This window comes from Microcebus murinus, unplaced genomic scaffold (assembly GCF_040939455.1).
Source record: "Microcebus murinus isolate Inina unplaced genomic scaffold, M.murinus_Inina_mat1.0 scaf010_hap2_Mmur4.0, whole genome shotgun sequence".
In the NCBI taxonomy this organism is placed as follows: domain Eukaryota; kingdom Metazoa; phylum Chordata; class Mammalia; order Primates; family Cheirogaleidae; genus Microcebus; species Microcebus murinus.
In genome coordinates this window covers 461575-1026931 of record NW_027438956.1, presented here as the reverse complement: position 1 = coordinate 1026931, position 565357 = coordinate 461575, and the positions used below count along the sequence as shown (strand labels likewise).

The following is a 565357-nucleotide window of genomic DNA, read 5'->3' as shown; positions in this document are numbered from 1 at the left end:
ACGTGTCCATCAATCCACTCTCAATGCCTGGACTAAAGCGGAGAGCATACGAACAGCAGGACACGCATTTGCATTTTCCCTTTTGACTTACTTCTTTACGAATACAGTCAGTCTGCTCACAGCTGTTATTCCCACGTGATTGTCATGAGTGTACCTGAGTGTTTATGCTTGCACAGGTGTCTGTTGTTATTGCCTATTTTACTATGAAGTGGCCTCTGAGGTGTTCTGCAATGTTTTTATATGTTTCGCAAATAAATCCCCTTTAAAAATGTAAATAGGCCGGGCGCGGTGGCTCACGCCTGTAATCCTAGCACTCTGGGAGGCCGAGGCGGGCGGATTGCTCAAGGTCGGGAGTTCGAAACCAGCCTGAGCAAGACCCCGTCTCTACTAAAAATAGAAAGAAATTAATTGACCAACTAAAAGAATATATACAAAAAATAAGCCGGGCATGGTGGTGCATGCCTGTAGTCCTAGCTACTTGGGAGGTTGAGGCAGGAGGATTGCTTGAGCCCAGGAGTTTGAGGTTGCTGTGAGCTAGGCTGACGCCACGGCACTCACTCTAGCCTGGGCAACAAAAGTGAGACTCTGTCTCAAAAAAAAAAAAAAAAGTAAATAAATATCTTTTAAAGAATTTTAAAATGATTTTTCCAGAATTATATTTTGGGGATTTTAATCTTTTGGGATTTCGACATATCATGTTATGGCATTTGGGACTGTGTCCTTCAGGACTGCGATCGGCTCAGGTGCCATCCCAGCCACCTCTGCCACTCAGGGACCCTGGGGCCCCCACCTCAGCCATGCACCGCCCGCCTCACAACCGACCAGGCCGGCAGTGGACACTGGCGTGGCTACGCTGCAGGGCCAGGCAGATCTGGGCTGAAGCCCAGCACTGGGCCTCACCTGGCTGAGCCTTAGGTCCTGTCTGGAAACAGGTGGGGCTCAGGGGCGGATGTTTGTGGACAGATCACGGACAGCAGCCGCGGTAGCTCTTCTCCAGACACTCCTGCTGGCCACTCACTGTGGCCGAACTCACCTCCCACCTGTTGCTCCCACCTGAGCCCACCAAGGAGAACCCCTGCGAGGGGCAGACCACCTGCAAGACCTCTTGGTATCCCAGAGTATCTCACGTAGGAGGTCGGATCAAAGCAGGACCCAGAACACCCACCAGCCCTTGGATTCCCAGATGACAGGCTGCGGGCACCACACAAGTACACCCAAGGCCGTGGCCACAAAGTCTGCGTCTTTACTTGAGGGGCTCTCAAGAGCGCAATGTGCCGGCACCCTGGGGCAGGGAGGCCTTCAGTGGGAGACTGCCACCAAACCCCCAGCTACCCCGTTGGTGCTGCGGCAGGGAGTGGTGGGAGGGGCAGCTTCAAGGTGCTACTCCAAGGACGCTCAGCAGGGCCTCAGGTATGTTCCCAACAAAGCAGGATGCTTGTGCAGGGCCACTGAGAGTGATTTGCAAAGTACGTACTGAAGGAGGACCTCTTAGGTGGGAGCAAAGAGCTGGCCCAGGGGTGTAGGCTTCCCCTCCGGCCGGCAGGCCGCAGCAAACATCCGGGCTGCCCAATAGCCATGCCCAATACCCACCTTCTCTGAAATCAAGAAACGTTCTGAATTCCAAGATGCATCTGGTCCCAAGACTTCCAGTAAGGGACTGTGGCCCTTTCTGGAGGGGGTACAAGGACTGTGACTGGGAGACACCGCTGAGGCCACCGGCTGAGCCCCGCCCCCTGCCCGGGGCCCACCTCTCCTTCCCGTTGTAGAGATGGTGCACGGTTTTATTTTGAGAAACAGAGATGTCCAGAGGAGTTGCAGAGACAGCACAGCTAGTTCCCACGGGCCCATCAGCTGCTTCCTCGGGCGTCAGCATCCTGCGTGGCCGTGACGCCTGGCGGAAACCGAGTCATCGACACAGCACAGTCCCACCTGCCAACCTGCCGGCACCAGGTGTTCTCAGTCCCTCTACCTGGGACCCTTCCTCTGTCTTACAGCCGTGGCACCTCCCAGAGCGCTGGTCGGGTATCCTGCAGAATGCCCTGCACTGAGGCTTGTGTGGCGTGTTCTCTGATGGACTGCGGCCGTGGACTCGCGGAAGAGCTCCGCAGAGGTGAGGCGCCCTCTCCTCGCGTCCTGTCAGGGCCGCGACAGCCGCAGGCCGCCCCGCTGGTGGTCTGCACCGTGACCACTGGCGGGGGCGTGGGGTCTGCCAGGGTCCCCACCGTCGAGCACGGCCTTTCTCTTTCTGTGCCCTGCTGGTTGGAAGCAAGTCGCCAAGTCCAGCCTGAATTCCAGCTCCTAGAGGAGCAGCATCAGGGTTTGGGCACCGGTGTTGAAGCCGCCACAGCAATCAATGGCACTCTGGGGGTAGGTACCTCGAGGCTATACAAGTTTCTTCTTTGAAGCTTCGCAAACTAATTCTAGCATTCGCCTGTGGATCTTGCCTGCGGCATTGCTGCGGTGGGATCCAACGGTGCTTCTCTATTTCCTCGTCCAGTCTGCATCTGTTGTCTGGAATTTGCCTGTAAGGACGGCTCGTCCCTTCCCGCAGTTTTAACTTACTGAATAGTTATTTAAGTCAGTATGAATTCATGGATATTTATTTAAATATTTGGGTTGCAATTCATTTTTGTGTGTGTCCTCAAATTGTTCCAGCCGTGCCTGTCGGGAACTCTATCAGTTTGGCTGCTGTGTCCTTTCCACACGCCCACATCTTTGTGTGCTGGGGGTGGGGTTTGAGCACTTCCTTACTTCCTGGGACTATAAGATGTTCCAGGCTTATCTTGTTTTCCCTGTGCCTCAGCCCTGGTGGCAGCCCTTGCTCCGAGGAGCCCTGGCTCCTCTTGTGGAAGACGACGTGCGGAAGCCGACATCTGGGCGTGGTGCACGCTTGTTGCTGGGGTGTCTCGCGCCTCCAGGCCTCTTGGAGAACAAAGCTAGGAAACACAGATGTGCGCTGACCTGTGTCTGCACACACATGTACCTGTGTACGATTAAACTATCTGTGTGTGTTAAGTAAACATGAGTTTGCACTGATGTGTCTCACCGTGATTGACACCATGGGGTCTTTCCGGCACACCCGGGACTCCCTGACCAGCGGTGAGGACGGACTGTCCTCCCCTACACCGTGTCCACGTGTCTGTGGGGTCCCCGTGCACGGAGAAGCAGTTTCAGAATTACTAGCCCCTACCACTGTAGGACACAAATTTACCAACTGGAGTTGAGTGTTTACAGAGTAGTTTTAATGAAAACATTGTCTTACCCAGACCAGCTCCTTTCTGCCCACCTTTCCGTGAGGTGTGTCCTGCCCCGGACACACGTGTGTTCCCATGTCCGTCTGCTCCCGCCTGGGACCTCCTGCGTCCCAGCGGCCGGTGCTGCTCCCGCTGTGGCTGTCACCGCTGACCTTGCTGTGGACACCACTGAGGCCACTCTTCATGCCGTGCAGTCCTGGGTTGTCCAGCGCACACCATGTGCCTCCTCCCAGAACCCACCGGAAATTCCCCGGCTCGGACCCCAAGTGGTAAATCCCCCTCCCTTCACGCAGCTCCTGGCAAGGATGATCTGTTTTCTGTCCTTACAATTGTCTTTCCCCAGAGAGTGAGACCTGGCGGTGTGTGGGACGGGCCAGCAGGTGTGCGCTGGGAGACCAGACACGGGGCCACAGTGGAAGGAGACGCACCAGCCACGCACGGAGCGTGGGGCGGGCCAGCAGGTGTGCTCTGGGAGACCAGACACGGGGCCACAGTGGAAGGAGACCCACCAGCCACACACGGAGCGTGGGGCGGGCCAGCAGGTGTGCGCTGGGAGACCAGACACGGGGCCACAGTGGAAGGAGACCCACCAGCCACACACGGAGCGTGGGGCGGGCCAGCAGGTGTGCTCTGGGAGACCAGACACGGGGCCACAGTGGAAGGAGACCCACCAGCCACACACGGAGCGTGGGGCGGGCCAGCAGGTGTGCTCTGGGAGACCAGACACGGGGCCACAGTGGAAGGAGACCCACCAGCCACACACGGAGCGTGGGGCGGGCCAGCAGGTGTGCTCTGGGAGACCAGACACGGGGCCACAGTGGAAGGAGGCCCACCAGCCACACACGGAGCGTGGGGCTGGCCAGCAGGTGTGCTCTGGGAGACCAGACACGGGGCCACAGTGGAAGGAGGCCCACCAGCCACACACGGAGCGTGGGGCGGGCCAGCAGGTGTGCTCTGGGAGACCAGACACGGGGCCACAGTGGAAGGAGGCCCACCAGCCACACACGGAGCGTGGGGCGGGCCAGCAGGTGTGCTCTGGGAGACCAGACACGGGGCCACAGTGGAAGGAGGCCCACCAGCCACACACGGAGCGTGGGGCGGGCCAGCAGGTGTGCTCTGGGAGACCAGACACGGGGCCACAGTGGAAGGAGGCCCACCAGCCACACACGGAGCGTGGGGCTGGCCAGCAGGTGTGCTCTGGGAGACCAGACACGGGGCCACAGTGGAAGGAGACCCACCAGCCACACACGGAGCGTGGGGCGGGCCAGCAGGTGTGCTCTGGGAGACCAGACACGGGGCCACAGTGGAAGGAGACCCACCAGCCACACTCAGTGCATGGGGCAGGGCGGACCAGACTGCCAAGGCGTAGACCCTGAAGTTGGGCGCCCAGCCTAGGAGCAGAGGGCAAGCGGGACCATCAGAAATGACCTCGGCGGAGCCTGTGCCCTGCCAGAGAGAGGCACAGCCAGGAGCGGGGGGGAGGGGGCTGGTCCCCAGAGGCAGGAGGGGACAACGTCCCAGGCAGGGGGGGGCTAGTCCCCAGAGGCAGGAGGGGACAGCGTCCCAGGCGGGGGGGGGGGTGCTGGTCCCCAGAGGCAGGAGGGGACAACATCCCAGGCAGGGGGGGGCTAGTCCCCAGAGGCAGGAGGGGACAGCGTCCCAGGCAGGGGGGGGCTAGTCCCCAGAGGCAGGAGGGGACAACGTCCCAGGCAGGGGGGGCTGGTCCCCAGAGGCAGGAGGGCACAGCCAGGCGGGGGGGGGCTGGTCCCCAGAGGCAGGAGGGGACAGCGTCCCAGGCGGGGGGGGGGCGGTGGCTAGTCCCCAGAGGCAGGAGGGGACAGCGTCCCAGGCAGGGGGGGGCTAGTCCCCAGAGGCAGGAGGGCACAGCGTCCCAGGCAGGGGGGGCTGGTCCCCAGAGGCAGGAGGGGACAACGTCCTAGGCGGGGGGGGGGGGGGGGGGCTGGTCCCCAGAGGCAGGAGGGGACAACGTCCCAGGCAGGGGGGGGCTAGTCCCCAGAGGCAGGAGGGCACAGCGTCCCAGGCAGGGGGGGCTGGTCCCCAGAGGCAGGAGGGGACAACGTCCTAGGCGGGGGGGGGGGGGGGGGGGGCTGGTCCCCAGAGGCAGGAGGGGACAACGTCCCAGGCAGGGGGGGCTGGTCCCCAGAGGCAGGAGGGGACAACGTCCCAGGCAGGGGGGGCTGGTCCCCAGAGGCAGGAGGGGACAGCATCCCAGGCAGGGAGGGGGCTGGTCCCCAGAGGCAGGAGGGCACTGCATCCCAGGCAGGGGGGTGCTGGTCCCCAGAGGCAGGAGGGGACAACGTCCCAGGCAGGGGGGGGCTAGTCCCCAGAGGCAGGAGGGCACAGCGTCCCAGGCAGGGGGGGCTGGTCCCCAGAGGCAGGAGGGGACAACGTCCTAGGCGGGGGGGGGGGGGGGGGGGGGCTGGCCCCAGAGGCAGGAGGGGACAGCGTCCTAGGCAGGGGGGGGCTGGTCCCCAGAGGCAGGAGGGGACAACGTCCTAGGCGGGGGGGGGGGGGGGGGGGGGGGGGCTGGTCCCCAGAGGCAGGAGGGGACAACGTCCCAGGCAGGGGGGGCTGGTCCCCAGAGGCAGGAGGGGACAACGTCCCAGGCAGGGAGGGGGCTGGCCCCAGAGGCAGGAGGGGACAACGTCCCAGGCAGGGGGGGCTGGTCCCCAGAGGCAGGAGGGGACAGCATCCCAGGCAGGGAGGGGGCTGGTCCCCAGAGGCAGGAGGGCACTGCATCCCAGGCAGGGGGGTGCTGGTCCCCAGAGGCAGGAGGGGACAACGTCCTGGGGGGGGGCTGGTCCCCAGAGGCAGGAGGGCACAACGTCCCAGGCAGGGAGGGGGCTGGTCCCCAGAGGCAGGAGGGGACAGCGTCCCAGGCGGGGGGGGGGCTGGTCCCCAGAGGCAGGAGGGGACAACGTCCTAGGCGGGGGGGGGGGGGGGCTGGTCCCCAGAGGCAGGAGGGGACAACGTCCCAGGCAGGAGGGGCTGGTCCCCAGGGGCAGGAGGGCACAGCGTCCCAGGCAGGGAGGGGGCTGGTCCCCAGAGGCAGGAGGGGACAGCGTCCCAGGCAGGGGGCCTGATGGGGACAGCCCTGGGTCACTCAGGATGTGGCCCCAGGTCCTGGAGGGCCGTGTGTCCAGGCAGAGCTCGGCAGCCTGGTCATCCCCTCTGCCTCCCGCCCGGGCTGCCCCTCTCTGTCCGCCTTTCCCCTTACCTGCCAGGACCAGCCTGAACGGAGGCGTTTCCAGCACTCGCTGGGTTTGCTCAGTTTCAGGTTCTTGACTTTAAAGGCAGGTGCAGGAAATGTGGGGCTTGTGGAGACGTGGCCAAAGCGAGCTGCTTTCACTGATGTGGGCTCCGGGTTTCCGCTGGGTTTCTGGGCCTCGTAGGTGAGGCAGACTCCCCGGCTGGCTGACCTCCTGGCTGGGACGATGTGTCTTTCGGCCCCCAGAGACCCGGGGAGGGTGTCTGCTGTCTGAAGTGGCTCCTCTCGCTAACTCCTCAACACCCAACTGAAACAGGGTTTATCGGAGCCCAGAAATGGCGGCAATCGGTGCCCGGAGCACGCGGCCTCGCTGGAGCAGCGTGAGGGGGTCCGAGTGTGGCTGCGGCTGTGGCCCAGGACCAGAGTGCCGCTGCTGGGAAGGAAGGGAGCTCCTCCCTCCCGGGGTCGGTTCTGGGCCACGCGGGGGCCGCAGAGCAGGCTGCCCTGCCGCGGAGCTGGCCTTGGCCACAGCCTCCACCGTCCGCTCACCGGTCCCCACCTCACCTGTGAGCGCCTGGCCGGGCAGTCCTTGCGGTGGGAGAACTGCTGTGTCCGCGGTCTGTGCGCACAGCGAGACGCTCCCTCACACTGCCCGGCGATGGGCTCGCGTCCGCCCGGCCGTGTGGACAAGACAAGGAGACACAGCTGGGCCGACGGCCGACCCGGTGAAGCCAGTGAGCACCTGCTCACCTCCCCCCGCCCCCACCATGCTCCGCTCTCCTGCTGCTCACCGGCCTCCCGGACAGGACTCTCGGCGTGGCGGCTGTGACAGGCGGTGTTGGCCACACCTGGTCCTCAGGCAGAGGACCTACCAACCACATCCACTCATTCTGGTCTCCCCTGGGCCCGGCCTGCGGAGCGCTGCCCCACATCTCTCCTCCCTGCTCCCGCCCTCATCCTCTTACCTGCACCAGCACATCTGCCTCCCCGCTGATTCCCCCTCCCTCCTGTCCCTCCAACCACCAACTCTGGCAAAAACGACCTGCCTGAAGCATGAGTCAGAGCTGAGCCTGGCTCTGCCTGGCCCCTGCTCCCCGCTTCCCCTCACAGTCAGGGTGCTGGCCTATGGGGCACCCTGCACCCCTCAGTGGGGGCTGAAGGGACGTGGAGGCTGAGTGGTAAACAGCTGCAGGGCTGGCATTGCAGCGCAGAGAGGTGGGAACCTAGCCCTGCTGGAAGGGACTTTGGTCTAAGGGAAATGGACAGCCATTTGGGGAATTTAAGAAGAGGAATGCCCTAAATAAATGTCAGTGTTTATGCATGGTATTGGAACAACTGGACAGCAATATGCAAAAAGAACGAACCTTGATCCAAACCTCACACCTTACATAATCATTAACTTAACAAGAATCATAGGTTTAAATAGAAAACTATAAAACTTTTAGAAGAAAACAGAGAAAATCTCATGCACTGGGGTTAGGCCTGGAGTACCCTAGCTACAGCATCACAAGCACAATCCATAACAGAAAGAAACGACAAACTGGACTTCAGCAAAATTAAAACTTCTGCTCTGCAAAAGTCACTGTTAAGAGAATGAAAACACAAAAGACATAGACTTGGGGAAAATATTTGTAATTCACGTATCTGACAAAGCAATTGTATCGAGAATATATAAAGAACTCTCAAAATCCAACAGTAGGAAAACTATTTGGGGCCAGGCGTGGTGGCTCACGCCTGTAATCCTAGCACTCTGGGAGGCCAAGGCAGGTGGATTACTCGAGGTCAGGAGTTCGAAACCAACCTGAGCAAGAGCGAGACCCCGTCTCTACTATAAATAGAAAGAAATTAATTGGCCAACTAATATATATAGAAAAAATTAGCCGGGCATGGTGGCGTATGCCTGTAGTCCCAGCTACTTGGGAGGCTGAGGCAGAAGGATTGCTTGAGCCCAGGAGTTTGAGGTTGCTGTGAGCTAGGCTGACGCCATGGCACTCACTCTAGCCTGGGCAACAAAGCGAGACTCTGTCTCAAAAAAAAAAAAAAAAAAAAGGCCGGGCGTGGTGGCTCAAGCCTGTAATCCTAGCACTCTGGGAGGCCGAGGCAGGCGGATTGCTCGAGGTCAGGAGTTCGAAACCAGCCTGAGCAAGAGCAAGACCCCGTCTCTACTATAAATAGAAAGAAATTAATTGGCCAACTAATATATAGAGAAAAAATTAGCCGGGCGTGGTGGCGCATGCCTGTAGTCCCAGCTACTCGGGAGGCTGAGGCAGCAGGATTGCTTGAGCCCAGGAGTTTGAGGTTGCTGTGAGCGAGGCTGACGCCACGGCACTCACTCTAGCCTGTGCAACAAAGCGAGACTCTGTCTCAAAAAAAAAAAAAAAAAAAAAAAGAAAACTATTTGGGAAAGGACTTGAACAGATGCTTCACCAAAGAAGGTACATGGATGGCAAATCAGCCATGGAAAGATGCTTACGTCAGACATTGGGGAAATGCCAATAAAAAACACGGTGAGATGCCGTTCTGTGCTTCCTGGGAGGGCTGAACTCGGGGCAGCGGGGACTCTCGTCAGGACCAGGAGGGATGCAAGGGACGGGCCACCCTCCCAACAGCTCAGCACTTCCTTATAAAGCGGAACGTGTGTTTACCATATGACTCCACAACCACACTCTGAGTATTTGCCCAGGAGAAATGAAACTCGCATTCACACAACAACCTGTGCACAAATGTGCAAACAGCTCTATTCAACGATTGTCCCAAACAGGAAACAATCCAGAAGTCCTGCTGTCGGGGAAGTGAATAAACGCACCGAGGCGCGCCCACGCCATGGACTGTCAGTGCAGCAAGAAGAGGCGGGGCTACAAGCCCTGCGGTTTTGCCCACAAAAGACAAAACGACGGGGTGGCGGCGACGGGGTGGCGGCCAGGTTGGCGGGGAGGGTGTGACTATAAGAGGAGTTTGGGGTGATGGGCCTGTTCTGTGCCCTCAATGTTTTTACATGAGTCTATGAGTGTGTGTGGATTGTGCATGAATAAATTCATAGAACTGTATACCAAAACCCAGAAATCTTACTGGATGTTAACTCAAAAGTGAAATTAAAATTTTAAATTAATAATATGTAACTTTACAAGAAAAAATTCCAGCCTTATTCCCCACAAAGCCACCTCGCAAACTTGGGTGGCAGCTAAGCCCATCTCTGCACCCGCGATGGGATGTGCATCCGGCCCATGCCGGAGCGTGTGTTTAGGACACGCCAGGCACACGCTGGGCTGGGCTGGGCTGAGGTGGTGCAGGCACTTCTGTGGGGCCATGGGGGTGTCTGCCTCTGACCCACCTAGGATGGTTCCAATTGATTTTTGCCAGTTAAAACTTTTCCCTCCAGGGCTCTCTATGGGGAGTAAAGAAAATGCAAAGTTTTTGGTAGAAAAACCACAAGTCAGAGAACTGAAAGGAATGTCATGGACTCTCCTGCCTCTCTCCGGCTGTGTGTGGAAGGCCTTGTAGGACAACCTGCTGCCTCCCAGCCTGGCCGAGGGAGGAGGACCTGACTCACAGACGCCACATGATAGTGAGGGGGACGAGAGCCAAGTTTCCCTGCACCAATCCCAGCAGGCAGCCCCCAACAGTGCACCCCAGCACGGGGCAGCTGAGGCCTGCTGGGGATGGTGGTGGATATCTCAGCAGGAGGGTGCAGCCCCCATGCTTGGAGCTGCCCAGGGTCAGAGCTGCCCAGGGTCAGATCTATCCCAGGGTCAGAGCTGCCCAAGGGTCAGATATATCCCAGGGTCAGATCTATCCCAGGGTCAGAACTACCTTTGGTGAGATCCATCACAGTGTGAGATCCATCCAGGGTGAGAGATACCTAGAGTCAGATCTATCCCAGGGTCAGAGCTGCCCAAGGTCAGATGTATCCCAGGGTCAGAACTACCTATGGTGAGATCCATCACAGCGTGAGATCCATTCAGAGTGAGAGATACCTAGAGTCAGATCTATCCCAGGGTCAGATCTATCCCAGGGTCAGATCTATCCCAGGGTCAGAGCTGCCCAGGGTCAGATCAATCCCAGGGTCAGAGCTTCCCAAGGTCAGATCTATCCCAAGGTCAGATCTACCTATGGTGAGATCCATCATAGGGTGAGATCCATCCCAGATCCCAGGGTCAGAGCTGCCCAAGGTGAGATGTATCCCAGGGTCAGAACTACCTATGGTGAGATCCATCACAGCGTGAGATCCATTCAGGGTGAGAGATACCTAGAGTCAGATCTATCCCAGGGTCAGAGCTGCCCAGGGTCAGATCTATCCCAGGGTCAGAGCTTCCCAAGGTCAGATCTATCCCAAGGTCAGATCTACCAATGGTGAGATCCATCATAGGGTGTGATCCATCCCAGATCCCAGAGTGAGAGATGCCTAGAGTCAGAGCTATCCCAGGGTCAGAGCTGCCCAAGGTGAGATGTATCCCAGGGTCAAATCTATCCCAGGGTCAGAACTACCTTTGGTGAGATCCATCACAGCATGAGATCCATCCAGGGTGAGAGATACCTAGAGTCAGATCTATCCCAGGGTCAGAGCTGCCCAGGGTCAGATCTACCTATGGTGAGATTCATCATAGGGTGAGATCCATCCCAGATCCCAGGGTGAGAGATACCTAAAATCAGATCTATCCCAGGGTCAGAGCTTCCCAAGGTCAGATCTATCCCAAGGTCAGATCTACCAATGGTGAGATCCATCATAGGGTGAGATCCATCCAAGATCCCAGAGTGAGAGATGCCTAAGTCAGATCTATCCCAGGCTCAGGACTGCCCAGGGTCAGATCTATCCCAAGGTCAGATCTACCAATGGTGAGATTCATCATAGGGTGAGATCCATCCCAGATCCCAGGGTGAGAGATACCTAAAATCAGATCTATCCCAGGGTCAGAGCTTCCCAAGGTCAGATCTATCCCAAGGTCAGATCTACCTATGGTGAGATCCATCATAGGGTGAGATCCATCCAAGATCCCAGAGTGAGAGATGCCTAAAGTCAGATCTATCCCAAGGTCAGATCTACCTATGGCGAGATCCATCATAGAGTGAGATCCATCCCAGATCCCAGAGTGAGAGATGCCTAAAGTCAGATCTATCCCAGGGTCAGAGCTGCCTGTGGTCAGAGCGCCTAAGGTCAGATACATCTCAGAGTCAGAGGGACCCAGGGCCAGAGTGGTCCAAGGTCTGCTGTAGGTCAGATCCATCTCAGGGTCAGAGCTTCCCAGGATCAGAGCTGGGGGAGAAGAGACAAAGGAATTGTGTCAAATGGGGACCGTGTCTTATCTGCTCCAAGGGCCTTGCTTTCCTTGTCTACAAAGCAGGTTGTTTCCAAAAGTGCTCTGAGAGCTCTAAAATGTGAGTGAGGGGTGAGGCATGTTGTTGCCTTCCCTAAGGCGAGCACGATGGCTGCTCTGGGGGACCAGGTGGCAGGAGGGGCTAAGCACCAAGTAGGCATCGGCTGGTCTTGATGACAGCAAAGCCGCCGGTGGGAGGTTGTGGTGGCAAAGGTCAACACCAGAATTCTAGGTGAGGGGAAAAACCTCTCGCTGGGGCTGGGCTGAGAACTAGCTGGGGAGGAGTAGGTGGAAACAGCTTGACAGGACGGCAAGTTGCATCTGAGTGTTCCAGACACCAGGTTCCACATGTCGCGTTATCTGTCCTCTTAGGTGCAGCCACACTCTCCCGAGTCTCCTACAGAGAATTGCACGGCGCTCCTGAAGGACGAAGGAGGGGCCCAGGCACGCCCCCCGCAGGGTGTCACCGGGTCTGGAGGGCTGGTGGGGCTGAGCCGAGGTTGGTGGGGAAGGTTTCGGGCAGAGGGAGTGCGGAGGACCAGGGCAGAGGGACTTCGGCCTGGGGAGCAGGACACCGCACGGCACCCACGCACGGGCCACTCTGCAGCAGGCTCCCACGTGCTCATCTTCCACACAAAAGGCTGCTTCCCCGAACCCCCTGACCTGTGCCCTGCCTCGGGGGTCCTGTGGAGGGCCACCCTTTGTGCCTGGTGTTCGGGTCACCGTCCCTTTCTTGGCACTCCTGGTATGTCCATGAGACCGGCCAGCCCACCGTGGGAGCCTGTGCGCCATGACTCGCGTGCAGGTGGGGCCGCGTCAGCTCTCCTGGACCTTTCGCTTTCCCAGGTGGAGCCTGGACTCCGGGGCTGGCGGGCAGTGTGCTAGGGTGGAGGGCGCTGCCGGTCCCCAGGCTGCGCCCGGCCCTCCTGTCACCTCCGCCAAGAGTGAGCCTGGGCTGCACCTGCCCTGCCCTTCCTGTCCTCTAGAGAGCGGAGGCCTTGTCCCTGGTCCCTGGAGTCTCGCGGGCCACCCAGTCTGAGGGCGGGCCCGAATGCAGCGAGCTGGTGTCAGCGGGCCCTGTGTCTCCACGGAGACGGGCGGGTGGATGGGGAGCTGTGTCCCCGCCCCACCAGTGGTGAGGAGGGAGCCGAGGAGGGGAGCCGCCCCGCACGCGAGGCTCCCTGCGGCCGGCAGGTGGCGCTGCAGGCGTGCGCGAGGGGCCGTAGCCGGACGTCCTCCTCGAGGGACCCACTTCCCGCGGCCGCCAGGCCTTTCCCCGACCCGCAGGGCTGGGCAGGATGGCTCAGGACGAGGGGCAGGCCGTCCCAGGGCAGGCGGGCTGTGGCTGGCGGTGGGCGTCCGGGAAGGAGGCCGGAGGTCGGGTCTGCCCCCCCCCACCCCCCGCCGCCCTGCGTTCCCGTCCTTCGCGCGTGTTCCGGGCTGATGCTGCAGGTGTGGCCCCACCTGGCACGCTGGGCAGCCCTCGATGCCTGCCCACGGAGAGGGCCAGCTCAGGTGGGAGCAGGACCGGGCCCTCGGGGCACGGGCGTCCGGGCTGGGGCCGGTGCGCTCGGTCTTCAGCCTGCTCGCCAGGCCGGGTGCATGCAGAGGAAGGATGTGTGCATGTGCATGTGCGTGATGTGTCCTCTGTGTGTGCGATGTCCTGTGTGAGTCCGCGTGTGTGATGCCATGTGTTCTGTGAGTCCATGTGCGTGATGTGGTATGTTCTTGTGTGAGAACACACGTGTGACATGGTTGTTCTTTGTGTGTGGTGTGGAACAGTCTCTGTGTGCATACATGTGTCTGGTGTGTGTGCCGCGTGTGTCTGTACCGTGTGGGTGTGTGTTCCTGTATCGCTCTGGGTTGGTATCTTCATCTTTGCCCAATTCCTTGACAGTCAGACCAGTTTCCTCGCAAACGTCTCCACAACATGGTTCTACACCAGCCGCCCTGCTCGAGGGAGCCCCAGCGTCTACGGATAGAGATGCCCCAGCTCTCGCCAGTCCACTCATGGCACGACCCTGGTCACGCATCTTTGCTCCCACACACAGAGCCCAGGACGCACCCTCCTGAGAGAATGTGAGGGGCTCCACTCTGACCTCGGGATCTTCCTCTCACCACGTATCGGCATCAACATGGAAGGGCCAGAGCAACAGCTGGCACATGCCCTTCCTTCCCCCGCCTTCCCATTCCTTTCTCAGGCATACCCTGTCCATGCAGGAGCCCAGGTCCATGGACAATCTGCAAGAAAGGAAGGCGTGAGTGCCGCCCTCTGCGGGTTTTCTGGAAAGGCGACCGATCGGTAAAGCCGCAGAGGCAGGAAATCGCCCTTCTCAGAAGTAGGCGGGGACTGTCCCCTCTCCCACAAGTCCCACCGAGAGTGGGCTCCTAGGCTCCCTAGACAGGGAAAGGAGCCACTTGCTGTCACCTGCTTGCTACGGGGATGTCACGTGGATCTGGTCTCACCGTGTGCCGTGTGGGACGACGGTGTGTGCAGGGGTTCCCGGGGAGGCGCCGGTAGTGAGCGCGGACCTTGCGCAGGGTGCGTGCAGGGGGTTCCGGGGAGGCACCGGGAGCGAGCACGGACCTTGCGCAGGGTGCGTGCAGGGGGTTCCCGGGGAGGCACCGGGAGCGAGCGCGGACCTTGCGCAGGGTGCGTGCAGGGGGTTCCGGGGAGGCTCCCGGAGCGAGCACGGACCTTGCGCAGGGTGCGTGCAGGGGGTTCCGGGGAGGCGCCGGGAGCGAGCACGGACCTTGCGCAGGGTGCGTGCAGGGGGTTCCGGGGAGGCGCCGGGAGCGAGCACGGACCTTGCGCAGGGTTCGTGCAGGGGGTCCGGGGAGGTGCCGGGAGCGAGCACGGACCTTGCGCAGGGTTCGTGCAGGGGGTTCGGGGAGGCGCCGGGAGCGAGCACGGACTTTGCGCAGGGTGCGTGCAGGGGGTTCGGGGAGGCGCCGGGAGCGAGCACGGACCTTGCGCAGGGGGAGGGCGAGAGCGTCCTTTCCTCTGGTTCCCGCCCGGTGTGGTTCAGCACGCCAGAGTGAAGGCCCCAAGCTCGCCCAGCGCGTGGACTGGCCGGGGGCTGAGATCTCCCTCCTGACTTCTCCCCACAAGACCCTCGGTGCCGCCCTGCTGACCCTGGAGGCCAGCCATCCTCGAGAGGGTGCGCAGAGAAACCCCGAGTTCGACCTCACTTCAGACGTGATAGTAAGAGCTCACACTCAGCAGAAAGCCCGAGTTGCGTCAGTCTGGAAGTCATGCGGTCGGGCTTCCCGAGCCAGAGGGTGACTCAGCCCCGGCAGGCTCCAGGCTGCACCCCACCCGCCTGGCCCTCGGAGCAGCCACGTGGCGACTCTGCTCCTGCCGCAGGGGGCCGGGCCCCCACACCTGGAAGCCGAAGCTGTTCCCTGGCAGTGGCCTCGGATCTGACCAGGGCAGGGCCCTAGGGCCACAGCTCAGCCACCCTCCTGGGGACAGCCCAGCACCTTTGAGCCAGTGGGAACACGATGAGGCCAGTGCCGCAGCGGCTGAATCAGGCCCCCACCCGCCATCCCCACAGCCAGACGCTGAGAAGTGGCGGCCACAGAGCCTGGGTGCCTCCCCGCGGCAGGGCACTCGCTCTGCGGCCTGGTCAGCACAAGGCGAGACCCACGTGCTCCGCAGATCTCCCCTGGAGAGCCTGTGCCCAGCTGCTCTGGGAGGGGTCGGCACCCCATGCCTGGGCTGTTCTAGTTTTGGGGGTGCCTGGGACCGTCTGAAGGGCCTCTCGGCACGAGACATCGAGGCCCCCTGCCGAGGAGGCGGGCTCGGCCAGCCCTGCTCTTCGGGGCAGAGCCCTGATGAGAGCACCCAGAGGCAGAGGTTGCTGCTCACGGGCTGCTGGGTGTGAGCGGACCCCCCACGCTCCCGCCTCCACCTGCTGCTGGCGGGAATCTAAGCCCTCTTTGTGGATTAGTAGTCATTCCGTGCAAGGCCCAAACCGAGCTCCAATCAGAGGGAGGGAAGTGTGCACAGGCGGGATGGCCCAGTTGGTGGTGGAGCCTAAAGTCGTGCTCACCCACTGGCCAACATTGTGTGGCGGCTTTGAGAGCTGCACCCACTTTGGGCAGAAACCAGACCATCCTGAGGGGCAGCTCTGCAGGCTCCAGGTGCTGCCCCTGAGAGAAGTCACCGGAAGAAGTGAGTGTGGCCAAGGGGCACGGAAGATGGAGAGAGGAGGGGCTGCCCTGCCCCTGTCCAGAGGTGGGGACACTGCGGGGACAGCAAGGCACCTCTCCCCTCGGAGGGCTCGAGGCGTGGAGCCCGCCCACCCTGCTCAGACAGCCTCCTGCAGCAGCAAAACCGCTCCACGGCAGAGCTACGGCTTCCAGAGGTGCCAGGACAGGGCAGTCACAGCTGGGGCTGCGGCCACTGGCCTTGCCTGTCCGCCTCGACTACCCTGGCATTCATGGCCTCTCTGGGACGGGCCTCCCTCATCTCACAGCCCTGGCCACAACCCCAGGGGACATGCAGGAGCTCCGCGTACCAGGTGGTGAGGCAGTGTGGGCGGGGCCCGTTTTTCCTGGCTGGGCCTGTCCTGTGCCGATGGCCTCTGTGCCCTGTCATTCCCTGCTGCAGCCCTGGGCAGGGGCCTCCCCTCTCAGTGCCGGCTTCTGCCTCTGTGACCAGGGTGCCCAAGGAGCAGCAGGGGTGGCGAGCAGAGCCATCGCCTCCCCCAAGGAGATCCTGCGAATCTCTGACTCTCCGCTGCCCACTGGGAGCAGAGACGCCCAGCCTGCAGCCTTGCAGATGAGGGTGCGTGGGAGGGGCAGAGGAGGACTCAGGAGCCGGGGGCAAGTCCAAGCCCCTCTGAGCCCACCCTCCAGCCCCAGTCATGCGGACTCTGCCCTTGCTCTGCTCCTGGCACACAGACCTGGGGCCTGATCACAGGTGGTGCCGAGCTCACTCACTCCTGTAGCCGACAGCCAGTGCACACCTGCTGCACCCCAAGGCCAGGACAGAGGCACCGTGAGACAGTGAAGAACGGGCCCTGCCCTCCTCCTCAAGCCACCTGTATGGATGCCAGCAAGTGCGTGTGTGTGAAGTCAGATGTGTGCATATGTATGCATGTGTGTACACTCATGGACATGCTAAGATGTATGAGCATGTGTACATGCACACATGTGCATCTGTGTGTGCACATGTGAAGATGTGTGCATATGCACACACATGTACATATGTGAGTGCACAGCACATACTGTGTGCACACGGGGATGACCTCTCCCTGCCCGCCGACCTCTCCCTGCCCGCCGGCCTCTCCGGGTGGGCGGGGTGCTCTGGGAGAGCACGAGGCTCGCTGGCTCGTTGTCAGGTCGGGCTGAGTGAACAAGGGCCCCTCCCCAGGAGAGGGGTCTGGAACCTTGGCTCCTTTAGCCACCAGACCCTAACGCTCAGGGCACAGGGTCCAAAGCTTCTGAAAACCTATGAAAATACTGAAACTGGGGGAAAATAACTTTTATTGGCCCCCACCTATGAGAAGAAAACTGTTTTTGAGCTTCTAGGAGATCCCCGCAGGTTTCTGTTTGGGGGTTTCCTGGTAAGGGCACCTTCCCAAATGCCTCCTACGGGGCCCAGTTCCCCTCTACTCGCCAGACACCCCACCCAGCTGGGAGAGGCCCAGCCCAGCGAGAACTCCACAGGGAGGGGCCCCGCCCGGAACGGAGCTTCCTCAGCAGTTGCTGGCCTGGTGGCACATGTCCCCTTAGGGACCTCATGTTCTTAACCCTAGAGTGGCTTCTGAGCTGAGTTTTCTTGCGCTTTCCATCAAGGCTGACTCTACCTCCTGGCTCTACAGTTGACTGGCTGGTCTCGGGGTGCCCTGACCCTCCCTGGGCTCCTCCCTGCCCCAACCCTAGAAATAGAAACGTGAGATCAGGTCGTGAAGGGTCCTGGGGCTCCATGAAAATGCGTGTGCTGACTGGCACCCCTGGCCTTTGACCCCACAGTCACTGGGGGTTGCTGGTCCACATCCGCTAGTCCAGGTCCTGCCTAACCTGATGCAGCCTTTGAGGCCAAGTACCCCTCCCTGCGGTGACTGAGGGACGCCAGGAGGCTCCCAGCCCCGCCCAGCCCCCAAGGGTCGCAGTGGCCTCAGCTCCCGCTCTGCTGAGTCAGCCACGGCCACGGCAGCTCACACCCTGGGGCTGGGTGACCGCAAGGGCGGGTGTGAGTTTCTGTTTCGACGCCCAGTGGCCACATACGTAGGTCTTGGTTCTTCCTAAGTGAGGCAGAGGCCACGCTGTGCCCAAGCTCTCCGGGTGGCGCCCACGACTTCCCCTCCCGGGTGAAGGCCATGGGTGAGCGGGCGGCCCACGAGCAAACTGCCACCCCTGCACTCAGCCCTGGGTTGGACCAGCTGGTTGAGGCCCACACGTCACGGTGTTCCTCTGAGCCAGCTCCTCTGCTCGATAAGAAGGTCTGGATTCAAGGAATAAACTCCCCGCAGTTAGGAACACACCAGAAGCAAAGCTAGCGTGGTTTTACGTGTCCCTCCTGGGCAGCCTTTGTGGGCAGGGCAAAGCCAGAGGGATCCGCCTCACCCAGGTCGTCCTGGAGGGGCTGGAGACCCTCGGCCGTCTCCACTTTCCCGTAACCGAGGATGAGTCTGATGCATGTGTTTCCTGTGACAGCCACGGCATCATCACATCCGCTCGGAGAACTATTTTTAACTGATTTATGTATTTCTTATATGAGGAAGACATCAACTTCTGTTTCAGGCCGTGTTACAGGAAAGTGTTGCAACCGTGCTCAGCTCAGCAGTATCGGCTGCCCCGAGCAGCTGGGAGGCCCAGCTCGGCCTCCAGAGCCTTGCAAAAATTGATAAAGTCGGAAAGGTGAGTCAGACTCCACGCCACGTATTTTGAAAAAGAGGAAACGATAGTCACCCCCTTCTGCAGAACCAACAAACCCGTTTTGAGAAGCGGCACACTGTTTCTTTAAGTTTCCGGGGCCATGCCCACAGAGGAGGGTCAGCTCTCGGCTGCCGCAGAAGCTGGGGGCATTGACGTGGGTCGGTTTCTGCACTTGTGACGCTCGAAGAGTGGCAATGCCACAGCAGGGCACACCGTGGGGTGGGGCTGCTGGGGGCCAAAGCACGGAGTGCCACTGACCGCCAGGGCCCAGCCGCCATCCTTAAGGTGAAGTCTCCTGAGGACACAGACACTCCCTGCCTTGCAGACAAGGACAGGCTCAGGCAGGGTGGTCTGGCCCAGGCTGACGGGGACGACCTGTAGAAAGTGCATCAGGGCCCGTCCTAGGACTCGGCTGCTCAGCGGCACCCATACCCTGGGCTGCCCCTGCCAGCACCAGGCTGCAGAGGGGATCCGGCAGGAACGGGTGGCAGGAACGGGCAACAGGAGCCGCTGGAGAGGAAGGGCTGGCAGAGGGAAGAGGCCGGGCTCAGGGCTCACAGGGCCTCCTGAAGGCTCTGCAGAGGCAGCTGGAGGCAGCGCCAGTAGACCAGGGCGAGAGGCCAGGGAGGCAGAAGGAAGGGCCGCAGAGCTCGGGTGAGGACGGACCACAAGGGGCCTCTTGTCGAGAGGGTGTCCTCCCGGAGCCAGGGGCTCACAGCCACTGCACTGTGCCCTCCCCACGCAGGCCTCTGGGGAAGGTGGACACACGCCTGCCTTTTCAGTGTGTGCGGGGCCACCTGCCCTGGGGCGGGAGTGGCATCGTTGTTTGCCTTTCAAGTGGAGAACCCGAGGCCCTGGGCTGTCTCTGCCCCACCCAGCACCCGCTCTGGCAGCGGCGCAGCCTTCATCTCCAGCTGTAGGGCCCTGTGGGCTGGGCGCCTGGCAGGGCATGGCCACGCCGAGACCTCGGCAGTCTGGGCTTTGTCTCTGCTCTGAGGCCACTGGGATGGTACAGGGCAGGGCTGAGCATGGGTGCTGGTCCTATTGTAGCCGGGGGCCTGGAGCCTTTGAGAAAGGGGGTTCCATCCCCTCCCAGCCCTATCCCCGCTCTCCTCTCTTCTAGAAGAGGCAAGAAGCAGGGACCCCAGGGCCCAGGGAGCTGTTTGGAGGTGGTGCCCCTAGGGCCCCCTGGTGCTGCACGTCCTGGGGCTGAGTCGCTCACGGCTCTTCTCTTCCACACAGCCACCCTTGGAGAAGAGGAAACTGAGGCGCACTCACCCGCCGCCAGAGGCAGGGCATGGATTCCAGCCCGAGAAGCCAACTCAGAGTCATGCTCCAGACCCCTAAGCTATAATTTGTGTTCTCTAGCACTCGAGATATCTAGCGTTTAATGTGGAAAAATGGTTCCATTCTGTCTCACCCCATACCCCAAAATAAACTTAGATTAAAGGCAAAAAGCACAATTATAAAAACACTGGAGAAAATACAAGAGCATATTCATACACTCTCAGGAGACAAACAGAATACAAAATCCAAACCTTAAAGGAAATAATTGACAATTTTGACTATGTAAAATTTAAAAACTTCTATGGGATGAAAACAGCACCGTTAGAAAGTTAAATGTTAAGCAGCAGACTGCGAACACGTGTCTGCAATATAAACACAAAAAGTACTAATATTCATCATATGTAAAGAACTCCCACAAATCAATAAGAAATAAGCGAACAACCCAATAGAAAAGTGGTAAAGGGTAAGAACAGAAAAAATATTAAAATGAGTTAATGACAAAATATCCAACTTCGCCATTAATCATAGAAGTAAGGAGTTGAAACATTTTATGACAAAATCCATGTCACTCAGGTGAAGCACGGGTACAATGACATAGTCTGTGAAAAAATGGGAGCAGCCTTTTGAGGGGTGATTTGGAGTCTCTGCCAGAAACGCAAATGCACAGGGCCGAGACCCCAGCCCTGCAGAGATGTCTGTGCGGATGTCTGAGCCTCGTCTGGAAACTGGAGGCTGGAGGAGAACATCGCCAAGGGCTGGAGCCCCGAGTGCTCACCTTCCAGGGACCTCAGTCTTCATGGGAAACTCGGAGCCCTGGCGTGGTGGCCTCTGCGGCCTGGTGCCCTTGAGGGTCACCCTGGCTAGGCTTGGAGGGCAGGGAGGCCGCTGAGGCCTGGGTGGCTGACCAAGCATGCAGACCCCACGGCCAGCTGCCCTGAGGGGCTGTGGACACACTGCTTGGCGGAGGCTGTCGGCCCCGAGGGGCCGTTGTCCGCTGGTGGAGACACTGGCGGGGCCAAGCTCGGAGCTGCAGGTGGGGGTCTAAGTGGGGGGTCGGGGGCTGGTGGAAATGTTCACCTCCCCCCGCACCCCTGCAGCACCTCCCCAGGCGGCACCCCCCCCTCCCCGCACCGCCGCAGGACGGGCATTCAGGCCACCAGCCCTTTCCTGCTTTGTGTCAGGGCCACCGCCACCCCCACCCCGCCAGGCTCCCTCTTCCTCTGACTCGGCCCCCAGCCTCACCGCTCCCCTCACACTGAGCATCCCAGTGGGCTGTGCCCGCCCTGAATGCATAGTATCAGCATGAATCGGCCTCTGCCTTCTGGAGAGTTCCGTCTCTAATTTTACGCCCGCTATCAGCTGGTTATTTGATCCAGATGCCTGCGGAACTCACAGCGGGAGCAGTCCGGGGTGGGCGGTGGGCGGGATGGCCGTGGGCGGCCGGGCACGGCTCCCGGCTCCCCCGTTAGCCAGTGCGGTCTGAGAAGGGTGCGCCCCTTCCCTGGGAAACAATATGGGACCCGTTCCAGGTGGTTTTCCGCCCAGGCCTGGGGCCCTCCTGGGCTGCAGCCCACACCCCGCACGCTGGCCCGAGGGACAGGCAGAGGCGGGGGCTGGCCAGGCCCTGCTGTCCCCTTCCTGCAGCGAGGCTGCCCCCCACCTCAGCACCGCCAGGGTCACATGGGCCGGGCCCTCCACCCCCAGAGGCCACAGTGACGGTGAGGGCACCCCTTGCTCCTCCCCTACCTCCCACCTGGACCTCAGGACGCTTCCGGAAGCCAGCCCCGTTCCAGGGCCCCTGGAGTCTCCTCCACGGGCAGCCCTGGGGACTGTGCAGACACCAGGTCCCCAGGCCAAAGCCACACCCTCCGCCCGGCCTTCACTACGCCTCTGGTCACCCCGAGCGGGTTTGCCCCACCCCGCAGGCACGCTCTCTCCTGCGCCCTGGCTCAGCGGGGGACAGGGAAGGGGTGCCCAGCCTCCTCGGGGCACCCACTCGGGTGTTCTCAGGGGAGCAGGCCCTGAAGCTCAGAGCCACCCAGAGCAAGCGGGACTCCAGCCTGGCCTCAGGAATGGCTCTGGAGTCCGAAGGGCAAAACGCTTACTTAGGTTACGTGGGACAAGCCCATTTCCTGCCCCAAACGGAGGTCAAGGGGACCTCTCCCCCCAGCAGGGGTGTGTCTGCAAAGCACAGCTGCACTCTGGGGTCGTTTCCGAGAGACAGACGCCCCGTTTCCTCCAGGGGCTGAGACCAGCGGGTCTGAGGGAGGAGGCTGGGAGGGTCGGGGAGACCCAAGGGGGTGAGGTCTGGGCGCACCCCCAGGACAGGCAGCCTGGGCCCCAGCTGAGATGTCCCGAGGCCTTCAGTACCTCTGCCCTGTGTGGGGAAAGGGGTCACCTTTGCTCCCTGCTGGCCCTGGCTGGCTGCCAGCTTCAGGCCGGCCCCGGGGCCATGGCAGCCCCACCACGCCCTGCCCCGTGAGGGGAGCCGAGCTGGCAGCCCTGCTCGGCCGGAGCCAGGCCTGCGGGTGGTGCGGCCAGCCCTGGCCCACGGTCCTGAATTCCATCGAAGAACAACAAACTGAGACTCCAGCTGAATCCAGACCCACCCGGGCCCCACCCAGCACAGCTCAGGTTCCCTGTCCCGGAGGACGGTGCCCACGCAGACTGGAGCCTCTGGACACGGCACATAAACAAGTCCCTCCTGGCCCTCCCAGGAGCCCTCCCACCCCTCGAGCTGTCCTGGGCTCCACCACCTGGCTGCTCCTGCAGGGTGTAGCCCATCTACCCGCAGTGGACGGCTGCTTCTTTCGGGGTGTACAGGGGCCGCAGTGCAAGTCAGGAGTAATTTCTGTGGCTTGGGGTAGACCAGGTGTCCGAAAACTATGGCCTTGGGCCACATGCAGCCCACCGAGGATATTTCTCCGCCCGCTGGGTGTTTTTGCCGCGGCTGCCTGTCCTGCTTAGCAGCCGACTCGTCCCGGGCCCACAGTGCGCATGTGTGGAATGTGTGCCGCACTCTCCAACGGCTCTCCAACGGTCTGAGGGACAGTGAACTGGCCCCGTTTAAAAAGTTTGAGGACCCCTGGGGTAGACTGTTAGGCAGGAAACAAGCACCGAGGTGGAGATCTTGGGGAGGGAGGCAGTGGATCAGTGAGGAGGGGTACGGCAGTGAGGAGGGGGTACAGCGGTGAGGAGGGGTACGGCGGTGAGGAGGGGTACGGCAGTGAGGAGGGGGTACAGCGGTGAGGAGGGGGTACGGCGGTGAGGAGGGGGTACAGCGGTGAGGAGGGGTACGGTGGTGAGGAGGGGTGCGGCAGTGCAGAGAACACAGGGACAGTGAGCAAGTGGGTGCACGTGTGGCCCCCCCACTGCATTTCAGATGGAGGGAGGTGCAGAGAGGTGCGGGCAGCTGGACAGATGGGCAGACGGAGGCAGGACAGGCGTGTGTGTGTGTGTGTGTGTGTGTGTGTGTGTGTGTGAGAGAGAGAAGGTTCTGCAGACTCAAAGAGCTGTTACACAGCGACTGAAAACAGGCTTTGAAGTCAGCAGCCCTGAGCTCACCGCGGCCAGTTAGCAGCCACGTGACCATGAGCACATTCTCGGGCTTCAGTTTCCGTATTTCTAGAGTGACCTGTTTGTGGAGGGTCACTGTGGGCATGAAATTGCTCCTCTGCAGAAGGTCTGTGGTCACGGCGAGGGGCCTAGGCTTGCTCTCTAAGTCCTCGCTCTCATCTGTTTGCTGGACATCAGTGCAAGGCCTGAGACGTGTCCACAAGAAAGGGACACACCCAGACCCAGCCCCAGCCAGGAGACAGACCACACGTGACGGACAGGCCACTTGCAGTGCCGTGCAGGCTGCGGAGCTCAGACAGGGCGGCCGGGCGGCGGCAGGGCCCGGGCCTTGGCGGGAGGGGCTGGAAGGAGGCCAGGGAGAGCGTTCCTGGTCCCAGCTTCTGGCCCCAGGGAGGGAGGGACCACCAGTGAGGAGGAGCAAGGGGCCCTGTCGGGGGAGGCTGGCAGGAGGGAGGCAGGGTTCTAGAAGGTCCCTCGAGACCAGGAGGGGCTCCCCAAATGCCTGGGAGTCACATTCCACCACGCTGGGGGAGAGGGGACACCAAGCTGGCCTCAGCTTGATCGAAAGAACAAAGCAAATGGAATAGAACAAAACACTGTCACGCCTTGCCCACTGGAGACGTGGGGCGAGGCTGGTGGCGGGTGGGAGTTGCGCTATGGGAGTGGGGGGCGTGACAGGCCACCCCAAAGGCTTCGAGAAAGGTCAGATGGACCCAGCAAAGCGAGGCCCAGGGCGCCCGGCCTCAGGTTTGATGACGTCAACATAACAGAGGCGGCACGGCGCACCTCTGGACACGGCAGGTTGAGTCCCCAATCCATGTGCTCCTGGGTTCCCATGGCGCCTGTGTGCGGAGCTACCCCAGGGGGCTGAGTGGGGTGGGGCCCTGCTGGCGCCATCAGGCCCCAGCTGCTGGGCCGGCCGTGTGGGCGTCGTCCGTGTGAGTGGCGTCCGTCAGCAGCACACTACAAAGGGCGCCATGGCGTCTTTCACGGGCTGTGAGCAAAACAATCCCGACCTTATTTTCCACGAGCACCAACAGATGTTTAGAATCTGGGAGAAGTTTCTAGGACCAAAGCGTTTCTCAGGCAGGGCCCCTGGAGTGGCCCCAGGGAGCGGCGTGCCCGCGGCTCGCTCTGTTGTTCTAAGCGCGCCCTTCGCAAGTCAGGAATGTCAAACAGAGCTGACCCCGCCGCTGCGAGCCCCACTCCAACACAGCCTGCAGGGCGGGCAGGCTCCAGGGTGTTTGTCTAACTCAACACAAACGAGCTGGGCGGTATATCATTTCTCCAGCCAAACAGTATTGAAGCCGCATGTGCGCTGTGTTACTGTTGCTTCCTGCCGAAGAGCTGCATCCCTGGAGCCTGCTCAGCACATTTAGCAAGTGAAAAAGAGGCGATTGTTTCTCGTTTAGTTGGGAAAATAGAAGCAATCAGAAAAGAATGTCCGTGTGTTCCTGCGGCATCACCCCACCACGGCCACAGGCCGAGCCCAGCCCTCCCCGCACCAAGTCTCTGCTCTGCAGCAAGACGCCCAGAAGGTCCTCCGGCCCTCCCCACTCCTCTCCTCTTTCCTGCACCTTCGCTGACCAAGCCTTCGTCTCTCCTGCTCCACCAGAAATGCTCTTGCTGCAGTCACCAGCAGCGCTAGGTCTGGGTGTCGATTCCCAGCCTCGGCCGAGGGGCCGTCCCGTGCAGACACCACCCCTCCAGAGTGCAAGTCCTTCCTGCGGCTCTGGGATGCGCTCACGCCCTGGCCGCTGTTTCCGCTGCTCTCCTCTCCTGCATTCGCTTTCTATTGCTGCTGCAAAAGGTTGCCACAAATCTAGTGGGTTACAACAACACAAATTTATTGTCTTATAGTTCTGTAAATCAGAAGTCAGAAACGGGCTGTAAGGACTGAATGAGAGGTGGGGCGCGGTGGCTCACGCCTGCAATCCTAGCACTCTGGGAGGCCGAGGCAGGAGGATTGCTTGAGCTCAGGAGTTCGAAACCAGCCTGAGCAAGAGTAAGACCCTGTCTCTACTAAAAATAGAAAGAAATTAATTGCCCAACTAAAAATATATAAAAAAATTAGCCGGGCATGGTGGCGCATGCCTGTAGTCCCAGCTACTCGGGAGGCTGAGGCAGGAGGATTGCTTGGCCCAGCAGTTTGAGGTCGCTGTGAGCTAGGCTGACACTATGGCACTCTAGCCTGGGCAAAGAGTGAGACTCTGTCTCAATAAAATAAAATAAAATAAAATAAAATAAAATAAAATAAAATAAAAAGACTGAACGAGAGGCCACAGAGAGCAGGCCATCAATAGATGTTGTTTCTCTCTGCCCACCTTTTGTTCCCAGACTGCTCCCCTTTTCCTTCTGTGGGAAAGGAACAGGGACCACGGGCCAGGCACGGAATGTCTTGGGAGGCTGTCGGCGCCTAGACTGGTCCCCTGGGCTCCCTGGCCCAGCCAGGCCTGGGTCCGCCCCTGCCGTTGTCTCTCCCCAGGCGTCAGAAGGGGCGGGATGAGGGTCTCCTGGGTCAGAGGCAGGGCTTCGAGAGGAGCCCACTCTGCTGGTCGGTGAGCTGTGCCTTCATCGAATCCCCCCAGCTGGACCGGGGCGGCAAGATGGATGCTCCTCTGCTCTTGGGGGCTTAAATCTAGCTCCCTTGGGTGGGGGTGCATAGGCCCCACCTTCGCCTGCTCCTCCCTCCCGCCCACCACCCAGGGTCTGAGTGGGAGGGTCTTCTGGGCAGGCCGTGCGGCAGTCACCCCTGGGGCGTGTGCTGTGCAAGATGGGGCCGTGGCCGGCTCTCTGTGCAGGGCAGCGATGCCAGGTTTGTTCCCTCCTCCCGTCCAGACAGCGAGGCCTGGGAAGTGCTGTCTGTCTCGCACCAAGCTGGCTTCTCCCGACAAGCACCGTTACCTTGGGTGCCCCCAAAAGGGCACTGGGGAGTGGCCTGCCGGGTCACAGGTCTGCCCATACTCAGCCGTGTCCACTGCATCTCATCCTCTCTGCAAACCAAGGGCTTCAGGAGCAGGGCACGGGGAAGTGCACAGTGTTGATTTTCCCTGCATCCTTCGGCCAGTCCTACAGCAGATAGGACTGCAGCTTCACCCCTTCCTCCTTGCCCGGCCCCAGCACGTGGCTTGGCCGTGGGACTTGCCGTGACCACTGGAATGTGGCAGAGGTACAGTGGGGCACGTCTGAGCAGGCGTTTCAGGGCAGTATGTGCCAGGGAGGTGCCTGGGGAAGCTGCTGCCTCTTCCACTTGGGTCTCAGCACACCTGAGCACACCTGCCACCTGAAGCAGAGATGCTACGGCCAACGCCCAGACACAGGAGTGAGAAAGAAACATTCCTTTCTTAACCACTGGGGTTGGTGGGGCCACTCGTCACACAGCATTACTGCAGCAATAGCTGACTAATAAAGAATTTGGTGTTAAAATTTAGAGGCTACCCTAGTAAACCTAAAACATATGGCACTGGCAGATAGCAGTTGAAGAAACTGTTTTAGAAAGCTGGAAATGGCAATTGTGTTATGTAACAGCAAAAAAAAATCACTGAAACTGGCTCTTGGAATAACTTAGAAAACAGGAAACATACCCAGTGCAATTCTGGTTTTGGGTGAAGAGCTTTCCAAGCAAAATATGAACTAGCCGTTACTGCTAAATGTGATGCACTTGGTAAAGTACCTCAAGAAAAAAGATAAGCTCAGAAAAGAACAGGTGAGCTTGCAGCAGAACTGAGAGAAAATAAAGGGAGCTCAGAAATTCTAGCATCTGTAAGATTAAAAATTGAGACTGGCTCTTCCACCACTAATGAATAAATCAGGGAGAATCTCGAGTGACAACAGGCTTCCAGGAGTTAGGACTCAGCATCAGGAGGCTGCGGGTTCAAGCGCAGGCCCCAGCCCCCACCTCGGCCCTGCTCCCTCCTCCCGGATGATGCTCCCAGACGACAACCTCCGAGGTGACTGAGAACAGGGCACACGGCCCCCAGAGCCCCAGGGTCTGGGGCGTGAGCCCCTTTGCACACTCGGGGTTTCTGCCCTCAGAGGCTTATCTCAATGTTCTAGTTGGAACAGCCCGCAGCAGCCGCCGCGTCCGCCATCCTGTTATGAAGGAAACTCGCCTCGGGAAAGGGAGGGTGCACCGCGCAGACAATGAACAGAGGGTGCCAAGCGGGAAACCTCACGCCCAGGGAGGCCAAACCATCGCCCGCAGACACCCGCGGCCCTGCCCTGAACTAACCTTCCCTGTGCCCTGACTCTCGACCAACAAGCGTTTTTATCTCAAACCAGCCGCTGCAGGTGACCCCAGGGCAGGAGGGGAAGACCATGCATCCGGGGCCCCGGGAGCCAGCGTCCTGCACATCTGCTCAGCCGGCCTGGGGCACGGGGCGCGTGCCGGGAGGGGAGGCGCTTGTGGAAGCTGCTCTCAGCCTGGTGAAGGCTGCGCTTTGAGCAAGGCCTGGTGCAAGTCCTGGTGTGCCACCCCATGACTGTGTCTCTGAGTCTCCGTGTGCGCGAGTGTGCGCCAGGAGCACTTCTGCCACGAGCGCTGCAACGCGTGGAGCGGGGAGAGGCGTCTGTGCATTTTCCAAAAGGCTGCGGAGCAGCAGCTGCTTCCTTCAAAGTCTCTTGGGGGCGGCGGGGGAGAGGAGGAGGAAGAGGCTGACGCCAACGCCAGCACCAGCGTTTTAGGGAGGCGAGACCGGTGCCCACGGAACCTCTGCTCCGCGAGTGTGTGTGGCCGTGTGGTGGCGAGCGTAGGGGGCGGCGGGGGAGAGGAGGAGGAAGAGGCTGACGCCAACGCCAGCGCCAGCACCAGCGTTTTAGGGAGGCGAGACCGGTGCCCACGGAACCTCTGCTCCCCGAGTGTGTGTGGCCGTGTGGTGGCGAGCGTAGGGGGCGGCGGGGGAGAGGAGGAGGAAGAGGCTGACGCCAACGCCAGCGCCAGCACCAGCGTTTTAGGGAGGCGAGACCGGTGCCCACGGAACCTCTGCTCCGCGAGTGTGTGTGGCCGTGTGGTGGCGAGCGTAGGGGGTGGCGGGGGAGAGGGGGAGGAAGAGGCTGACGCCAGCGCCAGCACCAGCGTTTTAGGGAGGCGAGACCGGTGCCCACGGAACCTCTGCTCCCCGAGTGTGTGTGGCCGTGTGGTGGCGAGCGTAGGGGGCGGCGGGGGAGAGGGGGAGGAAGAGGCTGACGCCAGCGCCAGCGCCAGCGTTTTAGGGAGGCGAGACCGGTGCCCACGGAACCTCTGCTCCCCGAGTGTGTGTGGCCGTGTGGTGGCGAGCGTAGGGGGCGGCGGGGGAGAGGGGGAGGAAGAGGCTGACGCCAGCGCCAGCACCAGCGTTTTAGGGAGGCGAGACCGGTGCCCACGGAACCTCTGCTCCCCGAGTGTGTGTGGCCGTGTGGTGGCGAGCGTAGGGGGCGGAGGGGGAGAGGAGGAGGAAGAGGCGGACGCCAACGCCAGCGCCAGCGTTTTAGGGAGGCGAGACCGGTGCCCACGGAACCTCTGCTCCCCGAGTGTGTGTGGCCGTGTGGTGGCGAGCGTAGGGGGCGGAGGGGGAGAGGAGGAGGAAGAGGCTGACGCCAACGCCAGCGCCAGCGTTTTAGGGAGGCGAGACCGGTGCCCACGGAACCTCTGCTCCCCGAGTGTGTGTGGCCGTGTGGTGGCGAGCGTAGGGGGCGGAGGGGGAGAGGAGGAGGAAGAGGCGGACGCCAACTCCAGTGCCAGCGTTTTAGGGAGGGGAGACCGGTGCCCCCGGAACCTCTGCTCCGCGAGTGTGTGTGGCCGTGTGGTGGCGAGCGTAGGGGGCGGCGGGGGAGAGGGGGAGGCGTTTTAGGAAGGCGAGACCAGTGCCCACGGAACCTCTGCTCCCCGAGTGTGTGTGGCCGTGTGGTGGCGAGCGTTGCTCGCGGTCCCGGCCAGTGCTGGGGACGTGCTGGGAAGCCCTGACTCGGCAGTGGCCTTGTCAGAAACAGATTCGCTCTGTCAGACGAGGAGGGCTAGGAAACGAGCAAGGTCCCAGACATGACTTGGAGACGGCACAGCCGCACGGGACACGCCCAGGGCACGCGGGCCACGGCGTGGGGGGAGGAGACCGGCCCCGCCACCTCTGATGGCGAGCGGCAGGCTCGGCCGAGTGAGGGGACAGGAAACCTCTTCCCAAGCGTGGCTCCCTGCCGGCACCTCCCTGCTGGGAGCAGAACTTGCGTCAGCAGCACAGGCTGTGACACTCATATTTTACGCAGCAATTTGTCCCTCTGTCCTCAGGGCCAACGGAAAACCCTCCTGTCCGCTTTCGTCCAAATTACCGAGAATTCAAGCAGATTCAGGCGAACAGGATTTTCCCCTCTCGGTGTCACCTCAAGACAGCGTCTGCGTGTCCCTCGCACTGCGCCCACCCGCCTCAGGCCCCGGCCCCGCAGAGGGTGTGGAAGCTAGAACTTGCACCAGACACAGAGGCCAGCCTGCGCTGTCCTGAACTGGGCTCGTTATTTCCCGTCTACAGACAGAGCAGCCTGGGGAGCCACGTCTGTGAGCCTCTCCCCGCTGCAGGCTACTCCAGCCCAGCCCGGAGGGGCAGGGCCTCCGCCACGGGCCTCCCAGCCTCGCCCCTGTGAGGCTTCTGGGGAGCTCCTCTCTGCCAGGGCAGGCGGCGCTCGTCAAGTGATGGACCCTGCTCGGGCCGCGCGGGCCTCGTCCTTTCTGATGTCCCCAGCCGCCAGCCTGATGACTTGGCCAGGGCCTTTGCCCCCCACGGAGGCTCAGAGTCTTCAGGTAAAGCAAAGGCAATCGGTGGCTTCAGGGCCTGGCACTGCGCCGTCTGTCTGTCTCTGGCGGTCCGGCCTTCTCCGGCCAGCTTCCTGGTGAGCGGCGTGGCCAGACGCGTGTCCCTAGGGGCCCCGGCTCGGCTCTCTGGCCATCTGGACGCTCTGCGCCAGCCCTAGCTTCCAGAAGGTGCTTGCCACAGTGGTTTCCTCTCTCACACAGGCAGGGGTCTGCGAGCACCCGAAGGGGGTCATGGGTCCCGGCCGGAGCTGCCCGGCAGGTGCACGGGGTCATCCGGCTTTCTGCGTCGCTGAGAGACAGGTGTCCTCTCCCAGCTGTGGGTCCTGAGCCTCCTCGAGGAGCCCTCACCAGCCCCAGTGCGCACTGGCCGCTCAGCAAGAGCTTCCTGGAGGAACCACCTTGCCGAGAGACAGGCGTCCTCTCCCAGCTGTGGGTCCTGAGCCTCCTCGAGGAGCCCTCACCAGCCCCAGTGCACACTGACCGCTCAGCAAGAGCTTCCTGGAGGAACCACCTTGCTGAGAGACAGGTGTCCTCTCCCAGCTGTGGGTCCTGAGCCTCCTCGAGGAGCCCTCACCAGCCCCAGTGCGCACTGGCCGCTCAGCAAGAGCTTCCTGGAGGAACCACCTTGCCGAGAGACAGGTGTCCTCTCCCAGCTGTGGGTCCTGAGCCTCCTCGAGGAGCCCTCACCAGCCCCAGTGCGCACTGGCTGCTCAGCAAGAGCTTCCTGGAGGAACCACCTTGCCGAGAGACAGGCGTCCTCTCCCAGCTGTGGGTCCTGAGCCTCCTCGAGGAGCCCTCACCAGCCCCAGTGCGCACTGACCGCTCAGCAAGAGCTTCCTGGAGGAACCACCTTGCTGAGAGACAGGTGTCCTCTCCCAGCTGTGGGTCCTGAGCCTCCTCGAGGAGCCCTCACCAGCCCCAGTGCGCACTGACCGCTCAGCAAGAGCTTCCTGGAGGAACCACCTTGCTGAGAGACAGGTGTCCTCTCCCAGCTGTGGGTCCTGGGCCTCCTCGAGGAGCCCTCACCAGCCCCAGTGCGCACTGACCGCTCAGCAAGAGCTTCCTGGAGGAACCACCTTGCTGAGAGACAGGTGTCCTCTCCCAGCTGTGGGTCCTGGGCCTCCTCGAGGAGCCCTCACCAGCCCCAGTGCGCACTGACCGCTCAGCAAGAGCTTCCTGGAGGAACCACCTCGCCGAGAGACAGGCGTCCTCTCCCAGCTGTGGGTCCTGAGCCTCCTCGAGGAGCCCTCACCAGCCCCACTGTGCACTGGCCGCTCAGCAAGAGCTTCCTGGAGGAACCACATCTTAAAGCTGCCGCAGCCCAGGAAGGGCCCAGGTGCTGCGCCGACGCCCGGAGCCCGGAGCCAGGAGCCGTGTGGGCCAAGGCGGTGCCCAGCTGCCCTCCGGGAAGCCAAGAGCGGACGTCTGCCCGACGCCAGGCCTTTCTCCCGCCCCTGCCTGGGCTGACGCTGGGACCGCACTGAAGGACGCACGGCTGCCAGATAAATCTGTGCGGCGCCGTCTGTCCTCCGGGCCCTGGCAGGGCGAGAGTCGGACATCGTGCTCCGGGAAGGGCCAGCGGCCTCTCTGCATGTCGGGGTGTCCAGGGAGGCTCAGCTTGTCAAGGAGCAGGAGCCCCACCGGGCGGGATGTTGGGGCCCCAGGAAGGCGGCACAGGGGCCAAGCGGGACCTGGGGCTCAGGGCTGGGGGTCTTAGCAGACCCCAGCCGCAGCGTGACACGGGAGCGAGGGCTCGTGCCCAGCGGGAGTGACTGGACTCTCAACACCAGACGAGACCAGGGGCCTCCGGAGCGTCGGGTCTGCGGGGCGCAGGGAGTTCTCCCAGCACGGGGACGCCTCTGGTCGGAGGCCCCACAGACACCTCACGCTCAAGACGGCACAGAGCTGAACCCGCCCGGACACCCGACCCTCCGACCGCCCCTCCCCAGCGTCTCGCAGTCCTGCGACATGAACTTCCGATGCGGGGCCTTGCAGTCCCCTGTCCTCGCCCCACCCCAGCCACGCTGGGCCCCAGCCCCGCTGCCCCTCTCACAGGCACCACAGCCACTCATCAAGACCCCTCATTTCACTGCCCCCCACTCCCTCTCCAAGTCCAGCTCTGGCCCGTGCGTCCCGTCCCAGCCCCAGCCTCTCCGAGACACGGAAGTGGCAATGGCTTCGCTGATCTGCCCCGGGAGCCTGCGTCCTGCACATCTGCTTGTCACGTGGGTTTGCTGCGGCCACCAGGACAAGCCTCCTTCCTTCCGGTCTCGGCTGGGCAGGAGCCCTGGGGCTTGGCTGTCACGCGTGAAATTGAGGTGGGGGGAGAATCCTCACTCCCCGGGCCTCCCCGTGGCTCGAGGGCTTTGCTGAGACTCCGGGGTCGGCGGGATGGAGGCAGCCAACCTGGGCCACGCTGCTTCTGCTTCACGGCGTGGCTCCTCGTCCTGCACGAAGGCCGCTGATCCAACACGGTCCGTGCTTAGAGCTCTCTGTAAGACGCCACCTGCCTTACACACGTGTGACGGGCAGGGGCAGGGCGGCCGCTGCACTGGCAGTTTCCTGCGCTCCCCGTGCAAGGCGGAGGCCCGGCGCTGGCCCGGTCTGGCCTCGCTGCCCCTGCCTGGCCTGCTCACCTACAGGCCTGGCCCTCCCCGTCCTGGGCAGTCCTGTGCCCCTCGCTCGTCCCCTGCCTTGCAGGGGTTGCTGCCTGACACCCCGTGTCTTGAAAGGCATGTTGCGTGTGTGTCGTCTGCTGTTCCGGGGCAGAGGCGGTAGCTCTCTGGTGTGCGTGCCTCAGTCCCATCTGCCAGGTGCCACCGTCACGGCAGCCCTGGCCCCCTCTGGCGGGTCACGCCAGGCGCCGCACGCCTGTGTTGTCGGCAGCATCAACGGATCTCTCTGTTGCTTTCATTTAAACTCCTCTGCAAATTGCCTGCTTATGTCATTTGCCCATTTTCCCCTTGGGGTTCCCGTCTTTTTGTTACAAATGAGGGCATTTCTTGTATGCTCAAGACGCTAGTCCCCAGCTGGGTCACGGCCTGTCTTGGTCAGCTAATTTTGTGGCAGAGTTTCCACTTCATCCACGACTAAGAGGGCCACTTACACGAAGTAGGCACACGGCTGAGCCCACTCTGCAGATGAAAAACTGAGGCTCGGGCTCACTACGCCTGTACTCTAGGTTCCCTGGCAGGTAGTGAGAGGAGGATTTGCACTCAGGCCGTGAGCTCGGGCTCTGCTGGTCCCTGCTTGGTCCTTTCCCTGCAGACTCCACTGTGACGCCCGGCGGGAGAACCGTGAGCCTGGACCCCCCGCTCTGCGAGATGCCACAGGGGAAGCTCGACGGCTGTTGAACCCTATTTTTCGCCTTATGCAAGGGCCTTTGCCTTCATTGAGATGCCCAAAAGGCCAAAGTCAGTGACCCCTTATAACCGTTCTACCCGATCTCCTGTAACTGGCCAGACCAAGAGTGTTGTTCTTCAGTCAAACACGACAGTCTCGGTGACTTGCCCAGGAGGCCTGAGGCCCACAGTCTGGGCACCCCCCACGCCTTCCCTGGGGAGTCCCGCTGTACCCAGGGGCCACAGAGAAGGCCAGCACTGTGCGTGGAGGTGCACCGGGAGCACAGGCCTTGCAGGGAATGCCACTTCCCTCCGTCCCTCTGTCCCCTCGCCACTGCTGGGCCATCAAACCCGTCCTGACAATCACCGCAGGAGCCCAGAAGAGGGAGCAGCCTGAGGGGTGGGCGTGGGGCCCCAGACTGCTGTGCTCACGGACAGCGGGCGGCTGGCGACGTGGGCGGCTGAGCCTAGGGCCCTGCCAAAGCCACTGGCAGCTCTTGCGGGGGAAGGGCACCTTCCGGCCCAGTCCAAGGCCCAGGGGCTCCCGAGCCACAGAAAGGCCCCTGCAGCCTCCGCACCCTCGTCAGGGCCTCGCAGCCAAACCAGCGTCCGTGCCCTGTTAGCTCCAAAGGTTGGCTCTCGAAAGCAGGGTCAGCCTCGAGGAAAGCCGGTGTTTCCCACCACGCTGACAGAGTGAAATAATGAGTCAGGCGCTTGGGCCTGAGGCACCTCGGCCGGCCCCGGCGGGGCGGGGGGTGGGGAGAGGCCTCTGCACTGTGTGTCGGGGAGACAGCACAGGTGCGGCTGCGCTTTGTGGGTGCTTTTGAAATAATGACAAATACAACGCCTTCCACGAGGGAGGAGAGGAGAGCTGCACCGATCGGAAGCTGGGAGAACGCTGGCCTCGTCATCCTTATCCACACGGAAAGAAGAAACGCGAGGCGGTGTTTGAGGAATGGAAAGGCTGAGAATGAAGACGCTTTGGGGCTGCACAGCTGCGTCCCCACTCCCTCCAGTCAGCTCCGTTTTGCCAGGACGCGGCACACTTGCAGCGCCAGCCTAGGAGACAGGACTGGGTGCGGGGCCTCCTCGCGGCGCCCTGTGGCTGGCACCCAGCCTGCGCCCTCAGCCCCCCCAGTGAGGGGCAGGCCCTGCACGCCCGGCTCCAGCAGCCCGGCCACCTGGAAAACACACCCAGGTGCGCGGGCAGCCGGACCCCACCGGGCGGCCCAGCCCCTCAGGCCGGGCGGAGCTGTGTGCTGGCGGGCTCCACGCCCGGGTTCTCGTGTGTTCTTGCGTGTGCCAGGTGCCCCAGAGGTGGCTCTGAAACTAGCCGTGCTGTGAAGCTGACAGTCACCTGCCGAGACCTTGTCCCGGGAGGGCTGCCTGGGAGAATGGGAGGTCTGCCTTGGCCCAGGACGCTCTGACAAGGCACGTGGCCGGGGTGGCCAGCAAGCAGCAGAGATGTTTCTCGCGGTCCTGGGGGTTGGCGTCTGAGGCCCGGCGCCGCGTGGCCGGGCTCTGGCGGGGGCTCTTCCTGGCTCACAGGCGGCCACCTTCTCACTGTGACTCTAGAGCTGGCCTCGCAGCGCTGTGGGGCTAAAAGAAGCAGAGCTAGAAAAAGTGCCGGCTGCTGTCTACGGCGGAAGGGACGTCACCTCCCTAAGCCGCCGAGGACGGGCCCCGGGCGGTCCGGCCTCCACGCACCTGCTCCGCTCGCCCTGCGCAGACCCAGACGGCTCAGGAAACCCTGCTCGTCTCACCTGTTCCAGGTTGGGCCAAACCCAGATCTGGGCCAGACGCCCTCCCCTCCTCCAGCGCCCGTGTCCAGACCGAAACCCGAGCGTTTCTGCATCATCTGCACCTGGGTCATCCAAGTGAAGCGAGCTCGCGGTCTGCTCCCCAGAGACACCTGCCCGGCCTCTTCTCCTAGCGGCAGGAAGGTCCCGTTTGCTGAGACGTATCAACCCCCGGCCTCCAGAAGCCTCAGGGGGGATGTGAGGCACCCACAGGGCCAGAGTTCACAGCCGTGGTGGACCCGGGCGTCCAGAAACCACGGACCTCCCACAAGGGGCGCTCAGTGAGCCGGGCGAGGGCTGCCCGTTGCGCCCAGAAGAAAGCTGCCCCCCACGGAGAAGGGCCACCATGAAAACCCTCCCTTTACCTCTCAGGCGTCCTCAGTGGACCCATTTTCTTTCTAAACTTTGTTCAGCAGATGAGCCTTGTGCAGCCCAGACGCCGGCTCCGGCAAGTGCTGGCGTCCCGTAGGCGAGGGGGTCTGGTCTCTGACCCCTGGGCACTGAGTCTCACGGAGGGTCGGGCACCGGCAGCCACAGGAATTCTGGGCAACCAAGAGCCCCTCGCCCCCCTGGACTCCAAGCGAGCAAGACGACATCATAGCCAAGACCCCAGACCCCAGGGGAAGGAGCTGGGGTGGAGGCGGGGCAGCCATCCTGGGCCCAGGGAGGACCGTGTGCAGCTCGGGGATGAGGTGTCCCCTCCCCCGTGCAGTGGCTGTGAGGTCTCTTCCTGGGAGAAGGGTCCAGCCCCCCCCCCCCCCCGAGTGCCCAGGGACCCGGCAGCCAGGAAGCTCAGGGCTCAACCTGGGGCTCGGCTGTGCCGTTTTCAGCCCTGCCTGCGCCACACACTCTTCCTCTTTTAAAACAATCTGTTCACCTGCACTCAGTCTACGTGCCGTGTCCCCACATTTGGAATTATGCAAACTATTATCACAAATAAATCGCGTGCTCTCAAAGTGATGGAGTAGGAAATGAGCCAAGCTCTGGTGCCCACCCCACCGCCACACATGTGCACAGCCCTGCAGGGCAGGGAGCCGACCTCCCCAGACCTGGTCAGCCTCTGTCACACTGGAGATTCATTCCTTTGGCTGAGATCGCATTGCTGATAGTTCCTACTGAATGCAGGTATCTGGATGGGGAGGGCCCCGGCGTGTCATCCAGCGCCAGCCCCCATGGCTTTGTTCAGGCAGCAGCGTGCCGGGGGAGGGGCAAGTGCTCGAGCAGTGAGGCAGCAGAGACCCCCCAGCGGTAGGAGGGAGGCACAGAAAGGGGGACCAGGGAAGACACAGAGCCAGACACCGTGCACCCCAGGTCTCCGGCTTCACCACAACCACTGAGGCCACCAAGACTCCCTGGGGACCCTCGTGGGCCGACAGGAGGAAGAGGCTGCGGCCCATGCACATGGCCGCAGACGCACCCAGCTGCAGCTGCACCCTGGGCTCAGCTGCGGCGCCACCGGGGCAGACGGGCAGGGCTGTTTGCAGAGGGTTTGGGGCACCAAGGAAAGCAAGCCCACGTGGGGACTGTTATGCAACCTGCTCGGCCAGCCTGGAGCTCCTCCCGCCCAGCCCCAACCGCAGGGGCAGACGGACCCCGGGCAGCGGGACGGTGTGCGCTCAGCTGTCTGCCCTGCCGTGGGCTGTGCATGGCTTTGGTGCAAGGACGCTGCGGCCGGCCGTCTGTGGGCATCGGGTGAATGCTGCATGTGGCAGGGCTGGCGAGGCCCTGGGAGGGAGAGTTCTCACCCTCGGAACCGGTGCAGCACTGAGGAGCTGCAGGCGCCAACTGAGGCAAAATAGGAGACATATCCTGGCCCCTACATTCCACCTTCCTCCAGACCAGCGAGCCCAGTGGGCACTGCACACGCGTGTGTGTGCACACACGTTGCTTAGAGATAGAGCACCCAGTCCCAGCCTAGACCTGCTCCCTGTCTCTGGGTCTTGACTGACCCCTGCTCTAAACCAGCTTTTCTGTCCAGGGGGATCTTGGCCAGCTGAACACCAAAGGCTGCCCTTGGAGTCCTGGCCTCCAGGGGTCAAGGGTGAGGGTCCTAGAGCCTCCCCACTGCAGCTCGGCCACCAAGGGGCTCGTGTGGCCCTGGAGCCACAGCAAGTCCCTGACCACGCTGGAGCACCCGCCTTGGCCCGCCTGGGACGGAGCCTGGTGCAGGACTCGTACCGGATGAAGGAGGCTCCGTGGGCTCCATGGGCTTCCGCAGCTCCTGGGCCGCACTCTCACTCCAGGGAGGGCCACCTCCCCTGAGGGAGCAGGACCCCGTCCTGTCCCCTGAGGCCTAGGCTCTGAGGATGGCCTCTACTGCCGCAGCACCCCTGAACTTTCCTTCTGCGCTTGTTCTCTCTCCAGGGATTTGCTGAGCTGCCAGGCAGACCCTTGGCCTGGGCAGAGGGGAGAGGCAGGTGCTGCAACCCCGGCCCTCCGCACTGCACTTCCAACCCATGGGCATAGCCGCGCAGCATGCAGGGGGCCCATCGCACCCCAGCACCCCTCACCCCCCAAATCTCGAGGGAGTGTGAGGGTGCCAGGAAGTAGCTACAGTGCAGATGAGGATGTGGATTGCAAGGCTGGGAGGGACCCAGCCCCCAGCTAAAATCCGAGCCCGTCCCACCCCGGGGCCCTCCTCATGCCACTGGCAGGGGCTCAGCCAGGCTACATGGACGGCCCTCCATGCCCTGCTCAATCCTCCAACTCCTGCCCACTCCTGCCCACTCCTTGCCCACTCCCTGCCCACTCCCTGCCCACTCCTGCCCACTCCTGCCCACTCCTGCCCACTCCTCCCACTCCTCCCACTCCTGCCCACTCCTGCCACTCCTGCCCACTCCTGCCACTCCTCCCACTCCTGCCCACTCCTGCCCACTCCTGCCCACTCCTGCCCACTCCTCCCACTCCTCCCACTCCTGCCCACTCCTGCCACTCCTGCCACTCCTCCCACTCCTCCCACTCCTGCCCACTCCCTGCCCACTCCTCTCACTCCTCCCCACTCCTGCCACTCCTCCCACTCCTGCCCACTCCTGCCCACTCCCTGCCCACTCCTCTCACTCCTCCCCACTCCTCCCCACTCCTGCCCACTCCTGCCCACTCCTGCCCACTCCTCCCACTCCTCCCACTCCTCCCCACTCCTCTCACTCCTCCCACTCCTGCCCACTCCTCCCACTCCTCTCACTCCTGCCCACTCCTGCCCACTCCCTGCCCACTCCTCTCACTCCTCCCCACTCCTGCCACTCCTCCCACTCCTCCCCACTCCTCTCACTCCTCCCCACTCTTGCCCACTCCTCCCCACTCCTCTCACTCCTCCCCACTCCTGCCCACTCCTGCCACTCCTCTCACTCCTGCCCACTCCTCTCACTCCTCTCACTCCTCCCCACTCCTCCCACTCCTCCCACTCCTCTCACTCCTCCCACTCCTGTCACCTCCCTGCCCACTCCTGCCCACTCCTCTCACTCCTGCCCACTCCTGCCCACTCCTCTCACTCCTCCCCACTCCTGCCCACTCCTCTCACTCCTCCCACTCCTGTCACCTCCCTGCCCACTCCTGCCCACTCCTCCCACTCCTGCCACTCCTGCCCACTCCTCTCACTCCTCTCACTCCTCCCCACTCCTGCCCACTCCTCTCTCTCCTCCCCACTCCTGCCCACTCCTCTCTCTCCTCCCCACTCCTGCCCACTCCTCCCACTCCTCTCACTCCTGCCCACTCCTGCCCACTCCTCTCACTCCTCTCACTCCTCCCCACTCCTCCCACTCCTCCCACTCCTCTCACTCCTCCCACTCCTGTCACCTCCCTGCCCACTCCTGCCACTCCTCCCACTCCTCCCACTCCTCTCACTCCTCCCACTCCTGTCACCTCCCTGCCCACTCCTGCCCACTCCTCTCACTCCTGCCCACTCCTCTCACTCCTGCCTACTCCTCTCACTCCTCCCCACTCCTGCCCACTCCTCTCACTCCTGCCCACTCCTCCCCACTCCTGCCCACTCCTCCCCACTCCTGCCCACTCCTCTCACTCCTGCCCACTCCTCCCACTCCTCTCACTCCTCCCACTCCTGTCACCTCCCTGCCCACTCCTCTCACTCCTCCCCACTCCTGCCCACTCCTCTCACTCCTGCCCACTCCTCCCCACTCCTGCCCACTCCTCCCCACTCCTGCCCACTCCTCTCACTCCTGCCCACTTCTCTCACTCCTGCCCACTCCCTGCCCACTCCTGCCCACTCCTCTCACTCCTGCCCACTCCTCCCCACTCCTCTCACTCCTGCCCACTCCTGCCCACTCCTCTCACTCCTGCCCACTCCTGCCCACTCCTCTCACTCCTGCCCACTCCTGCCCACTCCTGCCCACTCCTCTCACTCCTGCCCACTCCTGCCCACTCCTCTCACTCCTGCCCACTCCTGCCCACTCCTCTCACTCCTGCCCACTCCTGCCCACTCCCTGCCCACTCCTGCCCACTCCTCTCACTCCTGCCCACTCCTCTCACTCCTGCCCACTCCTGCCCACTCCTCTCACTCCTGCCCACTCCTGCCCACTCCTGCCCACTCCTCTCACTCCTGCCCACTCCTGCCCACTCCTCTCACTCCTGCCCACTCCTGCCCACTCCTCTCACTCCTGCCCACTCCTGCCCACTCCCTGCCCACTCCTGCCCACTCCTCTCACTCCTGCCCACTCCTCTCACTCCTGCCCACTCCTGCCCACTCCTCTCACTCCTGCCCACTCCTGCCCACTCCCTGCCCACTCCTGCCCACTCCTCTCACTCCTGCCCACTCCTCCCCACTCCTCTCACTCCTGCCCACTCCTGCCCACTCCTCTCACTCCTGCCCACTCCTGCCCACTCCCTGCCCACTCCTGCCCACTCCTCTCACTCCTGCCCACTCCTCCCCACTCCTCTCACTCCTGCCCACTCCTGCCCACTCCTCTCACTCCTCCCCACTCCTCTCACTCCTGCCCACTCCTGCCCACTCCTCTCACTCCTCCCCACTCCTCTCACTCCTGCCCACTCCTGCCCACTCCCTGCCCACTCCTGCCCACTCCTCTCACTCCTGCCCACTCCTGCCCACTCCCTGCCCACTCCTGCCCACTCCTCTCACTCCTGCCCACTCCTCCCCACTCCTCTCACTCCTGCCCACTCCTGCCCACTCCTGCCCACTCCTGCCCACTCCCTGCCCACTCCTGCCCACTCCTCTCACTCCTGCCCACTCCTGCCCACTCCCTGCCACAGCTCCGGGTGCTTCCTCCTGCCCGCAGAGCAGCCCCTGCCCACCCTGCATGCAGCGTCTGCGCAGAGCAGCGGGACGCTGCCGCCCCCCGCCCTGAGTGCCCGCAGGGCGCATCTGGTCTCTGCGCGTCACGCATTCGCCAACAGCACTGCCCAGCGAGTTGGCCGGGCACCTCGGCATTTTAAGCAGCTCTGTCCAGACACATAAAAGCTCGGGCCTGTGCAGGGCAGCATGACATCAGCTGGTGCCGGGTCACCATGGCGACGCTCTGGGGAGGGAACAAGTAAACAGTGCGGCCCCCACCCCAGCCTGGCCTGTCGGCCCCAGGCCTGTGCACACCTTGCCCAGACCCTCTGCGAGGCCTTTGCGAGTGGGGCGAGGCCACCGCCCGGCAGCAGGGAAGGGGCTTCCGGCCAGGAGAGCAGGAGCTTCTCTCCAGGTGAGCAGCGGGCAGCAGGGGCCAGAGCCGGCCCAGTCCCTTCGCAGGCTGGAAACCGGGGCCTGGAGAACGGAAGGGTTTGACTCGGGTCACGCGGTAAGACGTGGGTGGGGGCAGGAGCCCCGGCGAGGGTCCTCCCGGTCCCTTCCCCCTCCTGGAGCACCACAGGCCTTTCTGCTTGGCCTCAGGGCAGCGCTGGGAGTCCCTGAAGCCAGGCTGGCCCGGAGCCGCCTGAGCACGCGTGTAGTGGGCAGGCAGGGAGCGCGAGATGAGCAAGCCAGGACAGGCCGCCCACCTGTGAGTCAGGACGGCTGAGCAAGGGATGGATGCGGGAAAGGGTTCCGCGCCCTGACCGCATTGCTGCGCGTGTTTGGGGTGTTCCGTTGCTGGTGAGCTTTGGGGAAGACTCGGGGTGCAGAGACGGGAGGCCCCAGGGGCAGGTGTGGGTGTGGGTGGGCGGGGGCGGGCACTCCAGTTCTGGTTGCAAACGGCGTGGGGAAAAGCTGGGTCTGGGGCAAAGAGCTCACAGGGTCTGGGGATGCAGGGTGGCAGAGAGCTGGGGCTGCTCACACCGAGAGCCAGTGCCAGGTCGGGGAGAGGAAGGCAAGGTAAGTGGGCCCGAGATCAGGCCTAAGCTACCGTTTACTGGGCTTGGACATTTCGGGGAGGGCAGGCAGGCGGCCAGCAGTGGGAGTCACGGGGGACAGGCAGGGTGCACACTTCAACTCCTCAGGTCAGGGCGCAACCCCAGCTCATGCTCAGGGTGACCCTCGGCCGTGATGGCCAGGCCCAGCGGGGTCCCCGACCAGGCCCAGCGGGGTCCCCGATCAGGCACAGCAGGGCTGAGCGGGCCCAGGGGACAGAGGAGGAGGAAATCAGAAAGCAGGCGATGCCCAGGAAGAGCAGGGGCCACCAGGGTGCCGGAGTCCCCAGGGCTGGCGCCAGCGTCTCTCTTCCTTAGGCCACAGACAGCGTGCGAGGCGGGAGAGGGGCACCCGCTGGGGATGCAGCGCTGAAAACTCAGCTCAACACAGGGTGGATGGATGGTGGGTGCGGGGCCGGAGCTGGGGCAGACCCCGGAGCCAGCCGGGCCGGGCAGGGGCCACTTGAGTTCAAGGAAAGATGACGGCAAGGCCTCTGGGGAGCAGGGCACCCCCTGGAAAGGGGACTAGATCGCGTGGGAGAGAGGCCAAGACCGAGGAGTTGGGAAGTTCGGGAAGGGCCGTGGAGATCCCGTCACCAGGACAAGGAGCCGGACTCCAATTCGCAGGGAGTGGAGCAGCTGGAGACGGCGGGAGCAGGGCACAGGCAGGAGGAGAGCGGTGAGTGAGATCGTTGTCTCCGTGGGGGTCGGAGGCCGATGGAGGGGGCGGGTTCAGAGGGGAGGGCTGCAGGCGGCTGAGGTGCCAGGCGTGGCCCAGGCAGACGGGCGGCCGTGGGATATGTGGATGAGGGGAGGGAGGCGATTTTAGTCAAACTGGACTCAGCAAGATGTTCTTACTTTTAAAACTGTAATTTTATCTTTTAATTCATTCAGCAGACATTTATGGAGCACCAACTACACACTAGGACCATCATGCAGTAGACATGGAGAAATGACATAGGCATGCTTCCTGTCCTCCGAACAGGGTTTGTGTTTATTGTTTAAAATTTTTTAAATTGACAAGTAAAAACTGTGCCTATTTATGGTATACAAAATGATGTTTGATATATGTATACATTGTGGAATAGTTAAATCAAGCTATTTAACATACGCATTACTTCACATACCGTTTTTGTGGCGAGAGCCCCTAAAATCCACTCTCTTAGCAACTTTCAAGTATTCAGTGTATTGTTAACTGTAGTCACTACCATGTACAACAGACCTCTGAGCCTATTCCTCCTATCTCACTGAGATTTTGTGTCCTGCGCCCATATCTCCCCAACCCCTGCACCCCGGCCCTTGGTAACCACGATTCTACCCTCTGCTCTGTGAGTTCGATGTCTTTACCCTCCACAAACAAGTGAGATCATGTGGTATTCGTCTCTTTGTGCCTGGCTTGTTTTACCTAACATAATGTCCTCCAGGTTCATGCATACTGTTGCAAAGGACTCTTTAACAATATTAATTCTTCCAATTCATGAACACAGAATATCTTTCCCTTTATATGTGTCATCTTCAATTTCTTCCATCAGTGTTTTGTGGTTTTCAGTGTACAGGTCCTTCAGGGCCTTGGTTAAATTTATTCCTAAGTTGTTGTGTTTTTTTATGCTATTGTAAATGGGATTGTTTTCTTATTTCTTTTTCAGATAGTTTGTTATTAATGTATGGAAATGTTACTTATGCTGTATGTTGATTTTGTATCCTGTGACTTTACTGAATTTGTTTATCAGTTATAACAGTTTTTCGGTGGAGTCTTTATAGTTTTCCATACATAAGATTATATCACTACAAACAGAGATAATATAACTTCTTTTCTGGTTTGGATGCCTTTAATTTCTTTCCCTTCCCTTAATGTCCTGGCTAGGACTTCCAGTACTATGTTGGATAGAAGTGGTAAGAGTGGGCATCTTTGTCTTGTTCCTGATAATTTTCAACTTTTCAGCATTATGATGTTAGCTATGGGACTGTCATATATAACCTTTGTTGTATTGAATACATTCCTTCTAAACCTAATTCGGTAAAAGTTTTTATTATAAAACGATGTTGAATTTTGTCAGACGCCTTTTATGCATTTATTGAGATGGTCATTTCTTTTTGTCCTTCATTCTGTTAAGGTGATGTATCATGTTTATCCACTTGTATTTGTCGAACCATCCTTGCATCCCAGTGTTAAATCCCACTTGATCATGGTGCATGATCCTTTTAACGTGCTATTAAAACTAAAAGTTTATTCTGTATAATAATCATTAGGAGAAGAAAGACAAAAGAAGGAAAAAGAGGAGAGAGCAAGATACAACAGAGATCAGGAAGAGAAGCGGACAACAGGAGGGACCACCCTGGCCAGCGGAGGGACCGGCGGCCACCCCTCTCGGCAGGGCTGTGTCCTCACCCTGTCACACCCCCCTTATCCCTGGAACGTGGTGTCAGTTATTTGTATATTTTCCTACATTTTTCTTTTTTTAATTGTACATTTTGTTTTCTGGTTATAGGTCTTACAAGCATGTGTTATTTTTCCGAGGCTGCCATAAAAAATGACCGCAAACTAGGGGCTTAAGACTAGAGAAATCTGTTCTCTTTCAGTCCTGAGACTGGAAGTCCAAAGCCAAGGTGTCAGCAAGACCGTGCTCCCCCAGAGGCGCTGGAGGAGAACCCGTCCCTGGCTCTCCCGGACGCTGGTGGCTCCTGTGCTCCTCAGCTGTGGCTGCGTCCCCCAGTCTCTGCCTTGACCCTCACGTGGCCGTCCCTCCAGTGTCTTCCGTCTCCTGCAAGGACGCTTGTCCCTGGATTCGGGCCCAGCAAGTAATCCCAGACGACCTCATCTCCAGAACTTTAATTACATCTGCAAAGACCCTGTTCCTGAATAGGGTCGCACTCAAATTCAGACACCAGGACAGGAGCGTGTCCTCTGGGGGCGCCATTCGGCACCATACAATACCTGTTGTCGAAGACAAGGTGTAAAGAGGAAATTGTCCAACTCCCCAAATCAGTTGTCCCAAAAGAACTACTAATGATGTTTTAGCATATTCCTCTTTCCCTGTGTATTTTAATATGAGGGAAAAGGTCTGCATGTATAATTTCACATCATACATTTTAATCAACGTTATGAAGGCACAGTTTATATCCAACACAAGCGCAGATCTCAAGTGTAGGTTGGTGAGTTCTGACAAGTGTGTCCAGCTCTGACCACCACCCCACCTACGTCTGGACGCTTCCCCCCCATGACAGCCACCCTCCCCACCTGTCCCCAAGAGCCACTGGCAGGTTTTCCCGCCCTGCTTTCCCTGCCATCGCCACAGACGTTCCCCTGATCTCCAGACCTCGTCCTCCAGGAGGTGCTTCTGTGCTGCAAGTTCTCCATCCTTCGTTCTCTCGGCAGTTGTAATTATTCCGTGAGGCACTGAGGAACGTGTTTAGATGCGTCTTGTTTCTCCTGACCGCAAGCAGTGCCGTGAGAACATGTCTGTGCATTATGCTCGGCCACTCCCCTGTCCTCTGGACTCGCCTGTGGAGGGCGGAACAAATAGGTTGAAAGGTGTGAATTCTCTGCAGGACACTGCAGGTTCCTTCCCGGAAACTGGTGCCATCGAGTCCCGGCGGCCACACCTGTTTGTACGGGGGACGGCTGTCAGACAGGACAAGATGCCAGGGCCTTCCCATTTGGCTTTGCATTTATTTGATTACTGGTGAGATAGTTTTTATCCATGTGTATATTAGCCATTTGGATTTTCATAACTCTGAACTACCCACTTACGGCCTTTGCCCACGTGTCTATCGGGGAAAGATTGTGTTCTAGGAGGATGGTAACCGGGGAGAGGAGCCTGCGGGGGCTGTACCAACCGTGGGTGGAGCAAGGCCCCGAGGCCTGGGGGTGCTGGTCCCCACGGTGCAGCCTTAGAGCCTGGGGCCCCGTCACTCCAGGAGCCTGTGCCTGGCTCCTCCAATTCAATGCCGAGGTAACAGCAATCGGTTCTGTTTCCCAGGGGCTGTCTACTTAGGATGACATAGTGACGATGGTATCAACCTTGAGCAGCAAAGCAAACAAGGAGAATATGCAAATTTGCCGTCAGTCTGGGGAGGTGAATGCTGAGAGCCACACTCGTTTATTAAGCTGAAAGTCCAATATTTGGATACCCAGATTCTCTTTCCCAGGCACAGGCCGGCATAACAACCGCGCGGAGGCTGTTTGTGCAAGATGATAGATTGTAAACAGCTGGTGGGACCAGGCCTTCGCAGCCCAAAAAACTGCAAATCAAAAAATCCACATGTTTAATAAACAGATGATGAATCAGGATGTGAACAGAAAAAAAGAAGAGTAGGCGAGAAGCAGCCGTTGGATCGAGTGTCGAGCTAGGGAATGTGGGGGTGTGAGACCTGCCCTGGGGTGCGGGACGCGGCCACTCTGCCAGCACAGCGGTTCCCAGGCTGGGGCCGCGGCCTGGGCCCAGAGCTGCACAGCCGCCACGAATCCATCCCAGAACAGCACGAATCTGGGGCAACCTCCTCCCACGGGGCCACAGCCATGGAGAGCGGCTCTGTTGACATGGGAACGGGGGTGGGGGTGGGGGGCACAGTGGGCCCCGAGCGTGGCCAGACCAGCCCGGCCACAGCGGACCATAGAGAGTGTCAGTGCCCGGGACGGGAGGCGGACACTGGGGTCCGGTGGGGTCTGGGGAGCTGGGGCTGAGCACAGCTGGGGAGCACCCCTTACCGAGTCCCGCATGCCCAGAGGAGGCAGGCTCTGAGCAGGGAAACCCCAGGGGCCCTGAACAACTGTGACACCCCTGGGTGGGTGCAGGGACAGCTGGAAGCCCCCGACTGTGGGAAGAAAGCCACGGAAGCCTGAGGCAGGACCAGCGCCCTGGAGCTGAATCCCAGCCTGGCCCCTGACCAGCTATGGGAGTGGCAGGCGCTGTCCCTGGGGACAGGGGCTGCCTTGGCCACTCCAGCTGTCATTGGCCTGGGCCTGCACAGATGTGCACCTGCCACCAGGCCCTGCATGGCCAGCACTCCCTTCAGGGGCCTCCCCCAGCCCCCAGGCCAGATCAGTTCCTTCCTTGCACCCCATGCCTCTTGCCGCCCCAGAGCCACCCTTCCTGCCTCTACCTGGCCGCTCTGCCATGCAGGCGGGCCCTCCCCCTGCCCTGGGCAGCATCTCCCTTCACTGGGGACTTAAGGGCACATTCAGGATGGAAGGGCCACTACCACATCGGCTAGGAACTGGCAGTCACGAGGGCCAGGTGAGGAGAGCGCCCAGGTGGGGAGGGAGTGTAGAAAGACCACAAGCATCACAGGTGGAAAGTCAGGGGACCAGGGGCCGGTGCTGGCCGAGGGGGAGCAGACGGAGAGGCTGGCCAGGGTGACGTGACAGCAGAGACAGGGTGTGGGTGACGTGGCCCCCCGAGGAGAGAAGCCAGGCAGTCTGGAGGGACGGGGGTGCCACAGGCAGCCTTAGGTGGGAGAGAGGAGCCTGCTGAGATGGGGCGCGCACACAGGTGAGGCCCGGGAGGGGCTGGGGCCCAGGTGGAGGCTGGGGACAGAGGAGGCCTGCGGGGCTCAAGGTGCACGTGTGTGGGGCTCTGGGAGGCTGGCGGGTGCTATGATCTGAACAACTGCCAGAGCTCCACGGGCCGGGCAGTGAAGTCTGACCACACTTCCACAACGACAAGAAACAAGGTGAGACGAATGATGATGAGATGTGCTGCCGAATTCTCATAAGAAACAGCAGAAGGCGGAACACCATAGAGTAACATCTAAAAAGTGCTGGGTGGGGGTAATAAAACTGTCAGCTTAGAATCCACAATACTCAGCAAAAATCCCCAAAAATGAAATGACAAAATTACGACACTTCAAGACACACAAAAATTGAGAGAATTTACCACCAGCAGACATGGGATACAGTAAAGGAAGAATAATCTTTATGCTGAAGGAAAACAATTCCAGATAGCAATTGGATCTATTCAAAGCAATGAAGACTGCTAGAAACAGTAAATATGCGGTAAATATAAAAGCCTTTTTTCTCATTTTTAATGTCTTTATAATGAATTTGTCTGTGTAAAGCAAAAATAGCAATGTATTATGGAGGATTATAGTATGTGTAGAAGTGGATGTGTGATGATAGTAGCATGAAGGATACAGAGAAGAAAATGAAAGCATATTATTGAAGATTCTTACACAGTAAGCCAAGTAGCATAACAGTGTTTAAAGGTGCACTGTGAGTAAGTTATTGAGGTGTGTATGAACCCCACAGAACACACAAACACATGAAAGACAGGTATAGATGATGCGTCAAGAGGAGATAAGATAGAATCCTAAACATACTCAGTATATCCAAAAGGGAAAAAAATGGAAAAGAAGAAAGAAGGAACAAAGACTAGACGAGACAAACAACAAGGTGGAAGATTTAATCCCAACTATCAACAGTTATATTAAATGAAAATGGACCAAATACTTCCATTAAAAAGGCAGAGATTGGCCTAGACATTGCAATAAGGCAAGAAATGAAAGGCATACAGATTGGAAAAGAAGCACATTGTCTTTATTTCTGGGTAGTATGATTGTACTCATAGACAGTCCTAAAAATATGTACTGTGTTTCCCCGAAAATAAGACAGGGTCTTATATTTATTTTTCCTCAAGAAGACACCCTAGGGCTTATTTTCAGGGGATGTGTTATTTTTTTTTAAACACAGTACAACAATCTACATTTATTCAAATATAGTTAAGTCGTCTTCTTCTGGAACATCATCATAACTCTCCAAACCCCGAATTCCATCCTGAATTTCTTGCGACTCTCTTTCCTTTAGAACCATTGGCCCCGATCTCTCACGTTGAGCAATAGAGCTCTCATTACATGAGCAGGGCTGGCTTATTTATCAGAGACCCAGTGAGCACTGGGCCCAGTCTGCACAGTGGAGCAGAAATGATCTCTCTGGGCTCAGTAGGAGACGGCTTGCTGAAGCTTTCCCCCTATCCGTGGTGTTTGTGGGGGGGTGAGAGAGGCCCACAGTGCTGAGTACAATGGCAGCCACAGCGTTCCTTCTTCCCCCTGGGGACACACAATACCTAGAGCGGAGCGTCCGGCTCCTCACTGCACTGAGGAGACTTTCCCCTCAAAGCCTCAGCTTGCAGCACGCACAGGATGGCCAGGACCTGACAGAGGGAGCCGACCTTGTTGATGGGGCTGCCAGCACCTTTCTGGTCACCTCTGGGATAGTGGCTGTCACGACGGGGCAGATGAGAAGGGCTGCTCGTCGTCTTTACCGCTCTGTGAAGAAATGCATGGGTTGTGCAGATGCGCTGCGTAGCCACGCCCATCACTAGGTCTTATTTTCGGGGCAGGGCTTATATTGCACAAATGCTTAGAAATCCTGCCAGGGCTTATTTTATGGGTAGGTCTTATTTTCGGGGAAACACGGTATTTAAGAAAACTGATAAAATGAATAAGTGAACTTAACAAGGTCACAAGATACAAAATCAATACACAAAATTACTTATATTTCTATATATCAGCAACAATTGGAAGATGAAAACAAGCAACAAACAAAAACAAACATTTACAAAAGTATCCAGAAATATGATATACTTAGGAATAAACTTAATAAAATGTGTCTAAGTCCTGTGCACTGAAAACTACAGCTCATTGCTGAGAGAAATTAGGAAGAATTCAATTAATGGAGAGATATACCATTTTTACGGCTTAGAACAGGGGTGCCCAACCTATGGTGAGTTGTACAATTATTTCACTATATATTGCAACATAATACTAATAGAAATAAAGTGCATAATAAATGTAAGGTGCTCGAATCATCCTGAAACCACCCCCACTCCCTGGTCTATGGAAAAATTATCTTCCATGAAAACGTCCCTGGTGCCAAGAAGGTTGGGGACCGCAGGCTTAGAAGACTCAGTATTGTTCAGATGTCTGCTTTTTCTTATTCGTCTACAGATTAAATTCAATCCCTATCAAAATCCCAGCAGGCATTTGTTTTTGTAAAAATTGATTATAAAATTGATTTGTGCAGACAGAGCGGGGCTGGTGTTAGAGCCGACTCGGAGATCACAGGACAGAAAGTGCAGAAACAGGCGGATCACACGTGGCCAAGGCCCAGGGGCCAGGTGGCTCAGTGTGGAAGGTGATCTCCATCGTCTCACCTCACACCACGCTCAAAACCAGGTCAAAATGGATCATACAGCCCAAAGCAAAAGGTGAAACTGAAACTGCCGCGGGAACAGCAGGTGGGCCTCGCTGCCGGGATGCTCCCAGCCTTGCTGAGTCGGGACATCCCACAGCAAAGTTTCGGGTTAATTGTCCCGATCAGAGCGAGACGAGGGCAGGGCAAGCACCAGCCGGTTAGAGCCAAGACAGTGGAGGAACACCCCCCTTCACGGTTCCTCCCCGTGTTTAGCCCGTTGCTTACATGGAGAGACAGCAGGGCCCGGGGGACTGGTTCTCTGCACGTGGACTTCCCATGGCTCCCAGCCCCGGGCGTGATACAGTCACACAACGGGCCGCGGTGTGAAGACACTGGATTCCAGTTACATGAACTAAACATGCGTGCAGGACCCGTTAGAAGTCGGGGGGAAGGACACGTATCACATGCGGGAGGAGTCACAGCTCTCCCTGTCTCCCCGCCTCATTTAGGGGAAACCCACAGCACCCCGTGGCCCTACAAGACGCCCCCGGAACCTTCCGAGCTCACCTCCCACGACCACTCCCACATTCCTCGCCAGCCACACCAGGCCCCCCTCTCCTCGGGGCCTCTGTGCTCGCTGTTCCCGCTGTTCCCGCTGCCTGGAGCGCTCTTCCCTCGGTGCTCTCCCTCGCACCCTTCCAGGCTGCTCAGGCGCCGGCCACGTCTCCTGGTGTCCCTGGCACTCCCATCGACGGCGGCCCCTCCCACTCTCGACCCTCCTTTCGCTTTTTTCCAAGAGCCTCGGGGGGCGCTGGCCTCTCTCTCTCTCTCACACACACACACACACACACACACGCACACACGGCCCCGGCCCCGGGAGAGGGCTGCAGGAAGGCGGGAGTTCCGCCAGGCACGCCTTTCCCGGGACGAGGCAGTGGCGGTGGCAGCGAGGTAGGAAGCTGCCCCGTAGCATGGCGGGGCCGGCAGTCAGGTTAAGGGACCAGGACGTGCTGGTTGCACCCAGGCTGGGGAGGGGCCGAGAGCCCAGCGGCAGCCCCGAGCGCAGAGGAACCATGTGCTGGCCAAGGCCCTGTGCCCGGGAACTGGCTATGCGTGCAAGCACATGAAATGGGATCCCGGTCTTAAACCAAACACAAAAGATTGCTTCCAGATGGGCAAGGGCTCGTACGTGGAGGGCAAAACTCGAGAGCAGAAGTTGCAGGAGAATATCTCTCCGTACTCAAAGCCGAAGCATTTGTTCAGGCGCAACAGAGAACGATTGTGGAAAAAGGCCGACAAATTTCCTGCATCCAAGCAGTCATTAAAAGACAAGAGATAGAGTGCAAAGGAGAGTCATGAACTAGGAGAACACGTCTGTAACACGCACAGTGGGCGAAGGGTTCGCTCTGAGGAAATGGGAAGGGCCGTGTGTTGGGTGGAAGGCGGCTCACAGCGCGGCAGGCTGCGCAGAGACGCCGTGCGGACGGCAGACTCCACTCACGATCGGGAGACTCTCAGCAGACCCAGGGACGGACCGTTCTCTGATGCCCCACTCCCGACAGGACCCCTGGGAACACGCAAGGGCAGAGGCAGTGCTGGGAGCCCATGGTGGCCAGCCGTGCTGTCCTGGCGCTGGCTCCAACATCAGCCGGCACGGGGCCAGGTGAGGGAACAGCAGAAACTTATCCAGGTGTGGGCGGCTCCCGCCACAGCTGCCAGGAGCAAGGGACACCTGCCTGGAGGCCAGGGGGCTGGGGAGGGGAGCCCACGGCTTCTCTGTCGTCACCCAGGGTCTGCGGGAAGTGGGACAGGGGACCCCACTGTCACCCGGGGTCCCAGGGTCTGTGGGAAGTGAGACAGGGGACCCCACTGTCACCCGGGGTCCCAAGGTCTGTGGGAAATGGGACAGGGGACCCCACTGTCACCCGGGGTCTCAGGGTCTGTGGGAAGAGGGACAGGGGACCCCACTGTCACCTGGGGTCTCAGGGTCTGTGGGAAGAGGGACAGGGGACCCCACTGTCACCCGGGGTCCCAAGGTCTGTGGGAAATGGGACAGGGGACCCCACTGTCACCCGGGGTCTCAGGCTCTATGGGAAGTGTAACAGGGAACCCCACTGTCACCTGGGGTCCGAGGGTCTGTGGGACGTGAGCGGGGTGTCCCCACTGTCACCTGCTGTCCAACGGGAGGACCCTGCTTGGGACCCAGAGCGGGTTCCTGGCAGCCTGGGAGCTCCCAGGGGTCTCCTGGGATGGGAGAGGTGCTTCTCCTTCAGGCGGTGCGGGATGGACTCACGTGAGGGAACTCGGACCAGCCCAGAAGGGCGAGGAGATGGCAGGGGACTGGATCCCAAGTGTCCCGCCCTGCCCAGCGCAGGGGCACCCCCTTCCCGGGGGTCCCCGCGTCCAAGCCTAGAGCTCCGTGGGAGCAGGCAAGAGAACTCCAAGGGACTTTGGCTGGTGACTGTCTGAGAACCAGTCTCTGGATGGGTCCCGGAAGGCTCTGGAAGGCTCTGGAAGGCCCCTTCTCGCTGCCTGAGTCTGGTCACCCTGACCCCTCCTCGCCCCGGGGCAACGACCCCACAGCCTCAAACCCCAGCGGAGGCAGAGGCCCCAGGAGGAGGCAGGCACGGGGCCGTCACCCGGGGGGTCACCAGTGAGGCTGGCGGGGGCTCCTGGGCGTCAGGCGGCTGCTGGGACACCAGCGAGACCCCGGCCGTCCCGGGCCCGGGGCCCGTCAGTGGTTTCACAGAGCCGCCCCAGGACCAGCCTGAGTCGAAAGGGAAGCAAGCCCTAGACGAACAAGAAGTGGGGAGGAAATAGGGGAACAGAGAAAGTGAGGGAGGCAGACGCTGCGCTCCAGATCAGACTTTCGCGGTGACACTCTCGGGAAAGTGACAGTGACGACCTCAAGTGTGGCTGAGCAGGAGCCAGCAGGGAGGGAGATGGGGTTCTTGGGGACGTGGTGCGTGGTTCCACCATCTTTAGAATCCCTTGCTTTAAGTCAGAAAGGAAAAAGTTTCTTCTAAAGAAAGTGTCTTCGATGGCGAGCTCTGGGCGCGGGCGGCATGGGGGGACCCTGCGCCTTGGGGTCCTCCGCTGGCCTTGCCCCGCGTGGGTGCCAGGACCCCAGGCCTCCCCCCGAGACAGGCCCTGTCGCCCACGCTGGCCGCAGCCCTCCTCCAGGCTGGCCGTGCTCCCTGAGCCCCGCAGCGCAGCCCTGCCTGGGCGGAGGTGGCTTCTCGGGCAGACGCCGCGGTGGGAAGTGAAGCTGCCAGTCGGGGCTGCTTCCCGTTTCAGACGCCGGGTGTCTCCTTGCTGGGCAATCAGCTCCGCTGTGCTACAGCCCCCGGGGCCCCCAGGTCCCCATTCACAGCCCCGTAAATGCAGCTGGCGACTGAGGCAGGAAGGGTCCCTCACTCTGACCCTGTGAGGGTCGCGGTCCCTGTGGGGCTGGCTCACCTCCAGGGCCCCACCTGCCCGCCCCGCCCCGCCCTGCTGAGCACAGGTGGGCCTCCCGTCTGGCTCCAGCCTCAGCTGCTTCTCCCACTGGTAAGGGCCTGGGGGCCCGGGCGGGTTCCCTCTTGCCCCACCTCCCTCCGGGGTGTCTGCTGCACCCCAGTCTCCCCCACGCCCGTCCCTCCTTTACCAGCCGGCTGCTCAGACCAGCTGTGCTTTCACCGAGCTCTCCTGGCCACGCGCCTCAGCCAAGCAGCTGCCAAGCCCACCCCAGTGGGCGGCGGGGCGTGTTTCCCGGGGCGTGTTTCCCGGCACGGAGGTGTTTCCCGGCTGTCCTGCACCCCGAGTTTCCGCCCCAGTGGCGGAGCGCACTGACCGCCTCGGGCCATCCACAGCGGAAGCCCTGCGGGTCCGCCCTGCAGACACAGCCTGCCCCGAGCCTCGGGGACCAGGCTGCACACGGAGGGTGAGACTCCGCCGTCCCCAGGTTGTTCTCCCACCAGCCCTGCCCTGGGGTCTCCGCACAACCCCCGGCATGTCCCGGTCAGAGGCCGGGGGCGGCTGTGCGGACGGGAGGGGGAGGGCTTTGCACTCTGTGCTGGTCTCTGCTCCCCGGTCCCAACAATTCGAGGAATGCTGGAAGTCTGGGGTCAGAATGTAAACAGCGGCCCCGTCACAGAACCAGCCGAGGTCAGCGAACCTCTCGCTGAACTGCAGGGAGTCCTGATGCCGCGCCACGCTTGTGTGTCCTCGGTCCCGTGAAACACGCAGCTCAGCTTTCACTCATGGAAGTTCACGTCTTCAGCCAACAGAACTCAAGTCCTGGAAAAACTGCCCACTCATTACTTTCTCAGTGTTTTCTCTCTGCTGACCCCGAGGTCCGGGAGCAGCCCTGGCAGAGGCCGTGGGGCGCCGAAGTCTTGGGGTGCAAAGGGGGACAGCTGCAGGATGGCCCCATCACCCACGGGACGGGAGCACATGCACCCCTGTTCCAGGAGGAGCTGCGGGGCCGTCTTGGGGCGCTAAGGGGGACAGCTGCGGGACGGCCCCACCACCCGCGGGACGAGAGCACATGCACCCCTGTTCCAGGAGGAGCTGCGGGGCCGTCTTGGGGCGCTAAGGGGGACAGCTGCGGGACGGCCCCACCACCCACGGGACGGGAGCACACGCACCCCTGTTCCAGGAGGAGCTGCGGGGCCGTCTTGGGGCGCTAAGCGGGACAGCTGCCGGACGGCCCCACCACCCACGGGACGGGAGCACACGCACCCCTGTTCCAGGAGGAGCTGTGGGGCCGTCTTGGGGCGATAAGGGGGACAGCTGCGGGACGGCCCCACCATCCGCGGGACGGGAGCACATGCACCCCTGTTCCAGGAGGAGCTGCGGGGCCGTCTTGGGGCCCAGAGCCAGGAGCCAGGCAGCGTGAAGGGGGGCCGTCCCGGGGAACTGGGTTCCTCGAGGAAGGACACAAGAGTCACACGGGTCAGGGAGAAGGAACGGAGGTGGGTTTTGCGGGAAGATGTTCCGTAGGCAGCAGGGATTACGCGGAGATTTGGTGATTCTGGGCTCCAGGGTGCAGGAAGCCAGGCCGGGCACGGGAGTGAGGACCCCACGTTTTACTCGGTGCGTTCTCACGCCGATCCATCTCCTTGACACGATGGTGTATTATTTACAGAAAATCTAACGCAAGACAAGCAAGGCGACGTGTGAAGGAGGAGACTCTCCCGGAAACCGAGGCAGTGTGTAGTCCCGCAGACCTGGCTTCCCAGGCACGGTCCCCAGCCACGTGGTGGGGACCACGCGATTATCTTCCCAGCCAGCTCTGAGCCCCGTGACACCCCCTTGTTCTCGGGGACACCCTCCCTCCCACGGCCCCTCGGGCGTCCCTGCTGCTGCAAGCTGGGTGTCAGCGTCCTGACCTCACCAGCCACCTCTGTCTCTGCGGAGGAACTGTCCTGCGCGCGGCACTGGAGTCGGCAGAAGAGAAGACCGGGAGGGGCCTGAACAGGAGACATGGTTCCGTGACACAGCTCTGGAGAAGCGGGGCTAAATCCAGACCCTTGGGGCTGGGAATCTCACCACTGTCTGTGGAGGGGCACAGAGCCCTCCACCCGGGCTCCGTCCCCGCCCTCTCAGGGTGTGAAGGGCCATCTGGTGTCCCAGGGGCTCTGTCCCTCTGGCGCCCCAACTTTCCTGGACAAAGGCCCGAGAAAACTGTCGTGCCCCATGGTCAGTTCCGCTGAGTCCTGGAGTTGAGCCACCAGCAGGGAAGATCTGAAACGGAGCCAGGAGGTCCCAGCAGGAGACACCGCTCTGCTGCGGAGGACGGAAGGAGCGGGACACTCAAGACCCGGCGCCAGTGGAGGGTGAGCCCAGGCACCTCACAGCACCGTCACCGCGTGGGCCCATGGGAGCCCCAGCTCATGCGTGGGGACAGGGAGCGCAGCTGCAGGGAGGAGGTGACAGGCTGAGGTGGCCCAGGAGAGGCTCACTGTCCTGTCCTCGGGGCACAGAGCGGGTCCCCAGACAGGGTGAGGATGCCAGTCCGGCCGGCTCCCTGCCAGCCGCGCTGGGACCCAGCCAGGACGCGCCCCGGGCTGCCACTCAGCACATTTGTGGCCTGGGGCTCCGAGGACAAGACCCAGACAGGCCTGCGATGACCGCCACTTTGGGGGTGCTGCCTTGGCTGTGAGAAGATTCTAGGGGGACATCATGGAGCCAGCAAGACTCCCCAAAGTCTTCACAAGCAGCTCTCAAAACTTGGAGGTACCTGAAAACGCAACGCCTGGGCAAGATTCCTTGTTTTTAAATTAAAGCACTTCTGCTCTTGCAAAAGAGATCGGATGAGCTCCTCACAGGCCATTAACATCTCCCATATTTGGGGAGTTTTTGTCCTTTTGTTTATGTCTAATTAGTTTAGATAGGAATAAAAATGTTAACAAGGAGCACAAAAGCCAAAGTCCATATGGTTCCAACCAATCGACAGGAGTTGGTGGGCATGTCTCTATGCCAGAAACATCTATAACGAGATTATATTTGATTCAAATAACATTTTCCTCATGGCCCTTTAAAGAATAGGAGCACAGAAAAGCAGAGATACGAGCGTCAGTCTGGGTGGTCCTCACTGGCGAGTGTTTTCCCAGGTCTGCTGGGGTCTCACTGTGCCACTCCCCACCCTGGGAACTGGAGCCCATGGGGTGCCCGGAGCCAGCACAGGAGAGAGCGGGCACAGAGCACTGCGAGCGTGCACTGGCGTGGCATCGGGGCTGACAACCGGGCCCCTCCCTCACCCCCACCTGCCACCCAAGATGACCACCCACCACCCACACTCCTGCCCCAGCCCCACACCGGCATCAGTCCAAGCAGCCAGCAAGGAGGGGGAGCACTGGGCTGATGCACCTGGACCACAGCGCTGCCGGGTGTGCAGAGAGCTGCCAGGGCGGCCACACTCCAGTCCGGAGAAGCACTTGGGGCTCTGCTGCCCAGACCACATGGGGCGTTTACCAAAGTCCTGGTGGACCCAGAGTCACGGAAGACAAAAAAGGGAGAGAAGCTAAAGCCTACTGAGCACTTGTCTAATGCCAGCCACCGTGCCAGGTGGGCAGGTGGCACATGGCCGGGAAGCCCACGTCAGACTGCCACGAGAAGGAGCCTCGGGGATCAGGCTGAAAGACAGGGCCGAGGCGAGGGGCTGGTGCTGTGAAGTGTAAGCAGCACGAGGGGAAAGACAGGGTGCAAATGACCAAAACCAGGAGCAAGACAGGGTAATCTCTACCGACCCTGCACACATTAAAAGGGTTATAAAATAATACTACGAGCAACTTTATGACAAAAGTTAAACAGCTTGGATGAAACGGACAAATCCGTAGAAAGGCACAAATTACCAAACCTGACTCAAGAGGGAATATAATCTAAATAGACTGATAACAAGTAAAGACAATGAATTAATAATTAAAATCATCCTATAAGGAAAAGTCAGATGGCTTTATTGGTGAGTTCTAGCAAATACTGAAAGAAGAATTAATACCAATCCTTCACAAACTGTTCATGAAAACAGAGGAGGAGGGGATATCTCCCAAGTCATCTGAGGAGGCCAGTATTAGCCTTACGTCATAGTCAAAGACATCACAAGGTAAGAAAACCATAGGTCCATACCCTCATGAACATAGATACACAATCCCAAACAAAATATCATCAAACTGAATCCAGCAACGTAGAAAATACTTCATGTCCAATGGGGATTTATACTCTAACGTCCAAATATTGGCTTAACATCCAACACTTAATTAATGGAATATACATAATTTATAAAATAAAGAACAAAACCACATGATCATCTCAATAGACTCAGAAAAAGCATTTGAAAATATCCAATGTTCTTTCATGATAAAATGTCTCCACAAAGTGCGACTGGAAGGAAAACTTCCTCAATTTGACAAAGGGCATCTGTGTAAAACCCATAGCTAACATATAACACTTAAGGACGAAAGATTGACTAAATTTTTTTCTCTAAGATCAGGAATAAGGAAAGAATGTCCACTGTCACCACTTCTATTCAACATTGTATTAGAGGTTGTAGCCAATGCAATAAGGCAAAACAAATAAAAGAAAGGCATCTGTATTAGAGAGGAGGAAGTAAAACTGTCCTTATTTAAAGATTATCTTCATGTGCAAAATTCTAAGAAATCCACCAAAAACATACTTTAACTAATAAACAAGTTCAGCAAGATCACAAGACACAAGATTTCAAAAACTGACTGTATTTCTATATACCATCACTTGTAGTATTGTATAACAGCAACAAACAAGAAAATTAAGAAAGAATTCCATTCACAACAGCATCAAAATGGGAAAAAAAAATCTTAAGAATGAATTAAAAGAAGTCCAAGAATTGTACCCTGAAAACTACAAAATATTGCTGAGAGACATTAAAAAATATCCAAATAAATGGAGAGACAGCCCATGTTCATGGATTCGAAGAGTCAATATTGTCAGATGGTGATTCTCCTCAAGTCTATCTGTAAACTGAATACAATCCATATTGAAATCCCAGCAGGCTCTTTTTCAGAAAATAACAGGATAACCCTAAAATGTATATGGAACTACAAAGGATCCGGAATACCAAAACCATGTGGAATAAGAACAAAGTTGTAAAAGTTAGAGTTTCCTAACTTCACCACTAACCACAAAGCCACAGTAATCAAGACAGAGATTGATGGAACAGAACTGAGAGTCCAGACATAAACTCTTACATTTATAGTCAATTGATTTTCAACAAAGGTGTCAAAGGCAATCACTGGAGAAATGATAATCTTTTCAACAAATGACGCTGGGAAAACTGGATATCCATATGCAAAAAAGATGAATGTACACCCTTTCTTCCCACCAAACACATGCACACAAAATAACTCAAAAGATACTATAGACCTAAATGTAATGGCTAAATCTACAAGACTTTTAGAAGAAATATAGCAGAAAAATCTTTGTGACCTTATGTTAGACAAAGAGTTCTTAAATACAACACCAAAACCACATCCTCAAAAGAACAAATTGATCAATTAGACTTCATCAAAATGAAAACTTTTGCACTTCAAAAGACACCACTGAATAAATGAAAACATAAGCCACAGACCGGAAGATATAAATTATATATTTTAAAAAGGATTTGTAATATAGAATTTTCATAAAGAATTTTATAAAAGAATATGCATTAAAAGAACATGTTACATAAAATATTTTGTAAAAGAATATTATTTTTAAAGGATATTACATTAAAAAGTGTATAGAGAATTCTTTTTTTTTTTTTTTCTTTTTTTTTTCTCACTTATTTGGTCTGGGGAGAGAATTCTTAAAACTCTATAATAGAAAGACAACCCAATTTCAAAATGAGCAAAAGATGTGAATAGGTCTGATGAATGAATGGCTATTAAGCATGTGAAAAGATGCAGAGCATCATTAACCATTAGAAATTGCCAATTAAAACCCATAATGAGCTACAATTTCACACTCACTGGAGTCTGGTACATTGATGCCTCCCAATTTGTTCTTTTTGCCTTGAAATTTTTGTCTGCTAATTTTAACATCTGGATCATCTCAGGGTCAGTCTCTAGTAATGGACTTTTTTTTTTTTTTAGCATGAGTCACATATTTTTGTTTCTTCATATGTCTAGTAATTTTGGACTATATACTAGACATGATAAATGACATATCATAGAGATTCTGAATTCCAATATGTTACTCTGAAAAGTATTAATTTGTTTGTTTTCACCTGGAAATTAAACGCAGCTGAGCTCAGATGCCAGTCTCTAGCTTTCCTGTGGTGGCAGCAGCCTGAATATCTGAGCATTCATTAGATTGTGTATTATTCAGCGTTTTCCAGATAAACAGAACCAATAGAGTGGTTTAAATAGACAGACAGACAGACAGATAGATAAAGATGTCTATATGTAGATAGGTAGATATATAGAAAAAAGCTATTGGGGTTTTTTGTTGTTGTTGTTGCATTGTTTTGTTTTGAAGTTATTGGTTTTTATACATCTATTTTCTATCCAGCCACTTAACCAAATTACTAATGAATTTCAGTAGTTTGTTACTGGTATCTCTTATATTTCCCAGATATACCTTCATATCATAAGCACAAAAGAGGTAGCTTTATTTTTACTTTTGAATTTTATACCATATAGCTCATTTTGTTTTATTGTGCTGCATTTTCTACAACATCCAACATAATCTTAGATAATAGTGACTATCTGCTTTGTATATCCTTGACTAGAGGGAAAAAAAATTTAAAAAGAGAAAAAAAGAATTTATATTTAAAATATTTAGTATAAATAAAATTTAAAAAAATATTAAAAATAATAATAATAGTGATTAAAACATCGCTGTGTAGCTCCTAAACTTAACTGAAAGGGGTTTTGTCAGTTGGTTTTTATTATATTTAAGTAGTTTCATTCTATTCCTATATTACTTGACAGGTTTTTTTAAAAAATTGGGAATGGTTGTTAACTTATATTGAATGCCTTTTCAACAAATATTGAAACGATTGTGTAATTCCTCACAAGCTGTAGAGGTGATGAGTTGTGTCGACAATGTCTAGACCCACCCTTGTGCACGCCCAGAACAGCTGTGCTCGCTCACCGCACGTGTGGTCGGCAGCTCAGAGTGGTCCCCCGGCGTTCCCGCTCTCTGGAATTTCCTCCCCTTGTGTGTGGGCTGGGCCTGGGGCCTCGCTTCTAACTAGAAGATCGTGTCCAAAGTGATGGATGTCACTCCCAAGATTGGGCTGTAGAAACTGAGACTCTTGCTCACAGGCACGCACTCTGCCTCAGTCTCCCCTGCTTGTTCATTTGATGACACCGGCTGCCCGGGGCAGAGACCCCGGCAGTCAGCCAGTGGGACCTTGGGCCCTCAGGTGAACAGCTCTGGGGACTCCAACAACACCTAGCGAGCCACTGAGCGAGCTTGGAGGCAAATCCTGCCCCACCTGAGCCCTGAGATGACACCTGACGGCAGCTGGAGAGGGGTCCTGTGCTGGTGACCCCGGACAGGGCGTGCAGAGATGCCTGACCCACAGACACCTGAGACAGCAATTTACTGAGTGAAGCTACTACATTTTGGAGTAATTTGCCATACAGCAATAGATAACGAATACAGAGTACTATACTTTTTATACAACACTAGATTTTATTCACAAATCTCTCATTTGGAAGTAATACATCTACATTCATAAAAGAAAGTGAGGTATAGGAATCTTTGGATTGTCTTTAGCAGACTTTCATGTTAAGCTAAATAATAACCTCACAAAATTAATTTGGAAAACTTGAACAACATTGGCCTTAAAATTCAGCTGAAAAGACATCTAATCTTGATGCCCATTTTTCTTTGCAATTCGTAAGCCTACCTAGGCTAGGTGAGCGTGTTGGCATGCTGGGGAAGGGGCCGGGTCTACCCCTGCATCATTCTCTAAATTTCCCACCGAATCCCGGCCTGCATTTCTGGGCTCCAGTCGGAGCTGTGAATACTCTCTCTCCCTCTGACTCCTCTTAGGACTTGGTGTTTAAGGATCACGCTCGTGAGATGAGCTGGAAAGAGCCTGGAGGAATAGAAGAGGACCCTTAGAATGTGTCGATACACTGAAAACAGGGCCCAGAGGTGCAACAGCTGTTGCCGGGGCTGATGTCTGTCGCCCGCACATGTAGTGAGTGGTCCGGTGATTGACACCTCAGTGTCCAGGTTCAAACACGGCCCCATTCTCCACAGGGCTGATGATGGACACCAGTGGGAAAGGTCACAGGTCAGAGGCCTGTGGCAGGAGATGCTGCTGGAACCCTACACAAACCTGTGCCCATCACAGGGGACATTCGTCCTGCCTGCAGGTGCTCCAAGGGGATCACCAGGTGCATTTCCTGGCAGGGGGACCCACATACTGGGAATGAGAACTTAAAATGAATAAAACAGTCTTCTGATGGCCTCACAAAGCTCACACCGTGAGCACTTCTCCCAGCTGCCACCAGGTCTCCGTCTTTGTCAATTCATGTTCGTGAGATGCCACCACAGTCAGACCCACCAACAGGAGGAGCTGGGAACCGGCTAAGATGGACACGTCCACAGGTGTCCCCTCAGTCAGAGCCACCAACAGGAGGTGCTGGGAACCTGCTCAGATAGGCACGTCCACATGTGTCCCTCAATCAGACCCCCAACAGGAGGTGCTGGGAACCTGCTCAGATGGGCACGTCCGCAGGTGTCCCTCAATCAGACCCCCAACAGGAGGTGCTGGGGACCTGCTCAGATGGGCACGTGCACAGGTGTCCCTCAATCAGACCCCCTAACAGGAGGTGCTGGGGACCTGCTCAGATGGGCACGTCCGCAGGTGTCCCTCAATCAGACCCCCAACAGGAGGTGCTGGGGACCTGCTCAGATGGACACATCCACACGTGTCCCTCAATCAGACCCCCAACAGGAGGTGCTGGGAACCTGCTCAGATGGGCATGTCCACAGGTGTCCCTCAATCAGACCCCCCAACAGGAGGTGTGGGAACCTGCTCAGATGGACACGTCCACAGGTGTCCCTCAGTCAGACCCCCCAACAGGAGGTGCTGGGAACCTGCTCAGATGGAGACGTCCACAGGTGTCCCTCAATCAGACCCCTAACAGGAGGTGTGGGGATCTGCTCAGATGGGCACATCCACAGGTGTCCCTCAATCAGACCCCCAACAGGAGGTGCTGGGGACCTGTTCAGATGGGCACATCCACAGGTGTCCCTCAATCAGACCCCCAACAGGAGGTGCTGGGGACCTGCTCAGATGGGCACATCCACAGGTGTCCCTCAATCAGACCCCCAACAGGAGGTGCTGGGGACCTGCTCAGATGGGCACATCCACAGGTGTCCCTCAATCAGACCCCCAACAGGAGGTGCTGGGAACCTGCTCAGATGGACACGTCCACAGGTGTCCCTCAGTCAGACCCCCAACAGGAGGTGTGGGGACCTGCTCAGATGGACACATCCACACGTGTCCCTCAATCAGACCCCCAACAGGAGGTGCTGGGAACCTGCTCAGATGGGCATGTCCACAGGTGTCCCTCAATCAGACCCCCCAACAGGAGGTGTGGGAACCTGCTCAGATGGGCACGTCCACAGGTGTCCCTCAGTCAGACCCCCCAACAGGAAGTGTGGGGACCTGCTCAGATGGACACATCTACACGTGTCCCTCAATCAGACCCCCAACAGGAGGTGCTGGGAACCTGCTCAGATGGACACGTCCACAGGTGTCCCTCAGTCAGACCCCCCAACAGGAGGTGCTGGGAACCTGCTCAGATGGACACATCCACAGGTGTCCCTCAATCAGACCCCCCAACAGGAGGTGCTGGGAACCTGCTCAGATGGGCACATCCACAGGTGTCCCTCAATCAGACCCCAACAGGAGGTGTGGGGATCTGCTCAGATGGACACGTCCACACGTGTCCCTCAATCAGACCCCCAACAGGAGGTGCTGGGAACCTGCTCAGTTGGGCACGTCCACAGGTGTCCCTCAATCAGACCCCCAACAGGAGGTGCTGGGAACCTGCTCAGATGGACACGTCCCAACAGGAGGTGTGGGGATCTGCTCAGATGGGCACCTCCACAGGTGTCCCTCAATCAGACCCCCAACAGGAGGTGCTGGGGACCTGCTCAGATGGGCACATCCACAGGTGTCCCTCAATCAGACCCCCAACAGGAGGTGCTGGGGACCTGCTCAGATGGGCACATCCACAGGTGTCCCTCAATCAGACCCCCAATAGGAGGTGCTGGGGACCTGCTCAGATGGGCACATCCACAGGTGTCCCTCAATCAGACCCCCAACAGGAGGTGCTGGGAACCTGCTCAGATGGACACGTCCACAGGTGTCCCTCAGTCAGACCCCCAACAGGAGGTGTGGGGACCTGCTCAGATGGACACATCCACACGTGTCCCTCAATCAGACCCCCAACAGGAGGTGCTGGGAACCTGCTCAGATGGGCATGTCCACAGGTGTCCCTCAATCAGACCCCCCAACAGGAGGTGTGGGAACCTGCTCAGATGGGCACGTCCACAGGTGTCCCTCAGTCAGACCCCCCAACAGGAGGTGTGGGGACCTGCTCAGATGGACACATCCACACGTGTCCCTCAATCAGACCCCCAACAGGAGGTGCTGGGAACCTGCTCAGATGGACACGTCCACAGGTGTCCCTCAGTCAGACCCCCCAACAGGAGGTGTGGGGACCTGCTCAGATGGACACATCCACACGTGTCCCTCCATCAGACCCCCAACAGGAGGTGCTGGGAACCTGCTCAGATGGGCACCTCCACAGGTGTCCCCTCAATCAGACCCCCAACAGGAGGTGCTGGGAACCTGCTCAGATGGGCATGTCCACAGGTGTCCCTCAATCAGACCCCCAACAGGAGGTGCTGGGGACCTGCTCAGATGGGCACGCCCACAGGTCACAGCATGGTGCACGTAGCCTACACCTGGCGATTGTGAGCCGGCGTGATGGATTGGTGAGGACAGTCTCCCTGGGTCTCTCCCCGTTTGCTAAGCCGTCTTTGGAGATGGGAGCGAGAAGCTGCTTTCCTCCCCCTTCGTCAGCTCTGACTGCCCCGTTCCCAGATGCCTGGGAGCCTTTGCAAACCCGGAACAACCTGCTGTCTCTGGGCTTCCTTGAACCTCGAGGGCAACCCGTTCTTTATTTATGTGCTCATTTTTCTCTCAGTGGTTGTAGGTAATTTCCTTTTCTCACCTTTATGAAATATTATTTCTTAAAACGATGGGCTGGCATGAGGTACAAGGGGTGTTCTGAGCGCAGGCTGAACACCTTCCTCCCCACCCAGCCCCGACGGAACCAAACAGAGACTCCCGCCTTGCACCCTCAGCCCTGTCCCAAGTCAAGTGTGTCACAGGCCTGAAGAGAAAGGCCACGCATCCTATTTGAACAACAACTGAACTGGGAATTTCAGAGGAAACTGAGGCCACAGTCTGCCCCGGGCTCACCCTCCCCACCCACTGGGCCGAGGACTGGACACGCCTCACCTCCATTCCCTCCCTGACGTCAGACTTATGACCAGACAGGAAGGACGGCTGCGGTCGGGACCTGGTCCTCAGGGCCCGGCCACACCACCAGTGCCCGCCAGGGACCTTGCTGACAGCAGGGCCTTCCTGCACGTGGTCTGACGGTGGCCTTTCCTCCTGAGCCCTCCCGGCTCTCGCAGACCCTCAGACCTTCCCTGGGTCGTCTACACGGCGAGACTTCGCAGGGTGTCTTGTGCCACCAGGGAAGAGCTGAAGCGCGGGCAGACTCGTTAAGATGAAATTAGACTTGACGAGGTGAGGGTGAGGCTCTGGGGCCCGGCACGGCCGAGTCTCAGGGGCCTGGACTTCCTTCTCCTCACCTGGAAACCAGACGCGACGTGATCCTTACGCACGAGGTTTTGGTCCGGATAGAACAAGGTATGTGTGCAGCACAAGCCACCGTGCTCACCGCACTCACAAGTCAGCCACCTGAGACCAGGGCTATGAAAGCCCTTACTTTGTTTGCAATGTGTCATAACTGATTTATAAAATCAACAGAAAACGCTAGATGAAGCATCGGTAGGCAGCGTGGCGGCCAGGGCTCGCCAGGGTGCTGTGGGTGATTCCACGGAAATCCAAGGTGGAAGGTGAGGGGCAACCCCCACACCTGAGGCCCTGCGAGGTGGCTCATCCTCAGGGGCGTCCGCACGAGGAGGAGCCCTGGGGGCGCGTTCCCACCGGTCCCCGGGCTGGCTCGCTCGCTGCCCGGCCTGCTGGTGCAGACGCCTCCCCGGCAGAACCCAGCCAGAGCGCCCCGTGAGGATGCTTTCACCATTTGCACAACTGCACTCACTCTCGGTGAGCGCAGGGCGGAGGAGAGCCTTTCTGCCCCAGTCCCAGGGTGTGCCGAGAGCACCACGCGCTTTTAACACATTGCCACACTAGAAAAAAATTTTTTTCTCCCTGGGGCCACGGTGTTTTATGAAAACAAACCGATCCTTTCTAATTTGTTATTTTTTATTATTTTCTGTGTGAGCTATATGCAACACAATCCACGTTATTAGAATTAAATTGCCAGTATTAATTGTGACAATAAGAACATCAACAAGATTTTCACGAACCAACTGCAGGGTTTTGCTTCACGAGGCCCCAGGCTCAAAACTAGTGTGAGCTAAATACAACTCACACGGCAGGCAGTGTGTTAATCCCAAACCAGCCACAGCTGAGTGGCTTCGGTGGCGTGGCGTGAGGTCAACCCACAAGCAGCAGGGGGAGGGCAGGTCGCGCTCAGCTGCGGGCAGCGCGGAAGGGCGGGCTCAGGTCTCTTCTCCCAGAGCGAGGTGGGGCGTCAGGCGCCCCGTGGCTGTCCCTCCCTGCCACGTTGTCACAGCCTCGGAGCACTGGCGCTGGGCCCACAGCTGGAGCGGCCAGCCTCCCACCCCTCAGCCTCAAAGGCACCTCGGAAGCCAGGACCACCCTCCCCTGGCCCACCCAGACCCCGCAGGCCACGGCGGTGCGGCCACGGCACTGCACGCTGCGTTTGCTCCCTCACTTGCCCCTCTCGCTGGGACACCGTCTGTGGGGTGCACTGCCAGATCTGGGGGTGTGAGGCGGCGCCAGCCCCAGGCAGCCACGGCACGAGCCCCCGAGAGAGCGAGGGGAGCCGCGGCCGACACTGCCCTCAGGAGAGAAGCTGCTGGCTCCTTCTCCGTTGCTGCTGCTTTGGCTCGGACGCGGCTCCAGCTGCTGCCGGGCTGCCCCCACGACCAGGGTGGGCGTTCGGCCCTGGCCTCTCCCTGACGCCGTGTCGGCTGACACAGGTGCACGAGGCCGCCGGCAGGGGTAGCCGTGGGCCCCGCGGGAGGAGCTGTGAGAGCCACGTCAGGGAGCAAAGCTCTGAACCCCAGGGAGGAAGGAGGGGGTTCAGAATACGCTCCACAGAGCCCCAGGGGGAGCGTGAAGGCTCCCTGACGTCCCGGCTGATTCCTTCCGCTCGTCTGGCGTTCTCGGGGGTAAGTCATCCCGCCAGGCACCAGGAAAGGGCACCCGTGTTCCCGTTCGACTGCACCGACCCCGGTTTTCCTTTTAACTCCCTGACCTTTCGATCGTGCACATAACGGAACGGGAAGTGAGAGTGGGGACGGAGCTGCGGCTGCCGGGGCACCGGGAGCTTCCTGCTGTGGCCCCGCGGCACGGAGCCGCCCTGCGCCACCCTGCACCAGCCCCACGGCCTCCGCCAAGCCGCACCCCACGGGGGAGGCCTCCCAGGCCTTCAGGGTCCGTGGTTTTTCCGTTGGAGGAATTTGCTGTCACTCGTGGTAGCAGCGGCACGGCGTGTTTTATACGACTGCCAGGTGACTCCCTGATAAGATAAAACTCAGACGAAATCTGTCGTCTTCCCAAGTGCAGCGAGCGACACTGCGGCTTGTGCTGAACCTCCATCGCCGCGGCCCTTGCGTGTCACGCACACAGCTGTGACCGCCTGCAGACGTGACGCGGTCAGAGAGGAGTCACGGGGCACGCCGAGTGCGCAGGCCTCTCAACTGCAGTCATCACACGTGCCCTTATGAGGGTAACCGCCGTGTGTGCCGGGCCCTGTCCACACGGCCTGCTAGGACCCGCCACGCGTGGCGGAGCGTGTCTCCCGCAGACCCCCACGCTCACGTCCAAAGGCACCGAGTCCGGCAGAGGATGTGGCGCTCTTCCTTGTCCCGACCGGTGGCCCCATCACAGCCACCAGGGTGGGATGTGCTGCTCCTCCCGGGCCTGGGGGCCTCCCGGCGCTCGACCAGGGCCGGGAGCTGCTGGGGGCCGGGGGAGTGGTGGGGCTGGCTGGTGCTCCAGGTCGGCTCACAGAAGGAAAACCGCCCTAAGTGTGAGTCCCCAATACACCCAGGGGCAGCTGAGCGTGAGCTGGGGAGGACAGATGAGGAAAGGGGCTCGGGGAGGTGCCAGGAGGGCAAGAGCAGCACCTGCCCCCAGTTCTGCAGGACAGGCCGGGGGGTGGGGGGGGCGTGGGGGGGCGTGGGGGGCGTGGGGGGACATGGGGGGAGAACAGACACAGACGTGAGACTCACGGGCAGAGGCAGGGCCGGGAACGGAGGGCGCACGCCGCCACGTCACCTCCCTCGGAGGTTAATAAAAGCGAGTGTGCGAGCAGCGCATCCTAAGCCAGAATCAACGCAATTCGTGAAATGGTCTAAAACCCACAATGTCCCTGGACTGGCTCCCGGTTCAGCCGCAGTTCCCGAGCCCGGAGGTCCTGAGAAACTGGGCCCAGCCCTGCCTCACGGTGTCCAGACGACTTGGGCAGAAAAAGACATGAGAAGGGAGCAGCCCATTCTGGGGGACAGGGTCGGGGGCCTGGGGGGCACCGCACCTGTGCTGATGCTGAGGTGAGTGGTGCGGGGACACAGGCGAGCGGTGCAGGGACACAGGTGAGTGGTGCGGGGACACAGGTGAGTGGTGCGCTGACACTGAGGTGAGTGGTGCGGGGACACAGGCGAGCGGTGCGGGGACACAGGTGAGTGGTGCGGGGACACAGGCGAGCGGTGCGGGGACACAGGTGAGTGGTGCGGGGACACAGGTGAGTGGTGCGCTGACACTGAGGTGAGCGGTGCGGGGACACAGGCGAGCGGTGCGGGGACACAGGCGAGCGGTGCGGGGACACAGGCGAGCGGTGCGGGGACACAGGCGAGCGGTGCGGGGACACAGGTGAGCGGTGCGCTGACACTGAGGTGAGTGGTGCGGGGACACAGGCGAGCGGTGCGGGGACACAGGCGAGCGGTGCGGGGACACAGGTGAGTGGTGCGCTGACACTGAGGTGAGCGGTGCGGGGACACAGGCGAGCGGTGCGGGGACACAGGCGAGCGGTGCGGGGACACAGGCGAGCGGTGCGGGGACACAGGCGAGCGGTGCGGGGACACAGGTGAGTGGTGCGCTGACACTGAGGTGAGTGGTGCGGGGACACAGGTGAGTGGTGCGGGGACACAGGCGAGCGGTGCGGGGACACAGGCGAGCGGTGCGGGGACACAGGTGAGTGGTGCGCTGACACTGAGGTGAGTGGTGCGGGGACACAGGTGAGCGGTGCGGGGACACAGGCGAGCGGTGCGGGGACACAGGTGAGTGGTGCGCTGACACTGAGGTGAGCGGTGCGGGGACACAGGTGAGCGGTGCGGGGACACAGGCGAGCGGTGCGGGGACGTCCACGGGAAGGACAGGAGCCGCCGTCCCTGCCCAGCCAGCAGCGGGAGGGAAGCAGAAGCCGGGACGGATCTTGAGCTTCAGCCTTGAGTCAAAGAGCCATCCAGGCCGGCGCGGTGGCTCACGCCTGTCATCCTAGCACTCCGGGAGGCCGAGGCAGGAGGATCGCTTGAGCCCAGGAGTTTGAGGTTGCTGTGAGCGAGGCTAACGCCACGGCACTCTAGCCTGGGCAACAGAGTGAGACTCCAGTGAAGTCCCTCAGCAGAAAACCGTTCCTCCTCAGAGACCAGTGTCACCACCCGCCGTGCCACGTGGTGTCTCTGGCCCCAGATAAGGCCGTATCTTCAGAGATTGGAGCACACAGATAAGAGACTCAGACCTTTTATCTGCTAGCAGTTCCTGATCAGCCGCTGCCAAGGAGAAAATGGGGGTTGGGGCTGCCAGTGGCGTGACCGAGGCCGCAGCCCAGCTCTCGGTCCCAGGAGCCGCCATGTCTCCAGCTGCCAACCTGCAGGGGGACACGCAGTGGCGACTCCCTCCCGGCGCCTGCCCCGCCGGACTCACAGAACAGAACACAGGCCAGGAAAAGACCTGAGTCCGCGCATGAGACGAAAGTGTGTGATAAAGTTGGCACCTTACATCAGCGGTGGACAGATGGACGGTTGACAAATGATCCTTAAACGACGGGGTCACCACCTGAAACTAGAGGCATAGCTCACACCGGACACCAGCACGGTTCTAGAAGGATCAAAACTTAAATGTTAGGGAGAGAAACAATGGTAGTACTAGAAGAAAACGTGGGAAAAGTCCTTGAGAAGGCCTTCTATACCATGACACAGAATCCAGAAGCCATAAGACGAAAATTTTTTGCCTAAAAGATTTTTCCCATGGCCCCAACAACGACAGCAACACAACGTTTAAAAGACAAAAACAACGTGCAGGGGAAGTCACAAGCTGTTCGTATCACAGATGAAGGGCTGATCTTTATATACAAAGAACTCTAACAGATAAGTGAGCAAAGAGTTTGCCAAAAAAAGAGAAGTAAATAATGGCCCTTGGACATGTAAGAAATGCTCAAAGTCATTCACAGTAAGAGAAATGAAAAATGAAGAAAACTATGCTGAGATACGATTTTCCATACAGTGAAAGCCAAGCATTTGAGGACACAGGCGGGCAACCTCACCCGCATGCCACGTGCGAACTCCAGTGCAGGGAGATTTCACAGCATCTAACAAAATTACGGATGTTCATGGTGTGTGCACACAGCAGGACACTGTGCAGGCACGAAAAGGAATACAGAGCCCTCCAAGACATAACAGCAAATTAAAAAGAAAAACACAACCCTTAGGTGTGGGCCGTGCGTGGCAGCCTCCTTCCCCGGGTGCAGTGTGGGGAGGGAAGAGGAAGAGGAGTGTTGCCGGAGGAAACCTCCCAACACCTCACCCAGCACCAGCAGTGGTCGGTCACGCTGGCGTGTGTGTCCCAGGTGTGAGGGACGCAGGTGGCACTTGGCCTCTGCTGTCTCCCTCTTGAGCCCCGAACCCCAGTCCAGCCAAGAGAAACTGGGCGTGGGGCATGTGGGAACTTCCTCTACCATCCTCTTAATTTTTCTATAAGTCTAAAAACTGTCCTAAAAACAATAACATCTATTATAAAAAATGAAAGTCATTTTTAAAAATTTAAAAGTAATATGCAGAAAAGTGTATATGCCACCCTGCAATTTGTGTGAAAGTTGGGGGACATGTATTTGTATAGAACTGCGCATGCACTAAAGACCTCTGGAGGCAGGTGAGGTGGCTCACGCCTGTGACCCCAGCACCCTGGGAGGCCAGGGTGAGGCCAGCCTGAGCCATAGTGAGATCCAGTCTCTACACCAAAATATAAAAATCAGCCGGGCATGGTGGTGCACACCTGTAGTCCCAGCTACTCGGGAGGCTGAGGCAGGAGGATGGCCCGCACCCAGGAGTTGGAGGCTGCAGTGAGCTATGGTGATGCCACGGCACAAAAGACGTCTGGAAGGACACAAGACGCTTGTAATGATGACCACCTCCTGGGAGAGATGGGGACTGGTCAGAGCAGATGCGCGGAGTGAATCCTTTCTGTGCGTTCTCAAGTTGGGAATGTGTGAACGCATCACCTATTAAAAAGCTTCCTATTAATTAGGAAGGAGGGGGAGAGGCCCACCTCACAGGACCGTCAGGCATAAAGCAATGGCCTTAGAGTCTCAGAGCGGGGCCTGGCGCCCTGGCCGCTATTGGCAGGAGTGACCTGTACCTGCCTGACCCAAAGAGGAGACCACCGCCCTGTAGCTGCGACTTGGGCTTGGAGGTAAACTGGTTCCCCTATTTCTGCAACCCGCAGGGCTTCATCTTCTCAGGAATCTGCCTCTGGACAGGGCCTGTGGGGCCGTCTCTGCTCCGCTCGGCTCCGCTGGGCAGCTGTTCCCAGCATTAGCAACCCCGTTTCCCTGGGAATGGCACAGGTTGAAGAACCCCATGTCTGGGGAGCCCCGGGCCGGAAGCCCAAGAGCCAAGAGGTGTGGACGGAGCAGCTAGTGGCACAGACCCAGCGTGCCCGGGCCTGGTTCCGCTCACTCCGTCCGGCACTAGGATCCGGGAACCCCACAGCACGCTGTCCTCGGAAAACTCAGCGCAGCCGGTAAACCCTAACGCAAGCGTCATGTACGAGACTTCCGAGGTGAACAGGCAGAAAGGCCAACTTGCTGGTTGTCAGGGACTCCCCCCACACGCCCTGGGCCTGCAACCTGCTCCTTTCTGACCTTGGTTCCTCTTCCACGAAATGGGCCATGCCAGGTTGTCAGGAGTCAGGGGTGTGGCTCACCTGTCCAGTCCTCCGGCCGGGGCGCTCCCTGGGTTGCCAGCTCCTGACAGGCGTGCTCGACCTGCAGAACGACCCGCTTCCTGTTCCGTGTGAGAGGGTCTAGGGCAGGGGCCCTCAAACCTTTTAAACAGGGGTCAGTTCACTGTCCCTCAGACCATTGGAGAGTGCGCACTGTGGGCCCAGGACCAGTCGGCTGCTAAGCAGGACAGGCAGCTGTGGGTGGATAAATGTCCTGGGCGGGCAGCATGTGGCCCAAGGGCCGTAGTTTGAGGACGCCTGGTCTAGGAGTAGCAGGAGCTCAACAAACGTGCATCAAGTGAGCAAGTGCTTCACGGAGCTGTCCTGGAGACCCCATGGTGCTGGGCGTGGGTCTTGGGGTCCACACCCACACCTGTCTGTCTGGCAGAACCACACCCGAGTCGTGCCCACGGCCTCTCCAGAGAGCGGGGCCAGCCGAGCTCTCAGCAGGTGTCTGCAAAGGGCCTGTGAGGCCAGCTGTGGGCTGCGGTCTAAACCTGCCACAGACCAGCGGCCACGGTCGGGGCCCGGCCGTGGTCTGCTGCCGCTCAGGGAAGCGGGCAGAGCCTGTGCCTGCGAGGCCAGCTGCGGGCTGTGGTCTAAACCTGCCACAGACCAGCAGCCACGGTCAGGGCCCGGCCGTGGTCTGCTGCCGCTCAGGGAAGCAGGCAGAGCCTGTGCCCGTGAGGCCAGCTGCGGGCTGTGGTCTAAACCTGCCACGGACCAGCGGCCACGGTCAGGGCCCGGCCGTGGTCTGCTGCCGCTCAGGGAAGCGGGCAGAGCCTGTGCCCGTGAGGCCAGCTGTGGGCTGCGGTCTAAACCTGCCACGGACCAGCAGCCATGGTCAGGGCCCGGCCGTGGTCTGCTGCCGCTCAGGGAAGCGGGCAGAGCCTGTGCCCGTGAGGCCAGCTATGGGCTGTGGTCTAAACCTGCCACGGACCAGCGGCCACGGTCAGGGCCCGGCCGTGGTCTACTGCCGCTCAGGGAAGCGGGCAGAGCCTGTGCCCACGAGGCCAGTGGGCTCAGGGGCCGCGTCCGGGATGTTGCCTTTGCCAGCGTTCACTCCCAGTGAACGGTAACGGTGGTGAAGTCTGCTGTGGCTTTATGTCTTTAATTTCTTTTTTGTTGTTGTTGTTTGTTTGTTTCCAGAATTAAAAGTGAGCAAGTTTAACTCAGATGGGGAGGCAGGTACGAAACTGGCCTGTGAAATCCAAAGGGCTTGTTTCCAGGACTTCTGGCTGGAGCTCGAGCCCAGGAGACGCGGCCCCCGGAGGAGCCCAGGCTCCCACGGGACGGGCCAGGGACACGGCGCCGTCACGCAGACCGAGTGACAAGCCGCACAGACTCCAGACCCCAAAGGAAACCCACTCTGAGGCTTCAGGCATGAAACGCAAGTCAGTATTTAACAAGAGCCTCAATATCCACAGGGTCATCTCCTTTACAGTAGTAATGGGAATTTATAGACACATGAGAATTGCAAATCGCCCAAAACCCGCCTCTCCTTCAAAGAGGAAAGTCTTCAGAATTCCATGAAAAAAGTCCCATAATAGGCATAAATATTTGGAAAGCGGAAACAAAAAGCCACGTCCCTAGGATCGGAGGCGCAGGCCTCCCTCGGAATGTGCAGGGCAGTGGTCGCGCAGAGACGAGCCGGCCCCTGGGGGACCTGATCTCTCCGCTTTCTTCACCAGCATCTCCAAGAGCACGTTCTGCCGTGCTGTGTCCCTGTGATGAGCTGGGCTGAGCCTCGACCTCCTATGTGAACTACTAAACCCAAGCCACGGTGCCCTGAGCCCTGCCCACTCACTGCGCACCCTCCCTGAGATCCTGGAGTTGATCTGCGTCCTCAAGGACCATGGGGGGACCATGGGGTTGTGGCATCCGGTGGCATCACCTTGTCCCTGGGACCAGACGCGGTCAGGTGTGAGCCCAGCTGAACCACAGAGGCCGGGGCAGCCCCAGCCCCGCCGGTCCCATCACCGTCCTTGTCCTCGATTTATCATCTGTGAAATGAGGAGCAGCCCTTGCTGGCCACACTGCCCACTGCTGCCCGGGCCTGGCCACCGCACAGCGTGTGGCCGTCACACGGACGGAGCTGTCTCTGTGCCCAAGCACCCGGCACACAGAGCGGGCGCCTGGAGAGTGCTCTGTGCATGAATGAATGAATGAACGAATGAGTCAGCCGCTCGGAGACAGCAGGAGCAAGTGCTGTGCAAACCGCCCAGTTTGGAAGCCAGTTGCCACGGCAGCCCTTTCCCGCCTCGGAGCGTCCTGCAGGAGAGACGGCTCACTCACCCCTTCGAGGAGGGCCTGGAGTCAGACCCCACAGGTGACGGGGTCCCCTCTGCCCAGGGCCGTCTTCGGGCTCCCCCGCTGCAGGTCCCAGGCGCCAGGGGTCGGGGGCAAGGGCGTGGTGCCAGCTCCCTGGTATGGCCTGGGCGGCCGCCCGGCACCCCACTGATGCCTGCCAATTTCTGCCACCGTGGGAGTCCGCCCAGCCCCGCGCAAGGTGACGGCATGCCGGGCTGCCTGCGGTCTCCTGTGTCACAACCTACTCTCCCCGCAGATCCCAGCTGACGGCTCCAGGGCTGCCAGGCTGAGCCAGAATCTCGGCTCTCAAAGGGCCGGGCCGGGAGCCCGGTGTGCCCGGGAGAGGGCGGGGCCTGGAGCCGGGTGTGGCAGGGACGGGGCTGGGCCTGGAGCCCGGTGTGCCAGGGAGGGGGCCGGGCCGGGAGCCCGGTGTGCCCGGGAGAGGGCCGGGCCTGGAGCCGGGTGTGGCAGGGAGGGGGCCGGGCCGGGAGCCCGGTGTGCCCGGGAGATGGCTGGGCCGGGAGCCTGGTGTGCCCGGGAGAGGGCCGGGCCGGGAGCCCAGTGTGCCTGGGAGAGGGCCGGGCCTGGAGCCGGGTGTGGCAGGGAGGGGGCCGGGCCGGGAGCCCGGTGTGCCAGGGAGGGGCCCTGGAGCCCGGTGTGCCAGGGAGGGGGCCGGGCCGGGAGCCCTGTGTGCCAGGGAGAGGGCCGGGCCTGGAGCCTGGTGTGCCAGGGAGGGGGCTGGGCCTGGAGCCCGGTGTGCCAGGGAGGGGCCGGGACTGGAGCCCGGTGTGCCCAGAAGAGGGCCGGGCCTGGAGCCCGGTGTGCCAGGGAGGGGCCGGGCCCGGTGTGCCAGGGAGGGGCCGGGCCTGGAGCCTGGTGTGCCAGGGAGGGGGCCTGGAGCCCGGTGTGCCAGGGAGGGGCCCTGGAGCCCGGTGTGCCAGGGAGGGGCCGGGCCTGGAGCCCAGTGTACCAGGGAGAGGGCCGGGCCTGGAGCCCGGTGTGCCCGGGAGGGGGCCGGGCCTGGAGACAGGTGTGCCAGGGAGGGGGCCTGGAGCCCGGTGTGCCCGGGAGGGGGCCGGCCGGGAGCCCGGTGTGCCTGGGAGGGGGCCTGGAGCCCGGCGTGCCTGGGAGGGGGCCGGGCCTGGAGCCTGGTGTGGCAGGGAGGGGGCCGGGCCTGGAGCCCGGTGTGCCAGGGAGGGGGCTGGGCCTGGAGCCCGGTGTGCCCGGGAGGGGGCCGGGCCTGGAGCCTGGTGTGCCAGGGAGGGGGCCTGGAGCCCGGTGTGCCCGGGAGGGGGCCGGCCGGGAGCCCGGTGTGCCTGGGAGGGGGCCGGCCGGGGGCCTCAGCCAGGTGGGCTCCCAGCAGCCGCCCGACCGCAGCCATCTGCCGCAGGGCGCTCTTTCCTCGCCGTCGTCCTCTGAGCTCGCCCCGGGCGTGAGCTCCGACTCCGAAGCCTTCTGAGCTCCTGAAATTTTTCTAAAAATTGAGAAACTCATGATTAGCAATTCCCACTTGAGGCCATCGCCCTGAGTGACGTCCGCACCTTGACTCAGCGGTGACTCTGCCCTTCCTCGCTGCCGAAACTGCGTGCTCCCGCGCCCTGGGCCCTGCCAACGCCGCTCTTGTTCTGGGATTCCTCCCCAGCGTGACTCTGCCCACGGCAGGAGTCCAGCGTCCAGCGGGACGGGGTGCACCAGGAAGGCGCTGGGAGCGGCCCCCGCCCCCGGGCAGCCCGGACGGGCAGGCCTCAGCCAGGGCCATCGGCCCGCAGACGCCACGCGTCCCTACCCACAAGTGTCCGCTTTGGAAACACGCTCTGGTCACCCCCACCGTGCGGTCAAAGTGACACCGTCCACACTCGGAGCCCAGTCCCGCTGCCTCCCTCCCCCAACAGAAAAGAAGGATCCCGTCGTCTGCCGACGCCTCTGTGTGACTGGGAAGACAGGCTGCGTCCCTCAGTAGTTTTCCCGATCCCTCCGCGGGAGGCCGGCGCGCTCAGAAAGCGGAACTCGGTGCCTCCTCCCTCAGATCCAAAACTACCCAAGGGCCGGGCTGCCTGGGGCACCTGCATCATCTTGGGTAAAGACAACGCCTCCAGGACGCACGGACAGACACACACGGCCTCTCCCTAGCGACCCCCCAAACCCGCCCCTCATGCAAAGTCGGTCTTTTCCTCTCTCCCGATAGAGTGAAATTGCAGCAAGTGAGGAGCAGGTCACCCACACGGCCCAGAGCCGCCCCCGCGCTGTTTCCGTCCCACGTTCCTGTTTCAGTTCCAGTTCCACCTGGACCCGGCCCCGCCAGCTCCCCGGAGACCCTAACCCTCCCCTTCTCTCTTTCAAACAGCCTCATCGGGGGAAAAACTCACACGCCATAAAAGCCACCCATTTAAAGCATGCGACTCAGTGGCCTTTTGCATGTTCACAGGTTGCAGCTCATTCTCATGACACAGAGAGGAGGCCACGGCCGACAGCCGTCGCGCCCCCCAGGCCCAGCCCCGGGCGGCCGGGACCCCCCCCCCCCATCCCCAGGTCTCTGCAGTCGCCGCGGCACACTGCGTGCAAACGGAGCCTCGCCGTGCGCTCTGCATGACTGGCCTCCTGCACGGAGCGTGTTCTGCGGCTCACCACGTCCCAGCGACGCCGCGGCTCCCTCCTGCTCACTCCGCCTCACGGCGCATCCTACGGACGGATGGACAGACGGACGAACGGACGGACGGCATCTTGTTTATCTGCTAGTCTGTTGACGGACTTCTGTTCCCGCCTTTGGGCTGTTACGCCTGACGCCGGGACGGGGTTTTGTGGGGACGCAGGTTTTCGGTTCTCTTAGGGTTACGCCTGGGAGTAGAGGTGCTGGGTCCTGTGGTCAGGCCACCTTGAGCATTTTGAGGAGCTGCTGACCGTTTCCATGGCAGCTGCCCCACCCTACGTGTGGCCGTGGCGACGGGGGCTCCAGTTTCTCCACCTGCTCGATGGCACCTGTTGTCCTGGGGACCAGCGTCCGGACAGCCAGGACTCGGGTCCACGGTCGTGACTTCCGGCTGCCTTCTCCCCCGGCCCACGCGGGTCTCACTTCCACCCGCGGGAGCCCCGGGGCTTCTTTCGTCTTTGACGTTCCTGGGGGTTCCTCCAGGCCTCCCCCTTCCTACAACAGGGCCGACCGTGCGCCTCTCTGCTGCAGTCTGGTGCTGCACTCTTCAGAATTCTTTATTAAAACATTAAAGCAGGCCGGGCGCAGTGGCTCACGCCTGTCATCCCAGCACTCTGGGAGGCCGAGGCGGGAGGATCACTTGAGCTCAGGAGTTTGAGACCAGCCTGAGCAAGATCGAGACCCCGTCTCTACTATAAATAGAAAGAAATTCATTGGCCAACTAAAAATATATAGAAAAAATTAGCCGGGCATGGTGGCACATGCCTGTAGTCCCAGCTACTCGGGAGGCTGAGGCAGGAGGATTGCTTGAGCCCAGGAGTCTGAGGTTGCTGTGAGCTAGGGTTAACTTTGACTCGAGTTGGGAAGCCCCCAGAAGGTCTCTAGCCAACTTTGACCCAGACGGCAGCGTCTCCACCCAAGCTCACCCGTCTTCCCCGAGGACCTGTCACGTCCAAGTGACACTTCCTAACACCCACACGCAGGGCCCCGACGTCTCTTCCCGCCCTGGCGTCCTTGTGGGCCAGGTCACTCGGGGGGACGTCCACGTGCGTGGCGAGGTTGCAAGACGACACACCTGCCCGGCTCACAGAATCAGGTCTGCCGCCTGCACCCTGCTCTCCTAGACCTCGGGGATCAGGGAAACGGGAAGGGCTGTGACCTGCCACCAGCTCCGAGCGGCGGGGGACCTTCCCGGCCTCTCCGCCTGGTGAGGCGGTTTCTGCACGGTGCGTCCTAAGTGCCTCTTTCCCGCCCCTTCAGCATAGCCCGTGACCTTCGGGTCTGATCCTCCAAGTCCAGGCCCTAATTCCAGAGGACCCTTCCTCACCAGGCTCAGCCTTTTTCAGGTAACACCCCACGCCTGTGCAGGCCTTGCCAGGGCCTTTATTATTTATCTTCAGTGATGTTCTCCCAGCTTGCCTCCTGCTCCTCTGGGACAAGCCCTCTGTCACCTGCCCAGGGTGACAACCATCGAATCTGGCACCTCAGAATTGGCCCCTGGGGGTGGCCGTAACACCCCAGAGAAAGCGCTGGCTCGATGCTGTCCTGCCTGAGCGTGCCAAAAGGGGTTCGAGGCTGTGGCGGGGCCCTGGGTCTGAGGAGGGCCGGCCGAGTGGCCGGCTGTGGGCCAGGGTTCTCATGGCAGCAGGCCGTAGGCTGGGCCGGCCGGAGCTCCCGCTGCCTGGCCTCCCGGGCCCGGGGCCTCTCCTCACACTCTGGCCAGCACGCTCCAGTCCCGAGTGTCTCCCCGTGTCTGCCCAGCGCGGCTGCCCGTCAGCTGCAGGAGCCCAAGGCCGCCCACCCTGTGGGGCCACAGTGTCCTGACTCCGCCGGCCCCGCCCCACACGCCCACTCCCCACCCACGTTTAATTTGCTTCTGACACGGGGACTCCTGTGCCTCTGGCCTCGGCCGCCCCGCAGGCCTGCGCGCCATGGCAACCCAGACAGGCCCCTCAAGCTGATGAGCACTCCAGAGAGATGTGGGGAGCGGCTGCTGCCGTGGAGACCGCCTGCGGTCACCCAGTTGCCACAGCACCGGCCAGAGTCCTGGGGTCGGCCGCGGGGCTGTGCGTTGCCCGGGTACCCTACAAGCTAAGCCGTTGTCTCGGAGGCACGGGGGTTCTGAGCTGAGCCCCTGCCTGGCTCTGCAGTGTGGCCACCAAGGCCACTCCCGGCCCTGGCCAGCCCTGCCGGACTGGGCAGGGGTTCAGACCGTCCCCTGAGCCCCTCCCAGCTCCCCACGGAGCTCTGGGAGAGGAAGGCTGAGGGCAGCGGGGCCCGCGGCCTCCCAGGCTGTGGCCCAGCCTGCCAGGGGCTTCACTGGAGGAAGAAACAGCGCAAGGCAGTGGACGGCCCACGTCCGTGGGGCCCTGCACCCGCCCCGCCCCTCCCCCCACACTCTTCTTCTCTGACCCAACTGCCAAGACGCCCTCGGCCGCCCCGCACCTGGCTACAGCACCCCACAGCCGGCCCTGCCCACGTCAGGGCCCTGCCCACGTCAGGGCCCCCTCAACCCCAGCCCTGGGAAGACACATCCAAACAGGGGCTGGAGCAAGAAATCAGTGGCAGTGAAGGACGCCACCGACGAGAGCCCCCTTCTGGCTCCCAGAGGCCCAGAGAGGCCGAGCAACTTGTCCAAAGGGGACCAGCCCGAGGGAGGCAGCCGGAATGTGCACCGAGAGCCCCGCGAGCACCGAGGCCAAGCTCATCCTGACTCGATCTCCCCGTGGGGGCGTTTAGGCGGGCGGGCGCTCACTTGGGAAGAGAACCAGACGTCAGTCACCCCCGGAACCCAGCCTCTGCCACCTGACACGGGGTCCCGCCAGCCACAGTTATGTCTCCACGGCGACAAGTCTGTGCCGCCAGCACCGGGCAGTGCAGGCACCGCAGCCCCACGCCTGGCTTAGGCAGGCCGGCCGCTCTCAGGGTGAGAGACGCCACGCTGGGGCACTCCCGCTGCAAAATGGCACTCACTCTGGGTGCGGAGACCCCAGGCCCCTTTGTGCCCATCAGAGCTGTGTCCCACCCGACCCCCTGTGGGGGCAGCCCCTGGAGCCCAGCCAGGGCCGTTCTCACCTTGAATTTCTAGCAGGTCAATAACACAGCTCCTGACCCTGCAAGCTCTCTCCACCACTGGGGAGAAAAGAGTCTCCCAAGGTGAGAAATCTTGCTCCACCACTTGCACACACCTTGCAGTGTTTTTTCTTTTTTTTTTTTTTTGAGACAGAGCCTCACTCACTCTGTTCCCTGGGCTAGAGTGCCGTGGCATCAGCCTAGCTCACAGCTACCTCAAACTCCTGGGCCCAGGAGATCCTCCTGCCTCAGCCTCCTGAGTAGCTGGGACTACAGGCATGCACCACCATGCCCGGCTAATTTTTTCTACATATTTTTAGTTGGCCAATTAATTTCTTTCTATTTTTAGTGGAGACGGCGGTCTCGCTCTTGCTCAGGCTGGTTTCGAACTCCTGACCTTGAGCAATCCTCCCGCTGCAGCCTCCCAGAGTGCTAGGATTACGGGCGTGAGCCACTGTCCCCCGACCACTTTGCAGTTTTAATGACACCATGCAAAAATTGGATGGGGGACCCAGATCCAGGACAGCCCAGCCCTGGACAAGACTCAGAACAACCCACAGAAAACGCAGACCCTAGAATCTGCCTGTAGCATCCAGGCTCCTAGAAAACACAGCAGGCTCCTTTCTATGCCGAAATGTCGTGCAGCTCAAGTGTGCAGACTGCATCTGACCCTGGGCAGAGGCCTGGAAAGACAGTGCTGGTTTAACCCCCAGCTTGAAGGGCAGAAGAGAATCACTTCCCGCCCCTCGATATGAGGCTGGTCTGAGCCCGCACAGCCCCTCCTTCCTCACCACCCAGCTCAGGGTTCCTGGGAAGAAAAGGGTTAGTCCCAGAGATAAGTCCGTCCTGTGGGGCTTTGGGTGTGGTTTTGGGGTAGAAGAGGCATTGATTTGAGGGGAGAACTCCTCATTGGGCTCTCTCTTCCCTCCCCTAAACCTCTGTTACGAATCACGGGACTGGAGAAGTGTGAGTTTTCGGAAGAACAGAATTCATGTCGCCTCCTGGCTGTTTCCCACCTTCCTGCAGCAGCCAGCACGCCAGGCTGGTGTGCGCACGTCCAGGGCAACGCAGTGTCCCGGCCTCCTGTGCAGGGCCTGTGCCGGCCACAGCCAGCGGCTCGTCACTGCGCAAAGCACCGCGCTCCCATCACTCAGCACCTGCGACGTGCCACGACACTGCCGTGCTGGGTTTCGCAGCCCTCACCAGCTCTTTTGGAAAGTGCAGGGATTCTCCTCCCACGATAAAGGCACTGAGATCCCAGGACTTCTCAGTCAGTCCTGAGCAGCGTCTGGAGACTATTTGTGGAATGTCTGCAGGAGGGTCAGTTCCTCAGCCCCAGGGACTGCACGGGGTGTCTGCACAGGCCGGGTCCCTTGTACCGTGAACCACACGTGCACCAAGAGGTGCGTTCTTTACCTGAACCACCAGGAAGTTCTGTGAGTGCTGTTCTGTAAATAATATAATTGATTACGGTAAATATCAAAAATATCTAAAACGCAGTACACACCGTATTTAAGGTCAGGGGTGTTCTGACCCCCAGTCTCACATCCAGCTCACCCGAGATGACCGCATCCAACCTGCTCAGTCTTTAACCTGCCGGCCACAGGGAAAGTTAATGCCATGACGGCTTAGCAGCTGACCAGTTTCCAGTGGGATTGCCTTGCACACCTGCCTGTCTCAGAGGTGAAACTACATCTTCAGGGAGGCTGCAAACTTCAAAGCAGAGAGAGCTGGGGAAATATTTGGCCCTCACACTGCAAGGTTTTTCACCCTGTAGAAATGGACTGGAACCCCCCAGACTCTTCCAGAACTCTCCAGAAGGCTCCATACCAACGAGACAGGTATTGAACTATCACCCTGGGCTTATTGTGTGGAAGGTGGCCCAGTCCTTGTCATGCAGCAGCTGATTACCAGCCAGTGAAATGGTTTGAATGTGCAAGCTTAGTGCAAAGCCCTGATTCCTCCTTGGCACCTGGCCCATACAGAACAGGTAGCCATCAGGTGGACAGGGATGCCCAGGTCTGACTTTGCGGCTCAAACCACCAAGGATCCCAAAGGCAGGGGCGGCAGGATCCACATGGTGACCCATCCCCTGAAAGGGAACCAAGCCCCTAGCCCAACCTCCGGCAGCAGGACTGTCTGCTCTGGGAGGTAGGGCAGCTGGTGGCTGTCCCTCAGGTCCAGAAGGGACTCGGGCCCACCCCAGCTCTTATCCAGTCCCTCCCCTTCCCAAGCCTGTGCATGTCCACCTCTTCCACAGACCTTGCTGCAACCACTGGTCGCCCCAGGACTCCGTCACCCCTGAACCAACATGCCTGATACTCAACCATATCCCACCAGGAACAGCTTCTGCATTGTTTCCTTGCACGGCACTTGTACTTGTGCACGTGCCTCTCCCCAGCCAGCCCCTGGCATGAGGGCCACAGATGAAATACAGCACGGCCAGGGGGTAGGTGCTCCCTAAATTAACAGAATGGATGAACATGTCTGCAATTATTCTCAAACGTCTTTATGGAAATGACATGCCATAGACTTTTAAAATAAAGTAGATCTTAAACCTAGTAAATTTCCCAAGGAGATACCTAATCAGTATTCACACTTTTCTCATTGCCCTGGCCCTGCCTTTTCCCATCTTGGCCCCACCTCCTCCCTTCTTGGCCCCGCCCCTCTATTCTGGCCCCACCCCTCCCTTCTTGGCCCTGCCCCTCTATTCTGGCCCCACCTCCTCCCTTCTTGGCCCCGCCCCTCCATTCTGGCCCCACCTCCTCCCTTCTTGGCCCCGCCCCTCCATTCTGGCCCCACCTCCTCCCCTATTAGCCCCACCTCTGCCGTCTTGGCCCGACCCCTCCATTCTGGCCCTGCCTCTTCCCATCTTGGCCCCACCTCCTCCTTTTGGCCCCACCCCTCCATTCTGGACCCACCTCTTCATCTTGGCCCCACCCCCCATCCTGGCCCCGCCTCCTCCCAAGGACAGTTGTGAGCTCAGCTGGTGCTTCCAAGGTCACAGCTGAGCCTGGGTTCTCTCAGGTGCAGCCCTGGGGCTCTGGCCTCAGCAAACTCTGCAGACAGACTTTCTCCTTTTAATTGAGGCAAAATTCACATATAAAATCAGCCATCTCAATCAGCGTCACGTGTGAGGCTCAGCCCTGCGGCACAGGCTCCAGCGGGTGGACGACCGCGGTGCTCGCAGGGGCAGCCGCTCCTCCCGAGCTGCCAGGCCTGGGCGCCTCAGCCCCATCACAGGCGTTGAGGGACCGTGCGTGGAGCACCGGGCACGTCTGAGCGCCTGTGCTGGGCGCTGGTGTCCGCTCCTCTTCCAACGGCCGTGGCCACCGGACAGCCCGGCTGGGGAAACGCGGTCCATCTGCAGAGAGGAGAGCGGGCCGGGTTCTCAGGCCACGCGAGGGACGTGGGGACGCGGCAGGACAGGCCAGACTCTCCAGGTGAATGAAGAGCGGAGTCGCACTCGATTTGGTTGTGTAGGAAAAATCCGCAAAGTCTTTCTAACATGGGTGTGGGGGCCCCAGGGCTGTTACTTCCTGCCCGAGAGTCCGCAAGGCTCTGGGTCTTGGGGTGAGCCCTGGCTAGACACCAGCCCCAGAACACCAGCCCCCCGGACACCAGCCCCAGAACACCAGCCCCAGGACACCAGCCCCCCCGGACACCAGCCCCAGGACACCAGCCCTCTGGACACCAGCCCCCTGCCCGACACCAGCCCCATGGACACCAGCACCGTGGACACCAGCCCCCCGGACACCAGCCCTCCAGACACCAGCCCTCTGGACACCAGCCCCCCGGACACCAGCCCTCCGGACACCAGCCCTCTGGACACTAGCCCTCCGGACACCAGCCCCCCGGACACCAGCCCTCCAGACACCAGCCTCCTGGACACCAGCCCCCCGGACACCAGCCCTCTGGACACCAGACCCCCGGACACCAGCCCTCCAGACACCAGCCTCCTGGACACCAGCCCCCCGGACACCAGCCCTCCAGACACCAGCCTCCTGGACACCAGCCCCCCGGACACCAGCCCTCTGGACACCAGACCCCCGGACACCAGCCCTCCGGACACCAGCCCTCTGGACACCAGCCCCCTGGACACCAGCCCTCCAGACACCAGCCTCCTGGACACCAGCCCCCTGCCCGACACCAGCCCCATGGACACGAGCACCGTGGACACCAGCCCCCCGGACACCAGCCCTCCAGACACCAGCCCCCCCAGACACCAGCCCCCCCGGACACCAGCCCCCCCGGACACCAGCCCCCCAGACACCAGCCCCCCCAGACACCAGCCCCCCCAGACACCAGCCCCCCGGACACCAGCCCCCCCGGACACCAGCCCCCCCGACACCAGCCCCCCAGACACCAGCCCCCCGGAAACCAGCCCCCCCAGACACCAGCCCCCCGGACACCAGCCCCCTGGACACCAGCCCCCCCTGGACACCAGCCCTCTGGACACCAGCCCCCCCAGGACACCAGCCCCCCAGACACCAGCCCCCCCAGACACCAGCCCCCCCAGACACCAGCCCCCCGGACACCAGCCCCCCCGGACACCAGCCCCCCCGGACACCAGCCTCCCCAGACACCAGCCCCCCGGAAACCAGCCCCCCCAGACACCAGCCCCCCCGGACACCAGCCCCCGCAGACACTAGCCCCCCCTGGACACCAGCCCTCTGGACACCAGCCCTCCCAGGACACCAGCCCCCCCAGGACACCAGCCCCCCAGACACCAGCCCCCCCAGACACCAGCCCCCCAGACACAAGCCCCCCCAGACACCAGCCCCCCGGAAACCAGCCCCCCCAGACACCAGCCCCCCGGACACCAGCCCCCTGGACACCAGCCCCCCCGGACACCAGCCCCCCCAGGACACCAGCCCCCCAGACACCAGCCCCCCCAGACACCAGCCCCCCCAGACACCAGCCCCCTGGGACACCAGCCCCCCCAGGACACCAGCCCCCCAGACACCAGCCCCCCCAGACACCAGCCCCCTGGGACACCAGCCCCCCCGGACACCAGCCCCCCAGACACAAGCCCCCCCAGACACCAGCCCCCCGGAAACCAGCCCCCCCAGACACCACCCCCCCGGACACCAGCCCCCGCAGACACCAGCCCCCCCTGGACACCAGCCCTCTGGACACCAGCCCCCCCAGGACACCAGCCCCCCCAGGACACCAGCCCCCCAGGACACCGGCCTCCTGGACACTGGCCCTCTGGACACCAGTCCCCCCAGACACCAGCCCCCTGGACACCAGCCCTCTGGACACCAGCCCCCCCAGACACCAGCCCCCCGGACACCAGCCCTCTGGACACCAGCCCCCCCAGACACCAGCACCCCCGGACACCACCACCCCCAACTCCAGACCCCCCGGACACCAGTCCTCTGAGCAGGGAAGAAACTTGATCCGCCTCACTCTGACCAGCCCCTCCCCCAGCCCTCTCTGAGGGGCCGTGCTGCCCACGCAGCGAGCAGCGTCTGAAGTCCCCTGAGCCACATGAATAAGCTTTTTGTGTCCCCACGCGAGGCTCCCTGGGAAGGTCAAATGGGAGTGAGCCGTGGCAGACTTGGCTCTGTCCCCGGGGTGTTATCACCAGGCTGCTTGGGTTTCAGAGTGGGCAGCGGCCCGCAGCGGTGGGTGGCTGGTGGGGCTGGGACCGTCTGGGGCCTCCAGTGCCCAGAACAGGAGGCCTGGTGGGGGTGTCCCCCAGTGTGGGGCAGGCCAGGCCTGGTGGGGGTGTCCCCCAGTGTGGGGCAGGCCAGGCCTGGTGGGGGGTGCCCCCCAGTGTGGGGCAGGCCAGGCCTGGTGGGGGGTGTCCCCCAGTGTGGAGCAGGCCAGGCCTGGTGGGGGTGTCCCCCATTGTGGGGCAGGCCAGGCCAGAGGGGGTGTCCCCCAGTGTGGGGCAGGCCGGGGGGGGTGTCCCCCAGTGTGGGGCAGGCCAGGCCGGGGGGGGGTGTCCCCCAGTGTGGGGCAGGCCTGGGGGGGGGTGTCCCCCAGTGTGCGGCAGGCCAGGCGGGGGGGGTGTCCCCCAGTGTGGGGCAGGCCAGGCGGGGGGGGGGTGTCCCCCAGTGTGGGGCAGGCCAGGCCAGGGGTGTGTCCCAGGGCCTCAGGTGGACATAGATGAGAGTGGCTGGGGTTGGGGGACTTCTCAGGCCACAGCCCCCCATTTCTCCTGGCCTGGCACACAGACTTCCCCCTCAGCCCTGAGGTCACAGAGAGGAGGCACCCCGCATGTAGCCTGAGTCTAATGTCCTTTTTATTGACTTGGAGCTGGGCGTGGGCTCACGTCCACTCAGACGCGTTCTCATCAGGCTCTGGAGTAGGCAAAGGCTGGACCAGGGTGGGGCCGGGCCGATCACCTGGGCTCCCTGGGGTGCAAACGTGCATCCAGCCCTGTGCTCACCTTCCTCTCCCTCTGTAGATGTGTTTACAGACCGGCAACAGCATTTGCACCTTAGAAATGTGGCCAGGGGCCTGGGTAGGTAGGAGAAGCTGCCACAACCGTGAACTTGCTCTTTTGCTTTTTGAGACAGAGTCTCTGTTGCCCTGGCTAGAGTGAGTGCCGTGGCGTTAGCCTAGCTCACAGCAACCTCAAACTCCCGGGCTCAAGCGATCCTCCTGCCTCAGCCTCCCGAGTAGCTGGGACTACAGGCATGTGCCACCATGCCCGGCTAATTTTTTCTATATATTTTTAGTTGGCCAATTCATTTCTTTCTATTTTTAGTAGAGACAGGGGTCTCAATGTTGCTCAGGCTGGTTTCGAATTCCTGACCTTGAGCGATCCGCCCGCCTCGGCCTCCCAGAGTGCTAGGATTACAGCAGTGAGCCACGGCACCCGGCCTTGAACTTGCTCTTGATACGAGCCCTGCACCTGACCAGGGATCAGCCATGAGCCGAGGGAAGCGCCCGCCTGCGTGTTCATGGCCAGAGAAAAGAAACCGGCTTCAGGATGCCCCGCCAGAGAGACCCCAACCCTCCAAAGACAGGAAGACCCAAGGCTAGCAGTGGCGTGGACGCCCTGGAAGCTGTTTAACAATCGGCTCTCCCAAATCCTAAGTCCGTGGTATTCGACAGGAAAAATAACATTTTTGAAAGAAAGTCATTGTGCGTTGCTCGGAACGAAACAATACACCAATATTTGCACACAAATGTTCACGGCAGCGTTATTCGCAGCAGCCAAAAGAGGAAGCAGCCAACGTGGTCCATCCACACAGGGAATACCCTTCTGCCTGCAGGAAGGGGATTCTGACCCGAGCTGCCACGTGGACACACCCCAGGACGTGGGCCGAGTGAAATGAGCCAGTCCCGAAGGACAGACCCAGTGTGATCCCACCTGTCTAAGGTCCCCAGAGTCACCAGATCCGTGGAGACAGTAGGGTGGTGGGTGCCAGGGCCGGGGGAGGGGAGGGGAGTTGGTGCTTAATGGGGACAGAGTCCCGGCTGGGGAAGGTAGAAAGTTCTAGAGAGTGACAGTGGAGACGGTTACACAACAGCATGAGAGTATTCAATGCTTAAGAAGGTAGTTATGTGATATATTTATTTTACACAATTAGAAAAATAATTTTAAAGATATATACAACATGACCCCAGGCGTGTGAGTGTACGTACACACACATACACACACGTGTGTTCATGTGCATAGACACACATGCAGGGGCATGTGGCTTAAAACCATTTTGAAAGAAATGCCCCAGGAGGGTCACAGTCCTGGTCCCCGGGAGGGAGACAACGTCGCCTTCTCTGCTGGGGTCTCACCGTCGTGCCCAAGTTGGCTGAACGTGGGTCCTTTCATGATGCAAGAAGTTACGGGACGTGCATCTCCCCATCGAGCTGTCCCTGGGCCTCTCAGCCCGGCTCGCACAGGGCTTGTGCAGCCCCTGCCCACCCTGCCCTGCCCACTGCACTCCGGGTCCTCAGAGTAAATCAGGCCGTGCATGGTGATGGCTGCCTGCGCCATGCCGCCCACCCGGGCCAGCCTCCTTCCTCCCCACCTGGGGCAGCAGTGGCCCCTCCAGGCCACGCCCAGGCACCCGTCGGGCCCCTGGAGGACGGTGGCCCTCACCCAAGGTGGTGGCACCTCTCCTGTCCTGCAGGCCTGAGCCACACTCACAGCTGCCGCGGCTCCCGGTGAAACAAACAGAACCGGTGGCATCCGCCGGCTCATTGCCCCGAGTTCCCCAAGCGCATAATTATCCTCTGTGAGGCACATTCTTGGTGCGCTGCCCTGGCTCCGTGCCAGAGCCCGGGCTTCCTCCTGCATTCCTGGGCCGTGACGTGACTGTCACAGCCTGGTGGGCTCGGCCAGATGTGCGTGCAGAGCTGCCCGCGCAGCCCGGCCAGGCGGGGGCCACGGGGCCGGCGGGAGGCCACACAGGGGAGCCTCTGGCCCCAGAGGTGCGGCTGTCCTGTCTCCTGCTCTGGGCAGCCTGGCCGGCCACCGTCCCACCTCCCGCTCCGGCCTCCGCGGCCCCACGTCCCCCGGCCACACCCGCCACGCCACATGCACCCCTCTGGTGGCACCGCTGCAGCAGCCGAGTCCACCCGGAACATTCCTTGTTCTCCCCGTGGCTTCCTGGAGGGCGACAGGTGACAGCAGAGGAGGAGGAGTGTCACCTCCTGCGCCCCTGGCCTCCCTCCCTCGAGACTCAGACGTCCTGCATGAGGGTCACCCGGGCCTCCCTCCCTCGAGACTCGGACGTCCTGCATGAGGGTCACCCGGGCCTCCCTCCCTGGAGACTCAGACGTCCTGCATGAGGGTCACCCGGGCCTCCCTCCCTCGAGACTCAGACGTCCTGCATGAGGGTCACCCGGGCCTCCCTCCCTCGAGACTCGGACGTCCTGCATGAGGGTCACCCGGGCCTCCCTCCCTCGAGACTCGGACGTCCTGCATGAGGGTCACCCGGGCCTCCCTCCCTCGAGACTCGGACGTCCTGCATGAGGGTCACCCGGGCCTCCCTCCCTCGAGACTCGGACGTCCTGCATGAGGGTCACCCGGGCCTCCCTCCCTCGAGACTCGGACGTCCTGCATGAGGGTCACCCGGGTCTCCCTCCCTGGAGACTCAGACGTCCTGCATGAGGGTCACCCGGGCCTCCCTCCCTGGAGACTCGGACGTCCTGCATGAGGGTCACCCGGGCCTCCCTCCCTGGAGACTCGGACGTCCTGCATGAGGGTCACCCGGGCCTCCCTCCCTCGAGACTCGGACGTCCTGCATGCGGGTCACCCGGGCCTCCCTCCCTCGAGACTCGGACGTCCTGCATGAGGGTCACCCGGGCCTCCCTCCCTCGAGACTCGGACGTCCTGCATGAGGGTCACCCGGGCCTCCCTCCCTCGAGACTCAGACGTCCTGCATGCGGGTCACCCGGGCCTCCCTCCCTCGAGACTCGGACGTCCTGCATGAGGGTCACCCGGGCCTCCCTCCCTCGAGACTCGGACGTCCTGCATGAGGGTCACCCGGGCCTCCCTCCCTCGAGACTCAGACGTCCTGCATGAGGGTTACCCGGGCCTGAGCTCACGTGCAGCCCCGCAGCTGAGCCCTGGTGGTGGGGGGAGGTGGGACAGGCCTCCAACCAGCAGCTTGGTGTCCCGGTGTCCCTGGAAGGGGAAGGGGACCGAGGGGACCCCCCTCCCAGCAGGAGCATCTTCCAGCTCCTGGGCCGCTGCCTCCCGCCGGCTCCCTGGCCCCGGGGCTGGCAGCAGAGTCCTCCAGGCACGAGGACTCGAGGACTGTCGCCGGCCTGGCAGAATCCAGCAGCAGGACTGCGTGTGAAGGTCCGGGGCTGCCGTGACAAATGCCCACAAACAGAGTGGCTTCGGACAGCAGGCATCCACCGTCGCACAGGCCTGAGGCCAGAGTCCGAGCAAGGCAGCGGCCGGTGCCAGCTCCGGGGCCACCCCCACCTGCCTCTCCAGCTGCTGGGGCTGGCGGCCACCCCACGCCAGTCTCCGCCTTCACAGGCAGTCCTGCTGCGGGATTCTGCCAGGCCGGGGACAGTCCTCGAGGGGCCTCTCCCCGTGTGTCTCTGGGCGGTCTCAGGAGGACACTCGGGCTGGCGGCCACCCCACGCCAGTCTCCGCCTTCACAGGCAGTCCTGCTGCATGCCGGGCACTGCCCTGCCCCAGCGACGGTGAAGTCAGGTGGGAGGGATAGCCCGTTGCCGGGCAGGGGCTCCAGAGAAGGTGGGCAGAGACCCCACACCTCAGGCGGCCGGTGGAGTCCCCTGGAGCACACGGGGCTGGCAGGGGGAGGCTGGCGAGGCCGCAGCCCGGCCGGGCGGAAGGTGCCAGACCAGAGGGCGTGGCCAGAGGGGCTCCCAGACTCTGCCCAGTGTGGGGGAGGGGCAGGAGCCTAGACGGCCCCTGTGGGGTTCAGGTTCAACATGACACACCCTCCAGGCACACAGACACACAGAGATGCACGCATGGACACACAGACACACACACAGACACATGGACACAGAAACACATACACAACATACACACAGACACACATAGATGCACACACAGACACACAGACACACGGACACAGAGATGCATACATAACATACACACAGACACACACAGATGCACACACACAACATACACACAGACATACAGAGATGCACATACAGACACACAGATGCACACACAGACACACAGATGCACACACAGACACACGGACACAGAGATGCATACACAACATACACACAGACACACACAGATGCACACACAGATACACAGAGATGCACACACAGACACAGATGCATACACATACACAACATACACACAGACACACAGATGCACACACAGACACACAGAGATGCACACACAGACACAGATGCATACACATACACAACATACACACAGACATACAGAGATGCACATACAGACACACAAACACACACAGAGACGTACACACAGGCACACGGCCTCACACACACAGGCAGGCACACGGGGCCCCTTGGTGCCCGCCTCTGGCCAGGCCTCCTCCCCCGCTGGCGTCCCCACCACCCTCACATACCACGGCCCCCACTCCCCCTCACACGGGGCCTCATGGTGTTTTTTGTTTCTTCATCTCTTAGCAGTTTTTCATCTCGCCCTGATCAAACTGACGCCGAGGAAAGCATGCGGCTTGGTAAGCAAAATTTTTCTGAAGACGAAATTCCAAAGCCCCCGGCCGCCGTGACCTCACCACCCGACACCGACCAAACCTCCGCTGTTCTCACAAATCGCCGCCCGCCTGGGCAGCGGCCACAATGGCCCAGTGTTGGCGCTGGTCCCTCCCCCGGCACCCCACGTGGCTGCTGCTCCAGCGAGCGGCCCGGCCGGCTCCCTGGGCAGACACGCCCGCCACGGCCACGGCCTGCCCCGGCTGCGTCAGCACATCTGGCCACGGCTGCTGCCTCACACCCTGCCGTGGCTGCCAGCCACCTCCTCCTGTTGTCACGTCTCTGTCCCCAACCTCTGGAGCCCAGTCTGCGCCCCAGGGACACTTGGACGGACACCCAGCTGCGGCTGAGCCAGGACGGACGGGGGCAGTGCGGATGGGCTCCGGCAACTGAGAGGGCGGCACCCACACGCCTCACCCACACCCGCCGTGCACCAGGCCGCGCCAACGCCCCTCACCCGCGCCCGCCGTGCGCCAGGCCGCGCCAATGCCCCTCACCCGCGCCCGCCGTGCGCCAGGCCGCGCCAACGCCCCTCACCCGCGCCCGCCGTGCGCCAGGCCGCGCCAACGCCCCTCACCCGCGCCCGCCGTGCGCCAGGCTTGTGGGCCGCGCTGGGAACTGAGCCCTGTCCTCCCCCCGGGACACAGCGTTTCTGTGGAGCTGAAGCCCCACACCTCGGCTGCCCTCCTGGTGGGGACCCGGGAGAAGGCCGCAGGAGGAGGCAGACGGCAGGTGGGCTCCTCCCAGGAGAGCGAGGACGGGGCGGACGTCCCAGGAGCAGAAAACCCAGAGGAGCCGTGAGTGGCCTCACGCTGGTGGTCTCACTCTGGTCCCCAGCAGCACCCGGGGTCCCCGCCCTGGCTCCTGGGCCCTCCAACAGCAAGCGACCCGCCTGCCATGCTGCCCACGGTTGGTTTGTCGTCCAGACTGACTCTCGGGCAGGCAGAACCCCGGCAGGTACCTGCACCTGGGAGCCGAGGACCACAGGGTCTCGAGAGCTCCTCTCCGACCAGCTACGACCTTGCGGAGCGGCGGCAGCCGGGCGGGCAGGGCTGGAGGACAGACTGCGCTGACCGGCCGCTGCTGCCTCAAGTTTTGCTCCGCAGGAGGGAAGCGGGCGGCCCGGGGGCCAGCTCCACCATGCCTGCCAGAACCAAACGGTTTAATCCACGAGTGAGAAGGAGCCCTTGGCGTCGGGGCCAACGAGCGGCTCCCCGCCCCCACCCGTGGGACCCGCTGTGCCCACGGCTGTGCGCGTCCTCCCAGGCAGGCACCGCCCCACGTAGGTCTGGGCGCCGAGGCTGCCCCGCAGCCAGGAAGGGACAGGAGTGGAGGCCGCAGGGAGGATCGGGGGCGGGGCTGTCACACACACGCGCACACACACACCTTGACGCACACGTGTGAGCACAGACCACGCCTGTGTGCAATCCGTACTGATCGCACGGCCAGGGCCTCGCCGGGCCGTCACGGGTGGGGGTTGCCTCACGGGGCCAGACGTTTGCAGGTCTGGACATAGCAGGGCTGCGAGCTGGGAACTGGGCTGACCTCGGTGCTTCTCTTAGCGCCATCCGCCCCGGGACCCCGCCGCACGGGGCAGATGGAGGCGCTGTCTGGGCTCCGACCAGGGTCTCCAACTCTGCCGGGCAGGCCTGGGGCGGGAGGACGGGGGGGGGGGGTGAGCTGGGGGCACAAGGCTGGGGACAATCCCACCCCGGGGCCACTGGGAGAGGATGTGACCCCCCCACGGCTCCCAGGGTCTTGACCTCGTCTCAAGAAAGTGTCACCCTGGGGCGAGCAGGTGCTGTCCTGGCACATGGGGGGGGGAAGGACAAGATGTGCGGGCTCAGCAGTCCCCCCGTCACTCTCAGGGAAGGGTAAGCCCAGCTTCTTCACCTTGACGTGGGGACGCCACCCACCTGCCCCAGGAGGCCGAGCCCAGCACACATGGGGACCCTCCTGCAGCGGTGATGGCCCAGGGAGTCCAAGGCCCAGCGAGGGTGGCAGTCTCCCCCGCCCCCTGCCCGCCCCGCACCCTGTCCTACCCACACCCACGTCAGGTGTGCAGGTGAGCGAGCCGGGAGGGGCCAGACACCCCCAGAAAGCCCCAGCAGATGGGCCCTAAGGGCAGAGACCAGTGGGTAGGGGTATCCCGCAGAAGAGAGGAGGGGAGCCCTGGATCCACCTCCCAGCTGACTCCAATCCCACCTGCCCCGGGAAGCCCCCTCAACCCTCACAGTCAGGACTAAGGTCTGTGCCGCAGTCGCCCACACTGGCCACCCCGACCCGCTCAGGCTGACTGCTTGAGCCGCTGATCTGGAGGCCGGTCCCGAGCTGAGCAGCAGCCTGACCTCACGGCCCTGCTGCGGGCCCAGCAGTGGGCCAGGCACTGTTGGGCTGGCCTGGGACGGGGACACCCACACGCAGGGCTCCCGGGTCCCCACAGGCCACTGCAGGCAGGTGTGGGCTGTGTCCAGACCCCAGCAGAAGACGCAGGCCCACGTCTGTGGCCCGTCCCACCACAGTGCCGCTGGGCAGCTACCGTGATGCAGGGAAGGGGCCGGGATGAGACGAGGCCTCCGGGTCCATCGACTGCAATGGCAGGGGGGACCGGGCAGCGGGGACAGTCCCCGAGCATGGGTGGCCCACAGGGCCTGAGCTCCTCGGGGTATCCAGGGAGGGGGGAAGTCCGCAGCCAGCGTCCTTTGTGGATGTCCTTGCACCCCTTCTCTGACGGGCACCTGCAGACGGTCCCTCCTGTGGATGCACCGTCCAGCCCACCGTCCAGCCCGGTGGAAGGGGCCGGGGTGAGACGAGGCCTCCAGGTCCATCGACTGCAATGGCAGGGGGGACCGGGCAGCGGGGACAGTCCCCGAGCATGGGTGGCCCACAGGGCCTGAGCTCCTCGGGGTATCCAGGGAGGGGGGAAGTCCGAAGCCAGCGTCCTTTGTGGATGTCCTTGCGCCCCTTCTCTGACGGGCACCTGCAGACGGTCCCTCCTGTGGATGCACCGTCCAGCCCGGCTCCTCCCAGCACCCGTCTGAGTGTCCAGGGCGGCCGAGAGGCCTGAGGGTCTGGCTAGGGGGGCGTTTCCAGGGGCCCCGGCCAGCATGTGTGGCCTCGGCCGGAGCCACGCTGGGCACATGGCCCGTGAACTGGGGATGTGCACAGCAGGTGAGGTTTCGAGCTCCATGAGTTTGGCAGGAAGAGGAGAGACAGGAGAAAACAGCAGGAACATCCTGGCAGTGCCAGGAAGGGCTTTGTGCTCCAGCAGGATGGAGGCCGAGGTGGAGGAAGGTGGGCCGTGGGCCCCAGTGGGCCAGCACACGGGAGCTCCACACACCTCCCCACAACCTCCCAGTCGAGCCACAGAACAGTGAGCTTCAACCCACAGTGACGGGCCGAGGGCCCCGAGGGGGACACACACTGCCCTGTGGGCTCCAGGGGTCCGCCCAGGACGCAGCCCAGCCGAGCGCATCAAGCCTGCCCGGCAGAGGCCTTTGCAGGCTCAGCCAGAAGGAAGCACCCTCTGGAGACCCTCCAGTGCCCGGCCGCTCTGGTGGGGCTTCCCCGAGGACGGTGCAGGCTGGCAGGTCCTGCCAGAGGGTGCTCGGGAGGGTGGGCCTGGCGCCACGGCCACAGGGAGGCAGGGGTGCTCTCCCCGCTCCCCTGCAGCACCGAGCATCCCTGGGCCACGGGCTGCTTCCACCTGCAAGGCCTGGGGACCGGGCCACAGAAGAGGTCTGCACCCTCCTGGACCCTCCCACCCCAGACCCCCAGACACGGCACACGGGCACGGGGTCAGCCCCGGCAGACCCTGTCACTGACAAGGCCGCCAGCCTGAAACCCTGAAACCCGACTTTCCTGTTCTGTAGCCGCTGTGGTCCCACCCAGCAGGGTCCACGCCCACTGGCCCCGGCCCAGGAGGCCCAGAAAACCCGGTCCAAGGTGCTTTTCACAGCACGGACCAGAGCAGGTCTAGCTCCCTCCCCACTGTGGGCCTGGCACCGACACCTATGTGCGGTGACCAAATCCTGCTGTGACAGCAGGTGGGACCCGCCCGTCACCAGCTCTGCTGCTTCCTGTCCTTGTCCACTGTAGCCTGCATCTCGTCGTGACCTGTGGGAGCTTGTACACCTGTGCCACCGCCCACCTGTGCCACCACCCACCTGCCCAGGATGACCCGCATGGCTGAGCGCCCAGTGAGGGTGTGGCGCCCACTGACCACGGCGGCCTCTCTGGGCCCCTCTGGTCTCAGCAGCTGCTCAACAGGAAACTACGACTCGTAAATGAGGGCGCAGGCTCAGGTCCGGTCAACTGATCCCGCCAGTGACCCCTGAACTGGGGTGTCGTGTCTCCCCAAATTCCACATCCACCCAGACCCGCTGACTGTGGCCCTGCTGGAAATAGGGTCCCTGCGGATGGGGTCGGGTGAAGGCGAGGTCAGGGGTCGGCCCTCGCCCGGCGGCTGGTGTCCTCATGGGAGGGCCACGGGGCAAAGGCTGGAGCGAGGTGGACACAGGCCCAGGGATGCCCGGGGCCCCGCGGTGGGAAGAGACGAGGACGGGCCCTCTGCAGTCGCTGGAGGGCGGAGGCCCTGCCGACCCCTGGGTCGCTGGAGCCTGACCCCAGGACTGGGGGAACGAACTTCTGTTGTCCTAAACAGCCCCGATTTGTAGAGACTGGTCATGGCGGCCACAGAAAACCCACATACCCTCTGACACGGGGCCACCGACCTGGCCCAGGCCGGCTCCCACTGTCCAAGACTTGCAGTGGGCTCAGGCACTTTGGGGAAGCTGGGGTCAAAGGGCAGGACTGGGGCCGGGCGCAGTGGCTCACGCCTGTAATCCTAGCTCTCTGGGAGGCCAAGGTGGGCGGATTGCTCGAGGTCAGGAGTTCGAAACCAGCCTGAGCAAGAGCGAGACCCCGCCCCTACTATAAATACAAAGAAATTAATTGGCCAACTAATATATATAGAAAAAATTAGCTGGGCATGGTGTCACATGCCTGTAGTCCCAGCTACTCGGGAGGCTGAGGCAGGAGGATCACTCGAGCCCAGGAGTTTGAGGTTGCTGTGAGCTAGGCTGACGCCACGGCACTCACTCTAGCCTGGACTCTGTCTCAAAAAAAAAGGGGGGGGCAGGGCTGAAGTTAACAGAACGGGAGGGCAGGTGCTGTGGGGATGGGGTTAGCAGTGGTGAGGCGGCCGCCAGGCTGGGCCCGCCTTGGAGTGTGTCCGGGGAGCTCCTGACAGGCCGGGGGACAGACTCGCCGCCGCTGGGCGGGGCTCGGCCTTTACTGCCTGGAACGGAAGCAACCGGCAGCCCCGAGCTGGTTCTTCACACAAAACGGACAGACCCGTAAGCACCACGGTCTGGCTCCCTAAGTGTCTGTCGTGGCAACTCCACGGGCTGCCGGGCTTCCCACGAGGCCGGGTGGCGTGTGCTGAGCGCCACGGCCAGCCGTCCCACACGCCAGGCCACACACGGCGGCCTGAGACTCCCTGAGGAACGGCACGGAACGGCACGCCGAGACACTGTGAGACACAGAAACCTTTTTCCTATGGACATTCGTTTTTTACAAAAGCAAAAAATAACTTAGTTTTCATTTTACAGCATTTCCACTCTGAGGTCATCCCCCGGGACCTCTCGTGGCCAAAGCCCACGGGCGCCCCACGTCTGGCACCCCGGGGCCCAGCCTGTCCCCGGCGTCTGGCCCCCCGGGACCCGCGCAGCCCCTGCGGCGACGGCTCACAAGGAGACGGTCACTCCGCGCCGACCTCACAGGGGTTCAGGCCCCCCTCCTCCGCGCCCCTGTACATCCTCTGGAAGTCCTGGAAGCGCGGGGCGCAGCCCAGCCAAGCCTCCCCGAAGCGCACGTGGCCCGTGAAGAGGAAGTCGCCGCGGCCCGGCCGCACCCCGCACTCCAGCAGCGTCCTGACGTGGCCCGTCCAGAGCCCACCGCCCGCCGGCGACGGCTGGAAGAGCCTGCCCTTCTGCCGGTACAGCCTGCTCACGCGCAGGCGGATGGCCGTCTCCCGCAGCTCCGGCTCGTGCGTGACGTCCTGGATGGAGCCTCGGATGACTGCGGAGGGAGGGAAGGGGGCGGGCGGTCAGCGGGGCCGAGGGCGGCCCCAGCAACCACGGCAACCACCGGCCCGGGGACCAGAAGCCTCACCCGAGCTCTGCTATCTGGAATTCCCATCACAGAGTGCGATCTGAACGGCGGGAAGCCGCCAACGAGTCACCCAGACACTTAGGCTTGGTCAGGAATGCAGGCTTTTCCCACCAAGGGCCAGACTCGCAAGGGGGGAAAACAGAGCCCGGCAGGCACAGTCTGCTCCAGCTCTTCAGATCAGAGCACGAGCGGCGAGCACAGCTGTGCACGAGGCCGTCTGCAGCTCCGTGTCCCGGCCGGGGGGCAGGAGGGCTGCCTCGGGCGTGGAGACCCCGACCCCGGCCGGGGCCTGGACGGCCGAGAAGTGAGGAGCCTCCAGGCCCTGCACGACTGTCCGTGGAGCCTGGGGTGGGGGCTCAGAGCCGGGGTCCAGCTGGACCCTGCACAGCAGCTCCACCCCGGAGTCCAAGTCTCCCCGAGACCAGCAGGGCCTGTGCCCCTCGGCCTCCGCCTGGAGCCCCACGGGGGACCTGGGAGGGACAGGGGAAGCTCCCAGGCGGGGCTCACACCAGGTACTCGGGCTGCTGACGGAGCCATGTTACAAACCACCCCGGGAGAGGAGTCCTGGGGGACAGCAGACGTCAAGGCTTCTCAGAGAGCCATGACCTCCTCTGCAAAGTGGGAAAATACTTGATGATACTCCCGGCTCTCTCCACGTGGGTGGGAGTCTACAGAGCCCGTCCGTGGTGGCCGGGGAGCATTTAGCGTGCAGAAGCAAAAGCACCTTTTCCCGCCATGAGGCCGAGCCCCGGCTTCTGCAGGGCACCTGGGGGCTTCGCGCCAGCACCAGAGGGCTCTCCGGGCCCCAAGGAGGGGCTCACGTGGCAGGAGCCGCAAGCACCAGGGAAGGAAGCTGTGGGGGTGGCACTCACCGAAGTCGCTGGTGCAGACGGCGAGGAGGACCTCGGTGTCACTGCAGGGGCGGCACGGCGCTGGGGAGAGAGAAACAGGGTCAGCTGGGGGCGGGAGGGCCTGGTGCCGCCCGCCGGACCGGACAGAGCAGTCGGCGATTGTGGCCACGCCGTGGCGCCTCCATGGACAAGACCACGTCCAGGGAAGGTCGGTGTCCCGGAGAGTGGAGTGCAGACATGGTGACTCAGCCACGTGGAGGCAACCCCGGCAGATCCTCAGCCCCACCCGGCCGGAAGTGCCTGTGTGCGGCTGTGAAGGGCAAGCGCCCCAGCAAGGCCCCCAGACCCTGGTGGCAGGGGCGTCCTGTCGTGTCACTGGCTTGGCCGTGCGGTGGTGCCAGCCCGGCACGTTCCACTCATGTGCGGCGGCCCCATCACCCCACGTCTCCTCCAGCCCTTGCTTTCATTTGCTCGTCGCAGATGCAGAACCGCCCCAAGCTGATCGGGAACCGTGTCCCCGCTCCACCCGGGCGAGAGCCACCCTCACCCCCGCGTCTGCACCCAGGGCCACCCTCCGTCTGTCACCAGAAAGCAGACGCCTCCCGCAGCTCGGGCTGCCTCCCCCCAGATCCCACCTGCGGCCGCAGCCGAAAAGGAAGGCCGCACCCTGCAGGGACCAGGTGCTCAGACCCCGCCGGGGACTGTCCGCAGGGGAGGGGCATGTCTGCCAGTCACAGGTGAGGACCCTCGCCCAGCGGGGGCCGGGACCCAGGCCAGGGCCCTCAGCTCGGCCCCCTCCCCAGATGCTGCCAGCCGTGGAACGGGGTGCCCGGCCCACATACCCCTCAACCCAGCCCAGGTCACACAGCCTCCCCTGCAGCCCCTGCAGCCCGGGGGGGCCCAGCTCCCCGGAACCCAGAAGGTGCCAAGTCTTCTCAGAACAGCCCCCTGCCGGCCATGCAGACCTGCACGGCAAACACCTGCCACGGGGCCCTCGACCCGCCCCTCGGCTGACCACCTGGGCATGCCACCCCACGCTGCCCGGGCTCACGAGCAGGTTTGGGAATCGCAATTCTATCACCTGCTCTGACTGCACATTCCTCCGAGACCTCCATCTCGCTTGGCCTGAGTTTCCAGGACTCGGCCCCAGTTTTCCTCACACAGCAGAGATTCTGGGGTGCGAGATCTCAGCGAGGCAGCCCTCCCCTCGGCCACTGCGTGCCCTACAGGCTCCGGGACGTCCCTGGCCGACACAGGGAGCAGAGCTTAGAGCCTTCCAGGGTCTGGGACATGCAGGGACTCGGGGCCTGCGCAAGGGGTCGGCAGAGGCCAGGCCTGGCCTCGGAGGAGCCTGCAGCAGCCGGGGCCAACACGGGGTCTCGGTGGGCGCCCCCCACCTCCCTCCCCCGGCCAACCCGTCTGGCTGCTTGGTCCAGCCCCGGGGGTGAGGCTGGCACTCCCCATCGGGCAGGGGTGGGTGCACCTCCCCGCTCAGCAGTGCCTGACTCACCGGCCCACCCACCGCCCGCTGTGTTCAAGTCTATTAAGCAAAAGAAGAAGCCGCAGAACAAGAACAACCTGCCGGTACCTCCAAATCTGTCCAGCCCATCAGAAGACGCCAGACTGGAGCTTCCTGTTGACCCAGTAGGGCCGCAGCAGCCCCCCCAAAATAGGGCTGTGACGACGTGCCTGGACCCCCCAGACCCCACCCAAGCTGGGTCCCGGGAGCCCCCCACTTCCTCGACACTGCAGGAGCTCGTGCCACAGGCCCCACCACTGGGGGCCACCTGGCCCCGGCCCCTGCAGCTGCCCCGGGGCCCAGGGGGCTCCCCTGTGGGGGACCTTGGGTTGGGCCCACCTGTGGCACTGTCACCTGTGCGGCTGGCCGCACTGCGGCATCTGGGGGACTCGAATTTCAGGGGCATTTTTATCCAGAGCACACGAGACTCAGATGAGACCCTCCACTCTGGCCACACCGGCCGGTGCCCACAGGGCCAGAGGTCCTGAGCCCGGGGCCCCTCTGGGAGGGGAGGGTGGGAGACTGAAGGCCGCGCGGACCACAGTCCGTGGCCAGGGTCCCCACGCCAGGCAGCACCTCCTGGCTGAGCAGACGCGGGCACCGGGGCTGCAAGTGCGGGAGGTGGGAGGTGAGCCCTGAGCACGGCAAACACGGCCTTGCGCCTGGTGTCCGCCTTGGGGACAGAGGACCGGAAGGCCCTGACACACACACACACACGCCAAGCCTGGGCGTGCAGGCGTCGCCAAGCCCCGGCGCTTCCTCCGCTCTGAGTCACCGGCCCCAGGACCTCGGGCGGTGGCGGAGGAAGAGGAGGGAGGAAGATGCTCCCCCACTGGCCCTGGGCAACAGCCCAGCTCAGCCCACGGCCCACAAGAGGACCAGACCGGGAAGGGCAAGGAGCAGCCTGAGGGTCACCCGCCAGCTCCCCCGCACGCCAACGCCATCAACAGCTGAGCCAGTGAGGCGGCAGCACCCGGAGACGGCCCCGTTCTGATCCTGAGCCTTGCTGAGCGTGGGTCACCTCCGCGGAGAGTGCGGTGCACACTCCAAGGGCACAATCTGGAAGCAATTACTAATCAGAGCCGGGCTCATAAAGGCTGTGGAATGTGCCGGTCACGGACACATCGCATCTCACTTCCGGGGGGGGAGGGGGCGGGGAGGGTCGGCAAAGGCTGGAATTCTGTACGTCCTCCTTGGAGGAGGGAGGGCTGGGGCGTGGGCATCTCGGGAAGATCCCTCAGGAATGTGCCTGAGCTGAAGCGAATGAAGAAGAGAGAAAGCAGGGTCCGAGGGGCCAGCCGGGCCACCGTGGGGACCCGGGCGTGGCCAGCAGGTGTGGCCGGCAGGTATGGGCGGCAGGTGTATGCCTGTGAGTGACAGGAGGATGAGCCGGGCGGAGAGACGTCTGCAGAGGGACGGACGCCCGGCTGGCAGGACTGGATGGGGAGGACAAGCAGGGTGGACGCACGAGTTCCAAAGAAGAAACCTCAAGTGACAGCCACCCCAGGGTCTCCGACACAGCTGCAGCAGGTGGACACGGTCTCCCACGGGAGGGACACCCATGAGGATGGGGAGACGGAGAAGATTACAGTGTAGTCACAGTGGCCTGAGAAGCTGGAGGCAGGAAATCATGGATGGCAGGGTGATGGCACAGCTAGACAGAAAGCCAGCCCCGTCTCTTCCTGCTTCCGTGAAATAACAAGGTTTCCTTCCTGCCTTTCTACACTTTTCAACCCATCCCACACGCCCACCAGGGCCCCCACGCTCTGGACTCCCGGAGGGGCCCTGCTGGTGACAGGGGCTGCGGCTTCAGACACCACAGGACCCAGGTGTCCCCGAGAGCTGGCCAAGCAGCCTCTGTGTGTTGGTCACCAGCGCCAGAGCAGCGTCCCCTGCCCGTCCCCTCCACTCTCACTGTGCGTCTAAGATGCCACTGCCCTGCCCTGGCCACCTGCTCACCGTGGGCCCTGCCTAGAGCCCCAGCCCCCAGCCCAGAGGTGGCTGAGAGGTGAGCACCTGTTACTCAGCCCCAGGAGAAGGCAAAGCAGAGACAGGAATCTTGGGACCCGTCTGCCTGCCCAGGTGAACTGGGGAAGCAGGTGTGTATCTGTTCCCTAGAACCGGCAGAGACCCCCTGCTCCCTGGCCACCCCCAAGGCCCCCAACTCACTGGGCAATGGGGCCCTGGTAGTGCCCGTTCCCCAAGTGTGCCTGGCCCAGGTGTCCCCAAAAGACTGGGGGTGGAGAGGGCCCACGTCCTCAGCACATGCCCGGACACAGCCAGGGGGGAGCCGGATCTGCAAGTTCCTGCACCTGTCCCCTTGCCACCTTTGCGTCCTGCTCCGAGGCGCGAGGGAGGCATGCCCCGGCAAGACCCGCGGCGGCGGCAGGCGCGGGGCAGGCAGGTCCTGCCAGTGGCGGCCAAATCCCGACTCCCCGGGCCGGTCACCCCGCACCTGACCCACGGCCTGTGCCCCTGGAGGAGCAGCCCGGCCCCTCTGTTCTGGTCCCTTCTGGGCTCAAGGACGCTGACTATGCAGCAACGGGTCCCCGGCCACGAGCTGTTACAGACGCCCCAGCAGGTTCCCCCTGGCTGGGCGGGGAGCGTGGCTCCCACACACGCCCTCGCCCTCGCCCGGATCCAAGCCCACGGAGCCGCTGTTCTCTCGAGTCAGCACAACTGCAAGTTCTGATTTGCGGGCGAGCCCCTCCACCCTTACCTGGCCAGGGCCCTGCGCGCAGCCTAGGCTCAGCGCCCCCCATCCCGACTCCCGTGGCTGCCGCGAGGGCCAGAAGGGGAGACCAGGGGCACCTCGCAGAGAGCTCAGGAGCGGCCGGCCTAGGGGCCGACGTCGCGGCCACCAGATGGCCGGCGCTGACATTCCACATCGCGTGCCCATTCCTTGGGCATTAAAAGCTTAGGGGCCCCGTTCCCTGGCGAACGGCCCTCCCACTCCTCCTCTGCCCCAGGGAGGGGCCGGCTCCCGTGTCCCTGAGCAGCTCCGGGTCCGGTCCCTGCATTTCCACGCCGCCCCCAACAAGAGTCCCACGTCTGGAAGGCACCGCAGGCTCCATCTGAACAGACGCCCTCCAGCCAGGTGTGCATGCCATGAGCACCTGTCCACGAGGCCCAGCAAAGTCCCGGCCCCGAGCCAGCCTGACCCCTGCGAGGCGGCGTCCTGTGGGGCCCCTCAGTCCCGGGAGGTGTGCCGAGCGCTGGGCCGTGACCCAACACACCCCGCTGTGGCTTGAGCCACTCCCCACCCAGGGGGCCGCATCCCACGACCCCACAGAAGCCCAAGCAGCTCAGCCGCCAGCCCCCGCGTGCCTCTCGGGACCCCTGACCTCCCAGCGGGGCCTGGGGACCTGGACTCGAGGGCCCGGCAGGCGCAAACCCGGGTCTCGGTTCCCCGGGGCTGAGCTCCCAAGCTCCCGACCTGGTGTCTGGAATTTTCCGGATCGTGCGTCCGTTGTGAGTTTGTCCCCAGGGCCGGCCCCAGAGCGAGGCTGGCATCCCCTCCCCCAGGTCTGCCACCCGCTGTAACCGCTGGTGACAAGACCAATGCCACCAATGCCACCGGTTAGGGTTTTATTCAGCGTCCGACCAGCCACAGTGCGGCCGGGTGGACGTCAGCCTCCAGCTCCCTGGTCCTGAGCCTGGGCCCACGGGCCGCCCACGCGGAGGCTCCGGAACAGACCCGTGCAGCAGACGGGGAGGTTGGACAGAGGCTGGAAAGGGATCTGGGCCGAGAACAGGGAACAATGAATGTGGATTCACGCCCGGGAGGAGAAGTCTGCACAGCTCAGCCCCGGCAGGCCCGGCTTTCCTGGGGGCTCGACTCTCTCAGTCCTTGAAACGTGGAGACCGCACCGTTCTTGGGGACGGCCCACCCCAAGCCATCTCTCCACCTGGGTCTCCCCACCTGGCTCTGCTGACACTTCGGGCTGGGTGGTCTCCGGGCCGGGGTGTCCCGTGGGACGTGGCGTGGCCCCCCCAGCCTCCACCCTGGTGCAGAGACGCCCCCAAGCATGAGAACAACTCGCCAGCAAGACCGTGCGCACGGACCCTGGACCCTGCTCTGAAGGCCACGGATGGGACGGCCCAGGCTGCACCTTCCCAAGTCCCCACGGAGGCAGGCGGGGCAGGGCCCTGGGGGGTGACCTTGCTGCCTACGGAGCAGACCGGGCCACAAGGCCCCCACCACGGTGGTGTGAGCCTGCGCCTGGTCTGGGGGCCCCGGCAGATGGCACCGTGAGCTGGCTCACGCTCGAGAGGGGGGCCCGCCCTGTCCCAGCCCAGGGTCCTGAGGCCATGTGGAGCTTTCTAGAGAACAAGAAGGCCCTCCGCAAAGGGGCCCAGTCCCCAGGTTCTAGGAAGTTCCCCTCCCCCAAGTGCAGGTGTCCACTGAAAGCCCGGAGAGCCCGAGACCTGCCTGCCAGACACAGAAGCTGCTTGTCTCAGAATAAGAAAGAGAACAGAACCTGGAGCCAAGCTCTCAGTCTCAGGCACCCTGTCCTGGCCAAGGCCCCCCCGGCCCATGCAGCCCCTCGCGCCCCAGAACCTCCTGGGTCCCCAGATCCTCACAGCCACTCTGGGTGTGCCTCAGCCTCAGCCTCCACCTAAAACTCACTGCTTGTTTCTGGAGCTGAGCTGACTCACTTCACGGGGCAGTGTGGACAGTAAAGCACCCGCCCCACACGCGTGACGAGCGCACACACACAGGGCACGTTCGGGGCCCAGGTCCACGGTGGCGGCTGTTCCACTCTGACCCCTGGCCCTGCCCAGCAGTACCTGTTCACCTGCCGTGCATGTGCCTCCTGCAGGGAGCACTGCTCCGCCAGCCCCAAACACCCGGGCGCTAAAGGGACTCACGTGCCGACAGGACCCAGCTGCTTAGAGGTGTTTTTGGCGGGAAAGTGGGTCAGCCCCCACGCCGGCCACGTGCCGGGCTCTCCGGGCAAACTCACCATGCACAACACACAGACGGGGGCCCTTTCCACGGAGGCCGAGTGGGGGTGGGGGCAGGAGAAAGTCAGACATAGCCGGCAAAGCCCCGACCGTGCGTACAGGAAACCTGAGCTGCAGGACCAGCCAGCCCTGAACAGGTGGCTCGCGCTCTGCCCCTTCGGGCCACTCACCGGACGGCGCATGCAGGTCCGGCGCCCGGTGCCTCCTCGTCAGCTCGTACTGGAAGCCCGTGGTCCTGCGGCCGATGTCCTGCTGGGGCGTGGCCTCCACAAACAGGCCGCCCTGCTCCAGGCCGAAGCACTGCACCTGGCCGGGCTGGCCAGCCCCGTCACGCACCAGCAGCCTCAGTTCTCCAGTTTTCTCCAAATAAATATTGGCCCCCGAGGAGTCCCTGAAGGGCTTGATGCACACGGTGAGGTGCCGGGCGGGCGAGAAGGTGTTGGGGCGCAGGTTGACGATGAGAGCCCCGGTGGGGTACAGCCACTCCACGGCGCCCGCCGCGCAGCGCAGGTACACCTGCTCCACCTCCTTCCTGTGCGCCTCGTGTGTCAGCCCGCTGCGGGAGGGAGAGGAGAGCCGTCAGCCAGCTGCCGCCGACCCGGGGGGCTCCCACGCCCCTCGCACCCCTGCCCAGGGCGGTGGGTCAGGACCTCGCTGGAGGCGACCACACAGCCCACCCACGCGGCAGGCGCACACCGTCTGCACCCTGCAGGGACGGGGTGGTGGCCTCGGGCCACGACTCAGGTGTCTCCGAACAAAGGCAACAGCAGAAGGACCTCAGTTCTGGCCCACGTTCCAGAGCAGAGTCCCACCGTGTGGGGCAGGGGACCGCGGGTGGGACGGGCACACAGTGACAAGGCCGCTCCGGAGAGCAGCTTCCAGACCACCGGCGGGTGTCAGCAGGTGGAGGGCTGCCGGGTTTGTCTCTCAGAACCTCACCAGGAGGCACACACGTTTCCTTCTCCCCCAGGTAAGGGTGCGGCTGTGTTTTCATTCATTTCCAAGCCTGAAGACCCTGCACTGCCCACTGTATTTTTTATAATAAACCCAAACCTCATTCACGCAAGATCCACTCCAAAAGTGAGGCAAACGCCCTCCGCGGGCGGGAGCCGTGAACGCCTAAGTGACAAGCTAACGCTGCCCCTAATAAGTGCTAAGGAGGAAAAGGCGAAGTGAGCTGCAGTCTCGGGGAGGCAGGTCCTGAGCGGCGACAGTTACGTTTTCAAGAAATTGAAACCGTCAGAGACGTTAACGTTTCTCCGACTGGAAGCCGTGATGTAAATGTCAGCCTGGCGCTAACAGACGTCACGACCCAGGGCCTGGAACCAAACCAGTGACCTCACCCGAAGTGTTTGATTACACGAAATTTGGTTCTAATCAGATCCCAGGCAGGTTCACCCACATTCTTGGGATTTTTATGTGAAATAAACAATGCTACATCCAGAGCCCCCGGCCTGAGCGGGTTGCCAGAAACCCTTTCTGCAGAGGAGAAAACGTGTAACACATGGTTTGCATTTACTGCCGGGTGACTCACACTCGCTGGGCCCCCAAACCTCACTTTTCACAGACGCAGCTGCAGGCAGGGCTGCAGTCACCCCGCGGACCACATCAGAGGGAGGTGTCAGGGTGAACCCCCCGCCCCGCCCCCCACACCCACAGCCTACGGGTCAGGGCAGCCAGCCCAGCCACAGCCAGCTATCAGGGTCACAGAACAGACTTACGAGTCTAGCCAATAAAACTCACACATCTCATACTCTGACATGTACGTACGAAGGGGCAGGCATGATCACAACGCCATGTGAACATCAGACTAAATGGTGAGTGGCTGACACACACAGCTACCATAAGCTCTTTTCTTATGTAGCGAAAACAAACCATCATGGTGTCCCCTCCCCCTCCTGTCTCCACCATCAAGAGGCAGTTGAACCCTTGCCCCCTGCCCAGGAACCAAGTCTCATCTCTCCCCCACATAAACCATCCTGCCTGAGGCTTCCCCCCCTCCCCCCAGGGGTCCTGAGGGTCCAGGGAGTGGAGACCCACACCTGAGGCTCCGGGCACCTCTGACTACACTGCCTTCGCCCAAGGGTGGGGGGAAGAGGCTCCACTCACAGCTCAGGCAGGGGCAAAGGGAACCTCCTTGGGGACAGGCACCGACCCACGTCTGCCAGGGGGCTGCCCTCCCGGCCTCCACGCACAACTGCGCACATCTTGTAGGCGCGCCTGGCTCCAGTTCATTAGAAGACGCTCCACGAAAAGAGGACTAGGAACAAAACGAAGGTGACACGGAAGATACAAGGCACCCTGTCACCTGGCCCTTCCCCTAATGTCTTCACTGCCCACTAAGAAGGGTCTATGCCCATCTCTCTCTTACATCCCCCTAAAACATCAGGACTAACAGGAACGAGGCGTGAGGCATGGGCACCCCCACATTAAGGCACGTGCCCCTATTTAGACAGACCACCATCGGGGAAAGCAAACCGTCGGCCTGGGCCCGGCAGGCCTGTGAGTGAAGTCCAAGGCTTGTCGCCCCTGCGGAGGCGCTGGCTCCTACCAAAGAACCCATCTCCCCAAATCTCTCCCCTCCAGATGCCCAGCACCACAGCAAGCCTGGGAAAATGTCCACTTATGCAAAACTGCTGGAATTACAAAAATGCAACCCGTCTTTAATGCTCATGGATGAGGTATTTTATGATTTTCACATAAGAGGCGGGTGACGTGCTGAGCAGAAAGGAAAGAACTGTGTTCTGCTGTGATGAAAGGACACCGACAGAATTGTGGTCCTGCTCAACTTTAGGAAACCGACAAGACCGATTTGATCTTAAACTGAGTTAGTGCATCTTTTTAAATGCCAGCAAGGGTTACCTCCCAGGTAGCCGTGCTTGTGAGGCACCTTTATGGAGAAGAGGGGGAGCCCCCCGGGGCCACCGTGGCACCAGCCCACACATCACACCCCGTCACCAGAACACAACGGTGGCCTCTTCACTGAAGTCAGGAAGGCTCTGCTGACAAGTCACCTTTCAATTCCCCACCTTGCAGGAAAGGCAACCCAGGTGTGACTGCACCTGTGAACCCGCTGATGGCAGTGGGAAAGTCCAAGATCCACCTTTATGGCCACCGGCTCATAAAGACAGAGGCTCAGCTCCTGCCTCTTCCACTGGGAGAGGGATTTCAAAAGCTCCTGCTTAATTGCTTGGAAACACCTAGAAACCTCGGCCTGTCACTGAGTGGCCAGTGTCATAAAAAGCAACTCCCTCGCTATCAGGGGTCAGAATCCACACAGCATTTAGGGCTGGCTCCGCCCTGCCTCTTCAGAACAGCTCGTAAAAAGCCATAAACACTGGGGAGTTGGCCAGCAAACCGGCACACTCCCAGTCGCACGGTGAGTGCCGTCAGCTGATCTGTGAAGGACACCGGTGAGTGGGAGCTGTGATTACAAGCGAACAAGCAGAGAGTCTCACACCCCATCTAGCAGCTCCCAGGACCCCATGGCTGCCCTCTCCAGGCTCTGCCTTGGGGAGACGCCCCTCCAGGGAGTCTGAGACCAGCAGGACGTTGGCAATGATGGGGGAGCAGGGGCCAGGGAGGAAAGACTGGAGGGTGAGGGCGCTCCTCCCCCCACTGCAAACACCTGTTAGGTGGGGAGAGGGGGCCTCCCACCCACCCTCATTCACAGCCCCCAGTCCTCCTGGGGACCCCGGGGAAGGCGACCCCTTCCTCCAGGCACAGTCCCCTGAGGGCGTGAGCCCCCACCCTGGAAACAGGCTGGCGCAGCAGGGACTTCATTTCTGGTTCCATCTGCTGAAGCAGAACACCCCAAGGCCTCAGTTTCGGGGTGCACTGATTCAGCGGGCGGAGGCTGCAAGTCGGGAGCTTAATCGCTGTCTCGGGGGAAAGGCCAGCCCCAGAGAGCTGTCAGCATCGGGGGCTCGCAGCCAGCTCGTTCGGGTGCCAGCATTCCCGAGGCGGCCCTCCCCCAGGGCTCCATCCGCCCGCCCTCGCTCCCCTCGGTCCCTGCAGCAGCCCAGCCGCCGCAGCTGGGAGGGTTTCAGCCAGGGAGGGGCAGAAAGCGCCCTCAAGGCCGGGGCCGGGGTGAGTCTTCCCACTCACTTCCCCCCACTTCCCCTCGGGACAGGAGCTGGGCTCCTCCGAGTGTCCAAGAGCAGCCCAGCCCACCCGCTCAACCCCAGCCTTCTCGGAAAACCCGCTTCACTCAAAATAGCCCCGTGACACCCCCATGAGCTGTCTGCCGGCTGGAGTCTTCCCGTCAGTCCCGGCGGAGGGGCTTGGGTGGGCGCGGACCCCAGTACAGGGGCAGCGTTTTCCGGGAGACGCGCGCGCGCCTGGGCCCGGCGCACCCTGCAAACTCCTGAACCGGCCACTTCCCAGGCACAAAACCGGCGAGCAAGGGCGGGCTGCGCCCGCGGCGCCCGCTGCGTCCTGGGTTTCGCATCCGAGCAGCGAGGCCCCCCGGCCTCCGCCCGCGCACACTCGGGGCTCGCGCTCCTTCTTTCTGCAATCACTCTTCAGTCAGAAGAAAGTCCTCGGCTGCCACCGCGGGGTGGAGGGGGGTCGACGAGCCCGGCGCGCGCGGCTGCCAAGGGCGGCCTGACCTTCACCGGGCGGGGTCTCGCCGGGCCCCGCGCTGGCCCCGCGCACAGGTGTCGGCCCGCGGCTCGCCACCGCACGGACGCGACAGCACCGCGGCGGCGGGAGGACCCCTCCACGCACCGAAGCCGCCGCTCCCGCTCTGCCCCGAGCGCAGGCTCGGCTCCTCCGGCCCGGGGCGGCCTCAGGACGGGCAACTACCCCCCGCAGGAGGCTGGAAGGGCCCGAGGGCGGACCCTCGCCCGCCCCCGCAGTGGGGTCGCGGGATCGGCGCCCGCCGGGCTCCGGGCCAAGTAGAGACTGGCGCGGTCCGCGCGGGGCTCGCGGGTGGCGGGGCCGGGACCGACCCCGCCGGGCTGCAGGCGCGCCGCCCCCGGGGCGTCCTCTGGGCCAGGGGACCGAGACGCCGCAGGGTCTTTTGTTCTAGAACTGGGGGCGGCGGACGGTGGGCACCGGACTTGGCCTGGAGAGCCGGCCCCCGGCCGCGCCCCCGCACGCCCCGCCGGCCCGGGAGGAGAGGGAGGGCAGGGGAGGGGAGCGGAGCGGACCGAGGAACAGGGTCCGGGCCGGGTCGCGCCGCGCGGACTCACCTCCCCTTCCAGCTGCACAGGTCGCTGGAGTACTGCGCGTCCGCGCCGCCCAGCAGCACGGCCAGCAGCAGCAGCAGCAGCGGCAGCGGCGGAGGCGGGCCCGGGCCCGGGGCTGGAGGCCGCGGCCACAGCTGCCCCGCGCGCCCCCAGGCCGCCCACGCTGCGCCCCGCATGCTCCGGCTCGGCTCGGCCGCCCGGCCCCGCATCCGCGCCCACTGAGCAGACCCGCAACCCGGCGCGGCCGGGCCGGGCGGGCTCCGAGCCCAGGCGGGTCACGTCGAACGCCCCCCGCGTGCCCCGCGCGGCCGCCCGCCCATCCTGGCCCGCCCCGAGCCGCCCACGCCTCTGGAGCCGCTGGAGCCGCGCGCGGACTTCCGCGCCCGCCGCCGCCGCCTGAACCTCTGAAGTTGGCGAGTCCGAGGTCCCAGGTCCCGGCCGGGCTGGGGGCGGGTCCCGCTGCGCCCCGCCCCCGGAACTGCGCCCCGCCCCTCCCGGGCCGCCCCGCCCCCGGAACTGCACCCAGTGCCCAGCCGCGAGCTGCGCGCCCGAGCGCCCGAACAGGCGCCGCACACGCCCGCGCCCGAGCGAGCTGGCGACCCCGCGCGCCCGGGGGTGTGGCCGGGGGGAGGCGGCCTCGTTGCGCCGAGTGCAGGGGCCGCGCGAGCGACGCGCAGGGTCCTGGAGAGAAGAGCTCCGGCTGGGACGCGGAGTCTGGGGCCGGAGAGCCCCGGGGTGACGGGGCTGCAGCGCCCCGGCCTGAACAAGGCGGGGCGGGCTACAGCCCGGGACCGCAGGTATGTGCCGACCCCAGCCGAGCGCCGGCCGGTCGGTCTGACCCTGCATAACCCCACAGCGCGGTACTGTGGCCAGTGCCGCAGACTGCCCCGAAAGCTGCAGGGGCCATGCTCGGTCGCTGGGCTGCGGCGGGGGCGCCCGGCCAGGCCACTTCCGCCCTGCGCCTCACCGGCCAGGACTGTCAAGGGTGCACCGAACCCTGCGCAGAATTTGTTCTCCGCGGAGGCTCCGAGTCCCTCCAGAACCGCAGCCCCGGGGACGGGGAGGGTCAGCTGGGGGCCTGACTCCCTGTTGAGCGCGGTGGGGTGTGCGCTGCTCCCGCCCCCCCTCCAGGCTTCTGCTCCCTGTTGTGCGCTGCCCCGCCCCCACCCCTGTGCGGCTTGAGCGCTCTCCCCCCCCTCCCGCCCCCCTCCCCCGACCTTGGTGTGCGGGGCCCATTAATTCTCCACGGGGGCGACTGTCCTGTGCATTGTGGGATTTTAGCAGCGCCCTGGCCCTGTGCTGTAGGTGTCAGTAGCAACCGCCATCCCAGGTTTGACAACCCAAACTGCCTCCAGACTTAGCCAAATGCCCCTGGGGGCAAAACCAGAGAACCCTGCTGAGAACCCTGTCCTAGCAGGACAGACGGTGCCGAGGCCTGTTCCGCAGAGGCTTCTCCTTGGCCAGGTGGCCACTGTGGCCACTGCCTGATGGCCCCAGCCCCAACTGCAACAGCCTTAGAGATTCATGCCAGCGAACCCCCTGGGAGGACCGGGAGGGCCCACCAGGCGGGGGGAGGGAGCAGCTGGCACACCAGGCAGCCGCCCTGTGATCACAAAAGCTTTCTGTGCCCTGGCGTCAGCCGGCCCTGCCTCAGACTCCCGGAGTCTGAGCCTCAGAGCCGCAAACAGCATCAAATGGTGGAGAAACCTGACCTCGTTCTGGCATTGCTTTTCCAGCCCAGACACATTTCAGGAGGAATTTCAAGTGACCTGCGAGGGGAGGGGAGCTGTGGTCTGCCTGTGGTGCCCTGTTGGTGGCAGAGGTTTTTGGGCGTCCCTTGATTGTGCTGTGACTGTACGGGGAGGTAGGGAGCCAGGGAGAGGCGTGGAATTACCCGGCCGCCAGGACTGAGTTTAGCAGCAAGAGCGAGTGGACGGGGTGAGGGCCTGAGGACCTGGGAGAAAGTGGCCGTCCAAGCTGGTGACAGGGTCAGGAGCTGTTTAATGTGGCCTTGGAACCGGCAGGTCAATCTACCCAATAAAGAACTTGGAGTGACGGCCCTGCCCAGCTCATAAAAAACGATGTCGCCCTGAGACTCCAGGTCTGGTTTGCCAAGAGGAACACAGCTGTGCATTTCGGAGCTTGGGTGCTCCACAGCCCCCACCCACCACCGCAGGAACCGGGTGCCGAGTGCTGTGGGAAAGGCAAGGTGAGGCCCCCACCAGCCACTTGCACATCTGGACACGTAGCCTCTTTTTGTGCCGACCAAGCATGAAACCACAGCCCCGCCAGGCCCCGTCCAGCCTGGAAGGGTCCAGCTCACCACACTGTGGAAGAGGCAGGAGCAGTGTTAGTACCCCTGCAAGTTGCAGAGTCAGACACTGAGAGCTAACGACTTGCAGGGACCTGCTCTGATTTCAGAACCCCCAGCGGCTGTGGAACCAAAGGGGAAAGGCCTCCCCGGGTGACATGCTCCATCCTAGGCTCAGGGCAGGGCTCTGCCACCTGTCCAGCTGCTTAAAACCAAGGCCATCCATGGTAGGTACAGAAGCCTGTGGATTTCTGAAAGCACATAGAACATACAACACAGGAGGGAACCCTAACGTAGAGCCGGACCTCCGTTAATGGTACTGTGCCGGTATGGCTGGTTGTACCTCTCGTGCACTCTGAGGCATGTTAATCGTAGGGAAACTGGGGGAGGGAGTGGCACTGAGGAACTTTCTGTACCCACTCATATTTTCTGTAAACCTAAAAAATAAAGTCCATTAATAATAATTTTTTAAAAAAGTAGGGTAAAAATGTTTGCTGGGCAGTGTTCTTGGAAGAATCTGATTGATTGAATCTTGGAAAAGATCTTGGCTGTCCATTCCAGAGACAGGTATATCCTACAGGGTCCCTGAAGTGGGAACTTCCAGATTCCTGTCTTCCTGACCAGCCGGCCAGCCGCTGGTCCCTGAGCTGCTCCCTGTTGGCTCCTGAGACACTCAGGGCCTCCTGGGCCCTTCTGTTCACCCCCAACCTGGCCCAGCAAAGCCACTTGCAAAGGAAGCGCCGCTGGCAGGCAGGGCTCCTGGTACCTGGTGGTGTCAGGCTCCTGTGAGGACCCCTCAGGGGTTATCTGAGGTGTCCACGAACCACCCACACCCTCTCGCCCCAGGCCCTGAGTCGGGGCTGTGAGCCGGAAGGGTCCTCTCAGCGGCCTTTGGGAGGTTCTTGGAGGAAAGAGCCTCGGCGGGGTTGTCCCCTGGGTGGCTGGGGAGGGCCCCTTCCCAGTGAGCATGTCCTGGGGTTACACCCGGGAAGGGGCCCAGCACGGTCCCCCACATCCGAGCCCCCAAGGGGTGGGGATCTGGTCACCAGGGCCTTTGTGTCAAGTCCAGATGCTTCTTCAGCGAGGCTGAGCTGTGGGATCCCGGAGTTCCAGCGCCCACCAGAATCAGGCCTGCCCGTCTCCTGCCACGGGGGCCCATGCAGGGAGACTTCTTCACCCCGGGAGACAGGGGCTAGGGGCTGGGCGTGGGGCCGGCACCACCCTTCGCTGGTCTGATGTGGACACCTGTCCATGTCTGGAGAGCACAACCCATGGTGAGGTGACACCTGCAGGCTCATCACTATGGATCTGCCCCGGGAGCTTTTACAGCATGAACTGCAGCGACCTGTCACCTGGGGAAGGGGCAGGGGTGTGTGGGACTGGAGGCCTGTCCCAGTCTCTCTGAACATCAGCTGCCAGCAGGCCGAGGGGGGAGTGGGGGGCTCAGATACCTGCACCCTTTTTGACTGCCTGTTCCAGGTCACGCTGCGGGGCCGGGGTCACTTCTGAGCCTCAGTCACCTGCGAAGTGAGTCATTTCCTGGTTCTCAGGGAACTGTGGGGTCTGTGATGTCAGGTGCGACGCCTCCCCTCAGGTGGGAGCCGACAGGTGGAGGTCTCTGCAGAGACACCACCTTGGGCATCTGTCCTTTAATCAGGGCGTCTGTCCTTTAATCACTCCCACCAGGGCTCGGGGCCCCTGTGGGACAGAGGGACCCTCTCCCATTGTGCTCCCCACGGCTGTGTGTTCTTTGAGCCACTGTCACGGCCTGGCAGACTTGAGAGTTCCGGATGTGCACTGAGGGCGGGTCAGTGGCACAGACGGCCAGGCTCCCAAACCCCCTCGGGGAGGAATCGTGCTCCTGCCCTGGAAACTGAGCACTTCCAGAAACATGTTAAAAATTTCCCCCAAACGTCCAGGAAATTTTCTCTTTGAGCCTTTGAAAAATTATGGGGAAGATTAGCCAGTCATAGTTGCTCACGAGAGAACAGCCAGTCCCACCGGCCCCACTTGGCCACCCAAGTCACTTGTCACCCCGGTTTCCCCCCCGAGGTCATTGTCGCTGACCTTCTCAGGGGGATGTAATTACCCTAATTGTGGCCAAATGATGTATCGAGAACCAACTCATGTAATTTAGCAACTAACTGCAGTGAGCAACGTGCAATTACAGCATGAGACAGCCAGCCAGCCCGGCCCAGTGACCTTCACGCAGGATCCTCACCCAGACCCCACCTTAACCTGGTTTGCACCATGCTGTGCTGTCCGCGTGAGAGGAAGGTGCGGGGGGTAAAGGCAGCGGCCAGCGGTCAGTAGCTGAGGGCCTTCCTCGAGCTGGATGCCAGTCCAGGCCCTGCTGGGGGTGTGACCGTGGGTGGTGCCACCCCAGGTTGGCCAGGGCACAGGGCACCACCAGCGGCTCAGCCTAGGACAACGCTGTGAGGAGTTATGACTCCGGCACTGTTGTCACCGTCATTTGCAGTGGCTGCTTGGGCAGCGTCCCACCCTCTGCCTGGCCAGGAGCAGACCAGGGGCCCCAGTGCAGTGAGCTGTGGCCACTCCCCAGCCAGGGCACACAGACAGCCCGGAGGCAGCGCCCCACCAGGAAGGGGGCCCCCCAACCACGCAGGACAGTGTCAGGGGACCCACTACAGGTACAAGGTGAACTCGTGCATAGAGGTGACCGCTTGACATCAGAGTGGGCCCCAGACAAGGCCAGCCAGGTGTGTCAGAGGCCAGAACCACGACAGTCGCTAAGTGCCAAGGTCCGGCGGAGGGCTGCAGTCACGCAGGACATCAGCGGAGGGTCCCCGTCCACTTGTCACGGAGGACACACGCGGCAGGAAGGGCTCTGAGGGGACCGGCATCCCAGCTGCCTCCGGGAAGGGGGTGGCCCCTGCCGGCAGCTCCCATCGTACAGCCCCAGGGTCGGCTCTGAGGAGCTGGACCCCGTAACAGCGGGCGGCGCAGCAGGAAGGAAGGGCGCCCACATACCCCCAGCTCCGGGGCGGCTGCAGGACATCTGTCCTGAGAGCACGTTCTCCACTGAGCGACGTGGCCGTCCCAGAGGCTTTGCCCCGTCGGCCGAAACACCAGAGCCGGGTCCCCCCGACCACAAGGACGACGTGTGGAGCCAGCCGGGGCCGCGGGCACACGGGGAGCCACACAAAGACACGAGACCCTCTACGGGCCTCTGTCTGCTCTAGCTGGGCGCGGCTGTCTCTGGCCAGTTTAGGGGGGCGCAGGCCGGCACCCCGGGGCTCACAGGTGGGCACACCCCCGGAGTGGCCACCCTGGCCGCCTGCCTAGTCTGCACCTGCATTCCGGAAGGCACTTCTACCTGGGCCCACCTTTGACTCCACTCTAGACAACCCAAGAGTGAGTCTGCCAGGGAGCTCGGCAGGGTGAGCTCAGAACAGATTTCAGACGAGGAAGTCACCGGAACAGCTGAAGCTCTTTTTTTCTTGCAAGTTTATAATTGAAAGAAAGAAATGGCTTTTCCCTGCTCTAGTGGCCACTGGTTTTGTGCCAGGGAAGGTGTCCCTGCGCCTGTCACGGCTCCCGCGGGGAGGGGGGGTGGGAGGGCCTTGCGCCGTCTGCTGAACAGGACGTGGGTACCGCAGAGGCTCGGTGGGCTGGAGGGGCGGCACAGGCTGGAGCTGAGGACTGGGCTCGGCCTCGCCCCTCCGGTCCAGCGTGAATCTGGCTGAGAGCCCCGGGGACAGGCCCGTCTCGGTGACTCAGCCCAGGCAGGTGGGGTGGCTGCGAACACCTCCACCAGGAGTCTGCGGGTGGGGCCCCGTCCCCACCCAGGTAATTAGCCCATGTGGTCCTGTCCCTGGAGGGGCTGAGAGCTGGGTAGGCTTGTGGGATGGGACACTGAGGGCAGGGACAGCTCTCTGGCAGTCTGTCCCCTGAGTCCCTAATCCACACACTGAAGAAGAACAGCAGGAGATGCTCATGCACTTGACCCAAGGCTCCATTTGGACAGGCGGCCCCAGCAGGGCTGGGAAGGGAAGCAGAGCCTGGCCCCACGGACGGTGGGTGGACATGCCGCTTCGTGGTGGCTCGTCCTGAAGTGGCAGCTGGGTCACCTTCCCCCTCTGGTGGCCCAGGCTGCTGGGTCTGGGGGAGGGGCTGGCCTCAACCCTGGTGTGGAGCCGCCCCCAGGGTCAGACCCGTGGGCCTGGTGGGCCGCAGAGGGAGCGCTGACCACAGTGTCAGGCAGCCCAGGGCCCGGCAGGGCTGGCGAGGGGGGCGGGAGTGGGGCCAGGGCTTGGTGTGGCTTTGAGACTTTCATCCTTGACATCACAAGCCGGAGCTGGCAGCAGGATTGGGGGGCGCCGAGCTCTCACACACCCCGTCCCTCCCGAGTCTCCCTCTGCTGGGCGTGGCCGGGCTGAGCGGGGAAATGTCCCCCAGAAACCCCGTCGGGGCAAGTAAGCGAGGCCAGCAGGTCCTTTCCTCCGGGTGACTGCGGAGCTATGTGTGGGGACAGCCCCCTCCTCGGCCGTGTCCTGCACGCGGGACGAAAGGCCCCTCTGTCTTTGCCAACACCACCCGCTGCAGCATGCACGGCCAGCCTCAGCCCCGCCCGAGGACACCCTGCCCCACTCGGCCCTCCTCGGGGCACGGGGGCCCTGCAGCCCCCAGGCCCATGCCCAGAGGGACCCACTGTCCCGGCCCAGGTGGGGGATGCCCCACACATACCCCGACCCCTCCCACACCAGCTGCCACCCCGCAGACCCCAACCCTTTCATGCCAGCCCTACCCTACAGCCCCCTGCGTGCCCCTCACCACACCGGCTCTCCCTGAACACACTCCTCCTTCTCCAGCCCAGACAGTGTCCACAGAGGCCTCCAGGGCCAGAGGAGGACCCTCCCAGAGCCCTGGCCCGCAGTCACAGTCTGGGCATTGTGGGCGCACCCCTGTAGGGCTGCCTGGAGGAGGTGGCCTACAGGCTTGTGCACCTGTTCGAGGGAGGGGAGTTGGAGGAGGGGCCATGCTCTGTACAGGTGTGAGGGGCAGGTGGAGGCTCAGGGTAGCCTGGCTCCCATGGGAGGAGCTCCAGGTCTCCAGGCTGTAGTCACCCACTCACAGGGGACTTCCATGACAGAGGAGGGCCATGAGCCGCACATCTTTATATGTACTGCTCAATGATGCTGACTTAAGAACAAAGACCAGGGGAATTCTTCCCAGAGTCAGCGGGTGGTGGAATTAGGGTGACGGTTTTAACGCTCCCTTCAGTTTTTCTGTGATGACTATCTGTTGCTGTTGTCAGAAGAAAACAAATTACTAAAAAAGGAAGCAAGGAAGGAGGAATACAGACAGAGAGATTATTCCAGATTCTGGGGGGGCAGTTTGCCCAGAAGCCACTACAGCCTCAGGGAGGGCCAGGCCCAGGGGTGGCCAGCCATGGGGTGGCCACTCGGGCTCAGCAAGACGGTTGGGAAGTGTGAGGGGTGTGGCCACCAGCCCTGGTCCCCGCTGAGAGTGGGCAGAGGGGAGGGCTCCCATCTTCCCTTGAGAGTTGGAGCAGGGACCCCTGTGCTCCCCTCAGCCTAGCCGTGACCCCCCAGCCCTGTCCCCCACCCTTCTGCAGCGTGTCCCAGATACCCACAGGGTGCGGCACCTGCACGCCAGCCCCCACCCTGAGACGCCGCCTGCCTGCCTGCCTCACATGTCCCAGAGGAAACGAGGTGGAAAGATTATAATTTGAGTCTAGAGAATTAAAATGTTTTAAAATGTGCTTTTTAACTGTAAAATTGAATGTCTATTGAAAAAAGAGCCAATAGTTCTGGAAGTACTGGGAGAAAAAAGGGATTTCCCCTTTGACCTCCTAGCCTTGTCCGAGGGTTGGTTTGTGATTCCTGGGGCTCCCGGGAGTTATGTGTGCACGTGTCCGTGTGTGCATATGTGTATGTGTGCATGCAAGTGTGCATGTGTGTCCCAGTGTGTGTGTGCTCGTGTGCATGCATGTGGTGTGTGTATGCATATATGTGCATATGTGCACATGTGCAGGCAAGTGTGCATGTGTGTCCCCAGTGTGTGTGCGTGATCATGTGCATGCACATGGTGGGTGCATGCATGCATACGTGTGCATATGTGCATGTGTGCGCATGCAAGTGTGCATGTGTGTCCCGCAGTGTGTGTACATGTATATGTGTGCATCCCTTTGTGCATGTGTGTCCCAGTGTGTGTGTGTGCTCATGTGCACACATGTAGTAGGTGCATGCATGTATACGTGTGCATATGTGCATGGTGTACGTGGGGGTGCATGGGTGTTATTGAGCTCCAGGGCTTGGTCCGCAGCAGTGCTGTCTCACCTCTGATTCCCCGCAGACCTGCACAGCTCGGTGAGCAGCTGCCACGCTGGCGCCCGTGCCCATGAGGCAGGATCTGGATTTCAAACCCAATTTCAACAACACAAATCTTGGCTCAGTCCACTAAAAGCCAAAGGGAAAATAATTAAAAACATCACAGTGTCGGGAGCTGGGTGGTTTTATTTTTCGTGGCCCATTTGTCGCTGGGGGTGGGGGGCACGGAGCCGGCAGAGGCGCCGGCACTGGGCACGGAGGAGAAAGGAACTAGAGTGTGTTGGTGTCAACAGGAAGCGCTTTTGTGGGCGTCTCTGAATGTCATCTGTTCTCACTTCTTTCAAGTCCAGCGAGGGCAGGCGCGGCGGCTGCCATCTCCCTGGGTGACCAGCATCTGAATGTCCCCGGGCGCTGTCCTGGCAACCTCCCAGCCCTGCCCACCCCTACCCAGTCCCACCACCTCCACCCTGCAGGGGGGGGAGGTCATCGTCCCAGCTCTCAGGGGTCGCCGAGGGGCCAAGAGCCAAACTTCTCTTTGAGGTGGTGATTGGGGCAGCTAGGACTGGCTGGGCTGAGTGGATGGACACTGTCCCCATCCTCATGCACTCCCTGCCCCACCCCCCAAGCCTTCTCTCCTGGCAGGCACCTGCCAGGTGCCCTACCAGGCAGCCCCAGAGGCGGTGCCTGTCCCCTGGGCTCCGCAAGCCACTCCCACCTGCGCCCAGGAGGGACCAACACATGAGGCCAGAAAGGATTTGGCTCCACAGATATTGGCGTGGAAGGGCCCCGGTGAGTGAGCTCGAGATGTCTTTGTGGGAGGGTGTCTGCTCGGTGTCAGTGTGACACGGGCCACGTCCACCCCCTGAGCAGGAGCACCAGCCAGACCCCTCTGGCAGGCCCTGCACTTGTGGCCGCACGGGGGCGGGTGCGACTCCAACCACCGAAGCCCCTTCCCTGCCTTGGGGACACAGCGGGACACAGTGACAACCGGCTGTGGTTCCCGCCTGCTGGCACTGCGCTGGCTCTGCGGGGGTGGGGCGCGGCAGGGCTGTCAGGCCCTCTCGGTTCTGCAGGGCGTTTCCCGTTCTCCCTGCTTGTGCACGCGTGGTTTCCACGGGTCATAGCAGGTTCCACCGTGTCCTAAAAACAAAATCATGATTTTAAGTAAACTTTGAGGATGTTTCCTTCTGAAAAAGGTGAAGTTCAGAGGGATGCCTCTCCTAAGTCCCTAGAAGGGTTCTGGTGGCTGCTGGCACGGGGTCCCCATGCGGAAGGTGCCGGGCCCTGCTGGCCACACCCCGTGGAGGCACAGGGGCTCAGAGCACTTTCCCTGAGCAAAACCTCACAGGCGCCTCCAAAACGACCAGGCAGGAAGTGCCAGGCCGCAGAAAGCAGAAATGACTGAGTCCGCCCCCCGAGGCCTGTGGCCTCCCAGCCGCGGGGACGCCCAGCGCCTGATCTGGGCAGCTTCTGGTCACTTAGGTCTGTGCTGAGCTGGCCGACTTGCACCCAGCTCTCCTCCAAAAGGACCACCTCATACCTTTCTTAGCACAGCCCAGAGGCCTTTGCCTACGGCCCGAGGCACCGCAGACGCAACCTGCAGGGCAACAGGCCCCTAAAGTAAGCACGGCCGGGGGACAGGCCACACCGGGTCGGCGCACAGTGGGGCAGCTTGGGGGAGCTTCCCATGCCCCTCAACCCTGGGCCCAGGTCCCCGGGAGCCAGCACGGGCAGTGAGAGGTGACGCCCCAGGGCCCGTGGCGTCCACAGCACAGAGGGCCCTGCCCTGGCTCTCACCTGCGCGTGGACACCGCTCCACCCGGCCCGCCCGGCCCATGATCCTCCACGGTTCTTGTGGACATGGCTCACGCCAGTGCTGACGAGACCCGGTATGCCATCCAGTGAGGTGACAGGTACGTCACACACCCAGCTGTAGCTGTGCTGCACCGGGGCTCACGGGGTCTCCTTGAAGCCCACGGCCTGCGTCCTCACCCTGGCCTCCCTTTCCGGCTGAGCTCACTCCCAAGGCCACACGCCAAGCAAGGTGTGACCCCCACAGGCTCTGACAGGTGCCAGGCCTGGCCCTGGCCCGCGTGTCTGCCTCTCCTGGCCTTCCCTGGCACGGTGGCACACGGCCCCCAGCAAGGACACGCAGGCACCTTCACGGGGACGGGACTCAGGACAGGCGCGGCCTGTGCAGAGGGAAGGGCAGCCGGGCCGGGCCCAGCGCCGGGCCCAGGGGCAGCCGAGGCTGAGAACCAAAGACTGGCACTTTCCGGACAGAATATACAGCGAACACAGAGGACAACAGGAGACTGCTGACATCCCACCTATGGGAAGCAGTGGCAGGGCTGACATTTTGGGGTGTCCTTAGCTGGTGGGATGACGGGGGGGTCACTGGGTCTAAACTCGGATGCCCCTCACTGTCGGCAACGGCTGGGAAGTCCAGGGCGGTCTGCCGGGTGGGACTGGTGACTGTCCTGACCACATGGCGAGCACGGCGCGGCGTCTGCGGTTCGGGGTCTCCCGGGAGGGCCAGCCCTGTGGAGGGGATGACAGTGACGCGGGGTCAGGGGTCCGAGCCTCACGACTCCCCACGGTCACCCCAACATGTCCGGGCTGGGACACTTTCCCAGGGTCAGCCAACCAGAAAGTTGGGCCCAGTGACGTGGAAAGAAATGAGTGTCTGGTCTCTGCCCCCAGCTCCTACATGAGTTTCCTGGTGGTGGGAGTGCCTTTTGCCTGGGAGGTGACTCTCAGTGGCCCCCAGACAGCTCTAGGATGTGCAGACACCAAAGAGACCAGACCTTGAGCAGGAGCTTGAGCTTCCAGCCCCACCCCCGCCTCTGGGCAGGAGGAGGCCGGACACTGAGTTGGTGACAATCATGCCCACAGGACAAACCTGCGTAAAACCCTCAGAGACCCGGCTCCGAGAGCCTGCAGGTTGGCGAGCACCGGAGGGTGCTGAGGGCACCTGCCCCGGGCACAGGGCCCCTGTGCTCTGGACCCCGCCTGTGGCCCTGTCACCCGAGTGTTTGCACCTTTCTTACTTCTTTTGTAATAAACGGGTGAACGTCGGTTTCCCCCTGAGGCCTGTAGGCCTTGCAGCATAGGGCCGGGCCATGGACAGCTGGGCTGTGCAGGTGTGTGGGACCCTGGCACCCAACCAGCGAGGCCGGCGTTGGGGTGGGAGGCCCGGCTCGAGGCAGGTCTGCGCCTCCGCCAGGTGGTTCGTGTCAGAACTGAGCTGTCTGCCGAAAAGTGGAAAATGGCTTGTTGTGGAAAAGCCCACACATTTGGTGTCAGAAGAGCAGTGCTGAGAACACAGAAAAACAGATTTCTGCCCTCGTAGCCTGGGTGGCCGGCCAGGCCTGATGCCAGGGTGCCGGGCTCTCCCAGCCCCACCACCGCCGGCCGGTCGGGGCTTAGTCCTGTCTGCCTGGCCTGCCCGGTGTCCCTTCCCCTCTGTGAGGCTCAAGCAGGGCCACCAAGAAAGTGCTGGCTGTGCCCAGGCCCAACCTTTATCAGGAAAACATGTGACAGACATCAAAATGGCCAAAACGGCTCCCAGGTGCTGAAGAGTGGTGGTGACGTGAACACACCTGGTCCACGGGAGCCACAGACTCTGCCTGTGGACATGCAGTGATTTCCACCAGGGAGGCTCATGCCCCGTGGATGTGGCCAGTTCAGTCACCCCCTTATCCTCGGGGGGTGGCTGAGACCTCAGACAGCACCGACCCCTATACACACTGTGTCTTTTTCCGTGGGTACATACCTAGGATACAGTTTAATTTACAAATCAGGCACAGTAAGAGATTAACAATAACTAATAAGATGGAGCAATTCTAACTATGTACTGTAATGAAAGCTATGTGCATGTGGTCTCTCTCTCTCTCAGAACATCTTACTGTGCTGCACTCCCCTATTTTTGGACCAGGGCTGGCCATGGGCAGCTGAAGCCGTGGAAGGTGAAGCCGCAGGTGGGGCTGTGGTAGCAGGTTCTTCTCCGAGTCCCGACTGCCTGTGTGCGTGCGTGGACTCTCCTTTGAACCCATTTTAACGTTTCACTGGCTCCCTCATTCATTAATGAGTTCAGTAGAATCTTTGACACATGTTCATTGTGTATTCGTATGTCCTAGTTTTATTTTTTGAGTATCTCTTGACACCTGTCTGTCTGACACAGCGGAGTCTCACCAATTAAGTTTACAGATCAGTGCCGGGTCCTGTTTATAAAGGAGCTTAGGAAACATCCAGTCCTTCAGCAGCAGATACTGAGCATCTGCCGTGTGCCGGCTCAGGACACGGGAACGATGAGGCCAGTGGGTGAGACCTGCTCCCTCCCAGGGAGTCCACAGTCCCCAGAAGTGACAAGGCTCTGGGGTCCACAGGAGGCTTCTGAATCCAGCTGGGAAGTAGGAATTCCCTGTAGGGTGCTGCGAAGGGGAGGGTTAGGGTGGGCTGGAACAAGCTTGCAAAGGGGCAGCCATGCTGTCCCCCAAGGGTGGGGACTGGGGAGCGCTGTGGCTGGGTGAGACTGGATTTGATCTGCATTTGGAAGGACGTCCCCGTGCACTGTGGATTCGCGGGAGGGAGGAGGCTGTGCCCTATCAGGCGTGGCTCTGTCGTGACCGCAGCACAGAGCAGGGTGTGGACTAAGGTGGCAGGTCTGCAGGTGCCAGCGTGGCCGACACTGGCGTGGTAGCACAGGAGGTACTGAAGTTGTGCGGGGGGAGGGGCCTTTGGGGGGTAGCAGGGTTGTGCCTCCCACCTGGGGTTGCCTGGGCTGAGCCCCCCAGAACTGGGGCCTGAGAGTTCAGAGGGCACCAGAAAAACCCAAAGACCCACAAGAACCAGGCAGGTCTCGCTCCATGAGTTTGTTCATTCAGGTTTTTGGAACCAGGAGCAGGAGGGTCCACAGAGATAGGCCCAAGTGGGTCCAGGACAAATGCAGGCTCTGGCTGGGGTCAATCGTGTCATCCTGAGCTTTAAGGAGGTGATATTTGCAAAGTGCCTGGCATTTAGGAAGTCAATGGCATCTCCTTCTCTTTCCAGAACTCCTGACAATGCAGATTGGAGGAACAACGGCTTCCACCCATTAGTTATTTACACAGCATTTATTATGTGCTGCCCTGGGTGGGGTCTGGATCCCCCTAGGGGCCATGCAGGGCTGTCCCAATCCTGTCTTGTGACTTGACTTTAGGTCTCTGTCCATCATCAACTTCTCTGTCCAGGCTCTGACATTCACAGGCTCGACTTTCCTTTCTTAGGATCTGCCCACAGTCCCAGGAGTTCCTGCCACAGCCTCAGTCCAGCGTGGTACACAACCTGCGTCACCTCATTGCCCTGAATGTGTGCTATGGGGTTTCTTCATAGCAATTAGAATTCCCGACAGGTTTGAATCCTAGACTCCATGCACTGCTGGAAAACAGAATTCACAGGATCACATCCACACCTGGTCTGCTGTCTTGTAGATTACTTTGTTGAAAAGCATGGGCTGTAACTCCTTAATGAGTCATTAAATCCACACAGTGAGAGAGTCATGGCCAGCATTTGAAACTTGCGATAGAATGGAAGAAATAACCTTAGTGCACACCACAGGCTGACAAACAGCTGGTTTTCTCCTTGTGAACAGACTTATTATTGGAGTGGAATGGTCACCACGTGCAGAATGTCCTGTGGTCCAGAGTGACCCTGACTTCTGAGCAGCATCCACTGCCCCATGGAGGTCCAGCCAGAGCTCTGCTGGAGTTTGTTCCATCTAGAAACTTGGAGACACAGAGGTCTTGGAGCCCGTCTGGCTGTCATCTTTAAAGTCTGAACTCAGCCTTTTCTGACTTCGCTCATGGTGGAGTCGTTCCTATTGGGGGCCCCGTGCTTCCAAGCCTGTCCACGTTCTTACAGACCTGCAGTGATTCTCTGCCGCCTACTCCCGCATTGTAAGGAGCTGTCATGCACTCATTAAATCTGGGTATCTGGTGTCTTAGTCCATTTGTGCTGCTGTAACACTATACCTTGGACTGGGTAATTTATAGGCAACAGGGATTTATTGCTCACAGTTCTGGAGGCTGAGAAGTTCAGGATGAAGGCTCCTTCAAGCTTCCTTCATATGAGGACATTAATCCCACTCATGGGGGCAGAGCCTTCATGACCTACTCACCTCCTAAAAGAACCATCTCCTAACACCATCACCTTGGTGGTTAGGCTACAACATATGGACTTGGGAGGTGGCACATGTATCAGACCATGGCACCTGGTCTTCCCTGCTCCAAGCCCCTGGCAGTTGGCACTGAGCCCTCTGAATACAGCCAGTATACACCAAACATTTTTCATAAACAATTAAAAATAAAGAAAACTGTCCACTCAGTGAGTCCAAAGCTATTGGGAATTTTGTACTGCTCCCCCTCAGGCGCCCATATGACATAATGTATCCTCTATCACCACCTCTCTTTCTTCCAATTTAAGACCACACAATCTCAATCCAGCAAACTGATGCCCCCTGTCCTCCTTCCTGTCCCTCACCAGGGTAGGGATTCAGTCCCATGGCACTGTCCCTGTCAGCATGAGAATCTTCCTACTATGGCAGAAATGACCTCAGGCTCCATCACCCTTGGATTTTAGAATCCTATCGCTATGACATTGCATTTCTTTTCTTTTCTTTCTTTCTTTTTTTTTTTTTGAGACAGAGTCTCACTCTGTTGCCTGGGCTAGAGTGAGTGCTGTGGCGTCAGCCTAGCTCACAGCAACCTCAAACTCCTGGGCTCGTGCAATCCTTCTGCCTCAGCCTCCCGAGTAGCTGGGACTACAGGCATGTGCCACCATGCCCGGCTAAGTTTTTGCTACATATTTTTAGTTGGCCAATTAATTTCTTTCTATTTTTAGTAGAGACAGGGTCTTGCTCTTGCTCAGGCTCCTCTCGAGCTCCTGGGCTCAAATGATCCTCCCGCCTTGGCCTCCCAGAGTGCCAGGATTACAGGCATGAGCCACCGTGCCCGGCAACATTGCACTTCAGAAATGCATCTTGGAACTTTGAATATTTCCACAAAGGAGATTCAAATTAAGTTTGTACTAGGAGGAAGCTAGTGGAAAGCAAATTTCTGGCAGCAGAAGATGCACATGAAAAGAAGGCAAGACAATTCAAGCCCAATTTTGGACGCCAGGTGCCATGGCAGTGCCAGAAATCATCTTTGGCTCTTATCTCTGGCCCTTATCAATTACCATGAGCCTATAGTGCATCCCATCACTTAAAAAAGAAACTATTCATAATATGCCAACTTTTTGGAGAATATGAGATCCTTGGAAGCAAATTCTAGGATGCATTTTTACTCATCTGAATTAAATGTTTCAACTTCTACAACAGGATTTGCAAATAATGATGCAACTTAAAGGGGGGAAAAAACCACATCTGAGGTGATCCTGAAAGAAAAGTTTGGATTTGTTGTAACAATTTGATTAAATAATTTGCATTTAATTTTAATACGGACAGCAAACGATTTGTCCCCGAAGTGACGCTTATAGATATGCTCTTTAATTAGGACTCGATCACTAGTTTAAATCAATTAGAACAAATCCTGAGTGGGGATGATCTATGTGTGCAGGCACCACAGGGCTAATCACAGCAGATAACATTTATCGACCACTCAGGGTGCCCCATCTCCGCTCAACCCCTCCCTGTGGGGTGACTCAGTGAGCCCCACGGTGCCCCGGTCCACTCGACCCCTCCCTGTGGGGTATCCCATGAGCCGTCACAGCCGCAGAGGACAGTCCCTCGCAGGGGACGGTCCCTCGCTGCAGCCCAGGCCCGCCGGCGAGCGCAGCTCCCGGGTCACACAGCCGGCATCGGCGCTCGCTGACCCGAACCCGCCCGCAGGAACCGAGCCGGCGCCCCGAGGGCGTCCGCAGCGCAGCGCACGCCGGGCTGGGGGTTCCGATGGCAGAGCAGCGGCCCCGCGTTCCCGGAAGGGGACGCACTCTAAGGACGAGCACTGGTCCCCAGAGCCTGCTTTCAGTGCGGTCCTCGCCGGGGCTGCAGGGACGCACCGCGGGCGAGGCCGGCGGGCTCCACCAACGCGTGCGGAGAGGAGCCCCGCCTCCTCGCTGTCCCCCAGGGCCAGTCGGTCACCGCGCCGACGAAACGAGGCGTTTCCGACGCCGCACGGCGACCTCCGCGGTGGCCCGGGAGCGTTCGCAGTCTCCGCCCTCCGGCCGGCGCGGCGCCCTCGCGAGTGCCAGCTCCGCGCCGCCACGGCACGCGCGACCGGGGTCACTGAGGCCACACGGCGCGTGACCAAGTGACCAGGCGCCCAGGCCGGGGCCGAGGAGCGGCGCAGAGAAGCGACCGGTGACAGTCGAGCTCCTCGCGTCAGAGGGAACGGCGGGAGCTCGGGGCCCGCGGGGCGCGCACTTCCGGGTGCGCGATGCCCCGCCCCCTGGCCAATCGCAGGAGGCTCGGCCGTCGCCCCGCCTCCTGGAGCCGCACGCGCACGCGCCGTAGACCTGGCGGCGGGGACGCGCGCAGCCGCGCCAGGTGGGGGCGGGACGAGGAGCGCGCGCCATGCACGCCCGGGGGGACCCCGCGCCCGGCCCCAGGCCCCGCGTGGTAGGTGCGAGGCGGATTCACCTCACCTTTCCTCACCTGCGCCCCTGCCCTTCGCCGCCCTCGTCCCCTCTTGCCCCACGCTCCTCGGCTTCCGTTCTGCTCCCCTTCCCGGGTCTCCCTCTCCGGCTCCGCCGCCCGGGCGTGTGGGGGCCGGCGGGGCGCGAGTCTAAGGGGAAGGCGTCTGTGGGGGCCAGAGGTGCAGCGATGCCGCGCGGGGCTGGGGGCCTTCAGGGCAGGTGGCTCTACCTGGGCACTTCACCGCGAGCGCCTCACGCCGTGCCCCGTTCGCGCTGGGGCGTGGGCGCGGCGGCCTTGCTGGGTCCCGGGTGGGCTACGGCGCACCTGCCCCGCGCACCTGCCCCGCGCACCTGCCCCGCGCACCTGCCCCGCGCACCTGCCCCGCGCACCTGCCCCGCGCACCTGCCCCGCGCACCTGCCCCGCGCACCTGCCCCGCGCACCTGCCCCGCGCACCTGACGCAGGAGCCACCCCCGAGCTGTAGTGTGGGCACTAGCGCGAAGGCTTGGCACAGGGCGGCTCAGTCTGTTTTTTGTGTCAGTCTTACTAAAACTGGGAATAGAGGTTGATCAGGGTCTATCTCTGACAGAAACTCACATGTTTGGTATGGGAGAGCCTGAAAAAAAATATTCTTTTCTTCTTTTCCTTTAAAAAGTAAATCTAAAGTAAAGTAAATATGTAAAGAAATGAGGAGACTGTTTTATAGGACTAAGTCCAGGAAGGAGTATCACTGTTGGGTCAGCTCCTCTGAGTGAGGTTTCATTTGGAAAAAGCTTGGCTGAAAATTACCTTTTCAGCAGTCCAATCTATGAGCTTTTCATAACCATTTGAATTTAGTATTAAAGAATACCTGTATTATGTAGAGATAGACAATACACACATGTACACATACATACATGTGTTTGTGTGGATGTGCATATGTGTATACACGCACCTGACTGGCCTGTGTTTTTATTTGCTTGTTTAGGAATTTGCCCACTTTTCTTCAGTAGGGTATAAAGTCAGGGTGGGGATGGACTGTCACTTGTGTGGATATTCTGTGTCACCTAATATAATGTATAAATTTAAGACAATTCCTGTAATCAGTTATTTTGTTGATAGTCAGGTACCACTGGTTTTACTCCAAACCACTTTAGAAATTTTTGTTTTAGTCTTGGCCTCCATGAGAAAAGGGCAATGCTGGTGCCAGACCAGACCTACTAAGTGTAGATGGTTTCATGTCCCGTTTTCTCAACTTGTGCCTTTTGAACAAACTCCCTCCACCCCATATTTTGTTAAAGCATAGGGAGGCTACTTCAAGGAGTTACTGTGTTGTAGTTTGGTGAAATGCTTATTCCACTGAGAAAATGACCAGCTATTTTCATGAGTGGGTTGGAAGGTACACAGATGCTTGTTTCAACCAAAATGATAATGTTCTGACTAGTGCCTGGAAAACACAGGAATGTACCATTGAATTAGGAACAATTTTGATGCCTTTCAGATTGTTTCCCCCTTTCAAAAGCATAGGAAAGACCAATTCAGGGAAATCCAAGACATGGTAAATCTTAAGGAATAAAACAGTGTTAAGAGCTTGGAGGGAAGGAATAGACGCCTTTTGTTTGTCAGAGAATGTGCTTTCATTGAAGACCTTATTCTTGACTATTCTGTGAACCAGGCCTTGCCATTTGGCAATGAGCATTGTGAGGATGGGAAGGGGAGGTACCTTAGAGCAGTGGGAAGGGAGTTGAGTTTTCACACTTCTATTACTCCCTTTCTTTTGAATTCCAGTCCATCATCCTCCCAGTCCACAATGCTGAGCCGTGGTTGGACGAGTGCTTGAATTCTGTTTTGCAACAGGACTTTGAAGGCACCATGGAGCTCTCTATATTTAACGATGCCAGTAAGGTATTCATGAACTTTCTCTCGGGTGATTTAGCCCTAGTGTAAGTCACATCTGACTGTTCCAAGGGAATTTTCCTAACCTGCCAACCCCATGCTTTCAGGACAAGTCTGGGACTATCATTGAAAAATGGAAAGTGAAGTTAGAAGATTCTGGCATCCTTGTGGTCATTGGAGGGCATGATTCTCCTTCTCCCCGAGGAGGTCAGTAAATGTGTTTAGTTGATTAAGCCATAATTTGTGGTTTCTTATCAACTTACATACTTAAATAGTTTTATGTTGTTCAAATACTAGGAAAAAAGTATCGTGGTGATAAGTAGGTTTACCACTTATTCAGAACCTACTAGACCTAAGTTCCTTATTCTTTGGTAAGGATTTGTTGCGATGGTCTGAAAGTTCATGTCCCCTTCCAAATTCGCATGTTGAAACCTAACCCCCAGTGTGATGGTGTTAGGAGGTGGGGACTTTGGGAGGTGGTTAGGTCATGAGATTGGAGCCTCAGGAAGATCAGTTCCTTTATAAAAAAGGTCCCAGAGAGCTCTCTCGCCCCTAAGAACTAGGAAGTGGGCCCTCACCAGACACCGAATCTGCTAGTGCCTTGATCCTGGACTTCTTAGCTTCCAGAACTATGAGAAATAAATTTCTGTTGTACATAAACCACTCAGTCTGTGGTATTCTGTTAATAGCACTCAGAAGACTCCAGCCCTGTGCAACCACTGATCTGCTTTCTGTCTCCATAGATTTGCTTATTCTGGACATTTCATATAAATGGGAGCGTGTAATATGTGCTCTTTCGTAACTGGTTTTCATTTAGCATAATGTTTTAAGGTTCATCTATGTTATAGCATATATCAGTACTTCATTCTTTTTTATGGAAGGATAATATTCATTGTATGTATATACCATATTTTGTTTCTCTGTTCATCAATTGGTGGACATTTGGGTGGTTCTGGTTTTTGGCTATAGTGAACGGTGCTGATGTGAACATTTGTGTACAAGCTTTTGTTTGAACACTGGTTTTCATTTTTTATTTTATCTCTACTCTGATCTTTATTCTTTCTTTCTCTTAGCTGTTTGTTTACTTTTCTTTTTCTAGCTTCTTAAAGTGGAAAGTTAGTTTATTGATTTGAGATCTTTTTCCTGTAGGCATTTATAGCTATAAACTTCTCTCTGAGCACTGCTTTGTTGCATACTATAAGTTTTGTTATGTTGTGTTTTTGTTTTTATTTGTCTCAACATATTCTTGTTTCCCTTGTGATTTCTTCTTTGACCGATTGGTGGTTTAACACATTCACTGCCACACTAGAAAAAAAATTTTTTTCCCTGCCACAATGTTTTACTAAAACGACCCTTTCTAATTTGTTATTTATTTTTTATTGTTTTCTGCATGAGGGTTATATGCAACACAATCCACGTTTTTAGAATTAAATCATCTATATTAATTGTAACAGTAAGAACATCTGCAAGTAAGATTTTCACGAACCAACTGCAGGGTTTTGCTTCACTCAGCCTCGGACTCAAAAACTAGCCTGAGTTAAATACAACCCACGTGACAGTCCTTGAGTTAAGAGTGTGTTGTCTAGTGTTCACTTCTTTGTGAATTTCCCAGTTTTCCTTCTGTTATTTATTTCTAGTTTCATTTCATTGTGGTTGGAGAAGATACTTCCCGGCTCTCGCACATCCTTGTCTGGCACGCGTGAGTGTTGGCAGGTGGACGCCATAACGAGGGGACTTCCCCATCACGAGTGCGATTTCCCTTCCCTCGCTCCCTGCGTGCTGCCCCAGCCCCTCCCACACAGGAGGGCTCCCACAGGTGCTGCCTGTGGTGCCTTCGCCTGTTTATCTTCCTTCCTTCTGTGCAATTCCTGTCCCTTTCAAGAGGTCAGGCTGAGGGGAAGGTGGCCGAGGTAGCTGCCGTCTGCGTCTGCTGTCCTTTCACTTCTCAGTGAGGAGTTGGGCTGTGAGCTGGCTTCAGCAGCAGTGGGCGGAATGAAAACACGGTCTAGAAGGTGGTGTGTGGCTTTCTTCTCCTGCCGGGCTGTAGCTCCTGCTGTCTCCTGCAGAGGTTCCTACTGTTTTTAAACCAGGAGTTCAGAGTCTTACTGTTATCTTTTATTCCTGTGGCATTTCTAGTGGTGGAATTGTGTAGAGGGGGAGGGAAACAGCTAGTTGTGTGGTTCACTATCTCATCCAACTCTGGTATTTTTTCATGTGTTATTTTAGGTTTTCTGTTTAGGTAGTCTAATCCTGAACAAATATTATACTTTCATTTTTTTTCTAATTTTACACTTTATTTTCTTATTTTTGATCAGGGTAAGAAGCATAGAATGACAGTGCAAAACCACATTAATGGTAGCCAAACCCCTGATTGTTCCTGACTTAGTGGGAATTTCAGTGTTAACTGTGATATTCACTGTTGCTTTACGAAAGATAACCCTTCATGAGGTTCACTTGTGATCTCTAATTTAGTAAGCCTTCAGAAAATGGGACATCAGTATTGAATTTTATTAGATGTATTTTAGGTATATATTAAGGTGATCGCTTGTTTTCTTTTCCTTATGTTAATATTTTTCTTAACAATTAACCACTTTTGTAGTGCTAGAATAAGCCAGCAATGACATGACAGTACTTTTTTTTTTTTTTTTTTTTGAGAGAGCGTCTCACTCTGTTGCCCGGGCTAGAGTGAGTGCCTGCCATGGCACCAGCCTAGTTCACAGCAACCTCAAACTCCTGTGCTCAAGCAATCCTTTTGCCTCAGCCTCCCAAAGGAGCTAGGACTACAGGCATGTGCTACCATGCCCGACTGATTTTTTTCTATATATTTTTAGTTAGCCAATTAATTTCTTCCTATTTTTAGTAGAGATGGGGTCTCGCTCTTTCTTGAGCTGGTTTCAAACTCCTGACCTTGAGCGATCCTTCAAACTCCTGACCTTGAGCGATCCGCCCCCCTCAGCCTCCCAGAGTGCTAGGATTACAGGTGGGAGCCACACGCCTGGCCATGATAATACTTTTATACAATAGTTACTGAATTTTCTTTAGGACTTTTGCATCCGTATTGACATGTGGAAAATTGGTCCGTAGTTTTTGTTTTTGAGTTATGTGTCAGGTTTAGCGGTAAGACTTGATGCTGCAGCGTTCATGAGAGCAACACTTGTGTAGCACAGTCTCAACCTCTCCCAGAAAAACTAGTCTTGTAGTCTATATTCAGAGGGCAAAAAAATCATTTCCTCATTTTCACAAATGTCAGCTTTGATTAATTAAAGCAAGTTTTTTTTTTAATACCAGCATCTGGTGACAAGAACTGAGTAGCCAGTGGATCTTAGTTCTTCTTGCTTGGCTTATCTAACTCACTCAGTGTCCGCTGACACTTGCCATGAAAGAGGAATGTTGAGCTCGTTCACAGTGCTCCACACTTCCCTTGCCTTCTTCCCTCCCTGGGAGTTTTTGTTTGTTGTAATATCCTTACGTTGTCAGGGCTTATACTGTTTATATTCTCTTCTATAACTCTTGTTGTTCTATGTGCTTTTCTAGTAGGTTGATTCTAATAATTCAAACCTTGTAAAAACAGCACTCACGGTGCCATAAATATGTAAGTGCACTTGCTGCAGAGCATGCAGTGGGGTTAGACTCAGGAGGAAGTGAAACCTCTGCTGCACAGTAGGGGATTTTATTTCCCAGGTGTCAAAATTTTAACGGAGCCTTTAAATAATCTTTTGCTCTATTCTCTACCTCTAGTTCCTACTTATGTGCCATTATTTGGGGTTTCTATTTCCTCTCTTTTTTAAAAAACATTTTCTTTTTATATGTTCCTTTTTCATTTTATTAGAGTACCTCTTCAAATAATTTTTCCATGTCTGATATATGGATGGTAAAATATTTAGGGCTCTCGAACTCCTGGCCTCAAGCATCCTGCTGCCTCAGCCCCAACGTCATTAGGGTTACAGCGTGAGCCACTCACTGCACCCAGCTAGAGCTCTTGCCTGTCCAACAGTGCCTTTTTTTTTTTTTTAAACTTATGCTCAGTTGTCAGTTTGGCTGGGTATAGAATTCTAGGTACAAAACAATTTTTTCTTAGAATTTTAAAGAGATTGCCTCATTATCTTCTAGTGTCCCATGTTTTGAATAAGAAATCTCCTGTCAGTCTGACTCTTATTTTAAAGATTTCTTTTCTGAAAGTGTTTAAGATTTTTCTTTTTATACTTTTGAATTTTGACATTTCATAATGCTGAGTCAAGCATTATGTTTTTTCATTCATTCTGTTTGAATGATTAGCTTTATATTCTAGTTTTAAGTGTAATAGATCAGTGTCCCCTTAGTTTGACTTAAAAGTTTTCATATAAGACTTGAAGAAAACATGCCTCCACATACTGCACGGGGTTGAAGAGGTGGAGGTGGGCAGGTGACAAACTTTCAGCTACCTATAGATTTTAGGAGTCATGTCTTCATTTAAAATAATGTCCTCAGCTTTGGTTGCATGTTAGAATCATCCGGGCAGCTTTAAAAAACCTGATGCCTGAATCCTGCCTGAAGATATCTTCATGTGCTTGGTCTGGGGTACAGACTGGGCACTGGGATTTTAAAGCTTCCCAGGAGGTTGTGAGGCTTATCCACGGTCAAGAACTACTGCCTTAAATTATTCTTAGGAGTGGTGTGGCTTCACCCCACTTTCTAACAGACTTCTCCTGAAAGAATCTCATCACTCCAGTGTCTTTCAAGGGCTGGCAGGCTGGAGGTTTGGGGTCCCCTTGGAATGCCTCGTGTGAGCGTACTAGGGCTGCTGCTGGGTCCTGTTCAGATCCAGCATGTGACTCTCAGCAACTTCTCCAATATTTCCTGGGTGGAGTGTGTGGACGGAGGGCTCTGTGGGGTTGCAGGGTAGGTTTGGTGCGTTCAGGGGGGAGGAACGAGCGGAAAAGACAACTCCTGCTCCTCCTGGACTCTCAGTCTCTGTGCATTCTCCGTCCGTCCTTCCGTTTTCTGTGCCGTCGGGTGATCAGTGGCAGCAACACCTCAGCCACTCACAGATCCTAGGCGAGTTTGTTGCTTCCTGTGAGCTCACCTGGTTCTCCTCTTGGTCCCTGGGGGCAGGGGCTGTCCTGGTCCCACGAGGATATTAGTTGATTTACTCAAGTGTAAAGAGCAGAGTTGGGGTCTGAGCCCAGGCTGCCTTTCTCTGAGTTCCCGGTGGCACTCTCCAACGGACTTGGACCTCTCTGAACGTTGGCTCTCGTAGAACAGTGTTGCTGCTTCACAAAAGCAGGTTAAAGGTGAGTCCTCCCAACCTGAGAGCACCAGAGTGGATGTCTTTGCCTTTTGCAGCCTCCTGCGATATTTAATTCATTTTGTTCTGTTTTTTGGCCAAGTAGAGGGTGGATATTGGTGGAAGGGGATTACAGTTCCGTTGGGCTTCAGAGAATGAAACAGAACCTTGTTTCGAAATACGCTCCCCACCCTGTTCACGTCACGTTCCTAACAGGTGGTAGCCGGGGTGCCATGATTAAGAAAGCAGAACAACGTATAAAATATTTAAGAAACAATTTTAAGTCAAGGTAATTTTTTAAAGTTGGTCCTTTAAAACAAGAAGCATCTATTATTTTTAAAAGTTCATATTGAACTTTCTGGCTTGATGTTGTCAGGGAAGCCGTACATGAAATGCGTCTCAGTGGGCGTGAGCAGGTGTGTTCTGCTTTTCTCCTGCAGGACGGGGCATGTGTAGGGTCGCAGGTGTGGAGCAGGTGCCCGAGAGGGAGGGTTTGGAGCCAGGCTGCCAGGGCTGGTGCCGCTGCCACCTTGCATGCCTCGGTTTCCTTCCTTGTGAAATGACCATAACAGGAGGCATCTGTCTTGGCGTGTTGTGAGGGTGTGGAATGAGCCACAGGGTGTTTGGAACAGGCACGAGCAGGAGGCCCTCGGGCAGAGTTAGCAGCTGTTCTGCTGCGGTCGTCCTCATCTTCATCTTCATCTCATGTGTTTGAAAGATGTTAATATTTTCCCTCAAAGTATTTCTTGTTTTCGTATCTTTAGTGTATTTGAAACAGAAAACTCTTTATAAATTGGTTATTGTAGAACACCTGTTTCAGTTTGCTTCTGAAATGTGTGTAAACCAACTAGTTTCTGAAACTACTAGAACCATCTTTCATATCATTTAATTTAAAAGATGTTCTGCATCTTCCGTAGTTGGATGAAAACAAACTGGTAAGCGCTGTGACACTCCTTGACTCATCTCCATTTTTAAAACAAGTTTTGTCTTTCATGAAATACTTTTTATCCATTAGCTATGACTTGATCCACGTCACGTTCATGTGTATTCTGTTAATGACAGTTGTGGAGTTGTGAAGGACCAAATGACATGAGGCCTTCCCACTGTCTGTCTGAAGTGTGGGTGAGGAGAATTCATGGAGTCCGCACTACACATTGATAAAACAGAGTCGGTTGGGTTGTATCTGAAATGACGTATTTTCCTATCATCATAATTTCTTGAGTAGGAAAAGTTGTATTGACTGTTAGATAACATAGATCCAAAGTGTCTATTTTCAAAAGTGTTATGTATTTAAAATGGATTAAGATTCATTTAGTATGATTTCATACCATAACAGAGCAAAACATTTCTTAACAATGTGGGCCCTTGCCAAAATCGAAGCAAAGCACGTCCTACCCTTCTCCCCAAGAGTGTTACCATCTCCCCAAGCGCGAATCTTCCCGCTGTGACCGTGGCAACTGACTCTGTCACAGAGGGACTGGCCTCCCCAAACATGGGCCCGGCACGGACGTTCGACTTTCCTCCAAACAGCGATATTAGAGCAAATCCCTTGTCTTTGCCAAACACAAGATTCATTGTGAGAAGCTTCCCACCTCCTTAGTGAGATACATCTTCCTTCGTATCCAAATTCATGGATTCAGTTTCTCTCCTTCTAAAACCTGGATCTAATAAGCAGCTTTCAGAACAGAACTCTTACTAATTTCAGTGTGATCATGGAAAGTCTCTTCCCATTCTTGTTTTTCACAAGCAGCTCTTTGGTTGTGGTTGTCACGAGGCATTTCTCTCTGCTTGCCTCGCTTTGCAATTGAGGGTGGGGTTTAGCTACAGCTGTTTTGGCCATGGCCACTAATCCACCATCCCCAGCCGGGCACTTTGCCTCCCTGGGTGCATTTCCTCTTTTGCTCTTGTTAATACCTGTGGCTCTTTGAAATCGGGGACCAGGAATTAAACTGCTACCTTGTGTGAAACACCCTCGACCCACAGGGCACCCACGTCTGCAGGTCAGATCCTTCCAGAGCACGAATGAGGGATGGAGACTTCCTGCCTCTCATGTCTCTGCTGCAGCGTCCCGTGGTGTGAGCCTGCCTGAGCACTCTCAGGAGCAGGCCCTGTGGGGTCGCTCCCCTCCTGCAGCAGGAAACCGGGGTGGGGGGGGGTGCCGTAGATACGGCTGAAACGCACCCTTGGCCAGTGTCCTCTTGGTCTGAACACTTTCTCCAGCTTGTCTTGCCTTTGAGCACCAGAAAGGTTTATTGCTTTAACTCTGTACTCACCAGTTTTTCTTTGTGTGGCTTTTCTTGGTGGCATCAAATCTTAACCATGTGGCTGACATGATTCAGGTGTTGGCAACACCTTTTCTAGGGAAATCAGTACCTTGCCCCTCAAAACCCCCGCAGCACCCTCACTTTGGGCCGATGCCCTCTGACCTACCAGCATCCAGGCTGGGCTTGAGAGTGCTGGCGTCTGGGTGTTGCTCCTTGCTCAGAGACCTCCCAGGTGCCCTGTTAGCCCAGCAATGCCTGCAGGAGCTGGCTTCTGCCCAGCCCCCCAGATGCACGACCGGGCACCCCCAGCCTGCCCATCACCCTCAGTGACAGCTCCACTCTCAGTTTGAATTCTGACAGCCTCACGTTCCCTCTGCAACTCCCTTGTGGGTAATTTCATCTTCTTTTAATCTCCCTAGTACTTTTGGGGGCACCATTCATCTGGCACTTAACTGTGGGTTATCGTTTAACGTTTTTTTCCAGCTTAGTTATAACATCTTTGAAGGCAAGGATGTTTTGAAACTTTCACTAAAGTATAATAAATATCCATTCAGAAAAGTATACATATTATAGTTGCACACCTGGATTAGGGCTCGCAGACGGAACACACCAGGTACTCGGCACCCGGTGAAGAAACAGGACGTCACCAGCCCCTGGCAGCCCCCTGGGGTCTGCAGCCACACCCCTCCCCTCCCCAGGGCGGCGCAGGGGAATCGTGGCCAGCCTTGCGCCCGCGCCAGAGTCCCCTCCCCTCCCCTCCTCGGTGTCTGGCTTCTTCGCTCGGAAGTGACGTGAGCGTCACCATGCATTAGTGTATTTCCGGCTTTTCCATCTGCACTGGGCAGCTCCCAGTCTGGGGTTGTCTCGACGGGCGCTGCTCCTGTGGGCTGTGCAGACTCTTCTGCTGGGTCTCACGGAGCAGTTGCATGACTAGGGCCGGTCCCAGGCCGTGCACCTGCTCCCGTGTGGTCGATGCCGGCAGTGGCTTCAGCTGGTCACAGAAATATACTCTCAGGTAGCCGGCCATCACGTGTCCAGCTCAGCGAGCTCTGCCGACGGTCACGCGTGTGCGAGCCACCCGCTTCCCTGCTCACCAGGTCCCTGCTCCACCAGCAGAGATGTTACAGGCGTCCTTTTAATTTCACTTTTGTGTTTTAAAAATTATCCCCAGGACTTAGTCCAGTGCTGTCTGTACTCAGGCAGTGTTTACTGGATTTGTTTTCTCCGAGGAGCGTCTACTGCCATGGGCAGTGCGGGGTGGCCAGTGCCTGCTTGCACCGTGCTCCTGGCTGTCACTCAGCGTGGCCCATGGACTTCTTTTTATCCCTTCAAAGCTGACCCAGGCTTTGGTGCAGGATGTCCCAGCTTTCTTATACAGTGTGTGGTATATAAAGCTTTGTGAAAGAGAATGCTGCCGTAAATTGAGTTACAAGAGTTTTTCTTTTCTTTTTTTAACAGTCGGATATTCTAAAAATCAAGCAATCGCCCAGAGCTCAGGGGATTACCTTTGCTTTTTGGATGCAGTAAGTAACTCTTTTGTTTATGATGCATACTTTAAATGATGGTTGAATAATTAAATGCTCATATCTTTTAGTGTGGTTCTTAAATCATTTTTCTAATATGTTACGATCACACTTAAAAGTTAAGGGGCTCACGCCTGTAATCCTAGCACTCTGGGAGGCCGAGGCGGGCGGATCGTTTGAGCTCAGGAGTTCGAAACCAACTTGAGCAAGAGCGAGACCCCGTCTCTACTAGAAATAGAAAGAAATTAATTGGCCAACTAATATATGTAGAAAAAATTAGCCGGGCATGGTGGTGTATGCCTGTAGTCCCAGCTACTCTGGAGGCTAAGGCAGAAGGATTGCTTGAGCCCAGGAATTTGAGGTTGCCGTGAGCCAGGCTGACGCCACGACACTCACTCTAGCCTGGGCAACAAAGTGAGACTCTGTCTCAAAAAGAAAAAAAAAAGTTAAGGTTAATAGGTTGTTGCTGTTTAATTGCTGTAGCACTTAGTTAATGATGAATAAGATTATGTAAAAATGTAAAGTTTATCATCAGAGAATAATATAAAGAAATGAAGATAAACTAGGTCAATATTGGCAAAGATACTTACAGGATTAATAACCTTAAGTAGAAATGATTCATAAAAGTTGGTAAGAAAACACAAAGTTGGTAAACAGGCCAAGGGCAGGTAAGAGTGACAGATGAACTTTTCTAACAATTTAAATCATTTGTCATCAAATACAGATTAAGTTAGTGAGATTCTGCTAAAACTCAAATTAATAATGTTTTTAAAACACATAGATACTCAGCGTTTTGGAAAGTATAAATGTTGTGCGATACAACACAGAGTGGCATGGTTTTGTGTTATGTAATAGGAACTGTAAAAACGCTACGGCTTGATGCCTAAATTTCACTTCTAGGAGTGTCTCTGGAAAAGATTTGTGTACAAAGAAGCTTCAGGTTGGGCCGGGAGCGGTGGCTCACTCTTATAATCCCAGCACTCTGGGAGGCCGAGGCAGGAGGATCACTCAAGGTCAGGAGTGCGAAACTAGCCTGAGCAAGAGTGAAACCCCTGTCTTTACTATAAATATAAAGAAATTAATTGGCCAACTAAAAATATATAGAAAAAATTAGCCGGGCATGGTGGCACATGCCTGTAGTCCCAGCTACTCGGGAGGCTGAGGCAGGAGGATCACCTGAGCCCAGGAGTTTGAGGTTGCTGTGAGCTAGGCTGATGCCACGGCACTCTAGCCAGGGCAACAAAGTGAGACTCTGTCTCAAAAAAACACAAAAAAACCCAGAAAAACAAAAAACCAAAGAAGCTTCAGGTTGTTTATTAGGATGGAAAATTAGAAAAAAGTTGCTCTGTGCTGGTGGAGTCACGGTGACGGAGATTGTAGTAGATCTCCATGAGGAAATCCCTGAATGTTCACAAAGAACTTTTAATAACAGGACAAATGATTGCAATGGGTGAAGAGGGAACATGAAATTGCTCACATAGTCTATGCTTAACTGTGAATTGTCTTTTTTTTTTTGAGACAGAGTCTCACTTTGTTGCCCAGGCTAGATTGAGTGTCGTGGCGTCAGCCTAGCTCACAGCAACCTCAAACTCCTGGGCTCATGCAATCCTCCTGCCTCAGCCTCCCGAGTAGCTGGGACTACAGGCATGTGCCGCCATGCCCAGTTAATTTTTTCTCTATATATTAGTTGGCCAATTAATTTCTTTCTATTTATAATAGAGATGGGGTCTCGCTCAGGTTGGTTTCGAACTCCTGACCTTGAGCAATCCGCCCTCGTCGGCCTCCCAGAGTGCTAGGATTATAGGCGTGAGCCACCGCGCCTGGCCTGAATTGTCTTTCTATCACTTTTAAAGAAACCGTAAGGCGTTTGTGCTCCTGGGGGGCTGGGAGCTGTCTGCTCCAGGTCAGCCTGGCTGGGCTTTGCTCATGCCAACTGGGTTCTCATGGGAACCAGCTTCTCATCCCTCAGCGACTCAGCTCTCGTCCTCGACTCGCAGGACCCTGGGTAGAGGTCTCGGTGCGGGAAGTTTTGGGGACACGTGGCTGGGTGTGCACACGGGTGGGACTGCACGTGGAACATTCCTGCCACTCACTGCACCCGGCGTGGCTTCCTGCCTGCAAGTGCTTTCATCTCGTCTTGCTCTTTTCTGTTTAGACCAAAATGCCTCGGATTTCCCCCGTTTTCTTACACAGAACATTCAGCCTTCCTCCCTTCTCTGGGCTCATGTTTTCATGCTTGGACTATCCACCTAACATTTTCCTGCACAAAGAACGTTTCCACCAAAGGCAGCTGCACCCGCCGCACTGAAAATTGTGCTTTTTATTGCTTTTGGGTGATGGGATTGTGGCAATTTTCTTTTTTTCTGTTTAAGATTATTTCTTCTGAAATGTTCTACAGTCATCTTGTGTTACTCCCTACTGACAACAGTGGTGATAAGATTTGAGTTTGTGACGGGCAGGTCACACCCGTCCTCACAGTGTTTTAAGATCTCCCCAACATGTGAGTCTCCACGGCGGCCACTCTTTCCATCTTGGGCTGAAAGAAAAGAGGAAAAGTTGAGTTTCCCTTTTTTCTCCATGTCTCCTTCACAGCTTTCTTTGGCAGGAGGAAAAGGCCCACGGGTGTGGGAGGTGCAGGAGGGGGTGTGGGGTTGGCGCTCGTAGAACGGGGAACCCTGTGGTCCCTGGGGCCACCTGGCAGCGGTGGCTGGGTCTCGTGTGAGTTCAGCACTGGGGACAGTGAGGGTGGGGCCTGGACATGCCCTTTGACCTGGGGGTGGGAAGAGACCAGAGTGGGTTGGTACCTGGTCGAGTCAGTCTCGGACACTGGTGGATGGGGCGGTGGCAGGGGGCTTGGTGTGACGGGGACGGTGTGCTGAGAGAGGAGGAACCTGCCTGATCGGGTGTGAGCTCGGCTGCAGGGAGAGCAGAGAAAGGTGATGGCACACAGTGTGAGCAGGGAAGCCTTGGCCCCGGCACTAGAAATCGGGACTGTTCTCAGGGTTTAGTTAAAATGCGTCTATAAAATGGCACTAGGGTGAATTTTGGTAAAGTTGGAGCAGCAGATGGTGTTTGCGCTGGACTTTGCAAGGCTGCCTTGCCATGGTAACGGGAGAGGGGCCGTCCCTTGCTGGGGACTGAGGAAGTGTCTGTCTGGGAGGGGCCGGCCTCCCTGTCGGCAGGTGTGGAGTTCCAGTTGCTCCACCTGCGCGTGAACAGTGACGCTGTCAGCCTGGGTGTCAGTCATTCTAGCGCAGTGGTCCCCAGCCTCTGTGGCACCAGGGCCCGGTTTCCTGGAAGACAGTTTTTCCACAGATTGGGGAGGGGGGGAATGGTTTGGGACGATTCAAGCGCATCGCATTTTCTGTGCAGTCAGACCTCTCTGCTCAGGATAATCTGTGTTTGCAGCCGCTCCCCAGCGCTGGCAGCAGCACCCCAGCTCCGCCTCCGATCATCAGGCATTAGACTCTCAAGAGCCACAACCTAGATCTCTTGCATGCACAGTTCATGGTAGGGTTTGCGCTCCTGTGAGGATCTGATGCCGCTGCTGATCTGACAGGAGGAGCAGCTCAGGCGGTGGTGCGAGGGATGGGGAGCGGCTGTCAGTACAGGTGAGCTTCGCGATCACCCCTCACCTCCTGCTGTGCGGCTGCACAACAGGCACGGACAGCACCAGTCCGCCGCTTGGGGGTTGGGGACCGCAGCACGAGCAGATGTGACGGGGATCCCACTGTGTTTTAATCGATATTTCCCCGATGGCTGGTTATATTGGGCACCTTTTCATAAATCTTCTTTTGTGAAATACCCACATCTTTTGCCTTTTAAAAAATTGTGTTATCAATCTCACTATTAATGAGTTGCAAGAGTTATATATTGTGGATGCAAGTCCTTGTCAGACACATGGTTTGTGATTGTTTCCTCTAAGTGTCTTGCCTGTTCATATTTTAATGGTGACTTTTGATGTGCAGAAATTTTTAATGTTGATGAAGTCTAATTTATTGATTTTTTTTCTTTTATAGTTGAATGTTTTTCCTAAGAAATCTTTACTTCACAGGAGAATTTATTTTCTTATATTTTCTTCTAGTAGCTTTTACTTTTACAGTTTTTACTTTTTTTTTTGAGACAGAGTCTCGCTTTGTTTCCCAGGCTAGAGTGAGTGCCATGGCATCAGCCTAGCTCACAGCAACCTCAAACTCCTGGATTTAAGCAATCCTCCTGCCTCAGCCTCCCAAGTAGCTGGGATTACAGGCATGTGCCACCATGCCCGGCTACTTTTTTCTATATATATTAATTGGCCAATTAATTTCTTTGTACTTATAGTAGAGGCGGGGTCTCGCTCTTGCTCAGGCTGGTTTCGAACTCCTGACCTCTAGCAATCCTCCCGCCTTGGCCTCCCAGAGTGCTAGGATTACAGGCGTGAGCCACCACGGCGGCCAGTTTTTACTTTTATACTGAGATCTCTTATCCATCTCAAATTAATTTCCTTCTGTGCGTGGTGCAGAGTAAATGTCAAGGTTAATCTTTTTCATGTGGATGTTCGGTTCTAGCACCTGCTGTGGAAGAGTCTTTCTTTTCTCCACTGAATGGTGCTGATGCCTTTGCTGAGAATCAGTCGTTACATCTGTGCGGGTTCGTTTCCGGGCTATCCTGTGTCTCTGTTACCTGCAGCCCCTTCAGCGCGGCTGCCGTCCTGCTCCGCTGAGCAGACGCTGCATTTGTTCACCATTCTCCCGTTGGTGGGCACTGAGCTGCTCTCAGGTGTTCGATCTTCTGACCGGCGCTGCCGTAAACCGCTTGCCCGGCCTCCGTCACCAGCCCTGGCCTCCATTTGCCAGGCCAGTGTCAACAGAGATCCTCGTCTGTGCCGAAGTCGTCTGTGTGTCCTGGTGGGGTCAGTCTCCGGACAGTCTCCACCCTCTCCCTCCAAGCAGGCAGCCCGGTTCTTACACATGAAGCATGTTTATTCCTAACGGGCTTAGGTGTCCCGTGAAGTTCACGCAGAGGTGTGGGGAGGTGACCGCAGGGCTGCGAGAGTCTCCTCCACCAGCTTCTGCGCTGGCCTCGTCGTGTCCCTTGGAACTGCCCTGTGCTCTTGGAGGTGACTTGACTTCTGCTTAAGAAACTATTTAGAAAAGCAACAACAAAACAACAGTTCCGATAGGGACTCGATGTTTGAGTTAAAAACAGCGAGGGCCCGTCTGGAAGACAGTCTAGCCAGAGGCCGCTGCTGGTCTGTCGGCAGCAGGGAGACTCGTGCGACGGGCATTCTCTCTGACGCGTGGCCCTGCTGATGGGATCTGCTGAGCCTGGTGGTTCCTTCTCTCTTGATTTTCCCAGGGAAAACAGCAGGCGTGTTTTGACATCTGAAATGGACAGAACAGGTGGGTGGTTCCTAGCCTTGCAGCTGCAGAGGCAGAGTGAAGGGGGTGCCTTTGGCCGGCCCCTGTGTGGACAGAGAAGGCCCTGGCTGGAGTGTCCTGGGAGCCAGGTGAGGCCCCAGCACCCGAGACCAGGCAGGACCTCCGGTGGGGGCTCCGGTCCAGATGACCAGGAGAGCTGCCCTGCCGCCTGGACACGTCAGACTGCACTTCTTAGTGAGGGCTGTCTTGAGCCCTGTGCATGGTCGCCCCACTTTTCTAACCATGAGGTCTCATAGGAAGTCCAGGGGCGGCAGGTGCCCCACGCTCTGCCCTCCCACATCTCCAGCGTTAGACACGTGCAGCCTGTTGTTTTCTCTAGTGACGTGGGAGGAGGAACCAGCGCAGAATCAGTAGGGGAGGAATATCTGTTAAATAACTCATTTGCAGATGACTGAAAAAGCAATTTCAAACCCTTTTCTGTTAAACTTTTTGTCCAACTGCTGCTCAGTGGAAATGTTGGCAGATGTGACTATTAAGGTTTAAGTTCTACTTTCCCCTCCGGCTCTTGGCCACAGACGAAGGGAGGTAAAGAGCCGTTGGCAGAGGAGGGGTCGAGGGTCTCCCCACCCGGCATTTAGCGGGAACGGAGCAGAAGACCTCGTGCTTTGTGGAGGGCGGTTTTGAGAGCGAAGCATTTGACCACAGGGCATGGCGGTTACCAAGAGGTGACTGAACGATGTTATTTTCTCTATATTTAGAATAGCTGCTGGTCAGTAGCTTATTGCATGCAGATGTGACCAGCTCAGTGAGGAAGTTTGTTTTTCCCTATCCCTCCATCACATGCCACCTGATTTCTATATTTGACTTGTGGGTTTTAGCTTAAAATTATCTAGAAAAGAATGCTGGTGAATCCGCTGCAACTTAGAAAATAATTAAGCAGCATTAACATGAGCACAGGCCTGGGGGGGCCACCTGGGACTGGTGTCTGCTGCTGTCATCGTCACAGACTGTGGCTGGGTAGGTGTCATTTCTTCTGTCTTAGCTAGTGGCGTATAGGAAGTTATATGTGTTTGCACGTGACTGTGTCTATAATTTAGGTGACCTTCAGTCATTTTCAAATTAAAGGTACTTTGCCTGGCTTTAAAAAGTCATATTTTTCATTTTGTCTTTAGCAGTGTATCAAGAAATGGCAAACAAACATTCTTTCTGTATTAAAATAACTAATCAGCAGAAAATTCAGTTTTCTACAGAGAACTGTTTTAAAGCTGTTATCACCTGACTTGAGTGTGCGTTGATGCTTCCATGGGGTTTGCTGGTCTGTAGCCCTTTACCTAGCGGTGGCAGAGCCTGCTCGTTTGGCTGTTTGCAGAGGCGCGGATGGCGAGGCCAGCAGGCGGGTGGGGGCAGGTGGGATGGCCACACCACCTGCCTCCCCTGCCCACACACGCCACTCCCTTCCTTTCCGTCCTGTTCCTCTGTTTTTGTCCAAGAGAAAAATTATGGGCTTGTGTTTCAGACCCAGGGCCTTGAGTGGTTTCAGCTGGTTCAGGGCAGGCCACAGGATTTCGGTGGTAAATGTTCCCAAAAAGGCGCAAGCCGCACTGACTGAAAAGCAGACATGCGCTTGATTTATGAGGCCGAGGGTCCCTCATTTTGAACTGGCAGCCGCAAAGCAAGAAGAGCTCTGCCTGTGTAGACACCTCTGCTTTTCTCTCTGCATGAAGAAATGTTGCTCGTCGTAAACATTGATGTTCAGAAAGGTTTTCCTCGAATGGAGGGAAAACAAAAGTCAGTTCAGGAATGGGTTGAGTGAGCCCTGGGAGGACGTCCCCACACTGTCAAAGGCGCCCTGCAACTCGGCTGCCGTGTTCACCGTGTGTTTTTGCTGGCACCACAGCGTGTTGCTCTTGGCCGGCTGCAGCTCCCGCTGAATGCCACTGAACTCGATTATTTTGAGAGACTAATGCCCCACAGTAGTGAGCTTCTGAAACATTTTTATTTTTGTAGCGCGTGTTCATCTTGAGGCTTAGGAAGGGGGGTGACCTGGGTGTTTGCTCAGCGGCTCCTGCAGGGCGCTGGTCCCGGCTCACCGGCCAGGGAGAGAGTGCGTTGGAAATGCAGATTCCGAGCCACGGCCTGGGCTCACGCACCAGGCCTCGCAGGCAGGCTCTAGCTCCCCAGCGATTCTGTTGCTGCCAGAGCCAGGAAGGGCGTACTTCTTACTGGGATTGCACTGAATCTATCGATCCATTTGAGGATCTTAACAATATGGAATCTCCCAATCCATAAACATGGTATATCTTTCCATTTATTTAGCCTTTCTTAATTTTCTCTCAGTAATGTTTTATAATTTTTATAATACATTTCTTAAATATAAATTTAACAAAATATATTCCTAATTATTTTATGGGTTTTGGTGCTACTGAAAAGTGGTATTAAAAAATTCATCTCTCAGTATTATTGCTATAAATATGATAAATTAGCTTATTCTAGTAGATCATTTTGTATATTCTTTAGCATTCACTATGAAATGATTATGTCACCTGTTAATAAAGATTCTTTCACCTCTTTCTTTCTAATCTGTGAGGCTTTTATTCCTTGTTCTTGGCTTGGTTTGTATTGCTGACTTGAACCCCCAGTACAGTGTTGAATGGAAGCAATTCTAGTGACATCCTTGTCGTGTTCAAATACCATTTGTGTCATCATTTCATTGTGAAGAAAGATACATGTAGAGAAGAGCACAAAACATAAACATACAACTCAATAAATTGTCATAAAGGAAATGTTCATACAACCACCACAGAAAATGACTACCTCCAAAACCCCTTCCCACTCCTCGCGCATGACCTCTTTCTCTCTTCCCCCCAAAATAAATACAGTCACGATTGGGAGCGTCAACCCCCACCCAGTCGAAAATCTGTGTGTCACTCTTTACTCCCCTGGAACTTTACTAATAGCCATACTGATAGCATAAACAGTCAACTAACACACAAAAATATATTTACTGTTCATTAAGTGGAAGCAGATTGTCATAAAGATCTTCATCACCCTCACATTGAGTAGGCTGAGGGGGAGAGGAGGGTTGGCCTTGCTGTCTCAGAGGGGGCAGAGGTGGAGCCATGGAAGGGAGGCGGGAGAGGCAGGTACACCCAGCATCAATGTTATTGAAAAAAATCTGCATGTGTGTGGACCTGTGCAGTTCACGCCCGTGTAGTTCAAGGGTCAACTGCATGTTTATACTTGTTATCTTTCTGATGGATTGACCCTTTTAGCAATGTAACCTGTCCCTTTTTCTCTCTAGCAGACATTTTTGTTTTAAGGTCTGTTTTGTCCTGTATTAGTATAGTTACTTTAGCCCTCTTGTGATTATAATTTTGCATGGTATATCCTGTTTTTTCCTTTTACTTTCAACCTATTCATGTATATGGATGTGCAGTGTGTCTCTTAAATAGTATATAGGTGGATCTTGCTTTATTTTTGTTTTCAGTCCAGTCTGATAGCCTTTCCTATTGATTGGAGTATTGAGTTTGTTCATATTTAATATTATTTGTATATAGTTGGATTTATACCTACCATTTTGCTAGTGTACAGTTGTTAATTATTTATTGATTTTTAACTTTAAAATTTATTAATAGTTGTTCTGGGGAATCTATGCATCTTAGCAAGTCTACTTCAGAGTGACTCTAGCTGGACTTCAGGGACAGACAGAGACTAAGGGATTAGCAAGGCCTTGCTCTTGGGCTCTACTCCCCTGCTTCCCTGCAGTTTTGCTCTGTGCACCTAGCCAGAGGTAGTCCTTAGAACTTTCTAGAAATTCATCTTGCTTGGGGTTTATAGTGTTTTTTTAAATTCTCAATTTTTTTTTTTTTTTTTTTGAATTTGTAAAGTTCTCAGCCATCTCGCTGCTGCGGCTGCACCGGGGTGTGTTTGAGTCTCCTGTTTCCGTGGTTGGCTCTCTGAGCCTGTGTCTGTGTCATCCTCCAGTCCTTTAACTCGCTCTTGTGTTGTGTTTAGTGTACTGTCAAACCCTTCTATTAGGGTCTTAATTTGTTGTTGTGTTTTTCATTTCTGGAATGTCCATCTGATTTTTTTTAAAGTAAGAGAATCTTTTAATCCCCTGGTGTATTAATTACAGTATGTTAAAGTCCATGTCCGATAGCTCTATCATCTGGTTCCCTGTGTGTCTGTTTCTGTTCTATGTTTGGTTTTTTTTTTGGTCATGTTTTGGCTTTGTGTAGGCTTCTTTTGTTTTAATAGTGTACTGGAAAGTGCATATGAAAAGTTCTAGGAATCTAAAGGGTTTATTTTTGCTTCTCAAGGGCAGCTAGACCAGGCTTACTAACTGCCCCAGCCGCTGTTCTACTTTCTGTCTCTAAGAATTTGACTGTTCTAGATACTGCATATAATTATAGTTGTACTGTATGCCTGGCTCATGTCTTGTATCTTTTTAAGTTTTTAAACTATAATTTGTATGGGTTTTCAAAGTATTTTTTATGTGGTAATTTGAATATCTGAAGCTTTTATTATATGGTGTTTTGTATATTTTTACTTCCATGCCTGGGTATCTTTGTGTACTGGCCATTTTATTTGAACAGTTCTCTGTGGAGTTAATTTGAGGCTTTGGATATGTCAACAGAAAATAGTCCAAACTTTGTAAAATAATTTAAAGAGGTTTATTCTGAGCTGAATATGTGTGACCTTGGCCCGGAGAGCCACACCCCAGAAGCCTTGAGCAAGAGGTCTGGCTGTGGCTGAGTCCCAGTTTGATTTTATACATTTCAGGGAGAGAGGAATTACACGTAGGGGCATAAATCAGTACATGGAAGGCGTATATCAGTCTGGCCCAAAAAGGCAGGACGTCTCCACCTGGGGCCGACAGGTTATGGGTAGGTTTACAGATTCTTTGATTTGTAATTGGTTAAAGAAATGAAGCTTTGTCTAAAGGCTTGGCATGTTTTAAGTTAAGGAAGTCTGTGAATCAGAGACAAACTGCCAGACATACACACTGGACATATACTGAGACTGATGTGGTCTGTTTAGTATATTGGGGACCTGCATGTGTGGTTTAACCTCTGTCTTACATGGCCTTGGGCTTGTAATGATTTTATATCATATTGTTACAAAGAGTAACTCCAAAAGCAACAGGGCATAACTAAGCCTGTCTGACCTCCCTTCTCCTCATGGCTGCAACTCAGCTTTAATTTTTGTTTTTGGGGGTCCCCTTGGCCAAGAGGGATCCATTCAGTCATGGGGGGCTTACAACTTTAGTTCACAGATGAATGTCCATTTCCTCAGAGAAGATTTTGCTTCGCTTCTCCGGTTTCCTGGAGAACCGCTATCCTGGAACGTCCCCAGTCCGTGTTTGAGGCCGGAGGTCCCTGCTGGGCCATGTCTCTTGTCCACGCTTGCCTTGAGGAGGTGGCCCCTGGTGGCCTGAGCTGCAATCACGTGCACGTCTAGCAGCCTCCTGCCCACAGCGTGAGCAGCCCAGCCTCACACGGTTATCAGAACCACATTTACGTGCCTGAGAACCAGCTGTTCCTTCTAGACCAGCAGAGGCCTCGTGCAGACACACTGTGTGCTCCCTAGGCTTGTGCCCTTCTGAGATTCGGCCCAGTAGTTCCCTACTACCTTAACTCTCTTTGTTGCTTTGAAAACTTAATATAGTTTACGTGACTTTCTTACTTGGCCAGAGCAGGATTGTCACCAAAAGCTCGGCGCTTGTCCTCAAGGCCACATCAGAAGAACAAGGACAAGTGGTTGGGGAAAGGAAAAGAGATTTGTTAATTTGCCAGCAAGTGAGGAAAATGACAGACTCCCACCAAAAAGTACCAGTGTTCCTAATCGTAAGCAGAAATGCAGAGCTTTAAGGGGAGGCCATTCAGCGCCAGGCAATTGCTGTTGGACTGCAGCTGATGCTTCTGATGGTCCCGTCTCAGTCCCTTCCCTGCGTGACCTCGGCCGGACAGTTCCCTCGAGCCAGCACCTGCAGCACAAAGGGCAAAGGCCGTTGCCTCCCCCCACCCCCACCAGTGGGGCAAAAAGGAGTCGGGGACGTTTTAAAGAGACAGAAAATATTTTTGCCGTTTTTTTCTGGGCCATTCCTTCTGTTACGTGTTCCCCGCTGTCAATATTGCCCTCCCACGTCTAGGGGGAGGCGACTGCTCTGTCGAGGATGGTTCCTTTGCCGGTCCCTTCCGTGGGTGGGGTTTGGAGGCGTTTTGGCCTGGGCTGGGATCCCTGCTCCAGCACTGCCAGCGTGTGGCAAATCACGGGCAGGTGACTTCTCCGGATCTTCTTTGCTTCTGCTTTGTGGCTTGGAGTTTGAGAGAAGACTGGTGACGTGTGTGTGATATCGTGATGCGATAAATATGTCTTAATATCTGATCTGTGCCCCGGCTCCTGACACAGAGCCCCCACATGATTTCCTGGGTGGTGGGAGCGACTTTGTCTAAGGAGGAGACCCCCGGACCGCTTCAGGCAGGGCACGCGGGGCCCTGAAAACCCAGACCTCGAGCAGGAGCCTGAACTTCCAGCCGCACCCCAGCCTCCCACCCTCCAGGACGGGGCTGGACGCTGAGTCGGTGAAGCCTACACGTCCCTCCTCTACCCTCAGGTGGGCGCAGGCCCTGCGTCTGACGGAACGCCAGCGCCCCTCCCGGCACAGGGCCGCGCTCCAGCCGGGCGCCTCACGCAGAAGCCCCGGACTCGGATCCTCTGGCTAAAGCAGCCTATTCCCATCCAGTATTTTTAGTCAGAAAGGAAACAGTGTTTCATTCCGAATTAATGTTATTTTTATAATAAATACGTCAAAATTATTCTCCCTAGCCTGCCAAGAGCGTTTCTTAACTGGTTGTCATTGCAGAATTTTAGCCAGTCTGGGAATCTTGCACACATTCCGGCAAACCAATGATGGGGTTTTTGAAGCCCCCGTCACGCTGTAAGGAAAGACCATCTCCACATACACCTCAGGATGGCACTTGAAATGCAGTTTGCTTTTGCAGTTCATGCTTAACAACCTTTTGTGTCTGTCCTTTTAGCTCCTCTCCTTTGCATTTCGAACACCAGCTGGCGTTTGCTGGAGTCAGCGCCTGGTATCTGGCACTAGCTGTGAGCACCGTGCACCTTGACTGGTATCTGGCACTAGCTGTGAGCACCGTGCACCTTGACCTGAGCAGGCCCCTCCCGGGTCCCGAGGGGGCCTGGGGCTCTGGCAGAGGTGGTGGGGTCACAGCCCCCCTGGAAGAACACATCTGGGCTTGTTATGAAAATATCCCGTTGCTTTTCATGTGCAATAAAGACCTTTTCATTCTCCCATCTTTCAGCAAGTTTTTTCCTCTTTCAAAACAGTCTTGGAGAACAAGGAGCTTATTTATAATCAACAGAGTCACTGTACATTCTGAGTAGTTTGAGTACCTGCTTTGCTATTCATTTTTTGGCTTGAATGTTTGCTCACTGCATTCATCCTTGCATTTCTCAGCTTTTTGGTCCGTATGTCAATGTCTTCAGTGTTCACTTTATGCTTGCAGATGTTGACTTTATCCGAACAGCCAGCAGGGGAGATGATTCCAGTAGAAGAAGTGGCAGAAAATCATATTTGGAAGTTCCCTGTCTTCTCGAGAACTGGGGAATGCTGAGCACTTTTGCTTTCTGCGTAGATCCTTGAAAACTGTGAAACTGGGATCTTGGTTAATCTGAACTCCCCAGAGAAAGAGAACCAACGAGGGATGTATAGAGAAATGCAGAAAGTGGTTGGTTACGAGGGATTGGCTCGAGCGACCGTGGAGACTGAGACGTCCCATGTTCTGCCGTCTGCACGCTGGGCCAGGAAACCGCTGGTGTAGGAGACAGGAGGCCTGAGACGCGGAACCCCTGGCTGAGCCCTGGGCAGTCGGAGGCCCCAGCACGGGAGCTCGTTGTCCGAGGACAGAAGGTGGCCATCCCGGTTAAGCAGGGAGAACAGAGTCACCTTTCCTTCACCTTTCTGTTCTATTTAGACCCTCGATAGACTGGACGCTGCTCGCTGGCTCCGGGGAGGGTGATCTCTGCTCCGTCTGATCCAAATGCTAATCTTGTCCAGAAACTCCCTCCTCCCAGACTGTCTCCTTTCCCAGCTGTCTGGGCAGCCCTAGCCCAATCCAGTCGGCACACAGCCAGCCATCGCAGTCCACCCCTCGTCACCTGGACACCACGCACACTTCCTCAAACACGTTGATCTCCGAATAAAGACAGTGGTAAGGTCGTAATTCCACCTGACAGGATGCCGCAATCCCACACACACCTAACATGCACAGTCCCTTTCCCATAACAGGAAGTAAAATCCTTGAGTGGTGTTTGCTGTTCTCTTTATACCACAAAACATAAACACTGTGATGTAAAATAAACAACAATTAAATACAAGCATGCATAAAAGTATCTATACTTGTGCTGTCTTATGTTACATGATAAGGGAATAAAGGGGGAAAGAAAGCAAAGATGTGTTTGCTTTATGCATACACACACACACTCACAGTATTCATAACAAAGTAAGAGAAAATGCTAGTGACAGGTGGAGTCCCCGTTCTGCGCCCGTCGAATGGCTGGCATTCGTGACCACCGCCTCCCACGCCCGCTGTGTGCTCCCTTCGTCCTCAGTAGCCGTGGCTCTTTGCCTGTGGGGTGCCCCAAACCTTCGCTCCTACACATGGGGTCCGGGCCAGGCGTGGTCCCGCCTGGACTGGATCGTTGTGTTTTCCCTCCGCTGCGGTCACAGGCCGTGGTAATGTCACACCAAACACTCACCGCCACGTAGCATAGCCGTCCTGCTTCCCCTGTCAGGGTCGGCCAGGCCTGCTGACCCAGTGGCGTCCGAGTGCCCGTCAGCAGCCTTGGCGCCGTGTCTCCTCGTGCAGCGCCTTCCTCTGGACCCAGATCTTGCTCCCCTGACCATCACTGTGCCCGCGAGCCCTCCCTTCCTCCCCACCAGGTGACCCCGGTCCACTCCCCGCTCCATGAGGCTCCCGTGTATGAGAGAGAACGGGCGGTCTCTGCCTTTCTGTGCCTGGCTTGTTTCACACGACATAATGTTCTCCACGTCTCGCAGATATTCCTGGGGGCCAACCAGGTGCAGGTCCTGAGCTGGTCCTCGTTCTAGAAGGTGCGCGGGATGCTCCAAGGGCGTCCAGCTGGGCCTGGACCAGAGGCCAGAGATTCGAGTCTCCCATGTTGGGGGGGCGGGGGGGTTGCCCTCAGGTGTGTGGACGTCCCGAGAGCCGGGCACTCTTCTCTGCTGCCCGCGCAGGTCCCAGGGCGGGCAGGGACGTCTCACCTGTGAAATGGCCGTTGTGGCCACGGGCTGGCGTTTAGCCCTCCTCTTTCTCTGTCGTCCTCCTCTCTCCTCCTCCCTCCTCCCCTTCTTCCTCCCTCTCCTCTTTCCCTTCCTCCTCCCCCTTCCCTCTCCTCCTCCTCCCCCTCCTCCCTCCACCTCTCTCCTCCTCTCTCCTCATCCCTCCTCCCCTTCTTCCTCCCTCTTCCTCTTTCCCCTCCTCCCTCCTCCCCCTCCTCCTTCTTCTCCCTCTTCTCTCCTCCTCCCTCTCCTCCCTTCTCTCCTCCTCCTCTTCCTTCTCCCTCCTCCTCCCTCCTCCTCCTCCCCCTCCTCTCTCCTCCCCTCTCCTTCCTCCCCCTCCCTCCTTCCTCCCCCTCCTCTCTCCTCTTCTTCCTCCCTCTTCTCCTCCTCCTCCCTCTCCTCCCTCCCCCTTTTCTCTCTTCCTCCTCCTCCCTCCTCTCTCTTCCTCCCTCCTCTCTCCTCCTCCCTCCTCTCTCCTCCTCCTCCTCCCTCTCCTCCTCTCTCCTCTGTCTTCCTCCTCCCCCCTCCTCCTCTCTCCTCCTCCTCCTCCCTCTCCTCCTCTCTCCTCTGTCTTCCTCCTCCCCCCTCCTCCCTCATCTCTCCTTCCTCCCCTCCTCTCTACTCCTCCTTTCTCCTCTTCTCTCCTCCTCCTCCCTCCTCTCTCCTCCTCTCTCCTCCCTCCTCCTCCTCCTTGCTCCTCTCCCTTCCTCTTCCCTCCTCCCTCCTCCTCCCCCTCTCGTGGCCCCACTGGGCTCCTCTCACAGCTCAGCTCAGTTTATTCATGGGTCATTGGATTATCAGAATGCTCTTAAGTCCATTTTTCTGAAATGAGAGACATAAATGTAGGTGTTTTAGTTCATCTTACTTCTCAACTTAAAGGTAAATATCCTCCCAATGATGTTACTTTTAGTTCTACTTGGTGCATTCATACCTTTAAACAAAATACTCAAACCTTTGTTTTTCTTCCACTTAAAACATCTTTTTATTGTGAGAGGAAATGCACCCACATAAAATGTGCAAACGTAAACACACGCTTTACAGATCAGTCATGAAGCAAATGTGTGTGTAACTCCCAGTCGGTTGAGAAGTCCCTGTTGCCTGCAGCCGGGCAGTCCCGTCCTGCATTGTCCTCGGTCACCCCCGGCGCAGGCCGCCATGCTGCCCTCAGGGTGACCAAGATAATTGGTGCTGGAAAGCCCTGGCACAAAAACTGTTTTCGATGTGCCAAGTGTGGGAAGAGTCTTGAATCAACAACTCTGACTGAAAAAGAAGGTGAAATCTATTGTAAAGGATGCTATGCAAAGAACTTTGGGCCAAAGGGATTTGGCTATGGCCAAGGAGCAGGAGCTCTTGTTCACGCTCAGTAAAGGTGTAAACCCAGAAATAAGCATTACACACTGAGAATCTCTTCATAATCTAGGCCCAGATAATCTTGTAACACTAAACTACTGTGAAATTCTACCAGCACTAAGTACTGTATATTACCCTGTACTTGGATAGGCTGGCTATCTTGTAGGCAATGAGCACTGTATCCTTTGCTTTATTCACTAGCATTTTCAAGAACCATTTCTTTTACATTTTAAATAAAACTTCAGCTTGAAAAAAAAAAAATCTCATGGTTTGCGTTATGTGTGCATTTTTTAAATAAAATGGTTAATTTTACTCGATTTTGATTTTAGATAAATGGAACAGTGCTATGTGTATTCTTTTGCTCCTTTCACTTGACATCAGGTTTGGGGAATCAGTTCGTGTTGTGTGCAGCTGCGATCGAGTTTCACAGCCGCGTGGCGTTTGAACGTGACAGTGTGCCGGTGTCTCCTCCACCCGACACTCGTGGCCGTGCGGTTGTCTCCATGCGGCCCCTGCACGCCTCAGTGTGTGTCTTCCTGCACGTGCGTGAATCCTTCTACCGCGCTGTGAGGTTCCCGGTCTCGGGGTGTAGCTTCAGCTCTGCGGGATGGCTCGAACGTCCCCCCAAACAACGGTGCAGCCAGCAGGGTGTACAGCCTGGCTCTGCCCTCCCGTCCCCAGGGCCCGTGCAGGGTGTTTTGTGTCCTGACTCTGCTGGACGCCCTCCCGTCCCCAGGGCCCGTGCAGGGTGTTTTGTGTCCTGACTCTGCTGGACGCCCTCCCGTCCCCAGGGCCCGTGCAGGGCTCCTGCTGGGTCCGCGGTTGGGCTGTCCGTCTTTCCTTGCTTGTTTGTGGAAGTCGATTTCTGAGAGCCTGAAATGTGTTCTTCCCGTAGGACGACGTGATGATGTCTCAGAGGGTGAGGCTGCAACACGAAGCTGCCGTCCAGCACCCGACCAGCGTAAGTCCTCACCCCTCCTCCGCGTGGTCACCTGTCGATGAAATTGCCTCCGTGGTTTTAAATGAAGACTTCTCCTTAGGGTGAGAAGCATCGGTCCATGGGGAGACGGCCACATCGCAGAGAGCGATTTGTGGCCAGCGTGTCTCTAATACCTGGGCGGGAGGAAAACGTGCTTCCTGTTTGCATGGCACTTGTTTATTCAGATGGGTTTGTCTGTTTGTAATCAGCATTTTCGAAGCAAAGCACCTCAGACATGAAAACAGATTGAGAGCTGTGGTATGTCAGTAGTTTAAAAAATTCTTTTTCTTATTTAGATAATCTCAGACTACGGTTCCCATCTTTTTTTTTTTTTTTTTGAGACAGAGTCTCACTTTGTTGCCCAGGCTAGAGTGAGTGCCGTGGCGTCAGCCTAGCTCACAGCAACCTCAAACTCCAGGGCTCAGCAATCCTCTTGCCTCAGCCTCCTGAGTAGCTGGGACTACAGGCGTGCACCACCATGCCCGGCTAATTTTTTGTATATATATTTTTAGTTGGTCAATTAATTTCTTTCTATTTTTGGTAGAGACGGGGTCTCGCTCAGGCTGGTTTTGAACTCCTGACCTTGAGCGATCTGCCCGCCTCAGCCTCCCAGAGTGCTGGGATTACAGGCGTGAGCCACCGCGCCCTGCCCACGGTTCCCATCTTTAGAACAGCATCCCGGCTGCTCCCTGAGCCCGCGGGTGGGGGCGTTCCTCAGCGGCCCCCCAGTCCCTCCCTGCAGGTGGGAGCTGCAGGGCCCACGGTCCCCAGGCCAGCGCCAGCCATCCCACGGCTCCTGCCGGCTCAGGGCTTCCCACTGCAGTTTTAGAAGAAACCTTTGAATTAGGACGGCGACCCCCAGTTCCTGTAACTGAGAAATCCGTGAGCCAGCCCCATGCTGTGGTGTCCACGCAGGGGCGGCCGCTGCTCACCCTGCGACAGCCCTGCGGCCACGCCTCACGGCGGAGCGTGACATCCACACGCGCAGTCTGGTCATGGCGCGTTGGCTACGCTCAGCCCGTCACAGCAGGTTGGTCACGGCAGGGCTGGTGATGGTGTGGGCCTGTCATGGTGGGTCTGGTCACGGCGGATCCGCCCCACGCGGCATCAGGAGCCCAGCTGCCCACGGAGCAGACACCCCTGGCGAGATTGCTGTGAGGGTTCCCAGCACAAATAGCTTATGGGATGCTCTTCCTCAGGTAGAGCTTCTCCCGGGTGTGAGGACTTCTCCTCCCAGGTGATTCATTTCCCTTCCAACAGGCTTGATTTGGGGCACTCTGAATTCAACCTAGTTAGTTTCTGCTTTTAAGAAATTTAGCACCTGCTCTTCCTCCAGCTTCCCAGCCCCATACACAAACCTCCTGGAACGTGGACCTCGCGGACACGCCCCTCCCTCAGGATGGTGGCCGCTGTCTTGTGAGGAGGTGGCGTCTCACTTCCCAGTGAGCTGCAGGAGGCTCATCTGGGCTGGGATTGCTGGGGGGAGGGGCATGTGGGGAGGGGCTGGGGAGGCTGGGCTGTGGGGGATGTTGCCAGCTGCATGGGGGGGGGGTGTCTCAGGTGGTGTGTCTCAGGTGTGTGTTATCTCAGGTGTGTCAGGTGTGCGAACACAGACAGGAAACAAACTGAGACACGGGTGACTTTCTCGGGAGCAGAGGGGTCACACGCTGCCTCTGTCCGGGGTGCAGGGTCCTGGGAGGCTCGGCGGCCCTGTGGTGGCTGGGGGCCTTCTGTGGGGGCATGTTTCAGTGGGCAGGAGAGGGTCTGCGGCTCGCATCAGGTTCTCCACAGGGTCCAGACACGGCACAGTTTAGGAGCTACAGATACGCCTAAGTCTGGGTGTTCACGGCAGTAGTTACCACGGACTCCAGAAGTTGGTTTCTAGAAGTTTTCCCTCCTAGGATATTTCCTTTCTTACCCCTGCTAGTTGGGACGATGTCAGCAAATGTTTCGTGTGGGGACGCGTGAGCTGCGGTGGTGCCCTGAGGCCACCAGTTGCCAAGTGGGGGTGGGGGGTTCTGCCCTGGCCCCCAGGGTGCGGTGGGGTCCTCAGTGACGTGCAGAGAGGTTGGTGCACAAACTGTGTGTATTTCTTGCTCTGGTTCCTCTGTTGGGAAGAGGGGAAAAAATGGGGAAAAGTCCCTCAGGATGGATTTCTGTGCACAGTTTATGCAAGAAAATGCAGAGACTGGGATTTCCAGAAGTTCATTTCACTGGCTCTGGGAGGGGCGATAATGCTACTTACGGAAGTCAGGAAGTGACAAGGCATTGGTTCTCTGCGCCGGCCTGTTCTTACGCGTGCAATCCCGCCAGGGCCTTCCTTGGGCCCGCGGGTGGGAGTGCGGGTCTGTGTGATGGGCCAGTCATCACACACTTTCATCCGCGTGAGTCTTACCAGCTAGAGGTGACGGTTTCCAAGTGTACACTGGAAACTTGCAAAGAATTTTGTAACGAATGTTGACATTTTAGAAAATGAGGCATTTTCAGATGTTTTTGTTTCCATATCTTTCATTTCCATACTGAAAAAAATGAAAGAGTTGGCTTCATGGATGAAGTTGCTCTTGGCGCTTCTCCAAGGCATGGGTTCCAATGAACTGGGACATTTAGGATGCTCAGGAATGCGGAAAAAATGCAGACTGTGTCAGTTTGTCTTAAATTCTTAAAAAAACAACCTTGATTTGCATTTTATTATTTTTTTTAAAGTTCTAGGTTATAGAACTTCAAAACCTTCTGATTAAATTCCCTCTAGATATTCTGTTGCAACATTCAGGAGAGAAATGCTGCTCTCCGGAGATACATTTTTCTTCCAACCACACAGACAAAGGGAGTATTCCGGCCGTTTCTCCGACACTGAGACTCTTCAGTGAAAATCAGGGTTGCCTTAATAACTTTGTTGCACTAAAACAAATTTGGCTCTAGCAAGGTTGTCATTGTGTGGCTGGATTCATTTTTAAATCATGACCTACAAAAGTCTAATTTGTAGTTGCAGTTGGTGGTTATGGTCAATTATGTTGTATAGTTTGTTTTGAAAGAATGAAATGAATGCTGAGTGCACACTTGTACTTGGTCATTATTTTTAAGGCCATTTACAAAAAACAACATTTAATTGGGAAGGCAAGACCCTTAATGACAGTTTTCATAGGTTGTGCAGGAGGGCAGGTGCTCCCTCTGTACCTATAGCTTGATCATCCTCATCCACCCCGGGAGGGCAGTGCTCCCTCTGTACCTACAGCCTGACCACCCTCATCCACCCCAGGAGGGTGGGTGCTCCCCCTGTACCTACAGCCTCACCACCCTCTTCCACCCCGGGAGGGTGGGTGCTCCCCCTGTACCTACAGCCTCACCACCCTCCTCCACCCCAGGAGGGCAGTGCTCCCCCTATACCTACGGCCTCACCACCCTCCTCCACCCCGGGAGGGCAGTGCTCCCCCTGTACCTACAGCCTCACCACCCTCCTCCACCCCGGGAGGGTGGGTGCTCCCCCTGTACCTACAGCCTCACCACCCTCCTCCACCCCGGGAGGGTGGGTGCTCCCCCTGTACCTACAACCTTACCACCCTCCTCCACCCCGGGAGGGTGGGTGCTCCCCCTGTACCTACAGCCTCACCACCCTCATCCACCCCAGGAGGGTGGGTGCTCCCCCTGTACCTACAGCCTCACCACCCTCCTCCACCCCAGGAGGGCAGTGCTCCCCCTATACCTACAGCCTCACCACCCTCCTCCACCCTGGGAGGGCAGTGCTCCCCCGTACCTACAGCCTGACCACCCTCCTCCACCCGGGAGGGCAGTGCTCCCCCTGTACCTATGGCCTCACCACCCTCCTCCACCCTGGGAGGGTAGTGCTCCCCCTGTACCTACAGCCTCACCACCCTCCTCCACCCTGGGAGGGCAGTGCTCCCCCGTACCTACAGCCTCACCACCCTCCTCCACCCCAGGAGGGCAGTGCTCCCCCATACCTGCAGCCTCACCACCCTCCTCCACCATGGGAGGGCAGTGCTCCCCCTGTACCTACAGCCTGACCACCCTCCTCCACCCTGGGAGGGCAGTGCTCCCCCTGTACCTATGGCCTCACCACCCTCCTCCACCCCGGGAGGGCAGTGCTCCCCCGTACCTGCAGCCTCACCACCCTCCTCCACCATGGGAGGGTAGTGCTCCCCCATACCTGCAGCCTCACCACCCTCCTCCACCCCGGGAGGGCAGTGCTCCCCCTATACCTACGGCCTCACCACCCTCCTCCACCCTGGGAGGGCAGTGCTCCCCCTGTACCTATGGCCTCACCACCCTCCTCCACCCCAGGAAGGCAGTGCTCCCCCTGTACCTATGGCCTCACCACCCTCCTCCACCCCGGGAGGGCAGTGCTCCCCCTGTACCTACAGCCTGACCACCCTCCTCCACCCTGGGAGGGCAGTGCTCCCCTTGTACCTATGGCCTCACCACCCTCCTCCACCCCGGGAGGGCAGTGCTCCCCCATACCTGCAGCCTCACCACCCTCCTCCACCCCGGGAGGGCAGTGCTCCCCCTATACCTACGGCCTCACCACCCTCCTCCACCCCGGGAGGGTAGTGCTCCCCCATACCTGCAGCCTCACCACCCTCATCCACCCCGGGAGGGCAGTGTTCCCCCTATACCTACAGCCTCACCACCCTCCTCCACCCCGGGAGGGTAGTGCTCCCCCTGTACCTACAGCCTTACCACCCTCCTCCACCCCGGGAGGGCAGTGCTCACCCGTACCTACAGCCTTACCACCCTCCTCCACCCGGGAGGGCAGTGCTCCCCCTGTACCTACAGCCTCACCACCCTCCTCCACCCCGGGAGGGCAGTGCTCCCCCTATACCTACGGCCTCACCACCCTCCTCCACCCTGGGAGGAGTGGAGCTTGGAGTTTCTTAGACACTGACCATGTTCATCCCAGAGGAGTGAAAACTCACGCTCACATGCAAGTCTGTGCATGATGCGTATAGCAGACTAATGGCAGCAGCCCAGACATCCTCCAGTAGGGACACGGTTGAACCGTGGCACGCCCCTTCTGTGGAATATTTTCCAGCCAAAAAAGGAGCATCTGCTATGCACAGCAGCCTGGGTGACTCCCCAGAGAGCCGGGGGGCACGAGAGCCACAGAAGCTGCACCTGTCCCCAGTCATACCACGTTCTAGGAGGGACAGGGTGGCCTCGTTGGGACAGCAGGTTGTGGATGTGACAGGTGCCATGGGTCTTCGTGGCCCTTCCCAGTGCACCGTGGCCCTTCCCGGCGTGCCGTGGGTCCTCGTGGCCCTTCCCGGCATGCCATGGCCCTTCCTGGTGCACCGTGGGTCCTCGTGGCCCTTCCTGGCGCACCTTGGCCCTTCCCGGTGCGCTGTGGGTGCTCGTGGCCCTTCCCTGTGCGCTGTGGCCCTTCCTGGTGCAGTGTGGGTCCTTGTGGCCCTTCCCGGCGTGCTGTGGCCCTTCCCGGTGCAGTTTGGGTCCCCATGGCCCTTCCCGGCATGCCGTGGCCCTTCCCGGTGCAGTTTGGGTCCTTGTGGCCCTTCTCGGCATGCCGTGGCCCTTCCTGGTGCAGTGTGGGTCCTTGTTGCCCTTTCCGGCGTGCCATGGCCCCTCCTGGTGCAGTGTGGGTCCTTGTGGCCCTTCCCAGCGCGCCATGGCCCTTCCTGGTGCAGTGTGGGTCCTTGTGGCCCTTCCCGGCACGCCGTGGCCCTTCCTGGTGTGCTGTGGGTCCTCGTGACCCTTCCCGGCATGGCGTGGCCCTTCCTGGTGCGCCGTGGGTCCTTGTGGCCCTTCCCGGCACGCCATGGCCCTTCCTGGTGCAGTGTGGGTCCTCGTGGCCCTTCCCGGCACGGCGTGGCCCTTCCCGGTGCGCTGTGGGTCCTCGTGGCCCTTCCCGGTGCAGTGTGGGTCCTCGGGGCCCTGTGCAACCCGTCTGCGAGGCGAGACTGCAGGAGGAGGTGGGGCAAAGGCACAGGGTCTCTGAATGTCTCTTACCACTGCAGGTGCATCCACAGTTTTCTCAAAATATTAATAAAAAGTTTAATTAGAAAAACCCCACAACAAAAAAGTGTGAGCAAGCAAAGGCACCCAGCTCTTCGTTACTGTGACTGCATCCACACAGACTTAGTACTCGCTGCATTTAAATGCTGCGCCTGTCAGAGCGAGATTCGAGGAACCGGCTGCCTGGGTCACTTCTTGGCCAGGAGACGCTCTGGACGCTCTTGTCACCGCTCAGCGAGGTGGCTGTGGGAGCACTGCCCATGGGCTCTGGGCAGCCCCAGCCTCCCCGGGGTGGCTCTGCTGCTTGCAGACGCCCTCGGGGGCCCTCTCCCCAGCTGAGGGGGGAGCGCTTGGCTGCTCCGAAACTGGCTGGTTCCTGCCTTTGTAGCTGGTGTCGAGCGTGACCCCTGACGTCTGCCGGGCGCAAACGCCTGTCCAGGCCTCAGACCGTCTGCAGGACCTGACCTCTCCCCTCCGAGCATCTGCAGCTGTTTGGACAAGCTGCAGGAACGTCCTGCAGCTAAGCGTGCAGGGGGTTTATCCACGCTTCGGGCGCCGTGGCAGGCAGGGCAGGAGCAGAATGGGGCCAGGACTGGTGCAGAACGGGGCCGGGGCTGGTGCAGGGCAGGTGAGGGTGGAAGGGGCAGCGAGAGGGGTCGTGCGCATGGCAGGGGAAGCAGAGGCTGGGGCTGAGGGTGGCAGGAGGAGGCTGATGAGTCTAGTGAGCTGTGTGAGGCCACACGGGTGTGGAGGAGGCAGAGAGGGGCGGTGGGGTCACTGGCTGGACATCTGGGGGTGCTTGTCTGGTGGCCCAGGGAGAGGAGGCTGAGCCCCCAACAGGAGTCCTGTTTATCTGGGGTCAGGGCTTTCCCGAGGCTGGATTGAGTGTTGCTGCCACGGCCCTGGGGAGATTTGCTGGCTCCTGCGTTGAGTTATGGCTCAAGAAGTGAGTTATTAGAATAATACTTGGGTGTTTTGACTGTGCACATGGGTCATTCTAGTGTCAGTACATTAGGTAGGAAATGTTACATGTGACATAATCTTAACCCAGCCAAGGGCAGCCTTAGCTGTTCACTGCTAAGACACGATTCAAGACGGCCTGGTGCGGGATCCAGCACACAGATCTCCTCCTTCCTGTCCCTGGGCTGGAACAGGAGCCCTTCCCCTTCCTTCCTCTCCTTTCCTCTCCTTTCCTCTCCCTCCCTCTCCCTCCCTCTCCCTCCCTCTCCCTCCCTCTCCCTCCCTCTCCCTCCCTCTCCCTCCCTCTCCCTCCCTCTCCCTCCCTCTTCCTCCCTCTTCCTTCCCCTTCTTTCCTCTCCCTTCCCCTCCCTCCCTCTTCCTTCTCCTTCCTTCCTCTCCCTTCCCTTTCTTTCCTCTTCCTCCCTTTCCCTTCCCCTTCTTTCCTCTCCCTTCCCCTTCTTTCCCCTTCCTCCCTCTCCCTTCCCCTTCTTTCCTCTCCCTTCCTCTCCCTTCCTCTCCATCCCTCTCCCTTCTCCTTCTTTCCTCTCCCTTCCTCTCCCTCCCTCTCCCTTCTCCTTCTTTCCTCTCCCTTCCTCTCCCTCCCTCTTCCTTCCTCGTCTTTGCCTTGGCTCCAGCAGCTGTGCCCAATCCCACCCAGATTCAACGGGTCACAGTTGGTCTCCTACCTGGACCTGCGTGCTCAGAATGGTGTACAGGTGTGCACACACCTGCTCACATGGCCTTCTCTCAAGTTCTGTTGTTGTTGGTCCCCACAGATCATCGGCTGCCAGGTGCGGAGAGACCCCCCTGACTCCACTGGACGGTACACACGTTGGGTCAACCAGCTGACGCCCGACCAGCTTCTGACCCAGGTACCTCTCGGTGGCTCCTTTGTCCTTGTCTGTGTCACGGAACCGCGGGTTCAGGGCCCTCTCTTGGTTTGGGGGGCTTCCTGCTCCGTGTCTGTTGCCTTTGCCGTCTGGACGTGGCCGTGGGCCGTGGTCTGTGTCCTCACGCTCGTTTGCACGCCGGCCATGTCACCACCTGATGGTGCCGATGTCAGTTCTGGCTGAGAAAACGTGTTGCCTCGGAGCGCTGGAGGGAGCTCTCGGAATTCCCACGGCAGCATTTCAGAGCCTCCACGTACGCTAACGTGTTCCACAGAGCCAGGGCCGACACATGCAGTGTGGACAGCGGTGGCCCCGGCAGTGGACATGTTGTCGTGAGACTAGACGTGGGGCAGCCTTGGCGTGAGCAGCCTGTTCTGGAAGCAGAGGCAGAGCTGTGTCGTCTCCGTGTCGTGGCGAGTGAGCACGGAGTGCGGCATCCGCCGTGGTCTGGCCGCGTGGTCTGGGCTGTCGAGCTGCGTGCGGTGAGCGCGGTGATGCGCTTTTCAGTAAACTCAGGACACTCGGCAGCCCGGGGCTGCTCTTCCAAGCGGCCGTGCCTGTGTGCGCTGGAAACCGCCTCGCCTCAGTGCCGCGAGCTGGCGCCGAGCTGGAGGGGCCGGCTGGGGTCTGGCTCAGAGCCGCTCCGGCAGCACCAGAAGCCCGTCCCCGGAGCGGTTTTCACAGGAGGCCACAGCAGCCAAGTGCCCGGTATGGGTTCAGAGTCCCTCCTGGGGGATCGGGCTTTGTGCCCATGGAAAATTTGGGTTTTCTTTTGATTTTTTTTATTATTATTATTTTTATTTATGAATGAATGAATGAATAAATGACAGAGTCTCACTCTGTTGCCCGAGCTAGAGTGCCGTGGCGTCAGCCTAGCTCACAGCAACCTCCAACTCCTGGGCTCAAGCAGTTCTCCTGCCTCAGCCTCTCAAGTAGCTGGGACTACAGGTGTGCACCACCATGCCTGGCTGATGTTTTCTGTTTTTGGTAGACATGGGGTCTTGTTCTTGCTCAGGCTGGTCTCGAACTCCTGAGCTCAAACGATCCTCCTACCTCAGCCTCCCAGAGTGCTTATATTATAGGCGTGAGCCACCACGCCCAGCCTCTTTTGATGTTTTTTTAAATAAAAATAAATGAATGTTCTTTTATCAGTTACATAGCTGCATTGACTTAGAATAATTTTTAAATGACTTTATTGTATTTGTAAACGTTACGCTTGACAGTTCCATAAAGAAATTCCAGCGATATAAACAATTACAAAGAAAACAGTGTGTTGCTCAGAACTCAGCGCTAGGTCCTCCCAGCCCTTCCTCTGTGTGCGGCTCACCCGGTCCCGTCACCGTGGACAGGTCTGTGGTTGCCAGGGGTTTGTATAAGTGGAGTCCTGCGCCAGGAAGGACACATACCTCGGCTGTGAAGATGCCAATGTCCTCCCTCCCAGGACCCCCTCAGGGGTGAAATGTCTCCCTCTCCTCTCTCTCTTCCATGTTTCTTTATAGGAGGCTCACGGATTGTAGTTGTTGATTAATCTCTTTAAATCTATAGATTCCCTCATCATCTTTTTCCTTGAAATACTTTGTTGGAGATGTTGGGCAATTTGGCTATGAATGCTTTCGGCAGTGAGACTTTTGCCGATTGCATCCCCTGATCTTGTTTAACAAATCCCTCTGTCTCTAAATCTCCTATAAATTCATACTGAGATCTAGAGACTTTGTGGGATTTCTAGTTATTTGCTCATTTACCATCTGTTTTTGAAGAGCTCTGTTGATGTGTAACTGACATGCAATAAATAACACCTATTTCGGATGCACGATTTTATCGGTTTTGACGGGTGTGTACCCGTGAACCACCCACTGAAATCAGAGTAATGAACATACTCGTGACCCCCAGTTTCCTAATGGCTACCCCCTTCCCCCAACACCAAGCAACTTTCCCTGCAGAGGGATTTTATATGACTGGGATCGTATGGAAGATGCTTTTTTGGTCTGGTTGCTTTTAGTCAACTTAACTACCTTGGGATTGACCTGTGTTGTCTGTTCACAGCAATAGTCCCTGTGTTTTTATTACTGAATAGCACAGTTGACTTTGAACAACACGGGTGTGAACTGCACGGGTCCATTTATATGTGGATTTTTTTCCAATAAATATTTTGGAAAATCGTTTTGGAGATTTATAGCAATGTCAGTGAACCTTCAAGAGGGTTTCCTCTGTTGCTTGCTGCACAGAAAGCCAGTTACTGAGACGAGAGGAGGACTGTCAAGGAAGAAAGGGGATTTATTGCGCAGGACGTCAGGCAGGAGTGAGAGGACCGCCTCAAACCCATCTCCCCGACTGCTGGGGCCAGGGGTTTTCTAGAGGTGAAAGCTTCCATACATACATGAGAACCTGCACATGTACAGCCTTTTCTCTTGCGAAAATAGCAGCAAAAGGGCTGGTTCATATCGCAGGTATATTTTTACATTTTTAAGAAAATGTTTAACTTTTTAAGTATTTTCCAAATCGGTTGTACCGTTTTGCATTCCGGAGCAATGTCTGGGAGTCCAGGTCCTCCGCATCCTTGCCAGCACTGGACGTGATCGGTCTTGTTCAGTTATCTCATAGGTGTATAGCAGTATTTCCCTGTGGTTTTAATTTGCATTTCTGTGACGACTGGTAGTGTTGAGTGTCTTTTCATGGGCTTATTTGCCATCCATATATCTTCTTCATAAAGCATCTGTTCAAATCCTTTGCCCGGTATTTTGTTGAGTTGTTTGTATTCTTATTATTGAATTTGGGGAGTTGTTTATATGTTTTGGACACAAGTCCTTTACCAGATATAGGCCTTGAGGATATTTTTTCTGAGTCTGCGGCTTGTCTTTTCATTCTTTTAACAATAAGTAGAAGTTTTAAATTTTGATGAAACCACTTTATCAATTTTCCATTTTGGTGGTTGTGCTTTTGGTGTTGTATCTAAGAAATCTTTGGTTAGTCAAGTTCACAAAGGTTTTCTCCTATTTTTTTCTTCTAAAACTTGTAGAGTTTTGGGTTTTACATGTAGGTCTACAATTTTTTTTTTAATCTTGGTATACAATCTGGGTGGTTATTTTAATCGGCTCAGGCTGCCATAACAAAACACCGTAGAGTAGGTGGCTTAAACAACAGAAATATGTTTGCTCACAGTTCTGGAAGCCAGAAAGTCCAGAGTCAAGGTCTGGCAGGGCTTGCTTTCTGGTGGGGCCTCTTCCCGGCCCGCCAGTGGCCACGTCTTGCTGTCCTTGCGTGGTGGAGAGGACAGGGAGCGGGGTCTCGGTGTCTCTTCCAGTAAAGACACTAAGCCCACAAAGAGGGCGCCACCTTCGTGACCTCATCTGAACCTAAGCCCACAATGAGGGCCCCGCCCTCGTGACCTCATCTGAACCTAAGTACCTCCCAAAGGCCCATCTTCGAATACCATCAAACAGGGGTATGGGCTTCAACCGGTACCATCGTAATCCTGAGACATGGTCCAAACGCCATAATTCCAAATGTTGAAATCCCCACAGATCAAAATCTCCAATGATCAAAATCCCTAAAGTCTAAAATCCCTAATATCTAATTGAATTCCTAAACTATAATGACATATTTGGAATTAGGTGTGGTCAAGGCTTCTAAAAGTGAATCTCAAGCTGTTACTGATAAAGTTTGTTTTTTTCCATTGCATTTGGCAGAAAATTCAGATGAGTAGATTGGCCACATGACATGGCAGTGACAAAATCTTCAGTTTAAAAATGCATCATTTGTTTGTATTGGCATTGCTTCGAGCTGATGAAATTCCAGGAGTTTTAATGAATTAAAGTTGCATTTGTGTGAAGAAGTGAAGTTACCAACCAGTTTGAAAATAGTTATGAGCACAGTAGAATAAGAAGGTACTCAGCGGTGTTGCTGTTGATCATCAGATAGTTTCCCTGATATTTGATGCATGCATTATGGTCTTGTTTTTGTTTTTGTTTTGTTTTGTTTTTTGAGAAGTCTGGCTCTGTCACCCTGGCTAGAGTACAGTGGCATCATCATACCTCTCTGCAGCCTCCTGGGCTTAAGCGATCCTCCTGCCTCAGCCTCCTGAATGGCTGGGACTACAGGTGTGCACCACCACCACACCCAGCTTATTTTTTCTGTTTTTAGTAGAGATAGGATCTTGCTCTTGCTCAGGCTGGTCTCCAACTCGGACCTTGAGCGATCCTCCCGCCTAGCTAATTTCTTTCTATTTTTAGTAGAGACGGGGTCTCCCTCTTGCTCAGCCTGGTTTTGAACTCCTGACCTTGAGCAGTCCTCCTGCCTCAGCCTCCCAGAGTGCTGGGATTACAAGCGTGAGCATGCGTGGCTCAGAACATACTTTCGTGCCCAGGGCAGCACAGAAGCACCGCACAGAAGCTGGGAAAGTCTAACAGGGCAGCTTATGTCGGCATACGTGGAGGCACAGAAGAACTGTGAAGAGAGCAGCGCCACGGAGACAGCGAGCGTGAGCCTGTCCTCTGAGGAGACCCGTGTCCTAGAAGGGAAAGAGCAGGCGTTCATTGTGACGCAGGACTTCAAGGATAGTTGATGCTCCAGACAGGCAGCCAGTTCTTACAGACGACCCTGTGCAGTTGGCCGTAATCTATCCCTGCAATGTGCTTTTTCAAATTTTGAACTTTCTTTTCCTGTTGCTGGCATTTTTCTTTTTTCAGTTTTTCCCCACTATTTTAAATTGTCAGCATTATCTCTTACAGTTTGCCATGCTGTGTATTTCGTCTTCACCTCATTTTCGTACTGGGGGTATACATTGTTTAGAGACGTTTAGAGGGTTCTAATTCATTTTATGCAGATTTGACTCTGTGAAAGTACATTTTCACAACGATGACTTTGTATGTGGGCATTGTGCGAGTGTGTGGAAACATTGAAGGTTCCTTAATAAATGAAAAGACGTCCTTTCTGTACATCTGCATTTATGAAAGATAAAATTTCTCAAGATGAGGCGTTTTGGGCCATCGCGGGTCTTGACGGGTCTCGCCAGAAGGCTCAGGTTGCCCATCACGGGTGTCAGGTGACTGCAGTGGAGGTGAGCTGTTCCTTTAAGAGCACGGTCCCCTGTTCACAGCTGTCGTGGCTGTGCCACTCGTCAGCGTGCCCGAGTGCTTATGCTTGCACAGTGTGTGTGTTGTTATTGCCTATTTTATTGCGTAAGGTGGCACGTGAAGTACTCTGTATTCCTGTTTACGTGTTTGTCCAATAAGCTCTCCTTTAAAAATGTAAATACATGTCTTTTAAAGAATCTTTGAATTATTTTTTCCAGAATTATATTTTTGGGATTTTGATCTTTCAGGACTGTGATTTTGGAGACTTTAGACTTCAGGGATTTTGATCTTTTGAGATTTCAGCATTCAGGATGTGGGCAAGAGAAATGAGCCCTGCCAGGCGGGGCGTTGGTGGGTGGGAGCGGGGAGCAGCTGCCTCTGGCGACCCAGCCAGGCGTGAGCTGTAGAAGGAACAGGAAGATGCCCTCCCCATGGGCTGGGCCGGGAGCCTGCTGCCTGGCACCTCCCACAACCTGTGACCCTGCCGTATGATGAGATGGTTTTCCTTCAAGCTCTGGAGTTTGAAAGTGTAATTTTGATCTGCAGTAAAACTGAAGTCCTGGCATAGTGATGATTAGCTTCTGAAACCGCTGTTGCTTATGATTCAGGCGTCAGCTGTTCCACCAACTGAATTCAAAACGATGTGGGCTGGTTGGCAGCACAGGGGCCAGTCGATCGATTTTGCTTCTGTCTTCAGATTGGCTTCACGAGGTCTAAGTTCTGTTCATAACCTGCTGTTTCACACACACAAAGAGGGAAAAAGAAAAAGCCTTTTTTTCCATTTAGATTTACTTTTCCACATTTCGAGAAGATGAGTATTCCATTAATAGCCCTTTATAGGTGGTACACGTGGTTAGAGCCGGGAAGCTAATGTGTTTCGCAGCTGCTCCTAGACTGAGCTCCTCACTTCCTGGCAGGGCAGGACGGGGGGCGGGAGGTGTGGCCAGATGCTGACGGTGACCACGGTTGAGCTGCTGCCAGCATGGCGATTTACTGTCTGTGCCTGAGGCCACGAGCCACGCCGTGGGCCGCAGCCCACAGACACACAGTCACCTCTGTGAGCGTGGGTTTGGCTTCGCAGCTGGGAAGAGGAGACGCCCTCACTCGGAAGGGGTGTGTCCCAGGGTCAGGGTTCTGGGCAGCAGCGGAAACACAGGAAAGCGTATTAATTTAGCTGTAATCAAATAAGGCCACGTTAAAAAAACTTCAATTAGATACACTTAAAAATGTACATTATTTCGTAGAAATCTAACTACTATATACTTAAATCTAAATACTGTATACTTAAATCCAACTACTATATACTGTGTATTTTGTGTACATACTATATACAAAAAATGAAAACCATTTTGTTAATGTTAAAGTTAGCAAACCTTCTGATGACTTTGTTGTGTCCGCTTTTTGTTGGGAAGCATTTGAGTGTTTGGTGGCAGCCTGGAGGTCGGATGCAGATGGGCATCTGTCACCTGTGACCCTAAGGGCATCTTGATCAGGGTCAGGTAGGAGAATGTAGACTCACAGCAACAAGTGGTTGAAAAGCAAGAAGGTATTTCTCGGGCATGTTGCTGTAGGCGTGGGTATTCTACTGCATTTTTCCATATTTCAATTGGATCTTCCTTAGCATCGATAATGACTTTAAAATGTCATCTGCCGAGAGCTCAGTCAATTCCGGCTGAAGTTCTTTAGGTGTCTTGGTGGTACCAACTAGGTGAGGCTGAAATGCTGATTTGAGTGTGTCGCGATGCTCAAAGTCAGTGAACCTTCCATTGTCTTCCCCAGTTAACAGGTCTTAACCGCTGCGTATTCTGCAGATGATTCGCTTATATATCCTGCTCACCAGTGACCTTTGCTAACCGGGGAAATGTTCATCTGAAATTTCCTTTTGAAGAAGTGTTAAAGATAGCTTTTTTCAAAATGCTTAGAGTTTTTACCACTTATCATATATACACTTAGTTTTACCTTGCAAAGAAATATTCAAGTCGTTTTTATTTGACATGGTATCACACAGAATGCTGCATTCCTATAGAAATCTTGCTTCAGTAACTCACAGTGCTGATTCTTTCCTTCAAAAAATCTGTCTGTTCTCACAGAGGGACAGTTTTGCCTAACACCTGTCCCTGCCATAGCCAACGCCCTTCAGAATGACGCGGCAAATCCACACTGAACACCTCATTGTTCAACTTTAGCATGTCACGAAACTGAACCCCATTTGCTGAGGAGTGTGCTGACCTGGTGGTCGGTCCCTGCCGTGACCCCCGGGACACTCGGGAGCGACTGTTGTCATCTGACCTCCCACACGCCCCGGCTCCTCCCCGCTCCAGCTCCAGCCTGGCTTCGGGCTGAGAACCCTAGTTCCAGCTCTGGCGATGTGACACGCACATCGAGCACAGTGAGGCTGTGCAAGTAGAGGGAAGTGAATTAGCTAAGAATAAAACAGAGCCATGTCCTAGAACCAAAGAATGTGAGTGACCGGCTAAAAGGGCCCACCTGGGGGTTCCCAGCACCGGGAAGGAGGGAAGGCTCGCCGAGGAGCGTTAACAGGAGCTTGCGGAAGTCCAGGGCTGAAAGGCAGCCACAGGCACGTTCGAGAGACGAACACGCAGGAGCAGGAATCAGGACAGTCTTGAACGTCTCACCCACACGGTGGGATCTGGGAGATACGGGGACGCCGGTTTCAGAATTCCCACAGAAATTAATACGAGCCTGGAATTCTAGTCAGTCATGTGTGGAGATGTAAGAACCTTTTCATATAAGGATTCGAAGTGTCTGTCAGAAGTTTACTGGAGGACACTCCGTAGAACCAGGGAGCAGATTGAGAAGAGGGAAGACGTGAGGGAGAGCGAATGGGTTCCAGCCGGGAGGAGCCACCAAGGCGCGGGCCACCCAGCCGGGGCCTGGGGACACAGACCAGGCCCAGATTGTTTCTGTGGAAATGAAACAAGCACTTTAAGTATGAAAATAACATGCTTACTTGTTTAAAATTACGGAGTTACTCAATTATAGAGCAAAGGAAAGCAGTTGGCAGTTTCCCCTGTAGCAAAGGGCGACTCCAATTCAAGTGACAGTTGGCTCATTTGTTTGTTTATTTGTGTTTATTCCTTAGAGACAGGGCTCTTGCTATGTTGCCCGGGATGGATTCGAACTCCTGGGCTCATGCGATCCTTCTGCCTCAGCCTCCTGAGTAGCTGGGGCTGCAGGTGCCACCACGCCCGGCTCAAATGAGGGTGCATTTAAATGGCTCTAAGTGCACCCTTTAACCACCCAGAAAAATGGAAACTCAGGTCAGCTGATGAGAGTGGAGTGTGGGTGCCTGACCTCTAGAGAGAGAGGGCGAGGCAGAGGGGGCCACAGTTTCGGGTGTTTGCCCTGACGTGCTGGCAGGAGGGGGGAGCGCCACGCAGAGGACAGAGCACTGGGCGGTGCCACCGCCGCGGCCTCCTGGACGCCCCGGCCTCCCCCAGCACAGACGGGCTGGCTCCGCCCCGCCGGGCGCCCAGGGAGCGTCCCCCTCTCAGGGCCGAGTCCTGCCTGCGTCCAGGGCCCGGAAACTGCCCTTTGTGCATTCCATCTGGTCTGGCTGCTTGCGGCGGGAGAGGATCCAGCCCCACCACCGTCGCGGGAAGCAGCAGGCACCGGCCGTGGGTCTGAGCCCCCGCAGGTGCCCCGGGACACCCCTGAGATGAGCGCGCACCCCCAGCTGTGTGGTTGGCGTTCCACATGCACACAGTTCAGTGGAGGAAAAGGAGAAATTTTTTAAATGAATGACTTTGTTCCAAAGCGAGGAGGGCACTGAGGTGCAGCGGCCGGCCGCCACACACATGGCTCACCCGGAGCCTCTGGGGCAGCCCAGACCTCACGGATTTGTCCCTGTATACTTTGTGCAGGAAATAAGTCACTTTTTAAGGAGCTCAGAGGCTCAAACAACTTTAAAGCCGTCGATGTAGACACCACACACACTAAGACGGTGCCGCTGCCCCGTGCTTCTGCAAGACGCCAGCACCCTGGCCTGTGGACTCCTGCCTCCTGCTGCCAGGCCTGTCTGTTAGCAGCACCTGAGTCTCCAGTTACAGTAGAAACCTGGCTCCTTTTTCAGCACGTCAGCATTTCTGTGGCTCAGTTTTAGGTCTTCCCACCGCGATGAGCAGTTGCTGTTCTGGGGCTGTGGGTGCTCTTAGCAGCAGGGCCCCCGCCCCCCTCCCGCCCTGCCTGCTGCAGCCCGGCTCCCTCTGCACGGGGCCGTGGCTCCTGGGGTGCGCTCCTGCTGTTGCCCAGCCCTGCCTGCGCCCACGCTCCATGTCTGCTTCTCCAGGCGCCATGGGAAGCTGGCTGCTTCCCCCCAGCCGTGATGTGGGGCCGGGGTCAGGGACACCCTGCCGAGGGGTGTGGATCTGATGCTCAGACTGGGGTCCCACACAGGAGCAGCAGCAGAATCATTCGAGGGGAGTCACTTTGCAAGTTCCCCAGGACGGGAACAGGCGGCGGCAGTCCTGTCTCACTGGTCCCGCCTGTGCTCTCGGGAGGCACCTGTCCGCCCCAGCTCTGCCCCATCTGGGGCTGCCGAGCTCTCATCTGCTTTCCGGCTGCTTTGGGGCAGCTCTGGTCTGCGGGTGCTGAGCCACCCCAGGGCCTCGGGGCTCAGCGAGCCGGGACCTCCTCCCTCGGTGTCTGTGTGGTTCACGTGCAGCGTCTGGCATCAGCCCGTCAGTGCCGCCCCCGGCCCCAGAGGCGCTGGCCAGCGTTGGCAGCACATTCGGCAATCCACCGAGGGAAGCCCCTCTGTGCCGGGTGCCAGGCCCTGGTGAGAAGGAGGAGGAGGAGGGGGAGTGAGTGGGACATTCTGCCGCTGGAAAACAAGCTGGACAGACCAAGATCAGAGGAGGGAGGCCCAGATGCAAGAGAACAGTGCACCTGTGGGTCACAAAGTGCGATGGCCCCACGCAGGCCGCAGGGTGCGGGGAAGGAGGGCGCTGGCAGCTGCTCCGTGGCTGGCCCCACCCGAGAGGAGACGTGCCCAATGGGGCAGGCGGTGGCAGCTCAGCCACTGGCTGGTCCACAGCAGACGTGGCAAGAAAGCCGCTGGGGTGCGGCCCTGCCTGGGCCTCCACCCCTCTCCCGTCCACACTAGAGTGCCTCTCAGTGGCCACAGCGCCGTGGCTTTGGCCTGAGTCGGCTGGATTGTGAGATTCGAGGGCCTGCCCGCACCCCCAGACATGCTTGGGCTGGCCACTCTGCGATGCTCAGCAAAGCCACGTCCATGCGGCCTCTCTGCCAGTGTAGAAGACGGCGTGTGATGTCCTTGGTGGCCTTGGCTCTTCCTGTCCCCCTCGCCCACCCCGTCTCCCGACACCAGGACCCCCGTGCTCGGTCCCTGCGGCCTCCCGTCTGCGCTGCGAAGCTCCGCATTTCCTTCTGCGTGGAGGCAGCGCCACGCTCAGACGACTCTTAGAACTCACCTGGTTTATGTAAAGAGATTACAGTTTTGCAAATTCGGTTATTTCAGTATTTCTTTTCATTAAAAGTCTGTCCTCCAGAGCTCAAGGATTTCTACCCAGTTCTAATAAATTAGCAATCATAAAATTAAAACCATACATATTTTGAAACAGATTAACCTCTACTGTTTCTCTTCCTTTTGTCATTTAAAAGACGTGTTGTTACATAAACTAAGAACAGAAAAAAAAAAAAAATAAATAAAAGACGTGTCGTAAAACGGCGTCTGTCGTGTGGATCCGTGTAAACGAGCAACTCTTGGCATGTAAGGAAAGTGGTTATTCACCAGCTATCTCTACAGCACGCAATTGAGAAAGGCAGCTCCATTGATATCTGTATCCTCATTAAATCCGGAAGCTGTGGTTTTGAATTTCACATCAGATTTTATTCTTGTTGCTGCGTGGGCGTGAAAATATCGGAATATTGTATTGGAAGATTTGTTATCTGCCTAAAGACAGTCTTCCAGCAAGTCGGAATTTAGAAATAAGGGCAGTAAACCACAGGAATCTGGAAATGAGTCGGGTCAAGTTTGCTCTTTTTCTCTGAGAAGAGCCCATGTCCCTTCCGGGTAAAACAAGCTAACGAGGGCCGTAAATTTCATCATGTACTTCAGTTTTGTTTGTCTGGCTCAAGGGCTTCTCTTCTCTAGATTAAACACGGAGCTCGAGTCTGAGATCCTCTTGTCTTGTCTGAAGCACTGAGAGCACTTAAAGGACTCGTCTCGATCTGGTCTGCCTCCACGGAGACTTCTCGAGAGCTGAGGCTGACTCTGCTCAGGACAGGTGTGGCCTGCAGCTTACGGAACTTGTCTTGCCGTGTTCACACCCTACCCAAGGCGTCTGAGCAGATCTCTGACTTCCACGAAAGCTCCGTGGGACCGACTCTGCGCAGTGTGCTTCTGTCTGTCGGTGGCGACACAGCAGGCCCAGAGGCACACACCAGGACCCGGAGCAGCGGGGCTCCAGGGAGGCCGGCCGGCAGAGCCCTAAGAACTGGATCACCGGAGTGGTCAGTGGTGACAGGTCAGAAAGGCAGTGACGTCCTGACAGTGAAGGAGAGAAAAACATCTATCAGGACTCGAACTGAACAGCAGTCATGAGAGAGTACACGCACAGGTGCTCCCAGGAGGTCCTCCCTCCTCCAGGAGCAGTCTGACCTGTGCTCAGTCCTCCCTCTCACCTGTGCTGTCCTTCCTCCCTCTCACCTGCACTCAGTCCTCTCACCTTCACTCAGTCCTCTCACCTGCGTGCTCAGTCCTCCCTCTCACCTGTGCTGTCCTTCCTCCCTCTCACCTGTACTCAGTCCTCTCACCTGCATACTTACTTCTCCCTCTTACCGGTGCTCAGTCCTCCCTTTCACCTGTGCTGTCCTTCCTCCCTCTCACCTGCATTCAGTCCTCTCACCTGCGCTCAGTCCTCTCACCTGCGCTCAGTCCTCCCTCTCACCTGTGCTCAATCCTCCCTCTCACCTGTACTCAGTCCTCTCACCTGCGTACTTACTCCTCCCTCTTACCGGTGCTCAGTCCTTCCTCTCACCTGTGCTCAGTCCTTTCACCTGTGATCAGTCCTCCCTCTCACCTGCACTCAGTCCTCTCACCTGCATGTTCAGTCCTCCCTCTCACCTGTGCTCAGTCCTCCCTCTCACCTGCATGTTCAGTCTTCCCTCTCACCTGTGCTCAGTCCTCCTTCTCACCTGCGCTCCTTCCTCCCTCTCACCTGCACTCAGTCCTCTCACCTGTATGCTCAGTCCTCCCTCTCACCTGTGCTCCTTCCTCCCTCTCACCTGTGTGTCCAGTTGACTCTTACCTATGTGTCCTCCCACGTTGCAGATGGAGTCTGGCATGCTGGAGGTCCTGTCTTGCTGAAGGAAACCAGGGCCTGACATATTTTACGTACGGTTAAAACATCAGTGTGCATGACGACGTTTTTATGTGTTGCTTAATGACAGCGGTGTGTCCTGAGGAACTCGGTCAGGTGACGTCATCTCTGTGCAGTATGCTGGAGTTACTCACACAGACCTGAGTGGGACAGCCTGCTGCACACCTGGGCTGCACGGTCTACCTGTCACTCCCAGGTTTCAAGCCTGGACAGGATGTGCTGGTGCTGGGCGCTGGGGCAGCTGTGACTCAGTGGTTGACGTTTGTATGCAAATGGATCTGAATGTAGAAAAGGTGTAGCAGAGACATGCCGTGAAAGATTAGTGATGGTGCACCGTGTGGGGGACTCACCTCGAACGGCACTTTCCACACTGAACGTTTCTCTGGGTGAGCTCAGCTCAGAGTGGAGATGCGGAAGTCTAGGATGTTACTCGCGCTGCTACAGAATCGATAAATGTTGTGCACTTAGCCTGCTAAATTTACTTTTAAATTTTCTTTAATAATAAACTAACACTAACTTTACAAACTTTACAAAACTTTTTGTAGCTTTTTGACTTTTTGTAATAGCACTTAAAACACAAAACATTGCACAGTTGTACAGAAATATTTTTTCTTTATATCCTTATTCCATAAGTACTTTTCTATTTTTAAATTTTTTATTTTTACTTTTTAAATTGTTTTTGTAAAAAACGAAGAAACACATGCACTAGCCCAGGCCTGCACAGGGCCCGGGGCCCCAGGATCTGGTCACCTCCATGTCTGGCCCCACTGAAGGTCTTCGGGGCAGTGACGTGTGTGGAGCTGTCACCTCCTGGGGCAACAGCGCCTTCTCCTGGACGCGTCCTGAGGAGTCTGTGTCACGTAGACTTTTTTTTCCATGTAAGTAGGATGAGATACTCTAGAATAACAATGAAAGGAGTAGATAGTGAATAACCAGTAACAGCCATTACTGTCATAGTCAGAAATCATGTGCTGACATCGTCATATGTGCTGGGCTTTGGCACAGCTGCAGCGTGGGTGGTTTGTGTGCACAGCGTCACCGCAAACGCTGGGCGAGGCTGCCTGCTCCGCCGATGCAGTGGCTGCAGTGTCACCAGGTGACAGGAGTCTTCAGCTCCATTCTGACCTGGGGACCACTGTCGTATGTGCACAACTGTGACAGCATTTGACCCATTCATAGAATTTCTTCTTTCACGTACTCAACACCTCTCTCAGTAGAGCTCTTTTCTGCAAACATATGTATGCAAATTTTTTGAGACAAGTGTCTTGCTCTGTCACCCAGGCTAGAGTGCAGTGGCCTAATCACAGCTCACTGCGGCCTCCAATTCCTGGGCTTAATCAATCCTCCAGCCTCAGCCTCCAGAGTAGCTGGGACCACAGGCATACACCACCATGCCCGGCTAATTTGTTAACATTTTTTTGTAGAGGCAGAGTCTCGCTGCATTGCCCAGGCTGGTCTCAAACTCCTGGGCTCAAGCAACCCTCCCACTTCAGCATCCCAAAGTGCTGGGATTACAGGCGTGAGCCACCGTGCCCGGACTGCAAACATATGTTATGGCCTGAAACTTTATATTCAGAGGAAGGAATATCGTCCCCAGTGAAGTACTCTCAAATAATTAGGGCTGAGGCAAAGACAGCATTTGTAAAAATGACATGAAAACCAACTAAACAGCATTCGTGTGCTGGAGACCATAAGCCACTTGCTTGGACTCCTGGGACAGGGTGACAATGGGTAGGCTGGGGGTCCCCACCCATGGGTGAGGAAGGGTCTGGACTGGGCCCCAGGCCCCAGCATGCCCTTCCCGCGACAGGCACGCGCTGGAATAGTGCACGGGGCTCATCCTGATGTGGTGGGGACGGTCACACCGCCCCTCCGTGAAAGCGAGGCTTCTCAGAGCAGTCACTGGCTGAGCTGCTTCGCATTTCCCGTGTTTGTGTTTGGCTCAGCTTCAGGACTTGATGCTGTGTTCACATCACCACGCATGATGCACACGTCATCTGTGGCCCAGAGCGCCCGCGCTGGGGTGGGGCTGGATTTGGCTGGCAGAGTAGTGAGGGCCTGAGTGTGCTGCTTAAATTCGGTGCTTTCTGTGTTGTCGACTGAGTAACAGCGATATTTGAATGTGATTTACCTAAACATATAATAGTGTAGAAAATAGCAGGGAAAGCATCTGTGCCTCTTGGGTCTATTTCATTTAGATTCAAAGAATTCCGGTTTTGCTGGAAGCTGTCTCTGCCATTTACTTAGGGGAGGAACGCAGGGGCGATATTAGCCTATTCCAGACCAAAGTAGTTCAAGGAGCAGTGTTGATTCCAACTGAAGCCAAAGCCCCCTCCTTACCAGTTAGATCAGGGTTTGGCAAGCGAAGCCCAAGGGATAAATCTGTTCCGCTAACTTCTTTTTGTAAGTAAAGTCTAACTGGAACACGGCCATGCCCGTGTGCGCACACGTCATCCGCGGCTGCGTCTGCGCTAGGGCACCGAGCCGCGTCCACGAGGACAGGCCTTCGGCCCGCGGGGCTGGCCCGGTTCCCCGCGCTTCGCAGGAGCAGCTCGCTGACCTGCATGCCTGCCGTGCTCTCCCGGTTACTGTAGTGCGTAGTAAGTTTTCATCACACTGCGTGACTACGAGAACTTTTCCTTCTTTTGTACAAATATTTTGGCTGTTTTTTTTTTTTTCTAATTCTCTATAAAATTTAGAACCAACTTGCCAGTTTCTACAGAAACATCTAAGATTTTGAGTTTGCATTGATTGCATGCATCAATTATGAGACTGTTGACATCTGAACAGTTTACTTAGGTGTTCTTTAATTACTCTCAGAATTATTTTGTAGCTTTCAATCTATAGGTCATACACATTTTATTAAGTTTATCCTTAAATATTTCATACTTTAAGGCTATTACAAATGGTATTATTTTTCACATTTCAATTTCCATCTGTTTGTTGCTAAGTTCAGTCGACATTCAGTTGAATTTTACATGTTGGTCTTAGATCCTGTGGCCGTTCTAACCTTTGTTGTTAGTGCAGGTAGCTGTGGGGATATTCCTGGGCTTGTTTACATACGTGATCCTATCATATGTGAATAGACAGTTTCACTTCTTTCTTTCCAAATTGAAGGCCTTTTATCTGTTACTCACACGTTTGTTTCAGTGGGTGGGAACTCCTGGCGTTACAGGTGGTGGGACAGGCTTCCTGCTGAGCCTGAGCTGGGGACTGAGCTCGGCCTCCAGGTGAGGCGCTGGCCCTTTCAGGTGGAGTGAATCCCTTCCATTCCTCCTGCTCTGAGGGGTTGTGCCTTGACTGGACATGGAACTCTGTCAGATGCCTTTTCTGTATCTATTGAAAGGATCACACTGTTTTCTCCTTTATCGTGATAACATGGGGAATTGCAAGGACTGGTTTTCAGTTGTTAAACCAAACTTGATGCCTGGGACAAAGACCACTCAGTCGAGATGTTTTGTTTTTTTAAAATACTGCTAGATTCTGTTTGCTAATAGTACATTACAGATTTTTGCACCTGTGTTCAAAAGGGACACTGTTGTGTGATTTGCGTGTCATATTTGTGTCTGGTTTGGGTATTTTATGGCGCCGACCTCACAAAATGAGTTGAGATACGTCTCCCCTCTTTTATGAAGGAGTTTCTGTGAAATTGGTCTTTCTTTAATGTTGTATAGAATACACCAATGACAGTTTTTATTTGTGAATTCACGTTTTTAACAGAAACAGGAATATTAAGATTTCTGTTTCTTCTGAGTTTTGTAATTTGCGTCTTTTAAGGAATTTATCCATTTTACCTAAGTCATTGAATTTATCAGCATAAACTTGTTTAAAGTTCCCTTCCTCTCTATTAAAGTCTGTAGTTTCTACAGTAATTTACCTTCTTTTATTCCTCACATTGATAATTTATGTGTTTTTTGAAAGTTTGATCATGGGAGCCAGAGATTTGGCAATATTGGTATTTCCAAGGGATTGGCTTTTGGTTTTATTGATTTTCTTGACGGTCCATTTCCTGTTCATGGATCCTGCTCTCCTCTGTCACGTCCCGTCTGTGTTGGGCTGGCCCTTCTTTCTCCTCCTTCAGGTGGAAGCTGAGATCGTTGATTTGAGACCTCCTCCATTATAAGCACTGCAAGCCTCAACATTTTCTCTAAATATTTTAGCTGCATCCCACAATTTTGATATCTTTTTTGTCAAAGTTGTTATTCAGTTCAAAGTATTTTCTAATTTTATTGTGATTTTTTTTGTTTTTGATCTATGGGAAATTTACAAGTATATTAATTTCTAGATTTTTGTGGATTTTTTCAGATTTCTTTCTGTTACTGATTTCCAGCTAAATTCCATTATCATCAGAAAACATACTCTGTATGCTCACAATCCTTTCCAAGTTATTGGGACTTGTGTTTTGACTCTTCAAATGGTTTGTTTGGTGAATGTACCACACACCCTTGGCAAGGATGTGCATTCTGCTGTTTTAGAGTGGAGTCTCCCATAGCCGGCGAATATGTCGAGACGGATGATAGTGTATTTTAGATCTTCGGTGTCTTTGTTTTCTACCTGTTCTGCCGCACACTGGCAACCACTGCTGGGATCCCCAGCTGGGATCCGGATCTCCTTCTGGTCTCGGCACAGCTTCCTGTCCTCAGACTTCCTCCCAGTGTGGCCCTGCCCAGGCAGGGCCTCCGCAGCACCTCAGAGGGAGCGAGATGTCCAGGAGCCACCTGTCCTCCACACCATGCACGGGTCACCCCCTCCAGGGGTCGGGCTTCAGGAGCTCAGCCCCTTCCCGCCCCTCCCACAGGCCAGGCGCCCTGGCTCCTGCAGGTCTGGTCTGGGCACCCCAGCCCTCCTGCCCTGCCTCCTTCTCCGCCTTTGTCCTGCTGGTCCCTGCGGTGGCTCCCTGTGGAGGGACACGTGGGAGGAGGCCGTGGGCGTGTCTGGTCCTGGGCAGCCGCTGAGCCTGATCGTTCAGCACGTGGTCGATATAAAGAACATCAACGAGAAATTTTACATCCTTTTTTTTCACACTGAGTCTTCCAGATCCCATGTGTGTCTTAAACTCACAACACGTCTTGGGACCAGCCACATCTCACGTGCTCCGCGGCCACACGTGGCCAGGGGCCACTCGAGAGCCGCCGGTGCCGTGGAGGGACTGGGGCCGCTTCCTCCGGTTAGTCCCGCGGCCTGGCAAACAGTGGAGACACCAGGTGTCCAGCTGCAGGGGGAACTCGCCAGAAAATACCTCTGGATTTTTGGCAAGTAAAAACTGAAAACAGGAAGCTCAATTTTTGCTCGTAACAGTTCCCAAACAACAGCGTGGAATCCATGCTTCCCTGATGGTTGAGGGAAGGCTGCAGAGCGAATTTGTTGGGCTTATGTTTTACATCTGCTGGAAAATGCAGGTGCTCAGGGGGCCTCAGGGGGCCTGACGTGGCATTCACCAACCTAGCAAGCCCCTGCCGGGGGCTGTGGCTGTGCCCGGCCTGACTTCCAGACCCTCCTGGGGCCCTTCCCGTCCCACGTGGCCACCCACGTGGCAGCACCCACCCGTCACAGAGCAGAAGCCCGAAAACATCGATGTGCAAAACGTAGAATGCTTGGAGTCACTAGTCTCACAGAACTGCACTGTTTCACTTCAAAATGTTCGAAGATTTAAAAGGGAAAAGATTTTTTTCCAGGGATGAGGTCTCTCTGTGTGGCCCAGGCTGGAAGAGCAGTCGCTGTTCACAACCTCACAGCTCACTGCAGCCTCGAACTGCTGGGCTCACTCGATCCTCCTGCCTCAGCCTCCCCAGTAGCTGGGACCACAGGTGCGGGTCGCTGTGCCGGCTTTGTTTTGAGGCTGTGTCTTTGCAGTCGAGCCCCAGCCCCCCCCAGCCCCAGGCACCCACAGACCTGGCCTCTCCCGTTTGTGGACTCACACGGCACGGACTGCGTGATGGCTTGCTTTCCCTCAGCAGTGTGCTGTCGGCGCGTGTCCGTGTTGCTGCCTCTGTCGGTAGTTCTTGTGTGGCTGGGGCTGTTCCACGTGTGGCCACCACAGCATTTATCCGTTTATTGATAGGTGTTTGGGTTGCTTCCAGTTTTAGGCTGTTTTGCATGAGGCTGCTGTGAACACTTGTGGACAGTTTTGCATGGACATATGTTCTTATTTTTTCTTGGGTGAATACCTAGGAATGGAATGGCTAGATGCGTGGAAGGTCTGTGTCTAACTCTCTCAGAAACCGCTCAGCTGATTTGCAAAGTGGTTACACTGTTTTACCTTCCCTTCGGCACCTGGGTGAGACTTTACTTGGGATTGTCGTTTTTGAAATTTTAACATTCTTAGAGGGTATAGAGGTGTTTCATTGCAGTTGGAATTTTATTTCCCTGTTCCTGGCGTCTACAGCCAGATGCAAGTGGCATTGTTCCTGCCCCAGTGTGACAGCCAGAGTGGTCTCCAGACGCCACCGGATGTCTCCTCCAGGGCAGAGTGCCCCAGCCGGGAGCCAGGGCATCGGTGTCTCACCAGCCCCGGTGGTGAGGGAGGCGGCAGGTTGGGATTCGGAGGACGGAGAGTGAGATGGGCGCTACCGCAGTGGTGGCTCTCAGACACGTTCTCCCCCTGACGTTCACGTCACACGCACGACACTTCTGCGGACACGGGGGATGCTGGAGCTTGACGGGTCCCTGAGGCACCTGGAGGTCAGGGGAGGCGACAGGTGCGGATGGCAGGTGACAGGTGAGGGCCGCGGGCTGTGCACACACAGCAGTGTGAATCCCTGTGGTCTCCCGCTGTGGGGGAAAGCCTTGGAGAGCACACCCTGGAATTTCAGTAACTTCTCTCTCCGCGCGAGACGGTCAGGGATGGTCTTAGGCTTCGCTCGTGATGTTTCCTGTGTTTTGTCCATGAGCATGTGTTATTCTAGTGACCAGGAAGTGCTTTAAGGAAACAAAGTCAACAGACCCACTCATAGGACATTTTGGGTGTTTCTGTGTAGACCGACCTGCGCTGAGTGTGGATTATAATTCTGTGGTTACGTATCTTCCTCCCAGATTTGTTCTACAGTAAAATGCTTCCTCAGGGTGGAACTAGCTTTTTCTCTGATTAGAAAAGTAATCTTGTTCGTTTGTTTGAGAAATTAAGAAAATATAAAGCACCACGTGCACTCACCAGCAAATTGGTATTAACGGATCAACACCTAAGTGGACATACAGGAAAAACATTTATCGGGTGTCGGGCGGGTGGGAGGGGGGAGCAGGGATGGGTATAAACAAACACAGTGAGTGAGATGTGCAGTGTTTGGGGGATGGCCACGCTTGAAGCTCTGACTCGAGGGGGGAGGGGGAGCAAGGGCAATATATGTAACCTTAACATTTGTACCCCCATAATATGCTGAAATAAAAATAAATAAATAAATAAAAAGGGATCAAGAAAATGCAGAGAAGTATAAAGAAGGAAACTCACACTTGATCCCAGCAAGTCTCTGGCAGCCACCCTGGGTGTCCCCTCCAGCCGTCTCCTCGATTCACAGACTCGGTGCAGATGCCGTGTGCGCCGCAACTGTGGTCTCCTCACTACCGTATCTCCTCCACGTCGGATTCTGAGTGTGGCGTTGGTCCTGTGCACAGTGTTTTTAGTAGCATTTTTATTGAGACACACACACGTGCCATGAAAATTCACCCTTTCACAGGGTGCAGGGCAGTGTTTTCAGCATGTTTACAAAGTTGCATAACTATTGCCACAATCTAATCACAGAAAATTTTTGTCACCCCAAAAAGAAGCCCCGCCCCCAGTAGCCGTCACTGCCATCCCTGGGCAGCCACTAACCCACGTTCTGTCTCTGTGCGTCGCCTGTGCTGGACATTTCTCTGAGAGGAGTCACACTCCGTGCCCTTGTGACGAGCGTTACGGATGGGTCCGAGCTTCTTTTCTCATTACGGCTCTGTGATTCCATTGCAGGAACACGCCACATTTTCCTCGTCTGCTGTGACAGGCATTGGGGCCACTTCCATTTTTTGGCTCTTACAAATGACACTGCTGTGGACCTTCGTCTGCAAGTTTTTGTGTGGCTGTGTGTTTCCAGCTCTTCTGGGTGTGTGCCTCGGAGGGTCACGTGGCAACTCTGTGTTTAACCTCCTGGAGCTGCCTCAGCGCTTCCCAGAGCAGCTACGCCATGTGACCTTCCCACCGCCGCCTCCTGAGGGTCCCAGTTTCTCCATGTCCTCACCGACACTTGTCACTGTGTCTTTTTTATTGTAGTCACCCTAGTGGGCGTGGCATGTGAAACTGTTCTTGTGGATTTGGTTTGCATTTCCCTAATGACTAGTGATGCCAGGCACCTTTCCGTGTGCTCGTTGGCCATTTGAATATTTCTTTGGAAAAATGTCTGTTCAAGTCTTTTGCCCATTTTAAAAATTGGGGCTGTTTGTCATTTTATTGTTGAGTTGTAAGAGCTCTGTGTTTATTCTGGGTACTGGACCCTTACCAGATATATGATTTGCAAATGCTTTCTCCCTTTCTGTGGATGGTCTTTTCACTTTGTTAATAGAGAACTTTGAAGCACAAGACTTTTAAAGTCCAGCTTAGCTACTTTTTTCTTTGGTTGCTCATGTTTTTGGTATCATGTCTAAGAAACTCTTGCCTAAGCTGAGGTCATGATGATTTGCACCTGTGTTTTTTTCTGAAAGTCTTACAGTTGGATCTCTTACATTTAGGTTTACGATCTGTTTTGAGTTGATTTTTGTACTCTGTGAGGTAGGTGTCCTGCTCATTCTTCTGCATGGTGTCCAGCACCACTTGTTGACATGACTGTTCTTGACACCCCCCCCCCCAACTGTCTTGGCAATCTCATTGGAAATCAATTGGTTGTAAGTGTATGGATTTATATTTGGACTCTCAGTTTTATTCTGTGCACATCTATGTCTATCCTTATGCCAGTACCACATCGTTTTGATTACTGTAGCTTTGTAGTCAGTTTCTAAATCAGGAAGTAGGAGTCTTCCAACTATGTTCTTTTTTATGATTGTTTTGGCTATCCTGGGTCTTTTGTATTTCCTCATGAGTTTTAATTTATCGTTTTCTTCCCAAAAGGCAGCTGTAATTTTAATAGGATTGTTTTGAATCTGTAGATCAATGGGGAGCATTGTCATCTTAACGATAGTAAGTCTTTCAGTCCATGAAAATGGGGACATTTATTTTCAGTCTTTCATTTCTTTCAATGATGTTTTATAATTTTCAGTGTGTAAGTCTTGTACTTCTTTTGTTAAGTTTATTCCTAAGTATTTTTCATGCTATTGTAAATGGAAGTGTTTCTTAGTTTCATTTTTGGATTGTTTGTTGCTAGTGTATAGAAATACAGTTGAGTTTTATGTATGGACCCTGTATCCTACAACTTTGCTGAACTCATTAGCACAGATTGTGTGTATGTGTGTGTGTGTGTGTGCGCGCGCGCGTGTGTATGTGTGTGTGCGCGCATGTGTGAGCGCACGCATGTTTGTATCCCTTGGGTTTTTTTACTTATAGGATCACATCCTCTGCAAATGGAGATAGTTTTACTTCTTCCTTTCGAAGTTGTATACTGTTTATTTCTTTTTCTTGCTTAATTGCTCTGGCAAGGACGTCAAGCACAATGTTGAATAGCCGTGGTGAAGGCAGATGTCCCGCCTTGTCCCTGACCTTAGGGGACGCTTCCAGTCTTTCCCCGTCTTAGTATGTCAGTACCTGTGGGTTTTTGTAAATTCCCTTTATTGGCTAAAGGACATTCACTTCCATTCTTAGGTTGAATGGTTTTATCATGAAAGGATGTTGGCTTTTGTCAAGTGCTTTTTCTGCCATCTATTGAAATGATCATGAAATTTTGTCCTCTGCTCTATCAATAAGGTATATTACGTTGATTGATTTTCGTATGTTGAACCATCCTCACAATCCTCACATCCTCACCATAGTCTGTGAAAGGCTCAGTTTATGAGTATTTTTGTTGAAGAATTTGCATCTATATCCTTAAGGGATGTGAGTGTGTAGTTTTCTTGTGATATTGTTATCCGGCTTAGGTGTCAGGGTAATGCTGGCCCTGCAGAATGAGTTAGGAAGTGTTCCCTCCTCTTCTGCTTTCGGAAGAGTTTGTGAAGGATTGGAGTTAGCTCTTTAAACATGGGCAGAATTCACCGGAGAAGCTCAGTCTGCACAGGCGCTTCAGTGGCGCCAGAAGCGGAGGGGACGCCTTGTGGGCAGCGAGGCCCGTGAGCGCGGCCCGGTGCGGGACACAGCCCTCGGGGCTGCTCCCCTCTCAGCCTTGGGCTGGGCAGCACCCATCCAGCGGCAAAGCGCGCTGAACCCCGTCCCCGTGGGAAGGGACACGCAGACTCGTTGTGTCTTTCCGAACGACACTTGGTGGGAAGTAGGTGGCGGGTGGTCGGCCACAAGCTGCTCCTCCCTGTTGACTGTAACGGCAATTGCTTCCAGGTCTTTACCTCGCACGGCCCGACGGTGATCATGCCCACCTGGTTCTGCTCCCGCGCATGGCTTTCCCACGTGGGCCCCTTCGACGAGGGCGGTCAGGTAAGCGCCAGGGCGCGAGTCGGGGCTCCCTCTGGGGTGGGTTCCCTGCACACCTGGCTGCCCCCAGCTCCAATGCACCTGTGGGCTCCGGGCTTTAGGATTCGCCGTCTGTGAAGGTCTCCCCGGCCGCCTCCTGCTGTGCCCGCAGCCTCTCAGTTGTCCTGCTGGGAAAGGGGGTTTCTGTGTGGAGGTGCGGACGCCCAGGGCACCTGCACCTGCACCTGCACCTGATCTGCACCTGCCTGGAGACGTCTCCTGGCTTTGGGCTCCAGGTCACGTCATCCTGGGTTGAAGCCGTGTGTGTGAAAGCACAGGACGTGAGAGGTGTCAGCACGGTTGACGGAGGGCCAGGAGCCCATCCTGCCCATCAGGGCTGGGCCACAGCAGTCTGTCCACGCTGGGACCGGCCCTGTCCTCTGCATCGTTGCCACCTGTGGGACCTGGGCCCAGGGCTGGGGCATCGCCTGCAGGGAGCTGGCTCGGCCCACGCTGGCCTCTGGCAGGAGACACCAGCACGTGCAGAGGCCAGCAGTGGTCTGGCACGGGCTCCTGGGGGTCTGGAGACCCCGGCCAGGGGAGGAGGTGGCCAGTGACTCAGGCCCAGCCTCCACCGCCGGCCCTGTGATCTCAGCCACATCCGCCTTCCTGGCCTTAAGCCTCGGTTTCCTTATCCAGACAATGGGGTCAGCAGTTCACCGGCGGACGGGGGCCACGTGGTCCCTGCTGCCTCGCTGGGAGGAGAGGCCAGCTTCCACACGGCCCCACCCGTCAGACGGCCGGGATGGCCCCCATGGTCACTTGGCCTTGGACGGTGGCTCCACTGCACGGTCGTCCCTCTCTGCCTGTCCTGGGGCCGCGGCTGCTCCTGGGAACGTCCCCAGAATGGGACAAGCCACACTCGAGACTCGCCAGGTCAGCTCTGTGTGTCCCGCCGGCCTCTGGCACTGGCAGCGTTGTTCTGTCTGCACACCTGGAGAAAGGCCCGCCTGGGCACCAGGTCCCCGCCCTGCCTGGCTGCCACAGCAATGCACCCCTGGGACTGAGGGTGTCACTCTGGGCCTCGGCCAGCCCCCCCGTGCTCCTCAGTCCCGAGCCAGGACGTGCCCACCACCGCCCTGCAGACACGGAGCCGCTCTGCCTTGTGGAATGGATGACTTAGCTGGGAAAACGCGTCCGGCTTCACACGCACAGAGGCCGGGTGGGGGGTCAGATGAGTGAGATTTGGGGGGGGTGCTGGGGAGGGGGCTCAGCTGAGGCGGCAGGTGTCCCCAGGGGCGGCCGGCCCTTAAATAAAGTAACAGAAATGGCGTCGTCTTGGTTCAGACAGGTTTATGAGGGCAGGTGTGGCCTGGAGAAGGCTTGTCATTGTCACGGACGGACCTGCTACTCAGAAAAACTGCTGCCAGGCACAACAGATGCTTTTTAGATGTGTTTTCATATCTGTGGGGTAAATGCCTGGGAGTGGGGCCACAGTGAGAGCCACGGAAACCTTCCCTTTGTGCACGGGGATACCCTGGACATGGCCAGCACGTTCCCGCCACCCAAACTGCGTGTTGTCATCCTTTCCGCCCGGCCTTTCTGGCGGGAGCTGTGATTTCTCGCAGCACCTCGAATCTGCGTTTCCAGAACGACCCACAACACGGCAGCTTCTCACACGGTGTTCGGCTGCTGCACGTGCTGTTTGGTGCGGCGCCGAGTCTCTGGCCCGTTGCTAAGCGTGGCCTCTCCGTGGCTGGACCTGGCGCTTTGTCAGGTGTCTCTTTGTGCTGTTTCCTCCTCTCTGGTCTCCATGCGGGGACCCGTCGCTTCGCCTGCAGTTCCCCCAGGAGCCCGAGGTCCTGCCCGAGCCTCTTCCGAGCAGGACTCTGGGCTTCCACCTGCGTCTTGCGGTTTCCTCTCCCTCCCGCCCGCCCCGCAGGCCGAGTCGTGCGCAGAACTCAGGTTGAGCGAGGGCGGCAGCTCGGCCGGCCCAAGTCAGAGCCGTCACCCAGTCCCGAGCTTCTGCACGTCCTCTGGGTGTCACAGGAGATTTTCATCTTGTCCTGGTGGTTATCTCTGTACCGAGCCCTTCTCTGAATGCCTCCATCCCTGTTTCCTGATTAAGCCTTGGATGTCTGTTGGTTTTCTCGTTGTTGGAGGTGTTGGCATTTCGACTCTCACTTATTGCTGGCACCACACTCAGCGAGATGGCCCTGCCTTCCTCTCTCTCCCCTCCTCGCCTCCCATTTTTGTTGCCCTGTTTCTTGTATTTCCAAAGATAAACGTCCACGCGGCTGTTTCCAGCCTCGTCTCTGTCTCCGCCGTCTTCCACCTGCGGTCGCGGCCGCCGTCGTGGCTGAGCGGAAGGTTGTCCGGTCAGCCCGTGGCCTGACGAAGCTGGCGTCCCTTGGGGTCCTGCGTGTCCGGAACCGTGTCACTCGGGCTGGTACCGGAGGGAGAGTTTGGCTGTGCAGGAAATCCTAGGTTCACGCTTTGTGCCTTGAGCATCTTGAGAGTGTTAATTCCTTGAGAGTATTAATACCTTGAGAGTGTTAATACCTTGAGAGTGTTAATACCTTGAGAGTGTTAATACCTTGAGAGTGTTAATACCTTGAGAGTGTTAATACCATGAGAGTGTTAATACCTTGAGAGTGTTAATACCTTGAGAGTGTTAATACCTTGAGACTGTTAATACCTTGAGAGTGTTAATTCCTTGAGAGTGTTAATACCTTGAGAGTGTTAATACCTTGAGAGTGTTAATACCTTGAGAGTGTTAATACCTTGAGAGTGTTAATACCTTGAGAGTGTTAATTCCTTGAGAGTGTTAATACCTTGAGAGTGTTAATTCCTTGAGAGTGTTAATACCTTGAGAGTGTTAATACCTTGAGAGTGTTAATACCTTGAGACTATTAATACCTTGAGAGTGTTAATACCTTGAGAGTATTAATACCTTGAGACTATTAATACCTTGAGAGTGTTAATACCTTGAGAAATCTGACGTTCAAGTCTTGCCCTTGTCAGTTACGTGGCCTCTTTGCCTAGAGACTCTGAAAATTATTTTTTACTGTTAAGCATCACTAGGATTTGTCTTAAAGTTGACCTGATGGGGCTTTTCAGTGTGTAGAACTAGATGTACTTTTGTTTATGAAGAGCTTTCTTGGCTTACAGTTTAAACATTAGCTACGTTACATTGCTTTGTTTTTGTTTCAGAGACTCCAGTTTTACCTTGGCTAGATTTTCTCAGCCTTGCATTTCAACAATGTTCTCTCAAACCTTTTTGCTTCTTTCTTTGTGTAATTTTCATTTTCTCTGTTACTTTCTTCAGTGTCCCTTGCTCAGTTTTATTAAAATCTGTTTCCCCTCGAGGATCTTGTAATTTAGTCTTCATCTCTCACGTAATTTTATCTTTTTTAAATTTCCTTTTTGATTTTAATCAACCCAATTTTATTTAAGAGCTTTATTGAAGTATAACTCACATATCATAAATCACCTATTAAAATGTGCAATTCATTGTATTTCAGCAAATTCACTGGGATACACAGTCATCACCACAATCTGATGTTGGAGTATTTTCATTCCCCAAAAAGAACCCTGTGCCCAGGATCAGTCTGTCCTCACCGCCCACCCACCCCAGCCCTCACCCGGCACCAACCTGTCTTCAACCTTCTTTTTACGCCTCCCCTTTTGGGGTCCGCTTTTGGATTTGATCATCGAACATCCGAGTCAGGATGGGTCTCCACCCTCCCCCGCCCGAGTCCTCACGTGGTCACTGAGGATGCGTCATTGATCTTGGAGGATTATTCACAGGTTTTTTTCTGTTTCATGGTTTGTAGGGGGTTGTCATTGAGAGGGAAGGCGTTGAATTTTTATCTACGGAAGTGTTTGGTTCCTGTTTTCAGTTTTCCTCCCGTGCAGTTTTGTGCAGGACTTTTCTCACCTGTGCATTTCTGCACAGACCTGGGTTACCTGATTCCTGACTCAAGGTCGCCCCCTTCTGTCACTGCACGGCGAGTGCGGCGTCGGGACTGGGGAAGGGGCTGCAGGCTGTGGACTCTGCTCCCTCCGTCTGGGGACCTGAGCCTCGGCCCACCAGGGCCTCGGCGTCTGCTGAGCAGGCCCCTGGGCGGGCCTCCCCTGGAGCGACTCCGGTTCAGGCTTCTCTTCCATGCGGTTCTTTGGCGCTGCCAGCCCCAGAGGCGCGGCAGCCGGTGGGGCCGCTCTGTGCTCGCTGATGGTCCCGGATCGGATCTGTCCCTGTGAAAAGGCAGACTTCGGAGGATGCGTGGAAAGATTTGGGTTTCTGTGGCCACATTTCCTTAGTTACCTGCAGTCTTCCTCGACTTTTTCTGAGCTGTGACTCTTCCTCCTATCGCAGCCCGGCCATGGGGACGCCCACTGACCCGAGTCTCAGGCGCGTCACGAGCAGGTGTGTGTCCTGGGGGCTGCTGGGTAGACTTCGGGGAGACGCGAGGGCAGTGGTCCAGGTCCCCCAGATCCACGCTGGGCGGAGCCTCGAGGACAGAACCTGCCGGCATCTCCTCCCCGTGGGGGCAGGGCCTCTGCAGCTAAATCCTCTGTTTCTTTCTTTGTTTTTTTTTGTTTGTTTGTTTGTTTGTTTTTGCTAGAAACAAGGAAACCCCAAAGGTCAGGTTCTCCCTGATCATGGGAAGAGTGAACACCTGTTTTCTCTCTTCCTAACCCTGCAATGCATTCAGGGCTCCAACAACATGCTCTTTAAAGTTGCCTTTGAAAACACAGAAAATTAGGAAAAAGAAGAAATAACTACATCACCTGTTTAAAGTGATGTGCTAACCAGTGTGCCAGCGAAACCTTGACCCTAAATTACCTGCAAACCTGCACACCTGCTCTGAGTTTCTGTGATTCCTTTGTCTTTGTTTCATTGTGGGTAAACTTTCAGTGGAACTGTAAACATAATTTCGACACCTGTTTCTTAACTTAGTGTTTTATTATAAATCTTTCCATGTCATGTTCTCTATACAAGCTACTCCGGTTGGGCGTGGTGCCAGCAGTGCCGTATCTGATCTGCTCAGCTGAGGCTGCTCGTGCCGCGGACGAGGCCGCGTGGGGCGCGTGGGTTTCTGTCTTTGCAGCGTTAAGGGGTTCAGATCCCACGACCGCACCAAGCTCTATATGGACCTCCTGGCTGGGGTCGAGTTAGGGCGGCCTCCTGAAAGGGCTGCAGCGAGCAGTCGCGGGCGCTGGCGTAGCGTTTCAGAGCCGACTTCAGGAAGACCAGCGCTGGGAAACGGGGAGTCCAGCTGCCCCCTGGGCGTGGCCCTCTCCCCGTGGGGGGAAGCTGGCTGCCCTCGCTACTAGACTGTCTTGGAGTCCGAGAGCCAAGCTGGGCTCTCCAGGCCTCAGCAGACCCTCCGGACCCAGACAGGCCCAGGCCTGGCCACCGAGCTCCAGAGCAGGTGCTTTTGTGCCCGGGGGTCCCCCGAGGGCTCGGTCTGACCCCCCCACGGCCTCAGGCCCGGGCCGCAGAGCGGGGTGAGCGGAGGGCAGGGTCGCCCCCTCCCTGGGCAGCGTCTTCTCCAGGCTGGGGGAGGGGCCGGGTTCTCAGGAGACAGGACGATCCAGAGGGAGGAGAAGGCGCCCGGCAGAGCCCCGTCCTGGGGAATGAGCCGCGTCTGCAGAGGCTCAAGTGCGGAGTCCAGACTCGGCACAAGTGACGCCGGGTCCTGAGGCTGCTCCTGCCCGCGCTGGGCTCCCCGTGAGCACCCCCACACCACCGTCCGTGTCCACGGCGACAGTCCGAGTCCCCGACCTTTGGCCTCCAGAGCAGGGTGCCGGCGCCAGCAGGACATCCCCAGCCAGAAGCCGGGGGAGGGGGAGCCGGACAGACGGCTTCGCAGGGACCTCGGGCCTGGACCCCACCCCATTTCCTCACTCTGCTCCCGGCCCCCCACCTTCTCTGCCCAACAGAGCAAACTTTGGACGGGACCAAGAACGCAGAGCACCTGGTTCCAGCCCACCCGGCCTGGTTTAGGGTCCATTTTTCCCACCTGTTGAGAACATTAGTTGCCCAGGTCCTGCCTTGTGGGCGTCACCCCACAATTCCTGTTGGTCTCTAGACTGGTTTCTTAGCAACAAAGGCCTTTCCACCCGATTCTGATCGCCGGGATCAAGGCACACGCGTGACAGTTTGGAACGGGCACGCTCTGGCGGGAGAGAAACGCCAGCAGCGGTTCCTTCTGCTCTCGCCCCTCCAGGGTGTGCCCGAGGACCTGCTCCTCTTCTACCAGCACCTCAGGAAGGGCGGCGGGGCCGTCCGCGTGGACCAGACGCTGCTGCTCTACCGCTACCACCCGCAGGCGGCCACGCGCTCCGTCCTCGAGTGAGTAGGTCCCCGAGGCCCCGCGCTGCCGGGCGGACACGAGTGGCCGTGGCCGGGGCTTGCAGGCCCCCGAGGCCCCGCGATGCCAGGCGGACACGAGTGGCCGTGGCCGGGGCTTGCAGGCCCCCGAGGCCCAGGTCTGCCGGGCGGACACGCGTGGCCGTGGCCGGGGCTCTGCTTGCAGCTCCGAGTCCCGCAGGCCACGGGGCGACAGTGGTGTGTGGCCGTCTCTGAGGGTGTTTCCCAGAGGGGCCGGGCAGCCCGGGAGGAAGGCGAGTGTCTGTGCTCGGCGTCCTTCAGAAGTCCCGCTCTCACCTGATGTGACCTGACGCGGCTGTCACGGTGAGAGGCAGACGTCCCCTGCGACGACAGGCCGGGCGGGGCAGCCTCGGGGCCACACCCCCACGTGGGGCGTCACAGTGACCGGGAACCTGAGCCGGTGAAGAAGGCCGGGCCCCCTCTCCTCCCCAGGGCTCGGCCCCTGGGCTGGGCGTGGGCTGGAGGCTGCTGTTCTGGAGCTGGGGTGGGGGTTAGGGTGGAGAAAAGGAGGGGCGCGCTTGCCGCTCTTCACTCTGAACTGTGTGTGGAGCAGAAGCCTCGGCCCACCCCACAGCCCGGCACGGGCGCCCCCTCTGCAGGGCTGCCGCACGTGTGGCCCCCGGGCCCAGGAGGAGCGGCCCCGGGTCCCTGGCTGTGATGAGCTCCATGCAGGGTCTTGCCCTGGGCGGGGCTGAGACTCGCTGTGGGGCTGTGGATTCTCGACGGGAATCGCCTCTGCCGGGAGGGCCCGTGTCCGCTGTCACGCACAGGCGTGTGTGGGCTGGGGTCTCAGGCCTCAGCACCCAGGCTGACTCTGGTGGTCCCTGAGTGTTTGCACACGTGCTGTTCAATATTTAAAAACTTTGCTTCTTTGTTTACAACTTTAAGCAAAAGAACTTGCATTTGTGTTTTCTCTTGCCTTTTGTTAAATCTGAATTTTCATACAGTAGCTGTAGCAGAGCGTCACTGTTGGGGAGTTTGTTGTCCTGAACCCGACCCACTGATGTGGTTTACACGCCTGGATAAAAGGTCGCTTAACAAGAAAATGTCACACTCCTGAGTGTGTGCCCCTGGGCAGAGTCTCAGAACACATGGAGCACAAGCTGACAGGAATGAAGGAGCCAGAGACAAATGCAGGACTATTACAGCTGGGCAGTTTAGCACTACTCTCTCAGTGACTGACAGAAGCAGGGAAAAGGCCAGGCACAGTGGCTCACACCTGTAATCCCAGCACTCTGGGAGGCTGAGGTGGGAGGATCACTTGAGCTCAGGAGTTCAAGACAGCCTGAGCAGGAGTGAAAGCCTGTCTCTACTAAAGTAGAAAAATTAGCCAGGCCTGGTAGCATGCACCTGTAGTCCCAGCTACTCGGGAGGCTGAGGCAGGAAGGTTGCTTGAGCCCAGGAGTCTGAGCTGCAGTGAGCTATGATGATGCCACAGCACTCTAGTCTGGGCAACAGAGCGAGACCCTGTCTCCCCGCCCTCCAAAAAAAGGGGGGCGGGATCTGAAATGGCAAAGATTTGAATGACATTATTAACCAACTTGACCTAATTGGCATTTACAGAACTCTGCATTCAACTGCAGAATACGTTCTTTTCAAGTCTAAGATACATAGTTTGGACCGTAAGACAAGTCCTGATAAAAGCAGCAAATGCTGCTCAGTGATAGAGAAAATAAACTGATACACGTGAGAACATGGAGCGATGTAAGAAAATATGGTTAATGGAGAAGCCAGACACGAAAGCATACGTGGTGTAGGAGTCTGCTTACATCAAGGCCTCCAAAAGGCAAACCCAGGCCGCGGTGACAGACGTTTGAGCTGTGGTTCCACCGGGGGTGGGGCTGGGGGCGAGGGAACTTCCAGGGTGTTGGGAAGCTGTGTCGGGTGTGGGTGACGTGGGTGTCTGTGTTTGAGCTACACTGAGCTACACACTTAAAATCCACGCACCTCACACTTTGCAAGTCATACCTTAGTGTAAAACTTCTAAACATCTGACAAGTGTTTCTCCAAGGAAATAACCCGTCTCCCTCCATCCATGGTGGACTTGGAGACCCGGGACGAGTGGGATGCCGAGGTGGTTGCCGGGCGAGGTGGTTGCCGGGCGAGGTGGTTGCCGGGCGAGGTGGTTGCCGGGCAGGGTTCCACCGGGTACCGTCAGTGCTGCAAGTTCTCTGGCGGACGATGAAACGCCGCAAGGCGTCCGCAAGGGTCGCCTGTAGGTGCCCTGCTGTGAGTGTGTGAGGCGAGTTTATGTAAGTGAAAGGTCTGTGCGCCCTGGATCTAGACCCAGCAGTCACGCTGGGTGGTGGCGGGCACCCCGCGCGCACGGCAGGAGCGCCCAGCTGGGGAGAAACCAGGCGGCGGGCCAGCGGCCGGGCCACACACACCTCGCCGTCTGCCTGCGATAAAGCCGCCTTTGTGTTCTGGGCTTTCTTTCCCAGTGCGAGGCTTTGCCACCCACAGCACGGGAGAGGTGAGCTCATGTGAGTTTCTGTGTGGGATTAGACACCTCTCGGGTAATGCGCTTTAATTACAGTCCCGGGCTCGCGGGAGGGCTGCCTTTGAGCAGGTCTTCTCCCAGAAAGCCGCTGCTCAGAGCTCCGGATTCTGCGCTTCTGTTTCAATTGGGCAGGGTCAGCATTTATACCACTTAGCACTTTTTTCTATGAAATTCTTCAGAATTACCCGAAGACACAAAGGAATGATGTCTTTACGAAATTAAACATTACCCATCCCTGCAAACCTCCCGAACCTGGCATTTGCCATTCCATCCATTTCGTTATGCTTTTACTCTGGGTCTCTCTGAACAATGTCTCACCTCTTTTGGAACAAGCAAGTTTAGCCTCCTGCCTGTCCTGTGAGTCGCTTTCTGCTCAGCACTGCGGTTGAGGTCTGCCCGTGTGGATGCGTGTGGCACAGCTCACTGGTCTTCGTTGCCGAGTGGCACCGCGTGGTCTGGTCACACCGTGGCCGGTGTGCGTCCTGACAGCAGTGATGGTCTGAACGTCTCCCAAATGCAGGGGTGGACACGTAACCCAATTTTGGCGGCATTAAGAGGCAGGACCTTTGGTGTCAGTCACGAGGGCTGACGCCTTCATGTTAGCAAAAGGGCTGCAGGGCCGCTTGCAGACTCGGCGCTCGTCCCCTCCAGGGGACAGAGCAATAAGGTGCAGTCTTGGAAGCAGAGGCCCCGCCCTCCACAGACCCCAAACCTGCGGACCCTGACCCACTGCAGCCTCAGACTCCTGCGCTCAAGCAATCCTCCTGCCTCAGCCTCCCGAGTAGCTGGAACTACAGGTGCAAGCCACCATGCCTGGCTAATTTTTATACTTTTAGTAGAGACAGGCTTTCACTCCTGCTCAGGCGACCTTTTATCCGGGTGTGTAAACCACACCATTTTCAAACCAGAGACCACCCAGGAAAACGCAGGCGGCAGGGCTGCCGAGGAGCAGGGCCCGGTCCCGTCCTGGGGGGCGAGCAGCCCCTTCCGGCCTGCCTGGGGCTGGCAGAGTCTGTCGTCCTGCACGGTGTCACTCTGTGCCACCCCAGGGCCACCGCGGTCGTCTGGTCTCCTCCGGGACTTTGGCCGTTTTCCTTTCCCTCCGAAAGGATCGTGCGGGTGGAGGGAGGGAGGGAGGGAGGGAGGATCCGGGTTTGTCTCCCTTCAAGACGCCTGTTTGTGACAAGATGGCAGGACCCGTCTGAACCGTGAGCGTGTCCCGGGAGTTCTCTGCGGGAGCTGTTCTTGCACACACATGCACGTACACGCAACTCGCTGCCGTGTGCAGACACACGCACTCGTGTGCACGCTTCAGGGGCTGCCCTGGGGCCGCTGACTGGGACGTGTCTCCCTGAGGCTGGGCAGGGGCAGGGCTGTGGGAGGAAGGGCTCAAGGTGGCCCCAGAAGGCCAGCGAGGACAAGTGGCCTGCAGGTGCGGCTTCCCCGAGGGCCTGAGCCCAGCGGCCCGAGGGCAGACACCCCTCCTTGCGAGGCTCTGATGCAGGCGGGTCCCCAGGGTCCCTCTTCTGGCCCACTCAGAACACCCCGGAACCCTACTGACCCCCAGCTGGCCTTTGCCCCCTCACCCCAGCCATCTCTAGCTCTCTAGGGCTCAAAGGTCTCCGCTTCTCTGACGCGGCTGAGGGTTCGGTGGTTCATTGGAACTGAAGTGTGTGAAGTTCACCGTTTTGTTCTAGACACTTCCATTTACTTAGATGCTGCCAAAGCTGTCGGGGTGGGGTGGCGGGAGGGGGAGGGGATGTCCCTGGGGACAGCCCTTGGGTTGAAGTCATCCTGCGCGTTTTTCCCAGAAACGTGGGCAGCCACGTGGGGACCGGCCGCCACGTGAGCCCGCAGTCACGGGGAGCCCAAGTCTCGCAGCTCCCACGGCGGCAGTGGCGGAGCCTGCCTTTGCGGGGGTCGGACCCACCAGGTGTCCACCTGGAAACGCCGGGAGCCACCACCGTGCTGGGGGACCGGCTGCCACGTGAGCCCGCAGTCACGGGGGAGCCCCAAGTCTCGCAGCGCCTGCGTTTGCGGGGGTCGGACCCACCAGGTGTCCGCCTGGAAACGCCGGGAGCCACCACCGTGCTGGGGGACTGGCCACCATGTGACCCGCAGTCACGGGGGAGCCCCAAGTCTCGCAGCGCCTGCGTTTGCGGGGGTCGGACCCACCAGGTGTCCGCCTGGAAACGCCGGGAGCCACCGCCACGCTGGGAGCCCCTGGCTGGTCGGGGCACTGGGGGTCACCCAGGAACTCGGCCGGGCGGGGCGGGAGCACGGCCTGTCCATCCCTTCTTGGCCCAGGGCCACCGTCCCCTTCTCTACCCAGGGCCACCGTCCCCTTCTCTGCCCGGGGCCACCGTCCCCTTCTCTGCCCGGGGCCACCGTCCCCTTCTCTGCCCGGGGCCACCGTCCCCTTCTCTGCCCGGGGCCACCGTCCCCTTCTCTGCCCGGGGCCACCGTCCCTTCTCTGCCCGGGGCCACCGTCCCTTCTCTGCCCGGGGCCACCGTCCCTTCTCTGCCCGGGGCCACCGTCCCCTTCTCTGCCCGGGGCCACCGTCCCCTTCTCTGCCCGGGGCCACCGTCCCCTTCTCTGCCCGGGGCCACCGTCCCCTTCTCTGCCCAGGGCCACGATCTGGACCCACCGCGTCCGCTTCCTGGAGGAGCGCGCGCTGCCGCACTGGGCCGCCTTCACCATCTGGAACGCGGGCAAGCAGGGCCGCCGGCTGTACCGCAGCCTCAGCGCCGCCAGCAGGCGCAAGGTGGGCTCCTGCCCCGCCCCGCCCCTCCCTTGCCCTCCGCTCCTGCCCCGCCCCTCCCCTGCCCTCCGCTCCTGTCCTGCCCCGCCCCTCCCCGATCCGCCCCTCTGCTCACCTGCTCCGCCCCCTCCCCTCCCCCACTCTGCCCCTGCTCTGTCCCCTCCCACCCCACCCCCCTGCCCTCCCCTCCCCCGCCGCGCCTCTCCCCTGCTCCAACCCGCCCGCCCCCACCCCGCCCTCTCCCACGCCTTGCGGAACCCCCCACCCCGTCACCTGCTCACGGAGTCCCAACCCGCCCTGCGCTTCGACCCCCAGGTGGTCGCGTTCTGCGACGTGGACCAGAACAAGATCCAGAAGGGCTTCTACTGCTACGAGGACTCTCAGGTGCGGGCCGCGTCGCCGCCCTCCGGTCGCCGCCTGCCCTGGGCCGGGCGCCCAGACGAGCCTCCCACGGCCATGCGGCCTCGGGGACCCCGCGAGCCGGCGAGGTCGGCCCCCCGCGGGCCCTGCGGGCGGTGGTGACGCTGTCCCTTCCTGTCCCCAGGAGCGGCCCAAGCCCCGCGTGCCCGTCCTGCACTTCCGCGCCGCGCGGCCGCCCTTCGTCATCTGCGTGAAGCTGGTGAGTCTCGCGCTGCCCGCGGTCCCGCTGACGTCGTGGGGCCGGACGCAGCCCGGACACGCGACCTGGGGCTTGGGGACACGCGGCCACAGCCGCCTGCACCTGCTCAGGCCAGCGCGCGTGGCACACCCGCTCCCTAACCCTAACCCTAACCCTTCGCGGGCGCCCGTCTGTCCCGCAAACGCGCAAAACCAGCCTCGCCGAGCCCCGCGAAGCACCTGCGGGTCGTCTGGGGCCGGGTCAGCGGCCGGATGGGCAGAAATCGCTGCGGCCGAGCGGCAAGGGGACGACGACCACTAGGGCCGCCCAGGGCCACCGCCGGCGGCAGCCGCTGCCCCGCCGGGACGCCCGTCTGTCACTGGGGTGCCGACCCTGCCGTGTGTCTGTGCAGCCCGTCGGTGAGCCGGGGCAGCCGCTTCCGGGTTATTTCCAGCCTTCTCCACCGGCAGGTCCCCAAGGGTCAGACCACTCCCGCCATCCCCGCAGGGCTGGGTCAGCCCCTGCCTCGGGGACCAGGGCGGCAGCTTCCTGCTGGGGCTGCTGTGCTCACGGAGGACGGAGCCCTGTCCTGCCCGCTCTCCACAGCTGTCTGATTTGTAGGAGTTTCTTTCATCTGTTCGGGACAGTTGTCCGTGGTCACTTAAGCGTGTGGCAGATATTTCCTCCCAGTTGGCCTTCTCGGTTCTGCTCAGAACTTATTTTTCGTGCGGTGGCATCTGCCCACGCCGGTGTCCTGTGTAGGGAGTTCTTCCCCGTGGTGGGAGGCTCGGGCTCCCACACGGTTACACATGAAGTGCCCCTCGCCTGTGTTGGGGCGCTGAAGGCCACGTCCTCTGTCCCTGCCCTGCCCAGGTCACTGCCCACGTGGCGTGTCCAGGACAGCGTCCCCGCGTGCTGGGCCTCGGTCGTGGTGGTGAGGCCGGCCTGTGGGTTCGCTGGATTTCCCCGGATCTGGAGGGCGCAGGCTGGGCCGTCAGGCGCTCCCACGCCTCGGCTCGCCTGTCCGGGCACCGCAGGGTTTGCTGCCTGGCACGTGGCATCTTTCTGGAAGCCACGGCTTCTGCTCGCCGCTGCCACAGGAGTGAGACTGACTTTATGTCGGAATAACCAACTGCCAGTGACAGCTGACACTTGGGTCCGGAGGTGCGTCCTCCTCTCTGCAGTGACGCCACCGACTCTTCCGCCGTCCCTGCCTCGGGGCTGGTCTTGTCCTGTCTGCCCTTCCAGGGTGGGTGGCCTGGGCCCAGGCGGGCTTGTCTCTAAAGAACCTCCCCTTTCGGGGGGGCGAGTTCTTTGCCTGTTCTTACAAAAGCCTTTTAGCAAGAGAAGGAACCACCCTTTCATTCCTGGTTTAAGAGTTCCTTTTTGTGATGGGAAATTCCAAACATCTACAAAGTAAACGGAAAGCGTAGCCAGCCCTGAGCCCAGCCAGCTCCAGCGGTGCCAGCGCTGGCTGCGGAGGGCCCGGGTCTGTGACTGGCCGGCATTCTCCCGGGGCTTGGGGCAGCTGCGGCGGCCGGCCCTCCCCTGTGGTGTGCGGATGGGTGCGCCGGGCCTGAGCTATGCGGCCGGGGTCATGGGTGGACACGTGAGGCTGGACATGGGCTGCTGCTTCCGGCATCTTCCAAGCTGTGAGGGCTGGACCCACGTCCGGCCAGGGCTAGGCGTGGATTCCTGCCCCGCAGGAGCCGAGAGAGATCAGTGTGTGTTGATCAAGGCTGCCTAGTGTGCGATTTGTTATACAGCAACAGGTAGCTGCACTGATACAGGTCCAAGCTGGCAAACAGTTACCCGCCCAGCCAGTGTGGGCTGGCACACTCAGTTCCCACCAGTCTTGGGGAAACGCCCACTGTGGTTTTATTTATTTATTTATATTTATTTATCTATCTATTTATTTTTTGAGACAGAGTCTTATTCTGTTGCCCAGGCTAGAGTGCTATGGCGTCAGCCTAGCTCACAGCAACCTCAAACTCCTGGGCTCAAGCGATCCTCCTGCCTCAGCCTCCCGAGTAGCTGGGACTACAGGCACATGCCCCCATGCCCGGCTAATTTTTTCTATGTATTTTTAGTTGTCCAGCTAATTTCTTTGTATTTTTTAGTAGAGACGGCGTCTCGCTCTTGCTCAGGTTGGTCTTGAACTCCTAAGCTCAAATGATTCTCCTGCCTCGGCCTCCCAGAGTGCTGGGATTACAGGCATGAGCCACCATGCCCAGCCAAAATATGGAACGCTTCACAAATTTGCGTGCCGTCCTTGCGCAGGGGCCATGCTAATCTTCTCTGCATCGTTCCAGTTTTAGTATGTGTGCTGCTGAAGCGAGCACCCACTGCGTTTTTAGGACGTGTCTGATCACTGAGCACCTCAGCCTCTGTTGGACACTTGGATTTACCCTTATGACTTCTCCAGTCAGACTTTCCCCCGTTTGTGTGCTGGGCTGGGCGCCTTCTCCACGTAATTCAAGCTCTGTGTAGCTGGGGTTCTAGGCCTTGCTGGATTCTGTTCCGTGAATGCCTTCCCTGCGTTGTGGCTGGACTCTTCATTCTCTTAATGGAAATGTCAGTTTAGAGAAGCATCTGGTTTTAACAGAGTCTTGTTTAAAGGAGGCGTAAATGCTCCCTGGGCCAGGGTCTGGGCTGGTGTGGTTCCTTTGCAGACTCTGGAAGCAGAGCTAAGGAGCAGGCAGAGGCAGAGCGTGGGAGTGTTGTTTTCTGGGTAGTCGAGTAGTCGTGGGCTCCGGCGTGAGGGGAGCCGGGCCCAGGACAGACCACGCTGACGGAGGGATGGTCCCTCCCGCGTCTTGCCGGAGGCCCGAGACTCGGGGGTGGGCTGGACTGGGCCGTGTCTACAGGAGCCAGCCGCAGACCCTGGGGTGGGGGGTGGGCCTGAAGGCTGCCCACCTGCCATTGCCTTGCAGGTGTCTCCCAAAACCTGCTTCAGGGATGGGAGCAGGCAAAGCCACGGGGTCAGGCGGGGTCCGCTTGGCTTCAGATGGAGGCTCTGTCTGCGGGGCTCCTCCCTGCTCCGGCCCCTGCGCAGGGCTGGGCTGCCCTCATCGAACTCATTCCATTCCAGGTCCCTCTGGTGGGGCATTCACGAGGGCCCAGGCCAGGGGGCGCCTCGGAGGACCCCCCACTGCCCCCCAACAGGACCTGGGAAGAAAGCAACCCCTTGTTGTCCTCTTAGCGGAACATGTCGACCGGTAGAAGCACCTGGTTTTAATGGCAGAAGTTCAGACCGCGTGGGAGGTGGACACGGGCAACCCCAGCCCCTGTGAGCAACGGGGGCCCCAACTGAGCCCGGCCTGTTGCCCCCCCAACAGGACCTCACCGGGGGCGCCTTTGAGGACAACCTGAGGTCGCTGCACCTGCAGGAGGGCAGGGACTTCCTCCTCTTCAGCTGAAGGCCCAGCCACGGCCACCCCAGGTGGGTCCTCACTGAAGCACCGTTTGGGTTTGTTGGGCCTTTTTATAAGCTTCACTCCCTTTCATCGTTTTGTTTTTGTTTTTTTTGCTCTGTTTGGCCCATGTTAAGAAACCTTTCATAAATCCTACTCTTACAATTATTTTCTCTACTCTCTTTAGGGTTAGTCTAACTTCTTATGTTTAATGCATTAATTTCAGCCTTTCATAAAAATAAGGGGTTCTGAAGTCCTGAATATACATAGTAAGCACCACTTCAGGCAAAATCCATCTGTGGTGGCTAACAGCATTTTATTAACTTTCATTACATAGCTTATAATTTTTTTAACCACTTTGGTACAGCGCTCACCAGCCGAGAAACCTCGCCCACAGCCAGCACTCACAGTCCGCACGGAGGTCTGTGCTGTGCATTGACGACGGGTCGTTTTGCTCTTGTGTGATGAGGAAAGCTTGAAAGCACTGGAAGCTTGTTTCACTTTACAAGCAGCTTTCCTTGTCATGTAAATCAGAATAGGTAACATGTACATATGTTCTTACTGTGTTATTTTTAAATGTTCAAAATTTTATTTTGATAAATGAAAAATTGGAAAAGTCATATCGCAGCTGATAGCTAAAGTCGACACTCGGCTGTGCACCTTCATATCACAGCTGTTGGCTAAAGTCGATGTGTGTGTTCATCTGTGGCTGCTGACTATACTTGACGCTGGTACCGAAATGGTTAAACCATTTTGAAAATGCATGTGTTCACACACGCACATTTAGGTTCTATGTTCTGTACATGTCCATTAGGTCAAGCCTGGATCTTTCAACTATACCTTGCTAATTTTATATTGGATAGATCAATTTGAATAAAAAATACACTAGGATGGTGGATTGATTAATTTCTTCTTAAATGTTTGCTTTAATATATTCTGAGACTATCACTAGGCACATACAAGTATAGGAAAGGTCTGCCATCTCCCTTTAATCATCATATAGTAATCTCTAGCTCTAATTCACTATTTGTCTTAACTCTATTTTAAAAAATACTAATATAAGTACCTCCCTATATTAATGACCTTGGGCGGCTTTCCTGACCTTGTGTGTGCCTTTTAGGTGTGTCACTTGTAAAATGCACACAGCTATATTTTTATCTGTCCTGTAACTGGAGAATCGTCAGGTAGTAGATAATTTAATCCATTTATGTTTATTGTGTTAATATTTCTAATATTTTTGCATCTTGTCCTTTTTTGTTACGCTTACATTTTTAATAGTATTTTTTATTCTTGTTCCATTTTTCTCCACTAGTGAAGTTATATTCCTGCTATATTAACACTTTTTGTGGTGACCCAAATATTTCAACATGCATGCTTAGCCAAGCTGATAAGGCAATTTTATTTGTACTCTATCCCAGAACATACAGACTTGAGATGCTTTAAATCCCATCACCAGCTCTGCCCTGATTTATATGCTACTACTGTTGTCCATCTTGAGCAATGCTACGTGCTTAAAGTGCACATATGAGCCATCACTCTTGTTCCTTATATCCTTAGTTTGTTGCTTTCTCTGTTCAGCATTTTCCTTCTGCCTTTAGACGCTCGAGCAGGGGCTCTCAGCCCCCTCAGATGTGTCTAGACATCTGGCAAGGTCTAGAGACACTTGTGGTCACAGCTGGGCAGGGGTGGCTCTGGCACCCGGGGTGTTGCTGAACACAAGAAGGAAGTTTTGGCCCCAGATATTAACACACATGAGAAAAACTTATTTTTATTTCAATGACTTCATTTTGTTCTTTCCCGAATGATATTTATACTGTATAAACCTACAAGCACCTAGTACATAGCGTGAAGTTTGACAAAACTAAAGAAAAATTGAGAAATCCACATCATGACTTTTCCAACCTGCTTGAACTGCCTGGCCGCACTGTCTTTTCTCTCAGTACAACCAAGATCTCACTCCAGCAGCTTCACCGTGCCAGGTCGGAGTGTGAGCTCGTGTTGTCCTCATTGGGAGTGTCAGCAAGCGTGGGACATCTGTGCCCACGCGTGAGGGAAGCTCAGTCACGGTTCTCGTCTACGCTGACGGCGGGGCCAGATGGGTCTGCCCGACAGCCTGCCCTTGGTGGGGCGGGGACACTGTCCGCAAGGGCTGCAGTCCTCACCTGGGCCGGGTGGCGCCACACGCCAGCCTTGTTCACCCTGCGATGGGACCGTCTCGCCAGGTTTCCCGTGTTGCCGTGGCGTCCGGTTCCTCCTCCCTCGGGAACAGGACGTGGGACCGGCTTCAGGAGTTGGTCGGCTGCGGGAGAGACAGGACAAGGTCAGGCTGGCCTCTGACGCCCTCCGATCTGCAGCCCGGGGTGTGGCGGAGCCGGCGCCCACAGGTGTCCACGGCTGATGCGGCCGTAGCCCCCAAAGGGCACCGCCACACGCCGGTACCGCATCTGGTGGTGTTCTGTTTAGCTTCATTATGCGTGTTTGAAATATTTCCTAGTAAAAAGCACATCTAATTCAGAAGCCTGGCGTTGAGTTCAGCCTTCACACCCAAGGAACCAGGAGAGACCAGGTCATGCTGTCCTCACCCCTCGAGGTGGCACTTGGGGACGTCCAGCCCCAGGAGGGCAGGCCAGGAAAGAAGGGAGGAAAAGACAAAATCCTCCTCAGAAGTGGTACTGAAGCACAAGTGCCCGAAAGAAAACGCAGCGTGAGTTGGTGGGGTGAAGGGAACACGGACGGCTGAGGGGCCACAGAGCAAGGACTCGCGCAGCCCTCGGGGCTGACGGGGAAGTGAAATGACCCAAGTGAAGACGAAGGAGAAAAGGATCATTGAACAGGAGGCTCAAACAGAAAACAAAGACGACAGGAGCCCGAGTCGGAAACTACACATTAAAGACTCATTCAGATGTGAGGACAGAGTTGAAGGTAAAAGGAGGGAAGATAAAATGACAAACACCGAAGGCTCAACGCCGCCTTGCAAGTGGCGTTCAGCCCGCCAAGATGCCACCGCATGCAGGTGCACGAGCACCTGGCAGGCCACGCCGTGAAGGTGACACAGCTGAAGAGGGACCGAGAAGCCACGTCCCCACCCTCCACAGCAGGCAGGCGGTTCTGAGGGCCCGTGCGGTGTGACCAGAAACATGGCCTGATGGCGTGATGGCGTCAGCTGCCACAGGTAGGCATGGGGCACCGCCCGTCCCCCGGCAAGAAAAAGCTGCATATGCCGAGAGGGAGTCGCTGTCCTGAGACGGGAGGGAACAAACGCGGCCGCAGCGAACGCTGGGCAGAGCAGCTCCAGCCGGAAAACAGACCCTCACGCGGGGCCCGGTCACCCCGGCTCTTTCTGACCCAAACGACACACCTGCTCCCGACAAGAACGTGGAGGACGTGCCGGGAAAAAGCAGAATCGAGAGACAGACCAGCGCCTGGAAAGGCCACGACAGACGTGAGTGTGAAGTAACAGGAACTTCACAAAGATAAAAAAGAACAAAAGGAAAAAAACAAACCCAAGAGGATCCAAGAACCGTGGGCCAGTTACAGGTGTCGTCTGCACTGCAGAAACCGCAGGACCAGAGGACTCAGTATCATTCGTGCAAATCCGTGAGGTTGACTCTGAAAGTTTATAGGAACCCAAAGGGCGGAGAACTTGAGACGATCTTGAAGAAAACAAAACGGGAAGGGACAGCCAGATGCCACGCGCTTTACAAAGGCCACACCTGTCTCTGCCAGACCAACGGGTTCCTGGACAAGCCCAAAGCCAGCCATGCGTGTCCCCGCCCCTCAGATACAGAAATAAACTCCTGGAAGACCGTGAATTTCAGTGTAAAAGGTAAAACAGTTTTCAGAAAAAACTGGAGGCTCAACGTAACCTCGAAGTAGGCAAAGAGACCTTAATAAACAGGAGCCACAAAACTAAATAAAAAGGGAAAAATGGTAAGTTGAAATGTATTAAATCTAAGGATGAAAAGGTCCTCCTAGAGCAGATGTTTGCAGTGTGCAAACCACACGAAGAACCGTGGCAGACAGTAGAAACGGGGACACCCGCACAGGCGCTGAGCAGAGCCTGGCCACGCTCCGGTCCTGGACCCCCAGAAGCGCGTTGCTGTGCGGGCACACTGAGCTGGGCATGTTTTTCTTTTATAATAGCTATTTTTTTAAAGGGGATTAAATTATGGGGGGACCCCCCACAAGAAAGGGGTGGCAGTGTGACTGAAGGATCTGGAACGTTCTAGATGACAGGGCAGCACGGTGCCTGTAGTGCGGTGGGGTGAGCAGGGTTACCTTGGGCACCAGCTGGGGGCGGGGCACGCCCAGGAGGTCGCACAGGCGATTCCGATGCGCTCTCACCTCTGGGAGCTTCGCGTCCCTGCGGGGGGAGGAAGCCATGAGCAACACTGACCTTAAAAGTCTCAATACACTCTGGGAAGATCGCTCAAGGTCAGGAGTTCGAGACCAGCCTGAGCAAGACCCCATCTCTACTATAAATAGAAAGAAATTAACTGGCCAACTAAAATATATAGAAAAAATGACCCGGGCATGGTGGCGCATGCCTGTAGTCCCAGCTACTCGGGAGGCTGAAGCAGAAGGATTGCTTGAGCCCAGGAGTCTGAGGTTGCTGTGAGCTAGGCTGACGCCACGGCACTCACTCTAGCCCGGGCAACAGAGTGAGACTCTGTCTAAATAATCTCTTATCTCACTTGCAGAGGCCCCACATCACCGTGAACGAGGTGGAAATTACAGAAAAGACACCTCCTGCCCCAGAGGTCTACACTCAGGCAGGACAGACCGTCCACACAGCAGCTTCCCCGGAGGCCGCCCCTGCCTCGGCGCCTGCGGGGGCGGGCCCTGTGGGTCGGCTGCCGTGCAGCGCAGCAGAAACACGCGAGACGGGATGGGACGTTTGAAGTTTCACTTGGACTGAGCTAGTTGTTACTCGTTAAAAATAAAGACTGGCAGTGCTGTGGAGAAACACCGGGTCTGCTGCTCCTCTGTAGTGCAGGTAAGTTCTGAGGATTCGTTTAAAGGGGATTATTTATGGGGGACCCTCGTGCCCTAATCTCCCCAACACCGAGAGGGCAGCGGCGCCTGGGATTCCAGACACTCCACTGTCCCGAAGCTGATGGTTTTAGGATCTGATCTAGAACGTTCCTTGGTGGCTGTTAAAGCTGGAAACACCACAGAAAGACGGGATGCTGGGCCGGCCCTGTTGCCCCGGAGACGGCTGCTTCTGCCGAGCTTTGGGAGCGAAGAGGCTTGCGCCTCCCTAGACTAGAAAACCTGGACAGAGCCCTGAGGCCAGGAGGCCGCCTCTGTCCTCCCAGGCCCTGGCCGTGCTGTGTAGACGCCCACACGGCCTCTGAGTTTCCGTCCTTTTCTCAAAAAACGCACAAGACTGCTCCCCTTACGGAAGCGTGTGCATGACATGGGGTGTGAGCATGTGCCTGCGTGTGCACGGCGCCGTTACCGCTACTGCCTGGGGCTGCTTCCAGGACCACGTGCCGGCCAGGCACTTGCCGGCCCGCACTCGTCCACATGCCTCGACCTGCGCAGGACCACCGAGGTCTTGGTGCCCCCGAGCCCGAAGCTCTGGGGACCCTGGAGAGACACCCGAGCCGGAGGCCCTGGGGAGGGACGAAACCTTTCTCCCGTTTCTTTCTGCGCCTCTTCGTTTCTGAAGCGCGCCCTCCTCTGGCTCATCTCAAGAAAACAACGCAGGCCGAGGGCCTTAGGGGTTGGGGTGCGATGGCCTCCACGCCCCCAGGCTGAAAGCAGCCATGCCAGCCCAGGCGGTGTGTTGCCGCGGCAGCGTGAACGGCTACCCTGCATCTTGCAGCCCCAGTGGCATTCTGGGAAGCCGCCATTCCCCAGGGCGACCTCAACGCGAATAAAACCACAAAAGCAGCCGCTGCAGCCGCCGGCAGTGCCCGGGACGGGACAGCCGCGTGGCGAGGAGAGCAGCCCGCGGGGAAACGCAGCTGAGGCCAGGACACGCCTTCGCTACGGCAGATCGCATGTGAGAGGAAAGCAGTTTCACTTTGAAAATCACCCCCGGACACAGCCCGTCCCTGCCTGCCTGTGTCCTGGCGTCACAAGGCCGGAGTTCCTCCCTCCAGGGGTTTCGGGAGACGGGTGGACGTGGGGACGGGCGGCCGGCTGGGTGGCCCCACTCACCACGCCGTGTCGCTGAGCACAGCCAGGACCTCGTCCAGCGCGCCGGCGCCCACGACGTCGCTGTAGGTGAGCACCATCTCGTACGCCCGGCTCGCAGTGGTCTTCCGGATCTGGGACGGGACAGAGCGCTGCGGGAGGAGACCCCACCCCGCCCACAGAGACCAGGACCTGCCGGGGCGGGGCTGAGCCCCTGCAGCCGCAGGGCAGGGCTGCGGCTTCTCACAGTGGGTCCCCTCAAGGCTTCCCTAAACCTGCCCCTCGCGGGAGCAGCGGTTCCAGCCTCGCCTGCTGCGTCTCCGGCTGTGCCCTGCCGACGTTCCACTGAGGGGTCTCAGACCCCCAGGCCCCCCCAGAGTCCCGTCACGGGACAGGCCCGAAAACCCGCACTGCTGACGGCGGAGACGCTGCGAGGGTCCGCCCCCCCACCTTGGGAGCCGCAGTATTACGTGAAAGTTGCTTTGCCTTTCTAGGGACCTGTCACCTGCAGAGACAGGTCTCATTTAATCTCAGGTCTCATTTAAAGAGATTTTCTTCAGCCAGAGGAAAAGAACTCCCAGCAGCCTAACCCTGGGGGGCGAAGTGGGGGGCGCTGCGGTGTGGGCTGAGCCCCTGCAGCCGGGGACCTCCCGGGAGCCCGAGCCCACTGTGCGTGCGCAGCAAGTTTACGTTCATCCAAAATAAAGTGCAGGCCTGCTCTACCTCGGCCTGTAGGCTTGAATGGAAATCGTAGGGACATAACATCCCTTCAAGAACCCCTGGGGGGGTGGCCGGAGTCCGTGGGGGGCGGGGGTCCCACCAGTGGAAGGGGGTTCTCGCCATGGGGAAGGGGGTTCTCGCCATGGGGAAGGGGGGTTCTCGCCATGGGGAAGGGGGTTCTCACCAGGGAAAAGGGGGGTTCTCGCCAGGGGAAGGGGGGTTTCTCACCAGGGAAAAGGGGGGTTCTCGCCATGGGGAAGGGGGGTTCTCGCCATGGGGAAGGGGGTTCTCGCCATGGGGAAGGGGGGCTTCTCATCAGGAGAAGGGGGGCTCACCGGGGGAAGGGGGGCTCACCAGGGGAAGGGGTTTTCATCAGGGGGAAGGAGGTGTCACCAGGGGGAAGGGGGGCTCACCAGGGGAAGGGGGGTTCTCACCAGGGGAAGGGGGGGTTCTCATCAGGAGAAGGGGGGCTCACCGGGGGAAGGGGGGCTCACCAGGGGAAGGGGTTTTCATCAGGGGGAAGGAGGTGTCACCAGGGGGAAGGGGGGCTCACCAGGGGAAGGGGGGTTCTCACCAGGGGAAGGGGGGGTTCTCATCAGGAGAAGGGGGGCTCACCGGGGGAAGGGGGGCTCACCAGGGGAAGGGGTTTTCATCAGGGGGAAGGAGGTGTCACCAGGGGGAAGGGGGGCTCACCGGGGGAAGGGGGTTTGATCAGGGGGAAGGAGGTGTCACCAGGGGGAAGGGGGGCTCACCAGGGGGAAGGGGTGGCAGAGCAGCAGGCACAGCTGCAGGAGTGCCTGCCTCCGCACGTCGCCGCAGAACTGCACCATCCCGCAGAACCTGCAGAGACAGCAGGCCCAGGCCCGCGTGAGCCGCAGCACACCCTTCGTCCCAGACGTCAGTGGGGCCTGGAAGCCGAGGCACCCCACGGGGGCCCAGGAGCCGGGAGGGCATGGCGCACCCTGGCCAAGCATCGCAGGAGCCCTGAGGGTTGGGGGTCGGGAACACCAGGCCCCCTGGGAAGGCAGGAGGGCGGGGGGCGGCTCACCTGCTCTGGCGGGAACGCCCGCAGCTGCCATTGCCCACCTGGGCACCTCGGTCTCCACTGAGGTTGCTCCCAGGGGACTTGGGAACGCAGTTTTAGGCAGCCCTGTGAGGAAACCACCCCGTCCCCGCCAGGAGCGCCGAGCACTCACACTGCGATGCTGGCCTGCAGCTTCTGGACGTCCTTGGACCTCTTGATTTCTTCCTTGCAAAGCGCGAGCAGCTTCACGCAGAAGGGGTGGCTGGAAGGAGAACAGACCGTCTAGAGATGAGCTTCAGGGGAACCCACAGGCCACACGTGACACGCTCCATGGGGTTGACAGCTGCGGCCACCAAGTGACAGAGGGCCAGCCCCCTGGGCCCCACCCAGCCAGGTTGCAGGAATGGGTCCCTCCCCCAGCGAGTGCAGCTGAGGAGACGCCCCTTCTCGTGTATCCGGCACCCACAGCTTCCAGGTGGGCTGACCCTGGGCGCGGTCACAGCGTGACTGCATGGGCCTGAGTGACTGACCCCAGCGGAAGAGGACTCGGCCCGAGTGCCATGTGACGCCAAGGGGCACACACCCCAGCCCAGGCCAGCGCCTCCTGCTGGGTCAAAGGAACCGCCCGTGTCCACCAGGCCCCTCTGCCCGCCCACACTTGGCGGCCCTCGCGTGGGACACGTCTTGGGTCAGAGCTCCGGCTCAGGGGCTTCCCGAGGCGGCTGCAGCAGACCCCATGCAGTAGGCCTGGGGGGCAGGAAACAGCCTCCCGCGCCCCGGCCCCAGCCCAGCCCTGCACCCTCCCTGCGCGCTGTTCCACCAGCCCTGCCCGGGCCCTTCGCTGCCCCTGAGCCCACGGGGGAGGCCTGCAGGCTCCCGCCCCCTGGCCGGCAGGGCCCAGTGGGGACCTGGGGGGCCGACAGGCGGCTGCAAACTGGCCCTGATGTTCTGGGATGGACTCCTGGGGTTCCGATCTGGGTTGGATGACCTTTCTTTAAACGTGAGCTACTTGGGCTCCCCCAGAAACGCAGTGAACGAGCAAACCCTTACTCCTCCTCCGCAGCGAAGGCCTCGAAGCAGCCGTTGGCGAGCATCTGGTCCAGGGTCCTCAGCAGCGGCACAGACACCCTGGGAGGAGCGAAACGATGCCAGCGGCCGAGGGGACGGAAGGCGCCACTCGAGGGGCGGTGCCCCTCCTGCCACACCAGCTCTGCCAGTGACCCCAGCCTACCTTGGCACGGCACCGCAGAGCCGGCTCTGCGACCCCAGCCTACCCTGGCACGGCACCGCAGAGCCGGCTCTGCCAGCGACCCCAACCTACCCTGACACGGCACCGCAGAGCCGGCAGCCTGATTTTATAATTGATACAGAAACGCACAAGATCAAGAAAAGACAGAGCAGCTATTTCGGAAGAACGAACAAAGCTGGAGGCCGAACCACTCGGTTTCAAACATCACAGCAAAGCTATCGTGTAGCTGTGTAGCTATGATTTTTCTTTTTTCTTTTTACTGAGACAGAGTTTTGCTCTGTCTCCAGATTGCAGTGCCGTGGCGTCAGCCTAGCTCACTGCAGCCTCCAGCTCCTGGGCTCAGCGATCCTCCTGCCTCAGCCTCCCGAGTAGCTGGGACCACAGGCATGCGCCACTGTGCCCAGCTAATTTATTTTAATAAAGGTACAAAAGTGGCACAGCGGAGACAGGAGGGTCTAACAAACGGTGCTGGAACAACGGACCTGCCAGTCCCCAAGCTGTGCCCTGCATGACATCTAACTCCAAGTGGATTTTGAGTCTGAATATTAAACCTAAAACCTATAAATCTAGAAGAAACCAAAGTCTCCGTGCGTTGTACCAGGCAGCGCTTTCCGGAGCTCCTCAATGCACGAGCACTCCCCCGCGACAGGAACTGTCAGGAAGGGAAAAGCCACAGGCAGAGAAGCCGTCTGCTGGGCGTCTCCACAGAGCGTGCTCCACACACAAAGAATCATCAAGCTCCACACGAGGGGACGGGCGTGCTCTGCTCTACCTGGCTCATAGCCGGCACCCGGCCCTCTCCCGTTCCCAGGCACAGGTGGGGGAGGCACAGGACCCAGGGCGCGGAGACCCAGGCCAGCCGCTGACGGAGTGGGGCCTTCCCGTTCTGCCTCACCTTGCCCGGCAACCACCTAGGCATCCCACTCGTCCCGGGTCTCCAAGTCCACCATGGATGGAGGGAGACGGGTTATTTCCTTGGAGAAACACTTGTCAGATGTTTAGAAGTTTTACACTAAGGTATGATTTAGAAAGTGTGAGGTGCGTGGATTTTAAGTGTGTAGCTCAGTGTAGCTCAAACGGAGTGGGGCCTTCCCGTTCTGCCTCACCTTCCCGGCGAGCAGAGCTGAGCCCCGCAGACCAGGGGGATCCTAGGCCACAGGCACGGCGCCCTCTACCTCGCCCCCGGGGCTGAGCCACGCTCACCTGTCATTCAGAAGGTTGTCCTCGAAGACCTGCAGGAGGGTCCCGCCGAAGCTCTCCAGGGCCTGGGGGTACCTCTGAATGCCCTTCATGTACGCGAAGAGGCTCTGCGTGGAATACCGGACCTGCGGAGCGGGGACACGTCAGCGAGGGCGCCCCGGCCACGCCCACGCTGGCCGCCGTGGCTCAGCTCGGGCGGCTGCTTTAGAGCCGGATGACCTTGAACCACAGACGCAGGACCTCACAAACCCTCAGCGGGCGCTGAGCTTCCCAGGGAACGGCACACCCTAAACTCTCACACGTGTCGCAAACTCGCCAGATGCGGCAGCATGGCCCAGGGTGACGAGGCATGGAGAGACCCTCCCCACAGACACAGGCTGCGCCTGGCGCCACGCAGGCTGAGGCGGGTCTAGAACCCAAAGGAGCCGGGCAGCGTGTGCGGGTCGGACACAGGCCCTGAACCCTGAGGAACAGACGGGGCGCCCGGCCCCAACAGGGCACGACTGCTGCTCTGAGCAGACGGAAACTGAGAGTACACAGGCTGACTCGGCGCAGCTGTGACCAGAGGAGCAGGCCGGGGGAGCAGGGAGGGTCGTGGAGACCGGCCCAACTTTGGCCCAGGAAGCCCGACGCGGCCACTGAGCGCCAGGCTGTCCCGGGCTGACCTGGAGCAGGGTGGGCAGGTCCCAGGAGCGCACACAGACCACCACAAGGCACCGGCTGCGCAGGAGGCTGGCGCACACAGGACCACACACAAAGGGCAGGAGGAGCGGGGGGGGCAGGGAGGGCTGCGGAAGGCCAGCGTCTGGGCACATGGACCCTGCACGGCACGGGGACCTCTGGTCCCAACTCGGGCCCATTTCAGACACTGAGGAAATTCGTGTGTGGTACAAATGTTGTGGTCAGACTTTAAGACGCACAGGAATATCTACGGGGTAAACTATATGATTTCTCCCCCAAACCCAGCCGTGTGGGTGTCAGGAGCTGAGACCGCCCGAGCAGCGACGCCCCCTGCTGGGCACAGGCGGCTCATCGCCGCGCGCTGTGTGCAGGTGCAAGTGCCAAACGTCCCACAGAAAAAGCGTAAGAAAGACTCACTGCTCCCTGTACGGTAGGGCGATCAGCTGCGACACGGAAACCAAAACGGTTTAAACCAACACACAAGCACAGCTCGAGCTTACATGCTGAGCGGCAAGGCCCCCGAAAGGCGCCGCTGCACCCGGCAGAGCTGCCACGGCGGGGCCTGGGGAACTCCACCTCCACCAGGCCGACCACGCCACAGGCCGCTCGGCCTCCCGGGTCACAGGGGCAGCGGGACCCCTGACCCCGAACCGAATGTTCTCCAAAGGGTGGGGGCTCAGCCCTGGAGTCTCCCAGCAGAAGGGCCGGCCTCGCAGAGGCGTCCTCACCGTGGACTCCGTCAAGCCACCCACGGACACGACCAGCCCCAGCAGGACGTGGTAGCGGTAGGCGGGCAGCCCCAGGAGCTGGGTGACGCGAGGGAAGGCCTGGGACGGCGCGTTCCAGTTCACGGAGGCCACGTCGCACCTGCGAGAGAGGAAGTGGAAGGAGGCCGGGCTCCCCGCGCTGCCCTGCGGCAGGAGGGGCCAGGCGTGGGGGAGGCGGGCGCGGGACCTACCTGGGGAAGAGCTGCTCCAGCTCCGCCCGGTGGGGCACGTGGGGGGTGGGAGGGTCGCAGTGCAGGAGCGCCAGGAACACGCCGGCCGCGTGAGCACGGAACCGGTCGATCTTCTCACTGGCCTGCTGGGCCACGCGGCACATGACCTGCTCACAGCTGCAAACCGGGAGCGCGTGGGCTGAGCTGACGGCGCGGCCGACACGAGGGCACGCGGGCTGCTGGGCACCGTCACCCTGGCACTGCCACGGCTGCGGGATAACACGGGTGGGCCCGAGAGGACCACACCCCGTGTGCGTCCCAGAAGCCAACAGCAGGCGCACGACGGGTTGGCGTTAAACACGTCGACGGGGTCTGGGTCGGAGACAGGGACTGCGGATGGGGCTCGGGGTGGGGAGCAGGTGGGGCTGGGGAGAGGAGAGCGCGGCCCGGGTGGGGGAGGGGCACTGAGGAGACAAAGCCGGAACCCACACAGAATGAGGGTCCCCAGACAGCAGGGCCAGGGAGACCCCCGGCAAGGACGGACCCGGCGGCAGCCCTGGGGCCAGGGAACCAACCGCGTGACGGCCCAAACCGGCCCGGCAGGAGCACAGGCCTGACGCCGAGACGCCGCCCGGCCCAGCCCAGCCCTGCCCCGCCAGGCACCCCGGGAGACCAGGGGGAGGGCCTGCACAGCGGGTGAAGGGGCCCAAGGGCCCGTCTGGGGAAGGGGCGCAACCATGAGCCCTCGCCGTGCCGACACTCACATGTGGGCCTCGATGAGCTCGGGCCGGCTGCGAGCCAGCAGCAGCGTCAGGTCCCTCAGACCCGTCATGGCGGCCTCCCGGACCCTGCAGGACGGAGCGACGGGAGATGGAACTGTGCCAGCCCCGGCGGCCAGGCCACGCCGTGACTGACCACACGCAGCCCCGGGCCGTCCACTGCCGGGGGAGGGGGGGGGAAGGTGCGAGGACTTCCCAGGGTCCCGTGCACCGAGAGGGCAGGCCTGGGGACACCAGCCCAGGAGGCCTGAGCACAGGCGAGATTCAGAGGTCATTTAAACCCCGCTTCAGCAGGACAGGAAGGAACAACATGTTCTCCCGCACGTCCCGCTGAGCGACGAGGGCCGTGTTTGGCACCGAAGACGGCTGGACGAGCCCCGGCAAAGCCCCGAACAAACGTGCACACAACAGCACGCGCAGTTTCCCACAAACCCTGAAACGCAATCAACTCTACGAGGACCGCGCCCTGCAGGAACACGCGGGATTTCTGGTTCTGCGTAAACCAGGCTCACGCAGCACGGGGCGTCCCTGCTCACCAGGCCCCCACGTCCCCGCGGCTGTCCGTGGTGTAGTCGCTCATGCAGCCCAGCAGCGCCCCGTAGACCTGGGACACGTTCTCCGCGCACACGGCCTCGTCCGGAGCGCCCGCCTTCACCCCGACGGTCTGGCAGATCCTTGGGTTCAAACGTGCGAGGTGAGTAACGGGCCCTCCACGCGGCAACGGCCTGCCTCGATTTCCTGAGAGGACGCGCAGAGCAGACCGGGCCCGACCAGACTCAGAGATCCGGCGCTCCTTCAAGCGCACGCAACGTGGGCGGCGCCCCGCTGCAAGGAGAGCTGACCAGAACATGGAAAATAACGAGGCCGCCTCCCAGCAGACCCGTCACCGCATGACCAGCTCCCAGTAAAGCCCGAGAGCCTCCCGTCAACGCGCGGTCCCTGGCGCTTCAGTCCCGACTTTCGGGAGGAGCCGCTGCCACTCACCTGGCGATGGCCTTCAAGGCATCTCTCCTGGACTCGGCGAAGCCCACGTCCTCGGGGCAGGCGTGGGTGACAGCTCTCAGACCTGCCAGAACCTGGAAAGCAGTAAAGGTCCAGCGGCGAACGTCACAACCATACGACAAGCGCGCTTTTCACGCCCAGACCAGAGAACGCGGCCCTCAGGAGGGCGGCACGCGGGCAGCTCACGGTGCCGCCATCCGCGGGGGCTGCGTGGCCGGGAGGGACGCCCGGGGAGGGACCGCAGCCCCTTCATGGTGGGCCTGACCCCGGCGAGCACTGGGTCCTGCCTCGGCCGGACAGACTACCGAAGCTTCCTGTCACCAGTGACAGCTCGCTCTCAGGAACTGCGTGGCGGCCACCCACGCTGCACCGGGACACACCCAGCGTGCGCGCTCAGGCGGCCCAGAGCTGCGGGGCCGCCCGTCCCGCTGGTGGGGAGCACCTCGGTGCCCCCGCTCCCTTCTCGGCCGGTTGCCAGGAACCCTTCCCCACCACATGGGTTCTTTCCGCCCTCGCCCTGCGCGCTTGCGCCCACCTGCTGGAGCCGGCCCTTCAGCAGGAAGCCGGGGAGGGCGCCCAGCGCGGAAGAGAAGCCGCAGCGCGCCATCTCCTCGGGGCTCCGCAGCTCGGCGAGGTACTGGCCGATCAGCCGCTCTGCAAGGAGGAGCGAGCGTGAGAGTGAGGCCCCGCCGCCCGCCACGCACCACACCCACGCAAACCGTGTCAAACACGGGGAGGAGCCACGTCAGGCTCCTACGGCAGACACAGTTCCCAAGTGGTGTGTGTCAAAACAAGCATAAAAAAATAATTTTTACAACGTGGCTTTAAGGTTTCCATAAGCAATTTTAACCACATGGCTTCACACTTGGGAAAATAAATTCGGGAGGGTGATGAGATGGTAGCTACATTCATAATTCTCCTTTTTATCTAGGAAGAACATAAATGCTCATGATGGAAACGTCTTCCTCAGAAACGAGCATTTCGTCAGGGACTGGGAGCGCCGGGCGGGCGCTCTGGGCAGCGGACAGCGGGTGCCGCAGACACGGCAGCTCCCTGGGACAGGCCAGGGGCAGCGACGGGAGCCGTGGGGACGCGGGCACGAAGGCTCAGGGGCAGGGGCAGGTGAAGAGTCCCCGGAAGGCCGTGGACAGACGGCGGCAGAGGCTGCAGAGCCAGACGCCGTCCTGGCGACACACACAGGGAAGCAGCGTCAGGAGGGTGAGGACGAAGGCTCCGGGAGCAAAGACACACAGGGAACGTGGCAAGTGAACAGAACGAGCGGGAGCAGAGAGGCGCACAGGGGACGGGAAGGGCTCTGACAGACACAGCCGGAATCCCCTAGAACACAACTGGAAAAAGTTTACTCAAAATTGTAATTTAAGAAAACAGAGCTGAACTGGGCGTGGTGGTGCACGCCTGTAATCCCAGCACTTTGGGAGGCTCAGGTGGGAGGATCACTTGAGCCCAGGAGTCGGAGGCTGCAGTGAGCTGTGATCACATGACTGCACTCCAGCCTGGGGACTGACCAAGACCCTCTGTCAAAAAGAAGAAACGAAAGAAAGGAAGAAAGGAAGCAGCTGGAACAAGTGAGAGCCAACTCTGCGTGGGGACGGGCGGCACCACGCCGCCCCAGGACCAGCTGTGGGGTGGAGACCCCCGAGACATCCGGAGAAGCTGCCTGTTCAGAGATGAAGGAGACCCCGGGGAGGAGGGACAGCTGAGGGAACTGAGGGACCTGCAAACGCAGTGCCAGAATGAACTTGTCCACTCCGCGAGAAGTCCACGAGTGTTCCCGTAGCCCTGGTCCCCTCTGCCTCCACTGCCACAGCGCCCTTCCTGCCGCGCCCGGCCACTCACCCTGAACCTCGGGATCCGCCTCCCCCGGCTCCTTCGCGTAGTACTCGCTGCAGAGCGCGGCCAGGGCCGAGACAGCTGCGTCCTGAAACAAAGGCAGGGCTGTGAGTGCGCGAAGGCTCTGCTCGGCTCGGCCGCGGAGCCCACGGATCGTCCGCAAGCCCAGCACAGTGATTAGGGCTAAGACAAAGACCCAGACTGCCATCCCTGTGCAGGGTGTCGGCTCTCGTCCCGTGACGCGCTCACCACGTCAGTGATTCTCTGCCACCGTCACAGCAGACTGAACATAGACTGACGGACTCCTCCACACCGGAGGGCGGTGGCGGGGACGCACTCGCGCCCGCGAGTGGGCCCGGCGTGGCGGTGCTCGGGCAGAGTCTGGGGTGGTTTTCTCATCTGCACGTGAGCCTCACACACGCAGTTTCCACACCTCAAATCCCAAAACTCAACAGGCCGCAGAATCGACTGCGCAAATACTTACTGTCAACGTGTAGAAAAAGTTAAGAAAGTCAGAAACAGTAACAAAAAATTAAACATTCGGATTACCAGTGGCTGGATCAGGTTTCCTGACCACAAATCACATAGACAACATCACCCAGAATTCCACATAGAATCATGGCATCGCCAGTCACGCCAGCGCCTGAGAGGAGCCCCCAGCGCACGGCTGGCTGACGCAGGCACTGAATCAACACCCGAGCTCGCTGCTCTGCCGCGTAGCACGGGAACAATCTTGTCACCGCACCTTGAGCTGCTGTCTGGCGTGACTGGAAACGAGATGGAGACTTCTCAAAGTGTCGTCTACCAGCCACTGCCAACCACCTGTCAAAGAAACAGAGTTAATTTACCCAGGTGAGAATATTTAGTTGAAATTAAAACACCACCACATCTTCTACTAACTCTCAAAGTCAAAGCAGACAGTCACCTCAGAGAGGAGGCCGGAGAGAGCGGGCTACACACTCTGCAGGCTGCGCAAACCCGGAGGCGTGTCGGTGTGAGGGAAAAGGCCTCTGGCTCTGAGTCGCTAAACCCTCGCTGTGGGAAACACCTGCGTTCTGTAACCCTGATGACTCAAGCGTCACGTCTTGGGAGATTTCTGTAGGTGTGTCACACTCGCCAGCGTCCAGTGGTCTTTTCCAGTCTCTCCTGCTGGCTCCCACCAGCACAAGCTCAGACATTCAACTCGGTCAGACCGAACACCAGGTAACAAATGCTAAGTCTGTTCCATTCAAGAAAAGGGAAGACAGTGGCTCACGCCTGTAATCCTAGCACTCTGGGAGGCCGAGGCGGGCGGATTGCTCGAGGTCAGGAGTTCGAAACCAGCCTGAGCAAGAGCGAGACCCCATCTCTACTATAAATAAAAAGAAATTAATTGGCCAACTAATATATATAGAAAAAATTAGCCGGGCATGGTGGTGCATGCCTGTAGTCCCAGCTACTCGGGAGGCTGAGGCAGGAGGATTGCTTGAGCCCAGGAGTTGGAGGTTGCTGTGAGCGAGGCTGACGCCACGGCACTCACTCTAGCCCGAACAACAAAGCAGGACTCTGTCTCAAAAAAAAGGGAAGAAAGTCCCAACTTCTGAGTTACAGAGCAGGGAGTGCCCAGGGTCAGGCTGGGCTCTGGCCAGGCCCGGCCGCCCGCTGGCGCTATCCTGGTCCACAGTCACTTGGGAGGCAGAGCTGACCAAGAACGCCCGGCCCTGGGCACAGCCGTCGCGGGCAGAGCCGCTGCTGGGAGCACCAAGAAGGGGAGGCAAGGCACTTTTGTTTGCCCGGGGGGGGGGGGGGGGGGGGCGGGTGGTCCTTGGCTCCACAGCAACTTGAGACAAGGCGCACTAGCAGCCCGAACCTCAACTATAACCTTCATCACCGTCCTAGTGGGCCTCCCTCCCTCCTTTTTGTTGAGACAGTCGCGCTCTGGGCCTAGGCTGGGGTGCAGTGGCATCATGACAGCTCACTGCAGCCTCAAGCTCCTGGGCTCCAGTGATCCTCCTGCCTCAGCCTCCCAGAGTGCTAGGATTACAGGCCACCATGCCTGGCCTCTCATCTTATAATTTGAAGTCGTTTTGACAAAAAACACTATCATGTGAGTCATGAACAGGAAAAGCACTTACCAATTATGGTGTCCCCTTTAAAGGGCATTTTGGAAAGTGACAAGTTCTCTATCAAAATGCACACTAGGGAGAAAAAGGACAAACACAACGTGAGTTTCCAAAAGTGCCATCACACACTCCGATCTCAGTGTTTCCGGTCCTGCACTGCCAGCAGCAGTCTGCCCCCCGCCACCCCCATCCCCTGCGGCCAGGCTGTCTGCCCAGCGCAGGGACGGGCCAGGGTACCCCACCCCCACTTCAGCCGGGCTGTCTGTCCAGCGCAGGGACGGGCCCAGGACACCCCACACCCAGCCAGGCTCAAGAAGTCCAGAACCCCTGCCAGGCAACGGGACCCCAGTGTACTGCAGATAGCCCGGCTGGCTCCGCCCAGAGCACTGCAGGAGGCTGCAGATTTCTGGGACCACAACACACACCCGTCACTCAGGGACCCAGGTCACAGCTGTCACGTGATGTGCTCCCCACTGAGAGCAACACCCACCCCCCTCCTGGCTCGCGACTTGTGCACCACGAGCAGAAACGTGTTCGTGCCTGGCTGCAAGGCAAGGACGTCCGAACAGAACAGTGACTCCCACAGACACTGCGTGCATTTCTCTAGCCACCACCTGCTTTTGCCTAATGATATAATCCACTAGGAGAAACCTCTCGCACTCTTCCTGATGGACGTACAATGTTTTATAACATGAACATAGAGCGATTCACCCGGTACTTCTCCAGATGAGCTAAGCTTTCCACTTTCTGTCGGTGCAGACGGGTGGCCACGAGCCTGGAGAGCTGCAGGACCGTCCGCCCACCCGACGTGCTCCGGGCTGCAGGAGCCGGGCAGGATGGACACCACAGAGGCATTTCACTCACACAGACACTGCCGGGGCAACAGAAAGAGACTGCAGCGCTCACACCCGCGAGGGAACCTCACTCCGTTCCCGTTAGCACCGACTGCGTTCCAGCCAACTGGGAAGGCGGAAACTGGCTGCTCATCGCCAAGTTCATCAGCACCTCCCGCCCGCTGGGCGAGCCGAGGTGCCTCTCGCCAAGCCCTGGGCCGTCGGACGTTTTATGCAAGCACAAACCCAGTGTCTCCGCTTCGCCCAATTTTCCATTGGATCATTACTGGGTTTTTTTCGCCCCCCGAAACTTCACGAAGTCTCTGCCTCCTTTACACACTTCTTATCTTTCCAGGGCAGCACCGGTGTTTTCCCTACGTCTGCATTTTGCCTGCCAGTCTCACACACGAGATAGTCTTCCACACAGAGGCAAGCTTCACCATCTCCTTTGTTTCCAGCTTATAAAACTACTGCTAATCCTATTAGCGGTTATATGCAAAGAGTAAAAAAACAAAACAACCCAGAAAGCCAGTGCTTCCCAGTCAGAAACAGCCAGTGCGGGATCGTTACAACGCGGCGAGTCGGGTCTGCCCTGACGTTCCGGGAGGGACAGAGAGGAGGAGGCGGCGAGTGTCCATGCTCGCAAAGCTGGGGACACCTCTAGGGCTCAGTCACTATTTCTCTTTACTTTTGTGAAGTTTCGAAAATTTCCAAATTAAGATTTTTTAAAGGACCAACATTATCCCATAATGTCTCCTAAAATTTCTTTGAAGATCCTCACGATTATGTTTTTTATAGGTGAGTCCGCAGTTAACCGCACGTTCAGTTTTAGGGGCCATGTTGCCTCCCCTGCGCAGGTGTGCAAGCTCCGGCGCCCAACGGCTGCACAGGCCTCCCCGTCACAGGCCAGATCCACGGGCACTGTCGCGTCAGAACCCGCCTCCGGGCTCTGCATGCCATTCTGAGTAGTTCCATGGTGTGTTTGAAGGACTGGGAGATGCAAATCCTACTTTTAAAAGTCATTTTCTTAGAGACTTGCCTCGTATATGAACTTTAAATGCCTTTTATTGAGTTAAAAAACAGAAAACCCAGCACATGAGAAGACTTTCGACGCACTGGCCCACAGGGAAACGCAGGCTGAGCCCACGATGGGCAGTCACTGTCCATCAGAACTGGTGAAACTAAAACCAGGGAGAGTCGAGAAGCCTGCGCGGTACGGAGGGAGGGACTCGCACACGCCGCTCGTGGGAATGTGGAACGGTGCGGCCTCTGCAAACAGCCTGGCCGTTTCCCTAGAAACGAGGTGCACGTCTCTGCAGGGGAGCACACAGGCAGGCATGCGTCCCAGAGAGATGACAGGCGTGTTCCCACACACCGTGCACAGGCACCGTGGCAACCTGCTCACAGCAGCACCGGGCTGGACAGTCCACGTGTCCCCTGACAGGTGCACGGCTGAACATGCTGGTAAAGCCAGACGGTGGGAAACAAGAACCAGCTGTCAACACAGAACAACCTGCACAGGTCTCGGGGCTCATGGCAGATGCCACCTCAAAAAAGCAGAGACCATCTGAGCCCATTACAGAACATTCTAGAAATGACAAGCTGTAGTGACAGGCAAGTGGGTGGGTGCCGGGGGCCAGGCGAGGAGTACAGACACAAAGGGCAGCAGGTCTGTGTCCCACCATGGTGTCGGTCACACAGACCTATGCAGGGCACGGATGTGCACAGAACTAGACACGCACATGCCACGCACACGTGAAAATGGGGAAGACTGAACGGGTCTGTGGTCTGGCCAACGGCATGGTACCAACTTCCTATGAGGCTGTAATTATTTCAAAACCAGAAGTTTTTTAAAAAGCCAACAGGCCAGGTAATTCAGACCAACCCTGCAGCTATGACAGCATTTTAAAAGCCAGACAAAATGGAACACACACATGCCTGCATCACTGCAGTTATGGAGGCTCTGTGAGGAGGTGGGGGTGGGGTCCTCCTTGAGCAGCCCCCCGAGGACGCCAGAGGCACTTCAAACACCCAGGGCACCGTCACAATGTCAAGGGTTCTGGCTTGGGGTCAGGACTGGGAATCGAGGGCTGTCGAAGGGGGAGCAGCAAAGCCCCTCACGACGGGTTTTGAACCCAAAGGACCACGCCGATTTCCAGAAATAAGTACAAAAAGCCCATCAACTGGTTGGCACCCAGCGCTTGACCCTCTTGAATCCAGATCCTAGATGGAGGGGACCCCAGACCGCCTCCCTGGGAGAGAAGAACATTCCCGGGCTTTGAAGCTTCTCTGCGATTTTTCATGTACAACATCCGTCCTTTAGAGACAGAACGACAGAAGCTCTAGATAACGATATTGCTGAAGACTTTAAATTGTGCTTAGTATGTTCAAGGAGGTAAAAGAAACGACTGAAAACTAGGACAAGGATAGCGAAACCATAAAAATAAACAAATAGAAGTTCTGAAAGATTAAAATGCTAGAATCAAGAAGTCAAGGATATGTACTCGAATGTTTATAGCAGCACAATTCCCAATTGCAAAGTTGTGGAAACAACCCAAGTGCCCATCAATACATGAGTGGACTAACAAAATGTGGTATATGTATACCATGGAGTACTACTCAGCTTTAAGAAACAATGGTGATCTAGCACCTCTTGTATTTTCCTAGATGGAGCTGGAATCCATTCTACTAAGTGAAGTATCTCAAGAATGGAAAAACAGGCACCACATGTACTCACCAGCAAATTGGTATTAACGGATCAACACCTAAGTGGACATATGGGAGTAACATTTATCGGGTGTCGGGCAGGGGGGAGGGGGGATGGGTATATACACACATAATGAGTGAGATCTGCAACATTTGGGGAATGGTCACGCTTGAACCTCTGACTCAAGGAGGGGGGCATGGGCAATATACACAACCTTAACATTTGTACCCCCATAATATGCTGAAATAAAAAAAAAAAGAATTCAAGGATGGGTTTAATAGCAGGTAAGATACAGCTGATGTGAGAATTAGAGAATATCCAAACCGCACGAGAGAGAAACGGGGAGGACGTAAGAGACAGGAGGGTTGAGTGAGCTCTGGGGCAACCAGAGTCCTGAGAGGAGAGGACACAAGAGCAACATTCGAAGAGAAAATGGCTGAGGATCTTTCCAAAGTGACTCAAAACACCTATGAAAACGACAGATCATGAATCCAGTACAAACCAGGGACCCCCAAGTGAGACAGACACAAAGAAAACGCTCCCCAGGTTTGTCATAGCAAAGCTTCCAGAAACATGGAGAGGATGAAGCAGCCGGGACTTGACAGATCGTCCCCGACAGCCGTAAGTGGACGGACTGGAGCTACTGCCACAACCAGAGAGGACGTGAATCCGGAAGAGGACAGAGCATTGTCTTTAACGCGCTAAAAAACAAAGTAGAGGCCGGGCGTGGTGGCTCACGCCTGTAATCCTAGCACTATGGGAGGCCGAGGTGGGCGGATTGCTCAAGGTCAGGAGTTCGAAACCACCCTGAGCAAGAGCGAGACCCCGTCTCTACTATAAATAGAAACAAATTAATTGGCCAACTAATATATATACAAAAAATTAGCCGGGCATGGTGGCGCATGCCTGTAGTCCCAGCTACTCGGGAGGCTGAGGCAGGAGGATTGCTTGAGCCCAGGAGTTTGAGGTTGCTGTGAGCTAGGCTGACGCCATGGCACTCACTCTAGCTTGGGCAACAAAGTGAGACTCTGTCTCAAAAAAAAAAAAAAAAAAAAAAAAAAAAAAAACAAAAAAAAACAAAGTAGATGAACGCCAAACTAAAGTTCTATCCCCAGCAAAAGCCACCCTCAAGAGTGAAAGCTAGAAAGACGTCTTCAGACAGACGGTGCGGCCAGACCTCCGACGGACAACGCCGTGGGAAGGGAAACGATCTCCTGGGGAGGCCAGCGATGCAGGAAGGAATAAAAACAGAAAACGAACGATGTGTGTGGGTAAATCTAAATAGATTCTGACAAAGTAGAACCACAATGACGTCTTGTGTGATTTAAAACACACAAAAACCGAACGTCGTGACACAGAGGCCCCGTCAGGAGGGGCGAGGCGGGCGGGACGGGGCACCTGGCCTCCCACAGAAGGAAGCCCACGAGCGCCGAGCGCGCCAGGCTAACTACCTACCACTACCCTGCCCGTTTAGCAACAGTCTGCACACACCGTGGCAGATCCACACCCTGCCTCCCTCACGACGCCGGCGTGGGGAGGGCAGAGCTGTCCCAGGAGAGCAGCGGGGAGGGGCGGCACTTTAGGTAGGAGGAGAGGGCCAGGGGCTCCCCGCCTCGCAGAGCCACCACGCACTGCAGCACAAACAGGTGAACGTCACCTGTGGGTCTCTCAAGGCCCCGAAACGCTGGGCTGTCACAGAGCAGGACGCAGCCCACCCTAACTGCTGCCGCTCCCTCCTTCGGCTCTCCCGGTAGAGCTGAGCTCCGCTGCGTTTCCTGTGGTGCTAAATCGCGCTGCCAAACTAAGCGTGTGGCCTCGCAAGCAGCCAAAGACACGACAGGGCATCCCCTCTTCCCCACACCTGGGGGACGGCTGGCTGCCTGGAGGATGTCTATGGTGCCAATCGCATCCTGTCCTGCAACGCCCAGATGCGTGGGGACATTCACAGAGGCCAACTCGTCACGACACTTCTCTGATATGAGAACAAAGTGGTCTGGGAAGACCAAGTCTTGAGCAGCTGTTGCCACAAATGTGCAAAAAAAAAAAAAAAAAAACACCCAAATGAGTCTGCACTTGGGATGCCTGGCCCGGAATCCTAGGGCTCTGGGACCCGAGAAGCCTGACGGCAGCTGCAGCTGACGCGAACCTCCAGTGTGAGCACACAGGGCCCGGCCCACACCTGCCGGAATGAGAGCCGTTCACTGACGGGAGCTTTGGGTCTAGTCTCCGTCAGGTGAACACACTACAGTTAAGGCTATCAAGAAACAGCTGCATAAGCATGTGATCATAAATAATGAAGCAAATAACAGAAAAAGCTGAAAAAATTGAAAGAGTTGACTTTGGAGAAGTAAAAATGTGAGAGTGGGGTGTGCAGCTGGGACCACTGACACTCTGCAGAACGTCACTTTCTGGCCTATTTAAACCTAACTTTGAAAGGAAACCCGAGCACACTGGAGGAACCCCGAGTCTACACAAAGGACAGGCCAGGAAAAGAGATGGAGGGCCGCTGGGTGCTGGGCCTGGCTGGGCGCAGGGAGCAGACAGAGCCGGGGGGGGGGGAGGGAGGAGTGGGGGTCAACGTCCAGGCCCAGCTTCCCCCTCCCTGGGCGCTGTCAAAACACACTGGGCTGGGCAGCGGCCTGAGAGAGCAGCCATAGCCCCCATGACCCCCCATGAGGGCCCCTCCAGGTGGCCCCCCAGAGCAGGCTGGTGGGAAAGCTGCAACCAGGGCAAACAGAACCCCCAATGCCCCCCACAGCAGACCACACGCCACAGCTGCCCTCCAGGGCAAAGTCGGGTGTCACAAAAACGCCAAACGCCGAAATAGCTATAAGGTACCTTTTTAAAATCTTTGGCCAAAACACATCAGTTTTCCTATCCCAGTTCCTCTGCAGGCAGGGGCTTTGTCAGGAATGGGCATGGCCCCAGTATGGGAAGGGACGAGACCAGCAAAAATGCCGGCCTGCCAACCCAACGTCCAAGCCGGCGCGCAGCCCACCCAGGGCCAGCATCCGGAGCGGGACAGACTTTCTGGAGAGCTGCTCATACGGCACAAAAGCACACGTGTTCTTTCTGCCAGCCGCTTCTGGTCCAGAGAAAGTGGTTTCTCCTGAGCTCATGGTTCTGTTTGCAACACACAGACAGGGACAACTTGCCCCAGCCACGCAGCACACTGGAGACACTGCCCCACCGCACGGAGCCCCGCAGAGCACGGGACAGAGGCAGAGGGACTGCATGGCAGTGCACAGTGTGAGCCCCACTGCACGGAACGCGACCGTCCAGGACAAAGAGAACGGCTCTGAGGTGGTGAAGCTCCGGCGCAGCTCTGGCGCTGGGCTCGCTCCCTGGCTTGCGGTGGGCAGTGGTGCCTGCGCTCGCCTGGGGGAGACACAGAGACAGACCCTGCCTCCAGCCTCGTGCCCCACCCTTGCCGCTTCTCTGAGCCTCATCCGCAGCCCCCGGCCCCAGGGCTGTCCCTCCCAGCTGGCAGGAGGCTCCGCTGGGGTTAGTGGTTTGTGTGACCTCCCCTGCACTCTACACGGGAGTCCTGGGACGCCTCCTGCACAGCCCCTCCGTCTGCCCTGCAGCAGCGAGCACCAGCCAGCTCCCGAGGCAGGGCGGGGGCCTTGCCACGCAGCCTGACGCCGACGCTGGGCAGTGTGGCGACCCCACCCGGGAGCCAGGCAGCCCCTGGCCACACCCTCACCACCCCACCCTGCACGGGTGACGGCCTGTGCACCAGCCCTGAGGGCGGCACGGACAGCACTGACCAGCCCCCTGCTAACCACGCCCCACACGTGGGGGTGCGCCTGTCACACCTAAATCCACCACCACCCCTAGCCAGAGAGGGGCTCTCCGTGCACCTGCATGGCCAGGACCGACCACGACACCAGAGAGTGACAAGCTCCTGGGGTTTCCAGGTTTAGCTGACCAGGCTTCAGGAAATCTCAGTGTTTGTTAGGTTGGTGCCCTTTGAGTTCCCTGCAGACATTTAAACACAAACTGAAAAATCACTCTGTGCTCTGCAGTCATGTTGGACTTCAACACTGTGCGGAAGAGGAAGGAGAGCCTGTTTAGCGTCCCCAGGGCCGTCCCCGTGTGAGAGCGGCGTGCACACCACGGCCAGGCCCCCTCCGCGGAGACGCCCACAGAGGACGGCCCGGCCAGAGCCGCGGCAGCAGTAAAAGGCCACCCAGGCCTGGAGGGCATCTCCCTGCTCACAGCCTCAGCCCTCAGACCTACCTGCTTGTCTCATGAGTTCTCCGCCAAGACCCCTGAAAGAGTAACGGAAACGTTCAGAATTAAAATCTCTTAACATGCAAAGTAACATGAAATATCCTCACACGGTAACAGAGATAACTTCAGGCTCCAAAAACTATTAAAATATTTATTAGGTAAATTTGTTACTAAAAGCAAACTACATTAAACTGTGTTAAAACTACGCTTAGACGTTAAAAGAAATGAAAAAATAAGACACAACCATCTTCCGGAGGCCTCTTGTCCCACGGGGTTGCCCGTGTAGAACTATTACTATCAAGCGGCCCATTCCGAGCCGCGCCGGCTCTCGCTCTCAGAGACGCAGGGAGGCATTGCCACTGCCCAAGGGGCAGCCCCGCTGCTCCCTCGCACCGCCGCCTCTGGACGCCTAGGTGACGTCTCACGCTGGCGGCAGGACACTGCTGGGCGCGGACACAGGACACACTCATCAGCAGATAAAAGTAATTCACGAGGCCGGGCTGCTGGCCCAGAGTGACAGGATCTGGGTTTGTCCTCCTGCCCCACACGACCGGGAAGCCGGAGAGACACCAGACCGGCTCAGACCCTGCGAGACGGCGCAGGGTGCAGGGCGCGGGGGCCTCCAACACCCCAGGGAGCTGGGAGGAGCCCCAGGCTCGGAGTGTGCGGTGAGGCCACTCGAGCCCCGTGCCTACCGAGGGGGGAGCTGGAGGCGGAAGCGCCAGGCTGAGGCGCTGGAACTGGGCGCAGAGGAGCGGAGGGCTCGGGGCAGCCAGGAGGGCCCGGGCCCGTCTGGAGGAGCTGACCGCAACAAGGCAGGCCCGCCCTCCCGGGTGGAGGAGAACGTCACGGGGTCTGCCACCCTGCAAAGGTCACACTAAGAGCCACCAGAAAGAAGAAAAGGCAGGCCACAGGGAGGGGAGACCGAGCGTCTGACCGAGAGTTGCATCTGGGGCGCGTACAGCGCCCAGCGGCTCCGCGAGGACACAGACAACACAACTCAATCAGCAGCAGCTCTGGGCAGTCCCTCCCTACAGAAGTGCCCGTCAGCACACGGGGCGCCCAGCACCGCGAGTCACGGGACACGCAAACCACAGCTCCGTCCGGACACCCAACACCCGCAGGGGGCCCAGGTGCCCAGGCGTGGGCCGACCTCGCCTCCCCACGGTGCGGTCGGGCAGCAGGGTCCAGGGGAGGCCGCTGGAGCCACAGAAACGTGCGCCCCCCCACGGGACCCCACAGCAGCGCCCTGGTCTCCACGCGGGAAAGAGGACACTCGTGTGCACCGAGGCCTGTGCTCCTGCACCTGCAGTGTCGCTGCTCCCAACAGACAAGGCTGCAGACCCGCACACCCATGAGCCCGTGAGGGGACACGGAACACCTCCACAACAAAGAGCACATGTTAACACACGCAACATGGATGCCTCTCAGAAACACGCTGGGTGAAAGAAACCAGACCCAAAAGGCTGCGTGTTGTGGGGCTCCATCCACACGGATCCCAGCACAGCTGGCGAGGCCGCGCGGGCCTGGCGACCGGGCTGTCTCTGTGTCAGGGCCACAGCTGCCTACGGCCCCAAAACAGAAACCAACCGTCTCAAACAAGGAGACGTTACGTGTCGAGCAACCTCCACGAAGCAAGAAACACCAACTGGGCCAAGCTGAGGGAACGGCCCGATTCGAGCACAGCACACGCGGCCAAGCAGGAGCTCACACACCAGACACGGCACAGAGTGGGGTCTCGAGAGGCTTACTCACCTGTACAGCTGACGCTCGGAGAGCTGAAAATAAAGAAGTGGAAGTTATTATTCATGATGTGAAGTTTTAAATAACATGGCACGCACACAATAGCAGCAGTATCAAAATGAGACAGAGGAAACAGTAGAGCCAGCACCTCGGGAGGCCACGTCACCACCGCCGCGCCCTCAGCGTCCTCGTGAAGCCCCTCCACGGCCAAGGAGGTCCCTTGGGAGGGAAGATCAAGGCACTGGGAAAGGAAGGGCGTGGACGGAGGGACGGCACCAGCACCAGCCGTGTCCTGGCCCCGAGGCCCGACGCGGGGCCTGCCCCAGACAGCCTCGTGGGCAGAAAACTCGCCGTGGCAAGCAGCATTCTGATGTGCTTTTTCTTTAAAAGAACTTAAAAGCACTTCACGACATCTCATTACAACTAAACTACTGAATGTTCACACTCGGCCAAAAATTCTATCTAACTCTTTAAACGCACCCTTTAATTCTCTTGGAAATTCAAGGAAGTGGTTCTGTTACTGCCTGTGTTTACAGGGAAAGGGCCTGCAGGATTCCCGTGGTCGCAGCCGGCCGGCAGGGACGGCCTTTCCTGCGGCCACAGCCCTGCAGCCTCCAGCCGACCGACCCACATCTCCAGAGTCGGAGGTGCCAGGCCCCACGTTGTGAGAACGTAAGCAAACAAACGGAGTGGCTTTGCCACAAACAAAGCAGGTTAACAGCACAAATGAGATAAGGACCAGGGATCAAAGTGGTGTGTTATGATAAAAAGAGGGAAATCCTAAAGAACACAGACAAACTTAAAACTAATTCCTTACACATGATTCTGATATGGCATAATACTGAGATCCACAGTTCATATTTACCTCTTCTGGGTCACAGAAGCCTTTGAGAATCCCTTAAAACCCAGAAAAACGCACACACCTTCTCCAGAGAAACCGGGACACAAGATTTCGGACTCACTTCCAGACTGAGAGACCTCTGGCTCCCAGCAGGGCACAGCTGGAAGCTGATGGCCTTGGGGCTGGTTCCAGGTGCCGCCCTCCCACCCCGAGAGCGAGTGCAGTGTCCGCAGCACAGGGCGCTCTGTGCGGGGAGTGTGGTCAGCCCCACCGGGGACGGTGACTCGGCCTTCACCAAAACTGCCCGACTGCACCAGCTCAACCAACAAGCCCAAGCTAGGACGTCTCGGCCACGTGAAAAGAAAGTCTGCGCTCACCGCCCAGCCCAGAGGAGCCACCACGGTGGCCGATGGGACCTGCCCCCAGAGTGATCACACGAGGGTCACCCCACCGCACCCAGGACTTCAGACGAGCTGGTGGAGGGTGGAGCGGCCCCGACTCCGAGGGGGCAGGCTCAGGGCTGCACACGCACCTGCAGGTGGATCTGCCTCAGGCCCTGCACGGTGTCCTCGTCCAGGTAGTCCAAGACGGGCCTGGAAAGACCAAACACAGCCGCTAAGGTCACGAGGGCCAGACCCCAACCCCTGGCACATGCTAAGGAACACAAGGGCTCAGAAAGGTGGCGTCTCCCTCAGGGCCCCGTGGCCCTGAGAGCCCTTCAGGGCATGTCCCGTCCTGTGCTGGGCCCAGGCAGGTGGATGTGAGGACACCTGCTCACAGCTGTGGCCACTGCGGAAACGGACGAGTCCCTGGCAAGCCTGAGATGAAGGCCACCCGGCGGGGCCCTGGGCTGTCCTTGGAGGGGCCACTGGCAAGGGGGCCCTCAGCTGTTACCCAGGAGTGTGGGTTTTGGCAGGGTTCCCACCAAGCCCTGCCTGATGAGGATGCCTCACGGGGCTTAGACTGGCTGCACGAACTGTGTGGTCCACAAGCACCTGCTTTCCCTCTGGGATCTGGAATTCTGCCCCACGCCGGGCAGAGGTGCCCACAGGACCAGACCCCTGTAAAAGCCCTGGGCACTGGGTCCCACGCGTGTTTCCCTGGCAGACACTTCACGTGTGCCGTCACAGCTCCTAGCTGGGGAGTCACACCCGCCCCGGGAGGACCCCTGGGAGAAGCCTCCAGACACTAGGGCCCAATTCCCGCAACTTCGCCCCATGCACCTTTTCCCGCCACCAACGCAGCTTTCAGCTCCGCCCGCAGGTCCCACGGCACCCAGCGAGGACATCCTTGGGCCAGGTCTGTAGCTCTGGCTGGGGCAGCCAAAACTCCCTCAGCTCACATGGGGGGGAGAGGTGGGGTCTCACCCGCCCACCACTGTACCCCAGGGAACCCCTGGGATCCACAGGAAGTGACATAAACGCAGTTTTTCCCAAACGGGAGTCCAGGGACCAAGTTGCAGACCTCACAGGTGCCTGTGAGCTTCTGCTTTTGAGGGAGAGTCAGTTGCAAAGTCAGAAAACGGAGCAGCGTCTATGAAACACTCTCCCGCATGAACTTCTCAAATGACCGTGAACCTCGCGTGCTTTGCCACCTACAAGTGGCCAACTGAAAAAATTTCTCAGGGAAACTTCTACATTTATATTCTCTGGTATTTTAAAATATCAAGGGTGACAGATGAAGAACACTGAACACGTGAGTTGCTCTCTACCATCTCTCACAAGTGTCCGCCCTGTCAGCCGGCAGCTCATCCCCTGTGACAACGAGGCTCGTGCAGACACAGTGGGCGCCAGGAGAGGCAGGCGGGGGATCCACGGGGTGCGCCCCGTCAGGAGGGAGGACCACGTCCAAGCCTCACCAGCAAGGGGCGGGACCTGCGGCCTGCACGGCCACACGCGCAGCGATTCCCAGACTCGGGTCACTGCGACTCCCGCGGGGAGCGCGAGCGCAGCACCGCAGCCCACAGCCGGTCTTCCTACCTGCCCTCCCGCGCGGCGAGTCTGTACAGGGCGTAGGCGAGCTCCGCGCAGGCCAGCAGCGCCCCGTGCCTCGTGTGCAGGTCCGGGCTCCGCGTCATCGACAGCAGCCTAGGGAGAACTGCGAGGACAGACGGGAGGACGCAGTCCCTCAGACTTGGAAACAGGCCCGTGGAAAGCTGCCCCAAAGCCCGGGGCGGCCCCTGCGGGCGAGGCGGACGGTGACGCGGGCGGAGGGTGGGAAGGACAACAGCTGCTGTCCCCAGCCCTCGCTGCTACACATGCAGCCCAGCAGCCGCCCGGGACCCGCCAGGGACAGAGGCCGCCCCGCAGCGGGAGTCGCTCACCCCTGCCCAGAGCAAAAGAGGAGTCCCGGCCTCTTGTGCTCTCCGGAACGGAAGCAGGGGCTCTGGCCTCCCCGAGACGGCTATAAAAGTGGGGACGTATCCAGCCCGAGAGCACCCCAAGGGGGCAGCGGGGAGCAGCTGGTTTTTAAAGAATCGGGGAAATCCACGATGGTCACTCCCCTCATCCAGCTGAGAGCGAGGACACAGCGGCCCTCCCTCCTGCCCTCAGCAATGGCGACTCTCACCCAAAGGTAAGTAAGCGCCACACTGACTCACAACTTCTAAGTTTAATTCATGAAGCTGAAAGGCCCCTGGGTTATTCACAAGCCCTGCAGTGTATTAAACACACACGTAAGCAAAATCAGTCTTTCCAAATAAAGAGCTGCCATTCAAACTCCAGCATAACCACTGTAATCAATGCCAGCGGGATTAAGTGTGATTTTGAGAAATTTGTGTTCCCTACATTTGAGTCAGACGCTTATTTATTCCAAGTAGAAAAGACAAGACACTTTTTCCCTTTGATGACAATGAAGTGTAATGAACGCAGACGTAGCTGCTACCCCAGAGTGATCTCAACACTGAGGTAGACGTTCAACCTTCTGTTTAGGCCCGTTCTGTGGATATTAACAAATTCGGAAGTGCTCATCTGCAGCGGCTAGGGGCCGCCTGGCAACCTGGGAGGGGACAGACCGTCTGTCCACCGTTTGGCGGAATCATCCTCATTCTCAAGTTGACCTAACATGACTGGTGGACCCGCTCTGAGGTGGACACACACAGGGCCGCCTGTCCTGCTATTCTGTCCCCTCACCAAGCCCACGGCTAGTTCCTTAGGCCCTTCTCAGCAGGAGAGAAACAGAACATTACTCGCAGCCCCGGGGACTCTGAAACCAGCACGGTAGCCCCACCCGGGACGCCCTGCCGGACACACACCCACCATGAGTGGCGCTGTACTCAGGCGCTCTTGGGGCTAGGTTGGACAGTGCCTTCGCTGCCAGCTCTCTGATGGCCCTGAGGGAGAGAGAGAGAAAACTGTCAGTTCCGGACATGTGCAGTGGCTCCTGCCTGTGGTCCCAGCCACCGGGAGGCTGAGGCAGGTGGACCGCACGAGCCCAGGAGCTCCAGGCTGCAGTGAGTTGTGCTAGTGCCAATGTACTCCAGCCTGGGTGACAGAGCCAGATCCTGCATCAAAAAGAAAGAAAATTATTAGTGCTTTCTTTCTGACGATTCTAACTTTATTTGATTCATAAACATAAAAAGACAAGAAAGACAATATGCACGAGTCCTCAACTGGCCACTTGGTCAAGACCACAAAGCAAAACACACACACACACACACACACACACACACACGAGCCTCAGATTGTAGCAAATGAGGCACAGAATTCACCAAAACAAAACACTGGGAACAAAACAGCTTCACGTGTCCTCCTGCGTCTCTCTACGTGGCAGAGGGCGTCCCACTTCCCCACGCCCGGGTCACTGAACGCTGGATGGGACCACTGGAACCGTCACTCTGACGAGGCCTGCATACAGGCACCTCACGTGGGTCACCCCATAAACCAGAGGCACATACCCCATCAGCACAAACATTTCCAACACAGCATCTGAGGTCCACTGGAAACACCTGGGAGATCGCAGGGCACAATGGGACAGCCCAGGCCGGCTGGCAGTCCACCCCTACTGCCAGCCAGAGCCACGAGCAGCCACCGCTCAGCCGCAGTCAGCTAGGTGCCACACAGCAGAGGTGCCACACGTCAGAGGCCTGACGAAATGTCACGGTGAAACCACGCGGGGCGGGGAGTGCTGTATTTTGATCCTTAAAAACTCCAAGCCAACGGCGCTAGAGTGAACGCGCAGAAGGAAAGCAGCTGCTGAGGAGGACGGTGCCTCTCCAGCCCCGGACAATCAGACACGCCATTTCTGAACTGTGAGTGCTGATACCATCCAAGCCTATGACAGAGAAAGGCACAAGTATCTCCATCCCTAAACGATCATAAAATAGGGCGTGATCATGCTTAGTAAATCAGACATTCTAGAAGACACCAGCTGGTGCCTCGGGGGTGTCTCTGGACCTGCCTGAGAGTCGGGTGAGGCGACCTCCCCGAGCTCAGCCGCACCCTGAGAAGCGCCGTGTGCAGCTGCTTTATTTCAGGTATTTCATTGTTGGATTCCCGAAACTCTCAGATTTTTAAAGTCTCTGCTAGAAGAAATATTTCCCCCAAAGAATTTTTAAAATGAAATTAGTAACGAAAAAAGCCATGAGAAAAATAGAACACAAATAGCAAAATGGCTGACGCAAATGGAACCATGTTGATAATTGCATTAAATGTGCGTGGATCAAATGCTCCCCACAAAAAGGCAGAAACGGCAGCAGTGGATAGAAGCGTGAGGCCCAGTTGTCTGCCGTCCACAGGGGGCACGTCAGGGCCAAAGACGCCAGACCAGAGGACAGCACACCGCCGAGAAAGCCGCCACCACCGCAGGGCCAGCACCTGCAGCCGGCACCTGCAGCCGGCGCCAGACCCAGCCTAAGGCCTCCTTGTATGAGGAAAGCCCTAAGAAGGTTTTCACATTTTTAAAGGGTTGTATAAAGAAAGAAACAATAAAACATAGAGGACAGAGACCCAAGATGTTTACTCTCTGGCTCTTAAAAAAAAAAAAAAAAAAGCCCACCAACCTGTGCAGTGACAGCACCAGGCAGGTTACAGCTCAAGACCCAGCTTCACCTGCTCCCCGCCCTGAGCTCTGCCTCTCCACGAAAAGAGGGACGTTTCTTAATGAAAAAGGGTAAATACAGGCCGGGCGCGGTGGCTCACACCTGTAATCCTAGCACTCTGGGAGGCTGAGGAGGGCGGATTGCTCGAGGTCAGGGGTTCAAAACCAGCCCGAGCAAGAATGAGACCCTGTCTCTACTATAAATAGAAAAGAAGAAATTAATTGGCCAACTAACATATACAGAAAAAAAATCAGCCAGGCATGGTGGCACATGCCTGTAGTCCCAGCTACTCGGGAGGCTGAGGCAGAAGGATCGCTCGAGCCCAGGAGTTTGAAGTTGCTGTGAGCTAGGCTGACGCCATGGCACTCACTCTAGCCTGGACAACACAGCGAGACTCTGTCTCAAAAAAAAAGGGTCAATACGGTAGGAAGATATAAAAATCGCAAACATTTACATATCTAGTAAGTAACCCATCCATAATACACGAGGGAAAAACTAACAGAACTTGAAGAAATGGATAATAACAGCTGGAGACTTCGATAGTCCTGAAGTTCAGTCTAACACCATGGTTATGTGTTCACTCTATTGGTTTTAAACACCTCACTGACCGACAAGCCCCTGATCACAAGAGCTTTGGGTCAGGCGAGGTGGCTCACACCTGTAATCCTAGCACTCTGGGAAGCCAAGGCGGGAGGATTGCTCAGGGTCAGGAGTTTGAAACCAGCCTGAGCAAGAGTGAGATCTCATCTCTACTAAAAATAGAAAGAAATTAATTGGACAACTAAAAATATATAGAAAAAATTAGCCGGGCATGGTGGCGCATGCCTGTAGTCCCAGCTACTCAGGAGGCTGAGGCAGGAGGATCACTTGAGCCCAGGAGTTGGAGGTTGCTATGAGTTAGGATGATGCCACGGCATACTGGCCCGGGGAACAGAGTGAGACTCTGTCTAAAAAAAAAAAAAAAACGAGCTTTGGCATCACACTTGCAGGCCTGGAACTCACATCCGTCTCTGTGAGTTAAGGGAGTGGGGGCTCTCCTGGCAGGCGCACCCCACCCCCACAGGGGCCCTATCTTGACTGCGTAGGCAGCGGCCCCTCCGCCGTGCAGCAGGGATCAGCGGCACTTCCGAGGCTGTGGTGCAGACAGAAAGAACTTTCCCCTAGGACTGCGGTGCTGAGCGCTCGCCCCTCCCTCGCGCTCACACCTGCAGGTGTCCACTGTTCCTCACCCTCGGCCAGATCCGCGTCCTCTGGGGAGACCCCTGGCCTCCCTGGGGGGCGATGACAGCACTCACACTCTGTCCATGTCCTGGGTCTCACACTTAGCTTCCCCCTCTGAAGAGACACATCTGTTTAATCGCCCATGAAACGCTAAGCGGCCCTGGGACTGCTGCTCTAACAACGAGAACAGCCACGCAGAAGGCGCCGGGGCAGCCACACGGAGCAGAGTCCAGTGCGGGAGAACAGAGGCGCGTTCCTGCCGCTCGAGTCACTCCCGTTCTCAGGTGGCTGTGGCCCCTATACACGCCACACGGGGCACTCACACGGGACAGACCACCTGACCAGGCCTGCAGAAGTGGACCTGGAGGTGGACCATTAACCAGCGTTAAAATACGGTATCCACGATGAGAACACACACTCAAGGCTTGTAAGCCCAACTTACCCTCTCCTCTGGGGGAAAAAAAGAATTCTTAGAAAAACAAACACACAGCACCTACCCATCCCAGTGGTTGATCTTCATGGTGACCAGGTGGTCGATCATCGGCTGGGTGTACTCAGGAAACCCGGCGATGAACACACTGCAAGAGACAACAGCGAGGGCTGGTGAGGCTGTGGCAGAACTAAAACTCACGTGCCGCGCGTCACTTCTTCAGAGTTAAAACACCCACCATATGGTCCCGCCATTCCCTCCAGGTCATCACAGAAAAAAAAGGAAAACGTGTCCACGCACAGACTTGTACACGGAGGTACACAGTAGTTTAGTTTGTAACAGCCAAACTTGGCACAACCCTGATGTCCACATATGGGAGTGAGCCGCCCAGCAGCAGCTAGAAGGACTGGACTTGGGCACAGGCAGCACGAGGGGCTCTCAAAATCACGCCAAGAAGAAGAAGTCAGATGAAAATGAGTGTGTGCTATTACACTGCATTTATACCAAACTCTAGAAAACGCAGCTGACCGACACTGACGGAGCAGCGGCTGTCGCAGGGAGGGGACCAGAGCCAGGACCCTAAGGGCACAGGCCCTGGGGAGCTTGGGGAACAGGTGTGTCCACAGTGACGGTCCACGGTGTGTGTCCATGTCAAACCTAGCATGCTTCGCAGCTAATGTATGTAGGTTACACTTTGATAAAGCTGTTAGACATTTTAAGGAGGAAAAGGCAAGCCACAGACTAGGTGGGAGAAAGTTTGGAATACGCAAAATGATAGCAGCTTGCATGGGAATATTTAAAGAAGGCAAATCCCAAATGAAAAATTGGCGCAAGATTTGTACAGAAGCATCACATAGGATAAAAGGCAAATAACCACACGAGCAGATGTTCAACATCAGGATACAACAGGAAACACATTTATACTCCTGCACCACAGAACAGGTAAAGTTTTAAAAAAGACAAACGCCAAGCATGGGCAGGTCTGTGGAGCAACCGGAACTCGCACACACTTCTGGCGGGAACACAAAATCACAGGGCCACTCTGCAAAACGGTCTGGCAGTTTCTCACAAAGTTCAGTGTGTTAAAATTCCCTCTGAGGTCTTCTGTGAGAGAAATGAAAACGCACGTCCACACAGACACTGCTGAGCGAGTGTTCACAACAGCTTTATTCATCAGAGACCAGAATTCAAAACAACCTAAACCTTCGCCAACAGGCAGACTGACAGATACACCGTACGTGCAGAAGAGCACAAAACTCAGCCTCAAAAGGAGACCCTGCTGGTGCACGCCACACAGGGCAGACCTCAGAACCTTATGCTGAGTACAGCCACGTGTCTTCTCTAAGAAAGGCGGTCTCACTGCTGACCCATCTAACAGAGGAAATAAACGATCCAACAGACAGTGAGAGAAATAAACTCACAGCACAACCGCCCTTTGTTTGATTAAGACCCCGTGGCCAGCTTGTCATCCGAGTTCCTTCTCAGCCAGGCGGAGCTCCCCACCCCAGCTCTCTGCCTCCTTCCTGCCAAAATCCAGACTCCAAGGACTCCGGTAAGTCGGCCTCGCACAGAAAAGAGGGTAATAAAGAGCACCTGCGGCAGCTTCGTGCCACTCTGTCCTCAGTCTGCTAGAGCAGAGAGGAAAAGCCATCTCTGCCCTCTAGGGCTGGCGGCGACTTTCCCTCCGCCGCCCAGCACCAGCCCACCTCACACAAACCTTCACTTCTGTGTGTCCTCATCACCGCGTGAGAAATCCCCCACCATGAGCACTGAGTCTCCCACCCCAACACCCGTCCCCACCAGGGCTCCACAGACAGCAGTGCCAGCCGCTCACGGTCTCCGTCTGGGGCGCGGCGGCGGTGGCAGTGGTGCCTGGGCTGGAGGAGGGTGTGGACACTCCACCGCCTGGGGAAGGCACAGAGGACCACGGCGTGGGCTCGGCCAGCACCTGCTCAACTGTGCGCTTCATACGGGAAGTTGACGGAGCGTAAATCATGTCTTTAAAAAGTAAAACGTTGAAGCTCTTGAAAAATAACATGGAAAATTTAAAAAATAATCTCCAAGTAAGACGGGCCTTTCTTATTACGACTCAAAACCCACAGCAGTAAAAGAAATTGATACATTCAAACACATGACCCCAAAAAATGTCTACCAGGAAAAACACACCAAAAACAAAGTCAGAAGACACAATAGAGCTGGAAAACACACCTGCAACTGGCATCACAAGTAAGAGACTTCCCTGGAATAAACAAGCTCTTCCCGTCAGTCACAGAAACATCATGGCCAAGTAGAAAAACCATCAAGTTTGCAGAAAATACACACACAGCTCGACCACTCGAAGCGATGCCCCACTGCCTGTGCACAGGACACAGAGAACCTCTGTTTACCTGTCAGGCGGCCCAAGTCCCAGGGGTTTGCGGGCATCGGCAGGGTTGGGAGGGGCCTGGAAGCACGGGGGAAGGGGGCATCCCTGCCAGCCTCTAGGCACAGCCATCAGCCTGACCCAGGAAATGTTTTCTTGAGACAGGGTCTAACTTTACTGCCTGGGCACAAGGGCAGTGGCAGAACCACAGCTCACTGCCGAGCGAGTTGCCTCAAACTCCTGGGCTCAAGCGATCCTCCCGCCTTGGCCTCCTGGTGTGCTGGGATTACAGGCCCGAGCCACCGCCTGGCTCACCCAGGAAATCTAAACATAAACAATCTCTAGTTCAGCAATTCCACTTTTGGTAATCCGTTCAGTTATAATCATGCTAGTGAGAAATTATATACACAGAAATATTTGCTTTACGTTGTTTACCACAGCAAAAGACTGGACAGACCTGGGGCCAGCAAGGACCCACGTGGACCGAGCCCCCCGTGCAGGCGTGGGCCGCACCGTGTCCTGGCGTGCTGCCCTCTCCTTCTTCACAGCTGAGCGTCATTATTAACGTCTCAGCAGCCTCTATAACGGCACCTGCAAGGCAGTTAGCCGGTCTGCCCGCAAGCCTGGCGTGAACAGAGCCTGCAGGACACGCAGGTGGGACAGAGGAACCCGGTGGCTGGGGGGAGAGCAGGGACAGACCTGGCCTCCCCTGAACACTGCAATCTCTGCACCACACGCCAGGCACACGCACTGCCCACTCGAAATGGGCACGTGTCTAGAACCTCCCGTCACTCATGCGTGCTGACTGAACCCGCCTCGTCCCACAGTCACACAGATGCTGGTGGACACACGTGTGTGCGGCAAGACATGTGGCCTGGGAGGGTCAGCGGGGAGAGGCTTTGCTGAGAGAGACGAGCAGAAAGCCTCCTCCAAAAGCATCGGATGGGAAGGTGATGAAACAGCCCAAGATAAAGTCGGGAACGAACAGAAACACCACGGCAGTGGACAAGCCATCAGAAGGGGCCCCAGCGCCCCGCTGGGCACAGCACCACCTGGGGCTCCAACACAGGTACCTCGGGCACCCAGCCCACGCTCCGGCAGACGGCGCATAGCCAGGCCGGCAGCAGGTGTCGCAGCGCGGGACTCCAGAGAGGTGGGCGGACACCCAGAGCCTCACGAGAGCGGCAGGCGGAGAGCAGGCACCTGAGTCCCGGCAAGGCTGACTGTAAAAGACACTCCCGAACGCCCCGCCGCAGGAGCACTCGGGGACGGGCGTGCAGCCTGTAGGTGAGAGACAGGACAGGCCCGGGCCCACAGGCACAGCAGGGCAGGAGAGGGTGGGTGGGGCCTGTGGAGGCAGGTCAGCTGGGGGCCTCCGCAGTGTTCACTCGGGGACGGCTGGACGCCGGCTGATGGGCAGGGTGTGCGGGAAGAAGAATGCCTGAAACCGGCCAGGGGTGCGGAAGTGGCAGGACAGGGTTTCCAGCTGGGGTTGGGAATGAAGCAAACAGCGCTGCAAGAACAGCTGAGTACGTGGGTGCTGCTGACGGAGTCAGGGCACGGTGAGGCCCTCGTGGTCTGAGGAATTTACGGGACATGAACATGCAAAATTATTGAGAAGCAAACTACTAGATGACAAAATACAGCAAAATGCATTTTAGAAACGATCTCAATGCCGAAGATGTCAGAAATCAGTGGAAAAAATATACAACAGCAAGAGGACAAACTGACCAGAAGTCCCAAGAATGGTGGTTACACCAGAAAAACAGCTGGGGCAGGTGGAAGCCCTGTGTCCATGTGTCAAACTCCCAGGGGTCAGAGTTCATCAGCCGAGAACGTATTTGGTTATTAAGTATGAAATGTCCGATTTACTTACGTTCTAAGTTTGACAGTTGATATCTCTGATCTCAACTTTGACACTTTTTGGGTTTTTTCCTATTGTGAAGGTATTAATACATCCTCAGTCTTTCAAACATGTGGTTTGGCTTGTGATTATCTTTCAAAAACATTTTTTGGGGCAATTTTTATGAAATCATGGATAAGTCAAAAATTCATGCTATTTTTGAATATGAGTTCCATCGTGGAACCAATGGGCAGACTGCTCAAGATATCATAGCAGTGTTTGGGAAGGATACGGCTAACGTCGATGGTTTGAGAGGTTCCATTCTGGTGACATTAATTTTGAAAGTGAACCACGTGGGCGACCTGAGACCAAGGTGGATAATGATGAAAGCTGTAGTGGAAATGAACCCATCACAACTTACCTGTAAGTTAGCAAGGTTTGACATCACTATTCCAACAATGTTGGATCATTTGAAACAAATCAGCAAGGTAAAGAAGCTGGACAGATGGATACCACATGAATTAAATAAGCATCACAAGAGAAATCATCTGGAAGCTTGCCTTTCTTTGCTGTCACAACATAAACGCAAACTATTTCTACAGCATGTTGTTACGTGTAATGAACAATGGATTCTTTTTGACAATCACAAGCATTTGGCATAATGGTTGGATAACAATGAAGTGCTGAAATAGTCCAAAACCAAATATTCACCACCAAAAGCTAATGGTGTCTGTCTGGTGGTCCAGCGCTGGTTATTATCCACTACAACTTCATGAAACCCGGTTAATCAGCAGATGTCTACTGCAACCAATTGGATGAAATGAGGAGGATGTTCGTAATTAAGCAGCCAAGACTGGTCAACAGAGACAGGCTAGTCCTCTTGCAAGACAACACTCAACCCCATGTCACACAAACAGTGCTGCCCAAACTAGAGGCTGGACGTGGAAACTCTGTCATCCACCATATTCACCAGACCTTGTACCAACTGACTATCACTTCTTCCAGGGTTTGGACCACTTCTTGCAAGGAAAAACTGTTCAATTCTCAACAAGCTGTGGGAAACGCCTCTGGCGATTTCATCCACTGACTCTCCAGGCTTCTTTGCTGCTGGCGTAAACAAGCAACTGTAAAGATGGCAAAACCGTGTGGACAGCTTAGGCGCATGCTTTGCTTAACTGTACTGCTTCTTATTTGAGATATAATAAACGACACTTTGATTCAAAATCGGACAGTTCATATCTCCCAAGAAACTCATGGGAAAAGGTGGTGGATTCTTCACATAAAATGGTAATGTGTGGTCCCGGTGCTAATAAGCACTGAAAACAGAACGAAGCCAGGGAAGAACTGGGGAGGCCCACAAGGCTGTCCACTGTTGAAGAAGGGTGGAAAGGGTGTAAAAATTTCAGTCACAGACTATTCCTGGGAAAGAAGCCAAATGCTACATTTAAAAAAAAAACTGTCCATGCTGGTTATGGAGAAATGTCATTTCTGCACAGTCTGCACGACAGGGCTCTCGGGGAATCTATCCTTAGGATATAGAATGGTTAATGATAAAAAATGCATGGGATATGTTTCTTCTCCAAATTCATGGCAAATAAATCATTCCATAAAAACACACCCTTTTTTGTGTGGATGTTGCAATGGGTTACTAAGACAAGTGAAGTAACTTCCCCCAGTACTTAACTTATATAAGTAGAAATAATTTGGTGTTATTTCTGCAAACTGCAGTTAGGGACGTTAAATATTTATTCCTTGACCTGATTTCCCAAGTTCCTCTCCCTTACTCATCTCACAAACAATCCAGAGATAACGCCAACTTCGAAATACTTTTATTGAAACACAAAAAGGAATGCAGTCAATTCTAACGCAAGATTTCATTTTGAGAAACCCAAGGAAATGCAGCTTGTGGCTTGTGGCTATTCCCTGCACAATCCCAAGCCCTACCCAGAACCAGCACTAATAAAACAGGACTATTATATTAACAGAAAAATAACTGCCAGAAAGAGCTACAAGCCGGCCTTCTCCCGGCAGCGCCTGTCTAGCACAGAGCAAAGGCCCGCCTGCGCAGAGCACAAGGTCTGTCTCATCAACGGGCACAGGCGCTTCCGCGCCCGAGACATCCGCTTTCTAACTTTCACACAGAACTCTACGTTTACGCTCGGTGGGCTGCACAGGGTGAGGAAAGACAATGGCGGAAACTGACTTTTTTTGACATCCAAATCACAAAGAACCTTGTATTTTTGTGACAGACATTAAATGCTTACCTGATGACCAGGAAACAGTTGGATCTGTTGCCGACAGCAAAGTAGTCCGCGGCGGTCAGAATGTCGATTCCGTGAGGGAAAGTGCCCTAGTGGGAAAGTGAGATTGGACAGAGGAAGAAGCACTCGCATGGGCAAAGGCATTTCACAAAGTCCAGCAGCCGTATCTGCAGACGTTCACGTTCGGGATCCCAGAGGCCTCACGCAGACCGACACTCAGACCACAGCTGCGGGGGCCACGCATGTGAAGACTGGAAGTCACACCGAGTTTCTGAGGGCCTGTCCTGGCCCAGATGCTGCACCAAAATTACTTAAACCACTTAAAAGTATTTAATTGTTTTCAAACAAATATTTCAACTTTAGAATGCCACAAGAGACCTTTCCTTAAACACGTGCCATACAGACACCAGGTGTCTAGTGTCAAAGAGGCTGATCCCCACCGACCCGCCCGTCTGGGCCCAGAGACCCCAGCACAGCTTGCTCCGGCTCGCTCCGGCAGGCGCAGGCCTGGTCTGGGCCCAGACACACAGGGAAGCCGGTGCCTGCCTGGGCTGCAAAGCCGGGACCAGCGCCCACACCTCGCACGCTGTCGTCAGAGTGGAAGGGATGATACACCCACCCCCAGATGCACGGAGGACAAGCGGTGAGCCCCCAAGACTCCAAAATGGGGAGCAGGGGCCCTACTACCCACACCCACAGACCAGGCCCAAAGTCTGCACATTATCACTAATACCACTCTGGCAAAAATACTTAAAAATATGGAAACATAAATAATTTTCTAAAAAAAGAAAATAAATGACAAACTTTAAACCAAAAGTAGAAAGCATTCCAGCCATCAACCATGGGCAGACTTCAGAAGTCTCAGAGGAGGTCCCCAGCCTCTGGGCCCATGGCTGTCACTGGTCCTTCCTCACACCAAGAACTGGTAATGCCCAGGCCATGCAGCAGAAGCACATGGAAGCTTCTGGAAGCTGGGTACTGAGCCAGGGAGAGGTCAGCTCTTCATCCTGGGGAGGCCAGGCGGCATGCAGTCCCAGGACCTGCCACGCCTGCTGAGCCCACATAGTGTGGCCCTTGGCAATGCCTACAGCATGAGTCTCTGACCCCATGTGTAAAATCACTTCTGCATGCAGGTTTCCCGTGAAACACAGGACTGACTGTTTAAAACACACGTCAATGTCACTGTGGGCCACGCCACGAATCTGTGACCTGAATCCCTGTGTCTGCTAGATCACCAGGAGGTGAGTTCCTTACCCACAGCTCACAATGCAAAGACACCAAGTTTACAGCTCTCACCATTTCCACCTCTCGGCCTACAGGAAGTGTTAGGAATAAAGGTTTAAAAGCGGCCATACCTGTCTCCCCACATTCTCCTGGAAGGCGGCCTGCAAGCAAAGAACAGAGGGCAGGTGAGCGAGGTTTGCTTTCCACCAAACACAGGAGATAAGTTCAAAACAAACACAGCGCAATATAAATGACCCATGGCTTGACTTTTTAAATAAAAGTCCCCAGTACTGGCTGCACAGGGCCTCAAGGGTGGCTTGTTACTCGTTTTTACATCCTGGCACTTTTTTTTTTTTTTTTTGAGACAGAGTCTCGCTTTGTTGTCCAGGCTAGAGTGAGTGCCGTGGCGTCAGCCTAGCTCACAGCAACCTCAAACTCCTGGGCTCGAGCGATCCTTCTGCCTCAGCCTCCCGAGTAGCTGGGACTACAGGCATGCGCCACCATGCCCGGCTAATTTTTTTTTTATATACATATCAGTTGGCCAATTAATTTCTTTCTATTTATAGTAGAGACAGGGTCTCGCTCTTGCTCAGGCTGGTTTTGAACTCCTGACCTTGAGCAATCCGCCTGCCTCGGCCTCCCAGAGAGCTAGGATTACAGGCGTGAGCCACTGCGCCCGGCCTTATCCTGGCACTTTTTAAAACCACAATTTATGAACTCAGGTGTATAAAATCAGACACACCCTGAAAAGTGGCCTTTAACTGCGAACACGGAGCTCCACGCCGACACCCACATGGGAGCCCCGGCCGACAGAGGTGGAAGGAGAAAGGGACGTTTGTCAGCTGGTGGCTGCAGGCTGCCTTCTCGAGGGCACACCGCCCGCAGCCACCACAGCCACAGACAGGCTCTTGGGCCCAGCACTCAGCAGGGGCTGCAGCAGACGTCAAAACCCGGCTTTACTAAACACCAGGGAGCATCTCATCTCCACAGCAGGCCCTACTCTCCCACCCCTCCCTTTCCTACTCAGTCATCCCTTAGGGGGACCCAGCCATCTGCACAGTGATGACCACGTCTCCCGTCCTGTGTGCTCCTGTGTGTCCCGGGACTGGCACCCTGACCCTCCCAAAGCACCTGGGGCTCACAGTCCTCCAGACAGGGCTGCAGACATGACAGCACATGAAGGATCCAGTAAAGCTACATACGCAACCGCATGATACAGGCCACCAGCACCGGGTGTGCGGGAGAGCAGGGACATGGGCCGGCCGGCTTCCAGGAGGGGCAGCCCCTGCCCAGGTGGAAACCCCCCCACACTCGCCTGAGGGCGTCCTGAGAGCAAGGCCCAGACAGGAGCATTGCAGAGACCCGCCCCATGGCGTGACAGTAAACTGAGGCGCGAGACCCCAGCGTCTGACCAAGAACCAGACCTGAGGGTCACGTGCAGGTGGGGAACAGGAGAACAGTGCCCCATGGGTGGCTCTCGTGTGGCTTTTAAACTGAGAGGAGGAGACCTGACTTTTGCTGTTTGCCATTTTGTAACCTTTGTGGTAAGTTCATTAAGGAAAGCAAGAAACAAAATCAGCTAAAAGACAATGCAAAAAAGACATACTGTAATGTTAACTTAAATAACACACAATAATTAGGAACATGTTTACTCCTCTAGTGACATCATTTAAAAGATAAAAATAACAAAAGATCTACATGGGAAAGCACAGCCCTGGAACAGGTAAAACCACACTGCAGAAGATGAAATTAGAGGAATCGCCCCACCCACGGCCAGGCAGCCACGTGGACGGGAACCACAGCAGAGTGCGCTGACAGAGCGGACAGGACAAAACCAGAGGGAGCAGCAGCCAGGCAAAGAGCTCTCAGGCTCGACACTGAAAACATCATCTTCAAGAGAAAAAATGTACCCACTAGTCCTCCTCAAAATTAAAAACTCGTGCCCTGAGAAAGACCTTATTTAATAGGATGAAGAGATGAGCTCCAGCCCGGGGAAAAATATGTACAAACCACACATCCAATAAAGAACCAGTGTCTGGCATATACAAAGAGCTCTCAAAATCCAATAACAAAAAAAAATCCAACTAGAAAACGAGCACAGGAGCTGAGCAGACATCTCAGCAAAGAGGACACAGATGACAAACAAGCACATGACAAGATGCACCACGTCCTCAGCCCCGGCAGAAACGCCCACTCACGCCACACGGTCTCCCCACACCTATCAGAAGGGCCAAAACTCAACGGTGGCCACACCGAACGCCAACTGGCGAGGGCGGGAGAGGGGGAAGCCTGGAGGGCTGTGTGGGACCATGAGACAGCCGGCAGCTTCTCGCAGAACCCAACGCCGACCACCGTGTGACCGGCAGCTGCGACTTCGCGTTTATGCAGAGAAACAGAACACGTCCTTGGCACAAAACCCCAGCGTGAACGTCCCTGCGGCCCAGTTCCCAATAGCCCGACCAGAAGCACCCAGACACCCCGACGTGGGGCGTGAGGCCCACTGGGCAATGGAAAGCTCCAGCACCACTGGCTCAGGGCCACCAGCAGGGGAGGTGTCCTGCCGTCACGTGCAGGGACGCTCGCTGAGCCCTTTCTCCCCTCCCTCAGAGCAGGGCTGCCCTGAGCCGAGACTGGTCACTGGGCACCATCCCACAGCCCGTGTCCCCCAATGACACCACGGTGAGGGCTGCGGTTCTTCTGGAATGCCGGGGCCGGGGACCTCATCCCAACCTGCCCTTCACAGCCAAGATGGCCCCCGCCCCGGAATCCCGCGTGTGCAGGAACCGGCATTTCCGCGTGACCCCGCTCCTGGCAGTCCCCAGCCTGCTCCTCCCAGGTCTCTCCTGCTATGGAGGCGTGAGCTCGCCAGGGACAGCACCGCAGTGACAGGGACTCGCTGGGGAGCAGCGACGGGGAGCGACAGGGAGATGGTGGCCCTACTCACCGACAGGACGGTCACAGAGCCCACCCCCGTCTCGTGTAAAGAAACGTCAACGTGAGGAAACTTACAGAGGCGGCTCTTCTGCAGTTGACGTTCCGGTCAAACACCGCGGCGATCACCAGCGCGCTGTGGAGAAGAGGGAGACGCCCAGTGAAAAGGAAGTTCACAAATACAGATGTGACATCAGGAGGCCTTTCTCTTTCTTCTGTTCTTTCGTGACTGAGGCCCCCTGACTTCTGAGCTCACCCCACAGAAACACGGTTCGGCTCGAGGGGGGGGGGGCATGCCAGGCCGGGCAGGAAGGCCCACAGGGCAGGAAGGCCCACAGGGCAGGAAGGCCCACAGGGCAGGAAGGCCCACAGGGCGGGTCCGGGCGGGGAGGCGGCCCTGGGGCTGCATCTGTCATCCCCCCCCCCAGACGCTCACACTGCAGCAGCAGCCCGACCACGTGCTCCGCACGCTGGGCAGACAAGTGACTTAGCCCTCATGGGCTAGGGCATCGCCATCCTGACAGACCCCTCGTTCGCGCCCCAGGCACTTGCACGCGGGGGACTACGGCGCAGGCTGGGGGTGGCCTTTCTGTGGCCCCCAAGGGCCGGCAACTCCCCGACAGTCCCAGGCCCACCCCTGACCCTGACTCCCGTCCTCCCTCCTCCCAAGTCCCCAGCTCTTCCGGCTTCAACAACTGCGTCCTGAGCCCAACCACATCTGTCAGCGCCCCCTGGGGGCAGAATGACACCTCCCGGAGACGTAACGTCCTGACCCCAGGACCTCTGACCACGTGTCCCTACGTGGCAGGAGGGAGGAGAGGCTGGTGCCCGCTGACCTCAGGTGACAAGATGACCCTGCAGCACTGGGTCTGGCAGCCCCTGTAACCAAGAGCCTCTTGAGACGGAGGCAGCGGCCGGTGCTTGGTGCGTGGTGCACACCTGCAGCCCCAGCACTGCAGGAGGCCGAGGCTGGAGACTCACTGGAGTCCCGAGCTCGAGTCCAGCCGAACACAGGCAGAGCTCGTCTCAGAAACCGAAACGGAAGCAGGAGGAGAAGAGGAGAACCAGGGATGTCTGCGAAAAGGACAAGGCCAGACTTGCTAGCGATAAAGGTGGAGGGAGGACCCTCGGCCCGGGCACGCGGCACCCAGGGAGCGGAAAGGCAGAACGGCCTTGACGGGGTGCCGGCAGCCCCACGGCCTCTGTGTCCGCACCATGAGACACTGTCGCCAACAGAAAGGAGCGGCCACGGAGCCATGCGATTCCATCTCTGAGACGTCCTGGAAGTGACCAGACCACGGGGACCACAACCCGACCTGGGGACTGAGCGCAGGACCTGCTCGCTACCACGGCTGCGGGCCACAGCCCGTGAACCTGGCGAACCTGCAGAACCACCTGTGAAAGGAGCAAACGGCTCTGTGTGTGAAGCAAAGAGAAGCAGTCGACAGACTGAGGCCTGGGACAGACGAGTGACAGGGTCTGCAAGCCAAGCAGGCGGGAGCCAGGCCCAGACGTCCTGCACAGGCAGTGCGCCTGCTGCTCACAGGGGTGCGGAACTTGCGGGACACGAATGCAGAGGGGCAACAGACAGGTGGACATGCATGCGGAGGGGCAACAGACGGGTGGACACGAATACGGAGGGGCAACAGACGGGTGGACACGCATGCGGAGGAGCAAACAGACAGGTGGACACGAATACGGAGGGGCAACAGACGGGTGGACACGCATGCAGAGGGGCAAACAGACGGGTGGACACACTGCGCGGGGAGGGGGTTCCAGGAAGCCGGGGCTGGGCTGGAGCTGCAGTGTCCTTTGATCGAGGAACTGTTAGCAGGGGCACAAGCAGGGGCTCGGGGGCCAGACACTGCTCTGACGCCCAGAGGAACAGCCTAGCTTCCCGGATCCCAAATCTGACCCCCTCCAAGAGGGACCGAGACTCCCAGGAAGTGGCAGATTCCAGGACGGGGCAGGGAAAAGAAGTCAGGCGCATGCTGTGGTGTCAGACAGCGAGAAATGCTCAAAGACGCAGAGACAGCCGCACGCTGAGGGGACAGGGAGGCTGACCTGCAACGGGCAACGCTGGAGCGCCCCGAGCAACAGAGCCAGCACTGCCAGCCTCGGGTCACAGTCCAGGGTGAAACGAGCATCCAGGAGCCATGCTGGCACAGACGGGGGGCCAGGGAGAGAGGCGAGTGGGGACAACCCCTGCTTGTGGAAGAACTGTGCCTGACACACAAAAGAGCAAGGGAGGGAAGCAACCGTTACCAGAGGAGTTCGAGACCAGCCTGGGCAACAGTGAGGCCCTGTCTCTACAAAAAAAAATTTTTTAAGCTTAGCCGGGGACGGTGGTGCACACTGTGGACACAGCTACTTGGGAGGCTGAGGCAGGAGGATCGCTTGCGTACAGGAGCTTGCGGTTGCTATGAGCTGTGGTGATGGCCCGCACTTCCACATGGGTGACAGAGTGAGACCCTGTCTCAATAACAAAAAAACTTCTTTGGAAAGCAGTTAACTACTTGATAGACCTTCAAAGATCCAGTATTAGTATCTGCAGTGCTTTCTGCTAATACTCCTTATACTAGTTGAAACTGAAAACAATTTCAGAAGAACTCTATTAACAGGAAATCATCCCCTTTTCTCTCTAAACTATTTTTTTTTTTTGAGACAGAGTCTCACTCTGTTGCCCAGGCTAGAGTGCCGTGGCGTCAGCCTAGCTCACAGCAACCTCAAACTCCTGGGCTCAAGCCATCCTTCTGACTCAGCCTCCCGAGTAACTAGGACTACCGGCACGTGGCCCATGCCCAGCTAATTTTTTTCTATTTTTAGTTGTTTAGCTAATTTCTTTCTATTTATAGCAGAGACAGGGTCTTACTCTTGCTCAGGCTGGTCTCCAACTCTTGAGCTCAAATAATCCTCCCGCCTCGGCCTCCCAGAGTGCTAGGATTACAGGCGTGAGCCACCACGCCTGTCCTCTAAACTCTTTATTATATAATAAACCCTGGCCAAATGAGAAAAAAAGAATGCAGGTTTAAAACTAAAGAGAATTCATCTTACTACAGCATGAACATTCTAAGAATGGCTCTGTTTCATGATGGCTTTTGCTAACAAAATCTCAGAAATCATTAAACTGTTCAAGACATGTATTAATGTGAAAATTATATAACTGCTGTTCTTAACAAAAAACTAATATTTTATTCTAAATATATTCTCAGAATTGACGGAAGATTAAGTATTACATTTACATATTGGTAACAGCTTCATTTTCTAAGATCCATAAAATCGTGCGTTCTAGGAAAAGACACAGACCGAGAAGTTCCCGCCTTCCTTGAATATCCCCCACGAGAGACACGGAGGCTCACACCTTCACAACTCTCACTCCAGCCCATAATACCAAAATGTCCATACTGAATTCTTAATATTTCTCATATTTGCCCTAAATTACTATTTTTTAGTTATGGAGCATTGATTAATAAGAATGGAACGTATACAAGGAAGAAACTGAAAATCCTCTTCCATTCTCACAAGCCAGCCGCGACACCGTCGAGGTGTCACCAGCCACTGCCACCTGTCCCTGCTGAGGCCAGACCAGGGCCCCGGGCACAAAGACAGAACCAGGAGCCTCCCGCTCTGCCCCACCAAGCTTCACTCCAGGCGCAGAGCCGGCCAGGCCGAGCTTGCTTCCTGCCTCACTCCCAGCCTGGAGGAGCCTGCTCTGCAGAACGGGGAGGGGCTCCCAGCGTGGCCTCCCTTCCTCTCGGCCCAGCACCGCAGTGCGCAGCCAGGGGGAGGGCTCTGTCCCACCCACTCTTCCTCCTGCGTCACCTAAGCGCAGCCCGCCTTGGGGGTGAGAGCACGCTCGCCTGCAGGCATCTCTCCCCAGTGTCAGAGCCAGTGCCACAGGCGCAGGTGGGTCAGCCACCCTCCCCCGGGGACCCTCCAGTGAGGACCAGCCCACTCGCTCCAGCGCTTCAGTTTGTGGATCCTGGAACAATCGCTCTGGAAAGGACTGTGCTCCTGGTCTCCAAGCAGAAGATGCTCCACCTCTGCTTCTCCACCCCTCGCCAGGAGCAGCTGCTCATCTCTGGGCCGTGCGGCCACTGCCCTTCGCTCTCCGTGGTGAGCACGCCGTCTGGCAGGCACAGCAGGAGCCATGAGACACGCCCAGCCTGTGAGCCGCACAGCACACGGGCAGTTCACGTGGACCAAGGGGACAGCAGAGGCTTCAGTATGAAACGTGACCACAGCAAGGAGCAACACACGGCCTCACCCACTTTAACCAACTTGGCTCCTGCTCTTACAAGTAAATGTCATAAATAGTTACTGCTTTATCTATCTACTTTTCACCAAACCTCACAGAGTGTTATAGAACAAACATAACAGTGCTTGAAAAACAGAGCTGCTAACTAACCATAGATTTCAAAGTTAATTCAACAAATTAACGCGTGTACCTATGCATGGAACATGTGTGTTTTATTTTGTTTTTAAAAGGGGGGTTCTCGCTCTGTTGCCCAGGCTGGAATGCAGTGACACCATCACAGCTCACTGCAACCTCCAACTCCTGGGCTTAAGTGATCCTCCTGCCTCAGCCTCCCAAGTAGCTGGGATTACATATGTCACCACGCCTGGCTCATTTTTTTTATTTTTTGTGGAGACAGGGTCTCACTCTTACTCAGGCTGGTCTAGAACTCCTGAGCTAAAGCGATCCTCCTGCCTCGGCCTCCCTGACTGCTGGGATTACAGCATGAGCCACTGGGCCCACCTTGCAACAGGTTTTTAAATACTATATTTGAACTAAATTTTAAAAAAAACTACTCTGTTTTCACATTTTCAGAACAGAACTGGCTTATCTAGAAGTGTTAGCATGTTTCAAACACGAACAGGTTTAATGACACTGGTTAGGCATACAACATAAAAGCTCCTTCCCATCCCACTGCTCCCACAGGGCCCCCAGCGCCCCACGGGGCCTCCCTGTCCTCCTCCGCAGGACAGGCCTGAGGGCAACGCAGTTTGCGACGCAGTTCAGCGGGAGCTGGGAGCCAGACCGCAAACCAGTGGGGAGGCCGGCTGTGAGCTGAGTCGTGCTGTGTCTCACCCGCCTGGCTTCCCCGGAGAAGTCTGTGTGAAACCTCCCCAGGTTTCCCAACACAGAAGAGACTGCGTCCAACAGAAAGGGGTGCTGCGTTCTCTCCCACAGGAGGCAGGAGCCTGCGCGCCCCAACCTGCCACAGGCTTGGCAAGGGGCCAACCTCCTTGACCCAACTCAGCTCTTATTTGTATGACACTTTGCACCAGTAAAGGGCAAAATACGCTGTTCACCTCGGGTAACAATGACTCTGTTATTTTGAAGTCAAAAATTTTGAGAATATCAGACAATAATTTATTGTTCATCCATGGGTTTCTTTCTTTCTTTTTTTTTTTTTTAAGTTACACATCATATCTTTCTTCCAAGTAAAACGTAAAACCTGCCTATGGCTAAATTCTGTTCCCCTAAGCCCTAAAAACCAAAGCTCGCACGAGTTAACAAGACGGCAAAACACGGGAAACCCGTGAAGCACTTCTGGGTCACGGCAGAGCTGACGTGGAGACCAGATCCGGCAGCTCCAGTGGGGTGGACCCCGGTCAGTAGTAGCTACTTAACTTTTCTTTAAAGACAAGCGCTGACTTCCCCTGAAAGTCGAACACGGAGTGAGAACAAGACATAGCTTTGAGCAACGCTTGCTGTTTCCTGGCTTTTCAGGACAGTCTTGCCCTGGGGGGAGAGATCTCCCTTCTGGGGCGCAGCCCACGCCGCCCGGCAGGTTTGCTCCTGGTGAGCCGCGCTGGCGGCTGCCCAGCAGGGGCGTCACCGCAGCTCTGCTTACAAAAGAGTTTCAGGTGAGGAAATCGCTGGGAGGTGACAATCAAAGCACCGCACAGCACAGCGTCCATCTTCCTTCTCCTTCTTGCCAATCAGCTTTTGACTGCTGGTCAGAAGATGCCTCTGGGCAACTCGCAGCCATTCTGCGCCGTTTCAACTCTGCGAGCTCCGTTCCCCGATCACACCTGCCCTTCAGGACCCATCACTGCCACGCAAAACAGTCACTCCACCTGCCACGCCGTGCACAACGCAGAGGAAATGAGGGTTTTCAAAACTAACCAAAACTGCCCTAAAACATGACAAAATTTACCTAAAAAGTTTCTTTTTGATGTTTACAGAACAGAGAAGGGCAGTATAAATTCACACTGTAAGGCGGAAAAACAGTTAATCCAAGTTTCTTTAGCAGAGCATCAGTGAACAGTCATGAAGAATAAGCCGCCAAGCCCCGAGTACGGGGAGTGGGCACCGGCTGCCCTGCGCGACGCTGCCCGGCGTTTGCTGTTTGGAAACTGTGTTTGATCTCAGCTGTCTGCGTCCCCAGGACCCACCGACGAATGCGTGAAAGTGTGAAGACACAAAGATTTTATCCTGTGCCCGAGTTAATGGGCTTAGAGCTGATCATTAAACGTGGCCACCGATGACAAAGGCAGCGGGCAGGCCTGAGTGACACGCCCCACCGATACCCGGGCGGGCACAGGGCTTGCGGGCAGGGAGGCTCACACAGCAGCATCCCACACGCTCCCCGGCGCACCTGCCCACCCTCCCCCGCCGGAGGCCTGCAGTCCGGATCGGCAGGGAGGGCTGGGGCACAGGCTCCCTCGGAACCTGTCAGACTGGCCTGGAATCTGCCGCCGGCGGGCGAGGCCCCACAGGGCACTCACTGACGCCAGGACGGGCACAGGTAAAGGGGCGAGAGGCGCCTTTCTCAGCAGGACTTCTCGGGCTGCCAGCGGCTCCTCTTCTGAGCAGAGGTCAGAAGGGCTCTGACCTTCCTGGGACCTGTCGCCCACCGCCCGCCTGCCCAGGGCGCAGTGCCAGGTGCGCGGCAGACCCATGAGGCCCGCCGAGGAAGCCCAGACACCCCCGACGGGAAAGGCGCCAAGCGGGACCCACCCGCACACACCAGTCATTCTCTGGCTGTGTGAGTTACGGCCTTTCTGGAGAGTGACGTCATTCCTAAAGCCTGCAGGTGACAGCCGCTCGGTCCTCCAGGCCTAACTCGGGGACTTCAGTCCTGCTGGCCACCTCCACCCCCCGAAGGCCCCTACACAAGCCCCTGGGGACCCCATCCCACACCCAGCTGCAATTCACAGCTGGGCAGACCACAGCCAGGTCCACGCCAGCCACGTGCTGCAGCTGCTCCACAAACCAGCCCTGGGGCCAAGATCCCCGGGGCCTGAGGAGCCGTGCGGGGCCAGCTCACCGGCTCCACGTCTCTCCTGCTCCTAGAAACGAAGGGCGACCCTGGGGTAAAGGTGCCCCTGCCCCAGCACCTGTGGGGACTCCACACCCCATGCAGCAACACACACAGGGGACAGGGCCCGAGGAGCACACAGTGGCTGCGCAGGCCTTGAACTCCCCAGAGCACATGCAAGGCCCGGCTCCACGTCCATCCTCAGTGTTTCTCGCAGACAGACACCTCACTCTGTAAAGTCACCGCTGGGATCACATGGGGACCAAGGTCTGCAGTTGCAGAAGGCAGCACCTCTCTGCCTATCCTGGGCTGGTGGGAACTTCTCGTACCCGCCGCTCCCTCCACCCCCGCTGGGTGCTGCCCACTGGGTGCAGGTGCTCTCCTGGGACCCTCCGCCACATCTCTTCTCTTCACATGGGCAACCTGACCTCAGACTCCACCCTCACACCCTCAAAGGGACCCAACCTCTCACCCAAATCAGAACAGAGTGAGGCGGGCACACGCCCTCGCTCTGCGCCATGTCCTCGGCCAGCAGCAGCCCAGGGGTCCCCGAAAGGGCGGCACAGGCTCTTGTAGTATTTGTAGCTCTCAGAGAAGATACCAAGCCAAAAATGGAACCTGTGGGGACCGTTTTCACTGAGACGGGACCCGACTGTGCAGAAGCAGCCACACGTCCACAGGACAGGTCCCTTCCCCGCCTCACAGCAGGTCTCGGGAGAGGCAGCGCCAGCCCCGGAGCCAGAGCCCACGGTCAAGCTCAGGCCAGGCTGTGCCCGGCACCTGCCAGCTACTAGAGTGGGCGAGTCTCCTCGCGTCCGTCCTCACTCCACCCTCAGGGAGGCCTGACTGACCGGAGCCTGGTCTGCAGGCTTCACACACCAAGGGAGACGCCGTCCACCCAGGGAAGCTTACTGTTCTGTGACAGCTGACACAAACAGTGAGAAACGTAAACGTTCTTGCTTTCTCTCCCTAGTTACAAGACCGACTTCCAAAACGTTGGACATCAGGACAGAAAGCAACAGGAAAAACCTTCCCCAAAGCCGTGTTGGACAATACACAGTCGAGTGCACAGAGCAGTGGGCAATGGACCATGAGGGCGCACACGGCAGGGCCCAGGCTCAGTGGACACCCTCGGCCTGTCCTCACCACCCTTCCTCCTCCTCTGCAAGACGCTGCTCCCTGAAGACCACGAGCCACAAGCCCCCGGGCAGCAGCACCATCAGCGTGGCTGTCAGGGACAGAGACAGGCAGAGGTGTGGCCACACCTGTCCTCTGCCACCCTGGCCTCAGGTAAGCCACTCTGCACAAGGCACCCGCAACACAAGCACCCTGCGGCTGCCGCTCCCCTCCAGGTGGACAAGACAGCGAAGGCAGCAGGTTTACAACTTCCTCGGGAAACGCCTTATCTCCTCAAGCAGGGCAGGACCCTCATGCTCCACAGGCTTTGCTCTGGTGCAAGAATCTAGGTTGTGAAACACAGGCCCATGCTGCACCCCCAGGGTCCCTATCTTGACCCTGCTAAATGTGCGGGGAGAGAACCAACAGTGAGAACAGAATGAGGCTCTAAGCTGGGGCCCACACTGGTCTGAGACTGGGGTGCTGCCAGGCAGCTGCCCTCATGGCCCCGCCGCCCACCCCGCACTCTGCTGCTGCTGTCAGGAGCGCCTGGAGCAGCAGGGCCCAGTGCAGCAGGGCTGATTCAGCACCCAGGGTGCCTACCCTGCCCAGGCCAGGGAGGCAGCATGAGCCCCGGACAGAGGCCTCTCTGGGGCCGGCTCAGACCTGGGTGTTCTCACGTTCCTCCTGGGCATCTTATAGAGAACTCGAAGTGCCACCTCCCGCAGAGCTGTGGGAGGCAGCTGACAGGACCCGGGCATGGTTGTGAAATCCGTTTTCCTTGTTCATTTTCCTAGTAAAAGTTGTCAGGTAAAGTGCTGGTGTAAATCTCGGGGTGACTCAGCCGTGGGCTCCCACGCCTGTGACGAGCACTGAGTCACCTCGCTGCAGACCCACCTCTGGCTCTCAGCAAACAGGGAGAAGTGGAGCGCCGGCCCTCTCCATCCCATAGCTAACTCCAGCCCAGAAGCAGAGCAGCAAATCGGCGCGCCACAGTTAACTCAAGAACTTACCACGCTGGGGACACACTTATCCTCCATTTTTCCTAAACGAAAAACATCAGATCCTGAACATCGACCTGGACATGCTGCGGGGTGTGGCCAGGCACACGCAGGAGCCACGCACCCTGCATGCGGCACCCGCCAGCCACGGCTGGCGCACGGCTCGGGGTTCTAGAGACCATACCAACCTGCTGGCTTCAGCTATTCCCTCGGACGCCAGAGGAAGAGTGAGGCCCCCCCTCAGAGGGCTGCTCTGAAGTATTTATTCACACGTCTCAGGGGAGCTGCAAACAGAGCGCGCCAGCGAGTCCTGCTGAACATCGAGCGCTTGTCGCAGACGGCAAAATACAATGGCCAGACAAAACCCAGCCCTCAGCAACAACACACACCATTGAAGGTTTCCTTTTCCAACACATCCACCACATTCCAGAAAATCTCTTAAGGAGAAGGCTGCAGACAGCCAAATTTCCAAAAGTCACCGGTCGGGGCCTGGCGCGGCAACCCTGGGGTGTGCACGCCTGATCACGCACACGTCCTGTGCTCCTCCCACACCACCAGAGAGCCCGGTCACCCTCACCCGAGGACCCGCTGACCGCAGGCTGCCACACGCATCTGGCTGGACAGCTCACCCATAAAATGGTACTCGGCCCCACGCCATACAGACCCTCTCCTCCTACCGTGTCTTACTGCAGGTGAACACCCCTCTGCGCGCCACCCCTGGGGGGCCCTCACACGACCATCGGGGAGGCACACGCCACGACCCTCAGGCTTTACCTCGAAATCGCCGTCACGAAGGGCGTCAGCTCCTGCGGCTCGTAGGCACGTGCGAAGGACCAGCACACGTAGCAGGCGGCATCCCTGACGTTGGCGCCCACGCTGCAGGCGCCCCGCTTCTCTTCGTAGGTCAGCGCCTTCAGGACCACGGGGACGGCTGGGCGGGAGACAAAGAGTGTGAGAAGCGGCCACACAGGGCTTCCAATGACCAGCGTCTGCGTCAAGGCACAGCCACGGCCCCAAACGAGACACATGAGAAGCGCGGGGTCAACCAAAGTCACTGTGAGACGCATGGCCTTGTCAGAAAATAAACATCTGGGAGGAAAACAGGAGATTTTTCAAATCAAGTGAAGAAGGATTTCTAGAAGTTCCCCTGAAATCACGTGAAGAAGAGAAAGTTCATTCTGCACAGCATAGAACACGGCAAGCGGCCGCAGACTCAGTCTGAGGAGGCCAGCGAGAGGCAGCTGCCACGAGGGAGGGTGGCACTGCTGTGGGGACGCCAGCCCTGAGCCCGGCGGTCCTGGCGCCACACAGAGAGCAGCCCGGCAAGCTCCGGGCACAGCAGACGCGGGTCACAGATGCTCTGGGCCGAGGGGTGGGGGTGGCATCCCGTGTGTGCTCTGTCATGCCAAATACCTGTAAACTTAAGGCAACTCCAGTACCTAACGGATCATCTTTCTGGTCCATTTAAAAATGCGTAATTGAGTGATCTGAGATCACATGATTTCTGACGTAAAGATATGAGACAATTTTAAAACTCCTGGTGAGGATACTGGAACATCTAAAGGAGCCAAAACTTTACTCACCTAATTTATTAGATTCATGTATTTCAAGTACTTTGGAAGAGTTTGCTTTTTAGAGACACATACGTACATTACTTAAAAACAAAATAAAATATGTTACATTTATGCATTGGGTTTAAAATATTTAAGGAATTTAATTAATTTTATAAATGAACCAAATGTTAATTTTTAAAAGCCTCTTAAAAATAATCAAAGGAAAACATAGTAGAGAAAAGTTTAGGAAACATTTATGTTGTAATTCAAAAATAAAATGTTCATTTCTATGTCACACTAAATGAAATTTTCTGAAATACCATGCTAAAAACTCCAATCTTATTGGATTCAAGACAGACAACTAAAATATAGCACACTAAGCAACTCACACTGGTGTTTAAAAAATTATTAAAATTAAGAATGCATGAAATATCTATTCATAAAGTAAGTGGGACAAACGTCTCCCCGCTCCTGGGCACGGCAGCCCCCAGCAGAACCACTTCTGCTGACCAACAGCGGACTCAACCCGCCCCTGAGACGTGGACGGCCACAGAGACGGCCCATGCCCCAGAGGCAGCCGGCGCAGGACCCAGAGCAAGGCTGGGGGGGGCGTGTCCTTCCACAGGTCATGCACAGCACAAAGTCTGCAGAGCAAAGCCGGGCACAGCAGCTGCCCTCCCAGGGGCAGGCGCCCGCCGCAGCGACCAATGCAGGATTCGCACGCACGCCGAGCTGGGTGATAGCACGTGGATGCCGCCTGAGACAAGTTGAAGGTAGGGGATTGGCCACTGAGCAAAGAAAACACAACGCAGCCCAACAGGCGGCGGCCAGCTGGACGGGCGTGAGGGGCACAGCGCAGCTCAGGCCCGCGGGGAACCAGCTCCACGCCCAGGGCCGCGCACGCAGCCTCCAGTGCTCCATCTGCAGCCTGACACCACAGAGCTGGGGAGGACACTCCAGGTGTGGGCATGTGAGGTACCAATTACATGCACACACCACTGTTGGCAAACAGATCGCCTCCCAGGAAAACACACCTGGAAATCTTAGGCAAAAAAATCACAAGAAGTCACTGTAGGTCTACCAATATTATCTACCAATTTCCCCTGCAACTTTTTGCATCTAGGGATTTCTTATTCCACATGTTAAATAGCAACAAAAAATGGACATGATTCTGTACAGTTTATTTATATACTTATGGTGATTTTTATTGACTATGAAATTTTTACTTATAAATTGACTTAAAACTACATAAAAAGAACTTTCTCCAAAATAAAAAGCTCAAAGGTACTGTGACATCCATCACACAGGAGGAGGACCCCAGAAACAGCTCCCCACAGGCTCCTGCTCATGGGTACCGGCCTGCACAGAGGGCCCACCGAGGACGCCCACGCCTGCCCGGCCCCGCCCTGCCGGGGACCGCAAGCAAGGCCCGTCCCGCCAAGCCTCACTCCTTCAGGACAACCTGCTGGGGTGTGCCACGGCTCTGTCCCCGTGCTTGCTCTTGCCCCGGCTATACCATGCTCGCCTCACGCACAGCAGCCACCCCCTTCTCTGACTGCTCCCCACCCACCGCCAGCAGAGCCCCCTCCCTGCTCCCACTTGCAAAGCTCGTCCCAGGGCCTGCCCCGCTCCCGCGGGCCCTGCGCTCCCCAGTTCCCTGTCCCATGAGAGGTCGGAGCTGGCAGCACGAGGTGACCTTCACGGACGAGAGGCCCTGACGCCGACCAGTGTTGGCCTCCATCAGCCAGCAAACCGGAAACACCACGCTCCGTGGTTTCAAAGAACATCTATCACTCCTCAAAAACGTCTATCGTTTGCCCTCTAAAAACGAAGCTCACGGTCAGGCTCGTGGAACACGCACAAAACACTCGATCAAACGAGAGTGCACCACTGCATCTGCTGTAGACAAAGTCACTGAATCTCATAAGTGAATTTAAAATGATTATCTCAGCTCAAACAAAACCAAATCTGTAACCCTTAAAAGGTCCTCCGTTGTTCCCCCTGGAAAACTCCTAGCTCACTGGCATTACTCTTGGATTTCTAACACTGCTCACATTCACCTTCTGTGCTGACAGGGGAGCCCTTCATGGCCACAGACGTCAGACTAACAGGCTGTGGCACCTTTCGGAGAAGAGCATCGTTTAACACGGCATCACTGCAGGCAGGTTCCCACCAAGGCCACCTGAGCACCTGCCCAGGCAGTCCTGGGGAGACCACTCGGCAGCTCTGCAGCCTCGGGGAATCTGGACACTGACTGCTGAGTCCCAATTTGTCGGGCCACTGGACAAAATCAATTTCCAGACAGACAGTCGTGAGTGACAGCGGTCAGTCAGCACTTTCAGCATCCACTTCAGCCTCTTTTGCTCCTGGAAACGGCTCGGCGCTGCCCAGAGAAGCCACCGAGGTGAGGACCTCCCACCTCAGCCCACCAGGGCCTGACTTGGTCGGAGGGCCCAGTTTCTGTTCCCATGTCAAACTGAGAGGGCTCTCTAAAGGGCCACTGTCCTTGGCCAGTGGGGTGAGGCAGCCACAGGAGACACACACGTTACGGGCTCATGCCACCGACGGGCACCTGCCTTGACACACCACAGGCTTTTTCATGGCTTGATTGGCAGTTCTTCCGGGGAAAGCAGACGGCCTAGCAGGTCACCCAGAGGCCGACCTGGCCCACTTCTCTGCCTCGAGGAAAAAAGGCCAGTTCATGAGAGGACTGCAGGCTGTGCCCTGGGGTAGCCACCTGGCCTTCTAATGTCACACAGGGGAGCTTCTCCATGTCCTGCTGTGTGCCGCCACAGGCCTAAGCAGAGAGCAGAGCCCACCTGGGCCTCAGGCGCCCCACCATGCTGCCACGATTGTCCCACAGAGCCCCCGCCAGCCTCTTTGCATGCTGGTCCACAGTAGTCTCCAAGTCTCCGTCCGTCCTGCCATTCTCCATGGGGAAGCCCCAACCACCCTCGGCAACACCTGCAGCGGCGTCAGTGGCTAAGACCCGAGCGCAGGTGAAGTGGCAGCTGCCAGCAACACCTTGCTGCTGCCGGAGCCTGTGATGCCCTCCTCACAAAAAGGAAAGGAAATTGATTTGCAGAAAGTGAAAGCTCAGAGAAGGAGAGCGAGTGAGATGACAGCTTTCCTTAGCAAGAATATGGAAAACCAGCCTGTCGGCTCTGATTCATCCCCACGCAGGAGCTGCAACCCAGGGGTGGGAGGATGGGTCAGGCCTGCGCCTGCCGCTCCTGAGCAGGGCACTCGGCACCCCCGACCCTCTCCAGCCCCTCTGTGTAGATGGGAAGTCCCAGCCTTCTAGCTCTGACACTTAGGTACCCAGACAATAGGAGACAGACCAGCCTCAGTGGCCACACCAGGTATACAATGGCCACACCAGGTACTCACTGGCCACGCCAGGTACTCAGTGGCCACGCCAGGTACTCAGTGGCCACGCCAGGTACTCAGTGGCCACGCCAGGTACTCAGTGGTCATGCCAGGTACACAATGGCCACGCCAGGTACTCAGTGGCCACGCCAGGTATTCACAGCAGCCACATCAGGTACTCAGTGGCCATGCCAGGTACTCACTAGCCACACCAGGAACTCAGTGGCCACACCAGGTACTCAGAGGCCACACCAGGTATTCACAGTAGCCACACCAGGTATGTGGGCAATCAAAAAGCTGTGGGGGGGAGGGGGGAAGGGGCGTGGGCATTTGGAATAGAAACTCCTCTTTGCCCTAAACTTTAAGAGTCATTATCAGACAAAAAAAAAAAATTAAAAATGACTCTTTCCAGATTCAACAGGTTCAAAATAAGGAAACTATTCAATAGCTTTGAACAAAACCCTTTCTCATGGTTCCAATTACACACTGCAAATGCATGTCAAATATATAACATACCCCAGAGGGCTTCCTTTTGGCAACGCAGAATCCAGCAATGTAATTTAAATACCCTTCTCTCTAGACAGCATGTCATTTGTTTAACGCCAAGTGCCTCAGGAAAAAACAGCCTCCAGGTGAGAGAAACGACTTAACCCTCCAAGTGCCGAACTCCCCACTGTGGGGTCTACAGACAGCACAGCCCCAGGCAGAGAGGGAGCCCAGCATTCTCTGCAGAGGCAGAAATCATCCATCCCTAGGAAATCATTGCACAGTTCATCTTTGACAACTAATGAGACTTACTAATTTTAAAAACAAATATCACTTTTAGGCATAAACTGGACTGTGCTGGACTTGCGCAGGTCTCCTTGGTGCAAACCACACCTTGTCGGGCCTTCTCTGTTGGACACGCAGGTAGAGAAGGGCAGAGCTGAGGGGTACACGGTGAGTGGGCAGGGAAAGACGTGGCTCCCAGAGGAAAGTGGAGACCTGAGCTGCTCCATCCAGCCCGAGGAGGCTGCCGTGGACAGGGCGTCTCCTGGCCTCACACAGACCCAGGGGCCGTGGGGAGCTGGGCCAGGAAAGCTCCAGCTTCCCAGGAGCGGGTGTGGCTGCCCCTACGGAGCTTCCACCTCAGCCACCAGCACAAACAGCCACCATACCTTTCTCAAAAATGCAGTCCGACTTGCTCAGAGAAATGCCAGCGCTGAGCTGGCTGGGGCAGAAGGAAATGACGGACAGAGATCTGCCTCCACAGACATCTGGGTTTTCAGTTCCCATAGGACATGTCATAAAACGTGTCTCCAAGGCCCTGGGTGGGGCTGCGGGTCTCGGCAGCTGGCCTTGTGCCTGTGGCCCCCGTGACCACACAAGGGAACACAGGCATGCAGCCTGCCCTCAGACGCAAGGGACCCCACCCAGGGACACTGGGAGACCCCACCAGGCCCGGCACCTTGCTGTGCTGTGTGGGTGGGGCCCTGGCCCGCTCTCCCCACCCCAAGCACACTCCCTCAGCCCTGGGGCAGGTAGACCCCAGCAAGCCCAGACCCACTCTCTTCCCACAGGAAAGGCACATGGCTGCGCTGGTCCAGGAAATCCTCCCACCCACTAGTCCCCTGGGAACCAAGAGCCCACCTACAACCGCCCACTGAGCCTACAGGGTGAAGAGCCCAGGCTGCTCTGTGCAGGGCCGGGACAGCCCCTCCCTCAGCAGGTGTCCTGAAGATCACCTGAGTTCCTGCCACAGGGGAGGCACACCTCAGGTTCTCGGGGTGGCCATCATCACGACACACATTAGCCCACACGGAAGGCACAGAAGCCAGGCCACCCAACCGTCACCAAACTCGGGGTTTTACAGTCACTGGGTAAGAGCACAGAGCGTATCCACCGTGACAGGTAAGTCCTGGAGAACACAGAGGGCCGAGCACAGTCTGCCTGGGTGACAGCGATAAGGAAAACCATGGGCTGGGACAATCATACCATAGTATGTTTTATGTTCTGTGGACTCCATTTGTTTCTTAATGAAATGAAGAAGTTAGATCCCTCAAAGACACCTGGAAAAGCAAGTGAAATTTAAAAAGCACCTAACAGGTGACTCATCTCTTACCCACTCTCCTAAAGCAGCAAGAGACGTGACGTGGAGGCCGCACAGCCACCCAGAGACCTCCGGGGACAGGCAGCGGCTAGCGCCCTCCTCGCCGGAAGGCGCCTCCTAAGAACAGATCCCAGCGCCACCCTGCAGAGGCTGCACCGAAGATGTCGATCCACTCAGCCGGCACCGACTGTGAGTCGCACAGGAACGGCGTGAGCAGCACGTGTGCCCCCCGCTGAAGAGCAGACACGGCTGAATCGGCCCTGCGCCCTCTGCCCTTCCCAGGCCTGGCAGTCCTCGGGGAGAGCTGGCTGTCCCAAGGGCCCAGTGCTGCTGCCCCTCTCGCAGGGAGCCATGCCCGAGCCCAGGGGAGCTCAGCCCTTGGGCCAGTGCTGTGCTCGGGAGCACCGAGGAGCACCCCTCCCCACACACGACACCCGTGCCGCCCACGGAGGCCGCAGCACACCCTCAAGCACACTGCCTCCCACACTGCAGGTATGGAATGATTTTGAGTGAACAGGTGTTTCTCCTCCATCCTTTCTCCACAAACACTCATCACTTGTGATGTTTTTTCCCTATCTCTGTGCTTCTGTGTCACTTTATAATGTTTTAAAACTGCTTAAGTCATTCATCCTGGAAATATTTCCCTCACATTGATCTCGAGCATAACCGTCCTCCGTGTTTCTCCGTCCCTGAAGGGTAACACAGGAATGCCGCTCTGCCCTCAAAACCAGGTCCGACGTGAGCTGCTTCGGCCTCGCCTGGCTGTACGTACACAGCGTACAGCCTCCAACTCGGAAGGGAAAACTCTCTTCTTCCTCCTGCCGAGCACCCACCTCCCAGCCTCAGGCAAACACGGAGAAGCCTGTGCGCTGAGGGCAAAGCCAGGGCCTGGACACAGGTGGACACCACGGGAGGACAGCGACTGAGGTCAGCGTGGTCGGTTCTCACACCACAGTCCCTGGGCTCTGGGAAGTCACATACAGAAACCAAAATCCAGCCTTCTTATCTGCAATCTACAACATTAATAAGCCGAACGGGCCAGGCGTGGTGGCTCACGCCTGTAATCCCAGCACTCTGGGAGGCCGAGGCGGGTGGATTGCTCGAGGTCGAGTTCGAAACCAGCCTGAGCAAGAGCGAGACCCCGTCTCTACTATAAATAGAAAGAAATTAATTGGCCGACTAATATATAGAAAAAAATTAGCTGGGCATGATGGTGCATGCCTGTAGTCCCAGCTACTCGGGAGGCTGAGGCAGAAGGATCACTTGAGCACAGGAGTTTGAGGTTGCTGTGAGCGAGGCTGATGCCATGGCACTCACTGTAGCTTGGGCAAAAAAGCGAGACTCTGTCTCAAAAAAAATAAATAAATAAAAAAAAATAAGCCTCCCGAAGAGGCGTCAACAGTGGGCAGCGACCTTCCCCCTGGCCCTCACGGCACAGCAGCAGGAAAGCCTCCACCAGACACTCCCACCCCGGGTCCCATCAGCCGGAGGGAGACTGCCACACTGACGGAAGGCCAGTCCCAGCCCGGGGCAGCCGCCTGGACTCTCACAAAGCTCCACACAGGAGACTGATTTCTCCGCCACCGCCTGACCCGTGCCCAGCGTCCGCACACACACGCTGGCAGTTAAGCTGACTGGCTGCTGGAAGGTGGTTCCTAAGCTGAAAAGAGCTGGCAGAACATCACCTACTGTACTAATAGCAAATAAATAATTTGCTGAGCAATAATCCTCGAATAGACACTATAACCTCATACCACAACACTAAATTTTTAATTTTTTCAATACTAAAAACCCACACTTTGAAACCTTTTCTCTAAGATTCCCACTCTTTATGCATCTCATGCGCCTCAGCACATTTCATTCTCCCAAACCGTGACGAGGGACCATTCCTTCCCACGCAGCTCCCGAGGTTCCCGCAGCGCCATCGGAGCCGTGAGGTCTGCGAGGCCCAGTCTCCTTCCTGCCTGGTCAAGGCACGTCCAGGGAAGCTCTGACTCTCCAGGTAACTATCATGAAATGTACTTTGTATAAAAAACCAACAAATAGAAAATGACAGAAATACGTATAAACTGGTACCACAGTAAAAGACAAAACTTTCAGGTTCTGAGAACAATTGTCTTCGTCTTAATCACTTTAAACATCCTCTAGCAAAGTCACCTTACTCTGTACTAGTAGTAACAGGAAACAGGCACTACTTGAAAAGTCCCACGCTGTGGCCACCTCGTGCCCACCAACTCGCTTAGACGAGAGAAGTAAACAGGCATCGACACAGCTGGGTAAAGGGTAAGGACCCCACATCTTTGGAGAAAAGTTTGTCAAAATCAGTCTTTAAATTTACAGAATTATAGCCCCAACACCCACGGCCAACGGCTGTGTCACAGCCAGTGCTGAGGAGTTCAGGGCTCACCAGGTGTGCAGCCCTGACTGGACTCAACTCCTGTTGTAGTGTCGCCAGGTGTGGTGCTCCTGCTGTCACCCAGGACAGACAGGCCTGCGCCCTCACTGCCGCCAGCCGGCCGAGTACCCCCAACTGGAGGAGCTCACTGCGCGTGGCCCAGTGGGGCCACGGCAGACACATGTGCTGACTCAGGGCTGTGCTCACAGCTGTCACCCGTCCACAGCTCTGCGGTACCTGGAGCCAATGCCGGAACTCCACTTGCAACGGCCATGGTTTTATTAAAATTAAACAAGAAAACACCTAAGGCACCTGGGAAAATCTGTCAAGTATGAAAAACCCGTGTGCAAATGACCACGTACTGCCCCCCATCCAGGTGCAGTGGTCGAGCCACGCCCACTGTGGGGCTGAAGCCTGTGTCCCGGGGCCCAGCCAGAGTCCAGCAAGGGCATCCTGGTCCTCCCAGAAGTGGGCACAGACCCCTACTCCAGGCACAGGGGACACGCTCCTCATGACAGCCCCACGCGTGGATGTCAGGACAGCAGTCAGCCACCGAGGTATGAACTGAAGCCCTTCGAAGGGACCAGCGGTGCCACGGAGGCCCTGCAAGCACAGCACAGAAGGTCCCACCCACACGACAGGATTACTCCGGCACCTTCCCAATCATCAGTCGAGTCACGGGGAGCTGCGTCACGGAGGCCAGCCCTGCCCAGCTCACGTTCTGTTTCAGAACCGTCCCTTTCCAAGTAGTCCCAAGTAACCATTCTCTGCAAATTCAATGCCCTCAGGATGAGAGCTGGCCACTTCCCATCCTTCTGGCACTGCCAAAGGCCACCAGAGGAAGGCTCAGAGGGGGTCAGGGCCCTCCCTGAAGCAAGGGCGCAGGAAACGCCCACAGCTAATGACAGAGTGGCCTAAGCACAACAACTTGAAAGAAGCAAAAACAAGCGTTCAGGAGAATTAAAGGCTTAACCAGGAAGTCGGGGGCCAGTTCTGCCGCTGACTCAGCCGTGGACTCCTGGCCCGGTGCCAGGTCTCACCGCCCCACGACACAGGACAGCACATGAGCGTTTCAGAACCGGCAGGGCCCGGAGGACCATGGCGTCCAGGACTCCTTGACCTGAGCTGACGGCAGGGGCACATGGCGCAGGCGGGAGGACGGAGGCCTAGGTCAGACAGCCAGAGAGGGGGCGTCTGTGGAGGTGATGTGTCACCAGCACACAGCTAACGACAGCCTGTCCCCGTTTCTAACCAAGTTATCACAGGACTTTGCTTTTCCAGACTCACTGCGCTGACGACTCTCTCCTGGGCCGCTGCCTGCACAGGCAGGACAGGTCACTCTAAAGAAACACTCTCGGGGAGTCTGGACAGAGTGTCATGGAGCGAGACCTTCCCACAGCCATGCTTCCTGGCAGTCAAGCTCAGCTGCCTGCTTCCGACGCTTCTCATTGCCCAATTCTGAATTGTAATTTCCATTATTTGCCTGCACTCCAGGCATACGCCTGGATCCTACACTATATCCAAACCACAGAGCAACTTCCACAGCCATGAAATAACAGCTCACAGGACACCACACTCTCAACTTCCCTGGACGCAGATCTGACGACGCCCCTGGGCCCCTGGGACCACGGCAGAGGCCCTGAGGCTGGAGACCAGGAGCCACCACAGCCTGGGCTGCACGACCCCAAGAACCCTCGGCTCCTGCGCAGGGCCCTGCAGGAGAAAGCAGAGCCAGTGGCTCCTCTCAGCGCTGCAAAGCCCCGGCTAGTCCACGCATGGCAGCCATGGGTAGCCACCCCTGTGCCACGGCCCTGCTGGCCTCCAAGGAGGCCCCAAGAGAGCCTCAGCCAGGCCCGTTCACATCAACAGGCACTTCACACGGCGAGTGGATTTTTCACGTACAGGAGGGTCAGGAAGAATGAAAACAAATTCAAAGAAAACATGGTGATCTCACCCGGGCACGTCAGAGGACAGCCCGGACAGCGTCCTGCGTCTACGAGGCAAGCCAGGCAGCAGGGCAGGCCCCACGAGTGCTGCCAGGAGAACGTCCACTGCACCGCCTTCATGAGCAAACCCGAGGCTCGGTCGGCAGGTCCCCAGCGGCAGGACCGGCATGACTTCCCAGGCCAGCTGCCGCGCCAGCATCATAGCTGGAAAATCACTGAGGACGACAAAATTAGGAAGCTGTGGGAATAAGCTTAGCAGGAGGTAAAGGGTTTTATCCAGGCAGAAAGATTTTTCACTGAAAGAGTCACAAAAACATTGTTCATTTAATAACATAAATGTCATCACAGTCTCTAAAATAATACATGGAAAGACATTACTTTCCAAGCACACTGTACAACCAAACACCACTGTATCACACCAGGTTCGTGAGTGTCACAGCTTTGTTTTGACCCCAAGTTTGAATTTCAACTTTTAAATAACAAAGATAAAATCACGTGACACAAGGAGAGAGGTTTTATGATTGATGTGGCTCCTACAGATACATGTCAAGTATCTAAGTATCTAAGTTCTAAAACATGTTCCATCTCAACGTGCTTTCCTTTCCTTAAACAGTAAATTCTTTCATAATCTCAATTCCAACATTGCACATTTAAAGAACTAAAATGAGAATTAAAACAACAGTGAAATGTTTGCATTAAAAATGACATAATACAAAGACCTTATCAAGAAGATAAAAAGACAACCCACAGAAGGGAGAAAATATTTGCAAATCATCTATCTGATAAGGGTCCAGTAGCAAGGATATACAAAGAATTTTTACAATCTAACAACACGAGGACAAACAATCCAATTTTAAAATGAGCAAAGGACTTGACTAGACATCGGCCCAAAGAAATATACAAACAGCCAATCAGCACTATAAAATGCTCAATGTCATTAGTCAATAAGGGAAATGGCAAATCAAAACCACAACAGGATACTCCTTCACTGCTAACTAGGTTGATTTAAAAAAAAAAAAAAGAAAGAAAGAAAGAAAATAAGAGGTGTTGGCGAGGGCACGGAGAAACCAGAACCCATTGCCGGTGGGGATGTAAAACCGTGCGGCTCCCGTGGAAAACGGTTCGGTGGCTCCACAGCAGTTATGCGGAGGGTCACCCCATGACCCAGCAGCTCCACTCCTACATCCATACATACACCAAAGAGACTAAAAACAGGTCTTCAAACAAACACCTGCACACAGTGCTCACAGAGCAACACTCACGAGAGCCAGGAGGGGGAACGACCCAGAGTCCACGCCTCGTGGTCCACCCATGCAAAGGAACATGATCTGGCCACGCACACCCTGAGCACCGTGCTCAAAGGAGCCAAATGCAAAAGCCCCATGTTGTGGAGACCACCTAAGGAGAAAATTCCAGAATAAGTACATCTCCAGAGACAGAAAACAGGTTGGTAGCTGCCAGGGGCTAAGATGATATGGAGTCACTGGGCACCAGGGTTCTTCTTAGGGTTTTTAGGTTACAAACGGCTCAATGGCAGAGAGCAGGGACAGCTTCGTGACGCTGTGCACACGTCAACTGGTCCTGGATTGCTGACTTACAGGGGCTGATGGTTACTTTCATGTTCTGTGAATTTTCACCGCAATTAAAACACACACACAGGCCGGGCGTGGTGGCTCACGCCTGTAATCCTAGCACTCTGGGAGGCCAAAGCGGGCAGATTGCTCAAGGTCAGGAGTTCGAGACCAGCCTGAGCAAGAGCAAGACCCCATCTCTACTAAAAACAGAAAGAAATTAATTGGCCAACTAAAAATATATAGAAAAAATTAGCCAGGCATGGTGGCTCGTGCCTGTAGTCCTAGCTACTCAGGACACTGAGGCAAGAGGATCACTTGAGCCCAGGAGTTTGAGGTTGCTGTGAGCTAGGCTGATGCCATGGCACTCTAGCCCAGGCTAGAGAGTGAGACTCTGTCTCAAAAAAAAAAAAAGCACACACACAAACACACAATAGGAAATGATTGTTGAAGAACACACTCCTTTCCCTGCCCCACCTGACAACTTGCTCCTGAAGCTGTCAGCGCCATGTGAGGACAGCATGCCCGGCAGGCCCCCAGCAGCCCCCAGTGGGTGAGGAGGGGTCTAGGCGGCGGGCAGCACCGCCGGGTGCTGAGCCCAGGCAAGGGAGCTACAGGGAGCGCCGGGTCTGAGTGCTCGTAACCCCAGTCCTGCGTCAGACCCTGACGCCACGGAGCGGCACTACGAGGTGGGCCTTCGGGAGAGCTGCGCCCACGAGGCAGAGCCTCCCCAGTGGGGACCCTTCACATGGGACTCCAGAGAGCTGCCACGTGAAGAAACGGACATCCACAGCGGCAGCACCCTGAGCTGGGACTTCCAGGCTCCGGAATTGTGAGAAATGAATATCTGTCGTTTAAGCCCCAGTCTGTGGTGTTCTGTCGGAACAGCCCGAATGGACTTAGGCAGGAGGGCTTCCCAACGTGGGTGCCAGCACCGATGCAGGTCAGAGGGCATCCACAGGAGGGGCCTGGCATGGGCAGAGGCGCCCACACGAGAAGGCAGGCTGGCAAGGGTGTCCATGGACACATACCTGATTTAAACCAAGACGCAGCTTAGATACGGGACCTTTCAAATAATGACTTTGGAAGACTCTACATAAAATATTCAATGAAAGATAAAATTGAAAATGAGTTACAAATGACAGAAAAGACCAGACAATTTTAGGAATTTAGATGTACATATAATAAACATATTGCACATATATCTAATGTATGTTTTATATATATATACATACACACACATAATTACTGAAATTAAAAACACATCTGGCTTTGACAGAGGAAAAGATCCAGCAGGTGACAGAACCTGGTGAAATTGCCCACGTTACAATTCTGAGAGAAAAAGAGAAACTGGAAAGATAGGAAACCTGGAACACAGACAGGGTCACAACCGTCTAATTGGAGTCCCAGAAGGAGAAAATAGAACAAGAGAAATCCAAAGGATTGATGCCTGAGAATTTTCCAAAACCGATGAAAGCCCTAAGCCAGATGCAGAAAACATAACTGCACGAAGCAAACAAATACAAGAAATCTGAGCCCGAGCACACCACAACGAAACTGGAACCACAGAGAGAGCAGCTCATGTGCGGAGCAAACATGGTCCAGAAGGCAGAAGCCACGGTGCAAACACCTCCCAAACCTCCCCAGAACGCTGCACCAAGAACGACAGCCAAGGAGGAGTTTTCAGACAAACCCTGAGATCGTCAGCTACTCACACTTTTATTGAAGGAACTTGTTCTACAAAGTAAAAGAAGTAAAACTATCCCAAAGAGGAGTTCTGAGATGCAAAAAGGAACCGTGAAAAAACGGAGCTCCGTTCACGGAGGAAAGGCCAAGTGCACACCGTCTAAAATGGCACCAGGGAGCACCTGCTCGGGCCCGCACAGGCCCGTACCCGTGGCCCAGCTACTCAGGAGACGGAAGCAAGAGATCGCCTGAGCCCAGGAATTCCAGCCCAGCCTAGGCAGCGTAGCAAGATTTCATCTCCCCAAAAAAATTTTAAAGTTTAAAAAATGTTTTTAAATTATAAAAGAACAACACAGGTCAAGTATCCCTTACCCAAAATGCTTGGGACCAGAAGTGCTTCCGATATTGTCTGGATTTTGGAGCATCTGCGTATACAGGAGATAGCCTGGGAATGTGACCCAAGTCCACACACAAAACCCACTTATGCTTCACGTACACCTTGTGCACGTGGCCTGCAGGTGATTCTATGCGATATTTTCAGTAATTTTGTGCAGGAAACAAAGTTCGTGCACGCTGAACCATCAGAAGGCAAAGTGCCGCTGTCTCTGCCGCTCGTGGACAACCTGTGCTCCGTGGTGTCCCAGCACTCCTGGCTCTGAATTTGCATGCCACCCACAAGCCATCATTTTCTTACAAGTATTCACGTGTAAGTACTTAACGGTAAAAAAGTAGGGCGTGCCATTAACACGACTGACAACGTGCTCAGGGCGACCAAGCACCCAGCAGCTCTCAGGTTCCACCAGCGATGCTGTGCTGTGATTGAAGGGCCACTCTACGCTGCGTTTGTTTTTTCTTTAGACATAGTCTCACTTTGTTGCCAGGGCTAGAGTACCGTGGTGTCAGCCTAGCTCACAGCAACCTCAAACTCCTGGGCTCAAGCGATCCTCCAGCCTCAGCATCCCGAGTGGCTGTGACTACAGGCACAAGCCACCATGCCCAGATCATTTTTTCTATATATTTTTAGTTGTCCAGCTAATTTCTATTTTTTTTTCTTAGTAGAGATGGGGTCTCCCTCTTGCTCAGGGTGGTCTCGAACTCCTGAGCTCAAGTGATCCTCTTGCCTCAGCCTCCCAGGGTGCTAGGATTACAGGTGTGAGCCACTGCGCCCAGCCTGTATTTTAATTTTTGAGGCAAGAACATCAGAAGCAGCTGAGGGACCGGGACACGGGTCCTCTGGGATGTGAGGCCTTCTGCCGGACGGCTTCTCAGATGCCTCCTCCAGAGATATCGCCTCACTTGTGATGGTCAAAGGCGGCGTGAATTGGTGTTCTACAGTGCACATGCGCTGCTCTGGTCCTTCAACAAGCCCGCTCTCACGTCACCTGCAGGCACTTCTGCGGCAGCATTCGGCGTCACCTTCCACATCACCTTCGTTGTCACCACCATCACAGCCACCTAGATGCGGAACAATTTCCGCCATGTCGCCATGGATCAGTGAATGTGCTGGAGCCTCATCACCAATGGCGAAACTTCCATATCACCGCCTCCAGCTTTATGGACTCTAAAGGCACGTTTTTTGGATGTATAAGGTGGTCAGATGTCATTTTTTTCTCACTTAACACACAGAATCCTTCAAAGTCACCACCTTGCTCATCACCCTCACTGAACGGTCACAGGCTGCCCAGGCACGCACACTTCCATCTGTGTTCCAAGCACGGCAACAGCACACAGGGCATCTTTCATGCTAAACTCTTCTGGAAGACCTTCTGCACCACACGTCTGCTTGCTGCAGCTCAAGGATTTGTTTCGGTGCTTCCCCTCCCATGGATACCCTGGTCACGGGCTAAACTGATGAAGTCACACTTGAGGGAAAGGATGTGGCATACACACGATTTGGGTGGTAACTGCAGCTGGAGGAGGAGCAGAACAGCTGTCGAGGAACAACACACTCTCGCAGTCCTCATCCGGTCCAGTGGGCACAAGCTCCCAGCACAGATCTCGTGGGACCGATCAGAAAGGAGGTCCCAGGCAGTCCATGCCTTTCACCAGCAGGATGACGGCCTGGTAAGGAGCCCACACCTATGACAGCACGCCTGCGCACTGCACATCCCCGCACAGCCACTCTGCCCCTGGCGTCTTGGTTCCCGCAGGGCTGCCCGGCCAGCTGTGCTCAGTGCCCTCCCAGGGCCATGGCACCAGAACAGGGATGTTCCATCAGCTCCATCCTCGGTGACCGTGGCAACCCGTCAATGAATTCCTCTGCTGCCTGCTGATAAGCAGACGTGTTATGGCCACAAATCTTTGAAAATGTAACACCACGTCTTTATTAAATTTCTGCGACCAGCCTGTTGCATATTCAACAGTCCCCTTCAGTTTTCAGTTCCCTGCGACAGATCTTTGCTTATTTTGTGACTGGTCTCTGAGAGGCTGGCAGGTCTCCTCTTTCATTTTTAGCTTTGTGTGACGTTTTTCTATTTTTTTATTAACGATTTTGTCTGTCCCTTTCAGCACAGAACTTCAGTGGCTCGTCCTCCTGCTTCTTCCAGTCACACGTGGCCTCTCCAACACCGCACTCTCCTGTGAGATGTTCCACTGTCATCATCGTGCAGCTTCTCTGGCAGCTGGACTTTCCGTGCTACAGAGAAACAAGTGTTTCCTCTTCCTCTTATCACTGCTACCTACAGGGGTGTCTGTAGGTTGTTTCCTCTTCCTCTTATCGCTGCTACCTACAGGGGTGTCTGTAGGTTGTTTCCTCTTCCTCTTATCGCTATCTACAGGGGTGTCTGTAGGTTGTTTCCTCTTCCGCTTATCGCTGCTACCTACAGGGGTGTCTGTAGGTTGTTTCCTCTTCCGCTTATCGCTGCTACCTACAGGGGTGCCTGTAGGTTGTTTCCTCTTCCTCTTATCGCTATATACAGGGGTGTCTGCAGGCCTTTCTGATATTTCAACAGTATCTTTGCACCACTGAGCAGAGAATAAGCCAAAAAACACAGCAAGTAATGCACACAGGTCTCGGCCCACACAGGCGTCATGGGGAACCTGCTGTGGGCACGTCCAGCCTGCACTTGGGCCTGCAGCACCCGCCTGGGTGGGGCAGCTTGTGCTTGGGAAAGACATCCCGCAGCTGGAGGGGGCTGGGAGGGCCTTTTCCCCAACAGGGGTGCTGAGCAATTGTGTTCTGTGCTTGCGTTTTGACCATAACCCATTACATCAAGTCAGACGTGGAGCTTTCACTTGTGGCATCAAGTCTACACTCAAAAACGTTTCAGATTTTGGACTTTTGGGTTAGGGATGCTCAACCTGTGATGTCTGATATTCAACAAAAGGAACTAAAAACTCAACGATGATGCTCGTCAGGTGGGAAGTGGTCACGGAGAGTGTGCTGTGAGTTAGAGGACGGGCTAAGAAACTGTGGACAGAGGAGGGGATATGGGATGGAACTGGGGTGATGCTGGGGGAAACAGCAGAAACCACAGTTTTTTGAAAGGCAAGAAAAATATTTGTTTTTAAAAAACAGAAAACGCAATTCAAATAGTAAGACGGGAGGCCAAAACCCCAACGTGTCAGTACTTAGATTTAGTGTAACTGGTCTAAACTCACCAGATTTAAATCAGAGTCAATTTTTACTCAACATACATCTAAGATGTAGAATGTAAAAAGATGAGGACAGAAAAGGAAATGCTAGGAAAGGCCAGAAGAGGAAAGCTGAGGTAGCTGCACTAACCTCAGACGAGAAGAGCCTCGACCCACCCAACCTTCTATCTGGACGCAGCGCCCACGTCACCACCGCCAGGCACGAGACAATCCCTCACAGGCTAACGCTGTTCTAAACTCCTGACGGACACCAGTTCCGTACCCTTCCAAACAGCCCTGTGCTCCTCCCTTCCTGGGTGTGCACCCAGGAGGGACGAAAACTCACATCTTTACAAAAACCACACGTGGACGGACAGCAGCTCCATTCCTAACAGCCAGATGATGGGAACCCCGTGTCTACTGGCTAACAAGTGGAGAAACAAAACGAGGTCTCTCCACCTGCTGTGAGCCGAACTGCATCCCCCAAAATTTGAGCCCTAAGCCCCAGGCCCCTGGCTGTGGCTGTGTCTGGAGAGGTGATTCAGGGAAAACGAGGTCACCAGAGGCCCCGACCTGACAGCACCGGTGTCCCACGAGAAGAGGAAACAAGGAGGCAGCACACGGGCGGAGGGCACGCATGAGGACGCGTGGAAGGTGGTTCGCCCCAGGAGAAACCACCTGTTGACATCTCCACCTCACCTTCCAGCCTTCAGAACGGCGGGAGATAAACTTGCCGTGTAAGCTGGTCAGTCCGTGGTACTGCATGCGTCATGGTGCCCAAACTCACACATCCCACGACGGAACGTCCTTCGAACAAGCATGAAGCACCGTGTGACATGACACAGATGAACCGTGGCGACACCATGCTCAGCAAAGGATGTGCTGTGTGAGTTCATGTCCAGGAAACGTTGAGAACAGGCAAATCTAGAGACAGCGACAGGCTGGTGGTGGGACAGTTATGAGGACAGCTAAGGAGTGTGGAGCTGCTTTGGGGGTAATTGAAACGCAAAGCTGACTGCGGCGGTGGCTGTGCAACTCGATAAATCCACCAAGCCACCAAGCTATGCGCTGTGAATGGGGGAGCTATGCGATGTAGCCTATGAACTGCCCCAGTGAAACTGCTGAAAACCCTAAGGCAGGCATGACTGTCTCGACACATAAAGAAGGGTCCTGACGCACACAGGGGCTCCTTTTCCACTTCCACTTGGGGCACTTTTGATGCATTGTGTTTTCTAGGAAAGTCTATTTTGTCTGAGCCGTCACGTGTTGTCGAAAGATGCGATCACGCCACATCCGGTGTCCGTAGAGCCGCGGCGCAGCTCCCAGCCCAGCGTGCAGACGGCTCGGCTACGCTTCCTCTCCAAGAACCAACGCAGGCTCTGGCGCCCGTGGGACCACGACCTGCTCCACTCATCCCTGCCGTTACACTCCTGGTCTTCTTGCTCCTCCTTCCTGCACAGCCTGAGCCTTCTCTCCACCCACGAGCTCTGAAGGCAGGGATGCCACGGTCCCGCGGCCAGAGTGCGAGTGCTTCAGGCTCTGCGGCCACAGCAGGCCACGCCACACCTTCTTTTTGTGCTTCTTACAATATTTTAAAAATACAAAAACTATTTTTCTCTCCAAAGCTTCACAAACACAGGCCAAGGCCAGATGGGGCCAGCAGGCCACAATTTCACAACTCCTCCTTAAGCCTTTAAATTTCCGGTGAAGTATGCCATTAGCAGCATCCCAAAATTCTAGAAACAAAATTTTGTCACTGTTTTTATTTTTAAATTTTATTTTATTTTTGAGACAGGGTCTTGCTCTGTTACCCTGTGCTAGAGTGCAGTGTTGTCATCACAGCTCACAGCAGCCTCAAACTCCTGGGCTTAAGAGATCCTCCTGTCTCAGCCTCCCAAATAACTGGGACTACAGGCATATGCCACCACACCCGGCTGGTTTTCTATTTTTGTAGAGATGGGGTCTCACTCTTGCCCATGCTGGTCTCAGACTCCTGGCCTCAAGTGATCCTCCTGCCTTGGCCTCCCAGAGTGCTGGGATTACAGGTGTGAGCCATGCCTGGCTTATCTTAACATTTCCTCTGGAATTTCTCCTCTGACTTGTGTTATTTAGAAATCCTCGTTTTCCAACTAAAAATTCATGCCTTATTTTTATCTTTCTGTATCTAATTTATAATTTCATTGTTTTGTGATTAGAGAATATAGCCTATATGTTCACGGGTCTTTGAAATTTCTCAAGGTTTTATGGCACGATACTTATAAATGCTCCTCATGTGTCTGAGAACATGTGTTCTCCAATTGCCAGTGCAGGGTTAACCAAGGAGTCAAGCCTGTCACTTCTACTGTTCAAGTATTGTATGTACACATTACATATAGCAATGTGTGTGTACTGTCTATACCGTGTATTGTTTTCTAATTGATTATCAATAATTGAGGGGGTGTTCTGGGCTCTCAGGAAGATACCAGATATGTCCACTTATCTCTGTAGCACTGCTGTTTTTTGCTTTTAATGGTCTTCAACAGTAATTTTGGCACCTGTATCAGTCTGGGGTCGCCACAAGCACCACACCCAGTGGCCAGGAAGAGCTCCTCTCCACTGCAGGGGTGTGGCGGGCTGGTGGCGGCAGCATGGCACCCATGCACAGCCTGGGCAGCGCAGCGGCCGGGCTCTGCCTTGCTCACAAGCAAGGCTGCGGCTCTGCTTCTCCAAATCGTGCACAACCCTTCCCAGAGCCACCAAGGAAGGGGGTCCCAGCAGGAGGTCCCCGACTGGCTGACACAACACAAGCCCCCACAGCTTCACAGCACCAGCGAAAGGGACCCCCAGCTCCAGGAGCCAGCCCCCCACTCTGGATGACGGCAGCCCCGCCTCCGGGGTCACGTGAGGAGTCGCCATGAGTCCCGGTGCCTGGAACACAGCCCAGCACAGCGCCCAACGCCTGTGACGAGCATTCTTACCTTCAGAACTTGAAGTGAACTTGAGCTAACAGAAGCTAAAAAGACTATCAAAAGAACAAGTTTAGAATGTGAAAGATAAGAAAGGGGAAATGAAAGCCATAGCAAAAGGAACGAATGGGGAAGATCTGAAAAAGAACCAAAACCAGTGCCTGGCAATAAACACTGAAAAGGACGGAAATTCGACGGGCCCAGGACACAACCGGGGAAAAGCACCGCCCTGAAGGCCACGCCTGCCGAGCCCTGGACACAGCAGAGAGAGCGGAAGAGCCAGCAGGAGTCACAGCAGAGAGTGGGAAGGGGCTGAGGCACAGCCCAGCCAGTTCTAGAACCTTCGGTCCACTCATGTCCGTTTTTATTGCTATGTTTTCACTGATGCTATCTGTAGCATGGGGGGAATAAAGGAAATCTGAGTGTTAATTTTTAAAATTTTTGTCCTTGTTTAGGCACATGACTTCTACGCTCGGCTGCAGACAGAGCTGTACACGTAAAAGCACCTTCCAAACAGCAGGCCCACGGTGAGGGGCGGAGTCTCGGGAGCTGCCCCTGGAAGACTGTGTGGAGTCTGAGTCAAGACCAGCCAGAATCCTGAAACTGGAGATGCTTACTGTCGGGTGGGGAGAGCAAAAGAGGTGAAGAAAACTGTGGGAATCCTTGGACTTGGCCCGAGTTCACAAACCTGAACCGAGTTTCCCAATCAAAGACAAAACAAGCCACTGCTCAGGGTTTCAGGTTTCTCTTCAGACACAGAGGCTGCAGCCGTCCACGCCAGCGGAGTCGGGGGTGGGGGGGGGTAGCCCGGGACCCCATTCAAACAGCAGACAAAAGCCTCTGACCTCTTGTTCCGAAAGGAGCCCCATTTCCACAGCCTCGGTTCTGCTCGTGGTCTGCATGTGCCCTGGGCGAAGGCGTCGGGAGGGAGGGGCCAGGGGATGGAGTGGGCACAAACGCTGCCTACAGGCACACACCCAGAAACTGCCACCCTCCCGCTGCAGCACCGGCCGGGCCTGCGGGCTGTTCCCGCTTGCACACCCCACCCCCACCAGACTCCCGGCAGCCAGAGGGGGCCTTGGCAGGAAACTGCAGCAAGAGAGAGAGGCCATTTGCTCTGTGCTCACCCCTCAAAAAAAAAAAAATAAATAAATTAGCTCCAGTTCAATAAAAATGCAAATAGTGGCATTATTGGAATAATAGACAAATTTCAAATAATGGCATCACACATCTCAGCCTTCAAATTACCAATAAAGTCCTCCACTCGCTCATCAAAGGAAAACAAATGTCCAGCAGGAAAACTCTCTCCAGACTTGCTCGCACCCCTCGGACCGATCTCGCTACGGCGGCCAGATAAGCTCTACTCCCACGTCGTGTCACTGGACTGTGTGACACAACAAGCGAAAGCCTGCTAGTGTTCCCAGGTGCTTTTCTAACGAGAGACCAAACCCACCCTCACCCATGGGACACAAGGCAGCTGGCTGGGTGGGCTGGGCGGCTCGAGGTCCCAGGGTCCGGAGCCCAGGCCGCTGCGCCAGGCCTCAGACCAAGGAGCCCTTAATAGACTCGCCCTGTCCAGCTGGAGCGACCCCCGACACCGTGGTCTGCAGAGACTCCAGGGCCACTCTGGCTGGGGCATCCAGGCGCTCGAGGACAGGGCCCAGGACCCCAAACCAGCTAACACTCTTGGCGGTACCACCTCAGTCTGGGAACGTCTCTGGGCCCACTGCGGCTTCCTGCAGGAAGAAGCGAGCCCAGAGGCTGCAGCAGACTTGGGACGCAGGGGATGGAAGACTTGGGTCCCTGGGGACGGAGAACGGAAGGAGGGAATCGGCAGCGGAGAGGATGAGGGCAGGAGTGCCGGGCAGGCACGGACAGCAACCAGGCCTGGGGACGCCTGGGGAAACACATGTTTCCCTGCAGTCTCTCACTATGGGGCTCCACATGGAAACAAATGACAACCAGGAAACCCTAAGGAACAGGCTTCCCGGTGCTAAGGTGAAGCAACAGGGTGAGCTGGGGGCTGGGGGGCTCCCCCTTCTGGGAGGGACCACAGCTGCCAACCCTTAGGAATGGGTCAGGAAGGGACACCGGGGCTGGCCCAGCCCCCTCATCCCAGCGTCCCGTCCATGGTGAGATCCCCCTGCAGTATGGCCTGGGTCGGGAGGTCGGGCCCCTCCTTGGAGAACTGGGCACACGTCCTGTGACCAGGACAGCCGGGTGGGGAGCTGAACTCAGCCTCGGACCTCCCGCCAAGTTCTCACTGCCATCCCTCCAGACACAGCTCCCCAGAAGAAACACAAAGAATTAAAAGTTATCTTGCATTTACTTATAACAAGGTAAAAAACCGTGACCCCTTTCTTGGTCAAAGATGTTCTCTGAAAAGATGCACACCACCCACTGTGCCACCACCAGGGGACTTCCTGTGAATTCCAGTCCCCAGGGAGGGCAGGTAACTGCCCCAAGTCACAGAAGGCACACAGGCCTGGAGGAGGAGGCGACGGCGGCAAGGGTGCCAGGGAACACGCAGGAAGGGCCTCAGCGGACAGAATCCGTCCTAGAGCCCCCATCCTCCGCCTCCCGTGGCATAGCTGGGCCACGCTGGGCCACGCTGGGAAAGACAATGCCCCTCAGCTCCAGAGCTCAATAGCAGAGGGCTCCCAGTCCACGTGCCAGGGAGGAAGGCCCAGGGCGGGCTGGCGGCACCACTCCCAGCACCACCCTCGCCACAAGCACCACCTGCTGCACCCCAAGAGCAGGGCTGCCCAGGCGCCCCAGGCCCACCCCACAAGGGGCGTCCTGCAGGGAGGCACTTCCTCCACCTCCGGGTGACCGTCCGCTGTCCCCTCCCAGTGGCTCAGCCTCCGTGCACACTGCTCTGCAAACCATGCACAGGCCCGGCGGCCACCCCCACTACACACACGCCCTAAGATGCGACCTTGGTCAAAACCTTAATCTCAAGACTTCTGGGTCATGGGAAAAGGACTTTTTTAAGGCGTATGCTACGAGGTCCAAGAGGACAGGAAAGGCAGCAACTGGAGGCAGCAACTCAGGAGGTGGAGGCACATGGACCAGCGCGCAGTGCCTCAGACCCGAGGAGTCCCAGCCCCCCAGACGACGCAACAGAATCCCCACAGGGCTCAAGACCCGCTGGACCAGAGCACTGTGAGGGTGGCCCTAAAACAGGCAGCACTGAGGAAGCACCCCCGTCTCCAGTGTCAGCCAGCAGCCTCCCCATCCCTGAGAGGGACAGAGGGCCCTGGAAGGCGGACAGGCCCCGCTGAAAACACAGGGAGACCCCAACATGGGCCCATGCCTCTGCAGCCCCAGCTACTCCAGAGGCTGAGGCAGGAGGATCACTTGAGTCCAGCCTTGGGGATACAGTGAGCCTCCAGCTCTTGGAAAGACAAAAGAAAAAATATGGGCAGAACACCCCCCCATACCCTACCAAAAAATAAAACCATCACTAAAATCCTCAGAAAGACAAGTGGTCGCAACTACCACATGGGAATGAGATACTAAAAAGAAAAAGGCCAGGTGTGGTGGCTCACACTTGTAATCCCAGCACTTGGGGAGGATCACTAGAGGCCAGGAGTTTAAGACCAGCTTGAGCAACACAGCGAGGCTCTATCTCTACAAAATAACAAAAACATTAACTGAATGTGGTGGCACCAGGTACATGAGCCCAGGAGTTGGAGGCTGCAGTGAACTGCGATCACACTACTGCACTCCAGCCTGGGTGACAGAGCGAGACCTTGTTTCTACTAACAACAACAAAAAAATTTTTAATAAAGTATATGGACATCTAATTTGGACAAAAGAAACCATAAAAAAATTTAATGAATTAAATATAAAAGTAAAAGCCAAGAAAAATCTTAAGTCTTAAAAAAAAAAACAAAGAAACGCAACGTGTCTGTCCTGGGAAGCCTGTCCCTGTGCCACGGCGCTGCGGCCTCTGCCCAGCAGCCTCAGGTGCCACCAGCGGGTACCATCTCCTTCCCCGTCCCCAAAGCGACACCACGTCACAGCCCTCCCCACAGCTGGGTGGCAGCCTCGGACCGAGCGAGCGGCTGGGGGGAGATAAAAACTGGCCCCAAAGTGTCTTAGTCACTTTTTTAAAGGAGGCATGAGAGAGTGCGGGCGCATGAGGCTGTGCAGAACTGACACACATGCCCCACACCCCACACCCCTGCGGCGCAGCCTGTGTGGTGCCTGGTCCCAGGCAAGCCCCGGCAGGCCCCGGTGACACAGCGGCTGAGGTCAGCTCCCTGCCTGCGCTGGGCTCTCGAGGAGGCACCGACAAAGACTCTCGGGAGCAAGGGGAAGGGTGACAGGCACACAGACCACCAAGGGCCTCCCTGGGCCCTCCGTGGCAAGGACACCAGGAACGCCGCACCTCCTGGGGCCCGTGTGTTTAAGGACAGATCCAAGCGCTGAGCTGCTGCCGTGGACACACGTGTTGCTTGAGACTCTAAAGGAAAGGCTCACACATGATGTCTTTATTGTGACAGCAAACTCGTATCAGAGGGAGCACAGCCCACACCACGGCAATCTGTGCTCTCCCCAGGAGCACCCGAGACGCCTCGGACCCAGAGCCGGCTGGCGGCCCCAGCGCGGTGCAGCACAGAGCAGGGGCTTCCCGAGGCGGTCCAGCGCTGCGGAGTGGCTGGGGGTGCAAACACATGAATCGTAGCTGCGGGCGGGAGAATATCAGGTGCATCTCTACGCCCCGAGGGCTCAACTCCTACACTTAAACCCCTCCCACTGGCACTGCCGGCTCCAGTTTCACCGAGCAGGCGTGCGAACAGGTCCTGCTTCCCGCATGTCAGCCGCAGCCACCGGCGCCCGGACGGCCACATCCCCCGCTGCCCACCTCTGGTAAGTGCTGTTTCTTTTCAAATTCAAGTTTTCTTTCAAAACGGCTCTCAGATGTATCTCAGAATTTCTGGCTGAATAAATCGCCTGCCCGGTGTCTCTCTGACCTGCTCCCTGCTCTGAGGCTTGCTCAGCCCGGCAGGTGCACTGCTGGGACGCAGGTCACCATTACAAAACTCCTAACAAGGCTGAGACTTTATTCTAAGACTACGAACAAGTTTATCTGGAAATCAATTCCTCATTTCTGCCATATAACTCATAAGAGTTAAACCAAAACACAAGTTTATATTATGGCTTAATTGTTCCTTACCTTAAAAGTAAACTACGATAAATTTCAACATAAAAGAGGCAAAGATCATATATATATATATATATATATATATATATGCACATATATATCAGGTGATTTTAATTTCTAGATTTTTTAAACTTTAACAGTTTAAAACAAGTACTGTTTTGACATTAGCTTAAAAAACAAAACTTTGAAGAGGTTAAGTTCTTGTTTGGTTGTTAAGATTTTACATATGTACACACACACACACACACACACACACGGGGAGGGGGGATGGCTTGTCTTTATGTGAAATTCACACAGATCTGATCTGTATGAGAACAATTAATGACCAAATCACTGGCCAAATCTGACCAAAGTCAGGCTTCATTTAAGCAAAATCTGTCCACTCTGTTATCATAATTTTTACTTCTCACCAACAAAGGCCTTCCCGTGTTTCAGGCTGGCTTTTTAAAGACAAACGGGGCAGGCAGGTTCAGCTCCAGTGGATACGCATCCAGTGTTTTAAGCCGTGTGCGTTCACCGTTGAGAGCTTGCCCGTGACTCGGGGGCCCCCCGCTGAAATGAGATAGAGCCCCTGGCTGTTTTTCTGGATCCATTCCTCCAAATTATATTCCAGAAAGCTGTCTTTCTCCCTGGGTCATGGCTGTCCTCACGTTTATCCTTCATTTTAAAGAACCGAAAGTCTGGGAGGGAGTGGCGGTCAATCACTGGAAAAGCTCAATCGCAGAAAAACTCACAAATCTTGTTCTTGCGACACCCCAGTGGGTAGGCGACAATGGCGTGTCCTTGAGTTATGCAATAACGCCACATCACAATATTGTAATTATAGCAAGCCCTTCAGAACGTTCTAGCTGGTGAGGTTCCCTGCCAGACAGCTGGACACCAACAGGAGCACTGCAGCATTGCTTCAGTCCACAGGCTAATGCACATGACAGGCAGAGCTGCCCAGCCCGTCACAGAAATGCCCTAAAAAGTCAGGCTATAATTACCTCCATTGTGTCCTACCGAAGCTCTTAAAAAAAAAACCTCTCTCGTCTGTATTTCAAAGTCCAAACTCCTTAGAAACGTCTCAGACATGCCAGCCACTCGCTATTATCCCAGCGACCGGCAGCGACGTAGCTGTTCACACTTAGGGACCTGTCGAGAGAGGGTGCGCTGGCAATTCAGTGCTTTGAAAATAAAAGCCCTGTGGCCAACCGAAACCACAGGCTGCTCGAAGCGCTGTGTGGGCAGTTATGCCCAGACGGGTGCTCAGGGAACAGGAAGAGGAGCACGCTCTCAGCTCCAGACACTTTCCAGGGGCAAAGTGAATCTGCTGAACACAGGCGCTTACAACACCTAGAAAGTCACAAAGGGGCATCTGCAGACACTGCGGGGAAACTCCGGTGAAAGCTCATGCTGGACCCTGTGCATGTTTTCAAGTCACTGCCCCCACACACACACTCTTATGCCCTGCAGTGTAGACACTGTCTCCACTGGTGGCATGGTCTGAAATGATTTGGAGAGGAAGGCCGCCAGGCGGGGCCGGGCAAGGAGGGATCTTGGAGAACAGAGCACAGGGGAGTCCACCCCTCTGGGGAGCAGGTAGAGGAGGGAACCCCGGCAGCATTTCAGCAGCAGGCCCCTGGGCCCAGACTAGAGCCGGGCAGAGGTGTCTGCACTCTTTGCGCCTCCAGCTGGCCCAGCGCGGTGACCCAGAGGCAGGGGGAAGCCTCCCTCAGGGTCACGCTGGTGCCTTCATTTTAAACGTGCGAATACCACAGTTCCCAAACTTTGGGTGGTGGGGGGAGTGAGCCCCCAGCGGCTCAACAGTCAGCTCTCCGGGTACTGACCGGACAGAAATGTGCCTCCTCCAGGAAAGGAGCACGTCAAACACCTGTCTTGCTGCCTCTAGAAAAACCTGGCCTCCGAATGCAAATCCAAACTTACTGTAAACACTTACAGTTCTGGATTATGCTGTTGTGGCAATAATACACTGTTTGGAACATGTAGCACTGACAGCTGGGCAAAGACAGAGTCCAGCGGGAATAAGCTGACCAGACGGGGGCGAGTCAGGCCTCTGGGCCACAGACAGGTGTGACCGGCCGGCCCCGGCGGTCAGGTTCAGTTTCTTCTCCCTCGCAAACCCCACGCGGGCAGGAGACGGCGCTCCCGCTGACATCACCCCCGAAGCTCACGGGGCCTCGGCTCTGTCCCACTCACCCGACGCCGCTGCAGTTTTATAGATCAAGCGAACTGCACGTCCCAGTCTGAGCCAGCCTGCTCCCTGTTTCATCAGCACGTTGTGCAATCCCGAGCAGTCAGTTTATCCAAGGTTACCAAAACTGCTGCCCCAAGACTCTGTTTTTAAACAGATTCCCTCTGAGTGATTAAACCCTGCAACACTGTCCCTGTGCAGGAGCCGGGGGGTGGGGGGGCACCTGCCTCCCCAGACCTGGCTGCCGCCCGGCGAGCACAACAACCACAGGACAGAACGGCAGGGTTGAAAACTTCAAAGACAACAATATTTGACTAAAAAATATATATATATTAACATAAAAGCAATTATTTCCCAAACTATTCTCTTGGGTGATAGTTGGGCAACTTATGTAAAACTTGCCTCCTGTGAGACTTTTGGGAAAGCTTAACCAATATGGGCTGCTTATTTTTATTTTACTTACTTTTTTTTTTTTTTTTTTGGCTGAAAGTGTCGGCAATATGAAATGACACTGCTTCTGAAACTGAAGTCTTTACTTTCTTAAGCCCCGAGGGGATTTTTTCCTTCCAGCTCTCTCGTTCTAGAGCTGGGGGTGGCGTGTCTGCGTCCACGCCTGGTATCGCTGGGACGCGGCGCTCGCCTGATAAACGTTTTGTAGCTGTCATCATTTTGATCGTGATGCTTCCAGCTAGAGGTGGAATCATCGGTTTTCAGATCTCTGCCGTGACATATCCTACACACCCTGGGAACCTGCCTCGCAGAGGTTCCCACGCCTCCGGAGCCGGGAGCAGGGCGCGGCGAGCCCGCACAGGCCCACTGGCTCACCCGGCCGCCCCGCATTCGGCTGGGATCAGGCCCCGCTCCGCCGGCTGCCGCAGGGAGGCCCGGCAGCCACTCTCCCTCCCGCCCTGGGCAGACCTGCCCCCAGGCACAGCCCCAGCCATAAAGAATTTTTCCCATTTTCTCTTTTAATAAGGGGGGAAAGTGGAAAGACAGATTACTGCACATTGGGTCTGCTTGGCTCTGACCTGGCACCTCAAGACCTCTGCACACAGTGGGGGTGCTGCCGGGGCGAGGGTTCTGGCCCCAGGGTGTCGCCTGCCCCGACCCGCCAGCTGGAACTCTGTCCCCCTGACACCCTCCAGGCCTACGGGGCAACCAAACACCTTACTTCTCACCCAAAACGCATGCCTCGCCCTCACTGCCACGCAGGAGCTCCGTCCACCAGCACAGCCCTCCTGTCTGACCAAGCCACTGCCTAGTAAGTAAGAATCAGTTCTAAGAACTGAGAATGTGTTAACAGAGGCAGCTGGCAGTGGGGAGAGCACAGTTCTCTGCGCTTTTAAGAAATCTGAATAAATGAGTGGAGAAACCAGTTTGCTGGGAAATCACCATCAGCAGGCAGCTTTCTCAGAATTCAGGGCATCCATGTGAAAATCAAGGCCCCATTCCTACAGCTGCTTCGCATGACCTCATCTGGGCAGGGTGTGTGTGAGGCACGGGGACGTGGGTGAGAGTGACGTTTTATTTGGTGACAGCAGACCTCTCAGATTCCTCATCCACATTTCTGTTTAAAAGGCTGCTTTTCAGTGGTCTGTGCTGACCAACGCTGTCCAGGAGGAGATGCTTCGTATATGACGTCTCACAGAGACGCAGAACTGAGCATATTTGCTCATGCCTTACAACAAAACCAGCTGAAACAGTTTTCTTAAATCATTTCCATTTAATTTTTAAACTATTGAAAATATCTGGAAGCTAAATACCTTTTCCTTTTTACATTTTTTACACAAATTAAGGTGCACAGCCTTGATCCACGGCACCAAGGTCCAGGCCCTTGCCTGCACGCCCTCGTCCGGGCGCAGTCGAGGGCCTGTAGACCCAGGTGCCGGGCCTCACGCCGGGTTAGGAGAAGAGGGAGCACCCGGGTATGTGCACGGCAGCCTTGAAAGGAAGCCTGGAGCTGGAGAGGGGAGAGGGACACCCTCTGGCAGTGTCCGGACAGCTGGGCCAGTCCCAGCACCAGTGGGCATGGCCAGAGGCCTGGGCCCACTTCCAACAGCGTTCTCCCACGACCCCACCACTTCTGAGACCGGTACCCAACCCTGCTCTCTCTGAACGCCAGGGCTGCGAGGCTTTGGTTTTGCCCTTTGCAGGAGTGTCCTGGGTGGCAGGGCGGGGTGCACACGGGAGCTCCCCAACATCAGCAAGGGGTGCAAAGCATGGAACACACGGTCACCCTGGGACGTAAAACCCACCTCGACAGCACTTCAAACCACCTGTGTTGACACCCAGGATTAACACTCATCCTCTGAGAAACAAACGCTACTTAAGAGTACAGCTGAGTTTTCACAGGTGGCTCTGGAGGCAGCCAGAGCAGAGCTGCCTGCTTCCACAGAAACACCCGATCACAGATGCACCAACGTGGTTGAGTGGGCAGAACTGCCACAAAGCATCTAACTGAGGGGCACAGTCACACGGTCACTGCTTCCAGCCTGTGAGCTCACGGTGGTGACGACCGCTGGGGCAGGGCCGGGGAAGTGGAGGCAGGGGCTCAGCCCCTTAGCCCCAGGGGGCACGGCAGGGGGAACTCTTGAGGAAAGGGGCAGATCTCAGGCAGATCACAGCCCCCAGACTCAGGGAGCAACAGGCACTCTCAGCACTGACAACAGCACTCCACACACCACACTCCTCTGGGCCCCAGGCACCTCCTTCAGGTCAGGTTCCAGAAAACAGAGAACACATGGGGAAGCTGGCAGCAGGGTTCTCCCAGGACAGAGCTGCACCACCGAGGGAACAGGGGGTAGGGCTGCAAGTGTGCTGCATGCCAAGGCTCTGCAGGGACGTGAGCAAGGTCAGACCAACTTTTCACGAACCCACTAACCCGCCGTTTGTCCGCAGTGCAGCTCCGGCCACCCGACGCATGAGACCCTCCCGGGCAGACCCTCGGCAAGTGGTGGAGCCGGCGCCAGATACAGTGCTTAGAAAGGAAGGGAGACTCGGGCTTTGAAAACCACACGTCCGAGTCAAACAGGAGTCAGCGCTGACCACGCCACGCAGAAGACCAGAGGCGAAACACAAGGAGGTGAGATGAGTCTCCTCAAGGAGCGAAAGCCAAAAAAGCCTCACTACATCCCCAGGCCTCCAGGAAAGCCCTTCAAGTACAAATGCTTCCAGTGTCCCTTCACTTGCAACGAGAAGTCACATCTGTTTAACCACATGAAGTATGGCCTCTGCAAAAACTCCATCACGTTGGTGTCAGAGCAAGACCGAGTGCCCAAGTGCCCCAAATCTAACTCAACAGACCCCAAGCAAGCCGCCCCACCAGGGCCCCCGGCTCAGCCGGCCTCCTCCAAGCCTGTCACAAATGGACTCTCCAACTTCGACACAAAGCCCCAGCACAGCTTTGCCAAGGAAGACACCAAGGAAAACCTAGAGCTGCAGGCTCGGGGGCCGCACAGGGGCCCGGGACAGAAGCCAGCACTCCGCAAGGACACGGCACCCCCAAGCCCAGCTCCAGAAGCCGGCCTGAGCACCCAGCCTGCCCTGGACGGCGTGGTCCGCCCGTCGGCGTTTGTCCCGGTTGGGGAGCACAGACTCAAGGGGCCAGAAAGCACCGAGGCACCGGAACTGCTGGCATTGACCAGCCCCACCACCAAGGCCGCAGCTTTCCACGCCAAGTCTGCGTTCCATGCACCCGGCTACCCCTGGAAAGCCAGCTCACCCTTCCTCCCTCCAGAGTTTCCACCTAAAATCTCATCGACAAAGGGGTTTGGGGCCCTTTCCCCTTACATGCACCCCACGATCCCGGAGTACCCACCTCACTTCTACACGGAACACGGGCTGGCCACCATCTACTCGCCCTACCTGCTGGCCGGGAGCTCGCCCGAGTGTGACACACCCCTGCTGTCACTCTATGGCGCTCAAGACCAAAGACACTTCCTGCCTCCCCCGGGGCCAACCCCTAAGCACCTGAACCCACCTCTGTCCACATACGACCACTACAGATTTTTCCAGCAGTACCACTCCAACTTGCCGATTCCTTACGGATTTTACAGGCCAGAGTCTGCGTTCTCCTCCTACGGTCTCAGACTCCCACCCACCACGAGCATCACGCAAGATCAAAGCCCCCGCCCGCTGGATGAGTCCCCCCCGGTCTACCCAGCCTCGGGTCCCTCCAAGCTAAACCCTCCGAACCCCCACAAAAAACACACAGAGTTTGAAAAAGAAAGTCCAATCCCTGAGGCCAAAGACCCTCCCAAGGCTGGGCAGAAAGACACAGAGGGGGCCAAGATGAGCCCCCGCGCAGGCAGCGCGGCCACGGGCTCCCCGGGGAGGCCAAGCCCCACCAACTTCACGCAGACGAGCCAGACATGCGAGGGCCTGTGCGACCTCTCCAACAAGGCAGCCCCCAGCCCCCTGGGGAGACCCCCCCAACCTGAGCAAGGCCTCACAGCCTTCAAGTCGGTCAAGAAGAGTGTGGAATGCCCACATGTCGTCCAGGTGACCCCCAACAGAGTGGAGTCTCCAAAAAGGTAAGAAATTTCATTTTTAAAACCTCCAAGGTAAAGTGTTGGGCTGACCTCAGCTGGCCGCATTTGCACTTGCTTCCAACTGCTTTGCACGGTCGCTTTGCTAAGCAAGGTCCGCTAAACTTTCTCTTGGCTTCTTCCAGCCTCGGCACCGCGGACGGAGACCCGCTGGCGCAGACAGGCAGCTCCTCACTCCTCGCCGAGGCCCCACCTTCCAGCCCAGAGGACAGCTCCAGGATGGGCCCCCTCAACCTCTCCAAGAAGCCAGCGACGAAGCTGGTGGCCGCGCAGGCGCCTGTGTATGCAGGCAGCTCCCCAGCGGAAACCGCAGGCTTCCCGGAGCTGCAGGACCTGCCTCTCAACCTCTCAGTGCGGGACCCCTGCAACGCCCAGCCTGCAAGGCCAGCCTTCCCTAGTCGGCTGCGAGGCGCAGAGCCGGCTGCAACTGCTGCTCAGGAGACTGAAACGGAGGGTTCCGGAGATGGAAGCCACACCGAGACAGAGCAAGGCGACCAAGACGCTGACGCGGCCCCGTCAACCAGCCCCAGCAGGAAGGCCCCGGACGCACACATGGTGGACAGCAGCGAGGAGCAGAAGCAGACGGCGGCCGTGGCCCTGTGCCAGCTGGCGGCCTACAGCCCAGGGAACGTCCGGGTGGGCGACGGGGAGCCCACGGCACAGGAGGCCACTTGCCCGCAAGACGCGCCCACCATCAGTTCCACGGAAAGCCAGGAGGCTCCGTGTGACCTCAGACCCAAAGGACAAAAGAGGACAAGCCAAAGGGACGCAGGAAAATCCCAGCACGGAGCTAAGAGAGCGAAGCCTAACGACACGGCGCGAGTGCTCACGCTGCGCAAAAGGACCCGGGTGTCCTAAGGCCGAGCGCACTCGCCCCAGCTGTGGCGCCCAGTCGAAGGGACTGCCTCCCCCTCCTGTCTGGTTGGTCTTTACAAACGCAGTTTCCTCAAAATACAGAAACAAGTTGCAATTCGGTCTTTGTAAATATTAAACACAAATATCAAAAGGTGCTTCTACTTTTGATTGTACAAACATCTGTGACACATATACTCCAAGACTGACAAATTAAACTTTGGCTCTCATTTTCATAAAATGTCAAACGAGAAATGTGGAACTAGAAGACATGTGAAACTCTGAGGTGTGAGCCATCTTACGGGAGATCTTTTACAAGTACTTTTCTTACAAATATTTTAGCACTAGAACAAATTGTTTTAATTGGTTTTCTATTAGATTTAGCTGTATGTTTTGAAGTAAATAACAAATACTGAAAAAAAATCAGGAAGAAACATTCTCAGTACTAGCATTAAAGATGCTGTATGTAAAAAAATGTTGTGATTTGTTATGACTAAATAACACACAAACATCAATAGGCTATTTATACAAATAATTTATTTCCATTAGGGAAAATGTATTACTGGTGAAGGAATTCTCAATTGTTCTATTTGCTTATGATGTTACAGTGAATTTTCGGGCTTATTCAGTCTTGTTTTCCATTCCCTAAAATGATGTGTATGTTGCTAATTTTCCATCACTCATGTGAACCTTAAAGATACATAAAATGAAAACAAAATAAACCCTGTGTTATCCGTCAGGAGTATTTTGCCACGATACTCAATGAAAGAGTTTACAGCTGAGGCAACAGAGTAGATGTGTGCATGTGTGAGTGTGTTTGATCACGTGAAGGTGCATGAGCACGTGTGGGAGTGTGTGTCTGTATGTGCTCGTGTAGGTGTGTACGTGTGCTTGAGTGTGCATATGTAAGTACATGTGTGCATATATACAAACTGGTGGCCAAGCGTGGTCATGTGCCCCTCAGGCCTCAGAGCGATTTGGAGACTGTTTCCGGAGCCTCAACTCCCAGACCTCTGCCTGGGAAAGGGCTCTCTCCCTCCCCACGTCCCTTCTCACAGCAGTGTCTCCCCCACTTTGAGAGGCAGGCCCTCCCCCGGCACTGGAAACTGTGCTGCAGGCGCGGAGGACAGGAATCACTCCGGTGACCAGCTGAGAAGCCCTTCCACGACTCAGGTGGTTCTCAGTTCATCACTTTCACCAGGACCGTGGAGGCCCCAGCGAAACTGCCCAAAGGCAGAGCACGCAGCGATCTGGAGCAAACCTGGAAAAAGCTCAAACCACCAGCACAGCAAACGCAAAATTCCTGCCATTTCCAACTACTTATTTATGTGAACAAGGCTTCTCCAGTCCTTTGAGCTGAAAATAAAAAATAGTATTGATGTAGAACCTTGCCTTATTCTGATTAAAAGCATGATTCATCAAAAGCTAACTGAAGCTATTAATAGAAATCCATCTTATTTTATTAAGAGCTGAATTTTAATATAATGCTATTTTATGTTGTTTTGGTCAACTTCGTACTAAAAACTTTTTTTAAACCTAACCTAGAAAAACTTTTAAAAGGTTATTAGCACTTTGGCCAGGTGCGGTGGCTCACGCTTGTAGTCTCAGCACTCTGGGAAGCTAAGGCGGGAGGATCACTTGAGCCCAGGAGTGTGAGGCTGCAGTGAGCTGTGATCACACCACTGCACTCTAGTTCGGGTAACAGAGCGAGAGTTTGCCTCAAAAAAAGAAAAGTTCAGCACCTTACAGCCATACAAACTGTAAAAGTTGAAGTTTCCAGTCACATATTTTCTCTTTGTTGCTGATACATGATAAGTAGATTAATAAAAGATTCTTAAGCACAGAAACACATTCCACTGGGAAAAAGTTCTCTGGGAAAAGCAAATGGAAATGTGACTCACGGAGAAAAAGGAAGGATGAACTTCCTGTGAAAGGAAAACCTGCCTAAGAAATCTTTGATGGATGATGATAAACATGACATTATTCAGATACCTAGATTCCCGGGACATCTTCAGAAGAGTGATGCAACAGGTTTATTTTAAAATGACAGTACTCGGGGTGGCATACAATATGCTTTATGGCTGGTTAGATTTACACAGAACTATATATGCCAACTTGGAAGGGGGATGCAGACTCGCTAGGACAGCTATTATTTTGTAAAAATCCATAAAAGCAAGTGTTGGTGAGGATGTGGGGAAACTGGAAACCTCAAACACTGCTAGAGGGAATACAAAATGGTGCAATCATTTTAGAAAAAGTTTGGGAGTTTCATAAACAGTTAAACACAGTTACCACAGGCTCCAACAGTTCCACTCCTAGGTCTATGCCCAAGAAAAATGAAAACATGTCCACCCAAAACTTGCACACAAATGTTCACAGCAGCATTATTCATATGGTCAAAAGGCAGAAAGAAACAAATGTCCGTCAACCAATGGACAGGACGAAGGGTGGTGCAGCCTTAGGACGGAAACCTGCTCAGCAATAGACAGGAAAGAGCATGGACACACCCACTGCACAGAGGAGCATTAGAGCACACGGAAGAACTCAGACACGAGAGACTACACGTTATAATTCCATTTACAGGAAATGTCTAGAAAGGACAAATTCATGGAGGAGGCAGGAAGAGCATTAGCTGGAGCCTGGGGCTAAACTGCTAGGCAGCGAGGGAGATTACTGCTCGTGAGTACATGGCTTCTTTGGGAGCAATGAAAATTCTCTGAAACTAAATTATGGTGATGGTTATACAACTCTGTAAATACACTAAAAACCACTTAACTGTATGCTTTAAGCGAGTGTACTTCATGGTATGTAAATTATGTCTTAATAAAAAATAAAGCTGTTAAAAAATAAGCAGATTAAATACAAACTGCAGGCTAAGATCTCTTCGTGCATCGCAATGCCACGTGCAAAGCTATCACACCAGGTACCAGCACGGCTCGGTAGTACGCCATGCAGCCACACCCCCTAAGCCGCCCCCAGTTGGGCAGACAGTCCCTCCCTGGGTGCACAGCGTCCATGGTAACGTACCTGGGACGGGACCCTCTCCATCCCTCGCAAACGTCCTTTCCTGCCGCCCATGCCCGGGCCCTCCCCCACCACAGATGGGCTGTACAAGGCAGCCCCCACTGGTCTGGGTGGTGCCCAACACCCACCGTGCTGTGCCCGCCCCCACCCGCTGCACCCACAGCAGAGCTTCCCCCGGCCCTGCACCCAACTCCACGCTGGCGGACACATCACTCAGCGGAGCGGTGCTCTGTGCCTGACGCTGCCGGCACACCCGGCTCCACAGCGCAAGTGCGGCACCGCTGCAAGTGCTCTTCGTGGGCAACACCACCCTCGAGAACAAAAACTGTTTCCAGGGGTAAGAAAATCAGACGCTAGAATGGTTTGAGGCCCTCTAAAACCAGGTGTGCAGGGTATCTGTGGCATTAAAATGTCACAACAGGCAGAAAGGGCAATCAGGAAATTACAAAGACCCATATGAGAAATGAGGTCAAGAGACACAGGTCTGACATGCTCCTTCGTGCAAACGCTTTGTGAATGTTCAAGGCCGGGCCACACTGGGGAGATGGGTTCGGACCCCGGCATGCCCCATATCGACGGGGCTTCGCCTACTCACCCTCTGCAAGTCGAGACGGGAGCAACAGGCCTCTCCTGCCCAGTTCCGCCAGCGCCAGGCATCCGCCATGCCAAGCCTTGTCCGTCTCCTGAAAACTGAGCACAACAAAGACCCTGAAACAGACGTCAGACCCAAGTTCTGTCGGCTTTTGGTCACAGCCCCCAGTGCAGCGAAAGGTACAGGCCGCAAGGCCACATTCTGTACGTCAAGCCTCACTAGACCCTGCTGGTAAATCCTAAAACATCGGCTTGGGGAAGAAATGAAAGGATCCCATTTAACATGAAGAAAACTGCCGCGTTCATCAGCACCTCTCTTCAGACGTCCCGATGATGAGGAGGAATTCTGAGTCAGCCCCAGACCCGAGTGCAGGGACGCTCCAGCCTCGAGCTCACAGAGCAGCACCCCGCTCTTGTTGGAAGTGATAATATGCTTCCAGAAAAGCCTGGGCCTTAAGACAGGACTTCTATAAAATCAAGATTATGTTAGAAAAACGAGCAGGAAGATTTCCTTAAAATGATACCCCACTGTTTAATTTAGTGACCGAATTCTAGATTAAAACATTAGAATGAAGTGGTATTTACACATTCTTTATATTATATGAAACGTGAATTTTTTGTTAGAACTCAGCAAAATAAAATTCCAGTTTATTGTTGGACAACATTGTTTCACACATACATCAAACAGGCCAAAAAAATAAACAAACAGCAACTCCAAAGACAAAAAGAGAGAAAAAAGAAGACTTTTATCTTTAGCCTATTTAACCATCATCTCACACAAACCAACTACTTACAGCAGAGCTAAGCACATACACAAAAAAAGTTCCTGGAATGCTCAGAGTAGACGGCTTTTTTGTTGTTTTTGCTTTTCTTGTTAACAAAGTTTTTTCTCCTTGGAGATTATAATGAACACAGGCACACCTTAGGCAGAGCCAGAAGTAGGACGGAGAACGCTCCAAAGGCTGGTTTGGTCATCCCAGACCATGAAAAATGGCCAACCCCTAACAATATGTATAAAAACGTAAAGTGTGAGTAAAAAATACAAACTTGCTCGAGGTCAGGAGTTCAAAACCAGCCTGACCAAGAGTGAGACCCCGTCTCTACTATAAATAGAAAGAAATTAATTGGTCAACTGATATATATATAAAAAATTAGCCGGGCATGGTGGCGCATGCCTGTAGTCCCAGCTACTCGGGAGGCTGAGGCAGGAGGATCGCTTGAGCCCAGGAGTTTGAGGTTGCTGTGAGCTAGGCTGACGCCACGGCACTCACTCTAGCCTGGACAACAAAGTGAGACTCTGTCTCAAAAAAAATATATATACAAACTAATTTCCCTTTTTAAAGTACTTTTAAGGAAAAAGAGCAGGGCCTTGGATGTTGGGGTTCTAGTTTCCTCCCCTGTTGTGAATTCTCGTGGTTTGGTTGGGTGGTAGGGAACGCATGCCACCTATGGCTGCTTCCTGATGGCAGGTGGCCTCTCCGCTCCAAGGTGACATTTAGATTCTGAGACGGGAAGTAGAGGGTGAACAGGTCACAGCAGCCTTTTTTTTTTTAAAGTTTAACTTTTCCCTTTCTGTTGTCTAGTCATCCTCAGTCTTCTGTTTCTTGGTATCGACATCGTCATCCTCATCATCTTCAGCTTCCTCATCTTCATCTCCACCCTCTTCCTCGCCATCACCGCCCTCCTCCCTCATCTCCCTGCCCCCCTACCCCACTGTCCTCATTAGCATTCTCGCTAGCAGGCATCTCTTCCATCCTCGGCTGCCTCCACAACTTCCTCCTCCTCCCTTGAGGCCTTGGCGGTGATCTCGGAGCCGGTGTCCACAGCTGTGCCTGACACTGGGGCGGCAGTGACCCGACGCAGGGACTGAAAGGAAAGCACGAGTTCGTGACGCTGGCGGTAAAGCTGCCAGAGTCCTCGGCAGCGGAAGCAGCTGCAGAGAGCAGGAAGCCGGACCCGGGAACGATGCAAAGATGGCTTTTCAGAGCAGCCAGCCAAAATACGGACTTTTAATGAATAATCATAATGCCAATGAATCAAGTCATCAGTGATATTTTACTTATGATATTTCAATGAAAATGCTCCTGAAGTGGTTCAGAAGCTCTCCCAACACTGCAGCTCTGGCATCGTGGTAAGAGTAACTGTTCCTCACACTGATGAGAGCTATTCTGAAGTTTCCATACTTGACTGCCAGCAGAAACATGGAAACACACTTTGCCAAACCAAAGCAAATACAGAGCCTTTACAGATTCTGATTAAGGTGATGGCAGAGGAATGTTTAGGAAAACGAACTAAATTGCATTACTAGCTGGCAATAAAGCACAGCAGCGTCTAGACAGGAGAGTCGAGGAGTAACCGCTCACTCAACAGGTCTTTGGCAACTGCTGCCCATGCGCCAGGCCCACGTGGAGCCCTGCGGAGACCATGGCCGACAGACGCAGCCGGCCCTCAGAGCCCCCTATCCGCGGAGACTCAACCACAATGATAACGTCCTTTGAGTCCCACGTTTTATAAGCACTCAAAGACTACATGACCATTTTCAAGGCTCCATGACCATTTTCAACATCTAACATGGGTACTTGGTCCTTGAGGACTGTGATTAGAGAGAGGTCCTTTACACGTTCATAAAGATTTAAAAAGATTTGAATGAACTTTGCAGAACACCAACACTATGACAATTCAAATACACTGAAACAAATGTTTGTTAGGCCGATGTCTGTTTCCAAATCAAACGTGTTCGCTGCAGCAGCCGACAGTGGCTGTGCAAGGCAGGCCCCGTCCAGAAGGACCTGCCGATGGCGCCACTGCACACATTATGCCCAGGGGACCCCATCCCCAGGCACCAGGGCACGGGGGAGGCGGCAGCCAAGCGCACTCCTGCCTCAGACCCAAGCCCAGGCGGTCTCAGCAGAGTGGTCACAGCAGAAAACGGCAGGGGCCGTGAGCGGGTAGATGAAACTAGCTAGGATGAATGACACGAGGCCAAGACAGTGAGCTGGGAGAAGGAACACACCGTCCAGAGAAGCAGTAAATGTGGGAGAAAAGACGTTCAGTGAGTTCAACTGGACACGTTCGGCCTGACTGAGCAGAAGGCTCAGTGGCCAGAGAAGAGCGAGATGGATGTGGAGAGCTGGGCCTGGAACCTGCCACGCTGCCATGAAGGGCGCAGTGTCACCAGGCGGCGGAAGGACATGTCCCACCACAGCCAGAGACAAGCTCCGGGGACACAACGAGCCAGCAGAGTCACACCGGGAGAGGCTGAAGGCTTACTGTTCTCTAACCCAGGCGTCAACAAGGCAGTCGCGATAGGGGAGCGTATGTTTTCTGCTGGGAATGTTTCCACCAGAAGAGTATGTGCCAAACAGGCAGCCTTTTTCTGAAAAAGATGGCCAATATTTGACATACTGCTTCCTGCACTCCTTAAATTGTCACTAAGCAGGCTCGAGGCAAACTGCAAGAAGAAACTGCTCCAGAAGGAAGACAGCACCGTGGGCCCCGCGGAGCTGCCCCCGGTGACTGACAGACGATGCGCACGGGAGCGCCCAAAAGTGCTGACAGCGCAGCTTCCCGCCGGCCACAGCCTCCCAGCGACAGCCTGGCAGCCCCAGCTAACGAAGGGCAGCAGTGTGACAGGTCCTGAGCACCGGCAGAGACACTGACACAGTGAGACCAAGCCCCCTGGGGGGGGGGGGCCCCACCCGAGCAGGCCAGGCAGCCAGGCTAGGACCCCACACGGCTCGGCAGGCCACAGAGCTCCCCGAGAGGCCACGGCAGACGCAGCGCAGCACACGTGGCCATCCAAGTCTAGAGTTCAATTCATTAAAATCCAATCAAAGTTCAAAGTCAGGCCCCAGTCACACTGGCCTCATTTTAAGGTCTCCGCAACACCTGTGGCTAACAGCCATGCTAGGAACAGATCTAGAATGTTCCATCATTCCCAGAAAGTTCTCTCAGACGGTACAGACTTGACTCTCATTCAACCAGAGTTTTTCCCAGGTGTGCGTGTTCAAGATTGACTTTTCTTTGTCCTAAAGGTTTTTAAATACAGCGGAATTGGTACAAACAACATACTAGAAATAGAGTTCTCAAGTTTAACTTCAAAAGGGAGAAAAGGAAGCTTCTGGGGTCCTGACAAAGAGTTCAACTGGAAGAAAACATAAAAGGATGTAAGGAAAGAAAAGCCACCTCTCCTACATGCAGGGTTAAGACAGAAACACGCCTCGCTCCAGCCGTCACACGTACCTGAAACAATCCAGCACAGACCCAACCACATCGTCCGCCAGCTCTTTGGGGAGCCGTCCAGCCATCCTGCCAATTCTGAAACAAAACAGCAGCTGTCAGTGCCGCCAGTCTGCCGAGGAGGGTGCGCGCCACACGAGTGAACGTCCCTCAGAGCACTCAAAGGCAGAGGCTAACCCAAGCGAGCCCCCCCCCAGTCCTGCTCAAGAAGGCATCACCTGCCTTTCAGGAAGCCCGTCACATTACAATGGGGAGACGGGTGAGGAGTCCACCGCTCTAGGGGGCAAGTGGGCGGCCACACGGTCACCTCAGACCGCAATAGCCCAGACACTGCCGTCCCCCCACGGTGAACAGCACCAAGGCACCAGGGGAACGCTGAGGGCTGCAACCTAGAGCCCACCAAAGGGGCTGGGCTGCCCCGCTTCCCCCAGGCTCTGACCAAGCCCTCCAGCAGCCCTGTGACGTGGGGTCCAGGCTCCACACAAGGGAGCTCTGGGGCCGGTTCATGGCCCAAGTCCCAGAGGAAGGGTCCCGGCTAGAGCCTCCAGAAAGGCCCTCTACCCCTGCCACTGTACGCTCTCCGTCTCGCTCTGCCAGACGTGCTGGATGAGATGCTGTGCGCCAGCAGAGACGCACAGGCCCACGTGAGCCCCACCAGCCCCCAGGCCTGTGGAGATCTTCCAGGAGAGCTTCCAGTGGAACTCAGCCCCTGGCACCGGCCAGCCCCTCACACCCTGCTGTCTCCTCCATGGCAGGGTCTCCCTGACATCTGAATGTCCTTGTGCAGCGTGTTCACGGCCTGGCCCTGCTGGGTCTGCCCCACGTCCTCCACCGAGCACGCCAGTCCGCAGGCAGGACCGAGGATGACAGCGGCCCCACCCACTCAGCTGCCGTGGAGCAGAACCAGACGCTGGCCCTCCCTGCTCACCCCACAAGAGCGGTTGTTCCCAGCACCGTCGCTAGCGGGGGCTGTGCCCCTCATCTGGAAGGGAACAGGAGAGGGCACAGTGATGACGATGTGGAAAAGTAAGGAAGGGAACATTTAAAAGACTTTTTAAAAAGGCAACTTTGGCCTGCTCATCCTTTTGCACACCCCAGCCAGAAAGGCAGGATGACAAAGGGGCCTGAAGTCCCTCCTCAGTAATCACCCTTCACACTGGGGTGTAGAGCAGCGAGCATGGACTCAAACATCACTCTTCTCCCCGTCTGAGGGCCGCGGCTCTCACGCCGCGTGGGAAGCATGTCAGGACTGGAGGCTGGCGGGCACCAAGGGGCCTGCACACCCCCACCGCCCCCCAGGAACTTACCCTTTGGCGGCAGACCACCGCACCACGGTGTCCTTGTCCTTCAGCCCGACCAGCAGCTGCTCTGTGGGGACAGGAGCAAGGTGAGGCCCAGGTGCACCACAGGATCACCAGACCGTGTTCCAGGTAAAGTCTGAACTCCCTAGCCTTAGGGCACCCACCCGGCACACTACGCAGAAGAGTACCCAGAATCGTGGTAAGAATATTAATTTTAACTATAAGAAAAAAAATTCTTTCTCTACGTTTTCCAATAATCATATAAAGCCAATTTTTGCCACTGTTCCTAAGAAGTAGATTCACTGAAGTAGTCAGCAGGGAGCAGCTGCACTCCCCCACCCCCAGGAGAAGGCCCATGCCAAGCCCCAGCACAGAGGGAGGACCCCCAGGGAGGGAGAGGAAGGTGCCCCTGGGAGGGGCAGAGGTGGCCCTGCGTGCAGGGAGGACCTCCCTCTACCCAGGGCAGGAGGATGTGCAGACAGGAGCCAGCCCCGACCAGCTCTGCAACAGAAGCCACCATGGGAGGAAACAGGGCAGTGGGTCAGGAGCTCTGTGAGGGTCAGGTGGAAAAGGGGATTTAAAACGGCTCCTGAGGAAAGCGTGAGGGACAGAGCAGGTGCAGGGGCCAGGGAGCTGGAGACCTGAGCCCCCAGTGTCCCAACCCACTTCCTTGCAGGGCTGCCCAGCCACCCAGGGCAAGCAGCGCATCCAGGTCAGATGTGTGGGAGCGGCGTGGCAAAGGGGCTGAGACACGCCAGGTTCCGAGGTACTGGGAAGAGAAGGTCCAGAGGACAGGTGGTGGCCACAAGCTCAGTGAAGCCAGCACCAGGAGGGGAAGAGCACGTGGCCACAGACGGAAGGGGCACGGCCCAGACACCGTCCAGGACCAGAAGGGGTCGAGGGAACATGGCTGTGGTCCACGTACCAATCACGCTCTCCACACCCTCTGGGACGTCGTCATCTTCGTGGCAGTTGGAAGGCACGAGGAGTGTCTGCTGCTCGGGCCGGTGCTGAGAGAGGAGCTGCAGGTTAGCGGCCAGAGACCGACAGCCGCGCTGGTACCTGCACAGACGGAAGCATGCTCAGGTCAAGTCGGCCGCTATAACCTGGAGCCTAACACACCCCTATCCCGATGACGAGAATCAACAACTTGGTGTCACTTAGAACCCTAAGGAGCCTGTGAAGTCCCACACGCCCGCAGAGGTGGGGCACAAAGGAAGGAGCCTGCACTGCTGTCGTCAGCTGCCAAGAGACGCAGCTGAGAGGGGGCCCAGAGCACGTGCTCATCCTGGGTTACATGGTAAGGACACACGTGACAGGAACACCACAGAGGGGCAATGAGAATACACCACGAGTGTTGGGCAGCCCCTGCCGAGATCAGCTCACAAGACTGGCCTCTGCCCATGTCACCCTGTGTCTCTCTGTGCCAGGCAGCTGCTGTGCCACGAGCTGCCCTGCGGAGAGGCCCACGCGGCGAAGGACTTTGGGAGCCTCGAGCAAACAGCCTGCAAGACGCTGAACCCTGCCGACAACCAGGAGATGAGGCCGGAAGCAGACACCCCAATTGAGCCTGAGACAACAGCAGCCCTGGCCGACACCTTCAGGGAGCCTCGGGACAGACCCTGACCGGAGGAGCCAGCTGAGCCAACCCAGACTGCTGCCCCACAAAACCATGCGGGGAAAGACGTGTTGTTTTAAGCTGCTAAGTATTGGGGTTCTCTGCCACACGGCAGCAGACAACTAACGCAGCAGCCATCAGGGGACTCAGCAAGCCGCCTGGTGGGTGGCAGGCACTCACATGGCCTCACCATGATCAGCCGGCTCCTCGGTGAGCACGCACGTGGGTCACCTCACAGGAAGAGGGCCCACTATGACGCTCAGTAACCAAAGGCTGAAACTACAAAGATGACAGACTTTCAGCTGCCCTCTGCCACAAACCACGAAACCTGGACAGAGGATATGAACACCCGCAGGCAGGCAGGAGACCACCAAGGCAGGGCCGTGACCCTCAGAGGGGAAGCTGCTATCTCGCCAGGCGGAGGCTGCGGAGATGGTGTGAGGGGACGGGGTTTGGGGAGCAGCAGCTGCTGAGAAGGACTCCGCAAGTCCACACAGCAGCACCCCAAGCCGAATGAGGACGAGGACAGCCTGGCATGTGTCTGAACAGCGGCGCCAAACGAGGTCATGTGCCTGCGGGGTCCCTGAGAGCTGGGCCCCGTGGGAGGGGACTGAGCTCTTTCACTGGAGACCCCTAAGAGGCTGCACCCTTGGAGCAGGGACCGTGCTGCAGGAACAAGGGCGACACCATGGAGAGAAGAACTGAGAAAACCCACCCAGCAAGGACTGAGACCAAGACTGGGCAGGAAGAGGCAGACGCACCAGCAACCTCACAGTCTGCTGGAGCCAACCCTCCCCTCCTCGCAAAGGGGTACCGATGAGAATGGCATGAAAGATAGAGCAGAAATCTAGGAAGAGATGAAAGTGGGAAAAGTTAGATAAGAAAAAGGGAAGTTAAAGAAAATGGAAGAGAGAAAACAAATAGCAAGATGGGAGACTTAAACCCAATCACGCTAAGAATTACATTAATGTGGCGATAAGACTGAACAAAGTAATCACGACACTAAATTATTTTCTTTCACTTGTGGTGGCTGTTTACGGGTCAGCCCGACCGGACTCTTGGGAGCCCAGTTATCGGTGGTCGCCGGTCTGATCATGTCTGTGTGGGTGTTTCTGGATAAGAAAACATCCGAATCAGAGCAGTCTCATCTGGTCAGCTTGACCCTCCCCAAATACGAGAGGACTCCTCCTGCCTGATGACCTTTGACCTGGAACACTGGCCATCTTGTCTTCAGACTCAAACTGAAACATGCTCTTCCCGGGTCTCAAGCCCACAGCCCTCAGCAGGGAGCCACACACGCCACTGGCTCTCCCGGGTCCCCAGCTGCCGACTCGCCCACAAATCTCTGGTCCTGCTGGCTCCCATCACTGAGCAAGCCAGTTCCTTGCACCAAACCCCTTTCTGTGCGTTTGTACACGTGCCCTGTTGGTTCTGCTTCTCTGGAGAACCCCACCTATAAGCACTGCATCATTCTCCATGGCATTTTAGAAACTGGCACTAACATCCTGCCTAATAAATAGCTTCCTATAGAACAAGGTATATACTGAACCCCAAAAAGCATTTCAGGAAAACATCACTAAAACCCAACATACTTCTTTGGAATTTGCTATAATTCAGAACAAAGGTTGAGCTGAACTTCATCAAATAATTCCTTCCCAAACCATATATATTAATATTCAAAGTAAAAGTGAACATTATTAAAAACACAGCACCCCAAGAACGCTAGAGAAGTCTGTACGCATGGGAGCCAGTGATCCAAACTCCGTCTGTCAGAGCATCCCCACAACAGCAAAACCAGTCTCTGAAGAGTGAGCTTCGTTTCCTTTGAAAGACGCTGTAACCCAGACTCATCACCCATGGACACAGGGCCTCCCCACAGCAGGCCTAGACCTCACATAAAATGCAAAGCAACCTGTTTCCTGGCCCCACCCCAGCTTCAGAAAGTCAGAAAATAACCAAAAGGAAAATCATTTCTTTCAAAATCAGAAACACTTTTGAGCATAAAAGGAAAGATGAAGGCAGAAGACACTCTCTACTAGTCGGCCTTAACAGCCATCATCACCGCCTGACACAAGGGCCACAGTGCCGGCCACGCAGACGGGCATGCAGTCTGCCCACCTGCATGGTACCCACCTCCACGCCGCCACCTTCGGCTTCAGGAAGGTCAGGCCCAGCCGCTGCACGAGCTTCACCCCCAGCTTCCGGAGCAGGGTCTGGTTGCTCTCAGGGAGTCTGCAGCCATCCAGGCACTGGAGGACGGTGGCAGCTGCAAACAAGACAGGCTCGCCTCAGAGCCGTCGGAGGAGGCACTCGGGACCCTTCGACTGCACCCCCAGGTGTGGCCCTGCAGCCCTGAGCCAGCTAGCTCCCAGGGACCCCGATGCAGGTGATGGCCTGGCTCGCAATGAGAAGGGGGGACCTTGAGGAGGGGCATGGGATATATATGAGAGCCATGAGGAAGGGGTATGAGGGAGGGGGACGCGGGGACATGAAGATGGGACCACAGAGGGAGCCTTGAGGGGCCTGAGGCCAGGATAACAGCTGCTGGAAGGACACAGGAAACACAGTGGGGCGTCAAAGACAGGCTTGAGTATTTGATGGCACTGGGCAATCACTGCTCATTTTCTCAGGTGTGAGGACACCAAGGTCACGTGCAGGAGCCTGTCTTTTAGAGACGTGTGCTGGGACACACAGAGGAGATAGCGGGGTGGGGCTCGGAGGAGATCAGATGGACAAGAGGCCACAGACTAAAACCGTGAGGCCCTGGGACAGAAAAACGAGTTTGTTACTCCATGTTCCTCCTCTATACCCACTGGAGAATTTCCATGATGAACAACCTTTTTAAAAACAGACTATCGTTCAAATTTGAAAGCCATACACCTTCCTCTCTCTTGGTGCCAGCAGTGAGCCCTCTGTAGAGAGAAGCACTGCCCTTACTTTCATAAATCGAGGCTCAGTGTGAAACTTCAAGAACAAGACAGACAGCACCCAGCGTGGCAGCCGTGGCTTAAGAGGGGCGTGGCCACTGCAGGGTCCCTGGGGGCCAGTGGCAGACGTGGGACTGCGCCCAGCATCACTAGGTGCCCCAGGTGGGAGACACAGGCAGCCAGGTGTCATGAAACCCAGACCCCTAGCAAGTTCCTCTACCTACATCAAATGACCAGGACAGTTTACTGAAAGTCAAATTATTAAAACACACACACAATAACAAAACCAAAGAAATGTGACAGTGTCTAAATATACTTTCAGATTTTTACACCTATGAATAAAACGTTACAGGGACACACTGGATTACATATGGGCAAATGCACATCACAAACATACCTTCTCTCAAAACTCAATCTTACCATAGGGTAAACAGTCTTCACGTTTTCCATGTTTAAATATTTGTGCCTAAGGAAAAAAAAAAAAGCTTTTAAAATGTTGCACATACATTTACAAGCTTAAAACGTAAATTATCAAAACAATTCATTGCATCTTCCAGAATTTCAATTTTAAACACTCACCACCTAGGAACAGGAGCACAGTTTCTGTTCATTACAAAGGAAGGAATTATAAGAGACTGGGGAAGAAACCTCCCACAAGGTCGTGTCAAGGTAGGGCTATGGTGACACAGTCCAGTCCCTGACCAGGGTTACCAGCCTATGAAAAGCAGACATCTCAGCGGGATTTTTAACACTGTCCAGGTATAAAGATAGAAAGGATAAAAGCTACACAAAAGTGAGGAACCCGAGTTTTCATTCAGAAGTCCCATTTATTCTTAGTCGACAGATGAGAAAGGTGACGTCTGCCTCCTCCCTCAGAGCCGATGTGGCCTGGTCACCACACGGGGCCTGGTGCTCCTGGCTCACCCGCCACCTGCCGATCCTCAGCCCACACGCTGCACTCTGAATGAACCAACCCGGAGTCCACCAGAACAAAGAGGAGTGTCAGATATTTCCCTAAAAAGCTAGTTCCAGCCGTCTGAAATCTCAACCTGAAGTGTTACCTTCCGCTTTGCAATCTGGAAGGCGACGGGGTAATTCACCTAAGTTTCCGAGCCCCTTAATCAAAGAAACTCAGAGCTGAGCACTTGTAAGAAGTGGTTCGTGAACTTCCTTTCCTTCAGAAAACAGTATCTCACAGGCAAGGCAAGAACTTCTGTTCTGCACGACGCACTGTGCCGCAGTCCCTCTGCACACACCCCGCCCCCAGCACTGGGACGCTCCCGCCCCTAGCACGCAGCTCGCTGTAGGCAGTGGGTCCCAACGACCAGCATCTGCTCAGCCACGGTGAGAGGACTTCACTCAGCACTGATGCTTTTCATTTTCAAAGAAAACTCTCCAAATCACTTGATTTTTTTAATTAAGTGCAGAATAAAAACATGTTCCAAAAAAGAGGGAGCTTCCTCATACTCTATCCACGGACCCTGTGGCAGGCCACTCCCTAGTGCTGGGCTGGGAGGCAACGGACCAGGGTAGGACGGGCAGGTCTCTGATCCTCCTCTTCCTGAGACCCTGTTAAACAGGCCGAGGATGGTATCCACCTCACTGAGCCACTGTGAGAGTGACACGCAAGTCCGTCAGACACACGCAACCAAAGAAACCGGAAGACCTAACCCCTTTCTTCCTCTCTAGAGAACTGAGTGTTAATATTTTCCTACCAAGTTAATGTATTAATAGATATACCTTGTTTGCCTAAAACCTATTTAATTTTAAGAACTCTTCCATGGATTTAGTTCATGTAAAATACAAAATTAAAAGTTCATTTACTTCACGTAAAACCCAACGCAGCCAACGTCACACACTTTAAACTCCAGTCATCGTCGGCAGAGCAGACACCTGCTGAGCAGAAACGCTGGGGCACACACGAGCAATCCCCACAAAAGGAGCTGGGAGTCTGGGAGTCGGAAGGCGCCACACACGCTCACAGTCCCCGGGAGGGGGCTGGGACATGCGCACAGTGCACACTGCGGAGCCGACCGTACCTGGGGGAGCCAAGAAACAACTTCCCAGAACGGCCGGCCGCCACTCCAGCCAACAACGCTCGCTGGGGAGCAGGACCCCACAGCAGATGATCGCCAAGGAAGGGGCAGGATGAAGACTAATGCAGAACGCAGCTGGTCTGTCGGCACCAGACCCACGGGCAACGGCAGACAGGTACCGCCAGGCCAAGGCAGGAAGGGCATCGACTCGGTACCCGCAGCCCTGTGGTCCAGGCAGCCCCCGAGATGCCTGTTGCCTAACTTAGCATCGACAGAGCCCCCTTTTACTCCCACAAATGGCCAGTTTGGATAAAAATGACATGGTCACCCTACATGAAAAATGCACTGACACGCCTCCCAGCCAGAGCTGAGGTCTGAAAGGTCTATGCCCACCCTCACCTCGACCCACACCCCCAGGACCGTGGAGGGCTGCTCCAACCAGCACAGCCAGGCAGAGGCAAACACTCTGACTTCTAATCCCAGGGTCTCTCCAGACACTGCCCCTTGGGACACTCCTTCCAGGAAGCCACATGGGGTCACCACGGTCAACCCCTGAGCCCAGCCCGGCAAGGTGCCCACCACACAGGGTTCTCAGCCAAGGTCCAGGCATCCAGGGGCAGAGACAGGTCAATCCCTCCCTATGTCCTGCCTTAAGGGGCCACAGAATCCACCTGTGCAATACTGCAGCTGTCACTTAAGTCACCAGCTTTGGGGTGGGCCACTCCGTCACAGATGAACATGAGACTGACATCCTGCCCTGCAGGCAATGGGTGCTACTCCACAAGCGTAGACAGCAGCAGAGCCCAACCTGACAATCGTCATCCTGGTGGCAGGGCAGAGGACACAGGGAATGGGATGAAAACCAAACGAGAGGTTTAAGGAGGCTGCTGAGAAAGCCCAGGCACGACACTAGGAGAACCTGGACTAGGAGAGAAGGCAAGCAGGGGACAGAAGGACGAACAGGAGAGATATGGGAAATAGCTGGGCGTGGTGGCGCCTGTAGTCCCAGCACCTCGGGAGGCTGAGGCGTGAGGATCGCTCGCTCGCAGCCAGGGGTTTGAGGCTGCAGTGAGCCATGATCACCAGGCGACAGAGTGAGACCCTCTTAAAAAGAAAAACAAAAAGACTTGGGAGATAGAACTGACAGCACTTGGCAATGGATAGAAGCACTCTTTGGTCTCACTCACTAAAAGAATTTAAATTACTATGAAATGCCAAAATGCATACATATCAGCGTTATTCACCAAATTCCTTATAAAGTGTAGCCCAACAACATTCTACGTAAGAGGCTGTAACACAAGAGATGTTGAGTTCTCAGAACAAGTGTTGCGTCTTATAACTGGCATGGACACCCCACTCCGGGGCACCTGCTGCTGGGCACAGGAGGCACCTGCTGCTGGGCACAGGAGGCACCTGCTAGGCTTCCCTGCCTGGAGCACCTGGCCCAGCTCCCTGCCGTCCCCACACACAGCAAGACCAGCGCCAAGCCCCAGCCCCCAGCTCCCATCTGGGGCGGGAGAGAGCTGACACCCATGTTGTGGTGGGTACAAGATTGATTCCTTTTACCCCTACACTTTCTCTTTGACAGAGAAACTGCTCTGGGGAGAATTTCCAGCTGAATTACACAGGGTAACTTGTGGACTCGTGGTACACACAGAGAAGAGTCACAGCAGTTCCTGCCTGGCTCTCCCGGAACAGGCTTGGGAGGGCAAAAGGGGTGAAAAGGAAGGAGTGAAAGTCAACTAAGACAGGGGTTTGTTTCTGTTTTATTCACAAAAAAGCGTCTTCAACATGCTCCACCCGAGAAGGTGTGATGCTGGTCAGCACTTGTGGAGGATGGTAAAAGCGCTCTAGTTATCTGATGGTCTTGAGTATTCATAAGCTAAGCTGTAGCACAGAAGGTGCACCCCACTTTCCATGGAGGCATAATAGAAACCAACTTAAAACCACCTGCTGAAAAGCACACCACACAGAAGCAATTATACCACTTAGAGAGGAGGAAAACACTACTACATGGCTAATGAGAAATGACTGTCAGGTCTGTTTTTGTTGTTCTAGAAACTAACACAGTGCAAGGTGCAAACAAAACGAGTTTCTTAGTAATCATTCTAAACTACCACGCCTCTTGATTGCTATCCTCCCCAGCCTGCTTTTCTGCAATGTGCAAACCAGCTTCCCTCCCCGGGGCATGTTCTCCAAGCCCAGTAAATCACAGGCCGTGGAGCTACTTGGGAGCAAGTTTGCCCACTGCCAAGCCGGAGATGCTGGTTTGAGATTCCCTCCAGGCACTACCAAGTCAAGGCCAACAAAAGCACCTCCACCCCAGGCCCTGGGAGAAAGGCCCCCACGCCAGGCCAGCCAGCTCTGGCATGGCTCTCGCTGGTGAGGAAAGACTTTTCTGGGAGTCCAGGTATCCTGGCCAGCACCACAGCCGACCCCTCAGGCCACGCCTGCTCTGCGCCAATAGATCGCCCCATGCCACGGCCCTGCTCCCGGTCTCTCAGGAAGCCACGATACGATATCATAACTAAGCCGGCTGTGCAGCAAGGCTTCTCCCTGTCTGTCTTCCTGTGTTCTGCTCCGGAGCTAACAGGCAGTATCATGGGAAACAACCAACTGCACGCACTGCCCTCCCCTCCGCGGGCTCAGCAAGCCACCAGTGGGCACGTTGCGGAGCCACTCGGGATACTGGAGCGGGCACAGCATAGACACAGGGGAGGGTCCTCGACACCAGCACCGCCAGTCTGGGCTAGACGCCACGCAGAACATGGCCCTGGGTCCTTGCCTGGCCGCCATGAGCCCAGCCGGGCCAGGCCTTGCGGAGTGAATCGAAGCCCTGACTTCACTGCCTCCTCACGACACGTGAAGGCCCTTCACAGAGGACTCTCGTGAACTCAAGGCTCACCTCCCAGCAGCACGATGGGAAAGAACCCCTACCACAACATGACTGGAGGGAGTCCAGAAAATTACAACTTCTACCACATTTGCTGGTTTGCCAAGTGAGGGGCACCATAAAGGGATCCCATCCTCACCCCAAGAAATCACAGTACCAGTGCCGGGTGGGCAGTGGGGAACAGAAAGCAGGCCCCCTGAGGGGGGTGCAGCGCCCCGCACTGCAGCAGACAAGGCACCACCCGCCCCCGGAAGCGAGCACACACCTGCTCTCCCAGGACAGCCACACGCCACCCGGGAAAGAGGGATTTACAGAAGTGAAAAGCTTAATTGTTGAAACTGAGTTTTCACTGGCTGGGTAAACAGCTGATTTGAATCAGCTAGCACCCAGAGTGAAAAATATACTATTTCAGAAGAAAATAAATTTGTGACACATAAATTATAAATAATTCTAAGTAGACAAACATAAAAATAAACTTTATACAAAAATGTTTAAAGTAAAATGAAATAAAAATAATCACATCTAGCTTGTACCTCCCATAATGTGTTAACATTGCTACCTAACCTTAGAGTGCAAGCTACACGCCAACCACCTCACAGACGGGACACCCAGCTCCACGCCCCCACCCCCAGCCCAGTATACCCCCGACTGCAGCCTGTGTCTCCATGTGCAAAGCCAGGCCACACAGCGTGCAAAAATGGGCTCAGAAAACACTACATGGACCAGGCACAGTGGCTCAAGCCTGCAGTCCCAGCTACTCACGAGGCTGAGGTGGAAAGATCGCTTGAGCCTAGGAGTTCGAGACTGCAGTGAGCTATGATTGAGCCAATGTACCCCGGCCTAGGCAACAGAGTGAGACCCTGTCTCTTAAAAACGTTTAAAAAGAAAAAAGAAAGAAAATACTAGATGACTGTGACTTCATTTTTCATTTACAGACCTCGTTTGTCACCTTCATCAGACTGTTCGTAACAGTCACCACAGAGCTATGTTCCTGTCTACGAGGGGCTACATGTGATGACAGTGGTCCTACGAGGTTATATCATCTTGTCAGTATTTTTACCACGCTCTTTCTGTGTTTGGGTATGTTTAGACACACGAATACTTACCCTTGTGTCACAGCTGCCTGCGGTATTCAGCACAGTCACGTGCTGTCCCTGTGTGAGCCTAGGAATGACCGTCTACCCCAGACAGGCCACAGCACCTCGGTCTGTGGGAGTGCTGAACACAACCAAACCGCCTGACGACCCACTTCTCAGGACATGTCCCCTCATTAAGCAACACATGACTGTATTTTATTACTCACCCAGATTTTTCAAATGTTCTAAACAGCCCACACAGTAATCTAACAGCCATAAAATAGCTAACTGCATTAAGATTTCTAGTTTAAAGAACTCCCCTCATCACTGAGCATCTGAGCTGCCTCTGGGCTCGCTGTCCTGAGCAGCCCAGCTTTTCAGCACAGGGATCGGCAACTGGGCCCAAGTGAGGTATGACTCCGCCCAGACGTGAGTCTCACTGGGGTTAAGCAAAAGCAGGTCACTGACTGTAAACCACCACAGAGAGGTGAAACACGGGACAAGGGTTTTTAACAATCCCTGTTACTGTAAGAACTGCAAATTTAGGAAAGCTAAAAGAGCTTTTACAATATGTAACAGCAGCAAAAAAGACGTCACACACAGCGATCTCCAGGCCATAAAAAGACTGTGAATAGCAAAGACCTGTAGAAAGTAGGAAAATGAGAGGCCCAGTCTTAGAGGTGGAATCAAATTTAGCAGAACTCCAGTACCTCTCAAATATGTCTTTGTTACCACCACACTTCGATTCCTAATAATTTTTAGATTAAAAACAACCATTTTTCAATCAACTGACAAGCACCAAAAAGCAATGACTGCGAATCCGCTATTTGCCTAAGGTATTGACGTGTGAAAGACGCACGCAACACCATCCTGCCAGAGAACCCAGGGCGACGGGAGAAGTAAAATAGCGAAGCATCCCTAAGCCAACAGGGCCACCCACAGGAGCCTCGGTACAGGCAGGGAGTGACCACAGCACAGGGACATCCCAGGAAGATGAAGGACGTTGGAGGAGCCAGAGCGCAGGAAGCCAGAGAGGGCCTGAGCTCCCGCCCTGGGCCCAGTGAGAGGAAGGGGCTCCGCTAGCCACGAGGCGAGTGGGCGTGGCTGCTCAGGCGCCAGGGATGCCCACCCCAGGTGGACGTGGAACGAAGGAGACACAGGGAGGCGAGGAAGGCAGCACAGGCAGGGAAGGATGAGGCTGCACTGGTGCCCAGTCTCCAGGACGGAACCGCCGACACACGCTGGGGGGCAACGGGACACACAGGGGCCTCAGTGGGTAGAAACAAGTGTGAGGACCAACAACACCACGGCTGAGAACCTGCGGACACTCACAATCTAGGGCAGAAAAGGGCCCACAGACACCGGCTCGCTGGGCAAAGACCCCAGGACGCGCTCTGGGGCACTTCGGCGGCCTGGGCCTGAGCCCACCATGGCAAGTTACCTGTGACGCGGGCGGCAGGGGGGCCGTCGGCATCAAGGGGCACAGCAGAGGCAGCCTGGGCAGGGCCTGGCTCTCCACATAGGGGAGCCTCAAACCTTCCACCAGGACTCGCACGCCACCCGGGAAGGCTGGCTCTGCACACACGCAGGCCTGGAGCCCCACGCGGTCCTGAAAAGGACCGACTTTCAGAACAAAGTGGTAACTGCCCAAAGGCTCTTCAAGAAAGGAGAAGGAAAAACAATTCTAAGGAAAGTCAATTCCCAGATCACTCATGCTTCACCACAGAAAAGCGCAGAAAGAACACACGGCAGGTGCACAAGACAGTTCTGCTGCCGACATGGATTCTCCTGACAACTCAGCTGGGCCGTGCTGCCAGCCAGCGAGAACCAGCAGGGGTCACGGCTTCTGGGCCTACCAGACAGTCACACAGACACCTATGGGGAGAAGTGACAGGCAGACAGAGGTGATTTGGGACTCACAAGTATACCCAACAGGCCCACAGAACTAGGGCTCTAGAACCAAAGTCAGAAATCAGGATATAAAGGCCCAAAGTGGCTGGGCACGGTAGCTCACACCTGTAATCCTAGCTCTCTGCGAGGCCGAGGCGGGTGGATAGCTCGAGGTCAGGAGTTCAAAACCAGCCTGAGCAAGAGTGAGACCCCGTCTCTACTATAAATAGAAAGAAATTAATTGGCCAACTAATATATAGAGAAAAAATTAGCTGGGCATGGTGGTGCATGCCTGTAGTCCCAGCTACTCTGGAGGCTGAGGCAGAAGGATCGCTTAAGCCCAGGAGTTTGAGGTTGCTGTGAGCTAGGCTGACGCCACGGCACTCACTCTAGCCTGGGCAACAAAGTGAGACTCTGTCTCAAAAAAAAAAAAAAAAGGCCAAGAGTGAATGGGATCAGATGGCAATAGCCATGGCCACAGCCTGAGGGCCACCTGTCAGAGGGAGGGTCAGAGAGGTGTGGGCAGCCAGGTGTCATACACCTCCAGACCAGGTAGGTGCCTGCGGCTCTATCCTGCTCAGTGCCAGCCAGGTGTGGGGAGCAGGCCCGCCGTTTGCCTTGTGTGTTTGTTTCTGCATCTCCGAAATGAGTCAGGCCTGGTACCCACAAGCCCCTTTCCCGCAGCAAGAGACCCCGTGTAGGCTGCGTGTGAGCACGCACTGGCAGCGTGAGCAGCAGCAAAGGTGGGCGGCACACTGCGCAGGCTCCCACAAGACGCACACCCATGCTGCCCACCCCACGGAGAACACCACGTTCCGGGGAACTAAGACGGTGCCAGAGCTGGCTGCTCAAGGTCTTGATTTAAAGCACAGTGAAACTGACCAAGCATAATTTTACGTTCCTTCTTTCTCCTAAACCCTATAGGAGCACAAACTCTGAAAAGTGTACGTGTCCAAATGGTCCTTGCCAAATTTTCTCCACCTAAAACACTGCACTAAGCAAGCACCACGACTAAAAAGGAGCGTGTGGATCATCTGTCCTCTGGCCACACTGAACCCTAAGTGAAGGGAGTCTCACAGTAGGGTGCTCGTCTCCAAAGGGTCCTAAAAGAAAAGAAATGGAAGCCCAGATAAGAAATGTTTTGGATAATCAACTGGCTTCTTTTCATCTTCAAAGAGCTCGACATGCGCTAATTAGCCTCACACCACCCTCTGAGGTAAGAGGGTGACTTCCCTTCCAGGTGGGGCGCAGGGAGGGTGCTTCACCCTTGCCCCAGGTCAGTGGGAGAGTCGGAGTCAGCAGAGGCCTGGGGCAGAGCCCTGACAACAACAGCTCAGTCTGAGGTTCCTGGAGCCGCCCATCTGCCCACGCGGAACCCAGCCCACAGCCACCTGTACCTGGGCATTTGCTCTTATTTTTTAAACTACATGCAACACGCAAGAGTAGCTTCGACTCAACATCTCTCCCCCTGCTTGCCCAGCAGCAGGCTTGGGTGGGACTGGAGGTGCTGGCATTATTTGGCTTTCCTGGTTTTTACCACTGTTGTTTGTGAAAAAGAAAGAAAGAGAGAGAGAGAGAAAAAAACTGTGAAGGGGAGACATGACCCTAATAGCTGGTACACAGCAGAGCACTTTGCTGCCACTGGTCCCACCAGCCACGCCAGGAGCAGTCGTCAGCGTGGTCAAAGCCAAGGCTTTAAGCCAGTGCTCACAGTGGGACTAAACCCACAGTGTCTTCACAAGCCAAAGCAAAGGGACCTTCCAGTGAAATTAAGTTGCCAAACACTTGTTTCCCTCTCACAAGAGTTAAAAATCGTCCCTGCAGGAGAACTACGCTTCGAGGGAAATAAAAATCCAGGCTTGGTTTCGACGGTACTTGTCAGGAGTTCACCTGTTTCGCCTAGCCCACACTAATGAACAGGTGGATGAAAACGAAGCCAAGTGCATCAAAGGAAGCAGATGCAATCCTGCAGCACAATACACCTGCAGGTTTCGTCATGCGCGCAGCATGCCCAGCCCTCTGCCTGCAAGTCTGACAAGCCCAGGGCGAAACCTTCCCGCCCGCTCGCGCCCAGCACGGCTTCCTCCTGCTGGGGCACCTCAATCAGATCACACTGACCCTTCAGAAAAGAAAAGGAAACAACATGTACAACCCCAGCAGACTTGAGATCTTCCGGAAGAAACACAGGTCTCATAAGGCTCCAGGAGGGACGTGCTGGCACTGGAGCTGCCAGGGCCGGGCCTGCCGGGGGCCATTGCCTCACAGTTTCATTCACACACTTCCCAGGGATTTCAGAGGCTGCGTCAGACAATTGCTCACTCTCACTGGGGGCAAATCTCCACACAGATTGCCTAAGTGCTCTGCCCCGAGCAGCAGGGAGGGCTGCATCTTCTTCAGCCTCTGCCAACACATGCCCAGCTGGGCGGCAGAGGTTCAGTGTTAAGCCTTTGAGAAAACCTTTCTACACCTCAGGAAGAAGGGGAAAAACGAGAAGTTCTCTCCCCCTAAATGTGGAACTTGAAGATGTCAAAATAAAAAGCACTTCCCCAATCTTGGCTGGCTTAACTCCACTAAGAAGAATTCGATCCACTCCAACAGCCACAGAGGAGCAGGGGCAGCAAGTCTGCCCGTCCTCTGGGGACTCCAAATGCAACCTGTATCCTGTGTTGCTGCCTCTGCTAGGAAAGGAGAGACAGAAAACTTGGAAACAATCCAGAAAAAAACAACATCATGATCAAAAAAAGTAAAAAAAAAAAACAGAACCTATGGGCAAAGCAATTGTCAAACTGGACAAAAAGTGGCCACCACAACCTTCCCAAGCTGAGAAGGCTTCTGAGCTCCAAGGAGCGAGGCTGGGGACGAGGCCCGGAAGCCGACAGACACCAGGACGCTGGCAGGATACAGCACCAGGCCTCGGGCAGCTGCACGCAGAGCAGCAGAGGTCTCTCCCTCCATGGCCACACAGGCCTATCCTGCCTGCAGATCACAACTGGCTCCAGCCCATGGCCAAGGCACTCTCTGACCCTACCAGCCCGGCCTCTGTCATATGTGAATGTGGCCATGGGCAAGGGAGGACAAGGCCGGGGACGGGGTGGGGGATACTCCCAGGCCAGGCTGGCAAGGAGCTGGCTGCAGGAGCCCCCCAAAGCCTGTCAAAACGAAGCTTCCTGATGGGGTGAAGGTGGTCTAAGAATTCACCTGAGTGAGGCAAAACGTGCTTGACCCTCCCAAAGCAGCACCCATGGGTGGGACAAGTCCAGTGTCCTGCCCTGCAGAGCCACCATGGACCAACGGGCTCCGATCACATTTTGTTAGACCTTCCACTTGTTTTCCCAACCTGAGACTTTTCAGAGTAAGACTCATGGCAAAAATCAAGAATCCAAATTGGGCGCAGTGGCTTGAGCCTGCAATCTCAGCACTCTAGGAGACCAAAGATGGAGGATCATGCAAGGTGAGAAGCTTGAGACCAGCCTGAGCAAGAGGGAGACCTCATCTCTATTAAAAATAGAAATAAATTAGCCAGACAACTAAAAATATACAGAAAAAATTATCCTGGCATGGTGGCACATGCCTGTATTCCCAGCTACTTGGGAGGCTGAGGCAGGAGGATCGCTTGAGCCCAGGAGTTTGAGGTTGCTGTGAGCTACACTGATGCCACAGCACTCCAGCCTGGGCAACAGAGCGAGACTCTGTCTCAAAAAACAAAAAAATAAATTAAGAATCCAATTACACCCAAACCTTCAAATGAACCATCTCAATCCACATGCTCCACTGGAATCACCTAAAGCATAAATGCACAACACCCCCCAAGGATCCACCGGCCAATGGCAGGCGGCACACATCTGGCACACCAGACCCAACCCCTCACAGCTCCCCCATACCCAGTGACCAAAGGCCAGCCTCACCCTGCACTGCCCTCCACTAGAGCAATCAAACCAAAAACCATAATAAAATCCTCTCTAGGCTCCAACCCACACAACCGGAGCAAGGGGCGCTTGAGGGCACTTGAGGACTGGTCTGTACTCCTAACCCCCAAACGCCTGGCACGGCAGGGCTCTCGATTCCATCAATACGTCAGGCATGCAGCCAAAAAACTTTTTCAAAAAAGAAATCAGAAAGACAGAAAAAGATTCAAATTATTATTAAAAAAATTTGTTAAACTATTGTTACACACTCAAGAGAACTGAAAGCAAAAGTTCAAACAAAAAACTTGCACATGGAAGTTCACAGCAGTATCACTCACAACAGCCAGAAATACCCGCACACTGGAATATTATTTGGCCACAGAAACAAAGTTCGGACACAGGCTCAGCAAGAGCTGCCAGACACACAAGGCCACGTGGCATGAGTCCATTTACGTGAAGTGTCCCCAACAGGCAAACCCACAGACACGGTGGACCCACAGTGCCAGTGAGGAGTGGCCACTTAGCAGGTAATAAGTTTCCTTCTGGGATGATGACAGCATCCTGGAATTAGGTAATGGTGATGGTTGCACAACCTGTGAATATCCCAAAAACTACTGAATTATTCGCTTTACAAGGATGCATTACTTGTGGCATTCGAATTATATCTTGAGGTTCGAGAACTGCCGTATGATATCACACGTGTGTGGAGGCTGGAAGAGGCCTGAAGAAAGCAGCTGTCGACCCGGGAGAGCCGGGATTAGAAAACGTTTTATCTTCCCAGGTTTCTTTCTTACGTGCTTTGAAATATTCCCATCATCTGAACGGCCACCTTCACAAAGACAATGGCCACACGGCTGGAAGCAGCAGATGTTGAGGACATTTCCTGACGCAACCAGCAAGAGAGCACAGAGGGGCTGCGGCGAGCGGAAGAGGGGGTCCGGCACAGTGTCCCCCCAGGCTTGCTCAAGCCCAAGGATACTGCACCATCAGCCCCTCTCTTCACCTGCCCGGCAGCTTCGCCTCCTCCCCAGAGCCTGCAGGGAATGTAGACAGACCACCTGAGATGCTATGCTCGGTCACCCTTCACACACGCACTCCCAAGCACCCTGCTCTCCTAGGGGGCTGCCGTGACGTCAGAGAAAGGACAAGAGCTGCTCTCCCAGTCTCCCCACTGCAATTAAAGAGGCAGGTCTGTCCACAGACACCGGGGGCCACAGAGGGCTGCTGTCTCCCCCTCCAGGAGAAGGCTGGCCCGGGAGCTGCCGGCCTAGATGCCCAGGCCTCGCCCTCTTCTGCAAAACTTAAACTAGATCTTTTCTCCTCATTAGCACTAGAAAAGGCAACACAACAGACAAGCAAAGAAAGGCCCAGTCAAGGCTGGAGGCGGGGGCACCTTCGGGGCACCTCCAAGTCTGTGTTAAACACAGACGTTACAAACAGTCTCACCCGACCATCTGAACAAAACCAAGCTGCAAATCACTTGCCTCATCCCAATAACTGTGCTGTATAACAAAATCAAGCAGGAGGAAACCAGAGGCGAGACCTGCCCACAAGGCGGCCACTGTGCAGGCACCACCGCCCTCTGGTGGCGAGCGCAGGGACGCATGCGGAACACCCAGGCCAGCTGGTTAACCAGGCAGGACCTAAGGTGTCGGAGGAAAAACTGAACGCAACCCTATCAGGGCTAAACAAACCTGACCGGATTCAAGACGGAATCACATGTGAAACCATGTCCCACAGTCCTGCGTGAAGCACCACTTCCCTGCTGTCCCCAGGCCCTGAGGCCATGCCCTGGGGCCGTGCTTACCAGGGCCTGCAGCGTCCCGTCCATGGCGATGACACCCTCGAGGGTCTGGAAGGAGGAGCGGGCCAAGGTGCACAAGCTCCAGTCCAGGAAACCCGCCATCTTCTGCTGCTTGACGTCAGGGCGCGTGATAAACCTGCCAGAAGGAAATGGCAGAGTCACAGCCCCGTGGAGGCCTCCAACACCAAGATCCTCCCTCCCCAAGTCTCAGCAGCCCCTCGGCGCACATGCCCCTCGCCACGTCCTCCCCATTCCAAATACTGCGCACAGGCGTCTGTTCTCGCCAGACGCTCCCGCTCCAACCCAAGAAACGAAGTCACTGCCCGGAATGCGACCTCTGGGGTCACACAGGCCTCACGCACCGTCTCCTCCCTGGACCCAGCTGCACAGCCCTTACCCTCAGGACCTCACACCACACAGGCCTGTTTCTGCATCCCAGCCCCTCACGCAGAGCTCTGGCCAGCGTCCCACAGTCCTCCCTCCCTTCCTCCCTCCTGGACACGACCTCGGGCTCCTCTTGTGGCCTGGCCTCAGCTGACCACATAAAGCTCCCAAAACAAAAACCTGCGCCCTCTTCCTTCCTCCACCAGCAGCTCTGCCCACGTGACTTGAGACTGGCCTACCACGTAGAGACCAGGACAAGACCCCGCCCTCCCACAGCTAACACTCGGGGGAGAAACGGCAAACAATGGAGGAACCATCGGGGTGAGGGCAGGCGCAGGGGCAGCCTCCGAGGGCACACGCCAGGGAGGCTGCAAAACCCAGTGGGAAAGGTCTGCTGTCCAAGGTGGCAGCAAGATCCACAGCCCAGGGGCTAAAAGGTGCTCAGGGGACTGGAGGAAGACAAAGGAGACAGTGTGGCTGGGAGCAGACAGTGGAGGCAAGAGTGAGATTGGCCAGGCTGTGCCAATGGGCCTCACATGCTTCCTGACTGCACTTCTGCAGGTAGGTGGGAGGGAGATGGGAGGCAAGTGGGGGGGAGGGCAGTGGGGAGCAGGTTCCTTGAGAATGATGGGCCCTCTCCCAAGAAGGGGTGGGGAGGGCCAGGCCCACTAGACAGCCTCAGGGAGCCGTCCCAGGCAGCCGCTACACAAGTCCAGAGCTCAAGAGAGATGCCAGAGCTGAGCTGCCAGGCTGAGACATCTCCCCTCACCCACCCCAGTCCTGAGAGCCAGGATGGGACGCCCTCCCCCCACCCACCCCAGTCATGACAGCCAGGATGGGATGCCCACCCTCCATGCTGCTCCCTGGCCATGGGCCCTCTTAGTCTGTCCACCTTGCACTCCTGTCTGGCCTGTCCAGCTGGGCCACATCAGAGCTGCTGCAGGCTCCATGGCACCAGCAAGCCCTCCCAGGGCACACACGCACAACTACGTTCCTGCATCAGGGCCCTCACATGACATTCCAAGAACTGAAAGTCTGCCAAGCTGAGATGGACGCCGGCAGCGGTCAACTTCCCATGAACAGTGAGGCCACCATTCACTTCATACACATCTGGGGAGGGCAAGGCATCAATGCCAGGAAACAAATCCCTATTTGCAAACGCTTCGGCTCCACTCCTGCTGGGCCTCACTGGGCCTCACACTTGTGCCAGGCTGTGGCTGACGAGGGGCAGCACTGGCAGGAACCTGCGCCCCACTAAGGCCCACAGCAAAGCCCTGTCACTGCTGGTGGAAGAGTCTACCGGCAAACTCCAGGGAACCTGGGGGCCGTGCAGGCAGAACAAGCCAAGGCTCTAAGAGTGCTCTTGCTGCTCCCGAACCGGGTGCAGGCCCAGAGATGCCACTCGGTCGCCAAGGGTTTGGTCAGACTTTAGGACACTGGTTACAAAGATAAGCTCATGTGCCCTCCCCAGGAAACTCAGCTTCAGTGGACCTGTGAAGGGGGCCCAGGGATTCCATTTAAAAGCTGCGCTCCAGGGCGACAGCCTGCACGTCTCAAGGGCATATGTACACTGTGCCCATTTCCCTGGCACCATTTCCAGTACCAAAGGGTTAAGGGCAGTGACCAATGCCACCTGACCCTCGGCCTGACTTCGAGTACCCCGTGCAGGTGCCACCCAGGTGAGGCGGCAGGGCGGGAACCCTGAACCACCTGGAGACAGAGCCACACCCCCACACACACTTATACCCCCACACCGTCCCTCCCCTTCCCTCTGGAAAACTGCGCACCCTGAAACCCAGCTCAAACCTGCCTCCCCCGACACACACTGGCAGGTAGCACAGAGAGGCCCAGACGGTATACCCTGTGCACCCGAGGTACACCCTATGCACACATGGTGGTATAACCTGTGCACACGTGGTACACCCTATGCACACATAGTACACCCTGTGCGTGCACGGTACATCCTGTGCGCACACAATACACCCTGTGCACACGCAATATACCCTATGTACACATAGTACCCTGTGCACACACATCTCATTCAAGTCCATTCTCAACTGTAATCACACAAGGTGAGTTTCTAAATCAAGGTGGAAATCTAAGGTGCCTCGGAAAGATTTAAGCAAAGGGTTTATGTTATTTTTCTCACTGAAAATAGGAATACATGTTCATAGCTCAAAGTCCAAATATACAAATAAGCAAAAACGGAAAAATATCATAGATATACACATGCAAATTTACACAAACAGGATCATTCTACACATACTCTGCTTTTTGAACACTAAGCTTCTTTCTCTCTTTTTTTACTTTGTAGAGAAAAAGATCTCACTGTCTCTAAGGCTGGAGTGCAGTGGCGTCATCACAACCCACTGCAGCTTCAAACTCCTGGGCTCCAGTGATCCTCCTGCCTCAGCTTCCCCTCAAGTAGCTGACATTAAGCTTCTTTCTTTTTTAGGAGAAATTACTTTACAAGCTATATTTACTTGAAATATTGATCTCAGCTAACATTTACAAGTATGTTTAGAGTGCCCACTATCCTTATCTCATAAAGGTAGGCCCCACAATAGCTGTAAGAATGATCAATAAAACCTTGACTGTAGGACCAGACCTACCTCAGAGGGACAGGGGCCCCCAGATAAAACATTTGTGGGCTTCCAGTTTCAGGAAATATCAACATATGAGACAGGAGCTGCTCAGAACCCTAGTCACAACCATTATCACAATACCACAATCAAGCAACCTTAGGAACTTAATCTCAGAACAGCACAGGTACGTGACAAACCTATTCTTTGTGTGTGTTACAAATTAGCACAAAAGGGAAATATTCACAAATCGGTGCTATAACTAGCTAGCTTTGAGGGGTGTGGATAGCCATTGTATACCCTATACCAAAAGAAATTACAAATAAACTAATAATTCTGTGTTATAATAAAACGCAGCAAAAAATATAAAAAATGATTACTTACTTGTTAAATCTCTTAATAGACTTCAACCTTAAAAATAACTAAACAGTCCGGGCGTGATGGCTCACGCCTGTAATCCTAACTCTCTGGGAAGCCAAGGCGGGAGGATCACTCAAGGTCAGCAGGAGTTTGAAACCAGCTTGAGCAAGAGCAAGACCCCGTCTCTACTAAAAATAGAAAGAAGTTAATTGGCCAACTAAAAATATATAGAAAAAAATTAGCTGGGCATGGTGGCACGTGCCTGTAGTCCCAGCTACTCGGGAGGCTGAGGCAGGATGATGGCTTGAGCCCAGAAGTTGGAGGTTGCTGTGAGCTAGGCTGACGCCACAGCACTGTAGTCCAGGCAACAGAGCGAGACTCTGTCTCAAAAATAAATAAATAAATAAATAAACAAAAAGGGGAAAATGACCGTTTTGATATTAAAATTAAAACTTCACTTTCACTACAAAAGAGAAAGTAAAAGGCCAGCCACCACCCAGGGCATACAGCCCACCACCACCCTTCCGGCGCAGGAAACTCAAGCTGTGGCTCAGGAAAGGCACCCAGGAACACAGACACAAAGGACCAGGTCAAAGGCGGTTGTGACACCTCAAACAAGATAAAGTGGTAAAACTCACTGTCGATCCGTGGGATATCAACGATACATCTAATGAATGACACAGGCTCAACCCAACTTGGGTGGACTGCTCCTCAGGCCGTCCCCATGCTGCAGGGCCCTGCTGGGGAGCTGCAGGACCCCAACAACGCTCTCGTGTCCTGTGACCCGGGAAGCCCACCTCTGATGGCCAATCCTCAGGAGACAATCCCACCCCCAAAGCCGGGCACCACGGCACTGCTCACGGAGGAAGGACAAAGCTGACGCCAGTATGTGAAAATGGTGAAGGACAGTGGAGCCACAGCGTCTGTGGCCACGCGAAAGCGAGAGAAAACCAGTGACTACCTGCATGAGCCCGTGCTGCACATTCAACATACTGACAGCACAAAGGAAAAATACAGCTGGTAAACATGAGGAAAAAGGGATTTTCTACCATTTCAACAACCTTTCCAGTAATTGTATTTAAATTCCTAAAACAACAGTTCCACCTAGAGGAATTCATCAGTTTTATGCAGACTGTTGAAGACACTTAACGTTGACAACAAACTGGGAGGGCAGCAGCGTGCGCGTCCAGCTGGGGCTGGTGAGAGCGACACACTCACACCAGGCGGTCACACGGTGGAGGAAGACGACCACGGAGCTCCAGGCCGCAGACAGGAGGACACGGCAGTCACCCCACCGGACAAAAGCACACGGTTTTATTTTGTACTTCATACTTTATTTTCTAAAATACACATGATCACTTTTATAACTAGAAAGAAACCTATAATCTTTTTAAGTCCCGGAAAAAAGAGGAAGCAGCCTCTGCCTGGTGCATTTCTCCCTCTCGGACGGAGGGGCCTCACGTGCTCCAGGGACTCAGGGTTCCTTCCTCGATCCCCCTAAAACTCAGCTCCTCCCCTCCAGACCACGCCTCGCAGCCTCAGCCAATGCTCCCTGCCCTGCAAAGTCACACCTAAGCACCAGGAGACCCCCAACGAGGTGCAGACCATTCTCCCAATCAAAACCACCAAAAGGTTTTACAGCCAACTTTGCCAACGTAGATGGGGGAAATGCCAAGTTTTCTAATGCATTTAACTATACACAGATTCAGAACCACGTGTCATAAAATACTAATTTAGAAAACCTGCTTTCTTCCACGCTCCCATCTCATGAAACAGGCTGATTCAGCCCACACATGCATGTTGGTCACCTCTGGGACAACCCAGGCTGCCGTTCTGGTCATCTATCCAGCTCACCAGAGAAAACCATCGTCCCCAACTACAGCGCAGCCACTGTTCAGCTAGCACAGGATGCCAGGGATTTCTATCCCCGGCCACACCACCCATCCACCACTCACAACCCCCACAGACCACAGCAAGAGCTGTTTCCAAGGAGACTTTCAAGGGCTCGACTGCTACTACCCCCAGGAGGCCAGGCCCAGGCAAGCCGGCCAGCACCCCCAGGCTCAGATGTCCCCTGTGCCAAACCAGTGCTGTGCACTCCCTCAAGGAAAGCGAGAGTCTGAGGAGCGCGAAGACTCCCCTGGGTCCTGCGTCTGAGGATAAGAAACTCACGTGACACACGACAGTACCAGAGACAAGCCCTCCCAAGATGCACCACTCCCGCATCAGCCAGCACAGCCACAGGAACTTACCTGGACACGAGGACGGCAGCTGCATCTCGGGCCTTGTCGCTGACAACCAAGTAGGACTACAAGAAAGCACAAAGGACAGGCAGCATCACGCCACAGAAGGAAGACCTCAGGGACCCCCCGCTCGGCCAGCCCCACACTCACTAGCTCCTGAGACCCGGGTGCATGAAGCTCACAGCAGAAGCCAAATTCCAGAGCTGCACAAACCACTCAACCCAGAACCCACAACTGCAGCTACCAACTGCCACCCTCGGCCCAGTCAGTGCCTGATGCCCACAGAGCACACGGTCATAGTCCTTGACACACACATTCACAAGAATAACGCAGGAAAGTGGAACACAGAGCACCCCCTGACATGCCCAGGCACTTCCAGCACCTGTGGTCCACCAGCACTTTAACATTCAGACCAGCAAGGAGGCCCCATTCAAATGGAAGAGGACCTAGATTTAATGCAGATGCCTGGATGTTTTTAGGAGATCTGCCCTAAGAGGTTTCCAATTCCCATCTCTACTTTTGTTTTTCCAAATGGCACACTCAAGATGATCTTTTTTTCTAGGGCAGGCTTTCTGGAGGGCAATCACATATGGGGTGCCAAGTCTTTAGAAATCGTACCCCCAACTTGGCAATCCCACTTGGCAGGCAAGTAAACAACATAATGATGAAGAATGTAAACAGCTCTTCATCACCACATGGATGTGAACACAATGAAACTAGAAACAGAAGTCCATCTATAAAAGAATATTTTTAAAATTACAGTACCTGTTCCCTAAAATATTTACAATGGAGCATCTTTTCTCTCAAAGACTATGAGGGGACACTTACTGACATAACAGAACATTCGGGACAGTCTGCCCCTGGCCTTGTCCCAGGGGCAGTGCTGAGTGCTGACGGACAGCCCGGCTTCCAGAGCCAAGCGCCTGGCTCAGGTTTGGACGCACCACTGATGAGCCAAGCACCACCTACCTTCCTTATTTCTACCCACTGGGGCCTTAGTTAAATAGGGGTAAAAACTATTAACTACCTCATAAAGTAGAATCAAATCATCAATCTACGAATCACAGATTAACATGACTAATCATAGTAATCAACGATCTACAGATCTTCAATTTATAGATGAAATCTATAAATGACTGACGGAAGAATTAACCTATGAGTGCTCAAAACAGGGCCTGGCTCACAGCAGGCACTCAGTGAATGCTGACTGCTCTTGCGAGTGTGACAGGAGACTCTCCCCCCGGTGTTCACCCCACACACAGAGCCGCCCCCGCCCCGGCCCCCCGTGGTGTACACAGTGACTCGCTTCCAAACAGCAGATCTGGCAAAGGGGACAGAGCGTCACTTCCATCATCAGGCAACGTGGCACTGTGACTTCTGTTTCCCCAGCAGACTCTCTCCCTCGCTGGCTTCAACAAAATAAACTGCCCAGCTGGAGGCGCCCATGTGGCGAGGAATCCAACAGCCAGCAAAACACTGAGGTCCTCAGTCCAGCAGCTACCAGGAACTGATGTCTGCCAACTACCCTGAGAGCTAGGGCAGACCCTGCTGGAGTCCAGCTATGACTGCAGCTGTGGGCAGCCTCGAAGACGCCGCCCAGCTAAGCCACACGAGACCCTTGACACACAGAAACCACGGGAAGATACATGTGTGTCGTGGCCAACACTCAAGTTTGAGATAATTTTATGCAGCAACAGGTAACTAATACAATAAGCTATGCTTATTTGCATAATATTTGTATCAGGGAAAGTCTGAAGGAAATATAAAACTGTTATCTCCTGGCACTAAAATTTGACATATTTCAATTTAATATTTTTCTTGCTTATCCGTACTTTCGAATTTTTCTGCAATGATTGTTACAGTATATAATGTTTTACTAAGAACTAAATGTAAAATGAGTCATTTTCTCTTTCCATTGACCCTGAAACCTCTCACCTCTCACTAGTGTGCTTAACGGGATATTTGTGTTATCTACAAAGAAGTAAGATTTACTGAAATAATTCATCCTAACCCCTAATTATCACAATTCTAAAATTAGTTATGAAGTGGGATCTTACCCACTGAAAAACAGTAACAGCAGCTGAGAAACACCTGACTGCTGAAAGCTTAGCTAACTAAATGGTAATACCGAGACAGCATGAGCACGGAAGAAGGCACTGACTAGCCACTCACCATGTGCATGGCCACACTCACCTCTGCTATTTGGAGAATGCGGTCCATGATGGGCATTCGTGTCTGCCCAGGTTGGGTAAGGAGATTCCCATCAAGGCGTGAAAGATCAAAAGGGATCAGGCAGGTCACAGACAGCCACAGTAAGAGCATGTAGCGGGTTTCCCAGGTCTAAGAAGATAAATCACACTGAGAATGATTCCTGCCTGGATGACACAGGGCATCTGCCAGACCCCAACAACCTGCAGGCCCTCAGATGCCATCAGGCTCAGGGCCAGGGATGCAAATCATCTGTCAGCTCCTCCCACGTCCCCCCACATCCCCCAGGATCCCTACCATACACACCCACTGTCACCACTTAGCTGACAAAAGACACATCAAAGTGAACAAACAAAAACCCATGATAGGCCGGGCATAATGGCTCATGCCTGTAATCCTAGCACTTTGGGAGGCCAAGGCGGGCGGATTGCTCAAGGTCAGGAGTTCGAAACCAGCCTGAGCGAGACCCCGTCTCTACCAAAAATAGAAAGAAATTAATTGACCAACTAAAAATATATATACAAAAAATTAGCTGGGCATGGTGGCGCATGCCTGTAGTCCCAGCTACTCGGGAGGCTGAGGCAGTAGGATCGCTGAGCCCCGGAGTTTGAGGTTGCTGTGAGCCAGGCTGACGCCACAGCACTCACTCTAGCCTGGGCAACAAAGTGAGACTCTGTCTCAAAAAAAAAAAAAAAAAAAAAAAGTGACACATCAGTATCATGGCTTTTCTTCACTAGCACCTTTCAACGTGCAAATCGGCCTTTTGAGAAAGTTAAAAAACAGAGTTAAGAAAAAAGCCTCAACTTCTAGTAAAAGAGGAGGGCATGTGTTTTCAGTAACCAATAAAACAGCATCCCAATTGGCCTGCAGTCCTTCCACAGGGCACTGGACACTCTAGCAAGAAGGGCATCGAGTACCAGACAGCAGGGAAGCACCCCCCGTCTCCAATGCTGATCAGGCACATTCAAATCAAGATGACTCCAAGTCGTTAGTAACAAACTGTGTGCTCTTTTGAACGTGTACTGCACAGTAAAGAGCCTCACTGCCGTTCTCAGAAAGGCTGCTAGCAAAGGGGGCCCTCGGCTGGCACCAAGGAACTCGGGTTTCGGCAGGGTTCCCACCAAGCCCTGACTGATGAGGGTGCCTCACTGGGCTTAGACTGGCTGCACAAATCGTGTGGTCCACCAAGCACCTGCTTTCCCTCTAGGATCTGGAATTCTGCTTCATGCCGGGCAGAGGTGTCCACGGGACCAGACCCCAGTAAAAGCCCTGGGCAATGGGTCCCACGCGTGCTTTCCTGGTGGACACTTCACATGTGCCGTCACAGTTCCTAGCTGGGGAGTCACACCCACCCTGGGAGGCTCCCCTGGGAGCCCCAGACAGTTATGCTTCTCAAGTTAGACAAAACACAGACAATGATAAATTTATCACCAAACTATACCTAGGCATACTTTTTCTTCACAAAGGGCATATTTGAAAAGAAAATAATTTGAAGCACTACGTGTAAGAAGTAAAGAGAAAGCCAAAGGAATAAAAGAGGAGGAGGGATGCAAAACAACGTGAGAGAAAACTGGGGGGACAGGAGGAAGAAAGCACCAGCACAGGTGTGGAACAAACAGGGAAGAAAGACGGGCTGGAGCGGAGAGAGGAAGCAGCACTCACCTCGTGGTCCTTGGGATCCTGGCCTGCAAACATATCTAAAACAGGCTCCACATCGGCTACTTCATGAGGAAATAAACGAAGAAATATTTTATATCCTCGAACCTACCAAATTAAGAGACAGTGAATTATTCCATAGTTGGAAAATGCAGGGAGTAGCAAAATTATCTTTTTCCACTCATTAAAAATCACCACCATTGGCCAAGCTTGGTGGCTCATGCCTATAATCCTAGCACTTTGGGAGGGCAAGGAGAGAAAATTGCTTGAGGCCTGGAGTTCAAGACCAGACTGAGCAACACAGCAAGACCTCGTCTCTATGAGGAAAAAATTAAGAATTAGCCAGGCGTGGTGGTACAAACCTGTAGTCCCAACTTGTCAGGAGGCCAAGAGAGGATGACGGCTTGAGCCCAGGAGTTTGAGGCTGCAGTGAGCTATGATAGCACCACCGCACTCCAGCCTAGGTGACAGAGCAAGACCCTGTCTCTTTAAGAAAAATCCCACCTATGCCACCCAATGGATCAAACAGAAGTATGTCATATTACAGTGATATAATTTATTTTTAATTTTTTTTTTCTGTAGAGATGGGGTCTCACTATTGTCCAGGCTGGTCTTGATCTCCTGGGCTCAAGTGATCCTCCCACCTCCTGCCTCCCAAAGTGCTGGGATTACAGGCATGAGCCGCCACCACGCCCAGCCCAGTGACACAATTTAGTAAGACGAAAGTAACTACAATAAAACTATCCTTGCTTCCTAAATCACTTGTTCATTAAATATGTTCTATCCTAATCTAACAAATCTTGTACGTGGCTCATCAAAAACATAGACATGTTACAAACTGCAAATATTTGGTCCTACATTGTTCATATGATTGTCCTCTGACATTTATGAGGAATAAGCACCCAAGAACCTCAAAGGTACCCAAATTCGCTAACACTTCCATAAGATGCAGTCACACCACACCTGCAGGAGGAACCCTACACGTGAACAACTAAGCTGCCGAGCAGCACACATGCTGGGCAGCCCGTCCACGGTATTCTCTCACTGACGAGGGCACTCCCCGCCACACATCACAAGTCCTGTGATTCGTCACCCCCAAGAGCCACAAGACCCACCCTGAGTCACTCCCATGGTCAAAACTGCAAATAAGGCCCAGCCAGGCACAGTGGCTCATGCCTATAATCCCAGCACTCTGGGAGACCAAGGCAGGAGGATGGCTTGAGCTGAGGAGTTCAAGACCAGTCTGAGCATAAGCAAGAGCAAGACCCCGTCTCCACTAAAAATAGAAAAATTAGCTTGGGCATGGTGGCACATGCCTATAGTTCCAGCTACCAGGGAGGCTGAGGTAGGAGGATAGCTTGAGCCCACGAGTTTGAGATTACAATAAGCTGTGATGCCACTGCACTCCAGCCTGGGTGACAGAGCAAGACCCTGTCTCAAATAAATAATAGATAAATAATTGCCAACAATAGGTTTGTGGGCCAGCACACAGACATCACCTGAACGCTTGTGAGAAAAATCCCACCCTAGACTGGCTTACCCAAAATGTGTAGTATAACAAGATTCCCCAGGAAATTCATCTGCATATTAAAGCTTGAGAAGCACTTCCATTTCCAAGTATTTTTGCTTTTTCCTTGCAAGAAATTTTTCTGGTTAAGCCCTATCTCCTATCCCTTCCTACCCAGGTGGTGCTTCAGTCTATTCAAATGCAAGATACTCGATAACTCGGAGAATGCATCAGCCATAGGACCCCCAGGGATCACTAACATCTGATTCTGGATACATGGGAAAGAGAAAATGAAATCCACAACTTGTGTCTTAGAACCATCTTTCCTGAGAAATAACATTTTGGAGGGTAGCTTATGGACCAAGGATATCAAGAACATGTCTGTCAACTGTAAACTGCTACCTAATGTTACCTTGGTGATGATGTAAAGAAATTTAAAAGCCAGATGCATGAGGGCAGTTGGAGAGGTCTTATCTTGCACCATGTCCAACAACAAGTTCATCATCCATTCTAGGGAAAAAGACATATCAAACATTTACTATATGATTAAGCATCAATATGACATTGACTCAAACTACCAAAATAACTTACTTAGTAATGTAAGAACAATTCAATATTAGTAACACTGTCTACATATCAATTGAACAAGGGGAAAAAAGTTCATCTTAACAGTTTCTAAAAGTGCATACGTTTACACAACAATCACTGCCACTTTAAAAATGTACCCTTATCTTACTAACAAATTATTCTATCTCAAATCAATATCTAATACCATACTTTACAGAAGATATTGCTACAACTACTACGATTCAGCAATGATCTGGTTCTAAACCAACGTCATAAGACGGTAAAAGAAAGATCATTTCCACTTCCAGTTGCAAAGGAATAACTGATACAGAACCTGCCTCACCACCATCAACATTACTAAACTGAACAACTGTTTTCAGACACTGATCCCTAAAATAGGGTAACAAACCAACTACGTGCTACCACTGCCCGTGCTGTCTGCTAGAAGGTGGTTTCTGGCACTCAGTGCAGGAAGAGAGGATTCCAGCAGAGCACAGTAATTGTAAATTGAGAAGAGAGAGCCTGGAGTGCAAGGAGACTGAGGCAGCTGGAATTTGCAGGAAAAAGTACCAAAGAGGAGGAAGCTACGCAGAGAATGTGCTCCAGAGTCCGCAGAGAGGTCTCCGCATCTTTGGCGGAATCTCCACACACACAGGAATAGTGCATAAGGCTGGGCAGAACCACCAGGAAGCATTAAGGCAAATAGTTCCTGAAGCTCACATCGGCTGTCATTCAAATTCCATCAACCCAGAGTGCAGAGTTCTTGTTAAGCACCCCGGACAACCAGTCAATATTCCAGAAAGATCATCTCTTAGCAGTAAGGTTAAATGAGAGGAAAAGCCTAGACCTGCCCTAACAAAGCTTTAAAAGGACGGAAAGGAATAGCCAGGCTCAGTGGCCCACACCCACAGTCCCAGCTAGCTACTCAGGAGGCTGAGGCAGGAGACTCCCTTGAGCCCAGGAGTTCCGGATTGTAGTGTACCATGATCGTACCTGTAAATGGCCACTGTGCTCCAGCCTGGGCAACACAGGGAAACCACCCTGTCTCTAAATAAATTTTTAAAGGGCTGAAAGGTTATACATGATTTGCAAGTAGTTTAACTGCCTGCCAAACTTCAGCATGCTTTAAAGGAAGACCAAAAAACCAAACCATTCAATACCATAACAATTACAACGTCTGAGATCCATTCAAAAATTACTAGACATGTAACTGTCTAAAATTACTGTGGACCCTTACCAGGAGGAAAATCAGTCAACAAAAATGACCCAGAAATACAAAGGTGGTACAATTAGTAGATACAAACTTTAAAACAAATACCATAAATATTACAAATATACTCAAGGGTATCAAAGAAAATATGAATAAGGCACAATATGGAAGATATTAAAAGAAAAACTTCAAGGGCTGGAAAAAACAAGATCTGAAATGAAAATTTAACTCAATGGGATTAACAGTGGATTATACACTGAAGAAAAGATCCGTGAACTTGAAGACACAGTAATACAAGCTTCTATATTAAAGAGAAAAGAGTGCAACTGAAAAAACTAAACAAAGAACCAGGCATGGTGGCTCATGCTTGTAATCCCAGCTCTTTGGAAGGTCAAGGTAGGAGGATGGCTTGAGGCCAGAAGTTCAACACTAGCCTAAGCAACATAGTGAGTCCCCATTTCTACAAAAAAAAAAAAAAATTAGCCAGGCGTGGTGGCACACATCTATAATCCCAGGTACTCAGGAGGCTGAGGCAGGAGGATCACTTGAGGCCGAGAGTTGGAGGCTACAGTGAGCTATGATCGAGCCATTGCACTCCAGCCTGGGTGACAGAGCAATACCCTGTCTCCGAAAAATTAAAAAATTACCAAACTTTATTGAAAGACACAAAAGATTTGAATAATTGGAGACATAATACCATGTTTTTAGACAGGAAAATTAAATCTTGTGAAGACATCTCCCCTATATGAATTTGTGAATGAATTTAACAGAATTCCAAAGGGATTTGTTGCAGTGGGAAATAAAACAATTCTTAAATTCATCTGCATTAATAAAAGGGCTAAAAAAAAGTCAAGAAAATAAGAGGGTCAGATGCTACACAAATACATCATAAAGCAACTGACATAAAACGGACAGAGAAAAAAGCTTACAAACAGATTCATGGGACAGGATGAAAAATCTAAAGACCAAGGCTAATATCTTTGAGTGTTTAATATAAATTTAAAATGGCATTTCAAGCAGGGGGAGAGGCTGCTGGATCACTCAATAAAAGAAGCTTACATAACTGATCAGAAAAAATACACTTTCTAAAGGCCAAACACAAAGAAAGAGTCTAACAGCTTTGACAAGCTAAATATTTTTAAAGCTTCAGTAGATAAAATACACCACACATATTAAAAGGCAAAGGCAAAAGGCATGATATATATGCAACATATGACAAAAGACCAGAATCCGTGACTGTTGTTCCTTTTTCTAAAAGGGATCTGTTTTCCAGAAAATAATGAACTTAAATATCATCTGAAGCACTCTAAAAAGCTCACAGCAAGTGTTGTTATTCCACGATGCACTATGGAAGTAGGTCCAGTAAGAATAAAGGCGTTACTACAGGTCCAAGTCTATTACTTAAAGAGATGAAAACACCACCTTCCACCTCTTGAGCAGTGACCGTATCTGTTTCCTGGGGACCAGAACTTATACCTGGGAACCACCATGAGCCCAAGACCTACAACGAGACAAGGCCTAGGGCGCCCACTGCCCAGCATGCTAGCCCTTCTGCCAGACGTCAGAGCTTTTCCCAGTAGCTGGCTCTTTCCCAAGGACCTCCATCTTCAGGCCTCTCACCAGGACTACAAGTTTTTCCCAGGAAAAGGGACGACAAAGTTGATCACAATGAATTCTAGAATCCAGAATTTAGAGAATTTTTAAACCACATTTTTTTTTTGGAGACAGGGTCCCACTATCGCCCAGGCTGGAGTGTAGTATTTCGATCATAGCTGACTACAGCCTCGAACTCCTAGGCTCAAGCAATCCTCCTGCCTCGGCCTCCTGTAGCTGGGACTACAGGCAAGTGCCACCACACCAGGTTGAAACTACTTGTTTAACACAGCCCTTGAGAACTTGTAGATTTTCTCATCACTTTCAGGATGACACAGACATGATGCATGAGGGTCTGCAGTGGACTGTAGATTCAAATCTTGGCTGAACACTTACTAGCTGTGCAACCTGGGGCAAGTTTTTAACCTCTCAGAGCTGTGCTTCGGTTTCCTGATCCATAAAATGTGGTAATAACTGACTTTCCATGAGCATGGAGAGGCTACTGTGATAATTAAATTAACTGAGTTTTTTAAAAGAATCATTCAGAACAAAGCAAAAATTGTGAATATATATGAATGTACAATTCACAAAGGGAGAAACAATGTACAAATTTAATAATAAATGTGAACTATAGTTCACCCTCAGTAGGAAACATCAAAATGCAAAAAAGAAAAAAAATGTTATGCCTTTTCTACTGTTTAATAGACAAGCTTCTGTTGGTAAGGAATTCAAAAATTCAAATCCGTCTTGGCAAGCATATAAAGAAAGAGGCGGCTGGGTGCAGTGGTTCAAGCTGATAACCCCAGCACTTTGGGAGGATCATTTCAGGCCAGGAGTTTGAGACAAGCCTGGGCAACATAGCAAGACCCTGTCTCTACAAAAAATTTTTTAAAAAGAAGAAAGCTCACCTTCTACAAAAGCTGTTACTTGAAGAAAAAAACGCAACAGCATCCGCAGCACCAGCCCGCTTAAGAGGCATATGCGTGCACACTAAGAGCTAATTCTTTGCTCCTTACACACAGGTTCCAACACCTATGGGGCACACAGTGCTGATCGCTTATTTTACAGGTGTGGAAACTCGACACAGAGCAGCTCAACACCGAATGGGGGAGCTGGGATGTGAACCCAGGGGGTCTGGCCTCATGGCTCAAGCACCTCACGCCCACCCATGCTGCCTCTCAACTTAGTTAACATTGCTACCTTCCTCCTTTCCAAGTTCATTGCCAGGAGCATGTGTTATTTTTGTAGGTAGTATGAAATAAGTCAAAAATACAGAAAACAATGGGAGAAACCCAAAACTCAATCCCTTTGCAGCTAAGTAAGAAAACCAAGCCTCAGTGCATTCATCTGTAAAATGGAGACAACCTCAGACACACTCCTTAGCAGCTGTGAGGATTGGATGGTAACCCACGTAAAGCACTGATCCTGTGTGGCTACTAACAGAAAGACAACATGTGCCCAGATGTAAACAGATTAAAACACAAATGAGGAGCAAGTTGTGTCCTTTGAATAACAGAGAAGAAGAGAGCAGCTCACACACAACTGCCTACAGCCTGGGATGACCTCTGGAACTCAAGCTACTATCGCGGGCTTGACAACAACCGGCCAGGCCCTGCAAGCAAGTAAGACTCATGCTCTTCCTGGCACTTTATCCTGACACCTTCTGCTGGCAACACACACATGTGCTATTGTGTGCAAACACCAAGGCATTCATGATCATCTGTAATTGAACAATCACAATCATCAGCTTTTCTTCCTACCAAGGTGTGGGTCCAACAGGTGCGGCTGCTCCTGATACTTGTCCATTATTACTGAAAAGAAAAACATGAAAATTAGTTCTCTAAGCCAAACACATGTGAGCCTCAGAAACCCTCCTGTTTACCCTTGCTAACTTCTACGAGGCAGCTCCCAAGAGCACACCTCCCCTGTCGCTGACAGATGAACACCTGGGGGAGGGCGCCCCATCTCCCTCCAGCTTCCCCAGGGCCACTATGGCCTGGCCATGTCCTCTCTGCTTGTTCAGCACACCTTCCTCCTGACCTACTTCTCCCACTTCCTCTGCACCCTTCCTCCCTAGTGGGGTCCCTTCTTCCCCTCTTTCTTCACTCGCTCTCCGTGCCTCCACCTCCTGGGAAGAGCCACACTCAGGGCTCCTTTGTTATACACACATCCCTTCCACTCCTCTTGTGCTTCCCTGCCAACTCTTTGAATCCATGACCCTATAACCTCCTTGACCTCAGGCCAGCTGCTTTCTTCCCCTCCCAGCAGCTGAAACTGCTTCTGTGGAATCCAAGGACTCTGCCTGTGTGGTCCTCACCTGCCACACACCTCCACATCTCACCACTTCCCAGGAATGGGAAAATGGGCTTTCACTGGCCCCTGGATATGTAACTGGTTCCCTGAACGAAAATGCCTTTTTCTAATTCTCTTACATTTCAAGTTCCCAGGCCAGCTAGGCTTGTTGACCAGAACTTTGTAATTTTGTTTCACTGCTCCCCTTCCTTTTGAGTTGGTTTTCAGAAACGGTGGACCCTCCTTGCAGTAAATAGATAATCAACAAGGCTTTACGCTACCGGATTGTTCAGAGAAGTCAAGGTAAGCCGCATTCCGCCACAAATCTTACCCAGGGACCAGCTGAGCAACCCACTCCCCACCACCGCATGTGCACAAGACCTAAATGATGACCAAGATTAACTCCTAGCTCATCATCCTAAAATCTCCACCCAGGGAGGGGATTATCCACCATTTTTCACCATGCAATGTATGTGCCAGTCTGATTTCTCACTGCCTTGCACTCCACCCAAAACACGTAATGATGCTCACTCGCTCCATGTTACTCATTTCACTTCTAGAGAAACGGTCGGTCCAGGAGGCAGAACTGAGGCAGTCCTCCCACCTCCGGATTGATGCGCTCTGCACTAGATCTCCTTTCTTCCTTGACAATTCTGCTTGTCTCAGTAACTGGCATCCTGTGCCCGGAGCAACACAGGGAACTCGCTTGGGGTCCCTTGGAGACACTCGCCTCGCCCAGCTCACGGCTCTGCAGGAGGCATCGTCACCGTTACCCGCAGCTCACGGCTGAAAACAGCTGAACTCAGGGCGAGCAAGTAACAAGGCCAAGCGACAGGGCCAGGATTCGAATCCAAGCCACCTCACGCCAAAGCCCGCCTCTCTCCTGAAATCAGAACGCTGTCATTTCAAACCCAGGAAGACAAAACTGCGGAGACGTCTTCAAAGGGTCCACAGAGACGGTTTTACTGAATTGCAAAACCCTGCCTAACTACCTAACCGCGGGGTCCTATGGAAACGTATGGGAATTATCCTCGATAGGCACGTGCACAGGTCCGCGTAACCCTGAGAATTCAGACTCCCCAAGCGACCCAGCACGGCGGCCTCCGCCTCGCCGCCCGCAGAGGCACGGAGCTCCGGCGGCCAGCAGGCCTGCTCCCCGCTCCTCCCTTGCCCGGCCCGCCCGGAGCACCACACACGCGCCGGCCGCCCCAGCCGCGCACGCACCGCGGAACCGCTCCTCCGCCAGCTCCCGGGCCGCGCGGTCGCCGTGCACCTCCCGCAGGCGGCCGAGCAACGCGCGGGTCTCCGCGCTCTCCCCGAAGGCCTCCAGGCCGGCACCGCGGGCCAGCGCATCGTCTTCCGTTTCCTCGTCCGGGCCTCCCGTGGCCGGCGCGTCGCCCAGGGCCATCTCTGCAGCCCCCGCCTCACGGGCTCGCGGCTCCGGTTCGGCCGCCGGGACAAGGCGTGAGCGCTGAGGTAAGGGAAGCGCCCGCCCTGGTGGCAACCGACTCTGGCCCCGCCCCACGACCTCCGACCCCGCCCGCCGACCCGCTACGGAGCGCGCCAGCTGCCAAAATAGTCTGCGGAGGCGACGCGGGGCTCTGAAAGGCGCAGGCGTAAGTGGAGTCGGAGGACTTGGCAGGGCGTGCAGGAGGCATGGGCTAAACGGGCGGCGGTGGAACCGGAGCTACGGGCCCGGACGGGGTAGGGGCGGAGTCCGACCACGGGGCGGTGTAGGAGCACGCGGGCGGGGCCGAGCGCGGAGGCGGTATACCGGGAAGGGCGGGAGCCGAGCACGGGGGGCGGGGGCCCGGGAGGGGCGGGGGCCCGGGAGGGGCGGGGCCGAGCATGGGGCGGGACCTGGCGAGGTGTGGCTGAGCACGGGGAGGGGCTGGGAGGGACGAGGCTAAGCCGGTGGTGGGGGGTTCGGGAGGGGCAGGAGCCGAACAGGGGGGCGGGGGTCCGGGAGAGGCGGGGGCCGAGCATGTGGGCGGGGACCCAGGAGAGGCGGGGCCCGTGCAAGAGGGCGTGGCCTAGTGTGGCGGGGGTCAAGCACTAGATGGGGCAGGGAGGGGCGGGGCTGGGCACGTGGTGGGGCGGGCCCTAACACGGGGCGGGGCCTGAAGGGGCGGGCCGAGCACGTGAAGGGCTTCCGGAAGGGGCGGGGTCTGGGTGGACTGGGGTCCGGATGGGGTGGGGCCGGGTCCCCAGACCGACCCTTAAACGACGGCGGCTCTGACGAGGCAGCCGCGCGGGCCCAGGACACCCGGCCGGGGGCACATCCCCCTGCCCACCGGCCTGCCGCAGAAGCGAGGAGCAGGCAAGGGGCGCGGGGCCCTTCCTCGGCGGGGCGACCCCGAGCCCCAGCCAGCGGCCGCGCCCCGGCTCCGCCTGGGCACCCGCACCCGCGAGAACGTCCACGCCCCGTCGCGGCAGTGCCCGCCTCCACCCCGCGGCCTGCAGCGCGCAGCGGCCCCGCAGGCGGCCTGGGCTGCGACTAGCCAGCTGCGTGGCGGGCGACGCGCCGGGACACACGGGCACGCGGGCCGGGCCTCTGGGGGCTTTATTAGTCCCGGAGCGCGGGGCGGGCGTGTGGGCGGGGCGGGCGGGGCTTTGCGGGGCGCCGGCCGCTACTTGAGGAGCCGCCGCATGGTGCCCAGCGACGGGCTGCGGTAGCCGCGGCCGAAGTGGTTCCAGTGGTTCAGGTAGTTGAACAGCTGGTAGAGCAGCAGCCGCCGGTCGAAGCCCGGGGCCTTGGGGATCTTCCGGTGGTAGGCAGCGAAGAAGGCCCCGGGGAACCCCCCGAACATCGAGGCGATCGCCAGCTCGAACTCGGAGTGGCCGTAGAAGGAAGCAGGGTCGTACACGACGGGCCCCGCGTCATCCTCGGCCACGTTTCCCGACCACAGGTCCCCGTGGAGCAGCGCAGGCACGATCTCCAGGCCACGGAACAGGTCCGGGATCTTCCCCTGGGAAAGCAGCGGCGGCGCTCGGGTGCCAGCGCTCAGGGAGCTGCAGCCCCGGGCCCCTCGCTCGGAGACGGGCAGGGGTCACTCTGTGCCCAGCCCCCGGACCCCTCGCTCGGAGACGGGCAGGGGTCACTCTGTACCCAGCCCCCGGACCCCTCGCTCGGAGACTGGCAGGGGCCACTCTGTGCCCAGCCCCCGGACCCCTCGCTCGGAGACGGGCAGGGGTCACTCTGTACCCAGCCCCCGGACCCCTCGCTCGGAGACTGGCAGGGGCCACTCTGTGCCCAGTCCCCGGACCCCTTGCTCGGAGACGGGCAGGGGCCACTCTGTGCCCAGCTCCCCGGACCCCACGCTCGGAGACGGGCAGGGGCCACTCTGTGCCCAGTCCCCGGGCCCCTCGCTCGGAGACGGGCAGGGGCCACTCTGTGCCCAGTCCCCTCGCTCGGAGACAGGCAGGGGTCACTCTGTGCCCAGCCCCCGGACCCCTCGCTCGGAGACAGGCAGGGTCCACTCTGTGCCCAGCCCCCGGACCCCTCGCTTGGAGACGGGCAGGGCCACTCTGTGCCCAGTCCCTGGACCCCTCACTCGGAGACGGGCAGGGGCCACTCTGTGCCCAGTACCCGGACCCCACGCTCGGAGACTGTCAGGGGCCACTCTGTACCCAGTCCCCAGACCCCTCGCTCGGAGACTGGCAGGGGCCACTTTGTGCCCAGTCCCCGGACCCCTCTCTAGGAGACGGGCAGGGGCCACTCTGTACCCAGTCCCCGGACCCCTCTCTCGGAGACTGGCAGGGGCCACTCTCCACCCAGCCCCATGATGAGGGCCACCCTGTGCCTAACTCGCTAATCACTGCTGATTTAGGTCCAGGGCTTTACAATGCTAATGATTTCCATACAGAAGACACCCCTAGAGGTTATGGTGTTGGTGTTCTGTAGAACATGAAGTCTTACAGCTATTAGGAAACTCTCCACCAGTCTTCTGTCTCACTGCAAGTATATCTCACCACCTCCCTCGTATCCTGCTGGTTATTTCATTAGTTAAATAAAAATTTTTTGATGCATGCTCAGTCTGGACTAATATGTGAGTTCTGTTTTTAACACTTTGAAAGTTGTGTTTTGACACCAGTCACTCTAGGGCATCTGATACCCACATCTTCACTCAGGGGTGGGACGTTAGTGTTTTGGCAGAGAAGGAGGAGCAGGGGTAAGAGTGGACAGTATTACCCATAACGAGAATAGGAGCAGTAAATGCCACCATTTACAAGCCAGGCACCCCGGTCTCCCATGAGGAAAGTTTGAGGTTAAACACCTGGTGACCCAGCGGGCAAGAGCCACGCTCAGGAGCCAGTGTGTCTTCAGCCTCCCTGTCAGGCCGGTGTCAGGCACTATGGTGTCCACTACCTAGCCAGCTCTGCTCCAGGGCCGGGTTCTACGAGAGGACCCCACCTGAATGTTGTGGGATCCTGAGATGACAGCCTCTTTCCCAGAGAAGGTGCTGCTGTGCCCACCTGTAGTCTGGACCACAGCTCTCGTGCCTCCCGGTCAGCATAGTCCTTCTCAATGAGGTCCAGCTGTGCCTGGAGCCGGTGCTGGGTGAAAAAGGTCGGCCAGTCTTCCTGCCACTCATTCACCTGGGCAACAAGGAGCCAAGGACGGTTATGCACGGAATCCGCCTAAACTCGAAGGGGAGGGGAACCTGCAGCCTCGGGCCACATGTGGCCTTCTGGATCCTTGAGTGCAACCTTTTAACCAAATCTAAATTTTACAGAACAAATCCTGTGATGTTTGGATTTGGTCAGGGGCCACATGTGGCCTTGAGGCTGCAGGTTCCCCATCCCTGCTAGAGCAACCACTAAAAGAACATAGCAGGCCGGGCGCTGTGGCTCACGCCTGTAATCCTAGCTCTTGGGAGGCCGAGGCGGGCGGATTGCTCAAGGTCAGGAGTTCAAAACCAGCCTGAGCAAGAGCGAGACCCCGTCTCTATTTTTTAAAAAAAAAAAAAATAAAATAAAATAAAAAAAAAAACGAAAAAGAACATAGCAGATATTATAGCTAGTGAGCCAACAAAGGAGATAAGACAGAATCACAAAATACTCAGTAAATCCAAAAGAAGGAAGGTAAAGAGGAAAAAAAGAACAAAGAGCAAATGGAGCAAACAGAAAACAAATCCCAGATGACAGAATCAAACCTAACTATCGATAAGCACATTAAAGGCAAATGGTCAAAAATAAATAGTCTAAAAAAAATAAATAAATAATAAATAAAATAAATCGTCTAGTTAAACGACAGAGATTGACGGGCTGGAAACATAAAACAAGACCAGCTATAAATCACGTGCAAAAAGGCACTTCATATATAAGAACAGAATTAGGCTAGAAGGATAGAAAAGATACATCATGATAATACTAGTCAAAGGACAGCTAGAGTGGCTATATTAACATCAGACAAAGCAGATTTCAGAGCAAAGAATATCAACTTCAAAGTCAATCAAAGTCATTCACAACAAAAAAGGGTCACTTGATGAAAAGAACATGATAACCCTAAATATTTACGCCTCTAATAACAGACCACCAAAATACATGAAAACAAACTAATTGAACTGCAGGAGAAATGGGTACTTCCAAAGCCTGCTATGGACTAAAATGAGCTACCCACACCCCTCCCCGACAATTCATATGTTGAAGCCCTAACCCCAACACCATTATTTTGCAGAGAGGGCTTTTAGAAGGTAATTAGGGTTAAATAAAGTCATAAGGGTGAATTCTTAATCCGATAGGATTAGTGACCTTATAAGAAGAAGAATAGAAAAGGATTTATTTCTCTCCCCACGCACACACAAAGAAGGACCCAGTCAAGGACACAGCAACAAAGTGGCTGACCATCTTGCAAGACAGGAAGTGCCTCTCCCCCTCCTCCGAAATCAAATGGGCCAGCACCTTGGGCTGGGACTTAACAGCCTCCAGAACTGTGAGAAATAAACTTCTCTTGTTTAAGCCACCCAGTTTATGGTATTTTGTATGGTAGCCCTAGCAAACTAAGACATAGCCAGAGATTTCAACCCCTTTCTCAATAGTTGATAGAACAAGTAGTCAGAAAACAGTAAGTTTACAGACAATTTCAACAACACTATCATCTAACTAGAACAGATGGACATTTATAGAACATTCCACCCAACAACAGCCATATATATATATATATATATATATATATATATATATATATATATTTTTTTTTTTTTTTTTTTCTTTTGAGACAGAGTCTCACTCTGTTGCCCGGGCTAGAGTGCCATGGTGTCAGCCTAGCTCACAGCAACCTCAAACTCCTTTGCTCAAGCAATCCTCCTGCCTCAGCCTCCCGAGTAGCTGGGGCTACAGGCACATATCCCATGCCCGGCTAATTTTTTCTATATATTTTTAGTTGTCCAGCTAATTTTTTTGTATTGTTAGTAGAGATGGGGTCTCGCTCTTGCTCAGGCTGGTCTCAAACTCCTGAGGTCAAATGATCCACTCACCTTGCCTTTTCAGAGTGCTAGGATTACAGGCATGAGCCACCATACCCGGCCCTTATATATATTCTTTCCAAGTGCACCTGGAGCATTTACCAAGATAGATCATAGCCTCAGCCATAAATCAAATCTCAATACATTGAAATGGATTTAAGTCATGAAAAGTATTCTATATTCTCTGACCACAATGGAATTCAAGTATAAACCAACAGAAAGATCTCCAGGAAATCCCCAAATATTTGAAAACTAAATACCCCTTCTAAAATCTATGTAAGGAAGACATTTAAAGGGAAATTAGAAAGTATTTTGAAATGAATGCAAATAAAAACACAATTTATAATTTTTGGGATGTGGCCAGGCATGGTTGCTCATCCCTGTAATAATCCCAGCACTCTGGGGGGCTGAGGCAGGAGGATCACTTGAGGCCAGGAGTTTGAGACCAGCCTGAGCAAGAGTGAGACCCAGTCTCTACAAAAAATAAAAAAGGCTACGCTGCAGGATACAAGATCAACATACAAAAGTCAATTTGTAAAAACTGTGTTTCTATGTATCTGCCACAAAAAAAAACCCTGAAATTTTAAATTTTTTTTTAAAAAATCACTTCAATAGCATCAAAAAATATAAAATAATTAGGAATAAAACTGACAAAAGATGTGAAAAGACCTGTCCACAGAAAACTTCAAAACATTGCTGAGAAAAATTAAAGAAGACCTAAATAAATGGAGATCAAGTCTGAATATTAGTAAGATGTCAATTCTCCCCAAATTGATGTATAAATTCAGTGCAATCCCAATAAAATCCCAGAATGCATTTTTTTGGTAGAAATTAACATGCTGATTCTAACATTCATGCAAAAATGGAAAGGCCCTAGAACAGCTTAAACAACTTTGAAGAAGAACAAATTTTGAGGACTAACCTATCCCAATTTCAAGACAATGTGATATTGGCATTAAGATAGACAAATGAATCAATGGGACAGAACTCAGGCCCAGGAGCATACTGACAGTATATATTAATAGACAATCACTTTTTGCCAAAGGCAGTCCAGTGGGAAGAACATAGTCTTTTTTTTGTTTTTGGAGACAGAGTCTCGCTTTGTTGCCCAGGCTAGAGTAAGTGCCGTGACATCGGCCTCGCTCACAGCAACCTCAAACTCCTGGACTTAAGCAATCCTGCTGCCTCAGCCTCCTGAGTAGCTGGGACTACAGGCATGCGCCACCATGCCTGGCTAATTTTTTCTATATATATTAGTCGGCCAATTAATTTCTTTCTATTTATAGTAGAGATGGGGTCTCACTCTTGCTCAGGCTGGTTTTGAACTCCTGACCTCGAGCAATCTGCCCGCCTCGACCTCCCAGAGTGCTGAGAGAACATAGTCTTTTCAGCAGACTGTGGAAGAAATTAGCTATCCATGCGTAAAAACCAAACTTCAATCTATACCTTGTAACACATACAAAAATTGACTTAAAATGGCTCACAGACAAAAATATAAAGACCCAAACCCTAACACTTCTAGAAGTAAACATAAGAGAAATCTGTGTGACCTCAGCTTAGGCAAATAAGAATGTCTACCTTATTCTTAGATATAATACCAAATCACAATTCATAAAAGAAAAATTGATAAACTGGACTCCATAAAAATTTAAAATTTCTGCTCTTTGAGAGACATCTTTAAGAGAAGAATAAACAAATAATAAACTAGGATAAATCATTTACAAATCACATCTCTGATAAAGGATTTATGTCTAAAATATATAAAGAACTCTAAAAAGCCAATAATAAGGAAAAAAACCTAGTCACAAACTGGACAAAATATTTGAACAGATGATTAACCGAAGAAGATACACAGTTGGGAAATGTGCACATCACGGAAATGCAAACTAGAACCTCAATGAGATACCACTTCCTACACACTAGGATGGCTATAACTTCAAAAAACAGACCGTGATCAAGTGCCGCCATGCATGCGGAGGAACTGGGACTCTCGTGCATTGCTGGCAGGAATGGAAAATGGTGCGACCACTTTGGAAAAGAGCTTGGCAGTTTCTTAACAAGTTAATTTGCTAACTTAATCTATGGGAAGAATTTTAAAATAAAAAAAAAAAATGAAAACAAGTTAAATATGGGGCTGGAACGCAGTGGCTCACACCTGTAATCCCAGCACTCTGAGAGGCCAAGGAGGGAGGATTGCTTGAGGCCAGGAGTTCAAGACCAGCCTGGGCAACATAGCAAGACCCCCGTCTCTACAAAAAATAAATAGAAAAATTAGCCAGGCATGGTGGCGCGTGCCTGTAATCCCAGCTACTTGGGAGGCTGAAGCAAGAGGATCACTTGAACCCAGGAGTTTGAGGCTGCAGTGAGCTATGATGACATCACTGCACTCTAGCTCAGGTAATAGAGGGAGACCTTGTCTCTAAAAACAAAAAGTTAAATATGAACCTAGCATATGACACAGTCATTCCCCTCCTAGGAATTTATCCAAGATAAATGGAAGCATTTGTCCACACAAAGCCTTGCACACAAAGGTCATAGCAGCTTTATTTGCAAAAGCAAAAACTGGAAACAACCCAGACGTCTATCAAGAGGCAAACAGATGAACAGACTGTGGTTTATCCACATAATCAAATGGGCTTTCGACACATAAAACATAACAGAGTATCATGGGTAAATAGCAAAGGATTTGGGGTGTGGATGAATTTCAGCATGACTACGCTGAGTGAAAGAAGCCAGACAAAAAAAGAGTACATATCATGTGATTCACTTGTATTAAATTCCACAAAACGAAAGCTAATGCACAGTGACACAAAGCAAATCGCTGGTTGCCCAGAGCAGGGAGGGGCAGGAGGAAGAGGTTACTGACAGGCACAAGGAACCTTCGGGAAATGACCAACATACTCGTTATCTTGCTTGGGGTAAGTGGTTCGTGGGTATAACACATGTTAAAACTTAGCAAACTGAACACTTAAGTGGGTGCAGTTTATGTCAATTACCGTGTTTCCCCGAAAATAAGACCTACCCATACAATAAGCCCTAGTAGGATTTCTAAGCATTTGCGCAAGAGAAGCCCCACCCCAAAATAAGACCTAGTGATGGGCGTGGCTACGCAGCGTATCTGCACAACCAGTGCATTTCGTCTGGGAGTGGTAAAGAAGACAAGCAGCCCTTCTCATCTGCCCCATGGTGACAGCTACTATCCCAGAGATGACCAGAAAGATTCGGGCATCCCCACCAACAAGGTCAGCTCCCCCTGTCAGGTCCCGGCCATCCTGTGCGTGCTGCAAGCTGAGGCTTTGAGGGGAAAATAACACATCCCCTGAAAGTAAGCCCTAGGGTGTCGTCTTGTGGAAAACTAAATATAAGACCCTGTCTTATTTTCGGGGAAACAGTACATATTTTTAGGACTGTCTACGAATACAATCATAAATATAAGACCCTGTCTTATTTTCGGGGAAACACCATATGTGTCAATGGAGAAAAATACAAAGCTTATTTTGCCAGACTCCTTTGGGAGGGATGTTCTGGAGAGCATGCCCCCCAGCGATGAGCAGAGCGACTTCCCTCGAGGGTCCTAACCACCGAGACTCTCCCTGTGCTTGGCGCTTGGCCCTGGGGCACCCCTGGTGCTGGGTGCACCTAGAGAGCTACACAGAAAGGCCCTGCGCATGGCAACTGCCGGCCCAGCACTGAGGTGCACCTGCCACGGCCCGTCACGTCCACTGCCCAGGCTCCCGGTGGCAGAGCTCTGTCCTCCTCCTGGAAGACGACTGGGTCATAAACGATGCAGATCGAGTGTTGGGAACAGGGACCAGCACTGTTAAACCTAGTCCCGGCGCCTGGACAGAGGGGCTGTGGTCCCCAAACCTTCCCCTGAGCTACCAAGGGCAGTGCCGCCTGGGGGTACAGCTGGTTCCGATGGCTGGGCCTCAAGTGACAGAGGAGCAGGGTGGGGCAATGGTTAGAGCCTACGCTCTGGAGCCAGACTGAGGGTCCCATCCTGGCCCTTCGCCTCCCAGATGCATGGTCTCCGGCGTTACGCGGCCTCTCTGTGCAGCAGTGTCCGCATCCATCAAATGGATCAATGACGTACCGCCTCATTACCCACCATCCTCACCCAGGTACTCACCTGTGGGATGAAGCCGCAGCACGTCACCGTGTGGAAGCCGAACTTGGACACATACTGGGGCTCAGTGTCCTCAGCCCTCCGTCCTGTCAACAGAGATCCTTGGCCTGAAAGAGCTGCTTGTCTTTCTCTTAAATGTCAGACCTCAGACAGCACCAGTACAGGCCTGGGCTGCACATGCTAGAATATGGGCGGTCCACAGCAGTGATTAGTCAGCATATGGATCCTCAAGGACACTCCTACCTCAAGCACACTGGACAGCAGGGCTGGGTATAAAAGAGGTTATTCCTACCTCAAGCACACTGGACAGCAGGGCTGGGTATAAAAGAGGTTATTCCTACCTCAAGCACACTGGACAGTAGGGCTGGGTATAAAAGAGGTTATCCCTACCTCAAGCACACTGGACAGCAGTGCTGGGCATAAAAGGGGTCATGCGCCAATTCTACTAGCTTATCAGCTCCATCAAAATTCTTATTTAATAACCTCATTTTCATAATGCAATGTAAAGGGAGATGGTTTGCAATTCAACCTATTATTGAAATGCCACAAAGAAGCACCAATCTAGGGTAGACAATGCAGCTGGGTCAAGGATGCACAAAAGCAACATCAACATACCCACTGTGTTCTCTTTCTCCTTCAACTTATCCCTGAGCTTCTGGTTATAAAGGTGCAAATCTGCCATCTGGTCTCCAAGTTTGGATGCCTGACTGAGGAAAGAAGAAATGCAGCCAATTAAAATAACAAGTAAGAAATAGTAACATCACCCAGTATGTTCTATTTTGAAAAAATGTTTTAAATACCTTAAAAACTATTCTCCATTCTTTGAAAAGTAAAAAGTAAACACCAGGCAATGACTCTTTCCAAGAAACAAAATTGTGTAAAATCACCAAGAGGGGTCAGGCAGGTGAGCTTCAGCAGAAGTCTTAGGTACTGAAAACTAAGAGGCCAATACCCTAAAAGTAATATTAGGTGAAAATCCAGCTCCCAGTTTTTATAAAAACTAATGTTGCCGGGCGTGGTGGCAACACCACCACGCCTGTAATCCTAGCACTCTGGGAGGCTGAGGCGCGCGGATTGCTCGAGGTCAGGAGTTCGAAACCACCCTGAGCAAGACCCCGTCTCTACTAAAAAACAGAAAGAAATTAATTGACCAACTAAAAAATATATATACAAAAAATTAGCCGGGCATGGTGGCGCATGCCTGTAGTCCCAGCTACTTGGGAGGCAGAGGCAGGAGGATCACTTGAGCCCAGGAGTTTGAGGTTGCTGTGAGCTAGGCTGACGCCACAGCACTCACTCTAGCCTGGGCAACAAAGTGAGACTCTGTCTCAAAAAAAACACAACAAACAAACAAACAAAAAAACTAATGTAAATCACATATACAAAAAAGACCAAGATGATAAATCATATACCAAAATGTTAACAGTGGTCATCGTTACTAGTGGGTAGCTTTATGTCTTTACATGAATTTGTATTTTCCACACTTTATACACTGACTATGTATCACTAATAATTAGAAAAAAATGTAAGGACCTCAGATAATTAATATATCAGCCTCTTTCTGCCCAAAGGGAGCTGGCATCAATGCACTATGAAGCACAATGGAAATGATAAGTTCAAATGCACCAGCCAAACTAACTTAAAAAAAAAAAAGTCCTATACCAGAAAGCAGTAATTTTTTATCTCCATTAAAAATGATTAGCCGGGCATGGTGGCGCATGCCTGTAGTCCCAGCTACTCGGGAGGCTGAGGCAGTAGGATCGCTGAGCCCCGGAGATTGAGGTTGCTGTGAGCCAGGCTGACGCCACGGCACTCACTCTAGCCTGGGCAACAAAGTGAGACTCTGTCTCAAAAAAAAAAAAAAAAAAAAAAAAAAAATGGCAGGGTGGGGTTCTTGGCCCTGTCTCTGGTAGCTGGGAAGAGTTACCTGGGCAGCTCAGCAAGAGGCTGCTCCCTTTCTGTCCCTATCCCCGTCTGTCTGTCTGTCTGTCTCTCTGTGTATGTGTGTGTCTGTATGTATATGTGTGTGTGTCCCTGTGTGTCCTTGTGTGTATGTGTATGTCTGTGTTCCTATGTATGTGTGTCCATGTGTGTGTCCATCTGTGTGTCCCTATTTGTGTGTCCCTGTGTCCCTGTGTCCCTGTGTGTCCCTATGTGTGTGTCCCTGTGTGTCCTTGTGTGTATGTGTGTGTTCCTATGTATGTGTCCATGTGTATGTCCCTATGTGTGTGTCCCTATGTGTGTGTTCATCTGTGTGTCCATCTGTGTGTCCCTATGTGTGTGTCCCTGTGTCCCTCTGTGTCCTTGTGTGTCCCTATGTGTGTGTCCCTGTGTGTCCTTGTGTGTATGTGTGTGTTCCTATGTATGTGTCCATGTGTATGTCCCTATGTGTGTCCCTATGTGTGTGTTCATCTGTGTGTCCCTGTGTGTGTCAATCTGTGTCCCTATGTGTGTGTCCCTATGTGTGTGTCCCTATGTGTAGGTATGTACCTTTGTGTGTGCCTATGTGTTTGTCCCTACGTTTGTCCCTATGTGTATGTGTATTCCTATGTGTGTCCCTGTGTGTGTCCCTATGTGTGTGTTCCTATGTGTGTGTCACTGTGTGTGTCCCTATTTGTGTGTCCCTATGTGTATGTGTGTATTCCTATGTGTATCCCTGTGTGTCACTGTGTGTCCCTACGTGTGTGTCCGTGTGAGTCCCTACGTGTGTCCCTATGTGTATGTGTGTATTGCTGTGTGTGTCCCCGTGTGCGCCCCCGTGTGCGTGTGTCGGTGTCCTCAAGCACACTCACCTGCTCAAGCTCCTCATCTTCAAATGCTCCATCACGAAGGCGGCCCCGCCCCCCGGCAGGTCGATCACCCTCAAGGGCCGCGGCGCGCGCACCACGCCGGTGCTCCGGAGCGCCTCCAGGCTGGCCAGCTCGCCCTCGAACATCTGCCGGGCCTGGGCGGGACGCGGCCGGGCCGTGAGCTCGTGCGAAGCACGAGGACTTCGAGCCGCGGAAACCGGCTGGGGAGCAGCCGCGCCCCCAGGGTGGGGTGCAAAGGGGCTCGGGACAGGGAGTTGCGAGAGTGAGGCGGAGCCTGGGGGGCCCCACCCCCATCTCTAACACATCCTCACGCGTACTCCAATTCTAAATCCCGAGAACTCTCACCGCAGGTGCAGCACACTTGCATCAGAGCATCGTTTATTGGAGCTGTCTGTAACGACCTGCAAGCTGTGCGGAATAAACTCCAGCACGGCCGGCCCCAGCAGGAGCCGCTCCGCTCCCCACCCCCCGGGAAGTGCGGGGGACCCAGGCTGCGCCCCGCACCCCTCGCCAGCCCGCGCCCGGGATCCACAGGGGCAGGGGGAGGACACCTGGCTCCGGCGCTTGGCCCCGGGGCCCGGCTGCCGCGCGGGAGTGGCGGGCAGGTGCCAGGGCCGCGCGCGAAGCCCGAGCCAGAAACCGCTGCCCGGGCCGGGTCTGCCTCGTTCCACCTGCGAGGAGGACCCAGGCCCCGGCCTCACCCCCGCTCCCGCCCGGGCTCGATGGGTAGAAAAATTGAAACCATCCAAAAGGCCGTGCGCGGAGGCCGAAGGGCGGAAGCTAACGGTGCAGCGAGGACGAGGCCTCGGGCCCCCCAGGGAAGGCCCGGGCACCGCCGAGCCTGCAGGCGACAGCGCCCCTCGCCGGCCCAGCGCGGGGACCCAGCAGAGGCCGCGCCGCCCGGGTCCGCACCTGCGCCCTGCGGTTGACCTTGACGAACACGGGGCCCGCGTCCGTGTCGTAGGCGCGGCCCTCGCTGATGCAGCCGCCGCCCGGGCTGCCGAAGGCCCGCAGGGTCGCGGTGCGCAGCTCGGTGCGCAGCAGCTGCTCCATGGGGACGCGGGGACGCGCAGCGACTCGCCGCTGGAGGAGGGGCCGCCCAGCTCCGCGCGCTCACCCGACTCCCCGCACCGCTACCCCGCACTCCCCGCCCGCGCTCCTCCCTCTCCTCCCCATCCCGCGCTCCCTGCCCCGCGCTCCTCCCTCCCCAGCCCGCACTCCCCGCCCGAGCTCCGCCCCTGCCTCGGCCTCCACGCTCAGCGCCCTCACCCCCTCCCTGCACCCCCACCCTGCACTCCTCGCCCCGAGCTCCCCAGGGGTGCCTCCTGCCGGCTCCCACCCAGCAGGACACCGGCCAGGCTCAGCGAGACCGAGAGCGGGGCTGTCCCTGGGACGAGGGCGCAGGCCTCAGGCTGGCTGGGTTCGCACACTGTCCAGACAGGGCGGCGCCCTCGCTGATAGCAGCTCCTGGGGCTCAGTGATTAGAGACACACTGGGAAGGGCGCTTCAAGGCACACTTGCCCATGTGCACACAGGTAATCCAAAGTGAGTCACCACCACCTCCCTCCCCTCCTCATTAACCCATGATGATGCCCCTGCCCAGCTCTGTGATGCCTGTTTATTCAGCCTCAGTGAGCTTCATTTACAAAATAAGGGCCTAGAAAGAGAGATTTGGGGCTGATGATACCATTTATTGGAGCTTTTACAATGCTGGGCCCAAGTGAAGTCAGCTAAGCCTCACCACCATCCTGTGAGGGGCCTGCCCCAGCTCCCGCCTTGCAGATAAGGAAACTGAGGCACAGAGAGATTAACTTGCCCAAGGTGCCAGTGCCAGAAGGTGGCCCAGGGGCTTTGAAAGTGTATCTTTCTGGCAGGGCGAGGTGGCTCACGCCTGTAATCCTAGTTCTCTGGGAGGCTGAGGCAGGAGGATTGCTCAAGGTCAGGAGTTTGAGACCAGCCTGAGCAAGAGTGAGACCCCGTCTCTACTAAAAATAGAAAGAAATTAATTGCCCAACTAAAGATATATAGAAAAAATTAGCCGGGACTGGTGGTGCATGCCTGTAGTCCCAGCTACTCGGGAGGCTGAGGCAGGAGGATCACTTGAGCCCGGGAGTTTGAGGTTGCTGTGAGCGAGGCTGACACCAGGGCCCTCTAGCCTGGGCAACACAGTGAGATTCTGTCTCAAAAAGAAAAGAAAAAAAGAAAAAGAAAAGAGGCCGGGGCGAGGTGGCTCATGCCTATAATCCTAGCACTCTGGGAGGCCGAGGCGGGCGGATTGCTCAAGGTCAGGAGTTCAAAACCAGCCTGAGCAAGAGCGAGACCCCGTCTCTACTTTAAATAGAAAGAAATTAATTGGCCAACTAATATATATAGAAAAATTAGCTGGGCATGGTGGCACATGTCTGTAGTCCCAGCTATTCTGGAGGCTGAGGCAGGAGGATCGCTTGAGCCCAGGAGTTTGAGGTTGCTGTGAGCTAGGCTGACGCCACGGCACTCACCCTAGCCTGGGCAACAAAGCGAGACTCTGTCTCAAAAAAAAAGAGAAAGTCTATCTTTCTGCCTCCAGATCCCACAAGTCTCCAAAGGCAGATGACTGGCTACAGGGTCCCCAGAAGGTCCCAGGGCAGGGCAGGGCTGGCCCCTGCTGTCTCAAGACGTCCCGGCAACTGCTCCCCGAGCCGGGCCCTGGGCTTCGACATCCAGGCAGCCAGGGATGCTGATGGATGGTCCTATTCCTGGGACAGGAGGCCACCCCCACCATGTTCCCTGTGGGGTTTTCCTTCTGGGCCTCCCAGCTGCCAGGCTTGCAGCTCTTATCCTCCATAAGGTACCCACTTAGGTTAGAGACATGTCTTCTAAGAGGTAGGCAGCCGGTGGAGAGATAGAGCCAAACACACTTTGGTCAGACCAACATCTGTGTGAGGTTTTCATTGAGCAAGTGGATTTTCTGCAGCCCCAACTATCGCCTTTGCCCAGAGTCTCAGGGTTCCTGCTAAGACAGTAGCCGGATTCAGAGAGGCAAAGCCTCTGGGGCTGGTGTCCCTGCTGTCTGCTGGCCTGCCCTTCTGGGCTGGGGTCATGTGGCACCGTGGCTGAAATGACTGGAGCCTGGGTTCTGCAGTCGCTGTCAAGCAGACACGACCACAGCCTCTCAGTGTCGCGAGCATGGAGGCCCGGCTCCCAGAGGGAACCCCCGGGGAGAGGGAACCCCCCGGGAGAGGGTTCCAGGAGAACTGGCCTCAGAATCCAAGTGCACCACTTCCACCTCCTCCTGCTGGTTCTGAGTCTCCGAGGCCACAGTTGCCGGCAGGGGCTTAGCACCCACCTCTGGTCAGGGAGCAGCAAGGCTCCACCCACAGCAGGAGGTGCGGGAGGTTGCTGTGGCCGTTGGCCAGCAGGGCTCTGCCACTCCCTTGCTTTCCCTCCAAGCAGGAAGCCCTGCCACTGCCTCTAGAGAAAGGATTCAGGACAGGGCAGTGAGCCCTCCTGCACCTGTAAATGTCTTCATTCTTGGTTGGCAGTTCGACTGGCTACGGAAGTCCACGTTGGGATCAGATCGCATGCTCTCAGAGCTGCTCCAGCTTCGATGTTGAGAAGTTTGAGGCCATTTTGATGCTTATTCTTTGTGTGGAAACTCTTCTCTGTGTCACCAGTGTTTGAAATTCCCCAGGGAAGTGCTGGGTGAGTCTCCCGTCATCCTCTGGACAGGACTGGTGGGTCATTTTAGGATGGAAACCTGGGTCCTCCAATCCTGGGACATTGTCTTTGGTTCTTCTTTTTTTTTCACCCTTTTTGATGAATAAAGGTTCCTCACTTCTTTTTTTTTTTGAGACAGAGTCTCGCTTTGTTGCCCAGGCTAGAGTGAGTGCCGTGGCGTCAGCCTAGCTCACAGCAACCTCAAACCCCTGGGCTCAAGCAATCCTACTGCCTCAGCCTCCCGAGTAGCTGGGACTACAGGTGTGTGCCACCACGCCCGGCTAATTTTTTCTATATACATTTTAGTTGGCCAATTAATTTCTTTCTATTTATAGTAGAGACGGGGCCTCGCTCTTGCTCAGGGTGGTTTCGAACTCCTGACCTTGAGCAATCCGCCCGCCTCGGCCTCCCAGAGTGCTAGGATTACAGGCGTGAGCCACTGCGCCTGGCCTGTCTTTGGTTCTTGACCATTTCCTTGCTGTTTTCTGCTCTGTCTTTTGGAATTCCAGCTCTTTGGTCTAGAGTTGGTTTTCTCTGAGCTCTTCCCGCAGCCCCTTGTAACTTTCCTCCCGCATCCCAAAGGCCACACAGAGAACCCCATGGCTGCTCAGGTCATTCAGTGATAACAGGTGCACGAAGAAATCCTGCAGGCACCAGGATAGGAAGGCCTTTGCTTGGGGAGCTAACAGGAGCCATTGAAGATTCAGGCGCAGGACAGTGAAGTGATCCTAAGCTTCTTAAAAGATTAGTAAATTTTATGGCGTGGAAATGATAACACTTTTTAAAAATCTGTATCTTAGATGATTTGGGGTGCAGTGTAATGGCAAACTGGAGGGGAAACCCAGGAGGCAGGAGAGGGCTGGAGGTTTTCATGTGAGAAGGAAAGCTGGGTGGCGAGAGGGGGGAGGCCCAGGAGCCCCTCAGGAGGGGCTAGGACCGGTGCTGAGGGACAGGGAGGAGCAGGGCCGTTTGGGCAACATATTCCACCGAGGGCTGTGCCCAGTTTTTGCCGCTTCTCTTTCACACCCACCTGCTGCCCTACACTCCTCTCTACCTGGGGGCTGCCTGTGCCACTCTGTTAGCAAGCTGGCCTGCTTGGGTTTGGCCAGAGGGGAGCCCGAGAGGAGAAGGGAAGAAGGGAGGAAGGCACGGTTAGGGCATTTGTTCCCTGACATCCTGCCAGCAAGGTCACCTTGGGTTTTGTCACGAACGGGGACACACCTCAGGACTGAGTGGCCACGGCCCTGGGAACTGGGCACCGCACTGCTCCCGTGGTTTCCTCCCACTCTGCCCACGGCTTTGCCAAGCCCTCCTCAAACTGTTCCCCGTGCCGGGCCCTGGACTACGACATCCAGGCAGCCGTGGATGATGATGGACGGTCCTGTTCCCGGGACAGGAATGGGCTGGAAGGGAAGGGTCTTCTATTTAAGAAGATAGAAAAGCATGTGGTTTAGGTGCACTTTCATTAAAAGGATGCAAAATATTAATAAAACATTTTGGGGTGGAAGGCTGGATTTCAGTTACGCGAAGACTCACTTCTGTGGAAAATGTTGACACCCTAACACTGTTAGATAATGAGGGGTTTTGATATAATATTCCCAATTTCAGTAAGAAATAGCAAGTAAAGCTCCCCTACCCCCGAGATCCCAGAGATGAGAACTGAGGGCCTCAAGGGAGCTGAGGGCAGCGGCCACTTCCCTGGACGTCTGCCCGAGGCTTCCCAGCAAGGCTCACAGCTGCCCCCAAGGGAATGAACCTCCTCCAGGTCCTGCCTTGGCCAAGGAGCCTCTGAGCTGTGTCCAGAGCCACGTCTGCCCGTTATTTCGGACGTTACGCCGCCCTGTGAGCACCGGAGGCTGCGGTCAGGACGCGGCACACACGACCCATGACACTGAGCCTCCCCCAGGTCCTCCAGCTCAGCTGCCCAGAAAGCAGCGCCATCTCACGCTGGGAAGCGCGGTGACGTGTGCGGTCTTTCACGTGACAGAATAATCTACAAAATCAACTGAGTAGACCCAGGAGCCTTGGACCTGAAGCTTATTCGATTTTGGCAACCTTTATGAAAAAAATGTACACATCATATATATAAAAAATATGTATGATGATGAGTATAAAATTAGGCACACAAAAATCGATATTTTAAAAGGAGCGATTGCAAAGTTTGAAAAGCTGGCCAACGCCACAGTAGTATTTGTCAGCTCAGTGCCTGGCACACGTTTGTGGCACTTCCCTACGTGTCTGTGTCGGCCGCTCTCTGGAGGACTCTCCTACACGCAGCGCTGCAGTGCTGTCTGGGAAGAGAAGGCCTTCTCTGCTGGAAGACTGAAACGTCCTTCCTGCTAGTGTTTCGGGAAAGCTTTGGCCTTGGCTCTCATCACCAGTGTGCTGACACAGAATGGCACCCAGGGCCCTGAACGTCCCACAGAATCGTGGGGACCATCCTGGGGCAGTGACGGCCATTCTTGTGGCTGGCACAGCCCCCTAGAGGCCACCCTTTCTCAGTTTCTCAGGCAGTGACCAACCACCAGGGAGGCTGCCTCCCGCCCTCCGGACTGTGAGCAACTCGGTCGGGAGCTGAAAGGCCTGTGCCTCACCTGTGACTTGTGGCTCCCGACACTGGCCCCAGCCTTTGCCTAGTCGAAGCTACAGGGTTCTAAGCGCTGATGACTCTTGTGAAATATAGAAAGATGAAATGGAGACTCTTCTTTAAGATCCTCTAAGGCTGAGCAAATACACGCTCCATCCACTGTGTTCTGGCCCGACCGCCACACTGCTCCTACATGACTAACCACAGAGGATAAGAAGGACCCTGGGCTGTGCTTCTCAAATGGTTTTGGTTGTAGAATAATTATCTCTGGGCCGGGCGCAGTGGCTCACACCTGTAATCCTAGCACTCTGGGAGGCCGAGGCAGGAGGATTGCTCAAGGTCAGGAGTTCGAGACCAGCCTGAACAAGAGTGAGACCCCTGTCTCTACTAAAAATAGAAAGAAATTAATTGGCCAACTAAAAATATATAGAAAAAATTAGCCGGGACTGGTGGCACATGCCTGTAGTCCCAGCTACTCAGGAGGCTGAGGCAGGAGGATCGCTTGAGCCCAGGAGTTTGAGGTTGCGGTGGGCTAAGCTGATGAACAGCACTCTAGCCCAGGCAACAGAAGTGAGACTCTGTCTCAAAGAAAGAAAAAAAAAAAAAGAAGAATTACCTCTTCAGAAGACCCGGGTCTGGCAGCACCAAAACCGAAACCACCCTGGAAACCAGGTTTGTGTTGCTTGGTAAAGCACCGTCTGGCGGGAGTGAGGCAGCACACATTCCCTTGTCAGGAAGCTGTTTCAGTTATCAGTTTCCCCAGGGTCAGGGTAAACCACCTAAACTCCCGGCAAATGACAGTCTGGGAATCGCAAGGTTTGAAACGCCAGCAACTCACAGTCCTCTCTCCCCCACCCCACAAAAACTAGGGCTCTACGGGAACTCAGTTCTGCCTCTGAATTCTGTGACCTGGAACACAGAGACAGCAAGCAAACAAGAAAAAAACTCCAGCCTCTTCAATCCAGCTCAGGGTCACTCCTGGGTGTCCCTCAAACACCGGTGTTTTCCAAGCCCGGAGACAGACCCGGCATGGTCACCGGTGGGCGTCTTCCCCCAAACATAATTCTGCAGCTACTATCATCCTCCCCTTAATGTCTTCCAGATCTCATGGGGTGAATGAAATTGCCATTTAAACTGCTCCTCTAGTCAAGTATTACAAACAGTTCTAGGTTTTGAACTTCTCCTATTTTGAAACTATGTGCTAGTCTCTTATTTGAACAAAAAGATAAATACTGCTCTTTTAGGGAACAATAATTGTACTTATCTTTTGTCACAATATGTCACTAAGGTTTCCCAGCAAACAACAGATAAACAATGAGTTACAATAAATGAGGGAAATATACAGCCTCATGCATTATTGAAACCACTCAAAGTTTATTCAAATTTTTATGCAAAAGGATATATTAGCCTCAATGCCATTCAAGAAATATTTCTCATCACTGCAATACTGAGGGAGGGAAGATATCAGTGTATTTCGTATGTTGCGAAGGAATGACAACTGAGCAAGCTTTAGAAAGAGCACAGGAGATGGGGCCGCAACAGGGGCGATCGAGGCTCCTGAATTTACCCGAGCGAGGACACCGCAGGCTGTCATCTTGGTCCCTCCAGGATTGGTTCACAGCCTGCTCAGCCTGTGGCAGGGGCCAGAGGTAACGCAGAGAGAAGAGGGAACATGCTCAAGTTTAGAACTGGTCATCACAGAAGCTTCCAGCGAGGTGGTTTCACGTCCAGACCCAAGTCCCTCCCAGCAGGCAGGTCACTGGGCACAGCTCAGAGTCTTTCCTGCACACAAGAGTGGGCGGGATGCGGAAAGGTGTCCTTAGAGCCCAGGCACCAGACACCCTGCCCCACCCGTGACATCACTCACGGTGCTCCGCCTCTGGAGCAGCTGCGTGGCTGGATGCCACCCATACTTCCAGGCTCTCTGTTCATACCCTGCCGGCTGCAGCTCTAGCTTGCTGCGAAGTCTGACAAAGTGAGCAACTTTAGGACGACAAAACCTTTCCTCTGGGGTGTTACACACTTCACACGGCTTGGGAATAAGCAGCCGTGTTGGTCTTAGGCTACTCCAGCCACGTGAAGAGCCTGTGGAGGCACGGGAAGGCCGCTGGGCGCCCTCGGTAGCACCTGATCTCGGGGCCCAGCACCCTCCTCGGAGAGAGGCCTCCCTCCAGCGAAGGCAGCTCATCTGATGAGATTCCTCATGACGTTCAGGGAGGATCCTCGATACCCTGACCCGAAATGGTTCCAGTGGTTCAAGTAGTGGAAGAGCTGATACAGCTGCAGGCGCTTCTCAAACCCTGGGGCCTTGGGGATCTTGCTGTGGTAGGCGCTGTAAAAGGAGCTGCTGAAGCCCCCAAACATGCCGGCTATCGCCAGCTCGTACTCTGAGTGGCCGTAGAATGAGGCCGGATCAAAAATGATAGGCCCAGAGGAGTCTTCCGCGACATTTCCTCCCCAGAGGTCTCCGTGGAGTAAGGCTGGGACGATCTCCAGGCCCTGGAACAGGTCAGGGATCTTCAACTGCAGGGAGGAAAGTGGGCCTTAGCAAAGTGACCAATGCGTGCTGAGGGACACAGACGTTGCCCCCAAGCCCCAAGTGCTGCACCACGATCTGGCAGCAGCACTGCCCTGACACCCAGGCTCAGGCACGGCAGATGCGACCCTGCTCGCCGTCCAGAACAGACTCGGAGGTGGCACCTGTCCTGGCCCCCCGCCCCTGCCCCGAGTGGGACATGCTGTAGGCGCTGGGCACGTGGGGGCCCGGCTCACCTGCAGAGCAGACCAAAGCTCAAGGGCCTCCCTGTCCCCAGACCCCTTCTCCACCATGTCCATCTGGGGCTGGATGCGCTGCTGGGCGTAGAACGCAACCCAGTCCTGTTGCCAGTCGTTCACCTGCACAGGCGACAGCAAAGGAGGAGGCAGAGCTGGCTGGGAAACACCAGAACCGAAAAGGGCTCAAATGCCAAAGAGTCCCAAAGTGGAAAGAGCAGCAGGGACAGTGTGTGGAAGAGCTGGTGGTCACAGGGCTGCAGGGTCTCACAGACACGCCGAGACCCAGACCCGAGCCCAGGCATCCTCAAACTACGGCCCTCGGGCCACATGCAGGTGCTTTTGCCCATTTGTTTTTTTACTTCAAAATAAGATATGTGCAGTGTGCATAGGAATTTGTTCATAGTTTGTTTTTGTTTTTGTTTTTTTTTGAGACAGAGTCTCGCTTTGTTGCCCAGGCTAGAGTGAGTGCCATGGCGTCAGCCTAGCTCACAGCAACCTCGAACTCCTGGGCTCAAGCAATCCTCCTGCCTCAGCCTCCCAAGTAGCTGGGACTACAGGCACGCACCACCATGCCCGGCTAATTTTTTCTATATATATATTAGTTGGCCAATTAATTTCTTTCTATTTATAGTAGAGACGGGGTCTCACTCTTGCTCAGACTGGTTTTGAAATCCTGACCTCGAGCAATCCGCCCGCCTTGGCCTCCCAGAATGCTAGGATTACAGGCGTGAGCCACCCCGACCGGCCTTTTTTTTTTTTGAGACAGAGTCTTGCTTTGTTGCCCAGGCTAGAGTGAGTGCCGTGGCATCAGCCTAGCTCACGGCAACCTCAAACTCCTGGGCTCAAGTGATCCTCCTGCCTCAGCCTCCCGAATAGCTGGGACTATAGGCATGCGCCACCATGCCGAGCTAATTTTTTCTATATATATATTAGTTGGCCAATTAGTTTTCTTTCTATTTATAGTAGAGACGAGGTCTCGCTCTTGCTCAGGCTGGTTTTGAAATCCTGACCTTGAGCAATCTGTCCACCTCGGCCTCCCAGAGTGCTAGGATTACAGGCGTGAGCCACCGCGTCCGGCCGTTCATAGTTTTTTTAAACTATAGTGTGGCCCTCCAATGGTCTGAGGGACAGTGAACTGGCCCCCTGTTTAAAAAGTTTGAGGACCCCTGTGGGAGGCAAGAGTGCGCTCCAGGACAACTCTGTGGAAGGAAGAATTCTGGGACATTTTCATTTGATTTATACTCACATGAGAGCACAGAGGTCGGAGCCAGCTGACCTTCCCTGACCTCATGGTTCATTTCTGACCACCTGCTCGGCCACAAACAGCCCTCTCCAGAGATGATGATGTGAGACTCATGTTGAGCCCGGAGAGAGGATGTCCAGGGCACAGGTGTGCACCATCCCAGAGGGATGCGAGACAGAATAGCACACGGAGCAAGCAGGAAGTGATGCCAGAAAAGAGTATCACACATACACATGCACACACGTGCACACATACATGCATGCACACACACATATGTGCACACAAACAGGCACACGATGAGTACAGGCAGGAGAAGGGGTGGAGCTGGCCGAAACAGCCCCTGGAGCAGGCAGGACAAGAGAGTGCCACTCATGGCCCCCAGGCAGGTTTCTGGACAACCTCCTACAACATTGCAAAATCTGAACAGTGCCGACTGCCCCATGCCCACCAGGAAACCCCTGAAACTTTTCTGGATTTGTCAGTACCCCTCCCAGGGAGCTGGGCTGCTTTCCTGAGAGCAGAGCTGCCACCTGCCCAAGCCACACTTGCTGGGCATCAAGCAGATACCCCAGGCCAAAATTCCCAGGGGAGCCAACCATAAAATCATAAAACTGAAAGTTACAATCCTTCGTCATTATTCTACCTTTCAGAGTTTAGTATATTTAAAAGAAAACTCTTTTAAATTTTCTAGTATTTACCTACCTTGAAATCCAGCAGCCTACCTTGCTGGTCCTTCTCTTTCTCCATGCTTACCTAGCATGGATGGTGGTAAACCTCACGTCAACCTCTTAAAAATTAGCAAAGAAAAAAGGGTGCAAACATTTTTACTAAATCTCACAGAAAAGGAAGGGGCTGTGCTTTCCCCCGTTGTGTCTGAACAGCTGACCCAATTGTGAAATGGAAGCGAACGCTGCATCACCCACCTGGGGAAGGTATCCACAGCATGTCACCACGTCAAACCCAAACTGGTCTATGAAGGGTCGTTCCGCGTGCCCGCCTCCTCTCCCTTGCAAGCAAAAGGAGAAAAGAACCATAACTACTTAGCTCCCTTGCTCCGAGAGACTGCAGAGCCGCTCTCGGACATCAGACTCCCCTTGAGGCCTGACCTCCACATGCCAGACCACACCGGTTCCTCGCCAGAGACAAGCGGGGCCTTGGTGTCCAGTGACCCTCAGGACACCTGGAACAGAGAGCCTGTTCCAGAGACTTAATAGTCAAGGATACTGTCCTCAGTAGAATAATGGTAAGTTTAAAAAAAAAAAAAAAGAAAAGAAAGATACCAACTGCTTCCCAGAAGTGGCACCAGAATGCTGGGAGGGGGAGGCAGACACAGTGTCAAAAGAAGGGGGGAAGATATTCTACAGAGAGGAGAAAAAAAAACCCAGCCCATCACCCATCAGAAGGTGTGGACAATGGAGAGCCATTTGTGACAGATATACTGCTGTGCTTGGAAATGGTCTCCGTCCTTTGCAGCGCCCTTAACTCTAAGACAGTCCCAATAAAATGACCTCCATGTGGCTTGGAAGGGACAGGCCTGCCTTGTGTAGCAGATTCTTGGTGATGTTTTCTGATTGTCGGCCTAGCAGTTACCTCTCAGCCTACATGCAGATTACTGAGTGTTGAGGATCATAATACTGGAATATTCCCTCAATGCTAACACTATCTAAGCTCTAGATAGTCAGACGTGAGGGCTGTCATTTTGAGCCTCAGGTATGACTGTTCTTAGAAGAAAAGACACTGTGGTTAAAGGTCTCCCTTTTTATAATGCAGACTAAAATAAAATATTAAGCCCCCATAGCCAACTGTATAGAACCCCTCCTGGCCGACGGGGAACACCCCCCACCCCACGCCCAAAAAAACAAACACTGAAGCTGAGTTGCAGCCATGAGGAGAAGGAAGGTCAGACCGGCCTGGTTACACCCTGTTACTTTTGGAGTTACTCTTTTTAACAATAAGATACAAAATCATTAACAAGCCCAAGGCCATGTAAGACAAAGATTAAACCATACCTGCAGGTCACCAATTTACTTAACAGATCTCTTGAGTCTCAGTATATGTCCAGTAGCTTGTCTCTGATTAACAGATTTATCTTAAAACATTCCAAGCCTTTAGACAAAACTTCATCTCTTTAACCAATTACATATCAAAAAATTTTTCAACCTACCTGTGACATATAAACCCCTGCTCAGAGTCCTGCTTTTCAGGCCAGGCTAATATATGCCTTCCAGGTACTGATTTATAACTTATATAATTCCTATCTCCCTAAAATATATAAAACCAAACTATAACCAAAGAAACCTTTTCAAATTATTTGACAGAATTTGGGTTCTTTTCCATTGACAAAAGAAAGCAATAGAAACTTTGATCAGACTCTTTTCTGGGGACTGAGAGGTAAAAGCAACCGTAATTCTATGGGGTTTCAAGCCCAGCAGAGATTTTCTGTCTTTCAAATGCATTTACAATACATCGCACTGACTAATCACATTCATGGGTTCACTGCACTGCAAACACGCAGCCTCAGGGCTGATGTTCCTGTGCTCTGGCGTCAGCATGGGTCTGACCCACACAGACCCATGGGGTGGGCTGCAGCATGACCCCACCTGAGCCTACACTGGCTGAACGCTCCCCTCTAGGCAGGGTCCCCACGGCCCACACAGAAGCGTACCCACAGTGCCAGCCTCCTTCAGAAGCGACTCTCCAAGCTTCTTGTTGTCAAGGTGCAAATCTGCCAGCTGGGCTCCAAGCTGTGCAGCATAACTGTGAAAGAAAAGTCAACGGCTGAACAAACAACACGCAAACAGCAGACACGCATCCTTGGCCTGCACATCACGTCGAGAGGTTCCCCTCTGTCTTGCCTTTGGCTTGCAGAGCTCATGATGTGTGCGATCATGGGTTCTTGATATCACACTTCAAAAGTATGCCCCCAAGTTCTGGTTATGAAAGAACCACTCAGTAAAAAAGTAAAGCCAACGAGAGGGGACAGTATCGAGAAATACCTGCTCAGATAGCGCATGTCCAGATGCTCCATCACCAGCATGCTCCCACCTCCGGGCGCGTCCAGAACCTTGATGGGCTTGGGCACTTTCACCGTGCCTGTGTTCAGGATGGCAGTTAAACTTGCCATCTCCCCTTCAAACATTCTTTTGGCCTGTCAGAAAAATAACAGAGGAGGGGAAAGTGGAAGGAGAGCAAGGTTGCATCAGGAAAGGTTCTGTTTTCCTCCAGCATTACAATTTCAAACCAAGGCCATCCTGACTGAGAACTCCACACACAAGGACAGTTTATTCAAAGGTGCCTGTCAGCAGAGGAGGCTCTAAGCTCTGAAGTTGTAAAGGAATAAGAGGGTTTGTACTTTCTAGCGCTGGAATATAACTGCATGCTATGTGGTTGGATCCAGAGGCTCTCCATGGAGAGGAAAGTAGAAGTTTCTGGCGTCGGGCTTCTTCGTGCCACACTGCATTCGTCATGCTGGTGCGTAAGCAGTGCGCGTGCACTCCCACTGCTGTGTGTGCTCCCCCGTGTGAGTGTTCTAAGATGCCCTCATCCGTCCTGCTACCGACGGACAGCTGGGCTCCCAGTGTGGGCCATGACGAACAGGGCCACCACGGACATTCTCCCACCTGTTCTCACAGTTACTAACGCTGAGACCCTGGGCAAGTTACTGAACTCTCTGTGCCTCAGTTTCCTCATCTCTAAAACTGGGTTAATCATAGTAACAATTTCATAGGCTTACTGTCATGATTAACTGAGATAGCAGCGAACAGTTACATAGTCTACTCCAAATACTTTATAAATAGTATTATTATCACTACCTTAGAGAAAGTTACTAAGAAGGAAGATAAGAACTGTTTCCTAAACAGAATTTTAAAAGCATTGTCTTTAGAAAATGAAAGGAAAACAACTGGGTATACTTTCACTAGAGTACTGGTTGTGGAGAGAAAAGTAAGGATAGTACTGAAAAAATGCAGGCAGAGATGAAGAAGGATCTGGGAGTCCAGCCCAAGGCCAAGGCTCTTCACAGAAGTATCTACATCTGCATGACCCTAAATTTCTAACTAACTCCAAGAAAGTTAATTTTCTAGAGAGGACCCAAGGTAAAAATAAGCATCAGCTGGGGTATAGTGGTACAAAAGATCTAGAACTCAAGGGAGACGTGTGGGAGAAAACTAATTACACAGGTATGCAAACAGCAGATAAGAATAACCAAGAGGAAAAACAGCTGAGGCCAGGTCGACCCCGGCAGAGGTGAGAGCAACCCGGTAATCGTCTTTACGAACTCTAGAAGACAGTCGTGCCTCCTAGAAGGTAAAGCATAAAAGAGTCTCATTTCCAACCCAAGTGGCAAATATTTGGCTAGTTGCCTCACTCACACTGCATATTCCAAAGCATGCCGGAGTGCTCACTTCGGCAGCACATATACTAAAATTGGAACGATACAGAGAAGATTAGCATGGCCCTTGCGCAAGGATGACATGAAAAGTTCGTGAAGCGTTCCATATTTTTTCCAAAGCTAGATACACTGTCAATTCCTTTGGTATCAGGAGAAATGAGAAGATTGCAGTCCACTGCACAGTCAGAGGGGCCAAGGCAGAAGAAATCCTGGAGAAAGGTCTAAAGGTGAGAGAATATAAGTTAAGAAAAAAATAACTTCTCAGATACTGGAAACTTTGGATTTGGGATCCAGGAAAACATCGATCTGGGTATCAAATGTGATCCAAGCATTGGTATCTACGGCCTGGACTTCTATGTGGTGCTGGGTAGGCCAGGTTTCAGCATCGCAGACAAGAAGCGCAGACAGGCTGCATTGGGGCCAAACACAGAATCAGCAAAGAGGAGGCCATGTGCTAGTTCCAGCAGAAGTATGATGGGATCATCCTTCCTGGCAAATAAATCCCCGTTTGTATTCAAAAGGCCAATAAAAAAGTTTTCAATGAAAAAAAAAACAAAACAAAACAAAAAGCATGCCGGAAAATGACATTCTGGAATTATTTACCAAAGGACTAGAAGGAACTTACATGAGGAAAATTAGCAAAAAGAAAAAGGACTTTCATGATGAAATAAGCAAATAAGAACTCAAAGAAATAGCAGTGGAAGAACAATGTTTAAAAAGCATCACTAAGTGGTTAGATTTTAGCCAATGGAAAATATTTGTTTCCCCTGTAACCAACACCAAATTTTGAATTATTGCAAATGCCACTGGGGGTGGAAATACAAAGATGTGAAACAGACAGATACCATTTAAAAGGGGGGAAAGAACCAACCAAACAGAGAAGCCCTGCTATGGAACATGCGGAGGGACACCTCTGCTACATAAGCACTGCTCAGGGTAAATCAATGTAAGAGTAACTTCAAGGAGCAATAGCTGGCCAAGTGCGGTGGCTCACGCCTATAATCCTAGCACTGCGGGAGGCCAAGGCGGGTGGATCTTTTGAGCTCAGGAGTTCGAGACCAGACTGAGCAAGAGCAAGACCCTGTCTCTACTAAAAATAGAGAGAAATTAATTGGACAACTAAAAACATATAGAAAAAATTAGCCGGGCATGATGGCACATGCCTGTAGTCCCAGCTACTCAGGAGGCTGAGGCAGAAGGATTGCTTGAGCCCAGGAGTTTGAGGTTACTATGACCTAGGCTGATGCCACAGCACTGTAGCCCAGGCAACAGAGTAGTGAGACTCTGTCTCAAAAAAAAAAAAAAAAAAAAGACCAGCCTAAGCAAGAGCGAGACCCATCTCTACCAAAAATAGAAAGAAGTAGTTAAATGGACAGCTAAAATTATATACAGAAAAAATTAGCCAGGCATGGTGACGCATGCCTTTAGTCTCAGCTACTTGGGAGGCTGAGGCAGGAGGATCCAGGAGTTTGAGGTTGCTGTGAGCTAGGCTGATGCCACGGCACTCTAGCCCAGGCAACAGAGTGAGACTCTGTCTCAAAAAACAAAAAAGACAAATAGCTGACAAATTCCTATAAAACTAATGTCCACGATGACATGTAGCTGACCGCTGCAGAACACAGAGTTGCATACAGCAGTGTTTCAGAGTGAGATCATCCCACACCATGGAAAGTAGGGTTCATTTCTGGGAAGAAAATTAAAATAACTGCAAGAATGAATTCTAAGGAAAGGATAAAAGCAGAACCAAGCTGTGTGACACAGGCTTACTTGGCATGGGGGTTAGCACCTTCAGTCCTGTTTGAGAAGGAACTGCCCCATCGGCATTGGAGTGCCTTCCAGGTGAGTACTGGAATGACCCAACTAAACCTGGCACAGAAGGGACACGGACAACCAGAAGCACAACTTCAGCAGCGAGGCTCACCCTGTGTTCCACAGCCCTTGAGACAAAGTGCCCATGCAAACAGAAAGGAGTAGCTACATTATCTTTTTTTGTTGTTGTTTTCAGTATATTATGGGGGTACAAATGTTAAGGTTACGTATATTGCTCTTGCCCCCCCTCCCCCCTGCTACATTATCTTCTGACAACTCAGAAAGCGTTCTGGTCTCTGCTTCTTTTATCTGCCCTTGTTCAAAGCTCACGCAACATAAAGGGTTTTCTCAAAATAGTGGTCACAACAGTCACAGGGCAACGACGCACAGCATCCGTCACAAAGGCCGTCGCCGGGGAGAAATCCTGAGCGGGGGGTGCCGGCCGCCCGTGGGCTGCGGGTCCCGCGTGGGACAGGCGCCCTGCACCCACAGCCCGCGACCCTGTGGCCCAAGTGGCCCAGCCTGTGAGAAGAGGGTCGCCACTGGCCACCGGCCACCTGTGCCCCGCAGCCACAGGCTGTGACCTTGTGGACCCCAGGCCCAAGCCTGACCCCGAACCCCGCCTGGACCCCGAATCCATTCCCAGACCCCAGACCCCAGAGCCCAGAGCCCAACCCCGGTCCAGACCCCGAGTCCGACCCTGACCCCAACCCCAGCAGCCGCCCGCCCCGGCGGCCCTGACCTCCGGCTTGGAATTCACTTTCACAAACACTCGCCCTCTGTCCGTGTCGTAACTCTGGCCCTGGCTGATGCACCCGCCCCCCGAATGACCCGTGGCCTTGACGGAGGCGCAGCCCAGCTCGCGCCTCAGCAGCGCCTCCATTGCTCTCCGCCCAGCCGCGGACTCGCGTCAGGCCCTGACAGAGACGCCGCGACTGCTGGGCGGGGCGGACGCGGGTCCGCGCGGGGATTGGGCGAGCGGCAGGCAGGCGCGGGCCGGGCAGTAGAGACGAGCGCGGCGATTGGACGAGCGGCGTGCAGGCGCGGGCCGGGCAGCAGAGACGAGCGCGGTGATTGGGTGAGCGGTGGGCAGGGGCGTCCAGGCTACAGAGACAAACGCAGGGATTGGGCAACGGCGGGCCTTCTCCAGGGGGGCGGGCGGGAGCGAGCGGAGCTCTGTGCAGCGGTTTGGCGCGGACTCGCCCCGGCCACGACGGACCTCTCCTGTAGAGGCTCCGAGACGATCCGCTGCCGGCCCCATCGTCCCGGGCTCAAACGCTGCTGGATCCTTCCTGCCCTCCTTGCCCTGTGCCCCCTCAGTCCCCTCTGCCCCCTCTGCGCCCTCTGCCCCCTCAGTTACCTCTGCCCCCTCTGCGCCCTTTGCCCCCTCGGTCCCCTCTGCCCCCTCAGTTCCCTCAGTTCCCTCTGCCTCCTCGGTCCCCTGTGCCCCCTCTGCCCACTCTGCATCCTCAGTGCCCTATCCCCCCCCTCCCCCCTCTTTCCCCTCGGTCCCCTCCGCCCCCTCAGTGCCCACAGCCCCCTTCCCTCCCTCCGTGCTGTGTGTGCGCTCGGCCCGCTTCGTGCTGTGTGTGCACTCGGCCCCCTGCGTGCTGTGTGTGCGCTCGGCCCCTTTCGTGCTGTGTGTGCACTCGGCCCCCTCTGTGCTGTGTGTGCGCTCGGCCCCCTCCGTGCTGTGTGTGCACTCGGCCCCCTCCGTGCCCTCCGCCTCCTCCGTGCCCTCCGTGCCCTCCGTGCCCTCCGTGCCCTCCGCCCCCTCCGTGCCCTCCGTGCCCTCCGCCTCCTCCGTGCTCTGTGTGCCCTCCGCCCCCTCCGTGCCGTCGGCCCCCTCCGTGCCCTCGGCCCCCTCCGTGCACTTGGTCCCCTCCGTGCACTCCGTGCCCTCCATCCCCTCCGTGCCCTCGGCCCTCTTCGTGCTTAGTGTGCCCTCGGCCCCCTCCGTGCCCTCGACCCCCTCCGTGCCCTCGGCCCTCTTCGTGCTTAGTGTGCCCTCCGCCCCCACCGTGCCCTCGGTCCCCTCCGTGCCCTCGGCCCTCGTGCTTAGTGTGCCCTGCGCCCCCACCGTGCCCTCGGCCCCCTCCGTGCCCTCGGTCCCCTCCGTGCCCTCGGTCCTCTCCGTGCCTTGTGTGCCCTCCGTGCCCTCGGCCCCCTCCGTGCCTCGTGTGCCCTCCGTGCCCTCGGCCCCCTCCGTGCCCTAGGTCCCCTCCGTGCCCTCCGTCCTCTCGGTGCCTTGTGTGCCCTCCGTGCTCTCGGCCCCCTTCGTGCCTTGTGTGCCCTCCGTGCCCTCCGCCCCCTCCGTGCCCTCAATCCCCTCCGTGCCCTCGGTCCTCTCCGTGCCTTGTGTGCCCTCCGTGCCCTCGGTCCTCTCCGTGCCTTGTGTGCCCTCCGTGCCCTCGGCCCTCTCCGTGCCCTCGGCCCTGTCCGTGCCCTCGGCCCCCTCCGTGCCCTCCACCCCCTCCGTGCCCTCCATCCCCTCCGTGCCTTCCGTCCTCTCCGTGCCTTGTGTGCCCTCCGACCCCTCCGTGCCCTCCATCCCCTCCGTGCCTTGTGTGCCCTCCGTCCCCTCCGTGCCCTCGGTCCTCTCCGTGCCTTGTGTGCCCTCCATGCCCTCGGTCTCCTCCGTGCCCTCGGCCCTCTCCGTGCCTTGTGTGCCCTCCGTGCTCTGTGTGCCCTCCGTGCCCTCGGCCCCCTCCGTGCTCTGTGTGCCCTCCGTGCCCTCGGCCCCCTCCGTGCTCTGTGTGCCCTCCGTGCCCTCGGTCCCCTCCGTGCTCTGTGTGCCCTCCGTGCCCTCCGTCCCCTCCGTGCTCTGTGTGCACTCCGTGCCCTCGGTCCCCTCCGTGCTCTGTGTGCCCTCCGTGCCCTCCGTCCCCTCCGTGCTCTGTGTGCCCTCCATGCTCTGTGTGCCCTCCGTGCCCTCGGTCCCCTCCATGCACTCCATGCCGTCAGTGCCCTCCGTGCCCTAGGTCCCCGTGCCGTCGGTGCCCTCCGTGCCCTCGGTCCCCTCGGTGCCCTCCACCCCCTCGGTGCCCTCTGCCCCCTCAATGCCCTCTGCCCCCTCTGTGCCCTCGGCCCCCTCGGTGCTCTCCATGCCGCTCTCCATGCCGCTCTCCGTGCAGTCCGTGCCCTCTGCCCCCTCTGTGCCCTGAGCCCCCTCAGTGCCCTCTGCCCCCTCTGCCCATTCTGCACCCTTGGTCCCGTTGTGCGCCCTGTAGAAGGCGCTGCCCTCCACCTGCCAATGAAGATCAAGGCCATGCGGCTGGGCGGGCTCCCCGGCGCTGTCTCCCTCGCTAGACCTCGGCCCGGGGATCAGACCGGCCTGCTGTACGTGTCAGGGCTCTCCAGGGAGATCTCACCTGCAGGCCGCCTGTGTGTACACAGAAAGGTTTGTTTTCAGGACTTGGCTCAGCAATTATGAAGGTGCAAACACAAACTCTGCAGGGTGGGCTGGCAGGCCAGGCTGAGGTGATTGTGCTCGCAGAGTTCCTTCTCTCTCTGGGAAGGTCCGTTTTCTCTTGCAAGGCTTTCACAGGATTGCGTGAGGCCCGCCTGCAGGATGGAGGGTCGTCTGCTTTTTTCAGAGTCTGCTGACTTACATGTTAATCTCATCCAAAAACACCCTCGCAGAATATCCAGGGTAATGTTTGACCAGATGTCTGGGCAGCTGACACATGGGATTAACCAGCAAACTCCCCATTGTTTCCCAGTGCCCAGCACAAGTGCCAGGCATGTTGTGGGCATTTAACAAGAATGTGCTAAACAACGAGCAAACAGGGCCTTCGAGTTTCAAAAAATAAGAGCAGATGAAGAAAGTTCTGTTCAAAGATTGTTTGAACTAAAACTTTCTTCTGAAAACAACTTGCAATGTTAATTAAAATAGTTAAAATACATCTTCTAAAGAGCATGAAAGAGGCCGGGCGCGGTGGCTCACGCCTGTAATCCTAGCTCTCTGGGAGGCCGAGGCGGGCGGATCGTTCAAGTTCAGGAGTTCGAAACCAGCTTGAGAAAGAGCGAGACCCCGTCTCTACTATAAATAGAAAGAAATTGATTGGCCAACTAATATATACAGAAAAAATTAGCCGGGCATGGTGGCGCATGCCTGTAGTCCCAGCTACTCCGGAGGCTGAGGCAGGAGGATTGCCTGAGCCCAGGAGTTTGAGGTTGCTGTGAGCGAGGCTGATGCCACGGCACTCACTCTAGCCTGGGCAACAAAGCGAGACTCTGTCTCAAAAAAAAAAAAAAAAAAAGAGCATCAAAGAGCTGACAAAATAACAAGAAACATCAGCCCATCTGGGTGATGGGAACCCAAAGTGTTAAGCAAAGGTCAAAAATTGCTCTCAACTTGAGGACATTTGCTGAGCCCTTTATTTAGCGAGTGAGGTAGGCATGAGAACGCAGGGCTGGCCTAGGGTAAACACGTGTGGGGTGGTCTCCATGAATCTGAGCCCCCCCAAGGGCTCCTGTGAGGGTGAGGGTGATCTCAGGAGTCAGTTTGGACTAAGGAACACCTAGAAACCTGGTGAAGCATTATGTTGGGGTATCTGTGAGGGTGTTTCCAGAAGACAGTAGCACATGAGTCTGAGTAGACCAGGTGGGGACGCTCTGCCCTGGGTGTGGAGGGTACCGTCCAATCTGCGGGGGGGCGGGGGAGGGGGCCAGAGGGAACTAAAACAGGGAAAGGGCATATATGTTGGTGTATCTGCAGGGCTGGGACACATGTTTCCTCTCCAGTCCTTGGACAACAACTCCAGCCCCAGCCTGTGGACTCCAGGACTCAGACCAGCTCCTCCCCCAGCACTCTCCCTACCCCGGGTTCTCAGGCCTCAGACTAAGATGACACCATCATCGGCTTCCCTGGTTTCTGAGGCCTTTGGATTTATTTGGACTGAGCTGCACTACCAGCATCCCAGGGTCTCCAGCGCACAGAGGGACTTCTCGGCCTCCATAATCGCATGAGCCAGTTCCCCTGATAACCCCCCTCATGTATCTATGTCTAAATCTGTACATCTGCATCTATCTTATTGGTTCTCTCTCTCTGGACAACCTGACTAATACAGCCATACTCTCAACAAAAGGATGAACCACAAGAAAGTCAGAATATAAACCACCCCAGAAGAATATAAGGCCTTGGCCTTGAGCAAAGGACGGTATTGGTAAAAATCATTCTCATAGTCTGCTCTCGCCTGGATTTGCAGCCCATACACCAGCTCGATAATAAATGTCCATCATTTTAAGCCGCTACCTTTGTAGTAACTTGTTCCACAGCAGTAGAAAAGTAGTACATAAATATTCAACTATATAGCGAATGAATACATTCTGGAATATTCATAAATGGATACAACCCAGCAAATGATAAAAACAAACAATAGTTGTATTCCAGAGTTGTATGTGCCAATTGCCAAAGAAAGACACAACACACATAGTGTAATTGCATTTTTTATACAGTTATAAACTTGTCAAAACCAAGTCCATTATTTAGGCATTCGTATCAGACAGTAAAATAATAAAGCAAAGCCAGCCGGGGGGTGTTAGTGTTCTTGGGCCTCCACAGCAAAGTGCCATAGACTGGGGCTTAAGCAACAGGAACGTATTTCTCATGGTCCTGGAGGCTGGAAGCCCCATTTCCAGGAGTTTCCAGGGGTGGTGTCTGGCGAGGCCTCCTGGCTTGTGGACTGCCACCATCTCACCGTGGGCTCACGTGTCCGTACCTCTGTGTGCACAGGGTTGCGGGGCAGAAAGATCCTGTCACTCTTCCTCTTCTTATAAGGAACCCCAGTCCTATCAAACTAGAGCCCCACCTGTATGACCTACTTAACCTTCATCATCTCCCTAAATGCCCCATCTCCAAATGCAGTCACATTGTCCGTTAGCGCCTTCCATGTGAATCTGGGCACACAGTTCGGTCTAGGACAGTGTCTTTCGCAAAAGGCAGGACGGGTTTGGACGGACGCTGTTGGTGCCCTGCCACATGCCCTCCATTCCCAGCAGACCAACCTGCAACTCCAGGAGGGTTTTCTCTACCTCCGGTGCCGGCCGGGTGCAGGGCAGGCAGGGGTCTCGGGAGAGCCAGTGCCCCCAGGAGCAGCGACCTCTGAGTTCTGCCCCTAGAATCCTCAGCAGGCTTGAGCCTGGTCACCTCAGCACCTCTGCTGGCTTCCTGCCTCCCGTCCCCACCCCACAGGGCTGCCTGGGTCACTCGTGCCTTACCTGTGTCTGCGGGGCCTCCCCCATGTCAGTCCCCGGCACCACGCCACAGGGAGTGTGTCACACCAAGGAGGTTCTGGTGTACTGGCCTTGCTGGCTATAGATCAGCAAGGAGAGGTGGTTTATAACCCCCAGTGTTCACTTTATAAATGTTATAATTATTTATGATTATTTACCAAGTGTGCCGTACATGTGTGTTCTCATGCACTTTTCCATGTGTGTATTGCATTTCGCGATTTTAAAAAGCAAAAAAAGAACAGATGAAAACCTGCAAATGATAGTCGATCAACTAACACTTTAGAGAATCAAAATATATTCCAAAGGCCACAGAGTGGGTGACTCTCAGCATCTGTCCAATGGGGTGACACTGGTGCTGCTGCACCTTGTGTCCTTGGATACTGCTTCCAGTCCGGTCAAGGCCTGTTTTTATCTGTGGTCTTGCCTGTTTGGGCATTTTATTAATAACTCTGTGCCATGAATATGAAATTTTTCATCAAAACTATGCACCATTGATTTTTTGTTGAGAAATTATTTTCTTTTATGTGTGTGTGTTCAACTTTTTATTTTAGTAAAATCAGAATAAACACAGCACATGCAGTGCTAGCATCTAAAACTAATACAATAAGCAATTACTAAACTTACAGTGACTTGAGGTTCAATGTTTACATTCAGCAAGTTAAATCCACTCTTATTTACTGAAAATATTGCTGGCTGATAAAACTGAACGTAAAAGTCACTGACTATGGCAATACACAAAGATAACTACATGTTTGAGGATTACAAATATGCCAGACAATCACTGAAAACAAAACCAAACAAAAACACATAACTAAACAAAACCAGAAAAGCTTGAAGAATGTAGACACTTCATATGGATGTTTAGAAGTGCTTCATTAATATCTTAAAGACAAGTGTATCAAAACCTTGGCATGTTTTAATTTGAAGTTGCCAATTTCGTCTTAAATTCTGTCACAAAATAATAGCCACATTGCCAATGCTGGGTCTGGTTAATTTGACTCAAGTTTAATAGGACTTAACATTAAAAGCTCACACTACCCCAAAATATATTATTTCACATATTGGTGACATTCAACATTAAAGTGAAGTGTTTTTTGTACTGTCTTTTGGTCAAGTTTCTTTAAACTTTCAAAGAATCAATTTTAGGCTTACAAAAATAAATATTTGTCAAAATGTTTAATAAATATTATACAAACTAGCAGCAAAAAGTATCTAAATAGGCCGGGCGTGGTGGCTCACGCCTGTAATCCTAGCACTCTGGGAGGCCGAGGCGGGCGGATTGCTCGAGGTCAGGAGTTCAAAACCAGCCTGAGCAAGACCCCGTCTCTACCAAAATATAGAAAGAAATTAATTGACTAACTAAAAATATATATACAAAAAAAAATTAGCCGGGCATGGTGGCGCATGCCTGTAGTCCCAGCTACTAGGGAGGCTGAGGCAGTAGGATCGCTGAGCCCAGGAGATTGAGGTTGCTGTGAGCCAGGCTGCCGCCATGGCACTCACTCTAGCCTGGCAAGAAAGTGAGACTCTTTTAGACAGTCTTTTGGTGAAAAAAAAAAAAAAAAAAAAAAAAAAAAAAGAAAGTGAGACTCTGTCTCAAAAAAAAAAAAAAAAAAAAAAAAAAGTATCTAAATCTGTCATGTGCAAATAGTTTTATTCTCGACTATCATTCCATGGTCCCAAATAAAATTCTAGAATCTAGTTCTTAACAAGCTGCGTTCAACAATCTCCAAGAGAAAAAATAAGATTGGAAGTTTGAGGACAGTCACACAAGACATATATATATATATATATAATTCTCTGAATGTGCAATAAGATAAGTATTTGTAAAAAGTTATGGGCAAAATGTACAAGAGTCTAAACCTATACTAATTGAAATAACACCATAACAAATGACCTCAATACTGTCAAGTGCACCTACTTTAATAAAAGTTTTAGAACAAGGCACAATACACTTGAAAATCTATTGCACTTTAAGAAATTTGTGCCAACTTCTTATGCCACTGTGAAGATTTGTTTTTAAAAGATCACTGCAGTCTGGCCACAAAATCAGCACAGAATTCCAAGTGGGAGAGGCATTTTTAGTGGTGGACAATCATCTTTGGCCAAATTCAGCGTAAACAGACTATAATTACAATGGAAACCTATGCAACTAAAATACATTAAAACTGCACTATATAGAACTGATATGTTTTGCAGTTTAGTACATATTTCCAACCTGTGTGATCTCTGGGAATTATATTTTGTTATTCTTAGATTTACAAAGTCTACAAGTGTAAGCCATTTTAACATTTCAACACAGCTTTAATAGAGCAATGTGAATCTGCATTAAAATAAAGCCTGCTGTATAATCCTGTTCTGCTCATAACCTCTTGACCAAAAAACATCAACACTAGCATGCATTAAAGACCAGAATCCAACCAGGCCTATAATGAGGACTTGTCATTGCAATGGACAGCCATTCTAACACTGCAATTTTATTTATCGCAGGCATTAAAAAATCTAATCAAATCAAACCTCCCCCAAACACTTACGTTATATTTTTAAACTTTTTCTTTAACAATATGCCCACATTTGCCTTAGAATTAATAAACTGCCTAAAATATTAAATGAGAAACTGCTGTATTTACTTGCATTAACTTCAAAGAGTGCTTTCAAAAATGTTACGGGTATTCACAAATCCCACCTCCTCATCATGACTGGCATGGCTAAGAGTATAAGGTTCTAAGTGCCTATCCAGGATAGAGTGAGCAAGTCAGAACTTTAAAACTTGGCGCACTTTGCCACATTAGAAATTATGCTTTAAGGTGTTTTCCCCCTAGTCTGCAAGTATCAGAAAGTCCTAATGAGGGCCACTCTAAGTTTTTTCCTTATCATATTTACAGATGAATTGATGATTCACACTCGTGTGCCAAGGTTTGATTTTAGCCCAAGTTCAGTAAATTTATTTTGTCAAAACGACTGGTATCTTGAGCATTACCAAGCCAACAGGACATTGAAATAATAAGTTGTCTAAAGTTAAATTCACAGTACACTAACAAACAAATGATCCTCAGTCACAAAATTATAAATGCAGTTTGGGGTAGGACTAAGCAGGAAGGGAGAGTTAAATCCAAACTACAGCAATTAAGTCTTCAAAACAACTTCTGGATAGGGCTGCTGATTATTCCTTTCATTTCTTCTTGTGACTTTGAGCTACCTTGAATTTTCAGGAGAATCACAGCCGGTAATGTACTGCAAGTTCTTGAAGCTACACAATATAGTCTTGCTAAGTTACATGTGGTTTCCATATTAGCTTGTTTGAACGGGTGACTTTGCTGCAAAGCAGATTCAGTTGCCCTACCAGTCAACCCCCTGGGAGTTATAATTTCCTCCATATCCATCACTATCGTAGAAGCCTCCATAGCCACCTCCACCAAATCCTCGGCTGCTGCCATGCCTCCTTCGCCACTTCGGCTGCTGCCTGAACGGCTACTACTAAAGCCAGAACTGCTGGAACCACTAGTTTGTCGATAGTCTCTGGCACCAAATTCTCCACCGAATCTACTCTTAGAACGTCCACAACTACTACCCTTGTAATGGTGTTCATATTTTCCAACCAAGACGGGACTTCTTGTTTAGCCTCAACAAGAAGATCCAACAAATCCTTTGTGATACTTATGTTCCTTTCATTAAAGAATGAGGTGGCAAGGCCAAGGGTCCCCACACGTCCTGTACGGCCAATACGATGTACATATATTCTTCAATATCACTTGGCAAAGCAAAATTGATAACATGTTTCACATTTGAAATATCTAGCCCTCTTGCTGCCACAGCTGTCGCCACTGGAATCGGGCTCTTCCCCGAGCGGAACTGGCGAAGGGCCTCCCCTCGATCTCTCTGTGATCTGTCACCATGAATACTGGTACAAGCCTATCCTTCATGGTATAAGAAATCCTCCAGAGAATCTGCACCCTTTTTGGTCTCCACGAACACTAAAGTTAATGAATCCTTCCCTGTTGCATTTAAGAGATCAAGCAGAAATGACCGTTTATCTGACTCTTCCACCCAAACTACTTCCTGTGTGATATTCTCAGAAGTAGAGCCTACTTGGCCTACAGCCAAAAAGATATATTCATCCAAGAAGTCACAAGCAAGCATCTGTATTTCCTTAGGAAAAGTAGCACTAAACATCATGGTATGACGAACACCCTTTCACCGCATAGTATCTTGTTCAACTATACGACGTATCTGAGGTTCAAATCTCATATCCTATCGGCTTCATCCAACACTAAGTATTGGCAAAAGTCTAATCCAATCTTTCCTCTTTCCATCATATCCACCAAATGTCCTGGAGTGGCTACTAACAAGTGGCATCCACGTTGTAAGTCCCGAATCTACTGACCAATATCAGCACTACCATAAACTACGCAAGGACGAACTCTAGACCGGTATGAAAACTTCATGGCCTTCAAAGCTTCAGCTGGACCATCTGCATATATTTGACTCAGGATGGGCAAAAGAAATGCAGCCGTTTTCCCAGACTCTGTTTGGGCACAAGCCATCAAGTCTATTTTTTCTTTAATAATAGGAATGGCATGTTTTTGCACTGGAGTAGGATGAGTATAATGAGTAAGCTCAGTGTTCCCCATGATAATTTCTCCCATCTCAACATCGCTGAAACTTTCAATATGTGGAGGACAGTTATTGCCTCTTGCCTCTACTGGAATATCATCATATTTCTCAAAGTTAATACCAGTGTTTCCTACAGAAAAGAGTTCCTGCTCCAAGCATTCACTTGGTGGAAGTGGTTTTGACCAATCATCTTCATCTGATTTGTCACGCCAACGACTGTGCCCACTCCGTTCAAATTTACCAAAGCCAGTTCTATCACCACAAATGCCAATACCATCATAGTCACTCCATCCACGATCATCAAATCTTCCCCTTGACCCACTTCCACCATCACTGAAATAACTGGGCTTTCCTCTTGAACCACGGGACTCAAAACTGCTGTATGCATCCTTATCTTTACTACAACTCCAACCTGAACTGTCCTTATCACAGAATCCTTTAGATGCCTGTCTGTTTCTTAAGTGAGGAGGTATTATAGCGCCCTTTGCTAGCTGTACTTCCTCCTGCACTCTGATTATCACCAGAGTTCAGGTCGAGACCAGCAAACTGCTGGTCCAGCTCACGCACAGTTCCCACCACCACATGACTCATCCCTGAGGAGAACCGAGAGCTCGTGGTTTCCCACTGCAGGTCTAGTTGGTCCGATTACCGGACTACTCGCCAGGGAACTGCAGCTCTCGAGAAACTATTTTCAAGAGTGCATTTTATCAACCCAATTTAATTCCTGGCCAGTTTTCTTTTTTGCTCATTCAAATGGTTTACAAATGACTATCAATTTCCATTTTCATTTGAATGAAATTATTTTCATCGCATCAGTGTAACTCTCCAGCCATGTTTCTGTCCACATGAGATTCTGGGGACTGAGCAAGCACCACCGTGAACCCTCATGAACGGCCACTGTTTCCAGTGAGTACAATTTCCCGAGACACATATAAACATTTCAGTTTCATCATGTGCTTTTTAGTCAATGTCATCTTCAAACCTGTGCCATTTGTGATGAAGGTATGCATTATTTATTAGGTAAAAGACCAATCATTAGTATATGTTTATTAGTTCATCCTTGAGAACACAGTCCCAGTTGCTCCGTGACTGAGGATGTGATCATGGCACTGCTAACCCAACACTTCTGCACATTTCTAGAAAGTCTTTGCCATGGACGACTCTCCAAGCCTTTCTTTGGCCAACATCCTGCTTTGCTCCAGTCTCTCAGGTTTCCGATTCCTCAGGCTTCCCCCTCTGCAAATGGGATTCTCTTCCCTGTGTCCTAAGGTCAACACCCCAATAATCCATCCCTCCTGCGGAGGGCTCCAACTCACGTCCCTGCACGTCTCTGCCGTGATCACGCTTTGGTGTGTGCACAGCCGGTAACCCGCCTTGGTGGCCAGACCCTGGCCCACTACCTACGGACCGGCTCCAGGTCCTGGTGCCTGGGGTACACTTAGGGTCGGCGTGGGGCGGCCGGGAAACACCCTCATCCCCTCTCCGGGATGCGCCGATGACTCGAAACGGTGAGCTGGGCTGCTGCGCTGGCACAACCAAAGTCAAAGCTGTGCTGGACTCTGTGTGTGCCGGGGGCCAAGGGGTGCAGAGCTGAGGCTCCCCGATGGGCCGGTGTTGACCTGTGTCACTGCTGAGTGGCTCCTGCACGCAGGCGAAGCGACAAGCTCCACCACTGCCCACAGGAGCCCTTCCCACTCAAGGCATGGGGAAACTGAGGCTCAGCGAGGGCGTTGTGCCCAAGCAACCCAGCTACGCAGCTGGGAGACAGAGGAGCCAGGCTTCCACCCCAGCCAAATGCCTCTCTCCCTCCGCCCGCCAGGTGCCCAGAGCAAGCTCCTGGCCCTCACCGGGGGCCTGTTTCACGGAGAAGGCTGAGCTGACCAGCCGAAGTGACCGAGCTGTCCTCACGGCGGCCCCCTGTCCTCTGTGGGGTCCGCCTGACCCCCGGCTTCCACCATTGAGGCCTGGGGGCCGGGGCCATCGCTCCCCACCTGCCGCCTGCCCTGCGCAATCCCAGGTTGAGGTGCCCAGGTGGAGGTGGGGCTGGGCGGGGAGAGCAGATGGGTGACCTGAGCCGGTGCAGCTCCACTGTCTACGCTGTCCCCACATCCCTGTCCCCGAGAGCACGGAGCCTGCGCGGGCCGCAGAGCCCGCCACGGAACTGGGCGGTAGCGGCCGGGCCTGCTGGAAGGTTCCCGAAAACAAGCGTCCGCAGCACCACCTGAGCCCAGAGCCGGGTCACACCTTCCCCGCGCAGGTCCCGGCGGCACCGCAGGAGCAGGGGCGGCAGGAGCGGGCGGAAAGAGCAGGAAGGTCACGGGCGGTGGCCGTGCGGGCGGGTCCACCGCGCCCTCCGAGGCGCAGGCCGTGGGCGGCGAACGCGCACCCTCGGGGCTCTCGCCGCCCTCCGTTCGCGCCCGACTGCCCCAGACGCTCAGCGGCGTCCCAGGGCGCTGCAGCAGAGCAAGCAGTGGGCGGCGCCGGACGGTGGGCGGGGCGGGGCACGGAGGTAGTGGGCGGAGCAGGGGGCAGGGCAGCGGCCCTGGGAGGGTGGAGCCAGGCGGTGGGTGGGGCATCGGGCAGTGCGCGGGGCGGTGGGCGGGCATAGCGTGGTAGGAGGGGCAATGGCAGTGGGAGGGTGGAGCCAGAAGGTGGGCGGGGCATCGGGAGTGGGCGGGGCGGTGGGCGGACATAGCGAGGTAGGAGGGGCAGGGAGGGTGGAGCTAGACAGTGGGCGGGGGCATGGGACGGTGGGCGGGCATAGCGTGGTAGGAGGGGCAATGGCAGTGAGAGGGTGGAGCCAGACGGTGGGCGGGGGCATCGGGCAGTGGGCGGGGCGGTGGGCGGGCATAGCGGGTGGGAGGGGCAGTGAGAGGGTAGGGCCGGGAGGTGGGCGGGGCACAGGGCGGTGGGCGGGCATGGTGCAAGGGGCGGGGCACGGGAGGGTGGAGCCTGGAGGTGGGCGGGGCATAGGGCGGTGGGCGGGGCAGAGCTCTGACAGGAGCCCCACGTGAAAATGGAATTTGTCTTTGGGGCCCTGCTACTTCTGGAGCATCCACGAGATTACGGTTTTGCTGAAAATAGGTTTTCTGTCTGCAGCAGAAGAGCAACTGGCACCTTGGCTGTGAAGGTCTGGTGAGTCATCAGCAAACACACACCCAAACTGCTCAGCTGTTAGTTTCTATTTACCTCTTGACAGCAGGAGAGAGAAAAAGAAGAGCTAATTGGTGTGTGCAAGAGTCCGCCTTGGAGGGAAATATAGTCAGCCCCTTTTGCAGTTCCTCGGTCTATTTTTATCTGGGCCTCAGAGAAAGAAACCTAAGAAAGAAATCTTTTCTATAGTCAGGTGGGATAAAAATTTCACATCACGTAAAGAAATTCCTTGCACGTTGCTTGGAGGTGGCAGGCGGTCCTTCTCCCCTCCCCTTCCACAGCACGCACTCCCTTGCCCCCAGCCCCACAGTTGTGTTCTAGACCAGCCACCACAGGGTGATGCCAGAAAACCCCAACTGCAGTGCAAACCACTGAATGAATCCTGTGCTTCAGACTCACACCCCGTGTCTGGCAGAGCCCCAAATAGTCAGAGTTGCCGTATGATTCAACAATTCCACTCCTAGGGGCATATATATATATATACACACACACATATCCAAGAGTGATTGAAACATACAGCCGCACGGAAACTTGTGTACAAATGTTGGTAGCAGCTCAATCCACAGCAGCCAAAAGCCGGAAGCAACGTGTGTCCATTGACAAAAGGACGAACACAATGTGGTATTTACCTGCAACAGAATTTTATTCAGCCATCAGAAAGGTATGGAATTCCAACACATGCTACAGCGTGGATGAACCTTAAGGATATTATGCCAATTGAAATAAGCGGTCCCAAAAAGAGAATGCTGTGTGATTCCACTCTATGAGGTCCCTGAAGTCATCAAATTCATAGAGGCAGGAAGTAGAATGGAGGGTGGCTGGGTCTGGGGGAGAGTATGTGTTCCGCCATGTTCGATGGGGACACAGTTGCTGTTTGCGAAGACGGAAAAGATCTGGAGTGGATGGTGACAATGGCCGTACAACAGTGTGAATGCGCTTAATGTCACTGAACTAGACACTGGAAAAGGGTGAAATGGTAAGTTTATGTTCTGTATATTTTACCACAATAAAAACAAAACAGAGCTGGGCCTGCACTGCTGCACTGACCAGCGCAAGCAACAAATGGGGTGGCAGGACCAGCGACCATGGGGGTTTCTCTTGGTTGCTGTGAGGCTGACACGGGGCAGAACAGAGATGCCCTGAGGCGGTCTCTCGGGCTGGGCCACCCTGGATCCTTCCTTGTCCCCGGGTCCTGCTGGCCCCTGGGACCTCCTCCCCACCCCACGCTGGGCTATGGCGGACCCTGCAACCTGGTGGAAACTGGGAACAGTCACAGCCACCAGGGAGACACCCGTGGGAGCCACTAGGGTGGAGGCCAACATGGCAACATGCCCTGCAGCCTAGGGACAGGATGGGGGTCTCCTGGGGTTGCCACGTGGAAATCAAGCTTCTCTAAACCAGTGGTCCGCAACTGTTTGGGGGGATCTTCACCCCACCCCCAGGACACTGGACAATGCTGGAGACATGTTTAGTTGTTGCGGGGGGGGGCAGGGGTGCTACTGGCATCTCAGGTGTTGGGGCAGGAATGGTCTTCACATCCTGCAGGGCACAGGACACCCGCAACAGAGAACCACCCGTCACAGCATGAACAGGGCTGGGCTCAGACACCCTCCTCTAGTCCTGCAGGCATCCCAGGGCCCCTGGGAAGGGCCAACTGGGGACAGCAGCACACACATCCCAGCCCAGGCTCCCAGGTGGGCTGAGCTCTGTGCTCCATAACTCGGTCCTGGCCGTGGCGGACCAGGCCCTCACTGCCATGGGGCCTGCGATGGACTGAATGTTTGTGTCTCCCCCCCCAAAATTCATATGTTGAAGCTCTCACTGCAAAGTGATAGTATTTGGAGATGGAGACTTCAGGAGGAAATTAGGGTTAGATGAGGTCATGAGGATGGGGCCCTAATCCAGTAAGATTAGTGGCCCTGTTAGTGTAAGAAGAGGAAGAGACAGAGACCATGTGAGGACGCAGTGAGAAGGCACTGTCTACCTCCAGGTCCAGAGCTGTGAGCAGGAGCTGTCTGCTGATTCTTGCTTCCCAGCCTGCACTCTTTCGTGACGGCAGCCCACGCCCGAGAATTCTGCACAAGGAGCCCCCCAGACAGGGGCTTCTTGTGGCCATGCAGTTTGGAGAAGTGTGCAGAGGTCACGGATTTACCCACAACTCGCTAAGAGCACCCCTGTTTTCCACTCCAACTTCTGTCCTGTCACCTCCTGTGCTAGGGGGTCTGGCCCCAGGGAGGGAGGGAACTGGGCTTCCTGGGAATAGCTACGGGGTTCTCAGTCACCTCTGGGTACAGGGAGTCCCTGCCGGCCCCGGCCTGGCTTCAGGGACACCCACCACGGCTGTGCTGAAACCCGCCAGGGTCACACGATGACACAGGGCCAGGCCTGCCCCGGTGGTCTATGGGAAACCCTTCCAGCCACCACGGGACGTGGCTCCCTGTGGCTCCTGTGAGCAGGAAGCTCTCACACACACAGCCACAGACGCCCGCACACCCCACGGGAGCCAGTGCCTCCTCAGGATGCCTCGGGGCGTACGAGGCACAGATCCCACCTGCCGGGGCTGTCCGATCTTGGGATCCGACATTCTGTGCTCTGACGGGGTCTGGTCACTCCAGAAAAAAATGGCACAACACAAATGTGTCTTGTCTCTCAAGAAAATATTGCAGAACCCTCACACAAAGAGGTAATCACAGGTTATGCAGACGAACATAAAAACAGATGTAGCTGGCCGGGTGCAGAGGCTCACGCCTGTGATCCTAGCACACTGAGAGGCCGAAGCGGGTGAATTGTTTGAACTCAGGAGTTCAAGACTAGCCTGAGCAAGAGCGAGACCCTGTCTCTACTAAAAATAGAAAGAAATTAGCTGGACAACTAAAAATATATAGAGAAAAAATTAGCCAGGCATGGTGGCACATGCCTGTAATCCCAGCTACTTGGGAGGCTGAGGCAGGAGGATCGCTTGAGCCCAGGAGTTTGAGGTTGTTGTGGGCTAGGCTGACGCCACGGCACTCTAGCCCGGGCAACAGAGTGAGATTCTGTCTCAGAAAAAAAAAAAATTCCTTCTTGTGTCATGTGGAGATTTTAATGCAAAAAACCGGAGGTGACTCAGTGGGAACTCAAAGACGCACAAACGTGTGTAGCACGCAGTTAAAAGCCTGAGGTTAGGACTAAATTTCACACATAATGAGCCATTCACGTTCTTATTCTGGTGTTCCGGACCCGGTTGATTTGCTCTGAAAGGAAACGTTTTTGGATCTTTGGGTTGAGGAGGTTATTTCCTCTAACTCAATCAGGGAAGATATGGTGGGTTTGGCCCGGGCTGAGAATGTTGACTTTCAATAAACAGTATTTCTTTTTTTTTTTTTTTCCTATCGAGGAGCACTTTCCTGGCATCTCTGCAATGTCCTGGTGCCCGGAGCGGGAGCTGGAGGCTGCTCCCCTCCCAGGCCCCAGCGCCTGTCCCTGTGGACTCTGTGCAGGCTGCAGCCACCCTGCGTCCCCACTGCCCTGAACCCACCCTGGCAGGGGCTGACTGACCCGGGACACCAAGCATGGTGGGGCCACTTCTTTCAGGGCCCAACTGATGCAAGACCAGCTCAGCCCTGTCCCCAGCATGCCCTGTCTGGCTCTGGGCATTTCTCGTTAAGAGACTAAGTAGCAGCCAGCAGGAGACCGGGGCCAAGGGGTTGTGCAGCCTCCAGGGGCAGGGCACTCCCGGACACAATTCCAGAGCTGGGGCCCCCGGGGGGCATCCCACCAGGGGCAGGTCTGGCCCTGCGTCATCATGGGACCCTGGCAGTTTTCAGCACAGCCGTGGTGGGTGTCCCTGCTTCACACTCAAATATTTGCAAGATGCGGAGCAGTGCACTGTAGGGACGCAGAGAGGAGTCTCCGGACAGGATGATGCCCGAAAGAGTATCCAGGAAACCCGGCACGGAGAGCCCGGGGCGGGCCAGGGAACTCCGGTTTGGCCTCTCCCTGCATCAGGAAACGCGCCACTGCCCTGGGTCCGATCATGCTCCCAGACTGCCGGAAAGATCGTTCTCACACGCATGGGGGTAGAGCACGTCGGGGTTCGCTCAGCTGACTAACAAGGGGCCCAAAAAGAATCAAGTGCTGGCCCAAGAAGCATTTGGAAACCTCCATTCATGAGTCAGTGGGAACAGGGGCCAGCGGGACCCAGGATCGCTGACACCCGAGGGACAGGGAACGCTGAGCCTGGCAGAAAAACAGGGCCGCGAGTTTTCCGTTTTATGCAAGTTAGCCTCACTCATTTCCGGGCTGTGCAGTCACCGAGGATGGACGACAGGTGGCCTTGTGCAGCCCCTCTGGAAGTGCAGTGCCGTCTGCGCGGTCAGCCCCATGCCTGGAGGTGGCAGGGGTGCAACCGTCGGCTGGGGGACGAGGGAGGCGGTGGGTGCAGCGTGAGTGTCCGGGGGTGGATGCAGAAGCCCCCCCCCTCCCCCCGCAACCCACCCCCAGGCTCTCCTGAGTTCCAGTCCGGGCAGCAGCGGTTCTGACCCATCTCCGCTGCCTTCGAGGCTGAGCAGCAGCAGGAAGTCAGCTTCCACCCTGGGCATTCCAGAAGGCACAGCACTCTCCCATCGGCGTGGGGCTGGGGCAGCAGTGTTTGCAGACAGACCCCACCCCACGTGAGGCCCAGGTTCCCAAAGTGGGGTCCCCTGGCTTGCAGCTTCAGCAGCACCTGGGGCCTTGCTGGAAAGGCAGGTTCCTGGGCTGCCAGGAGTGGGGAGCCAGAGGCTCTGGGTGGCCGCTGTGCCGGCTCTGATAGCTAGCTGGGCCTTGATTCAGAAGGGAAGAGGGGCCGGGCGTGGTGGCTCACGCCTCTAATTCTAGCTCTCTGGGAGGCCGAGGCCGGCGGATTGCTTGAAGTCAGGAGTTCGAAACCAGCCTGAGCAAGATCGAGACCCCGTCTCTACTATAAATAGAAAGAAATTAATTGGCCAACTAATATATATATATATATATATATATATATATATATATATATATATATATATATATAAATTAGCCGGGCATGGTGGCGCATGCCTATAGTCCCAGCTACTTGGGAGGCTGAGGCAGAAGGATTGCTTGAGCCAGGAGATTGTGGTTGCTGTGAGCTAGGCTGACGCCATGGCACTCACTCTAGCCTGGGCAACAAAGCGAGACTCTGTCTCAAAAAAAAAAAAGGCCGGGCGCGGTGGCTCACGCCTGTAATCCTAGCACTTTGGGAGGCCGAGGCGGGCGGATTGCTCAAGGTCAGGAGTTCGAAACCAGCCTGAGCGAGACCCCGTCTCTACCAAAAATAGAAAGAAATTAATTGACCAACTAAAAATATATATATACAAAAAATTAGCTGGGCATGGTGGCACATGCCTGTAGTCCCAGCTACTCGGGAGGCCGAGGCAGGAGGATCGCTTGAGCCCAGAAGATTGAGGTTGCTGTGAGCAAGGCTGACGCCATGGCACTCACTCTAGCCTGGGCAACAAAGTGAGACTCTGTCTCAAAAAAAAAAAAAAATTGAGGCCCGGCGCGGTGGCTCACGCCTGTAATCCTAGCTCTCTAGAAGGCCAAGGCGGGTGGATCGTTTGAGCTCAGAAGTTCAAGACCAGCCTGAGCAAGAGCGAGACGCCGTCTCTACTAAAAAAAAAAAAAAAAAAAAAAAAAAAAGTTAATTGGCCAACTGAAAATGGAAAAAAAAAAATAAAGGAATAAAAAAAAAATTTTTAAAACATTGACTTCTTGTTTAAGCTAGTTCAAGTTGCGTTTCCGCTATTTGCAAGTAATAGTCCTTTATTTATTTATTTATTTATTTATTTTTGAGACAGAGTCTCTCTCTGTCACCCTGGCTGGAGTACAGTGGCATGATCGTAGCTCATGGCAGCCTCAAACTCCTGGGGTCAAGAGATCCTCCTGCCTCGTTCTCCCAGGTGCTGGGACTACAGGTGTGCACCACTGTGCCTGGTCAGGTGATTATTTTTATCTGGCTCTCCAGGTAGTAGTTTGCCAAATTCTGGTCCAGCCAAGGCTAGCTTGAAGGTGATGACCAGGAGGTGGTGAGGAGCAGAGGGGCAGGAGGACAGCAAGAAGGGTCTCCCCATCTTCCTAAGAAGGTGTCTGGCCGTTCCTCACTAACCACCACTGGGAACCCTAATGGGCATAAGCCCTGAAGGTGGGCTGAGGACTGACAGGTGACAGGGGAGGGGGACAGCCAGCAGAAGGAGGTAGCTGGCCCGAGCTAGGATATTGCCAAGTAACTCACAGCTGATTGGAACGTGAGGACTGAGGGTTAGAGATAAGAAGAGAAATTCCCCAAGTATTTTTAGTTTTATGGGGTGAGAGAGGGGTCAAAATTCCACCTGTCTCATATTTTTCTAGTGTCCACCTTCCTTTTTATTTCTATTTTTATAGTGGCTCTACTAGTGCCTAAATTCACTGATTGGTCAATAAACAATAGGTGTTGTAAACTACATTGGCATTGGAAAATAAATATCAATCCCAGATGGATGTGGGGGAAAAAAAAAAAAGCCAGCCTCACTGGTGTGATATAATCTGCTTAAAGTACACTTTCCCCACCCTGTACTTGAGATGAACACTAAAGCCATCCTTTCAAATGTAAAAAGCAAAAACAAAAACAAAAACAAAACAAAAAAGTAGCAGGGCACAGTGGCTCACCTGTAATCCTAGCACTTTGGGAGGCAGAGGTGGGAGGATCAATTAAGGCCAGGAGTTCGAGACCAGCCTGAGCAAGAGCGAGACCCCATCTCTCCAAAAAAATAGAAAAAAAAAATTTGGCCAGCGCAGAGGCTCATGCCTGTAATCCTAGCACTCTGGGAGGCCAACGGGGGCGGATTGTTCAAGATCAGGAGTTCGAAACCAGCCTGAGCAAGAGCGAGACCCTGTCTCTACTCAAAATAGAAGGAAATTAATTGGCCAACTAAAAATATAGAGAAAAAAATTATCCGGGCATGGTGGCGCATGCCTGTGGTCCCAGCTACTCGGGAGGCTGAGGCAGGAGGATGGCTTGAGCCCAGGAGTTTGAGGTTGCTGTGAGCGAGGCTGACACCATGGCACTCTAGCCCAGGCAACAGAGTGAGAGTTTGTCTCAAAAAAAGAAAAGAAAAAGAAAAAAAATTTTTTTCCAGGAGTGGTGGCTCGCACCTGTAGTCCCAGCTACTTGGGAGTGTGAGGTAGGAGGATTGCTCAAGCCCAAGAGTTGGAGGATACAGTGAGCTGTGATGACACCATTGGCTATAGCCCCAGTGACAGAGCAAGACTCTGTCTCAAAAAACAAAAGCAAAGCAAAACAAAACAAAACAAAGTAAACATGTTCTTAAAATGAACACAAATGACAATAATAGAAATCTTTTTTAAATTTTTGTTTTCATTTTATTAATTTAAATATTGGTTTAATTTTTAAAAATAGAAATGGGGGTCTCACTCTTGCTCAGGCTGGTCTTGAACTCCTGACCTCAAGGCATCCTCCCGCCTCAGCCTCCCAGAGTGCTGGGATTACAGGTGTGAGCCACCATGCCTGGCCATTATGATAGAATCTTGACTTCAATTGCTTTTGTAATTCTTCCACTGGCTCTTCTCTTCCTCCTCCACCCCCAAAAAACCTGAATGGGAGTCTGAAGCAGCTCCCCACAGAAGCGCAGTCAGGTCTCCCCATCACAAAGACACATGCACGAGCAGACACCTGCAGAGGCACCAGGTGCACACACACGTACATGCAGACACCTGCAGAGGCACCAGGTGCACACAGAGGTACATGCTGACAACTGCAGAGGCACCAGGTGCACACAGAGGTACATGCTGACACCTGCAGAGGCAGGCACCAAGTGCACACACACACATACATGCAGACACCTGCAGAGGCACCAGGTGCACACACACGTACATGCAGACACCTGCAGAGGCACCAGGTGCACACACACGTACATGCAGACACCTGCAGAGATACCCGGTGCACACAGAGGTACATGCTGACACCTGCAGAGGCAGGCACCAGGTGCACACACACACATACATGCAGACACCTGCAGAGGCACCAGGTGCACACACACGTACATGCAGAGACACCTGCAGAGGGACCAGGCAGACCCGAGCCCACAGCGGGTGACACGCGGCCGCGCCCCGCCCCTGATCCCTATGGCTCCGCCCCCGTCCCATCTCCCGGCCGCCATTAGCTGCGGGAGCAGAGTCTCCGCCCCTGCTCCTTGTGGCTCCGCCTCCGTCCCATCCCCGGACCTCCATTGGCTGCGAGAGCGGAGTCCCCGCCCCCGCTCCCTCTGGCTCCGCCCCGCCTCGCCTCCGGACCTCCATTGGCTGCTGCGACGGCGTCCTCGCGCGGGAGGGGCCGGTGGGCGTCAGCCCGGAGGCGGCGACGAGAGCGAGATGGACGCGCCGCCCAGCCAGTGAGCGCGCGCAGCCGCCCCAGCAACTGCGGCCCGCCAATGGCGGGGCGGGGCGGGGCCGCGCGCTGTCAGCTCCGCGGCGCGGCGGGCGGCGAGCCGGGACCGGGGCCCCGCGGCGCCTGCGAGCCCGGCCGCCGCCTCTGCGCGCAGCCCCGCGGCCGGGCATGGGCGGGGGCGCCGGGCCGGCACGATGAGCGCCCTGGGCAGCCCGGTGCGGGCCTACGACTTCCTGCTCAAGTTCCTGCTGGTGGGCGACAGCGACGTGGGCAAGGGCGAGATCCTGGCGAGCCTGCAGGACGGCGCGGCCGAGTCCCCGTACGGCCACCCGGCGGGTGAGCGCGGCCCGGGGGTCGCGGCCGGCCCGGGAGGGTCGGGGACGGGTCGGGGAGAGGCCGGGCGGAGGACCGGGAGGGTCGGGGAGAGGCCGGGCGGAGGACCGGGAGGGTCGGGGAGAGGCCGGGCGGAGGACCGAGCGGAGGACCGGGAGAGGCCGGGCGGAGGACGGGGAGGACCAGGAGGACCGAGCGGAGGACCGAGCGGAGGACTGGGAGAGGCCGGGCGGAGGACGGGGAGGGTCGGGGAGAGGCCAGGTGGAGGACCGACCGGAGGACCGGGAGAGGCCGAGCGGAGGACGGGAAGGGTCGGGGAGAGGCCAGGTGGAGGACCGAGCGGAGGCGGGGGGGGGGGGGCGGTCGGGGAGCCTCTCCCTCCGTCGGGTCAGTCCTGCTCCCCGCGGGCGGCCCGGCACCCATCTTCGGCTCGCGGGCCCGGGCGGCGCGTCCCCATCCTGTCGCGGAGGTCTGGCGCGGGCGGGGGCCGCGGGGTGCGGACGGTCGCGGGGACTTGGGGTGCTCAGGGCGGGCGCGGGCGGCGCGGGAGCTCCAGGCGGCGGCTCTGCGCGTGGGTCGAACGGAAGCGCAGGGCGGGCGCGGGCGGACTGGTCCGAGGCGAGGGTCCTGGTGTCCGGGCTCCTCGCCTGCTGGACGGGCCTGGGGGAGCGGAGCCCAGGTGGGCCCCGAGCGTCCGGCCTGGCTGGCGGAAGGAGCCCCCAAGAGAGCGACAGGACAGGGGGTTTCAGGCGAGCGGAGGTCCAGGGCGGCCCGCAAGGGGGTCCCCGCCGAAGTTTGCGTGTTGAGAGCTGGCGCCCAAGAGAAGACGATGGACAGGGCTCCCAGGAAGGGCAGGCAGGGGAGAAGCCGGGCCGTGAGAACCCAGGGCAGAGGGGACAGCTGGGCCGCGGCTGGAGACCTGCCCGTGACACCTGCCAGCCGCGTCTCAGGCCCGGGATCGCCGTTTCCTAGAGACTGTGTCGCTGCCTCCTGGCCGCGCAGTTTGGTTCCCAGAGCAGGGGAGACAGCCCAGGGAGGGCAGTCTTGGTGTCACTGACCTGCCAGCTCTGGGCAAGCGCTGCCCACCTGAGAAGGCTGGAGGAACTCCTGGGCCCAGAGGCCTAACAGGGAGACAAGCATCGTCAGAGTTTGGAAGGGAGAGGGTTTGACTCCACCCGGTGGAGGGTACAGGGCACCCCCAAAGGACAGGCCGCATAGGGACGAAGGGGGGACGTAAGGAGAAAAAGGTGTCTGTAGTGTCTGGGACTGCTGAGCAGGGGAACCCAGGACACACCAGCAGCTTAGCGGAGTGGTCACCTGGCAGCAGGGTCCCTGCGGTTGGGGGACTGGGAGAGGAGACAGTTTGGGAGAGCAGCTGAGGTGACCGGCTTGAGCTCAGGATGAGAACCTGGATTCATCCTCAGCTGCAGCGCCTGGAGGAGTCACTTGCCATCTTGTGACCATGTGGATTCTGCCTCTGTGGGCTGGGTGGGCCGGAGAGTCCATGTGCCTGACTGCTCCGGGTCTGCCGCTGTCCGGCCCTCACGCTGGGTAGCACGGCTCTGACACTGCTGTCCAGTGCAATGCCTCGAGCCACATGTGGCTCCTTAAGTTTAAAGTAATTAAAATGAGGCTGGGCACGGTGGCTCACACCTGTAATCCTAGCGCTCTGGGAGGCCCAGGCGGAAGGATCGCTCAAGGTCAGGAGTTCGAGACCAGCCTGAGCAAGAGCGAGACCCCCGTCTCTACTAAAAATAGAAACAAATTAATTGGCTAACTAAAAATATACAGAAAAAATTAGCCGGGTATGGTGGCGCATGCCTGAAGTCCCAGCTACTCGGGAGGCTGAGGCAGGAGGATCGCTTGAGCCCAGGAGTTTGAGGTTGCTGTGAGCAAGGCTGACGCCATGGCACTCACTCTAGCCCGGGCAACAGAGTGAGACTCTGTCTCAAAAAAATAAACAAATAAATAAAGTAATTAAGATGAGATAAAATTAAAAGTTTGCACTGGCCACGTTTCAAGTGCTCCCGTAGTGGACAGCAGGGATGTCGGCTTTCCACTGTGGTGAAGTTCCGGACGGTGCTGCCCCAGGGGTTCAGCTCTCAGAGGGCAGGAGCTGTCTCTACAGCCGTGTCCTCAGCATCTGGGCTCGGTGAAGGCTGGACCAGGGAACAGGTACAGGAACAACACACTCAACAAAATGCAAGCCCAGAAAGGGCGAGGTGCTTTAAAACCTGTGTTTTATGAGAACAGACCGTCGGATGTTTCCAGCGCTATGGTGGATGGGTGACATGGGGCAAATCTGAGGAGGGACGTCGACAAGATGTCTGTCACACTTCCTTCTGGCTGGCCCGGCAAAGGCTCAGATGCTGCTGTTGTTGTCACTGTTGTCCTATGCGGGACTGAGGGCTACCAAAACCAGATAGTTAACGCTTTCCTCTCAAGTTTTTCCCTAGACATCGGGGGTTTAGGCTAAACAGACACCCTTGTCACCTTGGCCTAAGACACTGCAGAAAAGAGCTAGTGTCATGAACATACCCCTTGTGGGTATTTGTTTTTTTTTGTTTTTTTTTTTTTTTTTTGAGACAGAGTCTCGCTTTGTTGCTCAGGCTAGAGTGAGTGTCGTGGCGTCAGCCTAGCTCACAGCAACCTCAATCTCCTGGGCTCAAGCGATCCTACTGCCTCAGACTCCAGAATAGCTGGGACTACAGGCATGCACCACCATGCCCGGCTAATTTATATATATGTTAGTTGGCCAATTAATTTCTTTCTATTTATAGTAGAGATGGGGTCTCACTCTTGCTCAGGCTGGTTTTGAATTCCTGACCTCGAGCAATCCGCCCGCCTCGGCCTCCCAGAGTGCTAGGATTACAGGCGTGAGCCACCGTGCCCGGCCCCTTGTGGGTTTTTGATTTACCGAGTATCTGCTCCAGGGTAATGGGAAGATATGATGAAATAGTAAGAAGTTGGGATCATTATGTTTTTTTTTTTTTTTTTTTTTGAGACAGAGTCTCACTTTGTTGCCCAGGCTAGAGTGAGTGCCGTGGCGTCAGCCTGGCTCACAGCAACCTCAATCTCCGGGGCTCAGCGATCCTACTGCCTCAGCCTCCCGAGTAGCTGGGACTACAGGCATGCGCCACCATGCCCGGCTAATTTTTTGTATATATATTTTTAGTTGGTCAATTAATTTATTTCTATTTTTGGTAGAGACAGGGTCTCGCTCAGGCTGGTTTCGAACTCCTGACCTCGAGCAATCCGCCCGCCTCGGCCTCCCAAAGTGCTAGGATTACAGGCGTGAGCCACCGCGCCCGGCCGGGATCATTATGTTTTTATGAAAAAGGACATTTGCAGCTTTTCCCCCCTCCCCTCCAGCCACGCTGAGTTACGAAGCCCAGGCTGCTGCTTTGACATTGCTGGGGTTTATACAGTCGCTGTGGTTACCATAGCTGTGACACCCACGTTGCTTCAGATTAATTCACATCTAAGTGGATCCGGTGCTCACTGAAGTCTTTGTACCATTGCTCTCCCTCCTGGTTAGCTCAAAGTCATTACCATCCTTTCTCCAGGAGGGACTCATGTCCGCTGTTTTCATGTCTGAGAATGTCTGTTGTCTTTACCTTTAAACGGTATCTCGGCTGGGTATAATATTCTTTTGTTGTACTTTCTTCCCCCAACACTTTTTAACTATTGTTCCACTTCACCGGCATATAACTGTTGCCGTGGTGAAGCCCCGAGGGCTGCTGATTTTTTCCCCCATGTCAGGTGATTTGCCTTTTTTTCTTCATGGATTTCTGAGGAATTCTTTCTTTTTGCCTCATGGTTCCTTAGTTCAACCAGACCAGGTCTCAGAGTTAAATGTTTTGTGTTAAACTTATGTTACACGATGGACTCTTTCAACTTCCTGACATATATATATATATATATTTTTTTTTTTTTTTAATTTTATTTTTGAGACAGAGTCTCACTCTCTTGCCCAAGCTAGAGTGAGTGCCGTGGAGTCAGCCTAGCTCACAGCAACCTCAAACTCCTAGGCTCAAGTGATCCTCCTGCCTTAGACTACAGGCATGCGCCACCATGCCCGGCTCATTTAATATATATATATTTTTTAGATGGCCAATTAATTTATTTCAATTTATAGTAGAGACGGGGTCTCGTTCTTGCTCAGTCTGGTTTCGAACTCCTGAGCTCAAACGATCCGCCTGCCTCAGCCTCCCAGAGTGTTAGGATTACAGGCACAAGCCACTGTGCCTGGCCACACCCTGGACTCTTTGAACTTCCAGAAGTATATATAGATATATATATTTTTTTTTTTTTTTTGAGACAGGGTCTCACTTTGTTGCCCAGGCTAGAGTGAGTGTTGTGGCGTCAGCCTAGCTCACAGCAACCTCAAACTCCTGGGCTCAAGCGATCCCGCTGCCTCAGCCTCCCAAGTGGCTGGGACTACAGGCATGCGCCACCATACCCGGCTAATTTTTTCTCTATATATTAGTTGTCCAATTAATTTATTTCTATTTATAGTAGAGACAGGGTCTCACTCTTGCTCAGGCTGGTTTCGAACTCCTGACCTCGAGCAATCCGCCCGCCTCGGCCTCCCAGAGTGCTGGGATTACAGGCGTGAGCCACCTCGCCCGGCCCCAACTCCACTTGGAGGACCTGCCATTACACTGCGCCCACTCAGATAAGCTGGGGTGACGTCACTGTCTTAAAGTCACCTGATTAGCAACCTTAATGCCATTCCCCTTTGCCATGGAACTGACATGTTCACAGATGACTCTGGGGTTAGGACATGGGCATCTGTGAGGGGCCATTATTCTGCCTACTTTGCCAGTTATCCTCATGTTGGACCGTTTTTATGTCTTCCTCATCCCCTCGTGTCTCTAATTGCTTTAATCTTTTCACCTTTCTCTTCAGAATCGCTGTGATCTATCTCAAGCCTTTTCCATTTGTTGTTCATTTTGATTTTACTAAACTGTTTGCAGCTGTTTCTAATTTATTTATTATAGATGTTGTTTTTTTGAAAACTAATTTTTTTCCTCGTTTTGGAATTTTCCTTTTTTCAGTTCTTAAAAATTTCTGCTGCAAATTTGTTTCATTTTTAAAAATCTCTGAACTTGTATTTTACCAACTTGTTTTTATTTTATTTTATATATTTTTTTAAAAAAATATTTATTATTTATATAAATGTTATTAAATTTTTGTTCCTGTAAATTGTTATTAATCAGAGAAGCAGAGGAGTACTAACTTATTTTTATTAATTTGTTCTATTGCACGAAGTAATCAGAATGGACTTGCTCCTGTTTATTGGGTTATGTTTTCTGTTAGGTTGAGCTCTTTGTCCTTTTTTTCCTTTTCTTTTTAAACTTTTTATGGAAGTTGATGTACATACATATGGGAAGGTATACATTTTGTAATTGCACAGCGTGATGCATTTTCACAGACCTGACACACCCATGCAACCAGTGCCCAAAGCAAGGCCTGACACTAGCAGCCTCGTGGACCCTGCTGGTCCCCTTCCGGTCACTTTGCACCCACAGGTGACCCTCCTTCTGGTTTCTGACAGTGTGGATCCGTTTTGCCCGTATCTGCACTTCAGAAAAGTAGAATGGTGTGTGCTCTCTTGTGACAGCTTCTCTTGCTCCCAGTATGTGTGTGAGTTTCTCCCGTGTTGTGTGAAGCTGTGGGTGGTTTATTCTCACGGCGTGTGATATCCCTTGTATTACTAAACGGTGATTTTTTTTTTTTTTTTTGAGACAGAGTCTCGCTTTGTTGCTCAGGCTAGAGTGAGTGCCGTGGCGTCAGCCTAGCTCACAGCAACCTCAAACTCCTGGGCTCAAGCAATCCTCCTGCCTCAGCCTCCCGAGTAGCTGGGACTACAGGCACGCGCCACCATGCCCGGCTAATTTTTTCTATATATATTAGTTGGCCAATTAATTTCTTTCTATTTATAGTAGAGACGGGGTCTTGCTCTTGCTCAGGCTGGTTTCGAACTCCTGACCTCGAGCAATCCACTCGCCTCGGCCTCCCAGAGTGCTAGGATCACAGGCGTGAGCCACCGCGCCCGGCCAACCGTGATGTATTTATCTATCCTGCTGGTCATGGGCATTTGGGTGGTTTCCAGTTTCTATCATGATTTGTTCCACTGTGAACATTCCTAGGACATACATGTCTTTTGTATTTCTGTTGAAATTCACCTACTTGTGGAATTGCAGAGATTGGACATGTTTGTGTCTGCAGAGGTTTCACTTTAGCAGATACTCCTGAAACATTCTCTAATTTACACTCCTCCCAACAGGGTAGGAGAGTTCTAGCTGCTCACACCTTCGCCAACACTTGGTGCTTTCTCTCTTTGCATTTAGCCATTCTGGAAACTGTGTAGTTTGGATTTGCATTTCTCTGATGACTAATTGAGCATCTTTTCATATGTTTATTAGAATTTTCTCTTTTGTAAAATGCTCGAGTCTTTTGTCTATTTTGTTTTTCAATTAGGTTGAATTTTTTTTAATGATGGGTAGGAGTGTTTAAAAGAATGAGTCTTTTCTCAAAGACATGTATTATGGATATCGATTCACTCCTGTGAATTACCTTGTCCCTCTTTTAATAGTATTTTCGAGGCCGGTGGCGCGGTGGCTCACGCCTGTAATCCTAGCACTCTGGGAGGCCAAGGCAGGCGGATCGCTCAGGGTCAGGAGTTCAAAACCAGCCTGAGCAAGAGCGAGACCCCGTCTCTACTATAAATAGAAAGAAATTAATTGGCCAACTAATATATATAGAAAAAATTAGCCGGGCATGGTGGCACATGCCTGTAGTCCCAGCTATTCAGGAGGCTGAGGCAGGAGGATTGCTTGAGCCCAGGAGTTTGAGGTTGCTGTGAGCTAGGCTGACGCCACGGCACTCACTCTAGCCTGGGCAACAAAGCGAGACTCTGTCTCAAAAAACAAAACAAAACAAACAAAAATTATAGTATTTTCGGATGAACAGAATCTCTTAATATTAACATAGTCCAAATTATTGATGTTTTATGGTTAGGACTTTGGGTCCTGTTTAACCAATGGTTGCTGCTCCGAGACAGTGAGGATGTCCTCCTCGGAAAGTGCTGTGGTCCTGCCTTTGACCCCCCTCCCTGCTTTGCGTGGCCACCTGGTCGCAGCCCGGGGGACGGCGCGTGAGCCTGTGCTCTGGCCAGCGCGTCTCTCGTGGGCGCATCCTGCACTGGGCTTGTGCGGCTGCCGTGCTGTGCTTTGCCGCCTCGCTCTCGCCGAGGCCGCTCGGCCTGGACGTTTTCCTTGCACCGACGCCGTCTGCTGAGGCCTGGACACTCCAGCCTGTACCTCTGTCTTCCTCTTGGCCTGAAGTGGGAGGACGGGGTCTCGGATTCTGGGCCCCGTCCTCCCCACGGGGAGGAGCCCAGCGATGAGTTTGGACAGTGTGGACCCGGCGTGGTGCCCACTGCCCGGGGGGTGTCTTCTCCTCCGCGGTGACACCCCCCACGCTGGTCCCCCGGGGTCGGGAGACCCGGGAGCCTCCCCCCTGCCCGGTGGGTCCCCGGTTCAGCCTTTCCTCCCCCTGGAAGTTCTGTTTGTCCCCAGGCGGGAGGGACAAGAAACAGGCGTCCCCGTCTGGTCCTGGGGGTGGTGCAGGGTTAGTCTGGGCTGCAGCCGGACCCCCTTCCCGCTCACCTGCAGCTGCCGATGCTCCCAGCACCAGGTTGCGACCTTCCTTCTCTGACTGCCAGGTTGCGACCTTCCTTCTCTGACTGCCGGGTTGCGACCTTCCTTCTCTGACTGCCGAGTTGCGACCTTCCTTCTCTGACTGCCGAGTTGTGACCTTCTCTCTGACTGCCGGGTTGTGACCTTCCTTCTCTGACTGCCAGGTTGCGACCTTCCTTCTCTGACTGCCAGGTTGTGACCTTCCTTCTCTGACTGCAGAGTTGCGACCTTCCTTCTCTGACTGCAGAGTTGTGACCTTCCTTCTCTGACTGACAGGTTGTGACCTTCCTTCTCTGACTGCCGAGTTGTGACCTTCCTTCTCTGACTGCCAGGTTGTGACCTTCCTTCTCTGACTGCAGAGTTGTGACCTTCCTTCTCTGACTGCCGAGTTGCGACCTTCCTTCTCTGACTGCCGAGTTGTGACCTTCCTTCTCTGACTGCCGGGTTGCGACCTTCCTTCTCTGACTGCCAGGTTGTGACCTTCCTTCTCTGACTGCCAGGTTGCGACCTTCCTTCTCTGACTGCCGAGTTGTGACCTTCTCTCTGACTGCCAGGTTGTGACCTTCCTTCTCTGACTGCCGGGTTGCGACCTTCCTTCTCTGACTGCCAGGTTGTGACCTTCCTTCTCTGACTGCCGAGTTGTGACCTTCCTTCTCTGACTGCCAGGTTGTGACCTTCCTTCTCTGACTGCAGAGTTGTGACCTTCCTTCTCTGACTGCAGAGTTGTGACCTTCCTTCTCTGACTGCCAGGTTGTGACCTTCCTTCTCTGACTGCAGAGTTGTGACCTTCCTTCTCTGACTGCCGAGTTGCGACCTTCCTTCTCTGACTGCCGAGTTGTGACCTTCCTTCTCTGACTGCCGGGTTGCGACCTTCCTTCTCTGACTGCCAGGTTGTGACCTTCCTTCTCTGACTGCCAGGTTGCGACCTTCCTTCTCTGACTGCCGAGTTGTGACCTTCTCTCTGACTGCCAGGTTGTGACCTTCCTTCTCTGACTGCCGGGTTGCGACCTTCCTTCTCTGACTGCCAGGTTGTGACCTTCCTTCTCTGACTGCCGAGTTGTGACCTTCCTTCTCTGACTGCCAGGTTGTGACCTTCCTTCTCTGACTGCAGAGTTGCGACCTTCCTTCTCTGACTGCCAGGTTGTGACCTTCCTTCTCTGACTGCCAGGTTGTGACCTTCCTTCTCTGACTGCCAGGTTGTGACCTTCCTTCTCTGACTGCCGAGTTGTGACCTTCCTTCTCTGACTGCCAGGTTGTGACCTTCCTTCTCTGACTGCAGAGTTGCGACCTTCCTTCTCTGACTGCCAGGTTGTGACCTTCCTTCTCTGACTGCCAGGTTGTGACCTTCCTTCTCTGACTGCCGAGTTGTGACCTTCCTTCTCTGACTGCAGAGTTGTGACCTTCCTTCTCTGACTGACAGGTTGCGACCTTCCTTCTCTGACTGCCGGGTTGCGACCCTCCTTCTCTGACTGCCAGGTTGCGACCCTCCTTCTCTGACTGCTAGGTTGCGACCCTCCTTCTCTGACTGCCAGGTTGCGACCTTCCTTCTCTGACTGCCAGGTTGTGACCTTCCTTCTCTGACTGCCGGGTTGCGACCCTCCTTCTCTGACTGCCGGGTTGCGACCCTCCTTCTCTGACTGCCAGGTTGCGACCTTCCTTCTCTGACTGCCAGGTTGTGACCTTCCTTCTCTGACTGCCGAGTTGTGACCTTCCTTCTCTGACTGCAGAGTTGTGACCTTCCTTCTCTGACTGACAGGTTGCGACCTTCCTTCTCTGACTGCCGGGTTGCGACCTTCCTTCTCTGACTGCCGGGTTGCGACCTTCCTTCTCTGACTGCCGGGTTGCGACCTTCCTTCTCTGACTGCAGAGTTGTGACCTTCCTTCTCTGACTGCCGGGTTGCGACCTTCCTTCTCTGACTGCCAGGTTGTGACCTTCCTTCTCTGACTGCCGAGTTGTGACCTTCCTTCTCTGACTGCCAGGTTGCGACCTTCCTTCTCTGACTGCCGGGTTGCGACCCTCCTTCTCTGACTGCCGAGTTGTGACCTTCCTTCTCTGACTGCCGGGTTGCGACCTTCCTTCTCTGACTGCCGGGTTGCGACCTTCCTTCTCTGACTGCCGGGTTGTGACCTTCCTTCTCTGACTGCAGAGTTGCGACCTTCCTTCTCTGACTGCCGGGTTGCGACCCTCCTTCTCTGACTGCCAGGTTGTGACCTTCCTTCTCTGACTGCCGGGTTGCGACCTTCCTTCTCTGACTGCCGGGTTGCGACCTTCCTTCTCTGACTGACAGGTTGTGACCTTCCTTCTCTGACTGCCGGGTTGCGACCTTCCTTCTCTGACTGACAGGTTGTGACCTTCCTTCTCTGACTGCCGGGTTGCGACCTTCCTTCTCTGACTGCAGAGTTGCGACCTTCCTTCTCTGACTGCCAGGTTGTGACCTTCCTTCTCTGACTGCCGGGTTTCGACCTTCCTTCTCTGACTGACAGGTTGTGACCTTCCTTCTCTGACTGCCGGGTTGCGACCTTCCTTCTCTGACTGCCGGGTTGCGACCTTCCTTCTCTGAATGCCGGGTTGCGACCTTCCTTCTCTGAATGCCGGGTTGCGACCTTCCTTCTCTGACTGCCGGGTTGCGACCTTCCTTCTCTGACTGCCGGGTTGTGACCTTCCTTCTCTGACTGCCGGGTTGTGACCTTCCTTCTCTGACTGCAGAGTTGCGACCTTCCTTCTCTGACTGCCAGGTTGTGACCTTCCTTCTCTGACTGCAGAGTTGCGACCTTCCTTCTCTGACTGCCAGGTTGTGACCTTCCTTCTCTGACTGCCGGGTTTCGACCTTCCTTCTCTGACTGACAGGTTGTGACCTTCCTTCTCTGACTGCCGGGTTGCGACCTTCCTTCTCTGACTGCCGGGTTGCGACCTTCCTTCTCTGAATGCCGGGTTGCGACCTTCCTTCTCTGAATGCCGGGTTGCGACCTTCCTTCTCTGACTGCCGGGTTGCGACCTTCCTTCTCTGACTGCCGGGTTGTGACCTTCCTTCTCTGACTGCAGAGTTGCGACCTTCCTTCTCTGACTGCCAGGTTGCGACCTTCCTTCTCTGACTGCCAGGTTGTGACCTTCCTTCTCTGACTGCAGAGTTGCGACCTTCCTTCTCTGACTGCCGGGTTGTGACCTTCCTTCTCTGACTGCAGAGTTGCGACCTTCCTTCTCTGACTGCCGGGTTGCGACCCTCCTTCTCTGACTGCCAGGTTGTGACCTTCCTTCTCTGACTGCCGGGTTGCGACCTTCCTTCTCTGACTGCCGGGTTGCGACCTTCCTTCTCTGACTGACAGGTTGTGACCTTCCTTCTCTGACTGCCGGGTTGCGACCTTCCTTCTCTGACTGCCGGGTTGCGACCTTCCTTCTCTGAATGCCGGGTTGCGACCTTCCTTCTCTGAATGCCGGGTTGCGGCCTTCCTTCTCTGACTGCCGGGTTGCGACCTTCCTTCTCTGACTGCCGGGTTGTGACCTTCCTTCTCTGACTGCAGAGTTGCGACCTTCCTTCTCTGACTGCCGGGTTGCGACCTTCCTTCTCTGACTGCAGAGTTGCGACCTTCCTTCTCTGACTGCAGAGTTGCGACCTTCTTCTGACTGCCGGGTTGCGACCTTCCTTCTCTGACTGCAGAGTTGCGACCTTCCTTCTCTGACTGCCAGGTTGCGACCTTCCTTCTCTGACTGCCAGGTTGTGACCTTCCTTCTCTGACTGCAGAGTTGCGACCTTCCTTCTCTGACTGCAGAGTTGCGACCTTCCTTCTCTGACTGACAGGTTGTGACCTTCCTTCTCTGACTGCCGGGTTGTGACCTTCCTTCTCTGACTGCAGAGTTGTGACCTTCCTTCTCTGACTGCCGGGTTGTGACCTTCCTTCTCTGACTGCAGAGTTGCGACCTTCCTTCTCTGACTGCAGAGTTGCGACCTTCCTTCTCTGACTGCAGAGTTGCGACCTTCCTTCTCTGACTGCCGGGTTGTGACCTTCCTTCTCTGACTGCAGAGTTGCGACCTTCCTTCTCTGACTGCCAGGTTGTGACCTTCCTTCTCTGACTGCAGAGTTGCGACCTTCCTTCTCTGACTGCAGAGTTGCGACCTTCCTTCTCTGACTGCCAGGTTGTGACCTTCCTTCTCTGACTGCAGAGTTGCGACCTTCCTTCTCTGACTGCAGAGTTGCGACCTTCCTTCTCTGACTGCCAGGTTGTGACCTTCCTTCTCTGACTGCCAGGTTGCGACCTTCCTTCTCTGACTGCCAGGTTGTGACCTTCCTTCTCTGACTGCAGAGTTGCGACCTTCCTTCTCTGACTGCAGAGTTGCGACCTTCCTTCTCTGACTGACAGGTTGTGACCTTCCTTCTCTGACTGCCGGGTTGTGACCTTCCTTCTCTGACTGCAGAGTTGTGACCTTCCTTCTCTGACTGCCAGGTTGCGACCTTCCTTCTCTGACTGCCGGGTTGTGACCTTCCTTCTCTGACTGCCGGGTTGTGACCTTCCTTCTCTGACTGCCCAGTTGTCTGCATTTGGTGCATTTTATTACCGTTGGAGAAGGGAGGTGTTACTAGGTTAAAGTCAACGCTACAATCTTTTGCCTCCCCCGTTTTTTTCCCATCATAAGAGACTCACCGTTTTCTCCTGGATGTTCCTTCAGCTTCCTTTTCCCAGCAGGAAATTCCCATCTTTCTCTCTCGCTGTTTCATTTTTACTAACACCTCCCCCTTATTGAGAGTGTGGGAGAATCATCTCATGAGATGGGTTGTATTATCAGGCCCAGAGAGGGTGAGTAAGTCCCTCCAGAGCACACAGCACAGCGTGCAGTGCAGTGCGTGGAAGAGCCAGGCAGCAGGTGGGGAGGCGGGCTCGTGCCTCGCTCAGTCACCACCCTCTGGGCCCTCTGGTCCTCCAGGTGTGTTCGGAAAAGGCTCCAGAGAGAGGCAGCCTCTCTTCCCTGCAAGGAGCACCAAAGCTCCTTTAGTTAAAGTGGCCCCATTGTTGGGGCTTCCTCCTTTCTCCCCGACAAATGCTCCACCGGGGGCTGCGTGCACAACCTCCCTGCTCCCTCCTCCCTCCTCAGACAGCCCTGGGGTTGCTGACTGACACTGCCTCTGCCGGTTTCCCTTGGCAACCACCTTAAGGTTTAAAGCACAATTCACAACATCGCCACTCTCACATTCGGACAAAAAAGTAGCAGCGTGTGGACTGTGCTTCCTGTAGTGCAGCCCCTGAGGGAGGGGTGGTTTCCTTACGTCCTGTGGCAGGCTCGTGAGCAAACAGTGAAGTGTTTAAACGCATTAAGGGTTTTTTTTTTGTTTTTTTTTTTTTGAGACAGAGTCTCACTCTGTTGCCCAGGCTAGAGTGAGTGCCGTGGTGTAAGCCTAGCTCACAGCAACCTCAAACTCCTGGGCTCAAGCAATCCTCCTGCCTCAGCCTCCCGAGTAGCTGGGACTACAGGCATGCACCACCATGCCTGGCTAAGTTTTTCTATATATTTTTAGTTGTCCAATTAATTTCTATCTATTTTTAGTAGAGGCGGGGTCTCGCTCTTGCTCAGGCTGGTCTTGAACTCCTGAGCTCAAACGATCCAACTGTCTCGGCCTCCCAGCGTGCTGGGATTACAGGTGTGAGCCGCCGCGCCCGGCCAAGAGGTTTTTTTAACCTTTATCTCAAACTTTACTCCCAGGCTTCCTCAGCTTGGACACAAGGAGCTCCATTGTCCCTGGTCACAGAGACCCACCGCACATGGAGCTCCCGCGTGGTCGTTTGCGTGGTCACAGAGACCCACTGCACACAGAGCTCCCGTGTGGTTGTTTGCGTGATCACAGAGACCGACCGCACACAGAGCTCCCACGTGGTCCTTTGTGTGATCACAGAGACCCACAGCATACGGAACTCCCTCATGGTCGTTTGCATGGCCATAGAGACCCACCACACACGGAGCTCCCACGTGGTCGTTTGCGTGGTCACAGAGACCCATGGCACAGGGAGCTCCTGCGTGGTTGTTTGTGTGGTCACAGAGACCATTGCACATGGAGCTTCCGCATGGTCGTTTGCGTGGTCACAGAGACCCATGGCACACGGAGCTCCCTCGTGGTTGTTTCCGTGGTCACAGAAACCCATGGCACATAGAGCTCCCGCGTGGTCATTTGTGTGGTCACAGAGACCCACCACACACGGAGCTCCCACGTGGTCGTTTGCGTGGTCACAGAGACCTATGGCACAGGGAGCTCCTGCGTGGTTGTTTGTGTGGTCACAGAGACCCATGGCACTCGGAGTTCCCACGTGGTCGTTGGCATGGTCACAGAGACCCACCGCACACGGAGCTCCCACGTGGTCCTTTGCGTGGTCACAGAGACCCACTGCACACGGAACTCCCGCGTGGTCGTTGGCATGGTCACAGAGACCCACTGCACACGGAACTCCCGCGTGGTCGTTGGCATGGTCACAGAGACCCACCGCACACAGAGCTCCCACGTGGTCGTTTGTGTGGTCACAGAGACCCACGGCACACGGAACTCCCTTGTGGTTGTTTCCGTGGTCACAGAGACCACTGCACATGGAGCTTCCGCATGGTCGTTTGTGTGGTCACAGAGACCCATGGCACATAGAGCTCCCTCGTGGTTGTTTCCGTGGTCACAGAAACCCATGGCATATAGAGCTCCCGAGTGGTCATTTGTGTGGTCACAGAGACCCACCGCACACGGAGCTCCCTCGTGGTCATTTGTGTGGTCACAGAGTCCCACCGCACACAGAGCTCCCACGTGGTCGTTTGTGTGGTCACAGAGACCCACCGCACACGGAGCTCCCTCGTGGTTGTTTCCGTGGTCACAGAGACCACTGCACATGGAGCTCCCACATGGTCGTTTGTGTGGTCACAGAGACCCACCGCACATGGAGCCTCCGTGTGGTCGTTTGCGTGGTCACAGAGACCCACTGCACACAGAGCTCCCACATGGTCGTTTGTGTGGTCACAGAGACCCACCACACATGGAGCCTCCGTGTGGTCGTTTGCGTGGTCACAGAGACCCATGGCACAGGGAGCTCCCTCGTGGTCGTTTGTGTGGTCACAGAGACCCACTGCACACCGAGCTCCCTCGTGGTTGTTTCGTGGTCACAGAGACCACTGCACATGGAGCTCCCGCGTGGTCGTTTGTGTGGTCACAGAGACCCACGGCACACGGAGCTCCCACGTGGTCATTTGTGTGGTCACAGAGACCCACGGCACACGGAGCTCCCACGTGGTCATTTGTGTGGTCACAGAGACCCACGGCACACGGAGCTCCCTCGTGGTCGTTTGTGTGGTCACAGAGACCCATGGCACACGGAGCTCCCACGTGGTCGTTTGTGTGGTCACAGAGACCCACCGCACATGGAGCCTCCGTGTGGTTGTTTGCATGGTCACAGAGACCCATGGCACAGGGAGCTCCCTCGTGGTCGTTTGTGTGGTCACAGAGACCCACCGCACATGGAGCCTCCGTGTGGTCGTTTGCGTGGTCACAGAGACCCATGGCACACAGAGCTCCCACGTGGTCGTTTGTGTGGTCACAGAGACCCACCGCACATGGAGCCTCCGTGTGGTTGTTTGCGTGGTCACAGAGACCCATGGCACAGGGAGCTCCCTCATGGTGGTTTGTGTGGTCACAGAGACCCACCGCACATGGAGCCTCCGTGTGGTCGTTTGCGTGGTCACAGAGACCCACTGCACACGGAGCTCCCGCGTGGTCGTTTGCGTGGTCACAGAGACCTGTGGCATGCGGAGCTCCCGTATGATTCTTCAGCCATTTGATGGTTAGTCTTCGTCACAACGTGCTTTTACTTTCATGGGCTTTACATTCATAACCTGTCACGTTTCAGAGAGTCCAGCCTCGTGGTTAGCTCTTTCTCGAGTGGACTTGGCACTCCGTGGCCTCACACCCTTCCCAGAGTGCTGTGGGGCCGAGCATCCAGCGCCAGCCCTGCCCAGCACGGCCCGACACCCTCCTCCGCTGACGGGGAGGCATCCTCGTGGCTCCGTGTGTCCCGAGCCTCGGCCGGGGCACAGAGCGCCACGCCGTCATGCTCCCAGCCCCGTGTCGTGAGCGCGTGCAGGGGCCCACCTCTCGGCGGTGCCTGCTCTGCCCGTGCGGTGCCAGAGCCCGGTGGGGTGGGGGGACAGGGGACCCGGGAGCTCAGGGCACAGCAGGGGCCGGCCCCGGGGCCTTTGCCTGGCTTCTCAGTCCCTTGCAGATGCCCGCGCTCCCGCCTGGCCCCTGCCGCTGACAATCGCGTCTTAGAGAGAGGGACCTAAGCCTTCGTGAGTGATCCTGGGGGTTCCTCAGCTAAAAATGGGCCTCGAGCTGTTCTTGGCTTGCGTGGGTTGCACATGGCAGCCAGCGACTAACGATTAACTAACTGCCCTCCCCACCTGTGACTCAGCCACAGCTGCTCGTGAATCTGAATCTATGGGTGTGTTATTTATACCGTGGCTCGTGACAGGGCTGGCATTTTGTTTGATTAAAAATAAAGGCAAACACAGTTTTACAGAGGTAGGATAATAAATATCCATGCTAAACTCCAGATGACCCAAATGCAGAAGGCTGGATGTTTTTTTTTTTTGGAGACAGAGTCTTACTCTGTTGCCTGGGCTAGAGTGAGTGCCATGGCGTCAGCCTAGCTCACAGCAACCTCAGACTCCTGGGCTCAAGCGATCCTCCTGCCTCAGCCTCCCGAGTAGCTGGGACTACAGGCATGCGCCACCATGCCTGGCTAATTTTTTTCTATCTAGTTTTAGTTGTCCAATTAATTTCTTTCTATTTTATTTTTTTAGTAGAGACGGGGTCTCGCTCTTGCTCAGGCTGGTTTTTTTTTTTTTTTTTTTTTTTTTTTTATTTATTTTTTTATAAGGACAACAGTTTCCTAGTCAGGCTGGTTTTGAACTCCTGACCTTGAGCAATACCACCTCGGCCTCCCAGAGAACTAGGATTACAGGCGTGAGTGAGCCACCGCGCCCGGCCGGATGGTGTTATCTTAGTAGGAACCAGTTAGTGTAAGGAAAGCGAAGTCCTCACTTAGATCAACACGGCCTGAAAGTAAAGCCCGCCTCTTCCCGTTCAGGCTCCGTGCACGTTTCGGAAGAGTCCGCTGCCGACAGTTGCGGGCTTGACATCAGGGACCATGAAGGTGGCGTCAGCCCACCTGGGGTGGCCGTCACGCGTGTGGGGAGCCCGCAAACACGCGTTCTCCACGCCTGGGCCTCTGAGCCTCCTCCCGGGAGGGGTGGGGTGCGGGGAGGTGAGTGTCTCGCCAGCTGCCGAGGGAAGTGGCTTCGGTGGCGTGCTTGCTTCCCAGGGCTGCTGTGACAAGTGACCGCAAGCCGCGCGGCTCGGAACAGCAGGATGGTTCTCTCACAGTCCAAATCGGGGGGCTGGCCAGGCCACACCCCCTTTGAGGCTCTCAGGCAGGAGGCTTCCTTGGTGCCCGGCTCTGGCGGGGGTGCTGGCAGTCCGTGGAGTTCCTCGGCCTGTGGCAGGGGTCACTCTGGTCTCTGCTCCGGTGTCACCTGGCCTGTTCCCCTCAGGCCTCCACATCTCCCTGGTAAGGATGCCCGCCGGCCGAGGGACGTCCAGTCGTCTCGCGCCGTGTGTCGGGAGGGCTGCTCGTCCTCTACCCGTGGCCCTCGCTCCTTTCCCACGACCACCAAGTGAGTTTCCCTCTGGACTCTCAGTTCCGGTCCATTTTTCCACGTGTGTGTTTTTATGCCGGTCCCATCCTGTCTCGATTGCTTTAAATCTTCAGTGAGCCTTTTTTTTTTTTTTTTTTTTTTGAGACAGAGTCTTACTCTGTTCCCCGGGCTAGAATGCTGTGGCGTCAGCCTCGCTCACAGCAACCTCCAACTCTTGGGCTCAAGCGATCCTCCTGCCTCAGCCTCCCGAGTAGCTGGGACTACAGGCATGCGCCACCATGCCCGGCTAAGTTTTTCTATATATTTTTAGTTGTCCAATTACTTTCTTTCTATTTTTAGTAGAGATGGGGTGTTGCTCTTGCTCAGGCTGGTCTCGAACTCCTGACATTGAGCGATCCACCCGCCTCAGCCTCCCAGAGTGCTAGGATTGCAGGCGTGAGCCACCGCGCCCGGCTGATTACATCTGCAGTGAGTCTTGAGACTGGGGCGTGGGGACTTCCAGCTTTGCTCTCTTGTTGGGGGTTGTTTGGGCCGCTCCAATTCCTTTGCCTTTCCATGCAGATTTGAGATCTGTCGATTTCTCTCCTAAAAAGAAACCTTGCTAGGATTTCTGATTGGAGCTGAATCTATAGGTCAGTTTGGGGAGACTTGCCATCTTAGCAATACTGAATCCGTCGGTGGGTGAACACGGCATTTTCTCCGTTTATTCAGGTTTTCTTTGATTCCTTTTTTTAGTGGTTAAAGTCAGGAAGCTGGAATGGCAGCATGTTGCTTATAAATTCGGAGATGCACAGCAAAATAAATTATTTTAAATGACTAAAATGGGGAGTGGAGCACTAGGGGTGGGGGAGGGCCGGGGCCTGCCCCGCTCCGCACCAGGCGCCAGAGCGGGACTCGCACCCGGAACCGCCTGCGCCTGTGACTCGGTGGAAACAAGAGCCGGGCGTGTTGCGTGGATCTATGTACATGGTGCCAGGAAGGACCCTCGGGGATTGATGCTGTCTGTGAAAACTTTTAGCGTGTTATGGGGGTACAAGTGTTAAGGTTACTTATTTTGCCCATGCCCCCCTCCCCCCTGAGTAAGAGCTTCAAGAGTGTCCATCCCCCAAATGTTGCACATCTTACTCGTTGTGGTTGTATACACCCATCCCCTCCTCCCCCTCCCCCCCTACACCCGATAAATGTTACTCCCATATGTCCACTTAGGTGTTGATCCGTTAACACCAATTTGCTGGTGAGTACATGTGGTGCTTGTTTTTCCATTCTAGAGATACTTCACGTAGTAGAATGGGTTCCAGCTCCATCCAGGAATATACAAGAGGTGCTGTATCACCCTTGTTTCTTATAGCTGAGTAGTGCTCCATGGTATACGTATACCACATTTTATTAATCCACTCATGAATTGATGGGCACTTGGGTTGTTTCCACAGCTTTGCGATTGTGAATTGTGCTGCTATAAAACATTCGAGTGCAGGTGTCTTTTTCATAAAGTGACTTTTGATCTTTTGGGGTAGATGCCCAGTAGTGGAATCGCTGGATCAAATGGTAGATCTACTTGTATCGCTTTGAGGTATCTCCATATTGCTTTCCACAGAGGTCGAACTCGTTTGCAGTCCCACCAACAGTGTAGGAGTGTTCCTCTCTCTCCGCAACCACGCCAGCATTTGTTGTTTGGGGACCTTTTTGATAAAGGCCATTCTCACTGGGCTTAAGTGATATCTCATTGTGGTTTTGATTTGCATTTCCCTGATGATTAGAGATGTTGAGCATTTTTTCATATGATTGTTGGCCATTATTTCTGTCTTCTTTTGAGAAGTTTGTCTGTGAAAACTTTTGAAGACTGTTTGGCCCTAAAGTAAACGAGCCCAGGAGGAGGCTCCCTGAGTGGAAGGAGCCATCCGGGCCCAGGCAGGGGTCCGTCTCCCGCAGGGAGAGGAGGCGGGACTGGGGGCGTCAGGCTGGAGCTATCTCCAGACTAAAAATAAAGTCCCGAGCCTGCTTATTCACAGCATCCCGGGGGAGAGAGCTGCGCCCACAGTTAGCTCCGAGGCTGCCGGAGCAGGGGTGCGTGTCCCGTTGGCTTGCGCGATTCCCGCTGGGCGCGGCTGGCTGCTGCGGGGGACACAGCGTCCCATGGGACCTTCTGGAGGGTCTGGCGGGATTTTAAAGGATCGTGAAGAGGTTCCCTGCGGCCACTCCAAAGCGTGATTTCACAGGGCCTGGAGCTGCTTCGGTGCTGAGACTCATAGACGCTCCTCGTCACAGGACCGCGGACGGGTGTTTTCTGTTGCATGAGAGGATTGTCTCCTCCGTGTTCACGGGCCGCGTGGGGAAACCACGCCGACATCGCTGTGGACTGGGAGAAACGGAGACACAGCGACCCGCAGGGGGGCGTCGGCCTGGCGGTGCTGGCGGGCGCTCGGCGCTCAGCCAGCCGGTGGCAAACATGTGGCCGCCCAGGCAGCGTCCCGTCCTGGGCCAGCCGGAGGCTCCCGTGGGCCGCCTGGTGTGTGCAGACAGGGGCACCTGCCACTGTCTGGGCTCAGCTTGCGTTTTTTGTCCTCCTCGCAATTTCCTTAGGGAAAGAACGAGCAGACGCTCCCCAGGAGGGAGTGGACTTTTGCTCTGTCCGGCCGCTGTGATGGACTCGGGGTGCAGTTCGGCGCACGGGAGACCCCGAATCCTCAGGGCATGGCTGAGCGCAGGTGGGAGGAGGGGCGAGGCGGGGACCCTGAGCCGCCCTTCTCACGGGAGCTCTCACGGGAGGTATGAAGCAGGGGATGGAGACCCAGGTGCATCTGCAAGGCCCAGGCCCGGCCTGGAGACCTGGGTGACCGGCTCTGAGAAGGGAAGCTCCTCTCGGGCACCTTGTTCTGCCTCAACCTCCTGGGAGGCTCCCCAACACGGCACACTTTCTCCTGGGGCTTGGGGGGCCTTGTAGCCAAGTCCAAGTGGTCCCTATCCTTCAAGAGAGCATACGCTCGGCTACTTAAAATCCTTCCATAAGCATCACATTTTATTTTATTTTTTATTCTTCATAGATATTGAGGTCTCACTATGTTGCCCAGGCTGGTCTCGAACTCCTGGCCTCAAGCGATCCTCCTGCCTCAGACTCCCAAAGTGCTAGGATTGCGGGTGTGAGCTGCCGCGGCCAGCTTCATTTTAGAGGAGATTGTTTTCTGAGCATTTACTGGGTGCACTGGAGTTTTCTCTTTTGAAGGGGAACCGCTGAGGCCTGGCACCCACCCCATACCTTCTCTGGCTCTTATTCAAGACTGTTTTTCTTTTCCCTCCTGCCTCTTGGTCAGCACTTTCCCCCTTAGAATTAACACTCTTAATTCAGCTTTACTGAAGACATTCAGAGTCTGATCTCACCCCATCTAGCTGCAAGCGCTTTGAGGAACATTCGGGGTGAGCCCCATGAACAAAATAAACCAGGTGTGTGCCGTAGCCCCGAGATGCCTCGTTCCTGAGCGGTTCGGACTGTCGTGATCATAAATCTCGTTGCGTCTACCTTCAGGAAGGGAGGACCCCTCTCTGGCGTTCTCCGGTCACTTGATAGAAACCCTCTTTTCCAACCCGTCCTTCCTTGAGCGGCTGCCAGTGTGCTCCCTGCAGGCCTGCTGCCCGCCCAGAGGCACCAGAAGTGAATGCCGGAGATGGTTTCTCAAAGAAGCAGAAAATTGGTTTCTGGGGGGAATTGGAAAAGATATTTTTCCTGTTTAAAAATATTTATTGCATTATTATTATTATTTTTTTTCTTTTTGGAGACAAAGTCTCACTCTGTTGCCCAGGCTAGAGTGAGTGCCGTGGTGTCAGCCTAGCTCACAGCAACCTCAAACTCCTGGGCTCAAGCGATCCTCCTGCCTCAGCCTCCCAAGTAGCTGGGACTACAGGCATACACCACCATGCCTGGCTAATTTTTTTCTATATATATTTTTAGTTGGCCAATTAATTTCTTTCTATTTTTAGTAGAGACAAGGTCTTGCTCTTGCTCAGGCTGATTTCGAACTCCTGACCTTGAGCGATCCTCCTGCCTTGGCCTCCCAGAATGCTAGGATTACAGGTGTGAGCCACCACGCCGGGCCTATTGCATTCTTTTTAATTTTAGAGGAAATTCATGCTCATTAAAAAAAAAACACTTGAGAATGGCCCGGCCTGGTGGCTCATGCCTGAAAAAAATTTAGCCGAGTATGGTGGCGCATGCCTGTAGTCCCAGCTACTCGGGAGGCTGAGGCAGGAGGATCACTTGAGCCCAGGAGTTTGAGGTTGCTGTGAGCGAGGCTGATGCCACAGCACTCACTCTAGCCTGAGCAACAAAGCGAGACTCTTTCTCAAAACAAAAACAAAAACAAACCACTTGAGAAGAAAGGTTGAAACTGACCCTTAGTCTATGACGACCCACAGTCACCAATGGTGGCCCATGGGACCACCCCTCGAGGCCCTTTCTCCCCGCCAACACGCATGCAGGTTCACACGCATGTGTTACACGGCTGGGAACATACTTCCTTTCTGACTTCATACCCTTTGTGCTTTTACTTCACGTCCCCAGGGTGATGCTTTGGGGGAAGAGATCTCCCTGTTTTCAGACCTGCTGTCCGGAAAAAGAGCTGAGCGGAAGCAAACCTCGGGCGGCCAGAGCGGGGCTGGGGCAGGGCCAGGACCAGCCGGACACACGGGACACCCACCGGCCACTGCCTCCCCCCCACACACCTGCAGCCCCGGGTGCGAGGAGGGCGTGGCCGCAGGCTCCCCTGGTGGGTGGGGCCCAGGGATCTGGGAGGCAGAGCAGGTCACGCCCACCCGCCATGAGAAACCCTTTTCTTACCCTCCCTTGTCTCTGAATGGAGGGAACTTTGGGGAGACCCTTTGCACCCCCATTCAGGTTGTCTCTGCGCCTCCACAGGGATCGACTACAAGACCACCACCATCCTGCTGGACGGCCGGCGGGTGAAGCTGCAGCTCTGGTGAGTTGGGGTCCTGTCCTGGCTCTGAGAAGGAGGCCCCCAGCCTCACCCCGACCGACCGGCCCAGCGCCCTGCAGGCCTCGGCCCTGTGGGACGAGCTTCGGCCGGGGGCCTCTCCTCTCCGGAGGAAGGTGGCGACCCCCTGGGTCCCATAGGCACCTTGTGTGGTGGGGGGCGGGGGGGACCCCAGGACTGACACAGCACCGTGTGGGTAACAGGCTTTGTGGGTGCAGGACATGAGACCTGGTGCCTGGGAAGACGCCTCCTGGGGCCGGGAGGGGGCGGCAGGCGCGGAGCTCCCAGCGGGAAGTCGGAGCATCCCGGTGCGGGAGGGGCTGCAGGTTGGGGGGAGGCCTGCCAGGCACCCTGCCCACCCCCGGGGCTCTGGGCTGGGTCTCCAGGCTCAGAGGTTCTGGGTCTGCCCCTCTGGTGCCCTCTAGTGGGGGCAGAGGCTCCTGCTGTGACTAAGCCCAGGGCTGGGTCTTTCCGGACCACTGAGGCTGGTTTCCTGCCACCCCCTCCCACCGCCCTGCCATGCTGGCCCACCCCCCAGTCACCTGCACCTCCAGTGGCCGTCCCTGTCTCCCCACCCGTCCCACCCCTCCAGGACCAGCCAGTCTGGGACGCAGCAGCGGGAGCCTCCTCTGCACAGTGTCCCCTGGGTGCTCGGCCCTTCCTGCTGCCCAGCCCTGGGCCTTCCCCCCAGGGTTACAGTCAGCCCCTGCCCTCCTCCCTCTCCCAGGACACATTATTCTCAAGCCCCCTTCTGTCCTTTCCCCAACACCGGGTCCTGGTGCGAAAGCCACCTGCAGGCCCCGCTCTGCCCACGCCTGCCCCTGACCTCACAGGCTGCACCTGCCGGCTGCTCTGGCACCTTCCCAGGCCCCCAGAGGCCCACATGGCAGCTGGAATGCTCTCACCTCTCCCCCCGTTCTGCCGGGGCCTGCAAACACCTGCGTGGCCCCAGGCCACACCGGCCAGACCCCAGAGTGGACACTGTCCTCCCCCCACCCCGAAATCCCTGCAGGACCTCAAGGCCACGCTGTCCACGCCGTCTTCTCTGCAGGGTCATGCTCCCACCCGGATCTGGGGACAGGGCCCTCCCCACGCCCAAAGTGGGGCCCCTCCCTGTCCCCACCCCCTCGCCTCCCTCCCCGAATCTCCCAGGCCACGCAGGAGCCTGATTTCTGCAGCTGACGGCACAGGCAGGGGTGCCAGTGCCCAGGGAGACCAGGACAGAGCCGCAGGAGACAGAGCCCAGGGTCGAGATGGTGACCCGCCACACCATGGGGCCCTGGGGGCGCACAGAGGCGGCTCTCGGACCGTGGGCATTGTCTGCACAGTCTCTCCCGAGGGCAAAGTCCATACACATTCCGTGTGCAATTAACATGCCCACTTCACCAGGTGCCCCCGGGGGGCCTGTGGGCCGAGCCCTCACATGAGGCACGATATGGCACTTTCGTTCCTGTTACGTGTCACCTGTGGCTGGTGACAGCCCTGACCCCAGAGAGGAGGCCCTGGGGGCCTTTGGGAGGGGCCAGAGACACCTCGCCAGGCCTCTAGTTTGACTATTTTTTTTTGAGACAGAGTCTCACTTTGTTGCTTAGGCTAGAGTGAGTGCCATGGCGTCAGCCTAGCTCACAGCAACCTCAAACTCCTGGGCTCAAGCGATCCTCCTGCCTCAGCCTCCCGAGTAGCTGGGACCGCAGGCATGCGCCACCATGCCTGGCTAATTTTTTCTATATATTTTTAGTTGGCCAATTAATTTCTTTCTATTTATAGTAGAGACGGGGCCTCACTCTTGCTCAGGCTGGTTTCGAGCTCCTGACCTTGAGCAATCCGCCCGCCTCGGCCTCCCAGAGTGCTAGGATTACAGGTGTGAGCCACCTCGCCCGGCCGCCGATTTCTTCTTAATGTCCCAATGTCTCTTCCAGGGACACGTCGGGGCAGGGAAGGTTCTGCACCATCTTCCGCTCCTACTCTCGGGGCGCACAGGTAACAGCCTCCCCTGAGCCCGGAGATCACGCGGCCTTGGCGATGCTTAGCTAGCCCTCCCCTTCCCTGGACGGTTGGAGGATCAGGGAATTCAGCCCATGTAGGCACCGATGGCAGAGTCTAAAGACGAGCTGTAGGGCAGCGGCCCCCACCCTTCGGGCACCAGGGGCCGGTTTCCTGGAAGACAATTTTTCCATGGATGGAGGGGAGGGTTTGGGAGGACTCAAGCGCATGACAGTTACTGTGCAGTCAGACCCCTCTGCTAGTGACAGTCTGCATTTGCAGCCGCTCCCAGCGCTGGCATCACCGCCCCAGCCCCACCTCCGATCGCCAGGCATTAGGGTCTCATGAGGAGCCGCAGCCCAGATCCCTCCCGCGTGCGGTTCACCGTAGGTCTGTGCTCTCCTGTGAGCATCTAAGGCCCCGCTGGTCTGGCAGGAGGCGGAATTCAGGCGCCCACTCGAGTGACAGGGAGCAGCCGTATTCGTGACGCTTCCCTGTCGCTCGCCTCCTGCTGTGCGGCTGGTTCCTAGCAGGCCACGGACCGGTCCTTGGGCCAGGGTTGGGGACGGCAGCTGCAGAGTGTTACTTTGCTCGAAAGCCTTCTTTGGCATCAGGAATATATGCATGTGTGTGTGTGTGTGTGCATGCATAAAACACACGCACAGATATATGCACTATGTATGCACGTGTGTCTGTGCATGAGTGCCTGCATATGTGTGTACGTGTGTGAGTGCATGTAGACATGCATGTGTGTGCATGTATGAAACACGCACACGGATATATCACTGTGTATGCATATGTGTCTGTGCATGAGTGCCTGCATATGTGTGTATGTGTGTGAGTGCATGTAGACACACATGTCTGTGCATGAGTGTCTGCATACATGTGTATTGTGTGAGTACATGTAGACATGCATGTGTGTGCATGTGTGCGTGTGGGCATGCAGGTGCATGTCTATACCTGTGTGCATGTGCACATATGAACTGCATGTGTGTGCACGTGTATGCATCCATGCAGGTAGGGGGGCCTTGCTTCGCATGAGGTGGTGACTCCTGCAGGGCCCCTGCTTTCTCCGTCCCTGGAGTAGCTCGCGGCTGTGAGTCCTGGTCCCCAACTCCCCCCGGACACAAAACTGCAGTAAAATGATCATTTCGTCAGTCGTGTGTCTCTGACGGAACAGCCCGCACGCCGGTGGCACATCTGTGTGCTGCATGCTGAGCCCGTGTCCTGTCTCCGCAGGGCGTGATCCTGGTCTACGACATCGCAAACCGCTGGTCTTTCGACGGCATCAATCGCTGGATTAAGGAGATTGACGAGGTACGACGCCGGTGCTGCCGCCCCCGCCCCACGTGGGCTCAGGACGTCGTCGGGCTGGGGACTCGGCCAGGCTCAGGCAGGGGCTCGGGCACAAGGAGGGTGTGTCACCGCTCGGCACAGCGCTGGCCGGGCTGGGCCACGAGCGGCTGCTGTGACGAGTGACCACAGACTGGGGCCTTGAAACAACAGGAATTTATTCCCCCAGCTACTGGGTTTCCTCGAAAATAAGACAGGGTCTTTTTTTTTTTTTTTTTCTTTTTTGAGACAGAGTTTTGTTGCTCACTTTGTTGCCCAGGCTACAGTGAGTGCCGTGGCCTCAGCCTAGCTCACAGGAACCTCAAAATCCTGGGCTCAAGCGATCCTCCTGCCTCAGCCTCCCGAGTAGCTGGGACTTTTTCTATATATATTAGTTGGCCAATTAATTTCTTTCTATTTATAGTAGAGATGGGGTCTCGCTCTTGCTCAGGCTGGTTTCGAACTCCTGACCTTGAATAATCCGCCCGCCTTGGCCTCCCAGAGTGCTAGGATTACAGGCGTGAGCCACCTCGCCAGGCCTAAGACAGGGTCTTATATTTAGTTTCCCACAAGATGATACCCTAGGGCTTATTTTTAGGGGATGTGTTATTTTCCCCTCAAAGCCTCAGCTTGCAGCACGCAAAGGATGGCCGGGACCTGACGGGGGGAGCCGACCTTGTTGGTGGGGCTGCCCGCACCTTTCCGGTCACCTCTGGGATAGTAGCTGTCACGATGGGGCAAATGAGAAGGGCTGCTTGTCGTCTTTACTCCTCTGCAACGAAATGCATGGGTTGTGCAGATGTGCTGCATAACCACGCCCATCACTAGGTAGGGCTTCTATTGCGCAAATGCTTAGAAATCCTGCTAGGGCTTATTTTATGGGTAGGTCTTATTTTCAGGGAAACACAGCACAGAGGCCAGAAGTCAAACCCAGGTGCTGGCCAGGCCGCCTTCTGCCAGGGCTCTGGGGTGGGGGCGGGGGGGGGGAGTCCTCGTTGCCTCCCCAACTGCGGTGGTCCTTGGCGGCCCTTGGTCTGTGGCTGGGTCACTGTGGCCTCTGCCCCGTCCCCATGTGTCTCCGTGTCTCCCCTGATGAGGACACCAGGCATCAGACTGGGGCCCCCCTAACCCAGTGTGACCCCCCTCTCAACTAATCACATCTGTGCAGACCCCATTTCCAAATAAGAGCTCATTCTTTTCTAAATTTATTCTTAAAACTATGTTATTTTACTTTAGTAGATTTAGGGGGCACAAGCTGAAGGACAGTGGCAGGGTCTGGGTCGTGCCCTGCGGGAACTTTGCACCCCCAGCCCCCGGGGGGTCCCCAGGGCCCGTCACGCCCCTCTCCGCGCCTGCTGCCGATTAAGGCCCTGGTCTGCGGCTCTGCGTGGAGCTGACTCTGGGGGGACACCAGTCAACCTGGAGCCCCCCCAGGCCACCAGGAGAAAGTCTGACCCGAGTAACGCGTTTTCCTTGCCTTTCTCTTGCCCGCAGCACGCCCCCGGGGTCCCCAAGATCCTGGTGGGGAACCGCCTCCACCTGGCGTTCAAGCGGCAGGTGCCCACGGAGCAGGCGCAGGCCTACGCAGAGCGCCTGGGTGTGACCTTCTTCGAGGTCAGCCCGCTCTGCAACTTCAACGTCACCGAGTCCTTCACGGAGCTGGCCAGGACCGTGCTGCTGCGGCACGGCATGGACCGGCTCCGGAGGCCCAGCAAAGGTAGGCGGCGGTGTTGCGGGGGCCTGAGTCCGCCCCGCCGGGCGCAGGCTGGTCCCGCAGCCCCCCGACAAGTGTCTGCCCCCCCGCATGCATCCTAAGGCCACTGAGAGAAATAAAACACGTTCTGGGCCTGGCGCGGTGGCTCACACCTGCAATCCTAGCACTCTGGGAGGCCAAGGCGGGAGGATCACTCAAGGTCAGGAGTTCGAGACCAGCCTGAGCAAGAGTGAGACCCCCGTCTCTACTAAAAATAGAAAGAAATTAATTGGCCAACTAAAAATATATAGAAAAAATTAGCCGGGCATGGTGGCGCATGCCTGTAGTCCCAGCTATTTGGGAGGCTGAGGCAGGAAGATTGCTTGAGCCCAGGAGTTTGAGGTTGCTGTGAGCTTGGCTGATGCTACGGCACTCACTCTAGCCTGGGCAACAGAGTGAGACTATCTCAAAAAAAAAAAAGAAAGAAAAGAAAAGAAAAGAAAGGAAAGAAAGAAAGGAAAGAAAGGAAGAAAGGAAGGAACGGAAGGAAAGGAAGAAAGGAAGAAAGAAAGAAAGAAAGAAAACACGTTTCTGAATGTACAGCTTTGCCAGAAAGCTCAGGAGGGGGATCTGTGGAATCCGCACTTGGGCAGAGGTGAAGTGGTGCGGGGTTTGCTGCATGTGTCACAGGCGTCCCCAGAGTCCCCACAGGGAGGGAAGCCAGGTGTGCACGCTGCCCCCCCACCCCCCAGGCAGCCCCACGCAGGGACGGGCTGCGCTGAGCCGGGTCTTTTCTCCCCCAAGTGCTGAGCCTGCAGGACCTGTGCTGCCGCGTGGTGGTGTCCTGCACGCCCGCCCACCTGGTGGACACGCTGCCGCTGCCCCCCGCCCTGCGGAGCCACCTCAAGTCCTTCTGCATGGCCAACGGGCTCAGCGCCAGGATGACCCCCGGCCGCGTCTACTCGCTGGCTGCTGCCCACAAAAGGAACAGCTTCTGCAAGGGGAAGGGCGCCCGCCCTCCCCAGAGTCCTCCCAAAAACTGCTCCAGAAACAGCTGCAAAATCTCCTAAGGGGACACGCCGGAACCTCCCCAGGGGGGCTCTGGACAGTCACGCCCAGGAGGCAGCCACGCGTCCTGGGTCCGGGAAACACGTTTCCGGCGTCTCCCGGAGACAGCGCTGCGTGGGAACGCCTGTGGCGCCTCCCGTGCGGCGGGAGCCCTTTGGATTTCCACGTGGGTGTGCATGGAGCCCGTGTGCTAGACGTGTGCTTATAAAGGGAACATTAGTGCTCTGTTCGGCCCTTGACAGCACGAGATTTTGAATGTTGCTTATGTGGTGATCACGCACTGCCACTTTTTCCTTAAAACAACTGCTTTTGCAAGAACGGTGATATGCAAGCAATAGGCATACATTTAAGGGAATTTGAGAAGCAGTGATAGCTTAAAGTCATCGACATCCCAAGAGGGGTCTTTTTGTGAACCTCCTTTTTAATGTCTAAGCACCAGTTTATAAACACCGCAGAGGTTGTGCGGCAGATCTGTCTGGTTTGTGTGTGTGTGTGTGTGTGTGTGGAATGGGGTTTGATAAAGGTTTTGCTATGTTGTTTACTACATTTGGGGAATTAACATGTGATTTATATGCATATTTTTCTGTGAATCTACATTTTTTTGTACCAGATGTTCTTACACGCTATGACGCTAAGGGAGGAAAATGCCAAAGATATCTCTAGTTACGTGGAGCTCGGCCAACACCGTCTCGACAGACTCGCAAGGAAAGACCTGTTTCAGAGAAGAATGGAGTAAACGCTTATTTGGGAAAATGTTTCTCAGAAATAAAACGTGCACTGGTTACTCTCTTGGCAGAGCGGGGGGCTGGTTCTTTCTGATTCTGTGTAGCTCTTACGGCCCCAACTCCACTCGCTTTGCAGGGACTGCTGGACCAAGAGGGGGCAGTGGGGGGGGGGGGAACGGTTCCTGTTCGTGACTGGCAGCACCAGCTTCCTGAGGAACCTTTATCGAAGTGGATTATGATGAATTTAGGGTGGTATGTTGTTTTTTTTCTTTTTCTTTGAGACAGAGTCTCACTCTGTCGCCCGGGCTAGAGTGCCGTGGCATCAGCCTAGCTCACAGCAACCTCAGACTCCTGGGCTCAAGTGATCCTCCCGCCTCAGCCTCCCGAGTAGCTGGGATGACAGGCATGCGCCACCATGCCCAGCTAATTTTTTCTATATATTTTTAGTTGGCCAATCAATTTCTATTTTTAGTAGAGACGGGGTCTCGATCTTGTTCAGGCTGGTTTCGAACTCCTGAGCTCAAATGATCCGCCTGCCTCGGCCTCCCAGCATGCTAGGATTACAGGCGTGAGCCACCGCGCCTGGCTGGTGTGTGGTTTTCAGTGCTGCAGGGGGGAGGGGCAGGTCTGGGCTGGTGCAGGGCCCACCACTCACCCTCACCATGGAGCAGCCGCAGGTGGGCACGTGTGGTCCAGACGTACAGGAGGTTCTTCCTGAAGGAACTGTGAGGTCTGTTTGCCCCGACAAGGGGCCTGCCCGGCTTCCCCACAGACGCCACGCGGAGAACCCCAAATACAGCGGCTGAGACTGGCTTTAGGATGGCTGGGGTGTCCGCCCACTGTCTGGATATGCCCATTACCCAGGTCACGTAAATGCTGCAGTTAAGGGACCCCTCCACATGGGCGCTGCAGAGTCCGGCTACACAGAAGGCTGATCAAAGTCACTGTCACAACCCCCCCCACGGGTATTACAGGCACTAATAAAATCATCAGGTGGCTCAGGCCTGTAATCCCAGCACTCTCAGAGGCTGAGGTGGGAGGAACACTTGAGGCCAGGAGTTTAAGACCAGCCTGGGCAACATAGCAAGACGCTCTCTCTAAAGAAACAAAAGTTATTTTTAAAAAGCAGACAGATTGGCCGGGCGAGGTGGCTCACACCTGCAATCCTAGCACTCTGGGAGGCCGAGGCGGGAGGATCGCTCAAGGTCAGGAGTTCAAAACCAGCCTGAGCCAGAGCGAGACCCCCGTCTCTACTATAAATAGAAAGAAATTAATTGGCCAACTAATATATATATATAGAAAAAATTAGCCGGGCATCGTGGTGCATGTCTGTAGTCCCAGCTACTCAGGAGGCTGAGGCAGCAGGATCGCTTGAGCCCAGGAGATTGAGGTTGCTGTGAGCGAGGCTGACACCAGGGCACTCACTCTAGCCTGGGCAACAAAGCGAGACTCTGTCTCAAAAAAAAAAAAAAAAAAAAAAAAACCAGACGGATTAACAAGAGAACCAAGAAAAGGCAAAAGGGAGAGTCGAAGGGCTCATCCCAGGAAGGTGGAGATTTTTAAGTGGTTATTAAGAAATTAAGTCAAGGCCGGGCGTGGTGGCTCACGCCTGTAATCCTAGCTCTCTGGGAGGCCGAGGCGGGCAGATTGCTCGAGGTCAGGAGTTCTAAACCAGCCTGAGCAAGAGCGAGACCCTGTCTCTACTATAAATAGAAAGAAACTAATTGGCCAACTAATATATATAGAAAAAATTAGCCGGGCATGGTGGCTCATGCCTGTAGTCCCAGCTACTCGGGAGGCTGAGGCAGAAGGATTGCTTGAGCCCAGGAGTTTGAGGTTGCTGTGAGCTAGGCTGACACCACGGCACTCACTCTAGCCTAGGCAACAAAGCGAGACTCTGTCTCAAAAAAAAAAAAGAAAAAAAAAGAAATTAAGTCAAGAAAGAAAATACTACCAGGAAAAAGGAAGAGGAGAATCAGGGGGCTCCTCTCAGCAGGGTGGAGACCGTCAGACGGTTATTAAGGAATAGAAAGAAGACAGTGGAATTTGGTGGAGTTAATACGAAGGTCTTGGCCAGGCGCGGCGGCTCACGCCTGTGGTCCTAGCACTCTGGGAGGCTGAGGTGAGAGGATCGTAATTTTGTTTCTCTCCTTGCTGACGCAGTGGTCCTGGCACCTGGGCCCTGTTGCTAGAAGCAGGGTGATTCCTAGGCAAGAAACTGTAACTATGATTTCAAACCTGATGTCAATTCCTAAGGGTCTGATGGAGGTGAACAGTGGATGCAGCTCTGTGGCGGGTGGTAGACAGGGCTCACCAGCCCTGCACCTGTGCACCACCTGCATGGATGGGAGAGAACTTGGGGAAGCCCTTCTGGGCTAGTGGCCGAATCTCATGTCCCTTCCAATGATGGAAAGTTTGGGTAAAAGTAAATGACATATGGAGAAAAGGAGGAATAGCAGCTGAGGGTAAAGAAACGAGGAAATGGGTTGCGAATTGAGAGGAACCCAGTATTACATTAACACCTCAGGCTTAGAGCAAGAGATGACATTGTCTTTTAGCTTAAATATGCTAGATGCCTGAACAGGTGAAGCCCTACGTTTGCCAAGACCACTCTGCTTTTGGAAACTGCCAGGGTCGAATGGAAGCTTGCACACCTGAGGGGGCCTCACCCCTGGAGAGGCTCGTACTATACGATGGGCTGGACTAATTACTGTGCATATTCTTTTTGTTTTTGAGACAGAGTCTCACTCTGTTGCCCAGGCTAGAGTGAGTGCCATGTCAGCCTAGCTCACAGCAACCTCAAACTCCTGGGCTCAAGCAATCCTCCTGCCTCAGCCTCCCGAGTAGCTGGGACTACAGGCATGCGCCACCATGCCCGGCTAATTTTTTCTATATATATTAGTTGGCCAATTAATTTCTTTCTATTTATAGTAGAGACGGGGTCTCGCTCTTGCTCAGGCTGGTTTAGAACTCCTGACCTCGAGCAATCCACCTGCCTCAGCCTCCCAGAGTGCTATGTGCATATTCTTTTCATGGGAAGGATCTGTGCTGGAAAACCAGGGGTGGCCTGTGGTGTTAGGATATCTACATAGGCTTCCATTGTAGTTCCTGGCTCGTGACTCCCGCAGGCCTCATCACAGCCTTTTGTCCTGGTGTTGGCTGTGTCAGGGCCTCTTCGGCAGCCTACGGAAAGGGCACTCTCTTTCCCTTGAGGCAGGACTCTCACCTTCCCCCGCCTTTCTGAGGGTGGGTCCTGAGACCCTTATTCCAGGGAGGGTCCTGCCCCAGCCCTGCAGGCTAATCACATTTCAACGAGGCTGCTCATAAAAACCTAAGAGGATGGGCTTCAGTGAGCTTCTGGATAGCCGAACACGTGGGGGGCCTCCCTACACCTCAACATGCGTCTCTTCATTTGCATCCTTGTTAACAGACTTTATGGAGTATAATAAATAAACCAGCAATCAGGGCAGTGGGGAGACTACTATCTCCTCCCTGTTTCCTGTCTCAGTCTAGAACTCAAGAGCTGACTGTCATTTCCTCTACTTTCCCATGATAACATTGAACCCTGCCTGGGCACAGAGGCCTCAGAGACACTATGGAGAGGAAGGTGGAGGCAGAAAGAATTCCAAATTCCACCCTGTCTCAAAGCAGCTGCGGTTGCTCCAGCCTTCTCGACTTCTAGATGAGGCAGAAGGTTGCAACTTCACTAACAGACCAGAGGTGCTGCCAGTGCCGTCAGCCAAAGACCACCAGAAACACCCCTGACAAGTTGCACGAGGGAGATCTCACCCCATGGAGAAAGCAGGGCACTGAATTAGGAAGGCACTCGAGAGGTTGTGCAGGGTCTGGGTTTGGGGGAGCACTGGGGGCAACGGTACCTCACCACTGTGTGTGCTGCTGTCAGGAGGCGGGCGTGACCGTGAGACATCCGGTCATGGTACATCTCATCCAGAGGGCGGGGAGAGCAGAGCGAGGTTAAAACTGCCACTGGCAAGAAGTGGCAGTCCCGCATATTCACGGGGGGCTGGCCGTTTGGTGACTTGGACACTGTTCCCCAATGTGTTCAGATGCGGTCTTGCTTTTCTCTGCCTCTGTGGGCCACAGTGTGGCTCAACTGTGGGACTGTCGTGCCTACCAGGAGCCTGATGAAGGCTCGCTGTGCGTGCGGCCACCAGTCCTCAAGGGCTGCTTTGCTTTCTCTTGGTGCCGTCCCAGGTGACAAGGACACAACGTTCAGGCCAAGGGTGAGCTGCAGGCACCTTGTAGTCTAGAAAATGTCCCGTCTGTGACCTTGCAGAGGCCAACCTTCTCTGCACCAGGAGGAAAGTGCCCATGTCACTAAAAGCCAATCACTGTTATCTGTTGGTTTCTTTCCCTTTTGGAGACAGTGTCTTGCTCTGTCACCCTGGCTAGAGGGCAGTGGCATCATCAGAGCTCACTGCAACCTCATGCTTCTGGGCTCAAGCCATCCTCCCGCCTCAGCCTCCCCAGTAGCTGGGACTACAGGCATGAGCACCACCACACCTGGTAATTTTTCTATTTTTAGTAGAGACAGGGGTCTTGCTCTTGCTCAGGCTGGTCTTGAACTCCTGAGCTCAAGTGATCCTCCCACCTCGGACTCCCAGAGTGCTGGGATTACAGGCGTGAGCCACCATACCCGGCCTATCTGTTGGTTTCTTGATCCCTTGCCCTGAAATCTTGTCAATGTTCTGTGTTCCACTTCAGAAATGGGGATACTGGATGGTGGCTCTTTTTTTTGAGGTTCTGTGTTTTTCCTGTGAAACATGTCATTATATATATATATATAACAGAGGTCACATAACATGTATATCTTAATGAATAATACTGTTATGAATATAAATACCTGTGTGCCCACAACACAGCAGTTTTAAGAAGCAAGAGCAGGAAGTAGAACCCACAAAGCCCCCCACTGTGTGTTTAGTTCCCCGGGGCTGCTCTAACACATTACCACAACTTAGTGGCCTGAAACAACAGAAATGGCTGGGTGTGGTGGCTCATGACTGTAATCCTAGCACTCTGGGAGGCCGAGGCAGGCAGATCGTTTGAGCTCAGGAGTTCGAGACCAGCCTGAGCAAGAATGAGACCCAGTCTCTACTAAAAATAGAAAGAAATTAGATGGATAACTAAAAATATACAGAAAAACTTAGCCAGGCATGGTGGCGCATGCCTGTAGTCCCAGCTACTCGGGAGGCTGAGGCAGGAGGATCGCTTGAGCCCAGGAGTTTGAGGTTGCTGTGAGCTAGGCTGACGCCACGGCACTCTAGCCCGGGCAACACAGTGAGACTCTTGTCTCAAAAAAAAAAACAACAGCAGAAACGTATTCTGTCATAGTTCTCGTGGCAACAAGACCAGAGTCAGTTATCACTGGGCTAAAACCAGTGAGCTCTAGGGGAGGAGGATCCTTCCTTCCTGTCTCTTTCAGCTTCGGGGGACTCTAGGTGTTCTGCGGCTGTGGCTGCATTGCTGCAGTCTGTGTACGTCGTCAACTTGGTGTTCTTGCTGTGTGTCAATTCTCCCTCTGCCTCCTCTCATAAAGATACATGTGTGGCATGCAGGGCAGTCTCGATAACCCAGGACAATCTCCACATCTCAAATCCTTCACTTAACCACATCTGCAGATATTCTTTTTCCCAAATAAACTAATACAACATTTAAAGGTTCCAGAGGCCAGGCATAGTGGCTCATGCCTGTTTAACTCGAACGCTTCAGGAGGCTGAGATGGGAGGATCACTTAAGGCCAGGAGTTTAGGGCCAGCCCAGACAGTCCAGGTTCCTCTCCCCAGCTCAAGGTCCTTGTTGGGGGTTGTTATTTAGTTGACCACACATGCCCTTCCCCCTGTTCTCCTGCCCCCAGGAGTAACCACCATCTCCAATTCTGTGTAAACCACACCCTGGGCTTTCTTTCTTTCTTTTTTTTTTGATACAGAGTCTCTGTCACCTAGGCTAGAGTGCTGTGGAGTCAGCCTAGCTCACAGCAATCCAACTCCTGGGCCAAGCAATTCTTCTGCCTCAGCCCCCCTCCCCCCCCCCCCCCAGTAAGCTGGAACTACAGGCATGCGCCACCATGCCCGGCTAATTTTTTCTCTATATATATATTTTTAGTTGGGCAATTAATTTCTTTCTATTTACAGAGAGAATATACTCTATTTATAGTAGAGACAGGGTCTTGCTCTTGCTCAGGCTGGTTTCGAACTCCTGATCTTGAGCGATGCTCCCGCCTCGGCCTCCCGGAGTGCTAGGATTACAGGTGTGAGTCACTGTGCCCAGCCGACTGTTTCTGAATAAGGTCATATTCACAGGTCTGGGTGGACGTGTCTTTTGGGAGCCACCGCCGACCCCACTGCAGTGGGCAGCGCATGGGCTCGGACACAGCTGACGCGGTGCGCGGCTGTCCTCACACCCCGCACGGGAGACACTGAGTGAAATATGAACCGAGCGCCCCAAGGGAGGCAGAGAGTCCAGGGAAGGCCCCGCGCCGGCCTCCACTTCCCTCGTGGGACTCGGCGGTCGGGACCCGCCCCGCCCCGCGTGTGGCGCCCGAGGCCCGGGGCAGGTGCGGGTCTGTGACTGCGGTTGGCGGTCCGGGTGCCGTCCCCGCCGTCATTCGATCCTGGGCCCCGGGCCCGCGATCGCGGGCGACGCCGCCCGTCCAGCTCAGCCGTCCTCGCGGTCACCTCGGGAGAAGCCGCAGCCGCCCCTCGCGCGGGAACCGAGTCGCTCCACGCACGCGCCCGCGCGTCCTCACACGCTCCACAACGGCGCTCGGCGCTCCCTCGTCGCCCTGCGTCGGTTGGATGCACTCGGTGCTCTGCGGGCTCCCTGGCGGCGTGCGCGCGCACGCACGGACGCACGCACGCACGCACGCAGGCTCAGCACTTCCGGCCGCGGCGGCCTTAGCGCCGGCCCGAAGGGAGCATAGCGCCCGGTCTCCCGAGCGGCATGCGGCGCTGAGGAGCGCGGACACGTCGGCGGCGTCATGAACCTCCTCCCGTGTAACCCCCACGGCAACGGGCTGCTGTACGCCGGCTTCAACCAGGACCACGGTGAGGCGGGCCGGCCCTGACGTCCTCCCGTCCGGCCGCCGCACCCGGAGACCCCCGCCCCCTGGGCCCCGCACTTGGAGACCCCCCAACTCCGGGTCCCCTACCTGGAGACCCCCACACCCTGGGCCCCCCACCCGGAGACCCCACACCGGGGCCCACCCCGGCCCCTCACTCGGACACCCCCGCCACTCTGGGCCCCCTACCTGGAGACCCACGCCCCCCGGGACCCCTACCCGGAAGCCGCACACCCCGGGCCCCACACCCGGAGACCCCAACCCCCGGGCCCCACTCCCCGGACCCCCCACCCGGATACCCCGAACCCCAGGACCCCTACCCGGAGACCCCCGCCACTCCGGGCTCCCTACCTGGAGACCCACGCCTCCCGGAACCCCTACCCGGAGACCGCACACCCCAGACCCTCCACCCGGAGACCCCAAACCCCGGGTCTCACACCCGGAGACCCCAATTCCCGGGCCCCACACCCGGAGACCCCCGCACACTCCGGGCCCCCCACCCGGATACCCCAAGCCCCGGAACCCCTACCCGGAGACCCCCACACCCCGGGTTCCGCACCCGGAGACCCCCTTCCCGGAGACCGTTACCTGGCCCGGTCTCACCTCCCTGCCCTCTCACCGCCGCCGCCAGGGGTCCAGGCTGAGTCCGCCCCCCCCCAGGCTTTCGGGACTCCCAGGGCTGCAGGTCGGTCGCGCCCTCCAGGCTGTCCCCGGTGGAGGGCGGAGGTTAGGACACTCTTTCGCCAGTCGCCCCCACCCCACCCACTCTGGGTCTCTGCTGCCTACCGGCTGGCTTGGCTGGGGTTTCTCCCCATGGCATAATTTATGGTGTGCCTCAAAACTCCGTTTTTTCTAGCACTTCTCTTAGGTTCTTGAGCAAATAAGGTGCAGCTGAGTTGAAAATTGTTTCAGTTCTTTTGAGCCTGGGAACTACACTTTATTGAGGATTTTTGTAGGCCATGTGACCTAGGTGGGGTATAGTTCTTACCTTTTCTCTTGGTTTCAATCGGAAAATGTCACCCTCTTCCCCCACATTTCTTGGTGCTGTGTGTGTGTGTGTGTCTGTGTGTAATAGAAGGACTTTTTAGGTCTACCTTTGAGGGAAATCTCGTTTCTTTTAGCACCTTGGAATCCAGCTGTAGTCACTGGATGATTTAACCCACTGGGAGAGAGTGATCTCTTTACACAGGGTGTGCCTGAAAGGGCCCCTAGGACGCAGGTGTGAGTCACCAGATTCCTGCTGCAGTTGAGACTGGGAGGGTCTCCCAGAGACAGCCCTTCTTCCTTGGGCAGGGAACTGGAATTTGGACAGACACCACCTCAGATTTTCAGTGCCCACTACTAAAATTCGTAACTGGGGAGAAAAGGAGTAATGGCTGTCATTCAGGGACAGACTTATAAGAATTTTTTCCTATTGACTTTGCAAGTTTTGTTTTTGAACAGAATCAAAGCAAGTGCTATATGATTCTGTATTTGTGAAAGTAGTTTTTTTTTCTTTGTGGCACCGGCATGTGAAGGTAATTTTAAATAGATACAATGATTACCTCTCTCTCATTTGGCATGTATGTAGTTTGTGCTTGGTGTGCAGGACACTTCTTGGGATTTGAGGGATATGTTGAATATAATCAAAACCTGTCCCTTTGCTAAATTTGACTGGCTAAAAAAACCCACAAAAAACTGTCCCTTGTATCGCTAGTGGTGCAGTAGGAGAACTATTAATAAAATATGTCTGAGGAAAAGGTAAAAGGCAGACAATATGCGTGCCACAAGAGAGGTATAAGAAGTTTTTCATTAAGTTGGAAGAGGAGGGCTCTGGGAGGCCAAGGGAGGAGGATAGCTTGAGCTCAGGAATTCACTGAGACCAGCCTGAGCAAGAGCAGGACCCCATCTCTACTAAAAATAGAAAAATTAGCTGGGCACAGTGGCACATGCCTGTAGTCCCAGCTACTCTGGAGGCTGAAGTAGAAGGATTGCTTGAGCCCAAGGAGTTTGAAGTTGTTGTGAGCTATGACGACGCCACTGCAGTCTAGCCGGAGTGACGCAGGGAGATTCTGTCTCAAAAAAGAAAAAAGAAAAAAATTGGGGGAGGGCAAGTTTACTTCTGGCCTTTAAATCTGCAAAATTAGAAGCAGTAGTGGCCATAGGGAAGATTGAGGCTGAATGGCTCTCCACGGTGACCCCAAGTGGTTTTGGTTTGTCCCCACAGTAGGGATGGGAAGGAGCACATTTATTGAGGTTAGTGAGGTTTGTGTTTGGGGCCAAATGTTGGACACTGGGCAGTATTTGAACATTTTGGATTTGCATTAGAAGAGGAGGGCCAGTTTTGACAATAATTGAGAACCCTTTAAGGCATTAATAGTAATGTAACATCTCCTTAACAAACATGCTTTCATACTTAAGCTTCTGGTCACATGTAGGTTAATAGCCTGTAACGTAAATGTAAGCCAGATTGTTCATTACATTTTATTTTTACTTACACTGATTTTTAATTTTTACTCTCGGTGTTTTTAACATTCTTATTGTAAATTCAGGCTTATAAGTTACTTTATTTATTTATTTTTTGAGACAGAGTCTCACTTTGTTACCCCAGCTAGAGTGAGTGCTGTGGCGTCAGCCTAGCTCACAGCAACCTCCAACTCCTGGGCTCAAGCGATCCTGCTGCCTCAGCCTCCCGAGTAGCTGGGACTACAGGCATGCACCACCATGCCCCGCTAATTTTTTGTATATATATTTTTAGTTGGTCAATTATTTTCTTTCTATATTTAGTAGAAATGGGGTCATAGGCTGGTTTGGAACTCCTGACCTCGAGCAGTCCGCCCGCCTTGGTCTCCCAGAGTGCTAGGATTACAGGCGTGAGCCACCACGCCCAGCCATAAATCATTTTAAAAGGATATTTGTCCATAATTTTAAAATTGGCACTATAGTCTTCAAGACTCAAAAGTTTGTTGAAATGTACATTTCTGTGACATGCCCACCTATTTTCTTTCCATTTCCATAGGAAGCAGAAGTGCTTTGAGTATCTATTCCTACTGTGTATACTGGCTTGAGCTGCTGAGTTCCCTGGCCCCTTCTGTAGTTCTCAAGTTCAGGGGTGGGAGCATTTAAACGGAGTCACATGTATTAGGAAGACGCCCTCAGCGACTCTGCCCTGGAGCCAGTCAGGCTTCCTCTTCACTGCTGTCTCCCCCGGGGTGTGCGCAGCCACTGGCCGGCCTGCGAGCTGGTGGTTTCTCTGGGAAGAAAGTTCTGTTCACATAGCAGGGGTGATGCTTAGTCTCCTTAGAGTGTTTTCCAACCTTTTGGTGTCTGTAATACCATCCTTCTGTTGAAGTGTGCTCTACAGGTAGAAAAGTGCGCCTTTCGTGAGCGTTCAACCCATGAACGCTCTGAACTGAGCATACTCAATGCTAGCAGGTAAGAAACTGAATACACCTGCCCGCCCTGTGCTGCTCCCAGCAACTGCCCCCAGCCTGACTTCTGACCTCGTAGATCAGTTTTGCCTACTTCTGTACTTTATTTCTGCGCTTGTTTTTGTTTCTGGCTTTCTTACACGCAACATTGTGTTGTGAGCTTCCCCCCACGTTCGGGGTAGTGGTGGGTAGTCCCCACTCGATGTGTAACGTTCCTCTGTGGGATGCATCAAAATCCATTTACCCATGCTACCGTTGGTGGGCCTCTGGGTAGGTAGGGTCCAGTTTAGGATACCACAAGCACAGCAGTGCTACGGGTTATTCTAGAACTTTTGGTGATCATTTGTTCACATTTCTACAAATTGTGTACCCTGGTGCGCCTGGGAGTAGGATCGACAGTTGTAGTGGGTGGTGCAAACAGCTTTCGAGGGTGGTGGTCCCAGTGTACCCTCCCCCAGCGGGCCTGAGAGCTCCCGTGGCTCTGCACCCCCTCATCTGTGGTGTTCCCCATCATTTTGTCCGTTTTGGTGGATGAGCAGTGATCTTGTTGTGTTTTGTTTGCATTTCCTGATTCTCTGTGTTTTTTGTCCATCTGGAATCCTCTGGCATAAAACGTCCAGGTCTTTTGCCTGTTCTTCTGTTGGGTTATCTGCCTTTTTCCTGTGCATTTACAGAGGTGGTTTGTAAGTCTTGTCAGAAATATGTGTGTTCTGATGAAGACAGGTGGGCAGGCTTACAGCTTGGAGAAGGTGCACTACTATTTTGCTCTTGTATTTTCTGTCAAGGAAAGCTCTGATTCCTCTGTTTGGATTATATGATTCCAGTAATAGTTATAACCCAGAATGATTTAAGAGATAGGAACAGAGCACTTTCAAGTGAGTTTCAGGTTCCACGCCCAGATAAATTACGTTTCAGAGTGTCAGAGTGGATGAGAGGTGTGGACTCCATTTCACAAGGGCAGCTTCACAGGTCCTGGGATCTGTCATTTCAAAGTGACTGGGACAAAAAATATAGGCATGCTTTTCACGTTTGGAAGGGTGGCTGACAGGATAGAATAACGCGGTTCTGGAAATTAGAAAAGTGGATTGAAATCAGTAGAATGGTATTTTAACAGGGCCCTTGCATTGGCTCAAACCTGTTGTGCAGTCACTGTGAGGAACCAGACTTGCAGCATTTCAGGTGAAAAGGAGTTGGAGGGTTTGGTTTTTTCTTTCAAGCTACAGCTTCATACGAACTAACACTGGATGTGGCATTTAAGGAGATTAATGTCCTTGGGTCAAAGTTTATGGAACTAACACATCATCACCATCATCTTCAAACCTGAGTGCTTTGTTTGGTTCCTAGCAGTGCCTTTTATTTGGACCATTAACAACCTGGTGTGTGACTTGGAGATGGTGACCAGGACGAGTGTTATTGTGACTGTGTCTAAGGAGTTAGGACAATTTATAGGTGGCAGCAATGTCATGAGAGACCTCGGAGCAGGCTTCTGAGAGACCAGTAGCTGAGAATGAGCAGCCCTTGCCTGTCTTCCTGGGAGTCTAGGACCACTCTTCCATCTCCTGCACCCCTCTGCCCTTCTCCTGCCCTGTTGTGTCCACACTGGGCAGGACTGCTGCTTTGCGGCTGTCCTCCACTAGCTGTGGACTCTCCGGGACCTGGCGTGATACCTGACACGCAAGCTCTCTCGAGAGGTGTGTTCGGAACGGGAGGGGGATGGTGAGCATTAGCGAGAGGGAGGTGTTGGAGGAAATGCTGGGTGGTGGAGTGGCTTGTCAAGGTGGCCAGTGAGCTCCTCTCACTGGAATTCAGTGGTCAAGCGGAAGCAGGTCCACAGGTGCCAGAGAAGGACCCTGTAGTGGGGAGTTAGTGTGAGCAACTCCGAAGGTTCATTTGCAAGCTAAACAGCAAACTGAAAATGTCTCGCAAGGATGTGCATATATATCACTTAATGACATTTCCGTGGGGAAGCATCTGTGACGCCGCACGTGTCGTGTCTGTGTGGGGTGGGCACCTGCAGGAGCTCATTACTCCAGGTCTGCCGTTTTCTCCAGACCCCTTGCTTTTGCCCACACCAGGCCTGGGGATTAACATGTCTCTCTCTCACTCCCTGTCTAGGGTGCTTTGCGTGTGGGATGGAAAATGGATTCCGAGTCTATAACACGGATCCACTAAAAGAAAAAGAGAAACAAGGTAAGAAGGAACTGACGTTTCCTGTTCTCTCCCCTTTCCGACTCCCCAAAAGCCTAACTTTTATCTTTCAGATGCAGCAGGGAGAGGACCGCTGTCTTTGAGAGGTAAACAGCGTTTGTGGCCCTCCGTAAACTTGGCGGAATTGTCTTCTTCTTGGGCTTCTGTGGGTGCCTGGCTCGTACAGTACCGGGGTGGGGGGTGTGATCAGCAGGTGGCCGCTGGCCCAACTCCGATTTCTCTGGTGAATCGTCAGCCAGTGTGAACTACCTGTGTCCTTTCCCCACATCTTCCGTCTTTGCCAACTCTGTTTGGTAGAGCAGGTGTATTCATGCAGGCCATTTTCACTTTTTTTTTTGTTGAATGTAGAACTGTGGAGAACTCCGATGATCGATCCAGTTACGGCAGGTAGGACTCTTAACTCTTGGCAAATGATGGACACTTCAAAAATATTATTTGTAGTGATAAATTATAGTTTCGGCTGGACACAGTGGCTCATGCCTATAATCCTAGCACTTTGGGAGGCCAAGGTGGGAGGATCACTCAAGGTCAGGAATTCAAAACCAGCCTGAGCAAGAGTGAAACTCTATCTCTACTAAAAATAGAAACAATTTAATTGGCCAACTAATATATGTAGAAAAAATTAGCCAGGCATGGTGATGCATGCCTTTAGTCCCAGCTACTTGGGAGGCTGAGGTAGGAGGATCACTTGAACCCAGCAGTAGGAGGTTGCTGTGAACTAGGCTGATGCCACGTCACTCTAGCCTGGGCAGTAGAGTGAGACTCTGTCTCAAAAAATAATAATAATAAATAATAAATTATAGTTTCTTCTGTTTGCTTATTTCAGTGTCGTAATCTGTGTTTTCATGAAATACAAGTTTTCAAAAAATGGAATCAGGGATTCGTCCTATTGGCAAATAAAATAATGGTGGTCCTTTTCCTATCTGCCAGAAAAAAAAGTTAAATTTATGGGCAGAATTTTTTCAATTTGGTTTTTCCCCTTACATATTTTTCTTAAGCTTTTGGCATCTCCTGGTCCTCCTCACCTGCTGGGAAATGAAGCACTTATGACAAATGAGCAAATCTCAGCGAAATCACAGAAAGTGAGAAACATCCTTTTTCTTCCTGCAGTTGTGGTTTTAGTTTTGGCTTTGGTTTATATTCAGTGCGCATGTTAATTTCTGATGCTAGAACTGTTTCTCGTCCGAAAGAGGACTGCACTGCCGCGGCATCACGGCACCCTCGTGCTCCACTGAGCAGGCCTTTTCTGTCTTGGCAACTAGTAGCACAGGTCAGGGACTTTCGGAGAGTTTTTGGGGGCGGGCAGTGGAAATGCTTGTCAAGTGAAATCTTATATGTGACCCTAGAGTGTAAAACAGTGAGTGGCGCTTTATATTTTGGGGTTTCTTTTGTGAGCAGCGGTCGGCAGCCTCCACTAGTTTTAGAAAGACAGCATCGCCAGGTGGCCGAGAGCTCAGACGGGATCCACACGGTGTGTCTTGGAGTCCTGGCTCTGTCCAGTTGCTGTGTGACCTTGGGCAAGTTTCTCAGCTGCTCTGGGCTTCAGGTTATTTATGTGTAAAACCAGGATGCTAACAGTGTCTGCCTCAGGAGATTACTGTGCAGAGGGAGGAAGGAGAAATTGCACAGATGAGTGCTCGGCTCGTATGTCAGTACGTGTGGGCTGCCATTCCCAGCGGCAGGAGCACTGCTGGCGTGGAGTCGGTGGGTGGGCTTAGCGCCTGTTGTCGGTCTTGCAGGTGTCTGATTTACAGTAATTTTGTTTTGGTTGCATAGTGATTTCAGACAGTTCTTCTTTGTGCAGATAAGTAGTTGCAAAACATTTCGCAACAGCTTGACTTGCAAATCTCAGGATACTTTTGACTAAATTGACTCAGAAGCTTAAAGAGGAGTTACAGGTATTGGTGTCAAAGTTAAATCATTAGCAGTGTTTTAACAATTGCTTTCTAGTTAATGAAATGTTTATAATAAATTCAGATTTTCTTATAAAAATGAGGTACACAGGAAGCATCTGAAACTCATAAGTTCCAGAAAGTATACTGTCGTCAGGACATCGTGCTTCATACATGTGTTTATTCCGTGCTGCTGCTCAGCTCTGCTCTCCAGGGCAGGCTACCCTTGACCTTAGCGTGTAGTTAATTAATACTCGTGCCCGTGTGGTGGTATGCTCGCGTTTCCAGCTCATGTGAGCAGACAGGCCTCACCACGAAAGGGTCAGGTGCTGTCTGTCCTTTTTGATGGCATATTTTAAGAAATTCACCTGTATGGTATTTGCAGGCTAATCTGCTGTTAGGTTTCTGGCAACCTACAACTTCAGAGTAGAACAACAGCAGACGATTTGCCCTTGTTCCTTTTCTTATTTGAGTAGTTTGCTTTCTTAAATGTTGAGGACTGTGTCTACATTGCAGCGGCCTGCCCCAGATCTGGGCTCTGGGCCTTGTCTCCGGGTGACTGTGGCATTGAGGAGAGAGGCTGTGTGACGGGGCCTCGAGCAGAGAGCTGCTTCCCGGCGCACCCACCGCCGCTTGGCAGGAGCAGGAATCTGCTCGTGCAGGATGCCTGGTCCTCCAGTCAGGGGAGCTGTGTTCTCCCACTTTGCACCAAGACACTGGTCCTGGCCGGGCACGGTGGCTCACGCCTGTAATCCTAGCACTATGGGAGGCCAACACGGGTGGATCATTTGAGCTCAGGAGTTCGAGACCAGCCTGAGCTGAGCAAGACCGAGACCCCGTCTCTACTAAAAATAGAAAGAAGGCCGGGCGCTGTGGCTCACGCCTGTAATCCTAGCTCTTGGGAGGCCGAGGCGGGCGGATTGCTCAAGGTCAGGAGTTCAAAACCAGCCTGAGCGAGACCCCGTCTCTACTATAAATAGAAACAAATTAATTGGCCAACTGATATATATATATAAAATTAGCCGGGCATGGTGGCGCATGCCTGTAGTCCCAGCTACCTGGGAGGCTGAGGCAGAAGGATCACTCGAGCCCAGGAGTTTGAGGTTGCTGTGAGCTAGGCTGACGCCACGGCACTCACTCTAGCCCGGGCAACAAAGCGAGACTCTGTCTCAAAAAAAAAAAAAAAAATAAAAATAGAAAGAAATTAGCTGGACAGCTAAAAATATATAGAAAAAATTAGCCGGGCATGGTAGTGCATGCCTGTAATCCCAGCTACTCAGGAGGCTGAGGCAGGAGGATCTCTTGAGCCCAGAAGTTTGAGGTTGCAGTGAACTAGGCTGACACCACAGCATCTAGCCCAGGCAACAGAGTGAGACTCTGTCTCAAAAAAAAAAAAAAAAAAGGCACAGGTCCTGCGTCTACGCACACCTGTTTCTTTCCCTCCAGAGCAGCACCACCCTACTCCAGGAAGGCCTCTGGGCCCCAGGGCTGCCTGGAGTTGATGACGCAGCCTGTAGCCGTCCTCATGGTGATGCTGTCACAGTAAAGGACTCAGATTCAAGTGTCTCACACACTTGTGAGAGTTACTACAAAAAATTCAACAGTTGTAATTTGCACAAATAAAAATGCTTAAAGAATGATATATTTGGATGAAGTTTTATATCCAGTGGTAATAATAAGTTTTATATCCAGTGGAAATAATAGGAGAGTACGTAAAAAGTCAACCCTGTTTCACTTGAAAACATAAATCTCCCGTGTGACAAAGTTGAGCAGAACAGATGTAACCGGGGCCCTGCTCGGGGAGCTTGCACAGTCTGCGGCGTGGGCAGAGGTGCTCAGAGGCGTCCTGCTGTCCTCAGCGCACCCTCTTTTCCCTCGTGTGGCTGGCACTCCCATCGGGACGTTGACAGTCACGAGGGGCGGTGTGGGGGACTCAGAGACTTAGGGCGACTGCCCCGTGGCCGGGTTGAGCAGCCTGTGGAGACGGTACGTCCTGTGTCCACCTGGAGGTGCTGCACCGAGGGCTGGAGGTGCCTCGATGCCGAGGGGCAGGGCCTTGGTGAGCTGCGGGGAGCATCGGCACAAAGCCCAGCCATGCCCCGTCCAGCGAGCTGCCTACATGACCCACAGCGCAGCATCCTCATGGCGCCTCTGCACACAGCAGGTCCGGTGCCGGGCTAGGGTGCTGCAGAAACGTGAGGTCTGTGGGGGCGGGGTCGTGGGTGACCACTGCAAGTAGGGTGACACAGAGGTGGCATGTAGCCTTGGGAAGGACGTGGAGAAGGGAGAACACTGTGTGACCTGAAGGCCGGAGTTGAAATAGGTGAGCGTTTTTGTAGAGTAATTTCGAAAGATGGGTTCATTTTCGATAAATACACTGTTTGATCCCACAGATACACGTAAAGGATTTTATCTGAAGGAAAAAAAAAGACACTAGATGCTTATGTATTTTGTTACTTGTGGCTGAGTGTGGCGGCTCATGCCTGTGTTCCCAGCACTTTGGGAAGCTGAGGCAGGAGGATCCCTCAAGCCCAGGAGTTTGCGGTCACAGTGAGCTGTGATTGGGCCACTGTAGTCAGCCTGGGTGACAGAGCGAGACCCTGTCTCTTAAAAAAAAAATTGCTTGCAGCACTGTTTCTAGTAGTGAAAAACTGGTGGTGGGGGGCCTAAACGACCATCACAGAACATTAACTTGGTTAAGGTGCATCCTTAAAATGGCATTTGTGCTCATGCAGTGAAAGCACCGAGATCTATCCTAATGCCAGAGATGGCGTGGTGGCCGTGACGTTGTTAAAGGGAAAGGAACGAGACACAGGGGTCCTCAGACTTTTTAAACGGGGCCAGTTCACTGTCCCTCAGACAGTTGGAGGGCTATTGGAGAGTGCGGCGCGCATTCCACGCGTGCACACTGGGCCCGGGACGAGTCGCCTGCTAATTAAGCAGGACGGTAGCGGCGGCAAAAACACCCGGCGGGCTGGACAGATGTGTCGGGGGGCCACACGTGGCCACGGGCTGCAGTTTGAGGACCCCTGAACTAGAGGATAATGGAGACAGTGCTGGGGTTTTCTGGTGGAAGCCTGCTAGACAAATTCTGAAGATCCGTAGCACCATGCACAAAGTTTAGAAGTATGTACACGATGTTGTTTGCTGGTGTGTCCTACTTTATGCTTTTCTGTGTTGTTTTATTTTTATAGTGATTATAATCTTTTATAATGAGAAATAATTAAGATTTTCCATTACAAAAAACTGGGAAAGGAGGTGGGTTACAGGACAGAGGCAAGCTGAGAAGGTCGGGAGACTGGTAATTGCATTATTGTTGTCCTAAAGTGCTAGAATGGTTGAGTCTCACCCATTTATATAAAGTGATTAGCTTTTCAGGCATCTCTTAGTGGAATAGAAGTTATACCAACATTCAAACACTCTCTCCCTCTTCTTCATTTTTAGCTTCTCATCTTTTGTGGTAGGTTCTTTGGGGAGAGTTTGAACCACTCAGGCGTTGGGATGTGCCTTAAGTTCCACTCAGCTGGTGTTTAATGGGAGGCTGTTTTATGTCCTGCTCAATCTATTTCTGCAGTTTCAGTCTGCTGTTATAGACAGGCTTGGATACTGATATCTTCGGGCATTTCTTTTTCTTTTTTTTTTTTGAGGATCTCACTCTGTCACCCAGGCTAGAGTACAGTGGCATCATCAGAGCTCACAGCAACCTCAAACTCCTTGGTTTAAGTTAGGCTTCTGCCTCAGCCTCCCAAGTAGCTGGGACTACAGCTGTGCACCATGCCAACTAAGTTTTCTATTTTTTTGTAGAGATGGGGTCTTATTCTTACCCAGTTTGGTCTTGAACTCCTGGCCTCAAGCGATTGTCCTGTCTTGGCCTCCCAAAATTCTAGGGTTACAGTTGTGAGCCACCAGACCCAGCCTCTTTTGTTTTTTCTGTAAATAAGCAACACCTTGTGTAATATTCCGGCGCGCCAGCCCTTGGGGCCTGGAAAACTAGAGGCCTTGGTCTTCCGTGGGGTACCCGTCTTCAGCCGCAGGAGGTGGAGGTCCGGTTCTGTGGAAGGCTCTCCTGGCGAGGTTTGGTGTCCTCGCTGAGCCTGGGGAACTCTGGAGTCTCCCCTTGGTGACTTCTGCACAGTCCAGGAAAGGCCTGGGCTTCTGTTTGTTTGCCACAACTGGTTCTGAAAAATCAGCTTTTCCCTTTTTCTTGCCACAGTCGAGAGGCCATATAGCTGATTATGCTAGTGTCTAACTATACTTATTTGTCGTAACTCTTAATTCTCAAATTTTTGTGACTTAACATTGATATTTTTCTAAATTGCATCTGAGTTAGCCAGAAGTAGGCATAAAAGTAAACTGAGACATTATTTACGCTTTTTATAAAGTACTGTAGACTTAAGAGAATGATAGAGGCTTACAGCCTCTATCATTCAAATTAAAATGTTAAAAATCCTTTTAAACAGATCCTGATCAACTTTCAGCAAAACTCTATGCTGATTTCTTCATGGAAGTACTTAGTTTTAATTTTTGTAATGGTCTCATGTAATTGGTTAATCTATATCTGAGTCACAATTCAGAGGTTTTTCAAGCCTTGTTGGACGTTTCTTCATTTTGCCGTCATCCAGAATCACATCTTACTAAGGGAGTGACGTGTTGCTTTTAGAATTTGAAAAGATTTATAACTGACAAATTGAGCTTTATTAACTTAACTTCGTTAGTTTTTAAGTTCACGTTGTGTTTATAAAAGGTTAAACATTCTCAGTTGAATAGTATTTAAAAAATACATTAGATACCTCTTGACATAGTTCTCAGATCACACAGATTTGTTTCTAAAACTTACTGAACCAGCATCAAGGAAATAGTTATGTTTCTCATGCCGTGGGGGCAAAGAAGTTCTTGAGTGGGAGCTTTTGTTTTCAGTTGTAAAAAATATATGACATAAAATTTGGCATCTTAACCATGTTTAAGTGAACAGATCAGTAGTGTTAATTATATTCACATTGTTGTTAACCACTTTGGTACGGCGCTCACCGGCTGCGAAACCTTGCCCACAGCCGGCACTCATAGTCCACACGATAGTTTGTGCTGTGCATTGACGACGAATCCATTTTGCTCTTGTGCGATGAGGAAAGCTTTAAAGCACTGAAAGCTTGTTTTACTTCCCAGGCAGCTTTACTTGTAATGTAAATCAGAATAGGTAACATATACATATATGTTTTCATTACGTTATTTTTAAATGTTCACAATATTATTTTGATAAATGAAAAATTACAAAAGTCATATCATGGCTGTTGGCTAAAGTCGACGCTCGGCTGTGCACCTTCATATCACGGCTGTCGGCTAAAGTCTACTTGCACGTTCATCTGTGGCTGTCGACTGTAGTCAACACTCGTACCCAAGGGGTTAAACAGGCCTCTAGAACATTTTCATCTTGCAAAACCAAAAACTACATCCATTAAATAATTCCCTGTTTCTCCCTGCTATTTCAACTTTCTGCTTCTATGCATTTGGCTACTTTAGGGGCCTCATGAATGCAGCCATACAGTATTTGTCTTTTTGTAACTGGCTTATTTCACTTAGCATAATGTGCTCTAGGTTAGCCTGTGTTGTAGCATACATCAGGATTTCCTTCCTGTTTAAGGGGTAGGGTGAATAATACTCCACTGCATGTATCTGTCACGTTGCTTATTCCTACATCCGTCAGTGGACACTCGGGTGGCCTCTGTTAGCACATCCTGGCTGTTATGAGTAGTGCTGCTGTGAACGTGATGTGCAGAGACCTGTTTGAGACCCTGCTTTCCGTTCTTCTGGATGCACATTCAGAAGCGGGTTTGCTGGATCCTGTGGTACTTCTGTTTTCCAAAGTGGCTGCTCCAAGCTGTACCTAAGGTTCCCGTTTCTTCACATCCTTGCCAGTTGTGCCTGTTACTCTCCGGACTTTTGATGGTAGCCATCCCGGTGGGTGAGAGGTGGGATCCTGTGGTTTGGGTCTGCATTTCTCTGATGACCAGTGATACAAGTATCTTTTTGTGTGCCTGTTTGCCATTTGTAAGTCATCTTTGGAGAAATGTTTAGTCAAGTCATTTGCTGATTTTTTGGTCAGGTTATTTAATTTTTTGTCATTGAGCTGTAAAAGTTCTTCACATATTCAGGATATTAACCACCTGTCAGATATATGATTTGCAAATATTTTCCCGCACTCCATAGGTTGTATTTTCTCTCTGTTGATTGTGTCCTTTGATGCACAAAAGTTCTCAGCAAGCTCAGCGTAGCCCTGTTTCGCTTTTGGTGTCATAGCTCAGAAATCATAGTCAAGTCTGGAGTCTTGGATCTTTTCCCCTGTGTTTTTGTCTAGGGTTTTTTATAATTTGAAGTCTTACTTTTAGGTTTTTAGTTCATTTTGAGTTAATTTTTTAATATGATGTAAGATAAAGGCCCAACTTTACTCTCGGTGGTGTGGACATCCAGTTTCCCTGGCACCGTTTGTCGAAGAGCCCGTCCTTCCCCCATGAGTGGTCAGCACATGTTTTATGGGTTGTTAGCTCTTCTCTGTCAGCTCTGGCCTGTTCCCGGCCGCTCATCTCTTTAAGAGTGTTAAGGTTAAAGACTAAACAAACGTTAGCTGGCGGTTAAATTTCCTACTGCGTGGTGAGTGGGTTTATGGAAGTAGAAGGAATGGCCTTGGTTGCTGCAGGGTGGAGAAGCTGTGGCTTTTGCAGGTCAGAGGCCGTACACCGGCTCGCGGTGAGCCATCACAGTCACTGGGATTTGGACCCAGGCCACATCCTGTTAAAGCCATAATTACTGTGAGGTAGCCTGTGTGTAAGAGGACTGTTAAATTGTCTGTAAGAAAAGTAGTTTTCATCATGGATATTATTAAATATTCATTCCTCTCAAAGCCTTGAATCTTAAGGATCCCACAGAGCATGCTGATGAGCTTCTGAGTTACTCTGTGCAGCTGTGACTGGGGAGGCCCAGGGCAGTTCTCAGGCTAATGTCCTCGCTTTCAGGTTTGCGCTGCTCACTTACTCTTTCCTGTACACAGGCTCACTGTCTCAAGAGCTCAAGGTCATCACAGACCAGAAGACTGGGGGACAGCTCGGCTGTGGCACACGGTCCACATGGAATGTGGGATTTCACCAGCATTCCCACGTAGTGTGCTTGAGCGCACTGGCGTCCTTTTGTTGTGGAGGACGTCTGGAATTCTGTGGACATTTTCCTCTTCAGTAATCCATGAACATTTCTGTGCATTTCAGACGTCAATGGAAGATGTATTTAAATTGAAGAAAACTCAGCTTTTGCATGAAAGCTTTAGTATGAGAGTATGCTTTCTCAGAGTTTATAGATTTTGCTACATCTTAAAATATGAAATTTAGATATTTCATGTGTTTTGCTGAATTGGCTTCTTAGGGTGCTGTGTGCTCAGCATTTGTGAAACATGTTCATGATGACAGTATGCTGAGCGGTGTCTGACGTCTGCCGCTCACTGTTTGCCTTAGTTGGTCACCATTCTCATTTCTGGTGGTAATCGGATATAAATGGCTGATTAAAAATGAGCCTGGCACGGTGGTGCATACTGTAGTCCCAGCTACTCAGAGACTGAGGCAGGAGGATCGCTTGAGCCCAGCAGATCGAGGCTGTAGTGTTTGCGCCGTGCTTGCCCCTGCAGGTCACCACTGCCCTCAGCCTGGGCAACACAGTGAGACACCACCATTTCAGAAAAGAAAGAAATGCTGCCTGTTATGTGTCTTGACTTTTTCATCCTTTTTATTGTCAAATATACATGTTAATTTTTTAAAATTGTCTTTTTGAAACTGTCATTTCAGAATTTCTAGAAGGAGGAGTTGGCCACGTTGAAATGTTATTTCGCTGCAACTATTTAGCTTTAGTTGGTGGTGGAAAAAAGCCAAAATACCCTCCCAACAAAGGTACAGTATTTGTGCACTTAAGAACCATGCCTCATTTGTATGTATTATGTCTGTGACATGTAAGATCGCCCCTGCTAGTCTTGTGCTCGTCACTGGGAAGAAGCTTCCAGAAAGAGTGCCTGGTCTTTGCACGGTTCTCAGAAGTGGTGTGTGGAAAGGATCATTTGTTCCCATTGTCATGGAACATTTGTGCTGGGAAGTGGGAAATAGGGGCCGGCCACACCTGTAGGTGGGTGTCATGAATGTCAAAAATTCATTCTGAAGCAAGATATAGGGGACTTGTTTTTTCCTACTGTGAGCCATTGACGTACAGAGACGTTAATTTTATAGCCACACTGAACACAGTATCAGTTTGGCTGTGGGTTTAGGTTGTGGAGGTGGGATGTGTGTGTGTGTCCGTGTGCATGTCTCTGAGTTGAAGGGACTGCAGTGTAAAAGGCCTGGCCCTTCAAAGGAAGGCGTAGAAAGCTTTACTGACCACATCGGCATACTTCACGCCAGCTTGAACTAGCTGTTGATTGGGGGACAGGCTTGAGGAGAGAGACGCAGGACGGAGGGTCGAACCCAGGGAGGAGGTGGATGGCGATCGGAAAGCTGAGCTGGGGACACGTCAGAAGGCCTTGAAGGATGCCAGGCGAGGGTGTGACCAGGAAAGAGATGCCGGCAGATGGGGTTTAGGGAAGATGTAGCCTAGAAGCCGTGCATGAGGTGGAGTGAAGAGCCATGAGAGGTTGGAGGCACAGTGGGAAGCCCTGTTCACAAGCAGAGGTGGGAAGAGAAGCAAGTGCTTCCTTGGCGGCAGACGCTGGGGAGAGGGAGGGGGTGAGGCCTGAGAAAGGACCTCTGGGTCTGTGAGGTAGGAACCCAGGGGGTCCGATTCCAGAGGTTGGGGGTGGTAGGAGAGTAGGAGGGGCTGAGGGTGGGGAGGAGGAGGGCAAGCTCAGGTCTGGCGAGGCTGTACAGTTGGGACTAGGCCAGGCCGCCATAGCCCGGGGTCGCACGGCAGGCGGAAAGCTCTAGGTGACTCACCGGGGGCCCAGGCTCACAGGTCTCAGCGGAGTCCAGGAATATAGGGATAGAGTCCACGACAGGAGGGCTCGCGCTGATACATTGGTGTATGTTTTGGACTTAGGAACAGAGAAGTGAAATGGAAAGATTGTTGGCAGGAAAAACAGTGGAAGACCGGTCTGAGATGCCGGCCTCTGGGCAGGCTGCATGCTCAGGGTGTGGGGCTTCGGGGCAGGGTGGAGAGTGCCCAGTAGCACAGCTCGGGGGAGCTGTGGCCTGCGCCTTGTGAGTCCTTGTCTTGTCAGGAAGACTTTCATTGGCCATTAAGGAGAGAAAAGAGCTTGCACTGGCAAGTCCAGAGGCCTGGGGTTCCCTTGGCAACATTGAGGGGCTGTCACGTGACCTCCTGGTGCTGTGGGGGAGGGGTGTGTTAGATAAACTCAGCTCATCTAGTTGTCCAAGAAGTGAGAGAGACTTAGAAATTATATAGACTTAGAAGAAAGCAATTTTTCAGCAGGCATTTGAGTAAATACATTTTTTGTAGAACCTAAAGGTAGTTTTTCTCAATTAATGAGGTTTATTTTTTAGAGCAGTGTTTTGTTCGCAGCAAAACTGAGTGCGAAGCAGAGTCCTGGCGCGCTCCTGTCCCCGTGTGCGCACAGCCTCTCCTGCCGTTTAAATCAGGGACCCTGCACCGACCCGTCGCTGTCACGCATAGCTGACTCCTGGTGTGCCTTCTGTGGGTGTGGACACGTGTCTGGCGTGTCCACCCTGACATGTTAACAGTGTCCTACAGAAGAGCGTCTGTGCTCCGAAACTCCCCGTCGCCTGTTCATCTCTCCCTCCCCCAACCCCTGGCAACTGCATCTTTCAACTGTCTGCCTCATTTTGCCTTTTCTAGAACATCCTAGGTGGAATCATACAGCACGTGGCCTTCTCACACTGGCTTCTTTCCACTAGTAGCATGCATTTACGTTTCTACCGTGTCTTTGCATGGCCTGATGGCCCCTTTCTTAGTGCTAAGCGACAGCCCTGCCTACACGATCCACGGCTTGTTTGTTCACTCGGCTGCCGAAGGGTGTCTTGGCTGCTGCCAGGAGTCAGCCGTCGTGAGCACAGCTCTGTGAAGTTCTTGTGCAGGTTTTGTGGGGGGTGTGCCATTCAGGCGGATGTCGAGGCACATTCGGTTGCTGGGACATGTGGGACAAGCACATCCCCTTCTTGTCCGTTGCATCTGCTAGGATGTCCGGCACGGTGTCGAATGCCAGTGGTGAGAGGACATCGGCCCTGCCCCTGATCTAGCGGGAGGGCTTCACGTCTCGCCACCAGTGTGACGCCAGCTGTGGGTTTTGTAGGTGTTCTTTAACAAGTTGAGGAATTCCCCTTTTATTCCTAGTTTGCTGGGGGTTTTTTTTATCATGAATTTGATTTTTATCATGAATTGGATTTTCTCAGATTCTTTCCCTGTGTCTGTTGATGTGATTGTGCGGTTTTTCTTTTAGCCTGAAATGTCTTTATCTGGGCTTGGTATTAGGGAAATGCTGACCTCACAGAATGTTTCTGCTCTTGGAAAGAGATTGTAGAGAGTCCGTATAATTTCTTTGTTGTATATGTGGTTAGAATTTACCAGTGACCCCTTCTGGGCCTGGTGCTTTCTGTTTGGGGAGTTAATTATTGATTAATTTCTGTAATAGATATAGGCCTATTCAGATTGTTATTGCTAAAGACAGGTTTTTAAAAAAGAACATGGTCTGATTAGCATTTGTGAGATTAAGAATATAATTTTAAGATTCTAGGATCCTTGTTTTGTGACAAACAGGGAACATGGAGCTGTAGTGAGACTGAGATTGTGTTTGGCGTGCCAGGAAGGCCCTTTCTTTTTTGCCCATTTTTCTTTGGTAAGGAGTTGAGAGGGTGAAGGAAAGAGAATTCAGAATTTATTGATTAAAATTTTTTTTTTCTTTTATAGAGACGAAGTCTTGTGTTGCCTGGGCTGGTCTCTAACTCCTGGCCTCATGCAGTCCTCCTGCCTCGGCCTCCCAAAGTGTTGAGATTACAGGCGTGAGCCACTGTATCCTGATTATAATTTTTTATTTATGTCAGGAATTATATTAAAAGATAAACACATGAAATATTGGCATAGCACATTTTTGTTGTTTTTGTGGAAGCTGCATTTTATTTGAATATCCACTTGTTTTTATTGCTAACATGTATTTTTATATTGTAAACAAAAATAGAATCTTGTAGCACAGTACATTTAAAATTTTCAGGCTGGGTCCCGTGGCTCACGCCTGTAATCCCAGCACTTTGGGAGGCTGAGGTGGGAGGATCGCTTGAGCCCAGGAGTTGGAGACCAGCCTAGGCAATGTAGTGAGACCCCCTCTCTTCAAAAAAATAGAAAAATTAGCTAGGCATGGTGGTATACACCTGTGGTCCAAGATACCCGGGAGGCTGAGGCAGGAGGATCACTTGAGCCCAGGGGTTTGAGGCTGCAGTGAGCTATGACAACGCCACTGCACTCCAGCCTGGGCAACAGAGCAAGACCCTGTCTCAAAAAATAAAATGTCCAGTGCGCTTTGCAGTAGCAGTGGCCCACGGTCCTGCAGGAGGCCGAGTCTCCTGCCCTTCGCAGGAGGGGAAGTGACGGTTAGCCCTGGGCCCCGGGCGTCACGTCTGCTCACGTTTCTCTCGAGGGCAGGAATTAGTGCTGTGTGTTTCTCGGGCTTCATCACACTCTTCTCAGAAATTTTTGGAAGTGGAGCTCACCTGGATTAAAAGCCAGTGTCTGGCATGGTAACACCCTCATGTTGTTGTCTGCAGGGTTCTGTCTGGTCTGGGCCCGTCTGCGTTTATTCTGAATCGCAGGCTCTCTGCTGTTAGGTGGAGGAGCCAGAGAAAGTTTGATTTTGAATTAAAAAGGTTCAAAAGTAGCATTGTCCTTTCCCTGGGAGGTCACTGTTTTCAAGTCGGGTCACTGCAGGGCCCGGGCGACGGCGTGGTCTCAGGGCCCTGCGGAGGAGCAGGTTTCCCACGTTTGTGGCGAGCAAATGTGTTTCAATGGGGTGAGAACAAAACCTCATTTTCATTTTCGAATGGTTACAGATTATAATTAATCTTGAATAGTAAATAAATCTGATGTTATTTAATAATGAGTTTGGTCCTTTCTGGATGCTGGTATTAAATTATCTCTTGACTTGAAATGTAGGTCACTTAATTCATTCTGGCAAAACTCACCTAAATCCAGCCTCAGGGACATGTGTGAGTCAGTGTCGTGACCTTCAGGGGAAGACGCTCGCTCCCTTCCCCCTCTGCCCACGGCCCGGCTGTTGAGGGAGTCTCATTCCTCCCTTCACGCCCCTGGGTGGCCTTTCACGTGTCTGGACTCTGTGCCTCCCGTGTCCTCCAACAGCACAGTGCTGGTTGGAGTTCTCATCCGTGACCTGGCCTCAGAACACACACGTGTGATCTGCCCTGACGGAGCATCCAGGGTTAGCCGGCGAACGAGAAGGTTCTGAATTCTTGGAAGAGCAGGAACAACCCAGGAGGGTGGATGGAGTTAGGGCATTGCTGGTCCTGGTTTTCATCCATCTGATTTCACTTTAAAGTGAACCCCTTCTTTTCTTGATGCGGGCTTATCTCTAGCACTGACTTAGCAGTTAGTAGCCGTGGTCAGGCTATTTTCTGGCTTGGGCAACTGGAATCAAGGGGGGGGCGTGGAGAGAGGGAGATGTTTGCTTGCAGTACCTAGGCACGGGCTGGCGGAGGGCAGGCGGGGAGGCGAATGTGTGCCCTGTGCGTGTGACACGGGTGGCCTGGGACCTGCTTGGCCGGGGACCACCTGACAGAGGAAGAGACGGCGGGAGGGCCGGGTGGGGTGGGGGACTCTGAGTCAAGGTGGTGCCTCTGCAGCCTCCTCACGATTTCATTCTTGAATTCTCTCTGACCCTTCAGTCATGATCTGGGACGACCTGAAAAAGAAGACTGTCATTGAAATAGAATTTTCTACGGAAGTCAAGGCAGTCAAATTGCGGCGAGATAGGTAGGTTTGGTATTGGTAGATTTTCTTAGAAAGTGGAATTTTACTTTCTCTAAAGATGATTTTTCTGTTGAAGGAAATGTTTAGGAAATGATGTATTAAATGTTGGCTGGGCGTGGTGGCACACACCTGTTATCCTAGCACTCCGGGAGGCTGAAGTGCGAGGATCACTCAAGGTCAGGAGTTCGAGACCAGCCTGAGCAAGAGTGACACCCCGTCTCTACTAAAAATAGAAAGAAATTACCTGGACAAGTAAAAATATATAGAAAAAATTAGTCGGGCATGGTGGTGCATGCCTGTAGTCCCAGCTACTCAGGAGGCTCAGGCAGGAGGATGGCTTGAGCCCAGGAATTTGAGGTTGCTGTGAGCTAGGCTGATGCTACGGCACTCTAGCCTGGGCAAGAGTGAGACTGTCTCAAAAACAAAAAGTGATGTATTAAATGTTGATGACAGTAGTTGAGTATGACCCAGGGGACGTAAGGGTTATTCCTCTTGCCTCAAGAAAGACAGTGAGTCTTACTGGCTTCCAGGGTCCTTTGGAGGTGAGTGGTTGGCGGCATGGGTGACAGGTGCCTGCCAAGGACCAGGCGGTGGCTCTTACATCCTTAGGAGTGCTGTCCCCACCTGGCAGGCAGAGCCGCGGGCGTGAGTTTTGAGCCTTGGATTGCCTCGCTGTTGGCCTGCGCTCTGCCAAACGCTGCCTCTCAGCAGTGTTTTCGTTGTGAGGGAATGGGGACATGGAACCTATGTCTGTTGAAAACAGCAGGTTCTGTCCGCCATCGCCTCAGGAGAACACGGAAGATTACCCTAGTACACTGTGCTTCATGTGGTTTTAACCTTTCATACTGCACGGAAATCCCCAAGACACGCCAGGGACTGCATGTTTTTGGGCAAACTGCACGTTATTTAATTCATCATAACTACAGATCATAATGCACTTTAGGTGTTGTTACAAAAACAAAGTTCCTAGTGCTTTTTTAACGTAGGGCACTGTGTAAAACATTTTCCTTTATGAAGAGGGTCCAAACAAGATTTACATAAGTATCTAGATTCACTCCTTTTTCCATGGGCAGCACAAACTCCGCAGGCTCTCATAGGAAATTTTTTCTTTCCGCACGCTGGAATACACGTAGGTTCGTGCTGCTTCATATCACCTGACAGCCTTTTGGGTGGATCTTTACGAGGTGCTCTCCTCGCACTCCCCGGGGAAGGGCTGGGCAGATTTGAGAAAACTCGTGAGTGGTCCGAAAGGTGTTAATTTGACAAGATTTGCATCTTATACTCTAAGTTTTCCATTTCTGTCCACTGAGGGAGAACAGGATGAGCACATTAATGTAAGCAGGGTTCTGTCATACCCCACATTCTTATGTGGGGTTGTCATTCCTAGTCACATCAATATTCTCTTTTCTTTTGAGATGTGGTCTCACTCTGTTGTCCCAGATGGAGCACAGTGGTGCCATCACAGCTCACTGCACCCTCCAACTCCTGGGCTCAAATGATCCTCCTGCTCAGCCTTCCGGATAGCTGGGACTACTGGCTAATGTTTTCTATTTCTGGTAGAGACGGGGTCTCGCTCTTACTCAGGCCGGTCTTGAACTCCTGAGCTCAGGTGAGCCTCCCTCCTCAGCTTCCCAGGGTGTTAGGATTACAGGCTTGAGCCACCATGCCCAGCTTTTGGGGTTTTTTTTGGAGACAGAATCTCTCTCAGCTACCCAGGCTGGAGCGCCCCTCCTGCCTCATCCCTCATCCTGCCAAAGTGCTGGGATTGCAGGCAGGAGCTGTTGCACCTGGCCCAGGTCAAAATTTAAAGTCCCTTGATAAGGCTCAAGCGTTTGCCTTATCAAAGATCTACTTTCAAGCTTTTATTTATCCAGAGTCTATCATATAAAAATAGAACTTGTGCTATATGTGTTTTACTTGGTTTTTAATCTAGATAATGTGCATTGATGTCTCTTTGAACCTCAGAGTTCTCAGGCCGACCTCTGCCCAGGTGAGAAGGGCGCACCGGCCGTGCACGCCCCACGCACAGTGGCCTCGGGCAGCCCCTGCTGACCTACTTCTAGAGGCCTCTCTCGCACAGGCCGCGATTGATGATTTGTATGTGGTCTTTCTGCTGTTCTGAGTTCCAGTGTGATAAGAACAGAAATCACAGTCTTTGAATTTTGACTTCTGATCCTGTTTTTCTTTGCAGAATTGTGGTCGTCTTGGACTCCATGATTAAAGTGTTCACGTTCACGCACAATCCCCATCAGTTGCATGTCTTTGAAACCTGCTACAACCCTAAAGGTGAGCAATTCAGACATGAGTGGTGCTGGGAAATGTGTCCGCTCAGGTGTGCACACCTGCCCTGTCCTGGGCACCCTGGCGGCAGTTGGGGGAGATGCCCCCGAGCCTCCCCCAGTCCCCGCAGCCCGGCGTCCTGGACTGGTGGTTCCGGAAGTGCCTCCTCACCCTCGCTGGGCGTGTGCGCATGGCCGGAGTCGCTGCTTCCCTCTGCTCCTTCCCACGCCGGCGGGACCCAGTTTCCTTAACTCTGAGGCCCCGCACCCTGTCTGGAGCCCTGAGCTCTGGTCTCAGGCATATCCTCCCGCTGTCTTCCGGGTGAGGGCTGCTGGTGGCTGCCTTTGTTACTCCTCGTTGCTATCTTTTTAGATTTTCAGGGGTTTTCCCCAGCGTCATTGGAGTGTAATTTACATAAAACCCACTCATTTTAAGAATGTCATTTAATGAGTTGTAGTCACAGTCAGGCACAGGACAGTCCCCTCCCCGACCCTCGGGTTTTGCCTTTTGAGACGTATTTGGCGTCTTTCCTGCAGTGTAATATTTTCGATGTTCGTCGTGCTTCCTGTGTGTATTATTTTGCTCGTTTTTATTGCTGAGTAGCTTGCAGTGTGGAGACAACACAGCCGTTGATCTGTCCACCAGTCTGTCTGCCATTACGGGTGAAGGGTGCTGCAGATGCTCACATCCCACCTCTACGTGGATATGTCCTTCCATTTCTCCTGGGTAGACGCCGCAGTACAGTTGCTAGGGGGTACTGTATCGCTAGTTTAACTTCATATAATACAAAACGCTGCCAGTGCATTTTGCGGAGTGGCTGCCGCCTCGTGTTCACGGCAGTGAGTGCTCCGGCAGTGTTGGTCTTCCAGTGTTGGCATCCTCGCGGCCCTGCGGAGACACCGCGCCAGCGCTGGCTCCTGCTGGGGTCCCGCTCTGCCCGTCCCGAGGACTGGCGAGTGTGGGTGTGAGCGTGTGCTCACCGCCAGGCTTGTGTCTCTGGGGAAGCGTCTTGTTTCTCTTTAGCTGAGACGTAAGAGCTCTTCGTGTGTTCTAGGTACAGCCATTTGGCGTACTTTTGCACATATTTCAATCTGGTAGCATTCTTTACATGTTTCTTTTATATTTTCTTCTAGAAGTTTAGTAACTGTAGATCTTCATCTTCAATCCATTTCAAGTTAATTTGTAGATTGGCATGAGGTAAAGGCCCAAGTTCTTTTTTTTCTATGTTTGTATCTAATTTTGAGTGTCATTTGTTGAAAAGACTATTTTTTTTTTATTTCGGCATATTATGGGGGTACAGATTTTAAGGTTTCAATAAATGCCCATTTCCCCCCCTCCCCCCAAAAGTCTGAGTCTCCATCATGACCATCCCCCAGATGGTGCACATCTCACTCATTATGTATGTATATACCCGCTCCCCTCCCACCTGCCCAATACCCTATTACTGTAGCACCTATGTGTCCACTTAGGTGCTACTCAGTTAATACCAGTTTGCTGGAGAATATATCTGGTGCTTGTTTTTCCATTCTTGGGATACTTCACTTAGTAGTATGGGTTCCAGCTCTAACCAGGAAAATATAAGATGTGCTATATCACCATTGTTTCTAAGAGCTGAATAGTACTCCATGGTGTACATATACCACATTTTATTAATCCATTCTTGGATTGATGGGCACTTGGGCTGTTTCCACAGCCTTGCAATTATGAATTGTGCTGCTATAAACATTCGAGTGCAGGTGTCTTTTTTGTAGAGTGTCACTGGATCATTTGGGTAGATGCCCAGCAATGGGATTGCTGGATCAAATGGTAGATTCAGTTGTATCGCTTTAAGGTATCTCCATATTGCTTTCCACAGAGGTTGAACTCGTTTGCAGTCCCACCAGCAGTGTAGGAGTGTTCCTCTCTCTCCACAACCACGCCAGCATTTATTGTTTGGAGATTTTTTGATAAAGGCCATTCTCACTGGGGTTAAGTGATATCTCATTGTGGTTTTGATTTGCATTTCCCTGATGATTAGAGATGTTGAGCATTTCTTCATATGTTTGTTGGCCATTCTTCTGTCTTCTTTAGAAAAATTTCTGTTCAAGTCCTTTGCCCACTTTTTAATGGGGTTATTTGATTTTTTCTTCCTAATTTTCATGAGTTCTAAGTATATTCTAGTTATCAGTCCCTTATCGGATGCATAGGATGCAAAAATTTTCTCCCATTCTGTAGGTTGTCTGTTTACTTTCATGACTATTTCTTTGGCTGTGCAGAAGCTTTGTAGTTTGATCATGTCCCATTTATTTATTTTTGTTGTTGCTGTGATTGCCTTTGGGGACTTCTTCATAAACTCTTTGCCCAGGCCGATGTCGAGGAGAGTGTTTCCAACTTTTTCCTCTAGAGTTCTAATAGTTTCATATCTTAGGTTTAAGTCTGTTATCCAGCGTGAGTTGGTTTTTGTGAGAGGTGAAAGGTGTGGGTCCTGTTTTAGCCTTTTACAGGTGGCTATCCAGTTTTCCCAGCACCATTTATTGAAGAGGGATTCTTTTCCCCAGCGTATGTTTTTGTCTGCTTTGTCAAAGATGAGATGGCTATATGAGGATGGTTTTATATCAGGATTCTCACATCTGTTCCACTGGTCAATATTCCTGTTTTTGTGCCAATACCATATTGTTTTAATTACTACAGCTTTGTAGTATAGTTTGATATCTGGCATATTAATGCCTCCCATTTTGTTTTTGTTGCCTAGAATTGCTCTTGATATTCGGGGTCTTCTTTGGTTCCATACGAAGCATAAAATTATTTTTTCTATATCTGTGAAGAATGCTGATGGGATTTTAATAGGTATTGCATTGAATCTGTAGATCAGTTTGGGTAGTATAGACATTTTGATGATATTGAGTCTGCTGATCCACGAGCATGGTATGGATTTCCATCTGTTTACATCCTCTGCTATTTCCTTCCTCAGTGTTTCATAGTTCTCCCTGTAGAGGTCTTTTACGTCCTTGGTTAAGTATATTCCTAGGTACTTTAATTTCTTTGTTGCTATTGTGAAGGGAATTGAGTCTTTGATTTGGTTCTCAATTAGATTGTTGTTGGCGTATATGAATGCCTCTGATTTCTGTGTATTGATTTTGTATCCTGAGACTTTACTAAATTCATTGATCAGTTCCAGGAGTTTCTTGGTTGAATCCTTGGGGTTTTCTAGATACAATATCATATCATCAGCAAACAGTGAAAGTTTGATCTCTTCTGCCCCTATTTGGATACCTTTGATTCCATTTTCCTGTCTGATTGCTATAGCCAAGACTTCCAGTACTATGTTGAACAAAAGTGGAGATAGTGGGCAGCCTTGTCTGGTTCCAGTTCTAAGTGGGAATGATTTCAATTTTTCCCCATTCAGTATGATGTTGGCTATGGGTCTGTCATATATGGCTTGTATCATTTTTAGGTATGTCCCTTCTATGCCTATTTTCTTAAGTGTTCATGTCATGAAAGGGTGTTGAATTTTGTCAAAAGCTTTTTCTGCATCTATTGAAAGAATCATGTGGTCTTTGTTTTTGCTTCTGTTTATGTGGTGAATTGCATTTATAGATTTACGTATGTTGAACCATCCCTGCATCCCTGCGATGAAGCCCACTTGGTCATGATGGATTATTTTTTTGATAAGTGTCTGGATTTGGTTAGCTAAGATTTTGTTGAAAATTTTTGCATCTATATTCATTAGGGATATTGGTCTGTAGTTTTCTTTTTTTGTTGCATCCTTTCCTGGTTTTGGTATCAGAGTAATATTCGCTTCATAAAAGGTGTCGGGGAGGTTTCCGTTCTTCTCGATGTTGTGGAATAGTTTCTGCAAGATAGGTACTAGTTCTTCATTGTAAGTATGGTAAACTTCAGGTGTGAAGCCATCTGGACCGGGACTTTTCTTTTTAGGGAGATTTTTAATTGCTGTTTCTATTTCAGCTGTTGAGATTGGTCTGTTCAGGGAATCTATTTCTTCCTGGTTGAGCCTAGGGAGGCTGTGTGTTTCTAGAAATTTGTACATTTCCTCCACATTTTCTAGTTTGTGTGCATAAAGATTTTTGTAGTATTCATAAACTGTATCTTGTATCTCTTTGGGATCAGTTGTGATATCTCCTTTTTTATTCCTGATGGAGCTTATTAGAGATTTCTCTTTTCTGCTTTTCGTTAGCTTAGCCAATGGTGTGTCAATTTTGTTTATTTTTTCAAAGAACCAACTTTTTGTTTTATTAATCTCCTGAATAGCTTCCCTGTTTTCAATTTCGTTTAGTTCTGATTTGATCTTGTTGATTTCACTTCTTCTGCTGGGTTTGGGGTTGGTCTGTTCTTCTTTTTCCAGCTCTTTGAGTCGTTTCATTAGATTGTCTATTTGTGATCTTCTTGTCTTTTGGTTATAGGCATTTATGGAGGTAAACTTTCCTCTCAGAACTGCTTTAGCTGTGTCCCAGAGGAGTTGATAACTTGTCTCTCCATTGTCGTTTTCTTCATAGAACTTTTTTATTTCCGTCTTGATTTCTTCATTTACGAAGTAATCATTTAGTAGGAGGTTGTTTAATTTCCACGTTTTTGTGTAGAAATGTGAGTTTGTGTTAGGGTTGATTTCTAGTTTTATTCCACTGTGATCTGAGAAGGTACATGGTATGATTTCTATTTTTTTAAATTTCTTGAGATTTTCTTTGTGTCCTAGGATATGGTCAATCTTAGAGAATGTCCCGTGAGCTGATGAGAAGAACGTATATTCAGTGGATTTTGGGTAGAATGTTCTGTAGATGTCTGTCAGACCCAATTGTTCTAGAGTTTTGTTTAAGTCCATTATTTCTTTATTAATTTTCTGTTTGGAGGATCTGTCTCGTGCCGTCAGTGGGGTGTTGAAATCTCCGGTGATTATGGAGTTGCTATTAATCCATTTGCTTAGCTCCAGTAAGGTTTGCTTTATGAATCTGGGTGCACCTAAGTTGGGTGCATATATATTTAAAATTGTTATCTCTTGTTGGACTGTGCCCTTCACCATTATATAATGACCCTCTTTGTCTTTTACTACTTTTGTTGGTTTAAAAACTAAATCGTCTGAAATTAGAACTGCCACACCAGCTTTCTTTTCGCTTCTATTTGCTTGGAATATTGATCTCCACCCTTTTATTTTTAGTCTATATGCATCCTTGCAGGTTAGATGTGTTTCCTGAAGACAGCATATACTTGGCCTATATTTTCTTATCCATTCAGCCAGCCTATGTCTCTTGAGTGGAGAGTTTAAGCCATTCACATTTATTGAGAGAACTGATAGGTAAGGTAGATTACTGATCATTCTGTTGGGTTGGATGTTGTTGCTATGATTTCTGTCTTGAGCCATTGTAATATCTGGCCTTTAATATCTTTGGGTTTTGGTTGTTTTTATATTCGTAGGTTATTATTATGATGTTCCGTGCATAACGCTGTTTTAAGTACTTCTTGTAGGGCTGGTCTTGTCTTGGTGAATTCTCTGAGCCTTTGCTTGTCTGAGAATGTTTTTATTTCTCCTTCATATACGAAGCTTAGTTTTGCAGGGAATAATATTCTAGGCTCGGCATTGTTTTGTTTCAAAAGAGTGAGAATGGGGCCCCCAGTCTCTCCTTGCTTGTAAAGTCTCAGTAGAGAAGTCTGATGTTATTCGAATTGGCTTTCCCTTGTATGTTACTTGCTTCTTTTGTCTTACAGCTCTTAGAAGGGCCTCTTTAGTTGATACTTTGGTCAGTCTGATGACTGCATGTCGTGACGTCTTCCTGTTTGCGTTGAATCTCCCAGGGGTCCTCTGAGCTTCTTGAACTTGTATATCAAGATTTTGAGCAAGGCCTGGGAAATTTTCCTCTATTATATCTTCAAACAGCTTGTCCAACCCTTGAGTGTTGTCTTCTTCCCCTTCTTGTAACCCTATGACCCTCACATTAGGTTTCTTCACATAATCCCACAGCTCTTGTAGGCTTTGCTCTTTTCTCTTGTTTCTCTGCTCTATTTCTGTGACTGATTTATTTAATTGGAGGGTGTTATCTTCAAGCTCTGAGATTCTTTCTTCTGTTTCATCTACCCTGTTCTTGAGACTTTCCACTGTATTTTGTAGTTCCTTGAATTGATTCTTCATTTCCAGGAGTTCAGTTACACTTTTCTTCATTATGTCTATTTCTTTTCCCATATCCTGGAGACTTTTTGTGGTTTCTTTGTGTTGGTTATTGAGTAGTTGTTGCAGCTGGGTGAGTGTTCTTATGATCCACATACGAAATTCCTTTTCTGTCATATTGGTTGCCTGATTTTGGTTGGTGTCCGTTTCTAGGGGGCTGGTGCTCCTCTTTGGGGGTGTGTTTTCCGTTTGGTTCTTCATATTTCCTGAGTTCTTTCGCTGATTTCTTCCCATGTCGATCAGTTGTTGTTTCTTTCCTTAGGTTATTGTTTGGGTATTCACACACCTTGTTTAGTTTCTGAGGCGTTAGGTGGTGCCTGTGGGTGAAATTGGACCACTCCCTGTATATTGAGTCAGTGGGTGCCGTGGAAAGGCTGTGCAAGATGCTGTCCCTGTCAGTAGGTGGCGTTTGCTTGGAGGAACAGGCTATGCTGTTGATTTTGTGTCCTGTTATCAGCTCTTGTTCTGGGCGGAGCTGGGTTGGGTAAGCCTGCCCTCAGGCCGTTAGCAGGGGTCAAAGTTATGTTCTCTGCTTCCAGGGAAAGCTGTCAGGGCGGGGCTGGAATGGTCCCACTCAGCCAGAAAGTCTGTGTGTGGGGGTGGGGCTGTCTGAGACCCGCAGTCTGGAGCGGGCCTCGCTTCTTTCCACCCTCCCCAACTCCGCAGCTACTCCTGGGCCTCTGCCACCAGGCCTCCCCGGACTGTGATGCCGGCGGGGAGGTTCCCTGCATAGGAACGCCACCTGGGTTGGGCGCACGGCCTCCTCCTGGGAGGAGGGTTGCCCTCTAGGATGCCGATCCGGCCCTGGAGGCACACACACCTCAGTAGGCTGTTCACGTATAACCCCTCTGTGCCCTGGGCAATGCTAGCCCTCGGTGCAGGGGATCTGGTCTGCAGGTCCGACCTCTGAGTCCCAGAGTTCAAACTGTATCCCCACCAGGGAGAGGATTTCCGGTCCCAATTCACCCACAGGGAGCCCAAGCCTCTGAGTCGGCACCGTTCTCCTGGGAACACGGTGCCAGCAACACCTGGGAGTGCAGGCGGGTAGGGAGCTCACAGTCTGAGTTCCCCTGAGTCAGGTGTAGGGTCCCAAACTGGAAGGTCCCGTTTCCTGGAGGTGCCTCTGGCTGGTGGCTGTATTGTCTCTCTGGGCAGCCGCAGGTATGGTCGGGGGAGGGGAGGAGGAGGCAATATGGCGCCTGCCGCGCGGCTCGGGTCTGTGCACACGGAGGTGCCCGAGGAACTTGGGAACCTGGTGCCACGTCTGCTACAGGCTCACCGTTGGCAGGCGGCGGCGGTCTCTGGGCTGGTGTCCGCAGGTCTCTCCACCCGCTGGGGAGCCCACCAGCAGTCCCCAATGCAGGGGAGGGGAAACAGCAAATCCACCTACCCTTGCCGCTGGTCTCCGGGCTGCTCCGGTGGTCTCAGCCTCCAGTTCTCCTCTGCAGCCTCCTCCCGTGGAGTCTCCCGGGGTCTCAGGTACCCCTCCTTCCGGCCCTTGTCCTCTGTATGCTCGTCTTCTTGCTTCTTTCCTCTAATTTCTGCTAGAATCTGTCTTTTCTGCAGAGACACTCTGTCTGGCGGTGTTATTCGTCCGCCATCTTGCTCCGCCCCCCGAAAAGACTATTTTTTTTCTGCATTTGTGTTACCTTAGTATCTTTGTTTTGTTAAATAAGTGTATTTTTCAGAGACTCTATTCTGTTCCATTGCTCTGGATTTCTGTTTTTATGCCAGTCCCGCCTGGCTTGGTTCCTGGAGCATTAAAGTAAACTCTGAAGTTAGGTAATGTGAGTCTTCCAGTCTTGTTCTCATAACAATTCTGTTGGCTACTCTGGGCCCTTTGTTTTTCTTATAACTCGTAGTGTCAGCTTGTTTACTTGTGATTGTAGCGAGTGTGTAGGTGAATTTGGTGTTGACAGTACGGAACTTTCCAGCCCAGGATCACGGCCCGAGAGTCATCCGCCAGGTCGTCTTTGGTTCCCTTTGCGAAACGTCGTAGTCTCGTGCCGAGGTCTTATGTGTCTGTAGTTAAATTTATTCCTAAGTATTTTTGTGTTTTATGCTATTGTTAATGGAGTACTCTTTAAGTTTTATAATTTTGACACGACAGGCAATTGACAGAGTTGTTCAGCAAATGTTTTTGGTTGTGAGGGCGTCTCACGGCAGGCAGCTTAGCTTGGGTGTGTTATACCCTTTACAATGAAGAGTCTTTAAATTGATTTTGTGATTCTGATACAAATGAAAACCCATGAATAATCATCACTATTTTTTCTGAGGACTTGAGGGCAGGGAGTAGGTTTCGATTGTGGGAAATCAGGCTCTGAAGTCAGCTGTCATTTCTGACATGTTTCCTGTCTCTTTAGGCCTCTGTGTCCTGTGTCCCAATAGCAACAACTCCCTCCTGGCCTTCCCCGGCACACACACAGGCCACGTGCAGCTCGTGGACCTGGCCAGCACGGAGAAGCCGCCCGTAGACATTCCCGCACACGAGGGCGTCCTGAGCTGCATCGCGCTCAGCCTGCAGGGAACACGGATCGCAACCGCGTCTGAGAAAGTAAGCGTGTGCCCCCGCCGTGTTGGCGGGCGGCATTCTCTGCAGAAAGCCTGCCTTTCTTTGTCTCAGGGTCACAGGGGGGTCAAGCTGGCCCAGTCTGGAGCTGCCTTGGCGAGGCCCGTGGTCCTGATGGTCCTGTCATCTGGAGGCCCAGGCCAGGTCTTCACAGGCCATCTGTGCCAGAGAACCAGTTTCATTTCCAATTCTTTACAGACCAATACATTATAAAGTGTGATACAAATAAGTAACTTTTTGACCACTTCGGTACGAGTGTTGACTATAGTTGATAACCACAGATGAACGCGCACAGCGACTTTAGCCAACAGCCGTGATATGACTTTTCTAATTTTTCATTTATCAAAATAAAATTGTGAACATTTAAAAATAACGTAATGAAAACATGTACATGTTACCTATCCTGATTTACATTACAAGTAAAGCTGCCTGTGAAATAAAAACAAGCTTTCAGTGCTTTAAAGCTTTCCTCATCACACAAGAGCAAAACGGACTCATCAACAGCTCAATGACTGTGAGTGCCGGCTGTGGGCAAGGCTTCGAGGCTGGTGAGCGCCGTACCGAAGTGGTTAAAGAAAAAAAGCAGAAAGTACCTGCTCCGGTTTCTTACCATTTGAATCAGCAGATGTAAAAGTTACTTGCCCTGCTGTCCTGAACATTCCAGAACCCTCCCTGCAGTGTTGTCTTTGTAGCCCAGCAACAGCAGCCACCTGCCTGGGTGTGGTTTAGCTTGCCTGTTGTAAAAAAAAACCCCATTTTTAAAAATAATTTAAAATCTTGGGTTCTTTTACCTTTTTTTTTTTTTTCTTTTTTTTTAAAGGGAGGAACTTGATGCATTTAGCTGGACTTTTACCTTCTTTATCCTGAATTCAGACTTTCACCAAAAAAAGAAAAAAGACATCTTTTACTGTAGTTTCCATTCGAGACTGCCAGCCTGTGTCACTGTGCAGGAAATGACAAGCTGTCACATGGGCACAGGCCAGCAGTCGTGTCCGGCCGTGGATGCTGTCGCTGAAGTCGGGGCAGCAGGGAGCCTGGCCCGGCCGCCCCGCAGGGCACCTGGGGCTGCTGAGAGGGGCCGAGGGCGAGTCCCGCTCCCTCCTGGGAGTCGGCTGAGAAGAGGTTGAGTTATTCTTAGATACTTTTCTTTAGAATGCTGTTATACTAGCAACGACATCATGTAAATTCATAAATAGGATTTCCAGTATTCTCAGTATGTATCTTATCCTTTTATTACCGTTAGTCTCCATCCTCCCCTCCCCACGACCTTTAAGAGTCCCGATTGCGGGCGTGGACTGTGCTTTCCTGCTGGGTTTCGCAGCTCCGTGCCAGCGGGTGTAAGCGGGTCGCTGCAGACTGCACGGTGTCTGTTTCCCTCCCCGTCCGCACGAGCGGGTCCCTGCTGCAGCCCAGGAGTGGAGCTGCTGGGTGGGGGACGTGAGAGTTTCCTGTTTCCGTGTGTGCGCTCAGGTAGCTTTCCACAAAAGGTGCCACAATTCACACTGTCCTGGTTACCAGCATCAGCTGAGGAGTCCTCCATGCTGGGGGAAACGTAAGGAACAAGGACAGAGCTCTGAGCCCCTCCCTTGGGCCTCGGGAAGTCAGCGTAGCCAATAGGGACCTCCTGGAGTCAGTCGCTTGGTTTGTCTTGCCTCATCTTTCTGACGACAGGTCAGAGCGCTCCTCTTCCTCACTGCGCAAGACAGAGTTGAGAGGGCGTCGGCCAGGCCAGAGGCCCCGGGTCAGCCGGGCCGCCCTACCAGGAGTGGTTTCCTGAACCCCTCTGACCACCGCCCAGGGCCGCGGGCCTAGGAGCGGCCAGCCCGTTCTCGGGGAGCAGCTCTAAGTGGGTAGACGGGGAGACGCCGAGTAGATGGCGGGCGGGTCTGGCGAGGGTGGGGACTGTGAATTCGCGTCGTGTCAAATGCTGGCTAAAACACTGTGACTCTTTGGTAATGAAACACTTCACTGTTTTTCAAAGGGGACCCTTATAAGAATATTTGATACTTCATCAGGGCATTTAATCCAGGAGCTACGGAGAGGATCTCAAGCAGCTAATATTTACTGGTAAGGAAATACCCCACCCAGAGAAGAGCCGCTGCCCTGGGTCGGCGGCACAGACATGGGCTGTGGGATTTGAGGGGTGTCAGGAGCAGCTACCCCATCCCAGGAGGTGGAGGGGCTGGGCTCAGGGTTTTTTTTTTTGAGACAGGGTCTTGCTCTGTTGCCCAGGCTGGAGTGCAGTGATGCGATCACAGCTGTCTGCAGCCTCCAACTTCTGGGCTCAAGCAATCCTCCCGCCTCAGCCTCCCAAAGTGCTAGGACTACAGGTGCCACCACACCTGGCTTGGGAAAGGTGGTTTTTTTGTTTGTTTGTTTTGTTTTTCATTTATGTTGATTTCACCTCAATTTATTTTTTTTTTTTTAATTTTTTTTTTTTTTTTTTTTTTTGTTTGAGACAGAATCTCATTTTGTTGCCCAGGCTAGAGTGAGTACCGTGGCGTCAGCCTAGCTCACAGCAACCTCACACTCCTGAGCTCAAGCAATCTTCCTGCCTCAGCCACCCGAGTAGCTGGGACTACAGGCATGCGCCACCATGCCCGGCTAGTTTTTTCTATATATATTAGTTGCCCAATTAATTTCTTTCTATTTATAGTAGAGACGGGGTCTCGCTCTTGCTCAGGCTGGTTTCGAACTCCTGCACTCGAGCAATCCGCCCACCTCGGCCTCCCAAAGTGCTGGGATTACAGGCGTGAGCCACCGCGCCCGGCCAGAAAGGTGGTTTTTAAATTTGGTGCCTTGAATATGCAAAGTTTGAAGTCTTCTAAGCAGGCGCACAGCTGTGCGGATCAGGTCTCTGGACGGTGTCTGCACAGACTGATACTGATCTCGGTCCGGTGTTCTCTGCAGCATCAACTTCAACCAGGACGCGTCCCTGATCTGTGTGTCCAGTGATCACGGCACCGTGCACATTTTTGCAGCTGAAGATCCAAAAAAGAACAAGCAGTCTAGGTGGGTTTTCGGAAGTCTGGTGATGGGAAAAGCCCAAGTTCCGAGGACTAGACTGCTTCAGTGAGGACCAACTTAACATGAAGTCAGGCTGGAATCTTTTCCTCTAACATAAATTTGATTTTTATTGGGTTTGAAAATCAGCGCCGACTGTTTGCTACTGAACCAGTGGCCTCATTCCTTCCTGTCCTTGGCTCCTTAGAACGTCTGGTGACGGTCCAGGCGTTTCGGATGATTGACAACTTAGTCCTGAACCCCGACTAGTTTCCGTTGTTCCCTGTGTGTTTGGAGGGTTAGTCTGACGGCCCGAGAGGCCCGTGCCCTTCAGCAGTGCTGACGAGCCTAGTTCTGGTACAGAGCCACTCTAAGGACTGCGTGTGGGGGGTGAGAAAGAAAACCTTAAAAGCTAAAATAGAACTTAAAAAGTCATTAAGGCTAAAACTGTTGAGGAGAACCCAGCAGCATCAGGGTCTGAGCAGCGGCTCTTCAGTGTCGCTGGGCTTTGCCTCCTGAGTGCAGCCACCCTTTCTCCCCTGTCGCTACAGCTTGGCGTCAGCCAGTTTCCTCCCGAAATACTTCAGTTCCAAATGGAGCTTCTCCAAGTTCCAGGTTCCCTCAGGCTCTCCGTGCATTTGTGCCTTCGGAACGGAGCCCAACGCCGTCATCGGTGAGTCGCGTTCCCGGGAGGACCACCCTCCTGAGCCCCCACCGGGTCCGTCCACCCGGCCTCGGGCCAGCGCCCCTCTCGTGCGTGTCGCGCCCCTCCCCGTCTGCACGTGCCCCTCCCCCAGAGCGCCCTGGGAAATCCGGACGGGTCCTCCGGTGTGTGTAGAGAGAACCCGATTTCTGACCCTGGTGGAGCACGCGTGTGCTGGGGGGAGGGGCTCCTCGGTGGCCCCGGGGGCCGTGTGCAGCCAGTCCAGAGGGACTGTTGGCTGTTCACTGTGGGGAAGAAACACGTGAGTAAGACGGTCTCCTTCCGCCCCAGCGATCTGCGCGGACGGCAGCTACTACAAATTCCTCTTCAACCCCAAGGGGGAGTGCGCCCGCGACGTCTACGCGCAGTTCCTGGAGATGACCGACGACACGCTGTGAGCCGGACGCGGGCGAGGACGCCGCTGGCTGCCACCCTCGGGCTCCCGCGCCCTGCGGGCCTCCCAGGGACCTTGGTCTCGAAGCCATACGTGGTCGTCTGCTTTGCTTAGCAAGACTCCCGTTCCAGTATTACAGAGAACCGCCACCAAGACACCAGATGCCCGCGCCTGCGCCCACGGGGCTCCACGCGGGGCCGGTGGAGGAAGACTCACCGCCGTCTGCCTTTGCGCCAGATTCCGTCATTTTCGCCGCGTCTGCAGTGGGGAAGGGACAGGCGTGCCAGCGTGGCTCACGTCGTGGCAGATCCGCGCAGAGCACCAGCAGCCTTAGGACGGGGACGGGCTCCTCCCGTCTGAGCGTGGAGAGCAACGTGGCCGTCGGAACACGCTGGGCGTTTGCCTAGCCCCGCCCCCAGCACGTCTCTGCCCGTGGCGGCTGTGCGCCCGCACGTGGCCGTCCCACTGTCACAGCGAGTCCTCGGGCTTGAGGGGCGGCCGGGTCTCCCGGTTAAGTTCTGGGTTTCCCTGTTCCATGTGGGGAACACGCAGACTTTAAAAGCCCGTCACAGAACGTGCCACTTAACGTAGCAGGACGTTTCCACCACGCAGTGCCCGAGCGTCCTTGGGCAGTTCCTGTCGCGTGGTGGGAAATGCCTCGGCCAGCCTGTCGTCACTCCCTGTCACCGTCTGTCCCCCACACGTCAGAATAGCTGTACACCAACGTTCTGGGAAGGAGGCACAGAACTTTTTCTTTTTTTAACATTTGGTAACTAAAGTAGGTTATGGGCTCTATGTTCTCAACTACTTACGGTATATATTTAATTTTCTTAAATTCCCTTTAAAGCAACTTCATTTTACGGTTTTGGTTTTAAGCTGCAAACATTAAAATCTGCAGAGCAGCAGGTTCTCTGTTTTGCCAGTTCCTTTACTGTCATGTAATCAACTAACTTTGTATGTGGGTTTTGATGTAAAGTATGCATGTTACTTTTATGTGTATTTAATCATGAAGTTTAATTTTGCACACTTATTTGTAATGTTTCTTTTAAATAAAAGTGACTAATTTTGTTGTACTCCGCGCCCGTGAAGGGAACTAAGAACTGTGTGTCACAAGCCCAGTCTCTTCCCCTTGTCGAGAGTCTGGCTGGGCTGTCGGCTCCACACACCTGCCAGACCTGGCGGTCTGGGGCCGGCCAGGGTGGAAGCTTCCTGACGCCGCCACCTGTGCAGGTCACAGCCCGGGCTGGGGAGGTGCGCACTCCCCCGAAGAGCCTCAGCGCGTCTAGAACAGGTGAGCTCGAGTCCACGAGGGTTGCATGTGGCTCCAGGACAGCATGAGTGGACAAATCCCACCGCAGTTTCCACACATGCCGGCCTCGGCCTCCTCTGTGAGCTGCCTGGGCAGGCAGGGGGCTGGCCCGGCCCCTCGGTTCCTGACACTTAGTCCCGACTGCTTGCGGGCGTGGGAACAGGAGGATCCTTCCCATTTGTGTACCTGTCGGCTTGCAAACATGAGACTAGAGAGTGAACCTGCGGGGAGGAGGGCGAGTTTTCTCGAGTGCACAGAAACTGAGCCGTGCGGCCAGTGCACCAGGATTGCAGGGCAAGGGACGGGCCAGGCCTGGACACGGGCCCCGGCACATCCCGCTGGCATCCACAGCCTGGGAAGGCGGCTGCGGCCATGCCAAGGGGGCGTGCTCTTCCCTTAGGCGTTTGCTCCAGGCCACTGTGGCGTGGGGACAGGGCCCGCAGTTTGTCTCAGGCGCCACCTGCTCTCCCCAGGCCTGTGCTTTTCTCCACCGCTCTGAAGAGCGTCCATGGGGAGGAAGGCGGTGTTCCTGCTGCCAGGAGCCTGGGTGAGGCCCGTGGGCGCACTCGGCTGAGCAGAGACGACTCTTAACTGGGGTCCGCTGGTCTGGAGCGTCACGCAGAGGTAGCTCATGGGCTGCGCCGAGGCCTCCCAGGGAAGCAGGACCCCCGTTTGCTGGCCTGTTTTTCCAGCTCCTTCCAGGGTGGGCGTCAACTCCCAGGTCTCCTGCCTCGTTTTCCAGGCACGTGGGCGCATCTCGCTTGCCCTTCCCTCCGACAGTCCGCCCCAGCCACCCTCAGCCTCCGCAGGGGTGTGACAACATGGCCACCTGCACCTGCCTGGGCTGAGCCCCGCCCCTCCCACCACTTTATAGCTGGTAGCACAGCTGCCTGCAGCCTCATTACATCTGTGCTTTCTTTTTTCTTTGAGACAGAGTCTCACTCCGTTGCCCAAGCTAGAGTGCTATGGCGTCAGCCTAGCTCACAGCAACCTCCAACTCCTGGGCTCAGGCGATCCTCCTGCCTCAGCCTCCCAACTAGACTACAGGCATGCGCCACCATGCCCAGCTAATTTTTTCTATATATATTAGTTGGCCAATTAATTTCTTTCTATTTATAGTAGAGACAGGGTCTCGCTCTTGCTCAGGCTGGTTTCGAACTCCTGACCTTGAGCAATCCGCCTGCCTTGGCTTCCCAGAGTGCTAGGATTACAGGCTTACAGGCGTGAGCCACTGTGCCCTGCCGTCTTCATTTCTTTTTTTTTAGACAGAGTCTCACTTTGTTGCCCAGGCTAGAGTGAGTGCCGTAGGTAGCGTCAGCCTGGCTCACAGCAACCTCAATCTTCGGGGCTCAGCGATCCTCCTGCCTCAGCCTCCCGAGTAGCTGGGACTACAGGCATGTGCCACCATGCCCGGCTAATTTTTTGTATATATATTTTTAGTTGGTCAATTAATTTATTTCTATTTTTGGTAGAGACGGGGTCTTGCTCAGGCTGGTTTCGAACTCCTGACCTTGAGCAATCCGCCCGCCTCGGCCTCCCAAAGTGCTAGGATTACAGGCGTGAGCCACCACGCCCGGCTTTATTTCTTAATTTGTTCTACATATTTTTAGTTGGCCAATTAATTTGTTTCTATTTTTAGTAGAGACGGTCTCACTCTTGCTCAGGCTGGTCTCGAACTCCTGACCTGGAGTGATCCTCCTGCCTTGGCCTCCCAGAGTGCCAGGATTACAGGCGAGAGCCATCGTGCCCGGCCTGCATTTGCACTTTCTGCAGCCAGAACAGGCTTCCAGGTCCCAAAGGTCACCTCACATGGCTCGGTCCCTCACCTCTTCAGTTCTTTGTGTAAAAGGCATTTAATCACATTTTTAGAAGATTTTTGTGCTGTAGTTTCTCTCTTCAAAATGGATTGGAAAATACTTAGGATCAGAAAACGAAATGTTACTCGTAAAGCAAAGAGCATACAGGAAAATATAGTTGTAAGCAAAATTGCTGTGTTTCTACCTCCAGGGAAGGCTACTCTTGGAGAGCCCACACCTGGGTGCAAAATTTATAAGTTTAAAAGGCATTTAAGGTCTTGTTTTTAACTTTAAAGCTCACGAACATGCCAAGGCATTTCAACTGCCCAAGCAAGTACGCTTGTTTGTATTTTTGGCTCTTGCAGTTTAGAGATGGAAATCACGTTTACGCACTTGTCCAGTTATTTCTTCGGGAAAAGAGAAACGTAACTGCTGAGTCGATTACAAACACATGTACGTATGATCGGTGAGGAAAAAAGATCTCCAGTGTCTAGTCGGGTTGAACACTTTGGAATACATTTGTTAGCCATCTGTTAATTATTTTCTGAACTGTTGTACGTGTCTATACTTATCAGTACATTTTGTCTTCTTTTTGTTCATAAAGGCTTTTTTATGTAAAAACTAGTTTTTTCTGCCTTGTGTTAAACAGAGTTGGAGTTTTTTACTTAACTGTATAGTACCTTTGAATTTCTTTCTTGAGATAGGGTCTCACTGTATCACTGAGGCTGGCCTTGAACTTCTGGACTTGAGATCCTGCCGCCTCGGCCTCCTGGCTTGAGTGGCTGCAGGCAGCATTCTCTCTGAGTTTTTATGCAGTCGAACGTACCGACCCTTTTTCTTACGGCTCCTAGTACTGACTTGTGATTAAACAGAGTTTTCTCTGGACGCTATTTCATGGGTTTCATTTCCACAGTTCCCTCTGACTGAAATTAATTTCAACGCAGGTAACGAGACGGGTCTGGTTTTCTTCCCGCACAGATGGCTCTGCCCGGCTCACACAGGTGACCCCGCCCCGCCGTGCCTCTTGCTGTCTGTCCTGCCGTCCTGTCCAGCACTCCAGCACGCACAAAAGTGTTTTGATGAGTAAATTATACAGTTTCTCGATTTTAATGGTATTTATCAACGGACTCATTGTTCACCACTGACTTCAATATTCCTCTACGAAAGACTAAATTCTGGAGCCGGCCAAGTGCCGGGAGGCTGAGGCCTGCAGCCTGAGCAGCAGAGCCAGACCCCATCTCTAGGAAAAACAAAACCAACAACTAGCCGGGCGTGGTGACAGACACTGTGGTCCCAGCTACGGGGAGGCTGGGGCGGGAGGATCGCCTGAGCCCAGGAGTTGGAGGCTGCAGTGAGCTGTGATCACACCACTGGTCTCCAGCCTCAAAGACTCGAGTGCTCTAATTTTCTTTGAGACTTTCTTTTTGAATTGGGTTATCTCAAAATGTATCGTCTGATTTCCAAACATTTGGGGAATTAAAAAATATCTCTGGCACAGTGGCTCATGCCTGTAATCCCAGCAGTTTGGGTGGAGCCAAGGCAGGAAGATCACTTGAGCACAGGAGGGTAAGACCAGCATGGGCTACACAGCAAGACACAATCTCTACAAAAGAATAAAAAAATTAGACCCCGTAGTCAGTCCCAGCTACTCAGGAGACTGAGACTCCAGTGAGCTACGATCAGGCCACTGCACTCCAGCCCGGGCGACAGAGCAAGACCCCGTCTCTAACAAAAAACCCGGCAACTTTGTTATTCATTTCTAGTTCTCTTATTGTCAGAGAACATACTATGTATGATTTTCATTCTCTCCAACTTGCAAGCTTTCCTTTATGACCTTGGATTTTGTCCGTATTGATGAATGTCCCATGTACACGTAAGAAGCATGTGTTCTGTTGCTGGGCAGAGTATCTTAATGAGGTAGGTAGCGTTCACTGCTGGTCTTGCTCAGTGTCTCTGTATCTGTGCTTTTCTATTTGTTCTTTCAGTTACCTAGAGAGGAGTGGTGAGGTATCCAAATGTAAAGTGGATTTATCTATTTTTCCTTTAGTGCTATCAGTTTTTGCTTCATTTATGTGGAGGCTGTGTTGCACATTTAGGACGACTATGGCAGCTTCGGGAGAACCTGTGTCGCTATGCAGCGTCCTCCTTTGTGCTTGGTACCTTTCCTTATCCTGAAGTTGGCTTTGTATTAACATAGCTACTCTGACTTTTTGGTGTGCTTGCATGATATATCTTTTGCCATCGTTTCACTTTTATTTAAAAAAAAAAAAAAAGCCACCAGGCGTGGTGGCTCACGCCTGTCATCCTAGCACTCTGGGAGCCCAAGGCGGGAGGATTGCTCAAGTTCAGGAGTTCAAAACCAGCCTGAGCAAGAGCGAGACCCCGTCTCTACTATAAATAGAAAGAAATTAATTGGACAACTAATGTATATATAGAAAAAATTAGCCAGGCATGGTGGCTCATGCCTGTAGTCCCAGCTACTCGGGAGGCTGAGGCAGGAGGATTGCTTGAGCCCAGGAGTTGGAGGTTGCTGTGAGCTAGGCTGATGCCACGGCACTCTAGCCTGGGCAACAAAGCAAGACTCTGTCTCAAAGAAAAAAAAAACCTCTTAGAGATGGGATCTCACGACGTTTCTCAGGCTGGACTTGAACTCACGGGCTCAAGTGATCCTCCTATGTGACACTGCACCTGGCTCTGTGCCTTTTTTTTTTTTTTTTTTGAGACAGAGTCTTACTGTATCACCTGGCTAGACTGCAGTGGTGTGATATCATAGCTCACTGTAACCTCAAACTCCTGACCTCAAGTGATCCTCCCGCCTCAGCCTCCCGAGTAGCTGGAACCACAGGCGTGTGCCACCATGCCCGGCTAATTTTTTCTATATATTTTAGTCGGCCAATTAATTTCTATCTATTTTTAGTAGAGACGGGGTCTTGCTCTTGCTCAGGCTGGTTTCGAACTCCTGACCTAGAGCAATCTGCCCGCCTTGGCCTCCCAGAGTGCTAGGATTATAGGCGTGAGCCACCGTGCCATCCGGCCTATATCATTAGTTTTAAAGTTGGGTATTATATTTTTGATCTAATCTGACAGTCTCTTTTAATGTCATTATTGAAGATGTTCTATCATGTTGTTTTTTTCTGTTTTTTCTCCCACCTTTCTTTGTTTCCTTTCTCCTGCCTTACTGCGTATTATTTGAAATTCTTTTTAGCATTCCATTTTAATTTACCCATTAACTTTTTAACTTTGATAGGTATCATTAGTGATTGCACCAGAGAGTACAATAAACAATGCTAACTTTCACAGTCTGCTTCCACTTCAAGTGAAATGCAGACCTTACAGACTTAGCTTCGTCTTTTGTAACTTTGTCTATGTGTGTTACATTTACATGCCCTGAAATCCTAAAGGACAAGTCATAGTTTCTGCTTTGGAAAGTCATACATATTTTAAAGAACTTAAGAGAGAAAATTAGTTTATTGTATTTACCCAGATGCTTTCCATTTCTGTTGCTCTTTTCTTCATTCCTGAAGTTGCAAGTTTATTCTGCTTTCGCCTGAACTTCCTTTAGCATTTCTTGTTCAGCAGCTTTACTGGGGAAGAAGTTTTGTTTTTCTTCATCTAAGAATATCTTTTGTAGCCAACGTTCCTGATATTTTTGATGGATGTTAATACTATAGATTAGCAATTTTCTTCCAGCCCTTTCAAAAAATCTTTCCAGTCACCCAGCGTTCATGGTTTCTGTTAAGAAATCTGGGCCGGGCGCAGTGGCTCACGCCTGTAATCCTAGCTCTCTGGGAGGCCGAGGCGGGCGGATTGCTCGAGGTCAGGAGTTCGAAACCAGCCTGAGCAAGAGCGAGACCCCGTCTCTACTATAAATAGAAAGAAACTAATTGGCCAACTAATATATATAGAAAAAATTAGCCGGGCATGGTGGCGCATGCCTGTAGTCCCAGCTACTTGGGAGGCTGAGACAGAAGGATCGCTTGAGCCCAGGAGTTTGAGGTTGCTGTGACTTAGGCTGACGCCACGGCACTCACTCTAGCCTGGGCAACAAAGCGAGACTCTGTCTCAAAAAAAAAAAAAAAAAAAAAAAGAAATCTGTAGTTATCTGAATCACTGTTATCCTCTACGTGTTTTGGAAAAATATGGATTTTGGAATACTTGCATTAAATTTACCAGTTCAGCATCGCTCATCTGAAAATCTACAATCCAAAATGTTCCAATGAGCATTTTCTTTGGGTAGCATGTTGACACCCATGAAGTTTTGGATTTTGGGAGCATTTTTGATTTGTCAGATTTTTGATTTGCCAACCTGTGTAAGTCAATTTCCTTTTTAACTACTTTCAAGATAAAAAATCTTTTCACTTTTCTGCAGTTGACTGTCTCAACATGGTTTAAGTTTCCCTTATTTGGAGTTGACTGAGCTTCACGAATCTTTACATTTAGGTTTTGAAATATTTAAAATAGTTAAAGTATTTATTTAAAATATCATTTCTCAAAAATTTTTTTACATCAATGTCTTTCTCTCTCCCTTTTCTGGGAACTGAGTGACACATAGGTTGGACCCTCTGGTGCCATCTCACAGGTCCCTGAGGCTTGGTTCATTTTTATTTCCAGTTGTTTTTCTGAAGTCCATCCACTGAATTTTTCACTTCAGTTATCTTTAAGTTCTGTAACTTTTGGTTCGTTTCAGGAGGATTTGCTCTTACTCCTGACCACGGTTGAGATAACTGTTCTTTCTCCAATATCCCCAACATTTGCGTCATGTTGCATTTGACATCAGTGCTGTTCCCTGTAGGGCTGTTTTTTTGGCTCTTCCTACGTTAATTTTTACCCTGGGCATTCTGCACGCTGTGCGGCTTGGACTCCTATCAACCCCTCGGGGGAATGTTGACGGTTTCGTTCATCGGGCAGAGAGCCTCGTTGTTCGGTTTCCCAATCTGCAGTGCGATCCAGGTCTGCCCTGTCGCAGCGCCCAGTGCCGGCTGAGCAACTCAGAGCCTCAGCGCCTCACGGGTGGGCCCCGGGCGCGTGGCTGGCACAGCCTCCCCTCTGTTGTGCACCCCCCTCCTCCGGCCCCACTGCCACTCGCCCTCTGGTCAACACGCTCGGCCTGGAGATTCCCTGCGCAGGCCTGGCTGCTGGTTGGGCCCGGCCGGGGCCAACGTGAAGCAGGGCTTCTCTCTGCCCTCGTTGGACTGTGGGTGCTCCGCTCCCCAATTCCTCAGAGCAAAGGGTCAACCGAGTGCCCAGGGTCTGCGAGCCTGCTGCCTGCAGGGGTGCGGCCGCCCACGGACGCCCCCTTCCCAGACCTCTGCCCAGATGAGGGAGAGGGCGTCTCTGACACCCGGGCGGTCCCCGTGCAGGCCGGGCAGTATGAGAGCAAGAGAATTCAGGGAGACTCGTCACCGTGCTGGTGGTTCTTCTGGTGGTCATCGCCCCGCCCTGATCTGCCTACGACTCGTTCACATGTTACTTCCTTGCCCCTGGACTGAGACAGTCGTACGCACTGGGGGGCACAGAGTGGGGTCCACCCACTGGCACCCCGTAAGGACACTTATCAGAGTCGCCTGGGACGCACTTTAAATTCCAGTTCTGTGTTGCCGGGGACGTGCGCACGGGAAGGGACCCACGCAGCGTGCTGATCCGGCACAGCTCGGCCGCGGAGGCCCCGCGGGTGAAGTTCACGTCATGACGTGCTGTGGTTTCTTTCATCTGCCTCCACGTCAGCCCGAGCCCCCGCACGGTGACCGCGGGCAGACTCCTGCCGCGCTGGGACGTCCTCGTCAGCCAGGGGTGTGGCCCCCTGCCCGCGGCCTCCCCGAGGTAACAGCAGGTTTTGGCCACACCGAAGACCTCGCCCCAGAGCCACCAAATGGCCCCCGTGCCCGAAGGCCTCTGCCACTCACCTTCCCTCTTCCTTGGACACAGCCAGGCTGTCCTCGGGGGCAGCTGTCACCTCCGCCGTGGCTCAGTGTGACTTCAGCAGTGACCCCGACGGCTTCTCCTGAGACAGGGACGTTATCGTGGCCCGTGTCCAGGCGGCTGTTGGCACGACCCGCACCACGGCCGACGAGAGCTGTGCTGCTCCTCTCGGCACAGACGCGCGAGACACGCAGTTCGTTTGCGCCAACATGAGCGAACTGCTTTTAAATTAAGGCAGCGGTTTAGGGAAAGGACTACTCCAGCGCGGACTCTCCGTGAACACTGAATTTTAGGTTCGTTTAGATCCCAAAGGACCTCCGGGTCACGGTTTTCAGTACTGCTTCTTCCCCTACGACCCCGGGGTCAGTCGCGGTATGTTTGTTCAGCACGTGCCAGGGTGCTGGGTCCACACCAGGGTTCCCAGCGGCGGGAACATCGAAGTCTTGCTGTCTGGGAACCTGAAGACCCACACACCTCTTCAGAAGGGTTTCTTTCTCATCTCAGGAGAAAACACATCAAGCAAGGTGCTTGCCATGATCTGGATCCTCAGGACAAAGGGCAAGTCTGCAGAAGAAATGGTATCAACAACCACAATTTCAAAATAAATTTTTAAAGAGACGGGGTCTCACTGTGTTGTACAGGCTGGCCTCAAACTCCTGGGCTCAACTGATCCTCCTGCCTCAGCCTCCTGAGTAGCTGGGATTACAGGTGTGCACCACCACGCCCAGCTAATTTTAAAATCGTCTGTAGAGATGGGGTCTCACTCTTCAAACTAACTTTCAAAACTACAGGTAAAATCAGCCAGTCTGTGTTACCACTCCCTGCGACTCGGCGGCTTTTTCCCTCGCAAACGCTCAGTTCCCCGTTCTACGGGCAGAGCCTACGCGGCTGGCATCAGGGCAGCTCCTTGGCAAACTCTCTCCAATACTCTAGGCCTACGGTGTGCTCAGAAGAGAGCAGGGTGTTAAAAAGCCAAACAGAAATCTCCAAGTGTATCAAAATGACAGTGATACTCTGTATTCAATTAAAACTAAAAAAAATATTTTATTGAGTTTCAGGAACTTGGTGCATTTTAAAATTTAAAATCTTTGTACACAGATCACCACTTTACTTTCTAGAATAGTGGCAGTTAGGACTTCAAGGCTGTCACTTCTCCCCACATGCCCCACAGCACAGAAACCCTGAGTCCTGACGCCGCGCCCCACGCCCCTGACCAAGACCACCAGCTACCGTTACTCTAGCCGAGGACAGTGACCAAACAGTCGGCTGCCCACAGGCGTGCTACGCGAAGGAGAGAAGACCGACCACAGCCCGGCCACGTGCGCTCTGGAATGCACTGCAGTCTGGGCCAAGTGTCAGTTTCCCTTCCGTGTTCTTGTCTGGCTCAGGACAAAGCTGCTGAAATTGAGTTTCCGGTCCCTGAGGAGCCCAGAAGTTTGGCAAAGGTCAGAGACTTCTCGGAAGTGAGACACGGAGGAACTGCCGGGGAGAGCTGGAGCTCACTGCCGCCCACGGTGCACGGGGGACAGGACGTCTCCCGGCGGCCCGGCGGGAGCCAGGCATCGCCGCCAGGGCTGCACCGGCAACGGCTCTGCCGGCAACGGCATGCGGAGGGCCTGGGGAGGTCAGAGCTAAACCCAAAATATAAGGACAGTAAAGACTGGCGAGAAAACCCGGGCGCTCTCACCCTCCCGCAGCCCGAGGCAGCCGGTGCCAGCCTGGAAAGGCGCTCGTGGGTCTGGGCGCCAGAGGGAGGCAGTGCCTCTCGGCCCACGCCCCGCGGCCGCCTCCCTGTCCGACGTCTGAGAGCAGGGCGTTCTCCTTACCTGTGATCCCGGTGGGCGGACGCTCCCTCGGGAGGGAGCAGCGGACGACAGGCTCGGGTCCTGCAGGCCGGCGTGCGCCGCGGTGCCAACGCGAGTCCAGGGGGCCGGTCCGCTGGCTTGGCGCCGCGCCTGCCCGTGTCCCCGCCCGCCTGCGACGGAGCGAGGGCTGGTCTCCCTGCGCTGCCACCGACCGGCCTGGACCGCTCTTGGCGCGACCCGACCCACACACAGGACACAGCGCAGTCCAGGCCACTTTGCAAACCGCAAACCTCCTGGGAGAGAGGACAGAACGCCCGCTCTGCCGGCCACGGTTGCCACGGTCACACACACGGGCGCACTCGAGTGACGGTTTCACTTTTATTTTTAAAACGGCTGAGTTATGATCCAGCTAGTGTGCACTAATTCCATACTTTTCCATATGCATCTGCAGTGACATCGTGACAGCCCCATTCTGTGGATTGACACACAATACTTAGAACAGATTTATCATATTTGGTCTTTATGTAAATAATAAATGTTTTAAAATTGCCTAAATATACCATTCTGAGTTGTTTCATTCCACCAGGAAAATACAGGTTTTTTTTTTCCTCTTTAAAAAAAAATTAAATACCAAAATAACTACATTTAAATAAATAACGTTATGATGATGACATTGAAAGTCCACGATAAGGCTGGAGCCCTTTCTGCTCACACTCTGCTCGGCCCAGCCTGGCGCGCTCGGAAAGCAGGTTTTCTTCCTGAGGAGCCGGGCTGCGGCCGTGCGGGGCCCCTGCCTCCCCCCCACCTGCGTCTTCCCGCTCCCCTCACCCCTGCAGGGCGGTCGGCCGTGCTGGGGTCCGCTCTGAAAGGTAGGGAAGCTCCGCTGCAAATCGGAAGGCGACCCACATGCTTCCAGCACTTTCCCTCGGGGGCCTCGCTCAGTCCCCGGGGGTGACAGCACGCGGCTCCACCCTGCCCCCCGCCAGGGACTGGCCACGAGGAGGGAAGACGGCAACGCGGTCGGGCGGACGCTGGCCGGGCGCCGTTGCAGCTAGCAGGGACACCTGCTGGCGGGACCACAGGTGCGCGGAGACAGCGTGGCCCTTCTGCGCCGGGCGCGTGGCGAGGCTGTCTCCAGCGCAGCGGTGGTGGCTCTGCGTTTCACACACACACGGTACTCAGGAGACTGGTTTTACTCAGAGTGAAAATATTTTGCCAGGGACAAAGTCAACACAAAGAAACAAACAACAGAAAGTAGCAGGAAAGGTAACAGTAAGTGCGGCGGGGCGAGCCGGCAGCCCGTCCCGTCCCGGGCCTGTCCCTGGAGTCGCAGCCGCAGCGCCGCCCTGCGCACCGGGAGGAGGTGAGCCCGTCGGGCGGCTGCGCTCACACCGGCGGCTGCAGCTGCCGGCCGGCGCTCCGTCCGAGCTCTAACAGGACAAAGCAAATCATTCCGTGGGCTGAAAACAGACAACAGAACACAAAACTATGCTGTTCCTTTTCCCCAAATGAAATCCACACCAACAGTTCTGTGCGATTCCACAGTTTCCAGAGCAGAAATGGAGTGATGTGAAATGTCAGAGACCCCATTACTTTGTAGAGAAAGTAACCTCGAGACACCCTACTCCGCGTGAGCAGGACAGACGCCGTCCGGCCTCCCGGCGCCAGTGCTGGGTCCGGGGTCCTGCCTGGCCCCGGGGCCCGTGCCGGGGGTCCGTTTGCACCTGGCGCCGACGGCCGCGCCGTCCCCACGCGGAGGAGCCCGCCGTGCGGAGGACCGTGAGCTCTTCCGCGCAGTTAAAAGCTGCGCCCGAGGCGGCGGCGCAGCGAGTGCTGGCTCAGAGGCGCCGTGCCGGCCAGCTGTGTTGCGTGTGGCTGCTCAAGTGTGACTTGTCTCTGATCGAGGAGTTGTAAGGCCGCCTGGGTTCTGTGTTTCAGTGCTGAGAGGCGAAGTCCAACCGCAGGCCCTGCCTACCGGGCGCCGCGCGCCGGTGAGAGGCAGCGTCTCCTTTTGGCACCACAAAGCTGACACTTGGAAGAAAAGCTCTCCCGTCACTAGTTCTGGACGCCCTTGTCCCTCACGGCAGCCGGCGGCGCGTCCACGCTCAGGGCGATGACGATGCTCTCGCCGTCCTCCGTCTTGATCCGCTTCAGCTCCGGCTGCTCCGGTGGGTCGCCGCCCTGGCGCTTGGTGGGCAGGGAGGCGGAGGCCGACGCGTGGGTCGCCAGCATGTGCAAAGGGCTCGCCGCCGCTGCGGAGAGAAAGTGAGTCAGGGCCCGCTCCGGCTGAAGCCGCACCCCGTGGGGACCCCCGCGCCCCCAAGCCCGCAGAGCCCGCTGACACCCCACGGGCACAAGGCACCGCAGCGGGTCGACCACCGGCGTGGCGGCTGCTTCTGTTCCCTAGCACCTGCTGTGACAGCCAGGAAATGGCCTTGCTGTCGCAGCCGCGGAGCTGCAGACGTCCCCTCCCCGCCAACAGAGGGGCCCTCACACCCCACCCCAGGGGACGCTTCTGGCTCATCCCACCCACAGGAGCAGGACGGCTCGCTCTGGTTGTGGGAGAGCAGCACCGAGTTCCCCACAGGTGCTGCTCACCTGCTCGGCCAGGTCGGCACACAGGTGGGTGGAGGGACAACAGGAAGGAAGGAGTCTGCACCGCCAATCACCATTAATGATCGTAAAGGCCAAGTTTACAACTGCGATGCTGAGAGGTATGCTACGTGTCAACCTGGTAGAGCCACGGCACCCAGGTATCTGGTCAAACATTATTCTGGATGTTTCGTGCAGGTGTTTTTTTTAGATGACACTCAAATCAGTAAACTCTAAGATCACCACCCATGGCTAGGTGGGCCTCGTCCAGTCGCTGAGGGACTTGGGAAAGGCCGAGGTCACAGAGGGGGCAGAACTGCCCCTCCCGCCCCCCCCCCAGCTGCAGGGCAACTCTTCTCCCATCTCCGGCCCCAGCAGACTCCCCACGTGGCAGCCCCACGAGCAAGTGGGCACGCTCCGTGACCTCTCAGCCAGACACTGTGCCTCTGTCCTGACCTCTCCACCCACGCCCGCTGACTCCAGGCCCCATTTCCCTGGAGCCCCAGGCGCAGGCGCCAACGGGGCCCTGCCGCCTCCAGCCCCAGGCGCAGGCGGTGGTGCTTGTGGAGTGCGCCACCGTCTCGTCAGAGGACGCTTCTCAGCCGGACGACCCAGACCGCACACACCTCCCAAGCCACCTTCTGCAGCCTCGGGCCCAGGAGCCAACATGCAGTGCCCTGGGGAGGGAGCCTGGACACGCTGCCCCGGGTGGGCCTGGGCCCCGCTGCGGAGCCTCGGTCCTTCAGGCTGTGACAGACACCCCAGCGTGGACACACCTACAGGGGGACCCGTCAAACGCGACCACCGCGCCAGACACAACCACAAACAGCGCAAACCCTGCTCCCGGCTCTGCAGCGCCCTCTGCCCTGCTGCTGCCCCATCTGGGCTGAGCCCGCCCGGCCGCAGGCACTAGCGTGGCAGCACCTATCTGTCCTCCGAGGGGTGCCCCGTCACGGGCCTAACCTGCGTGGGTGGCTCCTCCCCGACAGGGTGGACGTGGGCCCAGCCAGCTCCGGGAATTCGGCTGGCTCGGTGCCCGAGCAGGGCAGCAGACAGAAACCGTGCTGCGCCTGGTCTGGGGGTGGCCATGACGGTCCCCAGGCCACCCGAGTCCTGTCTCGGGATTCCAGACGCAGCCTGACTGCCTCCTGGAGGTGCTTCCTATGGCTCTGCAGTGTGAGCTTTCCGTTATTTCTGCCTCTGGATCCAGCCAGGACCTGGGCAGGAGAGCGGCTCCCCCTGAAAACGCTCAGCCCCCCTCGGCAGCATGGGGGTTCAACTTCACTCGGGGTTCCCTTCTCCTCCTGCCCCAAGTGACAGAGACGCCAGGAGAGATGCACTGATGGGTAAATAGTGAGCACGAAGGGAGGTCGCGTGTGGTCACCCTAAAGCAGGACACTGGGCTGAGGAAGAGGCCCAGAGCCTGACACCAGTGGGAGGATGGGGGGGCGGGATGCAGCTGTGTGGCACCCCGAAACAGCCTGAGCCTCACTCTCACCAGGACCTGGGTTAAGTGTAATCGGTAACATCACAGAACACAAGATGACATAAAAACCAATCAGAGACCTGAGCAACATAGTGATATCCCATTAATACAAAAAAATTTTAAAAATTAGCTGGGCACGGTGGCACCTGCAGCCCCAGCTACTCAGGAGGCTGAGGCAGGAGGATGGCTAGAGTGCCGTGACGTCAGCTTGTCTTACAGCAACCTCAAACTCCTGGACTCAAGAGATCCTCCTGCCTCAGCCTCCCGAGTAGCTGCGACTACAGGCAGGTGACACTGTGCCCAGCTAATTTTTTTTCTATTTTTAGTTGTTTTTGCTAATTTCTTTCTATTTATAGTAGAGACAGGGTCTTGCTCTTGCTCAGGCTGGTCTCAAACTCCTGAGCTCAAGCGATCCTCCTGCCTCGGCCTCTCAGGGTGCTGGGATTACAGGCGTGAGCCACTGTGCCCAGCCAGAAAGTGGTTTCTTGAGAGGGAATTTATTCCTGGTGAAGACGCTGTGAACACTGTCGAAATTACAACAAAAGATTTGGCATATTACATAAACTTAGTGGAAAAAACAGCAGCAAGGTTTGAAAGGGTTAATTCTAATTTTAAATGAAGTTCCACTGTGGGTAAAATGCTATCAAACACCATAGCATGCCACAGAAGAATCTCTCGTGAACGGAAGTGTCAATCAACGTGGCAACTCTACTTTCTTATTTTCAAAAATCGCCACAGCCACCTCACCTTCCGCAACCCCCTCCCCACAGCTAGCAGTGTCAGCGAGTATTTTTATATTAAGGTATGTACATTGTTTTCCTAAACACAGTGTTAGTACGCACGTAAAAAAACTACGGTACATGGTGGCTCACGCCTGTAATCCTAGCTCCTGGGAGGCCGAGGCGGGAGGATCACTCAAGGTCAGGAGTTCGAGATCAGCCTGAGCAAAATCGAGACCCCATTTTTACTAAAAATAGAAACAAATTAATTGGCCGACTAAAAATATATAGAAAAAATTAGCCGGGCATGGTGGCACATGCTTGTAGTCCCAGCTACTCGGGAGGCTGAGGCAGGAGGATCACTTGAGCCCAGGAGTTAGAGGTTGCTGTGAGCTGGGCTGACGCCACGGCACTCTAGCCCAGGCAACAAAGCGAGACTGTCTCAAAAAATACCAAAACCAAAAAACCTACAGTTCACTGTAAATGCAACCTTTATATACACCGAGAAACCAAAAACCGGTGTGGCCTGCTCTACTGTGGTGGTCTGGAACCAAACCCACAGTGTCTCTGAGGTACACCATCTGTCTGATACGAGTCTAGTACCTAGAACACATAAAAATCCTACAACTCCAAAACAAAGAGCTACGACACCCAAATTAAAAGATGGCACCGGACCTAAACAGACATTTCTGCAGAGGGCACATTCAAACCACCAGCAGACGCAGGACCAGACGCCCAACACCACAGGTCATCAGGACACGCAAGTCAAAGCTACCACCAGGCACCACCTCATGCCCACGACACCGAAATGATCGTGACAGAAAACAAATAGGAAGTGAACAAGTGTTGTTTGTCCACAAGCGAAAATGGAAAAATAGGAACCCCATTGTTAACAGGAATGTGAAAAAGTCCCCCTGCTGTGAGAAAGTTTGGTGGTTACCCAATAAACTAAACACAGATTTACCACATGACGCAGGAATTCCACTCCTAGGTCCAAAAGAGATGGAGACAGGGAGTCAAGCAAATACTCGTGCGTGAATGTTCTAGCAACACGACTGGCAATGGCCTAACTGCAGAAACAAACTGAGGACTGAACACACAGCATGTTAAAAGTATTTGGTCACAAAGATGAATCCAGTACTGATAAAAGTTACGACATGGTGACCCTCAGACATGTCATGCAAAGCAGAAGCAGCCAGACAGGAAAAGACACAGATCCGATGGCTCCATGCATAGGACAGGGCCGGGACGGGCGAATCCAGAGAGAGTCGGCAGGTCAGAGGTTCCCAGAGACCTCGGGGAGGAGGGTATAGGGGCGGCTGCTGACTGGGGTGGGTGCCCTCTTGGGATTTGAAAATGTTTTTAATTAGATAGATGTGATGGCTTCAAAACATTGTGAATGTCCTTACCATCAATGAACTGTAAACTTTGAAAGAGTTAAAACAGTAAATTTTATGTTATGTATATTTCACCTCAATTGAAAAAAAAAAAAAAAGAATCAATAATTTGAACCCTAATGAGCTACTGGGTATAAACGAATTGTTATTGATTTTTAAAAGTATAATGACAGCATTTTGCTTATCTATTCAAAGAGAATCCTGGCCAGGTATGGTAGCTCATATGCCTGTAATCCCAGCACTTTGGGAGGCCCAGGCAGAAAGATTATTTGGGGTCAGGAGTTTGAGCCCAGCCTGGGCAAAACAGTGATATCCTGTTTCTAAAAAAATTTTTTAAAAAGTAGCTGGGCGTGGTGGCACACATCTGTAGTCCCATCTACTAGGGAGACTGAGGCAGGAGGATCACTTGAGGCCAGGCGTTTGAGACCAGTCTGGGCAACATAGCAAGACACTGTCTCTACAAAAAAATAAGAAAATCAGCCGGGTGTGGTGGCACAGGCTTGTAGTCCCAGCTTTTTGGGAGGCCCGAGGTGGCAGAATCGTTTGTGCCCAGGAGTTGGAGGCTGCCCTGAGCCAGGGCAACAGAGCAAAACCCTGTCTCAAAAAGAGAAATAAAATAAACAGCCGAGCTTCTGATTATCAAAATGTGCTAACAACTACAGACACCACTTTCCCTTCTCAACAGGGAAGGAGGTGAGAATTCGGGTCACCCAAGGCGTGGCCCTCACACCAGGTACCGACACCGCTGAGGAGAGCCACTCCAGGTGCGCTGCGACGCGATGGCTCTTCCTTAGCGCCGACCCACCACCTCCTCTTCCTCCACAGCCTCCCTCCACCGCCTCGGGAGGGAGCAGGAGACAAAGGAATGTCGGAATACACTGGTGCTGCGAAGCTCAGTTATCAACTCCTGGAAATAAATCCTTTCTCAAACCAAGTGGTTTCTGAGTCAAAAATGCCAACCAAACTAGTCAGCAGGACTTCCCACTGAGAGACCAGCTAACGTCACTCGTTAACAGTTCCCGGAGTGACTTTCACGCGTCACTGGGAGGAGCTTCAGCATCTCCTCTGTCTGTCTTCTTGTTTTAGAGACAGGGTCTCGCTCTGTCACCCAGGCTGGAGTGCAGTGGTGTCATCACAGCTCCCTGCAGCCTCTAACTCCTGGGCTCCAGCAGTCCTCCTGCCTCAGCCTCCTGAAAAGCTGGGACTACAGGTGCCACTGCCATGCCTGGCTAATTTTTAAAAAATTTTTTGTAGAGGTGGGGTTTCACTAGGCTGCCCAGGCTGGTCTTGAACTCCTCGGCTCAAGCGATCCTCTCAGCTTGGCCTCCCAAAGTGCTGGGATTACAAGCGTTTTCTTTAAAGTCTTGATATAGTAAGCAATACATCTTGAGAAAAACTTTAAAAATTTAATTTGTGTTTTTATAGAATTTATTACATTTTTGATTTTGATCAATTCTGTAGTAATAATAGATAAGTCAATCTTTTTACTCACAAATACATCTTAATATTTGTATCAGTATTTTTTCTCTCTAGCTGCAAAAAATGTGCAATTTTATATCTATTTTATTGTTATAGTGGAAAGACAGGATCAGTGCACCTGACCACAAAGGACGCACGCGACTCGCAGGGTCCATGGGAGCGCGTGCCGGGGCCAGCCCAAGGACGGGGTGCGGGGGCTGCTGTGGGTCTAGTCACAGCTGACTTAGAGCCCAGGAGGACATTTGAAATAATGGAGTAAAAGCTTTCACTTTAAAACACCAACACTTTCAATAGTGGAAAATTAAAACCCTTGTTTAAATTTATTAATAGACTGAAACATTTTAGTTTCCCACTTAGATACGTGAAAGGAATGCAGTCTTCAAACTCCTTCTAGAAGCAAGGCCTCCGACTGCGCCGGTGGCTCTCGGCAGCCCTGATGTGGTGGGCATGACGTCCTTGGCCCCCACCCGCCGGGCCTGTCTGGTGGAAAATGGGGGCACTCCCCAGGCGGCAGGGACCCCCTCGACCTCGGGAGCTCCTGGCCGCCTGCGCCACAAGCCTCGACGCTGGAAGAGTGACCAGGGCCTCCGCCTCCAATCTACACCCAGCTGCCGCGGGGCTCCCAGCCGGCTGCCCTGGACCGCACGGGGCCAGAGTCGGTTATCCAGAGAAAAGCAGAACAAGGCCTGAGGGGACACAGGCCTGAGGAAAAGGCATTTTAAACTGGTAACTGACTGCTACCCTCCTTTTTTTTTTTTTTTTTTTTTTTTGAGACAAGAGTCTCACTCTGATGCCCGAGCTAGAGTGCCCAGCTCACAGCAGCCTCCAACTGCTGGGCTCAAGCGATCCTCCTGCCTCAGTCTCCCAAGTAGCTGGGACTACAGGCACGTGCCACCATGCCCGGCTAATTTTTTTCTATGTAGTTTTAGGTGGCCAATTAATTTCTTTCTACTTAGAGTAGAGACGGGGTCTCGCTCTTGCTCAGGCTGGTCTCAAACTCATGACCTCGAGTGATCCTCCCACCTCGGCCTCCCAGAATGCTAGGATGACAGGTGAAAGCAACCATACCCGGCCTGCTACCCTCTTTTAAAGAGAGCACCATGTGGCACAGAGTGTCTCGTTGGGTCGGGAGCCTCTGATGCTACTCCTTGAGGTCCTGCAGGTGCAGGGATCAGCCCACACCTGTCGCATGACACAGCAGGCTGCACACAGCTGGAGTGGGCCGCTGCTGGCGAAGCCTTTCAGCACCGGCTCTGAAGACCCTAAACTCCTGCATCACTTGGGACTCTGACCTCTGCGCAGCTCCGCAGGGCGGGGTGGAGGCGGGTCGCCGTGCTGAGGCAGCGGCTGTCCTCCCACCGTCCGCGGGGGACACTCGTGGCCTTACCTGCGCGGCCTCCAAAGGGCTTTCAGAGCACAGGGCAGCGGAGCAGCATTCTCTGCTCCCACCGTCAGCAACACCCTTGAGCAAAGGCGCTCCCAGGAGAGCAGCGCTGGCACTGCGTCCCGGCCCGACACAGGGGACCCTGAAGTCACGTCCTACTGTCGGATTTCGGGCTGCTGCCAGCCCACACCCAGCTATCTACAGAAGTCGAGGGTGTTTCTCTCTCGGGGAGTGGGAAGCGCGCATCTCTCCAGTGGGGTCCACAACAGCGGCTCCCACAAACACCTCCGAGTTCGCCTAGTAACGGCAGCGGTATTAGATTTCCCGCAGCCTGGAAACACAAACATCTCCTCAGAGACAAAACTAAAACTAACAGAACCAAAACACCAAATGCCTCCTCTCGGGGAGCCGCGGTTTCTTACCGTTGTTCACCGGGCCGTGGCCCGCGGTGGGGACTGGCACCACGTGAGTCCCGTTCTGCGTTACAGTTTTTATTGGTAGCTGGTGTTGGCCTAGAGGTGCCTGCTGTACGATGGTGACCGTCTGGACAGGGGTGGGCTGTGATGGCTGAATGATCCGGCTAGCAGCGCCTAGCGTGGCATGGCTAATTGCGGGAACAGGTTCTACTTTCACTGAAATTAGAAAAGGAAAAGAAAAGAAACAATGCCAATTAATATTACTTAAAAGCTAATAAAAATCTTACCAGTTTAAAATAACATACTCAGATGCTATCAGCCCTGCTGTAAAATGTCTTTTTTTAGAGACAGGGTTTCACTCTGTCACCTGGCTGGAGTGCAGTGGTGTCACCACAGCTCACTACAGCCTCCAACTCCTGGGCTCCGGGCATCCTCCAGCCCCGGCCTCCCAAGTAGCTGGGACTGTCTTTAGAACTAACAATAAATTAGAAAACGGGCCAAGATGAGCAACTTTGTGGGTCTGTCTCTAGGAGCACGAAGCTGACGGGAGCTGCCTGTCGCTGGCCCACCTTTCGCTTCCCTGTGATCTCCGTTCTCTTGTGGCTCGGCCTTAGGGGCGGCCAGCACAGCCGCCTGTGTGACCACGGCCTGTCCCGCGACAGTGTACGTGTTCGCTGGGGCCAGGCCAGCCACGCTGGTGACTGACACCGCTGGTATCTGGTGGACGACGTGAACGGTCTGCACCACGGGTGGCTGGGAGGTGGCGGTGGTCACCGGGGTTGCAACGGTGTAGGTGACAGGCTTGACCGCCTGTGGTAGCTGCCGCTGGACGGCGATTAAGACGGGCTGGCTGGACAGCGGGGACCCTGCGGACAGGAGACAACAGCGCTGAGGCACGCCGTCCTTCGCCTCCCCACGTTCCCACGCACCCACTGAAGAACAGGCCGGGCCTGATTTAAAGCACAGCCCCGCTTCACCTCGCAAGGGCAAAGTCACAGATGACGAGAGAACTACGGTATTTTAATAGGCACATTTAATTCTTTTCCTGTACTCAACTGCTATTAATGCAATTTCTGCTCTGTTTAGATTTCTGGTAACACCTCTTTCCACAGGCCTTTCTTCGTGAAAGAGGAAATGTCTTGCACAGTTTCTCAGTGAAGACATCAGTTGGGAGAGATGACGGAGGTGCGGCCCTTTAAAGTCGTGTTCAGTTCTTTGCTTTAATGAAGTTACCGGAGGGAGGAGGAAGGAAACGTCAATGCACGCTATGAGAAACTGCCCTGTGGGCCTAAGCCAGGGCCACACCCACCGAGGACCGACACCTCCACCCTGCACTGGTGGAGGGAGCAGAAGTGCAAGAGCAGAGTTGGGCCACGACAGAGCCTGTGCCCTTGACCTCTGCTCTCTGGCCGGGGGCTGCTGCTAGGACATAGGGGGTGCTTTGGGCCAGAACAGCTGAGACCCCAAATGATCAAAATGCACATTTTCTCAACTATAACAGAATTAGTTTGGACACATTTCCGCACTGCATTTTTTAAAAAAATTCCTCAAGGCATACGGTTTTATTACTCCACATTATGACTTTGCAAGTAAACTGCAGAGTGTCCAACTATTCATTAAATGGACATGTTACTGCTTCCAATCAGTGTCTAGTTCGTCTGACTATGTTTCTCTTGGGGCGGGAGCCTTTTTCACGGATTTTTTGAAAGACAAAGCAACTGAACAACAGGTTAATTCTAAATCATTTCAGGCATCTACACACGGTGTCATTTAAAGAACACTCACTGTGCTACCAGTTTCCCAAGGCTTAGACAGTGACGTGCCGGCACTACGGAGAAAGCATCAGACACAGGTACAAAGACACAGGCCTCTTCAGGAGGTTCGGCTACGTCTGTGCCGAGCCCCGTCTGCACCGACTCGAGCCGGGTGTCTCACCTGGTGCGCTCTGGGCAAACCGGGCTTCCTGGATGACGGCGAGTTTGGGCTGCGAGACGCCAGGCTCAGGCTCCAGGGGTGCTGGTGAGCCTTCCCTCGACAGGCTCTCGGGGGTCTGGGCACCGCTGGAGTGAGCAGACAGCACTCCAGCGTGGTTGGGAGAGGCTGGGGCGCTCCTGCAGCAGCAAAAAAAGACGACACTATAGTCTCGCAAGTGACGCCCCCAAGGTGCTTCTCATTCTAGTCAGCGTACTTTGCAACGGGGTGTCACTGTGTCCTGCCAACCTGCCGTGGCTGCCCAAGTCTTACACTGGGCACTCCATGCAACCTGCACGGCCCGTGGGAGAGCCACAGGGGCCCCTCGCCAGCACGGGCCACGGGCCACGGGCCACAGCCGTAGGAGAATTCAAGGGGGCTTCAGACTTATGTCATGCTCATTTCTTTGGCTAAAAACAGGATTAAGGAAGCTAAAAATGTGTAATTTTAAAACCAGGCAAATTAACACTGTATGTAAGTCAACCGTGAGTCTAAGCAGCTAAAAGGTAGTTCCAAGGAACTTTCTGCATGCCAAAGGAAGCGAAAATATCAACGTGGCGTCATCACAACTGCCGACTCAGGTAAGCGGTATCCAGTCGTGTTAACGGCACGCCATGAACTCAGTGATGCGACAACCACCACGTGGGAGTGGGGCGTGAGTGAGCTCTGCCGACAGTCCACGTGTCTGGACACCCGACACGGGAACACACGGGTGGCGCCCGACACTTGTTTTCCAAACCCCCATCCCAACATTAGTCATAATGCCATCTGGCAGTTCCTTCAGGTTCAAAAGGAAAATTTACCAACACATTGAGGGTGAGTTTACTGACCATTCATGAGGCCTTTTTGTGCCCCTTTGTTCCTTACCTAGAAGAGAGCGGTCCCAGAGGGGTTCTAAAGCAAGGCACGCCCCTAGGCCGTCTTTTCCTAAAAGCCTGCTCTATTAATTTGCTTTCAGAGGCAGGATCTATCCTCCAGAAGGAGCCTTTGCCTGGTTCTTCCTGGGAGCGTGGTACTTTGATGAAATAACGATTCAGAGAGAGATTGTGGCGAATTGAGTTCTATGAAACATAAAAAAATACGTAGAATTCATATATTTCTTTGCTAAGAAATAAAAACGTGCCCTGCAGAGCCGAGACCCAAACGTCCAGCCCCCGCAGAGCCCGAGCGCGAGGCTAAGGGCGGCGCTGGCGGAAGGAGCCGCCTCTTCCCCTCGCGAGAACCTCAGAGTGAAGCAGCCGCTGCGCTGTGAGCCTTCCCCCCGCGGCGCCTGGGGAGGAGAGGACGCAGCCGGTTAGCAGGTCGGCGCCCTGGGAGGCGGCCAGGGTGGCCAGGCTCTGCGCAGAGGCCACTCCCCGCAGGGCGGGGGACCAGCGCCCTGACCGCTCCTGCTGTCACTGCAGCTCTCCAGGTGGGGCCAGCGACCTCACGCCAGCCTCTCCCTGTGCGAAGACAGAGCCGACGGAAGCCTCCCGTAAAACACTGTTTCGCACAGAATCGCCTTACAGAACCTGCCATGCCATTTAAAGCAAACTAATCCAGTATGAAGTACGTGGCGAGCCAGCAAGAGAGAAAAATGAGCAAAAGTTGCATTATAGACACTGTCTTCGGTAACAGTACACAGTTATAATTGATCCTCAGGATAATTTCGTAAGGTATAAAGAGAGAACTCCCCTCTCGACTGCTTGCCCATCGCCCTTTCCAAGGGCTGACGGATGTCCGAAGACGCCCCATGACCCGATTCGGGCCGCGGCGTTCGGGGCGGAGCTAGATGGAAGTCACAGACTCATACGGATACCTCATGAGTTTATACTAATGTATAAATTTAGAATTAAAGTATTAAAGTAATAACTTGAAATTTGAGGCTATCCAAAAATCATTTCTAAATTTCCCAGGTGACTGTCTCATAGAATTGCAAGCCACGCCTGAAATTCCGAATTGTCAAGGTGGTGAAGAAGCCAAACACAGGTGACACTTCACAGCCAATCTGGGGCTGGTCAGGGACCACAGGAGTCACAGGCCATGACATAGCGCCTGACCCCTGTGAGTGTGGTCACCTCATGGCCCACACAGGGAGGCAAGAGAGGCTGTGATCTGGGAAACTAGATGAGACATAAAACATTTCAACCACAGGTAGCTGCTATGGTGCTTCATCCCTGGGTTTACCCAATCCCCGACCTCTCCACCAACTCCTCCAGAAAACCAGCTGCGACCGTCACTGGTGCCCCGTCAGGGACAACGAAGGTCAACCTTTGGCAACTGCACTCAAACTTTTTAAAGTTTGGAGGAGAAGGTAGATTCCAAGACCGTGGATTAAGAAAGGCAGACCTGGATGGGTGACGTGAAACTCTCCACCCGTGAACAGGGCCGTCCCTGCTGATGCCTCCCAAGGGCCCCGGTCCCCCGCAGGAACTCAGAGAGCCGTTACACACAGCGTGTCAGTCCCCAGCGCCGGGGCAGCTGCGCTGACGGACGTGAGGAGTCGGCGCGGTGGGAATCCGGGAGCAGAAAAGGCTGCTTAGGGACCCAGGCTTTCATCCCTGGACGAAAGACCTGACCACGAACGCTGCTCGTTACACCAACATCACTCACGAGACAGGAAATGAATCCTGGAATCAGGGAGTTGCTATTTCTGTTCTGAACCATAACAGAACCCGGTCTGCCCCAACACAGTGGGTTCCAACCTCCTCTCTGCTCTAACCTGCGCCCCTTAACGGCAGTCCTGTGGGCAAACGAGGCAAAATTTGTAACAAGTTACTTGTGATTCTGCAGCCAACCAGACTTCAGAAGACACGGGAAAGGAATGAGGGTCTTTTATTGCACCGTCCAAAAACATAGTTAACGTGACAAAAACAAAATGAAGTAACTATTTCTAAGGTAATTTAAGGCCTTAATAATTTGATCAAACACAGGATGGATGCTCCTTCGTTGTGCTGCTACATATATTAAAACCTCAATCTGGGAGACCAAGGCAGGCGGATGGTTTGAGCTCAGGAGTTCAAGAGCAGCCTGAGCAAGAGCAAGACCCCGTCTCTACTTTACCAAAAAAAAAAAAAAAAAAAAAAAAAAAGAAGAAGAAATCAGCTAGACAACTAAAAATATATAGAAAAAATTAGCTGGGCATGGTGGCTCATGCCTGTAGTCCCAGCTACTTGGGAGGCTGAGGCAGGAGGATCACTTGAGCCCAGGAGTCTGAGGTTGGTGTGAGCTGGGCTGACGTCACGGCACTCTAGCTGGGACAACAGAGTAAGACTCTGTCTCAAAAATAAAATAAAACCACATTGACTGGACTCTAATGATTCAGAAATTGTTGTATAGCATTCAAAAAAGTGGGTTGTTATTCTTTCATGCCAAATATGAGGAAAAGGACATGCAACACCGAGCAACCCCTCCCCTTCCCGAGCACGTCCCCGCCCCCCTGCCGGCAGCCGCCTTCCAGAGCGGACCAGCTCTCTTGACTTTCCGCTTCTGTCAGATGCTGGCTGGCAGGGCACGCTCCACATGTGCACAGCACAGTCAGGACTTGCGGAGGGCGCGTCAAACGCTTCCAGAAGGCGGGGCTGAGGGTGAGTGGGGAGCCTGTCCCATGCTGTAAAAAGAAACCAGCTCTGGTCCCTCTGGAGGGAGAGCCCAGCCTTTTCACACTTTTCATAGTCATATGATTAATTCTAGGCTGGATAAAACTGTAAAATCATAAAAAATCATTCTGGCAGAAAAATGCAACCAAAGGAAAGAAATATGCCACCTTTTCAAGAGGGTTATGCAGACCACCTTGTTTTACCCTAGAATGCTCTCTGCAGATTAACCGAAAAGCTGTGCCGTGGGCAAACAACGCAAACTACCCAGACCGAGTCTGCAAGGCAGCTGCAGACTCCAGCGAGGGCCCCGAACGGCACAGGGTTGTCTTCACACACATCCTCTCGGAAACTGGTGCTTGACAGGAGACTCGAGCGCCTGTCCACATCCCGCCGGAGAGAGCAGGTACAAGCTGGACATTCACATTTTTTAAGGGGGCTATTTGCTGACAGTTTTATTTCTCTCTCAAAAGAAGAGGAATGTGGCTCTTTTAAGAAATGAGGGTATAGACCGGGCTCGGTGGCTCACGCCTGTAACTCTAGCACTCTGGGAGGCCGAGGTAGGAGGATCGCTTAAGGTCAGGAGTTGGAGGTTGCTGTGAGCTAGGCTGACGCCACAGCACTCCAGCCTGGGCAACAGAGTGAGACTTTGTCTCAGAAAAAAAGAAAGAAATGGGGGGATCGCATTGGAAAGGCTGTTTGTTTTAAGCCACGAGGTAAGAAGTCAACGTAAGGCCTGACACGTGGGGGCTGTGGGTGCAGTCACCGGGAGGGGCAGCTCAGAGAGTCTTCTGGCAGGAGCCAGTGCGGGTCAGGCTCCAACAGTGGATGCTCGGCTGAGGGTGGAAAGAGCGTGGCGCGCATGCGCCGAACTACAGGGCCTGGAGTGGGGGCCCACTCCTGCCAAACTATCTGGGACCCGGAGGCGTGTAAGGTCCCGGGAACAGCCTTACTCAGGCAAGACATGCACAGCGATCCTGACGGACCCTCATCTACACAGAAAAGAAAACGTCTCCATAAAACCAGTGTAATAACAGCTCAAGTGAGAGGGTGCTTAATTTGTAGTTAAGTTTGTAATTTACGCCCTAAGTGGGCTGTGAAGTCAAATCTGCACACGGGCAGAAATCGGTGCGCTCACGGGGTGCGGGCTGGGGTCCTCGCCTCCCAGTCGTGGTCCGGGGAACCCTGGCCCAGGGAGCTCCACTCCCTGAAAGGCCCATTCTGACTTCCTGACTCAGGCCCCAGAGACCAAGCCAGGGCCAGCCTTTACCCCTCCACCCACTCCAGCAAGAAAACCTGTGGTGCTTCCAAGTGCTTCTTAAATAAATACAACCTAAGAGAAACAGATTAAAGTCTAATCAAGCTTTTTAGAAACATTCATTCCCCAAAGGCCCCAGGGAACTGGTGTTTCAAGTCATCAGAATCCTGCATGCAGCAGCACTCACGCCCGCAGAGACCCTCCCAGCCTGCACAGCAGGCCACACGCCACGTGGAGTTTCTCTCCTGGACAAAGCTGTGCTCATCACAACACGGATAAGTTACTGTCTGGTTCTGTTTTTTTTTTTTTTTTAGCGTTTTATATTTTAAGTACAACCTCACTTTTAAAGATTAAAATAGGGTAAATATGGCCTGAATTACTGCATTACTATGCAGTGTGTAAAGAGACCCTGACATGCAGCTAGATACGGAACTGTTCTCCAAATCCATGTTTTCCTAACAGTCAACGAAGAAACACCCCCTTGCTATTAAGGGGCGGGGACGAGGTGGGCGGCCAGGTGGGCAAGAGTGGAGGCGGGTCTTACTTTGCACCTTCCACCACCAAAGACCCTGATCCCCTTACAAAGGAAATGTCAAATATTTGGTTGGTAGACTACTCTTACTATAGCATGTTTACACATCTGCAGCCAGAACTTTTTTTCCCTTCAATAAACAGAAAACAGTCTGCCCCTCCGCCACGTCACTGGGCTACAGTGTTCCGCAGACATGTTTTTTAAAGGACCATTTACTCATGAGACCAAAGCCTCAAAGAATTCTGTAGCCATTCCTGGTTATTTAATGGATTCAAAAGTCACATGCATATATATGTCTCTTCTCTCTTTTGTTACATTTTTAATATTCTGTATTTCAAACTTACCCTTTCCCAAATTGTTTCAATTAGTGAGGTTCTACTGTATATCCAGTAAATGGCCACACAGACAGAAACAGAAAAACCTACACAGTGCAGAAGATTAAAGATCACTGGTGCATGAGTCGACCAGCAGGAATGAGTATCTGACACTGATTTCAAAGTGCCCTCTGGGACAACCCAGGGCTGCGCCACAACCATCTGCTTTACACGCCGACCGACTGGAGGAGACATCTTCTGAAAAACGTGTCCCTGGGCAGACGGTTCCCGGGCGCCCACCAGCTGGAGCAGGCGTGGAGGGCGGGGGGGAAGCCAGAGTAAAGCCTGGGCTAAAGGCCTGACCCCTCCCGTGTTTTTGATTGGTGAAATAAACTGCACTGGTCAAAGAAAAACAAAAAATGCATGCTTTGCGAACCCCACGCAGACACGTTGATTTCCACAAATATGTGGAATGTGAAAACGTTAAGTTTAGGTTTTCTTCCAGAACCATCCTTCCCTCTGTGCTGCACGGGGCTCAGACAGAGCCGGGCAACACAGGCCTCCAGTACCCTCCTCTCCCTCATCGCCTTCTACCCTCTCAGCCTGCGCCTGGCCGGAATAAAGCAGCCCTTGATCTGCCTCAGCATCGAGGAGCCTCTATCAGATACGCAACAACACCCGGTAACAAACCGAAACGATTTACCTGCCAGCCCTTGTCCGCAGTCCTGTAGTATGGGTAATTTTTAGTGATATGCGTATAGATTCCGTTTAGGGTGAGCTGTTTATCAGGAGCCATCGTGATCGCTTGTACTATTAATTGTGCATAGGAGTAAGGCGGCTTCGAATCATCCTGTATTTAAAAAAAATGAGAGTATTGAAGTTATTGTAATTTTTTACTAAATTTACTGAAATTAGGGATTTGTGGTGTTTTTAAGTGTTTCTCTGATAATACTTCACTTTCCTCACTATAAAAGTAATATAATTTGAAAACTTGAAGGAAACAAATGGCAAAGCACAGATCAGTATAAAAAGAACACCAAAAAAATCACTTAAGGAGAAAACCCAAACCTCACAAATGAAAAAGAAAAACCAAGGAAAGCTGCTGCTCGGCCTTGGTGGAGCACGGCCCTGCTGTGTCCCCCAGGGGTGACGGGGTGGGGGTGGGGCGCTGGCTCGGCCAGAGCTGACGGGGGCAGAGCAAACAGCACACCCTGCCAGGCGCAGCTTCCCAGGCACCAGGAGCCGGCCAGAGTGCCCAAAGCCACAGGACCACCCAACACCCCTCCACCGAGGAGCCCTCACACGGCCCCTTATCACACAGCTGAGTGTGAGCTAGCTCAAACCAGGGCCCAGGCCAGCGGCGTCGCGGGCATATGCTGTTCTACCACGCACACCCCAGTGAGCTGGAGTCCTGGTCCGGCTTGTTCAAGGCCACGGGTGGTTTGAGCCCCCGTGGCAGCTCAAAACACACACACAGCAGCACAACCAACCCCCTGGGCAGAGAGGGGGCCACCCCTGCTCCTGGACTTCTGGGAAACACACACATGAGCATGGATGAGTAGCAAAACACGATGCTGAATGAAAAGAGCTAATCTGTAAAAGAATACATCCAAAATGATACTATTTATAACCAGTTTTAAATTGAACAATTATAGAAGTAAAAGGTCAGGGGTGGTGGCTCATGCCTGTAATCCCAGCACTCTGGGAGGCCGAGGTGGAAGAATGACTTGAGGCCAGGAGTTTGATGCCAGCCTCAGCAACACAGCGAGACAAAAAAAAAAAAATGACACAAAAAGTAAAACAACAGGCCGGCTGACAGACAACGGCCAGGACGTCAGCCGCACCAGGGCATTGGGGCGGGAGTAGCTTCTTGCACAGGTGCCTGCCAGCACGAGCCGTGTGCTTAGCGCTGAAAGCTAGTGGTGGGCACTGGGGCGTTTGTTGTTATTCTTTAAACAGAAAGACTCAATCGCCTATAATCCAGCACCCAGAAGATCCCCCCTCATCCCCACTTTTTTTTTTTTTCCAAGTGACAGGGTCTCACTCTGTCGCCCAGGCTGGAGTTGCCATGGTCTGATCACAGCTCACTGTAACCACCAGCCACTGGGCATGAGCGATCCTCCTGCCTCGGCCTCCCCAGTAACTGGGACGACAGGTGCCACAACACCCCGTTTCATTCCTTCATTTACACAGCTAACAAAGCCTTCATCACTGTGTGTATGCTGTTGCTGTATTTCCTGGTGACCTTTTGTTTATGGGTATCTAAAAACTTTTCAAAAAGAAAAATACATAACATAGAGAAGTTCAAAGACATCCGTGTGGGCTGAACCAATTTTGTAAGCTGAGCATTAGCGCAGCAGCCGAGACAGAAGGCAGCCTGCATCGCAGATGCTCTCGGTCACGCCCCTACCTCTCAGAGGGGCTGCCATGAGTCCTGAACTTTTACAGCAATCACAATCTTGCTATGATTTATTAGCAGTTCTACCCCTGAACTGCACCCTGAAACAACACAATTTAGATCTGCCCGATTTCAAACCTGACAAAAGCGGAGTTGCACAGAATGCAGCCCTGTACCTGCTGCAGGCCCAGCGCGGACACTGCTGTGCCGTGCTCTGCGTGGATGAACGTGTTAGAAACACGCAGAGCACTGCCACGCACGGCTCTACTCTCTCTTTCCCGCTCAGCATCCAGACAAGGGTGCCCTCCTGTAAGTAAACACGCCGTACTCTGGTCCCCACCAGTTGTTCCCTGCGGGGCACTCGGGCTGCTCTGATCTCCTGTTTCACATAAACTCTTGTCCACTTCCCTTGGACCAAGTCCCAAGGGAAACGACCCAGTCAGAGAATAAAAACACACAGGGCCAGAGTGCAACCACCAGAGGACGGAGGTGTCCTCCCAAAAGCTGTGTGTCTGCGTGGCCTTCAGACCTCGAGAGTGTGCTGGTAAGCGCCGTCGATGTTTCCTGGGACACGAACGCGTGTGAGCTCCCTGAGGACCAAGACGTTCTCTCGTCGTCCGCTGTCAGCTCAGCTCTCAGCACCTGGGCCTACGGCTACCCCCGGGGAAGCTTTGGCTGCGTGCGGAGTGACTGAAAGATGCGTGAGCGGAACCCAACACCAAGAACACGCTCAACAGCACGACCCACCTGCACCCGCAGGGACACCCACTGCGCCCGCTGGATCACCACAACCCGCCCCCTCCAAGGGCCCAGACGGGCTGCTGCTGGACCCGCTGAGGACAGCCTAGCCACAGTTCCACCATCACAGAACACTTACCTTGGGGCTGTCTCCACCGGAAGCTTCCTTTTCATTCTCTGGCTGCGAGTTTTCAGCCATTAAATTGAGGTCAGATGGTATCACACGGCCCATTTTGTACCCTGAAGACCCTGCTCCCCGGGGGCTGGATGGGCAGGAGTTGGCAGCGCTGTGGGGAGAAGAGGTGGCTGTTCTCAGTCTATCACAGAACACACATCACACTGCGCTTTGACAGCTGGCTGTCATTTCAGGGAAAACAAACAAACAAATCTTAAAAAGAGAACATCAGTGTTTCCTATGGAAAAGCAGACTCTTACCAAGTCTCTGAAGTTCCAGGTCACCCCAAGCAGCAGTGTGGACCCAGGTGTCTGCATCCACACGTCATCTCATGACACTGTGAACAAACTCTCACGGGAGCCAGTAGCCCACTCATCTGACCAGTGAGGAAACTGAGGCTCCGGATGCTCCAGAAAACACCAAGACACAAAGCAACACGCTGCGGGTGCAGGGGTTAAGCCTGGCCGAGGGGCAGAGTCCACGGAGCTCTCGGCTCTCAGAGGAGCCGGGCCAGGCCACGGCGGGGCACCAGCAAGGACAGGGGTGCAGGGAGTGCAGCAGGACCGCCAGCGAGTCGGGGCGGCTCGGGCGGCGCTGCCTCGAGGACGGTGGCCGTGGACACCGACGCCGGCTGAGGCTGTGGCCACAGGGCCCAGGAGCAACGGCAGGTCAGGCAGAGCGCACCCCGAGGCAGAGGCAGACACCTGCGCCTAAACACGTCCTTGCCCCACGGGCTGGGCAAAGGACTGTTCTGATTCTTGATCTCGGTGCTCATCACATCTGTGAGGAGCTGCGTGTCTGGTTTATGCCCCACTTTCTGCACAGTGTACTTGAACAAAAAGAATGAGCCACTGATATCAAGGTTATTTTAAAAATCCAGTAAGTTAAATAGGTGTCTAGTGGGGGAAAAAAAGAAATATTGCAAATATATAGCAAGTTACTGGAAAAAGTAACCAAGAAGCCTAACAGTCGCTGCCTCTGAGAAACTGAAGTGGAGGCCCAGGGGCCGCGGGCGTGGGGAGGGCCACACACCATTGCCCGCACCCTCCGCCAGGCGCCTGAGGTCTACGCGAGCCTGTGTCAGACACTCGCCCACCAAGCAAGTGCTACTGAACGCCCGCTGAGGGTGCTTAACGCGCTGGAGAGAGAATGGGAGGAACAGGAAAGACTCAGAGCATCTACACGCTACGAGCATAAAAACCAGCCAGCGACAGGCAAGCGTGGTGCCCGACACCAACAGCGGCCTCCCCAGACAGCGCCTGGCATGGGGCGGGGGCTGAAGTCTACCTGGCCACTCCCTCCATTTAACAGATAAATAAATGCACCAAAGATACTTTTCCAGAAGGCCTATTTTTCTTTCAATTTTTTTTATTGTGGTAAAAATAAACATGACATAAACTTTACCATTTAAACCATTTTTCAGTGTGTAGCTCAGTAGCATTGAGCACATTCACACTGCTGAGTGACCATCACCATCATCATCCCTCTCCAAGACTTGCTCATCTTATAAGACTGACACTCTGCCCCGTTAGACACAATGTTCCACCCCTCCCCAGGCCCTGGCAGCCACTCTGTTTTCTGTCTGTGATTCTGAATGCTCAGGGACCTCCCGCAAGTGAAATCAGACAGCGCGGTCCTGAGTGACTGGCTTACTTCACTGAGAATGATGTCCTCAGGGTCAATCCCTGGTTTATTAGCACGTGTCAGGAGTTCCTCTTTAAGGCTGAACGTTATTCCACTGCACAGATACTACATGTTGTCTGTCCATTCATCCGTCAGATACCTGGGCCGCTTCTACCTTTCGGCTGTGGTGAAAGGTGCTGCTATGACCTTGGGCGTGCAAACATCTCCTCGACACCTGCTCTCAGTTCTCTTGGGCACATACCCAGAAGAGAGACTGCTGGATCGCACGGTACTCCCGTTTCTAGTGTTTGAGGAACGATCACACTGTCTTCCATGCGGCTGCACCATTTTGCACTCCCACCAACAGCACACTGGGCCCCGGCTTCTCCACACCCTCACCAACACTACTTCCCTCGCTTTTACAGTGGCCGTCCCAATGGCTGAGGCGGCATCTCACCGTGGTTCTGATTTGCATCTCCCTGATGACTAGTGACACTGACATCTCTGCACGTGTTTATTGGCCATCTGTGCATCTTCTTCAGAGAAATCCCTTTTGCAGTTTTAACCTGGGACTTGGCTGGTCCGAAGGTAGTGAGTTAGCTCACTCTGTTGTTCACAGTTACAGGCTGGACTTGTCCTGCCACTTTCCCCTCTCACTACAGCACTCCACCAGTCTATGTAGATAAAATAAATAACTAACTGCGTCTTTGTCTTTTTGTTGCTGAGTTTTAGGGAGTTCTCAATACCCTCTGGATTTCAATCTTTTGACAGGTATGTGATTTACAAATACCTTCTCCCGTTCCATGGACTGCCTTTTTGTTCTGTTTATATTATTTTTTATTTTTTTTTTTTTTTTGAGACAGAGTCTCGCTTTGTTGCCCAGGCTAGAGTGAGTGCCGTGGCGTCAGCCTAGCTCACAGCAACCTCAAACTCCTGGGCTCCAGCGATCCTCCTGCCTCAGCCTCCCGAGTAGCTGGGACTACAGGCATGCGCCACCATGCCCAGCTAATTTTTTTTTTTATATACATATCAGTTGGCCAATTAATTTCTTTCTATTTATAGTAGAGACAGGGTCTCGCTCTTGCTCAGGCTGGTTTTGAACTCCTGACCTTGAGCAATCCGCCCGCCTCGGCCTCCCAAGAGCTAGGATTACAGGCGTGAGCCACCGCGCCCGGCCTATATTATTTTTTGATACACAAAATTTTTAATTTTTGATGAAGTCCAACTTGTCTTTTCTTAAAAAGACAAATGTCTTTGTTGTCTGTGCCTTTGGTGACAAATCCAAGAAATCATTGCCTAATCCAAGTGTCATGAAGCTTCTGTTCTATGTTTTCTTCTCAGAGTTTTACAGTTTTAGGTCTTACGATTAGGTCTCTGATCCACTTTGAGTTAACTTTTGCACATGCAGTAAGTTCAGGGTCTGACTTCATCTTTTGCACATGCATATCAAGCTTTCCTGGCACCGTCTGTTGAAAAGTCTGTCCTTTCCCACTGTATGGTCTTGGCGCCCTTGTTGATGATCACCTGACCACCCACCTGAAGGCTCATTTCTGGGCTCTCTGTTGTACTTCCCGGGTCTGTGTATCTGTCTAGGCCACTACCACACTTTTTTTTTTTGAGACAGAGTCTCACTTTGTTGCCCGGGCTAGAGTGAGTGCCGTGGCGTCAGCCTAGCTCACAGCAACCTCAAACTCCTGGGCTCAAGCAATCCTACTGCCTCAACCTCCCGAGTAGCTGGGACTACAGGCATGCGCCACCATGCCCGGCTAATTTTTTCTATATATATTAGTTGGCCAATTAATTTATTTCTATTGATAGTAGAGACGGGGTCTTGCTCTTGCTCAGGCTGGTTTTGAACTCCTGACCTTGACCAATCCGCCCGCCTCGGCCTCCCAGAGTGCTAGGATCACAGGCGTGAGCCACCGTGCCTGGCCCACACCGTTTTCATTATTACAGCTTTCTAAGTTTTGAAATCGGGAAGTGTGAGTTCTCCAGCTTCGATCATCTTTTTTAAGATTGTTTTGGCTATGTGGGGTTCCTTGAGATTCCACATGAATTTTAGGGTCGGCTTTTCTGTTTCTTTTCTTCCTTTCCTTTTGTTAGAGACAGGGTCTGGCTCTGTCGCCCAAGCTGGAGAGCAATGATGTGATCATGGCTCACTGTAGCTTTGACCTCCTGTGCTCAAGTGATCCTCCTACCTCAGCAGCTAGGGCTACAGGTGTGCACCACTATGCCCAGCTAATTTTTAGATTTTTTGTAGAGACAGAGTCTTGCTGTGTTGGTCTCAAACTCCTTGTCTCAAGTGACCCTGCTGTCTCAGCCTCCCAACGCACTACAATTACAGGTGTGAGCCACCATGCCCAGCCAGGTTTTTCTATTTGTGCAAAAACTGTCATTGATGACAAAGAATTTAACTTGACAGGGAAAAAAAAAGTTACTGGGATTTTGACAAGGATCACGCTAAAGCTGTAGATTGGTTTGGGTAGTACTGACATCTTAACAACACTAAGTCTTTCCTATGCACAAACATGGGGTGTGTTTCCATTTATTTATATCTATTTAATGTCCAGAAGGCCTATTATTGACGATGGTTTTTAAGATAAAAAACATAAGCATGCGATGTAAAGGTATAACCCAGAGAAGTCCGAGTGCCCTCAGGCAGCCACTTAGAAAGGCCAGCTCCAGGAAGACCAAGAGGGTCCCTACTCTGCCTCCCAGCCCTGCTAAGTGGACAAACCCAGATGGTAGGACTCTGGCCCATGTTTGTCTAATGTGTTCATCTCACACCAAAGTCCAACATCACCTACAGCTGGGAAGATGCCCACGTTGTCGACTCCTCCAGCCTGCCCAGGGTCCACCAGAACCACCAGACTGGGGCTGGGCTGAGCCCAAGCTCTGTCCCCACGGTCAGAGCCGGGCTTCCTACTGACCGCACACGGCAACTGGACGCACTTGGAGAACAGCATCCAACACACACCTGCGGCTCTGTGGCTGTTCCTTGCCCTGAGTTACTCTCCCCCGAGAGCTCCACATGAACCCAACTGCAGTGTGCTAAGTTCCAGGCTCTGCCCGAGAAGGGCCAGCCGGGTGTGCTTGGAAGGCACCTGGGTCTCTCTTGGGACATCACGAGGAACACAAGTTGGTCACTTCGATGTGGTCAAACCAAAGGACATGTGTTTTCAGAATTCATGTGAAATTGTAGCAAACTAGAAATATTCAAAATTAAAATTACAATGTACATCATACTTCAGACCAATATTACAAATCATCTGCCCATTCAATTTACACTCCAATAGAAAGAAGCTGTCAGTGCAAACCAGGAACATCTGGGAACTGCACTTCTCGACGCAGGAAACGCAGGGCGCGGTCCTCAGAACCTCGGCGGCCCCCCGAGCACCCGCGACATCCCTCCCTCCACACAAGGCAGCCCAGGAAAGGAGAAGGCGTCACCGGGGCCTGTGACGCTGACAGGGTGCTCACCTGATGGTCCCCGTGGGGGAGGGGAGGGGGCTGATGAGGTGGGCCATGGAGTCTGGAATGTTGATGGTCAGGGGCGAGATGTGCGGCTGCACGGCCTTCACCGGGGACTCGGGCGCCTCCTGCTTCTCCCTCTTCTCGCTGGACAAGGCAGTGAACGTTATCTTGATGTTCGTGCTTGGAAACCGGAACGTGCACCTGGAACAGAGGAGCGCGGTCAGCGCCAGGGCAGGAGGCAGCGTCCCCGAGTGTCCCCACACACCGCAGCGTGTGAGGACACACGTAACACTGCAGAGCGCAGCTCGCCACGTCCTCACAGCGTCCCCGAGCGTCCCCACACACCACAACACGTGAGGACACACGTAACACTGCAGAGCGCAGTTCGCCACGTCCTCACAGAGTCCCCGAGCGTCCCCACACACCACAGCACGTGAGGACACACGTAACACTGCAGAGCGCAGCTCGCCACGTCCTCACAGCGTCCCCGAGCGTCCCCACGCACCGCAGCACGTGAGGACACACGTAACACTGCAGAGCGCAGCTTGCCACGTCCTCACAGAGTCCCCGAGCGTCCCCACACACCGCAGCGTGTGAGGACACGGGTAACACTGCAGAGCGCAGCCCGCCAAATCCTCACAAGTTGCCTACTGGATAAAATCACAAGTGAGGTCCCTGGTGACTTTAAAACATGAATAGACAAAATATTACTTCGACCAGCCAAAAAGTATAGACTCAAGAAAGACTAACACCACTTAATATGTACTACTCCCTTTAAAATAAATGCACAAATATGATCCAGGTCTTATAGTAGATTTAAAACAAAAACTCAAATACCACTTAGCATGTATTATTCCTTTCAAAATAACGTACAAGTATATCTGGGTCATCAAGAATAGACAATTTAGGCTGGGCGCGGTGGCTCACGCCTGTAATCCTAGCACCCTGGGAGGCCGAGGCGGGCGCATTGGTCAAGGTCAGGAGTTCAAAACCAGCCTGAGCAAGAGCGAGACCCCGTCTCTACTATCAATAGAAATAAATTAATTGGCCAACTAATATATATAGAAAAAATTAGCCGGGCATGGTGGTGCATGCCTGTAGTCCCAGCTACTTGGGAGGCTGAGGCAGGAGGATCGCTTGAGCCCAGGAGTTGGAGGTTGCTGTGAGCTAGGCTGACGCCACGGCACTCACTCTAGCTCGGGCAACAGAGTGAGACTCTGTCTCAAAAAAAAAAAAAAAAAAAAAAGACAATTTTGTAGTAGTTTTCTCATATAAAAAAGAAAAATCATTCTTTGTCTTTAAAAAAAAAATTCCTGCCACCATCTTCACTGAGCAAACAAGAGCCAGAGACATTAAATCATAGGCGGAAAGGTTCACAACATAATACTCGGGTTCACATTTAACGTAGCTTCCTTGACATGACTCAAGTATATTTAAAGAAAAGAAAAGAAAAAAAAAAAACGTAATGCAAGCCAAATACCTTCAAAGAATAAAATTTAAAAATAGCCCCACAGACTCTCAGAGCCTCCAAGTCGCAATTCTGTGCCCAGTCAGACACACTCAGCCTGTCCATGGCCGGCCCAGCAACAAGCCAGTGCCATTCAGCTCAGCTCACGACCGGCGAACTTCCTGCCGGCAGGGTCCGTCTCGACCTGGGAGGTCAGTCCTCCCTGCAGACCCAGGGGATGGAGAAGGCCCTAACAGAACAGCACCTCCTTCCGTGTGTGCAGGACACCACTCTCTCCTGCTCCTCCCTGGCGGAGGCTCCTTCTCAGTCCCCTACTGGATGCTCCTCTTTTACCCCTCCCCCATGTTCAGTGCCCCACCCAGGCCCAGCTGCTCCCGCCACCCTGACCCAGCCCGGGCAAGGACTTCAGGACTCTGGGCAGAGCTCCACACACACGCCCACGACTCCCAAAGCCCCGCTTCCAGCTCGAGTGGCCCCCTGCACTCTGGAACCCCCTCCAATCGCCTGCCAACGCCTCCATCCGTACCCACACCGGGATCGCAAACAAGACCCCCAGCCCGGGTTCCCCGTGCAGGCGCCCATGGAGTTGCCCGATCCACTCACTGGGCTGTCAGCTCTCGCCTCCAAAACACTCATCTTCAAAATCAAAAACGTGTGCTCTGCCAAAGTCCCTTCTAAGACACTGAAAAACCAAGCCACCTTCTTGCCTTGTTCACCTTCTAGGAGAAAATGTTTGCAAACCACATACCCAACAAAGGACTCTCACCCGGATGACATAAGAACTATCCAAAGTCAACAACAAGAAAACAACCCAATTACAAAATGGGCAAAAGAGTCACACAGACACTTCACCAAATCTACACATAAAAGGTGTCCAGCATCACTGACCACTAAGGCCATGCAAATTAAGACCCTCATGAGATACCACTGAAGACCTATGAGATGGGTAGAATTTAAAAGACTGACAACACCAAGTGTTGGTGAGGATGTGCAGAAACGGACCTCTCCTCTGCTGCTCATGGGAAAGTAAAACGGTTCCCATCAGCACCCAGAAAATCCGCTTGGCAGTTTCTCATCAAGCCAAACGGACACAGATCACATGACCAAGCAATTGTACTCCTGGGCGTTTATCCTGGAGAAATGAAACCCGAGTTCACACAAAGCCGCACACAAATGTGCACAGCACCCTGTTCCTAACGGCCCCACACTGAAGACCGCTCCCGTGCCCATCAGCAGGGAGTAGGTAGACCTGCCTCCCACACAGCTGCTGCACTGTGGGGCGGGAAAGGCCAGGCCCCGAGAGCTATGCCCTGTGCGATCCATCTCTCTGACGTTCTCAAAACGACCACGTCACAGACAGGAAGGGCACAGGCTGGTGGCCATGGCTGGGGGAGGGTGGCCAGGTGGCCCTGAGGAGCAGCACCAGAGAGGCCTGTGCGCCTGCACAGGGGACAGTATGTCAAATCACAGTCAGACCCAGACAAAGTGCACGTGCAAAAAGGAGCGAGAACCTGCCCCCAACACCCCACCCCACCAGTGGCCGCACCCCCTCCACCTCTACCCACGAGGGGCTCTCAGCAGGCCAGGCTGACTGCTGTGACTCGGAGAGGCCAGGCAAAGAGGTGCGACACCCCACAGTGCAGTGCACAGGACGGCCACCACAGACAGTGACCTCCCCAAAGCCCAGGGCCTCTCCCGAAACCCACGCCCAGGCTCACACACAGCGCCCATCTGGCCCAGCGGCCACGCAAGTCTCTGGAATGGCTCTGCCTGCACAGGGCTCCCTCGCAAGCGCCCAGAGGGAAACAGGCTCTGCTCCCCTCAGGCCCCAGGCCCCCACCTCGCCTCCCATCCCGCTGCCCTCCACGGCATTCCTGAACCTCCCCCAATGCCCCCCCAAGCCCTGCCTCTCCTCACTTCCAGCCGCACCTACTGGTCCTTCTGTGGGCCGAGTGGGTTGCTACCCAACAGCATGTCCAGCTCACTGCTGTAGCCCAGGCCTAGGAGACCCCCATTATGTACGCACTAGGCCCTCAGCACATATTAAATGAAAAAATACCCAATTTCACATTACAACAGGAATTCAAATAAGCAAATCACACGTCCAGAAACACCTTGCAGCTGCCTCCCTCCCACCATCGAGACTCGGGTCACGGCGCTGGCCTGGGACGGAAGGGGGATTGGACCCCACCAGCCACTCAACCTCTAGCGCAAGAGACTGGACAGTACTGGAATGAGGATAAACCTTCTCCCTGTCCCTTCGTGTGCAGAGGACAGTCGGGTTTGGGTTGTCCATTGTGATCTGCCCACAAGGTCCACGTGGCAGAGTCTGTCCTGGGCAGGCCGCGAGGGGGCTGGAGCTCTGGGCTAACATGGAGGAAGGGCACGGGAACCAGGCCGTGTCAGCGCCCTCGCCTCCGCGGGCTTGAGCCTATATCTAAGACACTGAGCCTTCTGTGGATAATATGGCCTGTTTTATATCCTTGCAAATTATGAAGTGAATCAACTAAGACCAAGAGAAAAAGACAGACCTTCACTGGTATCTAAGCCAAAGGGTGGAAGGCAGGAACAGCTCAAGCTGCACACGACACACTGCCGCTGACAAGCCTTAATAAGCACTGGGGGTGTGTTGGGATGCGACGCTGGGTGTCCACACCAGAACACAGGCCAAGGTCAAAGGATGAGACACACCACGCGTGCAGTGGCATCCACTGTTTGCTGTGTACGTTCCAAATCCAAAAGCCCACTTATTGCTGTGCATTAAAAGGAAACTCGCCACCCGTCACGTGCTTCAGCTCTGCTCAACCTGACTCCTAGATACACACGGAAGCTGCCTCCAGGTTCCACTCACTGCAGCAAGGGACAAACTCTTCCCCCGAGGCCACACAGAGACTGGCCTGGCCGGAGGTTCCACCAGGAGCTGTGACCCACCCCAGGACGCCCGCCCACCGGGGGAAGGTCCTGAGACCACCCAACCTCTCACACCAGCCTAACGGCCAGCGCCGAGGGCTCTCGCTAGCAGGAACCCTGTGGCCCCGGGCAGCACCACCCTCCCCGCAGGGCTCCTCTCCACCACAGGCTGGTCACACCAACAGAGATAACAGGACACGTGAGGGGCAGCCACGGCAACGTGGAGGATAAAGCTTCACAAGACGGACACTAAAGGTACTCACTGCATTCCAACAGGTGTTGTACTACTTATCTGCACACAAGTGAAGACCAAACTAGAAGTAAAGAATAAAGCGAAACCAGTGAACTGGGAATCGAGATCATCCGTAACACTCTTGGCAATGGTTTCTTTAAACCAAATATAAGCAACTTGGGACAAACTATACATTTACCAAATTGGAACTGAAGCAGTGACTGTTAGAGGGCCAGATCTCAATCACACCACGATCGTGGCCACCATCACCACGGCCTCCACCCATCTAGTTTAAGCAGGAGATTCAGACTAGGACGTGTTCATGTAAAGAGCAGGGGACTGGAGGCAGCAGGCAAAGTTCTGCAGGGGCCGTAACGTTCTCCCTGATCCAGAGGGCGAGGCAAGGCCCTGGCAAGCCAGATGCACCGAGACGGCAAGACCGACGCGGGCTAAACTGGTCACACTCGAGCACCCTGGCAACATAAAGCCACAAGAGGAACGTACGCAAACGTGTCTAATGCATCTTCCAACAAACCTGAGCTCTGTCCTGATCAGAAGACAGAAAGGCGGAAACTAGAGTGGGCTGAGAGGAAACAGCTTGGTCACCTGCACAGGTGTGTACAGGTCACCTGGACCACAGCACGGTGGTGTCACCGCGGAGACCTGTGCTCCCCCAAGTGACCAGGAGGACAATGCTGCAGCAGACACACACCAGGACTCACATGGCCCTGCCAGGACACCGAGCACCCCGCAGTCCCCCAAACCGTGCTGGTCCCCAGCAGCGGGGCCACGGCTCTCTGACACCAGGTCAGTCACCACTCCTGCGCCCACGCAGGCTGGGCGGCCACAACGAGTCCCGCCACGTGACCTCTCTGTGCTGCGGCTTCCCCACTCTAAGACAGAGATGGCGGTGTCACTGTCGTGGGGACTAGCGCAGCGGACATTTATCAAATAGATGTTTATTAAAATAAGGAAAAAAAAATCTGCAGTCCTACTTCAAGATGTGACTACTGAAATGCTCGACATCACTAATCCCCAGAGAAATGCAAACTAAAACCACAATGAGATACCACCTTACCCCAGTCAGAATGGCATTACTAAAAAGGCAAAAAACAACAGATGCTGGGGTGGATGCAGAGAGAAAGGAAAGCTCTCACACTGCCGGCGGGACTGCAAACTGGTACAGCCCTGACGAAAGCCAGTGTGGAGATTCCCCTAAGAACTAAACGTAGACCTACCATCTGGCGCGGCAATCCCACCGCTGGGCATCCAAAGGAAACAGAGTCATTAATCACTCCCATGTTTATCGCAGCACAGTCCACAGTCGCAAAGATTGCAACCGAGGTGTCCATCAGTTCATGAGTGGATAAAGAAAATGTGGTATGCATATACCCTTGAGTACTACTCAGCCATAAAAGGGAATGAAATGATGTCTCTTGCAGCAATGTGTGATGAACTGGAGACCATCGTCCTAAGTGAAGTATCTCAGGAATGGAAAACCAAACACCACGTGTTCTCGCTAGTTAAGTGGGAGCTACTGGATGGGCACACTCAGGCACAAAGTGACACAAAGGACGCTAGAAACCAAGAAGGGGTGCAGTGCAAAGCAGGGTGGCAAATCCTTCAGTGAAAAAAATGACCAGAAACATGAATCCCAGGAAAGCAGCCTTGGGTACTGAGCACCTCTGAGAAGCTGTGCATCTCAAACTAAAAAAACTGTGTCAACAATGCAACAGTTGACAGTTTCAAACTTATTCCGACGGCCTTAATAAAAATCAAATCTTCATTACATCAACAAATAACAATTCTAACTGGATTCAGTGTTGCAAAGATCCTTCTCCCAGCCTCTCTCTCTTCTCTTTCTGCATTCACTTTCTTGTTGGGATGGAAATGACTGCAAATGAGATGTGCACAACATGGTCTAGAGTTATGAATTAACGGAAGCATGAAGCAGCTCTGGGGACACCAAAGACCTGTTCTTCAGGTACGAAGCCAGACCTCACTGCAATACTTCTCAAGGAAAAGGCCTTGTTCTTTTGCAGCGCCGGGCGTCGGTAAAGACGGGCGAAGTTGGCAGAAGGTCGCAGTCAGGCCACAACGCCGCGCCAGCGCGAACTGCGTGCTGGTGCCTAGCTGTGGTTACGGGACAGAATGTTTGTGGGAAATACACACTGGAATATTTGAGGTTAAAAAGCATCATATTTCCAACTTCCCCTCACATGTTTCAGGAGAGAGGCACGCAAGTTTGGTGAAACATTAACAGTGTGGGAATCTGGAAAAATGGAAATTCTCTGTACTATATTAGTAACTTTTCTGAAGTACTTTCATCAACAGAAAAAGGAAAAGTTTTATAAACCTTCAAAATGTCTGAAGCAAAGTTCACTGATGTAGGTTTACACCAGGCTGGGAACCACGTGTCTCAGGGCCCGAGGTGAGCACAGACACGGGGAATATTTGGGAACCATTTCATTTCTCTTTCTTTTTTAAAAAAATCTATTTTTAGCATGTTTTTTTTTGTTTGTTTGTTTGTTTTTAATTTTTTTAGGCCAGGTGCAGCCTGTAATCCTAGCACTCTGGGAGGCTGAGGCAAGAGGATCACTTCAGCTCAGGAGTTCGACACCAGCCTGAGCAAGGGCAAGACCTCGTCTCTACCAAAAATAGAAAAACTAGCCAAAATTAGCTGGGAATCTTGGTGTGTGCCACTCAGGAGGCTGAGGCAGGAGGATAACTTGAGCCCAGGAGTTTGAGGTTGCTGTGAGCTAGGCTGATGCCACGGCACTCTAGCCGGGGTGACAGAGGGAGACTCTATCAAAAAAAGAAAGAAAAGGAAGAGAAGAGATGAGATTACATTTCCACTCCAAGTCCTGCCAGAGACTGCTGTGAGAAACTCCCCCCCGGTCCTCTCCCGGCTGGGTCACCAGCCAGCTGGCAGCTCTTGGCGCAGACGGCTGGGTCAGACTCTCTGGCACAGCACACCGCACACCATGTCTACAACAGCTCAGCCTTCCTGTGCCGACGCCTTTCTCTCAAGGAATCTCAGAAGCACTGGAAGTAATTAAGCTGGGACTACTCTTGAGACGCACCGCCCAAATGACATTCAGGGGAAACCACCGTGGGCTTTCCAACACGCGCCAACACCTCCCCCAGACTGAACTCACAAGACAGGCTGTGGGACAGCGCCTGGGTCCCCTCCTTCCTCTGCTCAGTCTACAGCAATTCCTTCTGCTAATTCTGTAGAGCAGTGGCCCCTGAAGGGCTGCGGTTGAACAGCTCTAAGTGAAAAGTTAAGCAGGAGTCAGTATATGTATTAATATATATACAATATATGAATACTACACCATCAAAAAACAAAAAGGCAGGGCCAGGCACAGTGTGGCTCATACCTGTAATCCCAGCACTTTGGGAGGCAAAGGCAGGAGGATCACTTGAAGTCAGGAGTTGAGATCAGCCTGAATAACAGAGCAAGACCCCAGCTCTTCAAAAATGAAAAAATTAGCCGGGCATGGTGACACCTGTAGTCCCAGCTGCTCAGGAGGCTAAGCCATGAGGATCACTTGAGCCTGGGAGATAGAGGCTACAGTGAGCTACAATGACACCACTGCTCTCCAGCCTGGCCACAGAGAGGGGAGGAAACAAAGAAGCAAAAGGCAAAAGAGGGAATGGGAGAAAATATTCACAATACATCTATCTCACAAAGGATTTGTGTTTAGGATATAAAAACAATTCTTAAAATTCAATAATAATAAGATAAACAACCCATTAAAAACCTTCACTAAAGACGACATACAAATGGCCAAAAAGTACATGCAAAGATGATCAACACCATTAGTCATCAGTGAAATGCAAACTAAAAGCACAATGAGGTACTCCTATATACCCACAGAATGGCTAACATAAAAAGACTAACAAAACCAAGTGCTGACAAGGATATAGAACAACTGAACTCATACACTGCTAGTAAGAATACAAATGGGGGCAACAGCTTCCATAGGTCCGTCAGCTTTTTTATAAAGCAAACACAGCCTGACCACCTGACCCCATCATTCTACTCTTAGTATCTGCCAAGCGAAACAAAAGCACTTGTCTGTTCACACAGACTGGTGCACGACTGTTCACAGTCGTCTAACAGCACCAACTGGAAAACTGCCCAGACGCCCAGCAACAGGTGACCAGACCCACAGACGGCGGTGTGTCCACGCAAAAGAACACCACTCACACGACACTCAACAATGGCAAAGGGAAACATGCCGCACAAGCAGCATGGGTGAACCTCAAGAACAGCACGTTAATCAAAAGACACCAGACGTACAGCAGGGACTGCCTGGGGCTATGAGGGGGAGGCAGCGGCAGGAGGGAGGTCTGTGGGTGACGGGTATTATCTTGATCAGACATGTATATATATCAGATTGTCAAAACTCTATGAAAGGTTCCCTTAAAATGGGTTTGTTTTATCCTATGCAAAGTATACCTCAAAAAAAGTTTACTTAAAACACAAAAAATTAAGCTGGCAATGATATATCAACATATATATAAATTATATTACTGTATTATACATACATTATAAAACACAAACTCTTAAAAGATCACCTTGATCATTTTTTGGGGTACACACACCCACTTCGGAATCTATTATTCTACATGTAAGACTATAAACAAAAGAAATATAGTGTTAAGGACTGTAATTTTTTAAATCATTAATAACGTTGACAATTACATAGTTGTAAGAAAGATCACTGCATTGAGTTTCTTATTAAAAGGTGGGTTTTTATGTGCATTTGACATTGGGGTAAAGCATGTCATTCTCAGGGCACTTTTTCTCTTTTTTTTGGAGACAGAGTTTCACTCTGCCCAGGCTGGAGTGCCGTGGCATCAGCCTAGCTCACAACAACCTCAAACTCCTAGGCTCAAGTGGTCCTCCTGCCTCAGCCTCCTGAGTAGCTGGGACTACAGGCATGCACCACCATGCCCGGCTAATTTTTTCTATATATTTTTAGCTGTCCAGCTAACTTCTATTTTTTTTTTTTTAGTAGAGACAGGGTCTCACTTTTGCTCAGACTGGTCTCAAATTCCTGACCTTGAGCAATCCTCCTACCTCGGCCTCCCAGAGTGCTAGGATTACAGGTGCGAGCCACCACGCCAGGCCCATCCTCAGAGCACTTTGCAAAAAGATCACCTACACTGCACTCAAGTACCTGCAGTGATGAACGCCTGCTCGTGCACCTACAACTTCTCACTTCCACACAAAATATACAAAGCGAGCTGCACACAAGAGGGAGCATTTGCTGAATTGGCAGCAAAGTCTTAAAATGCCATGCTGAATGGCCAAGAGGCACATGAAAAGATCTTCAGCATCATTACTCGTTAGGGAAACACACATTAAAATCACAATACCTGCTAAAATACCGAAGATGAAAAAGAGAGAGAATGCCTGGTGCTGACAGAACTGCGAAGGCCCCTGTCAGCAGGCACAAACGGAACCTACGAGAGCGGAACATACGCACAGCCTCAAGCCAGATGCCATGCAGCCAAGGAGCACATCCAACAAGAAATGTTGCTCACCAGATATGCTCACCAAAAATCTCGTAGAAGAATTTCAATAAAATGTTCAATAGTCTTCCAATGTAAAAAAGCTACATGAATATTCATAGCAGCTTTATCCATAACATCCCCAAATAAAACTACTTTAAACATCCATCTATAGCAGAATATCAAACTGTGTATATTCATGTTACTAAATAACTCTACAGCTAGAATGAATGATCCACAGCCATCTGCAAAAATATGGACTAAGCTCACTAACATTATTCAGTGAAAAGCAAACACCCACCCCTTGAAGTCCACCTGTATGAATCCATGCACACGACGCTCAAACACAAACAAATTTATGGTTTAGAACTCAGTTCCCAGTCGGGGGCTCTGACGGGGAGGGGTGATCCCAGATGATGAACGTGCCTTCACTGGGACAGATCACACAAGTGATTCTCAGTAAGCTTTTACTCAGGATCTATCTATGCACTTTTCTGTGTTTAGCTTATACTAGGAAAAAAAAAAAAAGAGAGAGAGTAATAGAGACCAACTAAGAAGCCACACCAGAAGTCCAGGTGAGAACCACCAAGTGAAGAGCTACGGGCAGGAAGGAAGGGAGCAGATGGACAGAGCAGCAGAGCAGATGAGGGTGGCCCACGGGTCCTGGATGGGCCACGTGAGCTCGCAGGGAACACGGAGGGTGCCTTCAGCGGCCAGAACAGGACTAGAGGACAGCCGCCCGTCCGCATCCAATTTTTCAATCCTCCTACACAACCTGCCTGCAAGTAGCCTCTGTGCCCTACACAGGTCCACAGTCCCAAAAAGCTCTGAAAAATCTAACCTGAAATCATCTGGCAATTAATTCTGACCCAAAGTGACAAGGAGCTAATTACAGCCTTAAATTATCCCACTTAGTAAGAATATTCATGTGTTTTACAACAGAAATTCCAATGTGTTAGATTACATGGTGCTGGGAGTGTGAAATCATACACAGTACAGCGTAGTACTCCTTTTCTAAAATCCAAGCTACTCTGATTTTGAAACACCTCTGGGCCTGTGGGTTTTGGGTAGAATCTGTGTATGAATGTACTGGCATGGTGTCAATTCCCTGGGAATTCCTCCAGAAATATCCTAATTTGTTTAACGGGCAAATCAGATGACTTACATAAAAAAGAATAAACGGCACTTTGGGAGGCCAAGGAGGGAGGATCGATTGAGACCAGGAGGTAGAGGCTACAGTGAGCTATGATCGCGCCACTGCACCCTGGTCTCAGCAACAAAGCAAGGCTTCCTGCCTCAAGAGACAGACAATAACAGACCCTACGCAGCTTGTTTATAGGTTGTACAGAAGCATGATAAAACCATCAATTATTCTGAGTGTCATATCTGAGTGTCACATAAATGTCAATTTGTAATATACAGATTCGAGCTCATAAATCAAAAAAATTAAATCATTAGTTGTTCAGAATCTATACTTTATGTTTTAAAACCCTAACTCCATAAAACTGCTTACTTCAGGACTACCTGCATTCACAACTTCAACACGATGTAGCTCCTAACCCTGCCCCACCTTGCCTGGCCGCGATGCCGGCCGGCTGCACACCCAAGTGAAGTGGCGAGTCCCTCAGCAGAGCCAAAGGTGTGGAGCTGCCCACACAGGTCTCAGCCGTGCTCCAGTGCCAGGAGAGCCGCTCCAAGCGCAAGAGCAGCCACATGCACCCAGCGTGGGCCCATCTGTCCCAGGAGGTCCCACTCGAAGCTGGACCACTGTCAGCCCCTGAAGGTGCCACTGAGCTTCAAGTCTACACAGTATTAACACGGAAATGGCCCTTCCGCTCAGCAAGCCAAGGTGTGGGGTGTGGGAAAATCAATAAATGCTCACTCACTCACTGGTGTGTGACTTCTGCTGTCAGTCTTGTTAGTGGGCATAAAATGGAGAATTCAAAACAGAATAAAGTGAAAACTGGATCGCCATTTGCTAATGTGTTGGCTCCCACTCCAGGTGGCACAGGGACACAGACGAAGGGAAGGGCTTGGGCTGGTGCTGTGGGAGAGGTGGCCTGCCCCGCAGCCTAGGTAGGCAGGTGAGCAGAGAACACCACTCCTGGAAGAGCTGCAAGAATGAGGACAATTGCTAGGGTGACAGGTTTGGGGTGATTTTTTGCTTTTGCAAAATTAACTTAATGGTGTTGCATGTCTTCTAATAGTTTTTCTAAAAAGAAGCAAAAAATTCAAAAGTTTTGAATGTTTTCAAAACATTTGACACGGGAAAATCATTTCTAAGAATCCAGTAATCCAAACTTCCATCAGTGCTGTTTACAGCAGCAGACAACACGGGAATGGCACAGTAACAGACAGAAGCTCACACAGCTAATACAAAGGATGCTTACAAAGGGTTAACAGTGAAAACAATTCTGGATACGAAATCCCAACTCTAATAGGGTATCTGCTATTTAAAAACAAAAACACTCATGGAATAATGCATATGTTTTATGCTAACAGTATTAACTCTGCATAGTGGGACAATGGATAATTTTTCCCATCCACTTTTACAGTTCCAAATGTTCTATAACAAATATTATTTTATAATGTTTTCAAATAAACTTTGATCATTTAAAAAAGACTAACGGCATCAGACCAATCCAGTCAGCAAGTCTCTGATTTCCTAACAACACAGAAGCTCCAGCCCACGCGCCAGTCAGCTGTGGTCAGGTGACCTCGCCTCGGATCAGATTCGATCCGGCCCCGAGAACCTTCCACAGCTAACTGCTAAGCTGCACGTTCCTTTGGCTAAACAATGTTTTCTAGTCTCAAGTGTCTACCGGAAGCTGCTGGAGATTGCCGTGCACATCTGTTCTAACCTGTCTGGGGGTCGGACTGACAACATGCTCTCCTCTTGCTTTGCCCGACTCAGACTCAGCCAAAAGGCCTAAAAACACTTCAAACTGACTTAACAACCCTCAGACGCCTTAGGCAAAAGATTGCAGTCCAAACACACAGCAGACTGCCTATGGCAAAAACTGGGGAGAGAGTTTCTGGGAAATCGGGACGTTCAAAAGCAACAGTGTAGTATGGGAAAGTCAGAAAGCCGTGCACATGCCCAGGGAAAGCACACCCGCAGACGAGGCCCGGAAGCCCTGAGCTTTCAGCTGAGGCTGGCCCAGAGACAGTCTGCACAGACGGGGAGAGGGCCGGCACTCTGGAAATCTGTCAAAGGCAGCTCAACACAAGCCAAGAGCAAGGACTTCAATGACCACCTAATCACGGAAGACAGTTCTTGCAGTGACAGCTGAGGGAAGTCACTAAACAAAAGGACTCCTATAGCTTTCAACAAACAGCAAAATCCCAGCAAATCCTGGGGAAGGAGGAGAATCTCATTTCCAGAGCTACTTCTATAATAGTCAAATGTCCAGTTTTCAACAGTGAAAAAAAAAAAAAAATCACAAGGCACACAAATAAATAGGAAAGTATGACTCAGTCTCAGAAACAAACAAAATTAACAGAAACCCGATGATCTAGAGATTTTTGAAAGGTGTGCTGGCCAGTGACAGTGCTTGGAGACGACTGTGAAGAGGGGTTCAAAGGCATGCTGGCAGGGATCAAGGCCTGTTTTGTCTACTCCCTGCTCTCCAGGGACCTTGATGATTTGTTCTAAATCAAACTGACTGAAATGAATAAACAACCAAAAAAAAAAAAAAAAGTGACAGACACCATCTCTGAAGAAAGCCAGATATCCAACTTACTAGACAAAGACTCTAAAACAATGCTCTTGCCCAGGCGTGGTGGCTCATGCCTGTAATCCCAGCATTCTGGGAGGCCAAGGTGGTAGGGTGGCTTGAGGTCAGGATTTCAAGACCAGCCTGAGCAAGAGCAAGACCAGCCTGAGCAAGAGCGAGACCCTGTCTCCACAAAAAAAATTTTTTTTGATTAGCTGGGCTTAGTGGTATGCATTTGAAAATATAATGGTCAAAAGCTTCCAAATTCGAGGAAGGATAAGAACCTACAAATCCAAGAAGTTCAACAAACTCCAAGGAGGATGGACTCACATGACCCAAACTGAGACATATTTTATCAAACTGTTGAAAGAAAAGACAAGAGAATCCTGACAGCAGCAGAGAGAAGCAACCGTTCTCAGTAAGGTTAACGGCTGACCTCTCATCAGAAACCACGGAGGCCAGAAGACAGCAGGATGGCATATTTAAAGTGCTGAAAGAAAAACAAATCCTGTCAACCGAGTATTATATCCAGCAAAATTGACCTTCAAAAATGAAGCTGAAGCCCGGCACAGTGGCACCTGTAGTCCCAGATACCCAGGAGGCTGAGGCAGGAGGCTCACTGGAGCCCACGAGTTCAAGGCTGCAGTGTGCCATGACCACACTGAACAGCCACTGCACTCCAGCCTGGGCAACACAGCAAAACCTCTTCTCTTTAAAAAAAAAAAAAAAAAAGGCAGGGGTGGGGGGTGCAGAAATTAAGACATTCTCAAACAAAATTTGAAAGAATTCATTAACATTAGATCTGTCTGTCCTACAAGAAATACTAAGGGAGGCCTTTAGGTTGAGATACAGGTCTGCAATGAAGATAAACACCCAGGCAAATATAAAAGCTAGTATTACTGTAATTTTGGTTTGTAACTCCACTTTTGATTTCCTACAGGTTCGAAAAAACAAATGCATAAAAGTAATTGTAAATATGTTATCTGGGACACAATGCATTAATATAAAGAAGTAATTTATGAAAACATAAAGGGAAAGAGGAAGGAAATATACAGAAGAAAGACTTTTTGTATGCTTTTGAAGTTGATATTAGTTGAAAATAGACTATTTTAAATTTAAGGTATAAATTTAAATGTAACCCCCATGGTAACCACAAAAACAACTTTAAAATATATACAAAAAGAAATGAGGATATAATCAAGAATTCACTGCAGAAAAATCAACTAAACACAAAAGACAGGGAGAAAAGGGAGGATTATAAACTGTAAGACTAAAGCTGTAAGACTAGAAGCTATAAAACATAAAAAGAAAATAGCTCATGCCTGTAATCCCAGTGCTTTGGCAGACGGAGTTGGGAGGATCTTTTAACTCCAGGAGTTTGAGACCAGGCTGGACAACATCACAAGACCCCATCTCTAGAGAAAACGTTTTCTAATTAGCTGGATGTGCTGGTGCACACCTGTAGTCCTAGTTACTTGGGAGGGTGAGGTGAGAGGTAACAGTGAACTATGATCATACCACTCCAGCCTGAGTGACAGAGCAAGACCCTGTCTCAAAAGAGAAAGAAAGAAAGAAAACAAATAGTAAAATAGGCCAGGTGCCGTGGCTCACACCTGTAACCCTAGCACTCTGGGAGGCCAAGGTGGGAGAATCACTTGAGGTCAGGAGTTCAAGACCAGCCTGAGCAATAGCGAGACCCTGTCTCTACTAAAAACAGAAAGAAAATTAGCTGGACAACTAAAAATACGTAGAAAAAATTAGCTGGACATGGTGGTGCATGCCTGTAGTCCCAGCTACTTGGGAGGCTGAGGCAGGATTGCTTAATTAAGCCCAGGAGTTTAGGTTGCTGAGTCTGAGGTTGCTGTGAGCTAGGCTGACGCCACAGCACTCTAGCCCAGGCAACTGAGCAAGATTGGCTCCAAAAAGAACCAAAAACTTGAGACAAGAATTTTAAATATATTAATATTTATTAAGCAATTCTCAGATTCTCAGCCAGGCACAGTGGCTGAGATCTGTAATCCCGGCATGTTGGGAGACCAAGGTGGTAGGATCACTTGAGTCCAAGAGTTCAAGACCAGCCTGGGCAACAGTGAGACACCATTTCAAAAAAAAAAAAAAACCAGGCAACTTTCCTCTAGCAGGCAAAGGCAATCCACACCATAAGCCCACAAAGTAGATTTAGTAGTATTTATGTTTAGAGAGGGAAGACCCTGAGATTGAGAGACCATAACGTGGTCATGGTGAGGCGTGCTAGCCCCCCTCAGCCCAGGCAGTGTGATAACACTGTCCAGCAGCTTCACGAGCACACAGTCCCAGCCCATCCTCTGCCCGCCTGTGTGTGGGAGTTTGTGGAGAGCAGCACACAGGAGGGAGTAGGAAGTTCCATCCGGGATGCGGTTCTTGACCAAAGTCGCTAGAGTGTCACCCTCCACAGAAAAGAAAGCCCCAGTGCCCACTGGATGCTAGGAAGTGAGACGCTCGATCAGCCTCCTCAGCGTGGTCTCCACCACAACCTGCAGACGACACGACTCACAGAACCTTGTTCGGCCACTCGGGGCCACAGTGCTAAGCAGGGATGCAGTTCCAGTGCCTGACCTGCCCCTTACAACCATAACATGCACTTGGAGCACTATATTTAACAAACAAAGGCGTAAGTATAGAAGCGTATGCTTTTTAGCACATAAAAGTGGTCAATTATGGCTGCCATCCTCAAAACACTAAAATAATTTTTAAAAAGTTGTTTATAAAATGCAAAGCTCTTCTATTAGAGATACACAGTAAAAGAAACCCTAGACACTAAACGTCTGGTTACTGGTGAATCCAAAAATGTCACAGAGAAGTCAATATCTCAGAACTGCGACTAACAGGTAAATCTGTGTCAGTTAGAAAATGTACACTCTGAAAAACAATTTTCAAGAGAAGGCAAGATAAAAGATCAATGGAAAATAAAATATTACTTTTGGGGAGCCATTTCCCCAAAATAGCATGGTGGCATCTACAAGAGGAGACAGGAAGAGGAAATTAATGTTGTTGAGCCGCCGAGTCCCTAAAGTCAAATCAGGACAGGGGTGTGGGTGGGAAGGGTACAGGTGGTGGAGATCACCCCATTTGGGAGAAGGATAAGCTCCAGTCGGGCAATCCCAGGAGGGTCTCCCCAAGAAGGACCACCAGGAGCAAGCCCCTGCTCCAGTCCAAGGCACAGAGCTACAGGAACCGGGGTCTGCACACACTGAAGACTCAAGAAAAACCAGGCCCACTACTGCCTAGCATTCGACAATCAAGTAAAGAGAAGCCTCTACTGCTAAATTTGGTACGGAAAAGGGAAAAAAGTAAAGAGAAATCTCCTGGTCTAATCTGTTCCTGTAACTCTGCGGTCCCCAAGCCCCAGGCCAAGGACCAGTCCCTGGCCTATTAGCAACTGGGCTGCACAGCAGGAGGTGGGCAGCAGGTGAGTGAAGCTTCATCTGTGTCTGCAGCCACTCTCCACCGCTCACATCACAAGCTCCGCCTGCTGTCAGCTCAGTGGCGGCGTCAGATCCTCGCAGGAGCACAACCCTACTGTAAACCGCACGTGGGAGGGATCCAGGCTGTGGCTCCTTCTGAGAATCTAAGGCCTGATGACCGGAGGTGGGGCTGAGGTGGTGATGCTGGTGCTGGGGAGTGGCTGCAAGTACAGATTACCATTAGCAGGGAGGTTTGACTGCACAGAGACCGTAATAAATCAACTGCCTGCAGACTCACATCAAAACTGTATCAGTGGCCGGGCGCTGTGGCTCACGCCTGTAATCCTAGCTCTTGGGAGGCCGAGGCGGGCGGATTGCTCAAGGTCAGGAGTTCAAAACCAGCCTGAGCAAGAGCGAGACCCCGTCTCTACTATAAATAGAAAGAAATTAATTGGCCAACTGATATATATATAAAAAATTAGCTGGGCATGGTGGCGCATGCCTGTAGTCCCAGCTACCCGGGAGGCTGAGGCAGAAGGATCACTCAAGCCCAGGAGTTTGAGGTTGCTGTGAGCTAGGCTGACGCCACGGCACTCACTCTAGCCTGGGCAACAAAGCGAGACTCTGTCTCAAAAAAAAAAAAAAAAACTGTATCAGTGAGCGGCAAGTGACAACGTAATAATAAAGTGCACAATAAACATGATACATATGAATCATGCCAAACCTGTCTTCCATGAAACCATCCTGGTGCCAAAGAGGATGGGGACCGCAGACCTACTGCAATTACCAAGCAGCAGCACAAGCCATGTGCCCTGAGGCACGTTAGGACACCTGTATTCCACTACGGAGATCTGCCCCAGGCTTCCACAGGTCACCCCTCCATCAGCCATCTTTACCTTTGAAAAACACAAAGCACACCCATGCGCCTCGTAATGATATTTTTGTCGGTGACAGGCCACGTATAATTCAACGATGGTCCCATAAGATTATGACAGCTGAAAAAAATTTCCATCTGCTAGTGACATCCCAGTGCGCTGTATCGCTCCGTGTTTGTGGGGATGCCCATGTACACCCACTGCGCTGCCGTCATGAAAGTACAGCAGTTACGTACAGTGTGTAATACTCAGTAATGATAGTAAGTTACTATGTTACTGGCCTGTGTATTCGTTAGAGTGTACTCCTACTTATAAAAACAAGTTAACCATAAACAGCCTTAGGCGGGTCCTTCGGGAGGCATCCAGAAGGTGTTATCACAGGTGGTGACAGGTGACAGCTCCATGTGTGTCACTGTCCCTGAAGACCTTCCAGCGAGACAAGATGTGGAGGTACAAGACGGTGACATTGACGATCCTGACCCTGTATAAGCCTGGGCTAACGTGTTTTTGTCTTCATTTTGAACAAAATAAAGTTTAAAAAGTGGAAAAAAAAATTTTAACAGAAAAAAGCTTATAGAATAAGGATATTATTTATTTATTTATTTATTTTTTGGAGACAGTGTCTCGCTTTCTTGCCCAGGCTAGAGTGAGTGCCATGGCGTCAGCCTCGCTCACAGCAACCTCAGACTCCTGGGCTCAAGCGATCCTGCTGCCTCAGCCTCCCGAGTAGCTGGGACTACAGGCACGAGCCACCATGCCCGGCTGATTTTATATTATATATATCAGTTGGCCAATTAATTTCTTTCTATTTTTATGGTAGAGACGGGGTCTCACTCAGGCTGGTTTGGAACTCCTGACCTTGAGCAATCCGCCCGCCTCGGCCTCCCAGAGTGCTAGGATTACAGGCGTGAGCCACCGCGCCCGGCCTAGAATAAGGATATTAAAAAGGGAAATATTTTTGTACAGCTGTCTGACATGTTTGTGTTTTAAGCTAAGCATTATTTAAAAAGAGTCAAAAAGTTAAAAAAAATTAAAAGTTTATAAAGTAAAAAAGTTTCAGTAAGCTAAGGATAATGTATTATTCAAGAAAGAAGAGTTATTTTCTAACTGTGGTGTGGCCCACGTGTGTAGTAATCAAAAAGTCTACAGCGGGGCGCAGTGATGCCGCAGGCCTTCACCTCCAGTCCCCACTCATGCCCAACTCCCCCAGAGCAACCTCGAGGCCGGCGAGCTCCATTCATGGTAAGCACCATACACAGGTGTTTTTTTTTTTTTTTTTTTACACTTCATTTTTACTGTGCCTTTTCTATGCTTAGTTATGTGTAGATACTCGTGTACCTAAAAATCGCTGCATACAACACTCAGCACAGTAAGATACTGTGCAGGTTTATGACCTAGTTCGATAGCAGGGCATGTAGCAGGCTGCACCATCTCAGTCTGTGCAAGCACTCTGTGATGTTCACACGGCAAAAATCACCCCCAACAACGCATTGCTCAGAACGATCCCAATCATTAGGCAACCCATGACTGTACAAAAACAATAAAAGCCGCTTTGAATACTCCGCCATCAAAAAAACAAGAACAGTGGAGAGAATTACTAAATCAAAGAGAATTTAATCTGACTGATCTGACTTATAGCACTTATAAAACTCTCTAAAACTATTTCCTATAGTATAGTATTTACCAAATCCAAATTTAAAAACCTACTTCAAAAAAATTCACCAACAAATATCTGAGTCGTATCAAGTGGCACTACTCAAGGTCACTAAGGGGTAAAGGGCCACAGCCCCAGAAGTGTCCAACCTAAAGATGAACCAGTCCAGCCCACGGAACACTCAACGGTACAGGATTTAAGTAGTGTTTAACTACATGTGCTCAAGTGCAGGGAGACTGGGCAAAGTGGGAACAGACAGATGCAAGGAGGTACCAGAACGGATAGTTTACATTTAATCAGATCTCCCTCTATCCAGCTCAAACAGCTATAAAAATGTTGCTTAAAATCCTAACATCTGGCTGGGTGCAGTGGCTCACACCTATAATCCCAGCACTCTGGGAGGTCGAGGCAGGAGGATCACTTGAGATCAAGAGTTTGAGACAAGTCTAAGAGCGAGACCCCGTCTCTACTAAAAAATTAGAAAAATTAGCCAGGCATGGTGGTAGCTATAGTCCCAGCTACTGAGGAGGCTGAGGCAGGAGGATCACGTGAGCCTGGCAGTTGGAGGTTGCAGTGAGCTATGATGATGCCACTGTACTCTAGCCCTAGAGACAGAGACCCTTTCTCAAAAAGTAAAAAGAAAAAAACAAACATCCTCTAACAGCTTAGAAATAGCAAAAACAAAGTATTTTTAAAACATCCCCTATACACTCAAAATGCTATTATAGTCTAAAAAAGAACACAAAACACAACAGTAGTCTCCAGTTTACTGGTTTAGGGTTTTCTATATGCCACCTGTTCAAATAAAAGACAAAAGATGAGGCAGGGCGCAGTGGCTCACACTTGTAATCCCAGCTACTCGGGAGGGTGAGGCAGGAGGATCGCTTGAGCCCAAGAGTTGGAGGTTGCTGTGAGCCATGATGACACAACTTCAATTCCAGCACTTTTTTTTTTTGAGATAGAGTCTCACTCTGTTGCCGAGGCTAGAGTGCCGCAGCATCAGCCTAGCTCACAGCAACCTCAGACTCCTGGGCTCAAGTGATCCTTCTCTGCCTCAGCCTCCCGAGTAGCTGGGACTATAAGCATGCGCCACTATGCCCAGCTAATTTTTTATTTATTTATTTATTTTTAGTTGACCAATTAATTTCTTTCTATTTTTTAGTAGAGACAGGGCCTCGCTCTTGCTCAGGCTGGTCTCGAACTCCTGAGCTCAAGCAATCCTCCTGCTTCGGCCTCCCAGAATGCTAGGGTTACAGGCATGAGCCACCACGCCCGGCTAAGACTTTGTCTCATAAAAAAATAAGAAGGTGAAGTTTTCTTACTGGCAATGATTGGTGACTCAGCACTAAGAAATAGCATTGTGGAGAGTGGGGCTTTGGTGACACTGACATCCTATCCTCAGTTCATTCTCCAGTGGAGCCAGGAACAGAAAACTGCAACAACTCAGCTATAACTCAATGTCTTCTTTCCCATTAACCATAAATGTTTCCAGAATATCTGTATAAACCTAACTAAAGTCAATTAACATGGCTAAGAATACACAAGTGGAAGAATGTTAGGCCACTACAGCCTTAAAGAACTGCGATGAATCTCGCAACTAGAGATAAGACTTAGGATGACATTTTGTGCGTCTTTCCAAAGCTGCAAAGGGAGAGGAATTATCTAGTGATTCCATGTGACGTCTCTCTACCCCCAGGCTCCATCATTTTAGAAAAAGCACTTTCAGGCCCAACACGGTGGCTCATGCCTGTACCCCAGCACTCTGGGAGGCCCACAGCGGGAGGATTGCTTGAGCTCAGGAGTTTGAGACCAGCCTGGGCAAGAGCGAGACCCTGTCTCTACTAAAAGTAGAAAAACTTAGCCAGAGCCAGGCATAGTGGCTCACGCCTGTAATCCTAGCACTCTGGGAGGCCAAGGCGGGCAGATCGTTTGAGCTCAGGAGTTCGAGGCCAGCCTGAGCAAGAGCAAAACCCTGTGTCTACTGAAAAAATAGAAAGAAATTAGCTGGACAACTAAAAGTATATATATAAAAAATTATCCAGGCATGGTGGCGCATGCCTGTAGTCCCAGCTACTTGGGAGGCTGAGGCAGGAAGATTGCTTGAGCCCGAGATTTTGAGACTGCAGTGACCTGTGATGACACCACTGCACTCTGGCCTGGGCAACAGAGCAAGACGCTGTCTCAAAAAAAAAAAAAAAGTTCTTTCAGTTTAATTTGAACAAATGCTTTGGTAGCATAAAGGTTTTAAGCAGGTACCATTTATTTTTGTTTCTTCTTTTTGAGACAGAGTCTCACTCTGTAGCCCTGGCTAGAGTGCACTAGTGTCCATCAAGCTCACTGCAAACTCCAACTCCCAGGTTCAAGCAGTCCTCCTGCCTCAGCCTCCCAGAGTGCTAGGATTACAGGTGTGGGCCACCGTGCCCAGCTAGGCAGAAATCATTTATAAAAAATTATCAAACTAGGCTGGGCACGGTGGCTCACGCCTATAATCCTAGCTCTCTGGGAGGCCGAGGCGGGCGGATTGCTCAAGGTCAGGAGTTCAAAACCAGCCTGAGCAAGAGCGAGACCCCGTCTCTACTATAAATAGAAAGAAATTAATTAGCCAACTGATATATATATAAAAATTAGCCGGGCATGGTGGCGCATGCCTGTAGTCCCAGCTACTCGGGAGGCTGAGGCAGAAGGATCGCTCGAGCCCAGGAGTTTGAGGTTGCTGTGAGCTAGGCTGACGCCACGGCACTCACTCTAGCCTGGACAACAAAGCGAGACTGTCTCAAAAAAAAAAAAAAAATTATCAAACTAACCACCAATAGGGCCAAGAATGATGTTCAACTGTGATCAGCTACTAGATTACTGTCCAACAGGGGGTCTCCACTTCCCCACTACGGACATTTGGGGCTGGATTACTCCTTGTGGTGGGGACGTCCTATGCATCATAGGATTTTTAGCAGCATCCCTGGCCTCTGCCCTCCCAGTTTGTGCCAACCAAATGCGTCTCCAGACACTGCCACATGTCTGAGGAGGAGGGACAGAGTCACCCAGATGAGAACCACTGTTGTATTCCCACACCTGTCACTGGACAAAGCAGGCACGCATTCCATCTCAAATGACAGACTGCAACAAAACCCACGTACGACCTAAAACTCCTATGGAACTCTCAGCAGAACACTTCCCCTGTCTGCACATCAGCAGAGGTACACAAATCCAACACACTCTAACTGGCATCGCTGTGAAGGCGGCACCTCTCGCGCTGTGGCTCCGGGCTGGGTGGTTCCTGGTCTCCCTGCACCACCACCTCCTGGGACGACAGAGGTCGTGCCGGCCAAGGCCTGCTTCAAACCGTAGAGATCTCGATGCTTGACTGCAACACAGCCTCGTGTACTCTTACTTCATTAGCAAATTCAAAATTCCCTCATGGAAAAGTGCGGAAGCTGACTTACTACACCGTCATTATTTAAGGCATTATAAATTGCTTCAAAAACCAAACATAGAAGAAAACAAGAGCTGCACAAAAATGTTAAACAGATAAGAATACTATCCAGAATGCAAACTGCTTTCATTAAAAGCTTCCCTAATTTAGAAACCCTCTTTTCTTCATTTTCAAAAAAAGCCTTTCTCCTCAGCCAAGAAATAACAGTTGCATTTTCACAATGGAGAAATCTGTCACTGTAACAGCACCATCTCCTGGAGCATTCCCACCAGTTACGCACAAGGCTGCGCCCGCAGCCGCGGACCGACCTGCTGCTGAACGGGAGCCGGTCTGCTACAAGCCCTCCACTGATGACCGGCACCTGAGAACCAGAGGCCACTGTGATGCTCAATCACCAGTGAACGGGCACACGTGCTTCCAATACACAGCAAGGGGCATACACACGTGGGACATGGTACCCACCTTGGAAGGCTAAGAGGAAGAAGAGGAAGACCAAGATCGGGGGAGAAAGTTGTGTGTGGAGGTGAATTATAGTCCCAATGATGAGGAAGTAGATGAGAAAGTGTCGTGGACACCGAGAAGCCCCTTTTGCTTCTCTGAACCTGACAGTTTCGAGAATGGCACATTATCTACCACTCCTAGGAGGTCCCAATCCCCTGTGTCACCCTGGAGAGCAGCAGGGTGACATTCAAAGCTTGCAGGGGAGCCTACCTTCAGGTCTTCACTGCCTCCCAGACAGAAACTATAGCCAGAGTTTCAAAAGTGCATATGGTTTGTTAGACTTCAATAAAAAAAGTAGTTTAAAAAAAAAAAACAAAAAACAGAGGATCGCTTGAGCCCAGGAGTCTGAGGCTGCTGTGAGCTAGGCTGACACCACAGCACTCTAGCCCAGGCAAGAGAGTGAGACTCTGTCTCAAAACAAAACAAAAAACCTAAAAACAGCCAGGCACTGTGGCTCACACCTATAATCCCAACTACTCCAGAAGCTGAGTGGTAGGGTCACATGAGCCCAGGAGTTCAGGACGAGCCTGGGCAACCTAGTAAAACCCCCGTCTCTACAAAAAATAATTAGCTGGGCATGGTAGCACACACCTGTAGTCCCAGCCACCCGGGAGGCTGAGGCAGGAGTTTGAGTCCAGGAGTTTGAGGCTACAATGAACTATAATTGTGCTACTGCACTCTGGCCTGGGCAATAGAGCGGAACCCTGTCTCTATAAATATAAATTTAAAAAAAAAACTTATAAAAAGAAAGAAAAAACAGCTAGGCACAGTGGCTCATGCCTAAAATCCCACTCACTCTGGAGGCTGAGATGGGTGGATTGTTTGAAGCCAAGTAGTTCAAGACCAGCCTGGGCAACACAGCTAGACCTTGTCTCTTTAAAAAATTTTTTTGAGTCCAGGCACAGTGGCTCATGCCTGTAATCCTAGCACTCTGGAGGCCAAGGCGGGCGGATAGCTCAAGGTCAGGAGTTTGAAACCAGCTCTGAGCAAGAGCGAGACCCTGTCTCTACTATAAACAGAAATAAATTAATTGGCCAGCTAATACAGAAAAATTAGCCAGGCATGGTGGCACATGCCTGTAGTCCCAGCTACTCGGGAGGCTGAGGCAGGAGGATTGCTTGAGCCCAGGAGTTGGAGGTTGCTGTGAGCGAGGCTGATGCCACGGCACTCTAGCCTGGGCAACACAGTGAGACTCTGTCTCAAAAATAAAAAATAAAAAAATTTTTTTTCTTAATTTCAAAAAAAGTAAAACAGTATATTGTGAATTGCTAAGTCCTTCCATTGGAAATCTTTAATTCCAAAATGACAGTATAGTCAGACTATACCAGGACATTAAATTTAAACAGGTCCTTTCCTGCCTCCTGCCCAGGGCAGAGGCACTTCCCCTTTCCCCTTGTAACCAGGGAAGGTGGGCACCAGCAGACAGACCTGTCCCAAGACTGGCCAGCTCCTGGGTGCCGCCAGCCATGCCCCACACCCTGTCTTAATCCTTAGGCCCTGATGAAACTTCAAACCATGCTCACCACTTCCAAGAAGCCCTCAACCCTCAACCAATTTACTGCACACACGTCCAGGTGTGCGTGAGTGACGTGAGCACGCTGAGGAAGGCTTGCCCTCTGGAACATTCCCATCCTTGTATCACGTTTTCTGTCCTCCTGCTGGTCACAGTCATGCCTCAGACCCCCATGGGCCCTCTGTACCAGGCCCTAAGCAGGGTGCTGAGGACACTGTGATGGACAAAACAGATGCAGCCCCTGACGTCTACCAGGGCCACAGACACAGCCCATGCCACTCAGCGTGACGGACAAAAACTCTGGCAAATGCAAGCTGGAGTCTGCCCCCATTTGTCCCGGAGCCTGTGCTCACTCTCTCCTGGCAAAGCCAGTTAGCGCACACATGATCCCAACAGGTGACTAGTCACACAGGCTTCTTTCTCAAAATGTGTTAGAAACTGAAATTATTTTAGATCTGAAACGTCCTGAACTATTCATTAACTAAACATTATTGAAATCAGGTGAGATTAGGGTTGAGTTTTACCAATGGAAGAACTGAACACTGACTGGGTGAAGCACCAGCAGCTTGGTTGTTGGGTTTTGAACTCAAAGTAACGACTGTGCTAAAATAGCTGCACTGTGTTCCCAATGGCTACAAATCAGTGATAAAAACGTATCCTGATTTGCCAAATGAATGCATATTACAGCTTTTAAAGAAAAAAAAAATACATAGTGGTCATTAAAGGCAATTAATTTGTATACTAAGCACTTTTCAAAGTGCAAAGTGGGCCAGGCAAGGTGGCTCACACCTGTAATCCTAGCACTCTGGGAGGCCCAGGTGGGCGGATTGCTCAAGGTCAGGAGTTCAAAACCAGCCTGAACAAGAGTGAGACCTGTCTCTACTATAAATAGAAAGAAATTAATTGGCCAACTAATATATATAGAAAAACATTAGCCGAGCATGGTGGCGCATGCCTGTAGTCCCAGCTACTGGGGAGGCTGAGGCAGTAAGTAAGATTACTTGAGCCCAAGAGTTTGAGGTTGCTGTGAGCTAGGCTGACGCCATGGCACTCACTCTAGCCTGGGCAACAAAGTGAGACTCTGTCTCAAAAAAAAAAAAAAAAAAAAGTGCAAAGCAGCATTTGCCACTCTGCTAAGAATCTGCCTTTTATACCAACACGGTGCCAATTCCTGGGTCCTGAACCCTGGCTCTCAGTTCTACTCACAAGCCTGTCAAGAAAAGGATGTCAGCTCATAAAACTAAGGCATTTCAGCCAATCTTGCAGCCCATAAAGAAGGAAACACGCCAGATCTCACTAGTGGCTCTGTTCTGACCTGCTCCCCTCAGGTCTTCAGACAAGGCAATCACATTTTTCATCTTTTCCTACTAGGAACTCTGTCCTCCTTCTCATGCCTCCTCAAGCCCACCAGGGCTCCTACCGTGGTTCCTTCAGCTACTCACCTGTTAGGTTTCCACTCCTCCTAACCTAATCTCACCTGCACCCTCCTTCCAACCCCACCCTGCTGCTCCCTAGCCCACACCCAGCAGCCCTCCCAAAGGCTGCCCAAAACTTCCTGATTGCCCTGACACCCTCCATACTTCCCTCTTTCTGGTCCCAGTATTCTCTGGGATCCCAAACCCTTCCTGAGCAGGCCCATGAGTTCCTCCAACTCATTCTCGGAGTCTCCACCTGGAAAGCGCCGGAAGCCTGACTGCCTGCTGGCCCTCTCCAGTGCTCACCCGGGACGCTATCTCTGATTAGTGAGCAAGTCTTCAAACACATCACCAAACGTAACCTGCAGGTTCAAACGTGCCACGTAAGGAAGAAGTGTTGCATGACCACGAGGTAGAACGGACACACAGTTAACGTGCCACAGCAACAGGGGTCATTTTTCTAAATAAATCTCCCGTTTTGCACATTACATAGCCCAGGGCAATAGCAGATTCAACTTGTTCTATTTATGTTTGGCTGTTAGATATTATAGGATCCTAGTGATCAACAATGTGTCAAATTCATTTGACATTTTCAAAATATAAACTGACAAAGTTGCTTATTTTTATTTCTAAATTATACTTAGTTTGCTACCATGGCAACAGTAAGAGCAACAACAAAACCACACACTCCCTTCCAATTGATCTTCCTAAAACACTTTACTAGTCTCAGATGCCAGACTGGGCCCTTGGACAAACAAGGACTCTGTCCTCAAAGAGGACATTCTTCATTCGGTCACTGATCAAAGTAAAAATGCCCCCCTCCAGGTCCAGGCAAACCTTGAGCTCCAGCTATTCCACAACCTAAGGTCCCTTCCAGCCTAAATGGCCCTTTCTCCAGGCTACAGGCCCAGCCATACCTATGAGGCCAACTCCACCTGCCCACCTCCAGGAGCCCTGCCCAGGTGGCCCCGGTGCCGCCTGAGCCCACCCTGTGGTCCCAGTAACATCTGTGTCTCCTGTGAGTCCAAGGCTCTCAGAGAGGAAAACGCTGCATTTCTTTACACATAACCCTGCATAACTAGCAAGAAATATCAAAGACCTGCAGAAATCACTTGTTTTCAGGAAAACCACACACCCTGACACTCCTGTGCATGCTGAGCCCACACACACACCCATTCACGCCGGCCATGGGGCTCACCAACTGCTGTGGAAAAGGCACTTGTATTCACATCTTACCAAAATTATTTAAAATACTCATGACAGCCAAGAACAGGATCACAGACCTCTTTCTCTCTTCTTCTGAAATTAACACATTATCTAGTACTTCAATGGAATAATAAGCCACATCTTAAACCTAAACTTACGTACACTTCCAAATTCTCTGTGAATTCAAATTCTCTGTAATACAAATTCAAAATGTAAAATCATTTTAAAGTTGTAACTGAAAATCATTGTGGTTCAAATAAGAGACCGACCAACCATGGGTTATATTTTCTAACTCTACGGTGATTTTGAATTCAATAGGCAAGGCAGGGCACAGTGGCTCACACCTGGGCCTGTAATCCTAGCACTTTGGGAGGCTGAGGCAAGAGGATTATTTGAGGGGGGGAGTTCAAGACCCTGGACAACAAAGCAAGACCCTACCTTGACAAAAAATAAAAATAAAAATAAAAAAATCAATAGGCAAATCTGAAATAAGCATTAAGAATATTTCAGTGCGTAATCACTCTAAATTATATGTGCTTTTAAGCTTATATACTTGATTTTTAAACTTAAAAAAGAACTTGTAACATCAACTTGAACACTGAGCTTAAATTCAAGAAAAAGATTTTTAAAACAATTTATCTACCTTTCACTAGCAGCAATTTCTAGAGCCCATTCCATTAACCTGTATTACTTCCCTACACTAAAAACTTGGAAGTGATGCCTTACAGAAAGGGAGGTGCTGAAATAGGCTACAAGGTAATCACGGAATTCATTGTACAAATGCCAAAATCCCTTCTGTGAAAAAAACTGCCCCACTATGTGGGTTACCAGGCCCATAGGAAGTGCAGGACTTGTGTTGGCCTCAGACGTGGCTAGACTCTTCTCTATGCACAAGCTGGAGGTGACAGTCAGAGGCCCAGCCTCCATTTCACCCTTCTTCTTAGCTACTCATCTCTCCTGCAAGGTTCACTCCATCCTTCGAAAGTCTGAATTTGCTCCCTCACTAACTGAAAGGCCAATTTATTTCCACGTTTACCACGTTGGCCTGTGCAAAATTCAATTCAACACAAGTGATTCTGGTTGAACATTAAGAAAGTTTTCTTTAAAAACTCAAAATCTTCAGAGTAAACGTATAATTTCCTTTGTTGTGACGCTGAGTTTTTTGTAAACAACAAACTGTCAGATTAAAGGGCAACTGTTAGGCTCCTACCACTAATTTTAGTATTTTGGTTTGAAAATAACATTCTTTAAATCGCTACTATCAAGGTTTAAAGAATCAGCTGGTCCACCTTTCCGTGTCCGTCTAGGAGACAAAGCAGGACACACACACAAGTTAAGGAATTAAGAAAAGCAATCAAGGAATTAAGAAAAGCAAGACAGCTGTTACCAGCATCTCCCAACAACTGAATGCAGTTAAAAATTCCAGTTTGTGGACAAAGGCTGTACTTGCAATAATCTAGAAATGAGCCCCTGAGGAGTAATTAGCATTTCCTAGAGAGCAAGTTTGTTTTTCAAGCAGAGTAAATAACTTCATAAAAATCATAGAAGCAAACTAATTTGTTTTGCAGCAGGACTGACAGTTCCCTTTGAGGCTCACTCTACCTGAGTTTTTAATAATTTCTAAACAATCAACTGTCTTTTTAAGAAAAGTTTTATAAGAATCTATTTTCCCAAAATTTTAAGGTTCGCGGCATGGATTTACAATCTATTGTGTTTGAGGACTTTTCAACCTTCAGGCTACTAAAAAACGTGGTGAAGGAGTCAAAACATGGTATCTTTAAGTATTTCACTACTGAAAACATGAACAAAAAGGAAGTAACAGACAACCCTTCATAAGCTAATCAGATATACACTTTAATTTGGGGCAGTTCTTCCAACTACATACACTTTTAATATTTCTGTTCACTACGACCTACCTGCCTGTTAGAAACAACACATGCGCACTCCCGGAGCGCACGGAGTACCCCAAGCCCTTGACTCAGGCACCCGCAGCTCTAACTCTAGGAAGGTGACAGCCTGGGTGGGGGGCTGCACCTGCTGGGCGGGGGCGGGGACTGGAGGGTCCTGCGGTCTGAGTCCTGGCTGGGGGTTGGGATCCAGCTGGGGGGCCCAGTGTAGGTCTGGGTTCTGGTCATGGGGGAGTGGAGGAGTCGTGGTGTGGGTCCTGGTCGTGGGACGGGGTCTAGTCCCTCCCGGTTGTGAGTCGTGCCCTGGGTCCCGTCCTCCTGGTGGGGAGTGGGTCAAGATGTGAGCCCCGGTCGTGGGTGGGGCCCTGAGTCCGGTCACGGTCGTGGGGGTCGGGGCGGGTGGGAACGTGGGTCGTGGGTGGGGGGTCGTGGTGTGGGTCCGGATCGCGGGTCTGCTGGGGGCTCATCGCGTGCACCCCGGTCGCAAGACGCGGTCAACCTGCTCCGGCCAGTGGGTCGGGCCCCGGGTCCGGTCCTGGTCGTGGGGGTCGGGGCGGGTGGGAGTGTGGGTCCCGGTCGTGGGTGGGGGGTCGTGGTGTGGGTCCGGGTCGCGGGTCTGCGGGGGGCTCGTGGCGCGCATCCCGGTCCACCTGCCCCGGCCAGTGGGTCGGGCCCCGGGTCCGGTCCTGGTCGTGGGGGTCGGGGCGGGTGGGAGTGTGGGTCCCGGTCGTGGGTGGGGGGTCGTGGTGTGGGTCCGGGTCGCGGGTCTGCGGGGGGCTCGTGGCGCGCATCCCGGTCCACCTGCCCCGGCCAGTGGGTCGGGACCCGGGTCCGGCCCCCGCCCGGCGCGCCAGGCCGCAGACCCCGCCCCCGCCCGCCCGCGGCCACTCACACGCGCGGCAGCTGCAGCGGCGGCGCCCCGCGCCTCTGGAACACGCCGTCCACGAACACGCCGTTCTTGCCGAGGCAGCGCAGGTAGAAGTCGCCGCCCGCGTCCGGCCGGGGCTGCGCGGCCGCCGGCTCAGGGGCCGCCCCGCCATGGCCGCCGCCGCCGCCGCCCGGGGGCGTGAAGATCTCGAGGTGGCGCCGGGAGATGAAGCTCGAGTGGCCCATGCTCACGTCCACCGAGCCCTGCGACGAGTTGCGCCCGATGGTCACCGAGCGCTTCTTCATCAGGTACTCGAACTCGCGGCCCTCGAGCCGCGCCACGGCCCAGCCGCCCGGCGGGGACCCGCCGCCCCCGGCCCCGCCGCCCCCGGCCGCGCCGCCTGCGGGTGGGGGGCCCGCGCCCGAGAGCGCCGCCGCGGCCGCCGCCATCGGCCTGCGTGAGGGCCCGCCGGCCGCCGGGCGCGGGCGCGGGTGGCGCGGGCCGAGGCCCAGGCGCGAAGTCGGCCGCCGCGCTCCGCAGCGAGGCCCAGCCGAGGCCGCCGGCCGGCGAGCTAGCGAGCGGCGCGAGGGGCGGGAGCACGCGCGGCCGCGCCACCGGGCCGGCGCGCCGGGCCCGCCCCGCGTCGACGGACGGCCGCGCGGACCAATGGGAGCCGTGCACGGCAGTGGGGCTACCGCAGCCAGCCAATAGCGAGCCACGCCGCGCCGAGCGCCAGCACGTCCGGCGGCGGCGCCCCTACGCAGGCCGGGTTTCGGGCGGCGCGAAAACCCGGGGCGGAAAACCCGGGCCTGCGCGGGATTGGGGCGGCGGGGGCCGGCGGGGCTGAGGCCGGGGCCGGTGCCGTGGCCGGCGGGCGGGCTGTCGGCTCTGCAGACGGGGCGGCGGCCGAGCTTCATGCCCGCGGCCTCCCCGGGGATACCGGGGCTGCGGGCCGCCGCTCTCGGCCGGGGTGGCTGGCGCCCGCGCGGCTGGGCACTGACAGGTCAGACTTAGTGTTCTACCACAGCGGAAAATGGTCGTGAGGGCCGCAGCCGCGAAGCTCGCCGTGCGGACGGTCACTCGTCGGCGAGGGGACCCGCGGCCACGCGGCGTCCTCAGCGCGCTGCTGCGTGGCGGGGCGAGGCCCACGCGGGTCCGCGGAAGTCGGCGGCGGGCGGACGGGAGGCCCGGGCGTGGGTCCGGGGCCCACGGCCCACACGTGGGTAAATGCACCGCGCAGACAAAGAGCGGCAGGTGCTGGGAGGAGGACGCGGGACCGAGCGATGCGACAGGGTGGACGCGTCTGCCCCGGGCCTGGCGCAGGTGAGCGCGGCGCCACCGCGACCCCCCAGGCCGGGGCCCTGAGGCCGGGGCCCTGAGGCAGGGACGTGCTGTGACCAAGGGAAGGAGAAGCCACCAGGAGCGAAATGGGAAACCACCGGGCATTTGGAGCACAGAAGTAACATGATCCGGTGTAACTTTTAAAAAGTTCTACCTGTTTGTTATGTGGGCTTTAGGGGGCAAAATTGAATTGAAAACAAGGAAATCTGTTATGTGTTCCCTTATAATCATTCAAGCTACGGAAAAGGCAGCTGGACCCCCCATCCTTAGCGCTTTTTGCATGCGTGCCCAATAAACTGATGTTGTGAAAATCTATAAGCCCCCACATTTAAGATAATAGCAACCATTTCTGTCATCTTTAAATAGTTGCAGTGGGTGTAATTTCCCAAATATTGTAAATATTGACTTTTAAAATAAAACCAGATATCATTTCTTAAATGTACCAAATGAACCAGAATGATCTGAAACCCATCATCCTGCGTTTTATAAATATACAAACAACCTCTTGGTTAACAGTCAAGAGTTTTACATTAAATCTTTTCCTCCTGAACTCATTTCCATTCAAATTCCCACACAGATTGTATTCTAGATGCAATAGGTGTTTATGCTTGAACACAAGTTATTGCTAACCCTATTATTTTTACAGGTTAGGCCCAGATATATAAAATACATGTATACACATACATTTGATTTATAATTTCCTGTGAACTTAAGTCTCATGTTAGAAACATTTCTCCTAGATTGAATTAGTATTAATATTACAACTATTATTAGCTCATCATAGGTCAAAGCAACATAAATACATGTAAAATTTTGATCAAGACTAAAAAGTTGAATTATATTGGAGATCTAGCTTTTAATAGCATGTGTAGAGCTTTTTTCCCCTGATAATTAGTTTCTGTATCCACTGATGAGAAGTAATTATTGCTATAATGAGGCAGGGTACTGAATCAGTAGTATCCCTTTTCTTTCATAAGTGTAGATGTACAGATAAATAGAACTAGAGGAAGTTTTATTACAGCAGCCTAACCTTGTTCTTTGAACCTCATCTGATTGTAGGTGTTGCATGAGAGCTGAAAGGAAGTTGCAGAGTTTTCACAGGACTGGATGATGTTGTGACAAAGGTAAAAGATCTTGGTGCAACCTAAGAACTCAGTTGAGACCCCAGAAAGGCAACACCCCAGGAGTAAAGGCTTTAGAAGCAGGGCTGTGTAAAATTTCACTAGTGTAAAGGAAAAACTAAAATATCGGAAATGAAGAATTCATAGAATTGGCTGAACTCCAGACTAGATACAGCTGAAGAGAGGATTTTTCAACTCAGATTCACATCAACAGAAATGGTCTGAACTGAAATGCAGAGAAAGAAGAAAAATGAGGGGAAAGAAAGAAAACAGAAAAGAATATTAGAGACCTGGGGGACTAGATCAAATGGTCAAATGTATGTAAAATTGGACTCCCAAAAGGAGGTAAGGAAGCAAATGTACCAGAAGAAAGATTTAAAGAGATAATTATGTAAGAAGGTTACAAATTGATGAAAACATGTAATACCAACCCACATCCAAACAGTTCAGCAAGCACTCAAAAAATATATAGGTTCCAAGGAAAATACATGGAGGCATATCATAGTTCAGCTGCTGAAAATCAGCACCAAAGAGGAAAGTTCTAAAAGGAGACAAATAAAGAAAGACACATTACATTCATGGAGCCAGCAATAAGAATGACAGCGGACTCCTCATCAAAGGCAATGGAAGCCAGAAGACAAAGAAATGACAGGTGTAAAATACTTAAACAAAAGTGATTGAGATCAGAATTAAATATCTAACAAAAATGTCCTTTAAAAATTACAGGCAATGAAAGATGTTTTCAGATAAACCAAAGCTGAGAATGTCACCAGAAGACCTAGCCTTCAAAAAACACTAAAGGAAATTCCTCTGGTCAGAGGAAAATGATCTCAAATAGAATCCCAGTTCTGCACTAGTGAATGAAGAATACCTGAGAAGGTGGCTATGTGGGTAACTAGAAGAGATGTTTAAAATGATTTCTTTAAAAGATTGGCTGGGCACAGTGGCTCACATTTGTAATCCCAGCACTCTGGGAGGCCAACGCTAAAGGATGGTCACTTGAGGTCTGGAGTTTGAGACCAGCCTGAGCAAGAGCAAGACCCCGTCTCTACTAAAAATAGAAAAATTAGCCGGGCGTCTTGGTCAGTGCCTGTATATAGAAAAAATTAGCCGGGCATGGTAGCGCATGCCTGTAGTCCCAGCTACTTGGGAGGCTGAGGCAGGAGGATCACTTGAGCCCAGGAGTTTGAGGCTGCAGTGAGCAATAATGACGGCACTGCACTTCAGCCTGAGTTACAGATCAAGTTACCATCTCTGAAAACATAAAATAAAATTACTGTAAAACCCTCTACTACCCAGAATTTTGAGAATGAAATGTTCTGTTTGATCAAACATTACAGGCTGTGGGGCAGGGACATGGTCCTGCCTGTGTTCCTGCCTCAACACCAGCACAGTGCCAGGCAGGCAGGAGGGATCTCACATGTTTGTCAGATCACTAAGCTGAGCTGCGTTGAGGCCTGCTTGATAAACAGTGGCCGCTGCTAAAACCGCCGTGGCCAAAGAGGCGCGTGTGCCGCTCCAGCCCCAGCATTCACTGCCACGCAGCCTGAGCTTGCAGCCTGGCCCAACAGCACGCAGGTGGCCTGTGCCTACTCCGCAGTTCCCCACCGAAGACTGTGCAGCGCCCACTGCCCAGGCCACGGAACGGGCAGGAACAACCAGTGACTGGTCTCCAGCTGTTCTTCCACAGGCCCTCAAGCAAGATGGAAATAAGGTTAACAGAAAATAAACAGCAGTTTCTTAAAACAACAACAAAAAGGGAGGCTGGGTGCAGGGGCACCAGCCTGTGATCTCAGCTACTTATGAGGCTCCGGTGGGACGGTCACTTCAGGCCAGCAGTTTGAGGCTGCGGTGAGCTGTGATCACACCTGTTAATAGTGACTGCACTCCAGCCTGGGACACACAGGAAGACCGCATCTCTACAAGCTGATGTGACCAAGTGTTGACAGTGACGTGGTGCAAGTGGAACTCTTGGACATTTTTGTTTTAATTTTTTTTTTTATTTCAGCATATTACAGGGGTACAGATGTTTAGGTTCTGTATATTGCCCTTACCCCATCCAAGTCAGAGCTTCAAGCATGTCCATCCCCCAGACGGTGTGCACCGCACCCATTACATGTGTATATACTCTCGTACATTGTTGATGGGGAAATAAAACGGTGTGACCGCTTTGGGAAATAGTTTGGTAGTTTCTTAGATAAAGTCACACACACACACAACACCTATCTACCACATGATCCAGCCATTCCACTCCTAGATACTTACCAAGAGAAAACAGAGTATGTTTGCAAAATAGCTTATACAAGAATGTTCACAGCAGCTTTGTTCATAATAACCTGAAACTGAAACAACCCCAGTGTCTTCAGTGAGTGAGTAAATAACCCAGCTGTGGTGTCTCCACACAGCGGCATGGGTGGGCACAGCGGCTCCTCCCAGGGCAACTGGAGCTGGACTTGCCACGCACACCTTTTGTGCTTTCTCGTGGGCATTTTGTGGCAAGTGCTTTGAGTTTCCATGTCCAGATCATTGTAATCTAGCAAAATTTAGAGTGTGCATGTCTTCTAACCCAGCGGTGCCAGTTCTAGGGACTGAGAGGCACAGTGTACTAGTCCACCTGTGCAAGGGTGCTTACAACTTCATTGTTTAAAAGCAGAAAATCTACGCATGATTTTAATGTACGTCAGTGGTGGCCAGTTAAATATTTAATAGGGCATCCACACGTTCAAATATGTCTTTTTTTAAAAAGAAAAGGGCAAATCTGCTTAGGTGTAGTATTGCCCGCCAGGCCTGGTATGCACACGGAAGGCTAGTCTGTGGCCAGGGTCCCAGGAAAGGTCAGTGCTGTGGTTGGATGTGGTTTGTCCCCACCCAAAGTCATGCTGAAATTTGATCCCAGTGTGGTGGTGTTGGGAGGAGGGGCCTGATGGAAGGTGTTTGGGTCATGGGGGCAGGTTCCTTGTGAATGACAGTGAATGAGTTCTCCCAGGAATAGACTAGTTCCTGGGAGAGTAGGTTGTTACAAGGCCACTGCTTGGGTTCTCTCTCTGCTTCCCCGTTGACCTTCTCAGCCATGTCGTGACAAGCACGGAAGCCCTCGCCAGAAGCCAACCGTGCCCTTGAACTGCCCAGCCTGCAGAACCATGAGCTAAATACACCTATTTTCTTTATAGATCACCCGGTCTCAGTTATTCTGTCATAGCAGCACAAAATGGACTAAGACAGTCCGGAGCAACCACCAGACTGCTAACAGGCTACTCCTATTCCTTAGGATTCTATCCTTTTGGATTCAAAAAATAAGCACATGTTATTTTTGTAATTTGAACTTTAAATTACATTTTAGGCCGAGCACGGAAGCTCACACCTGTAATCCTAGCACTCTGAGAGGCCGAGGTGGGAGGATCGATCAAGGTCAGGAGTTCAAGACCAGCCTGAGCAACAGCGAGACCCCATCTCTACTAAAAATAGAAACAAATTAATTGGCCAACTAAAAATACATAGAAATAATTAGCCAGGCATGGTGGCGCATGCCTGTAGCCCCAGCTACTTGGGAGGCTGAGGCAGGAGGATTGCTTGAGCCCAGGAATTTGAGGTTGCTGTGAGCTAGGCTGATGCCACAGCACTCTAGCCTGGGTGACAGGGCAAGACTCTGTCTCAAATAATAATAATAAATTACATTTTAATTAAAGTTAGAAAACACAATTGGAGCTCTTAAAAACTAGTAAAATGTTTTAAACCTCATCTGATTTCAGGAACAAGTGAGTTCTACAGATAATACATATGTTCCTAATTGAATTCCATTCTAAGCAAATGAGAGCTTCAGAGAGAATTCTTAGCATGCCTTTTTTTAAAAGAATATGCCAAGAAAATGTTTAAGGATCTGATACTTAACTGGATCTGAATGTGAAAGTGGTTCCAAGACCCCCTCAGGAGCCTCTGGCCCGGGAGAGGCCTGTTCCCAACTCGCCTTCCTGGGCAACGAGGCGGCGGCTGACCCGTGCATCCCAATTTGCATCCTTCACACACGTGTGGTCACGCACACCCACCCTCTGCGTGCGTGCAGTGTGTCTGGAAAGGCAGCCCAGAGCCACCCTGCGCCCTGTGTCCTTAGCCACATGTGTCTATGTGTGGCAAGAGCGGAAGGGACAGCCTGGCGGGGCGGCAAAGGCACGTGACACGAGGCATCCCGTGGCAGCCACACGCAGACATCTTACCCTGGCCGTGGTGGTCCAGCTGGGTCTCCTTAGGCCACCTTTATGAATCTGCTGGCCCCGGAGACCCCCAGGCAGACACAGGAAAACACTCAAATTCAACAGCCAAAGGCTGTTTCTGAACGGGGGCCTGTGCCACCCCAGCCCAGGGTCTCCTCTCCCCACTGTTTCCTGGGTGCCCCCTGCAGCTTCTGGGTACGCGTGGGGTGCCCCTACTCCTCCCAGCTCCTGGGCTCTGAGCTTCAGGGCCAGCCTTCATTCATTTGCTTGTCCACGTGGCAAATGTTTCCTGCCTCGTCCTGTGCTGCTGTGAGCCAAGGGCCTGCTGTGAGCACAGGGAGGGGCCGGGCCCCTGCCTGCTGGGGCTAGGACAGGGGGTGGCCAGGACTCATGTCATACCCCTGCCTAGACCAGCAGCCCAAATTCCCACGAGGTTCCTAGGACCACAACTAGCACGCATGTCCCAGTTCACAACCCCTTCAGGGGGCAAGATCCTGCTTCCGTGGCACCTCCATCAGCCACCCAACCACGGGCCGTGCAGCAAGAGTTGCTCCTTCCCAGCGCTGCCCTGCCCAGCACTCGCCTCACTGCTGCAGCCCAGCCTCTGGGACGACTGTTTGCCAGCAGGTTCTCCCCACAGGCCCCTGAGCCCTGAAGGCAGCTCATGCCGGAAGTCAGCATGAGTAAGTTCTGGAAAACTTCACGGTGAGTGAATAGTCTAATCAGTTACTACTCATTGACTCGTGCAAAAACCTACTCTGCCAGGGGTTAGTGTGCCTGTGGGGGGGGGGGGGAGGGTGTGTGCAGTGGCTCACGCCTGTAATCCTAATACTCTGGGAGGCTAAAGCGGGAGGATGGCTTGAACTCAGGAGTTTGAGACCAGCCTGGGCAACATAGTGAGACCCCTCTTTTCTAAAAAAAAGTAAGAACAATTAGCCAGGAATGGTAGTATGCACCTGCAGTCCCAGCTACTCAGGAGGCTGTGGCAGGAGGATCACCTGAGCCCAGGAGTTTGAGGCTGCAGTGAGCCGTGATGAGGTCACTGCACTTTAGCCTGGGTGACAGAGTGAAACCCTGTCTTCAAATGACAAAAAAAAACTTACTCTGAGGCCAAGCGCGGTGGCTCACGCCTGTAATCCTAGCACTCTGGGAGGCTAAGACGGGCGTATTGCTGGAGGTCAGGACTTCGAAACCAGCCTGAGCAAGAGCGAGACCCCGTTTCTACTATAAATAGAAAGAAATTAATTGGCCAACTAAAAATATATAGAAAAAATTAGCCAGGCATGGTGGTGCATGCCTGTAGTCCCAGCTACTCGGGAGGCAGAGGCAGGAGGATTGCTTGAGCCCAGGAGTTTGAGGTTGCTGTGAGCTAGGCTGACGCCACAGCACTCACTCTAGCAACAAAGCGAGACTCTGTCTCAAAAAATAAAATAAAATAAAAACTTACTCTGAGCTTCTGTGAAGTGCAGGGTCAAGATGAAAACCCCTCGTGTCCTGGAGGCTCATGGATCGGGCAGAGATGGGAAGATAGGCAGTCACCAGGCAAGCAACTGTCTGGACAGAATTCTGACGGTGCAAACACTGGAGCCATAAAAATGTCAACAGCCGTTAACCCCACAATTAACCTGTGTGGGAACCCAGCTAATGGAAACAACCCAAACTGAGCTTCAAGCTTCAACCTTCATTCAGCTTAAATCCATTTCAGTCCAACATTTGTGGATCATGCCAGAAGTAAAACGATGACAAGATACGGATCCTGCCTCAAACAAATGAGTAGTGAAAAGACAAACGCCACATTTTTAAAGTGGCAAAGATTTGTCCCGTTGGAAAGCAAGTTACAGATGAGCAAGAGGCTAAAAGAAAACGTGGTACTAGGCTAGAGGTGGAGACGTCAGTATGAACTCGTTTTTACCTCAGAACAGATGCAGGAACACGCCTGGGGGCACGCACACACACACACACGCAGAGACACATGACACCACCTCACACACACAGACACATATGACACCATCTCACACACAGACACACACGACACCATCTCACACAGACACACACGACACCATCTCACACAGACACACACGACACCATCTCACACAGACAGACACACATGACACCATCTCACACACACACGGCACCATCTCACACAGACACACATGATACCATCTCACACAGACACACATGACACCATCTCACACAAACACACACACGACACCATCTCACACAGACACACACGACACCATCTCACAGACACACACAACACCATCTCACACAGACACACATGATACCATCTCACACACACACACACACACACACGGCACCATCTCACACAGACACACATGATACCATCTCACACAGACACACATGACACCATCTCACACAAACAGACACACATGACACCATCTCACACAGAAACACACGACACCATCTCACACAAACAGACACACGACACCATCTCACCCACACACACGGCACCATCTCACACACACATGACACCATCTCACACAGACACACGACACCATCTCACACACAGAAACACACCATGCTATCTCACACACACACAACACCATCTCTCACACAGACACGTATACCATCTTACACACGATACCATCTCTCACACAATCTCACACACACAGACACAAATGACACCATCTCACACATGCAGACACACACCATCTTACACACAGACACACACGACACTATCACACACACGACACCATCTCACACAGACACGACACCATCTCACACACACACCATCACACACACATGACACCATCTCACACACACAGACACACACGACACCATCTCACAGACACATGACACCATCTCACACACACACCATCACACACACATGACACCATCTCACACACACCATCACACACACATGACACCATCTCACACACACGACACCATCTCACACAGACACACACACTATCTCATACACACAGACACACACGACACCATCTCACACACACTCACACACAGACACATGTGGGTAACAAGAGGCAGATTTTCAGGGACTCTGCTAGAGGACGCGAAGCGCACCTGCGCTCTGTGCAGTGCGACTCCACGAAAGCGCCACCGCGACAGGAAGCGAAGTCCTGCCGCTCAGGCGAACCCCACGAGGGCGTCTGGGCAGCTGTCGGCTACTCGCGGCATCTACTGTGGCGCCCAGACCCGCGCGGCGCGGCGCGCAGGCGCAGAAGCGCGTCCAGCCAGGGGCAGGGCGCAGGCGCGGACGTCGCGTCCAGGGAGGGGCGGCGGTACGCGCGAGCACGTGACGTTTCCCACGTGACCGCCCGTCCACGTGACTGGCGGCTGCTCCACTGGCCCCAGTCTTCAGTACCCGGTGCGACGGCTCACGGTGCACTCGCCTCTGCTCCGTCACGAGGAGGAGACGGCGCCGCACCTGGGCCGCTCCCTGCGCGGGGAGGCGCTGAAGGGAGACGTCCTCACGCGCGGGCCCGGCCGTTTGTCACCGCCGCGGAGCTGCGTGGGCTGCAGTCAGCGCCCAGGCCCAGAATCGTGGTGGTTCCAAGGCGGCTTCTGCGGCTCCCGCAGGAAAAGGATTAGCGAAGCCACCTGTCACCTGGTGTTGGCTTCCCGACCCCCACTCACGCAGTTTTGGGATTTGTAGTTGGTCAATAAAACACTTTAGCAGGGGGCCGGGCGCGATGGCTCCCGCCTGTAATCCTAGCACTCCTGGGGGCTGAGACAGAAGAATAGCTCAAGGTCAGGAGTTTGAGACCAGCTCTGAGCAAGAGCAAGACCCCGTTCTCTAGAAATAGAAAGAAATTAGCTGGACAACTAAAAATAAAGAGAAAAAAATAGTCGGGCATGGTGGCACATGCCTGTAGTCCCAGCTACTTGGGAGGCTGAGGTTGCTATAAGCTAGGCTGATTCCATGGCACTCTAGCCCAGGCAAAAGAGTGAGACCCTGTCTCAAAACAAACAAAAAACCACTTCAGCAGTAGTCAGGGCTTGGTGAGGAACAAAGGAGTCCACATTGTCAGCCTGAGCATGACCTCCTTCTGTGCACCCATGACAATTTTGGTTCAAGGCCATTAAACAGGCATCACTATAGTGGCTGAAGGATTCTGACCTGTGTCTGTGTGTTTCCTTATCCACCTGATTGAGACTTTTCCACGGTGAGGACCTTCGCAAACTCTGGTCCTGTTCTGAGAAGTCCACCCACTCAGCTCATCAGCAAGCCTTTGACATCAGTCCTCCAGTCTCTTTTACCGAATCCGAAAGCTTGGAGAGGCCATGAGCCTCTGGGGGCATTTAAGGCTCCGGTCTTCTCCCAGTGGACACGCTTTCACCTCTAACTTCCTGTACCCGTGTGCCTGGGCTTACCAGACTCAGGCAATATCCTTTAGACCCCTGAGGTGAAGTACAGTCCTGATCGCAGTGCAGTCCTGTGGGTGCCTTAGAGGGAGCCTCGCCTCATCAGCAACTACCAGTGTCCGAACTTTCTGAGCTGGGGGTTGTCACGGTTCCCTGTTGGGTGTGTCACTGAAGAAGCCCCTGCCCCTTGGCTTTGCCTCATCGTCATCCTCCAGTGCTCTTGGCAGGTGTGGCCATATATCTAGGGTGTAGTTTCCCAGGTGCTTCCGGATGTCTCTGTCACCCAGAACCACCTCCAGCTTTCTTTTGCCTGGAAGCCAGAAGGCAAGACAGCTAAGTGGCTGCCGCTAATGGGAGGCACTGGGAAGGAGACTGGCAGGGAGGAGAGAGGTTGAGGTGTTCCTTGGCCCTTTCTCTGTTTGGCGGTGGATTGATACTGCTCTAAGGAAAGCCACAGCTCCAGCTCATAGGACCCAGGAACTGGCCCAGGGTCCAGGTTAGGGGACACCACAGCCTCACCTGCCTGGCCTTTGTATACTGATTGTTCACTGCTGTGGCCAGTGCTGGGGTGGTCGCGACCCCTGCTGGCCTCCTTCAACCCTGCTTGTAAAAATAATTCATTAAACCAGCTGCAGCTATCTTCGAGTATCCTGGCTGGTACTTACAGTTTCATCCCAGAAGTTTCAGTCTTTCTTTTTCCTGATGCTTCTGTTAGTTCAAGAGCGGAGGTACTCTTCTATCTGCAACCACAAGTTTCCCTGACTTTTCACAATGCTAATTCAAAGATTACCCCCTCCAAAAGATCTATGTCCAACATGTTCTTAGGGGAACAGTTTATACTTCGTTGAAAATGTAAGTTTTTCTTTGTGATTCTCTTCAAATCAGTTTCTTGTAAAACTGAATTCCAAGATTTCATGACACGTTAATTTTAAGCAGTTTCTTTTGCAAGAAATGGCTTCCTGGCCGGGCGCTGTGGCTCACGCCTGTAATCCTAGCTCTTGGGAGGCCGAGGCGGGCGGATTGCTCAAGGTCAGGAGTTCAAAACCAGCCTGAGCAAGAGCGAGACCCCGTCTCTACTATAAATAGAAAGAAATTAATTGGCCAACTGATATATATATAAAAAAAATTAGCCGGGCATGGTGGCGCATGCCTGTAGTCCCAGCTACCCGGGAGGCTGAGGCAGAAGGATCACTCAAGCCCAGGAGTTTGAGGTTGCTGTGAGCTAGGCTGACGCCATGGCACTCACTCTAGCCTGGGCAACAAAGCGAGACTCTGTCTCCAAAAAAAAAAAAAAAAAAGAAATGGCTTCCTTGGCTACTGGGAAGAAGTAGGTCGAGAGAAGAATTAAAAGGATAGTTTGTTTGTAATTAAACAAATTAGAAGTCATTTTGAACTGATGGGAGAAATGCTATTTTTGTTCCTTTCCAAAATCCAACCACCACTGAAATACAGAACTGTCACCATGTCCAGGGATATGGACACTTTGAACTATACAGGTTGTGTCTCTTCCTTTTTTTTTTTTTTTTTTTTTTTTTGGAGATGCGGTGTTGCTGCATTGCCCAGGCTGGAACACAGTGACTATTCTGGGGTGTAATCATGGTGCACCATGGCCTCAAGCTCCTGGCCTCAAGGGATCCTCATGATTCAGCCTCTCAAGTAGCTGGAACTACAGGTATGTAACACTGGGTCTGGTGATTTGTTTTGTTTTGTTTTTTGAGACAGAGTCTTGCTTTGTTGCCCAGGCTAGAGTGAGTGCTGTGGCGTCAGCCTAGCTCACAGCAACCTCAATCTCCTGGGCTCAAGCGATCTTCCTGCCTCAGGCTCCCGAGTAGCTGGGACTACAGGCATGTGCCACCTTGCCCGGCTAAATATATATATATATTTTAGGTCCAGCTGATTTCTTTCTATTTTTTAGGAGAGATGGGTCTCGCTCTTGCTCAGGCTGGTCTCGAACTCCTGAGCTCAAATGATTCACCTGCCTCAGCCTCCCAGAGTGGTAGGACTACAGGCGTGAGCCACCACGCCCGGCCTAATTTTGCAAATTATTTGTAAAGACAGGGTCTTGCTATGTTGTTTAGGCTGGCCTCAAGTCAGCTTCGGCCTCCCAAATTGCTGGGATTACAGGCATGAACCACTGCGCCCGGCCAGCATTTTGTCTTTAACAGCAGAAAAGGACATGAATTCACTGATCATCTTCCTAAGAAGTTGAGGGAGGGAAAACCAAAGTCCAGTTTATTTGTAGTTGGGTACTGCCTTGCCCAGCTGGTCACCAGTTAGTCACGGGTTAGTCCCCCCGGCCAGCAGGGGTCGCTGCAGGTGGGGAGGCTACTAGAATGGTCACCATCTGAGTCAGCACACGGGGCTGAAGCCAGCAGAGTGGCGCAGCGGAAGCGTGCTGGGCCCATAACCCAGAGGTCGATGGATCGAAACCATCCTCTGCTAGGGACTTTCCTTTTCTCTCCTGCGGCTCCACTTGCATTCCTGATCCCATCCCGTTGACGGCACCTGGCGGTAGCCAGTTCCACAATGTAATGTTCAACACTCTGGACTCTGAATCCAGCAACCTGAGTTAGAGCAGGGGTCCCTGCCACACCTAGCGGCCCTTTTATTCCCTCCACCTTCCTGTCCGTGCTCGGCGAGCCTGGGAGCTGACTCACCTGGGACCCCACCAGGTAAGAACTCAGGACGTCCACTCAGGAACGTGCTCTTGGTCCTCTCCTCCCTCCCTGCAGGAGCCGGCCTTGGGGAGTTTTTGGGAAAAAAAAAAAAAAATCAAGATCCAATTTTTTTCCCTCTCTCTCATTTTGGCTTAGAAAAAGGAGACCAAAAGGAGCTCACACTGTATGGCTTGTTCTGAGACTTCCAGGTCAGCACATAAAAATCTACATCGTACTTTTTTTTCTTTAGGAAGGTAACACCTGACGTTTATTGAGCACTGTGCCCGGAGCTGATCTGAGCACTCTCCTGCCTAAGCCTCCCCCCATGGTGGGTTTATGTCCATTTTACAAGGAGGACCCTGAGGCAGTTAAAGCAACTTGCTGAGCCACACGATTCTGGAGTAGCTTGGCAGCCTGGCCAGCACTGCCTTCCTGAACACAGGACTGTCACCTCCACGGGGCTGTAACCATCTGAGGTCAGAGCCACACAGGCTGTCATCCCACACCCTGGCCACTGAGACGTGATCCCTCGAGGACTCAGTGACGATGATGAGCTGACTTCGACTGAGCACCACCACACGCTGGTTTCTCCACCTCGGCGCTGCGGACATTAGAGATCAGGTAATGCTGCTGTGGGGCTGCCCTGTACCGTTTCGTACTTCAACTGCTTCTGGACATACTGACAAATACCTGACCAGGTTCACTGGAGAACTTGTGGCTAGGTGTTACGAATGGTTCACTCTTTCTACACACACAGTAACGAGCGCCTTCAGGTACTGCTGTAGGGAAGGCTCCTAGGAGTCAAACCCCAGGGACTTTTTTGTCTTAAGTCAGGGCGTTACTGCCAAATTGTATTCTGGCCAATAGCAGGTGAGCACCTGCTCTTCTCACCAAGCTCAGTACTTGATAAAAATCATTCACCTACTGGGCAAAAATAAAAATCATTTGCATTTCTATTTATTTTTTAGAGACACGGTCTTGCTCTTTTGCCCAGGCTGGAGTACAGTGGCACAATCATAGCTCACTGCAGTCTTCAACTCCTGGGCTCAAACGATCCTCCTGCCTCAGCCTCCCAAGTAGTATATGGGACCACAGGCGCCACCATGCCTGGAAATTTTTCAAATTTAAAAATAAATGTTCGGGCCTGGCATGTGCTCTCCTTGTTTTCAAGACACACAGCTCATTCTCATGCAAAGTCCAGCCTGTATCCAAAAATGACAGCACACCTTCTGCAGTGGTGGACTCACATTTCCTAACCATCAGAGTTGAGAGCTTGTGTGCTTTACACAAAAGCCAAGCGATCCAAGTGGAAAGAGGTGAAGCAGAAATGCAAATGTTGGGCCCCACCAGGCTGCTGAGTGGACTGGGGCAAGCTCCATCGTTCCCTCACCTGGCCTGGATGCAGTGGGAGGTTACACGACCACGCAGGTCCTGGGCCCGACAGGTCCACTGCTCAGTTTAGACCAGCAGGTGAAGCCGTGGGACACACCATGGGCTGACGTCCGCCCCATGGAGCAGGCACAGTGGACGTGCTAAGGAAGGACCCACGTGGACAGTGCGCCCCTGCTAAAGAGCATCAGCTCTAAGGCCAGGGGGAAACAGGATTGAGCAATCTGGGCCTGGCCAGCCAGACCACAAGCACCAAAATGCAGATCTAGTGACCAGGACAGCAGAACACACGTTTATTTGATCACATGTGGTCAGGCCCACTGCAAACCACGGCAGCACCAGAACTCCAGCAGAGGCGGAAAGTTCCTGCACAGTGGTGGCTTTATTGGAATGGATGTCTGGGCTCCCCTGCCCTCCCCACGCCAGGGCCAGCAGGGCTTACCAGCAGACTGTCCACTACCACACCCAGCCTGGCCTCTGTGCTGCCCCTCACTGTACTGTTCTCTTGTGCAGAGAGAAAACACACACAGCCATACCCCATGCTCAGCCACGGTAAGACCCCAGGTCACGTTTTAACGTCCACTCCCTCAGCCTAGCCTCCCTGGAGGTCCGCAGGAGGCTTTGTGGCAGGCTGGCTGTGGTGGACGTGTGTGACGGTTCTCCCAGAGGGAGATTTCTCCACTGCAGCTGGAAGAGGGCAGCCCACACCTGCTTCCGCAACCTGGAAGGGAGATAGGACGACTGCCAACTCCACACTAGGAGATAGGACGACTGCCAACTCCACACTAGGTGACATCTCAGGAAGTACAAGGTGAGGCCACCTGGGCTCAGGGGTGGAAAGGGACGTGGCGTAGCTGGGGAGAACAACATCTGGGTACCCAGCGCTCCGCACTCAGACACTAAACTGTTTATTCTGTAATCAGCTACTTGAGGATGGAAACCCAATTGTGTATACACTGAAAGGAAAAAAGATACACAACATAAAATAATATATCCAATTTTCCATGGGATAGGTAGGTAGGTATAGCACATGAACACGGTGCAGGGCTCTATCACACTGAGAGTCAGCGACATCACCACTCACCCTGACCAAGTCTAAGGGCTCCGTAAAGCTGACCCTGGCCCGTCAGGCTGCCTGCCTTTACCTCTTCCCCAGGAAGAACCTAGAGTGCAGTGACGCCACTCTGTGGACTTCCAGTGGGTTTCCAGCCCCTTGTGGATTAACCACCTTGTCCTCTCTAAGTGAGCTCACACCAGCAGTGCGGCGCAGGTTGGAACCTGCCAATGAGCAGAGGCCTGGCAGAGCGAGCAGACTGAGCAGGTCCACTGTGTGAGAAAATCCTATCTGAGGACAACAGGAAAGTGTTCCGAGGAGGCCGGCCCTTGGAAAGCTCTCTCCTGCCCCAGGGCCAGGCCACCCCACCTCCAACCCGACAGCACTGGCAGGAGCTTGGCGGGCAGCGTTCTTGGGTCCACAGTTTGTGACACTTGTCACCCCTGCTAGGCCTTTCTCTGAGTCCAGCTCAGAAGGATGTGCAAGTTGCAGTTGGGACCTAAGTCACCAGTGCCACTGGGCCCTTGCTGTGGACCCAGGGGGTGGCGGCTGCTGCATTCTGGTCTGACTATGAGGAACATGGCCTACTGCTGCCAAAACTTAGGTTTTTTTAATAAGAAAAGCTAGAAATCCAGATTTATATTATGAATCTCTTGATTCTAAAAGTTGGCTATTTATTCATTCTGGCAAAAACCTTTATAAGGTAACACAGTGGGTAAAAATAAAACCCAGAAAGGACAAGGAAGCTAGGACCATGCCCTGGAGGCCTGAGGCTGACGGTGTCCCTGGGCCCTATCCCGCCCTCTGCCTTCACGCCCAGGTCATGTGACCTCTGAGGCATTTGACCAGGGCATGTGACCTCTGGGGGCCTGGCTCCTCACAGGACACTTTTTGGATTGTTTTTAAAACCTAAAACACAGTAATCCATCTCTGTTCTCACTCTTTGGGATTTTTTCCACAATCTTGGGATAAAAAGATACTGAGGTTGGGGAAGTCCTCTCATGTGAAAACATTCAAATCCCACACACTTGAGGAAGATGGCACCATGTGGAACTGCACGAGGGGCCTCTGGTAACGGTGCAGCACAGACCTCTGAGAAACCAAGGCCACCCGCTGCGTTGTTTCCTTTAAGTGTCTTTAATACTCCACACACAGCAGCCCTCCTCCCACAGCGACGCCCTGCCCGGCTCTCTACCACCTGATGTCCAGGCCGTGTGCGCAGGGCTCCGGGCTCTGGAACGTGGTGTGCAGCGTCTCCTGGGCCTTGGGGGAGTCGACCCCCTCCAGCCACTGCTGGTACAGCTCCTGCACATGCGCGCTGGTCTCCGGGGGCCGCACGGGGATGTCGGAGTAGATGCCTTCCATCTGCCGCAGCAGGGCCTTGTCCACGCGGCCGTCCCGGGTCTGGGCTTGGCCTCTGCCGTTTAAGCATCCTGAAAGACACGCACAGGTAAGCTGGTTCCTTCCTTGGGGATATTCAGTTTTAAGGAAGCATTCACCTTAGAGGAAACAGTTTGGGAGCGGGAGAGGAATGAAAAGGAGGTGCAGCTGTGCAGCCTAAACCAGAGTGGGGCTCGGAGCCAGCTCATAGCTCTGTGCGCCTCATTCTCACCCACGAGATGGCTTCACCTAAAACCTAAATAGGCTGCCACTCTGAGAACTGGGTGGCTTTGCATGCAAATCCATAGTTCCAACTTCTCTTGGAATGTATTGATACCAGGAGAGAATGAGGATTGGGAACAAGCAGTTCACCCATTCCCACCCTTACTGTGCATTAGTGCTGGTGTGCTGGCCTCAGCTGGGGCTGCACCTGGGGACAGGTGGGGTGTGCCCATGCCTGAGCCCACACACCCAACAATAGTCTCAATAAAAACCTGTCTCCTGCATATTGGACTATTTCCTGTCAAATGCGTCAGATGATGTCATGATTAGTAGTATGAAAATTCATCTGAGCTAACAATATGATCTTCTATCTAGAAAACCTCAAAGACTCTACACCAAGAGACTCCTAGAATTGATAAATTCAGCAAAGTCTCAGGCTACAAAATCAGTAGCATTCCTATACTCCAACAACAGTCAAGCTGAGTCAAATCAAAGACTAAGTATCATTCATAATAGCAACAAAGAAAATAAAATGCCTAGGAATATACTTAACCAAAGAGGTGAAAGATGTATACAAAGAGAACTACGAAACACCTAGGAAAGAAATCACAGATGACACAAACAAATGGAAAAACATATCATGCTCGTGGATCAGTACAATCAACACTGTTAAAAGGTCCATACTACCCTAAGTGATCTACAGCTGTGGTCCCCAAACCCTGGTCTGTGGCTTGTTAGGGACCAGGCGGAAAAGCTCCACCACACCCCCAGGTCCCCATGCATGGAAAAACTGTCTTCCATGAAACTTAGGAATGAGGGGGGGCCCCTGCACAGCAGGAGGTGAGTGGCAGGCAAGCGAGTGAAGCTTCGTCTGTATTTACATCCACACCCCATGGCTAGCATCACTGCCTGAGCTCTGCCTCCTGCCCCTCAGCACCCCCTCATAGAAAAACTGTCTTCCATGGCCGGGCGCGGTGGCTCACGCCTGTAATCCTAGCACTCTGGGAGGCTGAGGCAGGCGGATTGCTCGAGGTCAGGAGTTTGAAACCAGCCTGAGCAAGAGCAAGACCCCGTCTTACTATAAATAGAAAGAAATTAATTGGCCAACTAATATATATAGAAAATTAGCCGGGCATGGTGGTGCATGCCTGTAGTCCCAGCTACTCGGGAGGCTGAGGCAGAAGGATTGCTTGAGCCCAGGAGTTTGAGGTTGCTGTGAGCTAGGCTGACGCCACGGCACTCACTCTAGCCTGGGCAACAAGCGAGACTCTGTCTCAAAAAAAAAAAAAAAAATTGTCTTCCATGAAACCAGTCCTTGGTGCCAAAAAGGTTGGGGACTGCTGATTTACAGATTCAATGCAATCACTATCAAAATACCAATGCCATATTTCACAGATCTAGAAAAAAACAATGCCTCGTTTAGAACCAGAAAAGAGCCCAAATTGCCAAAGCAATCTAAAGCAAAAAGAACAAATCTGGAGGCATCATATCATTAAACTTCAAACTATACTACAAGGCTATAGTAACCAAAACAGCATGATATTGGCACAAAAATAGAAGTATAGACCAGTGGAAAAGAACAGAGAACCCAGATATAAACCCATCCATATACAACCAACTGATCTTTGACAAAACAGATGATATCGAATGGGGAAAAGAAACCCTATTCAATAAATGGTGCTGGGAAAATTGGATAGCCACATGCAGAACACTGAAACAGGATCCATCTCTTGACACAAAAATTAATTCAAGATGGATAAAAGATTTAAATGTAAGGCATGAAACCATAACAATTATAGAAGAAAATGTTGGGAAAACTCTTCTAGATATCGGCCTAGGCTAAGAATTTATGAAAAAAATCCCAATGGCAGGCCGGGCGCGGTGGCTCACGCCTGTAATCCTAACACTCTGGGAGGCTGAGACGGGCGGATTGCTAGAGGTCAGAAGTTCGAAACCAGCCTGAGCAAGAGTGAGACCCCGTCTCTACTATAAATAGAAAGAAATTAATTGGCCAACTAATATATATAGAAAAAATTAGCCAGGCATGGTGGCGCATGCCCATAGTCCCAGCTACTGGGGAGGCTGAGGCAGCAGGATTGCTTGAGCCCAGGAGTTTGAGGTTGCTGTGAGCTAGGCCGACGTCATGGCACTCACTCTAGCCTGGGCAACAAAGCGAGACTCTGTCTCAAAAAAAAAAAAAAATCCCAATGGCACTCATAGCAACAAAAATAAATAGGATTTGATTAAATTAAAAGGATTCCACACAGTCAAGGAAACAATCAATAGAGTAAATAAATAACCTACAGAATGGGAGAAAATATTCCCAAACTATACATCTGATAAAGGACTAATAGCCAGAATCTACAAAGAACTCAAGAAAATCAGCAATGAAAAAAAAACCAAAAAAACAAAAAACAAGCCCATTAAAAAGTGGGCAAAAGACATGAACAGCAGCTTTTCAAAAGAAGGTAGATAAATGGCCAATAAATATATGAAAAAATGCTCAGCATCACTATCAGGGAAATGCAAATTGAAACCATGATGAAGTATCACCCTTCTCCTGTTAGAATGGCTTTTATTAAAAAGTCCCCAAAGTTTCAAACACTGTGTTTGCACTAAAAGAATAAAACAAAATAAAAAAATAAAAATAAATAAAGAGTCCCCAAACAATAGATGCTGGCAAGGATGCAGAGAGAAAGGAAAGCTTATAACACTGTTGGTGGGATTACAAACTGGTACAACCTCTATGGAAAACAGTACGGAGATTCCTCAAAGAACTAAAAGTAGACCTACCATTCGATCCAGCAATCCCACTACTGGATACCTACCCAAAGAAAAAGAAGTCATTTTTATCAAAAAGACACCTGAACTTGAATGTTTATTAGAGCACAATTCACAACTGCAAAGATGTGGAATCAGCTGAAGTGCCCATCAATTCATGAGTGGGTTAACAAAATGTAGTGTATACATACTACGGATTCTACTCAGCCTTGAAGAACGATGAATTAAGTCCTTTTGCAACAATTTGGATGGAACTGGAGGCCATTATCCTAACTGAAGTATCTACAGAATGGAAAAACAAACACTACATGTACTTCCTATTAAACTGGAACTAACCAATAAGCACACATGTGCATAGAGGGAAGTAAAACTCAGTGGAGATCAAGCAGGGGGGAAGTGGTAGGAAGGGATGAGCGAAAACCTACCTAACGGGTAAAATGAACACTATCTGGATGATGGGCACACTTATGAACCTAACTCAAGCATAACAAAATTGATACACATAACCAAAAACATTTGTACCCCTGTAATATTCTGAAATAAAAAAAAAATTCATATGAAGGAATTCAGACTGGCCAGATGTGGTGGCTCATGCCTGTAATCCCAGCACATTGGGAGGTGAGGGAGGGAGGATCCCCTGAGGCCAGGAGTTTGAGAGCAGCCTGGATAATATAGTAAGACTCCATCTCTAAAAAGAAAAAAATTTAAAAATTAAATAGTTGTGGTGGCACATGCCTATAGTCCCAACTACCTGGGAGGCTGAGACAGAAGGATCATTTATGGCCAGGAGTTCGAGTCTGTAGTGAGTTATGATGACCCCATGTACTCTATCCTTGTTGAGACCCTACCGTATGCCCTGTCTCTTTAAAAAGCAAACAACCAAACCAAAGACACAAACAAAAAAGATTGAGCAAATTTTCCACCCTAGTTAAACCTCACTATCCACTGGTTCCAGAATAGCACCCACGGTTGACCTTCTGACCTCCACCTTCTCCTTCCCAGACCTCCAGCCCCACCTCCTGCTGTCCCTCAGCCCAGCTGCAGGACCTGCCCTCCCCAAGAGCCAGTGCTCGCCTCTCTGGTCCCTGCCTTCTCCCCCGAGCCTCGGCCCCGCCTCCTCCATGTGTCAAAGGACACCAGGGCAGGGCCTCCAGCCGTGCTCACGCCCTTCACAGGTGCCTCTTCTCCTGCTGTGGCTTCACACCATGCCCGTCTGCCCATCACGGAGCCTCTGGACTTGCACCTGGCACCGCGCCTCGAGTATCTCATGGTGTCCAGTCAGGATGGCAGACAGCCCAGTCCCCACTGGGGTGCAGATGGGCCACCACGGCTGCCCCCCAGCTCTGGACCTGCTCATGGGCCCCTCATTCCTCTTCCCCCATCTGGGATACCCTCCTCACCTGCTGGGAGGATCACAATCCACAAACCACGCTCTGTCCTCCCCCCCACAGCAGGGAGCCCCTGAGCCGCAGGCTGGTGCCCCTCCTACCCCCTCACACCCCGGTCTCCCCTCACTCGAGAACCAACCCAGCTCATCCTCAGCTCCCATGTGCCTCGACTGGTGGCATGTTCTCTGTACCTGCTGACTCTCTCACCTGGTGCCCCGTGGGTCCTCCCGTGGGGGGCAGCCCTCTCCTCACGCTACGTGGGTGTGTAGGAAGGAGCAGGACCCATGGGGCCCAGTATGTCCCAGCATACACTGCAGGGGCACAGTGCACCCCTGCCAAGCTGCCCGAGTTCAGAGTGAGGCTCTGGGGGCCGGTGACGGCCGCCTGCTCTTGGCACCCTACCTCCAGGGCACGCGAGGACCTCCACGAAGTGGTAGGGCAACGCGCCCTTCTTAAGCTTCAGGATCATGTTCTGGATGTTCCGAAAGCCGTATGCAGCGGCAAAGCGTAGCAAAACCTGCCCGTTCTTTTCAAGGGTGACCTCTTGGAAGTCTTTGTTTCTATAAAATGAACAAAATGGGTTTTCGTCTGTCAAGTCCTTTATCTGTGACTTAAGGAACATTTTCTAAGTTTGGAATTTCAGCAAAATTAAAAAGTCTGAATAAACTCAAAAAAGGCCTTCGGATTTTTCCCCTGTAGACTCTACAAGAAACATCGGCACACACAGGCACGGCCTGCGCACGCTGGCTGCAGGCAGCCTGCCTGGTGCCAGCCGCAGACCCAGACAGGCCATGGTGCTGCCTCCGAACCCGCCCGCACCTCAGGGCTCGGTAAGTGACTTCCTCCACGTCCTCATCGAACAGCTCCTTGGCCGCGTGTCTGAAGACGTGCGCCAGGTGCCCGTCCGAGCTGGCTCCGTCGTGGCGTGTCACCCTCTCCTCCTTCGAGTCTCCAAACCTCACCAGGCAGAGAAAAGACGAGTCCTTCGTTAGTGCTGATGCAAAGGGACGGCAAGAGCGAAACCAGACAAAGGGCCCGTGACCCAGGGCTGCCTCAAGAACTGGGAATCTGAGGGTGACCAGGGGAGGCCTGCCTGTCCACAGCTGGGCTACCATGAGGACCCTGGGTCACCCCAGGCCTGAGCAGAGTTTCTTAAATTCTGTCAACTTCAGTCCCACCCTCCCCAACAAAAGGGGCACGAATGCAGCAACTGGGTCATGGAGCTTTGGGGAGCACACGAACCACTGGCCTTCATGGCACCCTCCGCCCAGCGCCTGGGACACGGCAGAGCCACAGGCCTTGCTGGGCACCAGGTTACCGCCCGCAGCAGCAGCCAGCCTGCTGCTCTTGGTGCACGGGGACCTGAGGGAGCTGCTCCACGTCCCCGGAGGCAACGCAGACTGTGAGGAGCAGGCGACGTGGGAAAGGGAGGGCGCTGGCACACAAACAAGCAGCTCTGCCTCAGTGAGAACACAGCAGTCTGTGCTTCTCCTCCGCCCGCCCAGCGCCGACTACCTGGCAGCCCCGGAGACCGGCATTCCAGGGCCCTGCTCATGTCCAATGAAACAGCCAGAAAGGTGGCTGAGGGCTGTGGGGGGAACCACGCCTCGGTGCTTTTCGTGGCCTTGTCATAGAGCAGGACAGCCCTGGGACAGGAGGTGGCCCTGCCCACCAGTGGACCCTCCCCACAGCAGCCACTTACAGAGTGTCAACGGTGGCATCTTGCACTGAGAGGTCACTTTGCTCCATCATTTGAGCAACTTCACCTACAGGCAAACAAGTGGTATAAGGCACTGTCAAAGGCCACTAACGGCCCATGCCACCGGGACACTACACTTTCCTCCCCCAGGAAATTCGACACTAGTGACCCGGGTGCCCTCCCTGCTATGAAATCTCCACCACAGCAGGAGCCCAGCTCAAGCCAAAGCAGCGCTAATTAAGTGAAAACCCTGATGAAACATTCTAGCCCTCCTTCTGCCCCTGAACTGAGGATTGCAGTAGCGACCAACCCTGCTTGACTGTGTCTCCAGGGGAAAACTGTTTTTCTTGTTCACGCTGCGTGAGCCAAGTGGACATGTCTGTGTATAACAAGCTCACATGCATCAGATAACCAAAAAGTACACTGGCTGCGTCTGTACTAAGTTCAGCTATTCTGCAGTGATACCAGCTGCAAACCAGAACTAATTCTGCATTTCCTTTCACCCAAGGGCTCCTGAAAAAACCCTTGCTAAAAAAAGTGAGTCTCTTAGCACATGTGGGAACAGAGTTTTCCAGTACAAATCTGTACTCAGAAAAGATGGCCGAGTGTGGTTCTCACCAAGCACATGGCCCCAGCCCTTGCTCAGGGAGTGAAGGGCCACACTGGAGCCTGTGGGGCAGAGACCTTCCTGGGGGCATCCTCACGCTAGGATTTGAGGCCAGGGGGCCCACGAAGAGAATTAGAGCCCTTCCCTGAGAGCCAGCCACTCTGCCTAACCTACCACTGACCCAAACACCTAGAGGGAGACCCATTTTTAGAGCCTGATTAAAACAGATCCAGTGGAATTTTAACGAAGTCTTTAAGCTCCCTGCACAACTCCAGGGCATGAGTTCCATCCTCAGCACACACAGAACCTGCCGCAGCCCCCCATCCTAACCCCCAAGACGTGTTAGCAGGAGGCCTTCCATGGCTACATGCGACTTTCCCTACCAAGAGGAAAGTATGGTACGGGGACTGTAAGGTAACATGACAGGCCATGCTGCCCGAGTGGCTCTCCTGGAGACCTGACTTATCCCAAGGGAGAAGCACAGAGGAGATGGAATGCTGGACCAAACACCACCCTTCTCTTCACTTTCATGCAATTAAACACCAAGAATGCCGAGTGGCCAGTGACTTCAGACGGTGACCACAGTGACAAGCACCAGCTGGCTCAGTGTGCAGGCATGCCCCACCCTCCTCTCACCTGACGTTAACACACAATCAGCACCCCGGGAACTGTGTGAGGCAGAGGAAAAGCCTTCTCGAAGGGCCTCCAGCTTCCTGTCGTAGCAAGGGGCCACGATGACATGGAAGATCTTCTCTGGAGACAGGTTCTGCGGAGAAAGGACATCCCACATTTAGGGCTGGTGGAGAGGTGACCATGGCAGCTTACAGTTGGCATTCAGAGCACAAGGGACAGAGACTGTCACCTGCTGCAGCCAGGGCTGGTCCCCGTCCCTCCTCAACTCCACCAAGCACAGCACCCAGCCCACACGTCTGCTGCCGCGCCCCAGACTGAGTCTGGCCCATCCACAAGGCCCAGCAGCCTGCGTGGCCTCCCTAGAAGAACAGGGAGAGCCGAGCCTGCTTCCTCCTGCACACGTGCACTCAGGGATGACACGGGTAAAAGCCAGCCAGCATGGAACCATGCTAGATGCCTGGTTTATCCAGACTTTCCTGAAGCTTCAAGTGTCACCTACCCAAGCTGCCCCTCCCGAACCTGCCCACAACTGAGCCAGAACTGGCGGCAAAGCCAGGAGCTGGTGGTTGCCGAGTGACCCTTGGGGTGGAGGTTTGTCCTCCGCCCCTGGCGTGCCCCTGGCCCTTCTCCATCAGGTGGAAAGGCCCTACTCAGGCAGGGGCAGAGAAGAGGAAACGTGCAGCCCTTGCCAGGTGGTCAGGCGAGACGTAGCCGGAAGCCGGGGCTCTGTGGCTTGGCTGCCCCTCAGCAGCACCTGCAGGACGTGGGTTTTGGGCTCGAGTCAGCAGAGGGCCACTCAGAAGACTGGGAGACACATGGATTTCCCCCGACAGGTGGGTGTGGGGCAAGGAGAGGGTTCAGAGTCCCACGGCTCGTTTTTGTCCCACCTATGCTGGACACACACCCTGACATCATGTCCGTAATTTGCCAACTGTGGTGATTTTATGAGCAAACCAGTAGAAAGAAAACATTCCCTGTTGCTGAAATAACAACGCCCAAGTGTGTGCACCTCTCCAGGCTGGATCCCGAATCTGCAGTCCTCTCTTGCCACAGCGGCTAACTCATCAGTCCCGAGGGCTTAAAGACTGATGGGGAAGGGCAGGGGCACGGCACGCCAGGGATGGAGGACCAACCACAGGCCGAGGCCCCTTCAAGGGCGCAGGGAGTCCTGGGAGCCCTGGGGGGAAAGGTTGGCCAAGGCCAGGCCGGCTCCTGAGTGACAGTGGCCCTCGGCCTCTGGCACAGCCCCATGGCCTCCCTGGCAAGGTATCTGAGAAACAGGCGGGCAGCTCCTCAGCGGGCGAGGCTGGGGCCTCTCAGCAGGGTGAGCAGCCTTTCTCCCCGGCCCACACTCTGTCCAGAACCCCCAGATGCCACAGAAAGGTTAAGGAGAAAGGAAGAGATGACGAAAGGAAGAAAGGCAGAGCTGGACGCTAGTAAGAAACTGCCCCACAGATGAGTCCTGAGGCCACAGCTTCCCTCATGCTCGCCTGGGGGTGTGACCACCCCCGGTGTGTGGCAGAATTCCCACCCCAGCCATGGCGCCCCTCGCTCACCCCACCCAGGCCCTGCACAGCGTGCCAGAAACTTGTGTCTTCCCTGCAGGAGGTCGCTCACCTGCTGTCGGGCGAAATAATCCTTCACCAAAGAGCCCATGACCTGCTGGGGGGACTTGGCAGTGCACAGGTGGGGGGTGACAGGGCGGCCCAGCACCCGCTCCGCATAGCGGACCCAGCCTGGGGAGAGAAGGGACTCGTGAGGTCAGCTCTGTCCTGCCACATGCTGGGGGCTCTGAGCGCTTGCAGCCCCCCCCCAGGGTGAAGCCAGGCCCCCTCTTCTTTAGAATCCGCAGCAGACGGCCTCCCCCAAACCACCTCCTCCACCCGGCCTGTGGCTCGGGCTGGGTCACAGGACCGGAGGACGGGAGGTGCTGCAGACAGGAGCATCCCTGCCGACTCGGGAGAAAAGGACCAAGGGGAAGAAGGTAAGAGTCAGGGTGACAGGGGCTCAAGGGGCAAGAATGGGCTCTGAGGAGCAGCAGGGGCAGCAACCCAGCTGCACGAGAATCCACCTGCTGAGTCGGAGTTCTAGGACAGGACAGGACAGGTGGCCAGTGCTGACCTGGCTCTACAGCCCACTGGAAATTCACAGCCTAACAACTGCATAACTTTCAAAGCAACAAAGCATAAGACATTTCTATTCCCTAAACAGTAACAATAACCATTGAAACCTGCACTGCACTCACCAGGTACTCAGGACTACTCTGAGCATCTCTCCTTTGAGTCACTCATTCCCACCACCCCTTCTGGGGCATTGCTGCTGCCGTGGCTTCCAGGGGGGGGACGCAAGACAGAGATCAGCTGACCACACCCCTGCAGGAGCCACGGCCAGCTCCTCTCTTCTGCTGGGGTACAGCCTGACAAGGACAGGTGGAGGGTGTTCTGATACAACCTGCTAACCTGGCAGCTCCGATTTTAGGCCCTGTCCCCGTAGTCACACTCACGCACATGCGCACATGAGAGCACCACAGTACGGGGAGAGAAGCCTGAGACAAACTACCTGCTCTGGAGTGGAGCTGGGTAACGCTGGGTAACCCCTCGGGGCAGCCACTCCTGGCAGGGAAGGTCTCCCAGAGGATGAGAGGCAGCTCAGGCACCCCAGTCAGAATGGACAAGCACGTCTGAACAGTCGAAATCTCAACAGGCATCACCCATATGCATGCCCGTGTGTGTGCAGCAAACGCCTACCGACACACAGAAACCACCAAGAGATGTGCTGCAGGGAGGAGGGGCCCCTAACCACCAGCCTCCGCACACTTCAAACCTCAGACACCAACTTGTTATCCTAAAACTAATTAAAGAGTGGTTTAATAAAGGCTCCCTGATAGAATCTGAGTATCAATGTAAAGAAATTTTTTATTCTGTAATTTTTTTTTTTTTTTTTTTTTTTGAGACAGAGTCTCGCTTTGTTGTCCAGGCTAGAGTGAGTGCCGTGGCGTTAGCCTAGCTCACAGCAACCTCAAACTCCTGGGCTCGAGTGATCCTTCTGCCTCAGCCTCCCGAGTAGCTGGGACTACAGGCATGCACCACTATGCCCAGCTAATTTTATATATATATATCAGTTGGCCAATTAATTTCTTTCTATTTATAGTAGAGACGGGGTCTCGCTCTTGCTCAGGCTGGTTTTGAACTCCTGACCTTGAGCAATCCGCCCGCCTCGGCCTCCCAAGAGCTAGGATTACAGGCGTGAGCCACAGCGCCCGGCCTATTCTGTAATTTTTAGTTAAGCTGGCAAACAGTACATTTGCCATTTTATCGTCTATTATTATTTGAATGTCTGAAATGTCATATATTTGAAAACAAATTTCTCTTAACATATAATATGCTTATCTCAAAAACTTGAGAAAAATACAGACAAACAAAAATAAGAAATTAACACCTGCCTGTCCAGTCCTCCCAAACTACCCACATTTAATAAATACTTTGGCTGATATCAAACCGTGCATCAGGCTAAAGTCTTTCCTCTCAGTCTACGGAGGCTGAGTGGGATGGACCCGCTGACCTCTGACCCCAGGCAGCAATGGCAGGCCCTCCATGACTGGTGCCCAGGGCAACGGAGATGCCATTGGGGGGCTCACCAGGACAGGCAGAGGTCAGCATGGGTAGCGTGTGCGCCTCCTCGCTGTGCTGGTGATAGCGACGCACAAATTCTTTTTGACTCTCGAGGATACTAAAATCCACAGCTATGGTCGTATCGAATACGTAGTGCACCCCTGTGGAAGAGAGGGGTACAACCAGCTTCTCGTCACATAATGATATACTTCTAGACCCTACTAGAATCTAGATCTACTTCATCCTTCGTACTCATTTTTGCTTTCTTATGTTTAAGAGACAAACTTAAAAAACAGATTCTATGGCATTTCTCCCGGAGACACTAAAATCAGTCTTGGTTCTTTCCTATCACTAATGGCATAATCTCAGGACAGTGTGTTTCATTTTTCCTTTTTTATTTTTATAGTTTTAAAACAACGTCTCACTCTGTCACCTGGGCTAGACTGCCGTGGTATCAGCCTAGCTCACAGCAACCTCAAACTCCTGGGCTCCAGCGATCCTCCTGCCTCAGCCTCCCAAGCAACTGGGACCACAAACACACAGTGCTCTTGGTGAGTAGCACTTTCCCAGAACCTGGTAGATTTGCGTATAAAGTGCTGCAACAAAAACTAAGTCGTAGCTAATAGTGGGATCTTGTTAAACCATTCTTCCTGCTTGTAAACTTAAAACGGCTCAGGTAAGATTAATTTTACCAAAGATCAAAGTTGTTGAGGGCTATATTTTCTCCTGGTGAAAGGCCTTACTTGGGGGTAGTTTTTTTTTTTATAGATATATAACTGAATATTCCATATTAATAAAAAAATCCACATTGAAACTTACATCTTAATACTTTAAAATTGTATGACATTTCATTTTAAAAATAACTGGCTGCTTTTAAGATTTATACCAGCTGTGGATTTTAAAGTCACTTGTTTAATTTCTTTTATCATAATTTTTTGTTATAAAGTAGAAGCAAGGAAACCATTAATGGTCCCAGTGAGGGGTGATGGGGTTCGGCATCAGTGGTACCAATGGGGATGAAGGTAAAGTGGGTTAATTCTAGATACAGTCTGAATCAGAAACAACAGAATCTGCTGGTTAGGTAGGGGAGAGACAGGGGATTTGAGGTTTTGGTTTGTGAAACCATATACTTAGGTAAAGATTTGGGCTTTTTTGAATAGGTCAAGTTTGAGGTGCAAAGCTAGGTGGGAATGTTGACTTCCAACTTAATGAAGTCCCCTATAAACTTGAGGGAAGAAGAATTGTGTCCCTTATCTTTGTTCCCCCAAAGCCTAGCACCACTCCTGATTACATCACACAGTAACTGTTTTTGAGCAGGACGATGGCTGTTTGTTTCCAAGTCGAAACTCCTTGAAGATGGCAACTCCATATCTACACAATAACTAAAAAAGAGTTAGTTATATCAGGCTTTGACTGTGAAAAATATCTGTGCAGTGTTGAGACTCTCAAGTGAAGGGCACTTTGTAGGTGTAATTTTATGTTGAAGGTGAGCTCAAAGATGTATTAATAAAATCAACCTTGGCACTCGCTGTTTCTCAGACTCAAAGACTGCCCTGATGATGCTTATTCCAGGTGTCATTAGTAATTCCCAGCATATTCACATCTTTAAAAATGCATTGTGGAATAATAAAAACTCTTATTTGGCAACTCGCTTACACTCCCCTTTTCTGAAGGCGTGTGTTGAGTGCCATGCTATGAGGGTGCCCTGGGCTATACACCACTGTGAGCAAACAGCACCACTATAAAACACCACTGTGAGCAAACAGGCATCTTGGCCAAACTAGGGGACAGTATCAACATGGCAAAGCAGAAGGTACGGTAGTATTTTTCACCAGTATTTTAGGCAGCATTATTCCAGTGTTTTTATTTATTTTATTTATTTTAATTTTTTTTGAGACAGAGTCTCACTTTGTTGCCCAGGCTAGAGGGAGTGCTGTGGCATCAGCCTAGCTCACAGCAATCTCAATCTCCTGGGCTCAAGTGATCCTACTGCCTCAGCCTCCTGAGTAGCTGGGACTACAGGCATGCACCACCATGCCTGGCCAATTTTTTGTATATATATTTTTATAGTTGGTCAATTAATTTCTATTTTTAGTAGAGACGGGGTCTCGCTCAGGCTGGTTTTGAACTCCAGACCTCGAGCAATTCGCCCGCCTCGGCCGCCCAGAGTGCTAGGATTATAGTCGTGAGCTACCACGCCCGGCCTCCAGTGTTGACATTTGAGTTCTGTGATTATATTCTTGAATCATCACCTTTCATTCCACACATCAAGAACAAGCCATTCCCTTCCTGCGGTGTCCTTCAGAAAGCTTCCTGGGAAACTGAACGCCAAGTATTTCAGACGTAACTCTCTATCAAGTAAATGCCCCCTGTGAGGTGGGAGCCACCGGGAGGCTGCTGGGCCAGTGTGGGAGCCTCGCAGTGTCCCTGTCCACAACGTCAGCAGGTGGTCACTTCCTGCTCCCGAAGGGGTCAAGGGGTCAGCCCCCGCTGTAACAACACACCTGTGTATGCATGGCAAAGGGGAAAGTGACATCCGCCTACCACTGATCAGAGGCTGGGTTTCATGACATGAGGGACAAGGTCCTTTTATGTTCCATGAGATTCTCGTGGGAGTTTATCCTGAATCCTTAAAATTGAATTTTAGAGATAAAAAAGGCACTTATAAACTCAAGTTATAAAATCCATCAATTTATCAAAAGGCAACTTACCAAGACTTTTGAGGAAGCCACAGAGCCTTCTGGATGCATCAGTTACACTGAGATTGAATTTAGCAGCAAAATAAGGCAAAGACTGAGGACACACAGACACTACCAGCACTTTGTGCTTTGAGGTATCACATTTCTAGAAGGAAAAACAGAATAATGATATATACACTGATTATACATGGAGTATGAGTTAGATACCTTATTGAGAAATTCAGAACAACGTAATAGATGTTCTATCAGAGACTGATGAACTAGACAAACACTAGCAAACATAATAAAGGAAAAAGGAGAAAAAAATCAGGATTAAAACATGAGACATGAGCCAGGCATGATGGTGGCACCTGTAGTCCCAGCTACTCAGGAGGCTGAGGCAGCAGGAGGATCGCATGAGCCCAGGAGTTCAGGGCTGCAGTGAGCTGTGATCATGCCTGTGAATAGTCCCTGCACTCCGAGTGGGGCAATACAGACACTCCATCTCAAAAGATACAAGACTAGATCTAAGACAATTTTATCAATTTTAAGAACATTATAATAAATGTAAATAACTGGAGAAAATGAGATGCAATAACAATAATAAAAATACACTCTAAAATAGTGTCCAGAGAGATGCCTTCTAAAGTCATCAGGCCCAGAACACTTTAGTGGCAAATTTTTAAGGAGTGAATAATTTCCATCTTCAAACCGTTTTATCTATCAATGAAGAAAGAATGGAAGATGCTGGAACAACTGGCTTGTTCAATTGGAAAGGACTGCATTCAAATCTCACACCACACTAAAACATAAATTGTAGACTGGACAAGCAGCATAAGACATAATATAAATTATCAATAAACATTATCTAAGACCTCCAGCTCTCTAATAAGTAGGAAAATGTACATACATGAGATCATTTTCTACCCACTGGATTGGGAAATAATTGTGAATCTGGTGTGGAGCATGGTCAGGGTAGCGAGACACAACTACCTGCCTGCATCACCTGTGGGAGCACAAAGTGACAAAGGCACTTTCGGGGCACGTTGGCAACAACTACCGATGCCACAGAGTTTAAAGTCTCTAGTAGTCCTGCAGAGCGCCCCAGAGGAAACCAAGCTGTATCATAATTGACTCAAGTCTGTTCAACATGGTAAAATGGCTAAAGCCATTCCGTCCCCTGAAAGGCTGAGGATGAGCGCGTTGGGACAGGGCTGCTAGAGGAGGGGGTGTCTCCCGGTTCAGACCATCCTAACCGGCAGCCTGCTGCTTGCTCACGGGCCTCCCAGGCATCCGCATGCCAGGAAGGGCACCCCCAGACACAATTAGGCTAACAACAGAAAGACACATATTTCTATCTCAAACTGCGGCCCAAATGGTGCTGGAAAACCTGTCCAGGACGTTACGAGGTGAGTGGTGAACACTGAAGGCCGCCTGGCTCTGTTCCCTGTGCTGTGATGTTCCCATCAGCCAACGTCCTGAGGTGCCCACACCAACTGTGGAACCTACTGACACAGGGGGTCAGGGAACCGATACCTGGGCAAAGCCGATGCCCTCGCTTCCTGCAGGGGTTCGAGGAGAGTGCCGAAAACAAAGTGCTTTTCAGCCTCACCTGCCTTGTTTTTCCTTTCTTCCCCTTCCACCTTTCTCACCGAGACAGAAGGCCTGCAGGGACAAGCTGGAAGAGGGAGGCTGGGATGACACTTTTGTGAAGAGTCTTCGCCTTGCCCATGAGAACACACAAGTCTCTGAAAACGTGCTCTGGAGGTAGAGCACCACAGCTGGGGCACTGTGCCACCCACATGACCTCGGCCACGCTACCTGCCCTCGCCAGGTGGAGGCCTCCCCTTAAGCCTTAGGAGCCTGATCAGTGACTGCCCAAGCATTGGCAAGGGAGTGTGAATCTTTGCAGGAATGTGGTTCTTGAAGGAGCTTGGGAGAAGGTTAACTACCGTACAGGATATCCTGATGCAGGTGAAAGGGTGAAATGTCCTGCTGATGTCTGAGCAGAGGCTTCCACGCCCAGGAGGAACATGGGCCTCACCTCGACCTCTACCTGCCTCCTCCAGTTCAGATCCCCCAAATTAGCAAGTGCCAAGGAAGCCATACCTTATTAAGGTTCAGAACACGGAAGAAGTCCTTGGCATTCTGCTGCGAAAGCTGGACTCCCTCCTCTGCAGTCAGGCAGCTGTCACATGCCAGGCAGTCACTCAGAAATATCTTGGCATCGGCCAACTTATGGAATTCTCCCTTCTACAAAAGAAAGATGGCAGGCGTGATTCTCCAACAAACGCTCTTCAGTGTGCTTCTACAGGGAGGTGACACTAATGCACAGCTCACACTACACACTGGAGACAACACCAGGGGCCAGGGCTGGAGGGAGACAGCATCTGCCTCTAAGCAGCTCCAGGTGACAGAGGAATGGGAACATGGGACCCAGCCCATGATGACACCAGGGAGTCATGCAGATGACAATCAAGAGTGGAACCTGGGCCGGGCTCAGTGGCTCATGCCTGTAATCCTAGCACTCTGGGAGGTCTAGGTGGGCGGATTGCTCAAGGTTAGGAGTTTGAAACCAGCCTGAGCAAGAGCGAGACCCCGTCTCTACTATAAATAGAAATTAATTGACCAATTAATATATATATAAAAAAATTAGCCAGGCATGGTGTTGCATGGCTGTAGTCCCAGCTACTCAGGAGACTGAGGCAGCAGGATTGCCTGAGCCCAGGAGTTTGAGGTTACTGTGAGCTAGGCTGATGCCACCGCACTCACTCTAGCCTGGGCAACAAAGCGAGACTTTGTCTTAAAAAAAAAAAAGAGTGGAACCTGGCCCTCCCCACCTGCTCCTTCAGTGCCTGTGACTCAGCCCTGATTGTCCCTCTAGCTCCCCACTCCCAGAGCACTCAGCCCCACACTCCCCACAGGTGGTACCCCACAACCCTGGCCTCTCCCTCGAGGCTCAGAACTTCACAGCCCACTGCTGGCTCCCAGTTTCCACTTGGATATGCAACAGGATCCTCAAACCACCCAAGACTGAAATGTGGATACTCAAATCTGCCCCTGCCCCACCTGTGTCAAAAAGAATGACTCTGCTCACCTGGCCACTGAGACCATAGATCCTTGCCATCCAGCCTTCAACCCCCACTCTCTCCTTGGTGACTGGCTGGCACCCCCAGAGATCCACTAACACATAAACCACATCTTCGCTCTGCTCAGAGCCCTCGACATGGCAGCCCCTCACACGAGGGCCTCGACCTGGCCAGTGCCCCACTCTGCTCCCACCCCTCACTGCCTCCTTGGTTCCCACACGTGCAGCCACACCAGTCCTTGCTGTTCTTGCCACCTCAGAGGGCCCCAGGCTCACCCCTCGAGTGCCCTCAGGAGAGACGTCCCAATACCTGCCAAAGAAGGATCATCCCTCACCTGTCTCTGCCCTCCCTCCCGGTGTAAATACCAGGAGGCTGTGAACGCTGTCCTGTTCCCATCTGCTGCCCAGCACCCTCTAGGTACTGCCCCCGGAAGTTGTGCAACAAACATCTGGTGGATGAAACTACGAAGATTCTGAAGCTTACTGGAGTCATTTCAACAAAGTTATGAAGACTCCTCAGGTAGTCTGTTTTTTCCTCAGATAGTGTGTTTTTCTTTAAAACATGATTTGACAGGAGACCGCTCTGCACGTGCCCCTTCCACAGTGTACTCAGAACAGGAGCTTAGGCTGTCACCTCTGCCTCCCCCAACCTCAGACATGACCCAATGTCCCTGTGCACCAGTTGTCCCTGGCATCTTGTTCTGTTACAGATGGGGACACAGAAGGTCTGCATAAGGCCCAAGAGTCTGCATTTCAAACAAGCAGGTGGGGTTGGAGCTGCCACTCCTCGGGTGTGGTGCCTACTGGAGACTGTGCAGCTACAGGGTAGATTCTGCCTCCACAGGCCCCCACAGCCTGTCCCTACCAAGGTGCCACAACCACAGCGCACCACCTCACCCAACGGTGCCTCTTTCCAGCCTCACCACGGGGCATGCTGTGCACAACCCAGTCCTTCTGCAAGCCTTCCTGGCTGGGGTCCAGGTCCAGCTCCTTTCCGTCCCTCATGTTGCTTCCTCCTGCCTCCTAAACTCACGCTTTCTGCAGAAACGCTCTTCCCTTTTATCCAGCCCATCAACCTCACTACTCCCGAGCAGCACCTGCCCTCCCTGCCACCCGTGCTTCCTCTCTCCTCGCCGAAACTCCAGACTAACATCCTACAGAAGGCTCAGCGTCCATGGAGCTAAAACTACACTCACCTGTGTCGTGCCCGCTTTTCTGCTTGTACACCCTGACTGACTCACCCAGGCCGTCACGCTCTACCTAGGCCCTCAAAGCTGCCTCCCAAGTGGCTTCGATTCTCCCCCTACTCCAGCCAGCTCAAGTCTATTGCCTCTGTCACTTGCCCTAAAGCACACACCTGAGTCTTTCCTCACGCCCAGACAGCCTCCACAGCTCTTCACTGCCATCAACCTGACCAAGAGCCACTGCCCCTCCTCAGATCACATCTGTCCACACCTTCCCTGTGGCTGGTGTGCCAGTGCCCCAGCCCTACACTCCCACCACCCTTCAGGGCCCCCTCCACTCACCCTTCCCCACCTCCTGTCATCCTAACTACCGCCCTAGCGGGGAACCTGCTTGGGTTGTGCACACTGGTTATCTCATCCTCTCCACAGCCCTGGGAGGGAAGGGGTCACCTCTCCCTGTCGTTGATAAGGAAACAGGGGCTCACAGGGCTTAGGTATCTGTCCAAGGCGATACAACCAGAAGGCAAGTGTGGACCTGACTGCTCTGGAGTACTGGCCCCAGCTGGCTCCCGAGCTCCCCACCTGTCTTCTGCCTGTGGCCAGCTCTCCAGGTGCTCATCTCCACCCCTGCTGCTCCTTGAGGCCTACAGTCTCAACAGAGCCGAGTGACACCGGGGTGGGGGGGAGAGGGGAAGCTAGATCAAATGCCACATGAGGACCACTAAACTTAAAGAGAAAATCTGTTACCTGCCTCTCATATTTTGCAATTCTCCACTTATAAAATTGGTACAAGTACTTTCTTTTTTTTTTTTTTGAGACAGAGTCTCACTTTGTTGCCCAGGCTAGAGTCAGTGCCGTGGCATCAGCCTAGCTCACAGCAACCTCAAACTCCTGGGCTCAAGCGATCCTTCTGCCTCAGCCTCCCAAGTAGCTGGGACCACAGGCATGCGCCACCATGCCCGGCTAATTTTTTCTATATCTATTAGTTGGCCAATTAATTTCTTTCTATTTATATTAGAGACGGGGTCTCGCTCTTGCTCAGGCTGGTTTTGAACTCCTGACCTCGAGCAATCCACCCGCCTCGGCCTCCCAGAGTGCTAGGATTACAGGCGTGAGCCACCGCGCCTGGCCTAGTAAGTACTTTCTAAGGGAAAAAATGACCCTAACCTTTCCCCACCACATCTTTTTCTTGGCAAAATGGGGATAATGGTAGGGCTTATCTGAAATGCTCAGTCTGAGCACAAAATGAGACTGCATTTTTGTCAGCGCCAGACTCCGGAGTACACACCCAATAAACATAAACCATCCTTACTAGCTAAGGAGAACTTAAAAACAAGAACTGAATTAGAATAAAAACAATCAGAAAAATAAACTTTAGAGAATCATAAAATTTTGAATAACTATATAAGATACCTACCTCAATCCCCATTTCACAGACTGGAACTTCCCACTAAATGCTTAAAGTGTGACTATCATACCACTGTTTCTTTGCTCCCAATGCAGTCTGCCTTGGCTCAGTTTGTTCTAAGACAGGCCTCTGACGGAAGTGGACAGTCCTGCACGACCTTCTGCCCTTTGGGTTTCCTGCTGTCTTCCTTAGAGTGCTAGCTAGCATGCACGGTGACCAGAATCCCCAGAGAGGAAAAAGACAACAGTGGCAGTTTACTCGAGGTGAATAGAAAACTGAAGCATCTACTTGCCTCTCCATTATCCTGGGCGGGACTCGGTGCCTCCTCCGACACATTCTCTTGGTCATCGGTTTTTGTTTTTTTAATGCATTCCTTAAAAAGACAAGGAAACATTATTAAAGAATAACTTTTAATACCTCTCCATTTACAAAATGCACATGCCCTGACCAATTAACCACATGGCTGGAAACCTTTTCTACAAAAATAAAAGCATATGTACTTAAGGACACAGACACACGTCTATAATGCTACTGTTGGCACAAACGAAAAACTACAAGCAGCCAGGCCTTCCACCAACAGGTTAACCGGCGTCTGACTTACCTGGATACAGGGCTACTTAGAATACGATGCGGTTACTACAAAGAAGGAACTAGAACAGTAGGAAATGCTCTGAAAATATGTCTCCTGTAGAGTGTTACGTAAAAACGAGCGAGCTGCAGACCGGTATTTACACTATACCCCAATTTCTGCAATAACGAGCGCCCACGCGTGCCTTGCAAGGCTGCGCCGCCACGTCTAGGGATCGGCGTGTGGCCGCCCGCGCCCCGTCCCGCTCGCCCCCACCGTCCGCCGGCAGGAAAGGTGCCGGGGCCAGTTCCCGTCCAGAGCGGCGTTTCCCGCGCACTGTGACGGCCCGTCCCGGTAACGGAGGCGTTCCGTGTGTTTTTAAACGTTCGGGTTTCGCAGGCGTCTTGAGGGCGCACGAAAGGGGCACAGGCGCGGTGCGAAGAGCGAAGCCCAGACGCCGCCCGAGCCGCGCGGCCCGGTCCGCCCGGAGCGGCCCTGCCCCGCGCCGCCCGCCCCTCCGCCGGAACCCGGGGCTTCCCGCCCCGGGGACGCCGACCCCGGCCCCGGCCCCGACCGCCCCGCAGCGCGCGGCTCCCACCTTCCGCGTGCAGTGCTCACACTTCATCTGGAGCGGGCGGGCGCGACGCCAGCGCCGGACCTGACCAGACCACCTGAAGACGCGGACGCTGCGGCCCGCCGCCCACCGCCCTTTGTTGTCCTCCCCGGGCCCCCGGCGCGGACCCACCCCGGACTGCTGAGAACGGCCAATAAGAGCGCCGGAATAGAGCAAGCCACACCCCTAAGCCAATAGGAGCGTGCAGGGGACGGTGCGGCCCACCAGCTCTGTCTAAGCCAATGAGAGCGCCAGAAAGAGGCGAGCCGGGCGCCAGATCCAATCGAAGTGCGCGGGGCGGAGCGCGGCCGGACCCGGCGCTGCAGTCCCACGCAGCTGGGGTACGGGGAGTATCCTCGCGCTGGTTTCGCTTCGCGTGGGCCAGGTGGCGGCGACTAACGAGGGAGCTGGGGAGCGCGCGGGCTGTCCCGCGGGCACCAGCGGGGGCAGTTCTGGGGCGCTGAGCCCGGCAGGCACAAGCCGCCATTGCCCCCTCGTGGAGCGTCACGTAGGCCCAGCGAGGCGGCATTGCGCATGCGCGACGCTCTCGGCGGCACCGCACCCTCAGAGGCGAGAGCACGAGGGCGGACTTCGCGGGCCGTCGCGCGCGCGCGCTGCTTGGCTGGGTTCCACTCACAGCGAAAATAATTATTGTTCCTCTCAGGAATCGATATCAGCTACTAAAAACGTACTGATGTCACGTGCAAGGCTACGGCGGAAATGTTGGACTCTGAAGCCTAAGCGTGGTGTCAAGTCCGCGCATGCGCACTGTGGGCAGGCACCGAGGGGGCTCGGCGCGACAGGACGACGCGCGTGGGACTGTCGCGCCGGCGGGACAAAGGACCCGGTCACACCCGTGTGCGCTCTCCTCAAAGCGAACGCCCTCCGCGCCTCTGGGGCTCATGGGAGGCAAAGAAATATTTATGGCTATTCCAGTCCTAGAAAGCCCACCGGAATCTTTTAATTTTTTTCTATTGAAATATTTTATTTATGGAGTTTTCATGCAGCTTTTTACAAACAGAGCAATTCCGCTGCCCCCCGCCTTCCGTGGAAACATTGTCTTCCATGGAACCGGTCTCTGGTGCCAAAAAGGTCGGGGGCCACTGCGCTAGAGTATGCAAATTCGTGTCGGCGCCTCTCAGAAAACGTCTTTCAACGTTCACCATGAATAAAAGGGTCATTTTTAGGTGGTCATTCATATATACTTCTTGTTAATGTTTTTAAAACATAACCGCAATATTATTATCATGCTTGAAAAAAAGAGTGAATTACAATCACTTAATTTTATCAAATATCCAGTTAGTGGTCCTGATTTCCCCAATTGTCCCATAATTTTTGCACAGTTTATTTAAACCAGGAACTAAATAAAGTCCAATATATCCTATTAGTGTATATTACAATTGGTTTATATGTTTAAGTCTCTCTTTAAAAGAAACTTTTGATTTTTACATAACTTGAGATGCAGAAGTTCCAGAGAGAGTTCCTGGAATTAATGTTTTTCTTCTTGTTTTTTAGTTTGTAGTTTCCATCCACATCTCTATTTGTCTTTATGTTTGCCTGGAGCGTTTCGCACAATTCTACCCATATCCCTGAGGAATCCTTTAGTGTATCCTTGTCTTCTGAATTTCAAGTAAATGGGCTGTTAGATCACTCTGGTGGGTTGATCACATTCAGGTTAAATTTTTTCTGGCAAAACTACTTCATAGATGGTGTTGAGTACTTCCAATATCTAACTTATTTTTATAATGCTAATTAGTAGACATTAATGTAATTGCATTAGCCCATTAATTCATTGGGGTAATTTTTTTTTTTTAAAGAGATAGGGTCTTGCTCTGTCACCATGCTGGAGTGCAGTGGCAACATCATGGTTCACTACAGCCTCCAACTCCTAGGCCCAAGC

The 565357-nt window shown here is 54.2% G+C and overlaps 11 protein-coding genes, 4 long non-coding RNA genes, 3 other non-coding genes and 1 pseudogene across 28 annotated transcripts; 11 read left to right on the top strand and 8 right to left on the bottom strand.

Moving 5' to 3' along the window:
- The first annotated feature begins 18671 nt into the window (after positions 1-18671).
- Positions 18672-20155, top strand: LOC105878095 (uncharacterized). The gene is made up of 2 exons (XR_012916755.1): positions 18672-18968; positions 19926-20155. It is a non-coding gene; the product is annotated as an uncharacterized LOC105878095 (long non-coding RNA).
- Positions 20156-41489: 21334 nt separating this feature from the next.
- Positions 41490-44432, top strand: LOC105878105 (uncharacterized). Its single transcript, XR_001157205.3, has 4 exons — positions 41490-41510; positions 42270-42443; positions 42659-42750; positions 44345-44432. It is a non-coding gene; the product is annotated as an uncharacterized LOC105878105 (long non-coding RNA).
- A 52221-nt stretch (positions 44433-96653) lies between these two features.
- Positions 96654-110234, bottom strand: METRNL (meteorin like, glial cell differentiation regulator). Its single transcript, XM_012777290.3, has 4 exons — positions 109810-110234; positions 104785-105170; positions 98149-98208; positions 96654-97183 (listed from the first exon to the last, which is right to left on the bottom strand). Exons 1-4 carry the CDS (start codon positions 110013-110015, stop codon positions 96864-96866), a joined length of 972 nt encoding a protein of 323 aa, XP_012632744.2. The 5' UTR covers positions 110016-110234; the 3' UTR covers positions 96654-96863.
- Positions 110235-118878: 8644 nt separating this feature from the next.
- On the top strand, positions 118879-124409 carry LOC142867023 (uncharacterized). The gene is made up of 2 exons (XR_012916754.1): positions 118879-119220; positions 123699-124409. It is a non-coding gene; the product is annotated as an uncharacterized LOC142867023 (long non-coding RNA).
- Positions 124410-126938: 2529 nt separating this feature from the next.
- QTGAL (queuosine-tRNA galactosyltransferase) lies at positions 126939-208303 on the top strand. Of its 3 annotated transcripts, none has more exons than XM_075999849.1 (13): positions 126939-127027; positions 128812-128928; positions 129027-129126; positions 137905-137969; positions 154900-154965; positions 162702-162797; positions 185693-185788; positions 192001-192125; positions 197294-197429; positions 197742-197810; positions 197971-198045; positions 201363-201466; positions 206138-208303. In XM_075999849.1, the coding sequence occupies exons 1-12, from the start codon at positions 126983-126985 to the stop codon at positions 201441-201443; spliced, it is 1071 nt and encodes a 356-aa protein (XP_075855964.1). In that variant the 5' UTR covers positions 126939-126982; the 3' UTR covers positions 201444-201466; positions 206138-208303. The 3 variants fall into 3 exon arrangements, with proteins under 3 accessions (XP_075855964.1, XP_075855965.1, XP_075855966.1); XM_075999850.1 differs by having other exon boundaries at positions 126954-127031; XM_075999851.1 differs by lacking the exons at positions 128812-128928; positions 129027-129126 and having other exon boundaries at positions 126970-127027.
- Positions 200260-200366, bottom strand: LOC142867027 (U6 spliceosomal RNA). Its single transcript, XR_012916759.1, has one exon. It is a non-coding gene; the product is annotated as a U6 spliceosomal RNA (small nuclear RNA).
- TBCD (tubulin folding cofactor D) lies at positions 203578-335732 on the bottom strand. 3 transcript variants are annotated; one of them, XM_075999848.1, is made up of 40 exons: positions 335208-335732; positions 333452-333502; positions 328734-328831; positions 326821-326922; positions 325144-325290; positions 322960-323015; positions 317385-317517; positions 304198-304243; positions 302984-303116; positions 300158-300294; positions 299239-299299; positions 297935-298009; positions 293697-293791; positions 256959-257115; positions 246875-246932; positions 243997-244026; positions 242645-242730; positions 236243-236323; positions 232744-232817; positions 231466-231583; positions 230019-230079; positions 228658-228680; positions 226909-226940; positions 219139-219201; positions 217770-217846; positions 217031-217112; positions 215709-215827; positions 215156-215247; positions 214708-214845; positions 214157-214240; positions 213414-213569; positions 213184-213322; positions 211778-211899; positions 210376-210453; positions 209498-209587; positions 209054-209141; positions 207606-207715; positions 205716-205800; positions 204941-205046; positions 203648-203736 (listed from the first exon to the last, which is right to left on the bottom strand). In XM_075999848.1, exons 1-39 carry the CDS (start codon positions 335389-335391, stop codon positions 204969-204971), a joined length of 3639 nt encoding a protein of 1212 aa, XP_075855963.1. In that variant the 5' UTR covers positions 335392-335732; the 3' UTR covers positions 203648-203736; positions 204941-204968. The 3 variants fall into 3 exon arrangements, with proteins under 3 accessions (XP_020136756.2, XP_075855963.1, XP_020136758.2); XM_020281167.2 differs by lacking the exon at positions 204941-205046 and having other exon boundaries at positions 203578-203736; positions 335208-335731; XM_020281169.2 differs by lacking the exons at positions 322960-323015; positions 325144-325290; positions 326821-326922; ... (1 more) ...; positions 333452-333502; positions 335208-335732 and adding an exon at positions 317779-317903.
- Positions 282100-290816, top strand: ZNF750 (zinc finger protein 750). Of its 2 annotated transcripts, none has more exons than XM_012777287.3 (3): positions 282100-282189; positions 287577-289210; positions 289351-290816. In XM_012777287.3, the coding sequence occupies exons 2-3, from the start codon at positions 287766-287768 to the stop codon at positions 290081-290083; spliced, it is 2178 nt and encodes a 725-aa protein (XP_012632741.2). In that variant the 5' UTR covers positions 282100-282189; positions 287577-287765; the 3' UTR covers positions 290084-290816. The 2 variants fall into 2 exon arrangements, with proteins under 2 accessions (XP_012632741.2, XP_012632742.2); XM_012777288.3 differs by having other exon boundaries at positions 282102-282189; positions 287582-289210.
- Positions 335733-336516: 784 nt separating the features above from the next.
- On the bottom strand, positions 336517-348540 carry FN3K (fructosamine 3 kinase). Its single transcript, XM_012777285.3, has 6 exons — positions 348299-348540; positions 347369-347520; positions 345192-345283; positions 344580-344662; positions 338460-338582; positions 336517-336952 (listed from the first exon to the last, which is right to left on the bottom strand). Exons 1-6 carry the CDS (start codon positions 348437-348439, stop codon positions 336614-336616), a joined length of 930 nt encoding a protein of 309 aa, XP_012632739.3. The 5' UTR covers positions 348440-348540; the 3' UTR covers positions 336517-336613.
- A 6481-nt stretch (positions 348541-355021) lies between these two features.
- On the bottom strand, positions 355022-364959 carry FN3KRP (fructosamine 3 kinase related protein). The gene is made up of 6 exons (XM_012777281.3): positions 364629-364959; positions 360684-360835; positions 360353-360444; positions 358611-358693; positions 356442-356564; positions 355022-356192 (listed from the first exon to the last, which is right to left on the bottom strand). Exons 1-6 carry the CDS (start codon positions 364767-364769, stop codon positions 355854-355856), a joined length of 930 nt encoding a protein of 309 aa, XP_012632735.1. The 5' UTR covers positions 364770-364959; the 3' UTR covers positions 355022-355853.
- Positions 362083-362190, top strand: LOC142867026 (U6 spliceosomal RNA). Its single transcript, XR_012916758.1, has one exon. It is a non-coding gene; the product is annotated as a U6 spliceosomal RNA (small nuclear RNA).
- A 1149-nt stretch (positions 364960-366108) lies between the features above and the next one.
- LOC105878087 (uncharacterized) lies at positions 366109-369142 on the top strand (the record flags this gene model as incomplete). Its single annotated transcript, XM_012777284.3, has 2 exons — positions 366109-367286; positions 368607-369142. A coding segment is annotated over one exon (759 nt), but the record flags the coding sequence as incomplete, so codon positions are not given.
- Positions 369143-373453: 4311 nt separating this feature from the next.
- Positions 373454-377165, bottom strand: LOC105878088 (ATP-dependent RNA helicase DDX3X pseudogene; annotated as a pseudogene).
- Positions 377166-386365: 9200 nt separating this feature from the next.
- Positions 386366-415863, top strand: RAB40B (RAB40B, member RAS oncogene family). Its single transcript, XM_075999816.1, has 6 exons — positions 386366-386642; positions 408923-408983; positions 410918-410978; positions 412221-412298; positions 413808-414030; positions 414811-415863. Exons 1-6 carry the CDS (start codon positions 386501-386503, stop codon positions 415074-415076), a joined length of 831 nt encoding a protein of 276 aa, XP_075855931.1. The 5' UTR covers positions 386366-386500; the 3' UTR covers positions 415077-415863.
- A 6814-nt stretch (positions 415864-422677) lies between these two features.
- On the top strand, positions 422678-459532 carry WDR45B (WD repeat domain 45B). Of its 5 annotated transcripts, none has more exons than XM_075999831.1 (12): positions 422678-422863; positions 428403-428477; positions 428549-428581; positions 428844-428882; positions 438211-438312; positions 443272-443359; positions 445548-445642; positions 454154-454344; positions 456341-456426; positions 457270-457371; positions 457914-458035; positions 458404-459532. In XM_075999831.1, exons 1-12 carry the CDS (start codon positions 422797-422799, stop codon positions 458571-458573), a joined length of 1170 nt encoding a protein of 389 aa, XP_075855946.1. In that variant the 5' UTR covers positions 422678-422796; the 3' UTR covers positions 458574-459532. The 5 variants fall into 5 exon arrangements, with proteins under 5 accessions (XP_075855946.1, XP_012632730.1, XP_075855947.1 ...); XM_012777276.3 differs by having other exon boundaries at positions 458357-459532; XM_075999832.1 differs by lacking the exon at positions 428549-428581.
- A 10115-nt stretch (positions 459533-469647) lies between these two features.
- FOXK2 (forkhead box K2) lies at positions 469648-526075 on the bottom strand. Of its 2 annotated transcripts, none has more exons than XM_012777275.3 (9): positions 525508-526075; positions 494826-495020; positions 489687-489834; positions 487115-487261; positions 481600-481793; positions 480697-480872; positions 479331-479627; positions 478768-478977; positions 469648-471540 (listed from the first exon to the last, which is right to left on the bottom strand). In XM_012777275.3, exons 1-9 carry the CDS (start codon positions 525930-525932, stop codon positions 471344-471346), a joined length of 1989 nt encoding a protein of 662 aa, XP_012632729.3. In that variant the 5' UTR covers positions 525933-526075; the 3' UTR covers positions 469648-471343. The 2 variants fall into 2 exon arrangements, with proteins under 2 accessions (XP_012632729.3, XP_075855949.1); XM_075999834.1 differs by lacking the exon at positions 525508-526075 and adding an exon at positions 500668-504373.
- Positions 526076-526226: 151 nt separating this feature from the next.
- LOC105878084 (uncharacterized) lies at positions 526227-530123 on the top strand. Its single transcript, XR_001157200.3, has 2 exons — positions 526227-526486; positions 527884-530123. It is a non-coding gene; the product is annotated as an uncharacterized LOC105878084 (long non-coding RNA).
- An 8744-nt stretch (positions 530124-538867) lies between these two features.
- On the top strand, positions 538868-538939 carry TRNAM-CAU (transfer RNA methionine (anticodon CAU)). The gene has a single exon. It is a non-coding gene; the product is annotated as a tRNA-Met (tRNA).
- Positions 538940-542714: 3775 nt separating this feature from the next.
- Positions 542715-563608, bottom strand: NARF (nuclear prelamin A recognition factor). Its single transcript, XM_012777270.2, has 11 exons — positions 563443-563608; positions 562569-562649; positions 558706-558849; positions 556630-556762; positions 553945-554079; positions 551925-552043; positions 550311-550440; positions 549071-549134; positions 548188-548325; positions 547771-547928; positions 542715-543030 (listed from the first exon to the last, which is right to left on the bottom strand). Exons 1-11 carry the CDS (start codon positions 563467-563469, stop codon positions 542789-542791), a joined length of 1371 nt encoding a protein of 456 aa, XP_012632724.1. The 5' UTR covers positions 563470-563608; the 3' UTR covers positions 542715-542788.
- Between the last annotated feature and the right edge of the window lie 1749 nt (positions 563609-565357).

Bases quoted from the DNA above. Each gene is read 5' to 3' on its own strand.
- METRNL (XM_012777290.3), bottom strand. From the start codon at position 110,015: ATGCGGGGCCGGGCGGCCGAGCCGAGCCGGAGCATGCGGGGCGCAGCG. The intron at 98,209-104,784 runs GTGAGTGGCCCG...CTCTCTCCCCAG, and splicing joins GGACCTGCATGCGCCGTCCG to CGCCGTGCCGCCCCTGCAGT. The intron at 97,184-98,148 runs GTGAGTGCCACC...CTCCCTCCGCAG, and splicing joins CGTCTGCACCAGCGACTTCG to TCATCCGAGGCTCCATCCAG.
- QTGAL (XM_075999849.1), top strand. From the start codon at position 126,983: ATGCACGCCCGGGGGGACCCCGCGCCCGGCCCCAGGCCCCGCGTG. The intron at 128,929-129,026 runs GTATTCATGAAC...CCATGCTTTCAG, and splicing joins TATTTAACGATGCCAGTAAG to GACAAGTCTGGGACTATCAT. The intron at 192,126-197,293 runs GTGAGTAGGTCC...TTCTCTGCCCAG, and splicing joins GCCACGCGCTCCGTCCTCGA to GGCCACGATCTGGACCCACC.
- ZNF750 (XM_012777287.3), top strand. From the start codon at position 287,766: ATGAGTCTCCTCAAGGAGCGAAAGCCAAAAAAGCCTCACTACATCCCC. The intron at 289,211-289,350 runs GTAAGAAATTTC...GGCTTCTTCCAG, and splicing joins AGAGTGGAGTCTCCAAAAAG to CCTCGGCACCGCGGACGGAG.
- TBCD (XM_075999848.1), bottom strand. From the start codon at position 335,391: ATGGCCCTGGGCGACGCGCCGGCCACGGGAGGCCCGGACGAGGAAACG. The intron at 303,117-304,197 runs GTAAGATTGAGT...TCTTGTTTGCAG, and splicing joins TGAAGACTGTTTACCCTATG to CTGCCACCGTCCTCCAGTGC. The intron at 210,454-211,777 runs GTGAGCGTGGCT...CGCTCCTCCCAG, and splicing joins GACAACCTTCTGAATGACAG to GGTGTCTGTGCCGCTGCTGA.
- FN3K (XM_012777285.3), bottom strand. From the start codon at position 348,439: ATGGAGCAGCTGCTGCGCACCGAGCTGCGCACCGCGACCCTGCGGGCC. The intron at 345,284-347,368 runs GTGAGTGTGCTT...TTCTTTCCTCAG, and splicing joins AAGATGAGGAGCTTGAGCAG to TCAGGCATCCAAACTTGGAG. The intron at 338,583-344,579 runs GTGAGTACCTGG...CTTGTTGCCCAG, and splicing joins GCTGCGGCTTCATCCCACAG to GTGAATGAGTGGCAGGAAGA.
- FN3KRP (XM_012777281.3), bottom strand. From the start codon at position 364,769: ATGGAGGCGCTGCTGAGGCGCGAGCTGGGCTGCGCCTCCGTCAAGGCC. The intron at 358,694-360,352 runs GTACGCTTCTGT...TTTGCTTGCAAG, and splicing joins GAAGGAGGCTGGCACTGTGG to GGAGAGGAGGCGGGCACGCG. The intron at 356,193-356,441 runs GTGAGCCGGGCC...TCCTCCCTGCAG, and splicing joins AGCTTTGGTCTGCTCTGCAG to TTGAAGATCCCTGACCTGTT.
- RAB40B (XM_075999816.1), top strand. From the start codon at position 386,501: ATGAGCGCCCTGGGCAGCCCGGTGCGGGCCTACGACTTCCTGCTCAAG. The intron at 408,984-410,917 runs GTGAGTTGGGGT...TGTCTCTTCCAG, and splicing joins CGGGTGAAGCTGCAGCTCTG to GGACACGTCGGGGCAGGGAA. The intron at 412,299-413,807 runs GTACGACGCCGG...TCTTGCCCGCAG, and splicing joins GGATTAAGGAGATTGACGAG to CACGCCCCCGGGGTCCCCAA.
- WDR45B (XM_075999831.1), top strand. From the start codon at position 422,797: ATGAACCTCCTCCCGTGTAACCCCCACGGCAACGGGCTGCTGTACGCC. The intron at 454,345-456,340 runs GTAAGCGTGTGC...TGTTTTTCAAAG, and splicing joins TCGCAACCGCGTCTGAGAAA to GGGACCCTTATAAGAATATT. The intron at 456,427-457,269 runs GTAAGGAAATAC...TGTTCTCTGCAG, and splicing joins CAAGCAGCTAATATTTACTG to CATCAACTTCAACCAGGACG.
- FOXK2 (XM_012777275.3), bottom strand. From the start codon at position 525,932: ATGGCGGCGGCCGCGGCGGCGCTCTCGGGCGCGGGCCCCCCACCCGCA. The intron at 481,794-487,114 runs GTAAATCGTTTC...TATGTTTCATAG, and splicing joins CTGCGGACAAGGGCTGGCAG to AACTCAATTCGCCACAATCT. The intron at 480,873-481,599 runs GTAAGGAACAAA...TTGCTGCTGCAG, and splicing joins CTGGGACCGCTCTCTTCTAG to GAGCGCCCCAGCCTCTCCCA.
- NARF (XM_012777270.2), bottom strand. From the start codon at position 563,469: ATGAAGTGTGAGCACTGCACGCGGAAG. The intron at 552,044-553,944 runs GTGAGCCCCCCA...TTCTCTCCCCAG, and splicing joins GCTGACCTCTGCCTGTCCTG to GCTGGGTCCGCTATGCGGAG. The intron at 549,135-550,310 runs GTGAGAGGAGGG...GTTTGCCTGTAG, and splicing joins TGATTGTGTGTTAACGTCAG to GTGAAGTTGCTCAAATGATG.